The 576,716-nt window shown below is 39.8% G+C and overlaps 5 protein-coding genes and 2 long non-coding RNA genes across 16 annotated transcripts; 4 read left to right on the top strand and 3 right to left on the bottom strand.

The window, feature by feature from the left end:
• The first annotated feature begins 85,879 nt into the window (after positions 1–85,879).
• Positions 85,880–120,299, top strand: EDNRA (endothelin receptor type A). Its single transcript, XM_076337102.1, has 8 exons — positions 85,880–85,931; positions 88,908–89,387; positions 101,614–101,741; positions 109,608–109,806; positions 113,685–113,837; positions 115,986–116,119; positions 116,527–116,635; positions 118,576–120,299. The coding sequence occupies exons 2-8, from the start codon at positions 88,986–88,988 to the stop codon at positions 118,714–118,716; spliced, it is 1,266 nt and encodes a 421-aa protein (XP_076193217.1). The 5' UTR covers positions 85,880–85,931; positions 88,908–88,985; the 3' UTR covers positions 118,717–120,299.
• Positions 120,300–141,986: 21,687 nt separating this feature from the next.
• LOC143159767 (uncharacterized) lies at positions 141,987–150,810 on the bottom strand. Its single transcript, XR_012995220.1, has 2 exons — positions 149,401–150,810; positions 141,987–145,867 (listed from the first exon to the last, which is right to left on the bottom strand). It is a non-coding gene; the product is annotated as an uncharacterized LOC143159767 (long non-coding RNA).
• Positions 150,811–151,395: 585 nt separating this feature from the next.
• Positions 151,396–162,559, top strand: TMEM184C (transmembrane protein 184C). Of its 2 annotated transcripts, XM_076337099.1 has the most exons (10): positions 151,396–151,631; positions 153,140–153,270; positions 153,368–153,404; positions 155,377–155,582; positions 156,153–156,227; positions 157,108–157,201; positions 158,653–158,765; positions 159,482–159,581; positions 160,097–160,268; positions 160,728–162,559. In XM_076337099.1, exons 1-10 carry the CDS (start codon positions 151,515–151,517, stop codon positions 161,018–161,020), a joined length of 1,338 nt encoding a protein of 445 aa, XP_076193214.1. In that variant the 5' UTR covers positions 151,396–151,514; the 3' UTR covers positions 161,021–162,559. The 2 variants fall into 2 exon arrangements, with proteins under 2 accessions (XP_076193214.1, XP_076193216.1); XM_076337101.1 differs by lacking the exon at positions 151,396–151,631 and having other exon boundaries at positions 153,208–153,270; positions 153,336–153,404.
• A 2,420-nt stretch (positions 162,560–164,979) lies between these two features.
• On the bottom strand, positions 164,980–192,517 carry PRMT9 (protein arginine methyltransferase 9). 5 transcript variants are annotated; one of them, XM_076337095.1, is made up of 17 exons: positions 191,177–191,462; positions 190,723–190,745; positions 189,473–189,556; positions 187,823–187,900; positions 186,095–186,167; positions 185,299–185,511; positions 184,659–184,807; positions 183,105–183,341; positions 182,346–182,513; positions 180,318–180,420; positions 179,047–179,153; positions 174,337–174,529; positions 170,393–170,576; positions 167,635–168,346; positions 166,075–166,228; positions 165,500–165,622; positions 164,980–165,294 (listed from the first exon to the last, which is right to left on the bottom strand). In XM_076337095.1, the coding sequence occupies exons 6-17, from the start codon at positions 185,482–185,484 to the stop codon at positions 165,079–165,081; spliced, it is 2,532 nt and encodes an 843-aa protein (XP_076193210.1). In that variant the 5' UTR covers positions 185,485–185,511; positions 186,095–186,167; positions 187,823–187,900; positions 189,473–189,556; positions 190,723–190,745; positions 191,177–191,462; the 3' UTR covers positions 164,980–165,078. The 5 variants fall into 5 exon arrangements, with proteins under 5 accessions (XP_076193210.1, XP_076193209.1, XP_076193213.1 ...); XM_076337094.1 differs by lacking the exons at positions 190,723–190,745; positions 191,177–191,462 and adding an exon at positions 192,430–192,517; XM_076337098.1 differs by lacking the exons at positions 190,723–190,745; positions 191,177–191,462 and adding an exon at positions 192,430–192,517 and having other exon boundaries at positions 185,299–185,507.
• A 229-nt stretch (positions 192,518–192,746) lies between these two features.
• Positions 192,747–346,659, top strand: ARHGAP10 (Rho GTPase activating protein 10). Of its 2 annotated transcripts, XM_076337092.1 has the most exons (23): positions 192,747–193,063; positions 235,406–235,501; positions 235,588–235,649; positions 249,529–249,600; positions 252,921–253,022; positions 256,212–256,322; positions 258,416–258,520; positions 262,461–262,590; positions 265,508–265,614; positions 267,286–267,380; positions 271,271–271,352; positions 272,466–272,508; positions 273,805–273,870; positions 280,473–280,547; positions 285,677–285,764; positions 287,133–287,191; positions 289,826–289,931; positions 290,554–290,713; positions 305,940–306,090; positions 321,490–321,652; positions 334,794–334,925; positions 336,382–336,473; positions 345,861–346,659. In XM_076337092.1, exons 1-23 carry the CDS (start codon positions 192,910–192,912, stop codon positions 345,947–345,949), a joined length of 2,340 nt encoding a protein of 779 aa, XP_076193207.1. In that variant the 5' UTR covers positions 192,747–192,909; the 3' UTR covers positions 345,950–346,659. The 2 variants fall into 2 exon arrangements, with proteins under 2 accessions (XP_076193207.1, XP_076193208.1); XM_076337093.1 differs by lacking the exon at positions 280,473–280,547.
• Positions 346,660–350,882: 4,223 nt separating this feature from the next.
• NR3C2 (nuclear receptor subfamily 3 group C member 2) lies at positions 350,883–565,440 on the bottom strand. Of its 4 annotated transcripts, none has more exons than XM_076337088.1 (9): positions 565,279–565,440; positions 558,480–560,241; positions 446,474–446,613; positions 410,509–410,625; positions 389,428–389,766; positions 388,865–389,009; positions 369,810–369,940; positions 365,025–365,182; positions 350,883–354,558 (listed from the first exon to the last, which is right to left on the bottom strand). In XM_076337088.1, exons 2-9 carry the CDS (start codon positions 560,237–560,239, stop codon positions 354,403–354,405), a joined length of 2,946 nt encoding a protein of 981 aa, XP_076193203.1. In that variant the 5' UTR covers positions 560,240–560,241; positions 565,279–565,440; the 3' UTR covers positions 350,883–354,402. The 4 variants fall into 4 exon arrangements, with proteins under 4 accessions (XP_076193203.1, XP_076193204.1, XP_076193202.1 ...); XM_076337089.1 differs by lacking the exon at positions 565,279–565,440 and adding an exon at positions 563,567–563,621; XM_076337087.1 differs by lacking the exon at positions 565,279–565,440 and adding an exon at positions 562,617–562,697.
• Positions 565,441–568,504: 3,064 nt separating this feature from the next.
• Positions 568,505–572,556, top strand: LOC143159762 (uncharacterized). Its single transcript, XR_012995219.1, has 2 exons — positions 568,505–568,734; positions 572,262–572,556. It is a non-coding gene; the product is annotated as an uncharacterized LOC143159762 (long non-coding RNA).
• The last annotated feature ends 4,160 nt before the right edge of the window (positions 572,557–576,716 follow it).

Here is a 576,716-nt window from a genome sequence, read left to right as displayed (position 1 = left end):
ATACATGAAAACTAGCACTGTAGTGGCTAATTGATATTTTGTCCTCAATGCACCTGTACTATCAATTAATACAACACACCTGCATGCTTCTGATAGAAAATCAGATACAGAAGCACTACTTGTATAAACCCCTCCATCATCATCCAACAAAAATATCTTCCTCTACTTGCAACATACAAGAAAGTTAGCTTTATTTTGCAAGACTTTAAAGAAAACTCACTCTAAATTTAGCATTCTAATACTACTTCCTTTCTCTCTTAGGCCACATAGCCTCTTCTCTCTCCTTTTCAATTGAAAACTGGGAGTCTGAAAGGATGTCATACCCCAACAGGCAACACCACTGAAAATGAGATCCATTCTAATCCTGTATTCTTCTAAACTCTCAGGTTCAAGCAGAAGATTGCCATTGTTTAGAGCATAGAACATTATCCCTTTACTTTCTGCCAACCAGAAAGCTTCCCTGTGTCTAATTTCAAGGGCACTTTTAAACAAGTCAGCAGTAAAATCATCCAAAACGCTTAAGTTGCAAAGAGATATTATTTGTTTTCCTGGAAGGCAACAAGATGGTGAGACTTGAACAAACCATTTTATACTCAGTACAACTTGTATGCTTTCCCTTTTAATACATTGCCCACCAAAAGTAACGCGGGCTGAAAAGACCAAGCGACTGAGGAATTAAACCTAAATTTCCAGGAATATCACAAAAACAAAAAAATAACAAAACTGAAAAATATTTGAGGAGGAAGGAATATGCTCTTGCACAATCTTACTAGATTTAGTAGATTATCAAAGATATTTCTAAACGTAAATTACATACCACAGAGAAAAATCAGGTGGCTGAAGAAAGAGCGTGCACCTTGCCTCTCCTGTCCCTCCAGGAGGAAAAAAAAGTGCTTCTCCCAGGATGCGTCCTGAGCCCAGGTGGCAGCAATCACCTCCCGGGCAGTGCCTTCAGCTGAGGCAGGGGGAATGCCGTAGCTTCAATAACAATCTGGGGGTCAATGAAACGTTTCTCTGTGGAGGAAAAAAGGGGGCTGGGGGAAGATCAAGGAATTACCATCTGGGAAAAGCTTTGCTTGGAGAGTTTAGAGTTGGCTAATGGATTATCTTTAAAATACTTTTATATACTTAAATAGCTTTTTCATAAATGAAAGCTGTAAAACACTTATTGTGCTTACGCTGCTTGGCTGGAAATTGCACTAGTCTGCATATTTTGAATAAAAATTACGTGAATGGTTACCTCTGAGGAATTAATTTCTCAGGCTTAATCTAAATTAGTTAAAGTAGAGAAAATAGCTAAACTACTTGTGAATGTTTTGTCACACCATTCACTGTGAATTCTGGTTCATCTGTAGTTTACAGCCATGATATAATAAAGAGAATTCAGAGTAAAATGTTTTCTCGGGCTATCTCCTGTTTTAAATTTTGGCTCAGAAAAATTAATAGAAGTTTAATTGTACATGTCCCTTATAATTTCTCCCTTCGTAACAATTCCAAAATCAATCATCACAATTCCAAATCAAATAGGATTCTAAAGTGCAGATATGTAATCAAATAGTTGAGATGTAAGTTAAGACTGGAAACAACCTTAATTTTACAAATCACATAAGGGAATTAATAATTAAGAGAGAGACATGGAAATCTGTAATTTTTTTTTCTCTTCAGACTGAATAATTTCCAAGACCTAAATAGAATTTCTTACCATGTTTACTTTCAGGTGTTCCTTTCTTAAGGCTCCTACATACATCTTAATTAAGAATTACTATTAGTCTGGCTAAATTATGCTTTATCCTTAGGCAAAATTTTTGGAGGCCTAATTTTTGGAGATAACTAATATACAGAACACCTGTTGTAGTCATGAGAGAAAAGTTTCACCAGAATCTCTGATAACTCAATTTGATTTTTGGCCAGAGTGATGGTAGCAATTAGGAAAGCATTTTTTATGTCAGTGATTTTACTCACGGTGACCAAAAATACTCAGATTCTGTGCTCAGGATATCTTCTGTCCTTCTTTTACATCCTTGAAAGCAAAAGCCTTACTGAAAATGGGACCATTAGCAATCTGCTTGCGGCTGAACTTCATCTGTGTTTTGCTGGGTTAACTGTTACAACAGCTTCTTCCCTGTACCATCATTCACAATACGTAGCACCAGGTCAGTTCTTTGCCTGCCTGCCTTTTTCTTTACAAGGAAAGGGGGAGCTGGAGGGACAATCTTCTATTGTTGTCCTGCAGTCGATCTCTTTCTCCCTCATTCCACAACTCCAAAAGTGAAACATAATTAGAAAGTATAAAGATAAAAATTATTTAGAAGTGAGATACTATTACAAAAAATATGGAGTAAATACAAATTATTTCCTAAACTATTAGCATTCCCATCTAAGATCAAATTACGACAGTCTTTTTACAAAACAAATCTGCAAATTGTGCCATTTTTCCATAATTTATTTGCAACTAATCATTTCTAAGCAACACACAGATTTTCTGTTCTGAGCCTGTGAAATGGCTGGAAAAACACTAGTTTTCAGAAAGGAAACTCACTTTATAAAATTAAGAAGTTAATATACCTTTTTGGAGGCATGAATAGAGACAACACGACATAGGGCAATTTATATGCTTTATGGAAGTTTATCTAGTGGAATAAACAAGTAATCCAACCAGTACGCTCAGCAAATGTAAGTGTGCAACAGAGAGATGCCAGACTGTACAGGAAGGTAACCCAAGAGTCAGCAGACAGCTCCCCAGAAGACCTTTAAATCTCTGTTAAATATCTCAGCGGAGCTCTATCTGCAGCTTGGGAAACTTTAAAATGGTCTTCTCTCCTCCTGCTAAAGCCCCTGAACCTTAATGCTGTGCAAGATAAAAAGGATCCTGGGCTCCAAAAAATGCCATCTGTGGCATCTTAGAATATATGAATGGCCACACTACTTCAGATCAAGAGTCCTCACCCAATATAATTTCTCAGCCTCCAAGCAGAAGCAGTTTAGGGCATTTTCTGAGCTTCCTGTGGTTTGCCTTTTCAGTTACCCCAATAGGTACCTTTTCCAAGCACCTGTTCAGTCTCCCTTAAAATCCGTGTTGTGGAAGTAAAAGGTACACATCTTTTGACAGGGAGTCCCACAGGTCTACTAGCTGCTTGTTTTATCTAGTCAAGCATTTGTATAAAGTACAGCAATCTCTTTAATGTGGGGCTCAATATAGTACCTTGTCTGTAGGGCTAAAAGGCCAACAGACTGACAAGAGTGCCTTTACCTTCATCAGTGACTTAAAAATCTCTTCCTTCTTTCATGCTCTAATCGTCCCCTTCCAGTTGTGCTCTTCCATCCATTTGCTCTGTTGTGACACCATACCTTCAAACTCAACAAAACATTAATCCAGCCCATCCTCTTCACTCTTGTCACAAAGTCACTTAAAAATTCACTTTGGTCTTTAATCTTTGAGGCTGCTTTTTTTCTTTTCCATTCTTCTTTCCTCCAAGTCCCATATTTGGACCATTTCCAAATCCTGATGTTTTTCCCTCCAAAAAGCTCCAGACCTCTACCTTGTATCACTGTAAGTAAACCTTGATATCCAAAGTGCCATGATTATACAGCTTCATTGATGCCAATTCCTCTTGTCTGGCTTGCTTAACATCAGTGTTGCTTGGTCCAGTACAAATAAAATAGAGCCATAAAGATGCTAGGAAGGGAGAACAGATAAACCACAGGAGCCACAGGTAGATTTGGAGGTCAAACATAAGGAAAACTCCTGTTCAGCCCAGACACCCTGGGCTCTAGCGTATGGCCAGCACAGATGGAGTCTTCAGGGACTGTTGCTGCCAAACTCCCATAGAGACTGTATAATAGGAAATTTTCAGAGGCTTGTGATACAGCCAAATTTAAGTAGATTCCTGACCTCAGGCTCTCCAGCTTCTCAAAAGGATGGTTATAAGATCTTTTTTTAACCACTGGTTAAACAATATGTTTTGCCTTAAATTTGTTCTTTGCCTACTGAAACTTTCCCCAAAAACATCAGCCTAAGGCTGATGCTAGCCATGGAGAATTCAGGTCCAATTTTTTCAAGTTATACACTATGATAAAAAAGGTCTCATAAAGGAATGTGTTAGGTAACGTTAATGACAGCCACCTCTGCCAGCCTCCCCTATAACAACTTTTAACAATAACAAGAATCTTATCTTTTATTCTCTCAGCAAAGGACCACCTTTGTTTGTGTTGTGTGACATTCTACACATGGCTCATGCAGGCACTTCCAGATTAACTGCAAGCCAAGGTTTCAATGCAAATCTTTTCGGATCTCCTATTGCTAAACAGTTTCTAAATGAAAATAAAATCAGCAAGTTTGTGTGAGTGTATTTTTAACTGAGCCTCATTAGTTGCACTCAGTTACTGAGGGCCCTTCGAATCATAAAATAGTTTGGGTTGGAAGGGACCTCTAAAGGTCATCTAGTCCAACCCCCCTGCCATGGGCAGGGACATCTTCAACTAGATCAGGTTGCTCAGAGCCCCGTCCAGCCTGACCTTGAATGTTTCCAGGGATGGGGCATCCACCACCTCTCTGGGCAACCTGTGCCAGTGCTTCACCACCCTCAGTGTCAAAAATTTCTTCCTTATATCTAGTCTGAATCTACCCTCCTTTAGCTTAAAGCCATTCCCCCTTGTCCTGTCGCAACAGGCCCTGCTAAAAAGTTTGCCGCCATCTTTTTTATAAGCCCCTTTAAGTACTGATCGGCTGCAATAAGGTCTCCCCGAAGCCTTCTCTTCTCTAGGCTGAACAACCCCAACTCTCTCAGCCTTTCTTCATAGGAGAGGTGTTCCATCCCCCCGATCATTTTCGTGGCCCTCTTCTGGACCTGCTCCAACAGGTCCATGTCTTATGCTGAGGGCTCCAGAGCTGGACACAGTACTCCAGGTGGGGTCTCACCAGAGCAGAGTAGAGGGGCAGAATCACCTCCCTTGACCTGATGGCCACACTTCTTTTGATGCAGCGCAGGACACGATTGGCTTTCTGGGCTGCGAGTGCACATTGCTGGCTCATGTCCAGCTTTTCATCCACCAGCACCCGCAAGTCCTTCCCGGCAGGGCTGCTCTCAATCCCTTCATCCCCCAGCCTGTATTGATACTGGGGGTTGCCCTGACCCAGGTGCAGGACCTTGCACTTGGCCTTGTTAAACCTCATGAGGTTCTTGAGCTTGTCCAGGTCCCTCTGGATGGCATCCTGTCCCTTAGGCATGTCGACTGCACCACTCAGCTTGGTGTCATCTGCAAACTTGCTAAGGGTGCACTCAATCCCACTATGTCATTGATGAAGATATTAAACAGTACCGGTCCCAATACGGACCCCTGCGGGACACCACTCGTCACTGATCTCCATCTGGACATTGAGCTGTTGACCACTACCCTCTGGATGCGACCATCCAACCAATTCCTCATCCACTGAACAGTCCATCCATCAATCCTTGGAATAGTACAGTACAGTAGTATTTGTTTTCCTCTAATTTCCATAGGGAATAATGAACTCAAGAAATTTGAAACATTAAGAAAAGTATTGAAGGTACTTTGTTTAGGTTTTTTTCCTCCCTTTGCAACAGATTCGAGGGGGGTGAAGCATTTCTCTTGGACACTGAGTATAATTATAACTAATCAGTTCCTTCTTTCTCCTCGGAGCAACATTCATTGACTTCTCTTCATTTTAAGGTAGTTGGCTGACACAATTCAAATTTAATTATTCTTTCTGCATGATAAACTCCAGTCCTATGAGCAAATATGTCTCGTTTTCAAGTTTGGCTAGACAGCAGCAGTGTAATAAAGACCTTTCCACCCCTGGTGCAGCCTGTAGCTTTTGAAATCTTTCTTAGATGACAAAACAGCCTCCCCTACCACAGAACTTTCTCATAACATCCTTATTAAATAAACAGCTAATCCTTAAAAGCCTGTAAACTAATAAACTGGCTGCCAATTATAATGACTTCTCCTGTCGAAATTGCTTGACGTGCAACCACAGCAGGTAAATGGCAATGTTGATGGTGACTTTCAAATTAAGGTTTAGTAGGCAAGGATGAGAATTGTCAGTCATTCTATATGCATTGTAGTTTTTCTCCTACCAAGTAAAAATTTCCAGTCTCTGAATGGTTGTAGTAATCTAATTTGTATAATCACTGGATACAAATATCCAGACAGCAAATTCTGTCAGGATTGCTTGTGCTGTATAAATTCACACCTTGGCTTACTATGCACTACTTCCCTGCCCAGATTCAAATTAAAACAGCGGTATTAAAGAAGAGCAGAATTCTTTTTTAAATTTTTACTTCTCAATAGCATCTCCAAATGGGAATTTCTATACTCTAATTCATCTTTGGATAGCCCTTAGCAACTGAGCAAAATATAGAGCTTTGCAGTATCGGGGGAGTCACTTTCAGTACACCTCAAAAATACTCAGACAGTCTTCCAGAAGAAGGAGGCCAAGCAAAGACAAGGGGCATCTCTAGTCAGTCACATTTTCAAGCTGTTAGGAGGCAATTAAAATATTCTGATCATAGGCTGCCAAAGCACAAGCACTAACAGTTGCAACTCCCTTAGGAAAATACGTCAGAAGCAGAAGATTTCTCAGACACGAGGCCAAGAGCAGCATTTGACAGATACAGTCAGTCTGGAAGAGTCAGATGAAGGGAAGTATGAGAAACAGTTTATGCCCTGTAAAACTGGCAACTTAGCCATGCTTTTCTTTCCAAGAGTTTTAACCCATGAACCCCAGTAGCTGTCCACCTCTTTCTTGCTCAAACTGAGATAGGTATCAGGCAGGTATCAAGCACATGCCAACTGCAGTTTCTTTCAATGAGGGCTACAAATGATCAGCGTATCTTTATTAACATAGATTTTGAGTTAAAACCCCAAAGTAAAGAAACAAGCAATGGTAACATAAAAAATAAACAGACAATTTTAATGACAAATAAATTACCCCCTCAATACATTAAAAAGAATAAATTTGGCAAAAATATTTCAAATAAATTTAGCACTGTAAAATGAAGCAAACACTGCATTTTAACTTCACTGCTCAGGAAGGGCCCGGTTTTGAGCTGGTCCTATTTTATACATCCCATTTATTTCTTAGGCGAGTGAATTTTGCATCCACTTTTTCTAGGAAATTCTAAGCAGGAGTGCAATAGGGTTGGATAAGGGATCAATCTTGGTTGAAGTTCTGTTGCACCAGTGAAGGGCGTGGCTATTAACACTGCTTCGTTCAGCTTTCGTGTACCATGAACCTTTTAACAGAATCATATTTAACATAAAAGCACCATGATCCTAACTGGGATACTACCAAAGAAGTAGTAGACACCAGCGGTGCAGTTGTTAACGATGTGCATACAAGGACAGATAATCCGTTGATATTTAATTATAATGCTTTGAATCAAGGCTGGCTGGCTGACTGTGCGAATATAAACCGAATCCTAAAACATAAAAAAAACTATTGGCTGACAGCATTCAGGGTTCTTATTTTGCTGGGTTTTTTTTAACTAACCTGAACAACATGTCAGAGAATTCTCCAGTTACCTACTTAAACAGGCAACATTCAGAAGCAGTTGTACAACACCACACACAGAATTCGCCTTCATTGCTTATTTAAGCCAGGAACTCAGAAGAAACTGCACATTGCTTTTAATCAGTCAAGATACAGCTCTGAGAGCGCACCGTGGAAATAGAAAAAGGCAAAATAGAGTGTATTTGCATATATCACATGAAATTAGGCTGTGTTGCAGCATGTAGTGTACGCATACTCATTGAATGTCAGCTGAGTTACATTTTTCTCAAGGTGACATTGGTGCTTGTCTTGCCAAATTTGATAAAACTGACAAGTGTTTTCATGTAAGGGGGATCTATCCCTCCCATCACACCTTGTCAAGCTGAGTGAAGGCAAACTCCAGCATATTTCTTCCTCAAGTGATGAGGTGGTTTCGGAGTCATTAAAAGTCACAAAGTTATACCGTAGCAATGTGCCATGCATGCTCGCTGAACTCAGTCAAGGCTGTCTTCCGCCGGCCTGGTGAAGGCTCCAGCTCCCAGCCCTCTCAGCTCCCGTGCAGACCCAGCCCTGGACCCTGGGTAAACTCTGGACTTGGTTTTTTTTAATGTACCTCTCAAATTTTCTTGAGAACTGTAAACATCACTTTGGCCAGTCTCACTGCTGCTTGCTTTCTCATTAGACAAGTATCTAACCTCTTTTTTACCCAGAGTATTCCCAAACGTAAGAGAGTGATCAATGCTATCCTGGTGTCAGCTTTCCCTGCGGCTGTCTCCATAATGATGTTGTCTTTCCTAGCGATGGCGGTAAACAACTTAAAAGGAAAAACAAGCTTCTTATACAACACCTTATCTATCTTAGATTTGAATTTTTCACAGCAGAAGACTGACGTGTATCATGGGCGTGCTTACAGAGTGCCGCAGAAGATATGAAAGCAAAATTATTGTAAAACATTTTTATGACAGCAAAATAGTCCAAAATACAATCCATTTTAAAAAGGGGTCTGGAGAGGTGCTATTACTGCTCTTTGCTTCAGTTATATAATCTTACTGGGCTGAAACTTTTGGCTTGAAGCTAAGTTCCTTAGTGGTGTTATGTGATGATGGTAGGTATGATTGGGCTAGATAGCTAGATATCCAGCTAGATAGCATCATGCCGTTTTCTGTGCCCAGTGAGGTGTTCCTTAATTGGATTACGTCGTAAAGCGCAGGTTCTAAACTAATGGAGCAAATTTATTTCCCTTTAAATAGCTATTGGATTAACAACTTCACTTGTTTTTAGGTTTAAGGCAGCATAGGTCTACACAGTAATAGTAATATTAAATAAGGTACCCTTAGCAAAACATTAAAGCCAAGCAAAGTGTCAAACCATGGACTCAAGGGGGATTCCAAATATGATAGCGCCTCCATTCTACATGGAAAAGAGGAAAATTAATATTGTGAAATTTCATGTTATTTTTATTATTATCTAAAAGCAGCTAAGGCTCAGATTTTTTAGTGAAAGCGGATATATAAAATATTTATATATCCATATAGCGGTGGATGACAGAAACCTTTACTGCTAGACTATCCTGATTTCAGGGTTTTCATCTGTTGGCTCTATCTTGTAAAAACAGTAGTTTTAAAAACTATGTTCTCTAGCTTTTAAGAAAAATAGAAGAAACACACAAAATATCTTAGTGCTCCTAAACTATTTGAGCAATAAAACCTAAGGACACATAGGCAATGTAAATTCTACCTATAATGAAATATAGGACACTTTTTTTGGTAAAGTATGTACTTGGGTTCTTTTCTGATTTTTGTAGTTTTAGAAACATTTTCCTCTGCTGATACTGGTAAGATTCACACTACCAAGAAAAACTATAGGGCTATACTCAGAAGTAGAGATACCAATGAAACTTCATGTTACCACATAGACAAAACAATGAAAGTGCAAAAAAGGTTAATTGCTCCATATAGTTATCTAATTTATTTCAAATGAACATATTTTTGTGTATATATATACACACACTCTGGAAAATAATCTCAATAAACTTCTAAAATGGATTAGTAGAATCACATTATACTGCCCTGCACATATGTGTTTATCCTAATTAATTGTGGAAGTTAATTATGATAAACTGAATAAAAATATTTTATTTCTGAATAAGAATATGTACACTGTACTTGAATGTCACCAAGTTAATCCCCTTTATCGCATCTTGTTTTCTTGAGTTCTCACATTTAGGAAAGATATTTGGTTTTAAAAAAAAAAAAATATAAGATGAAGCATGTGATTTTTAAAATAAACTGTCCTTTGAATAACACATTTTCAATTAACATACTCTAAGCTAAAGCACACAGTTTAAGAATGTTGAATTAAAGTCTTGATAAATCTCTACTTGAATTCGTCTGTATACCTCAGATGGTCTTAATTAATATGCTATTTGTTGATGTGTAAGATGTTAAATTATGCTGTTAACCAGAAAAAAAAGGACATTCTATTGTGCATTTGCAAATGTCAACTTTTAAAATAATGAACCCATATTTCTGAATTTCAGCTTGGTTTTCACTCCAGTTTGAGAACGATGAAACAATCCTACTTCAAGATTTATAACAACAGCTGTGTGAGTTACGAAAGCACAGAAGTGTCATTTGGAGTACATGAAGACTCTAACTTTGCCTCACTCTAACTTCAAAACAGCTGAGCATAATTTGCTTAATTTTTTCTGAAGACTGGACTTTGTAGCTGAGGCCAGGCACAGAAAGTGTCAGGCAAAAATCTATCTCAGAAACTTATGAGCAGATATATCACTCAGTTAGAATGAATAAGTTAGAAAGACTTCAATGTTCATGATAAAGTGATAATGCAGCTGGATTTTAATGGAAATTTCAAAGGTAAAAATCACATAATATTATACAGAAATACAATTTGCTACACCATGACTCCACCATCTGGAAGCAGTCATGTTACACCAGCTTCTCCTGTTTCTTTTCTTTTTTTCATCACAGCAATATCAAATCATTTTGACATCATTCTTACATCAGGACAAACAAAAAAAGCATTTATTGCGTTCTCCCATTTGGCAATGTTTGGTGTGATTTAATGTGCTTCATGAGATTGCATATTCATGAAGACTCACAACCTTCAGCAATTGTACCCCAGCCTAGAAATACCTTCTGATTTATTCTACCGAACACCTTTGTTCCTGCACTGAATTCTACTTTCTCCTGTGCCAAGGTGCACATCGTACTGTAAGAGCAAGGTCATTTGACATCAATAATGAATCAATCTCTAGTCAATATCTAAAAGCATAAAACCAAAGAAAGAACCACTACAGTAAAAGAACAATGTGAGTGGGTGGTAGAAAGCAGCCAAACAGTTTAGTTCTGGGGTCTGGACCAGCAGGTAGGATGCAAGTAAGAGAAGGGGATAAAAGGTGCAGAGCGTCCATGTTCATGGCTGATGTGAAAGGAAACAGGCCTAAAATGAAACGAAGATAAAACCCGGTCATCCCTTACGGTAGCAGGGAGAATTCTGCTTTCTCTTATCCCATTGATATTGGGAATCAATGCAAAATACCCCCATGAATATACAAATCAGCTCTAGCTTATGCATCTTTCCAGCTTTGTTAATGTTAATGAAGCAAACATGGCAACTGGACATAGAGGTTTTTGTTGTATTAAGCATTTGTTTTTTAAAATACTTTCATACTAGAGAATAGCAAATGTCATACAGTAATTGATCCAGCAAATGCAGCTTTTTGTCCTTTGAGTAGCATAAACCATTATTGATTTTCTTAACTCTATAACAATTACTTTCACAATGATGTCTACCGACTCTTGATTTATAATTCACCAACAACTAAATAAGAGGCTTTCAAATTTGTGCTACGTTGGTTAGATGGGATGCAAACCACATGGTAGTGTTATGATTTACTTATTAAGTGACTAACTCTTACAGTCGGGTTCCTCATAGAAATACTAGTTTCTGATGAATTCCAAATTCATTTTCCACAATAATTCACTGAACTTACAGTTTATTTGTCCCATGAATGTTCCTGCCAGTAACTGTCTAGACAATTTCAGAAAAGCAAGAGAAAAGTAGAGGGAGTGGAGACACAGCAAACCAGCATTTGGTTCTTTACTTCAGAGAGTCTTTCAGAAATACTTTTTGCCTGTAATCAGAGCTGCCAACTCTCATGTTTCCATCAAGATTTATAAAATTCCTCCCACAAACGCCACAACTCTTCAAATCAAATGCATACCCAGGAACATCCTCTTTCATTTAAAAGGCAAGTCCTCCTCAGCAAACTGAAGTTCCAAACCAGGAAACAAACAAAAGTAAAAGATGTCTTATCTTTAAACATCTTATGAAGTTAAGCCAAACTGAAGATTTTAATGAGGAGGGGTAAAGGTGTTACTCTTCTGCAAGATCACGGTTGCCACAGCTGTGATTGGGAGAGCCATACGTTAATACTCAGGTAAACCGAAAGTATGTAAGCACAGCTTAAAACCAGCTGCAGCTGCAGTAGAAGCAGGAATCAATTAAAAACTCTACAAATGATTTATATTAACCTGACATGCTAAAAATTGTTGAATTGCAAAAGTCATGGGTGGTAAAGGGGAAAACCACAAGATAATTAAAAATAAGGGAGTAAAATGTACAAAATGAACAAACTGCATGGATTTATGACAAACTGCATGGATTTATGAGAACAAAGAGACCATTTACCAAAAGTTAGATGTGCAAATTAAAGCAGATTACAGTCATCCTCAGAAATTGCCACTTAAATTACAAAAACTTCCAGGTCTTCTATATCTTGGCCATAAGAAAGACACTCTTTACCTAAGAAATAATTAATTTAATATAAGAAACACAAACGTGTTTGTCCTCTGTATAAGCCATGCCTGCTGTTGTTTATAACTATTTTCTGAACAATGCCTTCCCCGTTCCATTTTCTGGGTTCTGAAATAAAGTCCATACTTGTGTCTGACTTGTCCCAGTTCTACTTTTATTTAATGAAGTATGAACCAACAGCAGGATCAGAGTTTGATATGCTATTTGGATTGGGTTCCTATCTTAGACTGCAAACCCAGAATCATTGATATTGTGTAAAGATCTCGCACAACATTTGCTTTTTCTTTTGGAGTTAAAATACTTCTGCTCTTGCCAAGTAAGACTCCAGATCGCAATATGCCTGATCTCCTATGAGTCCACATCAGTGTGCTAGCTTGTAGGACATAAATGAACATTACCTATTGACACATACAAATTTAGAGACCTTCACAGTATGAAAAATCTTTCTGCACACTTTGGCCCAGATTCCAGCTCTCAGTTAGAAAGGTGCAGCTTGCCTCATGTGTTTTAAATACTTCAGTGGGGCGAAGTTACCATTCTAAGCTGAACTAGCGCCTGCCAATTTCAGTTCAGCTGCAGCCCGTAGGGAGAAGGCTATTCTAGGATGAAGTATTCCTAAGTGCTATGAATCCACTAGCTAAGAAAAATAGGGCTATGGTGTTTTCTTTGCATTGTATACAAGTACTACCTGTGTAACCAAATTTAAATTTCTTGAAGGCCCCTCAAAGTAGCAAAGATATAATCCAATCTATGTGGGGATTACTCCTTACTTTTTCCACAAATAAATGGTGTCAGCCAAGTGTTTTTAACAGACACCAAAAGATTAAAAGACTAGGAGAATAATTCTAGGATAGAAAAACATACTGTGACTTCAGGCTTTGAGAAAGTATTAACCTCCACCAACTAAACTTTTTGCCTCTCAAAATCAGGAAAAACATCACATCATGTATTTAAATATGACACATTTAAGAAATAAAAAAGAGATAAATACTTAAGATTGTTATCTGAGTCTTATGTGAAGTTCAAAAATACTAATTGATGAATGGTTTTCAAATTAAGATCAAGACTTGGGTTAGGTACAAATTAATCTACCACTTGCTAAGCTAAATATAAAGCTAAGTACTTAAACAAACACTAAAGGAAGAAAAGAACTGCTTTGCACATGATGTTATGCCATTGTACTGTTGCAAAAAAATGGCCTGATGTAATACTACAAAGTCTTTAAATAAGGAGGAATAGCCTGAATGTAAGTAGCCATATACCTCCTCTTGAACTAATAGACTAATTCAAGACTTGTCTCACAGAACTGTGTTTTTCTTTCTTAATTTCAGATTCTTATTATTCAGAAACACAGGGCTTATATCAGAGCATGTCCTGGCCTGAGTTATATTCCCAGCTGTGTCTTCTGGAGATTGACCAAATTACTGTCCCCATGTAGCCACTTTTTTTTTCTTCTTATCTTATTCTACCTTACCTATTTAAACTGTGAGCTCTTCTTTGCAATGACTCTCACTCCTCCAATGGGTTTGTAGAGCAGCAGCACAACAGGGTCTGAACCTAATTTGAGTATCCTATATTAGCATAGAAAACATGCTTTAAAAGCACTTCAAACAATGCATCTTAGAAAAAAATCCAAAAGGCAGAAGAGATAGACATGAGTATTTATGATAAACACAGAAAACTCCTTAGGAGACCTGGTGAAACACTGTGCCTGTTCATTTCAAAGGGCCCAGAGCAAGCTGATTTGATTCACGATTTCAAATTGTTCAGCACTCGCAGTGGTACTGCTTTGTCTAATAATTCCAAAGGCTGCTTATTAGTCCAGCTTTGTACTGAAATGTCCATTTTAGGAAGTTGGATGACAATTACTGCAGTATAGAAAGCCTTCTAAAAACAAAAAAAGAAAGCTTAGAATTTAGCCACAACGAAGAGATCACAGCAGATTTGTAAACAATACTTCAAAACATGATGAAAATTTGTTTCTTTTTTTAAACTTTTCAGGCACTATAAAAATGCGTATCCAATATTTTGCTGCTATGACCTTCTCAGCCATCTATCAACACACATACCCTCACAAAGACAGAAAATGGCACATTGAAGAGATCAGTTATAATTTCAAGCTTTCAGCCAAGGGTGAAACTCCTCATGGCTCCATTGTTTCCATGGACATAAATAACATAAAATCACATCATAAGAAAAGTTACTGCAAGTGCATGTTACTCAACAAATGCTAACATGACTATATTGGGTACTAGACTACATGGCAGTACTTGGCGACACTGTTTATAGGTGGTGTTTAATAGAGTAAACAATTGAGATGTGATTTTATGGTTTTTTTGGTTAGTCTGTGAAATGGAAAAGGTATAAATTGGTTAAATCTGTAGTGAAAAAGTGAGACATGAGAAAACTTACAAAAGCCTTAAATACCTTTAAAACAACTTTTTAACCTCTAAGTATATCTTTAACCACAATAACTATTTTATTTTCCATTTGTAGGGATTATTGAAAATGAGCTTTACAAGAAATCCTAAATTAAGTGAAAAGTAAAATTACCACTGGGTTGTGTCTTCTGCAGTATCACCAGTAAGAATATGCAACAAGAACTTATTAGTTCATTTTTATTACACTGTGGATTTTTCACCAGAGATTTGTAAAGTCACTTTTTCTCTTCTATTGCTATGCTATGACCCAAAAAACGTTCAAAGATTCAGACATCATGGATAAAATTTTTGGTTTTTAATCTCAATTTTAAAAATTAACTCAGCCCACATTCTTAGAAAAATTAATGGAAAGTACCAAATATTTTTAAAGATCCAGCCTTTATTTTCTTCAGAATCTCAGTCTCATTAACAGTCTTAGGTACTTCTGATATTTTCCCCAGAAAAACCTCAGTATGTTTGGCTGAGATACTCAGTGTTACGCTAGTAAAGAAATAATAGGTTTTTAAGAATTATACCTAAACTACTTTGGTCTTCAAAGCTGTTCTGTGTATATTAGCAGTCTTTTTATATTCATTTTAGCTGAAGCTACCATCATCAGTTAATAGTTAAAATAGAATTAGCAAAGACAGAGATGAATGCATACAGGTATAAAGACATAACTTGGGAGAAGCTTATACTTACTAGCAATCAGTAATAAAACATGAGAGAATAAAGTCTTTCCTCATTCTTTCTCTCAGTAAATCCTTATACGCAAAATGCCTCAATATTTCAGATACAACTTCTTCACCCTAACCTTCTTTTTGACAAAGATTATTTGAACTAGGATATGGGCTTTTACAAGCTATGACCAAATACTCTTTTTTATTTTTAATATACAGAGTTATAACAAACCTCGCTTAATTTGCATAATTCTAAACTTTTTTCCCCAAATTCTTGCTTTCAGAGGAGGAGCTAAAAAGTAGGAAAATAAATAGCTGCATACAAGGGTATCAGAAATAAGAACAAAATTCAGTTTTGTCAACAGTATATTAATCATTTCAAAGGAGTAATAAAGAGCTTGAAAAGAGTATGAAAGTGACCTTCTGACATGATAAAAAGGTAGCCAGGTTCTGGGAGAAGGGCGCGCTGCTCTGTGCAGCAAGACGGTGCTTTTTCTTTTCCCATCACAGCTCTCCAATCACAAGCCTCCTTAGGCCTGCAGCAAAATGCTTCTTGGAACTTGTTTCTCACTGAATTGGATACAAGTGTTTTCATAAGCTAAATTTGCTTTGTTCTCTGTGCAGTTCTAAAGTTGCTGGTCCTGCTGCCAATAAAACAAAATATAATGAAAGCTCTCTAGAGACTTTAGAGAGCTGGAGGGTCCAAAGAGAAAGAAGGAAGCACTGTTGCTGTTTTACAGAAAGAAAAACAGCATTATGGAGAATGAAGTGACTTCTCAAAAAGCACTTAGCTAGTGGTAAAACTAGAAATACAACGAAGTAAATACTGGTTGTGGTTTAATGCATGCAGAACAAATGTAGGGAAAAAAAGAGTAAAATAGAGACAAGGATAATCTCTTCCCCCCTCACCCCCCTTTATAAAATAACATTCACTTCTAAAATCTTTAAATACTATATGGATATTTGGGGAAATCTGAAGCATAAATTCAATCCCTTCAGTCACTTCAGTAACTCATCACTCTTATGGTAGCTCTGCCAGTTCAGCTTGCTCCTAACCTACTGCATTCCTACAATGATGTTGAATTGGCTATTGTAGTAGTCTAAACAAAACATTCTTCCAGTCGCCTTCCTTGGCTTACGGCCCCATCATTTATTATGCTATAGCAAGCAGCGTTAGGAAGGTAAACAGCTCAGCTTAATTCTGTCTTGTTTAAATTGGCCCTTGAAATGGGCAACACTTAAAAATTCAGCACTTAGTACTTAATGAAATATTTTATTCTATGGTTTGACCCTTATCTCTACAAACTTCTTGATTTATACAGAGCGCTGCAAAATATGTTTTCTAAGGGCTAACATAGGATTCTTGCAGAAAGATAGCGATAAGTTTGGCTGACAAATCGATGTCTAGTAGGCTGTCATGCCAGAGTGACTACCTGAACAGGCCCACAAAATTACCTGTCAACTGACTCCCAAAGGGCCTTCCCAAGAAAGGGCGGCTCAGCCATTCAAAACGCGGCATTCCCAGTTCCCAGGCACTTTCTCCCGTATGTGCTGGAAGTGTCACACGTTTAGAATCAACAGCTGAATTTTTGGTACGATGAAGACTCATCTGTTTGCAAGCTGGAGCCAAGAAATACATTTTGTCTTCTCCATGCTCAAAGGGGTTAGATGATTTGCCACAGCAAAGACTTGTCTAGCCTGGAGTTGTCTGGGCCAAGAAGGAAATTCAGCAAACAAGGGAAATGTTGAGGTAGAAGAGTGGGAGGACTGGTTTGTGAATGTCAGTGTCTCGCAGGGCTTGTGGTTCCACTTGACTGACTTCAGGTCTCAGGAGAAGAGTGGTCTGGGGCATTAGCGGTGAAGGCTGGATTCCAGGAGGAGGATTAAAATTTACCTCCCAACTAGACTGGGTAGTAGCCAATACAGTGCTGCATCAGACTCTTTCATGTTGAGACCACGGGAGAATAATCCTGAATTTTCTGGTTTTTAAACTTGAACTGCAGCCACAGAGATTTTTGTGTTTCATTTCACATTGTTTCCCAGAGTCAATACATAATCATAGAATAATATAGGTTGGAATGGAACTCTAGATGTTAACTGGTAAAACCCACATGAAGTCCCATATGAAGTTCTTGCAAGAGAAATCCTTCTCCAGCTTGGTCCTTCCTTTGACAGCCCTTTTGCAGCCCCAATCCAACTGCAAGTCTAGGCTCTGTCTCTCTACCAACCCCAAACCTAACCCTAGGCAATGACTGACCCATACAGGAAACCCCCATAGCCCTCCCCCACATGAAGAATTTCTGAAGGGAGAAGTCTACTTGCAGACTGCCAATTTCTTTAGCAGCACCTTCACATCCCCGCTTCACCTACAGCTCTACACTTGGTCTCTCGCCCGACGCCAACCCTAGGCCCATACATGTGCTGAGCCTTAGCTCAAGTTCTACAACCTAGTCCTGCATGAAGAAGTTCTCAGGAGACAACTTTTTTGGCAGCCTCCCCCCTCCTTTGGCAGCCCATTTACAGCCTTAGTCTACCTGCAGCCCTAAGCTTTGTCTCTCCTCAGTTCACCACCCTAATCCTAGGCACTGGCATGGACTAAACCTTAGCTCAAGCCACAGCCTAGTCCCACATGAAGAAGTCCTCAGTGGACAAGGTTTTTGGCATCCCGACTCCAAATGATGCCTTAAGCTTAGTCTCTCTGCCATCCCCCAGTCCTAAGCATAATCCTTGACCTTACATCAAGGTATGGGCTGAGCCTGCCGCACATGAAGAATTTCTGCAGGGAGAAGTCTTTCTGCAGCCTGTCCTTTCCTTTGGCAGCTTTATTGCAGTCCCACTCGAACTGGAATGCTAGGCTTTGTTCCTCTCCCATCCTTAATCCTAACCCTAGCCTTTTGCATCGGTTTAGTTTTAGCCTAAGACGCCCACCTCCAGCCTAGTCCCACATGAAGAAGTTTTCAGGGGATGACTCTTTGACAGCATCACCCTTCCTTTGGTAGTCCTTTACTACTTGAAGCAGGACCATATATACACTCCTCAAATTTACTTCAACCACTGTTTGAAATGAACTTGATGTGATATCTTAAGAAAGTGTAACCAATCCTTTATTGTCATTCATAATATATCAGGATATTAATCCCACATTGGCTTAGTGGATTTGCAGAGTTCCAGGGAGGTTACTATATCATTATTAGTCCCTTAAATACCAGCTTTTGCTTAAATAGTGTCTACACAGTCTAGGAGAATGCTGTTAGTCATTATCTTTTCAATAAATGGTGCTTTTGTCAGAGATAAGTTTTTTTCCTGAACAAGGACCTTCAAGATATTCAAGGTCACTGGTTATATTTTTTTCACCCGTCCTTATTCTTTCTAACTTTTAGGAGAAATGGATCTCTAGACAATAATGTGTGATAATCACCATAATAATAAAAGCTTTTACTCTTTAAATAGTTGTGAAATATAATAGATGCTCTTTTGGTATAAAATCAGCTCAGCTCAAGTGAAGCCAATGAAGTTCTAAACCTATGCCAGCTGAAGAACTGACATATTGTTAAAATGTTATGCAGCATTTCACAAAATACAGGTAATAATCTGTTACAAAGGCACTCTGAAATTCATTTATCAGGGGGTTGCAGAGCCCTTTTGCATCTATGGGTAAAAGAGGTTATACAGTAAGGGTAACTAAATTTCATTCTGTATTTTGACTCAGTTTTGTTAAACATTACCATTTTTTACAGTTTGAATTAATTGCTCTATACCAAAGTCTATGTTTGATAGTAATCAGCCAAGACTGTCAAATCTAGTTTAATTTCCAAGAAGGCTGGGCTGTCCGGAATCACTGTTGGCTAGGTCCCATCTGAATTCTTAGGATGCAATTCCACAGACACTTAATTTAATTCCAGGCTTCTAGCTCCCAATCTTCCCTGACGCCCAGCCACAGGTTCCCCACTCCCACCCATGCACTAGCATTGACATTCAGTCAATGGCAGGGAGAACCGATTCAGATTGACCAGTGAGGAAAACCTCGTTCATCTTGGTGAAGAATTGTACTGAAAAAAAGAAAATTTAAAATATTCAGTGGTCTGAAGAGCACTGCATACTTTTAAAGGAAAACTTAGCAGGTGTTTTTTCATTTAACAAGAATAAAGTATTTTCCCCTTCAAGATGAAAACAGTCTCTGAAAACATCCTAGCCCATTCTAGTTGAAATGAAAAAGTAAAACAAATCAAACAAAATAGCCTCAGGTAGTTATTCAACATGTAAAATTTTAGCCCAAAGAATTTTCAAGTTCAGCAAATTTATAAACAATCTGAAACAGTTTAATTTAACAAGAAACATCAGGCCACCTGGACAGTCAGCTGTACAGGCAGTAGTACCAGCACTGTCCTTCAGGTTTTCATTTTTGCACTGAACATGAATGTAATTTGTGAGAATCATCATTTGAATTTCTTGATTTTTGTATATAGACCCTATTACAACCACATCTGAACTGAATTATTTTTATCTTATTTACAGTTGTGCAAAGACAACAATATCAAACCCATTTCACTACTGCCAATACTTTGTAAAATCAATAATTAAAGGGAAGAGGCATCATTATCTCATCTAGTGAAAAACCGTTTCTTAGTGGAAATTGTTTTGACCTTTCTCCAGTATACTGCAGTATGTCATATTTATGTTCAGTAATGTTGAGATCAGGACAATAAGCCATCCGCAAGGAAGAGAGTAAAGATTACTGTATGCTGAAGGAGTTTAAGAAGCCACACAATCCGTTCTTCCAAATTTCTCTGAAATTCTCCTTGACAGGTGTGGGAGATAGTTGTTTATCACTTTCAAAGGGAGAAAAAAACGTGCTTATTTTCTGTAATGATATTAATCTAAAAATGTCAAAGACATCTGCGTGCATTATAATGGGCATATTTCCACTTAGCTCAGTGGACCCATGATTCAGAAAGTTAACCTTAATAGGCTGAAGGCAGACTTTGTGGATGGTTTGGAGATCACACTTGAGCAGGTGCCCGAACTGGACACAGCCCCAGCATGAATCCGTAGGCTGTGCAGCCGGGACTGTGTCACACCACCTGACCTCACATCCTTCCCCAGAGCAGGTTACAGCACCAGCCCTCCGTCAGCTCCCTACCTGGTGATCCATGGTGCTCCTTCTCTCCAAGCCTGCTAGCATGTGCCTCATACAATCAGGCCTGATATGTTGAGTCTGGCACATGGGCTCCCATGGAAGCAAAAAGGCATAACCTCATGACAGAAATGGGGGATTTATTTATTTTTGTTGCCAGTAGGATGGGGAGCTATAATAAAGAGTCTTACTCTTGCCTGGATTTGAAGTTTTTTTTCTCTTTTCCTTCAAATTTCATGTTTTCTCTCAAAGGTTGCTCTCATGGTGCTCCGATTCTTACATAGTTTCAGGACCACAGGTTTCAGGATCACAGGTTGCATTTTTGACACTTAAGGTGTCTAGAGTGAGCAGAAAGAGCCTTATTCCAAAAATAGAAAGACAGTTATATGGAAGGAGCAGAATCATCAACCCCTCTCTTCATCTCAGGTCTTTAAGAGACAGATATTTTTGGTCTTGAACAGCACTGGGATCAGATTGCTAAATGCCTTGAAAAGGGAGACTGAAACTTCGAACTTTGTTCACCAAGACCATATGTGAAGCCAGAGGAGAGAACAAGGAAGAGGTACGTGTGTCTGATGCAGCGTCAGTAACCTATGCTGATGGGCTACAGGACTCTGTATTACTCAGTTTATTATCAGTTTATTATCACACATTAAGGATGCCATACCCAGGCACATCTCATCGTTGTATTCTACTAAAATGGTAATGAATACACATAAAGTTGATTCTAGGCCAAGACCAGCTACAGTGGGGTGCAATGCTCAAAGCAGCTGGAGGGATTAGAAACTGTTAGTCACAGGCACTGCTCTGTGAGAGTTCAAACTGAAGTCTTAATCAGTCTTAATCTACTACATTCTGTATAAACCAGCTGCAAAAGACAGACAACACTAAGTGAAAGAGACATGGAGAGAAACTTTAGTCCAGGAAGAAGCCAGTGACAGATTTTGGAGCGGAAGCAAGCTCTCCTCACTCCCACCTTTAAGCCTTATTCACTGGACCACCCTGGTTGTGAACACAGCTGCCGTCAATGTATTTAGGACATAAACAGCACTTAGGGGACAATGTCATGCCATGGAGTATGATATCTCTAACCTCTTCATAAGGATGAAGAGATGCTTTGAGGTCTAGCTTTTTCAGCATTTTTTTGTAAACAGCTTTACAGTCTTTGGATAAAAAAACCCCAACCCACTACCTTTGTAAATGCCAAGTATTTTGTTTATTTTTGCATTTCTTCACTGTATCTTTTTGAGCAAATGTTTTTAGGTCACAGGTGACAGGCAGTGGTAGAATTAAGTAGATGCCTTACGTGTTTGCATGAACAACATATTGTAGGCTTTTATTCATCCAGGCAATAAGGAATCATTTAATTATCATAGATATATGACTATTGCTGTTTAGTCTGATAACTCTCAAAGGAAAACATTCACAGGAGAAACAGAAAATGGTACAGATCTTCCTCTTTTTTTTTTTAATGGTTTATTTTATGATGCGCTATTTCCTGGCCCTTATCTAACCATTAACTACTTGCCTCCCTCTTTATTCTCCTGTGTTGCAAATCTAATGATCACGTCACATTTGATTAAGTCCAGAAATGTATTTTTTTTCTCCTCATTCTTGTAATCTCTGAGAACGCATAAAGCATATCAGGTATAATCTGTTTATCTGAGCTTGAGCTTGTTTTGTATCTTACCATTTTATAGCAACTTGCTCCCTAAGAATATTCAGAATCTGATTTTCAATTAATTTAATGCTCAGCTGTTTACAGATCCCCATATGCCTTTTCCTCAAAAACAGAAGCAACAAACCTCATTCATATGCCTGCTAGTACACATTGCCATAATGTGCTATCAAAAATGATAGATTTAGTATGTGGTATACAAATACAAGATTAGTCATGGAAAAAAGAAATGAGTAACTCAAGCAATAATGAACTTCGTTGCTTGTGAAAAGAAAAACAGATTTTACATTTTCTGACCAACAATAATATGTGGTTTCTACAAAACCAAAATCCCCTCCAACAGCAAGAATCTCTCATCCTCTAACTGTAAATGGAAGAGCAAAAGGGAGCAGGTATTTTGGTTTATCCATAGATACCTTTGACTCCTTGGTCATGTGACAACCGGTTGTCTTTCAGGAACAGTATGTTAAGAACTCGAAGGATGACAGCAACAACCTAGCTGTTGAAACTGCAACAAAGATGTGCCCTTCAGACACATTGCAGGTGTCCTTTTGAACAGCAGCAGAAAGAGAAGAAGGCGTCAGCCTTTTTTCTGACTAAAGTTATGTCGTGACTGTATGCATACACCCATCTCTCCACTCCTGAATTTTTCAATAATACAGCCTTTGGCATTTGGCTTCACAACAACATATACTACCATTTCACTGAATAAAGTGTTTCTTTGCATGAAGATTTTTTTTTGGGGGGGACCCTTATCTCTTGATCCAATCTGGTTTATACAAAATAATTGGGCACTACATTTGCTCTTTTCGTATTAGTCAGTGACATTTTCCATAACTTTACTTACTTAAGCAAATGTGAGTTGGGTACAAATATGTGCAGGTCAGCAGAAGTACCTGCATTTTTCTTCTTGAAGGTGAATTTCTAAAATGCAGAGTTTGGAATCTGGAAAATGTTTTAGCAAGAAAAAAAATGACGCAAATTTTGGAGTTATAGAGAAGTTTTTGAGAAGTTATTTGAAATGTGGAAGGGTGGTTAACAAGAAGAGCAAGGGTCAGATGAAGAATCAGCTGGGTCAGTTCTAATCAAGATTTAAGCACAGGGAATTTCCTGTTTAGCACAAGCAGTGCTGTGCACCTGCATCATACCATTTGATATGTGAAAAGCTTTGCCAGCACTAAATTATGTCACAGGTAGAGCTGTGTGACTAGCTCATGAAGGAGTGACGTATTGAGTTACACTGGCTTTCCAGCTCAAAGAATACCTAGCAGCAGAGCGTGATCTCTTACCATGTCTCTGTTCAGACTAATTTTTCCTTTGAGTCAGTTAAAAATGTGATTATTTCAAAATTCAACTGCATGCTGATGTTCAACTGCTTTATTTGCCCCTGGCTGGATGAGCACCCAAGAACAGTTTGGATAGACACCTTGCACTTTCCATTTACATTAACACATTTATTGAGAAGCTAAGCTGTTCCCAGCCTTACACAAAGTCTATGTCTGATCAGAGTCTGACCCGGATGTCACCTAGGTAGGGCCGGTGATACATGCTACAACAATAAAGATTTTAAAGTCAAGTCAATATTTCCAGGAAATTACCTGCTGCAGAAACTCAAGTATCTACTCTTTAAGCAACCTCAGAAAAGCAATGGAGAAGAAGCTGATCAGGAAAAAAAGGACACACAATGCTAATATAACTAGTCTTGCAGAGGGAAAACTGATTGAACTAGAAATTTAAACCAGATCTTCATTCCAAGCAGTTATATTGGGGAAGAAAATAGTCACAAACCCAGAACTACATAGGAGCAACGTGCCAGATAATATAACCATACACTGGAAGGCAAAATCCAATATTGTTGAAGGATATTGCTGAAAGCGTCAGACGAGAATGTCATCAGTACAGAAAGGGAGAACTCTCATCACTGCTGGAGAATACTGCATACTATAGCTTTCTAGCTTGACTTGTGGCGACAGCATACACCAAACAGTAGCTTTTTAGAGATAATATATTTCTCATGAGTCTGAAGTGATTTAGGAGCCTAAGGCCCCATAGGCAGTCCTAATCACCTTAACACTTCACAAATTCTATGAAACAAAAAAAGAATGTCAATAATGCCTTGGCTGTCCAATCATGTTAGACTCCTGCATTTAGCAAAGTATGATAAACATATTCTTCATTTCCTATTGGTCAAGAGCAGAAGTATAGTGAAAAATGGAAAAATATTTTAAAACTTAAGACTTATATGATGGATCACATAGCTCAAGGATGTCATACTAAATATTGAATGTGGGAAGTAAAACTAAGAATAGGCTATTAATGCAAGATCCATATACTGAAATCTAGTCACATAAATATTTGTCCAAAAATTTTGAATAATGAACACATTTGAAAAATGAATGATTCACTTCAAGACAGTTTCCACCTAGAAAAAACACAGCTAAATTCAAGAAAACGTTCACTGCAATTAATGTGACTAATTCTAGTAGAGTAATGTCTTTCTTCTCTGTGTTGCATAGGTCAGAATTTGCTGGGAAAATTTACATTTCATTCAGAGCCTTTAATTTCTACAGCAAATTATATTTTATACTATGTTTCTCTTTTCCAGTCAAAACTGGTTTGCTTGTCACTGAAACCTCCCCGTGTGCATCAAATTCACAGTTACTACACACGGGTTTTCATATTGCTGAGTTCAAAAACTCATCCAGCTCCCAATTGTGCCACTTGTGATTTTTTAGCAATACTTCGCTAATTACATTTAGGCTAATTAATGCTGTGTATTGGCCTCTCTCTGTGTGCCCTGAAGCCATTTGTTATGCTATTTGAGTACAAAGTGTTTTGCTACTCATTTGGTTCCCTACCTGGCACCATGATGGATGCTGGGAGAAAGGCTTGAGCCTCTGGTGTTTCCCTGCAGGGTTTGAATCCCTACTGCAAACTTTAGGCTGCAGCCCAGTTTGAATTTAGAAAAACATGCTGAATCATCGGCAGGTTTGGTGCAACTTGTTTCTGTCACACAGTAAGGGACTGTTTTTGTTGAATCTTGAAAGAAAAACTTTCCTGTTCCCAGTGGCTTGCTACAGCATACTGAGCGATCATGTCAGGACACTCATTTTTCAACACTTTAAAACTGTAAATTATATCTGAAAATATAGAATGCAATTAAAGTGAATATTGCAGAGTCTCTTGCTGCTGCTAGTCACTGTTTCTGGCAATTGTCATCATTTGTGACATAAGAAACATCATGGGAGCCCAAAGTCAGAGGTTGCATATCAGCTTCCATCCTGTCAGAAGAAATTTAATATTTAAAGATACAGTCAGAATACTGATCCTGGAATAACACCAGTGCAATGCAATGAAGAATCAGGACCTTAATATTTAATCTAACATTCAACATTTAAATACAGAGTCTCTTCTTCTCACAGGATCATAACAGATAGTCTCTAGCTCTGGAATCTTACATAGAATTTCAGATGTCACTCAGATATCACTTTTTTGTTTTTCGCTAATCTGAGTATCAGACTCAGCAGACATCAGTAATCACCTCAAACTAGGTTCCTGGGCTAGACACCAGACATGACAGAGTAAGTAATGCAATCCTTCTGCCACCCTCATAAAAGCAGGGACACAGCTGTCCCGCATAGTGTGCCACACTTGCCAGAATGGTCTTGGCTAAGGAAGGAACAAGACCAGCAGGAGATGGACAACAGTTCATGGACACGCCGGGAGCCACTCATGGGCTGCCCATACGGGATCCTTTGGGTCAGCCTGGTACTGACAGTACTGTCTTTCCCCCCAGGTGTTACACTCACTTCTGCACATGCTTACTTATACTGTTCCTCCACACATCAGTTGTACTTAAAAAGGCCTTTTACTTTGAAATACAATTGATAAGTGGTGAAAGTGACTCCCAGTGTACACTGGTGTCAAGAAGGATCATGCGAACCCACCGACACAACCTCAGATCCTAGGCATAGACTTCCATTTAACAGTTCCAGGAGCAAACATCAAATGGAGACTGTACAGGCTCCCTGTCTCTTCTCTTGTCGTAACTTTCCAAGCATCATGGAGGAGCTATCTCATTAAGTATGCCCTCACCTCTGGAGCACATTCCTTTCATCAGTCCACAAGAGCTTGGGTTTGGCAGCCAACAGAGCAAAGGCCACTCCTCTGCTTTCACTCTAGTCTAATATTTTGTGTGCTCTTTGTTGCTACGTATCTGGGCACAGCAATGCAACCCTGCTCCCACTCATTGATAATAGCTTCTGTAACTCCCAGTCTCTGCACATTTAACCTTAGTCACTAGTTACAGACACAAACCCAAGACCCTAGAATAGTAAATAATACACTGAATGTTTGTTATTGCATCTCTCTGCTGAATTTCAGCTGACTTTATTCTGTAATGTGAGAAACATACAGTAAAAGACAACACAACAGCTTCAAATTGCAATCTACATACATCTGAAATGATGACATACCACAGCATTAAGTTCTGCAGAGTCTGTTACTGATTTAAATAGTACACATCAATAGATGTAGGTCTCACTGCCAGTGGACAGTTAAGACTGGTTTAAAGCCAACACATAGCATTAATTTTACTGGAATCCAGTGATGATAACATGACTGTGTTATCTTCCATAATTAAAAAAAAATAAAATCGTATGAGATTAGGAATAGGGGAATGGTAAATGACCAAGTTAACTTTTAAAGCATTGTTATCTCTGACATTCAGGGATCCATCTTTGAATACTATTTTCCATCCTATGATCTGAGGCTAGCAAAGTAATGGCAAGCACGCTATGCTTCCTTGCACAGCACTGCAGCTACAAATTGAAGCACTAAAAGAGTGACCCACAACCAGCCTTAATCCCATGGAAAATGGCATGGTCTGAATAGGGAGGAAAAAAAAGAAAATACACTGTGGCACTGAAGAAGGGGTGGCTCAATGAATGGATATGTAGAAATTGATGGGTGATTTAAGATCTGTACTTGATGACAGGAATTTTAAGTTTCATGTCGTAGACACGGGGTCTCTCCTACAGCAGAAATAAGACAATGAAGAGAATACTAGCGACCATTTCACATGGACTTAAAGGGTAAGAAATATCTTGTAAGAAGGAAAACAAGAAGAGGCGTTACATTATAAAAGTAGAGGAAGATGAAAGAGCCGACAAGGCACAGGGAAAGGCAGAAGGGTATGCAAATCACCCTGAGCTTGGGCCCAGAAGAACAAATGAATGGCTCTCAAACTGAAGATATTCTTCAAGCATGGGAAAGGAGAAATCTGTTTAGCATCTTCTGTAGGCAAGAACATTACTGTAACAGTGAAGTGACTGTCTTATTGTTAAGGCTGCTGTTAGCACTTTTCTGTATGTGAAATCAAATACTTTTTCTGAATTTTCTCTGGAAAAGCATTTAGAATTATAGAAATTGTCCTTTATTGGAGACCCTCACCTTTTGCAAGACTTGCTGCATCATTCCTGTATGCATTTCTAGCTTGTTTTTGAACAATTGCAGATTTGGTGCCTCATTTCTTACATTTGGGAGTTTCCTGCTCAGCCCATAGTTCATAATACTAATGGGATTTTTTCCCCCCCTAATTACATTGCCTAAAGTTTTCTTTTCCTTTAGGTCATATATTTATCGTTTCCTGTTGAAAATGAGTTATAATTCATCACAGCTACTGGCATTTTTGTTCAGCAGTTGGCTTGGGCTTACTTCTTTTTTTCTGTTGGACAAGCTGCAGAAACAGTTGTCTTTGAATCATATTTATTAAAATTGTATAATGGAAGTAATCTGCATTCCTGTTGTGTCTACCAATGGCCTGATCTAGCAATGGACTGTCTAGGAACTGGTGAATTCTTTAAAGTTAGAACCTCTCCCTGAGGTTATGTGGATTTGCAGAGACGCTGTGCCTCATGCAAAAGAGGTCAAGGATCTGGCAAAACCAATAATTTTCTGTCAACCAAAAAGCCATAAGAAAACATAGTTCTATAACCTGCTTAATTCATTCAAACTAATGCAAAGGGGAATGCTGTAGGCTGTCATTTATAATTTCGTTTCTGTTCCAGAATACACAAAAATGTCAACCGAACAGAAGCAGATGTGCCATAGAGATGCTGACAGTATTCGCTGTTTATCATGGTATAAGTTAACAGAGCTAAAATGCCTAACAATAAAAAAAATCTCCAATGCCACATTTCTAGCACAATAATCCAATTAGATTGCTTAGACCTAATCAGGATATGTTCCAAACATTGCAAATAGAGGACAAGGTTCAGAATATACTTGCACTCAGTTTAGGACAATGTACCCTGTTTAAGACATAATATACCTTCACTGCTCCCTTACCACCTATACTGGCAAATTTCTTGCAGTACCTGAAGCACAGTGTTGGCCCGAAGCAGTTGCTCTCCTCACAGCTCTATTATGTTTAGAGGGGAGGGTGCTAGTTTAAGTTTAAATACTTGGCTCAAGTGTTCATGCTAATTGAGTTTTAAATTGCCAGAATAGGCATGCTAAGATGGTTGAGAGTTTTCAGAAGTGCTGTACCTGCCACCTGAGCCATTCCAGCGGAGGCACTCTGCATAAGTCCACATGAGAAGAGAATCTGGCCAGCAGAGTCTCCCCTTGAAGAGCTGGGGTTCAGCAGCACCGTGTACAAAATGTACACTGCTGGTGCCCCATTTCTGCCCAACAGTCTCTGACTGCAGTCTCAGTGCCTGCAACATCAGCAGATAGTCTGTATGGCTTAGAAGAGCCATGTGCTAAACCTTCTACTTCCTCTTTCTTTCCTGTTTATATCATCCACTTATTTCTTTCCTTTCGTAAATCCATGATTTTTCCCTCTGATCTTCAAACGCTATGCATTCAAATGTGTTCTAGCCATTTACTGGTTATTCTGGACAACAAGGAAAAAATGAACTGGAATCTATTGACCTGGCCAAGGTGCAAGAGAATTAAAGACCTAGAAAACAGACGATACAATCAATCGTTCTGTCCTTCTTTCAAACCTTAAAATGGAATTCTGTCATCCATAGCGTAAAACCAGAAAGGTGGCATTTTCCATAAAAATGTCTTTGTAAAGGACAATTTAATTAAATCTCCGAATCTTCTTTCAATGATCTGCCTTTGGAACAAACTTTGCTCCTTAATAAAACTGGAAAAGCAAAAGGTTTGTATGTATACAAACACATTTTTCGTTTCATATTGTCCTTTCCCAAGACATATTTATTCTGAGCAAGCTGTTACAGGGGTAAAACTTTCCTACAATTATTCATTGGACCATCACATGAGTTTCAGAGGAAAGGTAATATGGCAGCAAGAGCTAAAGTGTTGAAACTGTAGCAGAGAAAAAGTTTAAAATTTGTACAGTAGGAAAACTTTGTTATGAGTAAACAAAAATCCCTGAGTGGGATAAAATAGTATTATTGAAGGAAATACCAGATCTGTTACCAATAAAGTATAGTATATTGAAAATGCACAGCTGTTGTTGGAAATTCATAGTATGTTGAAAGTTAATGATCGAAAGCTGAATAATTTATATATTAATAAGGAATAATTAATATTAATTGGCAATTGACATATATAAAATAAATTATAAATAGACGATAAATTAAATCAAATAATTACACAATTAAATAATAGATGAGGAATTAGATAATTATAAATTAATCAATTCATTAATAAGTGCTGTAAAACAAGGACCTAAGTAATGAAACAGTAAGTTTTGACTTTAATAAGCATTAAAAACTGCATTTGACTTTCATTCCCATTTCTTTAGAGATACAGTGAAATTCTAGGTGCAACTGATGGATTCTTTAAACTTCTTTGTGTTAGGAGTGGCCTCTAAAGCAAGCTGCAGTGTGGTGTTAAGACTAATTTTGTGGACACACACAACAGTATAACTTTTTGTGGTTTACAGTAAGCCAACAATACCAAAGCTATCAAGATTAATGCAGGGACCTAACAGCTATTTTTCCAAGCCCCTTTGTGACATCTAAAACAGCTTAATAAGCTGGATTTTTAAGAAGGAAATGACAGTTGTTGCAACAGAGAAAAATAATTTATTAGCATCTTGGTTCAATTTCTGCCTCAAATTTAACATTTAATTGCCTGCTAACTCCAAAGGGAAATCTTAATTCTAAAGAATAATGTGCATTACATCATTCATACTTACACATATGTTTATTCTAAGAATACTCATTCAAGATGAGCTATTTATTTCTTCCTTCTGTTCTTCAGGGACAAGCATTCCCCAAATAATGCTGAATTTACCTATTGATTGAAAAGTGGCAGAAGCCACTTACGTTGCTGCTATGAATGTCCTTTTATCCTCAGAGTGAAGACAAAAAGGGAGGCAAGTTGCATCACATTTGCCACAGAGTGAGTAAGAACAGGGCAGAAAATTTGACAAGTTACCTCAGTTTATCAGCTCTATGATAACTACCTGTATATGAGCTTTCCCTGTTGCAAATCTGAGGTGATTTGAGGTTGCTTACCTGGAACTGATTAAATATCTTATTACTATTTTAAATAATCTCTCATCCTTCACACTAATGCTTCTGCTCCTCTCAAAAAAGGATAAAATGTCATTAAAATAAGTCATCTGCTGTGGTTATCAAAACAGTTCCTTGTAGGCACTGTATTATTTATTTTAGTGAGGTGGCTGGGGACAAAACTCTTTGGCAATTATAAAAAACAAAACAGAACATGCTTGTGTTATTTAAAGAGCAAAATGTTGAAGTACCAGTCTCAGATAAAATCAGTATGTCATAAGCTTCCATCCTGTCATTTGTCTGGTTGGTGTTTTAAAATATCCACTTTAAGTTCAGAGAGGTCATCTGAAGAACTAGAGGATATGCTGTCCTTGCATCAGACTAAAAGGACTTGAGAAAAAAAAGAAACCACCAAACAACCAACCGACCATTCCTGCACTCTAAAACCCTGATCTAATGCAACACAGCATTGTATTAGATGCAGAATCCTCTTGGTTTGAGGTAAATACCATACATTTACGTTCATATTATTAAATCAATTAGGTCCTTCAGAACCAAAAGTTACTTGCTGTGTCGTGCAGTTGGTTTTTTTCTCTATTGTTGCTACAGTATTGAATTACTTCACTAAGACAAATCAGCACGTTTTAGCACTGAAAGGATCACTGGACAAATGAATGGTCTCCAATAAGCAGGTTTTGCTAAAAAAAAAAAAAGAAAAAAGGAAACGTTCACGTTTAGACTGCTAACTGCTGAAAAGAAACCTGCCTACTTCAGCAAGTGTAGTGACTCAAAAAAAAAAAAAAGACACTGAACTGGAACAGAGTACAATTATATTACAGCAATTTTCTCAAATCCTAGTGGCAAAGATAAAAAAGTTCTATGAGAAACACCAAGAACTAGAAGAAAATAGTCTTGGGCCACAAGATAGAAGAGATGGCAGAAGACACTTTCTCTGTTAGTTTGTGTATGAAAACATCAGTTTGAGATTTAAGCCACATTTTAGAAGCTTCACTTTTCTCCCTTTCCAGCACAGAAAAGGTAAGTATGACCATCAGATAAGATATACCATATCCTGGAAAACAACCAGAAATATAAGGGGGTGTTTGGTGAAAACATAATTTTGCATAAATAACTAATTTTTACTTGCTAAAATCATAATTTTAAACTTTCATAAAATAAACCATAAGGTAGGGCTTTTTTTTTTTTTTAGAAAAGAATCAAAAGGATACTATGAAAGGACGTTCTTTAGTTTCAGTACACATATTTTCAATTATTGCTAACAGTTTGGAAAATAAATCCTTTATAATTAAACTATAGCTACTAAAGAAATGGGATGTCTTCATCATAACAAACTTTTTGATTGTCTTGTAACATTCATAACCAGCTCTTTCATTTTAAGCCTGCTGTTCATCATTACTCATTTGCAGAAAATAGTCACAGCCTGCTTAATTCACAGGATATTGACTAATCATTAATATCTCCACATTCTTTTCACATCTAATCTCAAGATGTCAATAAGATGTTTAAATCAAAGCAGCAAGTATGTCCAGTCAATCCTAGCCAAGAGGAAAGTTATTTTAAAATATGTGGTGATCTGAAAAGCAAGCTTCATGTTTTTGTAATTTTCTAGAGGTTTGAGGCAATTTGTTCTCCTCAAAGTTACCAGAAAAATATTTTCATGCTGATAGCCAAAATTACCAACTATTTTATAATGAACATACAGAAGACAGAGGGGTCTAACAGAGGTTGTAGAGGTGAGCCTAATTCTAATATTTCATAATATGAGTGGTTTGAAAGCACAAGATTTAAAATTTGTTTTTTACTGTAATGCTTGTATGTTTAAATTTTGTATGTATATACAAAGTTGCTAAAGCTTTCTGCATCACCAAAAGCTAGTTTCTCCTTAGTAACAACGTCAATATCGTCTAAGCTTGTAAACACAGCAAATAAACTCTGAAGGGAACACAGACATATTTCCCATTACACATCACAAGAGTCCCAAAGTATTTCAAAAAGCCAAAGTAAACAAATGAACACAATGAAAAAACTAGATTAATTCTAACCACTTACTTCCAGATCTTAGCTTAGTAAGTGTATTTGGTGATGGATACAGAAAGGTAGCATTGTCATACTATCATATGCAACAGAACAAAAAACGGTATTCAAGACAGTCCATATGTATTTCCTGCCTCACACTAATTTGCGTTTTGCACTGCTAAGTGCAGGATTCCATTTAGCAGTACAAGGAAAATACTCTCATGTCCTACAATGTTTCATCAAAATCTCATTTTCTTCCCCTTACTCCCCCCCGCCCCATTTCTATCCAGCCATCTCACTCCACATAGCAACTGATTTCAAATTGTCTACAGAAGAAAGTAATCTAGTTCCGTACTAAATTATGGTGCTTAGTTGTTTTCTGTCTTGACTAAATTAGGGAGTGCATGTTATTAGTGCTCAGAAAAGCCCTCTGTTATCCCTCCTTGAACTCCTATTCTCTTACGCTATATCCATGGTTGTACTACTTTGTCCACCTCCAGGGTAAACGGTACTGTGATAAAACCAATCTCATCTTCTTCCTCTGATGAAGAAAAATCATGACATGTATCATTCATGGATGAGAAACTCTCTCAGTGGACTGACCTGCCTCCATCTGCTTGAAATCAGAGAGCAATCTATGTCATATCCTATGTGTCCAAAATGATCCCACTTCCACCTCAGTGTCCGAGATGTCAAAATGAGTAGTCTGAATATTTGGCCTTCAGCTACCTTCAGAGACATTTCCCCCATTTGACAGACAGGATACGTGCAAATATGTGCTTGTGTACACACATATGCACACACATGGACAAGAACAAGCACTCATGCACACACACCTACTATAGTATATACACACACCTACACAGTCCTATGACTGTGCTGTTCCACAGCCAAACGCTGTCCTGTATTTTCCAGTCAATGGCTATTCCCAGGAATTCTTTAAAAAAGGTTGCCATACAGAAGTCCTATAAAAATGTATTTAGCCTCTGAATGGAGGTAGGATTTCCAGTGAGTCCGGAAGACGGGAGAACTATTACATACAGGTGAAACTGCTCTACACAAAGAGCCAGGTATGTACAGTTTCACTGCTAAATATTCTCCTATAAATACTACTTTCTAAACAAAAATTCATACAGTTTTAAACTATGCCATTGTAGACAAAAGTCATATTGTCCTTAAAAAGAGCTAGTAAGTAATCTTTTTCACGGCACTTTTTTTCTGCAGCAGTTTGTGAAAATAAAATATGAGTGATTCAAGCCCTAACACTTATAGGCACTGATGGCTTAATTATTTAACAGTTCCTGGACTGCTGATATTTCCAGCCTGTGGACGTAGTTACAAGCTCAGACCTAGGGAATTGTGTTACTGAAAACAGATTATTAAATAATGAAATACTGGCTTTGAAAAGCCTCTGAGATGTTTACCTTTAGGAATAAGACCAGCATTAAGAGATTTCTAATAAAATATTGAATGAATTAAGGGACTTCCTTTTTCTGTATGCAGAGGTTACATTTAAATCCCCTCACTGCATAGCAGCCTTAGGCAACACAACCTGACTTGACATTCTGTTGCCTTGAAAAGGATGAAGAAGTCAGGTTTTTCTACATGAAAGGCAGGCAGGACTCTTCCTTCTACTCTTTACTTGTTCTCTAGGCTCCCTAGTTGAGTAGGGCTGTAGTGATTGAACTAAAAACCCTAGAAAGACTTTGCCTGACTTTCATTGGATTCTACATGCACGTGTGTTTATTTTCTGGCATTGAAGCTATAGCAAAGCTAACTTTTATTCATGAAGCTCCTAACTGAAGCAGCCTTAAGCCATGTCAAGCCACACAAGCCTTTGTAAGAGCAACAGGTCCTGGCCATCAGTGAGCACAAAAAGAGACTAAAGGCCTGCAGGGTCATTTGTTAAGTCAGACAACGTTGGTGAAAGTCAAGAAAAACAGGTTGCTACTCTGAGTCTCTAAAAGCTCTCTCTGAGAACTAAAGGGAAAAAAAACCCAACAGGAATTTTGCAAATATGTTCCTATAATTTTCTCCCTTCCATTAATCTTCAAAAATCTTTTCAATGGTAAGAAACACTACAACCTAGGCTTTGTAAAACTTTGCCTGAGAACTGACTCTGTGATCCATTAACAGCACTGCAAAGGTCGCTGATTCTTTCACCATAGCCACATCAAATATCAGAGTCTAAGGTATACAACTTTTAGCACCTCAGCTTCAACTAACCATCCGATTCTCTCCCTGATCCACTCTTGTCAAATACTGGCAGCCAGCTCCTGTCACTGCACCTTTTCCTGACACACAAAGAAAGTATTTGGCTGGTATAGCTGTGTGATAAGGCATAAAAGGGTGCATGTACACTCCCAGGTGCAGGCTGTCAAACACCAACTCTGCTTTCCCCGCCTCCCCCCAAACTCCCAAAGAGTGAGCTAAGTTTGGCTGGGAAGCTGGGTAACTGCCTTAGTGATAATGACTGTGACAGCAATAGGTGACGCCACTGGAATCTTCTGTGTTACTGACACAAAATACGACTTTGTCTCATGATAATGCCAACTATTGTGGTATCTGCAAAAACAAAAGTGCAAAAGGATTTAGGTATCTGCAGATAGGTATGGGGCTTTTCCTTCTCTTCATGAGTCTCCTGCTTGAGAGAATTTGATCTTGCTGGTAAGGGCTGTGAAGGGGTCTGTGACCTCCCCAGAAGGACTTGACTGTGGAGGTTATGTGAAGCGTCACTGGGACGCAGAGACCCACTCCTTTTCATCTTCTCCTATACTGTCAGATCCTACACCTCAGCACAGGCTCATCGCTCACTCCTTGCTTGGGACCTGCTTACCTCAGACAAAATATTCTGGCATTTTACTGGGCAAATGGTGGAGAGCTGATGTTTGAGTCTGAAGGAAGGAGGGGTACAGCCTTCCTCCTGCCTATTCCTCTCCCAGGCTGGTGTGGAAAGGCCTGTCCTGCTTCCAGGGGAGGATAAGAGAGACAGAGAAGCAGGAAACAGCAGAATGAAACTGGCCACCCCAGGGTATGTCATTTAGACTCTGCTTAGTCTTGTAATTTGTGCTGAAAGAAATAATACAAAAATACAATCATAGACATTCTGGTGCAGAAATATTCCCAAGTTCTTTGTGCTATTATTTGTTTGCCATATTGGTTTTAAGCTATTATTCAGAGAGCCAAGAAAGTGTTTATTGACCCCCAAAACTCACAAATTTTAGCAGACTATTTTCCTGAAAACTCTTGGTGGAGAGTATAAATTGCTCACGACAATTTATCTTTCTCTTAAGTCATCTCACAGAGAGCAGAAAGCATAGTAAAGGCATGACTGCCTATCGAAGTCAAAAGATGGATCCAAAAGGCTGCTTAACATAATTGCATTGACAGTCTCATTGACAGTTGGCTTGCAAAGAAATAAACTCCATGCTCTCAAGCTTGACAGTAACATACTACTCAAATGAAGGACAAAGAGGAAGAGGGAGAAGTAATCATCTCTTTCACCAAAAATGAAATAATTACAACCTTCCTCAAAACAGAGTATAAAGGACTCAAATCTAGAATGAAGTTACTTAAATTGATCCCAGAAAGGGATCAACTCTGCCAGTTTTAGTCAGACCTAGCTCATCCCATCAAGATGTCAACAAATAAAGTGTACTAGTTGAGAACAGCAAAGTTAACAAAAAACTAATCCATTACTGAATACCTCACAATTATATTAAGTTGTGAAAATACATTTTCCCAGAATTCTTTTATAGATTATTTTCAATATTATGTATAATCACAAGTAGTTGCAAACTACTTTCCAAAAATAGAATAATTGCACAATATAATTCTACCACCTCTTCCTACTCTATGTGTAACTGTACTTAACTCCAAGCATTGGTTGAAGTCTTTTTTTAAAAAAAAAGCCACCACCACAACAAACTATAATTTTCTGTTCCATGAGGCTGAAATGGCTGATTTACAGACAAGAGAACAAAGAAAATGCTCTCCTACAGACCGATGTATTACAGTGTGTAAACTGGAATAGCCAACCCAAAAGATAAGAAAAAAATCTTTTAATTCTGCTGGAAAAAGAATTCACCTAAATCTTTAGCCTTTGGTTTCACCAGACACCATATGTGACAGCCTTAAAAACACAAAAACATAAGAAACACCCTACTGGGGTTCATCTAGCCAAGTATTCTGTCTCCTCTTCAAGAGTTATACTGGGGTTGTTACAGAATCCTCTTGCCTAATCCCTTCAGTACCTATTTATGGACCTCCAATCCATGGTTTTGTCTTCCACTGTCTCCTGTGTTAGCACATACCCAAAGTTAACTACACAGTGTGCAAAGTAATGAAACTAGTAGAGGATTGATTTAAAACCAAAGAAATTATGTAGTCCCTAGTTCTATTAATACAGTTTGGTGAATAACAGACTGCATTTAATCTATCTTCTTCATAGCTTTGTAAAAAGCAGTTCCATCTCTCCCAGCCTTCTCTTCCCCGTACTTGAGAGTCCCAGACATTTCAGTCTCTCCTTGTTACGCTGCAGCCCCATCCTCTTAACCATTTCAGTTTCCTTTCTCTGTACCTCCTTTAACTCCAGTCTGTCCTTTTAGAGACAGGGAGACAATTATCACACACAGTGTTTAAGATGTAGGCAAAGCCAAATTTTTATACAGCATAAAAGCTATGTCCTCTGTCTTTTTCTTGGTACTATTCCTGATGATGCCCAACATTTTGTTATTTGGAGGGGCTGCCTTATAACTATATAACTCACATCTTGTCTTTTATTTCCTAGATAATTTAATTGCATTAGCAAAGACCCTATTATACTGCAGTGCTGGTTGTTCTTATTCAAGGGCATAGACAGGTGTGACCCACGCAGTTTTGATTTAAGGCCTCATGCAGAAGTTTCCATAGTAAGGATCCACGCGCAGGATTTTGACCTGGCCTGACTCTTCTACACAGACAAAAATATAAGACTTCTGAATCATTTCTGGCATGGACCATGAAGAGTTTAAACACAGCTTAAGACCATTTTACACACTAAAATCAGGGCTTAATACCTCTCTCCCTTGTGATGACTCCATCTGTCATGGCCCAGACATTCTTTGAGTCTGTCTACAGGCTGCAACTCCCCTTGTTCCTAATGAGGCCAAACTGAATTTGACACTGACTGAATAGTAACTCAAAATGGCTACCCCAGAAGAAAACATTTTTTGTTCTTTCCTTGAAAGGTCCATAGCACATAGAGAAAAAGCTAAAACAAAGAGCTCCATGCATATGTTTTCCCTTAACTATACCTCAGCCTTGCCTAGCATGGAGTGGGTAATTCCCCTCATCCTAGCTAATCCTTGTCTGTGATAGGGGATCGTATCAAAAGCCATGGATTCTTCACTATGATTAAAAGAGATAAGTAGGAAAAGATCAAGGGAATCACTGCGTAAGAGGATACCTCTGTCTCATACTAACATAAAGGGAAGCCAAAAAGACAGTAAGAAGAAAAAACAAAAAAATCAGACCCATTAGGGTCTAGATGTACATCCAACAAAACTTTGAAATCCCAAGACTTATCAGACTAGTCAACTTTCATTTTTATGGACATCTTGGTCACATCTTTTTCTGAATCCCTAATCTTCTTTTGTTTTCCCTGTAAGAAGTCATTCCCAATACTTGTTCCTGTACATTTTCTACTCCCATGACATACTCCCTGCCAGAGTTTGTCTCTGTACTCATCACTTCAGCTGGGATGTAGATTGTTTGGCATGGGATGTGCGACTTACACAAGGGTCATTAATTCTTGATACATCTGCAAAGCTCTTGATCTTAGTCTTTTAAGCAAACTTTCAAAAAAGGAAAGGGAAAGGCAGGTTGCAACACTAATTTATCTTTTTGTCTGCCACAAAGGAACTAATTGGCAAAACTGTCCCACCTCTGCATGCCTGTGCAAGTGAGGGAGAGTAGAGAAACTCTCCCTAATTCTATTTCCAAGAGCTACAAAAGTTGCAATTACTATGGCTGGAGAATGTCAAGGCTATTTAGGGTCCAGTGCAATTTCTTATTCAACAGTTCCCAAAAAAGACATTGTCCTTTCTTAATCTTAGACAACACTAAGACACCTACATACTATTTCTCTGGAAAAGCAGTGACACGTCATGGGTATCTCTTTCAGATTAATTGTGCAATTACTTTTTTTACAGATACATTCTTTGCTGCACTGTAAGGAAGTAAGCCAGTGTCCAAAGAAGAGTAGACTGACAAATGTTGATTTCCCTTGCAGCTTATACAGACAGTCCTTGAAGTAAAGATTTTGCTGAAGCTCCGTTTAAATCAAACTAAAATGCAACTGTGAACCCTTCAAAGCTGTAAATGCAGGTAAAAAAGTCTTCTCATAGCCCAAATCCAATATAACTGTAATTGTTCATGTTTTCTGAGGATCTAGTCCAATAGCTTCCAGAAGCTCACAGGAAACATCTCAAGTATAAACAGACAGCATTTGCTGTCACCATGGCAGCATACTTTCAACTAACACAGATAGATGCAGAACATAATGTGCCACCAAAGAGCAATTAAAAATTACTTTCACTTTCCCAGTACATCAGATCACCAGTGATGGGGGGGAATCCATGATGCATCAGAGAAATCCACACAGTCGAAGCGTAACAGAAACCTTACCAAACAGATATACAGAAAAGGCTCAGGATCTTTGCATTCATATGCTGTACCTGGGAAAAAAGCTTTGATTTAGAAAATAATACATGTTTTTCTGAAGCCCTAGTTTGTTGTTAATAAAATATTTTTTTATTTATAAGGCCATTTCAATTGCACACACACAATTTTTTTTCTTGGTCAGCTTTTTTCACCTAAAGGCGTAATTTCCCTCTTCTCTTTTGTATGTAATTATGATGTCATAAATAACAGCATGCCTTCTTGAATTAATTTAAAATACAAGAGGCACCGTTCCATACTTCACAGCATTTATCTCCAAGAACTGCAGAAGCAGGAAGTGACCTGCAAGTATAATAGACAGATGGCTTTATTTTTATTTTCTTTAATAATCTGGGCAGACAGCCTTCATATGTCAGAATCACAGTTATGCACAATGAACCTTTGAACAATGGTCCAGTGCATTCAGATATGTCTGATAGTCGGGCCAAGACATTCTAGTGCTCTTCAATATTTATTTCAGGCTATGATTGACTGGTTGGTGGAGATTTTTATCAAATATTTTGAGAGCTGAGTCTTTATTAATATGGATTGTCTAGTGCAAACAGATGGTAACGGGAAAGATGAGAAAAACAGCTCTTATGATTTGCAGGGGAGACTCTCTTTCCTATTCTAGGGACTGTGGAGTGTGGCTCCATCTAGATTTCTAAGCAGCACTGACCTCCAAGGAGCTTGGAAACATGCTATTTAATATATGTGGCTTAAAAACTCACCCTTTGTGGAATCACAGAATGGCTGAGGTTGGAAGGGACCTCTGGAGGTCATCTGCTCCAACCCCCCTGCTCAAGCAGGGCCACCTAGAGCCAGTTGCCCAGGACCATGTCCAGATGGCTTTTGAGTATCTCCAAGGTGGGAGACTCCACAACCTTGCTGGGCAATAAGCACCAGCGCTCAGTCGCCCTCACAGTAAAAAACAAGTGTTTTCTGCTGTTCAGACAGCATCTCCTGCATTTCAGTTTGCGCCCACTGCCTCTTGTCCTGGCACTGAGCACCAAATATATCATTATGAAGAAATATAGGACACCATTTTAACAACAAAATCAGCAGTGTTTTGCTCTTTGTCGTAAAAGTCTGAGCTTCAGTTTTGCTGACAACCTAAGTAGCCTACATTTGATTACAGCTGATGCCAGATGCAGAGCCAGAGTGTGACAGGGGTAATGGACAGGTGGATACCAAGAACAATCCACACAAAGTCTACCCAGGGACCAAGCAGTTACACAAATGGATGGGACACTTTTTCTACCGCAACATCAGGGAGGAATTGTCCCCTCCAGCATCCCCAAAAAGAAAAAGATGGTAGCACGGTGGGAAAGGATAAGAGTATCAAGGAAGTTAATACTCTATATTCCCTGAAGTGGGGTAGCTTTGGGCAGCTTTCTACTATGCAGAGAAATGAAGTTCTTTCCTGCTTAAGGTGAAATTTCCCCCTAAGCTACCCAGGGGCTGATAGAGCACTGCACTGGCCTGAATCCAGACTATAAATAATTTGCCTTAGTCTACACCTTAAAACTTCATTAACTATGACCTTTCAAAATAAATTACGCTTGACTCACCTTGAAACATCCACTTTCTGTTGTCCTAACCATTTTCATAACATTTTCACCTTAAAAAACATGAAAAGATCTCATGTTATTTAGAAAGCAGATATGAAACTTGCATCTTTTAAATACATGAGAGATTATTCTCCCTTCTGACTAGTTTTTAAACTGTCCTTATTTTCAAATATTACAGGGCTTTTATTTCATTCATTTTCTAGTAATCTTCTTTGGAAGTAGTAAATAAAAACTGTAGGTTTCTTAGTAGAGTTCTCTTCCATAAATAAACCTTGCTTCCTGCTATTTCTCGTGTTTGATTAGCTAGAAATAATTGGTCTCAGACTTTCATGGTCCATTACGGCGCTTTGCTCCCAAGATCTCCCCTTGGCCTGACTTAAAAAGGGCAAGAAATTGGCTCTTACACTTGCTGACATGTGGCTGGTGAAATCTGCAGGGAAGTCATGTAGTGGTGAAGAGCACATTAATCAAAGATAATAGCAAAATACAACTGTCCCTCATTACAAGGACAACTGAACAATTCACCCTGATTTTCAAGCAGAACGGGTTCTCCTTCTTTTATCAAAGACAATAAACAGACTTCATTATAAATATAAATGCAGAGGGCCAGGGTCAACAACACAAGTTTAAATCAGGAAAGATTGCATTCAAGTCAATGCAGCCAAGCTGGTGTGCTGGCATGAAAACTAACTAACTAGCAAATAATCTGTAGGCAATGAACAAGAATTTTGACAACACAGCCACATTTTTTTCTGTAGAAACTGGCCTGATTTTTCAAGTAAGGTAAGCAGGATTTGATACCAGATACACATATGTTGCTAAATTACAATCATGGTTTTTGGAACTGTTTTAGAAATGTATCTATACAGAATTCTACAGAAAGAGCTTTACATGAACACCTCTCTTTTCTCTTACAACCCTCTTTTCTGTTTCCTGCAAGCATGAAGAAATCTCCATTTGCCTAGCCTCAGAGACTTCAGTTAATATCACAGCTACAACTTTTAAAAGTTACAAAGAAGTTTCCACAATGCATTTGAGACTAAACTACAACACTGATTTTAGTCTATGAATCAGTTAGTCCCATGGACTTTTTTCAGTTTCCATTTGATTCAAGCGTCCTGATCGCAGAGGGGATCACTTCTGCTGTTCCAGTTAAACTATTTAGCATTGAACAAAATCCAAGCAACACAAAATACCACAGGAACATTAATTACCAGAGAGTAAAACTTTAAATGATTACATGAACTCACTGAAGTACTCCTACAACTGAATAAACCTTTGCAGCTTCTGTTTGAGGAGCCCAGCTGTCCCTGATTTTTTTTTAACCTCTGCAGAATTTGAGTCCTAGAAGGAAAGAAAATGGGGAGAGGGAGAAGGGGCAAGTTGTTTGTTTGCTATAGCCATACTACAAAAATTATACAATCTGTACTTTTTTTTTTTTTTAAATAAAAGAAAAACATTCATCTGGGAAGACAGTTCCCTAGAAATCAAGCTGTTTGCATGACCATTTCTCCCTGAATATTCTGTCAGGAGGGATGGCAGTGTGGGATCAGCTGGAAGCTATCACAGAAATTCACCAAACCAGATCAGCTCTGCCTCTTTTACTTACCTTTCTTTAGCAGATTTTTTTCCCCCTTTTGGTGGTCCCATGACATAAGGGATACACTAATGAAGTTTTGTGTAATGTCCTCAGCCTCGATCACTAGCAGCGTTTAGCTAACTTGCTCCCTTGTTTCTCTGATTGAAAACATGGGCCTTTAACTAGACGGATTTACACGATTGTCCATTGACAGAGGGCACAATCACAGCACTTTGTATTCTAGTATAAACAACCAGTAGAAATACTCAAAATGCCTCAAAAACTACAAAAGAGAATAAAACCTACTTATTTTCTAACCATTTAGCATCACCATTTGATGATTTTTTTTTTATTACATACAGGTTTTAAATGCAACATTTTGCAATTTGTTACTGTGTATTAGCAATATTATAAACCTGTATGAACTTTATTCCCAGACCGATGGACTATAATCCTATAATCCTGCCAAGAAAAACATTTCACATTCACTGCAGTAAACAAGAGCTCTACAAATGTAGAAGGAAGTAATTTACCAGATGTTACTATTTGTCTTACAAGTCTCTCTTTGACTTTTGCTTATTTTCTCTTGACCTTGTAGGCTTCTCCCATACAGACTTGGCACAGAAAAACAAACGTGAAACCTTTGAAAGCCAGTTGTTATCCAGCTAAAAAGTTCCTTGAGACCTAACACATATACCTTTTTGGTGTGTCAAAAGAACTACTCATATCATTTGACCACCACAAAAGGATCACTATATCACGTTCCTGACTTTTCTGAAATTACGCCATATACCTTCACGCTTAACTTGTGGCTTTTACAAGGTTCTTCAAGGTACCGAACAAATAAACCAACTAAAATCCCAGCTGAGAAATGCAGTTAAATTACCTCATTCAAAAAATCACAGAAAAGGAAGATTAGATGGTCTGTGTTTACTTATGACAATACATCCTTGCTATTATTAACGAGTCTTGAACAACATCATCAGTAATGCAACAACTGAAATGAATGTAGGTATTTCCATTTCAGACTTTTAAAACAACATTCTCCCTTTCCCTCCTAAATAAACAGGAGACTGCTGGTGGCCATAAAGCTACACAGCATTTGAAATGCACATGGGCACTTACCAATACATTAGTTCACATACATACAAGCATTCAGCACAAATTCCTGCTGCGTTAGCTAAACCTGAGGGTCATGTGGGGATCCCTGTTGCTAGCTGTGTTTCACTGAATTAGGAACCTTCCTCTCACTCATCACAGGTGGAACTAGCATGTACCGCCACTGAAGCTATTGAGCTTCCAGAACCACTGAGAAGTTTCCAAAAAAAAAAAAAAAAAAACCACTAGTGTCCAGAGTAATAGTCTGAAAGCAGCTGTCGTAAATAGAGGAAGAAAATCAGAACAAGCAAGTTGCGAAAAGCACTTTCTGCTACACAATCGTTTCAGATTTGCCTGCGCTCTGCTTTCGCCAGCTGCGTTTTAGCAGCTCCAGAAGAACATGGGGGACATGCTGCTGTTTAAGCTGCGTGTGCAGAAGATGGGATTTAGCCATGTACTTTTAGCACTTTTTCTTCTGTTATCACACCACTTTCTTTTCTCCCAAATGCCTACTAAAAATGTTTAATAGCATGGGAAAAAAGCTGAAACAGAAAGCAGGAAACATCTGGAGCCCCAGCTCTCTACATGCAACAGTATTAAAAGGACAACATTTCTCTCCATGATTGCTTTGAACACTGGGCAACTGGTCCACAGTTGTGCTTGTGAGATGGATGGGAGAAAAAACTTACACCAGATTTCTTGTTGGTAGTTGACAGTAGAGGAATGGCCCTCAGGAGAAGCGTTGCCACACTCAAATTAAGTTGAGGCATAGTCCCAGCCCTTTGGTTTTGGCCAATCCTAGCAAAAAGGTGGAACTGAAAAGAAAGCAAAAAACAGAGCCCGAGACTGAAATCAGCCCAGGCAACAAACAGGACGCAGCTGTACTAAAGGAATAGCCTAATTCAGCAAAAATGCTCTGACCAGGACTGTGACCATGGGGCTAGTCACTGAACAAAGAGCATGAGCAGAGACTGAGATTCACGTGTATTGCATCCAAGAAGAACAGACCACCACCAGAAGCAAAAACATCCTGGTTGGGACTAATACAGTGAGTCAGCCAGGGCTGCAAATCATACCAGAGGAAATCTAAGTCAGTAGGTATTTGAGGCTGTGTATAACCACAATACACATGATGTGTTTGATTCATAGTTGAGAATCCAGAATGCTCCTTCACTCTGGTTGAGGTTTTGTTTCTGCTCAGACAATTGTGTACATTTTTATCTCAATGCAGTATGTATGTCTATGATGACTACTTCTCCTCAGAAGTTATGGAGAAGTTCCAAGGTGTTTGAACCTAGAATGGCCTGGCATGAAGAATTAAATGTCACATTCCCTAGGAAGATATTTGAAAGGAGATTAATATTACTAATTCAGGTAAGATGAAGAACAGATGTGGCCATAGTTAAGGCAAATAGTTTAGCTTCAATTCAACTCAATACACGAATCAACATTAAGTCCTTGGATTTGAGTTTGTCTTTCACTGAAGCTCTTACACTGCTGTTAGTTCACTCCAGAAATATTCTGTTAGGGCAAAAAAGTATTTTGAAATACTGCAACATTTTAATCACATCAGTCCAGTTCAGTCTGCCTGAATAGTCATTTTATCTTAAATACAAATACTTAAAAAACTGGAAGGGAAGAATTTAAAATATACCACAGAACCAAACAACAGCTAGAGTTTGTATTTAAAATATCTTTGAAATAAACGCACTCTTTTCCTTAATTATTAATAACTTTATTTAGGTTACACCTGTTTTCACATAAATATATTGCTAATCAAAGAAAAATAACCAGAAAACCACATGGAAATTACCAAGATAATTGCAGTTACTTGAGATATGGCTAACAAAATCAGCAGCCATTTTACAGATGCACACACATACTTTTGTCCCCTTTAGGTCTTTAAAATTCTGTTTTCTGTGATGCGTATCTTACTATTCAAGAACAAGTAATACATGTACATTTTGCAAGAGTACAGAGTTGTAAGTAGATCAGAGACAAACACTAATAAGGGGGGGGGGGGGGGGGAAGAATAGTTATCATATGACTCCCAGAAACTACAAACAAACAAAAGCAAAACAAACACTGATAAAACAAAAGTGAAGTCAGAGAATTTGTATTTTTTTCCCCGCAGTATCCTGGGAACAGATTTTGGAAATGTGCATATGAGTAACTTGAATGTATATGTCACATGGATAGAAGCGTTAGCAAAATAATCCTTGGTTACTTTTCCTGTTGAACTGTCTCTTTGTGCTTGCACAGCATCTGTACAATAAGCTTGCAAATAATAAGCCGCCTGTTGGGGAAAAAGTGGCAAGAGGCACTTACATCAGAAATAGAAGAAAGTCATGTGTAGAGTGAGTGACAAATAAAGGTTTTAATCAACATCTTGGAAAATCAATTTAGAAAACTCAATGTTGAAGAATTGTTTTATACAAAGTCTTGAGTTGTTTTAAAAATATTTTTATGGACGTAGATTCAGAAAAGAGCACAGCTAGGGAGGGAAGAAAAAGGCAATTGAAAGCAAAACTTCTGGGAGGGAGAATGTATTTTGGGGTAAGGTTTTGCTCCCTTTGTTCTCTTTCCAAAGCCATCAGAAACACAAAGCCTACTTTTCCACTCATGTCTTTCTAAAGAGTAGATGAGTTAAGCATCAAGTTAAGAGAGAAATTAACATTAAACGTATGTAAAAATCAAAAGGGGAATATAATGATAGTAAAAATAAAAGGCCTTTTCACTTCAGTTTCACATCAGCTATTACTTGTCAATACGTTGGTTTTGACTGTAAATTCTCCAAGAATATTGCCCCAGTATTTCAGTCTTGTATAACCAACAACAACAATAATAATAATCTGTTAAAATACAATATCAGGAATACCTAATTGGTATTATACAACAGCCATAGTTATCAGTAGCTCCTTTTCACTAAGCTTTTGTAAATATTTGGTATGTATGGAAATAATCTATGACAGATAAATCCTGAAAATGTAGTTGCTTAATTTACTCTAAGTTTGGATGCTTATCAGAACATTTTCAAACTACTTGAAGAGGAAACCCCAGCTGTCTTCATATGAGGCAGCTAAAACCTACATGACACACAGTTACACTTGTATAATATGTTCTTGTATTGATTCAGTAGTTGGAGTAGCTGCTACTATCCTTTCTGCATTGCATTTTCCTTATAATATATTTAAGCTCCAAAAGCATACATTTTGCAACACCTGAGCTTTGCTTAATCAAGGTTGTCCTATCTCACCATTAGTCTGGTTAACAGAAAGTCAATTTTAGGGACCCTGTTCTTGCTCCCATTGAAAAGCTCCATAACTGCAATGGAAGATTGAGTTCTTCTCATATAATATTTTGCATAATTATTTTTTTTTTTTTTTTTAAAAAGCAAGCAAACAAAAATACCCCAGTGGCTTGTAACCAAAACCAAATTAATTTGCACAGCAAATAAAGAACAAACAAGCAAACATCAGAAACAAAGTATGAAGTCCTTGTTGTTTCTGCCTTACAAATAGGCTCATGTTTTTCTCTGTCACTGCTGTTTTTGTGGAGCGTAGTTCAGGGAATTTCAGTCATATAGTGGCAAGTATCACAATTCACACATCGAGTTGTGCTGGATGACAGGAAGGAGGAGGGGAAGATAGGGAGAAGTCGTCTGCTTATTTAAAAAAAAAATAGCAAGGGATAATTTTGCTTTGAAACAGTCATGGAAAAACACTGACATCCTCAGCAGTTCAGTTAACTCATTTGTTTTAAAGGCAGCGATTTTTTTTTTAAAAGAGACTACAAGAAACAAGTGAAAACAGTAAGAATGATGCTGTGGCCTGGGGTAAGTGGTAGCACATAGAGCAAAAGTTCTGCAGACCACTCTGAAACAGACATCTTCTGCAGGTGAATATGGGAGACTGTTTCTTAATGTTCCAACTTTCCAGTTCTTTGTTCTGACAAAATCATGGACAAAAAGCATGGTTGTGATCTTCAAAAGTGGTTAGGAAGATAGCTGTAGTGTCATCTGCCTAATTTTTTTTTTAATGCAATTACATGTGAGCAGGAGATGCTCCTGCTTGAACTCCAAGTCCTACTCATTCTTTTATCTACAAAGGCTTTGCTATTGAGTGCTGCCTAATAATCAGAGTGAATCAGAGACTGAATACAGACCCAGGAGAGTTGGATAATTGTGTATTTGGAGAGAAAACAGCTTCAGGCCCTTTGGGGAGTAACAAAGCAAGCTCAGCTTGGTGTGAATGTAGCCATTTTTATTTAGAAAACAGAACAACATAGAAACAATATGGCACACATTTAAATGACTCAAAATGACTAGAGGTTGCTGTCAAAATAGAACTGTAAACAGAAATCCTAACTGAACAGACACTTTTCCAGGGAATCAACTAGGCTGTACACAACCATGTCACCAGCGTGCTTCAAAATTCAGTGTGCAGTCCTATTCTTTCACCACATTTGGAATTAACCCTGAGTGTAACAGAGCCCCCAGCCTCCACACCAGCTTTGTATAAACTAGTGTGCAGAAAGAAATGGTGCATGCACTGGGGTAAGGATGTGGCCACAACTTGCATAGGTACCCATCTTTTCTGTGTTCCACAGCATACACAAAATCATAAAGCCATTTCTTGATGCTATACTATTAATCTATCAATCCTTTTGCTGATCAGGGATACATAAAATGATTATTTAGTTTGCAAGAAGCCGAAAAATCTCTTCCCTTTCCCCATTGACTTCAGAAGTACGTCAAGTAGTGTCTTCACTGAATATTTTCATAAGGTATAGCTATGTGAATCATAACGTAGTTGCAATGGCCAGCATTTGACTGTGCTTAAGCAAAGTTTGAAAACAATGTTTTAAAGGATGCATCTGAAAAATCTCACAGCGGGTCTGACTGTGCCCTTCTGCATAGCCCAGTAAATACAAAACTGACTGTATGCTACTGCTGTGCTGTTGTTAAATTGCCAAGAGTTGTTCTTGCCAAAATTCCCCCTTATTTCAAAACTTAGGGGAATTTAAAGGATGGGATTAGGTTTAGATCCCGATGACAGCCCAAACTGAGTTGGGAACAATGTGGAACCAAAAAGGCTGACTGGTACTTGGAGAACTGTGTTACAGGACAGTTTGTTCCACTCTGAAGGGCATCTCTGGCCAACACAAAATGCTTCTGCCATTTCTTCCCTCTTTTCCTCTGTACTTACAGAAGTCCAAAGATAAACTGGCTATTGTTTTAAAACAAATTATTTCAGTGGAATGTTTCAAAGTTTTATGTCCATAAATTCATTCTTCATGTAGTTTAAGAGGGGTAGGTATTCAAACTGAATGATGACATCACATAGATACAAGTACACTAATGCTCAAGTCAAGGTTTTTATCCACCTTGCCTTGCATTGTACTGTAGGAGGAAGTGGATTCTGGAGTTGGGGGGGGAATCTTACTTGTATCAAGACATGCTCATAGATGAGAGGCACAGATGGCTTTGTTATTTAAAAAACAATCAAAGATTAAACAAGTGATAATAGTCTACTGAGCACAACAGTTTTGTATTTGCTGCAGTGCCACTTTAGAAAATTATCTTCTCCAGGCTTAACTACAAACATGCACAGTAAAGGACAACAAGACTGATCTTAATTGTTCTTTTGCAGTTGTAAAACTAGGTTTAGTTAAATGAAGGTTAAGGAAAGGGTTCAAAGAAAAACTGAAGAAAGAGAACACAGGCAGAAAGAGAACCTAGGAGAACAGCTGGCAGGTACGCAGCGTGGTCTAAGCAGCTGCTGTTGTGAAAGCCAGCCAAGAAGGGAGCTGGAGTTTGGCCAGAGCAACATGCCGCCAGGATATCAGGAATGGGGACTCTGAAGTGGCAAACCTGAGGCTACAGGCAAATGAGCTTGCTGAAAGTTGCATGGAGGACTGCCTCTGTATGAGCAAAGTGTTTTCAGTCTTCTGGAAGCAATGGAACTTTTTGATCTTTGAGATCAAATCAGACCACATTACTGAAGGGTCACTGAAGCAACTCATTAGAGCCATTGGCTGCACTTTTCTTGAGCAACAATTAAAACTCATGTTTTGCAAGCTGGTGCTGACCATTTAGAAGGAACAAAGTGACAAAGTAGACTTTAGAAAGATGGACAATATCTTTTTAAAATTTTTGAAATCCAACTGTGTTATAGAAAGATTGTTTTGTTTAGTTGGCTAATTTTCAGTAGGAACTTCCAGGGTTTCTCTGGATTTTCTGACAATTGTATTTTCTCACAAAACATTCTTCCCCTTTTTCTTTTCCAAGAAGTTTTAATTACAATGATGGTGTTGAAAAATAATAGTTGAACATGATTTGTCTTAGAGATGTGTAAGGTAATGAAGAACTATGAAGTCTCCATCTGTAGGACTATTTGCAGCAGATAGTCCCTAAATTTATATACCTAATACCCTAAATTTAAAGTTAAATATTTTGATGGCTTGCAAATGAATACAGGATGTAATAGTTAAAGTTGGTTTTCCTACTGGGCACTTGGCCAACCCTTAGGAAAGCAGTCATGGGTTCCCATTAAAGCACAGAGCATCTCCTGAGAATAGAGGTCTATCCATCATGAGCTCATATGCATTTTATGTTCCAGTTCTCAGAAAAGCATTTTGCTTTCCTTGCTCATTGTCTACCCATTTACTACATCAGAACAAAACCTCATTGTTTTATTTGCTAACAATTACAATCTTGGATTTAAAAGAAACATTGTGTGTCAACTAAAATTTGTAATAAAACTCCTTTCTGAAGTAGAGGAAGAAAGAAAAAGACAACAGAACAAAGAACTAAAGAAAAGTATCATGTACTGATGTTCATATAGAAAATAAAAGCCATCACTTGCTTAACATTAGCATCTGCTTTTCCAAGTCAACAACCTCACTACAGTTGCTATCTGCCCTTTCCTTTCTTCTAAAATTGATTCTGAATGATTGACTGCAAATACATAAGACTGATCAGGTTTGCTTTGAATCATTTACTTTTTCCTTCAAGTGAAACACAAATTCATTTGAGCTACCTGGTATTGCTTCCTGAGTAGGATATACTTGGGAAGTGACTCTGTTCTGCAAGTCAGCGAGGCAAATGTTCCCTAAGTGATAATTGTTTCCTGGAATGTTTGGGCTGATAAACAACTTTAACATATTTGAACCAATTTCCTATGCTAAATGATGTATTAGTCTCCAGAAAAAAAAAAAAAGGAAAAAAGAAAAAAGTTTTCTGATAAGGCTTCCACTAGCCATGGTAAAAAAACCAAGATCTTTCTTGTTACAGTTTGGAAATAATAAAGAGGTGTGCAAGAACTATTTTCAGTATCACACAAATACCGTGTACAATTTTTGGCCAGACTCTTCACCTCTCCAGTCTTGTCTGTTCTTGCATAAAGTGACATTACCGTCCTTATCATTAGCTGTCAAAGTATTCATATGACCTGTCTTACCAGACTATCTGCATATTAGACAAACATTGATTATCCTGTAAAAAGAAAAATATTACTACTTTCATTGACCAGATGAGGTAAAAATTGGTTAAAGGACAGATTCAAAGAGAAGGTGCAGGTATCTGAAGGGCAGTTTAAGCAGAGTTTAGACAGCTAAATTGAGGTCAATCTACAGAAAGCTCTGTCAGACAAGAGATCTAAGAATTAGTAAGCATGTATGTTTTGCTAGTAATATTACTTAGGTACATATCCAGAGGCACCAATATCTTGAACAGCTTCCATGTTTGAGTAGCACTCTCAGGCCTCAAGAAGTTTAAAACTCACAATCTCTAACCCCATCTCAGAAACCATAGTATAGCAGATGTGTTCAGAGTTCAGCAGTCAACAATGAAAAGAGAAGTAGCCTGGGGACACTTGCATGAAAACTGTATTCCTGAATGATGATTAGAAGTAGAGATCAACAGGTACAAAAAAAAAAATTTATCACTGTGAAAGCTCCCTTGTTGAATCAAAAAGTAAACTTGTACAGTAGTTAGACTGTTGAATTCAACCTTTATGAGCTCTATTATCATTCTGCTTAAACTAGCATAAATCAAGAGTAAAACTATGATAATGGACACATACAAGTGTAAAAGTGACAAAAATGTAAGAACTATAGCAATAATGATGAATCAAACAAGGATCCAAACTGGTCTTTTGAATTGCTGTTCTCTGCGTGTCATTCATTATGCCTCAATGCAATCAGTAAAGTGGAAGTAAATCAGAACCAAATCCTGGGCGATATGCAGACAAATTAGAAAAGAATTAGGCCATAAAAGTGTATTTGCTTTGTCCACAAACTCCAGAATAGCAGTCATTTAACATTCAATATTTACCCAAAATTACCAGATAATACAGTGATATGCTACTCCAAATGCAGGAGTGTCATATTGCAGCTCTAATTAGTCTTTTAAAAAATCAGATATCATTATTTGTACATCACTAATGAATATAATCTCTCTGAGAGAAATTCCTCTCCTCTAAGAATAGGTAGGAATAAGTGGGAAGGGATCTGTGAGATACACTTCTAGGTACTTGGTCACATACCCATAACAGAGCTGAAGCATGTTCTGGGCTTACATGATAAGTAACAGCTCCTCTTCTAGCACTTGCCACATTGCATCTGCTAAATATAGAGTGGGACAAAAGGATGGTTCAAAGAAAAGATAAGAGGGTAAAACTGTAACTGCTCTGTCTCAAAACACACGTTGATATATGTATTTTCCATATCTAACTGGGCACAATTCCTTCCATTCGCCTTCAGAAAATTAACTACTGTTGGAAATTATTTTGTGTTCACTTTCTTCCTCATCCTTTCCTCCATCCGTTTTTCTGTTCTTGATACCCCTCTCCCTCCAAGGCTGCTCCTATTTCTTCCTCTACTACAAAAGAGGTAAATTTCAGCTTGTTGCTGGGGCACACAGAGGGGAAAGGGGCCAGGGAGTGAAGATGGTATAAGGAAAATCTCACATTGCAAGGTTTTCTGTTCCTCAGAAAGCCATGGATAGGAGAGAATACAGGAGCTGTGATTATTTCTTCTAAGAAAGGCTATCTGCACAGCCATAACCTATACATTCAACCTTTTTGTCAGCAGCAATGGCAAAGGGCAAGAGGTAAAGATTAGGTTTTCAGTCTGAAAATCTTGTTTACTTACACGTAAGTAAGCTAGATTGTTTGCTAGTCCCTATAAACTGCTGCCTTAGGTAGCCAGTTACTATGTCTATTCTTTGGGATAGTCTACGACTTACTGAACCTAGTACACATCCCTTCCTTTCTTCTACTCTCTATCAAGGTGTCAACTGTTAAACTACCCTAACAGCATCTGCAGTGAAGACAAACTGCTTTTAAGCCCTCTGATTTTATTGACACCCTTATTCACAGCCAACCAGCATAGAGGGTAACCTGTTTAGCAACTCTCTACCACATACTACTACTCTTAAGACATTAAGAAGGGATAATTGTGGATACTTACACAGGAGGCACCAGTGAAGTGAACCCACTCCTCAGTTCTTCAGTTCTTGTGGATCACAGTTCACAACCAGGCAGAACTTCTAATTCTTGTACCTTACATATACCTCTTTTCTAACTAGCCATAAATCAAGCTTCTCCTTTCAGGTCATACCTGAAGGTCTTAGCCAAAAGCTTTCTCAGCTGACCCATCCTGGCACCAGCCATTGACTTGGTCTGCCACCCATTTTGAAAATCCAAATACCTCCCTACTCCTTCCAGTCCATGCACCAAAAACCCCAGCCAAGTTCCCCAAGCAGTCTGGAGAACCTCCCAGAACTGGTCAACAAAACAGTCAGAAACTACTTAATTCCTTCAAGTGCACTTCCTGACTGGCAGCCCTATCCAGACACAGATGCATCAAAGATCTCTCCAAAGATGCATCTTCAAAAAGAGAGGCTAAATTCCATATTTAGCCCTACTTTCTCTTACTTCTTACATGAAATGTAGCATCCTCCCCTTCACGCAGTCAAGAAGTCATAAAAACCTGTTTACAACCCCTCACATACTTTGTACACAAGCCTGCATACAACCGGCCTGCATACCAGACTTTACAATCTACTTATGCCATGCTCTTTCCCTCCACAAGCTGTGACTGTATCACCCTCTCATGACCTGGAACTAAAAAAAGTTCCATCCAGCCTACACAGACACCTAGCAGATTGTACTGTTAAGGGAAAGAAGGTTGAAACAATCCTCAATCATTTTTAGGCAAAACCCAACCCACAATCCCCGGTTTTCAGCTAGACTTTAGATTCTCATCCAGATTTGAAAAAAAACCAGGAAGCATCCATTCACCCTCGACTTTCCTGCCACTCTTCTGGTAAACAGGGCTTCCTGGGAGCTGCTAAGCTATATTTAAGAGAGTTAGCAACAGCCCCTCTGACTATTTCTTGCTTTTAGAGTTAAGGGGTTTTAAGTATTAGGCCTAGGGTTCAGGCTAGTATGGGCTGCAAGGATTGATTTGATTTTGGCGGAGGAAGGAATGGGGGAGTAGTGGAATAAGAGCAAGCATTCTTAGTATTTCCTAGTCAGTAGCAGTTGTTGACTGCATGTCTGAAATATAGGGCTGCACATTGATTTGGGCTTAGGCTGAGTATTGATGTCAAATCATTAGGGAATGGGTAAGATCAAAAAGATCTGTCAGGGTAGGTGTAGTCAGCACCTCCACAGGTTTCACAGCCATTTCCCTGCTATTTCCCCACAAGGGGCTGGAAGGAGCCCCGGTTTACAATTAAGGTTGTGTCAAATTGTCAGGGACCTAATCTCTGGCATTGGGACCAATCCCAGCAAACAGTGCCTTGTCTCCCATCCCGGCAGATCCACATTTCCACACAGCCAGGCATGTCCTGCCTGTGCCAAGCTACATCCAAATTCAGAAGTCGGAATACATTATCAGCCACTAGGTATCTGAACACAAACTTGAAAGACAATTCTTATCTCACCCCTAACCCTGGCCTCATGGCTCTTGCTGTCTCCAAAACTAACGTTTGCAAGATCAAGACCCCAGCGTACTAGCTGTTCTACAGAGCAAAAAAGCTGCTCCTGACCTGAAAAGCTAACAGAAAGTACATACCAAAAATGCCAGAGGGCACATCATAATTCTATGCTTTTATTCCTAACGCCTATGAAGAAGTCCACAAAAATGTTTTTGTCATTAGGTCAAAAGAGAGATGTGAAGGGAAGACTAATAATCAAAAGGAATGGTCACAAGCAAGAAGCTATTGAAAACAAAGAACATTTTCACCTCTGTAGCTAGACCTGATTGAAGGATAAGATCAGACTCGTTCAGTCAATCACATGGTATCACTACACTAAAGCTTAGATCTAGTATGCCAAGAAAAATGACAAATTGGGCGTACTTGCTTGCAGTATATGTAATCATGCAACATCAATAATCAGTTTACAAAAAGAAGTGCTCTGCTGTTAGGAGCTGTTCCTTTATCTCATGTTTGTTCTGAGGTTTCCCGGCTGTGGGTGCAAAGTATTCTTGCAACTTAACAAATGAAGTCAGAGCAAAATTTATCCTTAAAACACTGGGCACCAGTCACTATTTCTTAACTTTATCTAATTTCATGAAAATTTCAGTGTTAAGAATTTTTTCTTTCGAGTTTTTGAAAGTTATCCTGCCAACATTGCATGAAAGCAAAACATACTTATATGCTGCTTTCCCTAAACAGTGTTTTCAGCAAACTATTAGAAATCAGGTATTCTTATTACTTTGTTTACCTGGAGATGGTTCTTAGAACTTTTTTGCTTCTTAGCTTATGTCTGGCAGTCAACAGAAAAAGCGTCCTGTGCCAAAAGCAGACCTATGATTAGCCTCGTGCCCTGCAAATCTTCAATTTGAGAACATAGTCCTTAGATAATTCAGTTTAGAAACAAATTGGGAAGTGAGGAACTAGATTTTTAGAAGTTTGTATCTACACTTTTAATCCTGCTCCTCACACAATTAAATCTCATAATACCCAAAAGAAAGAACAAATCTGAGAAAAAAATTTGAAATTAGCTACTGATTTTGGACTCACCAGAAACCATATTTATCTGATTTTTCATATGAGATACATGTATGCTGCAGCAGAAGCCCTTTCAGCAAGACAAAACATCCTCAGGATTCATCCCTCAGGAAATAACATTTGCATTTGAGAATGCTTATTTAATGTCTTCTCCTTAGTCACACATCAGGTTGCAATAAAAACTGTTCCTGCAATGGTGTTAACTAGTAGACACTGCTTTCTTCCTGCAATTTTATTTTATGTTATCTAGATGTAAGATTCATAAAGTTGAGATCATAATAAATATGAAGAGTAATTTACAAGAGTCCAGGAGAGGCTGGGGGCAGAAGATTCCTTCACACAAACACATGACTATCGGAAACCCCTGCTTAAAATTCTCACATGAGAGTTAACCTGAATTATCTCTGCAGATCCATTTCTGAGAGTTAGTACTTAAAAATTAAAATAAATCTCATTAGTATTTACTCCTATAAAAGCAGGCTTGGTGAAAATGTTCCAGCTAGTTAGGCAGCCAAAATTTCATTGCAGTGAGAAGGGATGATCACACACACATTCAAGGACAAATCTCATGAAACTCATGTTTGACAGGAAATTGTACAGGAAGCTAATTTAGAGAGATCAAAATGAGGGTGGTATGTTCCCAGGACCCAGGGCAAGTCAGAAATCTTGCAGCTGAATTTTGTACATATGGTAATTTGATCAGAGTGGATATAGCAGAGAAGGGAAAGAAATAGTCGATTGAAAATGTAGAAAAAAAGAAAAATCAGCATGGGAACAAGAATTCAGTATCTCTGTAAATAAGCCAGACCACAAAGCCCCCAAATCAAAACAAAAGCTACTTTATTGTAGTAGGGTCAGAAATACCATAATTTGGGATACATGCATCAGACACTGGTCACTTAAATTGTAGGATTTGAAGTTGCTATGCATGTGTTTTCATTTACCTTCTAGATGTAGGTATACTAAATGCACTCCTGCCTTAACACCGCAAACAAAAAAAAATCCGAGCATGAGAGCAAAACACAGGGAGAAACAAGCAGATTTGAAGGTAACTATGCACTTTGAAGCTTGCTTCATTTTTATGTGTCCAGCATCAGATTATTATAAAATCTTGTGTCTTTTATATGTGTATTAGAAACGGGGAACGTGACTCTCTTCGCTACGTCCTCTGTATTTCCAGAACATTGATAGAGAGGAATTTCAAAAGTCTGTAGGAAATGTATGTGGGCTGCAGCCTGCAGATCCCACAACCACTGTACATATCCTTTCAGCCAGCCATCTGGTGATTTGTGGTAGCATGAACTTTGATCATAAGTCGAAACAGTTTAATAACTTGAAGTACAGCAGTGTCCAAGTAATCCAAGTAAGAGCAGAGAGCAAAGCATTAATTTGAGCTATAACACTGACTTTCTCTGGGAAAATTCACAACTTAATGTCCTTTTTGATGACTAAGAGAATAAAATCTGGTATTTAATTTTCTGGTTTATATCAAAATCCGCATCATCTTATTTTTCATCTTTTAACCAGCTGAAAGTTATAGTGGCTAAATCATAATCTGTTTGAATGATTTTTCCTTTATTGTTCATAAACAGAGGCCACTCAGCTAATACCAGTACATGAACTGGAAGTAGTGTGAACTTACACCCATTTGTTCTTTCAAGAGGCACAAAATCCAGCATTGCATCTATGCTTCTGCATACCTGCATTAAGAGACATGTCTTGGATTTCTTTGAGGAGAATCCCAGAAACCAAACAGGAAAGAGGAGGAGCAATGAATGGGAAAACACAGGAAAAGTTAGATGTTTCCCACAAAGCTATAGGGTTTCCCTGGGGCTTTACACAACCTAGGCCAAATTCTGCACTCAGTTACATTTGTAATACCTGACTGATTTCTGGAGAGTTGTGGATGCAAGGGAGCAAAATTTGGCACCCTGTTTTTATCACAGGAAAAGTAAGAGAAAGGTAATTCTAAAAACCAACTTAAAAGCCATATTCTTCTAAAATAAAACAATCACAAGAGGCAATGTACAAAGAATGAACTGTAGCTTATGTAATTCTTCAAAGACATTTTTAAAGCTTTCTGACACAAAACCATGAGGAATCTATAAAAAACCCAAACTATTGGAATCTGAATTTAAAGCAAAGCAAGTCAGAAATATGAAGGACAAAACAGAAGTGGACAGTACAGCTTAAAAATCCACGCGGTCATGGATCTATAATGAATAGAGTCCAGTGTGCACTTCTAGGCTCACACACAGAGCATGAAACTACCCAGCACTGACCACGCAAGACAGTCCCATCATCGAGGCTGAAGGGCGTTGCGGATTTCAGCAGGATGTACAAATGGGAAGACCCAGATAACAAGGCAAAAATGTGCAAAGAGGCAGGCTGAAGTCACTTTCTTCCACTCTGCTGGATGATTCCCCCATTTCTGCATTGCTGTAAAATACATGATACTTCTCATTCTTGATGATGGGACTGTAATATGTGGTCAGACACTTCATCCACTTTGTCCTACATTTTCTAATGTTATTGAAGTGATTTGGCTGAAAACATGAGAAAGTCAGTTCCGTGCATATTTTGTTTTTCATTTTCTTGGGCTTCTACTCTAAGTAAAATAAGAAAAACTCCTTCAGTTTGCCTGATCTAGAAGTGAACAACCACCCTTCTCTACATTGTGAGCAGCAGCACACAGTTCTCCCAGGACCTGCCAGGATCACAAGATGAACTGTAGATGACTACTCATTAAAGTGCTCCTTAATTTAGACTCTTTGGAAAGGCTTAAGTGGTGTGCACCCATAATGACCAGCTTCTAGGAAATTAGAGAAGGCTGAAGGAAGGGAGAAAGAAAGTGTCTAAGATAGGGGATTTCAATGTATTTAAGGTGCATCTGCATTTGCTTTGTTCTCCGTTTCATTCTGGGGCCCTATTTCCCAGTCATTAATACTAATACCGTTTCATAATCACATTCACTCTGAATTGAACTGAACAGGCATGGACCAGAAGCTAAACTGGACAAGACTCTACATAGCGCATACAACAGGGGCATGAGATATACCAAATGTGTCTCCCCCCCTCGCAGTCCTTCCAAGGTAACCCATCAGGCTTCTCATGCCTTACAGCTCCCATACCACTAATTTGATGTAACAAAGCAAAAGCACAAATCTGACAGACTAAAAGCAGTCCTCCCGCTTTGGTTACTGCTTCGCTTCCTTCCCTGATATGGGAAATTTGGGGGTTTCTCCTAGTGATAGCCTGCACATGTGGTTTTGCTGCCGGAAGAGTGCCATGGCAACAGCGTGAGGAAGCGATCTGACAGCAAGCCATAGCAGCAGGCACCGCTCTTATGAGTTTATAAAACTGAAAGCAGCGTACTTAAAAGCCCATATCCTGGATCACTGCCGTGGTTCAGTTCCACACACGCTCAGATTATGCACTGGGTTTTTGACTGAGAAACCACAGTACAGCCTCATCCTACCCTTTTATTGGAAACTCCCAATGTGTCTACAGAAACTGAGGCCTGGGTTCTTTTTCAGTGTCTTTGGTTATAAAGACAGCAAAGAATCAACAGAAAAGGCCTTCCTACCAGCCCAGAACACCACCAATCTTTACCCTTTTTCCCTACGGGATCAAAAGTACCCTCTTTCTCAAGCATAGTCAGGAACCTTGATATTTGTCTTCATTTGTTCAAATACGTTTGTGGAGAATGAAGGGAGAACATGGGTTCTCCTCTTCCCTGTGCTTTTCTCCATGTCCTGTACCACCTACACACAAGGGCAGGAATACGCTAGTCAAATGACTCCTATGACCTACATGTTTGCAAACCAGCCAAATAACTTTTCTACATGAGGAGCAATTGCAGTATGACTCACTGATGGCTAATCACAACACACTACTGCAGCAATAACTACTACGTGAGCATCTCCAAAGGAAAATTGACCCTTCCAGTACCCGGCCTTCTGTGTAACCACACACACTTATCGCCCTGCCCACATTGCACCTCTTTCAAAATGGCGTTGCACTTGGAATACAATCACATCCTACATTCTTGTAACGAGCAATTGCAGGCACAGTGTCCCTGCTTGCTTTTTCATCCAGAGTTGCTAAGGACTTATCAGTGTTCTTATTTCAAGGAAGGTTTGAAACCAACTCTTAAGAGAACATTGTGGGTATTGTAACACAGTATGAGAACGAATGACAGTTGGGAAATGCTGCTAAAAACTGATTTAATTTTCACTGGTGTTATTTTTCTTCATTAAATTCACAAGCAGTTGTATGGAAGAGGAAAATGCATCTGAATCTAGTTATTTAGTAAGAAAAGAAGCAAAAAGTCTTTTCACTCTAATGCCTTGTTTACAATATAAGAGCTTCCTGAATTGCAAAAACTGGGCCTGATTCTGGACACTACTCTCCATGAGAACATCAAGAATAAATCAGCTAAGTCTCATTATTCACTGATTCTCAGAAGCCTTTGCCAGGTATCCATCAGAAAAGGAGATGACAGAATTCTATACTTAGGAATATCCCAGTAGGTATGGAGATGTTTATGCTGGCAAAGTAATAATAATAAAAAAAAGCAATAATGTTTGGAAACTGGCAGTGGTCACTCCAGTAAAGTGTAGTTAATTTTTTCTTGATCACGAATACAGATGTCTTAAAAACATCTCTGAAACTGTTATTTTAAGACTCACATATACTTACACAGAGCTAATTACTCATTCACCCTGTTCTACTTTTCCCAAAAGATAAATTAGTTACTGTTTCTAAATGGATACCCAATATGAATTTACTTTTAAAGTATAAGGAGAAGGAGAGAGAAAAAGACGTAGGACTGGAGAACCAGAACTTCAGTTAATGACAGAATTTTTGGTTTATAGATCAGATCATTCTCAATAATTCCTTTATATTATTGCCTAACAGTAGACTTTATATAACATCAGTTCAAAACTATTGCAATACAAGATTCCCAATCTGAAAGTTGGGAAACATAATTTGTGTTTCTTCATCAAAAGTGCAGAGCTAAAGTTACCATGAGTAACAGGAAGTTTGAAACAGCTTCGACTGGGCACTTAAATAAATTTTTAACCAACAGGATGAGCTGAGACTAGTAGTTAACAAGAAGTCTGGCATCACTCGAGTTGATAAATCAGTGAACACTTCCTGAACTGAAAGCAGTTATCATGAATGATATTATCCTTCATCCAGATGGCATAAATATAAAGAGGCTGAAGAAGTAGCAACTTAGCTATCAGTGTAGTAAGGGAAAATTCTTCTGTGTTCAAAAATTATGCTTGAGCTAGACCTGGTCAGAAAATTTTGATAAAATTTTTATTCACTGGAAAAATACAAATTAAAAAAACCCAAACATTTCAAAGAGGTGTGCTGGATTTCAGGAAGAACTTACTTTTACACGAACATTTTAAAAAGTTGTTTCAGCCTCTGCAGAACAATTAATTTTCTAGTTTGAAGTTTTATAAAAGTTATTCCTCTTTTCTTTAATTTCCCTAGTGTTCTCCAGCTCTATCCTTCACAATACAAACGTTCCTTAGTATCTAACTTCTTTAAAAGTGCACACAAAAGACCTCATCTTTACTCGCCTTTCAACAGTGTCTATATATGCCTTCTGTTTTATCACTAGTCTCGCTACCTAAAGCTGCTGTTTCGAGCTGTCCTTCAGTATGTCCCATATCTTGCTCCTGCCTCTGGATCACCACTGAATCTGCAGTCATTAAAACCTCTAGTGACTCTTGGTGCAAATCTCAAAAATCTTAGAACCAGTACTGTCCTTATTCTTCACCAACAATCAGATCCTTTGCTTTTTATGACTTTGCTACCTGTGACCTATTCCATACTGATTATCCCTTGTTCATTATCCAAATGTCAGCTTCCGCTTCTGATCAGCTATGGATATCTTCTGATGTCTCTTACATTTTAAAAAAATCATCACTGGGCTTTTTCTTATGCTGCCCTTCACACTTGGGTAGAGCTCCCCATAAACATCCACAAAGTTATTTCACAAACATCTCCAAGGCTCTCTTTCACTATGCTGCCCATAAAGTTATTAGTGCAGCTAACTATTAAGCTTTCATGCCTTGCTACCAAGTAGCATGTTAGCCAATACTGGTTTACTGTTCTTTTAGGCTCCTTATCTCTTATTACCTACTTTGCCTCTTCTATGTACTGACATTAGAAACTTTAAATTAGCTTTCCACTCTTTGTAATTTGTATACTGCACAGCACAAGCTGACACTAGTTTCTTACTACAGTTCATAGCAATATAGTATTGCACAATAAGACCAATTAAAAAAAGGAGCTGCAGCAGAGAAACATTGAGTTCAGTTTTCAGAAAGACAAGCAGGCAAGATGCCTACATCCCATTGGAATTCAGACACCTACATGCTTCCACAGAGGTCATTAGGAACCCATTGTCATCTTTAAGGGTCCACAGAACCTTCTACAAATTTCCTCAAGATACGGTTTCTGAAGGATGTCTCAAAAGTTCAGTTACATAGTTTTGACTCAAGTCCATGTTGTGACAGCAGAAAAGAATTTCATAAACAGGAAAATTACTTTGTACAAGCTCTCCTTGAGAATGAAAGCCAAAAGCATACATTATGCACATTTCAAAATAATATATTGTTCTCTCTGAACCTTCCCCTTTAAGGAATATGCAAAAGATGAAGTGAAAGAAACATGAGAAAAAAAGAATGTGAGACAGAAAGATCGTGAGAGAGGTTACTCTCATAGCACTTTTGATCTGGCTGACACAGAGAGGTAATAAAAATTCATCAGAAGCTTGTTCTTGCTCAATTTCCAGGACAAAAACGTCTGGATATGTATCCAAAGCTGACTCAACCTTGACATCTTTTGATCCCAAATGCCCTATTTCTTTGTAACCAAAGGTATTGTGAAATATTCACAGAAATGCACACATTTCCCAGTGGGTTTTGGTGTAGCCTGATCAGAGCGGAATGGGATGAAAACACAAAAGCTAGGACAATCCTGGTTACAAAAAACAAACAAAAAACCCACCAAACCCACTACAGGAAGAGTTAAAACTTTACCATTTGTAATAAACACGTAGTGTATTATTTATATAGCTCTGCATGCATGCTGTACACTGTTTGCCTTGCAGTCTCAGTATTAGAACTGTCAGATAATGTTATCAATACACACAGGCAATTTTTAAAAGTGGGTTTTTTGCTATACAAATGAAAGTGAGGAACGTGATATGTCTCAAACCAAGGAAAGCTACAAAGCTAAATCAACATTGTCTGGAGAAGAGGATGTAGGAGGTGGGAATTTCAGAAGTGCACACATGGAGTGTTTGTAACATTAATTGTACTTTTGTACAATTGTACAATGTTACAATTGTAACACTAATTATACTTTACACATGCCAAGCCTCCTTTAATTTTATAAAAAAAAATCAAGAAGATAAATATATGTTTCACATATACCTGTGTTTACGACTTAGAGGACATGGAGCTAAACAATGTCTTAACAGCACCTGATGTGTGCAGTTGTATTACTGTAATACCTTTGAGCTTTTATTATAGAAAAAGCCCCATTCTACTACCTGCTGTACTAACACAGAATAAAAGAAGTTAACTAAAAAAACATTGCTTTGGTAGAACTATTATACAAACCCTGGTGTATTTTAAGTTAGTAAATCAAATGTACTCACAGTTCTTGATTTCATGCTATCGGTCAGCATAGTCATATTTTGCTCTGACCTTTAAGGCACTGAGCTGAAGTTTTCATAGTTATTTTTCCTCATCTTATGTTCTCCAAGCCAGTCTAAGAATCATGATAGTATGGCCTAAGTTTTAGAGATGCTGAGCATGGATAATTTTCACCTCCAGTGTAACTCTGAAAGGTTCGTCCCATCTGATATTAGGTCATTTAATCAAGATACCTAATATTAACTTTCAAGTTCAATTTTAATTGACCATCTCTGAAGTGTTGACCTAATTCATTTCAGCTTCAATTAAAATCTATTTGATATCACTGTAAATCCAGAAATAGTGCTACTTCACACAATCTGCGCCAATGAGATTGCAACCAGAATCTAACATATGGATTGCATTTAGAGATGTACTGTTCTGTTTCAAATATTACTTCAGTTTCCATTCTTTAGCCAAAGACACACTACTATTATTATTTACACATTTGTATTTTCTGTGTCTCATACAGCTATGAACTTCCTAACGTTGGATTTGTTCAATAAGGAAGGAAACTGAGAAAGCAATGAATTATAGCAACATTTTCACATAGCACGTAAGTCACCTTATAAATACAATGGAAGGCCAAAGACTACTGAAGGTAGAAAGTGATACAGCATCATCCAAAGTTTATGTCGGTGACTAGAATCCATTTAATTTCAGAAGGATTTGGATTAGGCTGTCTGGCTAGCTTCCAACTAACTTTTTATATACGGGGAAAGCAACAATTATATAGTCAGCAAGTGTGGAGTTTGCAGACATATTTACTTTGGTATGCTTATATTGAAGACTCCAACAGAGTTTTTACTGCTTAAAGCTACTGTGGGTGAACTGGAATAACTGAGACTATCTTGGAGAGATACACCTAAAGTGCAACCCTCTTCCAAGCACACTTAACTCTACATAAACTGTGAACGAAGCATGGAGCACAGAGAAAGCCAATTCTTTTTACTGGTAAGCTTTGTTTATGTTACCATGAAACTTTTAGGATGAGCATACCCTGGGTTTCCCTCTGGCTTACACACAACATCAGTTAAGTACATTTTGGTTGCCAGATTTAAAACTGCCAAATTGAGAAAGAACGCAACCTTGGGGACATATGCCAATTTGAGTTCAAAGTTTTTGTTTTCTGTTTGCAACTTTTACTCATATTTCTCTGGAAAAAGAAGCCACAGAGGGAATCAATACAAAAGTTCACAATATCCCTTTTAACCTTATTATTACTGCTATGCACAGCATACCTACACTTTGATTTCTTTGGCGTGCCCCCTTTTCAGAGAATACCTGAAGCATTTGTTAACAGTGCTGTGAGGACAAAAGGATGTCCTGCAACTGGAATGTTTCCATGGGACAGCCAGCCGTGGGCTGATTCCTGAAGAAAGTGACAGGATCTAAGTTACTGCAGTTGTTTAAACTTGAGCGGGGGGCGTCTTACAGAAACTATTACTAATGCCAGTAGAGAGATGGAACTGATTATTTTATAAGTATTTCCAGCTGTTTTTTCTAGTTCTTTCAGCTTGTGTTTGAGAGTTGAATACTTCAAACACATTTATTCTAGATCCAGTAAATTAAAGTCTAGTAAGTAAGTGAGAATGAGATATTGTTAATATGCCCAAGTGTGGTTAGGTGGTTCTTTCACAGACACTTACAGATTCAAAATACAAAGATTATGCAAAAATAAGCTGCTGTTTGAAGTGCCAAGCACTATTTACAACAAATATAGTTTGAAATATAAATGCTATTAATTGTCAGGAAATACACCGATAGACAACCTATGACTGTCTGGACATGGTCCTGAGCAACCAGCTCCAGGTGGCCCTGCTTGAGCAGAGGGTTGGACCAGATGACCTCCGGAGTTGCCTTCCAACCTCAACCATTCTGTGATTCTGTAATTCTGTGAATCTATGTGCACGGAAGTGGATATACAAGTACCTATTTTGTTTGGGAATTTAACATTTTGAAGTACCACCTCTTTGAGGGTCCAAATATTAAAGACAAAGGGACTTCTCAATAAATCAAGAACATTAAGATGACAGGCAGAATGTGAAAATCATACATTATTAAAATACTGCATGAGGAGCAGCAAAGTGAAAATTACAGGTTTTGTGCAGAGAGATGCAAATTATTGCTTATAAAACCTCTAATGTATATATATCAAAGTTTGTTTCTCAAAAAAAAAAGATGACAAAAAAGAGAGTACTATCAATTGGATCAGTTATTGTTTCCAACCTCTCTATGCTCAGACTTCTCTCTCTAGAACTCTCTCAGTCTCTGATCAGGATGCAGTCCTACCATGGTACCTTTACAAACAATATTCTCATAAGCTAAGACCTGGCAAACAGTCATCTATGCACATAATTTTATTAATAGCCACACATGCCTAATTCCAGCTACACAATCACAAAGACTTTAAAGGTCAGCTCCCTAACCATAGCAAGACTGAGGCACTTTTAAAACTGACAGTACCTATAAGTAGAAAACATCATGCATGTATCATTTTGTACCCCTCTTCCCCACTCCTTAAAGGCTCTAAGTCTTTTGGAGCTAGCATCAGGACTTTTTATGAGTTAGTAGACACGCCTAGCAAAATGCCTGTTCACACCAAGTTGGACACTGAACAAATAAATTCTTATACAAAGTAGGAACATGTTAATAAAGATGGCTGAAGGCAGAAAGGAGGGTATTCAAATCATCACATTTAGGTGCCTATGTTAGGAGGATGATTTGCCTTTACAGTTGTTGTGGTTTAACCCGGCAGGCAGCTAAACACCACTCAGCCATTCGCTCGCACATGAAAAGAGATCTCTCTCCCCAGTGACTAGGAAAACATAAGAGATTCTAGACAGATGACCCTTCTAGACAGATGACCCTTCTAGCTTAGGTGCATCAATTAGGTGGGATGAATACTGACACCTCTGTTTATTGCTTACATGTAAGTGTTGTGAAAACACTTTCCCTGATCACACAAATCAGGACATTAGCTATGTCACCACAGAGATCATCTCAGAAGGAGAACAGATAACCTTTAAATACAGAGACAAACAAGATTTAAATTTAATATGGACAGCAAACACACACATTCTGAAATAGAACACAGGATTTCACTAGTGCTTTGTGCAACGGCATTAGACCTTCCCTGTATCCTTGGGATACACTGCCGCTGCATCTTAACACTGCATTTTCTGCACTGATCTTTAAAGGTCCCTTCCAACCCAAACTATTCTATGAGTATATGATTTGTTTCAAGTTGATGGTTTGTAGTCAAATGTTGACTAAATACTGCTAGCCTTTTTTTTGTCATTTCTGGCTGTCCTGGTTTACAACAGAAACTTCTGTCCACAGTTTCTATTACTCATAGTCAGGAAAGAATCAATCAGGCAGAAACAGGTAAAGAAGAATGATAGGTTCCCATTTAACCTATTGTAAGAAAGATATATAAGGCAACCTAGTTTGCTAGCCAAGCAAAATAAAGTCTGCAGGAGAAATTATTTCTCTCTTTCTAAACCACACTGAGGAAGAAAAATGACCTAGGTTAAATAAAATGTTAGCATAAGAGAAATTTTCTTCAATGAAACCCTAAATGAAACTAGGCCAAAAATTGGAAGAGTATATTTTGGAACACCCTTTAATTAGGAACTAGGAGGGGCAAGAAACCTAACTGGTTTCAAGGAGGACCCAATGATAAATTCTTGTAATGCACTAAATGATATGGTTGCCTGTGACAACAGAGCCTGATCCCAGTCATCTGGAGATTCTGGATCCTAGATTTCCAATTGATTTGTCTGCCTCCTAAGATCAGTGAAAGATACTTCTTTTTTTAGTTCTCTTTCGGCAATGAATATACAAGCAAAGATCACAGCAAACCACTGTTTTAAGCAAAAGAAAACCTAAAGGACAGGAAGGGGAAAAGATGTGTTCAGCTGCACACATCCAAGAAGCAGCAGCATTTCTTCAGAGGAAGGCAAGATTAGCGAGTTTTATGTGGAGAATCTGGCACCTGCTAAGAAAACCAAAAATTGTGGAAATGCAATAACACAAGTTACACACACTAGATAAACCAGGGAACTACTAAAACCCATTAATTTACAGGTCAAACAGGGTCTATGCTTTGGATTCATGAGTGTTCTCCTCAAAAAAAAAAATTTAAAAGCATTACTATGAATGAAAAAGCTCCATATAAATTAAGCCAATTTCACAACATCAGCTCATGTCTGAGATTTGGTAATTCAATTCTTGTATGTTCAAGAAGCTTCTTTAGACAAAGCCACGTCTGGTAGCACCAAAATGCTGTGGGAAAGACTGTCTGAATGGCACTTCCATCAAAGACAGATCATGGAAGTACCAGAAAACTTTCAAGAAAGCCTGGTTTCCTGAGGCTTCCAGACCAGTTTTGTTCACCTCAGAAGTAGGCATACATTATGGAGAAGCATCAAACTTCCACCCACTACCCAACAAAATCTTAAAGTTTGACATGTAACAATTAAAGTAAAACCTGAGCACACAATCCTTTTGTGTTCTCTGTAGACATAATTTTCACTTCGATCACCTTTATAATTTCAAAGCAGAGAAGCATTAAGAAGCTTTTCAGTCAACATCAGTTCTGGTAAAGGTTTCCTTTTTACTGTTTTCTTTGTAGATTTTCAGTAAGATCACCTTTGTTTAGTTTCAAGTCTAAAACTTAAATAAAAGCAAAGATCAGTCTAAAATGGCTTGCCATGTTTTCAGACTACAAATGCTACATTTCAACTTGATCCACTCAGTATATTTCAGTGTTGACATACCCAAAATGTGCACAACTGCCACTAAACCTTTTGTTGAACTGGAATCTGGCTGGTAACAGTAAGTTATGCAGAACAGGGTTTTCAAAGGCAAACTCAAACCATTTTTGTAAGAAAGGGACCAAAACAAAATCTTCCCTCTGCTATCCCTGTGAAAATCTACAGTAAGTCTATTAATGTCAATGTTGAGAGAACTGTGAACATATCTGCAAAATCAATCAATTTAATTGAAATCAATGGAATTCACCAGGGTACAAAAAGGGTGTATCCTGGTATGAATGTGATCTGCAAGGCAGAGTTTTGTGACCTGAGGTCATCACTACCAATTTTTCTTCCAAGTCACACAGTACCATCTTATCTCTGCATCTAGGGCAATGCCACTACACACCAGACTAACCTGAGATATGAATCTAGACCATTGAAAACTTTCTAGTCATGGGTTCAAGCTGGCTTTACATGATACTCTTTTTATGGTATACAGGAAAAATCCTTTTTTTCTTTTTTTTTTTAATCCAGTAGGGCAACTTTGCACGCATGGGGTATGTGCAGTGATATAATCATTATACATATTATCACTAATATAATAAAGTAATATTTCAAAACACTGTAGAGAAAGCAATCCTCTTCTTAGATGCAATATAGTATCGGCTATGAGGGCATGGAGCAGTTAGACCAAGTAGTTTGGGTTGGTCTCATCAATATCAACAATAATAGAGGAAATATTTGCCCAAAATATACAGTGCATTTTTTTCAATGTTACATATAACATACTTCCCCAAACCAAATGCAATAAAACTCAAGTGGGATGAAAACATCCTACAGGTCAAACTCAACTCTAAGCACACTGAGCAGAACAGTTCATTATGTTTAGTACAAAGTGGAGGCTTTGCTGACAGCACACATTGCCCGTTGTCAATAATGTTACTAAGATGTAAATAACATTAGGTAAACTCCACTCTTCCCAGGAGAGAAAGAAAAGCTTTGCTATCCATGAGCTATGGAGCTGCTTTACTCAGAATTTGCGTGATAGCTTCCCCATTACATTCCATCTAACTATTTATTTACACGAAGCAATTCTAATGCAGCTCATTGAGTTTCACAATAGCAGCATGAGCCAATGTAGAAGCACATCAGGTGGGAATGGGAATATATATTGCTGCCTATGGGCTTCTTCATGTCCCTTTGCTTTAATTTGTTGCATTTCCAAGCCTAACATCACAATCCAGAACAGATCAATTCACCTTACGCTTTAACTCATTGCTACAAAGGCAGGTGGCAGCTGGTTCACTTCAAATTAGTTTGAGGATCACCAGTTGTATACTTACCACAGTTTAGGCAAACTCTGAACTAACAGACCAAAGATTTCTGCTATAGTCTGAAATAATTCTAAATCAGAATCACCTATTCAGAAAAGTTAAAGCAGCAAGGTTCAGGTATAGTCTGTGCACTTTGATTGCAGATAGGAGGCACATAACAGCTGCCACCTCATTAAGACTTTTGTTTGAGATGGAAGAGGAATGTGAAAGAGTAAGAAGCAGCAAGAAAGAGGCAGATACATGGTTCAATTCCCTACTGTAGGTTAGCCAGAAAAGCCATAGGATATCACAGGACCTAAGGAAGAGGTGGAGCAACAAAAGAATTATGACAAAATTCTGGACAACAGTTTCTTTCTAAGGCTACTTCCAAGATGCTGGACTTATATGCTACTTTTAACAAAGGTCTGAACATAATCTCTCGATGACAATGCTAACACATGTGATGCTACTCACATGCAAGCACTCCTACAGATTTTTTCCATTCTCCTGTCATCCCTCCGTAGACATTCAGCTACCTTTGCATACTTGTTTATAAGTCAGAGACTGGCTGATCTTAGTAAAAGAAAGTGACATTATAACTCCTGCCAGCAATGGCAGAACTAGCATACAAAACAGCACTACCTAAGACAGAATAGCTTTAGAACTGCCAGAAGTCTAGCTTTTATATTTGTAGGCCAAATTTAATCATTCCATGGTTACATTTCTGGCTCCAAGAAATGTTAGTACCAATATAGCAACACACCATTTTTGCTTCTTTGCATTAGGAAAGTTATTTCTTATAGGTTGCATGCTGTACTAGTTATTTTTCTGTGACAGTAAAGAACAAAAATATAAAATTTACAAGAGGCAAGCTGCTAATGTAAGGCCATATATATAAACCAGAAGTACTTTACTGGAGCAGTTTGAACATCCATTGTATGATGGCACAGCAATTTGCTCAGTGATGATGCAGGTTTTTAATAGTAGACTATGGAGAATTTCAGACTACTTAGCTTAAGTTACAGCCCAGTACTGATACACATCCATAATGGTAGACACAAAGATTCAGTCTTCATGTTGAGACAAAATGTGAAATCATCAACCAGGAAAAGGTCAATTGCCTCCTATGATGTACGCATGTCTTTCTCAACTCACCTTTTGGAGTGTTTTAATGTATATTGTAAAATATACATTTGCAATTTAATTACATCACCTGCTTCCTTCCTATAAACAAAGTGACAGGAAGCAAAGGAAAACATATATTGGCTGTGAGTCTGGCATCTTCTACTGAAGAAGCAAGCCTTGTACAATAACCCAGGTACAGGGATAAAAAAATGTGTTCACCCCCACAGGGATTACATATTTCCCATGCCATATAAACATTCCAACATAAACTTGTTCTATAGATTGCAAGCTATCAGTTATTATCTACCAGTTTTACTTACTCTAGTCATACTTATTTGTGGACTGTATTATTGGATACACTCTACAGTATGTCTCTGTTGAAAGGAATTTGGACTGGATTTATAATAAAGAACATATTACCCTTCTTGTAGTTCTGGAAATACAAATAATTTTTCTTGGCAAGATACATCCTGTGTTTTTCACCCTCTTTCTGGGGTCTCTGTCTTTTGTTTTAACATCTGTATTCAGTTCAATATTTTAACCTGTCCACTTTCAAAAGTGCTACAATTTACTTCCACGGTAAGAAAAAGAAATCTTGTTTGTAATGTTAACATAGCTGGATGCCCTTACATCTGTCCAAGACAAGCTACCAGTTCTGTATCCACAGTATATTCTGTCAGACACAGGAAGGGGAAAGAGGTTTAGAACCAAGTAATCTAAAACACACAAAAAGCTCCATGAGAATTGCTGAGATTTAAGTCCTACTGACAGCAGGTCTCTAAAGTCATCACTTTGATGGCTGTGACTTCACTAAGCACCCCTTCCAACATGGAGCTCATTATGTCTGTAGAGTTAGTGTCAACCCCCGCAAATCTTGAATGCTGTGGGTGATTACCATCAGAAAGCAAGCACAGGTATTTCCTTGATTGAAAATGAATTAGTAGCAAATAAATGGAGGGAAAGTAATCAGCATGGGAAATGCACAAAGAAATACTCTTAGTGTGCCCCATCCCTATTCTGCAACAGGGTTGTAATCAGCAGTGAGAAACCCTAATGCTTCCAATATAAAGTCAGTGAAATAGCCACTATGACTCTCTAGAAATCACAGCTGTTGGACTTGCTGTTTTTCTGTTGATGCAGCCAACATTCTTAATTCTTCACAGGAAAAGTCTTCCTGTATATAGTCTTTACTGTACAGCACAGACCCTTCTGCGGTCTTCTGTTTTTCACTGTGAAAATTTTGAAACTCCATATTGGCTCTCAGGCCTCTGTGACTAGGTAGAGAAGCTGAAGAGAATAATCTGTTCTTTAATGAGTTTGAGCAAGATGCCAGTTGGAATTTATTTTAAAGTTTAAAACAGCATAATGATGTAAAATGGCAATCTGACTTCCTCCACAAAAAGATTGGTCTCTAAAATGCAATTTTGCGTATTTGAGTCACTTGGGGTAAAATTCTAGCTTCACTGAGAGACAGAAAGAATTTTTCAAGTGACTTCAAAGTGGTCAGAATTTCATTCCTTATATACTTCAGATATTTTATTCAGAGAAGGAATAAGCTGTTGAAGTTTAAAAAATATGCTTCATTTAGTTAATTTTCAAATGCACCAAGATGCTGGAAGTACACCAATTCTTAAGTTGTAAATGAGGAAGAAAACCTTTGAAAAGTCACTTTAAAGAGAATAAGCAGGCTTCTTATTAAAGGGTCTTATTTGGGAACAACAAATTGTAGCATGCCTTCCCGTTCCTCATTCTTCTCTTATAACTGTTATTTATTGCCATTACTGGGTTGTGTTCTATAATTGGACCCTGGCACAGATCAGTGGAAAGAGAAAAATCTTTCCAATCTGATTCAAAATAAGTTTTACTTTGTAAAACACACATGCAAAGAGTGAAAGATTATCTCTTTGCTCCCCAGTAGTTATTCAAACGATGTAGACATTTTAGTCTAGGCAGACTTTAAACCTGCAATTTCTGAAGTTGTTTTTATAAGCTATCTGTGTGATTTAAGGGTGGGGTAATTTTTTTCATATTTGTTGGATAGCTTTCTACTAATGGGTTTTGGCTGAGCAAGTAACATGTTCCTTTCAAGAAATACACTTTGAACAAAACTTGCCTCTCAAAGAGTCGCATACTCTGCAGTCATAAATAACATAAGTGTGGTACTTTACAGTCAGAGTTAACAGCTGAAAATCAGGCATGTTGATTAGGCATGAATCAGTGATTCTACTTCAGCATCTATTCAGAAAGCATATTGAAGGCATTAAGAAAAAAGGAGACAAGCATAAAAAAGCATAATAGTGGAACATAATAACAAATATAAATAAACAAAAAATAGCACAAGGAAAAGCTAAACCTTCTCCCTCTGTTTAGAAGATGGTCTTCTACAGTTGAAGAACTTTTTCAGTCAATTGATTACAATATAAATGGCCAAGCTGAGAACTGTCAGCACACTCACATACTCTTCAGCAAAGCACACACTGGACTTTGGGCTAACCAGAACAATACTCAGACAAGAGAATAAGAAAGAAAAATATAAGGAAAAGTCAAACTGTGCAAAACAGGAAGCTAGAAACATTTAACTAAAACATCAGTTTGCTTCAGTTTTTTTTGTTTCTATAAAGCTTAAGCTATAGCAACTGCCAGCACACACTAGTTAATAGCATCAGCCACTTAACAAGTCAGAAGTACTCTGTAGCTTTGACATAAAAATAATTGAAAACTTTTCTGAGCTTTAAAGCACTCTTAGAGTCATAGCCACCAACCAATGTCCATTTTGCAAGAGATTGCATCTCTAAGGACTACTTTACCCTTACCCGCTTGTCACCACTAACATTTTCCTGCAAAGGAGGCCTGCCCAAGGATCCCTTTATTTGTTTCAGACCAACTCAGCTGCCCTAGTTTAATGCATAAGTGCAGGTTGGTATTATTATCAGGTGGACTTGGCATGAGGTGAATTAGAAATACGTACAATATTTCTTCTCCTAACAGAGCTTTACGGGAGGGATATGTTCAGCTTCTGATTGGTGACAAGCAATGGATGGGTAGCACCATCTTAAATTTGGGCAGCTAAATTCAGAAGATGCCCGTTTGTGGCCTACTTTGAGCTAGGAGAGAAGAGTTATTTTACTTCAAAGCGATCAGAGAGCAGATTCTGTATACCAGTTCCTCCTACCCAAAAGAATACCACAAACTTGCAGAAATGTTCCAGTTTCTGTGCAAAGATATTTTTTCTAGTGCCAGCCATTTTGAGTCTTATTTTAAAAGCTTAGTACCAGCTTGTTTTTATTAAGTGGTTGAAAACATTTGACTCAACCATTTTAAAAGCAAAAAACCCTAAAATCTTTTCTTTCTTTAAAAAAGCCACGGCGCTGCCACTGAGAATTTCATATGCATCTGCAGTGATGTTACATACAAAGAGTGCATTTTTTTAAAATATTGATAGTTTTAATTCCTCTGGATGTTTGTGAGTATACAGAGTAGAGAAATAGATATCAGATATATCTGAAAATGTATATATTTAATGAAAGATCTGGCTAAACTGACAATTCAGTCTTTTGAATTCTTTCCAAGATAAACACAGCCCATGAGTATTTCTCTGAGTATGGCTTATCATGTATGCATAAACAAAGAAAATGTCAAAGGACCCCCAACCCTTCAGATAAATGCATGCATATCATGATATGTGTTGTCTTCCAAACAGAACAGTGGCTTTCATTAGAATTTTGGATCTATCTCAGCTCTTCATTATTCAAAGTTAATCTTAAGGATTTAGTTTTCTGAAACTCTAGCAGGAACAACAAAGCCTAAAACCTTAGCAATAAGTATAGTGCTCTAGAAATAGGTGACCTAAACAAGACACTGTAAATAAGTCACAAGGACTGTCTGTAATGAATACAGTAACATAACATTTTTTTCAGAAGTGCATGACCTCTAACCATAGACTTAATCAAAGCAAACAATAATACACTACAACGGTACCTTCTGCAGCAATACCTCAGCAGACAGGGTAAAGTGATACGTGTCTAGCCTATAGAATACTGTAGGTCATGATAGGGTATATAACCAAGTGAAGTAAGGAAAATATTATAAACATAAAATATGCACAAGCAAATTAGAGAATGAGGAAGCACAAGAGGGAGTTGCTTGCTTTGAAGAAGGTACTTCCTAAGATGGTGACTGACTGATGTGATGACTTGTTTAGCGAGCCAAATGGTGTTAACCTCAGCTAGGGTAAATATTAGAACAGAGTAATGCTCTATGTCACTCCCTCTATTTACCTGTGTTTACAACGGTTCCAAGCATGCTTTCCATAAAGGAGTGTTGTGATTTCTATAAGAAACTTAAGTCCCCCACTAGGCCTATGGGTTTTCACATAAATGGTTTGACGGTGGTTAAATAAGAGACCAAAAATTGCTGTGCTCTACCAGAAGAAATAAAAAACGGATTAGGTAATATCATTTCACATCCAAAGTCCTAAGTGAAAAGGAGCCTGTCTCTGAAAGTATTATTCATCCACCTTCCTGAGCACTTGAGATGCTCAGTCAAGTATAGTGTTAGTTGACAGAACCACCAGGTGACAATGGAGGGCAAGGTGTACTATAATAGAACAACCTTATGCAAGGAAATAGCCTGAATCTGAGTCTCATCATTTTGATATAAGTTGCCAAACATATCTGTTCAAACCAGCATTTCTTAATATGTCAAGTCATACCAGCCCTCCAGGGCAGAAGGAATTAAACTATCAGTTCCTATTCACCACTGAAAACCCCCTTAAACTTTGTTTCATGTTGAGACACCTCATTAGGGGTGGGTACTTAAATCTACAGACAGCATTATAATAAGTAATGATTAATTAAAAACTTTTAAAAACACAACAATTGAGAATTTGAACCCTTTAGAAAATTGCAGAGACTAGGCATGTGACTATCTGGAGGCAACAATTATTGTTACTATCTCTAGAGAGTATTTGGCCCAGACATGTCTATTAATACCAGACTTATTAGGTCTTGACAGCTCATAGGACATCTGTTTGTTTCATTGCCCTTTAGTCTCGCCAAATGCTAGCAGCGAAAATCATACAGACTTTTTTCCTACTTCTGCATAACTTGAAAGACTTTTTTGCATATATGAATTTTGACAATAAACAAGATCTAGTGTTCTGTATCTGATATATATGTACAGGCATGTGTATTCAAAGAACTGCAAAGGTGGGTAGATTTCTTTAATCTGAGGACATTTATCTAGGAATAAAGGTACAGTTAGTGGAGCTAACAAACATTCCTCAGAGGTAGGACAGTTTTAATAGATTTGGTTTTTAACTTGAACTAAAAAGGTTGCAGATACCAAAATATCTCAGCAGAAGTTTTTCACAAGCAACTCCCTTGAGTATTTCAGTATATTGCAAAATTCCAAGAAGGCATTACAAAATTTCAGAAAATAATATTGAGGCTTTTGGAATGGCTTTCCCCATCTTTCCACTTTTCAACATAAATTGAAGAGAAAAAGTCAGCACGCAGATCCTGACCTGAATAAAGTTCAGTCTAAGGTAGAAAGTACAGGTTCTAAGCTAAGCTGGAAGCAGTTTTTCAGTCCATCCTGCATTTTGCTAGACTGTTACAGTATTCTAAATCTAAAGCTGAAAGGCATTTCTTTCCCGTATTGTTCACAATTCTTGTAAAGCTTCTATTGTTCTTGGCCATTATTTCAAAAGTTATAGTACAGATGAGATTTAAATAGCACCAGCTGGAAAAAAAAAGGAGATAGCTACTTGTATATTATAAATCAAGCAGTTGCTGATGCTTTGATCCAGATATTTTGCTATGAGTGTATGCCAAACAGCTAAACTGAACAGCTAAATTAAATAATTTACAAGAATCCAGCTTTGCCCGCTCATTTGGTATGGCTGTATAAATAATTTCTTTACATTTTTAAAATAACTTTATCTTTGATTATAAACTTCATGTGAACAATATAATTTCATACATATACATTATTTGTAATTATTAAAAAAAATTTAGCCTCACTCAAGCTTTGAGTAAGGCCCATTCACAGAGTCAATACATAGGGTTTTTATTTTAGTTTAAAGCTTGTTTGGATGCAGATTTCTTTAAATATTTTCACTCCCGGGAACCTCATTTTCAGTAAGAATGTTTCAGATTACAGATTATTTCAGAATAAAAATTTAATTTTCAACTATTTTTCATTTATTGAAAATTTACTGATCTAGATTATTATAGCCACTAGTGAATTAATAATCATATAAAAGTCAGGAAGTACTAAAAAAAATTGTGAAAATGAATCAAAATTCTTAACAAGCAGAAATAGCTTTTGCAGAAAATTGCAGCAACTGTCCAGTTTCAGATATATTTTGAGACACATGTACATGATGGCACGATTCCCTACGAAGTATATTAATATGAGTCAGAAAGAATCACATTATTTACGATCACTCCCTGACAATACAAATAAATGTATTTCCATTTCCATCAAGAGATTTACACTCACTTATGCCAGCTGAGAATCTGATCCAACAGTGTTGTAAGAGTCCCACAACATATCTTTGATTTCAGTGGGTCTGAAGTAAATAACATTTGATCACAATATTGATATGTATGTTTTCAGCATCTGTTTCACAACAATATGCATGTTTTTTAGTATATTCATAATACACTTTTCTACCCACCATCTTAAAACTGACCTAGTTAAGATTTAGCATTGTACCATTTACTTATGGATTAGAAAATACGAGTTTTAGATCCATTAGGAAGAGGAAAGTGTTTTTCCACGTGTTCTTCCCTAGGAAAGTATGATGCAAATTATAAACTCACGAGTTCAAAGAGTACATAAACTTATATTTGCATGCATTTATTGGTTGTAATTTTTAACCTACTTCCTGAATAGTTAAATTGAATAGCACATTAAATCAATTAAGAGTTGATGAAAGTTTGTGACTAGGATAAGTAGTAGTTAAAAATTTAAAAACTGAGCTATACTTGTTCTTGTTACCAAAAATACATGGTTTTATTTAATTACTAATGATAGTTTGCTTTTGGCTATATTCATAAGAATTGTCACAGAAAGCTAATATCATTATTTACCCTACTGTGCCCAGGAATTGCATAGGTCTCAAATTTTAATTTTTTTATCTATACAAACAGAATAGTCTTGCGTTGCAGCTTGATACAAAAGACTTGTTGTAGGACTTTCTTCTGTATGTTATTTATGTTCTTATTACACTGGACTTTAACATGACAGAAATCCAATATTATAAAATGAAAGTCCTTATAACTGTAGTGGAATTCAGACAGGAAAGGGAGACTGGCAAAAATGTCTCTGGTTCATTTTCATTTCACATTCTAAAAAATCTGAAAGTACTGACTGTGACAAGAATAAAAATAAAATTAAATAATACACATATAGTATTATTATGCCTGTATATTTTAACAGCATTATTAATTATCTTTCCGTAATTTCCCTTTATTTGAGAGGACATAGGTTAATTCACAGTGGCTTGACACATAGAAATCAGCTCAGTTTCAAGTTTTTTTCTAAGTCAAAGTAAGACTGCTGTCACCAGAGAAAGAAATATTTCTGTCCAAAGATAGCAGAACTGAGTTGGATCTTTTGTCTGGGATACTTGGACTAAGACACATAAAAGCACTCGCTGTTTTCTTTCCAGCATGGCCTCCCTCTGTCAGGGAGCAGCAAGGGCTGGCTGCTCGCTCAGGGCTGGGGAGCCAGCAGCCAAGGGGGTACCGCAGACAGCAAGGCAGGGGCCTTGCCAGCCAGAGGCTTGACATTCTCCCGGCTTGCTTGTCTGTCTTTCCTCACCACACCAAACCCCAGCACTGTGACTGGGATTAAGGGTAAACTAGCAAAACTCATCCATTTAGTGTTTAGTGTACGAAGAAATGGGCACACTACCAACTGTGTGAGAAACTATGGAAGATCATCAACAAGGATCAGTAGAAGGAAGATGGTGGATGAACACTGTTGCCAGCGTTCGATGCCTACCAGGCACATGCGGAAGATGTGAGTAATTCTCATTAGAAAGAATACAGCAAAAGAGATAAGGCTCTCTATGAACAAGCTGGGATGGAAGAGGAATGAAAGGAGCCAAGGTTAGTTGGCTCCCAACCCTCTGAATCCTCAAGACAAGTTCAGATTTCTTGACAATCCTGAAACTTAGCATCACTGAATTGTGTTAACACAGCCAAGTACCAGTAAAAGCACTTCTTCCACATGGTGTCAAGAAACACAGAACAATTCCCAATGATAAAATGGGTTCCATGGCACTTCCATTGTAAGAGAGATTTTTGCGAGATTGGATTCTGTTGAATCAATCTATGGTATTTTTATGGAAAACACCCAAAATATAATTCTGAATTATGTCTCTGAACAAAACACAGGATTTAATTCCTGGATTATGGTAGTTTTCTATCAGTCATGCAGAAAATGCTGGATTTGATCTAATGAAAAGGTTTAGTATGACATTATCCTGGATCTTTTTCATGAGATTACTGAGATTTCTTTACTGAATGAAGTAACAAAAACCCCACAAAACATGTATTTAGGTACCGACTGCAAGGAGCTAACTTGAGGCCTTAGTGTAAGGACTTTCATTTGTCTCTTGACATAATAATATTCATGCTTGGTTTTTCTCATCTACGTAAAAATGGCTCATACAAAGGCCATGACAACACATGACTACATCATACCAATCCTATACCCAAGAATGCAATCATATCTTAACCCAGCCCCTCTAAACATGGGATAGAGCCAGCTGTACTGTTAAAACAAAGAAACAGAATACTCCACATGCATAAACATAAAAATAGAAGGATCATTCTTGGATGCTTGGAGGAGTTTTATCACGAAAATCTAAAGAGCTGTCTGCTCCTTCTTTCTCAAGTATTACAAACCTAGATTTTTCTATTCACACTGTCTTAATGCTGCCCTAGCTACCTAAATGTGTGCTTTGGTTTCCAATAAAGAATGTTTCTCTAGATAGCAAAAAGGAATGGTGCAACCTTTTCCAGAAACCTTGATAGTTTGAAAAGTCTTTATCCTAACATTGAGTTGCAGAGCATTCCTTACATCTATAAAAACATGCAGAAGTTTGTAGATCTATCACTTATTGATAAGTCTGTGAATAGGCCTACATGTATCACTTACAGAAAGATAATATGTGGAATAGTATATGCTAAATATTAGACATTGAATAATATAAGAACGGGAGTTTACTCTATCAAAGTAAATGTACAAGCAGCTTATTTCAACTTAGCTTTAGTTAGGCTAACAAAAAATTAGATAACTTAGAAACATTAGAAATAAGTGAGATGAGTCAGGGTTTTCCATGAAAAACAGCTTCACTGCAGAGTAGCCAATAGAAATAATTTTAGCCTTATTTAGATTAAGATAAAATGGTATTCTAATATCTCACTATCTTATCTAGATAATTTTATTAGTGCTTAAGATAATAAAAGAAGCATCTGGCTGCAGAACAGCATTCCTCTATCACAGAACGTGTGTTCTGCACAGGCTCCCATCTGCAAATGCAGATTGAAACTTACTTTTGTGATCTAATGTAAGTTATGAAAGATTTTCTAATCTAATATATTCGCTTCCTCTTAGTGTTCTTTAAGTCAAATTTTAATTTGTCCTTATATCTGTTCTTCCTTCTTCCATTTTTTCTTTCGTATGCATATAACCACTCATTGCATAATTTCACTCATTGCACGATTATGTAACAGGCATCTTCTGTGACATATTTCTATTTCATTGTTCTTTATGTATACATTTTTACTGCATATTTAGGGGTTTATGTAAAAATCTTTTTGTCTATTCCCATTAAAGACTGGTCTTTTTGGAGTAGTGCCTTGAACTCCCTAAGCTCACAGGTAGTTTCAGTGTTGCCTGAAACATTGGGGACGAAGGATGAGAACAGCTGAAGATCCCCAAATGCTCTCTACAGTCAATTGCTTTGCTGTCTTGGCCTCAGAAGAGAAGAAGAAGAAAAAAATTTCTTTATAGAGCTAATGTTTAAAAAATACACTCTTTGCTAAATATTTCAATAAACATCACACATCATTCTTTTGGACAATATCCAATTTGCCACAGAATATTAATTTACAACTACTCTTTTTAGTGTAGTTTGTGCTCAATTCAATACCGTATCATTTTCCACTAGAAACAGCATAACTCAAAGTATTTTGAACACTATAATTCTAAAGCTCAAGTCAAAATACTCTTGACATAATGGAATTTTCATCTGAATCACAGAATCCCAGAATCGCAGGGCCGCTGAGATTGGAAAGGACCTTTGGAAATCATCTAGTCCACCCCCCTGCTCAGAGCAGGGTCACCTAGAGCAGGTTGCTCAGGACTGTGTCCAGCTGGGTTTTGAATATCTCCAAGGATGGACACTCTCCAACCTCTCTGGGCAACCTGTTACACTGCTTGATCATCCTTATAGTGAAAAATGGTTTTTCCTATGTTTGAATTGATTTTCTTGTGTTTCAGCTTGTGCCCACTGCCTCCTGTTCTGTCACTGAGCACCACCGAGAAGAGTCTGGTTCTGTCTTCTTTACTGCCTTCCACCAGGTATTTATACATATTGATAAGATCTTGCCTGCCCCTTCTCTTCTCATGGCTGAACAGTCCCAGCTCTCTCAGCCTTTCCTTGTATGACAGATGCTCCACTCCCTTAATCACCTTTGTAGCCCCTTGCTCGACTCGCTCCAGTAGGTCCATGTCTGTCTTGACACAGCACTCCAGATGTGTCTCATCAGTGCTGAGCAGAGCTGTAACTTCTCCTCCCTCGACCTGCTGGCAATACTCTGCTTAATGCAGCTGCAGATCCCATTGGCCTCCTGTGCTGTGAGGGCACATTGCTGGCTCATGGGGAACCTGTTGTCCACCAGGAAACCCAGGTCCTTCTCTGCCAACTCCTTTCCATGAGCAGCCTTTTCGTGAGTAGCCTTGCAATGACATTGGCCAACTCCCTCAGCACTCATGGGTGCATTCCCATCAGGTTCTATGGAAGAAGAGCTTGAAAATTAGGGTTTCCATCTATGGAAATGGAGACCAACAACACTACCTGTCCCAGTGAATCTTTCCTGAAATGTTCTTAGTCTATTGCATTTAACACAGTAGAAAAATGCTCCCCAGAAGAAGCTAAAATGCTCAGTAATTGAAGGGAATTAACGATACATGTTACTACGTCTCCAATCTGCACACTAAAGGTCCAGCAACCTCACTTCTTACTAAAACTTTTCTATCATGATTCTGAAAAATTTATATACACCCAATCCACAACTCCTGACTCATATTCCCATCTGGGGTGCAACAGCTCATGCAGTTGTTCCTATATTAATTATTTGGCACTGTGGTCTATTTTGTCCTTTAAACTTCAATCCTTTTTTCCTTTTGACTCCATCACAGCTTCAGGTTCCAATTTCCCATAGTCCAAGGGCAGGAATATTTCATTGGTTCTAATATAAATACCTTTCCAATTATGAGAATAAACTAATATAAAAGTATTCTCCCTATAATTCTCTTTGAATTACAAATTGATATTGTAAATTGGCAAAAATTTCTAGCAACGTGAAGGAAACAAAAGGAAGAGACAGAGAAAGGAGAAAAGAGAGATGGAGGGAGGAAAGGAGAGAGGAAGGAGGGAGAGAGGAGCAAGATACTCCTGCCAGAAAGAGGATTTATTTGTGCTAAGCACATAAAGAGAGTTATAGATGCAATTTAAATAAAGCAGCTACTGGGAAACAGAAATGTTATGTAATAGAAGCAAATAAATAGTTCAATGATGACTGGCCCTGAGTTTCAATGAATTTACATTTTCTGGTAGGTACTCTTTTTAACTGAATTATTCTAAAGCCGCTGCATAGGTGCATCTCTTGTCGAAGAACAGAAAACCTACGCAAGATAGAAACACTGCCTATGGTTCGGATTTTTCTTTTTTTTTCTTCAGTGAGGTGGAACTTCTGACTGAACCAGGGTTAGTAAATGTTGAGAAACCTGACCACCAAATATTTTTCAAATGAGCATGTTTCTATGAGAAGTTTTGGATTTGCTGAGTTCCTTTTCATTTCAAAAATATGAAGCAAAATTATTTACTAAATCTCCATATTGAATTCAAAGTTATCCAGTATTTTAACCAAGTATCTAGCTTCATTTTTCCCAATTATCCAAGTGGATAATCCTGACATAATATTTTGTATTGTTTCTGAGGGAACAAAAATTATATCAGAAATCAAGTGGAAGAAAGCAAAATAGTTAGATATTTACATACCTTGCCATGAATAACTGTTTGGATTTTCGAAAATGCTACCGATTATAAACACATCAACTGACTGCTTATGAAAATGCCAATTATAGACAATATCTGGTTTTGGTTTTGGTCTTCTGAATCTCAGGAATGCAATTTAGGACTCCATGAGCTGGTGAACATACGTTCCTATTTCATACCAAATCTGAGGAGGTAAGTGGCTTAACAGGTAATACATTCACTAAACTTTCACTTCAATCAAATAAAATTAACTCCTCCAAACAAAACTAAAGATCCTCTTTTATTGCCTCTGAGGTAGCTGTATAAAAGGCACTGCAGCTTTAGTTTCATGAGGCTAGTAACACTTGCAATAAAATATTCCTTTCTAATACCTGAAGGCTTCAGGGAAATTAATAGCTTTACAAGATACTGAGAGTCTTCTTGAAGCATGACTCCAGCTGCAAAACCCAGGTATCCTTAAAACTGAAGTATAATGGGTTATTTTGTAACGAGACTAATACGTTACCCTTCCTCTGAACCTCTGAAGTTGTGCAGGACAAGCTAAGCAGTTTGTTGAAGACACAAAACAGAAGAGGTCAGAGGAAACACTTTCACTGCGCTGAATCTGGAAGAGAGTCCTCAGTCAAGAACCCTTCCATAAAAGAGTGGACGCACAGGATAGCAGTCCTACGGTGATGGGAGGACTGGTGTATTTTATCACTTTTCTTACCAGCTGAGGTCAACTGGATTTGCAACTGCAGGTTTTGGATAATTCATATATATGATAACTTCCTTTTCCATGTTACTTTCCTGAACACAGAAAAAAAAAAAACTAGCAGGAAGAATTAAATGTAACTTTTGAATTTAACTTAGTTTAAGACAAGAATTCAACTCAGTTTTAGACACCTAAAAGATTGAGACAGAACAAAGGTCCAATTAAATAAGCAACAATAATAATAACAAAGAGCACAGAACTGAGCAATTCAGTAATTTCTAATACTTAGTACTACTTATGTGGGTTGGCAATAATAGAAGCATTCACAATGGTAATAAAGAGCTCTTTTCATACTTTGAAATAGATCTTTAACAGCATTAGTAAATTTGATTATTTCATTTAATAGTAAATATGGTTATGCATGGCAGTGTCCAAATATATGATGTAAACCTTCCAAATTAATGGAATTAGGAATTGGAAGGACAAATGTGTGTTTGAGTGAGATCAGAAATATAAATTTCATTTTTTTAACAACTCTAGTTGTTTAGACATAAAGGTCAAATGATCCTAGGAAAGGAATAGGGTGTTAAGAATGTTTAGAGAACATAAGAGAGATTTAAGAATTGCATTTGATAAAACACTCCATAAAGCGCACATGATCTTTAAGTACACCCTTTCTAGCTCTTCAATAGTTTTTCCAACAAGTTATCATACAGATGATCGTTGGCAAAGCAAATCATTAATACTATGCATCTATGACCAAACTGTAAAGAATTTAAAATAACTTTTACTAATATATGGACAATTTAGTGGCTTATCAGCATTTATTCAATTTCAGGGCAACTTGAGATTTTGAATCAAACTTTTCTACCTGATTTGCAAGCAGTAGGCTTCTTGTGATTCTCAGCCTGAACACTTACGTTCCTTCAAAGATCTTGTGTTTTGACACGTCATTTAATTGAGATGACTTTCTAGAAGAAATAAAGTATTGCTATTCCAGTCGATCCGGATGCTGGTTTTTACTGTTCGAGATGCACCAGATGATTTAAAATAATGTCTACAGAAACATTCTTTTAACTATGCAAAACTCATGAAGTTCAAAACAATTTCTTACATGATTTAGTGCCAGATATTTCAATTCTGCAGGCCACTAGCATCACGTTTTCTGTTGTTCTTTTCAGTCCATCTTTATTCTTTTAGGACCATGTATTTTTATATCATACTTAGGAAGACTGCCTTTCTGTATTCAAAAGAAGCCAATATGTTTAGAAAATAATTTCTGTGGCACGGCCAGACGGAAACTTGCCATGAAATGGGGATCCTGAAATCATTCAACAAGGGACTCAATATTTCTTGAGCTTGCTAGCATGAAGGGATTGTGAAACTGTTTCCACTACAGGCTGTTCCCTCTGATACACTGGTGTTTTTTCATCATGAGAAAAGATTATTAGCTATAAGAGAATTTCCCACTTTTTCTGCGCAACTTTTTTCATAGCACTACCTTGAGAGAAGAACAGTATTAGGAAACATAGGAATGCCAGAAAATGCTACACTTTTATTATCTTTGTAAATGCACTTTTGGTCTTGAAAACTAAGAGGTATTAGCAAGGTGTGTCCTGGATGGACCACAGAAACTTTCACCCAGGAGCAGTCAGTTTACGGATCCCGCATTTTTGAAACTCTTACACATCGAGTTTTACCGACTGTCTTGGAAACATATTACGCGGGGGAAATGCCAAGCAAAAGCCGTGTATTTCATCACGAGGTCTTTTTCCCCGCTCTGCTCATGGCGCCTGCGTCGTGCGGTTCGATCCGGTAGCCAACCTTTCTGAGAACGCTGCCTGCTGTTAGCGGGCAGCTGCAGCAGCGGGTGCCCCAGGCCGTTGCTTAGATGAGTCCAGCGAAGTAGCTCAGCTCAATTTCGGCGAGGAAACAGTTAAAGAGCTCGGTGTTCCCCTGTGCCCGGGAGGCAGCCTTTGTGTTTAACATTGGCAGGGGCTCAGTTTGGGCCGGAGGTTTGTTTTAATTGGGGGAGGGGGCAGAAAAGAGGGGACGCGCTGACTTCTTCAGTCTCTTTCTTTCACTGATGTAGCGGAGGTGGAGATTTTCAATCCCACCCAGTCAGAGGCAGGCAGGAGGATCTGGCAAGACTACCCCAGGAAAAGCCGCTCAGAGGAAATTCTCGGCAGCAGCGGCAGCAGCCGCAGCATGAGCGTGAGCGCGGGCCCGGCGGGGGACGCACGCCGGGGGTGAGTGCGCCGTCTCTGCCGGCGGAGCCGGGCGGGAGCCGCTGCCCGTTCCCGGGGGGACCCCGGCCCGGAGCCGCGGGACGCTTTCAGCACTTCTCGATAACGCTCCAGATAACGATTAGGTGACGATGGTGCACCTCCGTGTGCGGGGGGCGGGGGGGGGGGGGGGGGGGAGAGAGAAGAGAACAAGAGACAGGCACAAGGCAGCTTGGGATAACTGTTATTAAATAAAGTTTTAACACCGTAGAGATCTTCCCAGGTGCTCTATACAGGCCGCAGGGGAGGCAGCACTGATTTGCCAAGTGGATGCTGGAATGGATCTTTCGGTAGCGTTACACGCGGAGAGCGTTTTCTTTCGCGTTAGCGGAAGAAATAGGCGGCGGCGGCCACCCCGCGGCACGCAGCGCTCGCCGTCCGCGCTGGAGCGGGGGGCGGCCGGCAGAAGCGCCTCTCGCCGGCAGTCTGTCTTTCAGCGCTTTAGGTGCCCCGGTTAAGTTTATTTGCTCCTGTTTACATCTCAGCTGCCTTTTGGGCAGATTAATCGCTGTTACGGTTTTAGCTCGCCTTTAGTAGTTCGGGCAATTTCCTTTCCAATAGTAGGGTCTCTTCTTGCGGATCTCGGCTTGGGAGTTTTTCTGGCTTGATACCCCGGGCAAGTCCGGAGTTCCGTTCTCTGCGTCCGCGGCTGCTTCTGCGGTGCTGTAGGAGCACAGGCACAGCACATCCGTGTGGCCTCCAGATTAACACACCAACCGCACACGCTCCAGGTGTTCAGATTACATGTGAAGGACACCACCAGATTACGTTACTACAAAAACTTGCTACGGGTGCTAGTATGTTACTTATATGAGGCAGTTTGCATGTTGCATTCTGTAACAATATAAATACTTTGAAAATATGAGCAGAGGGATGAAGGACTGTCAGGAATCCGTAAGAAAACACCCTTAGAAATTATTATATTAGTATTAACGTATATTAAGTATTCGATTAAGAATTTTCTGGTTTTGCTTCTCATGGCAGAGTTTCTTCCGGGAGAGGGAAGAGATGGTAACTGGCAATTTTGTTCCTAGCTTTGCATGCTGACCGCATGATTGCCATGCTACCACCATGTTCATATGATATATATATATATATATATATATATCTCAAATTTTCACCAGGAAACATCATTAAATAAGGAGGATGCTAATATAACCACTAAAGCATAGGGCTGTGGGTTCTGTTCATAGCTGTATCACGTTTACTTGGGCAAGCATGAATTTGGGAAAGTCATTTAAATCATTAGTGATTCAGTTTTTCCATTTGCAAATTGGGGAACCATAGTCATAGTAAATAACAGAAGTATTAATACTTGCCTGAAAAGAGTTACAGTCAAAAATGTCTGTTGTTTCTGATATGATTTAGAAACCTAAAGTGAAAGCACTCTTCACCGTGCAAACTGTTGCTAACTGCCCTGAGATACCATACCGGCATTTAATAAAGAAGGATTTACTATTTAGTATATTAAACTTTAAAATCGAGCGTATAGGAACTCACAGTTGGTCAGATCCTCATCTCAAACACACCCACATAAAAGACTGTAAACGTGGATCCCTGGCCTGTGAGGGATAGCACTCTACATGCCAGACAGGGATACTCAGGTTAACATTGCATTTGCTGCTGTATATAGGTACACTCACACTTCTACAGACCACACACAACAGAAGAGGGTAATAGTGGTAAATATTTGTACTGTGGCTGCGTCCAGAAGTCCTATCAGTAACTTGTCTCCCACTTTCATTCTCTGGTAAATTTCTTGCTATAAACTCTGACTTAATAGCCCCATAGGGAATGAAATTAGGAGTCGTTTATTTAAAAGGATCCTCCCAAATCCTTCATGTGAGTCCCTAGAAATCAGAAAGTTATAAATACTTTACTTTCTACTCTTCTTTTGGCAACATTGCAGCGCTTTGTCTTGTTTTGCAGATATGAGCCATGTAAAAAAATCTTCATCTTAAATTAAACTGAGGCTTCAAGGAAATGGACTTGAGTGGCCTCCTTGGTTTCGCTGGAGGTGTAGTGTCTCTACCCCCTGTGGCAGGGAGCCAGCTCTGGTGGTTACGCATAGGCAGTCGTACTTACTGGGGCAGAATGCTACGATGCTTCCTTTCCTATCTGGAAATGCCATGAGTTGTTGCTTAGAATACTAAACCAAGTATTTCTGGTCTTTAAAAGAGCTTAAATTTTTATAATTAGCTTCGCCGTGGCTAAGTACTGAACGAACATAAGTTGCAATGACATTCAGGAACCAAATGACACATGAAGTCTGAAGGGCTTTTCCTGGCCAGAGGTCTACCCTGAGACTATAAAAGTCTTCCTCCTAATATTAGGGACTTTGGATCTGGTCCAAAATTTGATTTGAAATACGTGTATTTTCAGTCTTCATTTGAAATCCAGATAACTATATATAAAGTCAGAGAAAAATAATACAAAGCCTCATTGTTACAATATATCAAAAATACTCAGAAAATTAACAAATTTACTACCTTTAATTATTAATGCAGTGCTGTTACCTTACTTTTTCAAAGAAAAAATAACAACTTTTTATTTTAGCTAAAATATCCTTCAGCAGTCTCCAAGGCCTCTCTTTGCTTGTACACTTTTCTTGCAAGACTGTATTTTAAAACAGAACTTCATCCACCGTATTTTTTCCATTCATATACAAATTCAGTCTCAAACTAAAAGAATTTTGCGGGATCTCATTTATATAAGCTATCAATTACTTATGGAATTTTTTGAGTTTGCCGTTTGTCAGACAGTTAATGTGGGTAATCTAGATTTCAGAGTAGCACAGTGATTATAAAGAGGTGTTTATACATATGTGCTGTAGAGACTGCACCCTTCCTAAGTGAGAAACAGGGTGTGTTAGTCTACCTGTTGTATTGATTCTGTGTTTCTTTCTTCTTTTTTGTTTTTGCTTATTGTTTCTCTCTGCAGGTGAAGAAGTGAGAAGCATCTCACTGAAATACTGAAAAAAAACCCGTCTCACTGACTTTGCTCTTTTGGGACTTCAGGATGGAAGTCTTGTGTTTAAGAGTTTCCTTGCTGCTGCTGGTTCCAGGATTTGTCCTCAGTGACAGCTCTGACAGATATGCTGCCAATCAGAGTGACTTGGGAAACTACCTTTCCACTTTCTCAGGGATCGAATCCAGCATACTCCTCACCACCAGACAGCCCCTGGTGTCCAACAAAACTGTCAAATGCTCCCAGCAGACTAAGATTGCCGAAACGTTTAAATACATTAACACGGTGGTATCTTGTGCTATTTTCATCGTTGGAATGGTTGGGAATGCAACTCTGCTGAGGATCATTTACCAGAACAAGTGTATGAGGAATGGCCCGAATGCACTGATCGCCAGTCTGGCGCTGGGAGACCTTATCTATATTGTCATTGATATTCCTATCATTGTGTACAAGGTAGGATGCAACAACAGTACATTCTAATTGCAGTTTCCTTACAAGTACACTGTCTGTTCTCTATGGTTACTTCTTTGTCTAAGTAGTGCTCTTTTGTCAATGGATAGTCCACTTAAGAAAAAATACAACTCCTTTTTGTTCTACAACAAAAACCTTGCTCTGGGGTCTCACCTCCACAAAGAAAAAGAGTACCTCCTTTTAAAGATGATGTAGCTCTTAGCTCTTAACCAAAGCATGGCCTTGGGCATTTCACAGGAACTCTTCCTTTATTATAGCTGCTAGCAAAAGGATTTACGAGGGAAGACTTTTTATAAACTGTTCTCCTCCTTGATGGACATACAGCATTGGACTAGTTGGTACTTTTGGAATATCCTATCCTTACTTTATGTTTTTACAGAAAATGATCTCTGTGATCTGCTGGCTTCATGTTATGACCTTGCAGAGAGAGATTATGTCGGTTGAGTGTTAAGGTTTTAATTTAATATCCATTAATAGCAGATTCTCAAAATTATTCCAGAGTTAGTAAAGACAATTATATCCCAGAACATTTTTGCGATACTAAATTTCATCTGGATTTGTCAAAGTATAAAAAGGATCCTCAGCAATTCTTTAATCTGGTATAAAGTTATCCCATCCCAATTTCTTATTTTCCATTTTAATTAAACAAAGCCATAAAGCAGTGCTTTTTCTGATGCAATGTATGTTTACTAATGTAACTTGAATGAACAGGACTGAGTCCTTTTTTAATATATCTCGCTGATATGAACTTATCTTAGAAAATTGTCAAAGAATTTTGTAAGCTTCTATCTGTATCTTTGTGGATTGTATACAGGTGCATAGCTGATAGCATATTATAATTTTTCTTTCTTTTCTCAGTAAAAACTTAAGGTGTTTCTGTCAGTAAATAAAACACTAAATAATGTAATGAAGAAAACCCATTCCTCACAATTTTGGCCCTTAAAGATTCTAGAGACTTTATTTACATGTGTTTTAAACAAAACTTTTTAATGCATAACTTTATAATAACCAGTGTCCTGTGGTTTCAAATTGGATTTTAAAATTAAAGAAATGGTGAATTGAAAAGACGTATTTTGTAACTATATAACTGTTGACATCATAACTATTGACCTGCATTATAACACAGATATAGATAGGACAAGATCATAAAAATTTGAATTCATTAATGGATTAAAAATACATATATGTGCATATATTACATTTGTACAGAGGCATATTGTCTACGGTAAAATGCAGTACCTGATTCTGATCTTCCAGTAGTATAAATTACAGATAAGTCTTTTAACTTTATCTGGTTTTAATATAATATGAATTTGAAACTAGGATAAAGACTGTTAATAATAATGCACGTGATTTAATGGAAATTCTAGTTTCCACTTTTCAATATTCCACCTGGAAAATCAAGTAATCAATTTGTTGATAAGATAGCAGATATCTGTAGAGTATTTTGGATCAACAGGTTGATGAGAAAGATTAGCCTCTGCCTGATATTGGGGTTCTGCATATTTTCATTATTCTTAGCGAACTGGACTCATAGCCTGGACTGCATCTCCCATGATGCATTACAGTTTCTTCCTTGGTAAATGATCCTGATGTCTTTATGGATAATTGCTACGGCAGTGTTCTTACTTCTTGTGGTATTTCTGATAAGAAATTTTAAGGAAAAACGGCATGTGTTTTTTTCAGAGCTGGGTTTGGGAAAGAACAGGTATTTTTATTACACATTTTTTCTAACCTTTCAAGAGCTCTGCTGCTCCTTCACAAAAAGGAATGGAAATATGGAATTAATTTTGCCTTTCAGAATTGCCTTTTGATGATCTTCTGAAAATTCTTTAGAAGTTTAGCTAAAAGTAACAAACAATATTTTTTACATTCCCTTTATTAGTTTGCAATACATTTTTTCTACTAATTTTCTGACAATCCTTTGGCATTCTATAGGTTCATTTGCCTTGCTATATCTTATATGATGAGCTGAACTGTGGTCCTGAATGTCTCTGTACAAATGAAATTACCTTAGCCTATCTGAAAATTTGTTTCTGTACTGCAGAGAAGTATTTGATAAATAAAGGCTGTGAATGAAACTGCAGCCCCTTGACATCAATGTATGTCAATTCCCACATGTAAGAAAGCAGAATTAAAATTGCATTTACAAGCATAATTCTAGCTTTCAGTAATTTTTTGAGTGCTTGAACCTTCAAAATAAATTACTTAAAAATTACCATATACAACCATCTTGTTGTATAAGGTTAGCTGCATGTATTCTGATACAGGGAAGAACTTATACCATTTATAAGGGAGCTCTAGTACTTCTGATAAGAAATTCTATTATTATTTATAGGTCATTTTTCTTATAAACCATCCAGTAATACGTCTGCTTACGTTAGGAGTTGATCTTAAAGTTTCCTGATTGTATCACTAGGGATCCTAAAATCTGTGGCACCATTTAGCTCCTCTTGTTGAGTGACAGTATGAAGGATGGCCACTGGAAATATCACAATTTGAAAGTGGAAGTGGTAGTCTTTTAAGGAAAAAAATTAAAGTGGTTTTAGTTTTGTTTTAAAGTTTAAATTTTAAAGTATTTTATACAATTAGTTCTGAACTTTATTTTAAAGATTCTTTTAGCTTTAGAGTCAGCCTCATGTCAAACCATGTATTAGTATCCTATATAAACAAATGGTGTCAAACACTTAATACCTTATAGGTCAGATCTTCATTTTTATGAGGACAAAACAGCTCTGAAATCAGAATTAGAGTAAACAAGCATTCATCTGCATATTAAAATAACCAATAGTACAGTATTAAGATGGCCACATCGTATAGAACAAAATGTGTAATACTATGTCATTATAATGTAATATCAGAAATAGGTATAATCACTTTCCTGAAACATAAGGTAGCCTTAACTAACTACTTTCAAAAGAGAAGTAGGTAATATTACTGATATTCAGATCCACTTTACAAATCCTTAGAAAGAAGCAGCTCTAAGATTGAAAATGTAAGGTCCCAGGAGAATTGAGTCCATCATTCTGTTACGTATTTACACAATTAACAAAGATGCGATGCTGGGGAAAAAAAAAAGAAATTATGTAATTTATGTCAGCTAAAGATATGGTCACAGGCGTTTGACATGTTTATCCTTTCTTCATGGTACAGTAGGCTCAAAATTTCCCCTTACTTTCTCCAATTACTGTAATTATCTAGTGGATTCCCCTTAGCAATTTGTTAAATGGATTGAGATGTAAGTACTATTCACTAGCCTCCTTTGAAGATATTCTGGATGTATTAAAGCCCCATTACACTTAATTACCACTAGTATATCCACTTGTACTATCAAATCAATATTAAAAATTGTAACAAATTGAGTTTTACAGGAAGGGTGCCAGTTATAAATCCAGCCTTAATAGACTGAACTAAGACAATTTCATTTTCAATCACATGTTTATAGCACCTGGACCCAAATAGTTTCCTCTTCACCCAAAACATACCCATCTCAGACATCCAAGATGTCAAAGTCTAAAGCCTCCAAAGCAGTAAGAATGACTTCTTTGCAGTGAAAAGAGGATTGGGAAATACAACTTTTATGTTTTATGCTGCTGTAGAGGTAGGGTTAAGGCAATGAAGAAGAGACAGGTTTCATACTTCCTTTTCTAGTCTCAGGTGGCGTAGCACATAGCTGAAAGCTGCTGCATCACCTGCATTACCCATCACTGCCATGTGTATTTGTAGCAAATAAGCTAAGTTTGGACGCAATGCACAAAAACTTCTTTAGAGGACTGCTTTCCATAAAGAAACTAGACAGTTTTCTAAGGCTGTACATAGGCAGCAGCAGAATATCCATAGCACCACTATTGCCTTGGCTGCGCTAAAGCTCTGGAAAGCCCTTATGGCTGCTGCTGCTGTCAGTGACTAAAGTTTAGCAGATCAACAGCAAGAAAAACAGGTGCTCTCCACAGAAAAAGCTGTCCATAGCTCTTTCCTGAGCTCATGGAGCTAGAAACACTCTAGGCCAAGGCTCTCACCTTTGGAATGGCAAAGTTCAGTTTTAACTATGTTATTGGGAAGTCCTGAGCTGTCTCTGCTTCCATTTTTATGCAATTTAGAGAAAAATGTTTAAACAAGTTCTATTTATTGGAAACTGACCTACATAGGATTGACATAAATCATATTGCCTTACATCTAAATATGCTTAACTCCTTAAACCATTAGTTTATAAAGAAGTAGATGAAGTAAATTAGCCAGCTTTTAACCTGTTTCTTTAAATGTGAATAACAAATATTTTCCTAATCATTTTACTGGTATAAAGTGAAAGACATCTACTCAGAAAACAAGCAAGAGTGTCCACTGCTCAAACAGCTCAAGATTATGATGTTTTCTTTAATAAACTAAGCTTTTTTGTTAGTAAATTGGTATTCATGCTTACCTTAGTTGCAACAGCAATCTGAGTAGTCCACCTAGAACATTATGAGTCTAAATATAAAAGGTAGCTGGCAGTAAGCAAACATCACCCATTTTGTCTTCAGTAAAGGAAGACTTAACTGACGCATTTCTAGTCATGGACGTTTTTCAACATCAGCGCAAATGCATAAGTGTTAGACCAATCCCTTCTTAATCACAAATTATTTGGCATATCTGATTACCTTTATTGACAGAATTAATATTATACATAAGCAGGGATGATAATTAAACACACTGGGACTGATCCTGTAGGCTAATAGAGCAAGTGACATCCCCAGTAGTTATAGTTTTGTGCCAAAGGAGTATAAGGCCAAGCCCACAGCACACATAAATTTAAATGTACTTAGAAAAGAAACCCCCCTTTAAAAGCAAAATTTGTCATATGTGCAGCGTATACTTCTCAATGAAGTACCAACACCAGTAGGAAATTCTGAGGCCACCAGCTTAACAACGGCATTCTGTCTTTCACTGAATTCTTATCAGTGATTCCAAGAAGTGATGTGTTGATAGCCCAGTGTGATGCAGAAATCCATATAACTTGCCCAGAACAAGACCTATTATTTGGTTGTATGTCTCCATGTAGTGATCACGCATAAAAGAAATCTAGAGGTAGCACAGGAATTGATCACTGAGTCCTGAAGGCAGAAGTTACCCAAAATGGAACAGGGAAGGGAAGTCCGTCAGGAATCTGTTCTCTCCATTTACAGGCTACAGCTTCCCAGCAGAGTGTTTAATGTGCATACCAAGGCAGGAGCTAAGGAAGAGATTTTATATTCTAGGTCTTTGTTCAAGATTCGCTCTGCCTTTAACTAATGGCTGTACTTTGGGGGGGTGGGGTATATGTTCCCTTCAATGCACAGGCAGCTCCTCCCTCATCTTCAATTTCACATCTTATGCCTGCCTTGCTGTTCTGTGGATTTGCAATACTGTACGGTACCTAGAGACTCTAGGTTTAACAGGATATTTTAGTATGTTTGCTCTCTTCATTTTTCAATCAGCTGAACTCTACAGATAACAAGGAATTGTTTTGATTGTGCATATCCAGGGTTTACCAGTTCTGCAGTAATTTCTTAGCAATCCTGTCACTCTCTTTAGCAACACACAAAAGACAAGACAGCTGGAAGAATAACAAAAGCAATATTTTGCCCAGGGATTGAAAAAATTCTTTTCAACAAATCACCACGCACGTAAGCACACCTTGCAGCTCATTTCCCTGAAGAAGAGCAGCACAGCTTGAGAAACAGTCTACCTAAAAGAATGGGAAGTTAGCCAACACCACAGAACAACAAAAAAGAAACTAATCCTACTTTGTAAACAGCAAAAATACCGCAGGGGAGATGTCTAGAGTTGTTAGGAATGCTTTACCACTAAGTAGATTTTTTTAATAAATATAAACATTTTAACAAAAACGTAAAACTTAGGATTTATTTTTTTACCAGTTAGTTGAGACAGAATGTTCTGCTTCAAAAACAGGGCACTTGTTTTCTTACCTTTCAGGATCTCTTGAAGTATAATCTATTTTCTCTTGTATAAGAACTATACATTCCCTTCCATAGCTGCCTAAGCAGGAGAAAAAGACTGTAGGCATTCATGACATGGCATGAGACCCTCTGCTACCTTCACCTTCACTCAGCTGGGTAAAGATGAGCAAAATAGCAGAAAAAGCTGTGGTAGGGCAATTCAGAGGGAAAAATGTCTTTGATGGTTCTCATGCATCCCCACATAACCTTTCTTCCTTCCAGAAAAAAAGTCAGTCTTTTATCCACCCAAAGTGGAAAAAAGACGGTTCTTGGTGGTAGCAAAATTAGGAATGTATTTCCTGCAAAGAACAGTTGAAGAGATACAGTGTGCCTTCTCTACCATGGCAGTATCGTCAATCTAAGTATAAGGAAAAAACCAAGTAATACCAAAGTTAGCAGAAGCCTGAACTATCATGTCACCGTGATATACTCAATATTGGTCTTGTTCCCTGCATTATAAAGGTTAGCCTTGTTCTTTGTCTTGTTCCCTGCATTATAAAGGTTAGCCTTGTTCTTTGTCTTCCTCTACTTTTTTTCTACTCACTGTCCTTCCCAAAGTTGAGGCTTTTCACTCCAACAGTGGGAAGGGAAGGAGTACCTAGAGACAGGCTGTGTTCTCTCTCCCTCACCCTTACAGCTCTCCCTCTTTCCAGCAAAGTGGTGGAGCACAGCTGAGTTACATATGTGGGATGAGCAACAGTCTGTGGGTCCCAAGCAAGAAATGGATGAGGATTGTCCTGCAATGCAATTCTCTCTTGGATATATGGGTTGTAGGAAGAAGAGAAAGGCTTGAGAACATGCAGTGAATTCTCGTCCTATGAAGTTTCATGGGGACAGAAGGGTCCCGGTTGAGTCACTGAATCAAAATATCACAAGCAGGAGACTCAATCCACCCTTCTTCCTAACTAACCAGTCTTACAGATCAGAGACAGGAGGAACACTTCAGTCAGAATCATCATCTTTTGCCACTTAATGCAGTCAGCTCAGTGGTATAGACCTTGGACACTCTTGTGTTCAGCCAGATTTTACCTGGATTCCAACCAAAACACCAGGTACCATATTTGGCCCATGCCTTGAAGCAGACAACGGCACACATAATCGTAGAACACAGTTTAAGACAGAGCTTTACCAAGATAGCTCAATGTCTCCTAGAGGAAACTAAGCTTAAAAAACAAAGAAAAAAAACCCCAAATGTGCTGATCTGACAAAAACAGAGGAATTTCTCTTGTCTTTCATTCTGGGCTATGTTGCAAAGAAAGAAAATCTCCCCGGAATACGCTGGTTTTGTAACTCCTACTCCACAGTTAGGAGGTGCTGGTCACTTATACAACTAGACATTATCTATACAAACAGAAATCTGCTGGTTTGGTCCCTTTCTCCATTACTGCACAAGTGTAACAGAAGTTATGGAATAAAGAAGGTATTTCTATTTGTCCTGCTGAAGACAGAGCAGAAACTCTGACTGCCAGGATTGTGCCAGAGTTGTTCCATCAGTATCATTGAACACTTAAACACCATGAAACTCCGGAGAGTATCCCGCATGGGGGCAGCATGAGGGGCAAGCACTACCGGTATGAAACACAATTCAGTTTCTGGGAAACAGATCTTGTGTGTCAGCACAACAATGGTCCCAAGTGGATATAGGAAGAGGAAGGCTCTAGAGCACTAGGATGAGATCAGAGCAGGAAAGGGCAGGTATGAAACCTTTGCTTTCACCCTCAATGCCATGTGTCAGAGAGAGAGGACCGCCTGACATGTAGTTGTTGAACCGGGGCAGTGTTTATAGAGCGGCTCAGAGCCGGTTCATATCCAGCACCTAACCCAGTCCATCTATTTTGGGCTGAGCTCCAGGGTCATCGTCTGCCTGTAAACACACAGTATCAGCCTAGTATTAGATAAACACTGTGGATGCACATGAGCATGTACTGGTGAATACTCATGTGGTTGGATTATAACATTCTCTCTTTTAGACTATATATAAATTGCTTGGGATGCACAGTGGGACTTTATCTGTTTTGTACATGAGCTAGCATACTAATGGGGGTTAGAAAATAGCAACAGCAGTAGAATAAAATCAACTGAGTGACATTTAAAAATCATTGCAAAGGAATGTTCTCAGTGCTGCTGTCTTGTTTGTTTCAAGCTGCAACGTCAGGGCAGAGAGGCCATATAAAGCAGCAGAGAAGGGGGGATGCTCAAGGAAGCTGTGGCTGTCTGGATACTTAGCTGAGGTTTTTTAAGACCGACAGTAGAACCTTGAAATCTTGGTTTCTGATTTCAGTGTAAAAATATGCTGTTGACTACGGTCTTTTCTCACTCAGGAATTGCACCACAATTGAACTGTATGAAATACTTCTAAGTTGCAAACTGTACAAGGGGAAAAGTGCATTTCCTTTGCCGCATGTCTTATTTTGAAACCTCAGAGATTTTGTGAGTGGGTTTGCAAAAGCACAATCCATTTGACCAACTCATGGAGAACTTGGATGCAAGTTGGGATAATCAGCCTGATTCCTCCTATCCTTGTGCCTTGAGAGAAAATGTAATCTGCTAAAATTTTATACTAATTTTGTTCGCATATTAAAACATGCAAAAGCACTGGAAGAGCAGAGCCAGTAGTCCCAGTTCTTATATTGTACCTAAGTAAATCAGAACTAATTCAATTAAATTCCTGGACCCATTTTTTTATACAAAATAAATGTGTTATTTCCCTCCGAAGTTTCTGTACCCTGCTAGGGCAGAACAGAGGGCAATGGACTTGTTTTGATGTAAAATTAGTAAAACCAAAGACAGGATCAGATTTGCTGACTAAAAATATCCACAGAAGAAAAAACTGGCACCTGATCCAAGGGGAAGTAATGAATGCATAGCTGATGCGGAATGATAATGGAGTATACCCACAGAAATGATTGCAAAAGTAATCTTAAAAATCAAATAACTTAATTCTGATCCCAGTGATTTTGATCAAAATCAACTTGAAAAGAATGTCTAATGATTTGGTACTGATGTTACTTCAGTTAGTGGAAAAGTGTAAGAAGCAAAAGGAATAAAATACTTTTAATCTTAAAAAAGGAGAGCTTCCTGGGGTGTGGGGAAGATGTGTACATGCTGGAACCATGATAAAGCTTCCCTGTGAAAAGTAATGAGTTAGTGAACCTTTTTCAATTACAACACTTTTCTTTTTGAAGCTAATATTTGCCTTGTAGTAACAGAGTTTCACAGTCACTACAAAGTGCTTGTTCATTTCTGTCGCTGGGTATATGCTACAGCCACAGTCAGTGCACATAAATGAATAGGTGGCTATCTTTCAGTTGCCTTTTAAAGTGTGATCTATAATGATAAATCAGTTCTGGGGCTCTGGTTGGCACAGGGGATTGACAAAAGTCTGCTAGGCCTCTTTTCCCTGGCAGTGCCATTTATAATTTAACCTTCACCCAGTGGTGCCTGAAAACCATTCTGATTTTACCCAAACCCAGACAAGAGTCTCGAGCGGAAATTCCACGTGACTACAACTGGTTGGAGAGAAAAAATAATCTAGTAAAAAATATAATGCCTAACAGATAACACCTTTCCTATTTAACGAGCTGTCATACACGTAAGTTTGCTTCATAGTATTAACATCCGGTTGGCTGAAAGCTATGAATTGCTAAAATCTGTCTTGAAATACAAGTAATCAAATGACAATATGAATATAGTCCTAGAGAGACATAGGCAGCATGTAGTACGTAGCTGCTTCCAGCATTTTTGAGGTATTATTTGGGGAAAAAAAAGCACAAGTAATTCAGCATTGTGATGAATGGCTATAAAAAAGAGGGCATGTGAAAAAGCCAGATCAGGACTGACTATAAAGAGAAAACGAATTCCTACAAATCTGGCATTCAGTGATAAACATCCTGTACTCTACAGCAAAGTGCTCTGAAAAACTCATGCTGTGAAAAAACAGAAAGGTAACTCCTACCTTAACTGAGATAAAGACAGATGTGAATTTTAACTTCCCATAGTTAACATTTAAATTGTTAAAGGTAGTGATTATTAGTAATTTTCAATTTAACAGTAATTTAAATAGAAATAAAATGTTTACTTTGAATACTACAGTCCTGAGCTACAATCAAAATCTGTTTTTCTAATTCTGCAGACAGAATCCACCCACTCTTACTAGACAAGTGTGGTCCAGAGCCTAAGCTTCTAATGAAAAAATTTTCTAGTCCTCATGGTTGCAAAGATAACTCTCAAAACATGAACTGACAGTAAGCAAAGAAGTCTGCCCAAGTATGCAGATGGCCTGGCACAACAGGTCTGCAAGAAAGTAAACTCTGAAAACAACAATTCAGATTTCTATTGATTTAATCATATTCCAAACAGTATAATCTTTGTTCAGTTTTAACTGTAAAAATGTTAAACATATATGATTCAGAGGTTGTGTTTATCATTGAAAGAAGAAAACTAATTTTTGCATGTAGAATGCAATGGCGTCAGTCCTTGCACATTTGTGCAGATGGAAGTATGGTTCCTTGTTCTCTCTTTTCCATTTGGCGCCCTTGCCCAGGGACAGCTAGACTGTGGCACATCACACATACTGTATTTACTGGAAATGCTTGTCGTGCCACCAGTTTATCTCCATCTCATGCACTTGAAAATAAAACTGTTGTGAAGTTTAAATCTATTTTAGTTCCATAAAACAGTCCTAGGTCTGGATCTGACTATCTTCAAAAATTCAGCAAAATTAGGTTTTAGAAGCTTTCAGAAGCTTGGGTTTAGCTTATAATTGTTATTCCATAGTGTATCATTTGCTGTGTTCCTCTGAAGCAAATAAAAACATCTCCAAATTTAGACGGTGCCATCAAAATATTCTGTGTTCTAGCCTTTGTTCAGTAAGGCCTAATATAAATCCAATGACTGCACAGTAGTAATAATTATTTAATTATCCAGTAAGACAATTACTACTACTGCCTTTAAAAATGTGCCCCCTGTTTACATGGGGGATAGAACATCCACTAGGATGTTGACAAAGTTACATATCTGGCTCAAGCACTTGATATTTTCATTTCAAATCTAATGCTTTCTATTACACAACCTCTTTAACACAAGTTGATAAGAGCATAAGAACTGCTGGGCTATATCACACAAAGAACTCGTCTTACCTCTTATTCAATATCCTGCCCCTGAAAAAAGCTCACTAGCAGAGGCTTAGGGAAGCAGAGTAAAAAACCGGTAGTGCAAGAGTGTCTTCCCTTCTGGTGAGAAGGTTTAGTGACTTCATTTTTCAAAAGAACTATTCGTGGTGACTGTAAGATCCCTTTCTTGAGGGGAATCAGCTAAGTTAGAGCTTGGTACTTTGTATAGACTTAATAATTTTTCACTTATTACATTTATTTACATTGAATGTAATCTGCCATTTTACTGCCAGGCACCCAGTAAAGGGAGATCTGCTGTGCCTCTGAAGTCAGTTGTAGATTTGACTATCCTGAATACTTTTGTGTCCTGCATTTTGTATGTATGCTTGTTCAAAGCTTTAACAGTTACAGCTAGAAAGATTACTGTTTACATGCTAATTATTCACAACTATTCACATGAATCAATGTATTCATATTTGTTATGTAAATGCCTCCTTGGAAATACTAATCTAAACCCCAGCCATTCGTTCACGTCTTTCCAAATGAATGCTTTTCTGTTGCCTTGTAGTACAGCCCCCATGTATGTGTGATGGTAGTCCTTTAAAACATAATATGGAACAAATTATGTATGTACAATATTTTCTCCACACACTTAAGAATCTGGCAGTGAATACTGTCATGAGTTACATAGTGGTACATTTACAATGACAAGAATCTACTTGCGTGCAGCATGAGAATTTGGCTCTGAGGTATTTCATTATGAACTGTGAGTTATGCTTTGACTGCTTGGTTCTGGGAGACGGTAATTGCAACCATTTACGAGAGGGTTGAGTTACGATTTTCATTATTCAATACTGGTGGCTGAAGCACAATAATAAAAAATCTTTTAACAATGCAAGTTATTATTACAACAGTACAAGGTCAACACCTAAGTTTAAACTTTCACCCTCTGTGCTTCTATAGTAGCAGTTACTTCCCAGATTCACCCAGTACTAAGGATACGCTTGAGGCATGGAGAATTCACGGTTACAATGGCTGTGTAAGACAAGAAATAATTACAATTGTTACATACTTGCTAAGTTACTGTTTAAATATTCTGATTATTTTATATCTTCTCTTTAGCTCCTTGCTCAGAAGTGGCCTTTTGGAGATTCTGAATTTGGACAGTTTCTTTGCAAATTCCTTCCCTTTATACAGAAGGCGTCGGTGGGAATCACAGTCCTTAATCTCTGTGCCCTTAGTGTGGACAGGTACAGTATGTTTTCCTCTTTTGACAGACACTGTTCTTGCCCTTGCAGTTTTCCTAAAACTGAGAGCACTCAGTATGGTCTTCTTAGCAGGCAGACTACAGTATGGATGTAACTTACATTCTGGTTTTTTATATCCTGGCTATAACAAAGCACTGCATCTGTGCCTTAAAGTATAATATGAAGGCATTGGACTAATTAACTTCACAGTTTTTTTAAAGGTATTTAAAAGCTCTAGTAAAGCATTATTTCAATTTCCTTTACCAGACAAAAATTTATTGGGATTGGACTCAGTATTTAGACTTCTTTCTTTCATATGACCTCATGTTTGTTTTGTATTTGAACAGGATCATAATCTTTAGTCTTAAAAAGAATTTTTTCAACCCACTGCCTATGGACCATAATTACAGTGTTTATTTTGATAACTTTTATAGCTAATTGAGTTTTATTGAAAAACACGTTGCAAACTTGTTTTGATAGTTTGACGTGGATAGTTTGAAAATTAATGCCTCTGCTAAAAGTGCTCAGGAAGATACATAAGCTTTTTGATAGAACAACAGCTAAGATGCTTTTGAACATTATTCTTTTATGCTTTTTTCTTCATACATATAAGGCAATAGCAGATGAAGACTTCACTTATGTAAAAGCTATTTTTATTGGTCTTGAGTTTACTTGATCATGTTCTAGTCCAAAATATCAGTAATTCTGATACAGAAAATATTGATAAATAAAATACATTATGTGTATTATTAGTACAGTGATGCAAAGGTAAAAGAAACTTGAAAATTAATCTTGGTTTGGTTTTACATAAAAAGTTGATGTACAAGGTTTGCAATGGATGAGTAACTTAGTAGTATCCATACCTGAAATACAGTTCCTTATTGCATTAGTAACTCATTAGCTGAAGCCAGCAACAAAAAAATGTAACACAGGCCAAGTGTTCTATTTCCATTTTTGAGTCTGAGAACTATAAAAAGAATTCTATTTCTCAAACAATATCTACCCAGCATAAAATACAATCCCATGGACTACTCTAGGGAATAAATCATAGATCAAGCACATATGAAACAGAGAGTTTGTTAGGTAAGTTCTGACCAATGCAGTTTCACTAGATTTAGTCCTACTGTTACATACATTTTCATAAATCGGAAGTAACTCAGCTGAAGCTACCTCTTTATACATGCATATATATATTTTTACAAGCACTGATTTGCTAATCCTCACAACAACCAAATGCTGTTTCCATCTGAGTATAAAGTCTTGTATGGGATCAGACTTAGACTATTTAATTTCCTCCCCCAGTTTACACACTTTGCCAAGGACATATTCTTTATCATCTGGTGCTACTCTAGTAAATGGATGCAGAGAATGTGCATTAGAAAACAGATGTATACAGCCAGATTCTGATATTGGCTAACATGAAGTGAATCTAGGTTAAATCACCACGAAATCAGGATCTGAGAGCACCTTCAACAAGTTAGGTCGGGCACTGGAAGTGGCATAGTCACATTAATATAAAATTCCACATCAGCTAATGTTTGCTTTTTAGTATGGAAAATGAGTAAATATGGAATTGTGTGCTGTCACAGCTGGACTGTTTCTGGTCTACAGGCGAGTTATTTTTTTCTTAAAAAAAGCTCCTGAAAACTATCTCACTTACAGTTATTTTGGGAGTCTATACATGGAATTGCATTCCACGAGGCGGAAAAAGATAGAGTCAATTGGTATAATGAATTCAGAGCTCCATAGCTTTGATAATTGTTGACTCTCTTGCAGACTACAGCCTTAATGCAGAACAAGATTTATTTTTTCTCCCTACTAGGACTGTTCTCTGTGCTAACTATATCCTATTGTGAAACCCCACTCATTACTACTGCCCCTCGCACAAAGTGACTTGCACTGACAGCATATTAAGGTTTAACTGTGCATGCCCAAGGGGAACAATGTCCACGCACACATGGAGAGGGTTTTAAGAGGCTGACAGAAAACACCAAACCAGGAAGCTCACATTTGTTTCAGATGCCTCTCAGGCATTTTTAAACTCTAGGTCATGATGGTGACGACAGTCTGACTCTTTTTCTAGACAGTGCCTGACTGTGACTAAGAGGAAGGATATTTCCCTTCCTGAGCTTTTACTCTTGCTTATGTCTCGGGCATAATGATTTTGATGAAGAAATGGTTTTAAGAAGAAGAGTGAAGATATGGATCTCATTTAATATCTGTACACCCTCTTCTTGCTTCCTCTGCATACCATATTGCATAGAACGGTAATCTCAGGGTAGGTACTTTCATCTGGCCCAACTTCCAGTAAGTGTATTAGGTAAGTAAGTCAAGATTTTACCACTAAAACAAAGCTCTAAGAGCTTTATTGTATTAAGAGCTTTGCAATCAACACACTGCTGACTATCTTTAAAATGATGAACAGCTGTGATCTCTCACAACGAAGAGGAATAGATCGATATCAGCAACAGTAGTGTCATTTAGGAACTGTTCTGACACTAATCTTGACAGTGACTGCTTCTTACGTCCTTGATCAAGTCTCTTATCTTTTCTGTATTGCTTTCTCTTATCTTTTCTGTATTGCTTTTCCCTCTTATAAAGGACTGATGATACTTGCAGAACAGAAATGTTACACTAGTGGGCCATTTGAACAATTACTTTTCTAATGCAGTCAAAAGGAATAGGGAAACAAAAGCACCTACTCTGAAAGACAGCAGGCATAGGGGACTGATAGTCCACAGACAAGCTATAGCCCATGATTTAATTTTCATATACTCCTTATTTAATTTCATAAGGCCCACAATACATTTTCTTTTTTAATTCTGATTAGATACTACTATGGTAAAATTCATCCAAATTGTTCCAAAAACTAATCTGGGCCACAGCAAAAACCACAATCATGCTGCATTAATGAGACCAATACTGGAAGGCTAACTAGAGTTCTAGAATTATTCTTCACCAAAGAATGATGACATCACAGAGAGGGTGTAGAAAAGCATCAGAAATGATTCAATGGCCTTACAGATCTCAATTTGTTGCTTATCAAAAACGATACTTAAGAAGCCACTTAAATATAATATCCAAGTACTGAAATACAGGTGATGTATGAGATACCCATGGGGTCTCTAGCTTAGCAAAGAAAGATATAATAAGAACCTATAGAACAAAGTTTCAGCCAGACAAATTCCAAATGAAAATGAGGTACACGTTTTTAACGAGGGTGATTAACTACAAGAAGAAACCACCAGGGAAAGGTGAAGGTGTCCTGCTCTTAATGTCCTCAAATCAAGACAGGATGTCCTTCTGAAAGAAATGCTTCAAGCAAGTTATAACTAGATAGAAGTGCAAAATATTTAATTGTATGTATCTATACTTCATGATGTAATGATCCCTTGTCCTTAAATACTGTGCATCTCTAAATAGAAGTAGCAGGAGGGACTGCAGAGTCCATGAAAAGCAAGTTGGAATAAATAGCTAAGAATGGGAGAAGAGGGAGGAGAAGAAAACAGAGGAGAGAGATTAACTGAATGGCACAATATACTAAAGTTGACAGCACATGCATGAAGAGTAGAAAATGAAAAGGGGAGAGAGAAGAGGAGCCACAACATTAAACAGAGAAAAGGAAATTATGTGGAAAAGAATTGAATATTTTAGACAAGGTTGGAGACAAAAGGGAAACAAACAGATAAAAGAAAAGTAAGACAAAACACGTACACACAGATTTTAGACTGGGGAATTAAATGTAATGCATGATGCATGTATTTTATGTCAGCTCCCTGGCAGACATCCTATATTTTCTAAGTATGAGGGAAATAAACCCTGCAGTATTTTCCCACTCCTAATTATGGGAGGTTTGTGGCTAGACAAAGATCCTATATATTACATAACTCACAGAACACCCACTTGAAAAATTATACTACCGCTATTTTTCAAATCACTCTTACAGCAGTGAGTAAAGAGACCAAGTAATTGCAGGTTAATATGCACTCAGCAAATGCTGATCTAATTACTGAGCTTCTTATGCTTTAGCTGAAATCATTCAAAAAATTCTTCAGCCAATAATTCCTTATCTGATAGTTATTTGAATTGTGAACTGAAAAAGAAATTGCTAATAAAATACATACAGGACCCAAATCCTTACTGCTGTGCATACTGATCTTCTCATGTGCAAAACAGATGTAACTCAAACAGAACAGGTACAAAAATGCAAGAAAGGAAAGAACTGGATTCACAATTTACAACCCATTTGCTGTCACTTACATAGTTACACAGGTGACACAACACAAACTTTGCATTTCTTACTTGAAAAATACGTACAGTCTACAGGCCCCTGTTTGCTAAGAACATCATTCAGTCAAGGATGAGATAGTATTGAGTACCTTGTGCAGCTGATGGGACCGATTGTAAAGTTGCCAGTCAGTAGAAAGTAAACTTCAAATTGATTGTTACATTTCCAAAGTTCACAAATTTGAGCATTTGTGTGAAAGGTTGTTTCTATGAATATTCCATTTATTCATTAAAGCCAAAATTTTATATTTGGTAAAATGAAATATGAGAGGATCACATTATTTAAAAATAAATTTGAATATTAATATGAATAAATATGTGTGAAAAGATATGATGCTGAATGTTACTTTCTCAATTATCTCAGTACAGTTTATTTGTTTCGATGCTGTCAGAATTCCAATCTCATAGACCTCCTCCCCATGAGGGAACCATTGCCTCCCTCCTGTCTGATATTCTTTGAAGATAAGGATGCTTAGAAGATGTTTTTATTTTTAATCTGCAAGTCCAAAATGTAGTTTGCTTTAGTATGTTCAAAATCTTTATACATACATTTCTGTTAAAATGATGTACTGAGAACTTGTCCATAGTACGGCTGTGACTATGCTGTGTATAATATTGCTATAGATATCAAAGCAAATTTTCTAGTCTGTTTACTGCAAGAATGATGACATACAAGGCTCTGACACATTCCAGTGATGTTCTGCAATAATGCTTTCTGAAGTCTTTGTGAGGGGCTTACGGACTAATCTTGCATTCATGCATCTTCCTTCCTCTATGTGCTGGTTTTGGCTGGGATAGAGTTAATTTTCTTCGCAGTAGCTAGTATGGGGCTATGGTTTGGGTTTGTGCTGAAAACAGCGTTGGTAACACAGGGGTGTTTTCGTTACTGCTGAGCAGTGCTGACACAGGGTCAAGGCCTTTTCTGCCTCTCACACCACCCCACCAGCGAGCAGGCTGGGGGTGCACAAGAAGTTGGGAGGGAGCACAGCCGGGACAGCTGACCCCAACTGACCAAAGGGATATTCCACACCATATGACGTCATGCTCAGCATATAAAGCTGGGGGAAGAGGAAGGAAGGGGGGGGACGTTCAGAGTGATGGCGTTTGTCTTCCCAAGTAACCGTTACGCGTGATGGAGCGCTGCTTTCCTGGGGATGGCTGAACACCTGCCTGCCGATGGGAAGTAGTGAATGAATTCCTTGTTTTGCTTTGCTTGTGTGTGCGGCTTTTGTTTTACCTATTAAACTGTCTTCATCTCAGCCCACAAGTTTTCTCACTTTTACCCTTCCGATTCTCTCCCCCATCCCACTGGGGGGGAGTGAGCGAGCAGCCGTGTGGTGCTTAGTTGCCGGCTGGGGTTAAACCACAACACTAACATCGAGGCTACAGGGGATTTAATTCACAAGTCTTCCATCCTGTCAATAAGCACACTTCCAAACAAAAAAGGGGGTGTGATACAGGAATCAGAAAAATGCTGTGTGTGTGAATCCCAAATTAGTTCCTTGGTTAGAGGAGCGTTGAGGATGCCTATTAATAACTCTAAATTTTACTGACCTCTGTAGCCTAGGTCCTATATCCCTTAACTAATGTTTTTTCCCATCAGAAGCTCTTCATTCCTTCCGTCTCAGAAATTCAAAATCCAGTACTTGCCAGTACACTCAAAGCATCCTAACCCAGAGTTCTCAACTACTCTTTTCCTTCAACCCTTGTTATCCCTGAGCCTTCAAGCCCGTGCCAAAATTCTGTATTCCTTCCAATAACCTCTCTACCATTCCACCCTAATCCTTCCACAAACTAATCCTCCAGCTTAAAGCTTTCTGATCTAAATTCCCCTGTTCTTTCCTTCCCCTTGCAAAGCTCACCCATCCCTGCAACTCAGAGCCTACATACCTAAAAATTGTATCCTCCTGGTCTGTTGAGGGCATCTTCTTTCCCCATACCTTTCACCCTCCTTGTGTCTGCTGGTATGCCCTTTTGTACTCCAGTTAGCTGCTGTCATCAGCTAAAATCACCACCCCATTTGCTCTTCTCTGAAAAGCTTAACCTTGGCTTGTGCCTTGGAAGGCTGAATAGAGGTGGCAGCTGCACATATCCAAATGTCTCTCCACTGGGGGCAGAAAATGAGGGCATGTCTGAGGAAGAAAAGAATACTTGCCATAGTCAGGACAGGAAAATGACACAGCTCCTGACAATTTATAATCTGCTTCAGTGACTTCTTACTCTGACATTTTTTAAAGCAGATGAACAACTTTTCTTGACTTTTTTCCTCCTCAACTAAAGAAGACTATTTCATCAGTGGATGCCATGAAATATCCATGTAGCACTGAAATTCCAAATGGGAAGGTGCCATTATTTTGGGGAAGTAAAATAAGCAGTTTAGAAACTGTTACATCACCAATGGCAGAAAGCTCTCCAGCATGCATTTCAGATTATTACAAGATCAAAAATAATATAACTCATTTACTGCTGTTATCACTAGACAACAGTTAAGTCTGCTACTGAAAATTTTATTTATGGACTGGTTTACACTCTGCATTGTATGCCTATCGGTCTTCTCCAAATAATTTTCGAACCTTTTGACCAGAGTTGACAGAGAGGTTGAAGTCTCAAAGCTAATAAATTTCTACAAGTTCCTTGAAAACTGGCAGACAAGTAGAGGAGAAAGACCCTCTCAGTTCCCCAGCTGGGGGAAAGGCTGCAGCCTGGTAACTAGAATTCTCCAGCACTGGGGGGACAGAGAAGGTAAAGAGAGGAAGAGGAAAAGGGAGAAATGCATGGGCTGTATTTGAAACTTCTTTGAGAGTTCTCACCTTTTACCAAGATTACAGTTATGAAATGCATACACATCGGAAAGCAGGTTTCGGTAATTCCACTTTTTACAGAAAAACTTGCTATCTAAGGGATAAAGTAGTTGGAAAATATGTTGGTTGGGGCATGTACAGACTTCTTAGCCATGCACTTCAGTTTTTCATCAGAAAGGTGATGCAGACAGTCCTAACTAGCACTCAGTTGTAGTAAGGCAAATACAGAATATGCCGCATAAACCCAGTATTTTTAACATTGAATAGTGTAAATAGAACAAATGCATTTTCATTTCATCAAGAGTATTTTCACAGTATTTCATTGCATGGATGCTGACAACTTCACTTCGGATAGCACTGCTGTTACAGCTGAGGTAGCTGAAGGAGATAGCTGTTTTGTATCTATTAGAATGGCTTGTGTGCCTGGAAGCTTTTTTTCTTCTGTTATGTCAGTTGACCTAGTGAGAGATGTAGTCTGTCCTCACAAACCTTGCCCACTTTAATTAGAAATCATTAGTATAGTCCACATAGCAGAATTCCATGCAACCCTGTGCCTAAGCAGAACAGCTGCAGCCAGCTCTCTGCTATCCACCCCTTGATGTGCTCTGCTGTGTCCTAGGTGGCTTGATAGCTGGCAGAGCCCCTGGAACAGGCAGGAAAAACAAACAACACAAGTCTAAGAGGTCAGCTTTAGGATTTTACTTAATATATAAAATTGAACCAAGATCTTTGAATTTAAGGAAGAAACTGAAGGTTGGAAGCTAACGCCTGTCTCTTTCAGGTATAGAGCAGTTGCCTCCTGGAGCCGCGTTCAGGGAATTGGAATCCCTATGATCACTGCTATTGAAATTTTCTCCATTTGGCTTCTGTCCTTCATACTGGCTATTCCAGAAGCAATTGGTTTTGCTGTGGTACCTTTCAGATACAAGGATGAAGGTTATGTTACCTGCATGCTCAATCCTACAAACAATTTTATGTTGGTAAGTAACATCCTTTCTTCTCTTTTTGGAATCCACAGTATATAGGTTAGACAATTAAGATACTGGATTATAATACGCTTTAATCATCCATTAAAGTGCAAAATGTATTCTAATCTATATTGGTGCAAACAGGATCCTTCATTTACAGTGACCTGTCTCTACTTTCAGCCAGAGATACTAAATGGGACTTTACAACATTTTCATTTCTTCACTACTGAGGATTCTTAATACAGAAATTTGCAATTCGGGCCTGCTTAAAGTACAATCAAGAGATGTATCAGGGTAGCCAGAGCCTTGCAAGGTATTGTGTTTCTAGGTATAACACCTTGGAGCTTGTAACTGTCAAAAACCGTGTTTCACCATGATTAGTCATCATTTTGCATGCAGTAGCCAGCTCTTTTGGCAGATAAAGAAAAGGGTGGGGCCATGCTCTAACATAACTTTTCCTACTCTATATGCACTTACAAAGTCAAACAGAGAATAATCCCTTCATTTACAAGAAATCATGACTATAAATCTGACAGACTCACATCTCCAACCTAGGTAGCTTGGGCACTGTTAGCTGTCGTCTAGATACAGCAACTCAAGAGCAAGAGAAGTGCCTGAGACACACCAGGCTTCTTTGGCACGTTTCATAGCCCTCATCCTCTGTGCTACTGCAACTTAACAGTTGCCAATACCCACATTAGCTTGTTCAAAGCAAGTCAGGTGAGTAGTCACTACAGAATTAATAGGTCTTTACTGCATAGGGGGATAGTGATTTTCCGCCTGGCCTTACACTGAGAAAATGGGAAAGTGGTATCTTACATTTTTTCCTTTGTGAACCCAAAGAAGGGCCAGCCACCGTTCACCCAGTAATAAAAAAAGAGTAATATTCTGTTTTGTCTCAGAGAAGGCAGATAGTGCAAGTCTTAAGTCTTGAGGGAAACTCAATTTTTTTCCGGACTAGAATTTTTCATGATAGAGTGCAAGTTTCTCTTTTTTGAACGTCTGGCACTTCTCCTTTTAATGGATCAGAACATGGCTTGGGCTAGAATTGGGAAGGATAGGGCAAACTGGAGCTAGGAAATCTAGAAAATAAAAAGTGTGGATGATTAGTGTTTTTCAGTGGAACATCCCCAACTTTGGTAGGGTTACACAGACTGCAGGGATGGGAGAAAGAGCAAGAAACAATTGCAAGAGAAGACAAAAGGAATTCCCTAATGAAAATAATTAACGCGGGTGAAGATGGAGTGGAATTGCCCGGGAATTACTATATCTTTGTTTCTAAACTACAGACTACATGACTGTAGGTGCTGTAGTTATAAGAATATGATTTATGAAATGTACACTGCAGCAAATTTCCCTTTTGTAATGGCTGTTTTTCTCCACAAATGTGCCTGGACAATCTTCACTTCCTCTCTCCCTAAGAAAAAGAATAGCTTTCTCTTCCGTCTTCTCAAAAACACTACAGTTCAGGTCTTCCATAGGCATGCTAACTTTAATGATGATTTTTCTATTCTTAATGTGGTAAGTAGAATAGCTTGTTTTCTTTTATTAGCAGGAATTAGTATCTTTTACTTGCTCAGCATAATTCAAAAGCTTCAAATCTCCCCACGCCAGTTTGATTTTCAAGGAAAAAAACCAGCATTTATGTCCAAGCTGAGAGTAAATGTTGGACGTGTCAGTCAAAATGGAGTGTGTTGTGTTTCAATGCGTTGCAAGCAAGTACAAACATGAGATTAAAATGGAAATACCATTTTAACCTTAACGGTAGTATTTACTACCACAAACACCACAATAAACAATTACAAAACTTCGGGAAGGATTTATGATTAACTTCTGTTTTTAATAGGAGCTTTATTCATGTTTAAAGCTATCCTTGAAAGACTTAAAAGATTCATGTTAGACCATGATTCCCAAGAGGCTGAGTGCACTAGGAAGCTTGTTTAAAATGCACATTTCCTGTAGAAAAGCAGTTCCATGTGGGCTTTCAAGACAAACAAAAGAATGTCTACTTCTCTTAAATCAACCCAATTTTGTGCTTTGATGTAAGCTTTGTGAAACTCAGATTCCACAATTAATCATTTACAGACATTTTCATGTAGGTTTTATAACTTCACAAAGCCAGGTCCTCATACAGAATTGACGCGTTAGTCAGGGTCGTGACACAGAACTCTATATTTCTTGATGGACAGGCAACGTTCACGAAAGCTGGTAGACTGATACGACAGAAAGTTTTCCTTGTAAACATAGCATGGTTTTACACAGTACACATTTTGTTGTGCTGCCCAATAGATTCTAGTCTGACTTGGAGGAATTTGCCACGGAAAAGATAATTGTCTCCATGTATTTGTAATCCTTTTCTCTGCAGAAGGAGTGGTAATTAGATTTCCCCTCAGTACAAACTCTTCAAATATGAGGCATATTTTTTTCTGGTTTTCTGCTGGCAGCAGCTCTGCTCCCAGTGGGGGAAATTCTGCCCCCAAGGACACTGCAACTATGCAGCAGACTGTAGCTCCTCCTCACGAAGGGATGAGGCTAACGGGGAAACAAGCTAATCAACACAATTAAAAATGTCATGTGAGGTGGGGTTGTGGCCTAGATACCAGCAGCATACTCTAAATTAGCGAGCGCTGTGAGCAGCTAACTGTTGGGGCAGAGGGAGAAAAATTAAAAGCATTCCCTTTTTCTTAGTAAATCAACTTTCTAGTGTCACTAAAGCAGATTTAAAAATGAACATTATTAATAACTAGTCTATTAATTGCATCCATTTTTTTCATCGTTCAAAGTTTTGTACCGTTCAGTTTTAAATGTAAACAAGATGTCAAAAGTTTGACTTTTTCAAACAGGATTCATATAATCCTCAGTTATTAGCATTTTGACATTTGGTGTGGGAACTGTGATGTTACAAGAGCACATCCGCTAGGAATAAACAAGCTAGAGGAAAGATTATGAGAAAGAAGGTTCCCTTTTACACACATCCATCTCAGTGACTAATAACATAGAGACAGGAAGTATTTAAAATGTCATATTTCAGTGCACACTTTTGGCTGAGCACAAAAGTTAAAAACCACAATACAGTATTTTCTCAAGTCTGAAAATATAATAATCTACAGAAAAGAGTAATTTTAAGTGTTTTGTCAAATGTAGTATTTCCCATAATACATAAATGTATTAACTTAAGCCACAGCTTAAATCACAGCTAACACTTAAAATTACATAGCAAAGCACTGCTACTCTATCAAGTCCCTCGGTGTCCCGTCACAAAAGGCAAATTGTATGAATGGCAGGCAAGGGGTTAAAAGTAACTGTTCCACAAGAAGCCACCCGTCCTAAGCTTTGCATACATCAGACAAACACTTATGAAGTGGCTCCTATCTGCCCAGTACATAAGCAAACCAACTACCAATCTTTTCACTGATAACAAAAGGTGATTAAACTTACAAGACATTTTGAATTTTCCTTTTTTGGAATAAGGACAGAAGCCGTAGAGGTAAATGGCATTTCCTGAGACAGGCTTTTAGTAAGATTTGTTATCTCAAACTGACACAGTCTACATTTTGGCATGTCTGTTTCATGAAACTGGATTCCAGTTTTCATGGATGAGTGTAAATGTTCAGAAAACACAATGGAAAAAAATTAATTCCAACCCAAGACAGATTGCAACAAAGGTACAGGCAGGCTATCCGTAAGGTAAAATAAATGTTTACACTGCCACAATTCCCACTTTGATGTTGGTCCAAAACAGATCAACAATAAGAAAGTTTACATAACTTGTGCTGTTTACCAATAGACAGATACCAGCGTACCAACTGTCACGCTTTCCAAGACCTTTCTGTGGTACTTTCCATCGAATCATAAGAAAATATCTTCTCTTTTCTTTACCTTATCTACAGTTTTACAAAGATGCAAAGGATTGGTGGCTGTTTGGTTTCTATTTCTGCATGCCACTGGCGTGTACTGCCATCTTTTATACGCTAATGACTTGTGAAATGTTAAACAGAAGAAACAGCAACTTGAGAATCGCTCTCAGTGAACACCTTAAGCAGGTAAATATTAGGAACACCAATGTTTGAAAATACTGTTGTTCTCTCTTTGGGTTAACTTAGAAATGTTTCAAAGTGTACTTGAATACAGTACATTACAGAAATAGAAAGTGAGGATGTAGGTTATTTATGACGTTAAGGTATTCATTTAAACCCGGAACACAAGACTAAATCATAGTATAAGGAGGTGTTGAAGACAGCACGCTCAGGAAACTAGCCAGTTTCTTTCTTTTCTTAAGTATGTATGACAGTTGTGCTCTCCTGCTCTTTAACCTCAAATCGCTACTGGCTAAATGCTTTGAAATTTAACTACAAGGATTTGCCAAAAAAATGTTTCTTTTTATTCATAAAGATATGACTCCATGGGTCCTCCCCACTTTTGGCACACTTTGATATGAAACTTTAGTTTCATATAAAAAGCAATTGTAGAATAACCTGGTTTAGAACAGAATGGATTTTTTTTTTCAGGGTTATTGCAGTACCACTACTGTAGCTGCTTTGAAAAGAGCAACAGGAGAATGGTACAAACAATTGATCATAGAGCAAAGTCACTCACAGAACTGTCAGATCTCGCTTTGCTGTTTTTGCAGCACTGTCTGATGTTTAATTGCTAACTGAAATTTTAAAAACAATCTGTAGTTTTTCCCCTGCGTTAACATCAGCCCCTCAAATTCCACTCTTCCTTTCAAATTCCACATTCACAGATGTGAATCCCTAAAGCAGTCCTCTCTGCATCGGAGTGCGTTCTCTCAGAGGTTCCTCCTCTGCTGGTTCATTCCAGATCAGGGCAGACCAGAAAATCCTCCCCTTGTGCAGATGGTCCACTTTTTCCCCTCATCCAGCCCAGGGCCTGCAACACAGTCTGTCCTAGGGCCACGCACAAGCTACTCCACCCATTAGAACTAGAATGGTATGTACGGGGTGGGGGAATCCACCCTCCAGCTTTCCCATCCTGACGTGCAGTGCCCAGCAAGCTACTCAGACTGTTTGCTGGACGATGACTTTATGCCACAACTTACGAATGCTTGTCTATTTAACTATCACCCTTTGCCCTTCTTTCTTCCTTCCTTCCTTCCCTACAGCCTTGTCCACATTAATGTCTAGTCATGATCCTTTTCGTATTTTGATAAAAACTGCTATTGTAAGAAAGAAGAAACAATAATAGTCATATTCAAATCTAACATGACTTACTGTAATCACACATTTGACTTTAAGTGTTACGATGACAGAGCCTTGCAATGCTTGTTATTGTTACATTACAGTGGCAGTTTCAGAAGTGGTGTTCTTATCCCTTCATATGCTTCTCTATCAAATCCATGCCTACCAAGCACCACTGTTATGCATTGTCAAAAATCCACTAAAACCTCCGTAAATCTCTAGACCCATATAAAATATCCATTAAATTGAAATTATTTCCTAAGCATTATGAGATTAAGCTGTAATACAGACATTTCTAAAGTTTTGTTTGTAGAGGAACTATTTACTTAAGAACATCAAGATCACATAACAAGGATCACATAGCAAAATCAATATACTGTGCAGTATCCCTTTATGTAACATGATGCATACTAAATATAAAATAATACATCAGAGACAATTTGACATCCTGACTAGGTACATGCTTGAATGAAACTTTTATTGCCAATTGATTTAGGTGTCTTGGGTTTACAGATTGCCCCACATCAAGGATTAGGTACAAGTGGTTTATCAAGCAGGTGTGATCCCAGTTTCCCTCATGAAAACGTTTTCTTGCAGATTATGCATGTTTCTGAAGAAAGAGGTTTATCTGAGGGATTGCCAGAAAACTTAATCCAGTGTAGAGGAATAAGAACAGCTGGGAAAGTAATAAGGTTCAGGAAAGCCCAGCAGTGGATTTTCCTTGGCTAACATCTACAGTGTCCTGGCAATGACCTGTGTGCTCCAGCTGCTCCAGTCTCAGTGATGAGCAGGTTCTGTTGAGGATGGCCAGAATCAAGAACATGACAAGCCCCATAAAAACCAGTTCAGGGACATCAGGTAGTCTGGAAGCTGTGCTTTGGGAATCCTTGCATGCTCTATCCAGATTACTTTGCCGCCAACATCATTACACTAAAATCACCTACCAATATGAATTAGGCACTCAGTCATAGTTATCTTTACTTCTTTTTCTAGCGTCGAGAAGTTGCAAAGACAGTTTTCTGTTTAGTAGTGATTTTTGCTCTTTGCTGGTTCCCTCTCCATTTGAGCCGAATTTTGAAGAAAATGGTATACAATGAAAGAGACCCCGGCAGATGTGAACTGCTCAGGTACTTCATTTTCTATGTCAATCAATTGTTTATACTGAAAAAATATAATGCCGCACACTTGGAGTTTATGTGAGAAATGTCATTGTGCATGCAACTGTGGTGTTAGAAGAGCAAACACTTTATTTTATGACTTTTCAGCTGCATCCATTTTCAGGGGTTTCAGTTTTAATGGGGTAGCGTAATTTCAATAAATGTTGTCTGTCAGCATTGCAGTCACTTTCCTCTGGCTTTTGTGAACTTCTGTGAGAGAGGTTATTACAGACCTGGCATGGTACAAGATTAGATTGAGGGAGTTAGGTAAGAGAGAATTAGTTTCTGTGACAGAAGAGGTTGTAACCACAAAAAGCACAGATGCTTCTACAGTGTATGAACAGATGTAATGTTTTGCTTTCTCTTTTGTTGCTTAGTTTCTTGCTGCCATTGGATTACATCAGCATCAACCTGGCAACCATGAACTCTTGTATAAACCCAATAGCTTTGTATTTTGTGAGCAAGAAGTTTAAAAACTGTTTCCAGGTAAGATCTTCTTGGTAAGATTTTATGTCCAGTTAATGAACTGTATTAAACCACTTAGTTATTATCTATTTTTAGCAGCTGGGAGAAGAGGCATGCAAAGGAATGAAAGAATATAAATTGTCTAGTTTACCAGCTAGCAGCTCACATAGCACACATACCAAACTGAAAGTGGAACTATCCACTTTATCGGAAATGCTAAGCCAGTAAATAAGTTTGACGTAGTCCTCATACGTAAACATGTAAACCGAGATAGACACGCTCTTGTAAGTACTATTTATCTGCATGTGACACGTACATGCAATAGAATTTGGTTGATAACATATTTCCCACTCTAGATGAAGACAAAGAACACATACATAGGACACCAAGCTGCCTGCAGTTAAACAATCCCATTAACGACTAAAATTTTCAGGCTTGAATACCAGTGCAGGCACCTGAGTTGACTTTGGCAATTAAATACGCGTTATGGCTTTTACCTGTATTTTTCCAGTTCCTACACATGAAAACTTATTTTAAGGCTAAAATAATTTCCTTGTGACACTGTGCCTCTGCAAGTCTGCGTTCACCTAATAAAGGCAATACAGGAAGAAAGAAAATGAAAGCATATAGTGGTAAAGTAAGTAATGAAATGGAAAAGGAAGACTGAAATAGCTTTATCTGCAAAGAAAAACAAAAGGCGACAGGACTGTACCACTAAACTTTAAGTCTGCGAATAGGCAACTCAAGCTACTGAAAAAATGTAATAAATTATTAGAATAGGGAATACCTGTTTGTCTGTAGCCTGCTCAGACTTACAAACTATTTTAAGGGAGTATTTTCACATGATAAATAAGAAGTCAGCTTTGCTTTTTATGGTCCCCTACTTCATTTGGGAACTGTGGAGAGGATAATATGCCTGAACTTGTCCTCAGGTGAAAGGGAGAAGTAACAGTGAGTACTACCAGGCTGCTCCTCGTATCATTAGTTCATCCTTCCCATTTGTCCTTCCAAATAAAATTACCATCCAACAACTCTAATTAAAGAATTTTCAGCTATAATTTAATCCTTCCCCTTTCCCTTCTAGTAGCAAGGTCATTAATTCAGGCAATCTTTCGATTTTGTATTTGAGTTTCTCACCCTACCTCTGTTGTTATTTTACATACCCACCCATAGATAGATAGTACATATATCTTAAGTCTGGCTTTACCTCTCTGCAACACTCCCTTCTCATTGAGTTTACAGAAGTCATGGATCTACTGCTGTTATTGCCATTGCTCCTCTGAGGCCCTAACTCTTTCCTCTAAAGTAGAGATTCCATCTACATAGAATTAGGCACTAGTGTTTGTGAAGGGAGGGGACGATAGCTGAAGAATCCTTTCTGCTCCTTTCAGAAGAGACAACTGAACATACCAGCCTGTGAAGAACCTGGGAGTATGATCCTGAATGACCTTCTGTTCTTAACTGTGAAAAATTATACGCCTCAATGTATTCACTGTCCCTTTTCCTGAACAGTTTTGTCTTCTTCTAAGATGTGAGAAGAGACCTAAGTCACAGACTGGGCAATTTTCTTCTTTTCTCTTACATGCTAAGCAGCACGCTGCTACTTAAATTTGAAGTGCAGTGATAAAGAGGGAAAAAAAAAACCCAACTCGGCTCTTACAATATGTATTGAGTTCTGTCAGTTCTCAATCTATTTACCTTAGTCAAACAAATTTCCCTTGTGATACCGTGGAAGTTTTTCTTGAATAAGAGGCATAGGCTGGGCCTAATTTGCTGCATTTGTGATGTTTAATGACAAGAATTGTTTGCATCCTAGGATAAAAAATTTGCCTGAGTGCAACTATCACTCCCTTCAGCTAGAATCGTCTGTTCATTTCTGAATGAAAAATATGGCTGGCAATCTGCATAGAGTTGATAGATTTGTGTTAAGCTTTTTTTTTTTCTTTTTCTTTTATTTCCAGTCATGTCTTTGCTGTTGCTGCTCCCAATCTAAGAGTCTAGTGACTTCAGTGCCCATGAATGGAACAAGCATTCAGTGGAAAAATCAAGAACTAAACAATCACAATACAGATCGAAGCAGCCATAAAGACAGCATAAACTGAAAATTAAGGACTTTGATACCACTTCAGAATCAAACAGGAAAAAAAAAGTCACGACAAAGCTATTTTAACAGGAAGCCCAGTGACTGTTCCATAATCAATTCAGACATGCGCACCCTTGTACCTAATTCTAGAGGTGGCTGAGTAGATTGACTGACTATAACTGTGATGTTCTGTGAACTGAAATCCACTGGATGGTAATTCTGTCTCTGAAAATGATATCGATGTGATTATGACACCAAAAAACTGACTTGAAGTACACAGGTGGTTTGCTCTTCTGAACCAAGCAGGAAGTGTCCAGTGTCTGTGACTGGTACAATACAATCTTTTTACCTGATTGTCACCTAGAATTAACCACTCTGGAATTTTTCAGAAGATATCAAAATGGACTCAGTCTGTGACTATATTTTCTCTCTGCCCATTTGTCTTTTAGCTTTTATTTGTGTGGTGGATATATTCCATGCACCAGTATGTTTTGCATGTTGTTGTTGTTGTTTTTCAGGTTTATGTTGGAAAATGTTTTGGTCCACACCAGTATTTTATTTACTTATGTTACAATGGGTCAGGACACTAGCTGGGCAGTTCACATTTGTAGCACTTCAGTACTCAAAAATAGGAAGAGACCATTTAAAGTAGCATCAACATTTGGCACTTAAGCACAAATTAATACCCAAAAAAAGAGGTATTAATAATACAGTACTATACTGTGTTATTTATTCTAATGCTCTGAACAAAATAAACATAATAAACATAATCTATATCAGCAAAAAGAATGAAAGATGCCCACAGAGGGGCACCTTACAATGTGTTTTTAATTAACCTGCCATGTTAATTCTTAAACTATATGAACCTAGTAATCTATTTAGACTATAGCTGCGTTAAATCTAAGTTGAAATGAGGGTCAGTGGAACACAGTGAAACATCATTACAGCTGTCCAAAGAGTTCTGAGAATATGGTTATTATCATAGCAACTGTGCACAACACTACTTACACATTGTGAACATGAAGTTATAGTCATAGTGAATGCAGAACTGTGGAAGTCCATAACAGTTGGATGTGCACAAGGATATTTTGTGCCTTATGCTTACAGAGTTCTTTGTCTTACCCTCACAACGTTCAAAGATTTTAATGGGGTTTGATAGTTTATTAGAATTGTTAACCATACAAATGCTATGAATAATATATAGAAAATATTGCTTGCATACATGTAAACTGGTGATTTACTTATTATTTCCATCCATTATGGTTACATGGCAAGAGATTCCTCGTTTGGCTATAAAAATTTTTAATAGGTAGCCTTTCATTAAATAGTGGAATTAAATAATGTGGTGTCATATATAATATGCCTCATGCACAAATCTGCTAGGAAATGTATAGCATCTGTTGTGCAGGGCTAAGAAGCAGTAATTAAAATTCCACAAATTTTTAAACATCCGTTACTTTTCAAGTGAAAGATATAATCCTGCATATTTTTATTTACGAGGTCAAAATGCTAGTGCCTACAGTGATTTCTGCTGCACAAGTTTCCCAAATGTTTACATTCACACAAATCTTCTAAAGTATATTAAAAAAAAAGTTCTTTAAATTGGTTTATGTATTTTGTGTGCTTTTGTCTCTGTGACATATATGCGTGTATAAATACATACAAATTTATGTTCATATGTTATAAACCTAAATACAGTCTTCTGACAGTGCTCTGTAGTAGTGCCTAAGAGCATGGTATTGAATGAGACTTGGCTGAATTTTATTCAAAACATTTCATCCTCAAAATGTATCAAAAATCATAGTAAATGAGTAACAATGCTTTCCTTTAAGAAGGTTGAATTACTGAGTCTCTTTACATCCTGACACCTTCACTGCTCCTTTGACAGAATGTATTAAGCAGATGATAAAGGCAAACAGAAAACAGACATGAGGAATGGATTGAAGTTGTAAATTGCCCCTTCTTTATTTCAAGGCAGGAAAAAGCTTTGTGTGCATTCCCCTCTTCTGTTATTTATCAGATTGTTAGATGAACCAAAAAAATCATACTATACCAGCAAATCAATAATCTGGTTGTTCAGAGACAATCTTTTCTACCTGTCTACATAAGACAGTGAGCAGTAGAGACAATCCAGGACAGAAACTTTCGGACTCTTAACTTCTACAAAAAAAAAAAAAAGCATCTACCTGCAAAAGTTTCAGACCCTGAAATGGACCATTTTTAGGCTTTACCAGCACTGATACCAACCACAAGTCATGAAAAGCTAACAGTTTTCCTTCCAGTGTTAACACTTCAAACATCTATTGCTTTCAAACCAATAGTGGCTCTATTATGTGGCAAAGATATATGCATGTGCACACACAAAGCATACTTGAAGCTAGTTCAGCCTAGATGGAAAAAACATCTTCCAACTGCCCAAAGAGCTGACTGACCTTAGTGGCAGCATTATAAAATACAAATCTTTTTAACTAAGGAAAAAAAGAAGGTAAAGTATCTAACACATGTGAGAGGTGTTTTTTAGAATGCTTTAGAATGTTTTTTGGAAGCTTACTTGGGGATCAAAGCCTGCAAAAACTAATTGGTGATCCTCGTTCCATCTCCTCCAGCCAGTGGAAGGACAGATAGAGCCTAAATAACAGTGACAAGTGAGGTCTCAGAGGGGTCTCAGACTCTTTTTTGCCGTGCATGCTCTTTTGTATTTGCACTGGCGGCTGCTGCTCCCACTCACAAACCAATCATACAGACAAAGGGTGTTACAATGGGGCAATTATGGTGAGGGGGGAACTGTTTCTGTAAAACTTACTAAGGTACTTACTTTCTAAATTCTCTCCTATTCTTCCCACTGGTAATGGTAAATATTTCTCCTAGTATTGTATCTACCCTCAATTCTGAAAAAGCTACCTTTCCAAAAGAACCAACAAAAGTCTTCCACAATTCTGAATTTCAACCATATTTAATTTTAACCTTTCCTTTTCCTGCCAAGTTCTGCAAAAAGGTGCTCTGGCATTTCTCTTTGTGCATCAAAAACAGTGTAGGTTCAGTTGGGATTTTCCTCTGCTGTTGCACAGAAGCTGCTTTCTCTTCTACATCAGAACAACTTTCCACAAGAAGTATCCTTCCATCCTCCTCTTATTTTATAGATGTTTTCATGTCTGCTGTTTGCATTCCTCTCAGCTGAACCAAGCCTGGCTTTTCTCTACAGCTGACAGGATCTCTATTCCACAAGTTTCAGATTAATTTCTTACACTTTTTGTAACATCTGTTCATCATAATCAAAATCCATTTAACTATCACAATCATCTTTTTTGTGGACTTCACAATTCCCAACTCTTTTCAGTCCAGTCAGTGTAAAATTTCATTGACTGTTTCCTCTTGTAGACAGTCTCACATCTCAACTTCAAACACTTTGCAGAGTTTTCTTTAATTTTAGAATCCAGTTATTCACCTTGTTTTCAAGTTGCATTTTTTCCAAACTACCTCACTAAACATTTCCTCTTTGGTGTATTTTATACTTATTTGCTTCAAAGATACAGCATACACAGGTTTTCACTTATATTTATGTTTGTATCTATTTATTTACATATGAAACTCTGCACTTCAGACCTGACCTAGCCAGCTCCTGTGCTTTGGAAAAAAGTGCCTGTGTAGTAGTTCATCATAAATCTCACCTGACAGAACTATTAGCTTGGTTCTGTGAAAGGAGGCGTATGCAATTCTCATGTCTGAATATGTTTATTTTTGCTTTTAATATAGTCAGTTTCAGGTGTTTACCTGTCTATCCCTCCATCTTTCAAAAACAACTATGAACTCCCTACCCACTTTCAATAAATTTTACAGAACAGAGTTATATCATTATGAAGTTACAGATAATTTCACAAAAACTGCAGGATGGGTAGAAGAGCAAGATCCTACTTGTGCTCTATGCAGAAAATTGCTGAAATGGAGTTTATATGTACTTAACAAATTCACATGATAGAGAGATGTTATGAGCATTACAGATGCAGAAAAAGCTTTGATCAGAGCTTGCAACTTGTAAGACATCTGAGAATCCAACCACAACACACAAATTCTTGGAAGCCAGTATTTGTAAGTTCCATTGCTTGTGGAATTACTTGCTTTTTTACTGTTTCTCTCTCATCATTTACATATTTACCACAATCTTGTTACTATATAATTTGATTCTGTGAAGCCTTATGGGTTTCAGTTTGTGAGAAGACATGGTACAAATTCAAATTCTGCTGCATTTGTATGAATAGATTTCTGCTCAAATGTCCCTGAGGCAAAGCATGCATTTTCATTAGAAGAAACACACTTGGACTGCATGCTAACATTGCCTTGCAAAATTTCTTCCAGACAATCAGTTGTGCAAAGCCTGGCTCAGTGAAATATTCCTAATTTACACTCCTTGCCCTTTCAAAGACTAAATAAAGGAATTATCTCCAAAATCAGAGTAAGAGAAGACACATGAAAACCTTACAGAACTGAAACAATTCCCAAGTTGCCTAGGAAAAAAAACCCAACTAAAACCAGGCATGTTTAAAATGTGGCTCTAAAAGAAACACAGCTTATCATTGGTCCAAGTGTGGGAAAGGAAGATAAGAACTAAATAAAAAAATGTAGGTCATCTCCAGTTTCTCTAAAGGAAGATGAAATTAATTGACCTCTAGTATCTCATCTAGAATCAGCTTCTTCCCTGTACAGATACCACTGCTTCTGAAATAAACTGTTGCTTGAGTCACAGTTTTGCAGTCTCATTAGTTACAGTAGCTTATTATTACAATAAAGCTCAACATAATAAGTGTTACAACTGATAAGAAAAAAGAATTTATTCCATTCTTCAGCAGCACTCTCCCACATTTCTCAGAGTAACTGAGTATCTGCAAACTGCTGTGAAATCAATGATTTGGAAATACTTGGTGCATCTCAGAATAAGGCCTTTACTTTAATCCCATGCTGCTTTAGTCCTTGGGAGTAAAAAGACTGAGTCTACAAGTTACTGAATCAAGCATCCAAAATGATTAATGAGAAGCATTTCTAAGCCATCCAAGAGAACATGCATTCTGCTATATATTTTAAACATAGGGGAAGATTAGAAATCATAGAATCATAGAATCATAGAATGGTTTGGGTTGGAAGGGACCTTAAAGACCATCTAGTTGCAACCCCCCTGCCATGGGCAGGGACACCTTCCACTAGACCAGGTTGCTCAAAGCCCCATCCAACCTGGCCTTGAATGCTTCCAGGCATGGGGCATCCACAGCTTCTCTGGGCAACCTGTTCCAGTGCCTCACCACCCTCACAGTAAAGAATTTCTTCCTAATATCTTACCTAAATCTACCCTCTTTCAGTTTAAAACCGTTACCCCTCGTCCCATCACTACACTCCCTGATAAAGAGTCCCTCCCCATCTTTCCTGTAGGCCCCCTTCAGGTACTGGAAGGCTGCTGTAAGGTCTCCCCGGAGCCTTCCCTTCTCCAGGCTGAACAATCCCAACTCTCTCAGCCTGTCTTCATAGGAGAGGTGCTCCAGCCCCCTGATCATCTTTGTGGCCCTCCTCTGGACTCACTCCAACAGGTCCATGTCCTTCTTATGTTGGGGGCCCCAGACCTGAATGCAGTACTCCAGGTGGGGTCTCACGAGAGCAGAGTAGAGGGGGAGAATCACCTCCCTTGACCTGCTGGCCACGCTTCTTTTGATGCAGCCCAGGATACGGTTGGCTTTCTGGGCTGCGAGCGCACATTGCTGGGTCATGTTGAGCCTCTCATCAACCAACACCCCCAAGTCCTTCTCCTCAGGGCTGCTCTCAATCCATTCTCCGCCCAGCCTGTGTTTGTGCTTGGGATTGCCCCAATCCATGTGCAGGACCTTGCACTTGGCCTTGTTGAACTTCATGAGGTTCACATGGGCCCAATTCTCAAGCCTGTCAAGGTCATAGAATCATAGAATCATAGAATCATTAAGGTTGGAAAAGACCTCTAAGATCATTGGGTCCAACCGTCAACCCAACACCACCATGCCCACTAAACCATGTCCCTAAGCGCCACATCTACACGTCTTTTAAATACCTCCAGGGATGGGGACTCCACCACTTCCCTGGGCAGCCTGTTCCAATGTTTAACCACTCTTTCAGTAAAGAAATTTTTCCTCACATCCAATCTAAACCTCCCCTGTCGCAACTTGAGGCCATTTCCTCTTGTCCTATCACTTGTTGCTTGGGAGAAGAGACCGACACCCACCTCGCTACAACCTCCTTTCAGGTAGTTGTAGAGAGGGATGAGGTCTCCCCTCAGCCTCCTTTTCTCCAGGCTAAACAACCCCAGTTCCCTCAGCCGCTCCTCGTAAGACTTGTTCTCCAGACCCTTCACCAGCTTTGTTGCCCTTCTCTGGACACGCTCCAGCACCTCAATGTCCTTCTTGTAGTAAGGGGCCCAAAACTGAACACAGTATTCAAGGTGCGGCCTCACCAGTGCCGAGTACAGGGGCACGATCACTTCCCTACTCCTGCTGGCCACACTATTTCTGATACAGGCCAGGATGCCATTGGCCTTCTTGGCCACCTGGGCACACTGCCGGCTCATGTTCAGCCGGCTGTCAACCAGCACCCCCAGGTCCTTTTCTGCCAGGCAGCTTTCCAGCCACTCTTCCCCAAGCCTGTAGCGCTGCATGGGGTTGTTGTGGCCCAAGTGCAGGACCTGGCACTTGGCCTTGTTGAATCTCATACAGTTGGCCTCGGCCCATCGATCCAGCCTGTCCAGGTCCCTCTGCAGAGCCTTCCTACCCTCAAGTAGATCAACGCTCCTGCCCAGCTTCGTGTCATCTGCAAACTTACTGAGGGAGCACTCGATCCCCTCGTCCAGATCATTGATAAAGATATTGAACAAGACCGGCCCCAGAACTGAGCCCTGGGGAACACCACTCGTGACCGGCCGCCAACTGGATGTAACTCCATTCACCACAACTCTCTGGGCCCGGCTGTCCAGCCAGTTTTTGACCCAGCGCAGAGTACACCTGTCTAAGCCGTGAGCCGCCAGCTTCTCGAGGAGAATGCTGTGGGAGACGGTGTCAAAGGCCTTACTGAAGTCCAGGTAGACCACATCCACAGCCTTTCCCTCATCCACTGGGCAGGTCACCTGGTCATAGAAGGAGATCAGGTTGGTCAAGCAGGACCTGCCTCTCATGAACCCGTGCTGGCTGGGCCTGATCCCCTGGTTGTCCCGCACATGCCTTGTGAGCGCCCTCAAGATGAACCGCTCCATAATCTTCCCCAGCACCGAGGTCAGGCTGACAGGTCTGTAGTTCCCCGGATCCTCCTTCCGGCCCTTCTTGTAGATGGGCGTCACATTGGCAAGTCTCCAGTCGTCCGGAACCTCCCCTGTTAACCAGGACTGCTGATAAATGATGGAGAATGGCTTGGCAAGCTCCTCCACCAGCTCCCTCAGCACTCTTGGGTGGATCCCATCCGGCCCCATAGACTTGTGAGGATCCAGGCGGCATAGCAGGTCATTGACTGCTTCCTCTTGGATTATGGGGGGTTCATCCTGCTCGCCGTCCCTGTCTTCCAGCTCGGGGGGCCGAGTACCCTGAGGATAACTGGTCTGCCTGTTAAAGACTGAGGCAAAGAAGGCATTGAGTACCTCAGCCTTTTCCTCATCCTTGGTGACAATGTTCCCCCCCGCATCCAATAAAGGATGGAGATTCTCCTTGGCTCTCTTCTTGTCATTAATATATTTGTAAAAACATTTTTTGTTGTCTCTAATGACAGCGGCCAGATTGCGTTCTAGCTGGGCTTTTGCCTTTCTCATTTCCTCTCTGCACGACCTAACGAGATCCCTGTACTCTTCCTGAGTTGCCTGCCCCTTCTTCCACAAGCAGTAAACTCTCCTTTTTTTCCTGAGTCCCAGCAAGAGCTCCCCATTCAGCCAGGCCGGTCATCTTCCCCGCCCGTTCTTCTTATGGCGTATGGGGACAGCCTGCTCCCGCGCGTTTAAGACCTCCTTCTTGAAGAACGTCCAGCCTTCCTGGACCACTTTGTCCTTCAGGGCTGTCTCCCAAGGGACTCTCTCAACCAGCCTCCTGAACAGGCCAAAGTCTGCCCTCCGGAAGTCCATGGCTGTGGTTTTGCTGGCCCCCCTCCTTACTTCACCGAGAATGGAGAATTCTATCATTTCATGGTCGCTAAGCCCAAGACGGCCTCCGACCACCACATCTCCCACCAGTCCTTCTCTGTTTGTAAACAGCAGGTCGAGCAAGGCACCTCCCCTGGTAGGCTCACTTACCAGCTGTGTCAGGAAGCTGTCTTCCACACACTCCAGGAACCTCCTAGACTGTTTCCTCTCTGCCATGTTGTATTTCCAGCAGACGTCCAGGAAGTTGAAGTCCCCCACGAGAACAAGGGCTAGCGATTGTGAGACTTCTGCCAGCTGCTTGTAGAATGCTTCATCCACCTCTTCATCCTGGTTGGGTGGTCTATAACAGAATCCCAGCAGGATATCTGCCTTGTTGGCCTTTCCCCTCATCTTTACCCATAAACACTCAACCGTATCATCATCACAATCATTGAGCTCTAGACAATCGAAACACTCCCTAACATACAGAGCCACCCCACCACCTCTCCTTCCTCACCTGTCCCTTCTGAAGAGTCTATAGCCATCCATTGCAGCACTCCAATCATGAGAGTCACCCCACCATGTTTCTGTGATGGCGACTAGGTCATATCTATCCCACTGCACAATGGCTTCCAGCTCCTCCTGTTTGCTGCCCATGCTGTGTGCGTTGGTGTAGATACACTTGAGCTGGGCTATCGATTTCGCCCCCAGCATTGGCATGCTACCCCTAGGTTCATCTCTAGTGAGCCTGGTTTTATCCCCTTCCCCCATCGAACCTAGTTTAAAGCCCTCTCAGTGACCCCCGCCAATTCATGAGCAATGATCCTTTTCCCCCTGTGAGACAGCTGAACTCCATCTGTTGCCAGCAGGCCCAGTGCGGTGTAAACCTCCCCATGATCAAAAAAGCCAAAATTCCGCCGATGGCACCAGCCCCTGAGCCACGTGTTGATCAGGTGTGTTTTTCTGTTCCTTTCAGTATTCTTCCCTACCACAGTGGGGATTGAGGAAAACACTACCTGTGCTCCTGATCCTTCAACCAGTCGCCCCAGTGCCTGGGGCCTGTAGTTCCCCAGGTCTTCCTTTTTCCCCTTTTTAATAATGGGGGCTATGTTTCCCCTTTTCCAGTCAGTGGAAACTTCACCGGACTACCACGACTTCTCAAATATGATGGATAGTCGCTTAGCAGCTTCATCCGCCAGTTCCCTCAGGACCCACGCATGCATCTCATCAGGTCCCATGGACTTGTTCACTTTCAGGTTCCTCAGATGGTCTCGAACCTGATCTTCTCCTACAGTGGGCGGTTCTTCATTCTCCCAGTCCCTGCTTTTGCCTTCTGCGACTTGGGTTTGAGCACTTGCCGGTAAAGACTGAGGCAAAAAAATCATTGAGTACCTCAGCCTTCTCCATATCCTGGGTAACCAGGTCTACTGTTTCCTTCTGGAGAGGGCCCACATTTTCCCTAGTCTTCCTTTTATCACCGATGTACATCCATCATTACTAGACACCACTGCGCTATCCTGTAGCCACACTTCATATTTATTAAAATCTTTGTGTCTAAAGTTTTTGTCTTTTCCCCTCCAAAATTGTTGTACAGTGGCCTCCTTGGTATTGCCTCTGAATAAAGTATACATTTGGATTAGCTTTCTTTCAAATATCCACAGAGTATTAATAAAGCATCCATCTCCAGATACACGGTGTATTCCAATACAGACGCACAATTAAACCACACTACCAGAAAAGTCACAAATTTTTAGGGTCAAGTTTTAAACAGAAAATTAACATAGTACTCTTGGGACAAATGAATACTACAGTTCAGTACTACTAGTGGAAAATACATTGATTTTTTAACAGAAAAAAAAGAAACTATATCACTTTTGCTAATTCAACCAGAACTAAAATAATAATTAAAAGAGAAGATGTTTACATGAATAATGAGAATGTTCACAGTTACATGAGCTGGAATAAAATACTGTAAGGGCTATAAATCTTTATGTTCCAGTATATAAAATAGGTCTAAATTCTGGGGATTAGGAAGACGTAACTATCCAATGCAAAATTCTTTGATTTCCCTGCAATGTTTCTCTAAAGTATTAGGTCCAAGAGACATCTCAACCTCAGAGATAATTGTGAAGAAAGGGAGATGCCTTACTGAGCGTTAACTAACATTGCCTTCTTGCACTGCAAAAACGTCTTTGGCTAATATTTTTTGTAATATCCAGCATCTTCTGGGTTTCCTGTATCACAAATGAACTGCAACAACTCCAATGCCAAGGACTTCTCCAAAATCAAGGAATAATGTTGAATGATTTCCTTTTTATGATCATTTGTATATATGAGAATTTGCTTGCACAGAACTTTAACCAGTGGTTGTTCTTCCATTTAAAGTGCATGTATATATATAAAAAAAACCCCTGATCTTCTCTTCCATTTACTTAAAAAGTATGAGCCATTTAGAGAGAAAGCAGAAAAAAACCCCTGCATAATTTAACTATGCGCACTTCCATACCACATATGACTGTACACTGTGATAACCAAAGATGTGAATAGCCCATTGAGCAATCAAATTCTGAAACGTTTTAACATAAAAGTGTTTGCTGAGAAACAGAAAAGAATGAATAGATTCATAACAATCAAAGTTTCTTTCAATATTCAATATTCTAGAAAAGAGACTAGCACAGTAGTAAATTTGAAAATTGGGTAAATTAACTTGATGACAAATACAAGAATTTGGCCTGGACACCCAAATTTGTTTAAGCTTATGTTTGAAATACCACTGGGATAAAGGCATGAGGTTAATTTACAAACAAAATTATTGGCTACAACTTCCGTATAAAAAAGCAGCTAAAGAAAGATCAAATTCACTTCTAAGATTTCCAGATTTTTCAGACTAGAAGTGGTCTTACATATGAACTGTATCCCAGTTCCGTGTTTCATAATTAATTATGTTTCCAGTTAAGGACTTTTATACATTTTACCAATTTTGTTTTATTTTATTTTTTATAATCTGCTCGGAAGGTATGAAAATCGCATCAAGATTAGCCAGTCTATCTTTACTTACCTGAGATTATAATTTGCTCACACAAGAATTGAATGCATCTACACTGATTGAAATAATAAGAAAATAAAGAAGGATGTTATTTTATTTGCCAGCTGAAGGTATCACCTCAATCAAAGTTAAAACCAGACATTTAAAGTAATTTCAAGTTTCAAGTAGTAACTTGGGATAAAATGCTGAACCTACAGAAGTAAATGCAAAAGTTGCCGCTGACTGCAGTAGGATTGGGGTTTCAGTTAGAATGTATGATGGAGCCCCATCAGCATGGTAACTATGGCAATGCGACTAAGCCCCTTACAGCTAAGCAGGACAGAAGAAGTACAAGATTCTATGGGGCTTGCATGAATCATTGCAAAATTATCATCTCATACGCTCAGGTGGGAAAAGAAGCTTTGGCACACTTTTCCTCCCATAAAATCAGCTTAATAAAAGAAGTCAGAGGTAACAGGGTTCTCCTCTCACACCACTCCACCAACAGAGGCAGGTGGCCAGAATAGGAGAACAGGAAGATTGTCTACTTGCAGGGAACAATCCTCACTATAGAATACTGATATTCTGAAAATCCAGAATATTGTCCTGATCCTGTCCTTACTCCAAGATGTAACTCTTACTTATGCAAGTTATCGCACAGATACCAATAGAATGATCTATGTCAATGCACTTACTGCATGTGTCCTTTTCACTGTTCAGGCATATAATGGAAATGTACAGTTGGCTGGAATATCCAGTATCCCTGACATGCCTACTGCAGTTATGCAGATCAGTTTTACTGAAACAATTCTGGTCTACACTGAAATCAATACCTCTCAGAAATATAGCAATCCTGTATCAGAGGAATCACAGGACCAATATTTATTACTGCAGGGGATGTAGCATGCTGTATTCCTGAAGAAGCTGATACATACAAGAGAAAAGCATCTCTGTGGGGGTTTACTCTGCTGAGTCAAATGGAAAACCTTAAAATTCTCCTGATATATAGACCTCTGGGATCTGCCTCCTTTCAGAAAATGCCATCTTCTGTAGCTGATTACATATTTAGCTGTTCTAAGGATGTATTTTCTAGGCCTTGGGAAAACACAGTTTGCACTAACTAAACACTGCATGAGAACTGTCATGTAAAGTCATTCCCACTTTGCTGTTTTTGCCACGGGTATGTGATTTCATAAGTGTTGTTCTGTATGCAAATAAAATAATCAAGTAAAATAATATGGAAAATGTATTACATGAAAAAGAATTAGATGTCACAAGAAAAGGAGCTCTCTACAACTAAGCCAACCTGACATGCTTCTTATCAAGCTCCACTTGGTAATAGTAGATTACTTTTTAGTTAATCTGCTAGTAAATTTCAATAATCCTTCCCTTGAATTGAAAATAAGAATGCCACACAATGCTTAATTTATTGGATAATTGGTTAACTTCTTCCCTGTTGAGTGTCAAAATTGAATACAGATAATTAATTTAATATACTGTTTATGTCTTAGTTCAAGTAAGATTACTTCACCACTACTTTGTAACGCAAATTGCCATGCTATGCCTAGAACTGGTTAACAATTCCAGACGTGTTAGCAACAATTTGTTACAGTGGGTGCCAAGATGGAAAATGGAAAGGATTGACCAACCCAAATAAACAAACAATGCAATTCAAGAACAATTTTGAGCTCACCAGGGAGCTGAAAATCTATTCCAAATGCTGCTTCAACTACGTGTTGTATAAATACTCTAATACTTTTTCCAAAACTATGCTCTGCAAGCGCATGGCAACATAGGCTGCATAACAATTTTATAAAACATTAATAATGAAGCTTTATAATGTTTAATACTAAAAGTTTGATGATGAGTAGTGATCTTCAAGAAATCTTGAATGTTAACTATTTTTCATTATCCAAACTCCGTAGAACCCTTTGAGAACTCTGCAAATTCAAAAGACAACAGAAACCTTCTCTAAATAGTCTAATAGACAAGTTAGAGAAATTGGAAGTTGTGTGTTGAATTTCAATTTCTCTGACTCTGTGCTTACAGTTTGTCCTTGACACCTCTCATTATCTTGTCCTTCTCTCTGAGATCCTTTCTTTATCCTCGACTTATCACTGTCAATAAGCAGGATGAATTAACTTATGTTGAACTCTTGACTGCTTCCACTACTTCAAACGTTAACGTTATCCAGGCCTAAAGCTGGCCTTAGGTATTACTGCGCTATACCAAAAGTTCCAACGTGAGCATACCTTGAATTGTTAGGGTAGTTCCTGAAAACAAAATAATTAAAATGTAACAGTTGTAGGGCAGGTGATTATAGGGAAATAATAAAATGAATGGGGAAAAAAGCAATTAAATACTGGTATTGAAATGAGTTTTCCATCTTTAGGAAAGGCTTTCTATCAATTTTCCACAACTTTTCTCTTAAAGCCTCTTCAGAATCACAATCAATAAAAAGATGAATCCTTCTGTCTCACATCAAGGAAGCAAAAGGTTTTATGCAATCCTTATACTAAGCTAAGAGTACTAAGTAAAATTTTTAACTTTTAGATATACATAGTACAGAAGATTCTGAAGTCTAATTTGCAATAGATTAATATTTTTATTACAAACAGTTCCAGAGCTGTCAAACTACAGATATAAACAGATACAGACAAATTAACTTTAGTCTAGATTTGGTATTTGTAATCTCACTACACAGACAAAAAGCTCAGCCTAGACAGCCTAAACTTAACGCAGCAGCACAGCAAATGATATAACGTGCTACTGCAATTAATGGTTACAGGTACCCAAATGAGTTAATTTAGAACTAGATCAAGCATAGCTTTGGCAGTCATGATTTTTGTTACGAATTTTAGGAAAGAAACAAAGGTCCAGAAGCCAAAATCTCTTCAGGACTCTAATTACAGAATTTATCCTTAAAGAGGAATCTAACATAAACCAGCTTCTTGTCCCAAAATTGCATGTATACAAGAAAAAGAAAAAAAAAACCCAAATACATAACATTTGTTCCTATCTGTGGAGTTGCAGGAGTGCTGCATTAGAAATTTCACCCATATAAACACTGCCTAGAAAACGCCCTTTCAGTTCAAACTTGAAGTGTATTAACACGGTAATGTGTGGAATTTAACAGCGTGGGAGTTTACAGCTCTTGCTGTATTGTTCATGATCCCAGCATAGTAAGAGAATTTACGTTTTAAGACAATCAGCTCAACACCTTTCACAAGTATTACTTTAAAAAGAAAAAGGATTTAGAAGATGAAGGATTTACTATAAACAAGGAAGTAAATCAATGTAATTTTATAATCACATCATAGAATGGATTAAACCCTAGAAGGAGATAAACATAGACAGAAGATAAATGGTATCAATTTGTGGAAAAGGAAAGGAATACATCTAAAGAAGATAATCAGAAGCTGCTCTCTAATGGGAAGATGGAATCATGGAAACAGACCTCCAGGTGACTGTGATTACCAAGTAAGCGATGTGTTTGCAATTGAAATATGGCAGCAAAAAAGAGAAATGAAGTTTGGGATGAATACATAGAGACATTAAGTGTCACAAAGTAAGGATTTAATATGTGACTGCAGTGTGATTATATATGGAATAATTGCATTCAGAATATACAATCGTGATTTAAAACATTCAGTTTTGGTAGCATATAGTTTAGGGAATGGGCAAGCCAATTTCCTGAGAGGTCCTTCAAAAGTAAAAGTAATTTTTAAAAAAATGGTACAAGAAAAAATTAGTGCTATAGAAGTAGATTAGTTTAGAACTCTCTGTAAAATTAACACATTCCGGTCCAGCACAAGAGTCAGCTCTATTTTGTATATGTATGAGCAGTCTCTCTTTGTATTAATGATCATAAGAATCTAAAAACCTAAAGCAGTTATACTGAGTCAGACCTTCCTGTCACCCATGATGATCAATAGCAGACACCTAGGGAAGGGTATAAGGACAGTATAAGCATACAGTAACACTTCACTGGTAGGCTGTCCAAGCCTTCACCAAACTGAGGTGAGAATTGGTACACTTGGGGTAAACGATAGTTATTTCTCCGTGAATTTATCTTTTTGACCCTATGTAATCCTTTGGTATTCATAGCATCTTGAGGCAATGAATCCAGTGATTTAACTTACATTGTGGAGGCTATGCTATGAACTTGCCATTTGATAATTTCCTTCAATATCCCCTAGTTCTTGTATTAAGAGACAGTAAACAATTGCTCTTTGTTTACCTTGCTACTCATGAGTTTAGAGACTCAGATGTCTTTTCCAGGCTGACTAGTCTGTTTACTCATATGCTGTATGAAAGCTGTTCTCTACCACTGATCATCTTTTGCCCTTTTCTGTATTTTCCTGAGTTCTGCTATGCTATTTTCAAGATGGAAGGGATGAGAGAGAGACCAACGTGACCTAGATGCAGCAGCATAATCATGATCTATTTTGTTGTTTGTGCCTCTGTAATAATTCCCAACACTGTATTTGTACCATCAAAACTTAGTTGATTAAAGTCTTTGAAGATGGATCTTGTAAAAAGTCTTCTGGAAATCCAAACAGATTATATCAACGTGACAACCATTGTGAACACGTTCAATGACACTCTCAGAGAACATAATTTTGTGAGCTATAAGTTCCCTTTACAAAAGTCATGTTGATTCTTCTAAATATGTCATGTTTAGTAATGCAGCCATCAATTCTATTCTTCGTTATAGGTTCTACTGGTTTCCTGAATACAGGCTTTAGCTTACTGACCTGCAGTTTCATGCAGAAATCTCCCTCTCTCTTCTCCCCTTCTCCTTGCCCCCCGCCCCTCCTGGAGCATATGTTTGCTATGCATTGTTTCACCTACAGGTAAAAGCTCATATGAGTTTCTTCAGAATACTTAGGTAGATACCATTTTGACCAATGATTTGTTACGGTTTTGTTGGTTTGACCTATAAGCTCTTCCTTGGTTTAAATCAGATCTTTAGAACCACTATCAAGACAGTTTCGTTATGGGAAGCTACTTATGCTCCAATACAGCGGCGTGGATGCAATGGATTTAGCTGATCTGTCTTGATGTGCTTGAAAAAGTATTTATTATTCTTAATCAGGTTGTTCCTCAAATTTTTTTTTTAATAGCAGTATTTTACCCGAATCCTGTGAACTGCCACAATCAAGTTCAGACTTCTTCTCTTGTGGGTTCCCTGATTTCTATTCCAGAGCAGCCATGTACAATACCATAGGAAGTTTGAGCACTGTGTCCCAGCATTACATTTACGCACTCTACCTCGTGTAATTGAAGTGCTCCATTATTAGTGTGTCCGTACCCTCACAACATTCCCAGCTCCCACAATATGTCAGTCATTGTGGCCATACTGTTCAGCCAGTAAGAAAATGACCTTTTTATTATCTTTATGCTATTTATGCACTATTTGTACATTAGATTTGCAGGTTTAGTACAGAGGGACTGTTACTTGGTTAATACAGGTTACCTTTGATTTCACATATGACATCAATTCTCCCTTGACATAACCCATTATATTTTTCTTACGTAGACATCCCACTGTTTCCATTGATTATCTTCCTTCCACCAAATTCTGAATATATCTGTTACGGCAATATCATTGCAGAAAACCAGGTTTTCCAGTTCCCCAACCTCACTGTCTTCTAGCATTCCTGGATAAGCAGTATATTGGTTTGATTTCCTGCTTTTCCATGCTTTGGTACTCTGTTTAGATTATTTGTGTTAAATTTGTGCATTGCCTATCTGGTGATATTATTATATAGTAGCTGTCACCTAAAGACATACATTACTCCTTTTCTTTTAAACTGTTGGTATTAGACATTGTGGTATTTTTATTCAGTGTTCTTAGCGAGAAGTCTATGAAAGTTCATTATTAAGATGGAACTTCACATTACAGCACGTATACTAACAAACTTTATGGGAAATTAAGAAGGAGAAAATAAAGAGTAAGATCTGCACTTTGAATGCCGGTCCATTTCTGCAGCTAGCTCTACTGGAAATGCTTCAGGGTCATCATATGTAATCATGAAATATATAGGCTAGCTTTCCTTCCATATCAAGGCTCCTTCCACCGTAATAGTGTTGCCCTTGCCTAGTTTTCTACTCAGGCCAGCCAAGACCACGTGTAGAAGGAAATTACAAAACTATTCAAATTCTGCCTGCAATCTCCAAATAGAGAGGCTCATCTCTTAAAACAATCAGCTCAGAAATTGTTAACAGTGTCATAGATGGGGCTGTTCTTCCTGCTTGTTACTTATGCTGTCCACCTCATTACAGATTCACAGGCTCACAGAATGGTTGAGGTTGGAAGGGACCTCTGGAGGTCATCTTGTCCAATCCCCCTGCTCAAGCAGGGCTACCTAGAGCCAGTTGCCCAGGACCAGGTCCAGTTAGGTCTTGAATATCTCCAAGGACGGAGACTCCACAACCTCTCTGGACAATCTGCTGCAATACTGTCACCCTCACAGTAAAAAAAATTTTCCTTAGGTTCAGATGTTTTCTTATGTTTCCTTACATGTAGATGTGGCACTTAGGGACACAGTTTAGTGGTGGACTTGGCAGTGTTAGGTTTACAATTGGACTCGATGATCTTAAAGGTCTTTTCCAACCTAAATGATACTATGATTCTATGATTCTATGATTCTTATGTTCAGTTCTTACAAGACTTAGTTTTTCATTGCTTGAAACTTGCATACTAATTGTTTGGGTCAAAATTTTTCATGCTGGTCATCTTCCTTATGCCAAAGATGTGTTTTCTTACAAGAAAATATCAACAATCACTCATTCCCTTCTAAAAACAAGTCTGCAAGTCCTATAGGGCTTTCACCTGAAATGTTCTTGCTCAGATAGTTAGAAGCAGGTACTTAAAAGTAGCATGGTGCGTCTGGGATGCAACTTTTATTGCCTTGTGGAACTCCAAAGCAGGTCAAAGTACAATTACCTGGAAAATCATCAATATAAGTCATTAGTAATGTCTTTGGTTTTAGGGGCCAGAACCCCCAAGACACCATTTCCACTGAATCTCTCACAGATTTCTTTTTTAAATTTTCTTTAAAAATTAAACTTTGCTGCTTTAATTTTTCACTGTTTATTCTTGGGGGGGGTTTCACTGTAACTGCTTTTTAAATTGTTGTATTTGGGGTTCTTAATCACAGATGACACTCAGAGTAATAGGCATCTCACCATGTAAAGGTTTGTTCTTTTATGTTTTCTGTGGACAGTTATATTTGGGAGGATTTGTTCACAACCAGCGAGGTTAAAATCTGTCTGCTTCGTATTTTGCTAAGCGAACGACTGCATTCTTCAAAAAGTAGTATCAATGGTCCAGTCCTATTTGTCATGCCATCCTGTTTCAAGTATATTACAGTATGCACTTGAACATATATATACAATGTTCTCAGCTGCCTCTATACGCTCCACAATTGCTAATGGATTCACATAAACTGTACTTACTTGGGACTTTGCATCTTTGTCCCAAATAACAAAGATATTTCTCCTTGCTTAATTCAATTTATGAAGTGTACTTAGGTGTGTTAAGGGTGTCTGGTTTCTGAATACTGCAAAACCATAAAAGTGTACATTTTTGAAGCTGATTATATATTTTTTCTTTAACTACATCTGTAACTGTAGATGAATAAATTTTCCTTTAAGCTTTCCAAAAGGAATCAGCTTGGGGATGACAAAGCATGGAAAGTTTTGTCTACAAAATGTATTATTGCAGAATCATAGAAGTAAATAAAAATAGGGTTTTGCAAGGGAAGTATGTAATTTTGAAGGTAATTATGTACTCTTTACTCTAGCAAAACTCACACTGAAATGGACTTAACTGCTGTTTTACATGTTAAACTGGATTCTTGGAAGTCAGTGGAAGCTTTGCCTGAGTAAACAGGGTAAGGCTTAAGAGGTGAGGCGATTTCTTCTTTCAGATACTGTCTGAGTGTCTCTCAGAACTGAATTAACCATTTGACCCAAAATTCTGTTCTGAATTATGTGAAAGCAACTCCCAGCCAAATCCACGGGAGTGGTCACATGCACCTGGGAGTGCTGGCTCAGAAAATAGGACCAAGCCTGTTGTGATAATGATCCCCTGATGTATACATTCTCTATGTTTACTGATGTATAAACACTCTACAAATTAACTGAAACAATCAAGTTCAGTATTCCTGCCCCACGACTGAAATACCAGCTGTAGCACAATGACTAGGAGTCTGAGATGACTAATGTGAACCTTTTTGCTGTAGTTCTCTCTTTGCCATCTCCTATGGACTTCCTTCAAAATACATCAGAAGAAATTTCCTGTTACTTTAGCTTTGAACTACTTCAAGCACACACAGAACAAACAATATTCCTACCTGGAACATGACATCAACTTACGCCAAACTCCAAGTAGCACAGGTGTTAGAGGCAAGTGTAGGAGAAAAACAGCAATTATATAGAAAAGCTCCATTTTCAATGGCAGCTGATATTCTTGTTTGTAATGGAAGTTAGAGAATGCTAAAGTTTGTCGAGGTCTAGCAGTGAAATGCTATAGACTCACTTGGATTCACTTCCTCCAGCCATGGTAACCAAGAGCTGAATTTGGCCCATGACTCCTCCAGTACGTTTCTTCTTCTGGGCAATGTGTGTCTAAATACTTTGTAGTTACAAAATATTTTGGTGTGGTTGTAAGTAAATGTAAGTATGGTTTAATGTCTAGCAAAATCAAAGTATACTTGCATTAGAATAAGCAGATCTAATTTATAAAACAATAATTTATAAAACAATATTAGGAATCATATTGCTGGTAAAAGAAAACAATTTCTTAACCAGTGTAAGACACAGAACTGAATTTCTTGTATTTGTAAGAAAACCAAGGAAAAATATTGCTGGGTTCATTCAGAGGCTAGTTTCTATATTGTAGGTATTTTGGAATCCTGTAGTGAAATCTCTTTTTGGGAATTGCACTACTCTTCTGTCCAGCACTCAAAGTTTATTAAAGTTTTGTGGGAAAAAAGCTGTTTGGCAGCATCCCAGTCCATAAGGGTCTGAGAATGATGTGCCAGAAAGACTCAGGAGGCCTAAAAAGCCACTTTAAAATATGGAAAAGCTTTTTTTTTTTTCTTCCAGAGGCCCAGTTCAGGGGGTTTCATGGATTTTTCTAAGCTGCAGCACAAAAGCAAACAATTTGTTACAGGCACCCAAAAAGCCTCTAATATTATCATGTTTAAACTACAGTGCTGCTTTAGAAGGAAAGGTTTTGGTTTTAGGGTTTTTCACGGTTATTGAAAAACTCTTTTTTTTCCCATTAATAGCTGTCTATTTGTAGATATGTAGAAATGTATTTAGTGTGAAGATTATCTTCCAGTCACATTACTGTTTACATGTTGGCAGGGATCAAAGTCTATTTTCATCTTCACAACTCTTCATGTTTCTTTATACCAACATTCCTCAAAAAGTGAAAACTTTGTCATTACGATTTTGTTCATGACGACTGCCTAGTCATATGCATAAGCTGTTACAAATATTTTAGCTGAACATACCCATGCAAGGATAAAAGCAAAATCATGTATATTTTCTGGAAAGAAAAGCCTATTGACTTTTCTTTTTCTCCTTTTTAGCAGTCTTTTCAGCCACTTAACAGACCACATCTCAGAGCACTTGAATTTAAATCACTGTAAAATTCCTTTTAATTAATTTGATTTAAAGTATTAAGACAGGTACTGACTTGGCAGAGATAGCAGTTTTGACAAATCACAGCAGAAATGCATGAGTTTTAGGTATAATAGGTAATATACAGGAAAATTCTCAAAAAATTTCCTCTTCCATTAATACTTGGAGCCCAATTCTGATTTCATGAACATCACAAGGATTTTCTCCCTTTGACTTCTGAAGAAAAAGATCAGGCTCAGCCTATGTTTCTTACCTGGTCATTTTAAGAACTGCCCACAAGCATGGAGAGAAATAGAGAAAGCAAGCAAGGGAGAAGGGGAGGGAGATTCTGTTCATTCTATCGTATCTGACAGATCCCTATTGCTGAACCTAGGACAGATCTAGAAAAAGACAAAGCACTGCACTCCTAAGTATCACACCATCTGATTTTCATCTTCCTGGCCTGCATAATTGAATCCAGAGTTTAGAGTCTTTATACAGTGCATGAAGGAAAGTTTTTGCATTTGGTACACCCACAAAAGTCATCATGTTGGATAGGGAGCAGACTAACATAAGGAGGCACTGACTGAAGAGCGCTCTATCCTAGGTTATAGCCCCAACTCCTACAACTGTTTTTGTACTTATCCAGGACTGAATATTTCTCTATTTTCTGTAAAATTTGACAACAGTTCCCCTTTCTCACCAATGTGCCCTAACTGCAAGACTTAAATGCTGATGGTGAATAGTGAGTATCTTCTTCAGAAAGTGAAATTGAAGATGGGAGAATCCTTCCTATGTTCTGAAAAGTCTGCTGCCTGCTGACTAAAGCACGGTCCAAAGGAGGGGTTGAGTCCTTTCAGACAGACAAGGGAATTGAACCTGGATCTCATCCACATTTCTGTCTGTTCTAAGCACTGAGCTACAGTCTGAAGGGAACCAGATTTTTCCACTGTGGGGCCAGCTGTTGCTGCAGGGTTCTGGCCTACTACGCATTTTCAGAGCTCACCTACTGGATTGAACTCTCCAGGGAGACATGCAGAGGAATGCTTCATTTCTGGACACCTACTGGGCATTAGCCTGAGTTAATTACTAGGCTGCTCAGTCCTATTAAGGCTTAAGTACCTTTGAGAGCATGAATGAGCACTGCTGGAGTACTTTATGCACCTCATAATAAAAAATGCCCTAGCTTCCAATCAAACTTACGTACCTCCAGGGTTACGTGGCAGGTGTGTAAACATTTTTAGGACTGCATTTTTGACCCAGGGCATCTAAATTCCACCTGACTTGAGCATCAGGTGTTTATGTCCTTTTCTGGGCCTCATCCCAGATTAGAATCAACTGCTCAGAAATAATCATAATATCTGCATAATGCTGATTTTCAGAACGATTTATAAATATTAAGTAATTAATCTTCATATTGCCCCTGGACAAATATTTCCATTTTACATATATAAAAAATTGTGATAAATTGCCATAGGCTACAACTGAGTCAGTATCACAATTAGAATGGAGGAATTCCTGGCTCTCAGACTAGAACTCAGTTCATGCCTCTCAGAAGAAAGAAAAGAGAGAAAATCTTACTCTTCAGAAGCCAGAGTTGTTATGCTGACATGTTTTAATTGACCAAGGACTTTTTATTTTAAAGTGGTTTATGTTGCGGGTTTTTTTCCAAAGAATACACAAAACTTTGCAGCGCTACCTTTCAATTCTGGTAGACTATTAGTAACACTGGTAGGTAAATAACTGAGAAAGCATGATCAAAACTTATCTGTAGTAAACCTCAGTTTTTGAGTGGTGTTAGAAGGAATGATTGGAAATACTATATTTAATATTACGCAAGCTTGATGCATGAGTTAGACAAACACTCAAATTAAAGAAAAGGCTTATTAGATCACTTAATCACTACCAGTAACAGCATTGTCTATACCACATAAACATTGAAGTATTTTCGGAATCTTTAACATTTTATGCCGCTGCTATGTTTTTTAAGATGGGAAATCCAGAAGACAAAAAAAAAAAAAAAAGTAGGATGCTTTCTCCCTTCCTTGGTGAAGGAATTCTGTAATTCTGGATGCCTGCAAGAATTGTTGCTGGCTTGAAAGGATTGCCAGCTACCAACCCCTTCGCATCATATTCTTGGCTTGAACAGTTAAAACAGATCCTTCCGTTAAGTTCTCTTGCATGGCTTATCAATCTACGTTTTACATACACAACTTAAGAGTATGTTAGCCACTATAAAGTGGCAAGTGCTGGAAAATCCTAACATATGAAACAATTTCTAGGCTAAAGTATCAAAATTGACAAAAACTTGTATTACTGAAATGACAAATTGCAAACTTTAACAGCCATGCTTCAAATGTTTCCATCGTAACAATTTTCAGAACTCTGCATCTTGATAAACGTACATTGTTTTACAACCAGTAATTCAGTATATCAGTTTAAATCCACAAATCTTAGTTGAGCACTGTTTGATACATGTTTACATTTACAACAAGCAACAGAAGACCAAGAGCACAAGTACTTTGTTATAGAACACATTTAATTTTTTTTGTGTAAAGATGCTGCATGTATTGCACATACGATATGCACATAAGGTCTTACCACAGAGACCACACCTTGCAACAATACACATAATTTCCAGCAATAGAAGTTCTAATGTTAGATATTCAATAAATTGAATATGGTCATGGCTGTGACACTCCTTTAGTAAACTCTCACTTCCAGTATGCCTGCTAAGGATATTTGCATGATAGGAAAATTTTCCTATCATTCAAATACCCATTCCTTTCCTTACAAAAACCTATATTTTGTACTTCTTTTCTGAAATCTCCAAATGAGAATACTAGGGTTTTATGTTTACATCACACTTGAGAACTTTGAAACTTCAGTCTCTTCAATACCAGGGCTTCAATTTTAGGCCGACAGCACATCCTAGTGGTTACTCACACTAGTCTATGGTACTTGGTTTACACAATACCTCAGTCATAGCTGCATAAATACTCCTCCGGTATCCTTCAGTGCATGCACTTTTCTTTTTTCCCTTTATGGAACAACTAAGAATGAAGTTGGGATTTTGGAAGGAAGTGTCAATTAATAAAACTGAGATAATTCAGGGACATGGGAGATTTTAAAATTGGTTCCATACATCTTTTAAGCAAAAACATGCTTCTGAATATGTATCATTTCAGCTTTTTTTAGGTAGAACATACAATGAACAGTAGTGCAGTTTGTCCTTTTGTTTTCATTTTCCAATAGGAAAAAACATCTCTGTTTTTACTTCAGTTTCATCTGGGCAGCTTTACCTGGGAAATATGAGTAAAGGGCTATACACGTTACTAAGTACTTAGCTAGTCAATAAAACTATAAATTCAGTCATCAAAAATGCATCTATTACAGCATTTTAATGCGTTTTTTTGCCAGTCAAGTATGCAGCAAAACCAGATAGCTGTCTGTTGAAGCAGGCAGCGATCAAGAGAAAATGGAAATAAAATGCTGCTTAATTATGTTAAAACAACATTTTGTAACAGCCCCATTTAGAGATTTTTAAATGACTTCTTATGTGGAGGGCTGTGAAATATGGGATGCCTATACGGAAAATCTTGAAGATATTTTTCCCCAGGTAAGTTCACAATTTTGCATAGCTGCAAAACCTTTCAGCATATTTCTCACTCTCTGATATTATCATATTTATAATGTATATCTTCTCAGTAGGAAATATCAGGTAACATGTTTGTCTCTTAAAGGAACAGACCTGTAAATGGAGTACTGTAATCCTGACAGGCTGTATAGGCTGAATTGCTGGTGAAAGGGCTGGAAGGAACGTCCTATGAGGAGCAGTTAAGGACTTCGGGTTTGTCTAGTTTGGAGAAAAGGAGGCTGAGGGGCGACGTCATCACTCTCTACAGCTTCCTGAGGAGGGGAAGTGGAGAGGGAGGTGCTGATCTCTTCTCCCTGGTATCCAGTGATAGGACGTGTGGGAATGCTTCAAAGCTGCACCAGGGTAGGTTTAGACTGGACATTGGGAAGCATTTCTCTACCGAGAGGGTGGTCAAACACTGCAACAGGCTTCCTAGAGAGGTGGTTGACACCCCAAGCCTGTCAGCATTTAACAGGCATTTGGACAATGCCCTTAATAACATGCTTTAACTTTTGGTCAGCCCTGAATTGGTCAGGCAGTTGGACTAGATGATCGTTGTAGGTCCCTTCCAACTGAAATAGTCTAGTCTAGTCTAGTCTATATTACCATTTGCCTGCTAAACACCTGCTTCTTGCTGTGGCAGTATTAATCAGAAGGAAGCACACTTTCGCAGCAGAAGCTGATACCATGAAGGAGGGAAGGTGGTGATCATGGAGTGGACCCTTCCGTCTTGTTCTTCCGTCATATTTGGGTTCACATATTTCTTTCCCCTTCTTGAATCAGTTTCAGTTATTCTAGGGTAATTTTAGTGCCTGATATATTTTTGGTATTTTGTTCATGGTTAAAATGTTTAAAATCATATTATATGGGAGAAACATTTTCTGCTACTAATATATGGGTTTTCCAAAGGCTCAAAAATCAGAACTCAGTTAAAAAGATCCCCGGTTTTTAGTTTAGCTTCATGGTCTTCTGCTGCCTGACTCACGTTCAATATGTTACTGGCAATGCTATGTCTCAATTTGGCTGAGATGAAAACTTGCCCAGAAATAGTCCCTGTGCCCCACCTACGGGCGAGTCCATTCTTCCCTATAATGCTCCCTATTAGGGACCTGAGGAACATATGCAGGTCCCACATATTCTCTCCTAAGAAGGGGAGTGAAAGAAGAGAGAGGTTCCAGCAGCCGAAACTCTGTTAGCAATCCCAGATGGGTAAGTATACCGGGTTTTAAAGCTGTAGCTGCAAGGTAAGAGATGACAGAGCGTTTTTTTGATCACAGTTCACAAACATTTTCTGAATGAGCACTGACAGTGGCTGTAACAGCAGGTACAACCTAAGCAACAGTACTGCCTGCTTCTCTACCAGGCCAGATCATTTCCTGGAATAACTAACATACCAGAGTTCGGGAATCCTTGTTGTAACCAAAACCTCAACAGTAACAAAGGGAGGTCTCAGTAAAAATCTGCTAACTTCTCAATAGAAAGGCATATAACAGGTAAAGGAGAAAAGATGATTTGCAGGGAATGCTATTTACTATAAATTAATACATTTTTATGCTTAATGAAAAAAGTTGTGGTTGGAAGGGACCTCTGGTCATGGTCCACATGACAGTTTTCTTTCTTCACAGGTGATGAGGTACTGGAGTGATTTGTTCATATGATCTTTGTCAGAGTTGAAAAATTTTGTCGTGCAGAAGGTGTTGAGCAGCACCTTTGCCACCATATTATGCCACCATATTATTCTGGCATATATTTTATTCCTATGAATGCCATGATCAGAATGGTTGAGGTTGGAAGGGACCTCTGGAGGTCATCTTGTCCAACCCCCCTGCTCAAGCAGGGCTACCTAGAGCCGGCTGCCCGGGACCATGTCCAGTTAGGTCTTGAGTATCTCCAAGGATGGAGACTCCACAATCTCTCTGGGCAACCTGTTCCAGTGCTCGGTCACTCTCACATTAAGTAAGTGCTTCCTTAACAAATCATACCAAATAGTCCTCTTTGTTACAGAAAACACCCCAAAAGTTTGTGAATCTTAATTTGTCCTTCATCTGGAGCATGGACTTTTAGCAAAGAGGTATACTGGCTCAGTTAAAACTGAATCTAAATGCTGTTTGTTCTTTACTGCAAGTCATATCTGATAAAATTTTGGAAAGGTTTTTGTATTACAGAATTCTACAGGGAGATCCTTCCTTTGAGAACCAAGTGGCAAGAAGACTTTGTAATAATCTTGCTGAACTTCCAAACATTTGGCATGCATTCCTTCCATTCTTTCACAGAAATGACAGATGTGCCCTTCTGAGGAGTTGTGTATGAGGGTTATTTACACTTGATTATTTCATGTTCACTAGTTCCTTTTACACAGCACCTATCGTTACATTGCTTAATATATTTTGAGGCATCATACATAAAATAAATCAGTAAAACTCTATCAGTGCTTTGCCAAGCGAAGACAGATGTCCATTAACTCCATTCACTGCAACAGGAGCTCCTCTTTTAAAATGCCGAACAGCCTAGTGATAGTAGGTAGCTAACAAGTCCCCCGCCAGCTAACATGCAAAAATCTGAGTGACCATGAAAACAAAGAAGCCGCATCTTAAGTTACCACCCAAACTGCTGGTTACAGATGCTTCTGGATCCAAACAACAGCCACTCCCTTCAATGATCATCCACAAAAGAAACAAGGAAGTAATCAGAATGTGATGGCAGCATTTCCATAACAAAGATCAATTTCTCAGAACTGATGACAGCCCTGTGACAGAAAATTGATGCTGGAAAGAAAAAAAGAAATTAAATTGAGTTTTTAACTCTCATTAAGTTTTAATAAAATGAAATAAAAACGCACTAGAAAGGTTGCCAGTGTGAGTAAGCACCAGAGTGGAGTGTGAACTAATCAGCTGTATGCTATTGGATGCGCACCTCAAAGAGCTGACAGTAATACCACCATAATACGAGAGGGGAAATCTGTGATTTTCACTGTATGAGAATTTGAGTTTAATCCTTACTTGTCCACCCCTCAGTGAAATTCTGATCAGGCAAGATGGACAGCCTAGTTATCACTAAGGGTCTGCACTTGCATAATACAAAGAAGGAAAAATGAGGAAACCTATGAAACTAATGGCATATAAATAAAAATATAATTCATGAATAATACATACCACATAGTTTTCCAACTGCAATTATAAAATAGTCTATTTTCTTTGCCATTTTAATTTAGTAAATTATTTATAGGGTTCCATATACTAAGGAATAATCCCAGTTTATTATGTTTTGACATAACTCTCTTTTAAATAAATTTGAAATTCATGAGAGCAGAATGTACATAATGATTGACATCAACAATAATTCACATCAGTCTTTCCAGTAGTGGAGAATGATGCTAGTACAGCTGTTATCTCCAAGTTCTGGGGAGTAGCTTTGTTACTCTTTTCTCTAATATTAGAAGCCTTAATAGTTAGTGAAGATGACCTCTGTCGGTTTGGTTTTTAGCAGTATTTTACATGTAGCCTCTTGCTGAAGACAAGGAAGCTTGTGTGTGTTCTGGAGATAGAATTAGTCCTGCACAGTGGTGCTAGTTCACTGACAACCCATACAACACTTGGGAAAGCGATCCCTTCTCTTATGTGTCAATTATGACTTTTTCACTGCACAATACTTTGAAAAGTTATAAATTCATGAACATGAATCTATGTGTGAGGATGAGATTTCATACAGTTGTTTCCTGTGTTACTGAAACATGACTAAGGAACAAGAATATTTATAACTATCAGTTCACAAGAATGCTACACTTTGAGGGCCATATTCTTATTACTTCATATTCATTTCTGTTATAAAATCATTTTGGTCTATGAAGTTATTTTAGAAGAATTGGTTCTTGACAATGGAAGCTTGGCACAACAAAGACAGAACATGCCCTCAGTTCTCTTAAAAGACGAGTAGTGAAAAAGGGCATTTCCTAACAAAAGATTTCCTAACAAAATACTAGAACCTCACAGATCAGAACAGTTCCTCTTCTGATCAAAACCCAGAATCATTACTGGGACATGAAGTGGAAGATTTCCAATAAGAACCTTAAATGGTGGAGATCACTGAAACTAATCTATTTCAGTGCTTAAGTATACACAATTCCTCTTGCCACAGTTTCAGCACACTTGTGCTATCTACATCAAAAATAACAGAACATAATTCTTATCTTCTTAAGAATATTATTAAAGATAAATACTTACACATTTATCATGTGTCCTTTGAGTCTTCTTTAAACACAATTATTTCAGTCTTTCCTGAAAGTGTCTGCATTTTTAACCTCTGATCATGCTGGTTGCTTCTCAGCAGACACTTTTTTTTTTTTTTTTTTTTTTTTTACACATCATGCACAATTTTCCAGTTAAGCCCATACCAATGCTAAGTAGAACAGAATGATTGTTTCACCTCTGCTATGAAAGATATTTTTATTTACATATTCTAGTATAGTGCTGGCATTTTCCAAAGTTGTTTGAGCATTACTTGCCCACGTATTTTGACTTGAATTTGTGGAAAACCTGCTTTCCCTCTGGACTGTTAAAATACCCTAAAGCCTCGGATTTGTGGTAAAAAAGCAATCTACTTTTAATTTGTTTTGTAGAAAAACTTTCTGAAAGTATTCAAAACAACCTACTTGCAGAAATGCATTTCTTTGACCTTTTTTCGGGTTTTACTTACATATTTACAATATGGTTTTCCATAACAACTGCCACTGGAAAAGGGTATCCAATTTAATAACTTCATTACCTTTCTTGCATAGATTCAGACTAGTATATCAATCCCCTAGGGCATCACAGGAAATCAAAGACAGAAAGGTTGAAAAAATTTATTAGGGTTTCTAGTCCAACGTTATTCTAATGAAATATTAATTAAAACCAACCTACAGCAACTGGCCAGTGCGTATACTTGTGATAAGCAGTATGAGTAAAGTGAGGTTCCTTTCCTTCAGGAGGGTAGAGATAAGCATTAGTTTGGCTGTTTCCCCTTTAGCAGCCTTCACAAAACTTAAAGGAATGTATTTTGGAGTTTGGGACTTTGACCCTTGACTCAGATTTGGCTGAAACTTGCCAAAAGATTCAAGTTCACTAGAGGGGGAGGTCAGGCCAGCAACCATATGACACAACTGTGTTAAGCTTTGCTTTCTAAGAAATCTAACTACAAAGAGACCAGACTTGTTCTGGCAAAGATGCCTACTTTAGAACCTGAGGCATGCACACAAAACACCAGTAGACAGAAAAAGACCGGATAAGCTTAAAAGAATGATTTTAAGTCTGTGAAGTGTTTAAGTTCTCCCCAAGGATTTTTTTAGGCCAGTAAGTGCTGAAGAAACCCTAAGTCTTACAAATTATGCAAGAACTTGTATCAAAAACATCACTAAGAAGCCAGCTCTCAGCTTGATATTCTCAGGGAAGTAAAAAAAAAAAAAACCAAACCAAAAAACCAAACCAGTGCTTGGCCTTCAAGAACTAAAGTACAGGGGGAATTAAAAAAATTCCTGAACTTTAAAAAAATATTGTGTTTATTCATTAATGATGTAAAATGTTTTCTATTATTTTGGATATGTTAATTACGCATAAGTTACCATCATAGTTATTTCTAGTACTTATGCATTTGTGTTGTCTGCTTTTCTGGAAATGTTGGAAGCATTTGGGTTTGTGTCTGTTACATGTTTGAGAAAAGTATTTATATTTACATACTTCTTTTTATTATTGACTGAGCTTGGTAGCTTCTAATTGACCTACTTCTTGTACCATCTTGCCAAGAATGGGTTATGTACAAAGAACAAAGGTGAACAGGAACGGCACCTTCATACTGATTTGGTAATACAATACAGGAATGTAGTATTCCAGCTCAAAACAGTATAGGAAGAACCGTTCTTTAGTGCCAGTATCAGCGAATGAGATTCTGTTCACAAGTCTGCCATAACCTTGAGCAAATCACTTACCTCTGCTGAATTTTTATTATATCTGTAACACAGGGATGATCTTTCAGATCCCTTAAAATGTTTCTTATCCTTAAACTTTAAAATGAAATTTATAGTTAATTCACTGACTGGTAGAAAATGGTAGAAATGGCAATTGGGGTATCAGACTTTTTACTTCAGGTGGTCAGGGCTGTTGCTGAGATGAGTGATTCAGACCACTCTTCTAAGCTCTAGATAATGGTGGGAAAGGGAAATACTAGACTAAATAAAATAGATGATATCCAGGTGGAAAAGGACAGACCTCATAACTCGCCCTCACTTGTAGAGGAACCAACCAGTTACTGAGGATATCAATAATACCTTAGGTTGCTTTGCCTCCTAAGACATTGGATGGAGAGGAAAATTTAACAGCCCATTATCACAATCTCAATTTCTGGCTAAGCCAGCATAGTTCAACTGTTGACTTGCGGGCTGAGTTCAGCCTCATTGACGTTTCCTTGGAGGAGACAGGGAAGAGTTGCTTCGGCAGTTCATAGTAGCCAAACAACTGAACACTTCCTTCCGAGATGAGCTGCTGCCTCATCCACGCATGTAGCTCTGTGAACTATTAGATGCCACGCTGATGCAGCACGTGAAGGGCAAAAGAGATCTCACAAACAGGAATCTGGCCTCACACTGCTGATTATGTCAACTCTGGGATAAGCAGTCTGACAAGTTTTGGGGTTTTGCAATTTACTGAGTAGGAAATTTCCTTTCACCATGCATACATCCAGTGAAAATGTTTTCAGTCATTTCCACAATGCAGAGACAGCAACTATTAAAAAACCACACGTAGCTTCATTATTTGATTAAAGGTCTGCACCACTGATAACTTAATAGTGGAAAACCTGGACAAACAATTGCAATGCAGAAAAAAAAAAGAAAAAAAAAGTCAGGAATTTAGCTAGAGACAGAAAAAAGAGAGAGACCCCAGTCACTGTTCCTTAGTACCTCTTACTCCATGTGGTTTCTTCCAGCATACGCTTCTCAGTCTCGCCTCAAACAAAAACCTGCATCTGCCTCCTTCCAAGAATTTACAGGTGCAGTTCCTTGGATATTTGGCAGAGTATCACCAGTGGTCCTAATTTAGTTCAGCACCTGAGGTCTTGTGTTTTGTCAGTGACTGCTACGGAGTTAACTGGCATTTTAGCACTTTTTACAAGGCACTTCTAAAGCAAAAAAATAAGCGTCCAATGAATACTTGAAATTTAACACAAATTTTGCATTATTCATATGTCCACTGGAGTCTTCACGTCACAACCTGTCATCCATTCTTGGAATCGTTAAGTACCTCTCACACCAGATTGCTCGCTCTGTCCCGCTCTCAGGTGAGTGTCCATAGAGGCGTTTTAGACAGGACTCTGTTTACAGAGGCTTTGTCCAGCTGTGAAGTTATAGTAGTTGTCTCCGTCAGCTTCAATTCCTGCAATTGCTGCCTGTCCGCACGCTTCCTAACATACATGTCGTTAGCTCCAGCTCTCCCTAGCGTCCATAGGGTCGGCGTGAGCCCGTGCTTCCGCGCTCCTCTGCTGCCACACGCATCCGCTACCCGCGCAGGCGGCAAGCACGCTACGGTACCTCAGGAAAGGCCACCTGCTTCTTCCCTCAACGGCTCGTTACTTAATTACTTTTGCCGGGAAAGAGGGGGGCGTGGGGGAGGCTCTCCTCCCTCCGCCGTCAGCAAGGCACGGCGCGGGAAGCGCCACCTAGCTGAAGGGCACCGGCCGCGCGACTAACGGCGGGGCGCGCGCGGAGCCGTCACCGCAGCCGAAATAACGGTCCCCCCCGCCGCCAGGCAGGCAGGCCGGCAGGCCGGCCGGCGCACGCTGCGCGAGCCCGAGCCCGAGCCCGAGCCCGAGCCCGAGCCCACGTGCCCTCCCGCCCCGCGGCAACCGCCAACCCCTCCTCCGCGCGGGAGAGACCGTTGCGGGGGGGGGGGGGGGGGGGGGGGGGGGGGGGGGGCGGCGTAAGGGTGGGGCAGGCGGAAGAGACCACCCTTCCGGGGAGGGCAGGGCCACTCCGTTACCGGCCATTGTCGCAGGCGCTAGTCGCGCTCTCAGCGGCCCGCGGTGGGCGGGGCAGCCGCGATAGGCAGTGCGAGAAGCCAATCGGCGCGGTAGCTGAGGTTGGGGCGGGGCAGCCGGAAGGGCGGCCGGGCGGAAGTGCCGCGGGGGCGTGCGCGCGGGGCGGTGCCGCGCCGAGCCGGGCCAGGGCAGCGCCGGGCGCCCCGCGGCGCGTAGGGGCGGGCCGGGACCAGCCGGGCTGAGGAGGGCGGTGGGGCGCCGAGCCGAGCCGGCGGCTGATGTGAGCCGGCGGGGTGTGCGGGCGGCCCTGCCGGTGATGCGCGCCCCGGGGGAGCTGCCGGGCCCGGCGCCGGCCCGCTGAGGCGCCGCGGGCCCCGGGTCGGTGTGAGGAGCGTCGGCGCCGCCGCGGCCATGCCGTGCACCTGCGGGAACTGGCGGCGGTGGATCCGGCCGCTGGTGGTGCTGCTGTACATCGTGGGGCTGCTGGTGGTGGTGCCGCTCTGCGTCTGGGAGCTGCAGAAGCTGGAGGTGAGGGACGGGGCGCGGCGGGGACCCCCGCGGCTGGGCCTGGGGGGGGGCTGTCAGCCCGGGCCCATCCGCGCGGCCGCTGCGGGGCGGCTTCGCGCCGCTGAGGTCCTCGGCAGCGCGCTTCAGCCGCGGGCGGAGACCCGACGGGGAAAAGAGGAGCTGGAGAAGTTCCGCGGTGCTGCTGTGTGCGTTTATCGTGCCGTTAAAGCACAAACGAAGCAAGATGGAACGGGACAGGCTTGCTTTCCCCTTCCGGTTCAGTAGTAGTTGGTGTTCAAACAGTTGATACGATGCTGAAGAGATTGGGGTCAGGCCCTATAGGAGAAGCGCGGCTGGAGCTCTGCCGCTGCCCTGCCCTGCCCAGAACTTGTGTTCTGACACTTCGTAGTAACGCTGGCACTCGTAACCTGGTATTTCAGGTAGTTCTGTCTGATCAGGGAGAACTGGGATGGTAGATAGAGAAGGCTCTCTTTAATGCTAGTGGTACCGTAGTATCTCATAACTGTAGCGTATCAATTACACGCACATGTGATAGCATTACTTTTCTAACAAAAAGTAAAATTTTAACCTTAAAATGTATGTCCTCCAATTTAATACAGGCTTGTTCCACTGGATGTAAGCTTTTTTGTGGTATAATTTTAAGCACTCGGTGGCAGTAAAATCTGTCTGGAGTGTATTTTAAATTCCCGATTTTGAAACCCTGTTCTGATGCCTTCGTATGTTCAACATAATGGATGTTTTTATCAAAGTGGTATCTGAAATGTCAAAATCATTAAATCTGATACCGGTAGAGAAACTACTCGGAAGTGATCTTTGAACTGGAAAGCAACAGAAGATGTGGGATATTGAGGTACAGTAGGGGATCAGAGAAGAAATTCCCAACAAAAAAACTGTTTGAGAAGAGTCTACTATGTTTATCAGTTTTTGGTACTTAGGATTATTAAGATAGTTATTTTTCGGAGAGCTTTAGTTTAAAATCGTAGCCCTGTGTTTTAGCAGACATATTTTTATATATACATGCATACCTATCTCAGATTGTAAAATGAAACTAGTTGAAATTGATTACTAGTTGGAACTTGATTAAATCTACAAGCTTTCAGAAACTTTATAATGAAGCACTGAACTGAGACAAGTTGCAGACCTAAAGCAAGGAATCTGTTGTGGCTTTCAGTAAATTAAATAGTGAGCATTACTACATTTTTGTAGAACGTTTTGTGTTTATTGGTGATGTTTTTGTTTGGTTCTGCAAGAGTTCTCATCTTTTTCTTTAGAGTTTTTACGTTTTGCTCTAAGCCACATCAACAGATTGCAAGGGAGACTTTGGGATTTTGTGTATTTGAAAAGGAGAGTTAGAAAAACTAAATATTGGGATATGTACTTAATGTCCATCTTAAAACTTTATTCACAGTAAAAAAAAGAAAGATAAATTATTTTTCTTGCTCCGCTAGTAAAACTTTAAAGTATTAATACTGAAACTTTGGTCTTGCATTCTTCTTTTTCTTTGCAAGGTTGGAATTCATACCAAGGCATGGTTTATCGCTGGGATATTTCTACTAATGACTATACCAATATCTCTCTGGGGAATACTGCAACACTTAGTCCATTATACTCAACCTGAGTTACAGAAACCGATAATAAGGTAACATTTGACATTTTACCTGTGCTACAGATGTTGAATTTAATTCAGACTAAAAATACTTCTAGTAATATTAAATGTTCTTTTGTTATTGTAACAGGATTCTATGGATGGTGCCGATTTACAGTTTAGACAGTGTAAGTGTTCTCTTACTGTTAACAGCTCAATAAAATTCTGTTTGCTGTGGGAGTGAGGGAAAACAGTGTCACAGCGGAAACTATGCTGCATGGAGAGTCGTAGTCCTAGAAACTTCTGGGCATTCCTATTTATGGAGTACGTCAGAAGCATAGTTCTAGCGATATTGCGTTCTTCTTGTGGAGCTTGTGGGATCGCTTTTGCTAACCCTTCTTAACCCTGTCCTCGAGTATCCTTTATGACAGATGTGGAAAGGGGTACGACAAGAGCCTGCTTTTGGTCCTTCCATCTTCAGTAACAGCTGAACTGGAAACCAGACTGATCCAAGTACTGTCTCAAAATTCAGTGCCTTACCTTTCTTTCCCGAGTTAGGCTTAGTACTAAAATTCTTTCCCGAGTTAGGCTTAGTGCTAAAATTCTTTTTGCTTCAGGGGGCAAAGGGTAAGATCCCACAAAAAATCCACTTCTGAATACTTTTATGTGACAGATTCTATTGGCCATACCAGATATGGTTCATGTAAATATGTCACCTGTGGAGATGATTTCAGCCAGAGCTAAGCAACATACTAAATCTGTGGACTGTACAAGATGTGTGTTTATATGTTGTCATCACCTCTTGACATTGCAAATACTTCTGTTTCCCCCATAAAAGACAGCTTTCCAGGAATTTTTCCTTTGATTTTTCTCCCATCCCTTGAGTGTTTATGAAGTGTCACCCTTATGTACATTCTCTTTTTTTTTTTTTTTTTTTTTTTTTTTTTTAAAGAGTGGGATTTAGAGTATCTGAGAGTGAAGGAGAGTGGGGAAGAAAACAACATTTTCTGTTTCCTATGGGGAATATCAACTACCTCAGGTTGATATTTCAATTTCAAGTACAGAATTTTCCTTTGGAAGAAAATTACCTGCTAATTAAATGAGCTCTAGCCGGGCATTCAGGGACATTTCTGACATACTGAAATCTTTCCCCAGACTCCTGGATCTTATGGCCTTTGCTGCATGTATGTTATCCTCCCAGAGTGCTTAATCTGAGCTGAACATAAAGTTCTCTTCTCAGACTCAAGTACTGCATTCTCAGTTTACTAGATGCAGTATTACATCTTCCACAAAGGTGTTGCAGCATCTGTCATCTCTAGTATTTCCTAACTGTGATGAGGATGTGAAGCATCTTCCTGTAGTTCTAATAAGAAGGTCAGAGAAGGCACAACATTAGCTCTACTACAACCTAGGGAAGCAAACTCAAAAGACCTGCCTCTGTTTAACTCCCCACCCCGCAAAAAAAAAAACAACAAAAAACCAAAAAAAACCCCCAAAAAACCCAGTAGAACAGGTTGCACTGAACAGTGCAACAACAGTGTGATACTCAAAAATTGAAAGCTCTGACAGCTGATCCATGATCACAGTTTTGCAAAAAAATAACTTTTCTGTCTGAAATTCTGGTTTAGAGGGATGACTACCACTTGGAGGCTAATCTGTTGCTTTCTTCTATATTTTGCAAACATGCCAGAACAAACATTTACATGTTAGATACCAAAAGAAATCAAGTTTATACTGACAGACTAAAAACTTAGTTCTCAAACCCATATTGACAATGAATATGTGAATTTCAGGAAACAGTTCTATCTTGTCTCCTCCTAACAGGAGCAGGTTATGTTGTACAGAACCATCTCCGTAGTTACTTTTAAATGAAAGACTGAATTCTGTGGTCAAAGATACAGAGCATCTCTTGCACAGTGCTTTAAGCATGCTTCCATTTGAAGCAGCAGAGATGCAATCTCAAGTTCTACTTGTATTTTTACAGAATGTTATTTTCTAGCTGTAGCATCACACTCTTATTAGCCAAATGCTTCAAGCCCTGTTTAATTAGTGCCTGCTGTCTAATGAAGTATTGCTTGCTGAACTAGCCAGCCAGTGTTGTCATTGGAATCGCTTTTGTCTTTCTTGCATGTAACCTTTTGTGTACCTCTCTTCTTACAGTGGATAGCTTTGAAATACCCCAACATTGCAATATATGTGGATACATGTCGAGAATGCTATGAAGCTTATGTCATCTATAATTTTATGGTTTTTCTTTCAAATTATCTAACCAACCGGTATCCAAACCTCGTATTAATAATAGAAGCGAAAGATCAGCAGAGACATCTGCCGCCTCTATGTTGTTGTCCGTCGTGGGCTATGGGAGAGTGAGTATATGATGACTTCTTAAAACTTCAAGCTATGTAATTAGATACAAACATATTGGAAAAAGGTCTCCTTGAATTTGCTTCCTTTACTATCATATAATATTTGCCAAAAACTCATGTAGAATCACTGGTAGATCAGATAGCCCATTGCTTTTACTTCCACAGGTGAAGGACCAAAGGCCATGCATGCTTAATCTGATAAGCATCTCTCTTAAGAGATTTTGATAAAGCTGTTAAAAATGTTAAAGACACACTATGAATGTAAGTCATTCTTAAACATCTTCAAACACAGTGAAAATTGCATTCTCTTTGTTTAGCCCAGCCGGAAGCTTTCCATGGCTAAAGAAGCGAATCATTGAGTATTTCCTGTTACGTATCCTATAAAAGTCTAGGTCTTTTGTGTATTGCGTATATACACGCTATATACTGTACCATCTGAAGTCCTGGAAGCAGAAGCTGAAATTACCATGAAATAAAAATTTAGTTTAGTGAAACTACTGAGAACAGGAAACTTCCATAAGTGAATTCTCTTTAAATTCTTGCACAATGAATTTTGTGTTTCTCTTGCAGAGTTTTATTATTTAGATGTAAACTGGGTGTTTTGCAGTACACTGTTGTCAGACCATTTACTACCATTATTGCTTTGTAAGTACGCTTATAAATAATTAATACTGATCTTCAGGATGTAATTTTGAGTTACACTGGAAAGAGTTTTCATGCCCTTTGTATTGAATCAAGGCAGTTTGAAAGCAGACTCGTGTTACATGCTAAATGGGTCTGGCAATTTGAATCAATCCATGATTTCTTTATGACTTCTCTATAGCAAATGACTATTTGCAGAATTGAAATAATAAATACTTAATGCCTGCTGCTGAAAGCAGTGTGAGAGAAGGTGAAGTACTGTTTATGTGGGAAAGACATTTTTATGAACTCTTAATTTTTAGAGGCTTTTTTTCCTCCTTCTCCCTTTTCTCATTGGCTACAACAATTGGGTATTTTTAAAGTCAGGTTTCATGTAACTTTTTAAATTTTCTTAAACTTTGCATATGATAAGCCTGACTGTGTGCCTTCATACATATCATATAACCTGTTGTTGTAAAGGAATAGCAGGCAGTTATGCATGTTGATGCTGAAAGCTTTAATTTCATGAACTTTGTATTGATGGTCCTTACTGTTAATTCTGTGGGACTGTGGAAAAAGTTGCTACTCGCAAAGAAAATCCATTAGCTGTATGTGTTCTAAGAGTTAAAAGCAAAACAGCTAAAAAACCCTGATGTTTAATTGTTGAATTCATTCAACAATGGGATATGTTAACCCTGCATTCAAACACTATTTCTTCTATGGAAAATACAATACGAACTTCATATGCTGTTGGAAACCGATTCTTGTGCAGACCCCCCCAGTGCCCATATTTGAGTACCAAAAGAGATTTTGGATTCTAACAGTTGATCAATGTAATGAAGATACAGCGCTTCAAGAAAGCGATCTTTTACTACGTAGTGATTAACTCTAAAAATTCTTTCAGAATTTGTGAACTAGTGGGAGTGTACGATGAAGGAAACTTCAGCTTCAACAATGCTTGGACTTACTTGGTTATACTTAACAACATGTCACAGCTAGTGAGTATCAAGAGTACATCTTTCTGCTCTTTTAAGTCATCGTATTAGTACTATGTGAATCTTCTATGTGAATTATTGACAGTAATTGTGTTAATGTCTGGCAATTCTTATGGGTACAGTATTTCCCACTGTAAGTCAAAGTTACTATCTATCTGTTAAATACTATAGATGCAAAAAACTAGGAAAATAGATAATCTAAAACTTTTATTATTTTTACTACGAAGCTCCATAAGGCAATAAAGTGTCCCACCTCTCTACCCCAAACTGTTTGATGGGTGAAGCGGTATGGCCCAGGCATGTTAGAGCTGCAGACTTGCCCCTCTGCAGAAGAGATGACTTCACTCACCCCTGTAGCTTCCTCCCAGCACACATAAAGAATCAGCATTGGCTATGTTAAAAATACTGTGTTACAAAGCTAGCGGTAACAAGATCGACAGGAAAAAATGGAAACGGTGCATGCAGTGCTGAGATTCTGGCCTGCCTCACACCTTCTCTTGTTGGTTCAGCTGCCAGATGATGTCAGGGTAAGGGTAAGATGTCAGCCCCTAGGCTTGAAAGTTTCATTTTGGAGGTCAGGGATTGCATTTAGTGGCTTGCTGGGAATGCAGAGGAATCATTTTCTGCGTCACCCAGGGCACATTACAGATGAGCTATTGCAAGAGGAGAGAGCAGCAGCTCTGGTTCCTTACTGCTTAGCCTTCTAGCCTCCAAGCTTCTTATTTCTCTTGGCAACAGCAGCAGGAGTCAGAACAGCATGACATCCCATCCAGAAAGGGCATCCTCCTCCTGCTGCCACCCCTGTGTTTGATGGGTGACTGTTACGGAAGGAGCTGTAACTGCTTTCTGCTGTGACAACAGTCCCAGCAGCAGCGCGTACTTCTGCATGTCCTGGTTGACGTGATTGCTTAATGAAACTTAGTAGTAAGAGGCTAGGAGAACGTGTGTGAAAAGGGAGGATCAGTTCCTTAGGTTTGGCTATACATTAGTTCGGTTGTTTGCAGTTGTCGTCAATAGGAAACTTGTTCCGATTTGCAGTGAAGATTGCATTCATTGCCTCATCTCTCATAAAGAGGCAACATTTGAGGTGCTCTTAACAGAAGCCTGAAAGAACACGTGCTTTTTATGCCATTTTCCCTGGAGATGTGCTTGGCATTGAAAAGATTTTATGGGACCTTCCTATGCTTTGCTTTAGTGTGTAGATAGGTGACTTCAGTTTCTGTCTGCCAATATCATACATTTCAGAAATACAATTTCAGGTGAAAAAAAAAGTCTGCTTTAAAACAGTCAGGCAAAGATTCCATAAATCCAGAGCCTCTTTTCTAAAATAGATAGCTTTTTAAGTTTGTATCGTACCGTGATATATTTTTTAACTGAAGAGATGCTGTAAAACAACTCCCTCACAAAATAAACAAGGATTTGAAATCTTCTCTTCGTTTTCTTTTCCTTGTTAGTTTGCTATGTATTGTCTGGTGCTGTTTTATAAAGTACTACGTGAAGAACTGAACCCTATCCAACCTGTTGGGAAGTTCTTTTGTGTGAAGATGGTAGTTTTTGTTTCTTTCTGGTAAGTGAATTAATTACTCATTACTTCTTGCTCTCAGGGTGGATCATAAAAGACCTAAAAAGGATGGATTTGTTACTGAGGTTAGAGGCCTCAGAAAATCTACCCATAATCTAAAGTGAAGTGCTATGTGGGGAAAAGGGTACTAGTACGTTGGACAGAGCAGTCTTGTTCACTTGAGATTATTTTTTAGACTTGCTATTTTGTAAGGTGATACTCAAGAACATAATTTATTTTAGAAGCTTCACTTGCAATTATTTCAAAACAAAAAATGGTTTGGGGTTTTTTTTTTACTTTTTAAAGTAAAAAAAATTAACTTTTTGAAAATAAGTTACTATAAGTTAACTATAGATTACTATTTAAGCATTGCTCACATTTAGCTGCTGCTGAGTGAGTGCATTTGACTATCTGAACATTACTCTGGGCTGCAGTAATACCCTGAAAGAGAAGCAACTTGTTCTGATAACTAACTGGAACAACAAACTCTTCTTTGGTTGTGTTCTCTTTTGGTCTTTAGGACCGTGGATGAATGACATCTCTTTTTAAGTCTGTTTTCCTCCTCTTAAAATCTAAATATATAAACAGTAAGTTTTTTGTAAGATTCTTCCTATGTACATACATCTGTACACATACGAACAGGCCTTGTTTACCAGATTTGCTTGCAGGTTTTTTGGCGCTACTGTTACAATAATAATAATAATAATAAATAATCTTTATAGGCAAGCTGTGCTTATTGCATTGTTGGTGAAAGTTGGTGTTATTTCTGAGAAACACACCTGGGAATGGCAAAGTGTGGAAGCTGTGGCTACAGGCCTACAGGTAGGAGCAGACAATTACTTCTTAGGAGGAACGGCTATGTGTAAGATGACATAGCTGATCTCGAGCAAATATTGTCATACTCACTTTAATTAACACAGACTAGATTAGTACTGAATTTATTGTAAGTTGGGCTAAGTTTCAGCCAGTCACCCCAAGTGAGTTTTATGTGCAACAATTCTATATCCATGTCTTGGGCAGAAGGAACGTGCCCCAGTTAAATACTTCTGTTGGACATCCTTGCATTTCTTCTTGCAAGAATTCATTGTAAAGCTGCTGCTTGTTGAGTATCTGGTTCCAGCAAGTCAGTCTATCAGGCAAGGACTGATTCCAGTATGTATGTAGTACACATGGCTCTCCGAAACCTGCCGAGAATATCCTACCTGTGGTGGAAAAGTAGCTGATGCCAGTATCCCAAGGCAATTGCAGTCTATCAATCAATTGTAGAAGAAACCCAGAAACTATTTTTCTCCAGTTATCAATGATTAAGTATTAAGTCAGTATCTCTCTCATTGCAGGATTTTATCATTTGTGTTGAGATGTTCCTGGCTGCTATTGCACATCACTACAGTTTTTCCTATAAACCTTATGTTCAAGAAGCGGAAGAAGGGTCATGCTTCGACTCTTTTCTTGCGATGTGGGATATTTCTGATATAAGAGCAGATATATCAGAACAGGTTCGAAATGTTGGTAAGTAACAGACAGATTTGTATGATCTGTTAACAGCATATGTGTTTCTAGCTTCATTTTACACTATTACCCATCTCCATAGTACCTTGAGAACATTCCATACCAAATTAGTGGCAGCTGCATCCCTAGAGGATTTCAGGGTTTATCTGGCACTTTGCTCTTTCCAGTACTCCTGACTCATTTAGAGTCTAGTTTTTATTTTTTCTTTTAAATAGATGGATCTTGGGGTAAGTTTCAGGTATGTTAGGTAGAAGGGAGGGATGTCCTTTTTGTTTTTTGTTTTTAAATGGAAAGACATCCTTTTATTTATTAAAGCTAACAATGCCCATGTAAAACTGTTATAAACCAAAGACTCATCATCTAATTTAACATGCCTATTTTAGAGTTATGTCTTCAAAGACCTTGGTATAGTGCTGTATTAAAAGTATTAAAAAGTATTTTCATTTGGCATAATTCTAGGAAGGACAGTTTTGGGCCAGCCAAGGAAAATGTTTTTTGCTGAGGATCATGAACAAAACGAGCATACAAGTTTACTGTCTTCATCTACTCAAGACCCAATTTCTGATGCTTCTTCAATGCCATCTTCACCCATGGGTCATTATCAGGGGTTTGGACACACTGTGACACCTCTCACAACACCAACGACAGCCCCTGCAGTCGATGGTATTTATAACACTTCGGCTATTCAAGACGCTGAGGAGTCACCCGAACTAGAGCACAATTTATCAGAGAAAGCTTTGGATAAAAGTTAGACTCACTTGTTTGAATGTGTCAAGGAGTCTGTTACGTACTTGCCACACACATTCTGTTAATATGTACTATTGGTGATGAAAGTTGAAAAGCCTGGAAAAGCTACTGCACAGGCAGGAAGAGGATACGGCTGTAACCGACATCTGAATTATGAATCTATAATGGATGTGAGTATCTGTGAGTACCCCATGAATATAAAACACGCACACTAAAGGTTGCTGCAAAAATTTAAGAATCAACTCCTTAAACTGCTGAACACTTACACATCATGTCAGAATTACACTGACTTTTATTAATACAAAAGAAACATTTGAAAAAAATGCTCTTCTAAAGATGAAGTGTAAGTACTACTAGCAATGGGAAAACTTAATTTCAAGAGTGTAATTTAAGGAGGGCAGTAGCAAAACGTGTTTGTATTAGCTTTGGTTGTCCTCTTAATGATGGTAACTTCCACACCCCAATGCTGAATGGAGTGTGGACGAAATGTAACTTCTGTACAGATGCCATCTTCTTTCCTTTCCTGCATCGCTAAATAAAACCCCTTCATGAAGATAATTATTACAGAGCATCAGTAAAGAATCTATACAAAGAAAGCATTCCCTACAGGCTTCACTGTAAAATTCCATGCCCAGAACATATGGTTGGTGTATCTGTTGTCCTTGTAGCTCATAATTTATAAGTGGTTTACATTCAGAAGAGACAGCCAGGATGATAGGTTTTTGGATTAATACCTTACACTTGACTACTTTTTTTCCATCCTTCTAAAATAAGAATAACGGTTACTATCTTAAAATACATGGGAGGGCGGAGTAAAGGATGTCAAAAAGGAAGTAGAAAACAAAACTGATTTCTTTATTTTGGGCTGCAATGAATTCTTTAACACTTAAGGTTTTTTTTAAGCTGTTAAAGCAGGATATCTTGGCAATGTGTCTGTAGTAATTTGTATTCATAAATTTTTGTGTTTGTGATTATTGTATTATGCTTCTAGTATAGCCTAGATTCCAATGTAATAGTTGATATTTTTTTTTTTCCCCCCACCACCCCAGAAAAGACCTTTGCTAAGGTAAAACTAAGTAGCTAGTCTAATACTGGAGTTGCTAGCATTAGATTTCAGACCAAGAAGAAGTACACTTGGATCAAAATGTTATTTTGCAAAAACCTGACAAAATCAGAGGGGTATTGTTTTTATCCCATTACCAGATTTTTACTACTATTGCATGTTTGCAATCTGACAAAAACAAAAACAACCTAGAGCACTGACCTTTTCAGTGATATCTGAAGTTTCTTTTTCAGCATTGTTAGCATTTACAGAATAAATGTTTAACTTCTGGCTGTCACAGTAAATTCAGCTGAAGTGCTTTTTTTGCAGTACTAGTGTGATGTAAATATTGCGCCTTACTCACTAGGCTGCATATTTTATAGCTGACTATGTACTTGCTGTATCTGAAGTTAGTAGTGGGAAAGTGCAAATCATAATTTTCAATTTGCCAAGTCATTGCCTTTGTTGTAAATAAGCAATTAAAGATTTTATTTAAACTGTTCACCTTCTTTCAATTTGATTTACTGCTACAGTAATTTAGAGTGTGAATGACACGTGAATACAACTGTCCTCTTCATGGAAGAAGGGGATCGTAAGCGTAACTAGAACAAGAGTTTGTGCTTTCAGTATTTTAAGGCTTGTACTGAAAAGGGAATTCTTGTTTGAGCTTATGAAGATTCAGAATCTACTTATTTCTGCTTGATTCCAGGTATCATTAGCCACATAATAGCCATGTTCTAAAAGGAAACAACTTGTAAAAGCTCATAACACCTGAGGACTTCAGTGCCCCCTGTAGCCACTATTAGAATAATCTGATTTCCTGCATGTATACAGGTAAAAAGGGGCAGTGGTAGAAGTAATATCTGAAGGATCAGAGCTGATGGAAGCTAAGTAGCTACTATGCTCTAGCTTTTCAAAAACCTCACGCTGAAGAATTTTATTTTTTTTTTTTAATACTTGAAGTTATGTCTGTTTGGTGTAAAACTTCAGTAAGGTACAGAGAGGGGACTTTGACAGGAAAACAGCTAGTCAGGTGTCTTGGTTGCTTCTTTCACAGCATTTCTAGAAAGCTACTACATTATTCTATTACTACTCAGTTATTCCATGTGCATAGTATTCCTGCATTTTTTTTTTCTGGGAGAAAAGTTATTTTTTCATTGCAGTAGCTTATAGGATCATACCTTTCCATTAAAGATTGCTACTGAATTTCCAAAATAAATAGTCTTTCCATGACACCTACCCTGTCTTTTGAAAACTACTACAACAGTATTCCTCAGCATGAGCTATCAAGTTTATATTAAAAGCTCATTTGCAAGTAGCCCTTCATCGTTATGTTAGCTGTATTTGTTCCTCCATTGTTTTATGCCTAATCTCCCAGCTTTTAATCGGAAGTCTTAAAGATTACTCTTGCCTTACTTAACACACTGAAAACTCAGTAAAGGTCATTTTCAGCCCTTTACTTCGTCTCATTGAGTTAGTGTAGAATATGTCCCTAATTTTTCTTTAACTCATTTTGCTGTCTTATTAATTGCTAAAAAGCGTAATAAATATGCCTAACCACTATTACTTAATGTTTTTGCTTTTATCAGAGGTCTTCCAGCATGAGAAGCCTAAACACTCCTCTATAAAACTGCACTTTGGTGAAAATATCCTGCACCTACTAGGTTTAGTTGTGTCAGACAGTAACTTCGATTTTACGGTTTTGTTTGGGTTTGGGGGGGGGGTGTTTTTTTTTTTTTTTTTTTTTTTAAGAAAAGCTGTTTTCTATGTAGTATGAAAAGCCTCTGTCCTACTCTAATTCACTTTATGCATTGTACCCCTTGGATAAAGGATGGTAGCCAGTTACTTTATCTTCAGAAAACTTGACTTAGTTGACTGTTACCTCTGTTTTGAGGAAAAAAAAAAAAAAAAAAAAAATTGGAGACCTTTCCTCCACCCTTCCAGAAGGAGCTTTATTACAGCAGTCGATCAGGCGCAGGTTCAGCTGCAGGCTGGGACAACCACAGAGCTCCAGCAGTCCCTGAAGTTAAACTGAGAGAGCCTGTCTGAAACATTTGACCTAACGAAGAGTACATATGGATCTTGCATGCAGTGAGATTCTAGAAGAATTATTTGTGGGTGGCTCTTCATACAGGCTGCTGTTAAGGAAAGATCACGGAAATGCCTCGTCTACATTGAATAGACAGCACAGTGTAAAGAAACTTAGCTACAGAAACATCTTGTAACAGTCTTCCTCGTATCTCTACAGAGGTAGAGTCAATGTCAGTTAGAAGCCTTTGTTAGTCTTCCATTTGGATATAAATTTAATAGAAGGAACTTGTTACCTGCATTATACCAAAATATAACGCTGTAGAAGAGATGCAGGAGTACTGTGGTGACTGATGTAATATTTTATACAACTCTCACATAGACAAGAGTTCAGGCCCATTATATTACCAGAAATGATTCTAAGAAGTTTACTAGCTTTACCTTCCACCTGCAACTTGAGGTACTCAACAGCACTCCGTTTCAACTTTTTATAATTGTCTATGTGCAACGCTAACTTGTGATACTGCAACTGGAATGGCGTTACAGTCCCTACTACAAGGCTAACATCTCAATGCACTTAAGTAGGATGCTTTGGCAACTGAGAAGTGGAACTACAGTTTGAGAAACAAGGACTCTATCCTGAACAGCCACAGCTGTTATTTCTGGTACAAGCATCTGGATGCTTTTTGTCTTACTACAGATGATACGGTAGCAAGAGCAGTCTGCCCCACTGTTGTAGTCACTGCAATAGCTAGCACTCAGGTTTTTGCTGCAGTGGAGACAATACCTCCCCTAACTGCTTGGTAAGATACCCGTACAGTGCAAGTTTTAGTCCATCAGTGGAACCTAAGTATCTACTATTAAAGTAACAAAATAGCCTTTTTGATCAGTAGATAAAATTTAGACTTTAATATATATTAACATCAGTGATGTTATGAACAGTCAATTTATGCATAGGTAATGAACCACAAATCAGTTTACACGTGACATTCTTCACCGTTTAACTGTAATGCTAATATTGCTTTTATGGTGTTGAACATCAAGCACCAGTTCATTTCCAACCTGAACTTGGATGGGCTCATCGAGAACAACTGCAGCTTGTTTCCAGTGCGAGGACTCATCCGATGTATTCAAGCTATGGTCTTCATCTAGATGGATGTGATACCAGAAGGGAATTGCAGTGACTTGGCCAGACTTACAAATTTGTACCTAAAAATATTTAAAATATTAATCAGTTACACCCTTTTCAAAGGAGTAAGAAAATAAAGTAGTTCAAACCATTTCAATCCATTGCAGAGATACCTGTAGACGAGTAAATTCTGTACTGAAATTTTCAGCCACAGTGAGCAATTAATGTGCAGCTCTGCAGAACAGCAGTTAAGTGCACTTCTAACTTCATGTATACACAACTCACCTTCACTTCTCTGCTGGAGCTGTTCAACAGAGGGTTCATGAGATCTAACCTTAAAAGCTCTGCTGGCTTGCTCAAGGGTAGGCACGGTAAAGTGGAGAGATCCAAACACACACGAACAGGTACCTAGGAGTATATACTATAACTTCAGGCATCAACAGCCATTAAAAAGTGGAAAGTTAAAAGACTTAATCACAATGCAAAAGTTTCTAGGAATTGCCGTAATGCCTGTAAGAGACAGCCAAAATGCAAAATACACCCTTCTAATCCCTTTGAAATGTGACTGTTGGGATACAAGGCAATGAAGGAGATAGTAACAGCACAGTCACTCTTCTGTACAGTAACACTGCATCTTTCATTACTCAGACAAAACTTCTCCCACACCAGTTCCAAAGCAAATGTTACCCATTTTAGTTTATCTCAAGGTCCCTGTCTGGTCACATAAACCTCTCTTGATAACTTCGACAATATGAAAAAGTTTCAGCTCTTCAGTTTTCTTGCAGTTTACACCAAAACTAAACAGCTAGACAGCTGCAGGCTTTGGAACTGTGCCTGGAAGACACCCACCAACTTCATACCTTGAACTGGTTGATAAAAGGGGCTATATTAAACCCAAGAGTTGGTTCTATTCCTTGAACAGCACTCTCCAGTAACAGAGACTCTGATTCTACAAGCATCCCATATACCAGCACGTACTGTGGGAAAATCTTCCCTCCACTGTGAAGTAAACATCTGTAAAATGAGAGAGATTTCACCTCTAAAGCATATCATTCAACAGGAATGAAAGAACATTTAACTACATTTACGAAAGGCACACTAGTTCTTCCTCTGAAGTCAAGTGCTCATAAGCATTTGAGTTTGATCCCATTTGACCAGACAGCTGTATCATCCAAAAAAGGAAAGCTTGTCACGTAATACTAAAACTATGGAACTAAGTAATCTTTTCTCAGCGTCAGTATTGGAAATGGTGGTATTTCAAGGTGCAGATAGTGGGATTTATTCATAGCACCAGCATCTAATACTGAAGGACTGGCAGAAATGCTTAACAAAACTGGAAGTTGGGAAGTACATACTGTTGGGGGGCACTGGTTAAGGAGGCAGCATACCCACAGGGAAACAAAACCTGGTGGGAATTTAAGTCACCTTTCTTTAAGTGTTTAACTAAAGTTGACAGCAATACAGGAGACAGCATTTTTTCCTGAAAAAACACCTGAGCCTTGCTTGGTCTCTTGATACAGAATATCACGCTGCTGAGAGCAGCAACACCATAGAAGCTTTCATTCAGTGTAATATCAAACACCTCCAATTCAATACAGATTGTTTTAGGTTTCCTTTTCCTATAGCAGGCCTCTTTTCATAGGAATTGGGTAGCTAAGTAGTGCGCTGTTGGATATATTTTCATGCCAACAGATTTGAGTCTGCATATGACAAAAGTCAAGAGTAATTTCCCATTTGTTCTAAGAGAAAAAAATAAATCTTTCAAGTCATCCAAAAATTTATTCAAAACTTCGGAAAGGTAATGAACATAAATTTTCTGGAATATTCTGCCATCACTAAGCATGAAGATGAACAGAGAGGATTCCCTAGCACCACAAAAGGGGATAAACCCATTTCACATTGACTTTTTTTGCTACCCATTTCCATTATTTTATTTCTCTCGCTCTGCATTCCTTCCCACCCCTCCTGCCGTGGGTAACAGCTAGCTTTGTTGCTGCCTCCCTGGCTGTTCTAACACCACGTGTTTGTCTTTCAGCAGTCCGTTTGTTCCAACAACAGCTGGACATGTAAATGAATCTGGGTTTTTCTAACCTTGCACTAAAAGCTACCTCAGCTATTACTAAGATGCCGGCTATCCTGGGAACTTCTGACAGAGCAAGCAGTAAGATCTTCCATTCCTATTCTTGCATACAAATTATAAAGAAGTCTATGAAAGTGAAATCTTGACGCTTTTTTTAAAAGATACATGTATACAATGGTCACACCAGAAACACTCTGGGAGGTTCAACCGTTCAGAAAACAAGCTTTTCCTGCTCTGCAGAACCAACATGACAGTAATTTTGTAGGTAGAAATAATATTTTTCAAAACTTTTCAGATAATTACGGATTCCTAGGAATACTTTTGTCCCTTTATACTGTACCTGGATATTGCAGCCTTTTCCATCACCTCCTGCTGGATTAAACCTGATGTCTCTATAACATCCAAGATAATAAAACTCCACAATTTGTCTGATTTGGGTCTCTGTAGCACCACACTTTCATCTTCTAAGTGGCTGAGCCAAAACTCTAACGTTTCCTTAGGTAAATGGTTAGCTTCTGAAATTACATTAAGTGCTGCCTGATGCTGTTCTTTCTCAATAGAACTGTAGGCTCTAACTGGTCCAAGTTTGCCAGCTATAATTGGCAGGATGGAGAAGCCTTCAGATACATCTAAAATGTACAAAGGATCAGGAGCCACATCTAGAGAGCTCTTGTTTTGACTCTCTTGGAGGTTCATCCCACTGCCATGTCCATCAACCTCCATGGACTGCAAGTCTTTACTTGGATTTAATGACAACAGCACTTTGCCCATGGCAGCTTTAAAGCATTCGTGGTACGGTACATTGTTCAGCAGGGCTATTTCTGTGGATTCCAACACACATACTTGACCGTTGCCATCCTTTTCGCTAGTCGTCTGAAGACCAGCCAGAGCATTACATAATTCAGCCTCATTGCCCAAACTCAGTGTGTCGTCTCTGTCACTGAAGTCCATCCCACACTCTGAAGCCAAAGTAGAAATCTTCTGGATCTTCAAGTAGCAGTCTTGGCAGCAAACTTCCATCATCACAGTATCTCCAGTCTTCACAGAATAATCTTGGCAAAACAGCACCAAAAAAAAAGTCATGTCAGTTACTTCACAGCAAACATTAGTGAAGCAGCCATACAGTGCTTAAAAAAAAAAAAAGCGCATTATCTTCATTAGTTGTTACTAGTGTGTATGAAAGAATTGTTCTAGTCTGTAGCCCACAAGCTGAAATCTGCGACTGTGCGTTAACATTTGCCTTAAACTGTCCCACACTTGAGAATAAGTGGATTAAGCCTAAATAAGCCTTTCTATGATAAACAGATATTACTTTAAGTGTTCTGTCAACAGCAGAGCAGAACAAAAACATACTGCTGAAGAAATTGCTTTTGCTTTAAAATGCTAAATATTAAATATTTATATTTTAATACCTCCTGTTGACAAAGGTAAATTTGTAGTTACACAGAAAACAATAGCTACAGTTTAGAAAGGGTAATTTATTAAAAATAAGTTTTACTGGAACATTTACGGTGTACAGCCCAAGATGGTCTTTGGATACTCTCTGTGTATGTTCTAAGAAAGTAAATCCACTGATACAGACCAGAATTTCAAAACAAGAATGCTATAGTTTGACAAACATTTCTTTCAATGGCAACGTAGGCTAAGAGTCTCTTCCCTCCCCGACACTTTGAGTTGAACCAGCCCATGGCACTGCTGCCCCTACTGTATATCGATACTAAATTCGGAGGAACTGTGGACTACCCTGAGGGTAGAGAGGCCTTACAGAGAGATCTGGATAGACTAGAGAGCAAGTGCCTGATTCTCCACCTGGGACGGGGTAATCCTGGTTATACATACAATTTGGGGGACGAGAGGCTGGAGAGCAGCCCCGTGGAAAGAGATCTGGGGGTTTGGGTGGATGGCAAATTGAGTATGAGTCAACAGCGTGCCTTGACAGCAAAAAGGGCCAACTGTGTCCTGGGGTGCATCAAGCAGAGCATAACTAGCCGGTCGAGGGAGGTGATTGTCCCACTCTACACTGCACGGGTGCGACCCCACCTTGAGCACTGTGCGCAGTTTTGGGTACCTCAATATAAGAAGGACATCAAACTATTAAAGTGTGTTCAGAGGAGGGCGACCAAGATGGTGAAAGGCTTTGAGAGCAAGACTTCGGAGGAGCAGCTGAGGTCATTTGGTTTATTCAGCTTGGAGAAGAGGCTGAGGGGTGACCTCATCGCAGTCTACAACTTCCTCAATGAGGGCAGCGGAGGGGGAGATGCTGATCTCTTGTCTCTCTGGTGACCAGCAATAGGACACAAGGAAACAGTATGAAACTGCTTCAGGGGAAGTTCCGATTGGACATTAGGAAAAGGTTCTTCACTGAGAGGGTGGTCAGTCACTGGACCAGGCTCCCCAGGGAAGCAGTCACAGCACCAAGCCTTTCAGAGTTCAAGGAGCATCTAGACAATGCTCTTAGTCATGTGATTCAGTTTTAGGTAGTCCTGCAAGAAGCAGGGAGTTGGACTCGATGATCCTTATGGGTCCCTTCCTACTCAAAATATTCTAAGATTCTATGAAACAGGAGAATGGAAAATGGGTGAATGGAGAGTAGAGGCTGCTGGAAATGACACTGCCACTGTGTGTGTGTGGGGAACAGTATTCAAACTGAGTCCCAAATGGGGGTGAGGGGTAGGCAGGAATGTTTAGTTTTGTTTTTGTGGCAGTAGCAGGTAACAATTCCTACCTCACCTCCCCTACCTCCCTTTCACAAGTCACATCTTGACTAAGTAGAGCCAGTCAGTAGCCCCACTTTTTGGAGTTGCTCCACAATGCATTTAATTCAGTATAGGAATAAACAACTTAATGAAAAGCGTTCTCCCAGATCTTAAGCAGGTCCCTTATCTGCTTCATAGCAGAGTCCCACAAACAAGCTCTGATGCAAGGACTGTGCACTACAGTCCAGAAACATCATCAGGAACCACCTCACAGCTACTTGCTGTTGAACTTCTCCTAAACCTATTTGCTGCCACTTCCTAGTCTCTGAGATAACCTAACTAGCTCAAAACCAACACGAAACCAAGTTAACGTACTGCAACAAGAAAATCCACAGGACGTACCAAGGAGGCCCTGCACAGGATAGACTGCCTGTTCCCAGCAAGTTTCCTCACTGGGACTTGTAGATAGAGCGTTCTCATCATCAAGATGTAGTACAAACCACACCACAATAGCATCTAGTATTCCTCCTTCAGTGACTGGCAGGCTGAGCTTCCAGGGCTTTCTAGCTGCAAGGCTTTTCAGCTCCTGACCAAAGTGGAAAGAGAAAAAAAAGCGTGAGAGTTTCTTTCCATAAATAAAATGTGTTTTTTATTACACTAAGTCACCCAAATTTCTGTACCAGTCCATGAGGTACCCAACAGAAACCTGAAGTTAACAAGCTGCTACAATACCAATTATCATCATTAGTACTCACTAGCATAGGAACCGTCTTCCCACATGCAAGTGCAATTATCCACATGACCAACCTGTATCCATCAGCCATTAGAGCAAACATGCCTACATCTAAGAACATACATATTTAAAAACACTGAAAACTGCAAGAAAGGCTTTAGGCTGGCAAGGCTTGCCTTATGAGAAGTAATAAAAACAGAGCCAGTCTTTGGGCTGGATTCAAGCCAATGCTTAGGCACATGCTTCACTTAAAACCTGTGTTCAATCAGTTCTAGAAATACTGTATGTAAGCACTGAATTTGCTCGAACAGAGGTTCAGCAAAATCATTACAAAAACACTAAGTCAAAGATCTTTGAGGATATTTTCTGTGGTACCTGGGCTATAGGCTTTGTGTAAAAGCTCAGGCATGTACAATTTCACTACCGGGAAGAACTAAGATCTCCCCTAAAGGGATCAGATTATAAATTCTCCAATACTCCTAAAAGGTTTTGAATATGTAACAGGAATTAAGCCTTCTTCCATGTACAATTTTTCTTCAGTAATTACCTTCTGCTACCAACATTCACAAACATAAAAGGCCCAGCTTTAATGTCTTAGACAGTTCTGGCATAAACCAATTAACAGGAGGTCAAGCACAAGGGACCAAAGATTCTTTTAGTCACAACCACACTGCTTAGTAACAGCCTTTCCTAAACATTTATCAGCTTCCTGATCTGCTTATGTCAATATTTGTCCTCTCTAAGTTTCAATCTTAAAAACCACAGTGCAAACAAGAAGTTCCACTCTAAGAACATGAGTAACTCTCACATGCTGCATTTTTTATTTTTCCCTCTTTATTCTCATTCTGTGTTCTCCAAGAGTTGGTCTACCTCTCTTCTCACAACTGAGAGATGGCTGAACAATGCCTGTGTTAAAATTACTGGATGCTAATAAAGTTCATAATAAGATCTCACTGCTCTTCAATAAAAGTGCTTTGCTGCTAGTCATTTTTTCTGTACATCCTCAACTGGAGAGGAAAAGAGTAAGTTGAAGCTTTGCTGGCAGTAAGCCCCCTGAAGCAAGACAGCAAGAGCACAAGCATGCATCTGTTTCTCTGTATTAAAATATTAATAATATTTATTATATAATATATAATTGTAAATATAATTATATATTAAAATATTAATACTGAGAAAAATTAATATTAAAAATATTATTCCTGATTATTCCTCAAAATCAGCAGGCCCAAGGTTCTCATCCACTGGTTCTAGTAACTGTAGTGTAACATCCCTATCTTGTGGCACACAACACTTAAAAACCCACTTGAAGGCAGTTATTTCAGCTTTCCCTGCTCTCTACCATGCTGCTTATCCCATATTTATTCCTCACATTTGTCCACTGCATAAGCCTTTTTCTATTATTTATGACAATTACAGACTCGAACAGCTCTAGCACATCAGGATGGCAATTTATCAACTAGTGTAGTTAAAGAGACAGCAATGAAAATAAAGCAATGATGCAGGAATAGGCAGTAAAAACCAAAATAATGCTATGACACTTATATAGTCTGAATGAGAAAAAGGTAACTTACATTAAAAAAAGTAAATGGGACTACAAATAGAAGGAAAAACTACAGAAAGAATGCAGTTCTCAAGTTTCCTATGTCTTGATCCAGAATTTCTCAAATATTCCACACAGTAACTTCTCATGAAGATTAGAAAGAGCTAGTATCTGTAACTGTTGGCAAGAGCACAGTTCCTTTAGGGCCTGAAAGTGAGACTGAGCTTTAATTACTGGCTGCTAAGGTAAACACTCACTTCCACTCCCAGTGGCACTGATCTGCTGCCAGCAAACATGCACACAGGTAGTACCTGGCTAGGTACAAGTGTCTGCAGCCTGTAATTATAGCCACATCTCGTTCCCCCGCCTGGGAGGAACTGAGCTGCTGCTGCTAATAACAGCAGTAATAAAGTAATCAGGTAACTCAGCTGCCTTTTTTCTTTTTTTTTTTTTTTTAAATTTTGACTTATTATTTCTCTGATCTGTACTGATGTCTTTAAAGCCTCCTACAACTCATTTTGAGAAACACTGTTGTACTGTATTTTAAGTCTTTTTCTCAGTTCTGTCAATTTAGGTCTGGATAGTTAGTACAAGCAGAATAAATATAACATCCCTCTCATTCTTTGAAATACAAGTTTAGAAAATGGGTCTTTGAAATTATCTTACTAGTGCTAAGTGATTTCTTATCTGAATTTCAACCTTTAATAGGTAATTCTGCTACTGTTTGTAAGTATAGCAGGGTTTTTTTATTCCAATAGAAGCACAGACAATTTTTCTTTTTTATTTTTTAGCTGCACTGATTGAACATCCAGATGTGGCCGTGACAAAACCAAAAAGACACCAAACAAAAAAAACCCCAGGTTGAAAGTAACCTACCAGTGTTTGGAACTGCCATATTTGCCCAGTGACAAAGTAACAACAAACAGTAACCAATGATTCTGAATACATTAATTGCATTTCTTCCCTTTACCTTTGCTTATGATATCTGACCATTTCATGACAGAACACTCCATTAGTCTAACTGAAACTTCAAAGGAGCAGTTCTGAAACATGGCTTAAAGAGTAACACTGTTCTTTACTCTTTCAAATTATCTTTACATGTCTGCCAGCAGGCAGATGCTTAAGAGCAGACATCTCTCAGATGAGAGTAATAGTTTCTTATTGATGCTAGATGCAGAAGCAACATTAGGTCACAGAGAGATTGCTCCCAGTAGTATACTGAAGAGCCTTGTCTTATTTCATTTTTAATCTCAGGATGTCAGACAAGCCAACTAGGAAAAGCTATTGATTCAGAAACACTGCAATTCCTGGCCAAGCAGTAGCCAAGAATAATTTCATTTATATAACAGAATCTATTTTAAGCTCTGACTCAATGCTAACTCCTCACCACAGGTCAATAAGCAGGAAACGCGCCAGAGATCAGCTACAAGTGGCTGAGGTCCTTGCCTTACAGTTCAGGCCTATTTAGTATACGCATACAAACGTATTTTGTGAAAAATACATAAAATAATGCTACCATATTTTAGAATGCCATATTACAGAAATACCATAAGATACCAAAGGAGCTGAAGGGTGGAATCAAACTGGTTGAATAGGATAAGATAATTTCTTCATCTCCCCTCTCTTTTATGCTTACCCATCAAGACTTACAGACATTTTTATGCCAGATGTAAAATAAATCCTCTCTCTTTTGTCTTTGAAGACTAACTTTAGAGGAACAAACTAAGTCAGCTCCACAACTGCATAAATCATTTAAGATGGGTCTATTGCATTCTTCCTCCCCCTCCCTGTACGGAGGCTGGTAGTTGTTTGATCCTGTGGTGAGCTAGTTTAGTCGCCTAAACTATGCCAAACAAAGAACTCCACCTTCAAAAACTCAGACTGTCATCTGATGAATCACATCACCACACAACCAGACAAGTATCGAAACCAGCAGAGGATTTCAGTGCAGCCCCGCCAACTTTGCACTTGTGAACTGTTCTGAAGTTGAACCCAGAAAGCAAATCAGATATGGGTCTCTCATTATTCATACATAGATTACTTATAAAAGACATTAAAAAAAAAAACCATTACCTGCAGATTGTTGAAATCTACCGTCATTACTTGACAGGGTTCTGTCAGAGGTACGTAACCTCCAGGAATACGACTGAGCTTCTCGGTGGTGTAAGGTTCAACAGTTTCCTCTGAACCAGCAGAAGCGTATGTTGGGCTAAAGAACTGCACTGAATTTGACAAGCGCACACCAGCAACTTCTTGCATTCCCACTCTGGGAGTAAAGGAAAAAAGGGAAGAAATGAAACTTCAAATAATTTGACCAAAAAACCCACAGGAAATTCTTCCCAGCCTGGCTAAGTATTTTTAAATGCACAGAGTGTAAGAATAGAAAAACTAATAAAACAATTCCGTGGGGTTTTTGTTATGTTCAGAGCAGCTCTGAAGCACAGAAGTGCACATCACTTTCAAGGATCAGAACTGAACGCTGTCACTAGAAACCGAGAAAAAGCCCAATATGTCCTTTGTCAAAGGCCACAGACTTTTGCCCCCCGAAGTACAACTCATTGAGTCTTGACAGAGAATTAAAAAGAATATACCCTGTGATAGCAAGACAAATAAAGCTTTTCTTCTGCTGCATTAGACAGATAATGAAGGTGTTTCTTTCAGGTGAACAGAACAGTCAGAACAAAGACAGAGAGATATGCAATAGGAAAATGCATTTTTGGAGTCTTTCTGACATAAACATTTCATTTTGCAGTACCTTTATGTATTTATCAAGCACAATCTATGCAGAATAAGGCATTTTTCATAGTTAGATAGCTGCAAAGAAAGTCTCAGCATTGATTTCTTGGTGGAAAAGGCTTTGACAACTCAGAATATACATATCCTCTCTTGTAAGACAGAAGATCAACTAGGTTTCTAGAAACAACCTTATACGGAAAGCTTCAAAGAAGAAAGAATGCTATAACTGCTTTAAAACAATTACTTACATACACTGTCCATCTCTTAGGTTTGAGTATTTAAGATATATTCTCATTTTCAAAGTACGACTCAGGAAGTTACATGAGATGAGTCTTGCACAAGCTACACTTTAGATCATTCTGAAAAAGTACATTTGTCTGTGAAGGACCTAGTGCTTCCCATTTAAATGACAGCTATCAAGCAAATCTACATTCTTATAGTGAGATCTAGCACTCAACTAGTTGTCATTTGAACTTCTAAGTTTCTACTTCTAGAAATATTTTTAATTCTGAATCACTTTCTCAGGAACCTCCCCTCCCTGCGAAAGATCTCCCTACAACAAGTATGACTAGACAGGCTGTCTGATAATATTCTCATCAGATACCGTCATCTCCTTGAAGCTCCCGATCGCAGAATTGAGTAAGTTGCCTTTTGTCATAACCTGGATTCTTCGGCAAATATATTTTGACCATTACGCATAGCTAAAATACAAAAACGAATCAGACGCCATCTTTGGAGCAGATTCCCTAGCACTAAAAGTATATGTGACATATAGAAAGCACAAAGTAGTAAGTACTTCACAATAAATACTAAAAAAAATACAGCAACACTATCAACAATTACAATCTTCTCACCTGTTCAGTGAAGTTAAAATATCTAAGTTACAACAAGGATAAGAATGTATTCTCCTTCATTTGAAACTGAATCCATGTATTATTTTAAAAGAAATACTACAACTAAACGAGAACAGCTGCTGTACGAGGCCTATATTGTGGAAGAGGTCAGCAGATTATTACATTATCATGAACCCTTCTGGCTTCAATACCTAAGCACAGAAGTAGAGCCACTTTATTGCCTCTCTTTCTGGGGCCTAATTGACTAAAAATGAAACACTAAAAAAAACCTGAAACCTGTAATTCTTACAGTGATTTAAATTAAATTAACCCATATTCTGGCATATTTTATTCAAAATTACTAAATACAGATGCACTAATGTAGCAGACACGTTCTAGAATATTGTTTTACTGTTACATATGACTCTTGAAAGGTATCTAGTTCAAACTTGAAAAACAATATGTAGTATACTCTGGTATCTTAAAAGTTTTGTGGAAGTCTATATTTATCCTTAGTAGAACTCAAATCTTCTCACAAGTTCGTTGGTTCATTTGTTCTTCTGGAAGTAAACACATTTCACATGGATGTGAAACAACCACTTCAAAGAGAAAGCAATGACTTCAGGAGAAAGTTAAAGCTAACCATAAACCCCCCCCCCCCCAACAAAATTACATAACACCACCACAGAGTTAGGCCCTACAGTCATTCTAGGGAACACAAGCAATGGCTACAAGCAGCACCAGCTATAGTAAAGAAACATTACAATTATCACCAAAACATCAAGTAATAAAGCTACAATAGGGGGTAAACCAGCACAAAACTTTTTGTAAAGCTGGCTTAAGCACACCAAAAATAGAATTACAAGAAAACCAATATGATTTATCTAGAATTTCACTATATCCTAGGAAAAAAACCCTAAAAACAATCAGAGCACAAGAAATGCAGCATAACTTAAAATTGCTAAAACAAAGGGACAGAATACAAAGCAGAAGATCAGATCAGACACAGATAGATGACTGTGATATACAAGATTATCAACAATTGGAGTGAAAGGGGATTCCCTCCCTCAGCAAGATGAATCAGTGTTTGATGATAGATTAAACACACTTTTAAATGTACCTCAGAAACAAACCCTCAAGTATTCATAGATTTCTGGGCTCTGCATCTACTTATAACCACTCAAAAAACCCCATTAAATCATGGGGAAAAGCTCAAAGAAAAGTTGTATTAATTGCGTAAGACAGAAACTGTGCTAGATGATATAAAAAGCATGAGAAAAGAGATACTTTCACACTGCTATTTCATGAGGCATCCTGCTCAGAAAAAAACATCCAAAACACAAAGTTTTGCTGTAGATCATGAAAACACTTAAGGAAACGTGGAGACATGCACATCAGAATAATTCAAAGAGATCTGGATAGTTTAAATATGAGAATAGGCAAGTGTTTTACATAAAGCTTAATAGGACTTGTTAAAATAGACTTAAGACAGGTATTCTTACTGGAGCAAAAAGGAATCTCAAACTACAAAGGCAGGAAATTTGAAGTGAAGTTATTCTTCTTCCTACAGCATATAATTAATTTGTGGCAAACATTTTAGTGCTAGCCACCCGACCTTAAGTTATACTATTATTAGTATTAATAATAATGTTAATATATTATTAATAATGGATTGTTAACTCAGCAATCCAAAGTTACAGTACATTAACTTTCATCCTGTTTAAATTTTGTAAGGAACAGTCAATGCCATGTTTCAAGGCAAAAACCTATCTTCTAATTGATGAATAATTAACTTCTCCTAAAAGAAACTTCTTCTATGACCATCTACTATGGGAACTTCTGTCTCTTTCTGGCCACTGTCCAGGTCTACTGCATTAGAAAAATCACTGATGCAGCTTCAGTACACTGAAGCTCCTGTAAAAGTTAAGTGTTTTCTTTAATCTGCAACAAGATTAATCCTAAACAAAATACATCAAGTCCAAACCTCCCAGACAGAGACTGTCTCCATACAGTGACACTGTTCTAGAAGATGAGAATAAAAATGAATATGAAAGTAGTTGATACACAGTCAGAACTGGTCTCAGCAAAGAAACCCTACTGTATGCTAGTTCAGAATTAGGCAAGGCACATACTCAGAAAGATAATGCTAGGTGGGGTTATTAACACTTAGGCTTTACAAAATCCTGTCCTCATTTTCTGAAAGGGTTAGATCCAGCAGCGAGGTATGGAGCAGATTATAAAGAGTGTAAAATGAGGATAAAAGCCAAGTGTTAATCCAAGAATGTCCAATACAGAAATTGAGAAGTAATTTTACTATGTCACGGTTTAACCCCAGTCAGCCACACAGATTAAGCACACAGCTGCCTGCTCACCCCCCACCCCCACCCTGGTGGGATGGGGGAGAGAATCAGAAGAGCAAAAGTAAGAAAACTTGCGGGTTGAGATAAGAACAGTTTAATACTTGAAATAAAAAATAAATAATAATAATAAATAATAAGTTGTAATGGAAAGTAAAACAATGAGAGAGACAAAAAACCCAAAAACCCAGGGAAAGAAAAAAAAAAAAAAAAAGATGCAACTGCTCACCACCTGCCGACTGACACCCAGTCAGTCCCTGAGCAGCGACCACCACCCCCCAGCCAACTCCCCCCAGCTTATATACTGAGCATGACGTCACATGGTATGGAATATCCCTTTGGCCAATTTGGGTCAGCTGTCCTGGCCGTGCCCCCTCCCAGCTTCTCGTGCACCTCCTCGCTGGCAGAGTATGGGAAGCTGAAAAGTCCTTGACTTAGTGTAAGCACTGCTTAGCAACAACTAAAACATCAGTGTGTTATCACATTATTCTCATGCTAAATCCAAAACACAGCACTATACCAGCTACTAGGAAGAAAATTAACTCTATCCCAGCTGAAACCAGGACAACTATTAAGGAATTAAATTTCTTTAGTATGTGTTAAAGGCATGTATTTCAGCATAACTGAAAATCAAGAGTTTCTGATTAAGTGATCCAGAAAGTCTGAACAACAAAGCGGGGGGAGGGGGGAAGGGGGGCAGAGCCTGGAAAAGGGGTGGGGAGGATGACAGCATAAATATGTTTAGTGAAACAGACAATCAGCCATTCAAAAACTAAAGAGAACAGTAAATGAAAAATCCTCAATGAAAACCACCAAATAACAAATATGGTTCAAACTGTGCTAGAGTTTAAACATACCTGTGATGTCTACGTATCTCTTTGCATTCCACTGCCATCCCAAATATTGTAGCACTTGCAGGAATAACTCTGCCATAGTCTCCAGTACTGACATCTTGATTTTTAGGCTGTGAAAACATGAATAACAACACACAATGAGACAGTGACCTATTTCTACCATTACTGCAAAGCCTAGGTTACATATTAATAAACCATTCAAGATTACAGTCAAAACATCAGTAAGTTCTTACTGACTAGTAAAGTTTCTGGTTTTTGTCATTACAGTTGACCATTAAAGGAATTTCTTAAATACTGTTTCAATATATCCACGCATCAGCTTTACTTTTCAGTCTATTATGTCCTCTGTGTAATTCTAAAAGTGTTTTTTTAATTTGTATCCTGTTAGAATACATTGAAACATTTGGGGACCTTTCCTTTATGCATCATTCCTATACTTAACACTAGAGGTCATAAGTTTCAGTTCAGTACAATACAAAAGCTTTTAGCCCGATAAGACTTTTTTTTTTTTAAATTAGTTGGAATCAAGGCAACATCAGAATAAAAGAGAAGTCCTTCTATTTCATAAGACCTAACAGAGGTTAACCCACATAAGACTCGTCATATTACTTTGCTTAATGTATGCTAGCTAAAATGCAAAATACATAAAGTAAAATCCGAGACCAAGTGGAATTGTTCAGTCTTCCAAAAAAGTTCAAAGTTAGCAAAAATAAATTAAGAGCATAAGCATATGACATATTTACCAAATTATAATTGATTGTTCCCTAGTGTTATGATGACAAATAATTCTACCATAATTCAGCATTTTCTGCTTAGACTGACGTGACTTTCTGCTGCTAGTTGTATCTCAAAATGACTGGGTTATAATCAAACTTGCAGGAAAATAGTGCCTTTAAAACACACACAACCACCTTTGGTGTTACTTACAAAGAGGGGGGAGGGGAAGGAATGAACAGTGATCAAGAGCGAACCATCTCTGTATGATGGAAGGTTACATCAGGGAAACATGCATTGCAAGTACCTGTCTAAGAACACGAGTTCACAGAAGTACAACATATGCAGCTGACTCATTGCCTTTCACCAAAATCAAATTCATAGAACAAACCCAGATCACTCATTTTTAAAATACCAATAGGTATGAAATATTTACAAGACAGTTGTTCCTCATTCACCTGTCTGTGAATGTGTGCATATGTGCACACACACGTATATGCATGAATATATATCAAACAAAACCAGAATCCCATTTATACATATGTACCCACATCACCTACCATCGGTTGTAAAAGTAGATGTTCCCAAGCATGTATCAAGCTCTCCACAATTCCTTCTCCAAATAAACCAGCATCAACTGTTTCTGTGACAACCAAGGAAACTCTAGGTAAGAAAAAGAACACCATGAAATATAATGTATAACACACATTCCTGTTAACAATCATCCTTTTAAAGAAAAAAAAAACAAAACACCATACTGAGCTCAGAGCAAAACTTTTACCAGTGTTCTGAAGTTTCAATACAGATGAGCAATTTAATTCTTCCAACAAAATGACGTGTTTTGAATTGTTGTTAGAAGTTATTCAAGATGCAGGTAAAAGAGAATAAATATTGAGCAAGAGTTTACCATAAAACTTCTTGTTCAGCATTTATAAATAAATTGTGTGGGAAGAATCTAGTCAAAACAGGAAGATGTTTCAGCCTGGACACACAGCCAATGACACTGCAGAATATGTATTTTATCTGAATCTTGTGCAGAAGTATGCATCCATGCATGTGTGTTAAAAAGGAATTAAAAACCAACCAAACAAACTATAATCAAAGTACAATAAAATTACTATGCAGACTAATGGACCCTAAAATCCTAAATCCTTTGGATTTAAACCAAAAAACATACAGCATGATAAGACAAGACATTTCCAGAACAGTAACAATTTATTCCTGACAGGTGACACCCAGAAACTCACCATATACACTAAGAAGATACATATGATCAGTTACTGTAGCTCAGCTGACACAATTAGACAAGGCTTGACTGGCCTGCTAAACCATGGGAGCTTCATCATTTCAGATTATGAGCCTGTACCATCACCAAACACTTTATTAAATGTTAGTAATTAGAAGTAAAATGGATTATTTCCTTCCCATGTTTAATCCGCATCCCTAGTAGCAGTGAGCTGAAGTGATAAACCAGTCCTTCGCATATACCAAAACAAAAAAAAAACCCCCTCACATTTCCACCTGCTAAGAATTTACAGACCCTCCTGAAGAACCCCTGCTGAATGGGATAGCGAGCAAGGAGGAGCAGGGTAGCGTAAAAAGCCTAGATCACATATACTGAAAGCTGTAGTGCTGATTAAATTCTAACTTGCCAAGAGCAATTCCAAGCTGCTGGTTTGTCCCAGTAGTTCTTACCATGCTTTAGAAGACATTACTTAACATTGGAAAAATAAGCTACTTAATTTTCCAAAGCACATGGATCTCTGCTATACAGACAGGTGGGCAGATGTGTATAGACACACAAAAAGCTCAATACAAACACAAAAACCTGTTCTCACAGGACAAATTGCAACACCCTTCCACTGAATTTTACTCCAATATCTAAAGCCACACTCAAAGCCCTATGGATCCCTCCCATGGCAGGGTGCTCACATTCACAGCTAGAGTCAGCCCAGCCACCACCAGCCTTCCAGATGCAAACAACCAGGAGCCCATGCACATGACATGGCACCTTCTTGCCTCCAAACACAGTAGCACTCTCCTTAGGGGACAGAGGGGAGGGGAGGTTTTCCCTCACTCCCTGATCAGAAGAGGCAGACAATCTGCAATTTCTGATCTCTCTGACAAATACAAAAGTTGACGTGGAGTTGCAGGGGTGTGGTATGTCCCAGAAACAGCTTTCCTTTGCAGGCCGTATTACATACCTCCATCCTATTCATGGGCTGCAGAAGTGAGCCACAAGTTGTTAAGTATAAAAGTGTGTTAAAATGACTTTTATGATGTAGTAATCTAATTTCTCTTTTCCTATTGCTGCAATATAATTGCATATGCCCCAAAGCTCCCACCATCATAAAATTAAACTCCTTAACGTATGACATTGTTGATCTACCATAAATATTAGTACAATTTAAAGAACACGTTATCATTTCTGCACTGCTCTATAAAAACATAAAACATACAGAGAACCTTCTCACATTATGGGTAATATCATAGGCAAAGTTATTTCCTGTTTAGGTCACAGGGTACTTTGTTTTCTTGAAATTAAGAGCATATTAAAAATACTATCACCACAGAGCACAACAACGTACCTTTCAGGTATGTGCTTTGGAATTTCTATATCAAGTGACTTCAAATGCAGAAGTTTGATCTCTCTTTCCATATTATTTGCTGCGACCACATCACGGGCAAGTTCATACATGGTTTTTGATAATTCACAGGCATAGACAGAAGATGCTCCTGCCTTTTTTGCAAACATACTGAAAAACAAGAATCAGGGCTTTTCCCCTCCAGTTTAAATCATTTTAGGTAAAGCATGACAAGATACTGAGTTTTCTTAAGTTCTATTTCCGCATATGCTTCATATTTCTAAGAAAACAGTTCAAGTCTAAAAATCATCATTAAGTGAACTAGTATCTATTGTGTGAACACTGATATCCTCTTGATATGCTATCACCAAAAAAAAAAAAAAAAAAATTTACAGGTAGCATAAGGATATTCCCCCAGCTATGCTAAATCCACTCTTTATACTAGACTCAACACTTAAAGAGTGTTTAAGTGTCATGTGTCATGACACATGACATTACAACTCCAAAACCAACATGAGTAATTCAATTTATATAGCAGTTATTGGCACAAAAAGCATCTGCAACAAATAATTAAAAAAGGGTTGAAAAAATACTACTAGACACTAACCTTCAGACTCACTGACTTCGGAAAGCTTTGTTTCCTTTCTTAAGTTTTGTCTCAATAAAGGCATGAAAGTCAATTTTTTTTTTCACTAGGAACTAAATTTTGTTAAACAAGTATGTTTCTATTAAGTTCATGTTAAATATGCACTTATGACACACCTCAAAATTCCTGTTCCTGTTCCAATATCAAGGACAGATTTGCACCCTGAGCGGACAGCATTCTCAATTGCGTTTAGGTAAGTAAGGTTCCTCTTGGTATCGTTGAGCATGATGAAGTGCCAGCGCTCCACAAGCCAGTTTGCAACACGGTAAAAATTCTCCTTTGCATCAGCAAAGTCTGGGTTAAGCTTCACTGCTTTATGAAAATACCCAGCTGCTTCATCTCTAAAGCCCATTCTAGTAGTAAAAATGACAAATAAATAGAAAGCATGCATTCAACTGCCAAGTATCTGTATAAATCTGTGGGTCTGTAAAGAGGTCTTACATCAATTAAAACACGAAAATATTTCTAAAGATAATCTTTCTAAATACTGATATTACTTTATGAAAAAGAATGACTTACAGCTCTACATCAAATGACTTTAAAATGCAAAGGTAGTCCAAAAATATCATTGCGTGCACCAGTCTTCATCCACTACTACATCCTTTGACAAACTAGAACACATTTTACAAGAACTTGCTGCAACAATGTGACAGCAGTAACTCTGCAATCCAATCTCACAGATTTTCAAGTCAAGAGAACGCTACAAACCTCAAAACCGTTTTACCATATTTAACTGGAACATATTGGAAAACAAATAAATTTTGAGTTGCCAGCACTTGCACTAAGTGGCAATTTTGAAATTAAGTTGTGAACTTGAAGCAAGTTTTTATGATCCCTATAGCATATTCTCAAATCAGACAGCACTTAAAAACCCCAAAAATCTATGAAATGCAAGAAACGTACATTTTAATACAATGCTGGGAGAGTTGTTCCTTAAAACAAACAAAGTAATCACAAAAAGCAAACCTAATTAAAACTATCTGGATCCACGACCTATGATTTCACTCTTAAAATTCCAGTCTCAAAAGACCTTAGAACCCTGAGCAACAGCAAAGCACCGTTTTTTCCACTGTTTGGAGAAAGCAGGAAAAGAATGCTTTACACTAATAAATAAAAGCATAAGCTCAAACCATTTAAGAACAGCCCTACACAGTACAGTATACACAACCAGCTTCTTCACTTCAAAGGTCTGTAACGTGACCTCAAGAAGGACCAGAATTAAAAGACAGTATTCAAAGGCAGTAGTTCTCAGGGATCTAACAGGAAAGAAAGGAAGAACTTAAAAAATTGTAGGTTAACCACAACAATAGTTAACAGAGTGGCTCTGAACAATTTTGGTCTCTTTTTTGTTTAGTAATTCCTTAATAAATGGTTAGAAAATATTTGAAGGCAGTGCTTTTACTTTTAAGTTTTTACTTCAGTAAAAGTGCTTTTACCTTTTTTCTTTTACTTTTGCTGTGACTATCAACATTTATTTTAGCATTGGCTGCCCTATTTTAAGCTGACAAACAGATTTGAAGTTCAACAGTACACACTATACAGCATTAAGCATATGCTTGCATTTACTTCTTTTATGCACATTTTACGTTCTCTGCTGAATTGGGCCTTGTTTATTAACATACAATACTAAATGTGAACCTTACAAAAACCAAATATACATTACTACAAACCTGAAAAGATGTTCTCCCATACTATTACATATCACTTCATCATTCGGATACAGTTCAAGTGCTTGTTCATAACAGTTAAACAGATCTTGAATCCGTGCCAGAGAATCTAGCTCTTCTGCCCATTTGAACAGAGTAAACTGAAATGTTTCCTAGAAAATAAAACATACACCACTGAGTTGCCGGTAGTTACCTGAAGTAGGGAACTGAGCCCTGAAAACATGCAGAGGTATCCTGACATGCACCTGAACACCCTCATTTCCCTAAGCAGCAGCATACAATTGTTTGCTATCATCCCAAGTTAGTTGGCTCACTTGAAGAAGCAGAGTATCATCACCCAGCAGTGTATACTAAGAGCCTGAGTGTATATTAATGCATGCTATACTACAAGCCAATACTAACAAGTCCCTATTTTTATCAGTTAGTTACAGTCTAAAAGTGTATCAATCCCCTTTCCATAGGCATACAGAGCTTATTAAACAAGTTACTGTCTGTCTCCATTATTACTGTTTTCTGCTTTTATTTTGAAGACTGAATAGGAAAATCAGTTACATACAACAAATCACAAGCACAAAACATGTCACAAAGCCTCAAGAGAAATATGGTAAATAAAATTGTTTCAAGCAATTCAAAGAGCACTTACTTTGACACTAGCTTTTAACTCAGGAGCTAGATTTAGTACCAGGAGATAATGAGCATATGCAGTTCCAAAATCCTGGTCCTCCAGGCAATGCTGAGCACTCTGCAAAGACCTGGAAACCAACTCCCGCCTGCCGGCTTCCTGACCACCTCTATGGTTACAATGAAATTTAGCGTTTGAGTTGGGCATTCTGAAGGATGTAAATACTCGCTCTTCCTTAAAAAAAAAAAAAAAAAAAAAAAAAGTTGTGTATACTGTAGGCCAAAACAGTTGCACAGAAAGCTGACAGATCAAACAACATTTTAATTTTCACTGGCATTAGTAAAAACATCCTCCCTCCCCACAAATCCTAAGCATTCAAAAACATGCTCATCTTTATGCCATGGATAATTCCATCAACTTTTGAACAGTGAACACTCATTTTAAAGTCAAGTGCACATCATGTTTATGTTAGACCAGGTCCTGGAAACAGGTTACATTTCTTTGCTTTATAAAATTAGGTTTTGTAATACATATTTTAGCATGTCTCTGAGCAAACAGTTTTGCACACTGTAAGCTCATGCACTCATAAGTTTCATAATCAACCACAAAATCGGCTGGTTAAAACTTCTCAACTTCAACAACAATGTCTTCATAAAGCAAAGACTCCCAGAAAAAGAGCTAACGAGCTCACAGCTTATATTACACAAGGCAACATGACTATTTTTCCCCTTAAGAAAACGTTAAAGAGTTATCAGAATCAATATGCACATTTTTATAACTGCCTTGGTTACCACTTTAACTTTTAATGCTTACTTACGTAAGAGGGCCTAATACCGCCTTCAGGATTTTCAGACGTATCCTAAAGCTGAAGAAAGTGACGTTACATGGGGCTGCAAGAAACACAGCACCATCACAACTAAGCCTTTTTTTGTTTGTTTTCTTCTTAAAAAAACCCCACCAAACATCGGCCACCTCTCAAGCGAGCACCAGTAATTTACACAGGGTCACGCAAAACCAGGGAGGGCCGTGCAAACTCGCCTGCCGTACAGATTTGGGGGCCCGGGGGCAGAGAGGACGAGGGGGCCGGCTCCGACCGGCGGTGAGCGGAGCGCAGCGCTGCCGGAAAGCCTCGCAGGCCGCACTGCCTCCGGCCGCTGCCCCACCCGCGGGGCGCCCCAGGGCCGCTGCCCCGGCGCAGGGAAAGCAGCGCGGCAGGATGAGGGTCTTCCCCTGCGGCCGGGCCAGGGCGCCGGGCGCTCCCGGGACCATCACCTGCTCGACACGGAACGGGGCTCCCAGGAAGCCGACGAGCACGCTGCAGGCCGCCGCCATCTCAGTGCCGGGCAGAAGTCATCACGCATGCGCAGGCCGGCAGGCGCGGAGCCGGGCGTGAGCGAGCTGTTGGCGGTCGGTCCCCGAGGGGGCGGCCCGCAGGCCGGCCGCCTCCCCTCCGGCCTCGGGGCTGCCCCGAGGCGGGGGCGGCGAGAGCCGACCGCAGGCAGGGAGGCACGGACCCCTCTGCCCTCGCCGAGTGAATCGCTCCCTCAAGCTGCTCCCGGCGAGTCCGGGCCCCGCTCGCCTCCGCCCCGGGGGCGGGAGGTGCGCGTCTCCTTCGCGGACGCGTTCAAGGACCGTAAGGCCTAACGCGGGATTGTGCACAGCAAGATTAAAAAATAATTTTGCTTAATCTTTATTTCTGTTCAATTTGTGACAAAAGCCCCCCCCCAAGATTTTTTCTACAATTTTTAGGCGTAGACATTCACTTATTTTACCTTTTATTTGCTTAAGGGAACAGCTAAGATTTACATGTTTAAGAACCAAGAAAAAAATAGAATGCCAGAAACCAGTATTACAGAAAAGCTAATGCTTTGAAAGGTGTCAAGGAGGTGGCACTATGCGACTAAAATAACATTCATAACTGTATTGGTAAGTAAAAGGTTTGAGAAAAGTACAAACAAAACTCTGTAAACAATTTATATTTTTAATACTAGTTTAGCTTGTTACTTTTCAGGTGAAACATGGCGAATTGACTAGAAACTGTCTTAACATTTCTTCGTATCAATATACATGTGGAATAAAAGTATTTTCATTGTCCATGTTCTTTATCCACATCCAATCTTTTAAAGCTGGTAATTCAGCTCGTATGAACACAGGACTAGAAGTGACCCACAGCAATGCTAAATCCAGTCCCTTGCCGTTCAATGCTGTTCAGACCTGCTCTACAGATCAGAACTACCACCTTAAATGTTTACCAGATGTAGTGTAAGAACTGCATGCTGTGCAGGCACTGCCTATGTCTGCCCTGCAGTTATGGTGTTCCTAAAATTTAGTTTTAATTCCACTGTTGGTAAGTCCCAGGAATTACAGTTGAGGACAACATTCACACCACCTAGTTTTAAGTCTTAAACAAGTCCTAGTTATCTTGGGCCTTTGACTAACAACTCCGCTCTGCAGCAACAGAGATTGCAAGGAGCAAAATTCAGAGCTTTGCTCCGCATCTCCAGCCCCTTATCTTGCTCCCTCCCATGCCTACACCACCACTTACCTTCTTTCTCTGTGGAGCCTGGCAGGCCGCCTGCTCCGGGGAACAACCACATGCAGGGCTGTGGAGCGCAGATCTTTCCTAAAAAAGGCAGAGTTCATTTGGTCTTGTCCTACTTCTGGGACAAGAACAGGGCATGGCATTGTTTCCTAATTGTGAAATGTTTGGAAGCTGTTCATCTTTACTTTCCTTCTCTAAAGCGTGAATGCAGCTCTTCCAGGCTTTTACAGCTGCGGATGTTCTATATGCCTTCACTTTTGAGAAACAAATGAATACCACTTAAAAATGTCAGGCCAACATTTTGAACAAGATGAAAATAGCACATATGGAGGGGGAACATAAGACTAAACGAAACACAGTGGCAGTTAAACTGTAATCCACGGCAAACTTAATTACTACTCTATAATATTATAAGAGAGGGGAAGTCTACAAACATTTTGAGAGAAGTGACCCAAAGGAAAAAACTGAGAATAGGCAACCCGAATGACACTAGAATCAACTTCTGAAAGAGGAAAGACATGCTAGAAAAACATAAAATAAGAACTGGTAAAGCCCTTGGGCTGGATGAAGTCCATGAGGATGTGCAAATATTAGTATCAGAAAGTATTGAATATTTTATATGTGAACTGAGCTCTAAAGGAAGATATAATATCTTATTAAATCAACTAGTATCAACAAGCACTCAAGCCTTCCTTCAGTTTTGAAAGAAAAGCTATGAACTTTAAATTAGTTACAGATGGGGAACAAGCTTCTCTGAATTTAGCTTAATTATGCTTCCCAGCTAGAGGATGATAGTATGGGCAAAAAGAAAGTATTAGCACCTGTGGGATATAGGGGGGGAGAGAGAGACAGACAGAAAAAAAGAGTACAGGCAATTATCACCTGTGGACAGTGAGGTGAAACAGGAGCTGGACTGTACCAAATACAGTAATGAGCCCGTATCTCTGTAGCTCCATGATTCTCCAAACTTGTTCAGCTGTATTTTTTTTTTTGTCAGAGCACATGCCAGATGGATAGCATAAATGCTTTACAGTGCCTATTTTTAAGCATAAATTAAGTAGTACTGTGTGCTAATTTGACCCATTTGTGGGAGAAGATTATTAAAAAGCGTCAGTGTAAAATCCTTGCAATTTGCAAGAGTCAGTTCAGTTCAAAGGCTGGGGAGGCTAGCTGTTAATCTCATACTCACAAATTTTTAATGGAACACTTCAGAAAAAAAAAAAGGCCACAGAATATAATGTTTGCAACACTGAAAAAGCATACAGCTGCATACTAAAATAATTCGTTGGGTAAAGCCTGTGCTGTAAAGGAGTGCCAGAAAGGAATGCCCATCTTATCAGATATATACATGATTGCCATAATAATCATCACATTGGTTGACAGTAGAATAAATAACGTTGGTCTGCATCATGGGTGGTCAGAGATTAGCCTGTTTCTATCTGCACTCTTGATGGATGAGAGGAGAGAGAACATGCAGCCTAGCGGTACCTCACATGTGCATAAGGCCCCTAACATCTTGCAAACCAACAGTGATGAGAGTCGTGAGCAAGATGGGAGTTAAAAGGAAACTCTATAAACCTTCTATAAACCCATGACAGGACTTTTTTCCTAACGGAGGTAGAATTGCTTAGACAAGAGAAGAAACTACAGTACCTTGGAAGGATGCTATTGCTAATGATGTTTTCAACAACTCAACACAGCTGTGTGCTGCAAATGGTGGGAGTTGATATCGGTGCTCTGTAATGTCAATAAAACGGAAAGTTAAATTCACTAATTTCTAACCCATCTCTCTGTAACATACAGACTGGAGACACAATCAGCCACAGATCAAAACATTCTCCTTCATGAAAATCAGGATGTTGAAGTGGCCAGACAAGAACATAAGGAAGGTAAGATGGAACAAAACATACGCTATGCTGGTGTATGCCTATTGTACAAAATGACTTGAAGAGGGTATTTCCTGAAACCACGCTTGCAATGAATGTCGAGGGAAAATAACCAAAGCTAAGATAAATACATGATATATGGACAGGATGTTGCCAGAGCTTCATATAGTCAATCTATGTCATAGCCTCTTAAAAGAGGCTACAAGGCGGCTGTAAAATTTGATGACCTTGAGTAGGGAATGGCAGAAAAGAGGAGAATTTTCTAAACTGCTGATATAAAAACACTTCTAGCCTTAATTAGTGAAGAAAGTGCAACTCTTGCTCATTAGATAGTAATTTTTGTCCATTTAAATTAATGGGTTATTATTTCTCTTCAGTCTTCCATCTCAGGTTTTTTTTTTTTTTTTAAATCACAGTTCTGCCATTTCAGGGTCCGACAATGTTTTGAACTGGTGGGTCAGGTTTAGGAAAAGATGTATTTAATAACTTTGGTGGTAGCTGGTATGTTGTCTGGATACCAATACTGGATAAACAGTGTAGAATATCAACATAATAGTGAATTTGCTTCCATGCTTTATTATGTAAATACAAGTTAACTCTTTTTATTCTGGGAAAAATGTGTTACATGTATGTATTTCTGTTGGACTACTGCTGCTTCTATTATCTGCAACTAGAATGGAATACATTTTTACTTCTCATGATTAAGGTAGATGGACCAATTTCCCCTAATGGACCTGTCATGGTAGGACAAATCTAAATTTTAGACCTGGTGGTTTTTTTGCCAGCTAAAACACCTCAGGGCTAAGCTAAACATTCATATTTTTTCTTCTTTTTTTAAAATTTTAATGCAAGCAACTCCACACAATGCATGCAACCCAATTACTTTACAACACTTCAGTGGAATTATAATAGGGAAATTACAGTAACTATAAACAAGCATGAAAAAATATTATTCTAATTTTAATCCTGAAGACAACTACAGGACAAAGTAAAACTATTCATGGAAGGCCTACTTACTCTTGAAATGCTGCTCCAGTAATCTAAACAAAGATAAGGATTGTTTGTTATTTCTTTAAGGTGTTTTTTTAAAATTCTTTTTAAATGGAGTTTTGAGTAGCATAGTAACTTCTCAGTTAAATAATACTAGAAAATAAATATCACAGCAGATAGTGTGATCTAGCAGGTGGGACACTTGGCTGAAAGGCTGAATGTTCAGGGTCTGCTTTCAGTAACACCTCCTGGCCTGCTGTGATTTCAGACACATGATCTGCACTTTTAAGTAGCAGCTGATTCGGAGAGGCCACACTCATATTTAAGACTACTTTCAGGAACTATGATTACTCATGAGCCTCCGTGTCAAGCCCCCCCTCCCCACCCCTTTTACACAATTGAGTTTTCTTATTTTCCTCACCCACATGAACAATAAGGACATTATCTTTGCCTTTGATCACGAAATTCTGTGCTTACTCACTTGAGCTCAGTGACCGCTGTCAGGTGGGTAACACACCCCCTCAGTCTGGTTTCTGAAGCAGACTCTCAAGTAGATAGTTATTAAAAAACCTAAATATTTGCAAAATTGAATCCTACCTGATACACTGATTCTACAAACAGGAGTAATTTTAAATGAGAGTCCTGAAGTGCCCACCTATTTACACACATAACTTCTGCAGGTCAGTGCCTGGGGTCATACAGAGGAAGGTTGACAGTAACGTGGCTGGCTATCTTCACCTCAGTCATTTCCAGAAATCTTAGGTGCTACTTTTTAAACGAAAGACAAAAGTAGCTTTTTTTTAGCGTGAGCCTTCAAAATGTAAGTTATAGCCAAAAAAGGCAGCTCTATTTTGTTTCTCTGGCCAATGCAGACTAGGCTTAACTGTGGGCCCAACAATAATACATTTAAATTAATAACAAAGCTCATTGCTTCAAAAGGAGCATGAACTAACACTAAATTTGCCAAAATACAGAAAGTGAAATAGATTATAGTTACTCCCAAGACATCTAGACATATATTAATGACTAAAACATATACCCCAATCATCTAAAAAAGTCCCGCCAAATCACTACTTTAAACCATTAAAACAATGAAATTATAGCTAAATTATGAATACAAGTATAATTATAAGCCTTTTCTGTTTTCTTCACGAGCTTCCTAACATTCTTAACCAAAACAATTCAGCATCGAGTGGTCTTCTCAAGGTCTTGCTCTTGCTGCAGTACTTGTTCATGGCAACTGTTTGTATTAGTTTATGAAATGAAGACATAAAGGTGAGGCTGCATCTACTTTACTCAGTATTTCACGGCCAGGCATACGAACAGGACAGGGGCAGGTGACCACCACCAGCCTTCTCTGCCGGCAGACCGCCACCACAAAGCGGACACCGACACCGCGACTGGTTTTGGACCAAGCGGCCCGTGTGCTGCTCTGTGCTTCCTTCCACCGAGAGCCTGCTCTGCCCCTTCCTAAAGCCCACGGACGTTTCCGCGAGGTGAATCACCCACCCGCGGCAGCTCAAACCCGGCGGCCTCCCCGCCCTGCCAGATGGGGACAGGCAACCCGCGGCCTGCCGCAACAAGCCGTTGCGTTTGCGGTACGGACTCTCCCGCCCAGCCATGGCACCGCGCCCGCCCAGGCCCTGCCGGGTCTCTGCTCTGCCGGGCCCCCTTGCAGCTCCCCCGAACGAGGGGATCTTCGCCTGGGGGACCCGGCGGCTGGTAGGGGAGTACCTGCCCGCGTCCCCCGCACGGGGACGCCTACAACGGCCGAGCGAGCTGTTCTCCCAAGAACTGCGCGCCCACGGCGCTCGGCCTTGTGTAACCGCCGCCGCGGGGCGGGAAGGAAGGGGCGGGCGGGAGGCGGGCCCCGGCGCGGCAGGCCGCCCCGCTCGGCAGGGCGTGGTCCGGCGGCGGCGGTGGCGGCGGGCTGCCGGGAGCGGGGCGCTCCTCTGCCGCGCCGAGCTGTGCTGCGCCGCCCCTCGCAGCGGGGAGGGCGGCTCCGCTCGTCTCGCCTTCGCCTTCGCCCGCGCCCAGCCCTGCGCGGGGGGAGCCGCCGCCGCCGCTGCTGCTGCTCCTCTCTCTTTGTGGCCGCGGCTCCTGCCTCACCGCGGCGGGGACGTCCGCTACGCCTCGACTGCCGAGGAGGTCGCTGCTGCTGTGGCGTAGCCGGGAGAGGTTCGCGGGGAGGCGAGCACCGGCGCAGAGGCAGCCATGGGGCTGCAGCCCCTGGAGTTCAGTGACTGCTACCTGGACAGCCCCTGGTTCAGGGAGCGGGTGAGAGCCCACGAGGCCGAGCTGGAGAAGACCAATAAGTTCATCAAGGAGTTGCTCAAGGATGGGAAAAACCTGATCGCCGCGACCAAAAGTGAGTGGAGGGGTGCGGGAGGAGACGCCGGGTCGCTGCGGGGGCGGCTCCCGGCGGCTCGGGGCTCGGCCCTTGCAGCCGCTCGCTCGGCGCCGAGAGGTTTCGACTTTGAGCCGGCGGCGCTTGCTTTTGTTGCAGTGAGTTTTGCACTGGCTTTCTCCAGCCTCTCACCAGCCGCTTTGGGGACATAGGTCCCCTCCACCCCTTCGCCGTGGAGAGGGCATAAGGGATAGCGGCGGTAGCGCCGGCAGCAGCGCCGGGTAACTCCACTTGTGTAACGCCCGTTGTATCTGCCCAGTCTCTTGGCCGGGCCTGGCTTATGTGTTTGGCGGTGCCGAGTCCGAAGTGAGCTACGATGTTAAATCCGCTGAGAACTCGGTTTCAAGTTTTACCGGTGCGTTGCAAGCTGAGCGTCTGCGAATCGCGTTATCTCAACATAACGATGTACATGTATGTGCATTTGTAGTCTGTGAAGAGGCTGCTGAAGATACCCCTTTGTCAAAATTTTAAGTAAGTTCAGGAATTACCGGACTTACAGTTCTGTGGTGACAGCACTAGTTACCAGTTCTATGTTTTTGGCCTCTTAAAATGTGATGGTGTTTTCTAATTTTGCATTTTACTCGTTGAATATATATATTTCTATATTTATGGTTACCTATGCTGTGGTTTTTGTGGGGATCATGTTATTTTCCTTGAATGACCATGTTAATGCATGTTCTTAATGTAGTATTGTGGTAATATAATTTCTTCCATTTAACTTAAGATCTAGTAGTGTAGTCTCCTAAATATCTAGTAGGATGATTTACTATACCAATTATTCAAATAAAACACTAATGCAGTGCTGTGGCACTGTGTTCTCAAAATTGTACTGCATCTTTGGTATCATGGAAAACTTCTCAAGGAAGGGAACCAGGCTTTCAAGATATTTTCCTTAAAGTAAACTGAGAAGGATTTGGCCAATGGTTTGAGCAGTGTAGCTGCCTGGATATGGTGAGGGTTTTAAAAACTGAGATAACTCATTTTGTGCAAATAAAGAAACATTCTTTCCTGTTTTTGTCTCTGTTTGATGTGCCTGGGTAAAAAAAGGTAGAAAATGCCATATCAAATTTCACTTGTTTGTAACTCTTATTCTTTGAGCAGTTAATATTCAGTTATTGCAAATCGTGTTCCTTGAGGATTATTTGAAATCTGTGACTTGAAGTGTAGGTATAAATCATCCTAACTTGGAGTGCAAAGTAAAAAAGTGTTGCTAAACTTGGATAAGAATGGTAGAGGGAAATCATTCCACTTTGCTTCTATTCCTCAAGCATCTAGACAGTATTTTGGCAACTGCCCCAAACCCTCGGTTTCTCATGTACAGTTACATATACAGAACTTAATTTGAAAGTGTGGAGCTGGTGGTGGTGAGGAAAGGCCTAACTTACGTGAGCCTCCTATCCACAGCAGAATCCTGTGCTGGTAACTGGCTTGGTGTGCAGTGCTCGGCGCGCTTAGCTGTGTGTGGTGAGAGCCAAGGGAGTCAGCGTGCCAAGCAGAGCCACCTGGCCTGAGAGAGCTTGATGAAATACTTAGGGCTAGCCCATGAGAAATATTTAGAGAAGCTCTCTGAGATCCTGCCTGGTGTTCAGGTCTAAGCAATTCCTTCCTTTCTGAGATGACAGTCAGAAATTTTCTTCTTGACTTTAGGTGCTGTACCTCATTCTAACAAACACCTGTGCTTCAGCATACTTGCTTGAGAAGTGGAAACAGAGGTTAGATCTTTCCTTACACATTTCAGGTTCCTGCAGTTGTCTCTCCCCTTCAGAGTGCCCTGCGTGACAGGTTTGAAGCTGAGTCGTCTTCCTCTGCCGCTGGTGAAGCAGTGCCACTGTTCAATAGACATTAAAAGACAAGTTGAACCAGAGGAAACATAAGGAGGAGTTAAAAGCCATTAAACCCCTAGTGGTTAGGGTACTGGTCCTCCTTATGCTTTCAGAAGAAAACATTGGCATCTAAATTCTTTGAGGAACCTGATTCATTTGCTGTCAGGAAACCAAATGGGATTAATATTTGTTCCAAAAAGCAAGCTCGAGAAGCGGTCTAGACACAGAGCTAGCTATTCACCTCTGTCAAAACTGCATTTTCTGCACAAAGACTGGCTTGCCGCAATCTAGAGAATGTGATAATAAAGCAGGGCATTTCGAGAGCTTAGGTGACTACCTCTTAGACAACAGTTGATTACAATTTTTGGAAAATTGTTTTAGAGTTTTGAACAAAAAATGTCATCTTAATAATAGTTAAAGTATTTCTCTGTTTCTAGAACCAGGTAAATTACAAAATTTACATCTGTTTTAATTGATACGTGAGCATAATAAGCTTTTCTGAATGGGCTACAAAATTTAAAATGTAGTAGGCGCACTATGGTTCTTAAATTTGTGGGAAATGAAGTGACTGCAATAGAGACTGCCTGCGTTTCTCTCCCTTAGCGCTTTCCTTATTTCACTTGTAAAGCAGCGGCTTACAAGAAATGTCGTGAGGATTCTTTAGGTGTGAATTACTGATGTGATTGAATAGATCCCACTTCCTGCTTGACAGACAGCCTTTTAAATGACTTTGATGCTGCCTGCACTGGGTTACATTTTGAGAGGTGGTAAGCAGATAACTGCTACCACTCCCTCTAATCACAGGAGTCATCAGTGTCTCGCAGGACAAACCAGTAACATGATGTGGATCCTCTCTTTGGCTCCTTTCCATTTGTCTCCTCAGTTGTATGGGAGTGTATTTTCCACCTAAAACTCAGAAGAATTGATTTTTGTTAGTACGGGACTATACTGCTTAAGAAAAAAAAAAAAGGGAAAAAAGAAGGATCTTTTGCATTCTTAAATTGTTGAGTTTCCAGTATGAAGCATACTTCAAGTGTATCTTTACACTTTTAAGTTTCAGTTGTTTCAAGAATCTGATAGAAAGATAAACAAGACTGACTCAAAGCTGTCTCGTTTCCTGTGTAACGGTTTGAATCACTGAGTTGTCTAGTTCAAGCTAAATATTGGAAGAATGAATAAACAATAGGTGGCTCTTTCTTTTCTTATGATGGTTAAATATGTTTAAAAGGAGTACAGAAAGACAATTTTTTTCCACTGTTAGTGATCAGTAAATACAAGCAGCGTACACATATGCCTTTTAAAATAGAAATGCAATATTTCTCAGGGGATTCCAGTTCAGTTAAACAAGTGAGGATCAAAATAGTTTATAAATAACTTCTGGATGGAGTTAGTTGTTCTTCTGTTGAGAGAAACTGAATTTAAAGGTGCCTGATTGGAGAACCCTTATTCTGAAACGTGAAAGGAACTTGAGAGGTTTAGTTCTGAGCTCTTAAAATATCTGAGATGAAAATTGTTGGAAGCTAAAACGTATTTGCTTCTAAATTCTTCTCCCTACGTTGGTCCAACTCTTGGTCTCTTGACATTAGTGTGAGATTTCTTTGGGGTTTTTGAAGATATTTTTTTGGAGGCAAGACTTTTCTGTAAACGTACAGCAGGAGCTGCCACTTCTTATGAGACCTCAGGGTGGAGTAGGAAGAGTTAGCATGAGCATAGGTTTTGGTCCTGGGCATCTCATGGGAGGTTTGCAAAGGTTACTTGTGAGTGCGTGCTCACAGCTATTCCACGTGCCTGAAAGCGGAGCCTCCCCATTCTTGGATTTAGGCTCAGATCAGAGCAGAATTCCGTTTGGGTCAACTGCGGTGACTTTGTAACGGGCTGATGAAGACAGAAGATGGAGAAGCCGGGAAAACAGAAAAGTTGAGTTCCCTAGGAGGCTTTCAAGGGGTGGTCTGTATGCAGTGCCCATCTAAGGGGAGCCTAGACAAAGTTTGAGATGGAAGGGTGCCCCACATGGGCCTCTCAGCTAAAATGCATCATAAAGCCTTTCATCGAGTCAGAGTCATCTACTGCCATGTGGGCACAACAGTATTCAAATGCTCTTATCATTTGTGCTAGAATGCAGAGCAGCTACCTTCCTCCACTTGCACCCTGAGCAACTTGCTACCCAGCAGCCCCTTTGTGCGTTTTTCAGGGGGGTAGACCTGTCCCTCATTATGTTGCTCTCTCTGTTTCAGCTGAGACACATTTCATTCCTCCTGTACCCTGAGGTTTTGTGTTGTGAGCTCAGTTCTGTGAGGTCTTGGCCGTTGCATTTGGTGCAGCAGAGGAGGAAACCAGACACCTTCACTACCCAGTGCTGGTCTCTGTAGGCAGCTCAGTGTGCTCAGGCTTCTGGTGACTATTTTTTATTGCTATTTTTGTTTCATGTTTTTCACAGAGGAGTTATTCCTTGCACTCTACGAGACAGAATACAAAATAAGAACCAAATTTATTTTATCTGTAGAAAGTGTTTATTGGAATATAAAGAGTTACTGATAATTGTTACTGAAGAATGCTGGTTTACTCCAGGGAGTATTTCTGCATTCATGAGAAAAAAGATAGTGAATTCTCTTTCCTTTCCTCTGAGGTGTTATTAGTCACTGGTCATTTACAAGTTTGCCATCAAGAAGTTAAGCAGACTGGAAATCTTGTTGGCAATAGGAATAAAGCCATTCCCAATCCCATCTCTGACCTAGTAGAATAGGCTGAGTCTTTATCAAAGTCAACTGAAGAACCTAAGCCAAACCCAAGATCCAATGTGATGTCTAGTTGGCCAAACCCATATTCTTTTTCTTGGCCAGTTTTCATAGTGTGTGGTGGTGGTTGACCTCTCAGATACTGGCCTAGGTGGGCTTTTGGTCTGACCCGGTATGGATATTCTATAACTGTAAAGGCTGTTGTAATCCACATAATAACACAGCATAAAAGCCACTCCGATCACTTGAGCCACAGTGTTTTTTTCTTAAGCACTAATTGTCAATTTTTTTAAAGCTTTCCTTAGTATAATCTGCACTTACAAAACCACTTAGCTGAATGCGTAATGTGTGCCAGCTCTCAAACTCTTAGGCATTTTCTGCAACAGAAATGTTGTTCTACTGGCACTCCAGTATATGTCAAAGAAGTAAGGTAAAACACTTAATATAGGACTCATTAATAACTTCTAGAAAAGAAATGGACATTCAGTAATGATTTAGAAAGAATCCAAAGACCGAGTCAAAGCTAATGTCATTCTTACTTAACAAGGGGGGGGGGGGGGGAAGCAGGGGATGCTGCAAGAGGGCCTTAGTTGAACTCGTGTGCAAAGTTTCCTAAATCAGCAGTGATTAGTTAGGACTCTATCTTTGATTAATTCACCTTGAATTCAGTGAGAGCTGTGAATTAATAAATCTTCATATTTAGCTTTTTAGAAAGCCATTTTAGTTTTCAATTAGTACCTCAAAAATGAGCTTTATTTCTGTTATAAGGCATGCTTTAGGTGTGATAACAGCAAATAAATGCTCTAAGTGAACACTCTGAGGTTTAAATTTGAAATAAACTCTGCTAGGGCACAGTTAGATAAAAATTACTGCTAGGGCAGCACTAGATCCTGTATCACAAAGGCTACTGAGCAGTATATATCTTTTAAAAAAAACCTTTCTATTGGAATTCAGCTCAATAATGGAAACATTAGAAAACTAAGGCAAACAGGTACTTTGGGGGCCATCTGATACAGCTTTCCCTTAAGAAAGAACTGCTTATAATAACATAATAGAATGTTGCTTTTCCCTTCCCTTCAAGATAATTGCCACAGCTAGGGCCTAATTAACTAAGACAATACCTTTTTTTCTGCTTGTAGATAAAGTTGCTTCTGTATAAGGATCAGGAAGTGCTTTCTTTTAAGAAAATACTCTGCAGAACATTGCATTTAGCTCCACCCAAAGTAAAGCATTCATTATTGTGTCAGTAGCTATAAAAAGTGTCAAGCTCATTCTGTGGAGGATGCCAGTTTGTCATCTTCAATCATGTCTTTTCAGCTTGGATTACTAACTAACTCCATTACCTTCTTTGTCCTGTAGATGTGCCACTTCATTTTTTTTTTTTCTGTATTAAAAGTAGAGCATTGTGGTAGTGAACTAGAAGATGTGATTTCAGAAAATATCAATTTTCATGAATTTACATGGATTATCTCAGTGATAAGAGATGTGACAGGCTGTTGTTGAATGAAGTGAAATGTCTTTTAATTGTTTGGGGGAAATATGTAATTTTTCAGCTTTAGATAAACTGTTTAAGCGGTCGTTAAAGAGGGCATCAGTGATTAGTGTCATTGTCAGTCTTCAGGACAAAAACAATAGAAATGAGTGGTTTGTAGTTTTTAGAGAAGTTGTCCAGTAGATCATGTTGGAAGTTTTTTCCTGATATTTTTCTTTTTTAATGACAAGCCTTTTAGAAACATAATATTGAATTTTATGGAACCTGAATCCATCTTCAGGAGTTGGAAAAATGGATGGATTTGCCCAATGGTCTGTAAAGTGCAAATACCTGCTTGCAATTAAATAAAGAAAAATAGACCCACTGCTATGGCTGCAGGTGTGTGCTGATCCTAAAATTATCCTATGCTTGTCAGCTCTGTATTGCAAAAATGCTGCAAATTTTAACAAGCAGAGCTTATGACACCGATGCCAGTTCTCAAGCCAGTCTAAAATCAGCTTTACAGTCTTCAGTGAGACAGAACTTCTCTTTCTGATCGGTGCAGATTTTTTTATAAGGGGGCAGGGAGGGGAGATGAGCTGCTCTGGAATGCTATGTTTTTTCTTTCCTGATGTACAGCAAGGGGAGTTAGCATGCAGACCAGGTGCTCTGCCCTCACTTTGGACAGCGAGCGCTTGGAAACATGTTTTGGAATGGCACAGAAGAGCTGCATCTCCGTACTTCTCTCCTCCTCCTCGGCTGTTTTTTAACTTTACATAATTAATGTATATAGTTTACATTGACTTTAGTGCTCTTGCTTTACAATACCAACTTCAGTCACTACTATAGCACCTAGTATGTTAACTTAAATAACAGAAGCTTGGCTGTTTGAGGGAGATAGTCCACAGTGTGTGAATCTTGGCAATATGCTTAATGTTTTGATAGGGTGGGTTGTGGCTTTTTGAGATAATTTTTATGACTCGCATATGTTTGATGGGGTTTCCTTTTGGGTCTAATGCCACTTTTCTGAGTTTCCAGACCAGATTTGCTGTTGTTCTGTGACAGTTGTTCTTGAGATGTTACGACATGCTCAGTGTTTCGATCATCTTTTAAAAGCCTTCATGTTTTTAAGTTGACAAATTAAGACACTTTAAGCAGTTGAATGCTTTCCTGGAATATCTAGTGAGTGTAAAATATATGATCAGATGAGCTTGGGCACATATTGGCAGAATAGTTTAAGAAACTACTGTTCAACATCTCTCTCTGCTGGTGGTTGCTGCCACCCACTGTAGTTGTCAGTTTTAATCAGCACCCAAAATCTGTCTTGTTGCTAAGTCAAACCCATCTTTTTTGCCAAGTTTAAACTAAGCCATCACATTTTGCAATGAGTTGAGGTAGGCACATGTGCTCCATCCCAGCAGCTCATGTGGAGGTTGTGCCCCCTGGGTGTAACTTTGATAGAAGAGAGGGCAGCTACAGTGGCTGCAATTTAAAATGCCGCATGTTGTATGTCTGTGGCAGATGTATGCCTGCTAGCCAAAATGCATGTTTAGGTATCTCACTGGGAAAGAAGATATGGAACGGGAAGTCTGTGGCTGTGTTTATGCTATCCTCAAATTCTTTTTCTGAACAGACATTTCTGGCAATTTTCGGCAGACAACCTCAATGTCATATTGTTGTTTTTCCATACCTACTTGCACCTATGGATGGAGCTTCTTGCAGCTACCCTGTTCTTTGTGAATGCCTTTTACTCCTTCTGCTCTGTTTTTGTTTCCTCCCCTTGTTGTTCTTTTCCCTCCTGTGTGTTTGCTCATCTTTCAGGATAAAAATAGAGAGAAAACATCCAGGCCCTCAGAAGCAATGTGGCCATTGCAGGCCAAGGCCAAACCAGAAGTTCCTGTAAATCATTCATGCTGGGGTTATCCTCTGTGGGAAAGGAGCAGTGGGAGGGAAAAATAATCTACAGAGATGGAAAGTCACAGTCGTGTTATTATGAAACAGATTGTGGTTTTACTACTGCCCACACCTTTGAATAAATGTCCCATTGTTGTCTTTTTAGTTGAGAGGACTGGGCAGGTGGGGGTTATCAGCTCATTAGGTAGGTCAGAGAGAAGGCTTTGCCTCTCAATAGATCTGGTTGTTACAGCTTCCCTTAGTTCTCTCCAGCTTTTGTATATACACCTGGCTGGTTGGGACTGCATGTCCTTGAAGAGGAAAAAAAAATGCTTTGTTTAATTTGGCAAAGAAGATTGAGTATCCAGGATAAAACTGAGCAGGACTGTGTATCAGACCTGGGCCTCGGAGGACATTCTATTGTGTGTGGTGTCTAGGAGTAGGTTCTCAACCACTTTGTTGCTGGTGAGTGTTTTTTAGCTTTGAAATTTGTCTGTTTCCTCCATTAGGCTGATACATGTGGGCTTAGAAGTGATGAATTAATTCATGGTGAAGAGTCTGAAGCTTGTGTTGCACTTGCAGCATTTCAGCCTTAAGAAAAATTAGACTGTAATGTATCAAATCTCAAAAGTTGGGCTCTCTTTCCAAGCAGAGGGAGAGCACCTTATTTTTGCTCGTTTGTCTTAATCTGTGATTTTGTCAGTCATTACAAAGAGTTGCATGCTTTGAAAAATATTAATAATATTTGAACGTAGGTATGATGGAACAAAAAAAAAATTGATAAGGAAATTTGTAGAAGATTTAAATGAAAATATGATTGCTTAGAAAATGCTTCTTTAAAAAAAAAAAAATCCCACCGTCTTGCAAACAGGTGGAGGGAGTGTGCTGCCAGGTCACTGAGGACTTGAGAAAAACTTTTCGAAATACCATTTTGGCAGTGGGTCACTGTTCTTAGAAATCTGTCCTCGGGCTGAATTTGTAGATTATGTGGATTAACAGATTGTGAATGCTGTGTAGTTTCAGCCTTTGAAACACATCAGTGCTCTGAGAACAAAACAGTATAATTTACACTGTCAATGCTTTTTTCCTGTTAAAGTATCAGATTGGATGCTCTCTCTGTCGAAAAGGCCTCGTCCGATTGACAAGCTCAGTTACAAGCCGAATGACTGTTTCTCCAAAGCTTTTGTCTGTTCAACTCTTCAGCCTGCAAGCTTTTCTGAAGAAAGTGGACTTTCTGCCAGTCTGCTCTTAAACACTCTTGCTCTATGGTAATGTTACTGTACTTTTATTGTGCCTCACTTTCCTTTATGCTTTCAGTCATTTCAAAATGCGCAGTTTCAAATTTCTGTTGTGCCTCTTGCCTAGCTCTTCCACTGTTCCAGCAGATTCGGCACCTTTGCTGAAAGAAATAAAACCACCTGGATGTATTGTATCCTTTGTAATTTCTTTTACTTATAGCAGTAAAAGAATCTAATGCTAAAAGGAATCTGCAAACACTCCTCTGTTCCATGGCCAATTTTTTTTTACAAAACACATCTGTGTGTCTACCAACACTATTACTGCTCTTCCCATGGGGTTTTGTAGGGTTGCACCTGAGGGGGAAGGCTGCCCTCCTTGAGGGGCAGGGATCTAGCTAGTCAAGCATGAAAATGTATTGTTGGCACCTGTTTCTCTCCTCTTAATGCAGTCTTTTGCTATGTTTTATGGAGGAATGGGGCTAAGCTCCAGACATTCAGCTCAAGTTTTTGTGTAGTTAATATAATGAACTAAGGAGATGTCTATGTTACACCCTTGAATCTCATGTGTAGGAGCTTGGTCCTCCGTTCAGATGAACTTTGCTGAGGGCATAGAGCAAAACCGAAGGAGATCTGAACCTAGATAAGCCAGGATACTATGGTTTAAGAAGAGCTGAAATGTGTTCTCTGTCTTGGAAAGATTCATCCATCTGTCGCAGAGCCCAAGCACCTGAGGACTGGTGGCCATTATCTCTAGGTAGTGCTCAAGTAGTGTAACCTGCTCTGAGGGAATTGATGATGGGAAATGCCCTTCTGGAGGGTTGAGATCTAATGACTAGCAGCTTGGAAGACCCATGAGAAGCGTTGTGTCTATATCTGGCCTAGTAATCCATGATGATTGACCTAGCAGAAAATGGGTTTTAATGTGTGTATTTAAGAAGTAGAAGTCCTTCAAGCTACTGTCCTAGATGCAAATATTATTTTGAAAACGTAGCTTTGAGACTCAACAGAAATGATTCTTTGTGTTCACTTATCTGGAAATTTTATTTCCCTTCCTGCCTCCATTAACTGCTTTCATATGTCTGTAACTGGAATGTGTCTTAGGTATGAATTCCTCTTTTTTAGTTACAAAAATACCTTATATTTTGGTGCACCATAATTTGTATTGTATATAGGGCTCTTTTTTAATCGCTGCTATAGGTTGCTGTCAGTCCTGAGGATCTTTCTATAGTGGACATGGTTCATGTCTGCACGGTTAGTAAAATTAGAGGGGTGAAATTTTCATCTTTATACAACTAGATTTTTATCTGGAGGCAAGCACAATACAGTTTACATTTCCCCTCCACATCTTGCCTGTATAGATCACTACTTACTCCTCTTGTAACTGATTTGAGTCTTTCATAAAATAACATGAAAAAAAAGAACATGTAGCAATAGAGATTTTTATTTGCACAGTTCTGACCTGACACTAAGCAGCAAACAAGTGAATTAAATTAATGGAATGATGACGTCTTCATCCCAAGCTTCTTTCCTTTAAGCCAAAAATGTTTTGTCTTTTCATATACATGGATAATTTTATGGTATGAACAAAAGAGCTGTGTCTATAGAAGTGACTTTGGGAGCAACTTTCGGCAAGCCCTTCATCTTTTTATCTCTTTCTTTCCGTCACTATTTAAGCTATTGCCTCAGACTTGGGGACATTTATCTATAAAGTATTTCACAGATGTTGAAACATCATAGAGAAGTGTTGTGTATCAGTCCCTTCTGCATTATGTGAGACTCCACCCACTGCTCTTTTTCTGTAGTCAGTATTTGAATTGAGCGGTTGTTATAAACATTCTATTTTATCCTCTTCAAGAAAATTAGCTTAATATAGAATCTGAGAGGAGAATGTGCCATATTCTCCTACAGTCATGTTTTAGACTTCTCAGTATGGAGGGCATGGCAGTATGAACTCAGAAAGCAGCTGTTCTGCCCTTGCCATGCGGATTATTCAAGTGGAAGTTTAAGTCAGTGGTTTGGCTTTTCTAAGGTTTATAGCACAGTCATTCACATTTTTATAGGAAGTATCCATATGTGAAGAAAAACTTAGGTATGCCAACCTTGTTATAATGCTCCATGGACATACTGAAATCCACTTCAGATTTGTAAAGTTACTGCAAAGCTTGCTTCATTGAGAAGTTTTTTTCCTCATTGTATCTTTTGTTTGTAGTTCCTTAAATTGAAGTGTTTACAAGGAAGATGGCTTTGATACCTTCTTGAAAATTATTTTGGCATTATTACTATTGATGCATTTTAAAATGAAATTAGGAATTAAGATGTCAGTCAAGAAAAGTAGCAGTCTTGTTTTGGATGGAGCAAGGAACTGGACCACATTAGCAATTAATCTGATAACTTCTTCCTCCCCCAACTTCTCTCTGGTACAGAGAAAAATTTCTCTGAATGGAACTTGACAGTGTTTGTAGGCAAAATGTAACAGAAACAAACAAGCAAAGCCCCTCCTGAAACAAAAATGTCTGATGCCCCAAAAGCATCAAACAAACCCCAAACAATTCTATCAAATTTGTTTCAATTTTAGTCCTTTTATAAATAAAGCTTTCTGTATATGCTTTCTGTTCCTGTTTATAATAGCTATGATTTGCTTGCGTTGAGGATCTTCAAGGCTTGTGAGTGGACAAAAGGGATCGTATGCTTTTGATGTCTCAGATTGGAAAGTAAATCCTTGTGAAGAGAATTTGTGTCTTTAAGCGTAGAGAGAGTTATCTTTTGAGAAAGGATGCTGCTGTTCATCATGGAAATTTTTTTTCCTGAAGCCCTCTCCTTCAGTTTCTCTTTTAAATATGGAAAATTCCTATGTTTTAATAGTGGCCTATAGAGAGCTGATCTCACATTTCACAAGGACATTATTGAATGGCCTTATTGGAACATTGCTTCCTGGACACTATTATTAGTGTAGTAGCTGAGAGAGATATGAGCAGCTGCCGAGTTTCGTTCCGAGTGCCTGGATGGGTGGGTTGGGGTGGCATTCCCAGAGTGACAAGCAGAGGCTCTGGGGGATGCCAGGAAGGAATTTTGCTTGGAAAATAGTTGACGTTAGCTCAGTGGTTTGTGCTTCTGTCTCTTCTCTCTCCGTCTCCCTTCTGAGAGGTCTTAGTAGCATGACTTTTTAAATGATCCTTGCTATAGCCTGCCAGAGATTGCTGCCTCCCTCACCTCATTTGATGTCTTTAGCTGCCTGTTCTGGTGAAAATTTATGGAGCAAACTTATGTGAATGTTCTAGTTCGAATATTAAGGAAGAGCAGGAAAGGTCCAATAGCATGGGATTTAGCACATGCTAGCATGGAGACATGCTCAGGGTTTCTAAGAGAGTTTGGGACAGAGCTACTTGGACAGAATAAAGGCTGAATCAAGTCCTCTCTGAAGTATGTACCTCTAATCCCTTGATAGGTTTTGGAAGAGGTATGGTTTAGATTTTTTAAGTAATTTTTCCTTTGCTTCCATGCATCTGCCATTGCTCTTTCCTACTCGGTAGTAATTTATTGAGCAGGAGTAATTTACTCAAAGAGCAAGAACAGAACAAATGCTGTTTGGTGGTGGCATTGCCAGAGGCCACTGATGTTACAGAGGAGGGAGTTCTCTGCTGGCAAGTTGATGACAAAACCAATAGGAAGGCTTTTTTTCTTTTTTCTTCACTCAGAGTAAACTGCCGTCTCTCCTAGTTGGCATCCCTCCCTTACAATACCTCCACTGTTGCCAATGTCACTTGAATTTTTACTCACAGGAGAGCAATGAGGGGGGGGAAAAACAGGGCTTTTGTAGCCCTAAAAAATAGTGGATGGAATACTTTTATGTCAATAATTAGTAATGTCAGAGAAAGACAGCACGTCAGCTCTCTTCTTAGGAGGAGTGTGGTGGGGTTTCTTGTTTGCTTGTTTTTTGAAGTTACTTGTTTATTCTCAGTTGCTTTGCTTCCAGAGAGGGACCCATTATAGTGCTCTCTAGCGCAGTTTTCTTCAGCCTTTTCAGTTGAAGGATTCTGCATTTGTCTTCCTTTTCCCCCATGTTTTTTGTTTGCTTAAACCTGTTGGGTTTTTAGGAACATTTTAGTGGTACGTGTAGTATAGGGAGCTGAGAATTCCTTGGTGTCAGTAAACAGTTTAATTAATTTTTGTTTGTTTTGTTAAGTTACGATGTTTGTCTGTGAGGTGGTTTAATGTTTTTGGAATGGTTTAGATTCCAGTAAGATACATAGTTACCATTGTAAATGAGTAATGAATGTGATGAGGAGAATCGAGGGTTGTTGCATTCATATGTGCACCCTCTGTTGTGTCTAAGTAAAATGAAGCGTGTCTATCTGGCAATGACTAGTTCTTCTGCATACTGTTAGTGATACTAAATAATTAAGGAATTTCCCTTCTATGTGAATTCCTGATTTACCCTATAATCATGCAGTGAACAGCTTGGTGTGGTGGGGATTCTTGATAGCAAGAAGTTCCTTATTTAGAGTTGCCACTAGAAAAACCCAGTAGAAGGAGCTATGTGCAGGAAATGTCATCAGGAAAATTAAAGGTGAGTTCACTTACTTCTGATCAGCCCAGTCACAACCCATTTTAAATTCTTTGTAATGGTTTCCAGTGTTCTATTTGCAGCATTGTTTTTTCTGTCATGTAAAGTATGTACAATTTAAAATGCATAAATATGAGACTAGTCTTAAAAATAAACAAACCTCTTAACCTACATAGCACTTAAAAAAAAAAATCCAAAGTGTGTAAGGCATTTTAGATGCTAGCCTTTCAACATCCTGCGAAGTAGGTTGGGCTGCTAGTTCTGTTTACAGATGGGTGAAGTGAGAGACCGCGTGATTAGATAAGATTGCACATCAAGTCTTTATTGGAGATGGAGTTAGTAATTAGGAGGCCCTGACATTTAACCTTATTACCCGTGCATTAGAATATTCTGTTTTGTAAGACAGCTTGCAGACATTGGGATTGTATTGTGAATTGTATGACAGTCTCAGACTACCCGTTCAGTTTCCTAAGCAGCAATCAGAACTGTTTTGGTGTAGGTGCTTGCAGATTTGAAGACAACATGTTGGGTTTTAAATGCTCGGTTTTAGCATGCAGTCGTGTTAAATGTTCCAGCGAGGCAGCGACTGCATCTGTTTGATTCTTTGTACTTTCTGGAATATGAAGGACCTGGGACTGTGCTTACCTTGGTGCCCTGTTAGAATCGGGAACATGTGGGCTTCTGCTGGCTGGAAATGTATCCCAAATCCAGCAGTTAATTCCAGAACTACATCTAGTCAGGCAGTAACCTACAGATGCTGTACTAGTTGTAGTATAGTGGCTTTGACTTATCCAAACCTTGTGTGCTGGTTTTGGCTGGGGTAGAGTTAATTTTCTTCGCAGTAGCTAGTATGGGGCTGTGTTTTGGATTTGTGCCGAAACCAGTGTCGATAATACAGGGATGTTTTTGTTACTGCTGAGCAGTGCTGACACAGAGTCAAGGCCTTTTCTGCCTCTCACCCCACCCCACCAGCGAGCAGGCTGGGGGTGCACAAGAAGTTGGGAGGGAGCACAGCCGGGACAGCTGACCCCAACTGACCAAAGGGATATTCCACACCATATGACGTCATGCTCAGCATATAAAGCTGGGGGAAGAGGAAGGAAGGGGGGGACGTTCGGAGTGATGGCATTTTGTCTTCCCAAGTAACCGTTACGCGTGATGGAGCCCTGCTTTCCTGGGGATGGCTGAACACCTGCCTGCTGATGGGAAGTAGTGAATGAATTCCTTGCTTTGCTTTGCTTGCGTGCGCAGCTTTTGTTTTACCTATTAAACTGTCTTTATCTCAACCCACGAGTTTTCTCACTTTTACTCTTCCGATTCTCTCCCCCATCCCATTGTGGGGGGAGTGAGCGAGCAGCTGTGTGGTGCTTAGTTGCTGGCTGGGGTTAAATCATGACACCTCGACTTGTGCCTAGCAGTCCTTTGTGGCCAAAGGTGCAGGTTGCTGTCCCACCCTGTGCACATGCTAACCCTGCTGCTGGTGCTGATGGTGGTCCCCTGACTTAGTCCTGCCTCCCTGCTCCTACTTGCTTCAGTCTGCCTCAGACACAGGCATTGCCAGCTGCACCCTTCCAAGCTCACTGCCAGTTTTGGCTCACTTTTCTCCTTTTCTTATCTCAGTGGCCCTACCAACTTAGTCTCTGTCCTGACAGATGGTTACTACTGAGACCAGTCCTAAATTTAGCCCCAAATTCTTCCTTCTGGACCCATCCTTAGTCCTAATTTGGTGACTGCAGCCTTTAGCAGATACAAGCCAAGAAAGGAAATTTTCCCTGCCGATGCTAATATCTTTCATTGTTTGGCAAACCCTTGCTGAACCCAGCAATGAGTGTTCCTGCTGGCTGCTACCCAGCCCTAAAAGTAATTGACTGAATTTTTGGATCCTTCTCTTTCTGTGTCTTGACAGTGGTAACTAATAACAAATAAAAATTATCTGAAAACCCTGCAAGTGAATCCTAACTCAAGTCTTGCCCTAATGCAAAATAGGTGGCTCCCACTGAACTGAAATCTAAATCTTACTTGCTTAGTTCCAGCATTTTACGTTGATTAATTATGGACAAATGTCTTAAATTAGAGTAGTGTGAATCTTTGGAAACCAGGAGTGAAGATTATAAATTGTATGTAAAACCAATGTGGCTTTTGTTTACGCCAATGGGAAAGATGATAAAATGAGAATTGGAAGCGAGTTGGGGTTTTTCATGGGCAACAGTCAGCAAGCCAGCTTAATTGTAAGTTGCCAATAGTCACAAAGTTTTCAATTTTTAAGGTAATTTGGTATTAGTAATACCACTTGCCTTATAAAGCACTTTCTTAATCTCTGTTACTAATAAGGAGAAGAGAATGGTTGTGCTCTGAGTTGACCTCAGACCAAGAACTCAAGAGGACTGTTTATGCAGAGGTTCCCATTTGCAGATGCCTGCTTTGGGATTTGGTCTCTGAACTGAGACAGATAGCTGTGGAAGATTTCCCCCTCTCCCTTGCTAACCTTATATGAGAAATAAAACATCTGAGTACTTTTCCTTTCCTTTTGTATCCATATAGTCAATTGTATGTGAACGATTTGTCTCATCTGTCTTGATTGCACTTTGTTTGAAGTTTTAAATACAGAAGGAGTAGATGATTAGTTTCTCTCAGTAACGGATACATAAAATTATTTCTGTGGGGAAAACTCTGTTCAGTTACCGATTGTAATTAGGAAATCACCATCTATTTTCTGCCTTCAGTTCTATATAATCTATGCAACTGTGAACATTGTTGAAAACTTACTACTTCTGTCCAAATTTCCGGGGCTGGTCTTTGGTATGTTTTACCGGGTTTTGGTATAGGTTGCTGTGATGTAGAAATAGGAGGGATCAGCTTGTGATACTCAGGTTTGTTTTTAATTTGCTTCTCTTATTGCTAACTCTCTACTCTAAATAAATATGAGATCAAATAACTTGTTTTGAAAGTGGGCTATGCTGGGGAAAAGCCGTAATGTTATGCTGTGGGGTTTGGCCATTATCTGAAAACCCTGCAAGTGAATCTTAACTCAGGTCTTGCCCTAACGCAAAATAGGTGGCTCCCACTGAACTGAAATCTAAATCTTACTTGTTTAGTTCCAGCATTTTACATTGATTAATTATGGACAAATGTCTTAAATTAGAGTAGTGTGAATCTTTGGAAACCAGGAGTGAAGGTTATAAATTGTATGTAAAACCAATGTGGCTTTTGTTTACGCCAATGGGAAAGATGATAAAATAGAGAGGTCTTCACAAGGGACTGAATCTAACCTTCTTCCTATTTTTCTTTACAGGTTTCTTTCCCTTTAAACTTCTGTCTCTCTTTAACATCCTAGTGCATCTCTTCTTTCTCTTGCATCACCCCAGAGTTATACGGTACTTTTGTGAGCATTCTTGTGGTCAGTTAACATGTATTAGTACAAGTTGCACTTCTAGCTTTAAATGTGCCTCTAAAGAAGTAAAGATGAAGAAAGAAACAAATGTTTGAGATGTACTGAAGGCCTACGTTTACCTAGACGCACATTTGTATTCTGAGCCTTGCACAAGCTAGGTGATGGTAGAAGGTAGAAAAACCCTGCTGGAGCTTCCAGAGGAAAAGCTAATGATGCTTTGCAGCACTGTGCCTGAGGTTAGATGTAATCTCTTGCTGTCAATGCAAACTCCCAAGTCCCCAGTTGATACAACTTCTATAGGGGCCAGAGCCTGTCTGTGAGAGACTTTGTCCTGTGCTGAAGGTTTTGGTGCAAGGTGGGCAGGCTCTGGAACTCCCTCTTCCTTCTCGATCTCTTTTCCATCCCCATCCCTGCCTTGGCTTTCAGGACTCCTGTCTGTGGTTTAGTGACATAGTATCTTGGGTGTGATGATAGTTTGTATGCTTAAATGGCTTTCATGCTGTACACATTTGAATTTTAGTATTACCATGCTATTGGTATGTCACCTGTCATTAGCACAAATTGGTTTGCTATTAGACCCTGGATGTAGGGGTGTCTCCCGCGACCTGTATGTGACTAACGATTGCAGAGCTGTGCTTCCCAGTGTCTGCTCTCGCGTGTCCTCGCGGAACGTTTGCTTTTCCTGCCTGCTCTGCCTCTTCTCCTGGAAGATGTAGCTGTCACTTCTATTTAAACAATTATTTGTATAATCTCCCCTTTCTGTGCACTGAAGCAAAGGAGTTGAAGTATAAATTATAGCAGAACTTTTATTGTAAGGTCTCTGGGGAAAGTGGATGTTGTGCTTTCCTGTCTTGCATGTATGAGGCTGCGGCATGTATCCGCTATACTGGACGCTTGCTTAATCAGATGTGCCAGTATGCTTCCCCTTGAATAATTTTCCTTGTACTCTTAAGTTAGACACTTATGCTTGAAACATTGCCTGAACATTTAATCACTTTGGATGGGTATTTCTGCCTGAAAACTGTGGTAATGTAAGTAATGTTCATATTGTGATCCTATGAGCTCCTGCTGGTATTTGTATATGTGCTTATGTGTTGTATCCTGATACCTGTGTAGCCCTCATCCATGACAGGAAACCAAGGGAAGAAAAATTTACTAACCAGAAGAACTTGTACTTCAGTCCATATACCTTCTTTGATATGCTGTCCTTCCCTCGACAGGGTTATTATTTGAATTGCAGAATTTAAAGTTGAGAGCAGAATAGCCTGAAGCACTCTTTGTCAAACTAACTGAGAAACCTTCACAATTCGTACAATTAAAACCAGTATCATTTCTGTAGCGGTCATCATGTAGAAAGAGAACCTCATACATTTTATTGTAAACATGACAGGCAGTATTTCTTACACATCATGGGTCGCTGAATTCCTGATAGTACTCTTAGAGGCTTGCTAGCCAGTGATTACTTACGTAGAGTAATTTATGAGAAAAACTGTCAGCAAAACTACAAGCCTTAGCTGAGCTGGGTGAGATTTGTTATACACTGTGGCCTCCACTAGGGCTTTGGCAAGTGCACCTTTTCTGAATAAAGACAGACCTTGTCAAGCTGTCTCTGGTAATTACGTCTGACATAGCTAATACCTGAAATACAGGCAGAACAGTCATGTGGCCAAATCGTGACTTGTCAGCAGTGAATGTGTTTATATTGAGTTGCCTGTGTTGTTTTTGGGAACGGAGCATTGCATAAAGAACATCTAGAAAAGTTTTGTAGATATTTGTCCATTCTGTGCTGAAACAAAAGTTTATAGTTCTTCAATGCCAAATGGTTATTTATATATTTAATTAGAGTATAAGAGTGTTCTTTGATAAGAAGAGATTGGTAGATGTGTAGACATTTTCAAATACTGCAAACAGGTTGATTTTGAGTATCTGATAGTCACAGGAAGTGTCTATATCGTCAATCCTTCCTAGTGCTGAGGGAATTCGGGCACAGCAACATTTAACCATGTATCTTTTTTATTTGCCATTGACCTCCAGTGTTTCACCTCTTTTTTTTTTTTTTAATGGATTATGATGTTAGATTAAGTAACACTGTCATGCAGGGTATTAGGTGCTGCTGTTGCTTTCTTTGATGGCAAGGGGAGCAATTTAGAAAAAGAAAGCAACTAAAGCATAAGCGTGTAGAAATGGCCCCGTGCTTGATAGCTGAAACTGCAGATAACACAACCAAGATCATTTAACTGTCCCGTTAGATAAAAAGATCCTCTAGCAACCTGAGATTTCTACTGGCATTGTTTCTGCGGAAGAAATATATGATGTGCAAATGCTGGCTTTTAAGTTTAAGAAAAAGCACAAAGAATTATTTTCTGTTCCCTTATTGCCTTTGTGTGTTCTGTGCATCAAAATTTTCTCATAGTAAGAAATGAAAATATATTTAGCTTGCTAATAAATGAGAGAGAGCTGCTTTAAAGTGATTCAGATGGAAATTATTCATATTGTAAGCAAATTCCTAAGAGAGGCACCGGGAAGATAAGTACATGATGCAATCTGGAGTGGAGTCTTTTCTCCTTTCCTTTAAAAGAGCTTTGCATGGGTGTGTTTTGTTGCTTTCTAGCTTTAAGACTTTCTTAATTTTAATTTTCTACTATCAGAGGAAAAGTCTTTGTGCATTACTGTGGCAAAAAGGCTAAATGGATATAGCCAGAAACAGCTGTGGTTGCTTTCAACCAAACGTGGCCATTTGCTCAGTTGTCTTCATGATTCTTTCCTCCACTTTTTAATTTGGTTGGCCATGGCTTCTTTTCTTTTCTAGCTCAAAAACAAGTTTACAATTCAAGGAAAGAAAGGATTGGAACAGTCTTTGGCATTTTTCTGAATTACACATTCCTGCAGGTAGCAGGAGTCACACAAGTTGAGCAAAACAACTTTGCCTATTAATGTTTTGCTTGGAGCCACGGAATGAAACTTCAAATACAGAAAACACAAATGATAAAAAAATGTGGTAAGCTTGTGACTTGCGTAATATGTAGTTTCCTTTTTTCTTTGGTATTTCCAGTTTTCTCAAACTCTTTCAAGCCTTGGACACAAAGTGAACTTGAATGTCTGTGACTGAAACCCCTCTGAAAGCACAAAAAATGCCAAAGAAAAGCTAGGTTTGCAGCTGTCTAAAGCAACTTCCAGCTGATAACCTGGCTCTCTCACATCCTATTCTTTATTATACAAATCTGGCTGCTAGATCGCTTTGGTGCAGTGCTGCTCTATGAGCAGCCAGAGGTTCCTTTGGTCCAGCTGATAGGAGGTTAGTTGAGCTTCACTGAAGAAGTGTTAATTCTGGTTTATTGAGTCATCTGCCCCGTTGCTGTTTCAAATAAATAGAGAAGATAAATTGGAACAAATGTTTGCATCTTATTCTATTTGGTCTGTTTGGCTGTATCACAGCATATTATTTAAGTTGCATCACAGGAATTGGTACTGTGTTGTTTGTTTGGTTTTTTTTTTCCCCCCTAGTGTATTGGTAGCTCTTTTGGTTTTTCCTTTTGTCATCTTTTTGTTTCCCTCTGATTTCTGTGATGTTGACTGTTTTTTTTTTTTCTTTTTAAACCAAATATAAAACATATTTCTCAGGGAAAGGCAGTTTCTTACTAATATGTAAATACTAGGTACAGAAATGAAGAAATGATCCATGAGAGAATTAGTGCTATAAAAATGTTAGAATATTATTTATATGAGCATCAACACTTTTTTTCCTGAAGATGGCTGGATATCATGGAAAGTGCTATAATGCCTTCTGGTCTTGCCGGTTCATATCTAGCTAATCTGTGTGCTATGAAGAGGGTGAGAATGGATAGGGAAGCACGTTGCCTGATGCCTAGTGAAATTTTCCTCCCCTCAATTAGTTGAATCGTATCAGTACTGCAGAAGAGAATACCAACATTTGTAGAAGTTCCATATGTAGTTTAACTGTCAAAGAGGGTATAGTGAACCGGTGACACAGCATGGTGTGCAAGAGTGGAAACTGACAACTTCTTTGTCTAGTTGAAAGCTAATACTTTGAAAATGCTGGAGGAACTTCAGGTGCAGCTATGAGCAAATTAAACTGTTTCCAGCTTTCATGAGTCCTAAGTTACTAAAATAGGCCCCTTAATTGCTAACTTTTAAAAGTTTTTAATAAATATTGACTTACTAATCTCACGTATTTGCACAATATCAATGTGACTTGATGGGCATGCCTTCGTAGCATGATGAAGAATTTGGCAGCTGGAGGACTGAACATTTGCTTAGCTGCTTGTGATCTTGGTCAGATATGAATCTGGTGATCTGGATAATAAACCCCAAAATTGTTGGCAGTTACCACGCAGTAGACCTTCACTGTGAATTACAGTTTAGTGCATTTGCCTAACATTATGTAGAAGTGAGTGTAGCATTGCAGCATCATCTGTTTTTGTTCTGTTGTAGTATTAAAAAGAACTTTTTAACAAAATTCTTGAAAAATGTTATTGTGAAATACAGCCAGGAAATTAAACAAAATTATAGATGAAGACACTTGCCTTAATATGAGGTTATGTTATAAGTTTGGTTTGTTCGACATTTAAAATTAATGAAGAGTAGTGATGAGGATACTAATTTTTTTAGATGTAGTTGAAGCTACTGCTTCTTTAACCTTCCTATATTGAGTCATCAAGGTTAAGATTCATAGTGGCTATCTATTTCTTATAATGGAAGATCTGATTAAAATTTTGTTACAGTTCTGGCTCCAGGTCGCATTGGGATTATGCCAGTGCCTGTAGACTGATTTTCCTGAAAAGATAGATCCCTCAATCCTGAAAGTGCTATTTTTTATAATGTAGATGTCTTTTTCAAAGGTTTTAGTTGTGGTTTTGTGTATCTTTTTTCCTGAAGAACAACTAATGCTCTGCTTGACATATAAACAGCGTAAGTTCTACCTACTGTTTTAAAATCCAAGTATTTAAGATTCATAGGTATGCTCCAGTGAAACAGCTGTACACTATTTCATTATCAATGTACCTGTAGCAGAAGTGATGGGAGTGAGACTTAGCAAACTGAATAGCTGAGTATGTTGTTCAGTAATAGATTTTAGCCTGCTGATACCCTAGAGGCTGCGGTACCTTCCGGTATAATAGCTGGGGCACAGTGTGAGTCAGTGACTTCGTCAAAGTCTATACATGGGCTGGAATGTAAAACAAAGTCTCTTGAGCCCTGCTCTTTTGCTTTGTGCGCAAAGCCAGCTTTCCTAATTAAATATATTTATTTCTACTTTTAAACAGATATCTTTTTGATTTGGGAAGAAGGTATGGCCCAGAGCCGTGGCAGGGCTGCAGCCAGCCAAGGGACTCTCAGCTATGTGGTGCATGCACAGGACACCTGTGTGCGCGGCATTTGTCAGCTGCTGAGCCGCTATAAATTATGTCATCAGAGTTTTTATATCTTGCTGTGGGTTCATCACTTATCTTTAACCAACAGCAGGTTAGACTTGCTTCGTGTTTAAATCCAGTTTTCCTTGCAATACTGCCGCATCAGTTTGGTCTTGTGGCTTTTAAAAGAATGCGCGCAATGGGTCGCTTCCTGTATGTGCGCTGCGTGTCCTCGGTGGTTCTTTTCCCATGGATACAGGATCTGTGCAAGCCCAGGGATGGCCGTTTGCATCTTGGTCCCATGTTTAGTTGTGGAGTTACATTTGCACATTGGGGAAGTAGCAGAAACAAAGGTAGTGCTGCACACTGATCAGGGATTTCAGGTATGTCTGTTGAACGTGCTATTTTGTTTAAATTACCAACTCACTGTTTCTAATACACAGTCTTTTCTTGGAAAATAAATCCTCTTGGTGTTCTGTGTATATGCTTTATGTCACAAAAGAGTGTCTCAGTTCTGTTGGTGTTAAAAAAAAAAAGAAAAATTAGTTCTTTTTTTTTTTTTAAATCTATTTGCACACATCATCTCCTAATGTTATTAGCGGGGATGGGAGTAATGGATACAAAGACTTTTAGAGACGCCTTATGAAATATTGGTTTGGGGTGCTAACTGAATAACAGCTTTTCTGCATGTATTTCTGCCAGTTATACCCTTTGAGAAGTGAATTCTGGGTTTCAAACTGCTTTTTTGTTTGCACTAAATGCGCTGTCATGTTTTCCCTGATCTACTTTTGGACATACTTGGTGAACCAGGGCAGAGAGGTTTTCTTTCTGTGTGTAGTAGGCCTTTCCCCAGCTCAAATACTCAGCAGTCACATGTGCGGGGGTTATCATCCTGGTTTGAACTTTGTTCTGGCTTTTGAATGTGTTAATGTTCCAGGATCAACAAGACAGCAGTTAATGAAAGTACAGGTCATCAGTGTTTAGTTTTGAAGTGGAGACTGGCTGTGCGAGGGGAGATGTATTTCATGTTACTTCATAACGTGGAAGCAAGGGAGCTGGCTGGACTTTTGTGTGCTGCTCTTCAGAGCTGCTAGCCTGCTCTTCTGGAGAGCTGGAGTCATAATTCTGGTACAGAGAGTTTTATTACTGACCAGCAAAAATCCTTGATACCTGTTCTCCAGCAGTCATGTATTTTCTCACCTTGCTCTCAGTCAACACAAATAAGAACAAAGGTAAATAGGAGTCAGCGGGTCTGTGTAGAACCAGGGTTGTTGCATTTCTCTTAGTTGGACACTCCTGCTCTTGAAATAGCATTGCAAAACGCCTCTGTCAAAAGGTGAAGTGGCAGTTACAGGTCTGTGCATACTATTCCCCCCCTCATGGAGTTTGTACCATATGCAACTACTCAAACACCCCCCCCATTTGTTTTGGCTGGTGTCAACCCTCAAAATTTCTCACGGACCTTGGTCTTTTGGATAGAAAGGTATGGGAGCTTATAATTTTATGGAGTTGCAGTGAACCACATCTAACATGTTTTGCAGGTTACTAGAGGTCCAGTGGACTGAAGTTGGAGAATCACAGGCATAGGGTAGGCATACAGCTCTAAAGCTTTATCAGCAGGGTGAATCCTGACCGAAAGCACCAATTCAAAAGTAAAGCAGCCTTAGTTGCTGAAGGTAATCATCATTAAAGGCTTAATGTTCTTTGTTAGGTAGCTTCTGACTGACCCTGCCCGAGATTTTCATGCCAGCATGGCCTTCATCTGTGCAGGACAGTGAGAAAAAATACTGCCATGATACTGTAATTTTTTTAAAAATGCAGGTAACACTAAATCATCGTGATACTAGTAAGAGCAAGTACAAACCTACTGGGCTATATATCCCACCTAATGTGGGATATATTACCGCTAATATATCAGCGGCCTGTGCTGCTGATCCCCACTGAGCTGCTTCATCTGGCTCTCGTCTCCCTCCCCAGAGTCTGGAAGGTGCTACTTGTGTGACTGCTCTCCCGTACAGCTATAAGAGGTTCTCTTTTGCCTACCTGCAGACTTTCCTCAGCAAAGTGTCTGAGAAAAGCAGAGGTGTCGTACGTAGACAATCTGTGAAGCACGCAAGGTGCCATGGTCTGTGACTCTTAATGCTGTTTTGTGCTGGACATGCTCAGAACAGCAATGGAACAGGTTGGAACAGCCTAGACCTTGAACGAGTGCTTTTCGTTGTGTTTGTAGATTGTGTACGTGTATTGCATCTTGTTCTTGTAAGTCATAGAAAAGTGCCAGTTTAAATGGGCAGAGTAGAAAATGGTAGTCTGAATTTGACGAACGTAGAGCCTCATGCTGCTTAAGAATCCAATTTATTTTGGAATATCACAGCTGATGTGTTAAAATGGGGGGTTCTTTTCCCCTGCTTCAGCAATAATTTTAGTATAAAACCTGGACATGAGAAGAAACATTAGTAAATGAAGGAAGAAATGCACTGAGGAACTTTTAGTGTAGGAATTATTTTTGGTGCTAACTGGGACTAGAAAATGAGATTCACAAGGAATTTAAAGCAAATGTGTTAGCTGGCCATGGGATCTTTCACATATGTTGCAGCTTTCTGCAACATTCATAAAGAGCTTTTGTTTGTGAGGAGCAGAAGAAAAAGCAAGAAGCTATGAACTGCCACCTTGTCTTCAATTTTTATTTCAAATTTTATTTCTTCAGAGGAGCTAAGCATGCTTGACTTTTGAATGCATCTCTCATTCATTCATCCTAACATAAAAACGTTGCCTTAGGTGATGTGACCTAGTAGGATAGTTGCTAGTACCAGTACAGTGCATTAGGTTTGTTCACTGTGGTTCTGAGGACCAGCTGCCAACCACTTCTGTCTTTGTGATCTGCCAGAAGTTCATGGACCCCAATTTGCTAGAAACTGTTCTGATTCACATCATTAGGACTAGGTTGGAAGCTCCTGCTTTCTACAGAAATAAACAAATATCTTTTCCAGCTGTCATTGGCAAATGCATTCACTGAACACTTTAGGGTTTCCAGTATTTTGCTGCCTTCTTTCCGTATGTGGTAGATCGAATGAGGCTAGCTCCTTTGTTGTACAGACTTCTATGTTTTTTCTATGGACGTTTATTGATAGCATAGTCCCACAGCTACAAAGCAGCAGTGCAGCACAAATGAGATACAAAACTGGGATTCCTGACTCCTTTCTTTTGGGCTGTGTTGCCTTTAGTGGTAAACAAACTGAATTATCCGAAATAGGGTTTGAGCAAATGGAAGTGTAGTTGATTTGTCTTGTGATAGACTCTTCTCTTTCAGCAGAAAACTACAGCCAGCTTTTTAAAAGCTTGCCATGGGATACCTGCTTCACAATATTCTACTAATTATGTTTGGTTTTTAAGTACATGTGTGTTGAGTAGCTCTTGGGCATGCTGTTGTTGCAGGACTGAACTTGACGTGGCAGAGCATCTGTGTTACTGCTCTGTAACAACAATGTATAGTTGTTGCTCCAAGTGCGTGGAAGTTTTATCGTAAAGGTGGTGCTCCAGACACACAAAGTAAACTGTTCCCAAAGCTAAAAAATGTTCTTCATAGATCCTTCTAGTCAGCTGTCTGAAACTGCCTGTGAGAAATACTAGCAGCATTTTGGGAACAGGCTTTGTCAGTTGAAGAGCGGAGGCTGCCCTGAGTTGTGGCTGGATCAGGGATACTGCATTCGTTCACAGTGATTCTTCAGGGGAAAGAACAGACTTTTCAAGTATGCTAATAGATGGTTATCTTGCATTAAGGAGACCAGCTGTGAAGTGTTTGCAGAGTCTCCCGATGGATTTTTCTTTTTTTGTTGTTTCATTTTGGTTTTGTGTTTTAATGTAGAAAGCATAGCAGGATGTCCAGCCAGAATAATCATCTATGTAGCTGTACGTACAACGCATGCCTCTCGTGTGTTTGTATTTAAAATGAAGGTGTTGAGATTACAGTGACACTTGGAAAGGTGGGGTGGGATTAAATCCCTAGTTTGTACTCTGCATCCCAGATGGCCACCTTGATAGCTGTTGTTTGCTGAGCAAGATTGGGCATGGTTGTGGTGAGACAGGAGACCAAAACCTGAGGGAATGCTTTTATGCCTGCTGTTATGATTGCTGTTTCTCTAGCTACAGAGTTTGTTCAAGTAGTTCTAGTAATGCTTTCTTTTGGGTTTTATCTTTCTGAGGGAGGAGAGGAGGAGAATACCATTATTTCAATTCTCTAGGAAAAGAAATGTGTTTTCCATTGGAAAAGTAACTTTTGATATTGCATCTTTTTTAATATTATGTTAGGTACTTAAAGAAGGGTGAAGTCCAGTGCTGTCCTGTGACTTGACTTAGCTGAGTAATCACTACGCGGGCAGCCAGTCTGTCTTTCGCTCTCTTGCTTTCAGCTTATGACTTTGAATATATGGAAAGTCTGTGCCTTTCGTGTTAGCCTGAGTTGTAGGTTTTCTTTTTCCCTTGAGTGTGGGAAGGAACAGGCTACTGAAGGATCCAGATTGAAAGGTCTAATTTAGGGAAATATGTATCTTACATTGTCCAGTAACTCTGCCACTCCCATATCTGTTGAAATGTGGGGTTAATTTTAGGGTGTTCTTCACTGCTCAAATGACTCTTATCTCATAGTTAATTTGTGTGTTTTGATAAGGCACTTTGATAAGTGTTTGTTAAAGGTTTTGGTTTTGCAGCTGGAATCAATGTAATATAAAACTTAGGAGAAATCAAGGGATGTTGCATTAGGAAAGACAGATTCCCCCCCCCTGCCCACACACACACTTAGAAGAAGCAGCCAAAGAGAAGGGACAGGACTAAAAAACCAAATACCCCCTATCACCACAATCAGGTTCTTTTTAGTGTTTGTAAGTAACCCTGTAGCAACATTAATCAGTCTTCCTTATGTGCTTCTACATGCTTTAAGGAATATATATCCTGCTCTGCCTCTATGACCATTCTTGTCACTTGTGCTAATTAGAAAGCTTTAAAAAAGGAGAAAGGCGTTTCTTCTACCATCCAGGTTAATTCCTAGTTTATTTTAAATTATGTTCTCCCATCTAATTTTTTTCTCCTTGAAAGAAAGTACTGAAAATAGAGAGGCTACAAATTGTTACAGAAGCATGCAGTAACCAGAGTGTCCCAGCATGGGTATTGTGATTCAAGTCCCTGAAGTTTGTCTTAAATGTGGCTTTGCTAGGTTAAGGTTTTCTGCTGTGCCTGTCTTTTGCACAGAGAGCCTCATGATCCTACTGCTGTTACACCGAGATTTCTGGATTGTAGGTTCCTGGTATGTCGTCAGTTTACCCCGCTAATCCTTTTTCCTCTAATCCTTTTTCCTCTAGAGACTTGAGAATCTGTGACTCAAAGTGACTTTGCTTTCAAAAACAAAGTGTTTATTTTTTTTAAAGGCCTGTGATATACTGAAAAAAGGTTTAAAAAAAAAAAAACTTAAGTGCATATTTTTCCTTAATAGCCTATGATTTTTTCCTTTGCAGAGATCAGTAGTTTCCCTGTAGCAGTCTTGTCACCTACACTTCCGTTTCAAAAGACAAAGGCTGGTCATTTGAGACTGAAAGTCTGTTGATTTGCCTCAAACCAGAGATTGGAGAGTATTTAAGCACCATCTCTTCAGAGGGATCCACAGAAAACCGATTGTTTAAATTTGGTTATTATTTTTAAGACAGTTTACAAAAGAGCCCCTTTCACTGAAATCTCTGCCAAACAAATTGCTTTTTTGTTGATTTTGTACTCTAAATGCAGAAACTGAGGTGAACCACGTGGCAGTTGGGTAAGTTGAATGATGATTTTAACTGGTAACATTTTCTATTTTTTTGGTAATTTTTGGGGGGGGCAGAGGGTGGGACAAACAGAGGACAACTACTTAGTCTTCCCTATCAGCCTGGCAAAACTTAGACCTGGTCAGGCAATTAGATCTCACAGTTGTCCTAATATTTCACATTTGGTGCCTTTTTTTCAAATTTTTGTTTTGTTCGGTGTCAGGGATTGTTAGGTAATTACTTTCCTTTTTTCCATCATCTTGGCTGTTTTCTGCTTGCTTCCAAGCTTGATGGATGAATAAATAATCTGATTTAAAAGGCATGCACATTTAAAGTTTTGTGAGCAGCCAGGACAGTTTGTACCAGTGAGTGCTAAAGCTTGAGCTATAAAGCCAGTACAGCTGGAGTGCAGAAGGATAGACATGCAGTGTTTATCCTACAATCTCAAGTTGAATAATTAACATATGCTGCTGATGAATATTCAGCGGTCAGCCTGCAGTCAGACCTACCACCCTTTTATCCCCGGTGCTGTCTGAGCCCAGTTGGATAATAGATTTTGTGAATTTTCCTAAGATGTCAGAGAGAAGGAATTGTAAATTCTCCTGGTTTCATCCCCAAACCTCACAAAGTGCTGCTGCACTAAATGCTTTAGTAGTATAATGCTGCAAAGTATTTTATTGTTTCCTTGATAACCAAAATAAATGTTGCATTTGAAGTACTAAAGAATATACTGCTAGCTGTGTGGCATAGAGTAGCAATAATCTCTTCATATATAACTTCAGCATAAGGTTTCAAGTGATGAGTTTTGGTAAATAGAGTATAATTTCTTACTTCATACCTCTCCAGAACAAATCCAGTCTCCGTGGGACTGGGAATTTGAAGAAAAGGAGTAGGTAATTTTAGGCCATAAATTCTTCAGTGTGATAGGGCCTGGCAGTAGCTGCTTGTACAGACAGACCCTGTAGACACAATGCTGCAGACTGGCTTAGCAATGGTGCAGTTATGCTCCCTCTAATAAATGGCAGCAGCTGTTTTCCTGCTGCTCTTTACTGGCCCAGCAGCTGTGGCATCAGTTCGGTCACTGCTCTGAGTGGCACAGCAGCACAGGAACTGGGTATCTGGGCGGGTGACATGCCGTGGTGGTTCTCTCCCTATGCTGGTTTAAAGAAACTGTTACAGTACAACATACATGTGGTAAGGTCTCATGGGAGGGTGGCGAGTGCCCTTTCCCTTCAGCGGGGGTTAAGACGCTAGGCTTTATGCTGGGTACCAAGTGGAGCTGGAGGTGATGTTTCTTCTCGGAGCCCACCTCCCCAGCAAGCTGCAGCTATCCTGTAAAGGGGCTTGTTCTGCACTGCTGAGGTTGCGATGTTAGGAAGTGTTGATGACTAGTGTTGAATTCTGCTTATTCTCAGCGTGGTTTTGGGTTTAAGAGTTTTTCACAGTTGTCAGACCTGAGGTCTGTCTTCTGGCTATTGAGAATAACCCTTAAGTGTCTTGTCGTTTTGATTTGCTTTCTAACTAGTATTTCTCCCGGTAGATTTGTTGGTAGTGCTCTTGCATGATTCTATTGCAAGATAACTTTCATAGAAGGCGTGGCATACTTTCTTTTTTCTTTTAAGCTGATTTTCAGTGATTTGGTTTTTTTCTCCGTAGAACAATTCTGTGTATGTAGGTGTACGTGCTGTGCCTAACTCCCTTCCTGTGTTGTACAGATACAGTCTGTTCACTGGTGAAAGCGGAAGCGTTTCCTTCAGATTGTTGCTTAATTTATCCCTTATTTGTATTGTAGTAATTTCAGGCAACATTCTTGAAATTTGGGGTTCTTCTGTGAGTATTGTACATAGAACATAGATTGTCACTGTCCAAACGGCTCCTCATTTGAGCTATTAGGCTGGTAGAATGGATTTTTTCGTTTTGTTTTAGAGAAGGGGACCCATGCTTAGGTTTTTAATTTGACAACATTTGTGATCATTTGTGGGTCACCTTTAGTCTTCTGCTCCCCTTTTGTCCACTTCTCACTCTCTGACACATGCAGTTAAAGCTCTGAGTACGCTGAATATGTCTGGGCTAGCAAGGCAGAGTTGTGGATCCTTTGGCTGATGATAAGCAGGGACAGTACTTCAATATGAACTGTTGTTGGTGGGTCCAGGGAAGAGAGGCAAAGCAAAAATCAATACTTCTCTTTTATAAACAAATTCTCTGAAGCTTAGTAATGCCTCAACCCCAGAAATGGTAATAGAAACTTCATAAATCCAAACATTTTATAAAACAACTTTCTCTTTGGAAATGCTGGCTCACTCTTTTTTCCTCAGCTTCCATCAGTGAAGCTCAAACACTACTGAACCAAGACTGAACTTCTGTACTCCTACTCTATTATACAAAGTGTTCCTCGTATCATCGAAGTGGTGAGAGCAGTCACCTCCAGTGCAGAAAATACATAGTAGTTTCTAAGGGAGGTTGTGAATACTTTTATGGTATTGCTCGACTTATGCAAGAAACTGCATTATCTTCTCTCTCGTGAGAACACCTCATGTCAGAAATGCAGAGTGCAGAGTAATGCAGTTGAAACAGTTAAGTTACGGAAAAATCAAAAAAAGCTACGTAGCCTAGTACTTTCACTCTATATGTTATGCTCATTTAGAAACAAAACCAGCTTGACTTTTCTCTAAAACCGAGATAGTAAATTTAAGCTAAATCTTGTGACAAAACATAAAGGACGTAAGTAATCTAAAAAAGATTCTTACTGTGTGATATACTGTAAGTCTTCCTTTTGTTTCAAAACAGAATAAAATATGAAAGTTGCATTAGAAGACTAAACAAATGCCTTTGTTTCCTGCTTATAAGTTATGTTGGTATAGCTGTGTAGGATTGCAAGATGTTTCCTTCATGCCTTGTGCTTCTCATGAGGATATGGTGGTTGCTCTTGCTCAATTGTTTTGTTTTTTTTTATCCTTTAGTGATCTTTGATTTGGGAACCAGTTGCCACTGATATCCAGATTGGAAACTCATCTTGGAGAAATGTAGTGAAATCCCAGAGCAGTGAGGCTTTCACATGCTTGTGTGCCAGGAACTTTAAGGTCAAAGGTTTTTTCCTAATCAGAGTTAGTAAGTTTGACTGTGTGTCTCTTTTACGTACGTAGTAATATCCTATAATTGATTCATTGGCCTCTTGTAAAATTTCTAATCTGAAACTGATGGAAGGATTACAGGATTTCTTTGCACATAGAGTTAAAATATTGCACAACTATCCAGACCAGAGACGAGTAAAGTTTCTCTTTTGGCATATACCACACTACATAGTTGAATATTTAGATAAATATTTCCTGGCAAGTTCTGTTTGTTGTTATTGATGGCAGGAGCAATAACTGTATTCTTCTGCCCAGGCAAATAAACTGCAATAATCAGAGAAGCTGGCAGGTGAAATGATGCTGGAGCACCAGGGCTTCCTTGAGCAACAACTTTAAAAGAGCAACAGTGAGAGCAGTGAAAGGGGAGTGGGAGGCTCATCCTTTACTTTCATGTTTCATGTATTTCAGTGCTTTCTGCTGTTTTTATTTATTTAAAGGAATCCTGTATTCAGTATACGGATGTTGGAATATTCTGTGGTGTATGTATATGGTTTTGGTCTGACCTAATTAGAAGCTTCAGTTTTAATATGGTTTAGTCAGATACAGCTCATGTGAGAGCTATCAGAAAAATTTCCTTTTGACACACAACTGTTGTGTTGCTTTACATGCAAAATCCCCATTTGACAGTTTTGGAAAAATGTAGTAAAACCTTTTTTTTTTTTTTTTTTTTAATTTGGGCATCTAGTTTAGCTACCTACTACTATGCTGTCTGGTGCTTTTTCTGGAAACTATATATGATGTAAGTACAGGCTGTCCTCTGCACCACACAGTTGCTGCCAGCTGTTTTCTCTGTCAAAACTTGGATTCATTTCACTTCTGTGTCTAGCTACAGCAAAGTTATTCTTGAACTCTTCCCTTTTCAGGGGCCTGTTGTGGTTATCCCATCCTCCTTGATGCTGAAGATTCAGCCTGGCTTGCCTACAGCGGACAAAAAAGTCTATACCTCAATAAAGGGAGTTTAATGCAAATCTTGCCAGAACTACTACCCTCTGCATTTTGAATTTGGATTTTGAGTTGGTTGGTTTTTTGTGTAGAAATGCACTAAATTGTCAAATATTTTCCAAAATGCACTCATACTCTCACCTTTTAATAAATAAATAAATAGCCGAAAGGTTGGGCACTTGGCCATTACTTGTTGAATTATAGATCTCGGCTGCTTATTTGTCTGATTCCTCGCTGTGTTTTCCTTTGTCTTCTCCCACTTGAATCCTGTTGCACTTGGGAAAATAAAGCTGTACTATCTAAGGTCTTTCTCAGCCAACTGGAAAAATTTTGCTTAATTTTCATGACTTATGAGCAGAGGAACTGGTGAAAATGTAACTTTATTTTCTGAACCTTTTATGGCCTTACTGATGACAAAGTATTTGGTAGCCATTTCATGTAACACTCTAATTATACGTGTGCAGGTGTGCTGAGTGCGTGTTTGGACATGTTTCGTTGTGGAGAAATCGCAGTATCTTGCAAGTCTGATCTCCTTGTGGTTTTTTGTCTATATATGCAAATGTTCAGACAGGCAGTAATTTCATACAAGTGACAATGTTTTGAGAGATCTGCCATTTTGAAGAGAGAAAACATTGTGAATGGTGCTGGGGTTTTTTGCAAAGGTTTTCATGTTTAACGTTGATATTTCTGCAGACTTGATATACAGCTTCATAAAATATTTCAAACCGTCAGTTTAACAACATGTGCTTTTAAAGATGATAAAAATACTTGCTCTATTCATTAGGGAGGTGGCTACCAGCTCTCCTTGTGTTTTGGCTGCCCACTTCCCATTATGGAGTTGTCTTCTGACTTCTTGTGAAAAGCACTAACACTTGCGTCGTTTGCAGGTGGCTGGAACTAAGCAGGCAGAGAGCTCTGTCTGGAAAAAGGCCTTTATTGTGTGAAATCCTGTTCAGGATTCTTTTGGCTACAAACTGTGGGGAATGGTTGGTTTGGTTGTTTTCCTCCCTTGCTTGCTACTGTGGAGGAAAAAAAGATCTTGCTGAAACTATTTATTGGATGTGAACTCACCGAGATGATATTCATGCTCAATGGCAGCAGATGCGGCATGTGAAAAACCTGCAAGTTGGCATGTTTGCTGTGGCTTTCCCATCCCAGGCTGAGCTGCGCTCCCCCTCCGACTTTCTGAGCCACATCAAGTTTCACTCGCATGTGTGCCTTCTAAGACAACAGACTTCAAATAATGAAGTCAGTCCTGTTTCTTGGAAGGGGGAAATGTCTGTGCCCTGGTCAGGTGGCCCTGCTGTGTTGATGTAACAACTTTACCCGACTGCCATGGGTGAATTTTGATGACTGAAGAAATTAGGTAGACATGTCCTGTTAGTTATTTGGATTTTGAAAAGTAAAGTGCTCTGAATTCAGAGAATATATAATTTAAGGTGAGCTGTGAGGGGCTAATGCTTCATTGTCCATATTCAGAGTATAGATTTGATTATGTGGGGTTGGCCCCCAACCACGAAACTCTCTTATAAGTTGAAGAATGTAATGGCAAAATTGAGCTTCTACCCAACAGTGAATTGGTCTTTTCTTTTGCAATCAGAATAGTATTTCAACACAATATATTCTGTTTTATGTAAACATTATAGTTACTGTGTGGGAAATAAGTCTGGGAAAGAAAGCAGTACTCCAGAATTAAAACATTCAGAATGCTGATGTTGGATAAGTGTCTGTACAATAAACACATTTTTTCCTGTAACTACTTATTTCTTTTACAGAGTTTCCCAGTTGTGGAGAATTTTTCAGTTATCTAGCAAAATTTTTCATCCTTAAGCAGTATGGTCTTCTGATTTACTTGCTACTGAACACCCTTGCTTGTTGGCAAATTGTCCTTGAGACATCAATAGCTTCATTTAGGATATAAATGTTTTGTGAAACAGGAACATAGTCATCCTACAGAATAAATGAGTAAAGAAACCATGAATAAATGCAGGAGGGCCTTCAAATCTGTGGTGTTTGACAAGAATTCGGAGAATACAACATCTGGAAATTTGTTCCATTTAGTGATCAGAGTTGTCTTGTAGAAGACCTAAGTCAGTTTTAAATTTCTGCTAGAAAATTAATTATGAAGTGTAATCTCACCTTCTGAATTCATACATCTTTACATTAATAATAGTAAAATTCTACTCTCTGAAAAGGAATGTTTTCATCTCACGCTTTCGAATTCAGTCATTTTTGGAAGACAGTCCCTAGGTCTGTGCTACTTACAGAGCTGAAGGTGTTCTAGAAAGTTTTACCTGTGAAAGCTTGATGGTACAACCATTTTGGTATTGTGTATTCAAACTGTTGCTTCTGGATTGATGCAGAGTTTTCTTTTGGGAGCAGATGATGTACATAACATTGGTGTCCATCTTGCTACCATTTGGTGCAGTATGATATAAGGAAACCTTTGCAGCAAATCCTGAACTGCTAGTTTTTATCTTTGGGAACCGTGTGAGTTTGGTGGAATGCTCTCACAGTTTTCTGCATCGCAAATTTGTTTTTCTTAGTTCTTGCTTTCTAATTTACTACTTTTTTTGGTCTGTCTTGTTGTCAGAGACAGGGAGGTTATAAGGATCAAGAAGATGGTTATGATTCCTTTGAAGGCAAATTATCTTTGTGGTACTCCACAGTAACTTCCATCACAGTTACCTGACCCTTCAGCAGAGTCTTTAGGATACAGGTCTTATGTCAGGGTGGTTGCAGGAATGTTTCTCCACCCCTGAAGGAGTGAATTCATTGGCAGGGTTGTAGCTTGTCTTTTTCTTTCATGAACTGTAACTTATGCTGTGTTCCTGAAGAGCAGAACTGAAAAATTTAGTCACCGTCTGAGCTGGCAGAGGGGTGCACTTTTTTGTAAGAGCTGTTGGAGATGCTCTAGGAGAGCCTTAATCTCCGCTGAGATACTAAGTGTGCTGTTTTGCCTAACACCTGTGACGCAAGGAAGAAAATGCCCTTGGTGGGGTGGAGTAGGGCTGGCTTGCTGATTTCAAAGATCCAGCTAAAAAGGCAAATAACCGAACCCAAGAAGGTGTGGTGCAGCCAAGGGACGATACCAGCGTGATTTGGCAGTTTGCCCATACCCATGTGAGATGCTACTTTGTGTTATTTCATATATGGTAATTAACATGTTAATTGGTTGTTTCTTGATGTGGGGGAATGTGCAGTTTGTACCCTTGTACTTGCAAGGGTAGAAAGAGGAGAAAAGAGTTAAGTCTGTTTTCACTGGTAAAAGTTGGAGAACAAGGGAAGGTAGGTAAGATGATATGTGTTTTATATTATTATGCTGCATACTTTCTATAGGAGAAAACAATGGTTGGAGGTTATGGCATCTAAAACAATTGGCATATCTATGAAAATAAGTCTACTCTGCTAAAATCTGAAAGCTTTCTTAACTTGCCTGTTTTGATATATGTGGAGAATAGTGGCACTTAGACTATGGGATTATGCGTTTGAAAGAAGGAAAATCATAAAATATGATGGAATTAACCTATGAAATAGAAATCTTGCAAAAAATTGTGTGGTTCTATCTCTTAAGAAGTGGGGAGAAGGTTAGTATATCTCTGTCATGCCATTTACATGTGTCTTGTTCAGGCTAAATAGTCTGGTTTTACTTGTCCCATAATTATGCCACTATTCGTGACCCCAGCATGTGCTAAAACTGGTAATAGAGAATGTCATCCCCGTGGAAGAAACATTTAAGACCAGTCAGTTCCTAACAGAGGCACTGTTCTGAAGAATGATACTCATTTCCCCAATATTCAGTTTTCTCTCTTTCTTAGATTGGACAATAAAAACATGTTTTTCTTTTTTGGCTTCTAGGAGTTCACTTCCTGTTGTCATTAGTTGGGAGAGTCGTGAAAAAAATTTGGACTTTTAGTGTAATGGAAGAATGACATCAATTCCTATCTTTGACAAGTTAAAAAGAAAAATTCCATTAGAGATTAAGATTCCTAAAATTGTTATTAATTTCTTGTATTTACATACAAATTACTTTAGGGTGGTTTGTTTTTCATTTTATTCCTGCAATTTACTTTTTTCTGTTTGATGCTGAATTGCAAAGTTTTGTTTTTTTTTTTGTTTGCTAGCTCTTCCTCTTTTTGGTTATATTTGGAAAATTTAAACTCTCATTTGTGTGTGCACCTGTACATGTAAACTTGATCTAGCGTAACTTCATTCTGACACCAAATTTCTGAGGGTTTTTAGTAAATAATAAAACACATCGTAACTTTGATACAACTGATGTAGATTTGTCTCAGACCTGAGCATATGAGTGCAGAGGTTGTGAAGCTGTCAACTGCTGGACGCCTGGGAGCTGCGGCTGGAAAGGTGCCTTTGGGCCAGCAGGAGTAGAATGCTGTGTCGTTAGTTGAATTAAACTGAAACGGAGAGGCGTTGCAGTTTTTCTTATTTGTTTTAAAGGTGTGGGATGGTCCAAATATGCTTACACTGTATTATGCTGGGGGGGAGGGGAGGGAAGTTAAGAGCTACTTGACAAGTTAGTGATGAGTTGATTTTTAATCCTCATACCTGCATTTGCTAAGCTTTCAGAAACTTGTGGGTTGTGTGATGTTGTCAAAACTGGGCTCCAGAAACCTTTTAGTCTTTGAACTTGATTTCCATTCTGGTTTTGGAGGGGAATGCATAACTTTCTATTTTAGCTTTATTGTCATTTTTTTTTCTGTTTTGATGATTCTTTCAATATACTTACTAGATAAAAATGAGTAGTAGAAAGTTTATTTGGTTTTAGGGAGTTGGAACATGTTACTGCTCTTAAGAATCTGCCACATGGCTTGCATCTGCTAAGTTGATAAGTAAATCCTGTTTATCCACCTTACTAAGGTAATAACTAAATCCTGTTCATGTTCTCAGTGTTGTGGATTATATTAGATTCATTGTTCACCTTGCTAAAGGGGACACAGAAGAGAAACGTGGAGTTGCTTTTGTAAGCGTTGAGATAGCACGTTTTGTACAAAATGTCATACAAGTCCATATTGCAGCTCTTGGACAAACTATTTCAAGTACTCTGTTCCTCTGAAGCTACTTCGTTAACTCTTGCAAGTGAGATTGATGCCTGGGAAGAAGAGGGGAGAGGCCGATGCTCACTCAGCTTGTCCTTGCCTGTTTCACGACGATGTGTAGCTTGCCTGATCTTGGCCTACTGCGAGGAAAATAGATCGAGAAGTCTCATTTTAGTCCTTAATGTAGTAACATAGCTTGAAGACGAGCTTGGTAGTTAAATCTAAGTATCTGTTAACCTTTTAGCTTTTTGAGGAGAATGTTGTTGAACAAGACCAGAGCAATTTTAACCCCTGTTAAATAAAGCCTCTAGAAATCTGTCATCCCTGAAGCATATTTGTTAGTGTCAATGAGATTTGCAGTTAGGGATGAGGAATGGCGATGTAATTCCAGTTCTTCTTAAAGAATCATCATGATACAGTAAAAGTGAAGCTTGATGTAGAAATCTGTATTTTGCTGTAGAAAAATGTTAACACTAATACAAAGGGCTGTTGTGAGCAGATAATTCTGCCATGCAAAAGAGATCTAGGATAGCCTTAGGAAGCAATATTGTCTTGCTTCGTGCAAGAGTTTTAGTTTAGGTGGCTAACACTGAAGTTAGCGCTGATCTTGGAGTAAAGGGAACGATTGGAGTCTGGTGCTGTAAGTGAGGGCTGGCCACCGCCTAGCAACTAATGGTGTCGTGTTGGCTCGGCTCGACTCAGATAAGGAACAAAAATATTTTCCTCCAAATCCAAATGGAAAAATATAGAGGTATTTGTGTGGGGCACCGGCAGTGTGTCTGGCACAGGATGAGCTGACGGGGACGCTTGTTACCGAAGCATTTCAGAGCAAAGTGGGGGAGCTGGCAGCTGCTCCCGTTTCTTCTGGTGTGTTTTTAAGTAGTTACATTCAAACATGAAAAAATACATTGGACTGATATGAACATTAACAAAGAGAGAAAATTAAAAGCCCTGGTGTCCTTATGTCCCTCCTTTCTCTCTTTGGAAATGTGTCTGTCTTTCTCTTCAGTCTTTTGGTCAAAACATTTAGCAGATGCTTTGTTTCTTTTAGTGCTTTAAGAAAGTGAGTCTTTGAAATGACTCTGCCTTATGGGTTCACCAGGATTACATTTTATTCAGGAAAGAGTGTTAGTGTTTGGTTGATATTTAAACGCTCTTTGATCTTGAATGCCCTGTTCCTGCCTTTAAAGGATAGCAGCAGCTTTCAACAAGCAACAACCCTATTATTGCTTCCTATGCCTTTCTATTTGGTGTTACTGTGTAGAATGTGGAGATTAAAGGGAATAAAATAATTACTTTCTGGCCCCCTAAATTCTCACTGTGTTTTTTCAGTAGGCTACAGCATTATTTGGATAATCAGCGTAACTGGCTGTGCTGTTTGATACATACCGTACTCATATACTGTCTTATTCTAATGTATGTAGCTGGAATCCATATATGTTTATGGTCTGTTATACAGCTCATACTGGCCTTGGAAGCTCTAATGCTGATGTGGAACAATACTGGGATGTATCTGTCAGTGCCAGCTGAATAATTTTGCAGTAGTAAAGGTGGTCTGACACAGGACAGAAGAGAGCCAAGTTACATTTATGAAATTTCTAACTTAAGCAACAATGCTCAGCATTTAAATCGTAACACAATAGTAAGAGAGTATAGTACGTATGATGATACCAGCATCTAGTTTGTTTTTATAGAGTTTTATAAATGCTTGTAATTATGTGAAGATCTGTGTATGTACTGTAGGATATGCGGAATTTATCAGGGTAAAGGCTGGAGCAGTTTCATGCTGTTTGCCCCACAGGTTTGACTGCAGACGGTCTCAGGTCTCTCCCTCTGGCCATGGTTTGTCAGATAGCAAGAAATCCAACACAGGGCTATGTTATCTTTCTGAGTCTAACCACCATCCTTGTAATTTTTCCTGTGCTGTAGCAGAACAAGTTCAGTATTTTTGCTCTGACCTTTTGAGAAAATTTTCCTCCATCTCTACTTGATACGCAGTTTTGTTTCTTTTAGTTTAGCGAGAGGCAGACCAGAGGCTCTTCCATTCCTGTGAATAGCTGGGCACCAGTGGTTCTGCCCGGCAAGGTGCTAGTTTTATGTTAGACCAGTGCTATTTTGGCATAGGGAATGAAAACAGAATGTGACCTTTAAATGTAAATTTAGCCAAAATAAAACAAGACTGATGGGCGATATATAAACATTGGAGGATGAATTTTGTAGTTAACATCTGCTGACTAAGCAGGATTAGAAATCTCTTTATTTTGGCAACAGTTAGGACTCTGATCATTGCAGCAGTCTGTTGAACCAAATGACTGGAGTGTTCTTCCCCCAGTCAGGAGGTTTGTTTCTTCCCAGTTACATCTTGCACCATGTGATTGGTTTTTATTTCGCTCCAGTGACTTCTCACTTTTGTTGAAAGTGCCAAGTTCTTAAAACCTGTCAGAAAGTCTCTTCCTATTTCATTGTCTTTTCTTCTAGGTGTTGGTTCAATAGCCAGTTATCTGCAGCTTTTCTTGACCCATCAGGTCATTTTTCTGTGTCCCAAATCTCCAACCTCCCCCCACCCCTTGATGCTTTCCAAAATTTTCTGGAACAGTTCTTAAACATTTCAGAGATGATTTGTGGAAAGACATTGCAAAAATTTAATGCGTCTTCATGGCTTTAATACAGGACCTCTGCAAATCTAATTTTGGTATGTTTAAAAGGTTACTGTTTCCAACCACCTACTCAGCCCTTTGGTCAGTAATTTCCAATCCCTTAGCAGATTCAGTAAAGAGGAATGCGTGGATGTGGCTTTCTGATCCTGTGAAAAGCTCAGTGTTTCAATTCAGTCCCTTCTCAACTTGACTGAAGATGTTGGACTTTGCACTGAAAGAGTCAGGGCGTGGGCACAGGTTCTGTCTGCTGTCACTGTCACCAAAGAGGTGGCTTTTGGTGGAGAGGTGGGATTATGCAGCCATACAGGAGGTGGTTTTGCACCGCTCTAGAAAGGCTCATCAAAGCCCATAGCCCACTTCAATATTTTAGTACCCTTTCAGTCTGTGAAGGGGAAAGGGGGGTGATGCGTGCATGTGGTGCTGCGTGCCTTCTCTTAACATGTACGTTGCTCAACATTATTTGAATACTTCACCTCTACAAGCGAGGGAAAAACGTAATAAACAATTCCTTCCTCTAGCATGGGGCTAGCTCTCATATGACAGGGCTTTGGTAGGGGATTATCGGATTCAAGAAAATTAAACTCTTTTCAGCCTTGTGTTGTGATCTTGCTTACAAATAAGCATAACATTAGATGTTTAAGAAACTTGTTATTTGCCACTTTTAAGCCTTTCACAGCCGGCAAAAATTGTTTCTTTTGCTGTCCGCTTTATGAACAGCCTTTCAGCCCACGAGACATTTGAGTTGGAATACTCATGTTTCCTTTCGCATGGGAATTATGTTGCTTTTTCCTTCAACTTTCTTACCCTTCTTCATTTGACCCTGTGCAGCAACCTGCTGCTTCGTATGTTGAAGGGTACACATACAGTCTTTAGAAGCAGCAGCATAGCATCACAGGGAACGTCGCTGTTACACAATAGGTGAGGAAAGGACTAATGAGAAATGGATGAAAAGAAAGGAATGTGGAATGTCAAGGAACAGAAAGCATTTTTTTCATTTTAGGTTGTGTCTTGCTGTTTGTAGAGTATTTGTGACTTATCCTTTTAAGTGGTTGAACTGAACTTTCAGTGCAGCATTGTATGTCGAAGTTGTACTTGACTATGACACAGGATAAAACACATGATGTGTTGGATGCAGGACCTATCATAAAGTTGTTTTAACAAAAAAACCAAACAACCCTAAAACAAGGACAACAAAAAAAGCCCAAGTTTGTACTCTTTTAGCTCCAGTTAATGTTAAAGAACAAAATGCTTAGCTGGTCAGTTAAAAGAGTTGTTCTTAGCCCTTCAGAACTGCATGTGACAAGAAAAAGATTATAGATTAACTAAATATTTCAAATTAACCTTGGCTGACAAGAAAAATGTGAGTAAAAACTTTACTACTGGGTAGGAGTGTGGCAGGACATGCATCCTTTTTTTCCATTGAGCAATTCCATCCTTCCAGAACTCACGACGTTCCCAACCTGCACATGTCACTACAACAGAAAAGTGTGTGTACACTGCTTATTTACAGATTTATAAATCTTAATAAGGGTTTATAATGATGATATTGTAGCTGAATATAGAGTCTGATTACTTCCTGAGGGATGTAAGAGTGCAGCCCTCTGACCCCAAATTGTCAAACACTAATAGGTAAAAATTGGGTTGAAGAAAATGTTTTATACAAAATTAATTAATTATACAAAATTAATTTTAATGCCGCGCATTTAACTTAACTAACTTTTGGTATAGTTTAACTCCATGGAATTTCTAGTTCCAGTGCAACAACTCTTTTAAATTTGGTTTATGTATAAATGATTCACTAGCAGAGCTATCTATGTAAAGTATATAGAAAATCCGAAGATGCATATTTGTGCTGACAAATATACCGGTGAATTTAGGTTAGCAGAGTAAGACAACTGGCACAACTTACTCTGAGTGTTGTGCCTTAAACTTCTGTAGTTACAGATCTGTTTGTATGGCCTGTGCCCTAAACTGTGGTATAGTGAAGCATAAGAATAGGTCTAATACTATACACATGATCACACTTGCTTTCTACCATACAGCCTTGTATAAAGAAATCCATGCGACAAATTCCCAGATGAGATCAGAAGAGGGTTAGACAATATCGGATGTCTTGTAATGTCCTTAGGCACACCTGTGTTAAGAGTTTCTTGTAAAAGTTGATTATTCTAGGGGTAGGAGGATCTTCCAGCCTTCTTAAAATGATTCCCTAACCTTCAATCTATGCTTTTTTTTCCTTGCAGACCTTTCAGCAGCCCAGAGAAAATTTGCCCATTCTCTGAGAGACTTTAAATTTGAATTCATTGGTGATGCAGAGACAGATGATGAAAGATACCTAGGTAGGTAAGAAGTGACTATAAGTGGCTATATTTTGCCATGCCATCCTGCAACATAACTAAACTTTTTTTCTGGTTTTGTATTACAGATGCATCGCTTCATGAGTTTTCAAACTTTTTAAAAAATCTGGAAGAACAAAGAGAAATTTTGGTGAGTTGCAATAAAAATTTTAAAAAGCGGTACATGTAGCAGAGAGTAAGATGAAAGTCAGTTCAAGTTGCTCACTGCTTTGTTAACCACCAAGATGTTCATATCAATAACAACAGTGAAAGCTCTTATTGTGCAGCCTCTGATTCTGTAGTCTAGAGTTACAGACAGCAGCTAGTTCTCATTAAAGAAGGCGGCTGTTACAGTAAGGACAGGTAACTATGAGTTGGTTTAAAATGGTAATGCCCTGATAAATTATGGCTGGGGTGAATGGGAAAAACCATCGTAAGGTTGTTTACCATTTACAGTAAAAAGCAAGATGAAAGACTTAATGCTGCAGCAGGACACCCAAAGTTGGGAAGCTGGCCAGATTTGGATCCAGGATCTCTGGCTCCAGCTTCAACACTTAAGTGGATTTGGGATGCAATCTGTTGGCTGGATGCAGTAGCAGACTTACAAACCTTTTCCTTGTAGGTGAGCTTTCTGGTGGAGGGTTGCATCTGCAAATGTTTAGTTGCTCTGCTGTGTAGAAGGGAGCGTTCTTCATTCACGTGCCTGTGATTGCTTAGGGTTCTAGTGTAATATGGATCAGGTTGGCTGCACATAGACTGTGGGCTGAGAGCTCTGCAATACACCTTGCTATATTGATTTCTTAAGTTGTCCAGAAGATGGGGTGTTTCTTTCTGGATGGTACCATGGTTCTCCTCTGCAGTTGCATGCCCAGCTTTCGTTTCAGAGCAGGGATTCATAGAGCAGATGATGTGTACCCAGTTTTCTTCTGAGTGTGGTCAGACTCCACATCTAGGAAATGCTCTTAGATCTGCCTAGATAGCAATTATGTTCCTCAGTATTTGCCATGTGATTATATCTTCATCTTCCTGGAAATCAGTGGCCACTTGGCATCGCTCAGAGGAAACTGAGACTAATCTGTGTTCTGTGCCAGAAGCGGTGCCTGCAGTGTAGTAGTATGTAGATAAGTGAGAAAAGAACTTGTGAACAATTTAAAAAATAGCAAAAACCAAACAACAAACTCTCTCTGGCAGTCCTGAGTCCAGTAATAGTCATGATTCCTCGAGTGTGCCGTGTTACGTCCTGGTATGTCGTTCTGATCTGGAACCACATTTGGGTCAGAATTAGGGTCTATGTAGTTCCTTGCACATTCTTGAAGAGTGTCCTTTACATGTCCTTTACACAGTAGAGACAATTTTTCAGTATCTTGGGTTGTTTTGCTACGTTGTAGGGATTTGCTCAAGTATGTTTGAATGCTGCTTTTGTTTTTCATAATTCTGAAGTATAGTCTTTACTCTGCCTTTTCTTGTCTGCCATCCATAGCTGTATTTTATTTTAGTGAAGTTGCATACATCTAGTAGTGAAAGTCTTTGGGAAGTTTTACAATGAAAAATACTTTATAGCCTGTCACATTATTTTCCACACTATTTTGATACCAGGTTTTTGAGAGATGTCAGCTTCAGGACTTCAGAATTGTGTGGCACGTTTCAGTGACTGTCTCAATAGATCTTCAGCAGTAATAGATTAACAGCGTAGGCTGTACAGAATCCAGTGCTGGCTGGCTGTATAGTAAAACACTCTGTTTTTCAGACTGAATGCCACAAAACAGTATTAGTTATTTTTTTGATATGCTGCCCATGCTTACACAGAAGGCATTATCACACTAAAAGCTAATTAATGTCAGTTTCTTGATAAGAAAAGTATGAAATTCAGTTTCTGTTAGAACAGTGACAGTTTGATGAAAAACTGGGGAGTATAAAATATTGTGGGGCAAATATTTAATTCCAAACAGAAACAGAACATATTCTCTGAGTTACCAGATGCGTGGCCATTTCATTGCATCTGTAGTCTAGCAGACGTTATGTGTCCTTTCTAGAATGAGTTAATATAACAGTGGCCCTAAGTCTCTGAGCAAATGATTGTGCGGTGACTGGTAAAGATAATTTTCAGCGTCTGCTGCTCTGACTTTTTTTTTTTTTTTTTTTTTTTTTGACTTTGCAATAGATGTTTTAACAATGGCATGAGGTCTAGGGATACTCCCATGGAGAATATTAGGGCATGTTGCACTCACAGATGTTTGGAGTCAGGTCAGGGATCCAAAGACTTTCCATTAAGATGCAAAGTATATAGCAGGATTTTTTTCAACAGTGTTCAGTCTTCTTTGTTAAGAATACTCTTTATTGAGCATTTTCCCCCTTACCATTTTGAAGATGACCAGAAGGTTTCTGATTGCTCACTTCAGTTTCAGTGCAAAATTGCAGATAAATTTGGGTAACATAAAGTGAAATTAAAGAAATCAATGAATAGTTATAGAACTAAAAGCATTTCAGATGTTGCTGTGCATTTTAATTTTTAGATATTTGAGAAAAACGTTATTTTTTTCACAACCATATGGTAAATGAACCAAATGTGCGCTTAAAATACATTCTAAACTGAAATTAAATGCTCATCACCTACACTTTTCATGGTTTTCTGAAAGTATTGTTTGTGGTGTATCCGGAGTCCATAAAACTTTCTATTAGTGTTTACCATAAATTTACTTGTTTGGTTATCATTTGTCTGGTGAATATTTATTTGGTGGATATTTAATAATTTAATTTAGATGTTGGAGTCTTGCACTTCATGTTTTTACCATTTTTCCTATCTCCTTCAAAGGCTGCCGAAATTATATCCCAACTGTCAAAGGATTTAGTTGCTTGTGAAAAGGGAAGTTGGCATTAATCCAAATTATTACGGAGTGGCCAATACAAAAACAAATTACGTTTTTCCATAGCACCGTAGCTTGGTGACATTCTCCAGGGCAGATAGGAAATAGGTCACTTTGTCCCTGAGGATATTCTGAAAATGATTTTTATGTGTTAAGCATGAATGGAGTCATAGGACTTACATTCTGCTCCTTTGACATTACAAAAGTGTCATGGAAGTGCAGGGATGAAAGGGAACTTCACAAGGCTAGTAGGAGAAGGTTGGGGACAAATAAGCATCAACATGGTGATGCTGAGGTGCTCTGTCCCACTACCTAGCCATCCTTCTGCTTGCCAGGGAGAGCACCAGACCTCCCTCCCAGGCCCAGTTCTCCTGACAGCAGAAGCAGGTTTGATTCTTGTGGTGGGCTCAGAACAACAAGCTTCGCTGGCTGCCCTCGTTTAAGCTGTGGTGATGAGCAGTGCAGGGCTACCTGGTAGGTACTGATCGCCTGTGGTTGTTACCCCTTTTCCTCCTTCTTCACCGTCCTTTTTACCACCTTCGTACCTCCCTTCCTCCATCCTAGTCTCCCAAATGAGCAGCCTGCCGTAATTAGTTTTCCCTCTTGATTCCAGTCTTGCTAAATCATAACCAAATTTGATAGCGCTTGTACTGTTCCCTCAGTAATCTCAGCAGTACTTGGCACTACCGGTGCAGTCACCCTGGTATGCTGGCTGCGCATGCTTCCACTCCCTGGAGGTCCTCTGTCCTGCCCTTCAGCTGCTTCTGGAGTTCAGCTGTTTCTCACATAACTCTCCCTTAACCACACTGGAAATCCAGTCACCCCTCACGGCGCTGTCTGTAACTTTTGTCAGCTTCTCTCACAGTTACGGCCCGTGTCTGGCAATCCCTCGGGTCCTGTCTAGTAGTTTCTCATGCCCTATTCAGTTAGTTTACTCCCATCCCAGGGCTGAGGGAGTTGGCTGCACTTGCCTGCAGCCCTGCCAGAGGTGTGACTTGCGGCAGGGTCATGTATACCTAGATGATCCCTGATGAGTGCTGGTCTAACCTATTCTTTAAAAAAGTTCCAGGGACAGGGATTTCTCTAGTTTTATTCCAATGTTTATTCTTCTATTTTTTTCACTTGGTATCCATCCTAAGTCTCCTTTACTGCAAATTAAGCTGGGAACTTTTTGGGAACTTTTCTACAGTAGTCATGGAGTAAAATTGATCACTTTTCCTTCATAGTAGTATTTTCACTGTTACCCTTTCAAAGTGGTGTTTTACATCTGTATTTTTCCTTATTCAATTTACCTACACTGAGTTTAGACCATCTCTGTTTTATGTCAAAATTATTTTTAATCCTGCTTTCTGAAAGCACTGACATTTTCTCTTGGGTTTATGTCACTCCACATGTATGTTAGTCTGGTGGAGTTATTGGTAGGTCACTCCATAAATTGCTACTGAAACTTGGATCATGCAGGAAACTTGGTTGTAGTTTCCTATGTGATGTTTGAAATGTCCTCTTAGCTGAACAGGTATTTTTCAGGGTAGTTTTGCAACCAGGATGTTGTTTTCTAATTCTTCCTGTGGTTTATTTGTTAAGACCAAGTCGCCACCTTTGCTTTTGAGAATGTCGTGTGGGTCAGCATTGAAGACTTCATTGAGGAGATCGGCTACTGTGCTGATGTCAGAAAGGAAACTAGATGTTGTTCTTAACAAATTCAAAGTAGCTTTTAACCTTCTATAGTGTGTTCCAGGACTTTTGAGTATCAGAGTTGCTATGTCTGGTCTGTAACTTTCTCAGTTCCTGCTTTCTCCTCCTCTTCTCACTTTTAAGTTGCTGCTGTGTTTGCTCTTCTACCATCTTCTGGGACCTTGCTGCCTCTCCCTTTAGTCTGCTTTGCTGAGTTCCTCAACCACTCTAAGGCAAAACCCCTTCTGACTTGAATGCAATTAATTCTTCAGTTGCATAATGTAAGAATACATCTAATTGTTCTTAAGAAATTCTTACTCTCCTTAACATCCATTTTTTTCCCCACTTTGTTAGATGGCTTGCTGTAATTAGAGAACTGAGATTTTTCTTTTTTCCTTTGTGAAGGTTATTAAAATCTGCCGTTGTCTTACAGTCAACTGTTGGTTTGTTTTAACTCTTTCCACCTAAATAACATTTTTATAGCTTCCTTTCTCTCTGTTTTCTGAAATACATATTAAGAACCCCTTTTCTTTAGGGTTTTCTTTGCCCCTTGCTAAATAAAACGTGTTTTTGCCTTAGTCTTTCTAACTTTGTCCCTAAGTACCTGTGTATTTCCTTTTTACTCCATCACATTTCTCTTTGTATAGGATTTCTGATCCAATTATATTCACCTTACTATGTTTCCTGTCATTTCGCCAAGGCAATATAAACTCACTGTTTTACTTTGATACAGTCTCTTCTATTTCCTGCTGCAGTTTTGGCACACATCTGTTCCTTCGGATATCTTCAGAGGAAAGATGATACATAGTTATTTTTTGAACTTTTTTTTTCTTTTTTTTTCTTTTTTCAAAAAAGAAAGACTCATTCTTATGCCACAGGTATCTTCACAGTCGTAGCTTCTCAAAAATCCTTTTGCATTCTTTGTCAGTTTTACCAGATTGTCAGAATCAAATTCAAAATAGCATCTCTCCCAATGCATTTTTCTGAAAGTAGAATTATTCCCAGCAAATATCAGGAACATGAGAAACTGTTTCTCTATGGATTTTTAAAGAAATATTTCAGTGAAGTCACTCTTCTATTCTTTCTTCCTCTTCTTCCTCTTTAAAAAAAAAAAACAGAAGAGGGGGAGAGGTTTCCCAGTTGTGGTTTCCCAAGTTAAACGAAGTTGTTAAGGTTCAAAGGCATACACTCAAAAGGTTAAAGGTAGAATTTAAATAATCTGTGCAAATATGTACTTATACTTACCTCTTATAATGAAGTATTTAAATGCGTGAGTATTTATTTCACAGGTTAAGTGCTCACTTAACACATAGTGTTCATGAATAGCTGACTATTACCTTTTGTTCAGTGACTCTTTGCATTTAGCTTACACTGTTCCTAATCTGCTGGAAGATGGTGGTATTAATTTTCCTGAGTTTTTCTTTGGTCCTCTGCACATGAGTGTTTAAGGGTTCAGAAAACTTAATCTATCTTCACAGTAATCTGAAGAAATCTGTGTGAAGGAGCGGTTTACTCACTGATTTAAGGTTAAAAAAAAAATCCAATAATTTTGGATGTAAGATGCATTCAAGATCTGTTCAATAAGAGTTCATGGCATTATATACTACTCCACATATTCAGATCCTGTTAAGTCCACCGACGGCGCAGACTGCTAAATATACCTGCCCAGACAGTGGAAAAGACATAATTGGTGACCGCTTCTGAAAAATTAGGCTGCCGACAGCATATTGAACATCTCAGATGCAGAGATAGAGGCACAGATAAAACGGTGTTTCTCAGGAACAGCATTTGACTACCTTAATCGCAGGACCTAGAACCTTTTTTTCCTTCCTGCAAATTGTCCAATTTAATAAAACATTTTCCAGTTTTAGAAACAAGCAGAACAATTGCTGCCATATCTCATTGCCCAGCCTTCGCTTTTTCTCTGTGGCACGAGGCCAGGTGGCAATCATGTAATTATTGGAATATGGAACATGAATGCGAAATTAAGACTACTTCAGGCACATATCTTACGTTTTGGTGATTCCTGACATTGAATGTTTAATTTATATATTTGTTTATTTTTGAATGTTATATACAGTCTTCTGAAATTGTTTTATGAGTTACATATGAACTTGTGCATGTTAATCTATAAAATAAAGATGACTGTCTATACAATAGAAAAAAAGTACAAAGCCAGTTCTGGGTGCGTTCCTCCCACCTCTGAGTGAGTATGGTTGAAAAGTTCTGTTACCACTAGCTTCCTCTTCCAGATAACTTTGTGGTCTCACATGCATCAACATAACTCACTAGAGAATTTTCATTCTGTTGTTTCATCAATGGGAAATGCTTGGAATTTGCATTGTAAAACTGTCACCAGTTTGGATTTTGCTGGTTGTTAATAACACCACTGTTTCTTGTGGAGGACAGCGCTGACAATAATCGAGCGGTTCATTCTTGACTGAACACTGGAGCTGTTGTTTGCTGTTGGATTCCTTGCCTTTCAGTGGCATCTTTTTTCTCAGTGATGAGCTTTGCCATGAACAAAGAAAATGGGCATTATACTATTTCCTTTCCTGAGCAGCCTTTTCGCTTTGTCAAGATCTTTATACGACCGCTGATTTCAAAGCATGGACTGGAAGTGATTCTCTGCTTGTATGAGAACCAGACCAATGTTCTGGTGCGTTTAGCTCTTGTGTAGCGGGTTTGCTAAGGGAAGCTCTGTCTTTGGAGGAGTTACCCACAGCTTTCCTCCACTTCAGATGGGGAAAAACTGATTTGTTGCTGTTTGTGAAACTCTGTCTCTCTCTATTGCTTTTCCTGTTTGTTTTGTTTATGATTTTGTAGTATTTTTCTGTTTATAGTGGAATGTATTTCATAAGAATGAACTTATTCAAAAGGCAGGACTATTAAATAGTTTTTAGTAAGTAATGTTTACTAAAAACTCCTGTCTTAATTTAATTCTCTTTCTTAAAAAAAATGAAAGAATTTATTGTTTGTATTGTCTGCTTATGATACCAATTAATTTTTGAGGCCAGCAGTTTCATGGCAAGTGAATCAATGCAAACAGTCTTTCGGAGCAGAGCACAGCACAGCATAGCAGATAGGTCATAGGAGGCATTTTTAGCTGTCTGTCATTTAGATCCTTCATAAACTTCCACTGAACAGGAAATAAGCTTTGGCTAGAAGGGGGGGACTCAGGAGTCCTGCTAGTATGTTCTCTGTAAGCCAAGGCTGCTGCTTTTAAAAGAGCTAGAAGGTGCAAAGCACAGGAGTCTGCCTGCATTGCGGCTTGTGGGGCGGTGGACCAGTGGTCTAGGAAATTCCCCCTGGAACAATTTGAGAAAGTTGTTGTCGTCTTACCAAACCCCGGGGGTAGTTTTCTGGGATACCTGAGAGGAAGGTGATTTGTTTTGTTACAGGTGCCTCCTGGCATCTCAGAAATGTACAATGGTATCCAAGACAGATATATCTGTCTGCCTGACTCTTTTCTTACCAGATGGCTTCCTCCACAGCAAATGAACCCAGAGGAACGGACGTCACTTCTTTTTTATAGCTTCTGCACACATGCAAAGACACACAAGCATTATGAGACCCCCTTAAAAATCTGTTAGTCTATAGACTCCAGTCCTTCTAAAAACCAAAAAACTCAAACACCCATGTTTGTAGTCCCAATGTGTGGCTGAGGGTCTTTCATTATTTAAGATTGTAAAGCTACAGGGAAAGCTCTAGAGCAGTGAGAAAATCCAGACACTTTTACAAGAAGAAAACTTGCATTTGAAAACAAACAAACCAGTTTTGGGTGTGGGTTGCACTGGCTGCAATCATCAGTGCTCCAGTTAAACGCAAAACCAGTGCTGAGACGTGGTTAGAGAGATATGCCACTCTATCTGCAGGGCATACTGGCAGGAGAGTTGGCTGTGCAACTAACTGGGAGCACATTCGTGTAACTGGAAGAGTAAACCATGTTCTCATGGGAAAAGAAAGAATAGAGATTAAGGCTGCGCAAGTAACATCTGATGTCCTCAGTAGTGGAACTGTATCTGCAAAGTTACATAATACAGGGTTTCAGGCATAGATCTTAATGCTTTGAGAAATTTCAGTAACAAATCACTATGCGAAGCCGGGAAGCTTTTTGGAGGGGAAAAAAAAAAAATTCCTCTCTCCCCCAACATTGGAGGTATCGGAATCAGCTTTTTTATTAGGCTGAATGTTGCAGTTTCATAGGAAAAACACAGAAGAGCTATATCCTCTGTAAGCAGAAGAGCAGCTGTAGGTAGTAAATTTCTTTATTAGAAAGTAAATTTCTTTATTTAGCAGCAGTGTTAACTACTTTGTTCTTGAATCACTGCTAGGTATGTCTTCCTTTCCGTGTTCTCTGTTGCACTGAGTAGGGCAAAACTTCCTTCCCAGATCTGGTTTCGTTGACACTTGCTCAGTTTCATGAGCTCTGCCCTACTGACTGGCAGCTTCCCTCTTTGCTTTGTTGAGGGGAGAAACAATCCTGTCCCTGTCTACAAATAAATCTTTCCAGTCGGTGCACTGGAAAACTTAAAACCCTCTTTTCTGTTTGGCATCTAATCTGCATTCCAGTTCCTGGGATGACAGTTGGGAACTCGGCACTCCTGTGTTGCTGTGCGGTCTGCAGCAAGGTGTATGTTCATGGCTTTTTTTTTGTTTGTTTCTTGCGTTCTCGGTAAACCCGTCTTGTATGGGAGAATGCTTAGATTCAGAATGGAGCAGAGTCAGTGTACATATTTACCGTGCCACCAGAGTTATTGATGAGCAATGTGTAATTTCCAGTTCTTCCAGTAAAGGCTGAGGTCTAAGGACATTTTTAAGATGAAAACTGGGAGGCCATTGCTGCGTTTGTCTAATAAGCAAAACAAATTTTGATTAACTTAGGTTGGTCTAGCCTTTGTAGCCACAGGGGCTGGACTGAGCTTCTGGGACACCTCTTGTGGGTTGATACTCCTTTACAGCCCACGCAAGCAGCCTTCCTCCTCTGCAAGACAAGCCTGGTTGTGCCCTCAAGGGGAGTGAGAACTTAGACAGACCACTCCTGCCTACTGCAGGAGGGTGAGAAAGCATGAGGAGCATTGAATGCTGGTGGATGGTGCTGTCTGTCAGGTTACAGTGCATAGGAGGAGGTGTTTGGGGAAGCAGTTTCTCCCTAAACAGCTATACTCCCACCTTCTCTGAGAAGGGAAGAAGTGACAGGCTAAATGGGGTCATCTTGTGGACTGGCACTGACTGGTAAGTTACCTGTTGGATCTTGTTGACTTGACTGATGAAGTAGCAAGCAGCTGTAAATGCACTTGCTAATGGATTTAGTTTGTGCCTTTGTGGGCTGCTCTAGGAAATGTTGGTTTGGGCCCCTTAATCTGCAACCTGTTACTTAATTCTTTTGAAAAATGCCAAGCTGGAGAAGTTGGGATTATCATTCTGTACAACTTCTCTGCCTGAGCAGGTGGAGTTTTGTAAAAGCATCTGAAATTAGGAGGTATACACAAAGCTGAAAGCCTGCTTTAAGGTGTTGTTGGAAATGTTGGGTACAGTGATCTTCTGAGATGATGATGGCAATGATGTTTTTTTTTTACTGCTATTGCCAGGTTTATGTTCCAGTTAAGTTAATTCTTTGACCTTTCCACAGGTGCAGCAAACAGAACAGGAGTGGCGTAGGCAGTTTCAGACTGTCTGCCCGAGGCACGTGTGCCCATCGGGTTAAACATTTCTTAAAGCATTCTTGATCCTTTGACATTCATAAAGCTGGTTAAGACACTGTTACCTGAGACATGACCTCTTTATATCGATTAACTTATGACTTACCATAGTTTGCCTGCCAGATTTTAAAATTGTGTATATATTCCTTTCAAGTAGCTTTGGATAGAAGAGAGAGATAAAGAAAAAAAAGGAATTTTTTTGTGCCCTTTAAATAGCACATTCCTATCATCATAATCTGCCAGGATTAGAGGAGTAGAGGGATGAAAATTAATTTAAGAGTCAAGACAGAAGTTGAAAGAGGAAGGAACATGTAACTTCATATTAGTGAATATTTAACTTAAATGCCTAATATAACTTTTCTTGGAAATTTTACATTTTAACTTGGTCCTACTTCTTAAGGAAGGTGCAAGTGATAATGACAAATCTATTCAAGCCATCCTTAGCTTATTTCCTTATACTGGGAGAATTTTACTTTTTTTTTTTCTACTGATCTGTTATCCATGTTAAAAAAAAAAAAAAGAAAAAAAGTGTTTTGAGTTCCCAAGTTATAAATAAACTAAGTTAACAATGAGTAGCAGTAAAAAAGTACACATCTTTTTGTAGCTTTTCATGACAAGCACTGAATTCTAAGTACTGGAAAACGGTGTGAATGCCTCCCTATTTAATCTAGTATTGTGCATATTTTAATTATGAACTTAGTTTTTATTTCTGCCAGTCAGAAGAACAGCTCTGTAATTCACTGTTAAATTTACCAGTCATGTCTTGGTTGACAGTTTCTGTTTATAAACATATAAACTCACATACATGCTTATTTCAGTGAGAAGGAAATATTCTTTTTATATTTTTATGTATGGGCCTGATATGAAGCTCCATGAGAATGACCAAAGACATACAAAGTCCCACTTCACCAAGAGATGCTCAAAAGCCCCGCTGTTTAACCCAGGCACAGAAAGCAAAGGGGGTGACAAATAAATAACACTATCACAGGCAAAATTCTGCTGAAGAGGCATCTGTTAACAAAAGTTTAAGTTTTGCAAAATGAGAAACGACTTTTTTGGAAGGAGGGGAGGCTTGTTTTTCTTTTAATGAAAGCGTTACTGGCATATCATACCGCCGGCGGCAGTGGAATCTCTGTTGGCAGTCGCTGAGGGAACATCCCATTTTGATTTAAAGATTATTTTCTGCTTCAAACAAATTCCTGTAGCGGTTCCCATGGCTAATGCTGCACAGGAGTGTAGCAGACCAAGTGATTTGCAGCCAGCCTTGCTGGTTTATAAACCGCAGCCTTTTCTGCGTGTGGGGTTTTTTTTCTTTTCTTTTTTTTTTTTTCTTTCTGTTACATCAAGGTGCTATGGTTTTCTTTGACTCGGACTCCATGTTCAGCATATTCACTGTCTGTTGATCTTATGTTTCACTTTTTTTGTGTAAAAGTTCAATCAACTAGTAAGTAACTTGTCATTAGATATTTATTTTTAAGCTGACCATTTAACTGCTCAGTTGCTACCTTTAAATGCTTTTAAGTGATTACACTAACCATAGTGCTCTTACATCCTGGCAGCTAGCATCATCCTCTCTGAGTTTTGCTCTGAGGAGGCCTCATAGCTTTCTCCCTCACTTTGTCAGTATAGAGGAAACTGGCAGAAACAATTTAAACTTCTTAAAGTTTTCCAATATAGAAGGACTATTCTGTGATTTCCACGAGCAGTTCTCCACTCTGACTTTTGAGAATGCTTGCGATCAGCAAAGAGAGATCCTTCAGTCCTCAGGCGCTTCTGCTGTGTCCCAGGAAACTGCTTCTAGTGCTTGATCCAATTATAAATCCAAATTGCTGTTTACTTTCAGCCCCTAAGAATTTCCAGCAAAGTTTTGGGAGCCTGACAAAATTTGAAAAATCTGAGTATCCTAAAAACTGCCCTGGAGACTGGGTAACTGGTAACTGCTTGAGTAGTTAGGATGTATGTGCACAGGCTGCCCCGTGGGCTAAATCCTTCCTAGAACCACAGTTCAGCTCCTGTTTGGGGCATTTGACTGCCCTGGCTCTCTTTCAGTGGAAGCGGAAGCAGCTCAGGGAACGAATGGTTCTCCAGCTGCCAAGACCATTCCCAAAGCCTTGGGATGAACTCTTCAGGATCTGTCTTTGCTGGGCTGGAGACGTGGCAGAAGTTGCTCTGTTGTCCTTCCCCCACCCTCCAGCTCGACACAAGGGTCTCCTGTGTTGTGGTTAGCCTGCTGCTGCTATACACTTTTGGAAGACAAAATTGTCAGATTTCCTTTTTCTTTTGCTCCCACCAAGGGTGCACTGAAGGGTGCTTTAAGTGTTTTTGACAAAATCAGGAAATGGATGTAGGAAAAAAAAAATGTTTGGGCCACGAGAACAAGTGCTCTGAAGTTAGGAATTGTCTGTTGTATGGATGACTGTGCAACATGCAGTTTGGCCCAGACTTGCCAGATATTTGGGTTTCCAATTAGCTACATAAGTTAGCATGCTGCCGTGGCTGTTAAAAAATCTGGGTTGCTCTGGTTACAGTGAATTGGCAGGGTGACTCCCACAGTAATCCCTGCGTGGCTCTGGGGGTGGGTGGGAGCAGACAGTGCTATTCAGATTTGTGTTGTGCCAGATCTCTAATACATCCCTCTTGTGGTTTATGATAAGAGCTTTTCAGAAGTTCCAGAAGGCTGGTTTAAGCCTGCAATGTTTTATCTGAAACTTTTCACATTTGAAGCGCGGTCGTGGGGTGTGGTGGGAGGAGGGGAGAGAGGAAGCCTTCTGTTGTATCTACGGTGGGCTTCCAGGGAGCTCTGCCTGGACTTCTGGCAGCTCAGCCCTGAGGCTGTGATAAGCCCAGTGCTGAGCACAATTTACTCTGTGGGTCTGCCTTAGAGCTGAGACTGAAAGAATCCCACCTGCTCCTCCACACCTCCGACGCTCTTGTCATCTTTTCCGTGCTGCTGTTGTGTTCAAGAATTCCAACCTTTGCTGAAATTTCAAATATTTTTAAAATTTTGTCTTGTTTGCACCAAAACCAAACCCAACCTCGCTCCATCTCTGGTGAAATTTCATGTGAACTGGAAACTGTTTGCTGTCCAGATCTAATAAGCTACAGTTTTCTGTCTTAAAACGGCATATTGTGTCCTTTTTGTTTCTCTTTAGTATGGCTATCAGGCTGTTTATCATAAGTGCACTGGTGGCTGCTCACCCAGCCAACTAAACCTCTTGTTTCTTAACTTTACACCTCTTGATTTTACAACTTAGGTTAACTTAAGGTTTTCTTAGTGTAATTAAATGTAAATATTTGGAAATATCTCTCTCTCTCTCTCAATGCCTAATGGCTTTAGCTGTGTGTTAAAAGCTTATTATTTGCTATTCAGTAGTCCATTCTGCAGCTGTTTGTAGTGTTTCTTGTTGCAGAAATTTGTGTGTCCCCAAATGAAAGTCATTTGTCCTGTGTCTCATTCAGGTGTTCAGTCACTGAGTCCGTTAACCTGATCTGCAAGACTGGCACAAGTAAAGCGGTTGCAGTTTGGCTGCAGCCTGTAAATCTCTGCAATTTCTGCATTTGTTTCAGATTTGATATTCCTGACAGTGGATTGAAATAAGGGATAGAAAGTTTGAAAGCTTGAATGAACTCAGAGATGTGATTTTTTTGAGTTAGGACTTAAGACTCGTAACTTGCATGCTTCTCCTTTATTTTACTGCAGAACTTGCTTGCTTTTTTCTTTTTATTGCTGATGCTGAAGTGACTTGTCAGTCCGGCTACAGAAACCTAACCCATGCTTTTTTTTCTTTAGGCACTCAGTGTTACTGAAACTCTGATCAAACCTTTGGAAAGATTTAGAAAAGAGCAGCTAGGAGCTGTAAAGGTTTGTCCCTCATTGCCTTTAATAAAGTTTGTTTAATTTCTCTGCTTGGATTGCATTGCAGTAATGACATGTATTTGGCAGAGAGATACTGTTGTTTATATTTCATGTATTCACACTTTTTTTTCCTCTCCTTTGAAACCTTGCTTCAGAAACAAATGGAAACTATGCTTCAAGAAGAGAAGAATGTGTCTTTTCCCTTCCTTCTCTCCTCCCCCTCCCTTATCTCTGGTGTCTGGAATAGGAGCAGTCCTGCTAACAGCCTGCCCTCCTTCCTAATGGGTAACCCTGTTCTGCTTTGTATTTGCTTCCAGTTGCACAATCAAAGGCTGAAAAATACTAACTACCCAAAGGAGGTCTTCCATATGCTTTCAACCGTATTTTTAGAACCCGCAAAGTGAAAATTGCCTTTGTTTTACTTTTTGTTTCAAATAAGTATCACATTGCCTCTGTATGAGTGGAAGAAAATAGAGATGGAGAGGCTAAAGACAGGATCTCATTTGAAGTATTTTTTTTTGTTTTGGTGAAAGCGTTCAGTAATTTTTTTTAAAGATTGTTACTATGTTGTGTATATTAAAAAAAAAAAAAAGGCAAAGTAAACTTCGTATATTAAATACAGACTAGCTTTGGATAAAAGTAGCAAGGAGAAGTTTTACCTCTTTGTACCTGTCTACCTTCCTTCTTCCAGTGAGAAATTTAAATGCTTATTAAAAAAAAAAAAAAGGAAAGAAAACCAGCTATTTGACAGAGTTTTCTGTTGAAAAACTTAATTCATACATTTTTAAACCACCACTCTGCAGATGTTGTATTTTATAATATCATGACTTCATCAGCAGTAATATTTAATAGCTAAGGTAATGTTTCAATTATGAGTGTTATACATTTTGACTTTATCAAGAATGATTAACGTTCTGAATATGATTTCAGTGTTCGTGAATGGAAAATGCTCTGTTGATCATAAATCATTACAGTTCAATAGTACAATGAGCTTTGTGTAATTTTATGGACTTCTGAGAAGTACATCAGACATCCCAACCAACATACAATAAAAACTTGGTCTCTAATATAGGGAGTCTTCTGAGGAAAAAGAGAATTAATTCTAAATGTAACCTATTGTCATAGAAGCAGCTGTTACAAATGGATTATTTCAACAGTATTTTTGGTGTTAAAGAACATTGCCATTTTTGGGGTGAGAACTCCTAATCCTTTAAATTATCTCATAATCTTCACTCATTTACTAGTCAGAATTCTGTCCCCGATGTTTCTAACATGACAAGTCACATTCACACAGCCTACATCTCGCGTTTTATTTGGATGGATGTTTCTTCCCTCTTGTCTCCCTGCATACTGTTTCTGTGAAGTTGAAGCTCTTACTTGTGATTTAGCCTTTTTTTTTTTTGGACAGAATTCTCAGTGACCTTAAATAGAACAGTCTTGCATAACTGTGTAACACTTAAATAAAAATCCTCTAAAAATATTTAACTCTTTGAATATTCGTAACTCAATATTTATTCAATATAATCAAAAGTACTGACACTGGAAATATAATACCGCTTAGCTCTGAAAACCAAGTTATGGCATCTAGTAGTGAAATATATCTGGAACATTGTGTAGTATTTGCTTTAGGAAAAATTTACTCTCTACCATTACAAAATAAATGTTGAATCTGCTGCCTCAGATTTTCCTGTATCTTACATGCCCTGCTGATGAAATGGTCTGAGTTAGGCTTAAGAAGAAAAAGAAAATAAAAAAAAAGTTTAGCTCCATAGTGCTGGCAGCTGAAACCCTTATTGAATTACCCCTTAGTAAGAGATGTTGCTGCTCTAATCCCAAACTACATGTGTAAAGTTTCTGGCTTTGCCTATTTAGAAGTCAATAGCTCTTTCTTTTTCTGGCAGCCCTCAAGTGTTGACCAGATCCATGGAAATTTTGCTACTATAAACACAAAGATTTCCGCCCCCCCCATTTCCCATACACTAATATGTTACCTCTAATCACACTAATACCATATGCATATCTTAATGTTTCTCAGTTGGTAAGGAATATCGTGGCTGCTTTTTTAAAGGAAGTTTTTAGACTCATAACAAAGAAAAAAACTGGCATTTTTGGTAAAATTCCTGGCTGAGAAGCAATCCTAAACAGCTTAGATCCCCTCTTTAATAGATGCCATCTTCAGAATACAGTCGTTCAGAGAACAAAAACGTGTATAACATATATAGTATTACTTATTAGAAATGAAAGGTTAAGAGAAAAAAATGAGCAAGTATGTCTGTAGAGTCTAACTAGTATGTTGGTTATTATACATTTAAATCAAATTCCAAATTGACAGATGATGGAAAAATATTTTAATTGAACTGTTTTCTTTCTGATGAATAAATCTGCCAGTTCTTGAAGATGTAATTTAATATTTGATTTTACTTATTTTAGGTTATTTTCAACTGCAATTAGTTATACTAAAAATAGCTTCAAGACTGGTTGGTTAATTTAATCAATACTGATTTCTGTCATAACACACAGAGCTAAGAAACTAGAACTGAGGAAATGAAAGGGTTGTTTTACAGTGTCTTCTGCTAAATTAGATCCAAGAACTCAGATTTCCTAGAAACAGTTAATAGCTGTCCCTTTTACAATATATTGCTTTTGATAGTCAGAGAAATGGTTTTGCACATGCAAATCATATTCATGTGTCTGTGAAAGATTCTCTTTTGTTAGCATGATTTTATGTTTTATGGAGATTCTTCTTTACTTTAAAAAGTCCTTTGTTTTTTTCCCCCCCACGGGCACAACAACAGTCTGGTAGAAGCAGGAATTCAGCACAGAGGTCTTTGTATGGCTTTAAAATAAAGAAATCCTAAGGAATATGGAGATGTATTCGCTTTTGGGTTTTGAACTGTGAAACTGTTGGAACTTACTCAAATGATGTTTTTACGCTTTTCCCATGTCAATTATTAAAAAAAGAACTTTCTGTGAAACTGATATTTCCCTTGAAGTCCTCTATTCAAGACCGAGATGATGTGGATGATCCCTGAAAATAATGAAAAATGCAATAAATCAAGAAGAGGTGGTTTTTTTGGCTTTTTTAACTTAGAAGATGTAAGCATTCATGTGATAAACTTCACCATAACGATGCAATGGGATTTCATTTCAAGTTAGCCTTTAAATTAATTTAAAAAATGAGTTGGAAACATACTTTTCCTTAGTTATTAGAGCTATGATAGTTTGTTTCTCTTTGTTTCTGATTAAGTAGGATTTTAAAGAAGAAAGGAGGCGGCTTTTCTTACATTTTTATATAAAAATTAATGTTACTTTGTTTCTGTGTCTAGGAGGAAAAGAAGAAGTTTGATAAAGAGACAGAGAAGAACTACAGTTTGTTAGAAAAGCATTTGAATTTATCAGCTAAGAAGAAAGAGCTACAATTACAAGAGGTATTGTTGCCTCTCTTTTTTTTATGCAAGCTACAGGCTTTTCAATAGGTAAATATATTTTATGCAAATGCAAAACCAGCATTCATAGTGTTAAAAGGAAAATTTCTGTCAACTGGAAAGTTTGGTGAGAAAATCAATATTTGCTGAACTTAGTGATGTACCCCTACCATTTTCTGAATGAGGGCTTTACCTGACGTGTGTGTGAGGTACTGAACATCACACTAAATTTTTATATAGTTAAGGGAATAGAAAAGTGCAAGTATATCGTGAAAAACTCTGCATTTCTTGTGAGACTTTACTATATATGTAATTTGCATTGCATTGTATATATTAACGAAATGTCCTGTGTTAATGCTTAATGCAAAGTACAGCAAGACTTACATTCCTGAAAGAAGTGTTTTTGTGCTTTTTTTTTTTCCTTCTCATGTTTTGAAGATCTATTTTTTTCAAGTAATGCTACAGAAAAGTTTGTTGACAATTTATAACTTAGAAACAGATCTGTTTTGCCTGGCATTCCTTCTGTCCCTGTGGGTTTATTATCATCATCCTTATTTGTAATAGCTTTTATTTCTGGAGCCACAGCAAATAGTACGTGAGAAGATAGCAGAGACATCTTGCAGAGACTTGCTGTAGGCAGAAGAATTTTTTTTTTCAGAGAAATGTAATTGTGTCAGAATTATTAATGCTTAGTCTATGAATGCCTTGTATCATTAAACACTTCATGTTTTCCTCAGAGATAACTCTTCTCCCTGCTCTTTACTCCACCCCAAATAGTCTATGCTGTCTTTCATAAAAAATGGTTAATGTAACTGGCAAGTTAGCTGTGAACTTGAGAACTCGGATTGTTCTCAAATTTCACTAGGATGTTACTTCTCCATACTGTATTTGCAACATAGGCCCTCATATGCATAAACAAGCGTCTTTTGGGGAGTTGAGTTGTCCCAGTGAAGGTAATAGGCATTGCTTGTGTGTCAGGACCTGTACTTCTATCAAATTGATCAGCTGCTGAAGAACTTGATGCAGAAAAAATGAAAAAGTATTAATTATGATCTCTTACTTGATGATACTGAGAACCATATTTCAAAGGCTGAAATGAGACCTAACCTCAATGGAAAAATACAAAATGCCTGCAAGAGGCATTTTGAAGCTGTATCAAATATAGCCTGAAGTTTTAAAGCATGTGTGAAGACTAGAATAAGCAAATAGATTTGCTTTAAATGTCCTTCAAAGTTTCATGAACAAAAATTCTGAAATTCTTCAGTCAAGCTCTTTCATTTGTGCATTTAATTTTGGACTATAAATGATAAGCAATTAAAAAAAACCACAAAAGGACTTGTAGCATGTTGTCAGAGTGCTAAACAGGAAAAACTTTCTTGCACAAGCTTAAAAAATAGATGTATATAATTGCACGGGAGCTTCCTAATTTAGCATTATACATGGCTAGTTGCGTCAGTTCCTGGCTGGAGTAAATAAAGGATGCAGGTATAAATTTGACAAAAATTTGATGAAAGACATGCCATGTTGTAGAGTGTGTCTTACATTAATATAGCCTTTGATTCTCTTAGTGGAGGGATATTCCTGAAATTTCACTGAGGCATGGTGTGTGTCTTATTTCTGTATTTCTTCAGCAGTACACAAAGTACAAAGCAACAGTGAGCAAACTTGCTGGGTACACGGGGAGACTCATGTCTCAAAAAACTGAGGAGAGATGTAATTTATTTACAGGGGAATTGAGAGGAATTAATAAAATGGCTGTGTTGGGTATTGTATTCTTGGGGGAGGGAGCAGGAAACAACCAAAACAATAAACAACTGAAAAACAAAGAAGAGAGAGAGAAACAGGCTTACGTGGGGCTTTGGTGTATATAGGGCAGTCTTACTATCGATTAGCCAGATGTCCTAGTAGACCCACTTCATAGTCTTTTTCTATGGCTACCCTTCAGTACACGTATATATCATTAGAAGCTTTGCTGACAACTCAAACAATTCCTATGTTGCATGGTTTATAGGATGCATTGAAATGGCTTGGCTTTTTGAAACGTGTTTTCTTACTGATGTGCGTATCAGTGCTTTATTTTTTTAATGGCATTTTTTGTTATGCCCCTTTAGCTGCTGACAGATTTCTAGCACAGAGCAGCAAAGCAAAGCACATCTTAAGGCAAAGCTGTCTTAAAGCTAATTTGACTTATCCTCTTAAAGCATAGCAGTTACTGTTCTGCCTGAAGGATATAGTCTCTGTATTTAAGAGGGAGTGTATGATAGTAAGTCTGGTCCTTTCACCTAACCCTTTCTCCATTCCCTTTTGTAATTTAGTGTAGAAGCGTTTGGTATTATCACATGAGCAAAGACTAAGTGTTAATCACTTAGAGTATCCCTTTGTAGCCTTTCTTTAATGTATTTTAATAAAGGTTTCCGTTACCCAGTTCTTGAAGTTTTATAGTTTAATGAGGGCACATGTACCTTAAATAGTAACTTAATGAAATAATACATATATGCTAGAAAGTTGAATATTTATGTACAAATGAATGGCATCTAAAATATAACTGTTCACCATCAATATGGTGTTGGCATTCCAGTAAAGCTAAGCTAAAAATCAGCTGCAGCTAATAAGGCTGCATTTTTAAATATTTGATGGTCTGTGGAAACTTGTGAAGTGTCTTACCAGTAAGTGAACTTTTTAAAATGGCTTTTCTTGCCAGTCAGAGTGGGCACAGGCGTGGGATGGGTACAATAGCATTCTGGCTATTTATATCAGCTATTTGGGTTATAGAGTAAAGCTTGCAATGTGGTTTTCAACAATAGCGGGTTTTTTCCTTAGTTTATCTGGAGAGATGATTTCCCCCTTTTCTAATGGAAGACACTGCTCGCCTCCTCTCTGTGTTTGGGCAGGCACCTTTTCAATGCTATTAAAGCAGTGCACAAGTACTTGCTCTGATGTATTTGGCTTGGATTCCATAGAAAAGAAGCTTGAAGAGGTGTTACTGAAATGTTTCTAAAAATTTAGCCTCATGATTCAAAACAACATACGTTATCTAGTAAAAGGGAATTTCTGCTGCCATTTAAAAGTAAATGAATGAGCTGTGTTGTAAAGGAACAAATCCCAGTCTGGAGAAAATTATCTTATCGCTTGCCACTTGTATGCTATGTTTCAAATGTCTTTGAAACTTCATTAGCTGTATTCTGTGTGCAGGCAGATAACCAGGTGGAGCAGAACAGAAAACACTTCTATGAGCTGTCCCTCGAGTACGTATGCAAGTTGCAAGAGATACAGGAGCGGAAGAAATTTGAGTGTGTGGAGCCTGTAAGTACCAGTGAATTCAGCCTACCCTGTCATTCATAAGGGACACAGAAGGAATGCAATTGGGCAAAAGTCAAGGAGCTCTGTTTTCTCGGAAAATGTATGCAATTGTGTGACTTAACAATTTCAAGCCCTCTTGTTACATCTCTGCAAATTCCTAGTACAGATACACTTAACCAGGCATCTCAAAGCTTACCTTGGTAATTAAGTTGATTTGGATCCATTGATGTTGATTTTCAGAAAATGTGTGAAACCTTGTGCTGTATTGCAAAAGCCTCGATTTGTGGTGTGAGTTAGAATACAGGATTCAGGAAGACGATGTTGGGGTCAGACTTTTTGCATTTGTTTTTTTTAACCACTGAAATGTTATTCCTGACTAATGTAAGGAATTTCATTTTCAATATGAAGGTTGCACTTAGAGGCCTGTTAGTGAAGAAGTGCAGATATAAATTAATTAAGAGGGTGCTGCTGGCTAAAAAGCTCCTTATCAGGTACTCTGATATGTTTGATTTCAATTGCAGTTGAATCTGTGCAGAAATCAAGGGGTTCCACTGAATTTCAGTGAAAATCATACATGTACTGACCAGACTTACTTAAATCTCTGAGAAGAGCTTATTCTAAAATTTTCTCAAATGTGCATTAGCTTCGTAGTATAAATGCAACTTTATGAAACAACAAGAGAACAGTAAGTGTAATACTGAGATAAAGGGAGGATGGATTGTAGAAGTGACTTCCATTCACTCCCGCTCTGAAGTCTGTGTTTTTGGGCCAAGTCTGTCCTTTTATTCTGATACAATTATTTTAATGTAATAATGAAAAAAAGTCCCAAATGACCTTAATCAAAGTAGTTGGTCATTATGGAGTTAATGAGAGCTGTATATTTTAATGTAGCTTATTCCTGTATGAAAAAATTGCTAAAATCCTTATGTGGGAATAAATTGCTTTAAATATATTAGTATTGTTCAAGGAATGGGAAGATGTTGTGAAAAATAGTTTTGTGGGATTTTTTTTGTTGTTGATGTGTTTCATGTTGGGTTTTTTTAAAAAACTTTCTAGTTTTTGATTTTTTTTTTATTAAATCCTAGTTTTGGATTCAGTTCTTGTGTTTCAAACCATTTGAAGTTTCCTCAGAGCCAGACTAGAGTAGTGAATCTTCAAATTATGTTTTTGAAACATGTCCCTTTCTCTGTTCTGAAAGCTCCCTCTGGATGGCGCTGAACTTTATGATGCTCAATTTGTATTTAAAGTTTTCACTAGGGTAGTAAACTGAAATTATTTAGTACCAAATTCTTACCCCCTTTCACCTTCATAATTCTTCAAATTTATGTGGTTTTTGCATTTTTGAAAATGGTTTATTTGCATATGACTTCAGACTTTATTTAGTATGTTCTTTGGTTTGTTCTCTTTAATAAGGAGAGTTGTTCTTTCCTGTGTCACTCACTTCTTTCCAACAACCTGAACCAAGCAGGAGAGGTAGGCAGTGCTGCACCTCACCCTGTTTCCAATATAGTATAACTCGTTCATTCTTTTAAATTGAAATACTGAAGTCAGAAACTGCAATGGATCATTTGCTGGTTCTGATAGGGGATCAGATCTGCATAGAAAAAGCAGTGATGGGTAAAGTTACTGGAGGGAGAGCTTCCTTCTTTGAACAAACCAGTTGACTCTGTTGTGAGTCATCTCAACGTGGTCATTAGCAGGGAGGGGAATGACCAGGGAAATTGTGACTAAAAGACAGAATGATCATTACCTTCTTGTGGGCAGATACTTATTCCAGACATCAGTGGTATCAGAGCAGCTGTAGGAAAACATTACATAGGAAAGTTTGGGAGATAGGCAATATATGTTGCCTATGGTCAAATTTAAAGTAGAGATCAGCTGTGAAATTCCAGAGACAGGGACCACCCAAAAATGTCTATATACATAGCCCATCATTTGGATCTAAACAGTTATTCATAAATTGCAGGCATTAGTGAAAATTTGTTTAAAAATAATGATTTTATCATCTCTGCTGCACGTAGCCTTTTTTGGAAAGATCAATCATATTCTGGTAAATGGAGTTTTTCATTCTAACAAGTCTTTTGTTTGTATTTCAGGTACTATCATTTTTTCAGGGTTTGTTCACTTTCTATCATCAGGGATATGAACTTGCTAAAGACTTCAATCATTACAAAATGGCCCTGCAGATAAATATACAAAATGTAAGTTGAGATTGATATCTATGCCTTTTCTAATTTTTAAAATAAAATGGCACACTTAAGTTACTGTATATACAGTATCTGTATTGCCAATACTTTCCTCGGTGTTAGTGCATTGCCTGTGAACTTTGGGGATATAGTGCCATCTCCTGGCTAACCAACCACATCGCTGAACAAATCATCGCTAATTCCAGTGAGTTCTTATTTCGTCATTTCTAATACTCCTCTAAAAACAAACACCAGGTAAAAGGCCCCCACTCCTTTTTCCAGTTTTTTATAGAGACATAACACAAGGATTATCATGAAAGAGTTTAAAAATGAATGAAGTCTGTTAAAATACATACAACACTGAAGAATTCAGAGGAGGAATAATGAAATGCCAAGGTTCTCAGTGTTTTAGGTGTGTTTGAAATCGAGTATGTGGTGGTCATGTCTGAGGGTCATTGCTTGATGGGACTACATTATCTGTAACTAAGAAAAAGAAAGAAAAACAGCTGGGCTTATCAGCATTGTTTTTGGCATCTCTGCCAGCAGTGTGACTTGAAGTTTCTGTTTGTCTTGAAGCAGCCCTTTCAGGCAAGACCATCCCTGTTGGTTTGGGGTGCAGAACTGTGTAAGGAGACTTGGTGTTAGCACCCATGGCGTATTTGACAAAACAGTGTGTTCCTTCAAGGGCAGGCTAACCGGGGCCCGGCCCACCACTAGTTAGTGTACCCTCACACCAACACCTCACGCTCAGCATGATCTGCTCAGGACTGGGAGAGTAGCAAGCAAGGTGACAGGCTGAAGCAATGGGACTGACCACTCGTCAGATGGTCTGTTTGCTTCCTTGAGATTTGTTGAAGAATAAAACTCGCTCAGAGGAACTTGGATGTGCCAGAGGCTTGTTGGTAGGGAACAAACCAGGTACCTTACTGCAAACAAGCAATTAATGATGGTGCATCTGTTTGTTGACCTCTAAGGGCATCTGGAATTAAGACAGAGAAACTACTTCTTAGAGGTTGCAACCTGTTTTTAGAAATGGCTTAACTAGCAGGCAATAGCAGGGAGACGGAAAGGCGGAAGAGAGGATTACGGTTGCTGTAATACATTGTCACATGATTCATGTGTCATGATACCATTCCTTTAACTTTCTTCCCATACGTTTAAGTCTCAAGTTTCCTTTTGAGCTGTTGCTTGGTTTGGGTAGGGGAACTATGTAGTGGTAACTTCATAAGCAGACTTCCATGGCAGAAATTAGTGCTTCTGGAGCAAATTTCAGGACAGACTTGCTTCTTCTGTGTGCTTAGCTTAACAGAATGAGGAGCAGCACGAGCTGCAGTGGATAGAGCTAATGCAAGACGAGTAAGAAATGAAACGTGAGAGGGAAGCTATGATACAGTTTTGAAGAACTGGATTTCAGATCACAGATGGAAAAGAGCCAGTGAAGTGGTCTGAAGAAGTGATGAGCAATAAGAAAGCAAGCTAATCTCAACAGCTGCATTTTCAATTGACTGAATGGTATTATAGTGTGCCACAGGAAATCCAAAAAAGATTGAGCATTACAGCTCAAGTTTTATGAATAGATAGAAAGAACGATCTGGATTTCAAAAAGCTGTAGAGAGAAAGGAGGCAATGCTTAACAACTGTCTGAGGTAAGAGGAGAATAGAAGGAAGCATCTGAAAAGATCATGAAGAAGACATGACACATTCTCCGCTATATTGAAGATGAATAAAACATCTCAAAGGAAAAATGAACTAGGGCTTGGCTGTGGTACAGCTGAACTGCTGGCAGAACACTGGATTGACATATTAGAAATTGAAGGGTACAAGATTCAGTACAGAGATCCTAGCTGGATATGGATAGTGATTTGAGAGTTGCCAGCATAGCTGCAGTAATTGCCTTCCTTTTCATTCAGGTTGTCTTTACTTTGAGAATTATGCTGTGGATTTCCTCTCCACACCCTGCCCCAGACCCTGCCTTCCCCTCACTCCCCCCAAAATGAAAGAAAGAAAAAAAAATGAAAACCACAAACCCCCAGCCTTGTAGCCCAAGCTCCAGTAAGCTGATTCTTCCAACAGTCTTATTCTCTTGTAAAAATCCTGCGTCTCCAACTAGATTCCCCTGTGCTCCCAGGACTTTTCTCTTGTTATCTCAGTTCTGTGCCCAACCCCATACAAGGATCCTTGCAGCCTTGACCACGCTCTTCTTCCCTGCAAGCAAACCTGGCCTTCCCTGGGAAGAGGAGGCATAGCCACGCTGGTGCAGTGGCTGTGGTCGACCCCTGGTTAAGCTCAGCTTTGTCACAGCACAAAGGGAGATAGAAATTTTCTTGAGGTTTTTGGAGCCCATAGTGCTCCATACCACCGTTCCCAGGGTGCATTTCACACACTCGGATTTGTGATCACTGCACAGCTAAGACAAAGATCCTGGTAGGATCATTTAAAGCATCTAACCTCGGAGTGATCAGTGCTCAGACAGGAAGGTTTAGGTATGAGCAGTCTGTCACTATCAATTTTTTTGCCTTTATCCTGAGTACAGAGTATATTTTTTAATGCAGCTCTTCTAGGAAATTTTGAAAAGGAGCTTAGAAAATTGTTTGGAGCCTTGGGAATGAGTTTATGTGCAGGGTCTAACTCCAAAATTTGCAAGCAGATGTGACCTGAAATTGAGATGATGGATATGGGGAGGGTTCAGAGCAGTTGTTCTTAGTCATCACCTAAAGAATATCTTCAGCTTTCCTCTATAAAACATATGGGTATGGGTGGCTGCTCTGACCAGCTTGCATGGACTGTGTGTGTGCCCATGAATAAACTCCTTCCAAGCATAAAACTGGAATTTGCATGTACAGATGGCCAGTCAGGAGCATAGTGTTAACTGTCTGTCCAAGAATGGATACTTGTGTATATTCGTGATATATTTGTCAGTGTATGCAACTGTATGCTTGTCCTGGGGAAAAAAATAAAATGGGTGAGGCAGCATTTTCAGCAGCTCATCCATTTTCAGAAAAATAAAGGTGCTCTCAAAAAGCAACAAGACACATAAGCATGCATCTGGAAGTATGTGCTCTCCTCAGAACACATGTACCAACTGGGGAAAATACCAGCTTGGAATTTAAATGTATATTTTCAGTTTGTGCAATTTGGGCAAGTGGGTATGTGGAGAAAACTAGGTATTACCATGATTGTTTTGGGTTTTGTTATTTGCTCATCGGCCAATTGTCAGTGTTTTTCAGACCAAACTGAAGAGTTTCTTGTGTCAGGTGTGAGCTGCTCTGTTATTTTGTGTAGTCCTATTGTATAATTTGTGAATGGTGTGGCTACTTCCTGATTGTTTTTACTGATATTCTAATAAATATTTCTCTTGCGGCTGCTTGCAAACTTTGGAATGAGTGACATTCAGGAATAATAATCAACCAGACTTGGTGTTTGGGTTCCCCCCCCCCCCCCCCCCCCCCCCCGGCTTCTGCTTGTGTGTGATCAAAACATTTGGCATGTCTGTAGTCTCAATGTGTATACATTGTTGGTGACCTTCCTGTCACTTTTTTCTCAATAACCACAGAAAATCCTCTCCTTCCTGACAACTAGTAAGAATCTCATGAATTAAGCCAACATCTGTAGTAATATTTTTCTAAGGAAACTTGAATTTTCAAATCCAAAGTAATTTTGCACTCAGTATTTAACTTCTTTCTGAACAGGTCAGCGCATAGTTTTAGAAATCTACTCTGGCAATCTTTGTGTGCTTTCCACAGTTACAACAACTAATATCTAAACCACACTTGAATTTTGAAGAATATCAGAAGACTTGAAGAGTAAACATATATGGAAATTGTGCACTGACCATCCTAAAATGGCCTGAAGCATTCTCTCATTTTATAAGTTATTATTATAACCCCTGTCTGCCAGGAAGAGTAAGTCTTTCTTCCGCTCTCTCTACTAATGGGTTTTTGCTGTCTTGTTTTAGACACGAAATCGTTTTGAAGGAACAAGGTCAGAGGTAGAGGAGCTCATGAACAAGATCAGAAGAAATCCTCAGGAGCATAAAAGAGCAAATCACTTCACGATGGAAGGCTATCTCTATGTACAGGAAAAAAGTAAGGTGTATTTTTGTATTCCTATAGTGCCCATATTGTGCATACAGGCAAGTCTTATTTCTACAGGTAACATGAAGATGTAAAGAATTTACAGTTTATCAAACAGTCATCTGAGTAAATGTTCAGTCTCTAACAGCAGTGTTACCGTGGCTCATAAAAAGAGCATAGTGCTGAAAGTGTGACAGTTCTTAGCAAAGGTGACTGAATTCAGGGAAGTTTTGTTTGACCAAAGGATGTATTTCATGTTATTTTTAACCCCTTACTAATGACCTCCCCTAGAACTGTCAAACATTTGTTGTCAGACAACAAACATGAGTTGTCAAATTAGCCTCTGAAAATTGGGCTAGTTTAGTATGATGGAATTGACTGTCATTTCCTTGGTTCAGTGATACGCTTTCATTACCTAATTGTGATCATAGGGTCAAATAAAGCAGGCTATACGCTGGGTAGCTAGTGTTGAAAATCTTGCTGTGAAGGTGCATGTCGCACAAACTGTATCCTGTCAGTACTTAGAACAATTATAAATCTTTCTCACTCTAGTAAAAAAGCAGAATAAGATGCAGAGCTCTTACTGCTCAAGGAATGACCGCAAAGTAATTTATTTTTGGGGTTTTTTTAAATATTTTGCATAAATCGTATTATTTAGATGTGTGCCCTTATAGAAAGCTTGTTTGCTTATTCTGATGAGAGATTTTACTTTTATGATATTTAATTGATTACTGTTTAAGTAAAGACTTCTGTAAAATGTTTTACAAATTGAAGTCTCTACCACATTCTTGATGGAAACATTGTGTCGTGGTTTAACCTCAGTTGGCAACTGCGCCCCACACAGCTGCTCGCTCACTCCCCACCCTGGTGGGATGGGGCAGAGAATCGGAAGAGTAAAAGTGAGAAACCTTGTGGGTTGCGATAAGAACAGTTTAATAATTGAAATAAAATAAAATACTACTACTACTAGTAATCATAGAATCATAGAATCATTGAGGTTGGAAAAGACCTCTAAGATCATCGAGTCCAACCGTCGAACCAACACCACCATGTCCACTAAACCATGTCCCTAAGTGCCTCATCTACTCGTCTTTTAAATACCTCCAGGGATGGGGACTCCACCACTTCCCTGGGCAGCCTGTTCCAATGTTTCACCACTCTTTCAGTAAAGAAATTTTTCCTTACATCCAATCTAAACTTCCCCTGGCGCAACTCGAGGCCATTTCCTCTCGTCCTATCGCTAGTTACTTGGGAGAAGAGACCGACACCCACCTCGCTACAACCTCCTTTCAGGTAGTTGTAGAGAGCGATGAGGTCTCCCCTCGGCCTCCTTTTCTGCAGGCTAAACAACCCCAGTTCCCTCAGCCGCTCCTCATAAGACTTGTTCTCCAGACCCCTCACCAGCCTCGTTGCCCTTCTCTGGACACGCTCCAGCACCTCAACGTCCTTCTTGTAGTGAGGGGCCCAAAACTGAACGCAGTATTCGAGGTGCGGCCTCACCAGTGCCGAGTACAGGGGCACGATCACTTCCCTACTCCTACTGGCCACACTATTTCTGATACAGGCCAGGATGCCATTGGCCTTCTTGGCCACCTGGGCACACTGCCGGCTCATGTTCATGTATATTAATTATAATAAGAAGAAATATACAAAGCAAGTGATGCACAGTACAATTGCTCACCACCTGCCGACCAATGCCCAGCCAGTCCCTGAGCAGCGGTCCCCCCGGCCAGCTTTCCCCCAGTTTCTATACTGAGCATGATGTCACATGGTATGGAATGTCCCTTTGGCCAGTTGGGGTCAGCTGTCCTGGCAGTGCCCCCTCCCAGCTTCTTGTGCACCCCCAGCCTTCTCAGTCGGTAGAGCATGGGAAGCTGAAGAGTCCTTGACTAGTGTAAGCACTGCTTAGCAACAACTGAAACATCAGTGTGTTATCAACATTGTTCTCATCCTAAATCCAAAACACAGCACTGTACCAGCTACTAGGAAGAAAATTAACTCTATCCCAGCCGAAACCAGGACACATTGGTATTACAGTGTTCAGAAATAAGTTTTAAGAGAACTAGCAGTAAAAAATAAGAAAAATCATTATTCTGTGAGATCCGTTCACTGGTCTTGGTCATCATGAGCTTTATAATCAGCTGAAAGGATTCAGAAGAAGCGGGTATGCCTGAAGCTGAGTTGGGGAGGAGCAGGGCAGTGAGACCTTCCAGGTTAGGAGCAATGAAATCCTCTGTCAGCTTGAGCCACTCGTGAAGGGCTTCCCTGATACTCTGGGGCAGAGTCCTTCAAAAGAGATGATTCCTTTGCAGACCTTTTTTTAAAAAAGTAAATTAATAGAAGTGAGAAGATAGAGAGGGTCAGAATCCAAGTTTTAACAGTTAACGTTATGGTGCAAATCTCAATAATACTGTATGCAGTAGGCTTGGCTCTTAAGTAAATGTATTCTATGTAGGGTGTGCACTGATGAATAGTTAGGAGTGAGTTTTGGTGTCAGAAAATGTGATCAGACCTTAATCAGTAGATAATGTAGAGCTTGCAACACAGGTGCGTTAATCTGCAGTTATTTAGCTTCAAGTTACCAAGTATAAAACTAGGTTTCCATGTTCTGCTTAAGTAAAGTTTCCAAGGGATGTTTATTTTATAGGGAAAAATTATTTTGTCTGTAGTAGTGAGACAAAGATACGTTAAGAATTCTTTCCATTTGTCATTAAGCATAAATGTGAATTACTACATATATCAGTTTTTAGAATAGTAAGCACTGGTTAACATTTGTATTACTTTGTATAATGTTCTTAATTCATACCTTTGTTTTAAATACTGCATTATTAGGAATTAAGTAGGACTCAAGTATCATTTTGGAAGGCAGGAGAAGAAAACACACAAACTGGAAAAAGTACATACTATTTAATGCTTCCATTTTATGTAGGGCCTGCTCCCTTTGGTTCCAGTTGGGTGAAGCACTATTGCATGTATAGGAAAGAGACAAAGAAGTTCACCATGATCCCATTTGAACACAGATCAGGAGGGAAAGTTGTAAGTATATTTTTATATTCTACTCTTATACTTACCCTGTATCAAGATCAGAGGATGCGTCAGATAAGATGTGTCAAGTACTTTTCCTCTTTACCTCCTTGCCCCTTTTTTCTTCTTTCTTCATGCAATTCAGTCTGCCATTTAATGATATTAGCCTAAAGTAACGGGTGGATTAATAGATAAGAATTCTGCAGACTATTCAGTTGCTTCCTTTTAGAAGACCGGAGAACATGGTACAGATAACGTGCAGTGTTTCACCATTTAGAATCTGGTTTATCCATGAGGCATTTAACTTGTTAAAGTATAAATCAGGAAAATACAGTAGACTTAGAAATTTCTTTCTTACATGCTCCAGTCAGATTTTTCTTTCAGAGATGTAAGTACTGGAAGAGGGACTAGAAAAGAGGATTTTAATGGGAATATAATTTGTACTGACAACTGAATGTAATTTCAGATATCTTTGATAGCATCTGAAATATTCAGGACCCAAGACTCTGTTGATCTTTAAATGGCTTTAATTCCTATTGAAATAGTTGGGAATTGAGGGCACTCAGCACCTTCAGAGATGACGCATTAAATGAATGCATTAATATGGATGAAATGCATTTTGTTGCAAGGAAAAAGGATAGCTGAAGCTGGAAAATAATGCTTGAGTCAATATTCCTGTAAATGCAGCACCCTGCTCTATCTTCAAATTTGGTTAGAAAATCACGTTGTTGGAATTCTATCAGGGTATTATATCCTATTAGTTTGAGCAGGGGGGAGATGGCTTTCATCATTTTGAGGGCTGTCTATATTTGCAAATACATTGAATTTGGAAGAATCTTTCAAAAGCTCTGGAAAACCTGCCATACAGAAAATTAGTGGCATTTGGCTTCCTTAATCATTTCAGTACTTCTATGAATTTTTTATCCTGATTTACTCTAATTGTAATAAGCTATTTTAGTTAATATAGTATGTGTGTAAGCATTCGGCATTCTAAAACACTTATGAAGCCATTTTTGCTGTATTAAAAGATCTCCCATTTTGAAACCCACAATGCAGTTACTCCTTCAGTGATAACCTCCTGTGTCTCGAGATGTTGAATGAGACAAGAAATAATTAAAATGTACAGTTAATCCTGACTAAATCCGGTACAACTCACGCAGCATTCACAGATGAGTTTATTTGATTTCTGAATACTTAAGGGTAAAATATGATCCTAGTGTTGGTTGGTCTTGAAGAAAGGACTGGTTCTGTAAGACAGATTACAGATAGTAAAGAACACTTACTTTGTTGTAGTTACTGTAGCAATAGCCTTTACTACAGAAATTGCTGTGTCTGACATAAAATGGGAGAAGTCTCTTAAACTCATTGTGTGCTTGTATTGCAACATGTACAAAATCTTTACAGCAAAATATTTTTGTTAGTTTAAATTACTGTGGTACTGTAAAGTACCAGCTAAAATGGACTCAGTATTTTTGCATTTATGTCCCGTAAATGACCATGGAATTTATGTGCTATTGTGCAGAGGCCTGAATGGCAACCATGAGTGAACTCTTTTGCAAGTGTCTGTTTTCAGTGTAGCTTTTGCCATTATTTTAATGTAAATTTACCTTACTTGGTTTGTATAGCTGGCTTACTGAAGCTTTCAGTTACTGGGTCAAGCACATAAAACCTTTCTTTTCACAGGGTGATGAGGAACTTTTCGTCCTTACGTATTGTACCAAAAGAAATATAGATACTATAGACAGGCGATTCTGTTTTGACTTGGAAGCTTCAGACAGGTAAGCTCGTGAAACACACTAGAAAGGACTCTTTCTAAGTAGTAATTAAGATTACTGTAATATTACTGTTGTGTTGTCTTCTTATTTTTTCAGTTCTCGTTTAGACTGCCAATAGGAAATAGTCACTGGAGGAGCAGGCAAGCACTGCCGTGGCTCACTGGATTTTACCTCAGTTGTGTGTAGCAGAAGCAGGGAGGATCTAAACTGAAATGTAGATGTTGTCTGAGCTCACATAAAAGAAAAGCATAGAAAAAGTTAGAGAAACTGTTATGAATTGTGGTTATCGTAGTGAAGAAACGTGGCTTAAATTGAAGTACATACAGCTATAGTGAAAGACTACGATCACAGTAATAATTCATACAGTTATGATCATATTGTATCACAAGCCTGCTTTCCAAAATGACATGTTGCTGTGGGTTTATGCTGGATTCTCAGATTGAAAATAAGATCATTGGGATTTTGAGGCTTTTTGTGGCTGGTGTAATCATCCAGTGCATCTTGAACATTGTTGCCACCGCCTTTTTGAAACACCACCATTTTGCTGCTTTATTTCAAAGGAGAAGAATTGCTTATTTATTTCACTAAAAGGGTCTTAAAATATCTTAAATATTGCTTTTCGTCAGCATTATAGTCTTCCTTCATTTATGAAGGTGAGAGAATCCAACTTAATAGGGTACTGCAAATAAATACGGCTGTGGTAATGCCATGTTCTTTTGGTGCAGATTGTATCTGTGCAGAACGGGATCGTATCTAGCATTAAATGCTAGATGTAAGTTAGTGGACTGTTGCTGAGTTTTTGCATCCACCCCTTCTGAGCTGTTCTTAACCAATACGTTTGCTCCTTACTTATACCAATTAATTACGTTCTAATTTATCATGTAGTAGGTCTTCAAGTTTTATAGGTTTTTTCGTTTTTTTTCCGATCAAATTCATAGTGCCCTTCACTTTAAATGCAGTGTGGCCAATGCTGTCAGGCCCCTCTGTCCTATGATTACTAGTGGTCTGCAAATATGTCTGTGATAAGGAGCATATGCACGTGCACAGTCGTAGGTCAGAGGCTATGCCTAGCTTGCGTGGCCAGTCAGACTGGCCTGCCTGAGGCATGCCGGTTTCTGTAACAAGCAATGGGTAAAGGAATGCGAAACTACCACTGCACCTGAAAACTTCCAGCTCGCATGCAGATGACAAGATACACATTTACAGCTCAGATGGGATTTGTCACAAGTCTACAGCATGGTTTGAACTTGCATTTTTGATTTGAGGAGGATGTGGCTTAACTATTCTAACGCTGTGTCCCAACAGTAGGAAGGGGTCTAAAGATTTAAACTCTTGACATCAGCTCCTCTTGGGTCAGTGTATTGGTCAGTACGAATAACAGATTTCAAACTGAGTCTGATAAAGTTGGTCAAAAAAGTACAATGAGAAATGTCAGTCTACCCCCCGCTGTGTGACACCTCTGCTCAATAGGGTATCTGGAGTTTGAACAGAGATGGATGGAGAGCAGTGTTTCCTTGATCCTGCAAAACATTTTTTCATTGTCTTCTCTGGTAAAAGTGGGAAAAATGTAATCCATCTTTCTGTCCAGATATAATAGAGACAACTGGTCCACTGTGACCTTGATATCAGACATTTTTCTTTTAATAATATATGTGTGTAGTACTGAGATGTTCCCATGGAGATTAGTTCTGTGCTGCAGGCCATTAGCTTGTTTCCTTGGTTATCAGTTCAGGGCACGCTTATCCCTCAGCTTGTCCAAGTTAAAAAATAACATACAGGTTGATGGCTGGCCGTGGGGTTTTCTTTGTTCCTGTGGTGTGGAAGGAGGCAAGACTGTAAAATTTTAGGAAGGACTTTTCAGCAGCAAACGTTCAGCCTTGTGCGTGACTGGAGCATAGTTTGGAGCTAGCTGAATATTTACAGATTTTTCTTTTAAAAAGAAAGCAGAGATGATTTTTTTTTTCTTTAAATTCTGATACTTATGACTATAAGCTCTGAGGGTGCTAGGATCCTGGCTAAATCTCTGGAAAGTGATGTTTTTCTGTTTCTAGTACTCCATCATGTTTAGTTGGAGGTGACTAGTGGTAAATGTAGAGAAATTTAAATCTTAAGGAGACAGCAGAGGTCTTTCGGGGTAGGAAAAAGACTTTCTATTGATAAAGAGCATTATCCTTCTGAAATACTACTTAGATTTTAATTTTACCAATACAGGACAAGGAGGAGGGAAGGCTTGAGGCTCTTGACTTTAATTTGAAGACAAATAAATAATGTTTCATGCAGCTTATACTAAGTTTGATGTATTGCCTCAAGGTGATACTCTTTGATACCTTGACAGTTATAATTTTAGTGAAAAGAAGGAAAGTTTGCCCTGCATAGAAGTAACTCGTTTAGTTTTAGTTTTCACTAGTAAAAGAAAGTAGACAAGAAAAAAACAAATCAGCATGTGGTTTTTTTAGTTAATTTAGCTAATTACTTAGGATATTTTTTTCTACTGAGTGATTAAGTTTGCATGTTTATGACGGTTACAGCTCTGCGCTACTAGCAGACCAATTTGCACTGAAAAAAGCTGGTATGGCTTGAGAAGCTGCTTTGCTTACAGTTATTACTAATACCAATATCAGCTTGTTTTAATCATAAAGGTTATTAGTTGCAGAAATTAAGGCAAGGCTTCCCTCACCCACTCTTAAGAGCTCAATGTCTATTACTGAGAATAGTAAGAGGTTCCATTTTTATGGCTTAATAGTCTCCTCGCTTTAACTAATCAAAAGAGAATGACTTGCTTGATTTCTGCCGTCTTCCAAAGTTATAGCTGGGTCTCCTGAGTTTAGACTGGTTTGCTAGAGGGCATGTACTTGCCTTGTCCTCACATGTTGTCTGAAAAGAGATTTTGAGCAGGAGGTATTTGTACCTATAGAGTTTTAAGCTGCAATTAAATTGTGTGGTTTGATAAAATTTATGGCTCTAGTTGTAAAAATATGAACATGGTGTGTAGACTGTTACAGTTTTAAGTAAAAGTGGGATTTGTGCTGGTTTTCTCTGCGCTGTTGTTTTTAGATAACATTTTCCCCTACAGCTATTTTGCTACTTGAAGATAGATTTAATACAAAGGAGAGAGAGAGAGAGAATGTTATGAATTAGTTCTCTATTTTTATCCATCTCTGTATAATGAGATTTACAAATTTGCCAAAATTATTGGCAGGCTGAATATAATGATTTTTTTTAATTGGCAGAAAAATAATTACCCAAATAACCTGTTCTGCTTTTAACTCTCCTTGCTTTGTACACTATCCTGAACCACACAATTACTCTTTTTAGTTTCCTATTATATAAACACAAAAGTAGATTTATGTTAATCTCTGTTCGCTAATCCCTACGTCCCACAGTTGTTCATCCTTGCTTTTTAGGAAAGTTATAATAGTGGAGTTTTGTAATGAGATACTGCATTAAGACTTGATTATTTTTTGTGAGATATTTACGGAAAAATAGAATCACTGTCGCTGCTCTAAAGCTGAAGACTACATATCGAATAAGTTGACAAAAGCCATTTTTATGTAACAGCAGAGCAACGCAAGAGCAAGTTTATTTAGAATTCAGAAAACTCAGTAACTCCCAGCAAGTGTTGGAATCAACAAGTTATCAACAATGAGCTATTTCAAATAAATAGTTTGCAGATCACATTCACTTTCCTTTTCTCCCTATCCTCCCTATTTCCCACTGTGTGTATCAGTTCTATACCTTTTATTTTAAAGCTGAGCAGTGGTCAGCAATTAAGCAAAAAACCTAACCCTGACTTCTAGGACAATGGGCTTTTGCTTGTAGTTGGAAGTAGAATTTGGGAAGACATTTTAGTTGCTGGTGAATGCAGTTACTCTGTGTCGTTGGTACATTTGCAGGCCTGGAGTTCCTGTGACCATGCAGGCGTTTTCTGAGGAAGACAGGAAGCTGTGGATGGAAGCCTTGGATGGAAAAGAAGCTGTAAGCGTCAATTTTTCTTATATTCATTTATAGTGTAATGGAGAAATTCTCTCACCTCCTGCTTCCTGATCCCATTTATGCTTTAATAAACTGGGATCATGTAGTTTGCAAAATGATAGTTTCAATGAAGAAAGAATAAAAGTGAAATAAAACTCAGGAGAGATGAGTAACTCGGTAAAGCTCAACATAGATAACTGCTAATGCTGATATGAGATATTTTTCATTGTAATGACAGCATCGATTTTTTAAAAATGGTTTCCCATCACAATGATGATATTGGTATTCTAGAAAATGTCTACTATAAGCATGTCCACTTAGCCTTATGCTGACATACTGCATTCCAATGGAAAGACTTGCGTGAGTTAGTTATAGGATATTATTATTATTATATATTTTTTTTAACACTAGATCAAAAAAATCCTTGTCAATGGGAATGAGGTTGTAGCTGAATTTGCTTAATTTCTGGTTCACATCAGGAAATGGGTCTGAACTGCAAAATTGAAACACAATGCAGATTATTCTTACAATCATAAGTATTATATTGGTCTTGTGGGCCAAAAATAATGGGGTTTCTAGTCAATGACACAATCATGTGTCTGTCCCCAGTAGTTGGCTACTGGGGATTTTAGCAGTAGGTTTTATTGACATCATTGTTGTAAAAACCACGTTGTCTGAGCTGGACTCCCCAGTAAGCTTAGAACTTCTGGGAATGCCAAGCTGGGACGTAACTCCCAGGATTCATCAAAGCAGTTCACAATGATTTGAGTGAACTTGAACTGTGGGAAATTAACCTCCAGAGAAACATAGGAACATGGAGCACGTAAATCACAGTTAATTTCAGTGGCTATAACTAACATTGTTCTGCTCCCCAAGGAACTGTATTTGTTGAGAATTTTTTTTAAAATTTCACTCCTTAAAAAGTGCAAGTATCTACTTTCTGAGGGGGCGCGGACCGCTGGTCCTACTGTTAGAGCTGTTGTAGTTAGAGCTGATATGTTGTAGCTGTAAACAGCTGTGTTTGTGCCTACTGGGCATTAAGATTGGGGGTGTCTTGTTTCTGGTTTCATAAAATTCTTTAAAATAATTTATGTCTTTTTACTCTTTTTGCGTTAGCTGTTCATCAATTTGAATAGAGCAAATGCAAAACGAGAGGGAAGTAAGTATTTGAATTACTATTAAAGCTGATTTTTGTTAACATTTTACAATTGAGAAAGGCAAAGGTAATTTTTTTCTGTGGATCCAGTGTAATTAAATATGTTATTTTTAGTCTGAAGTTCTGAATAAACTTTGTGGATTTTGTAATTAATGGGTTTTCACAGTAACACAGTTTAGTACATACTTAAGAATTGTAGGACTGGACATAAACTAGAGAAACAGTCTGATTGTTTTTGCCAATTTACTTCATGCTTGAAATTGACTCAAAAAAGGGTTAATTTGTATGTGAGATGCATCACAGTTTCTTAATCCAGATTGTGCGTACACGTCTGTTAGAATGCATAAGTATGGTTTTAAAAGTAATCACAGCTGAACATAAAGGTAAGCAAAAACCCTGAATGTATGTATTTAAAATGTATTCCATATTCTACAATATGGAAATAGAAGAGATGGCTTTCTTTAAACGACGTTAGCTTTCTTCTGTTAGCAAAGTATATGAGTGAAAGCAGTTATCCTTCTTGCATTATCAGGCAATTTATGCTTGCTTTTATTTATTTTTTTTTTATTAAATTGTTGGTTAAAGCTGGATCCTGGTGTTATTAATTGAAGTTTTTCCACAGATTTTTATTTTCGTGGTGCAATACCGGGTCCCCAGGAGCAAGAAGGCCAGATGTTTGGGGGAAGGGCAGTTTTGCAATATAAGCTTTTAAATGAAGTTTTGATGTGAAGAAAAAGAATAAGATAGGAACAACAAAGGAATGCTGGATCTCAGCTGTTGTCCTGTTAATGCATCTGCTTTTATGTAGTCAGATCATTAACTGCTGTGAAATGATATACATGTGTCCTGTATCTTTAGTGTGGGAATTTCTTTGGCTTAGGGTAGGACTCAGTAAAGGCCCTGCTGTTGATGATTATGTTCTTTCATCATAAGTACTTCCTTGTCCCATTTGGTTAACTCTCTGATGTTGTCGATGTTGCACTAAGTACTGTTAAATTCCATTTTGCATCTGCCAACATATGTACCTAATCAGAGATACCATTCTTCAAAGGCTGCTGCTGTGAACAGATTCAGTGAAGCCACTACCACCTGACTGAGCCTTTACTTGGGCTAGGCAGGGTTGTGAAGGAGAAAGGGAGAATTTCTCTAGAAAAAGTGATGAAATATTCCTGTTCCAGAATATTTACAGTTTTGCCTGAGAAGTACTAGCTATGTGATTAAGTCCAGCCTTATTTTTCAGTGAAAGACATAATTATAATGGTGCTTTAAAACTTTTCAAACTTTTTTTTCCCCTTGTAGGTGCACAATTGGATAAGATAGGATTTACCGTCATCAAAAAGTGCATCAGTGCTGTTGAAACACGAGGTAATGATCAACCCAACCTGTTTGTGGAGGGGGTGGAGCAGCTGGTCTGCTCTTCAACGAAGGCCTGTGTGATCTAGTCTCCTGTGGATCTCTGGGAAAGACTTAACATGGTAGATATTACTTACGCTGATTACACTGACCAAGGCAGCAGCTTCCTTCTGTCCATCCCAGCCTTTTTATGTATGGCTTTCCCTCAAGAAACATGTTTTCAAGAAGTGCTCAGAAGGGGATAATAGCACCTCTCTTGACAAAGGAAGCCGATGTTTGTGTGCAACAGCTGAGAAAAAAACCTGTGTCTTGTAGGCAATTCCTGTACCTTTGCTTTGCTGTTGGAACAGACTAATTTTAGTATTCCATTTGTGGACTTTGAATGGAGGTTTTCTGTTTAGTCACTTAAGACAGAAGAACAGGAGCTGAGCAGGCAAGTGAATAACAAAAGGTATTGAAGTACTTCCAGTGGAGTTAGCTTTACACCAGAGACAAGGATGCTGTCAGGCTTACTGTTGCATATACTCATTGTTGTACCTCCAAAACTGGAGACAGTAGAGAGAGAGAAAGGTCAGTATGCAGACGGTATTCAAGAGGCAGTTGCGGTTATGATTGTGGAGAGGCTCTGTGTCACAGAGCCTGTGTAACTTGGGCACTGGATACTATCAGCTTTTGATACTGCTGCCATGTGAGGAGACAACAATCCCTGTACGGATATGCTGAAATGTGAGGTGACCAGCCACTCTGAGGCTCACTGCGTTGTATATGGTATTGTGTGAAGAATCTGTTTAGTTGGTTGTGATTGTTAGGTTTGTTTTTTTTTTTTTAAAAGAGGTGAAGAGATGAAAATAGGTAATTGGTTACAGTGTATTTCTTAGTTTGTTAAAAGAGATGTTGAAATTTCTCTGTGTGAATTTTGTTTTTCTCCTAAATTGTTGACCTTTCTTCCTGCTCCCAAAGGGGAGATTTATGATTTTTGAGCAATTGTATCTTTTTTTCTAGAGATTTAGCATTGCACAGGGCAGAACATTTATCTCTTTCCTTGTATCACAGTCCAGCTTAAATAAGATAGCTGAACAGAAGAATGGGTTGGTCAAACTTCCTGTCAATGCAGGGTCTTACTTAAAAGCAGTCTTCCATGTATGCACTTACTATACAATATTATTAGTAAGACCGAGCAGCCTTTGTGTTATTGAGAATTTAGCATTTAAACAGCAAGAAGTATCTGAAATCCTTTTTCTCGTGGACTGTTTTGTATCAGTCCTGTCTGATGCATTAAAGATGTTATTCCAGATTAGACCATATTCTATCTGGTGTTATTTTTGTTCATTCTGTTCTTTTGAATATTTTTTTAAATGAGGTTTGCCTGTCTCATGACTTTAAAAATTTCAGTTACTGGCATTTACAATCTGAATATTTCAGCTGGGAAACACTGCAGATAAAGCTGGCATCCTACAGATAAGTTGCCTTCGCTGCAAAACCCTGCTTTGATATAGCATGGATCTTCTCTTTGCACTGGATGAGGCAGATTTTATGAAAAGGGTAACATGTCATGTAATGAAAGGCTGGTTGTGGTCCACAGCACAGTGACTGGTTACCTTACAATACCTTATGAATCATGCTTACTGTAAGCAGTGTGGAGTACACTATATTCTGGTTTATTATCTATAGGTGCATTCAAATATTTTTCTTCAAGTAGTCTTTTTTTTTTTTTTCTTTCTTTGATACCCTGCAAGGAAAGTGAAACAAGAACATAACTGTGGAAAAAGTGTGAACGCTTTCTTCACGAAGTGGCTGTTTGGAAAAATGGGTTAGATATGGGGTTTCTTCTCATGGCTGTGGGTGGATAGGTTAAACTGAGTGGTGGTTCAAGTCCGCCCTGTTCTTTATGCCTTGATTTAGGGGCATGTAAGAAGGTGCAAAATATATGTGTAACCCCACCTAATATTGTTGTTCAAGACAGATGATAAGCTTGCATAGATTAGAAGCATGTGTCCCTCTAGTGGGATCTGCCCTGAAGCATACTTGGAAGAGAATTAAAGTTACCAAATTTAGCTGCAGTATTTCCTGTCTTCGGAGACCTTGCAGCTTCACTATCCCTTGTACACAGCCTTTGTAAGACCTGCCGTCAACAGAGTGCTTTGTGGTAATTACTACCAATGAAAATGACGTTTATTTATTAATTTTGTTTTTGGGGAGTACTTAAGAAAAAAAAAATCAGTATTCAATAAATATTTCTTTTCCCAGGGTTTTAAGAATGGGTTTAGGTGAGGTACTACCTTCCAGGAACTCAGCAATCCACCTAGCTCTGTTTCAATGAACTTGATTCATCCATTGCATTTCAAGCAGTTGTTGATGATTTTCTGTTTATCAATACTGAACTTAACATCAACTGCATTTAAAAAAAAAAAAAAAAAGCCTAACAAACAAAATCCTGACTTCGTCCATGAGACTAATTGCAGCATTCCTAAAGGATCAGTTTGTTTTCTGCAGAACCTGCAGGACCTTCTGCTAATGTCTGCTGAGCTAAACAAACGGAGGGCCGGGAGAACATTCAGTTGCTTGCCTCAGAAGGGTTTGGCCGAATAGTTGTATGATGAAGAAAATCCATCTTTCAGGCTGCAGATTTTATACCTATACTTGTTCGTAAAACAATTTCTACTTGATTATTTTACTTTAATGATAACACATCAAAGGCAAGTTATGTTCGGCAGAAGAAAACAGGACAGATGCCTCTTCAGAGACTGTGCTTGTGTGCCATGTTTTTATCTCTTTTAATCATAATGGGTGTGAGGTTGGCGTGGGTGGAAAGAGAGGACAGTCTAGTGTGGGTGGAAACTGAGAATAGTCTTGTCATGTCATAGCAGAAAAAGTCTGGTATTGAGAGAGAGAAGAGCGTAAAAGAGATATTGAACATAAACTTGTCAATGGCCGGATAATTTTTTCTCAGTTACGTTCCCTTTTATAAAGCAAAGAAGGTAATTATTTGCTTTGAATGAATAGAAGAATCAAAGGCAGTGTCATGGTTAAAATGCATGTAAGCTTCTGATTCAGCGTTGCCTTATGAGACATTGGCTGTGCTTTATCTGGTAGGAGAGGCTGAGGCACCAAGATATGCAGCCTGTCTCTCACGTACTGAGCATGATGCTGGTTGGATGTGCACCCATGTTTTGTCTCTGAGAGAACATTTTGGGATTCTGTTTGGAGACAGAATTTTTTATTTATCCCAAATAAATGATTCTGTACTAAGAATAATACAGCAGGGTGAAATTTACAGAAACATCAAAGAGCTGTTTGCTCTGGTAGTAAAGACTCTGTGCATGTTTTTGTGTGCAAGTAGTTGGTTGTACCTTCTGTGAGGATGTGGTAGGTAAGTGTTTGCCAGAGCGGTGTTTGTCTTCATTTTAGAACTACTGGAGCTGCTAATCTGAGCTGCAGAGATAGATGGCAGCATTGAGCTGTCTGTCCAGTCTGTCTGCTTACGAGAAAGAAAGAAGATGGTGAGGAGGAAGTAGAAAACCTTTTCACGTAACAAAAAAAATCTGGCATTACCTTGACTTTAGAGTGTCACTTGGATGGCTGTTTCGGTACTGTGGAGTTTGATACAAAAAGTTGTATTTGCAGCTATGTTACTAGTCTGTGTCAGCCACATGTACAATGCCAGCCACAAAGGAAACTTGCCTACATACCTTGCTTACAGTAGTATAAATTACTATTTTACTAGTAATTAGAAAATATACCTTATTTTTCTAAGCATGTTTCACTAATTGTGTACCTGTGCCAAATTCTGGTATCAGACAGCCAAACATCTTGAGATAATGTAAATATGAAGGAAATTATGCTGTGGGGCTTTACCGCTCAAAGTTGCCAATAGTGACTGGTTGAGCCGGCAGACGCAGCATCTGAACCCTTCAACATTTTAGTCAGTGGTAAGCTATTCCTTGCAATGAGTCATCTTGTCAATTGTGTTCTGTAAATGCCAAGCATTATCAGTCTTGGATGTGCTGAAGATCTGAAATGTGCAGATTAAATCAGAAATAGTACTGTTTCAAACCAGGTTTGTATCTTTTAAATAAAACGTCATTTAAAGGTATGTTTAAAGATATCATTTAAAACTATGTTGAAATATTAATTCCTCTTTGTACTTCTTGATGTCTGCTAGCAATTAGCCGTGCTTTTTTCAGGTTGATGAATTAGAAACTGATCAATTATCTGATAATTACTATCACAGACTCATGATTATTGCTGGAGGATTGTCTTAGTCTCAATACTGCCATAATTTCAGACTTTTGCATATCACGTCTGTTTTAATATTGAGCAGTAGTTTCTGTGGTTTGACCTTAATTATTTTTAAGCCCATAAATGTGTGTTTGGGGTCAGCACGGTTTGGTTCCCCCTAGTTTTAATGTCAGAGGCACAGGAGGTCATGAAACAACTTCTGAGATAAGCAAGAGCTGAGCTGTATTTGACTGTGACAGTATTTCTTCAGCTTTTTAGCTTCTTGCATACGATGCAGAAGGCTTGTTCTGTGGTACTGAAAGTAGTGGAGGACATTGTATAAAAAAAGTGTGATGCATTTTGGCAGAGCATTAAAAAGCTTGGTGTTACTTTTGTACCAGAATTTTCCTGGACACCTCTCAGAAATTTGAAGTAAAAAATAACTGCTGCTCTCAGGACAGATTCCTAGTGCATCCATGTTTGGAGTGAATCAAGGACTATGTTTAATTTTGTTTAGTGTTGGCAGTCTTTAAGTGGCATATAGCATGCTATCATGCTGTTGTTCTGGGGATGACTGGAAAACTTGGTTGGGTTGATAACTTCATATTTTGAGAGGAATTTGTGGCCACATAGCTGGTTTTTGCGGTTCTTTCTTTTGCGCGCAGCTGAACTGCGAGCATACTCTACAGTTGTGTTTTTTGATGACCGCAAATGAAATACTGGAGATCTGGCTTATTCTGTCAATTTGAGCCAGCTCTGAACATGACATCTAGCTTAAGAGTCAGCATCATTGCAGTGGTGCCTGCATCCCGGGGAAAGAAAAGGGCCACTTTTGCCCAGGTGGAGCAACTGAGGGAGGTAGCAGCTTTTGCCATAGCCCGTCAGCTCCCCGCTGGGACAGAGGGTGGAGCAGTGCTAACAGGGAGGAGTTCAGCAGGCCTTCAAAGATGTGGGATGGCTGAGGAGGCTGCAGACTGTGTGAGGAAGAGGAGGGGGTGAGAGGAGAAGGAAAAGATGTGGCAAGGCTAGGCAGGAGGAGGAGGTAGAAAATGCAAAGTTCTCGCCACCGTATTGAGAATTATTGCTGTGTGTTATGGTTGTGTCTGACAGTAATTCATTAAAAGGCTAATGATTTTTACATACTTCAGCTAATATTTATTTGGGAAGAAACTTTTTCTCATACGACTGGTTTTAATTTTCCTACTCTGGGTTGGAACGGTTTGATATTGAAACTGGGAATTCTCCACAAGTCTTCCTTTGTTGAAGGATATTTTGAATAAGAATGCCACATAATCTGTTATTTGAAAAGATTTCCTTGGAGTAGAAACACGGGTATTTTGTGGCGTTTCTACTCTTCCAGGCCAGTGTGAATATAGAGGTAGAGTATGGTGGTGTTTGTAGATGGCTGCTTATTATGTGGCCTCTCAAACATCTGTGTCAGCTTCAGGACTGTAATATTTTACCTCCCACTATATGGGCTCTGAAACAATGCAGCAGACAAAGACATACCTTATTTTGCCCTTTTTCTTCCCTGCCCCTTCTCTCCCTCCCGTTTTCCTTCAATCTGTATTCATAGTTTTACTTCCCTGGGGATAAGACTGGGTGTGGTAAAGGAAGACAAACGCAGGGGAAGAAAAGGGGTAGAGAAGTGAATGTGTGTGAGAGGATGGAAGGGCGCAGAGGAATGACGGGAGAGTGGTCCAGTGTCCACATGAAATGAGAGTAGGGGACTGAAAATATTATGCTGGTTATGGCTACTCTATTCATCCCAAGCAAAACCAGAAGTACCGATTTCAGTAACCTGTGGTGCTGCCCCTGGACGTAACTAGTATGTGGACCACAGTGGGTTGGAATGAGGCCTCATATCTTAAATGAAAAGCATTTACAAATGTGAAAAAAGATTGTTTTTTGAGGACTGGGAATAGGCTCAATTTTTTCTTTATTTTATCCAAACTCTTTTTGTCAGCCACATATTTGGGAAAAAAACAAAATTACATTTATTAAAGAAATCTTAATTTAGCATTTGTTGGTTCAGTTCTTGCGTTATTAGAATGTGGATGCTGATGTATCCAAAATGTCATTTAAAAAATCTGAAAACAGGCAGTGATTTTTTTTCAAGCAAAGGTTTGTCCCTGTTTGCTTCTACTCCCAGTTTCTGAAGTGGATTGAGGTACATCAAACCTTTACCAAAACATAACGTGAACTTATCTTAAAAACACAGAAGAACAAAAGGATTCTTGCAATACTTTATTTATAATGTTGTTCTCACCACTGTGTTAATGCTATGTAGTCTGTCTGTCTTTGAGGAGAATTTGTTGCCTGGGGAAAAGTTTTAAGGCTAAATTTGACTGTGGTTGATCTGATGGTTTTTTTTTTTTTCTCCTTTTGCATAATAGGTATAAATGACCAAGGATTGTACAGAGTTGTGGGGGTGAGTTCAAAGGTCCAGAGACTTCTGAGTTTGTTGATGGGTATGCCTCTATTTTACAATCATTTTTTCAATATTTTATCTCATGTTGTTTTACTGTAAATTTTAAAAGCATCTGCCTGTAGTTGTTCTTTATATGGGCCAAATCTAGTTTGCTTTAGTCCATGTAAATAATCCCCGTATCATTGTAAGTTTCCCTGGTTTAGCAAGACCAAGATTAGTTGGTAGGAGTAAACTAAGAAAACTGCTGTGGGACATGTAGGAGCAAATCATGGGCTTTGTGCAAGGTTGATGTAAGTGGGATTAAAGCAGCCTAAGTTGAAGGGTCTGATCAGAAAATTCAAAATACCAAATTCACGAAAGTTTGAAGCTTATTGCTTCATTGTTTGAAGTTTCCACCTTTCTTCTCCCTTATCTAAGATGCACAGGTGTACACGCCCATGTGTGTCTTTAGTTAATCACTGTGCAAATTAAGACATTTAGTTTAAGCCTACTGGCAAAGAGCTCTTTGGTTTAAGAGGAGGAATATGATATATGTATTAATAATAACTATGTGCCAAGGCGGGAGACAGATGGAGAAAGGATTTGTTTTTATAAACTTAGTAGTATAGCTCTTATATGTGGGTAACATCTTTGACTCTCTTATACCTAGTTAGCCATGTGTACTTTTAAGATTTTTTTGATTCATAAAATTATTCTCAGAAACTTTTTTTCTCCTTTTCTTTCTGGAAATTTTGATGCATCTTTAATCCCAGTGTGACTGTAGTTCTCTTGCTACTCTACTGTCCCTGGGGGGGGGGGGGGAAGTAGCATTGGCACCTGGATGAAATCCCTCATCTGCCTGATATCTCTCACCAAAGTAGTAGCCATGACTGCAAGATGTGCCGTGTTTCCCAATTGCTTGTCCTGAGGCACTGACAGTACATGCAGTCAGACAAGACCACTGGGATTAGTTCATTTTTATAGAGCTTCCAAACCTGTCACTTGACAGCAAAGGTCTGATTCTCAGGGATTCATTGGTATGCAAAGAAGCTTGTTTGCAGTTTGCACCAGGCTCTTCTCCAGAACCATGCATGCTCCATCTGTGCTGATAACACAGTGTTCTTTGGCACTGCAAACTGGAGGAAGCCAGAAAGTGAATTCATTTCATTACCCCAGACATTATGTGAATGACAAAGCGCTTTTATATTATATGCTGCTGTCAGTTCAGTGCCACCTGTAAGACTTTCTCTTTTCCTTCCTTTATTTTTTCAAACAGGCTGTCTCTTCAGAAACGATAAGACATCAGGCTTGAGGACCTGCATGTCATATCAATCTGTCATAATGACCTTGCTAAATATTAATTTATGATATCTTACTTTAATCAATATTAACAGCACCCTGAAGTTCTCCATTAGTGCACATAAACCTGCCTGTATCTTTAAAGTATTGTAGCAAAAGACTCTTTCTGGAAATACGAACTGGGATTAATAAAAATGACTGATCTGTAACAGATTCTTATGGTTGTTTATCTGTATTGGAGTTAGCCTCAATAAACAATAACCATCTTTAGCCATTGCCCATAGGAAGAATGACGTGTTATCACTCAGAGAGTCTTGATTAGATGCATTTGATATCGTAAGATGTTTTTCAGTTTTGTACTTACTAGCTTAGCTTGGGCGTGCAGGTCTGGCAGGCAAGTTTTCCTCTTTGCCATTAGTGGTATCCAAATTAAATAGACTCAGGTTGCCAGTGGTTCAGTAGCAGCTGGAAGAGTTTACTGGGGATTCCAGCATCTGCTTTTAGTTATTTTTTAAAATTAGAAACATTTTTTGTCATTCCCAAGATTCATATATTTATTTGAAGTAGGAAGAATACAGTGGTATGAAGATGAGGCAAAATACTGAACAGAAAGAAGTTAGGGTGCGAGCAGGTGCTCTTTTTCTGATGATTTGTTGAAAGCGATCCTATCTGTGCTCTTTATCTGTCTGTCCTCAGAGAAGAATAAAGACGGTTTCTTTTTGATACACAGTGGTATAGAGAATTTAAAATGACTGATTAATCTTTAATCCTTTGTCTCTGGGTATACTCTTAGATACCCTTCTATATGAAAGATCTTTTCAGAATCATAAAAACCTCATATTAACTTTCTGTATTTTAAAATGTTTGATAAGATTTCAAAGTATTTTAAGCTACCTATCATGGACCATGAGGTTCACGGTCTGAAAGGCCCAAAGTGGAAAAAAAAGTCTTCCAAATGGTAACCAGGGACATAATAGCATGTAGTTTTGTCTCTTTTTCAGAATATTTTTTATAAAATTTGGGAAAGTACATTGAGAGTCAAGAGAGTATGAGAAGACCAATATATGCTTTTCTAATACTATGAATGCACAGATTTTCATCTTTAATGTAAAAATCTAGTGAAAGTAAGTCTTCTGTAAAATGAGGCTCAGCAATTAAATATACAATTGTGCATTTAAAAAAAAGTTAATTTTGCAATTAACTGAGTCCTTGAAGTTACTTGTAACTAGTATTGTGCTATGGTGATCTATTTTGCAGCAATAATCTTGTCTAAATTTAAGTGAGGCATTTGGTAAGGAAAACAGTCATTACATTTCAAGGGAAAATGTTAAATTAATCTGCTATCATTGTAAACAGGGATACAGAGTTAGGACTTCCAATGTTACAGGAATCTGTTATAAGCAATTCAGAGTGCATTGTCAACCGTCAGGAGGCTCAGTTCAGGGACCAATTCCTGTTTCATCTATGATTTACGTTATAGATCTGGTGTGGCTCATTTCATACAAGCTGCCTACATAGATTTCATACAAAATACATAGGTCAGCTTTCATACAGACCCTTGCTCGTGGTGAAGTGACTGCTAAGGACTTGGAGTTTCTACTGTAGAGTTCAGTTTTGATTTCTCATACTGCCTGGCGTGAAAAATGCCTGACATTATATGTTGTAGAAGAAAACTTTTAGGTACCTCTGCCTTTTCAAAACCAGCAGCTTTCAAAACAATTACACTGAGTTCCTTATTATTTTATATACAGTAAACGACAGTATGCATACACTCCTTACAGTGGGCATATTGCATATGAAAGCAGAGAGTCTCCTCCTAACCTAGTTTAGTGAACTGGACTGTTTTTGACTTATTGTCAGAAAGATTTGCATAAGATTTAGAGCTGATCTGTCAAAAGCTGTTCCATAAATGTGCGCAATTACTTTTATATGTGTGAAGTTGCCATTCAGTGCCCAGTGGCTGCTATGTGAACAAGTAGCATGAAAACTGGTAGAGTCATTGTTGAAATCCCAGTTGAAGTTCCAGTTCATATAATGGCCTGGGATGTTTGAAGTAGAGGGAAAAATGGAGTGGATACAGTCAAATATACAGGGTGGTGGGGCACAGAGCTATCTAGGGCAAATTCAAACCAAAAGTGAAAAAAAAGTCTTTAAGTCTTGATGGCTTCTACAGTCAAACTAGGGATTGTGTGGGGTTGGTAGCAAGGCCAAATTTTGTTGGGTTTTAATTTTTTTTCCCAAGAGATAATAAAATATTTCAGCAATACCTTCCATTTTTTTATTTTAAGAGGCTTGCCTTGCAATTGAGACACTTGTTATTTTCCTCCCCAAATTCATCAACAAATTTCACATAACTGAGTGCACCCTTTGACTGTAAAGGAGGTTGGTGATTATGAAGCAGTTATTTAAAAACTGGATATTACATAGTGGTTTAGTAACAAAATCCCCATAGATTTCACTAGTTTCTGATGTGATGGCAGTTTTTATTTAATTACATTCAGTAGAAATGTTTTCTTCTCAAAACAGAGAACTTGAACACAGAAACAGCTAGCATGCTAAAAAGAGGAAAAACAAAACTTTTTCCTGAGACAATCTTGAGTATTTTGAGTGGTGGTTGGCTAGTAACAATTTGGTAGAAAATGTTATCTGACTTGTATTTTAAAATGAGATTTAAATAATTGATACAATGAGGGAGAATATTCAGTTACAGAAATAATTGCTTGGCACAGCCTTTAGAACAGAATTATTTAGTCCCAGTAAAAGGACTGCACCTTTAATCAAGGATCCTAATTTGATTTTTTTAATGTGCCTGTCGTTTGTCTGACAAGCAAAGTAACAAATGAATTCTGAATTGTATGAACTGGTCAACACGTAATCTGTGTCAGCTACTGCTGTAGTTTACTATAGTGACTGACGGAAACATGTAGCACTAATAATAATAACAGAAGCTCAAGCGCTTGAAGTTACCAAAAACATTTGGCTATTTTGGCCATATACGTGTGATCTTCCTGTGTCAACTAGCTATTGCTTCCTGTTTTGAGGCCAAAAGGGGTTTTTTTGATTGTAGAACATTCTGGTGTGCTGTGTTGTTTTCTATGTTCTGTCAAAAAGTCTTTCACCTGATGGGTCATTCAAACATACGACCGTTCAGTTTGATCTGTCTTGTTATGAGACTCTACCACCTAACCTGGTAAAAGATGGGAGGAGTTCTGTGAACCTGACAAATGGTCAAGAAAGCAAGAACATACTCATGTTCTCCCTTTGGCTAAAACTGATCAAGTAAGGGAAACATTCAGGCCATCTTCTAGAGGAAACTTACTGCTAGAGAAGAGTCCTTTTTCTACTTTTGAAGCACCTCTTAAAGGTTTTCACACAGTAAGGAGGGTCATACTGCACTTTGGCTATTTTCATCAGCAGTCCAAAATAACAGTTTACAAGCAAAACTATGGGAAGAATTCAAAAAGATTTCTCAGTGTACTTGCATTTTAAATAATGAAAGAAAAGAGGAAAAGGTAAGTTATGCTTAGTGTGTCTTTTTTCTAAATTGTTTTTGTACATCTTTGTGTTTGTGTACATATTTCTGTTTAAAGGTGTGATACAAAATACCAATTGCTTTAGAGATCTCTTTACATGAAAGTGATTTTTAATCCTTCATTAAAGAAAAAGTCAGCAGTAAATACTTTTTAAAACAAAATATGGAAATAGAATTTATAAAGAGGTTTGGATATTAAGTCTTCTTAGTATTAACTAATAGTAAGAAGGACATATTACTTCTATGTTCATGTGGGCAAATACATAATGATCAAATTCAATGTGTTGGTGTTTACGTAGGGCACACTGATTTAAATTCCCTTTTTTCATGTCCCTCTTCTCTTTCTGATTATTTTCTAGATGCAAAAACCTGCAATGAAGTTGACCTGGAAAACTCTGTAGATTGGGAAGTGAAGACAATTACTAGTGCTATGAAGCAATATCTGCGGTAAGCCTGTCTCTCTCTGTCTCATCTATTTTTTTTTTTTTTTTTTTTTTAGACTATGAATTCTGTATTCTAATTCTCCTATGCAGTGTGTTAAGCTACATTACTTACTTTTCCTATATTTTGGAAGAGAGGTTCGTTTTGTGCAAATACCATGTTTGTTACTTGTCTTGGGGGAAGCAAAATAATTTAGCAATGCTAATACTCATGTTCATATAAGACAAACCCCAAAACATTTTTGTGTTAGAAACGTAAGCATTTCACTGACGGTTCAGAAATCTGAATTGTTAGTAAACTTGCTGAGAGTTGTTACTGAAAGTCAGCTAAGATTGTTAAGAGTTTTTTGCCTTTTTGTGTTTTAATGTGGTAGAATGGAAAGGGAAAAGGTTATGAAACTTTTAATATTTTCCTCTTTTCCTTCTGGCCCTTGCTTTGATGTTCTAGGTGCAATAGTAATAATATTTTGAGTGTTAAAAGTAAGAATTTTAGATGTGTTCTCTGTTCAAATGGCTTCACCAATTCCTGATCAAGATATTTTACTAAATTGCGTAAGAACACAGAACTTTTGTGTATCTCCTGTAGCGTAACACAATTACAGTATTTTTAATCTGCTGGTTTTATTAAATAAAGTATTACTGGAACCACTATCAAAGAATGCTGAAAAACTATTATCAAGATAAAAGTCTCTCTTATGGAGTGTAGGAAAGAATTTAAAAAAAAAAAAAAGTAGGAAAGAAAAAAAAAGTGCACATGATGAAGTATTTCCTGCCTACAGTATTTCCCATCTGAGTGTTTACTCTAATATTTCATAAGCATCAGTAAAATCAATTTAATAAATGAAGGTTTTAACTGATGTTTTAACTCTGATTTCCATTATTCAGTACATTTTTCATTGATGACTAAGGTTTTCAATTTCAATTTTTCTATTTGAAATACTTTAGAATTTTGATTTGTGGATGGCTACTTTTCAGCAAACTTAACTGTTTTAGGACCTTTATTTCTTTCCAGTAAGGCACTGACTTGCGATTCTTTGTATTTTAAAAACACTAATGAAGAATTAATTACATAGTGTATGTGTACAGTCTTTATCTGAGAAACAGTCTTGGTGGTGTAATTTGGAAAGGTGCCTTATGATAGACTGGAGACATCACTTCAGCTCATGGAAGGTGAATGGATGTATTTAGTCTTATTTTCCTGATAATACCAAGTTTTCCATTCGCGCTGGAAATCATTGAATTCAAGGGCCACCATAACAATGGTTGCCTCCAGTGCAAAGATTATACTACTGAATGTTAAAAAGGTTTCCTGCTTAGACTAAATACAGATAGGAAAGAATATAGCTAAATTTATTATGTCATCCTTGTTTTGCAGAAGCCTTCCAGAGCCACTGATGACGTACGAGTTGCATGGAGAATTCATCGTTCCTGCCAGTAAATATATGACTGTACTTCAAATAGAAATCTTTTCTTACAGTACTGTTGTGGCCTTAGGAGCGCGCTGCAAGTGCAATTTCAGAAAAATTCTTCAACCCAGTAAAAATATAGGAATAAGAAATAATAAATGTTTTAAAAAAAACGTAGGTTTTAACCAGTGTTCAGTTCTAGTATGTGTCACAATACGACGTTGTCTATTGACAGACAAGCTTGTGGCAGACTTAGCATAGCACAATTTTTACTTTTATGGAAAACCTTTTGGATAGACATTGTAAACATTCATTCTTATTATCTTAATTATATAATGATAAACATCTACTTAGATTGTGATTTTTTTTTTTTTTCCCCCCCTTCCATTTATAAAGTGTATGAAGCTTAGTAAAAGAAAACACACTAATTCGGGCTCATTTGAATCCTTAAAGCACAGCTGCCTGACCCTTGTTTTCAGTGCCTTGTTAGCTCTGTATCCAGGCAGGCTTGAACGTTCCTCGTATATTAGTAGAAGAAAGGAAAGAGCAGGCCAGATTACACTATGGCAGTTCAAATACAGGCTTGGAGAAGACACAACAGCTTTTGTAGTTCAGCTGTATGGTATCTAATGTACATGGAATTTTTTGGAAGAGGATGGAGGGAAACTGTGTAAGAAAATTTTTGGCAAAGTATCAAACAGATATTTAGCTGATTTTCTTTCCAGCCTGTAGCACTTCTGGCAAACTGTGGAAAGCAAAATTAAAATAAACTTTGAGACAATTGCTTTATCTTCTTCGGATTGCTGTAATGACTTTCCAGGACTGCAGAATGTGTTCACTTGTGGTCCTTAATTCAAAATGAGAATTAGCCCATGAAATTCGTTGCCAAAGCACATCTTAGAGGCCAAGTGCTTAAACAAAATTCAACATACTTACCTAGATGGTGAGTCTGCCCGTTTGTATTGGAAAGTGTTAAAATAATTTCTTGACCTATGAAGTTTTGCCAGCAGTTTCTTGCTTTATTTTCCTTTCTCTATTTTATAGTCTCTTTCAATAAAGGCATTCAATTGAAGTTACATGTTTAAAATAGTACAGTGTTCATAAGTAGTAAACAATTTTGTAGAGGGGGGTGATTCTATGTAGTGGGGAGGGAAATTTAATCAACACTGCAGATCTGAGTTACGGTATACTTAAAAATAGATAGTCAGTGTTGTTTCCTATGTTGGCTATAAAAACTCAACAACGCCGGGAATAGTAAGAAATATCCTTTTCTCTGAAACTATTGCGGAGGGGGGGGAAAGGCCAAAATTAAAAGGTTCTCCTTTCAATTTTCTTTTCTCTATACGTATCAGTGTAGATTGAAACTATATAAGCCTTGACTGTATCTTGTGATTAAGTTGCTTAGCCATTCTTTAATTAGAGTTTGTGATTTCACATATATGTAAAATAGTCTTGCTTTAAAGAAGGCTTATGTTTTTCTGGCTGTCTGAATTTTGATTAGCTGACTAGAAGCTAAACGTTTTGCATTTTGGTAGCCTTTTTTCTTGCAATCTGTGCAGCGGTGTTGACTGCAAAAGAATAAAAAAACAACCCTAAAATCTGTAGCAATATGCAAAGAAAAAAATAATCTGTAGCAATAGGCACTGAAGAACTATGGTGGTATTTTATATGAAATACACTTAACAATCAAAGTTGCCTTAGAGTAAAATGGGACCTGATGAGTGGTCCTGGTGTCAAAACTTTGTGCATTCAGAGTAGGTTCTAAATTTTCTCTTTATATATCTTGTACTAAGTATTATTATATACAAGAGAAATACTTCCACTCCTCTCATTGTAACCACTACTGAGATGTAATTTTGTGATTTAATACAACTTTGAGAAATAGGAAGAGAGATTATTTTCATCTTTTACAGATTCTTGTTTTCATCTGTGTACTAGTGAAACCTGTAGAGGCCAAAATTATTCAATTCAACACCCAACACACAAAAATAAAAAGCTCCTTGCTTATTTTTACTATATTTCTGTACTGTACTAGAGAGTGATGCCGTTGTTATTCAGGGCCCTTTATCATAGTAATCTCACTCAGTAGGTTTTTTGCATGATTATTCTTCTGTGTCTTCAGAGGTCATTAGATTTTCTCTTTCTGAGCACATGAATCTTCTGCACGTGTTGTCTTACACAGTTTCCAATGCAAGGTGGCATAAATGCAGTATCATTAGCTGCATAGTACCAGCAAAACTGAATTCTAATGATGAGGACAATCAGTAAATGATGCTGAAATGTCAAGTAGTACAGTTCCACTCTGTGGCACCCAGTAACATTGCTCCTCACCTTGCAGTGTATTCATAAGCAGATGAGTCCAATGCAGCAAAACAATAACTACATCTGTCGGTTTTTAAAAATAGATGAACAGAGGCATCCTTTTGCAGGTGGATTGAAAGATGAGTTCACAAAATAAGCAAATAAGTTGATAATTGTAGAACAAAATTACTTGTGAAAACAAAACGCATATGTTCAATATTGCTATGTTTGGAGGTACATAAGTGGTGAAGCAAAGTGTGTGCAGTATGTTTCCCTGCAGGGGTGGGAGAAGCTTTGTGTTTCTGTGGATTTTATTTTATTTTTATTTTTTGAGATAGTTATTTATTTCTATGTCCCATAGAAAGTGGGAGTCCTGAATCTCGAGTTAATGCTGTGCACTTCTTAGTCCATAAACTCCCAGAAAAGAACAAAGAGATGCTGGAAATTTTGGTGAAACATTTAGTGAAGTAAGTATTATGACCTGCTTTCCTACCTTGTCAGAATTCTTGTCCTTACCTTTGTTTGACTACAAAGGGCCTTAGTTAAGTGTGGCTGGAGCTGAAGCCCATCTCGATGCTGTCATACACAATACCAAGAACCAAACGTGCAAAAGCAGACAAGACGTTTGACTCATGCTGTGTATATTTTGGCGGGAAGGGCAGAAATCTAATCCGTTAATGAAGCCATATAAGTATTTACTTTAGCAGTCCTGCCAGCAGTTGAGGTTTTGATTGAAGTGAGAAAGGGAACATTATACTTTCTTTTCGCAAATTCTGGCAAAGTGAATAGTGGAGATCTGTTAGCAAATTTAAGTTGGTTTCACACTTGCCCTGGTCCAAGGCTAAGTGCATTTTATATATTTAAGTTCAGTAAGAGACTGCTTTTGCTTTTAAATTGCCAGTGGAAGAATGGCTTTTCTGTTTTCCAGAATTCAATAAGACTTTATTTGAAGAAACTTTGCACAAAACAAACTTCTAAAACATAGATTAAGGAAATGTAATGTTTTCATTTGTAGACTGCAGTTTCCAACAGTAATGGAAATTTTTCATAACCTATTTCCTGTTTTTTCCTTCAATTCTTTTCAAAAAGTGTTTCAAAGCATGCCAAGAGGAATCTAATGACTGTGGCAAATCTAGGGGTAGTATTTGGACCAACCTTAATGAGGCCACAGGAAGAAACTGTAGCAGCCATCATGGACCTGAAGTTTCAGAATATCGTCGTTGAAATCCTGATAGAAAATCACGAGAAGGTAAGCTTTGATACATCTCCGCGTTTCTGAGTGTTGTCCAAAACAGTCTGCTAGGCTTAACGGGTAGTGTGGAGTTAAGTATGATGTTACGAACAGCTTAATTCTAAAGAATATCGTGCGATACTGTATGCTTTTGGCTATTTATACTCGATAAGTATTCCTGTTCATAGGTAAACTGACATTTCGGAATGCATATTTCCTGGCAATAGCAGTGCTTCTGTGTGTATAGTACACAAATAGATTTTCATTATGATATTTGCATATGTCTTTTTCTGAGCAAAAGTGATACAAGACTGGAAAAGAGAAAGCCCGGGCTCAGTTTTTAGCTCTTCCATTAAGTACTTTGACCAGGGTCTGAATTAATTGTTCTATGTCTTCATTTTTCTCAGAGTTCACAGAGTAAAAAGAAGACTTTACTATACTCTGAATTTTATGGGTAAAAAGCATTATGGGAGCGCCAGGTATTAACATTTCCTTTGTTTTTAGCTGAATGTGTGTTATTTTAAGCCTTTGCATTTGAGGTAATACTGAAAATAGAAGTTGTTGCTGCTGCTCTGACAGCTGCCAGTTATTAAGGTGCCTTACATGTACAAGGTACTGTCCAGAATATCACTGCATGTAATCTGGGATCTGAAAGTTAAAAAAAAAAAAAAAAAAGAAAAAAAAAGAAAAGGAAAAAAAAAGAAAAGGAAAAAAAAAGTCATTTACTGGTCTCTTTGTTTGGGTACTCCTTTGGGAGTCCCTTGTGTCTAAGGTGACTTCTGGAACTGCTGGATGTTTGAGGTACTTTGCTTGTACTGGGAGGATGGGCAGCATCTCCCTTGCTCTTATTGTCAAAAAAAGTGCTTTGGAAAAATTCCAGGATGTGCTTTTTCCTCTCTTCTTTCTTAAGCATGCCAAGCATTGAAATAGTTATTTCTTTTAAAGGTTAACAGTGTTGAAATTGGCTACCTAAGGCAAGTCTTATCTACTCAAAATAATATGTCTCAAGTTTTTCTGACAATGTAATTATGCTACCTCCCTGAATGATACAGGCTGGGCAAAGCTTCTGTTGGCATAGCTGTATCCACATGGTGGGTTTTGTTGGCTTAGTTGACTTAGGATGTAATGCTGCCCTCACACACGCATTGAGCAGATAGGCTATTGTTCTGTTGGAAAAATACTGTGCTGCAGATGTGGCTCAAGTTCTAAGCGATAAATATTCCAAGAGTTGTAAGCCATGCTATTCATTTCGGACCTTATAAATGAAGGTAAACCTTGCAGTAAGCTCAAGCTATTGCAGTGACAAATTTAAGAAAGTGGAGAGAGTGAGCAGAGCCAGGGTGTTTTAATAACATACGGAGATTGAGGTTGAGTTATGCTTATTCAAATCACTATATCACCACAGATTAGCACCATCTTATTCTTCTGCCAGCTCAGTCGTGTCTTTAAAAACTGGACATCAATTTCATGTTTGAAACATTAGTTGTAGTGGCCTTTCTTGCTCCTCTGAAAATGTAGAGAAGCAGGGAATGGAAAGTACATCAAAATGATACTGCATCATTTTCCATAATTCCTTGTTTTATGCCTACTTTAGAACAAGAAGGCTATAATTTTTTTTTTAAGGGATTTCTGTCATTTCACTGTCATTTCTAACAGTGAACTTGCCATCAGTGGTCTGCCTGCAGCAACCTCTCCCACGCTAGAGCTGCTTCCAAGATGGAAGGAAGCTCCAAGTGTGACCTCTGTGTATTTATAGCAAAGGCAATGGAGAGGTGTGTGCTAAGGCATTACAAAGATTTTATAGTTGAATTGAATATGTTGCTTTTACTAGTGAGCATTCTTCATTTAGGGCAGACCAAGGATCTACTTTTAATGGCAAGCACGCTTATTGTCAGTCTAATGTTCATTTTATACTGTTGTTTTGAATTTCTATGCATTTCAGACTTTCTAAGTGTCTTGTGTTAGGTATTTTTATTTATAGCCCTGGTGAAGTCCTAGGAGAAGTCACCAGCTGTGGGTTAAAATACTTTCAAATATTTCATTCAGCCACTACTCCGCCTCTGCTAATTTTTAGCAGCTTCTGCTAATAGAAGCGAAGTTCGGAATTGTAGAAGAGTGCTGGAGTCAAGATGGAGGTACACTGACACAAATGAACTTGAAGCAACACTTCATGCATATGTAATTTATGGCTCTGGCAGACTGCCAGACAGATTGCCCTGTAGCAAATTAAATGACTAACAAACTTCCAAACTAGAAGCAATAGCCATCAATATTTCCGGTTTAAATGCAGTAACTTGGTAGGCAAAATGGTAAAAAATTGTTATGATTCCTCAAATATTTTTAAATTCCATCAACGTTCATTATGTCTTGCGTGGATAGCTTTATTGAAGGAGATCCACAATTCATTTTTAGGAGGAGACATAATTAATTGGGTTACTAGCTTTTGAAATCCTGGTGCAGTCATTCCATTATCATCACTCTGCTGAGTCCTAATTAGAGAATTTCTATGCAATTTATGTGTGGAAACCTGGATATGGGGACTTGCCCTGAGATAAGAATATCATGCTTAGTGCATAAGCTGGTGGGTTTTTTTTGGTTTGGTTTTTTTTTTAAAGCTTTGTTGATATGTACATTTATTTCCTGCTAGCTAGAAACCAGTCACTTTCACCTTGTTTACCTGCATACATACTTCCAAACTATGGCTGTGAACCAATTATAGTAGGTTAAGGAGGGGATGTTTTGCAAAATCAGACCAATGCTGAGTCTTGAATGCTGGAACTAGACTGTGCAGCCTGATGGGTCACTTAACTGGCATGAGAATTGCATAATGATTAAGACTAGAAGGGGGATAGAAGAGCATTAGGACAATAATTGTCCAGCTTTTGTTCTTGTCAGTTATGGATAAGTCTCTTCCAGGCAGAGTATTTCCCAGTGTCCAGTCAGAAGATGAGCTGTAGAAGCAGATCTCTACTTTGAAAGAAAAAGCAAAAACTAGACCCAAGCTGCGACAATATTTTATCCTGGACTCTCAGAACCACCTACTGTGGAAGGGAGACCAGTCCAGAGAAAAATGAGACCTGTGAATTGTCTTGCTTACTTCTGTCATATGGCTGTAGGGGAAGGCCAGCCAGATAAGCTGGGCAAAGTAGGAGCATGTTCAGGTTTGATATTAAATGACCTCTCTATAGTTTTGCCTGGAATTGCCATGTTTTTTGCTGACTGGGCTGTGTGCACCAGCACTCCTGTTTCCCTTTGCTTTGCAGGACTTTAAGGTCGGTGTCATTTCATACATATTGGGTGTGTTGTCCCCTTCTCCCTTGCCATATCTGTCTGGTCTCCCTTGATTTCCGTGTCCCATATCTTTCCCTTTGCTAAAAAAGCATCAAGAAATTCATGTTTGTGTCTCATCGTGTTCATTTTGCTTTGAAGCTATACCTTTCCTTGGTGTTCCTTTTCTTGAGGTAGCAAACTCAGGGGCTGACTGCAGCTGTGCTTGTACAGTACCTGGAACAATCTTTGCTTGGCATTTAGGTAACCCTCTGATGAAAAGTGGTAGTCAACTTTGACCCAAAAAAAAGGTTTTGATTTCTCTTCTCCTCCTCCCCCAAATGAGTTTCAAGGGTATAAACTAATTTTTCTTCCCAAGGGTTTCACAGACTGGAAATCTTGGACATAAGCTCTTCTGGTCTTTCTTTCTGACTTGCGGTGAGGAAGAAGGGCAGTCTACTCCATGGCAGCATGAAGAGCATGCACGTGTGCATCTTGCTGTTTGTTATAATGTTTTGGCATCTTGTTGGAATGAATGTCACTATTCAAAGGGCTTATTTATTTGCCATTTAGAGATGCCTCAGTGGTAATGTGAGCCATTTTGGTTTCTCAATTCCCTGAACATTATTTTAAGAGGGGGAAAAAAAAACAGGATAAAAAAAGAAATCTAAGAAGTGAAAGAAGATGAGGGAGGAGGTTGGAATAAAAATCTCAGTGGGACGGGAATATCTAAACCAGCATATGGGGGAGGAAAGAATAGTGAGTACAAATAGCAAGATTGCAAAAACAGAAAGATGATGAAAATTACAGTGAAAGAAAATTAGAAGAAAAAAGGAGATGGGCTAGACAGAAGTCCCTTATGGAGACTGGGAAGCCAGAGTCTGCTGAAAGGGAATAGGCATGGTAAAATATGTTTTTCTAGAATTCAGACAACCTATGGGAAAATTATCTCAAAGACATTCATTCTGAAAAACTCGAGTTCATGTGTATAAGGCAGATAGTGTTTTCACTTGTTTTCTGTATTAATCTCTTTGTAAAGGGCACAGATTTTACATACTTTAGACAAAATATGTCTTTGTTTTAGCTTTGTTCGGTTTTATGGAGAAATCTTTTTTTATGAAATAGAAATGTTTGAATTTTTCTTACTTTAGGTACTTTATGATTTTTTTAAACTAAAGGGAAGAGAAGAATTTAATACTACTGAGCTCTTAAGCCAACATCAACTTCATGTAGTAATACTTGGAAAATCTTTAGTCTTAAAACATATTACAGTGCATAATACATGCAATAGTTGTGAGACAGAAGAAATGGAAGCAGGTGAAGTCAGTTGTTGGTTTGAGAGTAGGAAGTGGCACAGTCAGGTGTGGCATGTGTCTCCACTTAGCAATCACTGTATGTTTAAAGCAGTTCTGTTGCAGGTAAATGCTTTAGGGTACAGCGGCACTGCCATCATCTAAACTAAGACTATTTTTTGACAACACAGCAGATCTTTTGAAGTCGTGGTAAAGGGACATATGAGAAATACTAAAGAGGGCTTGTTTCAGCTTTGGTGTTGCTTTGCCTTTGGCTGCAACGGAGGACCAAGAAGCAATGCATTGTAATTGTGGTGGTTTGCTGTGGTGTAGCAATTTGAAACTTCCCCAAGCTGAACGTTTCTCAAGTCAACAAGCGTTTGACTTGGAGGGAGAAAAAATTACAGTTTGCGAAGAAACACATGAGCTTCAGTTCAGGAAGGTATTCAGCATGTGCTTAACTTTAAGCATGTAACTAATCAGAAGTGTCATTGAAACTATTCCTGAACTTAATTCCAATTACATGCCTTAATGATTGGCTGAGTCTAAAGCAAGAAAGGGCAGCAGGCAAAACAAAGAAATTCATCATGGTTTCTGGTAGAAGTCACAGCAGCTCTTTCATTCCACTATAGTATGTGCAAACTCTTTAAACCCTTTCTCTGCCCTGTGGATAGCAGAAAGCCCTTCCATGTGAGACGCACACATGGTGTGGTAAATTGACTGCAAATCTTTTTTTTTGTTTGTTTAAAAGACTACAGTTTTCTAAATCTTAATGTGGTTTATGCATAGTAAGAAGACTGTATATCAAATCTCCACTCACGTTTGTGACTGCAGTTGATGACATTAAAAGGAACTGAGTCTGGATCAATACCTGGATTGGTATGCTGTTAGACTGCTCCAAAAGAAACAAAACATGTACTGTGAGTAACCATATTAGATTACAAAAAAAAAAAAATCAAAACAAAAGTCATGTTCTCAGGGATAGAAGCAGTCTGCTGAGATGCTGCACTACAAATACGTGGCACGTACAAATAATATGGACACAGACTTCTGCCTTCTTGATTTGCCTACGTTATTTCCAGTTAATTTTGGGAAACTTGCCTCAACTTTATATGAAATTTCAAAGTGATACAGATCTCATCTTCCACTGCCCACAGGCAATATTCCTAAGTAAGTAAACCGAAATGATGATAAGGGAGTGGAATTCAGTTGACTAACATTTGCTTCAGTCTTGATGGTCAGGGTGCTGTGCTTGCATGTGTGGAGGAGGAGGCAAGGGAGAAGTCCTTATGGAGAATGCTAAAATGGATGTTCTGAAATAAAATTTTGTTAGTCAAAGAAACTATTCTGTGAAATGCTGCAGGGGGCATGGAGAGGGGAAAAGTTGTTGCACTCCCGAAGAGTTTAAAAAGTAAATTCTTATGCAGAAGCTGTGTGACATAAGAATTATACTATATTGCAGCTTTCAATGGTAAGTGAAGTATTGAATTTACAAACTTTTTTTTTTCTTTATATTGGCTAAACTGACCTGAATGCCATCCTGTCTGGTCATTGCTAATGGATAATAGCACAATATGTGCTTGTGTTTTTGTACGTACTCTTCAGAATTCTAGTAAGTTTTTGCCTTACCAGAGAGGTTAGTGTATTTCAAACCATTTAACAGATTTTTGAATAAACAAGATGTGGCAGTCAGCTGATAATATTTTATTTCCAATATTTTCAATGTTTTTTATTTACACTAATGAAGCATCAGTACTTCATTGCGGAGGGTGCTGGACATACAAATGAAAAATACGTTCTTTGCCTCCAAAGACCCTACAGTCATAATGTAAGATTAAAAAAATGTATTTTAACAAAAACAAAGAGCAGAAAATATTGTACAAAGCAATGATGATATAAATCCTTGTAATGGCAGCAGGGAACTCTGTGGAGAAGAAAGTACTGGTGAGGCTATGTGGTTGGCTACAGTTGGAACAGTGTCATTTGCAAAGATCTTGACATTTCATTCTGATGCTTTGTACAATGGCAATGTGGTAGGGGGTCCAATGTAGGTTTTTATTCTCAATATATAATTATTTATATTTCTGTTCATAAATTTTGTAGAAAACTTGGTGTGACAGATATATATTTATTTGTATTTGTGTGTGTGTGTATAAATGTTTATAAGTGTATATTTGCAAATGAAGGGGAGATCATGTTTACCTGTGGTGTGTTTGGCCACGGTTGTTGCTTTTGCTGGCTCCTGACTTAGGTTTCTAAGTGCTGCCTTTTATCTTCTCAGGACTTCTCACACTCCTTGCAAGAGAAAATACGTGCAAACATTCTCTTTCTGCATTATTTTCCATTTAGTAACTAGGAGTATGTTATGTTTCAGAAAGCTAGGTAATTAGATTGACTATTTAATCTTTTAATTTGAAGGCACTTTTTTTTGGTTATTTTAGGTATTTCCTATAACTAAACAAGATACACAAAGCTATTTTGTGTAGCTGTAATAGGGAAGGACAACCTTTTTAAAATACTCTCCTCCTCGGTGTGAGTTACAGTAGGTGAGCATGAAGAGGAGGTGAATCTGCTGTTTCTGCTGGTACGGTGGAAAAATGTGTAGGTATTTCAAGCCTGGTGTATGGTTAACTCTCTCATTTCCTTCAATGAATAAAATGCATTGGTTGATAGCCATGAATGGGCTGGTATCAGGAACGTTCTTCCCATGAATTGTTAAAAGGTGGAGCGAGATGCGATACAGTGGAAGCTGCAGTCTTTGTATCAGGAGTGCTACTTTTAGAAAGGCTGAGTCAACAAACTCATAATTCGCAAGTGATCAAAGGACACACATTTTTAACCTTGGTATGTGTTGTGGTGGTTTTTTTTTTTTTTTCATCCTTTCACAGCTGTCCTCCAGACTGTAATGTCATGTTTTACAGGCTATGTTTAGTTTCTTCTAAAGATGTGAACTACATGGTTCAAGGTAGTCAGGCCAAATGAGTGGCTATTAGAGTCTACAGATACATCAGGTTTGTTGGAAAATTCCCTCGGTTCTTTTGTCACTCTCATAGTTTGCAGTTTGCCCAGAGCTCTAATTCCTTTTGTATTAAGAGGAGCAGATAGCAGATATTCCAATTTTAGTATGAGATTGAGACTCACAGTGTCCACAAATCCCTAAAAGCAGTGTTTCATTTGGGTATGGGTAGTCAGGCTGCTAGGCAGATAGTCTCAGCAAATGGTATCTTTGCAATGAAGAAAAGGCTGTCTTGGATGGATTTATTTATTTATTTATTTATAGAGCTTTGTGGTTTGGCTCACAGCCAAGGATGTTTCCTGTTTCTAGTTTTGACTTATGCCCAGTTACTTTTCAGTCTGCATCCTCTGTTGCACTGTAACTAGATAGAGTGTACCAGTCAACATCAAGAGCATGCTTTCTGGTTGGTGGCCCTCTAGAGGCTTAGCTTCAGGTATCTTTCGACTCTTGATCTGAATCTTTTTTTTTTTTTTTCCAAATATAATGATTGTGAATATGTATAAAGGTGTTTTGTGGTTTGTAGTGGAATTCAAGCCTCAAAATCCAAAGCCTCAGAAAATCTGCATCCTGTGCAATCTCGTAGAAGCCAGTGCACAGCAAATCATATTTTACAGTGTATAGACGCTGAAGCGCAAAAGTCAGGATAACTACTTCGAGGCAGGCACACCTGTATTGGAGTGGATACAGTGGTAACCTCGGGGAGGTAAGTTACTTGAGGATTCTAATTAAGTTGTTGATAATTTTTATTGAAGATTTTGTAAACCTTTTTCAAAAATATTTAATATGATTTTTAGAAATCAACTTTATCACATTTTGTACACTGAACACAGATTCTGTTTAGATGTCAAGAATTTATAGTGCATGTATTTTATATTTATTGAATCATGTGCTTGAGAACCAGAAGAAATGGATCATGTTGCCTAAAACCAGAAATGAAACAGGTTGATCTAACATTGTCCATAGTAAAGCAAAATGCAAAAAAGTAAGAAACTACAGTAGCAAAGGATCATTTTTTTTTAAAGATTTCAATACACTAGAAATTTTATAAAATTGTTAGAATTGGTGCAGAAATCAGTTTTGAAATAAAACTTTTGTCGTAGCTCTCCAGAAGTTGATCTTTTGTAATTTCTATTATGATTAAACTTTTAATAGCTCCAATTAGCTTCTGCAATCCCTTCAAACAGGGGAAAAAAAATCTAGAACTGTTCATCTTATTGAATGTGTGTTTTACTATTAAAAAATGGATTACAATTAGTAGCTAGTTGTTACAATTAGTGGCTGAGCTACCGCAATGTATTTTAAGTTGCTTATTTTCACCTTGCACTTTCTGAAATGCTTATATCTACAGTAAAATTATAACTTGACATAAAAGACGTTGTTGCTTTATGTTTGCAGAAAATGGCAAAAAGAATGGCACAACCACTATCTTCATTATCTCAAGAGGAAAAAAAGCTTAGAAAGTCTATTGGGGTAAGAGCACACTATGAACCACTAGGGACAGTTGGCCTCTTTTTTTGAGCATTTTTGTCTCTAATATAAATATATCGTTTTTGGTTTTGTACAGGTTGCTGGATCTAACCTGAATTGGGCTTGCATTACACTGAAAAGAAGCTAAGTCAAGAAAAGACCATGGTGATGATCAGTTTCTCTTGCATTATCCCATTAGCTGCTAATTTATAAAATATTATTTGATCAGCATATATTATAGCCAATTGTCATGGAAATGCAAGGAATACCATAGCTGTAAAATGTATAAGGACAGAGCAGATATGTGGCCTAGGTGGATGGCATTTTATATTGTTCAATAAACATTAGTCAAAGTGTCTGTGTGCATTTATTTACCAACTGCAAATCAAGTATGTATTGAAGGGAAATTGCCCAAATAAAAACTTGTACTGATGATGTTCTTGTCTTGAGAAATACTGTCCTCTAAAAAATATGATTGTAGTAGTGAAGGCTATACCACTAGCCGAATTTCAAAGAATTTGGAATGACCTTGCAGGTTCTAGCCTCCTTTGCATTAGGCAGCGACTTCTGGTACTCTGATTCTTGTTCGTGGGTTCAAAGGAAATAGATGCATGTTCTGTGTAGTAGGTGTTATGAGAGTGAATGGGGTTTTGTCTTGCAACAAAATCAAGGCACAGCTTTAAGCTGTTAATGATTTTTTATAAGTTTATCCTCATTAGCTCTATTACTAAGCCTCCAGTTTTTTCTCCCCTCTTTTTCATCCCACTCTGTCCTTGCTGTTTGCCTCCCACTGATTTTTAGAGGAAATTTTAATTACCCCAGTGATACAAAGCAGACAGAGATGACCTGATGTCTGGGTCTTTTCCTAAAGTGATTCCTGGCAAGCATACTGAAATTCATTAATTAGTTCTGCTTGAGACCAGAAAGAACAGATCAGTATTCTCTTGTAGCAGCAGAATCTAATCTACATTTCCATGTACAGCTATACATCTAGTCATAAACTCATGGAATAGGCCAAGTTAAATCCTCCCAGCCATGGGTTTTTTGAATTTCTAAAATCGGCTCTAGTAAGAGCTCAGGATCTAGAGTCCAACGCTGTTGTTGCAGATTAAGGGGAATCTGGCAGCATTCCTTGGGCTGCTGCCATGTGGATCTGCTGGTAGAATACAGTATGATATGTTGAATTTGGCTCATTACTCTCAAGAAATACTTCCATAGACGTTGTGGGACACAGGTTTAGGAATTGGAATGGTTTTATGTAGGGATGGTCTTGGGCTCACTGCTCTAGACAGAGCTGTTATTAGCGGTGTATATCCAAGATGGTTTGTGGTTTGTTTAGCCTTGTAAAGTATCCATTTTGTACTATTGCATAGAGAGAAATAGGTCAAGCATACTAGTGTTTGAAATTGCTCGACAAGAGTCTCATCTTTTTTGTTGTAACTTTTACACTGCAGGTTTGAAGACTGATCCACCACTTAAGTCAGTGTGCACTCTGAAATTCTGCTTTCATGTAAGATCAGAGCCAAACAGCCATTTAAAATACCGGACTAACTGGGATAGGACTGACTAACAGTTGGATTTGTTGCTTGATAAAATTTTGAGTGCTACATGTGTTAGTTTTCTCCCGTATGTAAATTGTTTCACTTAGCTTCTGAGTTTGCCCCCAAGTAGGTCAACAGCAGGATGCCAGTGCTTTTGAGAACTAAATTGTAGAGAACTGATATTCTAGAAATCTAATGCAGTTTGGCCACAGTCTCAAAAACTGTGTAACACTGGATGTGACTGTGAAGTCCTTAAACTTTGAGGTTGGTTTAGTACATTTTTATTGCTTCTTGAATGAGATAATTCAACGAGTAGACTTCATTCTTGTCTTTATACAGGCATTAGTCTAAGCTGTGGTAACTTCTGCAATCCAGATGAGTGATGGTGGTAGATCTGACTTTTACTTGAAGGGAGGCTTTTTTTGGAGTAGCAAAGAGACCTTCTATTAAATAGCATGTTTCAATCCTGTTCTTCCATGGGAGGGTTTCCATCTGATTGGATATGCGTGGTTGCCTCGCCATGCATCTGATAGCAACAGCTTGCAGTGCAAGAAGATATTCTGAAACTTAGTCAGGTGTGGTCCCATGCTTGTTGAGCAAGTCAGTCAAAACACAACAATGTTAGTACCATTTCAGGTGCTCACATTGTGTGTGTATGATTTTGAATTCCGTCTTCTGTGCATACGCAGTGTGCTTCTGACAACAGGTCAACTCACAGCAGGCATCTTTTATTAGCTGTGAAACATTTATACTTCAATGGCATTTAAATAATTAATAAGGCTAGAAGCAAATTTGAATAAAACCAAAACCAAAAAACTTTTCTCCCCACAACTGAAATAAAGCGTGCCTCCATCCCCCCATTCTCAGGCAGACGTTACAATGCTGCTGTCAGTGCAGCAGACAAATATCCATTAAGGCACGATGAAAAGCACTTGTCTATTTAAGTGAAAATAAAGTAAGAAAGAGAAGCTGAATGCTGTATGTGCACACCTTAGGGCAGAGGTTGACCCTCTGCTTGCTTTTCAGATGCTCGCCTTTGCAAAACTGTGGTATGAGCTGTAGCTTTGGCCTCAACAGAAAGAGATTTCTGCTGCTGAAAAAGCAGGTCTAGTTATGGATGAGCTGTACTGGATTTTATTTTCCTACTGAAAAGATAAAAGAAAATACCAAAGTAGGGATGAACACAAATATGAGCTGCTTGAAAGGGCAAAAATGACCCCAGATATACTTTTTCATGCAACACATGAGGGCAGGATGTTTCCTGTTTCTTTTATATAAAAAAACCCCCTAGTGATCTTTCTAGTGGTGGTTGTGTGTGTCATTTTGGGGGGGTGTTTTGTTTGTTTGTTTGTTTTTGTGTGTCTCAGAATCCTCCAGGACAACTCATGATACTTGGTGATTTCATTGCTGAGTTATGACAATTAGTCTCAATTTGCTCTGCATGGGTAAATTTGCTCTGCAGATAGTCAAGAGGTTGCATTCTCTAGTTCATATCTAAATACGTCTTTCAGGAATCCCTTTCTTCTCTGTGGAGACAGATCTTGAATATGAGCACAAGGAAGAAAGCGTTACAGCTTGTGTAACATTGCATCAGAGAAACGTAGGAGTGAGAGGATGGAGTTCGTGTGGACCCTTGCCCTGGTCCCAGGGAGGTGATCTCTGCTCTCTAGAAAGCAATATACTACTTACTGACCTAATCCCAGAAATGAAACTTCCCAACCCCAATCTGTTATAACACGAAGTTGAGAGCAGAGTGAGGTAAAATAGGGGACGGGCCTGATGCCCGCCTGAGTGTCTTGTCTGCAGAAGGGAACTTAGACTGCCTGCCATCAGCCCAGCGCTGTGGCTGGGTAGCACTGGGTTGCACTGAGCAGCGCTGTTGGGAAACATTCGTGCACAGCTCTGCCATTAAAAAAATTAAAAGTAGAGGTGATATGCTTATCCTGACAGTGACAGAGAGGACTCAGTACCCCTAACTTATGTTTTATTAGGGGAGAGAGAACTATTCTGGGCAGCTCATGATTACCTGCCACCGGTATCACTATGAAGTTAACTAGCATGTACTGGACTGCCACTGTTTGAAGTGTGACTTCACTGCTCTCTTGTTATTTCTCCTGTTTATTGTATAGGGGTTTTTCCCCCGTGAAACAGAACAAACCACCAACTGTTTTTTTTCAGATCACATAGCTACTTGCAATTAGAAATCTACTTGGATTCATACCGGTCTCCAATTCATTATCCTGTTGCCTGTCTGGCACTGAGTATCATTGAGTAAGGATTGCCTTTATGGTTTTCTTGATTGTATTTTGCTTTTGTGACTTTTAGTTTCTCATGCTAATGGTTTTGGAAGAGTATATTGAAATATTTGTGAGATGAGGAAAAAACACTTAAGAACTTCACTGCAACCTGTGCAAGTCACCTAAATGCATACAAGAAAACTCATCTCTTATGAAGTACTCCTGGGGAATACTTGTTCTTCTCTTATTAATGATAATTTCAGTGGAGATGCATGGATAAGGCCGTACAAATAAACACAGCTGCGGAATGTGACATAGTAAACAACATGCTGAAACCTCTTGGCAGAGTGTTATTTACCAGAGAGCCCAAATGCAACACTTAGTTCATGGAAAAGATGGCATTTAAAGTTTTGGTACTTTTGAATTTTTCAGAAGCAAATATTTATCTCTAAAACTGCTCAGTCTAGCTTTGTATTTACACATAAGGGGGCAGTGTGGTACTGTTAGCCAAGTGCCATGTAGGTGCATGTTAGATTTCATTTTTATATATTGCATCGTGTTTTAAGAAATGGCTTTAGCACTCTGAGCACAATTAGAGCTTTGTCACTGTCTGAGAGTCCTGCCGTATCTGTACTGTGGAGAACCAGGTTGGACTGTTTCCTTTCTTCTTTATAAACATTTTGTTTTTAGAGAGTTCTTTGCACTACTTTGGCGCTCTCTCGTAATCCCTTGTTCATAGGCATGTGAAGGAGTGGGAGCCGTTTTTCTTAACACTGGTATGGGGAAGTTCAAATTACATCATTTTACCTCCCCCACAGCAACATTCACTTATTGGGAAGGAAGGTAGTATTTCCACTGGAGCTTTCCTTTGCACACCATATATAGGCTTCCGGCCCACTGCTGCTCCGTTTTGGCAATATGATCATTCTTCCACAGTTTTCATGGAAAATGGTGTTTCTGATTATTTTATACCAGCACAGTCTTCTACCTGCCAGTACAAGAGTGATTATTAAGCAGCTATAAGCCTGTGTATACATGGGTTCTTGGGTCATCTTATTCCTACACACGTTAATATTCAGGGTTAACAAGCCAGGATATGATGGCATGTAGAGTTTCTTACATTTTTAACATGATGTCTTGCGTGCCTTACTGCAGGATGCTTAGGGCATTTTTCTCACCTGTAGAGAAGCCTGGCTGGCTTTTAGCTTCATGCTGCACCTGACATACGCTGTAATAATCCAAAAGTGTGTATCTGTGGCGTCTCTTTATACTTTCTGCATGAATTTTTACTGCATAAAAAGCTTCTCCTTCAAAGATTTGTTATGAGTCTCCTCTTTATAGTATTTCCTATACAGATATGTGGCAATGTAAAGTTGCAGAGTAAAAGAACGCCATATACTGTTTCATTATATCTTGTTATATTACCGTGTTGTGTTGCTGTAAGGTGTCGTACAGACACAGGGCTTTTCTTGTACAGCTGCTGTTTGTGTTTTTCTTTATCTGCTGGTTTGTCTTTGATGAAATACATATTAAGCTAATTTGTTCATGTGTGAATCTGCCATGATCAATTGTAAAAGGCTGCTGTTAAATTGTACATCAGCATACTGATAATTTTCTGGAAGTAAATCAGCATCATTAGACTGTATCCTATATGTGACAGTTAAAGTCACATACAGAAATGCTATCAGGTTGAGCAAATCTGCGTTGCTGGTTAATCCAGAGAGAAATGACATGGTATTTTGTATGGAGTGGTGATATGCTAATGGTCATGACTCAAAACATAAAATGATGACAAGAAATGCAGTCCTTTTTATATGCATCTTTGTGAATATCATAATTTAATATAAATGTGACTCAATATGCAATAGTTAACTGAAAAAATTCTCACATGGTATGTTACTATGGTATCCCTCACTAAAAACCCCTTCCCTCAAAATCTTCCCCTTGCTCTCTTCAAGAGCATGTTTGGTTTTTTTAAATTAAAATGGCTGATATTATAATGGTATCACAAGTTTTGAAAATTAAAATGGGTATTCTGGCAAAACTATAGGTCCGAGCTAAAGCTATAAAGCTTTTTGGTTACTGGTTCATAAAGTTAGTATCCCCCTTTTTCCCCTTCCCCTCCATCCTAGCTGGCAAGCATGGCTGCAAATATTTTGTCTTTGGATTAACTGATTTGCAGCTTGGTTAATGTGTAGACAGTGCGCTTGCTTATTTTCATATTATATTATATTTATTTATTTATTTTAAAAGCACTCATTAAAGACCCACGGCATACTCCCAAACTTGAAGGAATGGATTTTTGGCTCCTGCCTGCTTTGAATGAAATCCAAAACAAATGTTGTTTGATAATGGTTTACAGTTGCATTACACAGGTTGCTCTTCGTGATAAATAATTAACACCCTTTGTGTTCTTGATTGCAGATTTTCAAAACCCTGCCTGATGCCACTTTCCCTGAGCCAATCTCTATGTCAGTATCTCCTCCAAATGCCCCACCAAGGCAATCAAGAAGGCAAGGACAGCGTATTAAGAGGCCTCTGGCTGTTTACAATCTCTGTCTTGAGCTGGATGATGGTAAGATGTTAGTAATAATTTCAGTCTTTGCAGCAGATGGGCTGTGTATCCTATCTTCAGTAGGTGCTTTCATTTCATGTTTCATTTGTATATGTGTGTGCATGCACATGCATGCTTGTTTAATTGCTTTGGAACATGTAAAGAAACAAGGAGAGTACAGAGAAAGGAGAGCATAGAGAGTACTGTCCTGTGACATATGTTTAAAAGTAGGATGAACTGTCTTAAATATGCTTTTCCCCTCTAAAAAAGAAGCAGCTCCTGTTTCTTTGGGGAAATCTTTGACCTCTACTGAAGATTACACAGCCATAAGATAAATGGAGAGAGAACTAAAATTAAAGCAAATCTTTTATGAGAAGAGCTAATGCAGTCTACAGTTAAATTCATCTGGATTAAAGGCTCAGGTCACCACTGCACTAGAGAATACTACTACTTCACTTGAATCTTCAATACCTTGATGTAACTAGCAGTAAATACTTGTAAACTTGCCTTACTGTTGCGAAGCAAAGAAAAAAAAAATCTTGCTTTTGCATGGAGTCTGCAGTAGCAACATACAGTGAGGCAAAGGGTGTATAACATCTTATATATTCTGACTGTTGGCCAGAAACATAATCATTTTCTTGAAATTTCATTGCTTGGGGGTACATACAGTACTGAGAAGGCAAGTCAGGGCTCATTTTGTGTTGCACATTTTCTCCACCCTATTCCCTTTTTCCTTCCTAATGTTGTTAGTCAATTGTCTTTTCACATGAAGAATCATGGGATCAGGGCACAAAGTCCAGTTATCAGCAAGTGAAAATAAACAGGAAGATTTTGAACTCATGCAGTAATATGAGATTCACTGATGAACTGTCATTAAATCAGTGGTCAATAGTGGTTGATTTCTTAAGGAACGAGCACAAATACCTGCAACAGCTGTTACGTGCAGGTTTTAGAAATAAACTCAGGACTGTTTATTGTCTCAAAGCCAGTTTTACAATGAGTCTGCAAGAAATTCAACATGCCTACTGTCAGATTAGTTCACCAGAGAAATAAGTAATCTCTGTGCCTTTCTTTTCTTGCATCAAAAATGAAACTAAATGCCTTGACTAGAAGGTGTTTAAGGTGCATCTACTTAAAAAGCTTAAGCTGTGTTAATTTGAATAACATGCTACCAAAAGCTAAGAAAGCTCTCGAGCTATACCTGCAATAATAAATTTATCTTCATTTGAAAAACAAAACAAAATTGAAGCCACTCACAGAATTGTTTACATCTAATTTTGAATGTGAATCCTGGCAGGTCACAAGACGTAGCACAGCTCCAATTCCATGCTGCAAGGTGTGCACTGAGGACTTGACTTTGACCCTAACTCAGTAGACAGAAAGTATTTGATGGATTATTTTTATTGTAAGATCCAAAAATACAGTGTTACTGTTGAAAACTGTTATAAACGTTCAAGTTCTCCTAAATACAGTCCATATTTTTGTCTAATTTGGGCATCTCAACAAAGAGAAGAACTGAGATGGTTAAAGGCTGTAATTGTTATATATCAAAAAGCAATTTGGTATTTGTCTGGGACTTCTAGTGTGGTGAATTGCAGAACAACCTAATGCGTCATTATGCATGGTAGAACTGTGATGAAGGCTGAATTGCTGCAGGTGAAGTCATAGTTCCAGCGTGGATGGCACTGAGTTTCAGTGGGATCTGCAAACAATATTTCCCCTTGTAACTTCTAAAAAATATCCACTGTAGTGTCTTCAGCCACTACTGAAGGTAGTGGTATCCTCAATCTGTTGTTGCTAGAAACTGGCTGTTGGTAGGTCCCAACTACATGTTAATGCTTATTTTATTTGTGTTTAGCCAGACAGTTGTGTCAGTAAGGTAGTCAGTAGTTGGTACAATGGTTGTTTGGCACCTGTGCAAGTATACATGGCAATACAGTACCTTGAGTTCAACTGCATCATTGCATTATCTGAGGAACTACCCCGGTGGATACAGGGTGCATAAATCAGCCAGGCTGATTAATTGTCTAGTCACTGAGTAGAGCTCAGTGCCTCCAAATATGCGCCGTGGCCTTCAGTTACTTTGTTCTTTGGAGGGGGGGGGGAAGGAATAAAAGTGAGCCTGGGCTTCATTCCATATTTACCTAGTTTCTTGGCTAACAAATGCATGTTTTATAACTGCTCTTTGGAAGATTTTATCCTGTGTGTGTTTTTAACAGGAAATTAAACATTAAACCCCTTCCCTCCCCCCTCTTTATTCACAATGGCATGAGTTAAGCACCAGGCATAAGCCAGTGTTTTGTATTTCCTGGATATGGCAAAATTATCGTAATCTTGTTTTAAACCAAGTAGTTGATACATATTTATATGTAAATGTATTTGTAGACAAATATATCTCTAAAGTTATTGTAATTATATATAAATATTTTCTATGCCTTGAAACTAGAAGTATGTTGGAGACAAAATCTCTCTGTGCTGGAAAACTTCTTGAGTGTGTTTCTTTTAGGATTGTTATGCAAACCAGGAAATTGTTAGAAAAGCGGAAACAAGTCTTTTAACTATCAGCTGCTCCAGGGAGTTAACAGGCTTCAGAATCCACTGCTTGAATTGGAAATGCAGGGTTCGGGCTAGCTTTTCTTTTTAAAAGCACGTTTGCAGTCGGGAAGCTTCTTGACTGCACACAAAATGTATGCAGCAACCACCCAGAAAGGGCTGTAAGTGACATAAATATTGATAGATATAATAGCTGAAGAACACACGCTGTGTTTAACAAAAATCTTTATTTTGCCTTCTAGTAATTAGCTGTGCTGAGTTCTGATAGTGCATAGATTTTCCTTGTGCATGGCAATTAGAGGTTTAAACCTATTTGCAAACAATTCAAGTATTATATTTACTACCGTAAGGATCTTCATTTCCTGAAAGACAAACTTAAGTCACAGATGATAACTGTCTGTTTTTCTTTCAACTTCTTTCCTCTGTGGTAAGCCAGTTACTAAATTTTCACTCTGAAGTTTTTTGACATCTCAGTGTCTCAAGTAGAACTAGACTTAATGGGGAACTCTTAGCTACTTTCATACATGGCCTAAACCTGAAGTTCTTGTTTAAGCAAAATGCAGATTTGTCTGAGATTTACATTAGGATCATTTCCAGAGTTTTCTTGCCTTCTAAAATGAAGACATGGGATTTTTTTTTTTCTTTTTCTGGAAAGAGGTTTTTTCTCCCCCTGCCGCGCCCCCCCCCCCAACTATCTGAATGAATTTTAGAGTGAATTAAGTAGCAATGCCGAAACTCCAGTGGCTTACAGTCTCAGCTATGTACAAACGACTTTGCATTCTCTCTCTGTCTCTCTATGCAGAGAGAGACTGACTGTTAGCTAGAACAGGGAGTTGTTTATCCTGTTCTTCTAAAAATGTCATTGGGTCTTTCCCATTTGGACAGTCAGTATATATCAGAAGAGAGCTCTGTTTATATTTCTTCTCAAAGGCAATGCAGAGTTACAGTTTTGTTCCCTCCCAATTTTATTTTAATTTTTATATATTTTTCTTGCCTTGTAGCAAAATAAACATTTGTTTTGTTTTGTTTTGTTTAATCCTTTTCTGTGCCAGAGACTAAGAGATTATTAAACTATTTTGCAGGGCTACTAGAGCAACATGGCAAGAAAAGTCCTGTGTAGGGTAGGCAGTATAATGCAGTCCATCCAAGATGAACAGAGTCAGCATGAGTTGCATAAATCACACCTGGAGTCAAGAAATGGGTCTTGCGTGGCAATTTGTCCAACTACAGAACAACTCATTTTCTAAACAAACCAAAATATACTACTTCAGCCACAGTGCTTGCTGATGCCTTATTCTATTTTAATACCCTCTAGGTGTCAAAATTTCTCATTGGCACATACATGGACATAGCACACTAGTATCATATGGGGGGCTGCTTTGTTTTGTTTTTAAGGCATTTGTCTCCTATCCCCCCACTCTGGAACTCGGGAGGCATATGGGGTGTTTGCGATAGCTTGCTGCTGCTGCTGTAAACTAAATGTTATATTTATAGTGCTTTAGAAAACAGATTCTTGTGTAGAATTCTAAAAGAAATAAAAATTAGAATTGCTACTTAACCCTTTAAAACTTTGTGCTAACTTGTATTACCCTCTGAAGTATTTAGGGAAGCCAAAGTATGAATGGTATGTTAGTGTTGAATAGGAGTAGCTCTCTTTGACTTTTTTTTTTTTTGTGGGAATTGGAGTGAGACAGTGTCTTAAATAGGGTGATAAATTAATTTGCATGAACTACTGTGGCATTCAATTAAATTACTTCGTCAAAGTAAAATGTGATATATGTAATGGTTACATAGCTTCCATGCAGTATTCCCTCTTCCTCCTTCTCCCATCCCTTCCTGCCCCAAACAAATAAGTAAAAAACCATAAACTTAATTTGGAATTACTGAACATAAAACCTGGATGTTAGAGGAAGCCTTGGATTTATAATGAGGAGACTGGTCTTCAGAGCTAGAACTGCCCAGAACTGCAAGGTTGCAGGTGTGAAACCTGGCCTTGAACTCTTTCTATTTCTGAATCTGCTGCTTGGAAGTGTTTCTGTAACCTGGCACATAGTAGGGGAAATGGAAAGAAAAGCAGCAACATAGGCATATCAAAAAGCCATAAGGGCTTGCAACACTTGCTTACAAAGCTATTGTTAACAGCTGAGCAGAACACACAGCTATGCTGTTACAAAATAGGTACACCAATATTAGTTGTTGAGGGTAAGATCAGGATGATTGCTGTTTGCCATGTAGAATTTAAGATAGTTTGTATTTCACCTTGCTGCAAGAATAGTTCCCGCAATTCTACGCGATCTATCACAGCTTTTTCCACTTGATGGCTCTGAGTAGGATGAGTGCTATACAAAGTAAAAGTCTTTTTGAGCTACTGCCAGTAAAGGTGAAGCTTTTTCTTAGGTAATAATGGGTATGCATAGGGTCCCAGTTTCCTATCAGATAATCAACTTCTGCTTGGAAAACTTTGGGTCCGTAGAAGGTACTTATTTTCTTGGAGGTATGGAATAATTTTGGTCCATGCTTTGTATACACAATATACATTGTCTGGCCATTGTTATACCTGTGAGTAATCTACTTGCTACAGCCTACTTGCTGCACAGTTATCTGAAATCGAATTTAACTGTCATAATGTAGTAAACATCTCTTAACTTTTATTTCTTTTCAAATGATGTGTGTCAAATCTTCATGGTTGGTGTGAGAATTGCCTTAGTATCGCTGCCAGTGCTTGTCCACTTTCAGTATATGAAATCCAGAGGCTGTAGAAGTGTTCAAAGTAAACACATCCACATGTGCACACAGACGCACACAACGGGAATCAGAGGTGTAGGGAAAGGGAATTTGAATAGACTTAAAACTCAAATCTGAATTTAAAGAAGGAATGGGGAGTTCAGGAGAAAGGGTCAGTCTTTCCTTGAGGCCAGGCATTATTAAAAATCTCTGATCTCCTGTAATAATTCTTCATCTCTCTAATTCTCTACCTTCTGCACACAGACATGCAAGGGCACATAATACTGTAAGAAGGCCAATTTGGCATGCTAAAAGCCATTAATCCCCAGGCATGGAAGTCACTGACGTATCTTCGCTACATGCCAGCTGTGCCCTGGCCAACCTCTGTTGGTTGAAAGTAAATGCTCTCACCCAGCACACGAGTATAAGTAGAACGAAGACTTGAAGCTGTTCAGCTCTTCAGTCAGTTTCCTATGGATGAGAGTGTGTGTTTCACTGAATAAGGTGTTTCCTCACACAGGGTGCTCTTGCTTCCCTTCACTGGTGACAAGGATAGGAGAGAAGATCTTGGAGGGGGGAGGTGGTGAACTTTCTGAAAGGCTGATACGCAAGTTAGAAAATATGATTCCTCTTCCTGTTTTGCTCCCACTCTGTCAGTGTTTTTCATTTGGTCAGAAAAAAATGTATTCTTGTTCTTCTGTTGGCTTCTGGAATTCTTTGTCCTATTTGGTCGTCTTTTTCCCATTTATTTTCTGTTTTCTTCTTTTGACAGTCGCACTTAGTGCAAGGTGAATTACCTTACTATCACTTCTTTCCTTCCCAACTGTACTTTTGCAACTTGCTGAACCAACAGGGAGATTGAAGGAATACTTAGGGGATATCATGGAGAAGTAATAGTGGTGGGACTAGCTTGGCTAGGATTGCAGTCTCATCTAAGACTACTTGACTGGGGCCAAGTGAATTAGCCTCGGAGACCGTGTTAGTGGGAATCTGCAAGCAAGAAGATGCATGATACCTTGTAAGTTTGGTATCCCACTGAGCAAGTGGGTTTCTGTTGTTCTGTAATGGGGGTGCAAATTCAGTGGTGATGAGTGTGCTCACTTCTTCTGTCTCCCTGGCCGTTAACACTGCTTGGTGCTGCCTGTGTGCTGCCTAGCCTCCTTCATCCATTTCCACAGCCTCCCTTCCACAGTGCAGCTGAGTCCTACCCTGAGCCCTTGCCAGATGTGTAAAACAATGCGCCCCCCCCCCCCCCAAAAAAAAAAAAAAAAAAAAAATTGCTCATGCAGACATCTAACCCCAGAGTGTCAGAAGAATGGATAGTGGTAGAAGAATCCAGGCATGGAAGAAAATGTTGACCTAACTACATTGAGGTAGCAAAATCTGTCTTCCTAATTGCTGCCTTTTAAATCATCAGCTGGGAGATTAGGAGGTTCCTCAACAAATGTGTCACCTGGATGTTCAGTTAAAACAGCTGATAAAACTTCCTTAAGGGCTGCTTAGCTTGTTTTCAGTTGTCTTTTTAATAAGCCATAGGCATGCTGCTTCATCCATCCCTACATTGAAGTCACTGTTATGGCAAAAGGAGAGAGGCGAACAAAATGAGGAAGGAGGCAGAGCCAAGTGTCAGCAGCATACTGAAAATGTTTCAGAGTGGCTTTCTTATGAGAGCCCTGTCACATACACAACGTGAGAGAAGTTAGTCTTTGTCATTATCCAAGTACCACCATGGGTTGTGGAATTATTGGTAAGAAACTTCTCGTTTTAATAAGTCATGGGAAGTTATTGCAAGTGAAGTAAGCTAAATAGCAAGAGAAGAGGAGACAGCAGCATGATATTATCTCTGTTTGACAGCTCGGGAAAAGAATTTTTGAACACCTTACCTTTTGGGGGTGGAAGGACCCTTACAGAGACCTTTTCCAGCTGATCAGTGGCTGAATTGCCAACACAACAGAAAAGAAGAGGAAACACGGAAGAATATTTTTATGGACTTCGGAGTTTTTGATGCCATTTAAGAAGTGCTGCTGAATTAGGGGACTTTTAGCCCTGATTATAGCATTGTACCCCTTTTTTGATCTGCTTTGGTTTTTCACAGTTCTCATTCATTAGACTAGAGCTGTTCTGTTGGTAGGTTTCAATACAGGTCTGGACCATAGGTAACTGTTGCCTGGACTTACGGAAACCCAAACCACTCAGTGCTACCAAAAAAATTATGAAAGCTATGGGGCAATCCATTTATCTTACTATTTGTCAGAGTTTTCAGGAAGTAGCTTCAGTTCATCACTGCATTTTTCAGCCATGAAATTAATGTGTGGCATCTGGCCAGCCTGGTAAGGCTGGAGGTTGTGTGTGGCTTCCTGCCAAGCAAGCTCTGGTAAAACATGAGTAATCTTTGAGTTTAGATACTGCTCTTGTTATCATAGTATACACAAATCAAAAGAGGAACCCCTCTGCATGCTTGTATCTGATTTCTGTTGTGTTTCAAAATTGAATTATGAGATATAAATTAACAAGCCAACCTTGTGTCCATGACTCTGTTTTGAACTGTTTTTCCACAGCTTGAGGAATAAATTGGAATTCTTTACCCATTTTAGTTTTAGCTTGCTCAGCGAAAGGCTTACCTACAATTCTATGTATCTTTGGGATTTTATTGACGTAAAGAAGTAATCCAAGCAATATTTCTCCTGAATTTTGAGAGAGGACCTGCGGTGAAGGAGATACTTATTGAAATAATTGCTTGCTATTACAGGTTAAGTGTATGTCTAGAAAGATGCTTGTTTAAAATTGAACTTTGCATTTTAGAAATAAAAAAGTATCAAAAAGGAGGAGGGCAGGGACATGGTCCCAAAATCCCACTTGCCCCTAAGTAACTTGCAGATGAGCACATTTCTTTCCCTTTCCTAGCCCCAACTCAGACACCCACCTTTCTGGCTACAATTCTTGAGTTGCATCAGCCAGTCTTGAAGCAAATTCTGTGTAGTGCAGCTTCCTCCTTTTTCCGACGTATCTGAATCATTATGGAGTTGGGAAAAACAGTCTTTCTACAGGAAAGCTATTTTGTGCCTAAGATACACACGCTTGTACATGCACGCATTTGAAAAATATATCAAAGTTGGTCTTTATCTAGGAAAAAACTGTAGTTGACTCTAATAGTTGTGTTAATTATTTTGTCTGAGAGAAAAAAATAGCTGGCATAGAGATCTAACTCTTACTGCATGTGTTTTGAAAGATGAAGCTGATGAATATGTGGGCTGTCTGCTGTCCATTTGCTCCATGAAAGCTCTACTGGTTTTAGGGCATACGAGTCTATGATGTCTAAATTTATGTAAGAACTAACTGCATACTAAGGCAGTACTGCGGTGTATAGGATTTGCTACACAATGAGGATAATGGATACTTTTTGATAATGAAATGCGGTAATATAAAGCTATTTTTCTGAGTGTTTACAGGAATCTGACCTCCAAAGTACTCATTATTCGGGAACAGTGAAATAACTCTCTTGTTTAGTTTTAGCATTCTCTATGATTATTTTTAACCAAATAATAGATCGGTTTTAGCTTGCTTTTATGTGCTTTCACCTTAGTTTGGAAACTTACATGTTTAAATAGCACAATTTCTGTAGTCTGGAGGTGAGTAGTAAACAATTCTGTTGACCAGTTTCAGTGGCGTGATAAACAAAAGTACATAGTTTCTTAATTTACTCAGAAACAGATGACTTGACTTCATTAATTCAGAAAACTTTAAAAATTTGAAGAAGTAGAAGAATGTCTGAGTTCACATGGTGCTTGGTATAATTACCACAGGATGATTTGTACTGTAAATAGTGAACAAAGGATGCAGCCCTGCATCTAGAAAAGGGTGTTCTTGATTGCAGAGTCCTCTGATCACTCTGATGTCACATAAAGCTTTCTCCACTAGAGTTACTTCTAGCTTTCCAGGAATGGCTGAATCCTTTCTGGAATGATTGGTACTTCGTATCATGGGATCACTTAAAGTTTTGTTAACTGTGTGAAACAACTTACCTTCAGTTATGTTTTTCATGCCTGTTTTCTGTGGATGCTGAAGCTCTAGCACATGGAACTAAGTTGTCGCTTGGCAGGGGATATTTATCATACTCTTTTCTATCCCTTATCTATGAGATTCCTATTAAAATGAAAACATAGTACATACCTACAAATTAACATAAGAGCAAAGCTACTTTCTACTTGGTTAAACTTCTGTATTATTGTGGGAAGTTAGCTATTTATGGTGAATGAATGTTTGTTATCTCAGAGCTGGATGCAGCTGTGATGCTGATGGGGGGGGGGATGGGTGGCTGCACAGCAGTGCAGCTGCTGCTTCCCCATCTCGTAATGCAGAAAATGTCAGATGAAGGTGGTAATAGGGATTTTTCAGCATCTTTAGTTTACTCTCCTCAGTAATTCTCCCCATCGCCCCTTGTCAATGACTAGACCTGTGTGACTGTGTCAAAGTGGAATAAGACATGTCTTTTATCCTCTTATTTTGCCATGCTTTGTGTATCCGACGAACGCTTAAAACATACATGACAGTTCTGTTCTGCCCATTCTGTGTGTCTCAATAGAAACTGTCATATATTCCTCATTTACTCCAGAAACATTCACTTTCATAAACTGTTTTCATCTTCTGGCTACCCTCAAACTATAGATGGTTGTAATGTTGATGTCGAAGATTAGTCTTTCTTTTAATAGTAAAGTATGTAATTCTTTAGTTTACTTCAGCTTAAGTTGGAAGAAAACTCTGTCACTCAAGCAAGTAACTGATAGTGTTAGCTCTCTGGTTTCCGTAGTTTTTATTACAAATGTTTTTTCTTATTTAGAAACCTTGGAGTAAAGTAAGGATCTGATTATTGACACTGCCAAAGTATTTCAGTTTTTTTCAACTTTGGATGCCAACAAAAAATATTCTTAGACTAGCCAGATGGAAAAAGGAGAAAAAAAGGCAACCGGGAGGCACGTCATGCTCAGTTAGGTAGAAGCTGTGTTCAGATTTCTGGTATGGAGGGTCTGAGAGCCTTTACTATCTGAGGCTCATCCAGACAAAAAGGAAAAGGAATTGAGGGTTACATATTTGCTAGAGAGAAGCTAGATGAGGTAAGTCTTAGTCTATATAGGTACTTTCTTACCTTGTGGGAATTCTTCATTATGAGAAAGGGTGACACGAGGCAGGGAGGGGGGGAAGGAGGAAGGATATTTGCGTTAGAAACCGAATGGTAAGTAGTACCAGCTAGACACAACCAGTAAATGGTTAGGATCAACCTAAGCTATCATTTTCTAGATAGGGCTGGTCTGAACTATGAACAGTCGTAAAGGCAAAGCACGGGTATCTGTTGCAGAGGTGCACTGAAAGCTCTAAGGCTTGGATGAGTGTTGTGATTAGAACAGTGAAACAAGAAGATAATTTAGATGACAGTTTAAAAGGATCTGAGCAGTCAAAAAATATAAATAGTATGCAAAAGGTGGTGAGAATGTGAAACAAGTTTTAACTCTGTTAGAGAGTAAAACTGGTTCTTACACCTATTTGCATAGGATGAGGAGATGAATCATAGAAGCGGCTTGGTGGCAACTCTAGAAAGATGGCCAAGCTGAAGGCCGAAGGCACCCAGAGGCTTCCCACAAGTATAAAGAAAAGTTGATGGCTGAAGTGTTGACAAAAATTTATGAGACATCATACAGACTTACTGCTTTTATACTGAGAACCCTCATGTATTTCATCTGTTCTGGCACTCTTTGGTACCCTAAGATAAGAGTGTAATGGGAGAGAAAAGGGAGGGGGATTGACATTTTTAGGGAGAGAAAATGGAGACACCAAGAACACCAAACTGTATGCTCAAAGAATGATTTAAATGAGCTTTAAAAGAAATCATGTCTTCCCTATTTTGTAGTGTAAGAGCTCATTAGAATTCAAGTGGTAGAAAAGAAGACTAGGAAGTTTCAGGAGCTCCTCTTCAAAAGGACCTGTCAGTCCAATGTGGCAGTCAGCCTTTTCATAGAAGTGGGAAACCTGACAACGCTACTCACTGGAGAACAATGTTGGAGGTAAAGAGGAGTGAGAGGAGAGAAACAGTAAAAATATTAGACTATCAATATTAGGGAGCCCCTGAATTCCAAGGTAAAATGAAAACCACAAAGCTGATTCAATTCCAGCAACGTCCTTAACACACTCTTTAACAAACCAACCATGTCAAAACTTTAAAGACTTTTTAATCTCCAGCAGCTTAGGATCTTTACTTGCTCCACACAGCAAAATACAGGAAAAGGGTAGGGTAGGGGGGGGAAAAGAGAAAATAGCTAGCAGTCAATATATGTTACAAGTTTTGAAGAATTGTTAAAAAGAACTTAGCTATGAAAATCGATGTGGGATTTATAATCAGCAGGATCAAGCAGAAATCTTCACAGGTAGTCCTGTTGCAAGGTGAACATTTTGAATAATGTGAAGCCATCTAACTTGTCCTAAAAAAGTTCTCTGGTTATGGGGTTGTATGGCTTGGCAATGTTAATTCTTAAAACATCTTGTAGCATGCTGAAGAAGTTTGAAGAAACTGGAGGAATGCTAATGTAGTAGCAGTATTTAGAAAGGTAAATACAAATCCTTAATGATATATTTACATATGGGACAAAGTTAGGAGGAATTGCAAATAATGACAATGGCAGTTACGTAGGAGTTGTGGTCATGTGCTAAGCTGTACCCATTCAAACAAAATAAGCTTGGTTGTACTGAGAAATAAATTTACAGATTTTGGAGGAAAAATGTAGCCTGTAGCTACAGAATGGAGGACTACATCCTTGAAAACAGTGACTTAGCAAAGTCTGTTAGTCACAGTGGGCAATCAGCTCATCATAAACTATTAATTTAAAGCCATGGCAAAAAAGTGCCGGCCTTGCATGTACAAACAGGGGATTGATGAGTAGGAGTAAGTGGTGGAATTAACGCTCAACATGGCACTCGTGGGACCACAACAAAAAATCATGAATTCAGATCTGATGTACGCTCTTCAGAAAGAATTCTGGGAAATTGTAACAGGTTTATAAAACAGGTACATGATTCCAAAACTGCAAAATCCCTTACAGTAAGAGATTTAGTGTTAAACTTATAAAGGAGATAGTTTCTATACCTTCACACAGCAGAAAAAACGGATATGAGAGATACTATAATTATTAGCAATGCACATTACATGGGTCATGCCTGAAAATAAAGCCTAACAAAGTGAAGGTACATGCATTCATCAGTGAGTATGATAATTAGCAGCCAATTGATTCTCCATTACCTTTATCATCTGCTGATGTCTTCAGACAAAGACTCTTTGGAAGATACAGTTTGGCACAACATGAGATAGGCGTTAATCAAAAGCAGGTTATTAAGCTTAGAGAGAGAACTAGATAAAATTCTATGGCCTCTGCCATGTACAGGAGTTACTATAATTTCTGAAGTTAGCAGAACTTTTTGTCACCGACATACAGGGTGAAATCTTTGTACTCCTGAAATTTGAGCAATGATGCTATATTTCAAAGACTTAGGTTTTGAGCATATATTGTTTTTAATCATGAAAATGTGCTAGATAATCATTAGTCATCTGTTTTTACAGTTATACAGAATTGCCTTTTCCTGAATAAAGGTATTGTTTTACTTTACAAAAGCAGGTCATTGGAAACATCAGAAATGTAAAGTATCTTTGAACGTGTTTTTAGAGGGTGTTCACTTGATCCAATAGAATTTAGCAGGCGTTTTCCTCTTTAAATACCTGATTTGTTTTTAGTGTTCAAAACCCGATCTTATTCTTGAGACTGCAATACAGTATTGACCGGGAGAAAACACTGCCTCAGGAAGGAAGGGAAGGAAGAAGAAAATTTGAGGAAAGATTTAATACACAGTTTCATTTATGATAATGTCAAAATGCAATTGCTTGTATACTGCAGTCTCCAATGTAGACTCTGCTGTGCACGACTGAAGCGTTAGGTATTTTTTTACTTTTTCTATGTGCTCTGAGAAACGATTCAACAGAAAATCCCCTGCTTTCTGTAGGAAGGTGTGGTGAGTTGGTCATATTTGTAATATTAAAGAACAGATTAATATTCCTTTCTACTGCTGTTCTAGTAATGTTGTAGTTTGATAATCTGGTTAATACTACTACTTTGAAAAGAAATTGTGATGAATTAAAAGGACTTAAGTCTATTTAGTTTTAAGGAATTCAGTTTCTTTACAAAGTAAAATTGCAGTATTACTGTCTAATCTCAGATTTTTATCATTGTGACACATACGTCTGCAAATGAGATGTAATTAATTAGTTTTTACCTGACACTCCTATGGTTTCATGTCATGTCATGTAAACGTGAGCGGCAGCATTCTGGCCTGGGTGCAGCAAGGAGGTGTGAGGTGAGCAGGATTGGGCTGGAGCGCGAGTGACTCACTTTCCCAGGTTAACGTTCTCCTCCTCAGAGCTTATCATACTTTGTTACTACAGGCTAATTTAGATCCTTAAATTAGCAGCTGCTTTAGGGAGAAATTTCCAGATGATCACTTTTATCATTTCGGTGTTTTTAGTTGTGTGTCATTTTACTCTCTAGGGAAGCTGTTCTCTGAGAGTTGCTGGGAGGGGGTGAGGACGAGATGGCTGGGGAAGCGGGCGAGTGCTTTGTTAGCTTTCTGCTTTTGAAGCAGAAGGAATTGAACTGGTTGAGGCAGTAATAAAGTTGTGAGAAGGATTTTATCCAGCGAAGGTGGCTTTTCATTGTCCACGTTTCATTGTTGTTGCATTTTTAATTAAGAAAAAAAAAAAAGAAATCATTGCAACAGTACTGCTTAGCTTGATGGAGTAGAATTAAGCTCAGTTGTTCGCTGTGCAGATCTAATACTTCATCTTGTATAGTACTGTATATAAGAGATACAGCTTGTCAAGCAAGCACAATATTTTAACAGTTTTTCATCACGTTATTGTGATGCTGTGTTAGGACTTGGTTTGTTCATTTTTTTCCCTGCAAAGCTTTTGGTCCTGGAGGAGCAGAACTCTTTTACCAAGACTGTGGTGTCAGCGGTATCTGATCCACTCTAGAGGGACTTTTGTGATGTTATTTAGCAGGGCTGTGGGCCATGTTCGTGGGTGCTAGCGGGAGTAGGATGGACAGAGGAGGAAAGGAAAGGATGTGGAGAGCCTTGTAAAGGGTGGCTGGAAGTGACCCTTGTTACTGTTAAATATTAATATTCTGAAAACAGCCACAGGCCCCATTTGAGACGGTGGGCTTAGCTGTGCTGGACACTTTAATGTTTGCAATTGTCCTCTTTTCATACTCGTCCTTTAGAATTTATAAAATGTACAGCTGATGTTTAAATAAAAAATTAAAAAGGAAAAGCTCTGTAGGTGAAGGTTAGCTTTTCAGGGAAGACCATGCTGTTTGGCTAGATGTGTCAGATGATTTGCAGTGAGTGCTGTGACACTTTGGTAACTTTTTCTTACTGTCCATGGGATATGAATGGTGTTCCTTTAATGTTTTCTTAAGCAATCATTTCTGAATGTGTTGCCTCCCGAGTGATACTCTAAGAGTAGCCTATGAAAACAAATAGTAGACCAGAATACAATGAGTTCTCTTAAAAGTAACACTGTTAAAAAGGGGTAATAAAAGTAACATTCTTGGGTATTGCGTGTTTGTTAGAGATCTCCTGCTTATTTTGACCTTTTTAAATTTCATTGTTTCACGTTTGATAGGATTCTGCTTACGGTACTTGAGAGCAATCATTTCCTCAAATGTGTATTAAATTATTTTTAGAGACTGTGTTCTTAGAGACACACGCAAATGTGTATAGCCTGAAGTATTTTGTTATCTCAGGTGACGCATTTGTCTAAAAACAACCCCCCAAAATTTAGCATTTCATCCACATAAAACACATGTTGAAAAGGGGACCAGGAATATGTTGTGTTGTGAAGGTAGCCTGGTGATAATGATGGCGGAAATTGTGCAATGGTGCCTTTTGGGGAAATGCTGGGGGATTGTTTGTCCTCCAAAATATCCTGTCAAGATGGGACAGTAAGGTTTCTTCTTGTATGTATTTCAGGACATGTTACCGAAGCAGCTTCTTTGGCTCGTGAGAATGTTCTTTTAGTATCCTTCTAACTTGTGCTCTCTTTTCTAGCTGACAGTCACAGCTCTCCCAGAGAAGACACCCCAACTGGGAGCATGGATTCTCTTTCTTCCCAGTCTCCAACACCTGCCTTCTCTAGTAGTCCCTCCGGGCTCCTGGATGGAAATCACCTTATTATGGACAGCGGAGATCTTGCAGGCTGGACAACAAATCTGTAAGTAACCTGAATATTAAGTAACAATTTTTCCACTAGTATGATTGTGCACGTGAAGCACATTTCCCTTTTCAGTTTGGTGGCAAGTGAGTGATTTTTTGAAATTACATATAATTGTGTTTGTTTTCTTCTGCTACAAAAAGGTATGTGTTTATACATTGTGGTGGAGCTTAGAGGCTCCTTGAATATTTGTAGGAAAGAAATGTTCTTTTTCTACAGAAACCTAGTGCATTTTACTGTAACCTGTTATGAAATTTTAAATGTTTTTTTATTTAGGCATTGAATATGTAAGTTATTTTCTGTATGATGTATTACCCTAGTTTTATTTCAAGACAGTGTTAAGCTACACTTAGAGGCAGGGCTATTAGGATTTAGGACCAAAGTTTGGGTTTGGATAAATATGCTGTAATGGGTGTGTGCTCAGATGCTGTTGTCTAAGAACATTATCACTGTTAATCTCTTCTTAACAAATTAAATGCCTGTTTTCCAATGAAAGTGCAGTCTGTCACTTTCAGTAGACTCTGTAGATGTTCAGTTTGTGAGCGTGACTTCAGTTTAGCAAAAATTGACATTACAATGTTAGTCCTATCTCTGTAATACATATTCAGGTTTGATACACAAGAAGCTGAACATAACTTGTTTTTTAAATCAGAAGTTGAACTGGAATTGAATTCTCTGGTTTGCTCTTCATACAAACTTTAACATATCAAGACAAAGTTTTCCAGCCTTCAGTGCCAAGAAGATGGAAGGAGCAGGTCTGGAGAAAAGATTTGATACAAGTATTTTCCATAATGGTATTCTGAGTAGCCTGTTCTGCTGATGAAGCAAGTGTGTAAAATTATACGTGTAGGTGTATGTAACACATGAGAATATATAGATAGCCATATGATGAGTTTATATGCACACACAAATAATTAACTGCTGATTAGAGTACTTATTAGCTAGAACAATATTTTCTCTCATGTATTGAAAGAATTCCAGATTTATAGGTATTTTACATAAATGTCATTTCTTTAGTAGAGGACTGAAGTTACTCTTTCCTTATCCTCTTGTAATATCCACTAGTAGTGGGTAGGATTAACAGTAAGTTGTATTTGATGAAAACAGGTGCATGTGTGGAAAACAGGCTGTATATGATATAAAACTAGAATGTCTATGAAAGCAAGCGTAGCTAATTAAGGAACATAGGGTTAGCGGAACATTGATAATGTCACTTCAGAGAATAAAAGAAGGAAGTGCTGGTTTTATCCAGAGGGTTCAGGAACTTCAGGTGTTTGAAGGAACACTGCATTTTTTGCATTTGTTAATTTTCATAAAAAATTCTACTGTACTGCTGATTTGGAAACTTTGATGGCTTGAGGTTTTGTGCTCGGTTAGAAACAGTACTTAAACAGTTCTGTTTGGAAGGGGAAAAAAAAGTGCATGGTATGTGCATCCAGATTATTTGTCAAAAGCAGTTTTTCTTCCACTCGCCCATCTGTGAAGTTTGCCTAAGAGCTACCTCTGTAACAAGCCTGGACAGTAACAGAGAGTAGTCTGTGAATGGTACATTCTTTTTCCTCTATTTTCTCACCAAATTGGCTTCTCTTCCCTTTCTAGTTCTGGTGACTCAGAGGGCCTTGCCTTAACAAAACCCGTCCCCCCCCCCCCCCCCCCAACAAAACCTGAAACAGCCCCACTGTATTAATGGCCGAGGTAGATGTCAGCAACGGAGAATGTACTTGGACTTCGGCAGTCGCTGTGCATCACGGGGTCCTGTGGGCAGGGGAAGGTGGTGGTTGACTTGCCGTTGTGTAGCTGTGGTAGCTCTCACAGCTCCAGGAAATGTAGCATTGGCTGTTGAACTCTGCTTTGGTCGTAGACTATTCTCATAAATTGGACTATTCCAGAATTAGGTGGAGAACAATCCTTTCTGTTTGTGCAGGATTTCAAAATGTTTTGCATTTTGTGCCAAATTGGAACAAAAACAATTCTTAAAGTCTCAGTATCCTCTCTAAAATGGTATTGCAGGTCTTCACTGAGCTACAGTTAATACCATACTGAGTCTAGGGGAGATGGAAATACAAGAGGATCTGGTTACTCAAGTTTCTGCTGATGTTTATAACACATGGGTGTTACTTGTAAGAGATCGATCTCTTATGGAGATCGATATGGAGTTATGTAGTCAACAAGGTGACGGTGGCTTCTTTGTGGTAGAAGAGTTGGTTGCATTGTTTCCCCAGGGGAGGGATGTTGCATTGCAGGTCAAGATATGTCAGGTATTCCAAGGTTGGTTTATATCAGTAGTTTGCTTTAAGCAAGAACATGTGATGGATAGCAAGAATACTTTTTGTGGTATTTGTTTTCAAGAAAGGAAAAGCTTGTCTTTTCCTGAATGATAGCTGTTGTCACCATAATGTTTCCTGGCAGAGTGTTTTTGTGATGCATGCCCTTTCCTTGTCCCACCTTTAAAAACAAAAGGAGCTACAGCTTCCAGCATGGTGAGAGGAGCACCAAATGAAGGCAAATATACCCTCACCTCCTGGCTGGCACTAGGAGGGGACTGCATGGCCAGAGTGGTGAAAGAAGCTAAGAGAGCAAGGGCTATACCACCGATTTGAAATGTCTCACAGAGCCCTGACTGCTCAATTGTCATGTCAGTATTTAAAGATGTACTATGCATACGGTGTAACTGGAAGGTGATGTTTCACATATGTGCCATTTTGAAGCCCTGCTAAGCTGTTGGTTTTCATGTCTGTAAGTGTGTGTCTGCCTGATGCTAGATTTTCTTTGAAAGCTCTGTGTGGATCAGACATATGCCCTGTGTTGTCATGTACTGCTGTAGGGGTGAGTAGAGAGTTGGGTGATGGTTGGCTGTTACTGCCCACAGCAGGGGTGGTTCTCAGTGGAGACCAAAGTTTGTTGTTCTGAGATTATCTTGCACCCTAAACTTTTTTCAGCCTTTTTCCTGAAGATATTTTTAACTTCACACTTCCATCTAGAGCCAAATACTAAAAATAAATACATTTTATTTTTACATACACTCTATGGTAGAACATAGAGAGCTTTTTTTCCCCTGTCAATCACAAAGTTACAGAATAGTTTATGGAGACACAGGATTCAAACTCCAGATAGCTCAGGATGGACAAATTACCTTTTCTACTTGATGGAGCACCGTGTCATAAACATGTATTGTTTGAAAATCCCTTCTATCCAAGGATGCTTAGCACAAGCTAATTTCAGACATAAACTGGTAATTATGGTAGTGAGCTGCATAGAGTACTCCTCCCTTGTAGTGCTCTTCACTGGTATGGGCATTTTTTTCCCTTTAAGGCAGAGCAGCAATGGCAATCTCAGTTTAATGTTAACCAAAGCATTTGCATTCTTTTTTTCCCCTCTCTGCTTTAAATGTCCGTACGTACTTGCCCTCAAGCTACAGAATTAACATTGTACAGCCATCTATTTTCCTCAGGTTCCACTGGAACCACTGTCAAAGTCCACTTTGCTCTGAGAGCTCCAGGTGGTTACTGTTTCTGTAAGGAGAGCATGTTTCAGACTGTTTTGGGACTGATGTTGGTATAGTTTCACCAGCAGTACGTTCTCAGAATGCTCATTATTTCCCTCAAAGCCACAGTTGGTTCTGGGGGAAAAAAAAGAGGTTCTGTGTTAGACACATCTAGTTCATTGCATGTTCCTTCTAATTCAGATTGCCACCATAGCCGGTGTTCTGAAGGTAAGTAGCATCTTCTAGATGAAATGCAGTTATCCACATAGGCATTCTTTAGCAGCTTTCTTTGATCTGTATCTTCTGCTGTTTGAGATACTGGAAAATAGGCAATATCCCCTGTTTCAGGAATTTGCCAATATAAAATTTTGTAAAGTAGAATGTACAAATACAGTGATATTTGCCATGTTGTGCCTTGGGTTTAACAAGTAGGTCACCTGAAGTTCCAGGTCCTGCCACAGATTTTCTTCAGAGAAAATATTACTTATTCTGTTTTGGTTGTATGGCCTGTGCACACTCAGTTCCCAATGCATTTTGATTCTCTGAATCTGTGTAAGGCTTGGGCATGCCCTACTTCCATCTCCTCCTTCCAATTTCTGCACCTCCTTCTGACTGAGGTGTTACCTTTTTACATGTGGGTTAGGTATTGGACTCTCTTTTTCCCATGTCTGGCCTTGTATGTGTCTGCATGCTCACATCACTAACCGTTCTTTTTTCTGAGGTGCTGCTTTGACGATAGGTCCTTCCCTGCAGCTGTAGAGCCGATTTCCTCTAATGCTAGCAGAAGGGGTCATAAGGCAGCTACGTCCTATTATCTTAGAGGGAAAGGAGATCGTGCCTAATACTGGTCTTGAGAATATTGATTTGTCTTAATTCACAAACTTGGGCTACCTGCAATAATTTCAGAATTTCAGAGTACGGACTAGTTTCCCTCATCTTGACCTTCAGTAATCAGGATGGTGGTGTTCATCAAGCTCTTCACTGACTTCCCAGTGGGCCAAAACCATTTATTGATAAGAGGTCCATCTTATTCAGCCTTCCCGGAGTGCTGGCTATAATGGCAGCTCACCTCTAATGGATTAGTGTAGGTTTCCCTTATCGCGATGACTGATTCGTTGAAAGGTGGATTACAAGTCATGTCCTAAAACACTGTGGACTGCCTTATGTCTGTTTTCACTTGACCTCAGAATGAACCAAAAAAGCTGAACACTTGGTATTCGCTGGACTCGGTATGTGTTGTAATCAATCTTTCTGAGGATCTTTTTCTGATAAGGAAAGCTTTGTTACTGTAACTGGCCCATTGAGATCTATTTGTGCTTACAGTACAGTGCCTTATGCCAGGGCTTATCTACAGAGCTTAGAGATTCACCCCTCACAGTGCTGGGTTTTGAGAATTGGGTCAGAGTCTTTCTTTTTGGTTGGAAGTCCCCTACATTATCTGCATGACCTCTTCTTCATTCATATAATGAAAACTAATGTCTTGTTCCTCAGCTGCAGAGTTCATTTTTGGGATCTGAGACTTACAGGGTCTCTGGGTTTCCTAGGGAGCTGGAACATGGTGACTTCTGATGGTTATTCTGGATGGAGTCATGGTGCAGGATGTGGGGTAGCCTGCCTCAAGATGATGATACTGAGTATCTGTTTACCTTGCCCCCTCCTCTTTCCCTCTCTAAGCCTTTGGGATTTTGCAGCTGGAGGGGATGGAAAGCATCCTGTCCCCAAACCTCTTCGCTGAGTGTGTATATTGAGTGGGGGTTGTTAAAGCAGTTACATTTCTGGGCTCAGAATAGTAAGATTCATAGTTTTCAAACTGAATCCCCCCTTGGATGCTGCTGTAGGAGCATGTAGAGACAGTCCTGACTGTCCAAATACTGAAGGTACTCAAAACCCAGAGGAGAAATAGAAGCACCAATGTAAATGGCTTTTCAGGAATATGCAAGGGACCAGTGGCAGAGGAAATAATCCAGTCTTTCTTTCATGTCTTTTGCAGTTCTTCTTTACTGGTTCTCCTGACACTAAAATACTCTGTTACCCAGCTCAACAGTGTGTATGTGCTACACTATGGGTATCTTTTTGGGTTTTTATTACCCACAGAGGCTTTCAAAATGGTGATGAGAGCCCTGCTGCGTGGCATCCTGAGTGCTTTCAGGGTCTTTGTGACCAGGCTGGGAAGAAGCTAATCATTCTTCATGAAATCTAAGGCTGTTGAAATTCCCGGTGAGCAAACTGATGTTAAAAGAGCCATCAGATGGCAAGGGAGGGCAGAAATAGAATCATAGAATCATAGAATCATTGAGGTTGGAAGAGACCTCTAAGATCATCGAGTCCAACCGTCAACCCAACACCACCAGGCCCACTAAACCATGTCCCTAAGCGCCTCATCTACACGTCTTTTAAATACCTCCAGGGATGGGGACTCCACCACTTCCCTGGGCAGCCTGTTCCAATGTTTCACCACTCTTTCAGTAAAGAAATTTTTCCTTACATCCAATCTAAACCTCCCCTGCCGCAACTTGAGGCCATTTCCTCTCGTCCTATCGCTTGTTACTTCGGAGAAAAGACCAACACCCACCTCGCTACAACTTCCTTTCAGGTAGTTGTAGAGAGCGATGAGGTCTCCCCTCAGCCTCCTTTTCTCCAGGCTGAACAGTCCCAGTTCCCTCAGCCGCTCCTCATAAGACTTGTGCTCCAGACCCCTCACCAGCCTTGTTGCCCTTCTCTGGACACGCTCCAGCACCTCAACGTCCTTCTTGTAGTGAGGGGCCCAAAACTGAACACAGTATTCGAGGTGCGGCCTCACCAGTGCCGAGTACAGGGGCACGATCACTTCCCTACTCCTACTGGCCACACTATTTCTGATACAGGCCAGGATGCCATTGGCCTTCTTGGCCGCCTGGGCACACTGCCGGCTCATGTTCAGCCGGCTGTCGACCAGCACCCCCAGGTCCTTTTCCGCCAGGCAGCTTTCCAGCCACTCTTCCCCAAGCCTGTAGCGCTGCATGGGGTTGTTGTGGCCGAAGTGCAGGACCCGGCACTTGGCCTTGTTGAACCTCATACAGTTGGCCTGGGCCCATCCATCCAGCCTGTCCAGGTCCCTCTGCAGAGCCTTCCTACCCTCGAGCAGATCAACACTCCCACCCAACTTGGTGTCGTCTGCAAACTTACTGAGGGTGCACTCAATCCCCTCATCCAGATCATCAATAAAGATATTAAACAAGACCGGCCCCAGTACTGAGCCCTGGGGAACACCGCTCGTGACCGGCCGCCAACTGGATGTAACTCCATTCACCACAACTCTCTGGGTCCAGGTAGACCACATCCACAGCCTTTCCCTCATCCACTAGGCGGGTCACCTGGTCATAGAAGGAGATCAGGTTGGTCAAGCAGGACCTGCCTTTCATGAACCCGTGCTGGCTAGGCCGGATCCCCTGGTTGTCCCGCTCATGCCTTGTGAGCGCCCTCAAGATGAGCCGCTCCATAATCTTCCCCGGCACCGAGGTCAGGCTGACAGGCCTGTAGTTCCCCGGATCCTCCTTCCGGCCCTTCTTGTGGATGGGCGTCACATTGGCAAGCCTCCAGTCGTCCGGGACCTCCCCCGTTAACCAGGACTGCTGATAAATGATGGAGAGCGGCTTGGCGAGCACCTCCGCCAGCTCCCTCAGCACTCTCGGGTGGATCCCATCCGGCCCCATAGACTTGTGAGTGTCCAGGTGGCATAGCAGGTCATTGACTGCTTCCTCCTGGATTACGGGGGGTTCATCCTGCTCGCCGTCCCCGTCTTCCAGCTCGGGGGGCCGAGTACCCTGAGGATAACTGGTCTGCCTGTTAAAGACTGAGGCAAAGAAGGCATTGAGTACCTCAGCCTTTTCCTCATCCTCAGTGACAATGTTCCCCCTTGCATCCAATAAAGGATGGAGATTCTCCTTGGCTCTCTTCTTGTCATTAATATATCTGTAAAAACTTTTTTTGTTGTCTTTAACGACAGCGGCCAGATTGCGTTCTAGCTGGGCTTTTGCCTTTCTCATTTCCTCTCTGCACGACCTAACGAGATCCCTGTACTCTTCTTGAGTCGCCTGCCCCTTCTTCCACAAGCGGTAAACTCTCCTTTTTTTCCTGAGTCCCAGCAAGAGCTCCCCGTTCAGCCAGGCCGGTCGTCTTCTCCGCCCATTCTTCTTACGGCGTACAGGGACAGCCTGCTCCTGCGCCTTTAAGACTTCCTTCTTGAAGATCGTCCAGCCTTCCTGGACCCCTTTGCCCTTCAGGACCGTCTCCCAGGGGACTCTCTCAACCAGCGTCCTGAACAGGCCAAAGTCCGCCCTCCGGAAGTCCATGGTTGCAGTTTTGCTGCCCCCCCTCCTTACTTCACCAAGAAGCGAGAATTCTATCATTTCATGGTCGCTAAGCCCAAGACGGCCTCCGACCACCACATCTCCCACCAGTCCTTCTCTGTTGGTAAACAGCAGGTCGAGCGAGGCACCTCCCCTGGTAGGCTCACTTACCAGCTGTGTCAGGAAGTTGTCTTCCACACAAATAGTGGTGTTCTACACGTAACAGAAGACTTGGTGATAGTTATTAATTTTGTTTGACTGCTGAATGAATTCCCGTCAGCCTTGTTAGATCTACATCAGTAGACTGCATCTATAGTCTCCTTAAAATTGGAATAGTTTCTTTTTGTACTTTCTGGCAGCGGTGTGAATTTGCAATTTTAGATAAATGATGTGTGACTTAAGTTTCAGTGTCTTGAAAACTTTTTATAGTATATAATGTCATCATCTTATTTTAATAAAAGATGCTTTAACAGCTGCAGAAGGCACAGTCCAGGTATGTAGCAGTGCTCGTTGCTCATTGTGCTTATTTTGCAGTTTGTTTTTTGTTTCAGCTGCCACCTCTTCGGTGACTCAGCAGTTTTGAGAGCCGGGTTTAGTGGAGCAGGCACTTCTTTTCGTACCCTTTTGTTATGCAAGCAGAGCAATAGCCCTCATTTTGCAGCTCCTTTGAAACAGGCATAATATACCTTAGTCATGTGGTTCATACAAAACAGACTTTGCCATCTCCTTGTCTTCCAGTGGGCTAGGCAGCTGGGCTTGACAGCAGCACAGGGTAAGCAGTAGGTGTGCTCAGAGCAGGGAGAGATGTGGATGCAACCACTATGATGAGCTAAAGTTTCTTTTTTTTTCCTTCTTCCCCCCTCTTTCCCCCCTCTCTCTTCTCTCTCCCCCCCCTCTCCTCTCTCTTCTCCCCCCCTTCTTCTCTCCCCCCCCCCCCGCTTCTCGCTCTCCTCTCTCCTCTCCCCCCCCCCTCTCCTCGCTCTCCCCTCTCCTCGCGCTCTCCGCTCTTCTCTCTTCTCTCTCTCCATGATTCCAGGGAACACAGCCCCCTCATTTTTTTTCTAAAAGGAACAGCAGTATGCTATAAGCTTATAGATGTACATACTTCATTTTTGCTTTGTCTGAATCATCATTTAAAAATGCTTTAACTTAGGACAGCTGCTGTAGACGTTAGCTTCAGACTTACCAGACTGGCGTGAAAGATCATTTCACTAATGTGTTAGCTGCTTCACTGAGACTTCACAATCCAAGTTTAACAAATTCAGTGATGTGTTCTGTATAAATGAGGGTTCAGGAATGTTGCATGCATGTTACATACTTTAAATTTTGGGGGTGGAGTTTCTTTTCAGAGGGAACACGGATGAGGAAATTCTGTCCTGTTTTTCTCTCCAGCTTTGCTGCAACTACGACAATTTCTGGAATTTTGTCTGTGTGTTTTTCTACTCCCCAGCCTCACCAAGGCATAGGGGTTTTAACATGCAGGAAGATCGTTGTCTGGTGGTGGAGAGTATTGGATTGCATATCGAATCAGAAATAGCCGACACCTTTTGATATACTGTGTCGTCATATAATGAAACCTTTTAGGAACACTTTCATTGAGTTTATGTCAGTCAGACACTGTGATACGACAGCCAAGGGGCTGCCAAACCCGCCTATGAAACAACCCTTTTTTTCTCAAGAGTTGCAGTGTAGATTCTTTTCACAGAGTCTCTTCCTTGCTCTCAAGATAAGAGGCTGCTCTTTAGCTGTGTTACCTTAGGAACCAGCCAGATAAACATCCAATAAAATCTTGTTTTCAGGAGTTTGTTTCTGAATATCAGTACAAAATCTCTAGCTTATTTTCAGTAAGGCCATTTCCCCCTTCTCCCTTCTCCCAACGTTCACTATGCCAGACAATAGCATTTTTTCTCAGAGAGAGATGATTATGTCAGGCTTCCTCCCCCCCCCCCGGCCCCAAGGAAATGCATGGCCTTCATTTTAGCCCTTAGGAGAAAGGATTTCTTCAACATACCTTCTTAAAGTTGAGATGCTATATGATAAGATACGCAATACTTTCTACTATATCATCATCTTGATAAACAAAGTGTGCAAAGCTTTATAGCAAGGTAACTTTTCTATCACAAGAATCTTTTCAAGAAAGAAAAAAAAATGCAGCAGTTGCTTACACACCACAACATTGGAACTGATTTTTCCTATTGAGTAAAACCGTCTGTTTTAATAATAAAATTAAGTGGTTCCTAGGATAGCCAAGTACAGTAAATAAAAAACCCCTGAAATTCTAGAATGTGCTTAATATTTAAAGCTATTATTTTTTTTTTTTTCTTCTTAACATGGTGAAACTATTGCTATTGAAAAATGTTTTTTTTTCCCCCCTGCTGGATCCTAGAGCATGATCTCTTGCTCGGTAACCAGGAGCTGAAAGTGACAGGCGAATTCAGGAGCTGTGCTGCAGTGCTTTCGCTACAGCTGAAATGTATTAAGGGAATTCATCAAAAAGTGGGGGAGGGAGCAGCCCAGTGCTCCACGTACCTGCACTTCTGGAGCGTTTTTCCAGTAGAACTGTTGGAGTGGCTCAGAGTTTGTAGAAAACCTGCCAGTTTTTACATGCTTTTCATATAATGCTGCCTGGTAAAGGACAGTGTAGTCTTACTAGTTGATAGATTACCCTTGTTGAGTCTCTGTAACTTGAGAAATAAACATGCCATGACATGGATCTGAACATTTTATTTCATCTTCTGTTCCTTTATTTGCACACCTTTCCTCTTTTTTTCTTTTTCTTTCCTCTCCAAGTCTCAGCGAGAAACAGTCTGGTATTTATTCCAAGTATTCTTATGAATGACCATTGCTTTCCTGGGTCGGAGGGTATCTTTTGTGCCTTCTCTGTTCTGAGTATTGTTTTGAAATCATTAATCCCGTGTCTTACACGCAGGCGGTGTGTGTTGTTCTAGAGCTGATCAAGTAAGTTGCATAGATTAATATGATGCATGTTTCAATGAAATATTTAATAAATGCAAGTTTTTATTATTCACTTGTTGAAAATCAAACAACACACATCTGAGGTATGCACTAGAGAAGACCACTTGGTTCAATATTCTTGAATCGTGATTAATTTGCATTAGAGACATTTTAATGCTCTTCTGGCAATATACTTGGAATATTATTTTTCTGTGTTCTGTAGTTTTACAGGTTTCAGGAATGAGCCTGACACCAACCTTAATGTTGGAGTTGATTTGATTTGAATAAATAAGAGCACAAGGAAAATGTTTTTTCTTTAAATATCAGGATTGTTTTAACTATAATAGTTTAGTCTATGCAAGTTAGATACTTTTTTTTAATTCACTTTTGAAAAACTTTTGTCTTAGGTTCACCTTCTGTGTTACTGAGTTAAAATTAATTCTGCATGTATACATTATGTGTAGAATGAGGGAGAAATAATCTATGTTCTAGCAAACTTTATAAACTTTACAGTACCATTGAGAAATTTTTTATCCTCAGTATTTATAGAAAATAATAAAAATGCTGGTGCTCACTTTTTGTTTTTCTTCTCTGAATGAAGTCACTTTTAGCTGAAGGTTTTTGTTTTACCTGAGGAAAACTTTTCAATGATTAGATAAAAATGGGAGAAAGAGGACAAGTTCAAGTAAAAGTAAAACCCAAAATTACGTAGGTGCTGGTCTTCAAAGGTAGTTATTGGAAGATGTAGATAATTGTGTAGTGGAGGATTCAGAAGTGGTGAAGCAGACTAGCTGTCCTCTTCCCAAAGTTAAGCATGAAATATGTTTCTAGTCAGCAGAATCCAGCTTTTCATTCAGTTAACTACATATGATTCCTTCCTTTATTTGGTAAATCTGATAGTTTTAAAAGCAGAGCATGTTTTGATAAATCCTTCTAGTTATGATTCCAGCACATTTAAGTTTCTTTTTTATTAGTGGAATTAACTGTAGAATGCTGTTTTCATACACTGTGAATTCCAGTTTTCATCCAAATGCTGCCTGACACAGATCCAAAGGAAAACTATTGTCTTGTTAAATAAGGAATGTGCCATTCACCATTTTATAATGTACTAAATTTAAAAATTAATAATCAAAATAAATGTCTGCTTAACTATGTAATTGCTAGAATGACTATGAGATATATTGGCTAGGAAAATCAGTTTGTAAAAGTTGAATTTGGTTGTAAACCACGTTATGCAAACCAACAATAGTGATCCTTTCTTTTAGAAATTAAATATCCCAGTGCACAAGAAGATTAAATTCAGCTATATAAGTTAGGTTTCCTGCTTCCTTTTATTCATTTACAATTATAACTGGGGTGATTGTTGATCCCTTTTTTGCTTTTGGTCAATCCATCTTGGTTAGGTGTGCATTTACACCCCCACAAAAACCTTCTTGACTGGATTCCTAGGTTTTGGTGGTACTTTGCAGATTTATGCTATCTAAGAGGTTAATCTTGGAATACGACGAACTGATAAATGCTGTATTGTGAAGTCTGTACTTCTGAGTGATGATTCCTGTGTGAAAGCTGTGTGCGAATTACTTTGTTTCTGCTTAGAAACTGCTTGAAGTCCAGCTCTTTGTTCCAAAGATATGCAGACATTAAATGTTTGGACTATTTGTTGTTTTGTCCATGCAGTGAAAGAAAGCCTTCCAGTGCTGGAACGCTTTAGTTCTTTAAGGTATAAAATTAGGAACATCCTTTATGTTGGGGAGGACTTTGTTTTTCAATTACTAATAAAAGTTTTAACTTTGGCTGCTATTTCTTCTCCTCTTGTGGCAAGTATGTGTTCAGCCATTAATTTAGTACATATTTGAACAGTGTGTTCGTGAGGGCAGCCACTGAGGCGGTATCTACGCAGTTATGCGACTGAGATCTCAATCCAGAGCCAGCATCGTGATCCCATGTTGTAATAGCTGCAGCCGCTTTTGAAATCTTCCCAGTCGTACATACCTTAGTACAGCACTGAGAAGATTTTTAAATAGATTCATCAAAACTTGTAAAGGCAAAGTGGCAGCTCAAATAATAGCCTGCTATGTGCAGTTTCATTGTATCTGTCTTTATTAGATAAGGGATGTGGAATTTTGTCGTCTTATTGGTTATGTCATACATCTCAGGTAATTCAGCTTAGGATGTAGGACATGTAAGAGAAATACTGTCAAGGAGGAAATGCAGAATCATACAATGGCCACGTCTGCAAAATCAGCTCGACGTTATTATTGATTTTGAGTTTGAGGATCTAACTAGTTATGTAGTTATAAAGATTCAAACATTTTGGTATGAAAAGAAATTTTATTCACCTTGTTAATTCTGCCTTGAATATATTTCCTCTCAGTCCTGGTCAAAGCCGCCCATCGATGGTCTCATGGATGAATACTCCGTCTGCTAACCCAGCTGCTACAAACACTGCATCATCCACTTTCTTCTTCCCTAACCCTGCCACTGGGAGTGACAGAACAGTGGAAAGGTATGATGTACATTTCAACTTTTGCTGGTTATTTATTAGCCTCCTTTTTTCTGTATCTTTTTAAAAATAGCTAATTCATGTCTTCTGCAGTATGTGAATGATTATCTCAAATCAAGAAATGCAACCTTAGCAACTTTGGCAGAATAAAATAACTGTCTACTTTGTCTTATTTTTCCTTTGAACACCTTCCTTGTAGAAGGCACCCAGATTGAGCCAGTGGCTTGTTGGTTAATACAAGCAGACTTTGATTTGGGTGGTCAATTCAGTGTATCTCTACTGCAGTGATTCTCTTACAGTGTCTTTTAAAATACAGATTCTTTCTTGTCTGTAGCCACCCATGTCAAATTTAAGTTTCTCAACATAGCCTTCTTGCCTCTGAAAGACTTTCCCATGTCTTTACCTGTCTCTGGTTTCATTCTTTTCTTTCACTCTTTTGGCCTGCTTTCCTTCCATCCTGTTTCTGCTTCCTTCCATGTTGTTGTCCATCTTTTGAAGTATTTTCACTTTTTCCTTTGAAGGTCTTCACCATCTTAGCTTTTTCCTTCCCAAGTTTTATAATATTTGCTTTTCTAATTAAAGTAGTTGGGTATATTTATCAATTCTTTCCAACGCTTGGTAACCAAATTCCATTTCTCACTATTGGTCGCATTTTTGTGACAATTGCATTGTCTGTTCGACTGCAAGTTCCTTGGGGCTGGGAGAATCTTTCCCAATGTTTTATGTGTAGTTGTTGTTGCCTGGGCTCAACAAAAGATGATTTAATGGTGTGGGTGCTGTGTCTAAACAAAGCATCACTGGGCAGCAGCAAACTGTCAGTTTGCAAAGGCGTAACATAATAAGACGTGCCAAAAATACTTATATATTCCAAGATCTCTGCTTATGGTACTTGGAGAAATGAGTACTTTGGACAAATTCATATTGATGGCTTATTACTGCATCCTGAGAACACCTCTAAAAGACTGCCTGAAATGTTAGAAATCTTACTGCGTTTAGGATAAAACAGCATCTTCAGTAGTCTAGTAATGTTGTACTGTAAACACATATAAAAAGTGAATTCTGTACAGTGATAGTAAAAAGCTGAATTGCAAGATTCATGAAGAAACGTTTCAGAAGATATAATGATTAGTCTGTAAACTAAGTATAGTATGCTTTGCCTACTATTGATTTCATTGCTGATTAGCACTTGGCAAAATTTTAACTGTAGTTGAAAGTCGAGTTTATCATAAAAATAAGTGTGCATAAAGTTGGGAGTATGATATTCAGAAATGCCAACAGTAAGCTGTGAAGCTTCAGCTTTGGCATTTGTGTGTGTGAATTATAAGCCTGTAATGATGCATGTGAGATTGTGTTTAAAGTTTTAGTCATCTCCAAGTGAGAATGGAGAGAGAATGGTTGAGAAAGGAGAGTGTCTTCATAATAGTGAAAAATGACTATAATGCATAATTTCATTTTTCAGCATTGCCCACCGAAAAGCAAGAGCAGTTTATCCATGCGAAGCAGAACATAGCTCTGAATTATCATTTCAGATAGGAGCAATTTTTGAAGATGGTAAGTACTGCTTGAGTAAATATAAAGCAATGAAAAACAAATTGACAAAACTGCTAAAATGGCTTTGGATAAAAATACAAGCCTAACTGCTATTCTGCCAACGTTGCTGATGGCACACAGTTGGTGACGTAGAAGATTTCTGGTATGCAGAAGCTACTTAGCATATACTTAGCACTGTGAGGCAATGCCTTTGATTTCTGGTGAGTAGACACTTTCAATTGGTCTACTTTTTCAGCAGCATTTAAATGTCTTGTAGTACCAAAAAAGGTTATTCAGCAATAGAGAAAAACATCTTGGCCTATGAAACTGTGGTTTTTTTAAATGTGAACTATTGTTGTAAAATAACATATGGGCTTTCATTTAAAGAAGAAAAAAAAAAAATCTGTTTAAGGATTTTTAAACAAGCAGAGCTCCGGGTAAATCGGGTAGATCACTGGAGAGAAAATGGAGTGTTTACTTTTTGGATCAAGGGGTGCCTTAGTGTGTGTATGTACTTGTAGAAAAAGGAATATTCACTGAGGTGCAGAATGAAGGCCTGTGTTTGAAGATTTCTGTGGACCCAAATATAGTATTACATATGAACATCCAGAAGGTGATTCCTGTGCTCAAGACTGTGTTGCTCCTCAATGAGCTTCCACGGCTCTATTCTTCAGCAACTGCACAGGGACTTCAAACTGATAGGAACAGGTTTAGTTTTTAAACCTTATGCCAATGACTACTGTAATACAAATTCTGAAGATGCAGAAGATGACATTAGAGCGTAGTTTCTTCCTATCACAAGGAAATTCCTATTGTAAGAAAGAGATGGTATGGAATGGCTCAACAGGGCCTGGACAGATTCAGCAATTCTTGTTACTTGAATGCAATTTAATATTAAGTCTAAGCAGAAATTAATTCATAGCAGCAGCACGGTAAGACCGTTGTTTGTTACAAGGCCTTGATAAAAAATTACATTCATTCTAAAAACCAGAAGACTCTTAAGTTTGGCCAAGTCTTCATCCAAGTTTTGTGCAGACTGGGGGATTCAAAGTGATCTGAGAATTACATCCCTAAGAACCTTGTGAGTACTGAGACCAGTGTTTCAGTCTTTCAGGCTGTCTAGAGGCAGGGGGGTAGTAAGAGGCATACTGGCCTCTAAAGAATCTGGAAATTCTGCAGTGGTGCCCGTTTTCTTCTCATCCATTGTCAGCTTTTAGCTTGCTACCAGGTCAGAAATCTGATACGTGCTTTCCAGAGGGGAAGTGGTGTTTAATTCTGCATGATCAAACGCACTTATGGGATGTACTGCCCCGTCATTCAAATACCACATGTGAGTGTCTTTGGTTGGATGTCCAATAAAGGAGGAGTGTTCCAAATTCCCAGTTTACATCCAGCAGGAAAAAGAGAAAAGTACACAGTCTAAAACAGCTGGAAAACATCAACCTGCAGGCATTAAAAAGCTAACTAAATATGTCTTATATATCCCAAAATGCACCCTGTTAACTCTGTTAGCACTGGATCAAAAGTGTATGTGGGAAAGTTCTTCTCATAAATGAACATCTTTTCGTCCTGTCCTCCCCAACCCCAGTAGAATGTTCCTAATTTGTTTAACGAGCTGAAACAAATGGGCAACTTAGCAGAATCTTTTTTTTTTTTTTTTTTTTTTAGCATGTGTAACAACAACAACAAAATCGCACAGATATAGACATCTTCTTCTTTGTGATGCTTATTTTAAAGCAGACAGAGCATAGGACATTCCTGTCCTCTGCCTCCTCCCAACCAAGTAAATAGTAAGCCTGGTCCAGACTTCAGTTCTGCTTTTTTTGCAGCGTAAGGTGGTCTGGGGTCCCCACTAGGTACTTCCCTACTAGTACCCACTTTACAAAATCATACTTGATGTTCCCTATTAGAGCTGCCTTGCAGGCAAATCATGCCTGAATCAAGTTAGGTGGAAACCTTTTAAAGATGAATTAGCTAAATGATTGCTCTTCTTCTTAAAGTCGCTAACACCACCTATTTTAATTTAAGTTTTTTAAAACATGACTGATAGGGATCTTCAGCAGACATAAAACTGTGTACAGGAAAAAAATCTAGTGCATGGGGGAAAAGATCTGATGCATAGGAGAGAGGCATTTCTAACGCAGAACAGCAAGGGTTGCGCACCTGTTGTGTTGGCATGGGATAAGGAAGTCTTTCAAGAAGCAGTTGCTTTTGTGTCGTGTGTTTGTGTGAGAGCAATGTTAAGATTCTTTTCTTGCGCAAAGAGAGAGCTAGAAGTTATGGCAAAGCTACCGTGGTTTTGGTGCATTACAGCCTCAAGTTGAGTTTTTCAACTAGATTTGGACTGTCCAAGAACAAGTACGGAATTCGACTCTTTGGTAGCTGTGGAGAAATGTTTCAACTGTAAGACTCTTTCCATATCATCGTACAAATAAGGTTGGAAGTTTGGGAAAAGGTTACGTGGATTGCATTTTGAAAACCTAATTGCAGATTTCCAATGGGAAAGATCACATTCCCTTAAATACATTTGTTTTGATTTATTCCACTGTATCCTGGTTATTTTATAGGCATTGTCCTTGCCCTGCAGGGCTTTCAGCCTAAGGTAGGCTGTGGATCGGCAGAAGAAAGGTGGAGAGCATGCAAGTAATAAGGCAGTAACTGGACGTATGTGATAACTTAATGGCCATTCCATAATGGTTCCCCATAGGTTATGTCATGGATGGCTCTGTCAGTATAGAAAGGTATTCTCAGTAAAAGTGCAGACCAGTCTTCATATTTGAAACCTCTGAAATGCCTTCACATAGGCTTTTTCTTTTTGCGCTAGGCACCCTTGTGTCTATGCTGGGATCAGATTCCAGTGAATCAATTCAGGTTCTTTAGTTACTCAATTTAAATTCCCATATGCCCTAATAAAGCCCCCAAATGAAGAATTAAAGTAATAATACATCAATTCTGCAGCTCTACCAATAACCTTAACTATCAAAGTGACAGCGCATCAATCAAGTTGACATACAGCTAGTATCAACCATTAAAGTAACTGTTAAATTAATGTCTACTAAAAAGTGCTGCTTCCATTAGAGGTTTTATCCGTCTCTCCTTTCTCCACCCTGCCTGTCTCACTTTTCTAATCCTGTCTCTTTCACCTCTCACTGTTTGTTGATTTTTTTCTTTTTTCTTCCCTCTCTTTTCTGCTTTGTTTCCTTCTCTTTTTCATTTCCCTTCCCTCTTCTTCTTCTGTTTTGTCTCTCTTGGTTCATAGATGCTGATTGCAGCAGTTCTCTCTTACCTGTTATTATCCTGGATGAATCCTTCTGGCTGCTCTAGCCTGAGACAGGATAATGGCATTTAGTGAAGTACAGTCTTGCACCTGTCATAGGTGCTAAATGTAATATTGGTGCAAGAAGGTAAAAGTTTAACCTTTACTCCTGTCTCCATTTCCTGTTTCTAAATGGGGAAAAAAAAAATCTGTTTGTCTCAGGCTGACGAGGTTAGATTTACTAATATTTTAAATTAAGCTTTCCATCGCCTGATAGGAATCTGTATAGAATCTGAACATTTGCATATTCAGGTATTTTCAATATTGCATGTACATTGTGCTACCCTGAATGCCACAGTCTTTCCATTAAAGTGTCACAGAATATAAATGCTAAGGTGCCATCTGGTAAGTTAAAAAGAAAAGGCAAAGTTTAATTGAATTGTGTAAGAAAATGAATAATGTAATCTGAACAATATCCACTGGATTTTTTTTTAAATCTTCAATTCAATTTACCTTAGGCTGTGCCAATATTTTTATTTCCCAGTTGCTACAGGCTGTATTATTGACAGCACGTAACAATATAATTCAAGTGGTTAGAAGCAAAGCTTGAAGAGTTTGCAGCTGGATAAGGGCACATATGGGAAGAAGCAGAGTATGATCTGAGACTGAGAGAGACATATGCTGGCTGTATATTTTTGTTGTTGTTGAAGCAGATATTCCCAATAACCATGGAAAGAATAATCAGACTGCCTGGCATTGAAACCTTGCCAGCCTGGGAGCCAAGTGTTATTAAATTTCTGGTTCTTGAAAGAGACTGCTTAGAAGTCAGTAAATGGGAATTTCACTAGGGAGAAGTGTTTTAGATAGGGTAAATGGTGTTTACACAACAAAATTCCTTGGCAGTATTGCTAGCAGGAAGGCTTCCTGAAAACTTGTCAAGATAGCTCTCATCAAAGCTTTCTACGATTTTTAAAAACAGGTTTTAGGGGAGAGAAAACATGGGGAAAACTGAGAAAGTATTTTGTTACAGTAATTTTCCTTAGGAAAGATGTGGCACCGATCGTCCCTACTAAGCATAGTAGGAACACAAAAAGCCGTGTTCACACAGCCGTTGTCATCCCTCTCTATCTTTTCTAGTGTAACAAAGTGCCAGCCTTAGTTAATGTCCCGGGTTTTGACTCCAAGGCACTCCCTTCCCTCTTATTCATGCTGTGGCTTCTGGACTGTCTTTCTTTATGGTACTGACAAATGAAGGATTTACATCAAAGAGAAGTAGTACTCCCAAAATACTATATTGTGCTGTATGTGCAAATAAATCTTTTCTTGAGGTAAAAATGAGGATAAAGCTACTTCTTTGTACACCTTTCGTCTGTGGATTTCAAAGCACTGGGAAACATTCATGTGCATTAATTATTTCTATTTTACACCTGGAGAAACTGAGTGTACAGGCTGTGGACAGAGGTCCTCCTTTTCAGATATGTCCATGCCATTTGGAAGTAGTTACCTCAAACTGCTGTGGAAAGTTAAATAGCTTCACCAAGAAAAAGTACCAGATGAGCACTACCAAATTCCTACTGCCTTTGCTAGAAGTTTTAAGAAGTCACTGAAGGTAGTTTGACCTTAACCAGTCTGACTTTGCTCCTGCCAACGGTGTTGTGGAAGCAGTGGTCTCCGGAAGAGAAATGTCAAAATGGAAGATGTTTGAACTGATGCGTTTTAGCTTGTGGTTGGTGTGTGTGCAGGACTGTCAGATATGTTCAGCTGTCAGGTGGGATGGGAATCGACTCAGGAGAAAGACCCCAAGTCTCAGTGTCTACACACAGGTCACCAAGGTATAGCGTAGGGAACTCAGCAGCAACTCAGCTGACCAACCACTTGCCTCTCTTTTAGAGTGAGCCAAATTATTCTTTGGGCGCTCTCTCTAGTCATTGTATTGACTAAATCTCTACCAGCTGTAATAGGAGCTTTGACACTTCTATATAGGGAAGTCTCAGTCTGCAAGCTGAATTCTACCTTCACTAATTTGTCATGGTGTATCAGTGTGTTTGTTTTCGTTCACAAGCCTGAGCCCCCTTATAGGCGGACTGTTTTATTTGTGGTCACACAGTAAATCTTTAGCAAAGTCAGGAAGAAGACCCCTTGACTCCTAGCGCTGTGTCCTGTCCACAAGATAATTCTGCTTCTCACAACATGCTTAAGGGAAACAGCAAGTTTTTAAATTTTGAATTCCATGCTAACCCTAAGCATGCTGAATGTTTGTGTATTTCTGCGGTCAACTTCACTCATAGGGATTGTTACAAAAATCCATAGGGATTTCTAAACACGGAGGGCTTGCAAGCACATTTTGTTGCTTTAATTTAATTTCTTGGTGAAAAATTGCCCAGCGTGATTGAGTTCTCTGGAAATCTATTCTGGTGTTCTAGTGGTTTTAGCAGTGAGATTTCTGTTGCCCACAAAATGCAATCCTCATTTATGTGGCTCGTTGGGCTCGTTACTTTGGTAAATTAGTCCATCAGAAAGGGAGGCCCTCTTGTGCTAGGCACCATGTGTGTTAGATTGCCTCCCCTGTTTCTGTTTCCTCCTGAAACAGCTGGTTTCCACAAAGGTGTGGAAATCAGTGTGAATCAGTGTCTGATTCAGTCCTGCCACAGTTAGTGGCACCTAGGCAATGTACAACTGTGGAAATGAGTCTTGGTCTCATTTGTAGTTGAGACACGTGAAACTTTTGAGCTGCCAAAGCAGAACAAGGTCTGCTTATAGCATTGGGTCTCTGGGAAGAGCTGCTAGCAAATTTTGTGTATTTGCAGTTAGATAATCATAACATTGGCAATATTGAAGCTATTTCCTATGGAGAATACAGAAAAGTAGGAAGAAATACTGCAAATACCAAGTTTACCTTATTGTGTTTCTTGATTAGATGAAATGAGAAAAGCCTTTACTTAGAGGTCTCATTGCAAGTTGAAAGTCTGTTGACTTTGTTTGTCCATTTGAGTTGGCGTGATTGTTTGTAGTGCTTGCCATCGTTACTGATGGTCATTCTCCTTCTCTACACTTTGCCTCCGCTAGAGGAAGACTGCTGAAATGGCCTTGCAGCAGCTACTGAGGAAGCTGCCGTCCCACTCTGGGCTCTCAACTTTGCGGCTATTTCCACTGTCCTAAGAGGTGATGGCTTTTGGTGGTGGTTCTTTGATTGGTCGTCTTGTGGATATACACTTGTTAAACCTTGCTGAAAATACTTAATTTTTAGTTCTCTGCTCCGTATCTTTTACGTACAAGTATTTTCCCCTCCTGTCCCTAGCCAACATAAGACACAGTCTTATGGGATGCTTGGTCCAATAATGAGTTGTAATTTTAAGGCCAAATGTGTGGTATCTGCAGCAAGGTATTTTTAAATGAGGCGGGCCCGAGAAAGTGCTAAGAACTGTAATCGTTGTTGACGGAGAAGAAATGACAGAAAGGGGACACTACGGAACATCTTCTCTTGAGCAGGCTATTTTTTCAGAAATAGCCCGTGTCCTGGGTTTAAGAAGAGCTGTGCATGATAGCGAAATGTCTTTTGTGTGGTAAAGTGTTTCTTATTTTAAATGAATGCTGTTGTACACTAAACTTTGGAAATGGATTAGCAAAGCAAACAGGATCATTGGAGCTTAAAGCAGCTTTACATTTGGACAGCTTCCCCATTAATATCATTTGCCTACAGAAGTCATCAGTGATGTACGTGGGTATCTTAACCCTTCTTGCGTAAGGTGATTTGAATGGAGGCAGAAGTCTTGCCTGACATGACAGTCACCACCGCTGCTGAATATTAAAAATTACTTCTTGGTGCATTTTTTAAAAAAAGACTGATCTCTAGAAATGGTGTTCTTAGGTGTAATCGGAGTGCTAATTCTTTCTTCAGTCTTCACAGAGTCTACAAGAAACTTCTGCTGACAAATAATGAGGCCCTGAGCTGTGTAACGTACATGTACGATATTTAATTTCCCAAGCACAGACCTCACTTGTACCATCCATGTCTAGTCTCTTCTGGGGTGAAAATGATATTTGTCACTCAAGTCCAATTGCTCGGCCGTCGTGCATTATCTCTGAATGTGCTGCAGTGCGCAGAGTTCAGTATTATGTTATCAAACTTGTTTAGAAAATATTTTTTTTGAAATTTGTTGTTGTGTTGAGCCAAGTGATTCAGCATAGTTTGAGCATTTCCTCCCCTGGGTAAATTTTAGGTAAATTTAAATTTCAGTGTGATCCCCTCAGATGAGGGCTACCCTCATTTTGAACAGGCCTTTGATTTATAGACACTCACATGCCAGTAATATCTATCCTGTCTCTAATGTAAATTGAGGTTGAGCTCCAGAGGACAAGTAAAAATTTCCTACTTCCAGGTTTTCTAGTTGGTTTTTCTTCCTAATCTGTCATTTTTAGGAGTTTGTTTCCTGTAATACAGATGTGCTCCGTAGGCATGGGAGACTTCAGGGAGAGGTTTGGCTGCCTGCTAGAGCTACTGGCGTATTTGCTGGAAAGGGTAGAATTACAGCCGCTGCGGTGGAGCTTCTGGAGGGAGGTTTGTGGTGGTGTCAGCAATGCAGTTTCAAATGCATGTGTACTCTGTAATTGTGGAATAAAAATGACAAAGGGAGAGGAGGGCCTGCTAATTACTAATAGTAATGTAAGTTACTGTGTGTGCAGAGATCCTAAAAGGTAATTTTCTATGTATTTTTTCCTTTGGAATCTTTCTGTCAAACATATTCATTATAAATATAAGCCCAGACTTTTGATCTGAATCTAAACTATCAGTATCATTTGAAAGCAGTTTTGTTTTCTGGATTCCTTGGAGGTATAGCTGTTGTTTAAACCGTGGTTTCTGAGCACAGCTTCTAGCTTCATTGTCTGACAATAATAGGACATAAGGAAAAAACTAGGGGAAAGTATGGTAAGTGCTCAAATTTAGAGCCTTACAATGCTTTTGAAAGTGAGACTTAACATGCTGCTCTCTCTTAACTGTTATTTCCCTGATTTGTAGAAGGCTACAAATATCACATTCCCCAATGTGTTAATGTGTTTTAAATAAAGCACTGACATGGCTGGCAGCATGTTTCAGCATTTGTCTGATCTCTTCCCTAAATAATGTCTGTCTCAGAAGCACTGTGAGGATAAATTAATATGGTAGAGAATATTGTAGGTTGCTCAAAGTGTGGGATTTTACGGTTACATAGGTAAGTAGGTACCTGTATTATATTCTTATAAGAAATTTGATAGGGGAATTTGAGGACTTCTTAGTCTGTTTTCCAAAGAAATGAGGCTTATGCTTCTTTTTTAACTTCCTGTCAAATGTGGTCAAGATATATATAGGAAGCCAGGTTTCATTAGTTCTGTTGCTCACAGAATAACTTGTGGGGCATTTAAAATCTGAGCCGAATTTTTTCTTATTTTAGATTTCACGGATACTCTTGCGTGAACTTTGGCATCAGCAGTGGCAAACACTTAGGATGGCAATAAGGAACAAGGCGTGTCGTTCAAACTTTTCCTTTGTGAATAGCACTATGTATCTAAATTTCAGAGGGAGGATTTAACCAGAAGAATGATTCAGTTTGTCCATTGGTCTCTTCCAATAGCAGCTCAACTCTGTGAAGAGATGCTACTTGGAGTGAGATCTGGCTTATTTCTATTTCCCCTATAATCCTTTACATGCTTACTTTTCATGCAGAGTAAGGTCCTATGCCATTTTTCTGTGGCTCTGAGCTTCCAGATTCATCACCTCTGCTCAAGACAGGTTTTTGGTCTTGCTTTGCCCCCACCTACTGAAGTTGTTTTCCACTGTTTGATAGGAATTCTAACTTCTCCCCAAAGGCGTCTAGATTTTCTATTTTATAAACCCGTCCTAAGTTCCATTAACTGTTTCCTTAATGAAGTCTCCTGCACCTAAAAGCTATTTCAACAAGTATACTTCGCAGAAGATAGGTCAAGCACCTATATTATGCAAGTATTTAAGTTAAGTTAATCATCCTCTTCATCATTCCAAGCCAGATTCTTAAGCTGGTCATTGCGGAAGACTGGATGTTTTTATGGATGCTTTGCCTGGTGTCATGGAGCTAAAGCTAGAAGTACTAATTCAAGCATAAAAAAGATGCAGTAATTTTTTTCCTTTTCTTTTGCAGTGCAATTTTCCAGAGAACCAGGATGGCTAGAAGGCACGCTAAATGGAAAGAGAGGACTTATTCCCCAAAATTATGTTCAGTTTTTATAGCTTTGTGCATTGAACGCCAAGAAGGTGTACATGGTATCCATGGATTTTTGTTATAGTCACTTCTCTCTACTTTTGTGACTGCTTTTAATCAACGAAGAGCCTGACTATGGGTTGAAGATCCTAATCTGTATAAAGACATTAAGTGTTGCCAAATACGAATTACAAAAAAAGATTCTTTAAGGGTTGGACTGGGTGGGGGGACAAGAAAGGGGGATGGAGGGATAGGTTAATTTTTTAATAGGGTGCTTTTTTCAATTGTAAAGAGCAGTAGTGGAATGTTTGTTTGCAAAATAACTAGCATTTTAAGTCAAATATTTGGTTGATCTGTGACTCAACTGTCAGCTGGAGAAGATTTTTATAAACTTAGTGTCCTGGAGATTGTGCATCGATAACCAGCATTTTTAACAGAGTATTATTTGGGTTTGGAAAATACTGTTGGATTAAAAAAACTATCATGCTGACAATTAAATTATATTTCAAAGTGGAATAGGCAGTACGGAACAGACACCAGTAAGTAAAATAATAGGTATCAAGACATGACATTTTTCAAATGTCTTCAAAGAACACATTCGTTTATGTTGTGTGTATGATTTCATTTGCTTTATAAAGATAAGACACATGAACTTTTATTACAGGCTTCTATATGTCATGGTTCCTTTGCTACTCAAAAGTATCACTGTAAATGAAATAAAATGTTATTTGCTATTTGACCTGTCATTCCTACATTGGAGAATATTTTGCTCTGGTTCTGTAAGTTACGACATGAAACAACTATTGGCAGCTGTATGCAGTCGGCCTCAAGCAGGCTCCAAAATAGCGAGGAACTTTCCTCACTTAAAACAGGCAACTCGGCAAGCTCAAGCCAAAAGGAAAAGAGAATCTCTGGCTATGAACCTTGTGCATCCTGGAGGAATCTTGCATTTTATCTGTTGTCTGTCTGTCTAGCTCATCCTTGAGCTTCCCTTTCTTCCTCCCCTGTAATTGTCAGTTGTAAGGTCTTGATACTTGGTAGTATCGGAATCCTCAAGTAGCTGCTTCATAATTTGTAGAACTATTTGAGCAGTAAGAGAGTTATCTGTGGTCATAGAAAAAGCTTCCAGAAATCTTGTGGTGTATAAATCTCTGCTTTGTGATTAAAAAAAAAAAAAAGTTACGTGCAGTTTATCATTATCTTTGTATTTTTCTCTCCTTCAAGTAAGACCCTCTGGGAGGCAGTGGAGAGGATGCAGGAAAATGTGATGGGATGACGTGCTAATACAGGCTCACTTATTTTTTAAATTGGACTCCGTGGATTTTGAGTCATTTACTGCAGATATACTTAGCTTGCAAGTTTTTCTAACTAATGTGATTAGTAAACCAGTTAATGGTTAATGCTGCCTTAAGGTTGGGATGGTTTTTTTCCCCCTTAAGATTTAACTCCATACCATTATTTTGTTCCTTTGCCCAGACTGCAGAGACCATTGGACCATGCACAAATCATTTCCAGATGGAGCAATGGTGGGCCAAGTCAGTACAGCTCTCCAGCACTAAACCTCATAGCTTGGAGGAGTTTCATTTGGTGTATTCTCCTGGTATTTGAGCAGTGACTCTCTGCCATACAGCTTTTAGGCAGTTCTTGTCTTGGCATAGTGGCTAAGTGACCCAAGCACTGAAGATGACTTTTGGACTTCTGTGAAGGAGATCAAGTTCTTTAATTTGCTCCTTGACTCAGTATTAAGGAAATAGTTGCACCAGTACATACAGCAACAGATTGCAGGTTTCCTTGTTCAGATGTGTTCACGTGGCAAAGCATCGTGTTGCCTGGGCCCACAGCTTTATCAACTCATTTGTGGCCTTAAAGAGTCATTCTGGAGGCAGGATGGTGTTTGTGTGGCCAGGCTCAGTTTTCATGGCTACCAGTTGGTGGAAGATGTTGAAAGAAGAGGGAGAATGTAAATCTTTGGTATTAGCCTAGTAGGCGTGGCAGCTAGGTATGCTGGCTTGTCAGATAGCAAAGCTGTGACAACTTGAAGCTTACAAGCTTTGTAAGTTGCTTCTGTTTGTGGTGGTGGTGTTGTTTTAAACGTGCAGTGCGTGTTTGATCTTGTTCTGGCTGCTGTCTTCCACAATTCTCAATGTATTTCTCAGCTCTAGCTCTGTGGTTTGGTTTGTTTTTTTTTTTTTTCCTTTTAACTGAGGTGGTTTAAAAAGGCAGATATATAGAGGAGGAATAAAAGACTTACTTAGTGTCTCTTCCATCCAGTCCTGTGACCCTATTTGCCTTTAGGTGAGATGTTTTGAGACTCCTGTTAGTTCTGGGGCTATGCAGCACCCAAACAAGAAGAAAACTTTGCTACTGAGAAACGGTACACTGAGCAGAGGTAATGCTAATCCACACTTTCTCGCGTCCTAGACGTTGTCTAAAGGCAGTGCTGTGAGCTGAGCCAGATCAGATCTGGCTTTCAGGCTAACCACACTGTCTCTTAGGAATTTAGTTATGGTAACTGCTACGCACCATACAGGTTTCCACATCAGCTCGGTCATACTGATGCCGAGTACGGACTTGTACAGCCAGGTAGCCATGGCATATCTCATTCTTCATCCTCACTGCTGAACAGCACTGTAAATGATGCCCTTGTACTGACTGTTTGGAAGTACAGGTTAAAGGATGCCAAAAGTTAAAAATCATATAAAGTCAGGCCCCTTTCCTATCCCTGGAGATTGTTTTCTTTCCTGAAGCTGGGCCTTAGGGCATGCCTCTTGTCTGTCTTTTCCATGGCTTGGTAGATTTGGGAAGAGCAGAGTAATGTACTGTTAACTTGAGGCAGGAAGGAGGGCAGGGAATCAGTTGTGGAGAAAGCCGGTCGAAGGGCTCTTCTCTTTTGGCCTGGCAGCAGGAGCGGTCGTTCTCCATGGGGCTGGCCTGACTCTGTCCCCTCACGGGGAACTGCTCTTGTGTCACAGCTGTGGGTACAGGTTCAGCTTAATGCTCAGGCTGGGCTCCCCCTCCTTTGCTGTGCGCTATGTGCGTAGGGGCATGTACTTGTCAGTTTTCAAAAGCTGAGACTCCTGGTGGTGAATGCATGACACAGGCTGAAAATTAGAGCGGGTAAATTAGGAAAAAACAAAACATTTTGTGCTTTTTTTTGCACAATGACATTTGCCTTGCCATCACTGTGGGGCCAGAGATTGAATCCCTCAGCCTGGGGATTAAGGTCGAATATGTGTTTGCTGAATAATTAATGGAAAAGCTGAGACTCCTGACTAGCTGGGATCAGTAGGAATTTACAGTCTGCGTTAGTCACTGGACAGCGCGCGGCTCTGCACCTTGGCCGGGCAGTGTTTTCACTCTGCTAGGTGAAAAACCCTGGGGTTTTCAGGCTGCTGAATGTTGTTAATCATTGTCCCAGCTGATCTTCATGGCAGGTTTCCTTCTGGTGCCCAGACTTTCATCAGGAGTGAAAGAAAAAGTCTCATTGGCCGATTTATCTGCCCTGTAATGAAAGTAAGTGTTCCTGCTACATTGCTTATAGCTTTTGCTAGCTGAGCCTCTGTAATGGTATTGCAGAAAAGACTCGGGGAGAAACTTGCCTTTCTCAATGCTCTGTTCCTTGTTCTCTTTCTCTTAATCCATTTCACAATTCTTACCTGGTTTGCAATTTAAAGAGAAAAGTTGCTGACAGAGGGCTTACGTAGGATGTAAATGCACCAGTGCTAAACACGGTTTAACTGAAAGCCTTCACTGGAGTTTCACCTCTTAAGCTGAATGTGCCTTGGACATCGTTTTCTACGTTAGAGTTCAACAGTGTGCCCTCATCTGTGCTTGCGGTAACCACAGGTAAGCACCAAATAAACTTCATCCTATCGACATCTACGATTAAAGCGTTCTTTTAAAAACCTTACGGCATGGCAAAATGTCTGAAATGAAAGGGCATTTTTTCACTCCTTTCTATCTTAGAAATATTGTACTCATCACAAACTCCCAGTCTCTGTAGATACCTGAAAGAAAGCAGCGTCCCAGCTTGAAGTCAGATTACAAGTTCCGTTATGTTTTTAAGTAGTGATAGCGTTTTCTTATTTCTAGAACAGCATGAGACAGATACATCTGCTTGTAAACATATGGGAAATTTTTCTTAACACTGCTGATCCTCTACTGTTCGTTCCTTCTGACAATTCAGCGAACAGAAGGCAGGTGCAAGGATTTTTGTCATGAAAAAACCAAAATGCAATTAAATGGTGGTCTTACAGCACAGACCTAGCTTCGTGCAGAACTTAGCGGCGATTTTTTGAGATAGGTAGTGCACAGAACAAACCAGGATAGCGAGAGTTTTATTTCCCCTTCTAACTCTCTTACTATAATTATAAACTGACCCCGAGAAGGCAGTTTGATTTAGTCACTGGGGAAACCTTGTGTTTATAAAATAGCGAACCCCTATTTCCATGAGAGAAATTCTAACTTTGGTCAATGGGTACAGCAGCTGTAGGTTAACTGAAACTGGAAGCCAGACCTGTCTGGCTATTGAAGGTTGCTGGGTTTGTTTCTTTGCGTGGGATGTAGCTTGTGCGTGTAACAGTGTCAGCACGTCATTTGGCAAGCGCAGTTATCCAGGTTAAGTGAACCAAATTCCTCACGGTTGGGCGTTCCTTATTCTACAGTGTGAGTAGCTGCTCTCTGGCTGAAGCCATCGTATGTGCTGCGTCATCCAAATTAATAGGGCTTGATGAAACCAAATTTCTAGATGTATGAAGAAAGATGTTATATTACATCGTTAGTTACTGAATAACGTTTCTAGATGAGCAGAAGCTTGTCCCTAAGGATCTCGCTGCACCAGCACCTATCTGAGATTAAGATGCAAGAAATACTTGCAATCAAACCAGTTTAATTCATGTATATTTGTACAATTTGTATAAAAAAAAAAGAAAAAAGAAAAATAGGTACTTGCAGACATTAACATAAAGACCAAACAATATTTTCTATTTATTTAAAAAGCTTTAAACATACAGAAGCAAACCCCTAATTATAAATGCATCATTATGCATAGATTTTACTGTTTACACCATACTGCTGGCTGCTTTTAATTTTCATCCAGGAATCTATTTAAACTCCAAGAATTCTTAAACATTCCTCTGAGCTTCCTGGCCTCAGAACTGCTGTCTATCTTATCAAGTCATTGACCTCCAGCTGAAAACATTGCTCTAAAAAAAGAAAAAGTCAGATCTTTAATAAACAATTAAAAGTGCATTAACTGTAGAATTGTTTAATTTCATAAATGTTTAAACAAGTCAGTGAAAAACACCACCCTGTGAATTAGCTTTTTGCATTATTGATTGTAAAGTATCTTTTTAATAAGATTTTGATATTGCAAACTTTAGTCTTTTCTATTTTATTTTGCGCAACTGTTCAGTCGCACGATGTGTAGTATTCCTGAAATACCCACTGCAGTACATTAAACACTATTTTACATTTTTTAACTGTGTATACAATGCTCTTGCTGTATATCCCCATTCCTTCTTACAACAAAATAATTTAGCTCAATGAACAGAAGCCCACTTCTAAAAGGTGTTTTAGTTTGTCTTGTATTTTGCAGGAGACAAATGCCTATTTCATTCTAAACAAATTCAAAAGAACGTAACTTCCCGGTAGCTAAAAACTAGGGTTGGTTTGTGGTTTTTTTTTTTTTTTGCTGTACACAGGTTTAGATTAAAAAAGTGATGGCTATTCTGCTTAAGTGTCCTTGATAAGAGAATACTGCCTCTTACAACATCTATATCCAATTGTATCTAGTACTTCAATGATCTCTAGCAAAAAATAATAATCAATGAATGGTTTCATAAACAACAGGTGATTAAAGTAAAGGATTTATTATCATCTGCTTACAGTTGTTTGCAAAGACAGACAGACGTTTTTGCATAAAGATATAAATTGCTTTTTAAAACTAATTTAGTGTGTTTAATTATATGAAGTTTCTGTGAATTATGAATTGTACCAAACCAAGATTAAAAGTAATAAGGTACAAAAATAGGAGCAAACAGACAACAATTTGGACTGGGACAGGCATTTAACAGTGAAGTGTAGAATATGGCTTTGCTGTTTTAATCAAGCAAAGTTACTCTGAGACAGAAAAGGAGGCAGTAACTTTGTTAATATAAAAAGCTGCTGCAGACTGTATTCACCCAGAACCTGGCTTTGAGATTTTCTGTTTTAGACTTAAAAAAAGTGTAAATGAAAAGATGGATGTATGACTGTGTCTTTACTGTAAACAACCAGTCTGCATGCTGTGTGTCTCACGTTGGAAGTTTGGCTTTCATATTGCTGTGCAGGTCAGTATTTAAAGATCTGCCTATGAATTAGACTTCCAAAATGCAAATAATATATGTATGTATATATTTATATATAAAAAAACCTCTCTGAATACAGTCTTTACAGGTTACTCATTGCATAAGGCAGGTGTCATTTAAAAAGACAAGTAGCACTGACTGTCTTCAGTGCACCAAAGCGCACCTCAAAATTTGGACTCAGAAAGGGTGTAGAATTCTTAATTCGACCACCGTTTAAAAGAAATGCTACATTCTGACCGGCCAAGGGACAAACTAGAGCTCAAAAATACCAGTGGCACCCAGAAAGAACACTACAGATTAGGACTCTGAAAAACTGTTCTATTTAAACATGAGCATATGGTAGCAACAGTTGAGCCTCAGAAAAGTTCACCTGTCCTCTATTCTACTCCAAAATTTTGTATTTGCTTATAAATTGTGAAATAGCGAAAATCACCTCAAAAATTTTTTTTCTTGCAGTCTTATTCTAGAGAAAACATTTTTGAGACAAAATCAGACCAACTGAGTTGAACTTGTAGTGTGAACATTTGTCTTCTCAGATGTATTCAGGTTATTACAAAAATGCTTACAAAATTACATACGGCTTTAGTTTATCACTAAAAATTCTACTCAGCTAATCTGCCCTTCTCGGTACCTTACCATCCCTCTCACCAGTACAAAGCTGTTCGATATACTTACTGTAATGATCTGCATGTTCCCGTCATCATAATCAGAAACCGCGCTCCCCCATCTGAAATAATAATCTGACCTTTTAAGATATTTTATGTATCCAGTATTCAAAGGAAAAACAAACAATCTGGGAAACCTTAATAAAAAAAAGAAAACTCACTCAACATCTTATTCGCCCCTGTTCCCCTGAGAGAGAAGGGGAATAGAGGGGAAGAACTCACTAGATCATCAAGCTGGCAAAAGCTTTGGAGAGACCGTAATTTGTCTTGTTAAATGAAACCTTCGTAAAGTGGCAAACGCAACATAGTGTAGTTTCTGACAGAAATATGAAGCGGGATTTCTCAGATGTGCTCAAGTCACATACGCTTGCAAGCGAGACAAAAGGGAGAAAAATATAGAGGAAAATAGAAAGGCTTAAATACAACCGAAAAGGTTAAGTGTGGTTATTTACAACGGATACTGTAGGATGGCAAATTAGATATGATGCTAAAAAAGGCACAGCTTTCCCTTTCTTAAATACACTGTAAACGGTTCATTATGCATGCAGAACATTTCACTTTACAAAAAAATTACCTTGTTTGTTTAGACAAAGATAGTACTTAAATAGTCTCCAGCAAAATAGAGTTCTTTCAAAAATACTTTCCCATTCATCCTATTAACCATTAAAGATTTTTTTTGTCTCATTTACAAAAGTTCCTTACACCTTATTTCAGGTCCTTCACAATTTATACATACAGCAATGTACAGTACAGCAAAAGACTGCAAAAAATTATTTGTAAAGCCAGCACAATAGATACTATAAATTGATACCAGGGCATTTGTTTTCACATCTTATCCTTTTTAATTAAATAGTAAATGGACACTTAACACAGTGTATATCATCTATGATGGGATAACATGGGATAACAAATGCCACAGGTGGGGATAACAGAGTATTCCACACCAAATGTTCTGTTATTACTTTACACGTTAGGGTTTGTGTGTGTATATATGTGTGTATATATATATAGGTTTTGTTGGTTTTTTTTACAAGAAAAGAATATTAATGCCCCATATTGACTTTACGTTTTATGTGCAAACCAAGGGTAAGCTTTAAAAAGTTCTCATTAGTTCTTGAACCCTTTTAAAACAAGCAAACAATACCAGAAACTACATGGCATATTTAAAACTCCATCTGTTAAAATATCAAAATCAAAGAGTTACTGACTAGATATGGCTTTTCATCCAGAGGAACAGGAACATTTTCTAAGTGTTTTAGGATTATGGGGTAATTTCCAAACATCTAGGTCTTGCCAAATCCGAGTCAACTGCTTTCCAGTCCCCAAACCCTTCATATGATTTTAGACTATTCAGAGACTGCTGAACAAGTGTAAATAGCATGTTTAAAATATGGTTTCTTGGGTCCTTCATGGGTGTGGAATAACACAGGGAAACTTAAGGCAAAGTTCTTCCATTTAAGACATTTTCTATCACTTCCTGTGAAAGTACAGGGGCTTGGCATTCCCAGATTCCACCTTTGGTAGCTGGTCACTGATGATTTCCACCAGCATGGCTGGAAATTCTACTTTCAGTGCCTGAGACTCTCGGAAGGTGTAGAAACAGAATTCCAATAAGTCACTAACAAGCTGAAATGCAGAAAGAAACACATTTTAGGAAAAACACAGAGGATTTTGCATGCAAACAGCAGCTTATTGATAATGGATTATTACCAAGAAATGGCATCTTACAGTCCATTTGCAGGGGTTAAAAAGCAAACAAAAGAACTCAAATCTTGTTAAAAATCAGCTAACTAGGAAAAACTAAGATACCAGAGATTTGATTTTTCAGTGTAACTGCACATTTCATTTCACTAACAGGCAACTGGCCACCATGAAAACTATATGTAAGTAATGTACTCAATGTCTGAAAATAAAGCCTTCTGCCCAGAGGGTAAAGATCAGCCATAAACTATTGTATCTCTAAATTTCAGCTGGATACATGTTCATTAAATCGTTAACGTCAGTGCACTCTCCAGGGGCCGCAACCTACAACTGCCAGAGCAGCTGATGTTTTTAGCGCAACAACATGACTGCTGTGTCACACTGTAGCATTTCAGGTTTTATAGCATCACAGTCCATGTGAAATTGTTCATCTGGTAAAGCATTTTATCTATAAATGCATTTTTTAATACACCACCCCAAGCTTTTTTCCTGATATTTAGGGGGAAGTATTTCTTTTTGGAAAAAACCCTGAAGTTCTCTATTTTTGTAGTGGTAGCTAACAGCACACTTTTGCTTTCTCTCAGTAGATTAAGCATAATGCTGAGAATTTTAAAGATAAAAATTTCTAATTAGCTCTTCAATGACAGAGAAGGGAGCTTTGTTCTGTAACACCACAAGTCCCGAGTCATCTGTTAGCGTGGGACCACCTCCACCAGCAGAACAAAACTGCACCTTACGCTGCGCCATGGCACTCCTTTGGCTTCCTCTGGGTGGCAGAGGTTTTCCGAGGTGAAACCGTATCACAGTTCTCCCAAATGGCAACTGACAGCCATTTTGTGATCCTAACAAAGGTGGTCTCCAGCTGTAACAGGAAGGCGAGCTGAAGTGCTAAATGGCATACAGGTACCATGAGCTTTTTGGTGTGCGGAAAAAAAATACCATGCGTCTTCAAAGCACCGATAAATTTAGTCCACCTACTTCCACCTTGTCTCAAGTTGTGGTGTTCTCATTTGTCAGTTACAGAGCTTCGTTTTGGTCTACATGTTATGGGAAGCTTAATCACACTACAAGAATGAACATTAATTTTGGCTTTTGAGCATTTTAGTTTGTTTTGTCTCTTGTTTTGTGCTATTTTCTCCACACAAAATTGCAAACTGCAGGTTATCTTTGCTATAAAACAACACGCCGTTAGAGCGAGAGAACTGTGAAGACAAGACCAGCATCACTGCTCAGGGACTTACTTCTATTTTAATGATAAAAGCATGGCAAAGCAATCTCATGGCTCAACCTACATGCATGCAGGCTTTTGCTGGGTTAGTTTTACATAGTACTTTACTTGTTCATGAACTTCAGTAGCAAGAGAATGTTATTTCAAAACTAGTTTTTTTGGTTGCTGTGGTCTAAATGAATCTCCTAAAGCCTTACAGTATGTTGGACCCTTTGCAATCTTTAAGAAAAACACAACACAAGTCAGTCAAGAGGCAGAGGTAAGTCAGCTTCTGAGGCACCCGTGAATGAAGTGCGTCTAGGTTTCAGTTAGCATATTAATTTCCATCGCAGTTCACCAAATGACTGCGTTGTACAACTGAAGAAAAACTAGAGCCTCTGCTGTTTAAAAATTCAGAAGTTACGCACAGCTTAATTTTGGTGCCTTATGTCCTCGCAAAGGACTTAAACCACTTCTGCTTGTGTAGTTTATCAAACACAAGTTTGTCGTTTCAATTCTTAACTTGTAGAGCTGCACTCCGCAGTAAAGCCCCTGTTAAAGATAGAGTAAATAAAAGTGGACTTCCAAAAAGGAAATTAAAAAAAAAAAAAAAATACAGGCAGCAACGGACTACTGTCCTGTAGCACCATACCTTATTACTTATTTTCAGGGCTTTCACAGCTGTTCTTGCAAACATATAAGCAATTTATGAACAACACAGAGAAGTGCCGAGATCACTCGAACGCATGGCTTTCTGCTATTGAGCACTACACGAGTCTGTCTGCTGTTGCTTAGTTCATTCCCAATGATCTGGCATGTTATGAGGCAATGCTAATTAATTAAACAGATGCATGCTAAATAAGTAGCATAGACATAATTTGGTTTCCAAGGGAAAAAAATGCTGACGTTCAAAGGTTTACTTCACCCATTAGGAGGAGGTTGTTTCAGCATATACTGTGTGCCAAAAATATTCCAAACATAACACAAAACCAAACAAACTGAAGGAAACTGTCTCTTGGTATAATTGCCACTACCTCCTCCCTGCCTGTGTCATCAAATACCAGCACCTAAGCAAACTAAGCCTTGCACCCCAACACAACCTTGCTAATGACCTGATGAATGTACTGCTTTTCCTAAACATGAACACGAGTAGTTTCACATCACTGAACGTTACGTGGAGGGGGCTGGGGTCATCTCTGTCACACTGCCAACCATCCTCGCTGTGCTGATGGCTCACCTTCTGTGCTATTCAAGCCAATTCCTGCCTCATCACGCTCGTGTGAAGCCTCTGAATGCAGTGAGACAGGTGTCACAGAAAAGCCCACATGGAAACTATTAATTCTGCCTTAGCAAGCTTTTAGTAGTATCAAATACATACGTATGTCTGGTGAATACGTGGACAAAAGCAAAAGGGGAAATGAAAAATAATAACGTTCATGAAGAGAGGATAATCTGTTCTATACAACAAATGAGTTAGCAGTCCAGCTGGGGAAAACCAGGATGTGATCGGGGTACTAGCATAACATAGGACATTATGGGTCTCACCACAGAGGAGAAAGATTAAGTTTATACAGCAATTAAAAAGAAAATACCTAGAACCCCCTATCATGTAATACTTGGGTTTGGAGCCTTAAGAATAATACATACTCTATACCTATTTAGTCTGCTAAAACTTTTGTTCCTCTCTTTCTCAAGCAAAGTGATCAACTTTAACATACTTGACAATAATCAACCGCTTTAAGAAAACAGGAGTATTAGGAAGCACACCGCGTCTGTCACAAGGAACACGGGACTGCGGTCAGGATCTTTTTAACTGCAACCTTAAAAGCTGCGTGGCTTTTGGGGCTGGGGAAGTATTTCTAGCACTAATTTAAAACAAAGAGGAATGAACGCGGGAGAATTGAAGGCCAACTCAGAAGTACTAAAATGTAAACAATATGATAAGGTCAGCTAGAGAAGGCTGCAAGACCGAGAACTGAGCCACGAGCAGTGCTCTTTTCTGCAGGCGTGTTCTCATACATTTTCAAAGGTACCATTCCCCCTCCGGCAGCCCAGCAGCCTTGGCATGAAAAAAAATGCACCAAAGGGATGAAAAATTCAGGTTCCACAGGCAATGTTAACTTTGAAATTTGAGTACCTGCCTCTGCATCCCAAGCAACATTCATCAGGTATAGTTTTGATTTATAACAGGTAAATGATTTAGCTAGTCTTTTGCTTTAAAAGAGAAGTTCCCTCTTCAGTAAGGAAATGAAAAAGTTTGCCTTCTTTTGTAACAGACAAGCTCTGTCATTGCAGTGACAGTGACTGATACACCACAGGTTACCAGTGAGGTAACACAAGCTATCCAGCACCTCTGAAGTTGGCTTACGAATTTTCTAGATCAAATATACTTCTGATTGTTCTTCAAAGGCTTGTAAAATCCCTGTGCTCTAAGAACTCCCGACTACGTTTCACCTGACCGCTTTTACCCTCTATTTCTGGTAGTTTATATTGGAAATGCTGACACCTCCAGTACAGCAGCGTGAAAGGCAACTCTAATTAAGCAGTGTGAATGAAAGCACCACTGTTTTCACAAGCAGTGCAACAGTGACTAGAAACGTATTTACTTTTACAATCTCCAGTTATTTCAGCTACTGAAGCACGCTTCTGAAGTTACCGCTTAGCAGAGTGCAGGCAGGGCAGTTAAGGCCACAACTAAAATAATTCCCATTTCCTTGGGATGCAACCAGGACATCGTTCTTACCACTTTAGTAGGTAGTCGTTCAACTCTTTGGAGCTGTCAATAAAACATGGCTCGGTGCCTTTGACGGCACTGCAAGCCTCCCTCTGCAAGTGGGGGAATCGGGCCAGTGCTGGGGGACAGGAGCTCGGGTACCGCCTGCCCCTGGCAGGCAGTGCCAGGCTTTGCCCAGCTGGGTCCTGGGTATCTCCCAGAGCGGAGACTGCAGCCTCCCCGGGCAGGCAAGTACCATTAAATAAATTAATATGAGCTGGGTTGCGGGCATGCAGGCACACAGGTCAGAATTATCACGTCCATGTCACTCAGACTGCTGCAAGACATGACAGCTCTTCTGCCAGCAAGTGGATCAGCTGTTAGCTATAACCCTTCACCACTTCAGTCATTAATTATGAAGCTTTCTCTCATCACTACCCTACAGAGAGTGTGCTGCATTTAAACATTTTCAAGGCTACAGCAGTCTTAGTAATTCTGAGATTTTTACTTAATCAATCTTTGCATTTGTATGCTGTATTAAGCACCTCTAAGAAATAGGAGTATTAATCAAACCATTTTCTGTTATTAGGGTGGGGTTTCCATAAAATGGACTTTTTCACCCATACTGTTCTTCATAATTAAAAAAATGAAGCCTTTAATGAAGTCCCTGAAGTTAATACAGTTACAGTGACCTTTGAGCACTTGCAGAATTTTTACAGCAAAAAAATAATTTATTTCAGTTTGGCAATCTCACCATGCCCTTCTATTTCCAGAAATGGTAAGAACTGTCTGATTTGCAAGGGTGCACATTTCTGTGCTCAGTTAGTTTTCTGACTTCAAAATCTCTCACAATCTCCGAGTGTGGTATGAAAGCCCACAGTCACTTCTCTATCAGGAGCATCTTTGCAATTAAGCCTACCGATACAGCAATTAAGACAGCAGTAGGGTAACAACACAATGCTGAGTAATTTCTTCCTATTATTAGCTACAGCTATTACTGTCAGAAACCTCAGTGTTCTCATATAAAAATGACACTCCAAAAACTTTCTCTGTCCCTTTCAGGAATGGGTCTCTGCCCGTTTCCTACAGAGCACAGAGTGAGTGCGTGTTGGGAGGAGGCAACCTTGCAGCTCTACACGATGCAACTGCGCAGCCTTGGTGACTACCTGCACCGAGCCAGGCTGCCTAAAAGGACAAGCTGCTGCCCATCAGCTGAGCAGTGGTATTTTGTCTCTTGCTTTCAAAACCTGCGTGTTTCAAACTGCACAGAAGCCAGGAGCCTGCTGCCCTGCTAAGGTAAGAAGCAGCAGCCGAGGCCAGCCAGCCTCCTTTCCCCCCCGGCAGCAAAGAGCCCTGGGTGAGTTTGGGACTATTGCAACCTCCCGCTTTTTCCCCTTCACGCAGTGAATACAAAGCTCCTGCTTCACAACCGGTAAGGTTAAGGAAAACCATTGCCAGCCAGGTCTTGATTATTCCATTACCACTATATTCCCTTTTGCTCCCAGTCCTATGAAAATCCCATGACGTAAATTAATTATTACTCTGAGGGCTCAGGAAGTAAATTATTCCCCCCTGGGATGGCTCGCAGGCTGATTCTCAGAGGTACAGATGTCCTTTGGTGCCGCAGTGGCTAATTCCTAGCTGCTTATGAAATCTTGAACTCTAACCCAAAGAGTAAAACCTCCCACAAACATGGGGAAAATGAGGTAAGACCAAGGGATGCAGCCTCTGATTACACCTATGCAATGTATTTACCTCACGCTAGCAAGGAGTAAAAGGTGGATAAAATGCACATGGATTAGCCACTAACAGTATCTGACCAGAGCGAGTGTGGAACCTAGTTCTGCCTGGACAGGTGCATTTAATCTGATTTAGGAACTGCACTCACTTCTTCAGGTTTTCTTCATAAACATGTGCACACCGAAACCACAGCACTTGACACCTGGACATGACATGGAGGAACCTGAGTCGAACTCATTTTGTATGCTTGGAGGATGCATGCAAACCCACAGTATCGCACACCAGTGAAGCATCCTCAGCCCTTGGCCAGGGTAAATTTTGAGCCAAGTCTCCCTTGCTGTTCTGTTGACAGTAGCGGGGTTCTGCCCTCCTCCAACAAACGCCTATTAACGTGAAGGAGAAGAGATCCAACCATCACAAACTGAGCACGATGACCCTCAGAGTAGCCCACATCTACATTAAGGAGCTGGGAATCAATTTCTCACTTGACAGACACGTATTAGCTGCTGCAACACACACCCATGCACGCTCTTACATCGCTGCTGCTTTTGTAGGGGCCACACCAGGAGTAGGGACTGGATCTAGCCTCTGAGTAAACAGAGAAAATGCCTACTCTGAGAATTCAGGCACTGGCACTAAAACAAGGCTCCAAACAGCTCATCAGCAGTGGGACACAACTTTGGCAGATCAGTAGCAGGAGTAAGTGCACCCAAAGGTGTTGGCAACAGCTGAGGGGCTCATCTGCAGCTTTGTATTTGTGGGATTAAGCACCTGCAGAGGCACATTCGCATCCACCACAGCGTGCATTGCAAACCTGCCCCTCGAGGATCTGTGCCCTTCTTCCCACTGTCAGCTTTTTCAGTGAGTGTAATCCTGGCGCTTTCAGCCTATGGAAAGATCCACCTCAGCTATAAAGTATTCCCTTCAGGAACCATAAAAAATTAATTATTCAGCAGCATGAGCCTTAAAGAATTTATTTTTGTTTGGCAGAAAATATCAACAAGCAAATGACAGTGCAGTGCTCTGCCTTGCCAAGACAAGGGGAAGGTTCACATTAGGGTTTAATGTCATGGCATCGAAACAAAAGCCCTCTTAACTCAAAGTCTGTTTAGTATCAGCCAGATTGAAACCAAATTCAGCTTTTGTTCTGCAAACCGCCTAACCATACACTACGCTCTCTATATGAAATGAGGCTTGCCATGCAAGATACAACCGTTCCTGCCAAAGCCAACAGGAGATGTTGAGGAGGATCCAAATGAAGTTTTTGATACCATGTGTAGCACATCTGTTTCTAATGTTCCTGCATGCCGTTTGTCTGATCACATAATGCAGTTCACCTACATCCAAGCGCTGCGTATGCATCTCTCCCTGAAATGCCCATGGCCATTCATGGGCACAAGACCGAAACCTTTATGTGCTGGGTAGAAAGGTCGGTTGTCCTTGCTACGCTATGGTTCTCAACACATAACGCTGCTTCGTGAAAAGATGCACGCAGGCCAGCCACAACAGTAGAAATACAATCGCTACAAGAAGGAAGTATGTTGATTATGTTGCTGCCCTCAATGCTCCCAGAAGATACCCACACTGGGGTCCATCCACACAAGCAAGGCTGAGCCACAGCACAACAGCAAGTAAATGGCAACAACCTATCCTCTCTGCCATCTCGTGCCGTGGGAGAGGAAGGGCGTGCTGTGGAACCAGACTGACGCTGTCGGCCAGCGCCTGCTGTATCAGCAACCACTGCTTCCACACAGCATCATGCAAGTAAAGAGCATTTTGGTGCACGGCAGCAGTGACGCAAACCACACGGCAGCCTGCAGGCATGCTCCTAAGGCCGACTGCAGGTGTGCGCACACACGTGCACCCACGGGATGGGTTTTGACCTCTTATTTTTCAGTTGCGCTTTTGCTGCTTTGAGGCTTTAAGGATCATTAAATAAAGTTGCTGATTTTTTCAAATACTTAAGTGCCTACCTGGCCTTCTTGAAAATTTCTTTTTTCCTCACCTCGGCACTTTTCTACCTGTACATATGTTTGCTGTGTGGATGAATGATTTGGTATACTGAGCAATGTAAAACCATCTTGTTTGGGGTTTTTTTTCTTCCTCATATTATATAAGCCAAGCAGGCTGTAATTTGATATTTCCATGCGCTTTATTTCACGTAATCCTCAGAAAGACTACTTAAAAATGAGGTCGATGAAAGCAAGTGTGAAGGTGCAAAGGAGCGGTATTTTTTTATTGTTTACTGCTACACTCAGGTAACGCGAACTCCACGAATGACGAGATGCTGCTTTGCTCTGATGGAAAAGCTGGAGGCAGCAGGAGGGCTGAATAAGCATGAATTCTGCACCAGTCCCTTCAGGCTTGCGCTGCAAATGCCAATGCTGCGGCTACAGCAGCAATGTAAACATGGGGCCTCAGCTCCAGTTAGACCGCTCAGCACCAAATATATTCTGATCCTCTAAAATTATAATGGAGTAAGTGAAAAATACATAGGTGACAGCTGAAAAAGTGTTCCTCCTATACTAAGGAATCAAGCAGAAAATTTGCATTTACATTGACAGAACGGAGAAATTCTGCACTAACAGGCAGTGGGGGGAGAAAAGTAATTCCCATTTTTCATTATCACCACTCTAAATTTATTCTGATGGATTTCAAAAACCCAAAAGCAAAAAGTCAGTTTTAAAGAGAAAAAACAAACAAGTGCCTTTGTTGAACAAGTCTCCAATATAATCTCTGAAAGGAAGCACTGTTGTGCAGACAACCGGTCTTTTTAACAGAGAATGCTGACAATGGCACTTTCTTTAAAAAGTCCTTTGTAAGAAAGTGCTCTATTAAAACAAAAGTAATGTAAAAATAGCTTAATTAAAAATTAAATAAAATGCAAGAGCAGTCTGCTTCCTCTGGTTAGTTCGGCTCCCAATGGTTAATGCTGTGTTTTGGAAAATGTCTGTAGGACACAGTAGCATTCTCAGTAAGTGCGAGTCTGTCATCCAGTCACCTTAACCACACAAACACAGCCATTTAAATAACAAATCATAGACACTGCCGATTCTGAAGAGGATTAGAAAACTCCATAAATGCAGGGGTTTGTTATGCTGCCCTGAGGTTCAGATGTGAATATCTTGCAAATGATTTTATCACCCATCCCCTTTCTTTCCACTGAAACACTACAACTTCCTTTGCTGGCACGGAGCAAGTGAAACCCGATCTCTGAAGAATGAGCTATTACTGCAGTACTAATAATACTCTCCCTGCCTCCCACTAAGATTTGCAATGTTTTAATGAACAACAGAACAATATTTGAAAAATAACTCCATATGTACATTCTGTAAACAGACCTCAGGCTCTTATACAGATTTGACCTGAAGTGCACTGTACTGTACTGTCTCCACAAAAATGAAATTTAAGTCGAGTACAAAGAAGTACATTTATATGCAGGCTCTGAAAGCAAGTGCTGAGGGTTCGTCATGCAGTAAAATTACTTCTCTGCCCACCCAGGATGGAGTAGGACAGTCTTCTCCTTTGCTGCAGTTTACCGTTTTTTACTGAGAGGTGATCAGCGCGTGCTGCTGGGCTTCAGCCTCTGCTCACGGGACCTGTCCTCTCTCGTACCCAAACACGACTAAAGGTCACTCTCACTGGCCCCACAAGTCTCCTGTCACTTGCTGCACCGCAGCACAGCTTCAGAGAGGACGGGCGCCAGCCCTGCTGGCCCCAGGCAAGGGGCTGGTGCCCAGGGCACTCTTGGGGGGCACTGGGGAAAACCCCTCAGCTTGAGGAGACCATTACAGCTGGGTCACTGGCTTCCTCTGTGGGGACTCCAGACTCTGTTACGGAGAGCACGGAGATAGACCCCAGCTGCTGCTCAAGGTATCTGGAGAGGTAAATCTCTGCACTTACCATTTTACCAGCTAGAACCAGGTTGCTCCCAACTCAACAGCTCAACGTTACAGGTACCCCTTCTGAAATCGCGAGCTGGTCCTGTGCACTAGGCACCTACCACAACCCTTCAGAGTCACTCTGGGCTGAGGCACCAACAGCCTGGGTGTTTTGGGACTAAACTTTTAGTTTCCCATGTCATTCATCACATCTCACACCTGATGCATGTAAAGCAAACACCTCGCACTGGAATGAGACAGGGTGGTAGAAATAACCTAACAATACAGTGAATCTTATACTTGAAAAGCTCAAATAAAGCTTCAAATACCAAAGATGGCTCCAAGGTCTTAATACATCTTTTAAAGTCATCATTACTACAACCCCAGCTGTAAAAGATCACCAAATTAATTCAACATTTATTAGCACATCAGGCATGTTAGATGCACGATACACTAATCCAGCACCTTTCATGGAGAAGCGACTCGCAGGATACTCTGCGTGGCGCACTCGCGCCGTGTCTAACTTAGGGTCACAGCTAACATTACTTCTCCTGCTGAAGAGCCTCTGACCCCACTAATAGCTCTACTGACCTTAAGTGAATCATTGGAGGAACACATTACCATTTAACATAGGACAAGGCAGCAGGACCCAGCCCTTAATGACTTATATTTTCTTATTTTACTTGGCAGTTGTCCTTAAATTCATCTAACAACTTCTCTCAGATGTTCCTTTAAAAAGAATTTCATTTTTTTTTCTCCCTGTTAGTTAGCACAATTAAAGACTACTGGTTTACCTTAATGGAGTGATTTTTGCTTAAGTTGTCTGCACTCCCTGAGGAGTTATACTTACATCATGCATGGAGTCAAGAAGTTTAGTCAGTTGGTAGAATCTCTGCCAGCTTTGCCCAGAGTTACTTGGACATTTAGTTACCATCTTCTTTAGCTCTTTAATGTAATTTGCCCTCATTTCTTCAAAGGCAGCTTGGCTTTTGAGACCATCCTTGGGAACTGTCATTGAAAAGACAGTCTTAGATTAATATTAACTGTATTGCTTATTCTTTTGATGCACATACTTACAAAAAGTTACACTAGTTAATCGATGAAAGAATTACACCTTTAAGCAAAGTCTGTAATTTAACAGACATTGGTAAGGAATCAACAGTATCATACAGATTTTCAAGTGATTCAAGCATCCTCTCCAGATCTGTGATTGTAGAAGCTGTGGCAGAGGACGAGATAACATCTCAGAAATACGACACATGCTAACCTCATGCTGAAACTGTTTTTAATACAACCCAACCACAAAAAAAAAAAAAAAAAAAAAAGCAGCAGATGGATCAAGGATATTTTTTTTAGAAGTTGAAGACGTGATTTATGATGAATGATTCCCCACACTTGGCAGAGGAGGGCAAGGTAAAGAATTACAGCTGTTATGTGCAGAAATGCTAGACCAAGTGACACGTTTTTATGCCATCAAGTAAAAATCTAAAATTTCTTTGAATCTTAGTAAGCATCTGCATAACACCTAGAACAAACAAAGCCATTATTCTGCATGAAACAGAAGACTATTTTCCAAACAGGCATCCTGACCCAGTGTTTGACCACGACATACAGTTGCAAGCATTTCTAGTGTCCTATCAAAGTTCCCATCTGCCAGAGGGATCATTTCACAAATGGGCTAAAAGAGTTTTCTGATACTTTTTACTGTGAGTGATATCAGCAAGGCTAATTACAAAAGCAAATACACAGACCTTATTGCAGCCTATCAGTACTTAAAGGGGGCTTATAAAAAAGATGGCGGCAAATTTTTCAGCAGGGCCTGCTGCGACAGGACAAGGGGGAATGGCTTTAAACTAAAGGGGGGTAGATTTAGGCTAGATATAAGGAAGAAATTTTTTATGCTGAGGGTGGTGAAGCACTGGAACAGGTTGCCCAGAGAGGTGGTGGATGCCCCATCCCTGGAAACATTCAAGGTCAGGTTGGACGGGGCTCTGAGCAACCTGATCTAGTTGAAGATGTCCCTGCCCATGGCAGGGGGGGTTCGACTAGATGAGCTTTAGAGGTCCCTTCCAACCCAAACTATTCTATGTTTCTTTACAGACTGCAAATACCCTTGCACTCCAGCAGGTTCTGCCCCAAACAGGAATGGCTTATAGGATCAGGTCTCTAGGAAAACCCCAAAGAGGTTTTTAAAAACATCACGCAAAATGTTCTGGTGCTTTAATACCTGGATTGGTTGAATACTACTTAACCATCAACCTTATTTTTCTACTCTGCATCTCTTAATGCTAGTCCACAGAATGAAAATAAAATACTACGCTATACAAGAGTGAGTTTATTTTCTAAGCAAACCAGAAAGGTATGTCAGAGTAAGCTAAATGGGAAGTTACTTATTAAAAAAGGAAAGAAAAAAAAAGGTGATCTTCCAATTTAGCTTACCCTGACTTAACATCTCGACAGAAATTGTCTTGTTCATCCGTCCCCTTCTCTTTGAAATCCTGTGAACTACCTTCTATTCCACTGCAATCACATCATAAGCATGTAACAACCGCTCAAATGGCTCCACAATAGAAGCTTTAAGAAAAAGCACCAGTATCTCCTATCACCAGTATCTACCAGAGCAATTTATCAATGGAAAACAAGGAGGAGCTCTACCACCACATGAGCAGCAAGGACTTGCGACCATCAAGTGCTGGAAGGGGGCACAAGGAGGAATCTTTAGAAAAAGCCTAGGAGGAAACGCACCAACCTGCCTACCACTCAGTAAATATTATATATTTATATTATATAAACATAATATTTAATTTTTAAATTCTAGATGCCAAATCTCTCAGTCAGTCAGCTGACAGATAGAAGAAACTGTCTGGAACAGAGGTACAAACTCAGTTCAAGCTGAATGACTACTGAGACACCAGTCAAGATGAGTGAAGCCATCAGAGCATACTGTGGCCCTTACACAAAATGCACGGGCTTTACAGTTCCTTTAGTATTTACAGGCCTGTATTCCTACATGCTGCTTAAAGACTGTTAGAGCCACTCTTTCTTTGTCTACTACTACGTATTTTACTGTTCTGTCTGAAAATTATTATACCATCACCCCAGCCAGATTATTAAGAAAGAAAGAAAGAAAGAAAGAAAGACCACAAATAAAGAGAACTCAAGCAAAACATGAAATTCTGGAGGTTTGCCCAGTGTTTCTGATTTTACTTATTAAATGCAGCAATGCTTTTGGCAAGCTCCCAAAATCTATGGTCTGTGGAAAGCAAGAAAACAATTGAGTTGTAATGTGTGGTTTCTTCCACATGTAAATGGAGTGAAAATTCCTTGATGTGGTTATCATGAAAGTTTCAGAATAACTTGTACTCTGCTCATCACACGATTCAATAAAAAATTTTAAATGAAAACAAACCTGGTGTTTGTTATAAGGTTGTATTCAAGGTGCAATCATTCAAAACCAGGTTTGCTGCCCTTCACATGACACTTTCTGGGTTTTATCACTGTCTTCATTTCCATTTCGCGCTCTCTCTCTCATGTAAATATCCTGATTCTCCCAAAACAAACTATTTTTAGTAGGTTTTCTAGTGACCGTGGTGTGCTTTTCAAAGGGACCCAGCTAGTTGAAGTTAATTGGCCAGGCTGATCTTGCCAAACAGATTAATAATAATAACTCAAGTCATTAGTTAGTCTCAAGAGGGTAGAATAAGAAATACCTAGCTTAAAGAAACTTTGCTATGGTTTTACAACACCTTTAGGCTCTTTTTCTAAAGATTCTCCCCCTTCAGCGCTGATTATGAAGTAGCAGAGCCAGATCTCCAATCCAGACACTCTCTCAAGAACATTTTGGGAGCTAGACTCCCCCGAGCAAATCCACGTTAAGCACTGCTAGTTGATTCTGGAAAGACCGCGAGTGACAACCTTCAAAAAAGCCCATTTACCCCCCAGGGCTACCCTGGAGCATACCAGCTCCCCAGTCCCAGTTTCACCAGCAGACCATCTCCTCGAACCCTCGGTGGAGCGGGACCCAGTGGTCAGACCCTGTGGGCTGGGACACAAAGCGCTCCCCAACCAGTGTCATCTCTCCCCATCCCAGGGAGCTGGAACGGCTTCAATGGGAGGGAGGGAGGGAGACAGCCGAACCCAAAAAACTTAACAGCTCCAGGAGGTTTCTGTTAGCGGATCCAAATCCCCTCCAGCCGGAATGGGAACTGCAGCTTCACGTCCTCCTTCAAAGCCAAGTACTTTAACCACAGAGCTACCAGCTGGGTGGGACAGGCGAGGTCTGAATGAAAGGCACGGTGGACAGGGAGAAAGTGCCCATCCCACCACCTTGCCTGAAAGGGTTGCCACTCAGCTTTGCTGGATGCTGCAAATCCCTTCATAAGCACCTAACTCTACCTGCAGCCAATGTGCCCATGCCATGGCTGGGGACTCGGGAGGCTCCTGGGTGTCTAAATCTGCCGCTGCATCAGCCCGCTCTGGTGTCCTTTAGTGGTTTCAGTGATAAGCGCCTTCCAGTGCTGCACAACTAACGCCTGCTGCTTGCAATTATTTTCTTCTCTCACCTTGCTGGGGCAGAAGATGGGGTGATGGGAGAAGACAGCAAGATCTCAAAGGGTTCGTTGGGCTCTGCTCGCCACTGAATGGGGAGACGCTCTGTGCAGCATGAGCCCGGGCAGCCCCCGGCCCTGCTGCTGACAGCTTGCAAGTGAAAGCCAGAATAAGCACAGCGGTCCCTTTGATCTCCCGCTCCTCCTCTCCCCGTGCAATGCCCCCACATCCAGCCTCCTTCTGCCAGGGGAATTCTTGCCTGGTGAGTTCACTGAAGTGACATCATGAATGCCCACCAATCGAGCTGATGCATTATCTCATCATGATGTCACTGAGTGGATCCCACAAAAAGGAGCATGATTATATGAAGAAAGTTTGTTTACAGGTAATTGGCTTTTTGATCAAGACTGATGAAAAAAGTAATGTACAAACTGCCTGTGTATTTATACAATTGTACTGGGACAGGAGTTTTTCAATATTTTCAGTAAGGTAAGATCAAGAGATCTGCTAATTACTACACAGTGCTGAAACAAACACCAAGATGTAATTTTGTATCATAAGAAAACTCAAAGCATGGCACTCAAGAGAAAAATAAAGCGTGCACTGTCATTTATTAAACTTTCAGAGCCCTGTAAAAGGGCTTACCATTCTCAATTCACTCGGCATTGGAAAATTACCCATTTTGCAGTACAGGCAATGTACATCTTTCAATCTTGAAGGTGACGTTAAGTCACCCAAACTGGTGGCTTTGAGTGTTGAGTGGGGATTTCTCCCCAGTCCCCACAGCTGTTGCACTTTGGCACGCCTGGCCGACTCGAGTGGTTCCCGTACAGAGAGGGGGGCCAAAGCCCCTTGCCCGGCCACTCCTGTCCTTCCAATGCACATGACACATTCAAGCTGCAAAGACACTTCCCATCCTAATGGAGAGTGAGATCTGAAGATAAGCCTGGTTTTGTGTCTTAGGTTTTATTCCTGCAGCCCTGCTGGAAACAGTTTGGCTCTTTTGTCACATTAGTTAAAATCACTGCACCTCTTTGCGAATTGGAATATTTTCAAGTATTCCCATGTAACCACAAACCTAACTTACCTGTGCTTAACAGCAGCAAAACTTTCATTATAGTGTACTCCTCAAAGCTAAGCTGCAAGCGAACAAACTGCAGACTGATCTGGTGCATCCCCTGGCACAGTTCAAACATAGCAGACTGGCGCATCCGTTCCCTGCAAAAAGAAAGAAACAAAATCCAGAGGATAAATACGGGAGCGCGCAACGTGCACGGGGCAGCCCACGCATGAGGAAAGCGAGGTGCGACCTGGAAACCAAGCACTGACTGCGCAGAGGTCAGTAAGACACACCGCAGCTACAAAGTTCAGGTTAGGTAAGGGATCTGGGGACCATGAAGATGAAGCTGGAGCCCTGCCAGCCCCGGAGGGCTGCCTGGTCCCCATGCTCCTGGGCTGGCAGGAAAAACCACTGCCTGTGAGCTTTGGGGGACCCGGGCATCGCCTTGCTCAACTCCTACACCATCCACAATGGATGGCTGAGTTCACTTCGCTACCTGGCAGACCACAGGCAGCATCAACATCCACCCCCCTAAAAGGAACAGAAACAAACGTAATTTGAGTTTTATACACTGACGATGTTAATGAACTGGCAAAAATGTTTTAAAATGTGTCTGAATTGTCAGCGTTTGTTCAGCTCTGCCCTGACTGATGAAAATGAGCTTGCTGAAAGGGTCAGAACAGGGGAACCTACACCCATTGCACGCATGTTTTAAATGATACATCCCCCATCAGCTGACCTACAGGTAGAAACAGGTTTCAGAACTGTTTGGTGCAGAGATGAGCTGGGGGAGAGGATGGCCAAGGAGGACTGACGGCCTCACACCTGCAGCCCACACCACTCAGAACAGTCAGCCCTGGCCCCAGCCCAGCAGCCTCCAAGGCTGCCTGCAGCCACGGACAACAGGAAAACCCATGGCAAAGAGCTCCGCTGCCCACCGTGCACGGTCAGGTCCACAAGCCAGCAGGGCCCTAGGATCAGGGATTTCCACCGTGCCAGCAGACATCTTGACTCTTCTCATCCTGAATAACACAGTCCTGTAAAAATACGGCTGGCAGGTCTGGAAAATGGGAAGTGGTTTAACAAAAATAAAATAAAATGCATGACTTCGTGTTACTGCCTTTATGTCTACTGAGGAGTCTGAAGTTAAGAAACAATTGGGATGACCACTGCCTCAGCCAGCAGCACTTATGCATTCTTCCCAAGTAACCTCCATTTCAAAATCTCCGATTACTGCTTTTCCTGAAAATGCAACAGGTCTAGCTCCAAGGATGAAAGTGTAGGAACAACAAGGAGAAATGATTTCCCAGTCACTAAAGTTCTCGTTAATATACTACACTGGACCTCCTACGGGGAATTCTTAGTCAAATTGTTGCAATGGTCTCTTATTCAAACACTGAAATATTCAAAAAATTGTGTATGTTTTTTCCCAAAATAATAATCTAAGATAGCCTGGAATAAAGAAGTATATAAGACGACAATCTCGTTCATTAATACAGATTTTTGCCTGTTAAATCATAAAATAATAAGGAGGCATAACTTGTATCCAGTTTAGTCTTTTTTTTTTTTTCTTTAAATACACTATGATACACTTATTTTCAGACCTTATCTCTCTTCTCTGAGGCAACCCCAGGCTAACCTATCCTGCACAAGTTTCAGGCAGAATTAGTTAGGATTTTGCTATACTTCTAAAGCCGCTATCCCAAACCACAACAGCTACAGTGAAGAGTCACTGAACTGCTTGTCTCATTTTGAAACTATGATATATATGCGGGTATTTAGACAAGGCACTATAATTGTTCAGTGACCACTACTTTTTTTTTTTTTTAAATTACTGAACAACAATTGTCTATATTTCTTCAAACATTTTTTCACATAATTGGGGAATTGGATGAAGTTCAGCTAATTATTTTAACCAAGCAACTGCCTTTTCAAATATACAAATTGGCTGGTGAAAGAGAAGAATCATACTGTGTGCAAACAAAGACTGACGTAATCTTCCTGGTGTTTTATTTCACTACTGCCAGAGCAGATTTTATTTTCCTCCTTAATACTAATAAAGCGGACTCCCCATTGTTATATGGGCTCTGCACTTTTCCTCCGCTCCACCCTCTTCTTGAGACTAAGAACTTCCAGCTTCTTCTATTTTTTTTTAATTTAATAGTAGTAGTAATGCCATGTTTATTTTTATTATGCATCATGGACTGCAGGGAAGAAAACGAATAGAAGAAAATAGTCTTTGAACACTTTGGACAGTGACTGAAATACCACTTGGCCCTCTGTTTGAGAAGAGCAGCCTCCGCTGCTGGATGCACGCAGGCACAAGCACACAAGCCCGGTCGCGCGCTGCAGAGGACTTACAGATGCCACTTGCACACTCAGTGCCGGTCACATGCTACGAACGCACACAGACCGACCCTGAGTAACTGGGATCGGGTAAAACAGAAAAGGATTTGCAGAATTAAAAGACGCACACGAACGGGCATTTCTGAAGCTGCTGTGTCTGGGGTCCTGCTCCAGCCCCACGTCTGCCCGAGGCTGGTGGCCACCATCCAAGGCTTGCGGCCACCATCCAAGGCTTGCGGCCAACCCAGCACAGCAGCACCTGTATCTCTCCAGTATTTGCCCACACATCCCAAGTGTGCCAGGATGTCCTTCACGTTTGGCCACTGCATGACTCAGCCTACCCCCTGCGGGGACATCACCCTAAACCAGCCCGAGGTCCTCCTGCCTGACAGGTTGTTACTGCCCAGAGACCGAACAGCTGCAGGCACCTCTGAGCTGACCCAGAGACAGCTGGGGAAAAAGACCCCGAAAGACCCCAGAAAGTGATCTCCCTCCCACTGCTCCTGCTCCCCTCCCTCTTCCCAAAATTAGCAAATCCAGGTCTAGGACACAGATAATGGTGGCTTCTAATTGACCCCTGCCAGTAGGCTCAGAGGGATACATACTGAAGTTGAAAGGCAAATGATAAGGGACATTTGTATTTTAAAAAAATGCATTTTAAGGTCTATCTCAGACTGCTAAGGACTAGCAGGACTCAAAAAAAGAACAGTCTATTATATCCATTATTACTTTTGCAGGACACCAAAGTTAGTTTCTCCAGCCTCAGAACATAAAGCAGCTGCCACCACCCCTGCCTGCGTTTGACCTCCACAGACATGAGAAGCGCCAGACCTCTCATCCGATACCACAAGCCACACAGCAAATAAAACAAAACTTTTTGAGGTTTTGTCTCAGGTTTCTTATGCTTTCACTAAATAGCGTGGCAAAACACTCTCTGTGACAGCTAACCTAACAAGTATCCTGACTCAAACCCCCCTTTTTTTTTTTACATTGCATTGCACTTTTTGTGACATTTTACTTGTTCTCTCTTTTTGTTTTTCTTTGTATTTGTTTTGCTTTTATATGATCACCTAAATAGAAGAATTTTAGTAAAAGTCAGGGGGGTTTTGGCTGGTTTTTTTCTTTGTCTGTCTTAAATATTTAGTCTTTTATCTACTTAGAAATATTGATCTCTAGTTTACCCTCAAGGAAAACCTGATGGCATTGCTTGTAGTGAGATAAAATTATACACAGAACTAGTTACTAAGTAGTTTGTTTAACATACAGCAAACCTGTAATTTCAAATCAGTTTCCCTCCTGAAAAATCAATTCAGTTGATTTATTACTTATTTACAAATTATTACTAACTAGTTAATTCATGACTGTTTAATGTAAGATAAGCATTTTGTGGGAGTTTACAGTATTCAACTTTGCATTTGATTTTTAACCCACATAGTGTGAAATAAGAGGGTACACAGCTTTCGGAAAATTCAGATGCTGATATCCAGATATTCCAATACCATGAAAGTAACAACAAAATAAAGCAAAAGAAATGGCTCACGTATTAAAAGAGATGGGGCACACAGAAATTAGGGCATGTCAACATAACATGAACAAAGTTATTTCTTCCTTACCAAATGCCTCATCTAAGAATAAATACCATCAAGTCATCACAAACGCCAGTACCACCATAGGGAAAAATGAAAACAAACCTCTATGTTGCCTTCCCCCCGCCTGTTTTTTTTTTAATTAAAAAAAAAAAAGGGGGGTGTGTGCAAAAACTGACCAACCAAGCCCAGTTCTACCTCTGACACAGCATATAAACTTATTGATGTGGAAAACGGAGAATGTGAAGATCTGGAATATAGGGGCATGTATCTTTATGGGGACATTTAAGAAGGTAAGTATATTTAAGTAATAAAAGGCGTGGAGCCAAAGCTCTGAATCCACTGTGTGGATATGCATTCAAAAGTGGTGTCATTAGCTCAGTTTAGCTTAATCCTCGTTCATAATAATACGCTTTAAACTTTACACCTTAAGTTAATCCATCTTAAGTTCCCCAAGTGTCTCCTTACAGGCTTAATTTAATGCCCGGCTCACATTCTGCCTGACCTTTCCCACAGCCACAGCACTGCGGGCAGGCAGAGCAGCCGCAACCAGCCCATTCTCTCCAGCTACTGCTCTGCCCAATTTCTATCTGCTCCTGCAGAGCCTCTTTGGCCACAGGTACCTTGTGTTAACTGGTCACTGAGTTGCTCACCACATCCCCACTGGAACTGAACTGCCGCTGCTTTTCCCTCCTTTCCCCCGTGAGGAAGACGAGGTGGGTACCTCCACTGGCAAAGCTCTCCAAGGTACATCAACCGCCTTGGTGGGAAGAGGGGTTTTGATCCTGCTGCTGGATTTCTCTCAATGAACTGCAGCAAACGTGTTCTTAGTTGAGAGACTCCCTGGTACTTTCCATGAGTTTGTCATCTTTTTCTCTCTACTTGATCTGGGATCTCCCCCTAACCCCATGCAATCTCTATGTCCTCGCCTCTCTCATCTCTGCCACCCTTATTCCCAAATTGACTCCAGATCTATCTACCTTCCACGGGCAGGCTGCATGGAGACCAGCTCTGTGGTACCAGCCCAACACCTCAGCCTGTTTCATCCGGCCCAACACCTCAGCCTGTTTCATCCTCAACATCTACCCACGGAGAGCTGAATACGCGGATGAGGAAGTGGCAAACGAACACAGCTCCTCCTGTTCCCCTTCTCCGTGTAAGCAGCCGTCCTTTCACACAGGGGCAAGCGACGAGGCAAATGGTTTGAGCACTTGGCCGAAATGGGACTGATGCACCAAATCACCAAGGGATGAGCCACCCAACTACAACAGAGATGTAGGATTTGAGCAGTCACACCGGGAGAGGAGGGATGGTTTAAGGAAACTGTTTAAGACAAGGCATCCTAAATACCAAACCAGTCATATACCTCATTAATACCTGTAGGTGACCTCCACAGAAACCAAACAGCCACATCAAAAATTGTGAAACTACAGGCACGCTGTACAGAAACAACTTGTTATGAATAAGTAACTTACAATTTATGAAGTCATCATAAAGTCTAGTATCGTAAATCTCCTTGTTGAGGATGGAAACTGCAACTCAACCTACCGTAACCAAAAAGAGGAACCCACATATCAAGGAATATTCACTCACAGGCGAAACTCAGCCTAAAACCAAACCTGATACCATGCTTTATTTACTTTCTTATATATACTATTCAAAGCCGCAGCACAAGGCATCTTCCTAAATTAGACAGGGAAGCGAAGAAAGGGAAAGCTGTGGTGGGTGTTTTGAAGTTTCATCAGTACTCGAGTGGCTTGCTGATAATCCCAAGAAAAAACTGAGCAAAGGCATCCCCTTTCACAGCACCTCAGAGGAATAAACGTGCAGCTGACTTAGTCCCTTGGCCTCTGCAGCTTGGAAAAGACCAAGCAACACTTGTAGCAAAAGTCTGATGTCAAGCAGATTCCTTGTGTTTCCTCATTTTAGATTTTTTTTTTGCCCTATAAGAACTGTTTCCAATTTCATAACCAAGAGCCTTGCCTTTGCTAGACTAAAACCTGTATCCATTTGAAGCCTGTCCATCATTTAAAATGATTTCAGGGAAATTCAGAAAGCACATTACACTGTAACAAAAGGAAAACAAATAAACAAACAAACAAATGCAACCCAACAAGAAAACCTGCCAAAGGCCCGAAGGTCAAAACCATTTTGGAAACCTCAGAAAGCAAGGTATGCTTTCCACCATGCCAGAAGGGGTCAGTTTGAACTTGGCAGAGAGAGGAGTGAAACATCACCAGACACCTTTAGGGCAAGGCACGCAAGCTGTGGATAAAGGGGGAAAAAGACCAGGGACACGGGACCACAGAGTCCCTTGTTCAGCTGCTCAAACCATCTAATCAGAAAAGCCCTTGGCCTGAATTATCTTACCTGCCTTAGGAGGGGTTCACTTGTCTGGAAAAAGTTTTGAGGTTCTTGGGGAAAGAAAAAAATGAACATATTATTGTAACAACAATTTACTCTTTCTTGAGGGAGTATTCTACTTCAACAGCTCCATCATGAAGAACAGTGGGAACAGAACGACACTCCCTAGCAGAAAACTGAACCTATTCTTCCGTGTAAAGGGGCAATCACTGCACTGCTTTGTGTGCGGCGGCACTGGGAAACACTGCGCATCATTCTGCTCAATGGACTGTACCCAGACACCTGTTTCCCATCTTGAAGCCATTATAAACGCAACCAAAGTCAGCAGTACTGAGCAGCATCATTAAGTTATTGCACTGATCAAAATCCAAGCCAAAATACATGCAGAATTCAGGCAAAATTCAATTATGACTTTTCATTCAGCACTTATTTCTTATTCAGCACTTTCTAATCTCTGCTCACTCTGCAAGCCACAGCAGAAAGAGACAAAAACATACACCCTTCAACTCTCTGCCTTCAACTCTTAAAGCTTTAGAGCCATCTCCTTCCAGGAAGGCAAAAAATACCTGTTACCTTGCATCAATGGCAAATGTGGGCACTCAATCCTGTTGAAATTAATGGCAGTTTTGTCACCAGTTTCTACTGGAGAGAAATTTGGGTCATGCCCATTTTTCCTTTAACTTGTCAGTAAGCCAGCAGAAATAAATACCCCATCTTCAGCACCACCAGCGACCTCCTCCTCCTACTAGATAAGGCAGCAGATGCTCTCCCTAAGCAGTAAGGGATAGAGAATTCAACTATTATCCTGCAGTTGGTTAAACTGCCATGGATAAACATAGGCTGGGAATTAGGTAGTTTATCTAGGAAAGTGTTAGCCTAGGGGTAGCATAAAGGTGACAGCCTCAGACGACCACCCTGCTGCCTACAGAAGCGATAGCAGATCTCAGCCAGGTTACAACATCACAGCCCCTGGCTGCCTGCTCTATCATGCTGCTGGAAACACTGTCCTTGTACCAGGCCCAGGGAAAAAACCAAACCAAACCAAACACAACACAAAGTGCCACTGCCTCAGCCCCCAGTGACAGTCTGGGTTTTCAGCACACTCCTGCATTCCCAGGCCATTTTGGCTGATACCGCTGAACTGCCTGATGCAGCTATGGCCCATGTACACGCTCCTTCATACAGAGGCAGGCAGGGGCCAGTAGTCATGCCTTAAAGCAAAGCTGCGAGACCTGCCACCAAATGTCACCTCAGCTCCTCCTGCTGCCCCTAAATCCCTCTGCCCTGTCCTACCTGACTTTAGCCACTACTGACAGTCAGCATTTCTTCTCTCTACCTAGAAGGTGGGGAGAAAAAAACCCTGTGCCCTTTTAATCTGACACAGCAGCAAGGCCTTGGCACTACCTTCTACTTTGAAAATAAAGAGGTTTTATGGCGAGATCCTCCTGCAGCAGCAGGGAATTGGCTTGAGGGTCCTGGAGATGCCTCCCACTGCTGTGTTCCTGCAGGAATCTGATATGCAACAGGAGAAAGCTGCTCCCTGCAAGGAAGCACAGTATGCAAAAAGACAGTTTTCCTGCTCTAAAAGTTGCTGAAAGAGAAGTACCTCAGTAATGATCTCCCCCCACCAACCCTGCCACAAGAACGTGTAAACCCACTGTTACCAAAGAAAGACATTTAACCCCACAAGCTTCTCTCCAGGTGACTGGGATGCTGCAGACTGAGGGGTGTGTAGCTGGCAGCACTGGCACTACAGCAACGACCTTGGCAAAAGAAGCTGCCGAACCCAGGACAAAACAGGGATTAGACTGAGGACCACCAATGCTGAACACTGACAATCAGACGAGGAAGGTCATTTCACATTAAAACAGATCTACAGACGTAGCTGGTATTTTGTGGGCTTTAGCCACCCAGGCATACAAACTTGGCAATTTTTACACTGAACTTGAAGGAGTCAATCCTGAAAATTAGTTTTCTCCCAAGAAAGTCCTCCTGGTGATCCTAGAGAATACAATCCCAGGTAACTGATACTAAGAAATTCAGAGCTGCTTTAAAGTTTCAGCTAAATGTCCTCCTGTTATATGCCTATAAACAAAGGAACTGGCAACAGCTCATGGATAATGATTGCCAAAGAAGAGTTTCAGCTCCCAATCAGTAACAGAGAACTTGTGCTAAAATCCAACTTAATAATCACCCAGTTATGTAACCCTAAAATCCCAAGCACATTAATAGCAAAAAACCCCAAGTATCTGCTGGAATTAACAGTTAATTATGCAGTTAGCAGAATGCTGATACCAAATACTCTCTTTTTGGTTTGTATTTGCATTCCAAAAGAGACAAATCACAGTTTAAATGAGAAAATACATAATTATGCCTTTACCAAAATGCTTTTTCAATACCACATTCAATAATAAGTGATGGTAATGTACACATGACAATAAATACTCTTTTTAAGTTCATCAGAGAAAGGTATCACCAGCCAGCAAAGGTGCCCATTAGGTATCATTTTATACATCCATTATGCCAGGGCTCATTGTCACTTGGCAGTGGTTCATCAGCAAAATTACTGCTATATTCCACATGCAGCAGCAATTCTCCTCTTGTGCCAACAATGCCTCAGAAATCAAGACTTTGCTCACGCTGTCATGCAAAGCCTGGCATTTTCTGGAAGTCAACCGAGACATGCCTTCCTCTCATACCAGTTTAGAGAAACTACTTCCTAATTTTTCTTTTAATCTGGAAGATTAATATTTAACTCTATAGGGGAAGTAGCGAAAGGAAGCACTATGCATGTGAAAGGCATTTGGAGATGCCACCAAACAGCTCATTGATGTGCAGAAAGATTAAAGCAGCACCACGTTCAGACAGACACGTGAAAGGAACAAACCTCTTCTCTATCCTAGCCCTTCCTGCCAGGGACCTTGAGAGAAGTGAAAAGACACCCTCCCAAAACGCTTGTGGATGTCCCAAAGTCATGCTGAGTCAAGACTAAGAGAGCATAATTATGCCAAGTTAAATGTAAAATCATCGAGCAAGTCTTCATGCTAAAGTCATAAAAACTAACAGTCAAACCCCTTCAAACACATCACAAGCTGGAAACCTGCCAGAACATCCACTGGGCCAACAGATGATCAAGATGAAAAAGAAGCATTTGAGAAAGATCAGGCCATAGCAGAAAAGTTAAATAAAATCTCTGCATCAGTGCTCTCCGTAAAGGAGTCCAGGAAGGCTCTGCACCAGAGTCTCCCATTTCAGTAAGCAAGTGTGAGAACTAGTTTCAGATTAAAGTGTGACTAGAAGAGGGTTTAGAAAAAAAAAAAATACAGTAAAATGAATAGTAATAAATCACCAAGACCAGATGGCATCCATCCATGAGCTGTAAAGTAACTTAAATATGGAATTGCTGAACTACTAACTGTGCTGTGCAGCTTATTGCTTAAATTGCCCTTATAAAAGGCGTGGAAGGTAACAAACGTGACTGATTTCTTAAAATGGGTCTGGGAGTTGAGAGGGAGCACTCAAGAGACCAGAGGCTACTAAGTCTCATTTCTATATCTAGCAAAATGATTGAAAGAGGAGCATTAATAGATAAATAAGTATGCTATAAGGGAAGAAAGTCAGTGCAGCTTTGGCAAAGAGAGGTCACGTCTCACGAATCTGTAAGAGCGCTCTGACAATAGCACAAGGATGTTCTGGTTGATACAGGCAACGTCTGTACGACAGAAATGCTTTGCACATGCCAGGTCTAGCTGCATCCCACGGCCATATGGGGTGAGACCTAAGCAAACACCAACCCTCTCCTCCTCCTCTCCTCTGCCCTGGTTTCCACACAAAGGAAACTGGGGCGTGCAGCTTGGGTATGGGCTGCAATACCGTCTGTCGGCGTGCCAATATGGGTAATTACTGGTCTAGGACCTCCTGCACACTGCGTTTTCCATCAGGAGGTATGCGAGGATGCAATCACGGCAAAGTTGGACTTTAAAGCTATTAAGATGATCTCCTGAAAGCTCTTAAAGAGAGCTTAGGGATAAGGAGGAGGGCTCTTCATGGATTATTAGTAGCTTAAAAATAGGAGACCAAGGCTAATAATAAATGGACATCTCTCACAAGTAATGGAGGTTACTAGGGAAGTCTCACAGAGCTCTGCACTGGGGCCTGGGCTGAAAACTGTACTCATACATCATCTGAAAAATGTCAGACCTATGGAAGTGACAGAGCTTGCTGATGACTCCAGACAATGAAATCAAGAGCTGCCTGTGTAAAACTGCTGAAAATTCTTGCAAAACTGTGTGGCTGGCTGACAAAATGGAAGGTGAAAATCACTAATTGCAAGACAATGCAGACAGTATAATCATCTTCCACCACACATACAAAATAACTGGCTCTAAATTAACAAACATCACACAATAAAGAGACCTAAGTGTAACTTAGAACAGGTTTTTGGGGCTTCTGTCTTTTGAAAATGCTTGGTGTTTACTAATGGTCAAAAATAAGCAAAGGGTGAGAGAAGAAGAGTCGAGAGCAAGACAGAAATAGTAATTTTGCTACTGCATAAATCCACTGTGGTCTGAACACAGTGTGTCAGTCTGGTCTCTTCCCAAAATTAATACAAAGTGCTAGGAAAAGCACTGAGGGAAGAGATGAGGACAGCCAGGGGTAGCAAACAACTGATATACAAGGGGGGATTAAATTGACTGGCTGATTCTCCAGCTCATAGAAGAAATGATGGGACTTGACGGAGATCTGTAAGTGATAAATGGCATAGACAGGATGAAAAGGAATATATCCACTATTACTACAAACACAAGAATGAAGTGGCACTCCATTAAATTATCAGCTACCTGCTTTAGAAACATCTCCAACAAACAAATATGCATAATTAAATTGCAGAAGCGACTGCCACAGAACATTTTAAATGTCAAGATTATAAATGTATTCAAAAAGGTATTAGGCAAATTCACACAAGAAAGATACAGAAGGGTTATTAAGCACAATTGTCTGAATGCAATCTCCTGTTCAGAAAGTACCTAAATCACTGACTGCTGGAACGGGTGAATGAAGAAGTATCATTTTACCCTTGTCCTGATCTTACGCTTTCTTTACAGCTGTCCAGTTTAAAGGATGAGAAACTGTGCTAGACGGACCTTTCTTCTGACAGTTTTCACATTCTTACAGATCTCCTTAAAACTACTTTACCTCCTGTTTTCCTTTACAGTTTCACAGTTTTAACTAAAACACCCTAGAAATTTAAGAAGTGTTTAGAGATAAAGGCATTAAAAGGCAGAGCCTTTAGAAATTTATGCAAAGAAGTTGAATCTATTGCTTTGCCCAACCATTGACCTGTTTACAAAGAGAAAGCAAAATAAGACTTGGAAGATCTAGCTGAAGCATATTACATCTATTATGTACAGATATGACAGTAGTTCTTCAAAATTTCCTTCTGTGTCTGCACTGTTTTGGGGTGGGTATGTAACAAAATCCTTTCATATACTTCTCTGGATGGGAACTGAGCTGCACTTTATGAAAAAATAATAAAAATGTATATAAAAAATTTACTGACAGAGATATCCATTTCTCACTGCACTGACAGTTTACATTGTATGAATGCAGTACTCCTCCTCAAAATAATATATGCAAGCAAAAATCATGCAGGGAGGAATATCAAGGAGTGCTTGCTGACCTTTTAACAAGATCAGTGATCACACACTCAATTTATTAGCAAAGAATTGACAACTCTTATCAACAATCATTGCAGCAATACTAATTAAAAATGAGGGATTTGGAGACTGCCAGATGAAAGAGATTATAAAACTGTACCTAAATTTAGACACTACAGGATTAACAGATTGCAAAAGAAACCAAAAGGGTTAACAGCCATCATCCTACAATACATAAATGGGGAAAAAGTAATCTTTTAAACAATAAAAGAAGTTACTTGTTGGCTTTATCACCACTCACAGATGATCAAATTAATCATATACCCCTCCCCAAGGTATATAAGGTTAAAAAAAAAAAAAAATCTGCTGTTCTTAAATATTCAGCTTATTTTATTACGTTTATCTTCCTGCTGTTACTGTAGAGATCAGAATACCAGAAAGACTTACAGGCTTCAGCACTGAAAGGGCACAGAGAGGCAGCTGCATCTTTGTGCTGCCTTATGCAACACCAAATCCTAATGGTCCCAGCTTCCACAAGTATATTACGAGAGGATATTAGGAACATAATGAAAAGACAATGAACATTGTCTAATAACATTATTTACTAATAAAATACCCATAATTAATAAATGCAGATTTTAAATAAAATCTTAGCTATTCAGCCAAGCTACATCATAATTCTTAATTTAATTTTACGACTTTCCTCAATGTTACAAAATCCTCTGCCCATTCACATCCCATGACAACATTAGCACAGAAACTTCACAGAAATCCCCATGTACTGAAGCTGTTTTTCTGCCTATCTCATTTGCTCTACATCGACTTTCTCATTTGAAAAATGTAGTCTCTATTTTTCCTCTGTTGCTAATATCAACCTCCGCCTGCTTTTAAATTTTAAAACTTCACACTTGGGGCAATTACCAAAGGCATAGCATGAAAGATCCTTGCAATACTACATTTTTATTTTACTGAAAGTTAAACCTTGCACTTTAAAGGAAGGTTTTATATTAATTTGTAGTAACCTTTGTTAGTTTGTTAAACTACATTACATAGTATTATTGGGTTATTAAAAAATATCTGGAGTAGATGATTGAATTTTATAATGAAAAAGCCATCCGTACTGCACTACAAACTAGAAAAGTGGCCAGTAGTGTCACAATTGCCCGAAATGGCAATAATGAAAGGACAGCCACTTCCTAGTTCAAAATCCATAGCCTGAAGCTTTGCCTTAACAGTCAAAAGCACCAACTAATACATCAATTGGTATATTCTGCTCTTAATGTTTTGTCCGTAATATTCAATAAACTGCAGCCTACTGAAACCTTTTCACTGTAAGGACTGAGCTGTATATGATGCAATACAATAATTTCAGAGATGGAAAAAAGACATCGCTGATCCAAATGCTTGTGAAAACTGGCCCCAGTTTTTAGACTCGGTTTTTCAAGTTCACTTCAATAATTTTGGGTACCTTGTGCAATGGCTAGTGCTGTTTTTATCAGGCAAACTCTCAAGTCCTTGACCTAGGGAAAAATCTGTAAAAATCTGATGACAGTTAGAAGAAAGTACAATGGTCATGAAATTCAGAACCTGCACACTTATGCACCTATGACTTACTCTTTATGTTGCAGATGACAAATGAAGAAAAATCAAAGGAGCAAGAAAACACACAGTACATAGTCATTCGGTATGTTTGCAAAATACTGTTGAAATATTGATGCTGTACTTTAAACGTACTAAAGTGTCTCAACACAGTGTCTCAGCATTACCGAACTCTTTCAGTATCCCACATCATTGCTATTTTACAGCTAGAATAAGGCTGGAATGGTAAATAAGATAATTTGGGTAAATTCCCTAAAAATAGTAAACGATTTTGGAATTTGAGTCTCTTCTTCAAAAGTCCCCAAGGATTTAGAAGTCTACAAAGAGACCGTGTAAAACCTAAAATCAAAAGAAAAATTGAGACCTGTGGGGAAACACCAGTGTCAGGCTGGCCCTCTGGTTTCTTTACGCCAGCAGAAACCAACGCGTGCCAAAGAGGACACACGGCTTGATTTTTAATATTCGTCAGCAATGCCATCAGCTGGGTTTTTGCCCTATGGAGAGATGAAAAGCCACCATCCCTCTTCCTTAGGGGAAGGGATGGATAAGCAGAGCAGCTTGCCATGTGGGATGCAGTTTCTGGCCTCCAGCTGGGAAGGGGATATGTGGCCCTGAACGCAGCCCGTCTCCCACTGCTCCTGCTGGTTTCCCACGTTGGGGGAGCGAGGATCCCCGTCGCGCCACATCTTGGCTCCTGCCGGGTTTCTGTTGGCAGTGCTGCACTCGTAAATGCTTTTTATCCCTTCCTGAGCCTCTGAAAAGTTGCCAGCCAATGCCCTGACTTAATGTATGGGTGGAAGCAGATACCTGGGAAGTTGTCACCACTAGCCGGAGGGACAGCAACTGCCCAAGCCCATCACAGAAACGTGAGCAAGAAGGAGTGTCCCTTGCCTTCCTCTGGGATTTAGGCATCTGACTTCTGCACTGCAAACACATAAACTCCTACTATTGAAAGATTCGGATCATCAGATTTCTTCTAGGACCTAAACTGTCATGCTGCCTCTTTTCAAAAATGTTGGGGACTTTTCCTTCAAAAGGACACAGCCAGAGAAAGAGTTGTTTTAGCTATTAGCTCAATGATTAAATCATTCAGTAAGGGAGAGACCAAGGGAATTTGAAACTAAATTCCTACTTTCCAGGACCACATCTTAAAAATCATGTTTTAGGCTGTCCCCTGTAGCAAACAATTCATTTTGCATAGCTTCAGACAGAATCTCTGAAAATAAGCTAGCGCTAAAAAACATTGTATTTTGCTACATCCCTTGCTTTGTTCTTGCACCCGTTCCAAGCAGCACCACGCAGTTTCCTGCTTTCTGTTGTGTATAATTTTACCAATTTAGTGCTCTGGACTTAAACTGTCCATGCATATGCCTGCCTCAGGTTGAGTTAGATTAGAAAATTTCAGCTAAAGTCTTTGGTTAAGCCGTAAGAGACATTTTCTCCCTCCCTCGAGTTAAATAAACAACAGCCATTTTTTTTCTGTGGGATTTCTGTTACTTTGCAGTAGGAACCTACAACGTCTTAGAGCTTAGGTCTTGAATCAGGGTAGTCTTTTGCCATGTCTTAGGAAAATCTTCCCCATTAATGTATCTCTGTTCTCCCAAATCCCTAGATCCATTCAAGGTAAGGCTTCCTCGCCTGCAACAAATGAAGCAAAGAATCCAACAGTCTCTCACTACATAATCCTGTATCATCCCTACAACTCATCCAACCTGATCAATACAAAAAGGAAGGAGTCACACGGGAAAAGTATTACGGGATAACGTAACTTAAAGGTTTGGTAATGCATACAGTCTTCAAAGCACGTACCCAAAGGGCTCAAACTACGATTTCACAGACCACCTTAATTTTGGAATTTTGCAACTTCTCAGATTTGAGCTTGCAGCCTTAAGAACATTGTTGCAGCATCTTTTGAGTGTTATTACATATGCAAAGTCATCCTTTAAGAGTGTTTACCTGCAATAGGAATTATATGGTGTCACATATATGATGGTCTTTTAAAGATTTACTGTGGATTAAAACTAAAGTGCTATATATATATTAGTTTTGATTACAACTACTATGCTATGAACAAAATGGATTAAGAAAACCACGTACTGTAACTTACACACACGACATCATAAAATACACTGGTCTATTTTATGCCTGTTTTCACACTGTTTTTAGGCATTTCTGTAACAGGTTGAGTGGCCATTTTCTTATCCCTCAGTTCACACCTTCGCGTTTACTTAAGCCCAAATAAAGCAATGGAATATACCCGTGATCCATAAGGACAAACAGTACACTTAAATTAGATATGTAACATGACTAAATGAAGGTGGACAAATATTTCCAGCCTTCCATAAGCCTAACAGGAAATCAAACCACGTATTAGTAGGGAGGCATTTTGCACTGTATTTATACAATCAAAGGTACATTTAACAGCTATTAACAACAGAGATCCTCATTTGTTATTCACCTTGTTTACAGGCCTTCAGAATAAGAAAGAAAACAAGATCATATATCATGGCCTTCCAGAAACATTAAGACTTTCTTTTATTCACAGCAGTTAAGAGTAAACGGAAAATTCATTTAACGTAAAACAAAGCAACATAATTCTGCTAATGCCAACCTCTACTTTCACTTTTTTTTAACTGTTCATTGAAGAAAATGCTGAACCCTCTGTGGCACTGAGTGCATGCTACTGGCCGGGGACCCTCCTAATTACTTCTTGCATAGAGGTGGGAAATGACCTCTCCAGGCACAGTGTGAAGAAATACCAAGAAAATCTTGGCCAGGTGATAACAGGAACATAGCTCTCTCAAGCCAGCAGAAGGAAAAGTCATTTTAAAGGATCACCCTTTCATTCTGCATCAACTAATACATGTCCTAAAATGCCAAGGGCAGTAAAACACTCAAAAAGTTGCACCAACTGAACCTTAGGGAGGTCTGATAAACCTCGTGGCACAGAAATGAAGGCCCATGTTTGTAACTACACACCGCATTTCCAAGTTCATGGTACTCAAAAAGTAAAGGTAAGACCAGCCTTCAGCAAAGCTTCAAAGCAGTGTATTTTCACAAACAGGAATATATATTATGTTTTGTGCTTATCTGAATGCTTTCTACACTGAACTGTATTGGCTGACTTGTACAATTCCAGTAACTCACCTCTGACCTTATGTCAAAATTGGGAAAAGCACTGCATCTCTTGAACTTGGAATCACAAAATAATTTAGCTTGGGAGGGACCTTTGGAGGTCTCAAGTCCAACCCCCTGCTCGCAGCAGGGCTAATGTCAAAGTTGGAGCAGGTTGCTCAGGGCTTTGCCGAGTCAAGGCTTGGACATCTTCAAAGACAGAGACTCCAGGGTCTCTCTGGGCACCTGATCTGCTGTTTCACCATCTCATTATGAACTTTCTTCTCCTGCTGCCCAGGAGGCAGTTTGTTGTCCTAGACTTGCGATCGCAGCCTCTCATCCTTCCACTGGGCACCTCCATGAAGAGTCTGACTCCATCTTTTCTACAACAACTCATGAGGAAGCTGAAGGCTGCAATTAAATCCCCACTGCACCCAGCACAGTCTTCTCCTGGCTGCACAAGCCCACCTCCCTTGCTGTCCCAACCAGCCCCCAACCACCTTGGCCAAACTCCATGGGGCTCTCTGCAGTTTCTCAACAACTTTCCTGTGCCAGGGAGCCCAAAACTCATACTCCAAATGCAGTCTCACAACTACCACCCTCTGAGCTACAGTGTGAGAAACTTGGTGGAACAAATGTCTCCCACGATTCCCACTGAGTATGAAATATGAGTGAAGTGAGAAAAAACCTCTCGTTCCAGAGATGTGTCCATTACCATTCTGGAGTAAGCACTGAACTCCTACCCTTTTACCTCCAAGGAAATTTCTTGCCCTGATTAGCTACTTCAAAAGCCCCTGTCCCACATCTCACAGCTCAACACAGCTCCTGGTAATTTATTTTTCTTCTCTTCAGAAACACCTGCCTTCTGCTACCTTTGGTAGCTCTGCAATGAGTACATTGTTAAATATGTAGAAGACCTGACCACTATCTTACATACATATCTGGTTTGGGGTGTTTTTATTTTGCACTCTATGACATTGCACTCCTTTTCCTGACTGGATCCCAACCTCAACCTCAGTATAATTCTGCAGGCACCTACCTTCAAGGCTTGAAGCATAAAACTCACAATTGATCTCGACTTCTGGAAGCTGCTTCTAGCTGCAGTATCAAGAATGCTAGCAATGCACATACACTTTTATTTGCAAGCGAGATTGATTTCCCTGTCCAATAAATTTTGACCCCCCGACTGACTTTCTTCAGATGAGGGAAAGCTGCTTCTGTGTTTGAACTTTTAGTCTACATTTCCCCAGGAGAACTAAACTCTTCAAAGTTCACATTTTCACTTAGCTTTAGCTAGAGATACTTTTTCCGTGATGATTCGCTAATGTCCAAGTCACAGTGGAGGTGCTTTCAACAAGGAAAATGGCTGACACTACATTTTCAACCACATGCAGTGAATCACCAGTTCCTCCTCTTAAAAGAAAAAAACCCAAACCACACGATCCTCCTTTGATATTGCTCCCTGCTTTGGGACTAATCTCATATGCATTAATTATTTAGGAATACCTAAATCAAAGAAAGACTATTAAGATGGACAGCGACAAAGCATCTTCTTCAAGAAAAACATTTCAGAACGCTTCAGGAGATTGAGCGGTAAGTTATTTTTTGTTCATTCTTTTCCTCTTGTGTTTTTTTTTTTTTTTTTCCTTCAAGAGCACTCATATCCTATTATGTCTCATTTTTACCTCTAGGAAAAAAAAAAACCTTCTGGGATAAGCATATGATGTGATCCCAGTTTGACTGCCTGTGTATTCGCTTAAATTTTGACTTTGCTGTCTTGGAATAAACACTAGGCAAATGGAGCAGAAATTAAATTATACTCATCAAAAGCAAAGCACTAAAACACAAACTTAAAATATGAAGGAACACACATACTCAGAAGGAATGGCTCCTTGGTTGATCCTTCTTTTTGTCTGAATGCATCATAAAAGAAGTTATGTTTCATTACTGAAAAAACATTTTGGCTTCTTTCATGGTTGCAAAGAAGGGTAATTAAGATTGTCAAGAAAACACATTGAACAGCTGTATATTGTTAACAAAAGCACCATTACATGACTGCTCTGAAAAAAACTGGCAATTTAAACATTCACATTTCCTAGAAGTTAGATATTTTTCCAAGCTCCAGTAGATAACAAAAAAATGTTTTATTCTATAAGTCTTGGTCATGAATCAGTCATATTTCAAGCCAGCAGGATGGTCCTAGTTTGAGAACACATCCACATACATAAGGAGAAGCGGATGGCAGTATCAAAGCTTCGCCAATTGAAAACTGAGTCACTAAAGAAAAAAAAGTTAAGCTACTTTTTAAGCCGGAATTAGCTGAAATTTTCTTAGACTGCAGGTATGCCTGAAAACCAAATAAAGACAGAGCAGTCCTTCCAGCCTGCACTGAAAAAGACCATTAAGGAATACTTACTCATCGAAGATCAGGTCTGGAGCGAAATAGAGGAACTGGCTGTTTGTATGTTTGTACGATCTCCAACTCAAGGCAAACGATGACAGACACATCCAAGAATACTGAATTAAAGTAATTTGGTCCTCGAGAGGCAAGTTTCTAAATCCTAGAGATCAAACCAGAAAATACCTATGAACTACATTGCGCTCTACAAGGGTTGGCCAAACCAGCACTGAATACATTGCTCATTATTTTTCTAGCATTAACGAACAAGAGGAACACTCCCACAAAGTATACTTCTGAAAAAACAAAACCGTAATTTTTCATTCCAGTGACAAAACATGTTTTCTTCTTAAGAGGCTATTATTCAAAATGAAAGCTTTTTAAATACCAATCACAGACATATGAAACAAACATTACATAAATAAAAAACCCAACAATCTTCTCTCAGATGTTCATCTCACACCCCCCGTGAGGGTTTTCAACACAGCCCACAGATTAAAGCTGCAATTTGTCAAGCAAATAGTTCATTAAGCTAAAAGAAACAGTGAAGAGAAATTTCACCAAATGCCTGGTGGTCCTACCTGGAAGTATCTTTGCCCACTTCACCACCTGAATCATCTGCTTGCCAGCCAGGCGGTTTAAGGTGGAAAGCAGGTACTCCGCTGTGTCTGGCTTCGAACTGTCGTATCCTGCGTACACGATCTCCGGTTCAATGCTTTCAAGGATCTTAACAGGAGAGGGAGTAAGTGCTGGTGAGATAGCAGACATGTGGGGGACAAGTGCTGTGTTTACAGAGGGCTCAGTCACAGGCGCGATGTACGTCGTCCCTTCCTCGGGGCTCTGGGGTGGTGGCTGCTGCCGCTGCTGTGGCTGCTCCTCGTGCATCCCTTTCAATTTCCCCAACTTTTTGGACTTCCGGGCTGTGAAGATGAGCAGCACAAGAACCAAGTCAGTACAGAAAGCTGGTGTAACCCTGGCTTTATAGAAAATGGAAGCAGAAGTATCATCTCAAAGTTCTCAAGTGAAACAGATGCAGGACCTTAAGAAATACCTCACTGCCTGCAGCATCGTTACACTGGAAAAAGGACCAAAAGATGCACGTAAGCTCATTTTCATTGCTTTACTGGATGTTTTTGTAAGTGACAGAATGTCCAGTATCTGTCTCCATACAGACATGCATAAAACATCCTAGTTACTGTGACCAGTGCCAATTGAACATTTCAGAAGTTTATTTGTTTTGTAGCTTAAATGAATCACTTATCACCCACAAGTTTCTCCATTGCATTTGGTCATCAAAAGAAATCTCCCTGGCAATGCCTAAAATTAGCAAACCCGGAGCCCTCCTAAGCTTTTGAGTCCTAGTGCCCACCCTGGCTGCGCCTCAACTTGAAATGCAGTCAATCCATTTTGAACAGCCTAAGCTAGTCAAATCCCTTTGCTTTTGCCGCTTTGATACTTCCATAAGAGCTTCGTCCCCTTCTCTTGAGTAGTTCTGAAATAACGCTAAAAATATTTACCCAGTTAAAGAAAAAACACTGAGCCTCGTGTAACACTTTTCTCACTGCTATCAACATTTCTCTGATGATTTGCCTTCCCTTTTTTCTTTTTTTTTTTCCTTTAATGCTACCCTCCCTTCTTTTCTTTACTAAGTGTTCTTAGAAGACAGCAACGCTACTGTGCTTCCACTCTTTGCAGAGATGCCAGCCATTCTCTGTGGGTTGCCTTCCCAACTTTGCCATGTGAAGCACAGATACATAAGCAGGCAGAAAGCCCTGCTCCCGCCCCAGCAAAATGATCTTGTAGCGTGAGGAAAGAATGGGAAATAAAAAGCAAGACAATTAAGTTAAAAAAAACACACACAAAAAAACAAACCAAAAGCCCATCACCCCCTTGTTCGTGATAGGAAAATGTAACTAAAATAATCTTTAAAATCAATAAATAATGAACCAAACTTAAATGTTGGCAGTTCTTTCAGAGTAACTTCTCTCAAATATAGTCTTTCTTATCTAGCTGTACACAGCTAAAACCCTTGTCTGGACTTTCATCTTCCTGTATCTTGATTATTGCAACATCCCTTTTACTGGCATCAGTAAATACAAGTCTATCTCACTCCTACTTAGAATACTACTGCAAACACTCTTCTTAGTCGATGCCCTGTCCCAAGTCTGTCTCCTCGAGTTTTTTCCTGTCATCAATTCCCTTCCCTATCTTTCCTTAAATATAGCGCCTTTTCTGCAGTTTCAGGATCCTCTCTGGCCAACCTCCATCTCACCCCTCCTCTCTTCTCCATTATCGAAACATTCACTTCCACTCCAGCTCAGCATGCCATGCCACTGCTTCCTGGGAAGTTTTCAAGGCTTGCTCTGTGTGCTTCTTCCTACTCCTCTTATTACGGTGCAGAAAACTCCCCACAAAGATCCACAGAACTACCTCATTACTCTTCTACGAACTCCTTAAAACCCACGTTTTAAGAAAACCCTCCTCAACAGCGGAGCTGTGTTGCCCTGAGACCATTGCTGGCGACAGCAGCCATTAGTGTTTTACTGTTTCCTTGAAATTGGGGCTGCCTGCCCAGAGCCAGTGGCTGTGACTGAGCTCATAGCGCCTGCGAGGCAGGATACAGACGCCCAGGGTCCAGGACAACGCACGCCCAAGTGCAACAATAGCCTGTTGTTTTCAACACTTCCTTGCTGGGACAGTACCTTGAACTCTGAGGAGCTGGCTCATCCCAAGATCCAAAAGAAAAGCTTATTTCTTAGGGTAAACATGGGACATTGATACAGAAAAGAGTGATGTTACCACTCATACACAAGATCTTGAAGGTGTCCAGTCAAACAGCCACTCCTTGACTATCATCTTCAAAACCTGAATACAATTCATTACTACTGCAGCACGTATTGCACCGCGCAGTAAGTGCAAGATCTGAACATCAGTTTGGTGCTGTTTCCACAACACAATGAAAGAAGGATCTTCCTGGCCGATTTCAGCATCAACATCGCTCAGGAGATCTGCAGAGAACTTCAGAGATCTCTGTGTAATTTTCATCACTATTCCTTCAGAGAGCTGGACACCATTTCATTAATTCACCTACAGAATGTATGTCTGCTTTCAATAATTTCTTAATTTCTCTATGCCTGCAAACATCCAGACCAAGTGAGGTGGGTTGAATTTTTTAATAAAAGGATTAGATATGCAAACAAAAATATGCTGGTACTAATAAAATTTATTTTAAAATTCTGTTGTTCAACTATCCACGTATACTTAACAAAAACTTCCTAATTACCCAAAGCATTAGCACAGATTACATAGGGAAACAAAGGAATCGCTGCCATCTGATGTTATAAGGAAGAGGTGAGACAAGTATCTATCAGGAAAGGTTTCACTGCAGCTGATTCTGTCTCAAGAGACAGGACAGATGAGAAGACTTTTATAAATTCCCTTCCAGTCCTATTTCTTACTTTTCTATTACAAAACTCTTAAAAAAGCTCATTCAAACAATGAAGCACAACTGAAGGATTTTCCATCCTCCGGTGCATCAAGTTACATGGATGCAGACATCCAATCTTCAAGATGCAATTTCCGATCCTAGTACCCAAAAAGCCATTTTACAAAGCAGCAGCTGATCAGACATTTTGTTAAACAAGCTTCTTCCTCACTCTGCAAAATACAACGGAGGGAGTTACAGGCAAAGCAGACAACTCTGATAAATTTAATTCTGAAATGTAAGTGAAAACGCTGTTGTTCCCCGTTTGGTGCAGCCACACCTACATGACGACGTCCTGGTGAAATCACTGTGAGAATTAAATATAGTGTGCATTTATCTTAGAAAGGCAAAGCTGAACTTACACATTTTTCAACAAAATAAATCCCAAAAGCAAAGCAAGGATGGCCAAGTTCAGGAGAATACCTGAAGATGAGTTAACAGAGCTTTTGGCCACTGAAAAGAGAGTTTAAAAATAAGCCTGAAGGAGCGGATAGAGATTAGTGTTTGCTGTTATTATTCATTAAGTTTTATCAGGCACTATTTTTTTTTCTGTTATCAAAACAAGACTAAAAATAAAGAACTTTACATATCTTTCATGTTTGCAGAGGCAAAAAAAAAATTGTATTCTCACCATAACTACACCAGAATAAGAAATGTATTGGTTTACCAACTCCATCAAGTATCTAGCAACACGGACAACTGATTACATATTTATTAAGACATAATTTTGTATGTTCTATTCTTTAAGAGTTTTTCATTAAAAGAAAAAAGTAACATTCTTCCATGTATAATACTGGCATAAAAACGTGTTTTAGTTTCATTTTCTTCCATTAAAATGCCTTTAAAATGAAGCTGAGAAAAACATTACTGCTTGACAGTCATGTTTACAGTGAAGAAAACTGTATTTTTCATTTGGCTTCATGCCAGTGCTGTAGCTCAACTGGTTTGGTAACTCCCACAGAAACCAACAACTAAAGATTAAATACAAACTCTGAGCAGTACGTACTCCAAGTCGGTCTTTTGAAGCTGTTTTTCACATTTGCTCTCTAACTGCAATACCAACTATAAAACTGACAAAGTCACCTCTGAATCGGTGGGTGAAAGCCATGCTCATCAGGGCTGCCGCGTGGAAATGTTCTCCACGCAGACCAGGCGATGGGGCATGCATGGGGCATTTCATGTGGCAAAGCTGAAGTCTGAAGCCTATTTGGGGTTAGGACAAGACTTTCACCCAAATGGCTGCACAGCCAGTGACTGCATATTATCTCTAATTGCAGGACTTCTTGCCCCTCCTGTTCAGCGTTATTGCAGTCAGGATATTGTATTATAATCCCTTGTATTTTTAAATAACCTGAGATAGAGTAATAGTTGAAGAAAAACAAACAATAGTGAAAGACACACTGCAGATATACCTGAGGTTAACACCTCAAATATCTGACACGGCTTTTGTGGAGTAAGTATTTTAGAAAGTCTTGTATGTTGCAGTAACAATAATGAAAAATAAGGTGAAGCATCTGAAAAGTCACATAAAGTTGGACTTTAAAAAGGCATGTCCAACAGACCTCCTCTGTAGCTCTAATAATAAATTACAGTATAACAGAGGAATAAATAAGCTAGAAGTCTGACCACAAATAGCAGTCCCTGTTCCTCTGGAAGCAACAGGCAAAGTTTTACCTGGATTTAATATGAGCAGGCCAACATGTTCAAAGAAAAGCCTGCAAATTCTGCAAAACACGTTGTTCCACGTGCTTGGAAGACCTCAATGAGAGCAGCCCGCAAACACCAGCTTGCTTGTTTATCACCCTCAGTGCCAATCCCACCTGCCTAGAAAGGGACAATGGTATTGCTGCAGCGGCACTGAGGAAGGCCGAGACGCCATATTAAAACCAGTTTAACAGAGTCTTGAGCACTGTTAAGACTGTAAGGCAAATTAATATCTTTCCCCCCTTATTACAGCCTCAGCCTTACGATCTAGCAAAAAGACGGGACTTAATTGGCAGGAGATTGGAGTGAATTCAGATTCGGACAACTGGTTCCTTAGTATTGACCCTTCATCTGTAAGACTCCTGTCACAGAGCCAAAACAGGGAGGCCTGAGATTTCAGGATCGGGAGTTTTCGTGCCATCTTCTGGTCATCTGCAACAGTGAATGCTACTCTGGGTCAAATAACAGGATGTTAACTGGATGTGACCCTATTGTGAACTGTTTTCTGAATACAAATTAATGTGAGCATCAGCTACAAATCTATGGCATTCCCGATTTTTAAAGGTTAAGTTTGAGGTTTTACAGTAGTTATAAGACAGGTAAGCTACTATACGTGCTTTTTAAAAATACCATAGTAAACTTACACATGCTATACAAGTTGGGTCTAGAGGGAGCTAATCTATACTCCCTCTGTCCCCAGGGAATATACACAAATTAATTTATGGACTCCACACAGCCACACATCTGGTAACTATTTTTCACAGGCTCAAAATTAATAATTTTCATCAGCATTGTTAAACAAAAAGGGATCCAAAAATGCTGAAGAACAAAATGCTATCAAGAGTAGATAAAAGAACCCATAAATATTATGATTTAACTCAGCAGTTTTATAACAGAGTAATATCTTGTTTGCAGAATTGTATCAGTGTTCGAATTTAGCAAATGAACAATCTAAAATGCTCTGCAAATTCATGCTGGCATCCAGTGCTCTAAAGTGAAATCTGAAGTTTAGAAAATTATCCGTAGTTCTATGTAGAGTGAATTACAAGACTTGCAGTGATAATCCCCTGGAATCAGATTTTTTTAAAAAAGATTATATTCAGAGCTTGCCTTGCTGCCTAGCAAAAACCAATTATTATTTGCATAGCTAAAGGCATGGTAGAGATGACCAAGAGCTTTATTTATCACGTATGTAAAGCTCTGCCAGAGCCAGGACCAAACTGATCCTGACCCAACAGATCTTTATTCTATCCATGTTGCAGAACATATTTCAATCAGTAAGTGATATCAAAAGCACGTTATAAGAACATATGCTACCTCTAGTGTAAAGCAGAGAACATCAACAGAAGGAAAGGGGAAACCAAAATGGACACAGCACAGAACACAGAAAGCTATGGAGGTTTAAAAAAAGAGGTAAGGAGAAGAGAAAGCGGCAATCTGAGTAAAAGACAAAGGTAAAAGAAATCACAATATGCACTTCAAACAAGGTATAATTTGGGATTTCAAAGTATGTACAGTACTACCAGTGACCTAGGCAGTCTAAGGATAGACAATATGCTGCAAAACAAACACACTCTGACCACCTTTAACTGTGCCAGCTCTGTATGCCACGCCAGTGTACACCCGCATTTCAAATACTTGAGCTCCTCCATCCAGGTCCCAACCTCACTGCTCGAGCTCTGCACCTGAGCTACAACCACCACCTCCTTCCCAACCTCAACAGCTGTCAGCTTTCTCCCTTCCACCCCACGCCAAATGCTTGAGGGCTTTCCCGCACACCCCTCCACTGCCGCCTGCCTCTCCTCTCCAAAAGCAACCTATGGCACCTTGCTGCACCAGTCACCAAAGGATCAAGCTGCCAATTCTCCCCTTGAGGCAGCTGTAACAGCCTTTGGGTAGATTCTCCTCTGAGCCCTCACCAAGCATACACACATTGTCACTCGCTTCCACCTTTGTATAGATAACTGCTCCATCAAAATGCCACTTTTTCCTCCTCTGAGTCTTTTCATCATGTTTGCCTGGTGCCTTTGCCTCACTTACTTCAGTGAGCTGACATCTGTTCTCATTAGCTATTTTACTGCTACCACAAATAGTGTTTCCCTTCCCCCAAATCTGTTGTATCTTGACATATATGAAAATTTTGAGCTATCTTGGTACAGACATTTTTTCACTTAAGTGTCTAGCACAATGGGTATGAGATTTTGCTGAGAAATTTCTAGATAATACAGACATTTTTTATATATATACACACACACACGCGCACGCAAATGCATGGAATAAAGTGAAAAGCAGTAATGCAAGCAAGATCTTAGAGCATCATCCCGTTTGCTCTACAAAGTGCATTCAGGCATGCACCCTTTATTCTTCAGGAAACAAAGAAGAGAACAACCAAGACAGGACCCTAAAGCTTCCATAATTTACCAACTACCCACTTTGGGAAGCAAACCACTGCTTTTCAGGTAGAGCTGTGGTAGATGAAGAACCTCTAAACGTGAACCCGAGCGTTGTCCCATGCATAGGAGGAAGGGCCAGGTACAAATGTGGGAGCGTTGTCCCATGCGTAGGAGGAAGGGCCAGGTACAAATCTGGGAGACACATGGACAAGTGGATGAGTCACTGGTTTGACTGGACAGACCAAGGAGAGGAAGCAAATGAAAAGCAACTACTGAAGCAGGGGACAAAAGAGCAGAAGATTACTTTATCATATAAGACACGCTACCAAAAGGACTTTGCTCTTGCAAAGCAATGGCTTTTCAAGGGTGATTTCTGCAGTGGCATTTGGGATACGCTGAAGAGACCAAGTAGTTTGTCTAAATATCAAAGAAAGGAAGACTGCAGCTGGTGAGGAAGAAAATAAAGGTCCTGCCGTCACATAGCAAAAAAAAAAAAAATTTAAAATCTGTTTGACAGCTGTGACCCAGAGGAGATAGAAAGTGACAGAAAATGGTATCACTTGCTGTGAGCCTGAGGAATCAGTATAGTTTAAATAACAAAGCAATGAAAATTTCCTGATTTCTTATTCTCCACCAGCAGAAGCAAGCTTCTATTGGAGAATAAGCTCAAAGCCAATGATTGAATTCAGTAGAATGAAATGGTAGGCATAACTGAAATAATGACATAGTCTGGCATTGCCAGTATCATTCACAACTGCTTACTAATTAATAAGTAACACTTTAATCTGACAGGATTGGGCAGCTTAAAGACAAGGAATAAACATGCATGAAGTCTGATCTATGGGTATGTCACATTTTATTTGCCTTCGGTCAGACCCTGCAAAGATCCAGGCACTTCCATAAATGTAATTCTTGTTTTTGGTTCACATTCAGTATACCAAAAAGGGAGGTACAGCACCGATGAAAGAAAGAGCTTCTAAAGCACATTTTAATCTACATAATTGTATACTATTTTCATTGTGTTCATTTAAACATATTTTGGTTCTTTATTCTAGCTGGATTTAAACTACTAATAAAACTGACTGTAACTAGGTAAGTATTTCCTGCTCATTAGTTTGCTTACTTATACAACAACTTCAGACATGTTTGCATTTTGTTTTGTTTGGCACAGATTCTAATATACAATGCAGTGCAATGCTGCTCCAGTACAGCATTGTAAAGCACAGAAACAATATACGTGAAGCAGTTTATCCTCTTGCTTTGAGGAGGATCAACTATACTTTGCCCAACCCAGTATGTTACTAATCTCTAATAAAGGGAATTCCGCAATATCCCCCATCTTCCTCCAACACCTAACCACTCAGTTTTCCCCCATCTCCAATGTCGCATCATTTTTGCTGCAGTAAAGTTGATTGCTCTTCATCATTCCCCCAGTGGCCATAAAGAACAACTTATCATTCCTGTCCCCTCTTTTACACCACTTTTTGTATTGAAAGACTGGTATCATGGCTTTCTTAATACGTTTCTCTCTTCTACACTAAAATAAGTTAAGTTTCTTCAACTCTTCCTTACAGATTTATGTTTTTTTCTAAGCTTCTTATTGTCCTTGTTCTTCCTTGGGCGGTCTCTAGTCTGTATACACCTTTCTTCAGGCACACGATATGAAATTTCAGGAAGGAAGATTCAGTTTAGATGCTAAGGAAACCTTTTGAAATGTAAAGGTCTGAAAAATTGGAACAGGTTATCAAGGGACACCACACTGGAGATCTACAAGAAGAGATGAGAGACGTGTCCATCAGGAAGGACACCCGTACTGCTAATCCTACCAACCGGCACAGGAACGTAGGTGACAATTTCAGAAGGTTGCCCCATCTGCACCACCCTGACCAGCAGTGCTGAAAACCAGACACAATCATCAGGCCTACACTTGCCAGCTCTGAAAACAGAGTAATGTCTTAGTATCAAACAAGACTTGCCTATTTTTGCAACAATTTTACATCGCTGACTCTAAATTTAACATACAATCATCACGCAACCGTGCTTCTTACTTCACTGCAGTGTCTAAACAGCTGCTCTCAGGTATTTCATTCTTGCACACGTCAGCTTGTACTTCTCAACATAACCATCTGCACTTTACTGAAAATGCCACCGTGTTGGTTTCAGACACTAGAACTGAAGATGCTTTTGAATTCTGATTCTGGCCACAGAGGAGAACTTCCAAATCTGTAGATTTACATATTTACTCTCTACTTTGTTATGCAAGTAATTAGTAAAATTGTAGACCCAGAACTGACCCTCAACAGGACCCTACTTCAGATGCCCTTCCAGTGTGACAGCAAACTACTGACAGCTACTTTTGGAGAATGCTATTTCAAGTAATTACGTGCCCACTTAATGAGACATCTTATCATATTTTAATGAGAATTCTGCATTTCCTTCTGGTTATACTTATGGTTAGAGAAATTGAGTGGTGAAATACAAACACCTCCAGGGGGGTGGCACCTCACGACAGCGTTCGCACACATCTCACAGAACAGACACGGTTCCTCTACAGTGCACTGGCTTTTGCACGCAGGATTCAGGACTGTGGATCCATAGCCACGGAGATCTGCTTGCAGGGATGGCCTTTGTAGCACGGATAAAAGAAGCAGCCTTGCAGACGGCACAGAAGCCATCACAGTTGTCTCAGAAAAACTAAGGTGAAAGCCCAGATCAAATCTTGCGTTATTTTGAGGTCTGACTCAATGATGAAGCTCAGGTTACCTACTTGTCTGATGAGTGGGACAGTGATGTCCACAGCAATCAAGAAGGGAAGGCACTGGGGAGGGTTTCGGTAAGAGACAGAGGGAATTAATCCCTTTTTTAGCTGTGCCAAGCTTCAGGCTACGCATTTGTGAAGAGATAGCGGACAAAAGTGACAAAAGAAAGCTGAGTTCCAAAGTGCATTTTACAGGAATATTTAGGTTGTCAGGGAAAATGTCTAACACATTTGCTTGTTTCTCAGCAATCCTCAAAGTGATAATTAATTGAAAAATAACAGTTTCATAGGGGTACTCCTCCCCGTGTGGGAACAACTTTTACCAAATGCCAATTAGTGGTTTCCTGTTAAAATCAAATCAAGCTGTTTTTGATAAAGCTTTTTAATGAGAAATGGCTAAAGTATGAACATTTCCTCCACATATATTTCATATAAAATCCCAAACTGACATAATACAGTCTCACAGCTAACATTTTTGGTATATAAAACTCCCTCTTGTACTTCTTCATTAATTTCAAAAGAAATGCATTTTCTAAATATTTAAATCATCCAGAAAACAAAGCCTTAAAAAAAAGCTTACAAAAGAAAATTATAATGTTGATGAAAGCCAAACTTAATCAGTCCTTTTCAGATGCTCCCAAAACTCATATTTTACTGATTATTTATTCATTCTTCAAATGTATGGCAAATTCAATGATTTTTGAGCTAAGCGTTGTCTACCAAATGCATCAGTAGTTTTGACTATTCATCAAATAGATTTAAAGACTAGCAGTAAAATACCAACAACAAACGATGAGTAGGTCACCTACAATTCCAGTATTTGTCGCCTACAACTCTAAGACACTTGTAGCAACGAAACATCAGCAGCTTGAACTGCTAGCACTGGTAATAATTTGGTTAAAAACAAAGTTAGGGAAACTTTGGAGAACAGATTTTGAAATCTTCCACTGTACCAGACTGAGTGCTCTTGGCTATGATCACTGGTTTCTGCCTTGTGCCAAGCGACAACCTTCCTCCCAAGACACCCATTCCTGTCCAACCTTCTGCAGGCGTTGCTCGTCCAAGTCTTCTCTCTTGCTTTTATTTGGGTTGATACCCAATGTTAAGTCTGTTCCATGATTTATGCACCCTTCATCCTGATCATAACATTAAGCCATCTCGATTGCCGCTGATACAGTCCTGTAGTCATTCACTGCATGTGAAATTTCCTCTTCATATTTACATTGGAGACACAGGTACTCAACAAGCTTTTCAGAGTTTTTCAAAAGCATCAATAAGCAAACTCTGCCGCAGCACCTCTCATCCCATATCTTGAGTGCTCACGCTTCCACTCCATGCTAAAGTGTGTGCCATGCTTTAAATGATTCATTTTTGTTCTTGCACTACTATTACTAGAACTCAGCTTGGTAAGTGCTGCACTTCCCTCTGCGGTCTTTCTGGTTACATCGTAATGCACCACATCCCCACTAGTATTTTTCCCAAGTAACAAAAATTTTGAGATACTTTGTCTCCTCACCTGTAGGATTTCCATATCACCAGTTTTTATCAACTCAGATTTCTCTCAAATGACCTTATTTCTAATACATTCAATGCTGCTGGTCTGTCCCTCATCTTCTAGAAATCATCTACCCCGCTTCCCAGAACAGCAACGCTATCTGTGAAATACAAGCTGGCTGTTTATCTTCTGCAGTCGTCTCAGCCATATTTTTCACCATCCAGTTCATGATTAGTCATTAAAAAAACCCAACAAACCAAAAACCATGTTAATCTCCTGCTTTAATAAATCACCCTGAACATTAGTCAAACACCCTGTATGTGATATTAACCACCTTTCCAGGGAAAATGCAACTCTGTAATATTACCCACATGTATGATCTGAATCATGAAACCGAGTATCTCTTTGCGACTGACAGCATGGCACATTTCTAAATTCTCCTGAAGTTGAAGTAGTTGTGTATGAAATGCCAGTAATGACTAAAATTGACACATGCCTCTCATAAGATGTGTAAATGACATGCCTGAATGTGCTTGATCCATGTGCAGACAGACCCAGAAGCCACACACGAGTTTCCTCAGTTCTTTCTTTCCAGTATGACAACTGCATGGTTTTGAGGGCAGGAGAGTTGCCCCACATCAGTATCTTCTCAACTCCCTACTGACAAATCCCCTTACTGTCCATTTAGGGTGGACTAGTTTTGTGAGCTCAGGTTCTACAGTCTTCCTCCTCTCGCACCTTCTGCAGGGATATTATGCAGGGAAGATCATTTCCATTACTAAAACGTTACAGCGTTGGGGGAAATGGGAAAACTGATGGCAGAGAACCACAAAAGCACACAAATCACCAGCACCACTTTGCAGGAAGATGTGTGGTACTGGGTGGCTCAGGAACGCTCCAACCGGTGCCTTCACCTTGCCTTCCTCTTTGTTAAACAGCACCTTCTTGTCTGTTGTGTATTTCTAAGGCTTAAATGTGCTCAACGTTTCCTTCATAGCCTGCTGTGGATTGTTCTTTCTACTAACATCGAACTCCAAAGTCTGCTTTTTGAGCCAGGTAACCTTGCCACTTCTCACACTTATTTTAGCAAAACACAGATACTAAAAATGGAAAGGCATGCACTTTGGAATTGGTGGGGGGAAAAAAGCAGGAAACAAGATTCAAAACAAAATACAAGTTACTAAGGTAATTCTGAACCAAAGTACATATGAGAGGGCAAGGGGAAAGAACAACAGATTCACGTGCTAAGGCACAATCTGTGATTGAATAAATTTTCCTTGTGACATTACTGGAGTAAACCACAGCTCCAGAGTCAATTTAAAACCTGTGAAGTACCAAAGTAGCAGACAATCAAAAAAGCAACACAATGTCAGAAGAAAGAGCACATGACTTGCATAGTCTTAGCATCATTGCTTCTTCAAAACATACTGTCACACAGAGGACAGAGATACAGAATAGCTCATTCAATGAAGATCAGTGGTGTCAAAATTTAAAAAGTCTTTTTGTACATGAAAATAACTTTTTCACATTTTTTTGATTTGCACACAAATTATCTAGCTTAACTCCCCTCACCTGATATTAATCATAGCCTGGAAGAGACCTGGGACAGTAGCACAATCCACCCTCTTGCTCAGACCAGAGGCAACTGTACCCTCATCACTTCTGACAAATGTTTGTCTTATCTGATCTTTAAGATGCCCAATGACAGACTCCACATCTTCCCCAGACCATCTATTTGAGTGCTTCCCTGGCCTTACAGTAACAGATACTTCTCCATTTCCTCACTTGCATCTTCCTTGCTGCTCATTACTTCTTGTCCTGCTTTTCACAGACATGGAAAGCAGATCATCTCCTTTTTCTCTTTACCAACACTTGTTGCTAAAGCAACACTTGTTGCCCCTCTCTTCAACTTTCCCTCCAGCCTTTTTTTGGACCAAACAATACCAAGTAACTCAATTTGTCCCCACCAGTCAAGTTTTAAAGACTGCTGATCATTCTCATTGCTCTACTCCAGGCTCTTCCAAATTGGTCCACAGCACACTTGCAGGCAACTAATGAGGGTTTTAACAAAAACCACTATTCAGCATAGTGCGCCCACCATACTTTGGTCAAGGTTGTGTCAGGCATGACAAGTTAAATTTTCACGCCCTCTTACTCAGGTGGAAACTCTCTGAAGCAATGGCTCGGCAGAAGCTAAAAGGACAAGTTCCTCCTGCTCCTACAGCTTCTCGCAGTGATGGGGAAGTGGGTAATGGAAACGCACCACCACAGACCACAGGGGGAAGTTTCAGAAGGGCTCTGGCGATAAGCAGCAGCTCTGGAAAGCGGAACGTGAGACACGCATGCTTTCATAGCAGGGACTACACTTTTACTGTGAGGAAGAGTAAAAAGGATATGGACTTAAGAGCACTGTGAAGGAAGCATGATAATTTGGTGATTCAGGAAAAAAACAAAACATCACCAAGAGCTGTGGGTAACGAATTTCGGAAATGCTGAAGCACTCTGGTCCGCTCCAGCACAATGAGAGAAAGCAATGAACAGAGGTGTTACGGGCTTGCTTGCTTTTATGCATCTGTATGAGCAACAAAGATAAACAGCAGTTCATTTCCTCATGAAAATAGGTTGTTAAATTTAAATGCCTTACAAGACAGAGAAGTGGTGTACCAGGGCACAGGAGAAAAAGGGGGGTCAGCCTTGGTCCTGGGGAATCAAGAGGCCACAAACGTCATCTACTCTGGGAGCATTCTGGAGGTGAAAGCTGGCGCCCTGACGACAGACAGAAAAGCTTAAAAGCTCACGAGCACTGCACAGGGGATCCACGCAAGCCAGCCAGCGAATGCCTGGCAGAAGGCATCCAAGTAAGAGCCACTGCTGTGCTTCAGTTGTATTGCCTAACAACAGTACAATGGTGGGAGATTTTTTTTGCACCTCTTTTGGGAGGACCTAAACCTTCCTCTCTGAAAGCTGTGATTGCCCCTCTCCATTTTGTGTTTTGAACCAAAGCAAGACACCACGTATAGAATATGAACCACTCAGGAAAGAGCAACCTCTGAGCCTGTACAGCGAGTGCTGTATACTGCTGAAATCAGACAAAACCCCATAGAGCCTGCATGCACAGTGCCGCCACGTGACACGAGGCAGGCTGGGACGCATACTCCCAGCAGGAGCCCAGAAAAGTGGCAGCTCCTTTGCGAGGCTGGCAACCAAGGGTGTTATGCCATGAATGGTACGATGGAGTGTCCAGCAGATAAAACAGGGAAGTCTGGAGTTCAGCAGACCCGTGCCAAAAGCCTGAAAGGCTGTTCCTGGAGGAAAGACAAATGCTGCTGGCAGCTGGGCGCTCGTCAGAAGGTGGAGCTGAAACCAGCAAATCTTGAAAAAAACAAAGGAGGACTGAGAACATGAACCTGATTAGGAGTTCGATCAAGGATTGCTGGATGCAAGCTGTGTGCTTTTGGTCTACTGCAGTGCGTCTTCTTGAGCTGCCTTCACATATGAAATAAAATCATCAGCCAAATGCAAAGTACAAGGACACGCTTTCAACACCATTTTTTAATCGATGCCTGAGAGATTACTCTGACTTTACCAGCCCTGTTCAAAATTCCGCATTTTTAATCATCATTCCCAAATAGTTTCTTAATAGTTGTGGCAAGTGACTGTTCTGATAGTTATCTACAATATTCTTGAGGATGGTTCAAGTTGAAAAGTCAGAGGGTCACATCAAGAGCAGGGCAAGAGCAGTATCTTGTAACAAGGAGGAAGATGGACACAAAAGTAGGAAAAGTTCATTGCTGAATAAATCGATTCCTACAACATCCAAAACAGCAGGACTGACTTTTTTTCTTTTTTTTTTTTTTAAATATATATTCACGAGGTGTGGGGTGGTGGTGCAGCAACAGCAGCGTCTTAAGCGCCGTCTGACCCTTACTCAGGCAGAACGATGTCCTCTTCTGAAGAGTCACCAACACGGTCTCCATGCAGCCACACAAACTTCCCTGCTGATCCCTCTTACAAGTACGCCCACGAGACAACTTGGGAGACCTAACAAAATCACAGCACATGGTAGCATGGTTGCAGGCTACATCTTAAGGTTACATTACTCGCTTGGGCTCAATACACTGTACGTGCAAATAAAAGCAGGTACATCAGTGCTTCACTTCTCTGCTAAGAGAAAGCACAGATTTTAACACAATCTTGTAACTTGATGGATTTGTATCTAACACACATTTTCTGAAATTGTCACACCTAGAAAAATATGAATGTTCTTTAAAACAATACTAATGATAACCTAGATATTGGTAGGTACCATAACTAAGCTGTCCTGCTAAAATGCAAGAAAAATTGACAACATGAGGTTTTGCTTCACAAAACCTACAAATAACTTCAATATACTGCTGTATCTTGGTAAAAGTCTCTTGGAAGAACTGACGCACACCCAGCTGAATGTTCAAGTTAAAAAAAAAAATTTACTAGATTCCCTCAGAAGAAAATGCTATATAATAAATGCAAATAAAAATGCAGTTAAAGTTAATGGGCATTTCAAAATACTTTGCAGTTAAAGTTTAAATGAAAAATAAAAGTTAACCATACATGTACCCGAAATTGCTTTAGTTCCTCACACACAGGGGTTTTTTTCCTTTCAAATTTATGAAACCTTGGTTAGTAGAAAGTTGGTAGAAATTTTTAAAGAAAACCAAGAGGATACATTTTTGCTGTATTTAAGTTTTTCTTTGTTTTCAGTTTTCTAATACTCATGGGTTTTTTCTCTTTCTTTTCTCCCTATTGCTTTCTTTTTCTCAAAAAGATAGGAACAACGATAATATAAACCACGTAAGCTGCAGTAACTGAAAATAATACCGCAGTTTTAAATCCCTACTAGTATGAGTTATTAAACAGAAAATGGAAAGCTGGGCAAAAAGGTGAAGTACTGTATCTTATTACTGATTCTCTCATTTAATCTATTTTTCAGATTATTGAAATATTTTAATGTATAAAAGATTAGGATATCTGCAAGTGAAGACTACAAATCACTCACAACATCTTGTGCATGAAGTGTCTTACATATGTAAATGTATGCAAACCCGAGACTCAAATTTCACAGGCAGTCTCTGCAGACAGAGCGATGAACTATGTAATTTGCAAGGTGAAATCTATTTTATTTCCCTTCGATATCCAAAGGGTACTTCAGCAAGCTGCTTCCCACTGTTATGGGAGACCAGCAGCGGTAAGTCTCAGCAGTGTTCTATATGCGAGCCGAGGCAGGAAAGGATTGCAGTCCTACACGGTACAGACCTCTCAACACTTGTTTGTCCTCTAAGCATGTATGGCGCACCACATGGCAGAAAAGGGATCTTCTCTGATCACACAGCAGAAGAGGGATGCCTGGTCACTAAGTCACATCACTGGGGCAAGGACTAACCAGCCAACGAAAGGGGGAGTGGCGGGTGGGGGTCCCCTCAAGTCTCACCATATAAAACATTTCCCTTCTCCAGGCTTCAGCACAGAGCGTGGCACGCAGCAGGAGTGAAACCAGGAGGCTCTGCGCCACCCCGGTTCCAATGCAGCATCCCGGGCACTGCTGCAAGCCACCAGCTGCCTTGTTGGATGCAGCTGGTGGTAGCATAAGAAACCATGCTGAGTACCAGTGTGCTATTGGGGGGGGGGTCTCACCGTGACGCCCCCCCCCGCCCCGGTGCCGCCGTGGGGACAGACATGACTAAGGAACAGCAGCATGAGGTGGGAGTCAAATGAAAATGTCTCATGCAAAAGTGAGAGACTCAAAAAATCTGATCACAGCGTATGCTGGAAGAAACTTCACAATTCATGAAGTCATTCTGGTCCATAATTAACTGAAAATTAATTACAGAATCTTGAAAAGAGCATAAACCAAAAATGGGCCAGCATACCTTCATAGTGCAGTTGCTCACTCTGAATCTCTTCCAATAATTAAGTCTAGCATATGGCACTGGAGTTAAAAAAACAAAACAAAACAAAACAAACAAACTATGATTCCCAAAAAAGTTTTGGAGTCCTACTTGCTGAAGGGATATCTCTGTCTGCAGCGCACACACATACTTTCTAGAAATGAGAAGGATGAATTAACGTGACATTTGGCAACTTCAGCTTTGCAGAAATTACAGGTTGCAGATGCTTCTAATAAAATCAGAACAAAATTTGAGAAAATAACATAATTAGGTAAATTATTTGCCGACTTGATAAATAATTTTCTAAAGATTATTAGAGGATATAAGAGCTTGGAAAATGCTCAAATTTTTCAACAAACAAAAGGAGGAGGTAAACAATAAAACTGCCAAATTAATTTGGTTGAGCATTCATGAAAAGGTGTGTTTTTGCATTACTGAATTACACATTTTTTAAAAGGTGCTTAAAGCATGGCATGCTGCCACACATCAAAATATTATTTTTTTAGAGAAAAAAATGTTAGCATGGTGGGAAGTAGAAGATATGCCATCAAAACAAACCTGTAACACTTTGACACAGTAAACAAAAGAAAGAACATTTTAAAAATATTGAGAAAGAATATAACCAAAAGAAAAAAAAACCCAAAGACAAAAGATCAGTAAATTAATTGGAGATTGTGCAAATATATGCTGCAGGAAACATGGAAACTTTCTTTCTGATTTCCAGTTTTCCACTACAGAGATTAATATCTTCAGTCTTCAGTAACAGTAGGAAGACAATCAAAACTTTCAAATTACAATATTTGCTTTATAAGCCCCCTGTTGCAGTAACCAGGAGGGGCTGGGTGGCAGCCTGGGGTCTTTCACTCCCACCTGTAGACGGGGAGAGCTGCAAAGGAGAGTCAAGTTCTTTTCCAGCCCATGGGAGACAGGACCTTGTTCCCTAAGGCAACATTTCTTCTAGATCAACTGAAGGTTTGTTTTTTTTTTTTTTAAAATGAAGGAATAAAACATTATAGTTATGTACAAGTGGAAAAGAAACGCCCATGGTTTCAGCAACTTGCACACATTTCAGCCCTGAGCTATGCTTATGACCCTTTTGCATATCATCTTACTCCATTTCGCATGAAACAAACACATAGGCATCACCGATACAGGGGTTTTTTTTGTGTTTACCGTTGCTTCCATTTGGAGAGTGAGAGCTTAAATTAGATCTACTGCACAAAGAGCACAGCACTGTGCAGTGTGATGCAGCTATAGAGTACTATGCTGCAAATAGTAAATGCAATTTATAATTGCATTTATAAATTCATTTTCCTCCAGTTCCTTACTGATCACACTGCCTAACAAAATACTTGCACATTTTACCTGTCAGTCCAAATTAGAAACAGGTAAAAGTCCTTTTTTATTGGAGTAACGTATATTCTTGGCAAAACTAGGCTGACCACATGAAACTATAAGCTACAATGTATCTTCATAATAATATGAACATACTCAGTCTATTCAAGCTAATTATGAAAAAATGTTATTTAATACCAAACCTTGGAAATTTATATGAAGAGAAAATTACTGTTTTCAAATACACATTAATATCTCTTCTTGCCATTTCCACCTCCTTTTTCGTGATGATCTCCACCATATCAGAAACCCCCTGCACACAGAAGTTCCCAAAATTAAGTCTGAGATGCTGTGTTGCTCCTCTGTAGATGCCCAATGCAAAGCTCACCACCGGGGAAGATGGATGGCCTAAGCAGCAAATGGCCTTAAGCTACCAACATTTCCTGCCAGACCTGGGCTGGCTCAGAGGCTGAAAGGGCCATTAGCATAATTTGGCAGCCCTTGGGGCCCTCTAAACAGCAACACTCTCTCTGGGCTGCAGGCACTTTACCCCTCTCCGGCGGTCCTCCCCTCTGCCTCCAGCCTGGCCTTTCCCTCCTGGACCATGCAGAAGGCACCGTATTGCAGTGACATCCAGAGCCGTTCCCCCACTATCTCATTCACGGCAGTGATGGAAGGACCTTTTAATGCCATTTTAGCTCCTTTATGTGGCATAAAGGGATCAAATCAGGAATAAGAATTTCACCTTAGTTTCTCTACGTGAAGAAAATCACCAAAACAGCCAAACCACAAAGCTCAACCGCACACGCTGCAGAGGCAGACTCGGCCTTCTAGGTCATTAAATGCAGATCACTAATTACAATTTCCAGCAGACTACCAAGCTCCAACACAAGGGATGATTTTTCAAGGAATTCCTCATTTACAGCATTCCAGCCGATATTAAAAAAAAAAGCAACCCCCTCAAGTAAAGTTTACCCCCTCCCTTGTTTTTTTGCAGACGCTGCTGTGTGAACGCCTCCTCTGAAACACACCAGGAAACAGCAGTGATGAACTCATGACATTGCAGACAAAGTGTCACATGTTGCTGTTTCAAAAGGTTATCAGGTCAGATGGCAGCCCTGTATTTTGCTAGAGTGCGAAGCACACACGCCTGTTCAGGAAGACAGGATTGCAGGAGCTCTGCTGGCGCTGCGCAGGACGCGGCAACGGAGGATGTCCTGCACCAGCTGCTGGAGGGCTGCAGCAAAATTTCCAGCACTCGAGGGAGCTGGGCTTCCTGCTCCACAAACATTTTCAGCACCTTTTTTTGGGAAGAAGGAGCTACAACCATGGAACTGCCGTTTCATCAAACAAAGGTGCTGTTCTGCGTCCCTTGCTAGATTCAATAGCGCAGATCAAAATCAAGGGAAAGCTGTCAGCCCCCAGCATGCCGCAATCTGGCCCCGTTTTCCTTTGGGAAGCAGAAACAAGGGGCCTAGGGGGCAACGCAGCATCTCAAAATTGGAAAAGGGGTTGAAAGAGGTCTTAACAGGGCTACTCTCCCCAAAAAAGTAAGGAGCGGCTTGCTTGAGTATTTCTGCCAGGAGACAAGACAGAAAAAGAAGTCTGGGAGGTAGAAAAAGGTACCAGGCAGCAGGCAGGAATCAGGATTTTGCATATAACCTATGAAAGACAAGCAGCTAAATCTGTCTGTAGAACTAAACTAAGCTACGAGGAGAACAGGTCCAGGAGGATAAAAAGCAAATTGCAACACAGGAAAAGATTTGGAGGAATTAATGTGACCATGTTATAATTTTCTGGAACAGTGAAATCACTCTAAGGGAAGGGTAACTCTGTGCATCAGGGAAAGGACCTGCAGCAGTATCCAAAGCCCTGTTCACAGACAACATAATAAACCTAAGAGTGGTGGGAAAAAGTGATTTGTAATACAAGCTGCTCAGGTGATGACTTGAAACAAGAAGCCCACTGAAGCACAGCCAGAATTGTGTAGACATTGCAACTGAAGAATTAAAACAATGGAAAAAAACTATTATAAGTTTTGCTATCATGCTGTTTTCAAAATACTTTTGATAATTACTAAGAAAAGGTGTTGCCTTTTTGTTGTTGGTATATGAACAACGGAGTAACATCATCAAAATTATTGCATATCCAGTCACAGAAATAAATCAATCTAAATGTTGAATAAGCAACAAGAAAAGTTGAGAGGTTTCACTATGTGTGAATTTGCCTTCATGATGGTGTAAAATGTTTTTCAGTATTCAAGAGAAGGCTCGTTACCAAAAAAAAGCACGCAATACTTGAAACCTTAACACTTTTAGCTATATGAGATTCCAGTAAAATTACTGTCATCATAAAACACCCACTTTTCTTTTTTCTGAGCCATAAAATACGTATCTCCAAAACCTGATTTAGAATGACAATAGAGTTTATTAGCTATTAAGCACTTCTTCAGGATAATTCCACCTTATACTTTTGAGATTATGCAGCTGCCAGAACTATAAAAAGGCTGCACATTTCCAATGTTTTTGCCTATCAAATTAAGAGACCAAACTACTAATATTCTGCTTACCTCCTAAATTCATTCCAGCTTGCAGACATTTCTGTAATCGACAGGCTGGGCAGTTCTTCCTCCGAATCTTATCAATTATGCAGTCATTCCTTCCCGCACACAGGTAATTGTGCTGTCCTGAACGAACCAAAACCAAAACACATTATTAGAGGATGTATTTACATATTTCCAATTTGTTCTCCTCTGTTGTTTTGCAGTCATTTTGAGCTTCTTATTAACGCAGACATTCCCAATCCCATTCTTTAACCTTCCCAATAATCTTGGTGACTTGTCATGGGCCTCCCTATGAGCATCTCTTCTGTTCGGTTTGGGAAAGAGTTTTGGTGTGTCACTCACAAGAGAGATCTCATTACTTTTTTCTAAGCAGGACTGGAATTTTTCTTTTTGCTAAAACCAGACAATTGGTTTGAGCTTTTTCAAATCTTCTTACATGTGCCGTATCACAGAGCAGCCTGACAACTCTTAGCTTTGGTAAAAAAACGGGGAAAATTCTCATGCTGAAGTAGTTCACAATATAAAGCAGAAATGCAAAGTAGAGGTTAACTTTCCCAATATACTCCACTTTCTTCAACCAGTTCACTTAGTGCTTGATTTCTGATTTTATCAGTTACCTTCTATACAGCAGAAGGTTTCTGAAGGGTTTACCAAGACAGGATTAAATCACAACCGTATTATTTCAGTTCTGTAAAGCCCCACAGAAGCACTCCTGAGGAGACAGCAGGTATTTAACAGACAACATTTAGCAGAAGGGAAATATATGGCAACCAGGGAAATAGGCTGGCATTTAACAACTTGGAGACTCAAAAGGCTTTTTGCTTCATGGGAGGAACACAGGTAGAGCAAACGGATGCAGTATATCAGACGAGGGCACTACCACGTGGACTTTTCAAAGTAAGGTGCTTGAATTTGATGTGGAAGAATAAAGGAAGCCACGAGGGGTTGGTGCAGCATGACAGGAGAAGCGAGAGGAGATGATTATTTTAGCTGCCTCAATCCAGAGGTGGCACACGGGGATCTGGGGCGGCCAGAACAAATGGTTTGCAGCAGATGCGACAAAAAGCAATGCAGAGGGTTTCCAGAGGAAGGATGAAAGGAGAGGACACAGCACACAGAAGTACAACAGACTGTAAAGCAAGCTGCAGGATTTGCCAGCATGCGAAGTTCAAGAAAACAGTCCTGTGTAAAATACAACAGCGTGTTGCAGGCTTACGTAGCGGGCGCTGTAAGAACTACAGAGTGTCAGGGACAAGCATTTTAGGCATAAGGTAAGAAACAGTTTACTCCATAAACTAAACACAAGTTTGTAACAAAGATGTCTGAAATGCAAGGTAGAGGGGAAAAAAAAAAAAAAATTCGGATTGCAAATGCAGTAACACCAACCAGCAACTAAAAAGAGACTCCTAAGCAGGTCATGAATGAAGCAGGCAAGATGTGCAGAAACCCGAGTTGTACAAATAACGTTAAAGTTGACGCCAATGACCAAAGCGAGCACCAGCCGTGGGTGGGGAGGGGAAGCCCGGGCAGGGCTCAGAAGCAGAGCTGCACTGAGACGCGCAGGAGGCCGACGCGTGCGGGGAGCGGGAGCAAAGATGTAGGCTCGATAAGGGGACAGAGCTGCTGTAGGACAAGAGGTATAAAACATGTTTGCCAAGATATTTTCCATAATACACACATGCTTCCTTGGGGAAAGACAAAGAGAATATTCATGGGACACAGGAGACCTGGCTTCTGTTTTGGGCTCTTTCAGGAATTTGCCTTAAAACTTCAGATAAGTCATTTTCTATCTCTGCATCTGACTTCCCTTCACCCTTACCCAATGTTATCTATTTAGACAGTGAACTGAAGTTTGGGCTGTTTCTTGCATCTCTTCACTGAGCATCTCACACAAAGAGAAACCAATCTTATTTGCGTAAGCGAAGTGTTACTGTAATATCACAAAGGTATCACCATTTAGATAATGCTTTAGATGTTTAAACAACAAGCAGATAGGCAAATAAGAGTTTTTATTAAGGTACCTCACCTAGCACTGCGACACAGATGAAAAACAATAAAACTCAGGCAAAATAATTCATTAATATGAGCTCATGAAGTTACGTCAGGCATAAAATCAAGTTGTACAATATAGTGACGGCACCAGTATCTATCAGCTGGTCTTTAAGTAGGCCTGCTAAACAATAAAAAGATAAAATTCTCAGCTAATCACAAAATGAAAACCTGCTTATCACACAATGTTTATTTTATGATGTGATCTATACAAAACCAGATACACAAGAGAAAAGTCAACTTAATCCCTATTTACATTTTTGCTCTGTACTGACTTGAGCACATCTCCTAAAGAAATATCACATAGACAGCATGGAAGTAAAGTAGAAAACAAAGGTATTTAAAGTAACGATATACAGTATAAAGATGGTTTATATGCCCTTACAAATACTGGTATACTATCTTTTGTGGGGAAAAGGGAAAAATGGTTATTTTCTGCTAGGAATGCAAGTACGATTGCTCAGTGCTCATACAATGTCCTTTGTACATCACAGAGCACTGCAATACCATTTTTAGGCTTCCACAGGCAGTGCAGGCTATTAATATGACAAGTCAACTCTAATGCTGCAAAATGAACCCCATTGCAGAATTACCCTGAAGGCAGTTTGCCCTACAAAATGGTACACCTGTTAAATCAACATTTTTCACTACTGCTTTCAAAAGCTAATGGGTTTAATAAAAAGAGGTTAACATTTATGTACTCCAGGATAATTACTTGAGTCACATTCTTAAGTATTGTGGAAATATTTATTTGATTCAATCACTGTCACACTATGACTTCATAAGAAATATTCCCACAATAGCAGAATACTTCTGTAAGTCACCCTTCAAATGGTTTAGGTAGCCTGCAGTTATTACTTTCTGGCCTATCTACTCTAGACCAAATAATTTCAGAAAACATAACTTAGCAAAGGTTCATCAATTTTTGAATCATGCATATCTGAATACTAATGTATGGTACAAAATCTGTAAGTAGTTTTTCTAGTAAGCAAGGCAAAAGTGTTTCCAAAAAGCAAATGTCTTCTAGTCAATTTTTTTAATTTCTAAAAAAAAATAAAATAATTAAATGACCACAATCATCTTAAAGCTTACATTAATGGAAGTAACTTGAAAACCCTTAAAAAACAGAACAGATCAGCATTCAGGCAAACCCTCTATGTAGAGTACAGCTATGAAATAATAATGAACAGTTTTTCAGTTTAAAAGTTTGTCACCTATAATGAAAACAACGGCTGCAGATTTCCATGCAGTCAAATATGGTATGTTTCAAATAAAACCAATTTTGTAAAATAAGTTAGTAAAGCAAAGACACTCATAATGAATCAGTATCTTCCATTTGTGTAGCATGAGCCTCACTCATGCCCCTCAACTGAAACAAAAACCTACACATCTGAAATTGACGCAGCTCTCTGAAGACCTCCAGGGCTCTTCAGGTTCTCAGTGAGGTGATGGAGACCATCCTGCAAAGAGGTTGATGTTTTTGTGGCGCTAGATCTCTAACTCTTTCTAGACATGGATCGATCTGCTTGTATAATTTGTGTTTAGCTTAATCCAGTTGTTGTTTTTATCCAGTTTAATCACCCACAAGCGGGCTGGAAAGTGACAGAGTAGATATCGAATTCTCATCTCCCATGTGCCAAATGCATTAAGATGAAAGTAATTTTTACATATGCCACCATTAAGTGCACTTATACGAGCTAATTCCTGTTCCATCTAAAATACGGACTTACAAAAGATGCCAGGAAAATTTCCTGTTCAAAATAAATAATTAATAGGTACCACACAGTTACACACTAAGAAAAAATAGAGATCTGTCGTATTCACAGTAGAGCTAGAGGCATATTTGAGTTTGCACTCTCCAGGTTATTGTGTCACTACATACCCCAGAATGACACATCGAAATGTACGTTTTGTACAATATTTTAATGTTTCCAACTCTCTCACCTACAAAGATTCTTTAATTCCCTGCTTTGATAAGCTTACAAAAGAAAACAAAAAGGAAGTATTCATGAAATTCAGTTTTCCCCCTTACTACATTTTCTCGGACAAGCAAAATTCAGCAGTAAAGGAGGGGAGGAAAAAAGCTGTTCTTATTTGGCCTATGAATTACTGCCAAAATGAGGCTGCAGCACAAGTTGTGCCTTTCCCCATTTTAAAACTCCAGCACAATGATTGAGCCACTGGTCCCAAAAACTGACTCGCTAAGATGAGCTCATGTACGTGTGCAGAGCGCTGCTGCACTCTTCATGGGGCTGCAATACTTCCAGACATGTAAGGCTGCAATAGGAATGGGGTATAGATATTTCTTGTCAGTAATATTTCTGTTACTGTCTAAGGCAAAATTAGAAAATTACAGAAATTTCTGAAATATTCCACATGTTTTATCTTCCTCCTAAAAATTATTTTTTTCCCCCAGTTTTTTGAAGTCTAAGTCAGGAACTGCAAATCATTAATGAGTCTTCTACATTTCTGCTCTCTTGTTAAAATAGCAACTACTATGATAAAATGTTAAATTTTGTAAGGAAAAAAAAAAAAGGCGTAGTGCTGGAAGAGGATCCAAAGACTGTTTAATTCAAGCCCACTCATGGAAGCATGATAAGACGAGCTTAACAGTTCAGGCAGGGTTTTTTTTTCCTTTCTCTAAATTTGTCTTAAAACCTTCTGAGGAAAGGTATTCTGCAAGTTCCCTACAAGCCACGTGATCAGGCTAGTGATTAGCTAGCCTTGAAGCTGTGTTTTATCCCTTTGCATTTAACCCAAATGGGAATATTTTGCAACTGAAAGAGATATTAGCACTCCCCCTAAGACATACAGAGTAATAGATCGCCACCTTCTTACAACAATCTCATGCCTATCGAAAGATTTATGTTCTCCATCTCTTTGCTAGATTAAACAAATCCAGTTCTCTCAATCTTTCCTCATAGGTCATGTTTCCTAAATCTGCTGTCATTCCTCTTATTCTCCTCCAGCTTCTTTCATAAAACAGTGTGCCCAAAACCGGGTGCGTTTTTCTTGCTGAGTTTCACCATCACTAAGCCCAATAAAATGGTTACTTCCTGCATCTTGCACACAACAGCCCTGCTAATGCAATCCTGGACCAGATTTGGCTTTTGGCAATGGCATTAGGTTGTTGACTCACGCTCACTTATGTGCCACTAATGCCCAGCTCCTCTCCTGCGGCACCGCTGCCTTCCATGCGTTCTTTCCCACTTCTACCTGGGCAGCCAACTCTCTTTTTAACTCTATTAGAGCTGCACGCCCACTGCAACATCCCCTGGGAAAGGTAAGGGAAAAGTACAAAAGCCACTCCGAGTACAACATCTGAAACTGGAGCATGCTTTGGGTCCCAAGACAAAGACGTGATTGAGGAAGCCTTGCAAAAGGACGGGAAAGTGAGAAAACAGGAGTGGCAGCTAAGGACCAAACAAAGCAGAAGTCTGAAAAAACCTCAACTTTTAAAATAGCATCTCACTGAAGCACATCAAAATGCATGTAAAATGCCCAAACTTTCCTTCTTCCTCCACAATGAGAATTAATACTTTGACTCATAAAATTGCAGGCAAAGTTGTCTTCTCCCTGCAGGCTGCCAGAACAGCCAAGCCTTCTTCCAGGGTTTGAGGAGAGGCGAGCTGGAAGCTACCTCCAGCCCTGCCTTGCAGATCTGCACATTGGAGCTAGGATCCCTTTTGCAGCTTCTGGGCTGGAATAAGGGCTTAGACTTCTCCATATTTCTCAAGTGGGAAGATTATCTCCATGATAACAATGGTACGTGTAAAGGCCTTACAGCTTGGAGTACCTACTGGCACCTGCTTGAGCAGGCGTGTATACGTGTTAAACTGGGCATCCCTAGTGCAGTGAACTCCTCTAAAGATCCTCCTGCTGCTCCTGTCAGTATTTACCAGCGTAACTACCCATTTTACTGAAGCTACTCCTGACAACACTAGTGAATGAGGGGGAGAAAATAATCTGGGTTGAATGGCTGTAATTCTACACTGTTTCCCTCAATTCCGTAAGTGTTATTTACCGCTCAACTCTGCCCTTCCTTTTACCCACCAGTCCGTCAGATTGCATGAGCCCAGCCCCTGCAACCCTTCTGACCTAGGCTACAGACCTTCCCTGCTGAAGGAAAGACAAAGAAAAAACGCTGCAGAAAATCATCAGGATTTTCTAAGGGAGGCCTCTCACCTCAAGAATATCTGGTCAGCAAACAGAACTTAACACCAGGTTTTTCTGCTTTCTGGTATAGCCCTAATGAAGGGCTTTGCCTCCTACAGCAAGAAATCACATAATCTGCACATCCTAACCTCTCGTTTGTGCTCACTGAGCTATGTGATATGTTCCTTTCATCCAGCTCTGAAACCTTCACAGATTTTGTGAAACGGATGTTATCTCTGTAATCCATACAAGCTCTTTTAATTAATAAAAATAAACTATTTCCACCTTTTAATGGCCAGTATATAAATAAAATTACTGCGAAGACTTGTCACAATGATTTTCCACATACAGAAAAGGATTTTCTGTTTGACAGTTGTATCACACTATCAAGAAACAAACTGCATATACCTGAGGTTTTTATTTCACCATCTGCAGTAGGTAGGTACTCTCAAATAAATCAGCACAATAAGTACGATGATGAATCTCTTTCCAAATTTCATTTTTCACAGAGCCTCTATTTCTTGCAGTTAAAAAAAAAAAGAGGGAAATGCCTGCTATTCAATGGAAATCAGAACTGCATTTTCATTTAAAAGGTCCATTTGTTACACAGTTGAGGGCTTTTTTTTTTTTTTTTTTTTTTTTTTTTTTAGCAGTTGACAACTGCCCAGCAACAGCAGCCTATGTTTGCAGTCACTATTTTAGGCTACATCACATGTCAATTACATAACCTTGTTTTACTGCTCTTGAACTGGTTTGAACAACCTGGGAAACAGATTAGGGCAGTCCCTCCCAGCCGGCCATCCGCATGCAACGGCAGGACCCGTCCCCCCGCTGCAGCTCCAAAGGCTGCAACCACGGCGAGTCCCTCGAGTCCCTCTGTCCATAACTAGTTACTTATTGCTAGACCCACCTGAGACATGTGATAATTAACTTCCTCAGCTGTGTTTAAACCAGTCCAGTCTGACCACAGTAAACTAATAAACTTGATTCCTCACGCTGAGATTTATGTGTAATGCAGAATAAGCTTATGAATGCCACAAACAAGGTACGGAACTTAGATATGAATATTGCCCCTTCATTTTATATAGCGAATGCTCAGGGTTTGTTTTTTAGGTATCGAATCTCAGGGTTTCCCAAAATTCAGTCTGACTTCAAGGTCTATCTCCCTTATTACTCCACAGCTTTACTCATCTGACCGTATCATCCCCAGACAATATGCTTTTCAGCTGCAGACAAAGGCTGTATCTGCCAGTCGCTCAAGATGACAGTATCAATCTATTGTTATCATTATTACAGAGTGTGCTTACAGCATAGGTATAGTCTAAATCCTTCTCTGAAGCAAGAATTTAGAGCTTTCCCTCCTTTATGATAAATTAGAGACTTAATTAAAATTTGTTTTCATTTTGGCAAAATATTCACCACATCTGGGATATCGCCTGCTTGCTTCTCATTCTCAATTACCTTCTGCTACTTCTAGATCCCAAGACATCTTTCAGTTTCTTTACCCTTTTATATTACTGGATTAATTTATCTACCATTTTTATGATGTTTTTGTAATTCTCCTTACTTTCTACTCCCCCCTCCTTTTTCTTTCCTTCAATAAAATGTATTTTCTAACCTTCCCCTTTACCTACTTTCATCTTCAGTCTTTTACCCCCCTTCTGTTCCACAACTCACTCTTCAGACTTCTCACTTACCTTCTAAATGTGTTATTTCCTCCATTCAGTCAGTAACTGGTGATTTCATAGGGCACATTTACACTGCAGTCAAAGGTATGGCTACAGCTTATTTCATATACCCAAGCAAAGTATATTAAAACTACCTGGGACATGGATAAAAACATAGTCTCAACAGCATCATTTTCTGCAGGGTCTACAAAACCCAGCTAGGGCTTTTTTAAAAGCACAGGCGCATCAGTTGGTGCTTAGATAGCGAGGATAGTCTACGAACTTCTGCAACACAGTATGTTTCTAAATTTTCTATGTTCTTTAAACCTTGTGTTTAACTGCTATTTAATTATAACATGTTATATGTTGACAAAAACATTCTCAAATCCAGCGTGTGGGCCTGTGATCACCCGACCTTCTTTCTCTGCCTAATCTGAACTACGCTACCGAGTCTTACTCAGTATCCCAGAGAGAGAGCTGCAGGTTGTCCTTAGGTGGTGAACAATGACTTAAATGCTCTGCGCATTAACTACTGCACTTGTTTCCTCCAGAAAGCCAAAGATTGAAAGCACAAATGAACTACCAGCGCTTCCTCCAACGATGACAACAGAAAAAAAGCCAGTTCCCCTTTTTTCTGGAAGTGGAGCAGGGAGGGCTGTCCCCCCTGGTGCTTTGTATGTGAAAGTTTTCAAATTGCCATACTGCTATGCACTCCCTATGCACATCTAAGAGCACAGACTCCAATGCTCTGCCAATTTTGACATGGAAACTGTCTCCTGACCCTTCACCTTCCCAGGAAATTTGCTTTCACACTGGGCTGAGACCAGGTTAACAGAAACAATCGGTACGGTCTGGTGATCCTGGCAAAGGAGATGAGATGTTATAAAAATGGTTCTCACTCACTATTTTAAGCAGACTGAAAGGGCACCGATGAGAGGAACCAAGGAGAGAGAGGAAATTTGGCAAGGGAGCACGGGATGTAGCCCAAAAGAGGCTACTTTTTTCTGCAGGAGAAACCATCCAGCAGGGATGAAACCTGTTAACAACAGTGAGACAAGTAAGCAAGAAAATATACAGAACATCTCATATTTGAGGTACATGTGCACATTTTCTTCTGCCATGCATAAAACACGCTGCAGAATTTTGAAAGCCTCTACAAGCCTGTGCCTGGTGCTCCAGCTGTCCCGTTATCCAGAGTGACTGAGCCACCAAGACAAGATATGCCCCAAACCAGTACTGAAACCATCTCCTGGGCTCCCACTGTCATCCCCACAACAGAAGCAGTGCTCATACCAACCAGCCACATCAACAGTCGGTCATGGAGGACAGCTGGGGCTTCCTGAAATCCAGAGGAGCTAAGGAAGCTTTTAGTTCAGCGTGCTGGAAGTCTAAACATGGCCACATGACCGACTATGTGGTAATTCCCTTTTCATGTGGTCAAAGAAATGCTGAATGATACTAGATAGCACAGAAAAGGAATAGGAAAAGTATCTGATCTTTGCAAAGCATTTCCGCTTCAGTGAAATCACACAGCATTGGAAATCTGTTTAGGATAAAAAGCAAGGAAAAATATCTACAAACACCAAAATAATCTGGTAATCAAGCTCAATAATTTTGTTTCTGTTTTGAAATTAGTTTTCAGTTCAATTGCGTTTGATTTTAGATTGTAATAGATACAGTAATACAAAGAGTGAGAATTAGAGCTTTAGATGATGTTGTTTTGACAAAATCACACATCTAATATTTTACAGCATTTTCTTTCACAGCAAGTTTCCAAATTTTCATTTTGGTTTAAATTTTAACTGAAGACTAATTCTGAAGTGTTTAGATGCTGTTATCTGCAGAGTAGTACAAGTACATATGATAGATTTATAAGAGATCATGTTGCATGCATGATGCCTACTTCTCCTTTCCCATGCTAAAAATCTGATAAGGCATTCTTGACATACTACAAATTTCAATCCACTTTAGTGGAAAATTTCACTGTACAAGAAATGGTCTAGAAGGACTGGAAAGACTTTTTAAATAAGCATCATGCAAAAATCTTAAACTGCAACTGAAATACCCTTCCATTTTTGCTGATAAAAGTGGTCAACTGCTCTGCTACATTTACATACGTGATGTACTATCCTGCTGTACAATTAGCTCACTTTAACAACTGGATTTCAGGAAGTACACAGTGTAAAACAAGATTTGTGTGAAATATCAAGTTCATTTAAGGGAATGTTTAAGAGGCTGTGTGGGGGTGTATTCTGGAATATGGAGCACTAATTGGTAACGTAAGGATTTCTAGCTGACTGCATGGCTCCCTAAGCCATGCTCCTTCAGTGAATACTCCACTGAAAATATTCACCTCCATAAAACTATTAATATTTTTAAGTGTATATGGGGCTGAAGCCTGTTACACTCTATTCACTATTTCAAACTGCTTAGTCTGCCCCACTATCCTACTGATACATTCAGGCATGTATCAAACTGTCTTTGTGGTAATCATATGGAACAGGCAAACTAAGAGAGAATTTCTATTCTCATAGGACAGACAGAAAAATCAAGGTATACAGCGTTAATTCTGTGTTTTGCAACTCCATTTTATAATTTGCAATTCCTGGCTGACTCCTTCAATGAGATGCATGCTATTTATATAAGATACTACTAGAAAAATAGGCAGTTTGTTTCACAAAGTAAAATTTTTCCCAACTCTTGATCTCGGTGAAAACGTTAACTTTTTTTTTTTTTAAAAAGTAGCTACCCTTTGGTTTTTGCAAACATTTGGAAGTTCAAGTCTGCTATGTTCTTGCATTTAGCATGCTCAGCAGATCATAAATTTTATTCTGTGTGAATGACACATTATCTTCAAAGCATATTTTTCTCTTGCATTTTTCATGTACAGTTTACTACAACTCAGACTGGAAATATGCTAAATTCATAATAATGAATATTATTATGAATAATAGCGACAATTTAAAATATTGTCAGCACATACGTTGACAAATCTTTTCCTCTGGAACCCTGGTCAGTAATAATTTTCTTTTAAAGACTGCAAGCAATACCATCGCAACAGAGCCTTTTAGCAGAATCTCTTGAGATCCCAAACACAGAAATGTTGACCAAAGTAATATTAGATGCTCACCAAAGTGAACTTGAAAGTTTTCTGCATTTGTTTGCTGGCTTTTTAAAAAGGAGCCTGTTTTACCCTTTGAAATATGTACGTCTGCCTATTTAATTGTCTTCATTTTTCTCTCCATTTATTTATTTTTATCAGGAACCTCAACCTCAGCTCTCTGTTATTCCAGGTAAATCTGAAGAAACAGTCAGAAGAAAGAGGATGAGGCAATAGCAGAAGATTTGACAATTATAATGAAATTTCACAGTACGTTTACTGTTAAAATACTATAACAACCTAAAACAAAAAGTGTAAGTTAAGTAGCAGAAAGGGTATTACACCAATTAGAATCGCTATTTTCATCTCTAAAGGGATGAGCGGGTCCTTCCCAGCACCCCTCTGAAGCGGGTGCAGAATTTCCAGGCTGCAGAGCCACAGGTCCCAGCCCTCTCCACCCCCAAATTCAGGTCAGGCTTGCCAGGTAGCTCTGTCCACAGTTCTTGTTCACAAACCCCTGAATGGGACAGGGCAACCCTCCCGTGCCCCTGAAAACAGCTACTTCACCCTTTCCATACTTGTCCAACCCTCAAGAGGCTGAGCAAAGTATCACATAACAGCAAAAACACTGATGAATTGAAGCTTTGTCTAATTATCCCAAATTTTATTGGAGATCATCTTGCAAGTGACACCCTCGTAGCCCCCTTCAGGCTGGATCCAACGCCTCCAGCCGCGGCACCGGCACTAAGATGACCTCAAAGCGAGAGCAAAGCCCGCCTTTCAGTGACAGCCGTCGCACTGGGCGCCGGACCCACGCCTTCATTAACGCACCTTTTCACTAGGAATTGCAATTTGCTTTGCCAAAGAAATAAATCAAGTGGTGATCTTTCACACTGGAATCATCCTAGGTCTTGAACAACTAAAGCCATAGATGACTCCATCTGCATCTGACATTTTCAACACCTATAAAGTTACCACGGGGAGTTAAAAATAAAAAGTCATCTTTTAAAGCATACTAAATTTTTCAGACACATAATTCATATACCAGAGTGAGATTTTGAAGGGATCAGGCCTTCCCTTCATTATAAGGGAATGGATATTTAGGTAAAAACAAATATGTCAAATTTCAGCCCAAATGATGGTGGCCACTGAAAACAAAACTGAAAAAAAGAGACATAGGACAACAGAAAAAAAGTCATGTCGATTCATAAATACAACATCACCAAGGCATAAATTGAATTATTCCATTCTACTTTCAAAGATCATTCTGCCTAACTGACATAATTGCTATTTCAAAATTTGTTTTGCCCAGTGAAAACTAAAGGCCAATTACTATACAGTTTATATCCAGAATTCACCCCTGGATTAGGGTAGCTGCTCCTTCATGGTATGTATCCTCACCCCTTGCATTCAATACGTTTAAGAAAAACAAAATAAAAAACTCCTCAGTCTATTCACATTTAACTTCACAAGGGGCATGTTTGAACACAGATTTTTTACAGTTCTAATTCAATTTTCATAATTAAAATTCCAGTAGTACTAAGCAGATTGAATTAATTTTAGTTTCCTGCAAGTAGCTATTTAATACAAACTCACGTGAACTGAAATGTCATTGCTTATAAGAAGCGTATGAACGGCACGAAAATCCTTTGGGTTAAACTTCATAAAATACAGCAATTTTCTCGTTAAAGTGAGAGACGTTAGTCATTGCCAAAGCCCAATCTCTTCAGCAACTGCTATCAGATCTAAAGCTTGCAAGAGAGGTCAGTGAAGCAAATGGGTGATTGAGGGTGGTGGTCATTTAGTGTAAAGCCATCGTTATCAGCTTAACCTCAGTTTCGCATCACTGACAATGTATTTTTGTATTCCATAAATGGTGGGTTTCATTACTGGCATCAAAAGCGATTGTTTTATCTTTGAAAAATGATAGTGACTAAAGGCAAAATTCTACTTGTCTGAAACATGTTTTGTAAGTAAAAGTGATAAAATTTGAATTAAGAAAACGGAAATTTTAAAAAGGTGACTAACATTAAAAACCTGATCTGCCTTCTACTTATGCCAGATTTCAGTGTGATGTAGTGCACCCCAATTTATAACTATGAGAGGATAACCCAGTCCTATGCTTTTCCTAATACATCCCAAATTTCCTAGCTCTGTTTTGCCATCTTCAGAAGTAACTTTGAAACTGCCAGACACCAGCATTAAAAGCCTCCCTGAAAAGGTACACTCGTGTCTGAAAACACACAAAGAAAAGATCAAAATGAAAATTAAAAGCAGATGCACTTTATGTACTAAAAGGTTTTTCCACTTTGATAAGTGGATTATAATGAAGTGTGGCACCATGTTTCATACAATTTATTAATCCAGTCCCACTTATTTACACTCTGAAGCAGCATAATGATTTCAACGTTGGAGCACAGCCAAAACTCACATGCAGAAATAATTAAGAAGTTATGTGGAAAGATCGGTCGTTGTTGGGTTTCGGGGTTTTTCCAAAGAGACAGACTGACTTTTAGTTAACCAGAAGACTAAAGTTAAAGTAGTTGTAACACAAGACGAAGTGCGGAAGTGAACTGATTTTTGAAAGGGAATAGATGCTACGACAAGATAACTGGAGCCTGACTTGCCCTGCCATTACAGCCCCTCTAAGCCTGAAGAAGCTGGTACAGAAGACCTCTCCACACTAGTACTGATGCAACCGGGGAAACTCCGTTTTTTCCAGACGGCACCTATGCCCTGCTCTTGAGTTTACCCATCAGCTACATAACTCTGCAAAAAATGGTAAGAGAATAAAACTCAAAATATTGTAGAAGCACAGAAGGCATGAGTTTCAGGAGGACAAAGAAAAGCTGGAAAGCGGAGTGCGTAGGTCACGGTGGGGAGAGCATATGACCAGATGACACCTCCACAAAGCTTCTCCGGCCTCTGAAAGAGGCACACCATCGTCCCCACGGGCTTTCTTGGACTGCTTGAAGGTCCACACTTTCTCCTGCAGTAGTGTTTTTGGCAAGGCAAAGCTGAAACTAGTCCAAGAGTACAAAGCCATTTATACCTGTACAAAGCAAGCAGAAGACTCTGCAGGATAGGAATGACAGTGCTTTACCTCTATTTTACCCAAATTTACATGTCTACACCAAGTAAAAGGGGAAATCGGGCCGTAAGTGTAAAAAATCCACTATTTCTTTGCAGAAAAAAATAGCGCTGGTCGGCAGTTCCCTCCTGGGCACAGCATACTCCTTCTGCCTCTAGGAGCATCCTTACCCCTCGTATTTCCAAGGTAATGGTCCCTGAAGATGTTGAGCCATCCAGCAGATCAGGAATACTTACTTTAAAGGGTGAAGTACACAGATACGGAAATACTGTTGGAGATGCACTCACGCAGGAAATGTGTTTTATTTATTCACTGATGCACAACGCCCAGTTCATTTGATCCACTACATTTCTCATCCACTAACTTCTCTCTCCTGCTATTCCTCACCTGAAAAAACTGTTTATACAGTAAGCAAGAAATCTAGAATCTACTTCATTGTTATTATTTGGCAAGATATACTTGATGAGAAGACCCTGTACCAATTCTGCCATTAAGAATTTCTACAGCAAATTTGTACTGAGGATAAGCCACTGCCAAATGCAGACAGTTTATCACACTGGGAAGATATCCTGTGGAGTATCAGAGGGACTACTGCTTATTTTGATCTTTTCATTGGAAGTAGGAAGAAAGGAGAAGGAATTGTCAGCATAAGTGCGGATAGAAAAATAATACAAAAGGGTGCAGAGAAATTAGAAGCAAAGACAGGAATAAGCAATAAAATTGCAGTTGGAAAAATGCTACTGCATGTACCAAAGGAGTAATCCAAAAATAAAGAGTTAACAACAAAGCAAAATAACAAAGCAAAATTTGGAAAGCATCAACATCGAAAGACACCTAGGAATAAGAGGATAATCTGGATGTAAGAAGCAATGCAGCAGAGGAGAACGAAGCGCCAATAACACCTCTGGCTCTTTCTGTAGGAGCATTACACAGCGGAGCAGGTTGGCATGGCAGTGCTCTCTTTATGCATTTCTTTTGCAGCCACACCTGGAATATTGTATGCAGTTCAGGCACTTCATTACTGGAAGATATAAACAAACTGGAGGAAGTCCAGAGAAGTGGAACGGAAATGATTAGAAGCCGGAGGGAGTGATTTACCAAGAAAATTTAAAGTAGCCCTTTACCCGCCTGTAACTTCTCTGATAATTAGAGACGGGAAATGATAACAGCCTAGTTCAAGTCTCCAGTCACGTGCCTTAAGCCCTTTTGCCTTGGGCACTTAAACATGTGCCTAGTTTTAAGAATAAAGAGTACACAAAGATTTTGACCTGATGAAGAGAATAAGATTAAGTAAGGAAAAAAAAAAATTTAGGCTACATACCAGTGAAATCCTCCCAGGAATGAATTATGACTAACTGAGCTACCATAAAAGATGGAGATTGTATTGCTTGAAATTTCACATTTTATTGCTGATAATGGAAAGAGTTATTCACATCTAAAGTTTATTTTCCATGAGACAACAGGACTACTCAAAATAAACAGTGTTACACACGTACACAAGTCTTTGCAGTCTTTGCCACAAACATATAGCACCAAGTTATCCTGTCCAGGTAAAAAGACCTGACTAAGCAAACATTTTTATCCCAGACTGTGTAAGCCAGGTGGAATGGTTCTGAAAAATGACAAATTATATCCCAGCAGGAAAGTAACTGGATTCTCCTAGTTCCTCACGCACCGACGTTGCTGCGAAGTGATATTTAGGAAGGCAGCATTTTATGTAATTGTTGAGCTGTCAGCAGGGCTCTACTGAAAGACACTTTAAAAGTCACGTAGACACTGCCAGTGTCTGATCTGGGGAACGGATGATTACCATTCACACAGGTTTTGCATGCAATCTGGAAAAAAACCCAAACAAACAAAAAAAAAAAAACAACCAAAAAAAAAGCAAAGCCCAGCTGCAGGCAGCCTGCAAACAAGCCTGCTGGGATGCAGCTTGCTATATAATCCCCAAACAACATTCCAGGCCAATAGCCATGTTTGGGCACGTAGGATTCCCCAGCCCCTCTACCGATAGGCGAGGCCTCCCAGAAATGTTATCTTAAAGGTAACCGTGTGCCCCCAACCCCCTTCACCTAGCTTGTGCTTAAAATGACTTCTTGATGCTCCAAATAAGCAAAGTTCATAGTTCCACTCTGGAGAAATACCCTGGACAGATTTTTAGCTCATAAATGGGGGGGGGGGGGGGAACAACCTACGGGAGGGGGAGACCTGGAACAAGACAGCAGTCTGCAGTGTTTACTGGAAAGTCAGCATTTATGACTAAAATTGTGTTGGATATGCATATCTGAATAGCATGCTAGCCTAGGCTTTTGTTTATGCAAGTAATGCAAGCCTTATGTTACAATTTCTGCAATATTTTTATAATTCAACATTTACCTGCAACCTACATTTAGATTTATGAGAATGAGATAAGAACTGGCACAAAGTCAACAGGTCTCAGTTTCAGTGCATCAGTGCCTTGATTTTATATTATGATTTTTTTATGGACTTTCTGCAGTACAGTTTTAAAGGTTTGGCAGAAGGCAAAAAGACTGCATGGTTGATCATTGCTTTCACTGCTTACAAGGTGGTATCTATAACCCTGAGAGTCCTACTCCAGGGACTTTTTTTCCCCTCTTTGTATAGTATATGTCAAAATGAATCTGCAAGTTGGATGAAACCTGTCAAAAACCAGATTATCGTCTGTTGATCTTGTAGGACTACATATAGTTAAGGTTGCCTGACACTTCTCATTTTAAGACCTCATTTTCTATTGCTTATAACTTTACCACACATTAGCAGCTAGGGCTGAAATTTTCCATGCTGGATGTCTGCCTCAGGCTGCATTTTATTTTGCAAGTGTAAGAATGTATCAGCTAGAAGTACTAAGCTTAGTGCAAAAGTTAGTTTGTGAATAACGGTAGGGAGAAACATGTTGGGTTTTTCCCGTGTTACATTTCTCGCAGACATATTTGAGAAGCTCAAGAGCCTTCACACTTCGAGACAGACCCTTTGAAGCATCACTGCTCTGATACCACAGATGTGCCTTTTGCCATCTCATACATTATCACTTAAAATTATAACGGATCACAGTATAAAACACTGTAAAGTTGCAGTTTGTACGTGATATGATTTGCAAAGGTTTTGGTGGAGGTTGGCTGCCAACCTCCAAAGTTTCCTTCTGTGAAGAGTGTGGACCAGGGCAGAAGGTCTCCGCTGAGCTTGTGCTCCAGCCATCTCTTCTACATGTCAGGCGATGCTTTGGTACGGGGACTCCACACAGAAAATCCCCATCACGCTCTCAGGATGCAGCAAGGGAAGAGCTTGGAGGAAAGGGGAACGAGGCACAGGTTGCGAGAGCAAAGGGAACCGCCAGGAGCTTAATGAGAAGAGAGGACAGGAGTTTGGGGAGGTAGTAGACTTGAAAGGACAAAGGCCCCCCAAAAGTGAAGCCAGTAGTGGGAGGAAGGAGATGTAGGCAGTAGGATATTGGAGAAGCTAGGGAAGAGGGGAAATGGTCAGGAGAGTTGAGAGTGCGGAAGCTGATGACCAAAGGAGAAAAGAAAAGGTCCAGAGGTGGGTGCTGGCCAGAAGCAGAAGGGGCGGAGGATGCAGATGGGTGGTAACTGGATAAACAGAAGCAGCTGAGAAGAAAATTACTCGGGGACAGAAAGTGAAGAGAGTATCTATCTCTACACCGTTAGGGCTGAATGCAGGAAACCTAAGACTCAATTCTCCTAGAAGATGGCGCAACCATCTCTACAGATTGGAAAGTGAAGCCAAAAGAGAGTAAGGCCAAAAATATTAAAACTCTCTACTAATGCGTTGAGCCTGACCTGTCACTCCCACAACTTGATTTTTCTGAGTGTTTAGCATTTTTGAGAGAGACTGCTTTCCAAGGAGGCTGACAACCCCTTGGTTGGGGTACCGGTCTCCATGTGAGGCCGCGGCTGCTGGTAAGGCAGCTGGAGCCAGGTGCCGATATTCCCAGCTCTGCTGCATGCAACTCCAGCTCTGCCCACAAGCTTTCACAGCCCCTGGGACCTCATTTGCCGAGCCTATCTCAGGGGGTGAGCTCAAAACAGGCCTGGTGCCACCTCTGCTGCTCTCTCTAGGCATGGGGAAAACAGCTGGTGGCAGCCATGGAGACTTATGGAAGCAAGAAAGACCCCAATAAACACTGTTTGGCCCCCAGGTTACTTCTACCAGACAGCTACACGGCCTGACAGTGGTCCATCAGGTGCTGCTGTAGCAGATGAGTGCTGCACCAAGGGATGGGTGTCCCACACGCATCCCATTTCACCTCTCCCCCTTTGGCCTGCATGCTCCTGAGAAGAAGAGCAGAAGACATTACAGCAGCTCCACAGCACCTGATATGCCATGCTGTTACAGGAGACTGCAAAATCTCCCTCATAACCTGGAGTTCAGCTTCAGGAGTTCAAATAAATATTTACCTTAGAAAATGTTGACAACATTGGCTTTAAATTTATGTTCTTTGCTTTTCTAAAACTTTGTAGGAAGAGGAAATGGAGCTTTCAGGTCCTAACCACTGAGCAGAGCAGCTCTGGAGGAGCAAGCTCTGTGCTCCCACACCCCCTGTGCAGTCCAGCCTCCCCCCACATCTCTGGCTGGCGGGCAGAGGCAAGCACACCCTATAGCTGACGGGAGGCAGGCAAATGCTGGCTGTCCCCCCCCTCAGTGCACACTGCCCGCCCGGCCCGTTCAGGTAGGGCGGTAACTTCTGCCCACCTCGGCATGGGTGCCCACTGGCCAGCGAGGCCACCCACCATGGCAGCTAGCATGATGTCCCATGTACATGAAGCTTGCACAAACCAAAGGCAGTAGTAAAACTACAAACTTGAGGGGGAAAAAAAAAAAAATTTGAAAGTATCCTTCAACATGAATTTGTGAACCAGTACCATTAAAACCTGCAAGTAATGCGAACTATGGCAATTTTTGTATCCGCACACAGAAATCAAACTACAACGCTTGGAAGGGACATGGATTACTGGACCATCATAAAAATGTTTGGGCTGGGGAACTCTAGTGCCGCATCCACATGCTACATTACGGCTGTAACTACACACTCCTAAAACAGACTTTGCTAAATCGAACAAAGTTTTCCCGCACATACGATTACATCAACTTTAATTAGGTAACTGGCTCAGTGGTTTTGATTGTTTCGATTGGGTAAACACGTGACATGGATTGATCTATAATTAAGATGAACTTTAAAGATAAGTGCTCATGTTTAAGTGGTGGAGCGGACACATTTGTCGCTGCCCAAGGACGAAGGAGTAAAAGAACAAGTCGGAAGAGATCCTCTCTTTGCTCAGGCAGTGATTGCTGACCCCTGTTTTTCATTATGACTAGGAAGCGGTCAGTTAACCCTCATCATTAAGCAATAAAGCGTGACAGAGAGTGCTGATTAATGCGCTGCTCACAAATACAGTCAGGCACGAGAGGAAACCCATGGCGGGCTTCTGGCAGTTTTAAATGGCCATTAGTTATAGTTGTGCAAAATGAAATTAACCTAGCTAATCAAGCACTGAGCAGCCATGGTTCTGCTGAGGGTCAAGGGTTCCCAGGAAACAAAAGGTACAGTATGCTTACATACCATGGGGAAAAAAAAAAAAAAAAAACCAACAAAAAACCCAACGAACCCCTGACAGGCTGATTAATGAAAATGAATACATGCAATAAATTTGACCAAATAAACATAATACCTGCACTGCACATATTAACTGAGAAAGAGTCCACATCTTAAAGAAAGAAAGAAAGAAATGGAAGCAACAGATTGACTTCAGCCATCACTAAGTTCATGATGCACTTATGCATGAGCAGCCTACTAAAATGCACTACAGAATAGCTGTTGCACTGCTGCAGATGACCCTGTTTAGACCCCTGTCCCCAAAATCTTTTCTGACTGCCCTCCTCTGCAGACAGGTTTGCTATTTTACCCCTTTACGGACCCAGCCACATGGCCCCCTATGTCCCTTAGGCTGAATTTTGGCAGTGCCTGGATTACCACATGTATTCCTCACATTCTCAAATGGGTTTGCTGTTTGTAAACCCTTCTCCTATCAGACCCAGAGAGCTGAGGAAGCACGCACAGCAAATGGTAAAAGCACAGGAGAAATACACAAGCTAAACATCCACAGGAGCATGGGCCAGCTCATTCTGTGACAAAGACAGGACGGGCCTGAGCACCAGGAGTTTTTTCTGAACAAATATCCTTCTCTCACTTTAAATTTAATCTTCCTTGATTAGTCTTGGCAAGTCCCACTTTAAGACGTTACCTCCATGTCTGGAATGGGAGAAATGTTTTTACCATGGCCTGCTCTGTGCCCCTTTCTGGATGCCAGAGGCCCTTCTCCCCTCTCTTTCTAAACCTTTGTTTCTGATTGCAGCTGAAATCTTAATTTGTCCCACATCTGGATGGAAATAGTTTAATTGTAAGGATTTCCCTCACTTCTTCAATTGACAATCTTAGTTTTAAGTGAAGCCTCCGAGAAATCCACATGCATACTGATTTTGGATTATGGATTCCATAATCCACATAATGCACATGCATATGGATTTTGGATAACCCCCACCTACACTATATGGCAATACTTTTGATCTGTTTTTGCCTGCTGAATCTAAGCGGGCACCTTTGCTTGTAGAAGCACAAGTAGCATTTCCCCCCCTTTTTTTTTCTTGGTGGCTTATTGTTCTTGCACCATGAGCTTGTTATTGAAAGCTTCAAGGACAGAAAGAATGGTGAAAGTAACAAGGACTTTCTCCCATTTTTAGAGGAACTGTAATAGAAAATAAAGTGTGAGAATTGCAGTAGGAAGGGCTGAAATGAAAGTCAGAAAGATGATACTGTCCTTCAGTTCTCTATTTCAGGAACATTTTCTAACTCTATGGAAAAAGGGATGCTCAAGTAAGCAAATTTACCCAAATACTGTTCAAAAAACCCTCTGCTGTTCAACCCTGTTCTGTATTATCACAGAATGCTTTGAACATGTACTAATTCATATGTTTTGCTTGTCCTTTTATGTCCTTCACTTTTTCATAAGCTTTCCACGAATGATCTTTTATTATTGAACAGTCAGTGAAAGATCTCATCCTTGTCATATTTCCTCTTCCTACTTTTAAATGAATAATTAACATGGAGTAATTGGTAGGTATTCTTTCTAAACTTCTTACATGGAAGTGGATTCCTTCACAAAATAGAAGTGAAACAAGAGAAGATGCAGCTCGGTGTGACCACTGTGTCCAAGCGCTTGTACTATTTTCAAACACCCTAATTTATTTTACAAAGCTGTATGCAATACTGCTGTATTAAAATATACACATATCTACTGTACTTGACAGACTGCCTGCTGCCCTACATTCAGCACAGAGTACCTGCATGATGACACTGCAGAAGTATGAGAATATGAATATCACTTGTTCTCAGGGCTCTATAAAACACTTGACTGTCTAGAATTCCACTGCCTGGCTGTGTGCACCTTGCATATGAAGTCATTAACAACCACCCTCCCCCCAAACAAATGAATGTACAACCTGATAGATAGTTTCATTCACGAATATGGTGCTATCACTGTAGGAATACCGTCTTCCTGTTATTACTAAAAAGACTGCAAGTAAAAGACACCATTTTTAAATAGGTTAGTGTCTTTTCATTCCCTTTTTTTAATTTTATGAATAGTTTAGTATGCCAGTGCACACAACCTAAGAAGTACTTATTATTAGTTTTTCCCAATAGTCCATCATTATCATTCTGTTGTATGAGAGAAAATTAGCACCTATCACTTACATAATTTCAGGCAGTATTGTTAAGAGTGGAATTTGCATGCATGATATGGTGTATAGGCTAACACAAGTCCATTTGCTAAGTCCACGTGGTAAAATGGATGAATAAATAATTGAATGCTTAGCTCCAAATATGTAATTATTCTTAGGAAAAAAATTAGAGCACAAGTCTGTGAAAATACATATAATAATACTCATCTACAGCTAAATACCCTAGACAAAAAATGCCCTTTCAGAAATGGAATAATACAGTTAGATTCCTAAAATGTTTACAGAAAACTTGCATAAATGCCCAAGTTTTGAAACTACAGGACTCTTGCACTTCTTCCCCCCAGGCATTAGCTTTAAATTAAAAAAGTTGCCCCAACCTAATGAAGAAAAGGCTTAGCAGAGTACTTGTGCAGAGCATACAAAAGGTTTGTAAACCTTCAAACTGCAGTTTAAATTGTTCCTGTTAGAAAAAGTTACAGCTCAGTTGTTCTGTTTCCACTCGCAGTATCATACAGTCTCTCCCCAAGAAAGTAACGTTACCTTTTCTCACATCATCCATCACCCTGCTCTGTAATAAGCATCGCTGTTCTGACGCTGCAAGAACTGTTTGCCATATGTCTACTTCCAATACACGAGTCGCATTAGTTATTTGTTACATGTAAAGAAATGAGGGAGTGGGCTTTGCAACAGTAAGTACGGAACATCAAGACCAGTCCTTTTCTGTATTAGAGTGCAACATAAACCCATTTCCAGATGAAGTAAAATAAATAGGCGGGTACAAATGAGAAAACTATGCTCTAGTTCTTATGCCTGGTAGTAGCCCGAATGAATGCAAATATGCCAGGAACAGGGAATGAGTGGAGAAAATTCCACTATTCTGGATACGGTTTACAGCAAGAATCAAGAAGAATTAAAGGCAAATGAGACAAGATGTAGAAATCTGATACAACCACATTAATGCTGATAGCAATGACACCTTTTCTGGAAAAGGTGTTGAAACATTAAATTACCAGAATTCAAAATACTCTGTTTATCGTAATGGTCAGTAACACATAAATGGCAATGCCTTTTGTTGGCATCTTGCAAGAACAGTACCAAAAGTTTCAAAGAAACCCAGTTTTCTTCTAAACCAATGTTATACTGTTTTTCTGGTTTTGTGGACATCACATGGTGTTTTAAATAATGCATCTGACTTTCTATTGCAGAGGCTATTTCCATTTTGGTATTTTTCTCACCGTGTGACTTGAAAGTCAGCCTATGTTCTAAATCTCTAGAATAAATTTCTAAAATATAACCTTTCCACATTTATTTTCTGAGGCATTTATTTAGTCCTTCTGAATTTCTTCAGATATTCTTTTCCAGGCGAGAGTCATTGAGTAGTTTCAATAAACATAAAAACCTACTGCCTAAAACAGTAATTCCATTACAGCTTTTTGCTCTTATTACTGGTCATCTGGTGTACCCCTGAAGAAAATCTGTAGATGGACCCTTCTTTAAATTATTATTTAATAAATCAGAAAAAATAATCTGTTAGGAAGCATGGGAGTCAATCTTGAGAGGCAGAACATCATTCAGACTTGACAGAGCTTTTAAGTCTGTCCTTCCCATTTGCAACCACGTATAACTAGCAGTGCGAGTCAGTGGGAGATCTTCCTTAGGTCCAGGCAGAAACCTGAGCTCCTCTAGCAGTTAACCAGGCTCCGAGAGGGTAACTCTTGGCTGTTTTTCTCCTGCACTCACTTCCTTTAGTCTGAGTTACTTACTTTTCAACTAATAGATTGCAAAGCCCATCAATGTAAAGCAAAGCAATTTGACCAAGCAAAAAGTGTCAGGGACGCTTTCTAGATGAGAATCAACTAAATCCAAAGCAGATCCTTTTGCTTTGAAAAGCAACAGTGGAGGGAAAGTCTGGAGTAAGGCGTACTTACCCTGGGAGAAGGAGGATCAGCCTAGGGAGCATATAACAAATGGGACATCATGGGCTGCACCCACGAGCAATGAGGGAGCTGACTCACGTCACTGAGAGACCACCCTTGATTATCTTTCAAAGGTCACAGCAATCAAGTGAGGCTCCCAAGGACTAGAAGGATGCAGGTGTCACGTTTGTCTTGAAGAAGGGCAAGAATACTTTTTTTTTTTTTTAAATGGTGAAGATGGTCAAACAGGTTGCCCTGAGGGGCTGCGGAGTCTCTACCCACGGAGTAACCCCTCTGAGATACTCAAAACCCACCTGGACACAATGCTGAGCAACCTGCTCTAAGCAGGAAGGTTGGACTAGATAATTCTCCAGAGGTCTCTTCCAACCTCAGCAATTCTGCGGTTATATGATAATGCTCTCTCATCTGGACAAAGTTAATCCACACAAAATGGTGCTCTTTTCATAAACCTATGCACATTAGCACAGTCTTTGATAGTCCTAAAGGCACAAAATTATTAAGGCATATCTTCCACATCAAAGAAATGCTGTACCCAGTATTAGATGAAGTTTTACACAAGGAAGCTTGAAACAAAACAACAGGAAGAAAAGTATAGCTTCTAAAAAGAAAAATTATACTGCGAAACATCTGCAGCATATTCAGAAAAGACAGTAGATTAACCACATCATAATAATGTGTTTCAGTAACCTGTGCAGAAAACTTTTACAGTGTAAAGGTTCAAACTGAAATATTAAACATATTGGGATGTACTATGTGAACAAAGGTAAGGAAGGATGAATTTGAGGAACCATAACATAAACTCCCTCTAATGCAAGTATCAGTATGTACTAGAGAAGGTGGATTACAGTCTTCCCAAATTCACTTCAGACAAATGGTTTAGGCACAGCTCTTAAGACCTTGAGGCATCTTGTCGCTAATTAGCTGGAAGTACCTTTCCTAGGAAGCACCACCATCACCAATGTTTCCTGCACACGACCACCGCCTAGGAACCTTGCTCTGGTTGCTGTTGCTGAACAGGTAGGAAGTCTCAGACTTCCCAACACCTCAAAACCTGAATTCTGATCCTCACAACAGATTAACAGGAAGTCTCTAACTACATTATGTCCTACTTCTACACCCTCGGTCCTGCATTGCCAGACCTCCAGTTTATCCTGGGGACAATGTGGATGGTGATTTAAGATGAATCAGAACCACAAAGTCAAAAGGACTCTTGTCCTTGAGTCCACGTTCACATGCTACCAAAAACAAAGTACATAAAGGATTATAGAGATTTAAAGAAGAAAGAGAGAGAGAAAGAGAGAGAGGAGAGAGAAAGTCAATGCCTGAGGCAGTTGAATAGTGCCCTGGAGAACTGGACTGCATCTCCTTTGCCATGGACTTACTTTATAATTATAATCAAGAGAAGTCACTAATTATCCTCCTTGTTTCCTGAATATCCAACTTGAGATCCAGAGTCTGATTTGCAGTGGTTTAAGCGATCATAGCTGCAAGTAAAATCAGTGGGAATTGCACTTTGGACATATTAAGTGCTATAAAACGCCAAGTACTTCTGCCCCCTGAGGTCCTAAAATATCATAAATCATGAACCCCAAATCAGTGGGTATGTCTGAGCTTAATCTGTGCCTTAACTCCTCGACTGTAAAACAGGGGTAATAACCACTCATCTTATCTTGTATTGCAAGGATAAATTAAACAATGTTTGTGAAGCACTTAGATATTATAGTGATGAGCACCACAGAAAAGCTCTGTAAGAAGTGAGTAATTATGTCTTCTGAGCAAGGGATGAATAGTAATCAGCAGTGAAGGCACAGGACCATACATTGAGCAATGAGAAGAATACAAGATATTGAATAGCTGCTCATTAACTGAACATTATCCAATCTGTTCAATGAACAAGGCAGAGGTCTAATGGAAAAAGTTGTATGTGATTGTGTAATTAAGGCTGAATTAGAAATCATTACATGCGGTGCAGATGAACAAAGACCACACAGGCCACTAGCATTCATTATTTTCATATTTAGTTGCGATTTTGCAAACTTGATTTTTTTCTCCCCAACATATTTTTAAAATAGCAAACTGAAAAAACCCCAAGCAGCTCAAAACCCTTGAAACCCACCATTGCACCTAATATAAGAACCCACACAGAGGAGCAGAAAGGGGTGGGAGAGGACACAACTACTTCAGGCGGCCCTGCCACTCCAGACTCTGAAATGGGAGAAGAAAGGGTCTGCCACGCTGCCCGCGAACAGGACATCAGCAAGTTTTACTGCACAGGAACCACAGCACGCACGAATCCCAAGCACATGCTCTCATCTGCTGTGTGCAGAGCCTAAACACAGACTTCAGGCTTCAGCTACACCTCCATCACACAACCGCAGGTGACATACACACTACAGAGAAAGCTCACGTACTGGCCACTCCAAAAGCTGCCCAAGCTGCTGCATCAGTTCTGCAGCAAGTACAGAGCTCCCCATTAGTGTCAGCAGCTCCTGGCAGCCCTTTACCTGACACCTGAGCAGACTGAACAGAAGCCTGCTTCTTTCTGCTTGCTCTTAGCGTGGACAAGGTGCATACAAAAGCCCCACATCATCATCACTCTTGAAATAGGTGGGAATGGACCGACTGACCCACGTACCCCTTCTTAGGGCCCTGGATTTGGCAACTCAGCCATGAGAGATGGCACCAAACAATTTTATAGGTTAAAACCAGGTAATAATTCTGTCTTACAGAATTTCCTCTCCTTAAACAATAAAGAGCTGTGGGCTTCAAAGTTGACCATGGGCCATTATTGTTTCTAAAAAACCCGACAAAACTGCCTCAGTCTAAGTCTAGACTTCAAACCTAACAGAGGCACTCCCAGTCTTCAACAACCTAAAACTGTGCTGCAAAAAAAGGCTGAAATCCTGGCTTCTTTTAAGGCAATGGGAGATTTGCCATTACCTTTTCCCACTCTATTTATATCTGAGATGCTAGCAGATGCCTTGTTCCCTCTGTCTATAACAGACAGATCTGTATGTACATTTTATCTCTTTTTTTTTTGGTCTGGAGACTGTTTTCCCACCCTCTTATTTAGGAGGTACAAAAAGAGGTTTTGTTTCTGGCTTTATATATTTATATATTTATTTTGAGGTTTTCTCTATTTAGAATTTCTTTCAGCCACGACACTGCAAAATTCCTTATCTCTAACATTGTTTTGCTGAAGGCACCTTCCAGGATTATCCCCTTTTGGCTCTTAACTACTTAACCTGAGACTGGAAGAGCCTTTTCAGGCTCTAAAAGTTTTCTGAACCTTGGGAGTTGTAGAAGAGAAGTGCTATTTGTTACTAAAAGCGAAAATTACAACATTGCTTTGATAGGCTGCCAAGGCAGGTAGAGAACAGCATTTTATAAAGTGGTATCTCTTAAGAATCAGTACCATAACTGTCAGGAGCTAAAGCATCTGACTAAGGATGTTTTGTGATATTTGATATGCTTTATGCTGTTTGATATAGAAGATCTTGTACATATATTTATGTCCAATTGCAATGTCCAATTTGAATGTTCGTTCATGCTTTAGTTATCCACTTACAGTTGTATTGTACTAGGCATTACAAAAAAAAACCCAGCAGCACAGTGTCCAAGAAGCCAGACCAATTATACTTCAATGACAGGATTTCTCAGTAGCCAGGCTCTCACTTGAGGGGATTACCAGCAAACATAACCAAGCATGAGGTCACCTGATGGGGTCTGGGGGTACCTGCAGAGGCTTAGCTGGATAGGATGGAGTTATTTCAAAAGGACTTCACTCTCCTGAGCTTTTTTCTGAACTCAAAATGAGAAAAGTCATCGCAGGAGACAGACATTCATCTGCTAGTACAAATACAAAGCAATTCTGCCTTATGCAAGATCTGAGCACTTTACATAAACTTTTAAATATTGGAGTCCTGTATCCCTGTGAAGATCTGGGCACCCACCATCATTACATCTTAAAAATCTATTAGTTGGTTCATCCTCTCTTTTACTACTCCTACTTCCTTCATTTTTGGAGTCAGATGAACTCTCCAGCCTTACCAGGACCCAGTATGAACCAAAAGAGACCTCTTTGGCTTATCCTTTACTATCACAGATAACCAAATCATATTATACATCAGTTACTTCTCCTACACTCCATTTCAAAGTAGGTACCTAAATCCTTCTGACTCCTTTCAGGAAAGTGCCCCTAAAAGTCCCTCTTTTCGGTGGTTTGCAGCCTTCTCAAAATTATCAAACTAACTAATGTAATTTTTACCCATTTGCTCTTACTTCAGTACAGTTCTTAGTTCAAAATAAATTCTCCTCCCTCTCAGTGATCTATTCCTCGACTGTGAAATATTTATAGACAGCAATCATGTCCCAACTCAGACTCTTTTCGGGTACGCTAAAAAAAGCTAAAAGCATTTAGTCACCTGACATAAGATAAATTTTTATTCCCCAGATCATTTCAGAAGTTCTCCTAATGTGTTTACTTGACTCTGAATCAAACTGTCTACAGTTTCTATATATTGTGTCTATACACAATACTCCACATAAGCATTCCCAGCATCATTTGTACCATGATGGTGTGAATACTTTCCTGCTTGCTTGAAATACTTGGTGCATCTGAACATATGGATTTTGTATAACTACGTTACACAAGTGGCTCAGCCACCTTGGAACTATCACCTAAAAGATGAATTTCCCAGGAAGCACCCTGTCTACCTTCCCTGTGCGGCACATGGAAAAAATCCGTTCCTTTTTAAGGAAAAGGCAGTTGAAGTATTCAAGAACACACTAAACTAATGGCTGTGACATTTGAACTTTTTTTAGCCAAAATATTTGTGGCTACCTTAAATCAGCATGCATTCACAGGGCCATCCCACCTTTATGAAGACTGTGATCTACCAGAATGTTACCCTGTGACGTGTTAAAAAAGAAACCAACTTAAAAAAAAAAAAAAAATTACTGCAACTCAGTTCCCTGTCACATGATAAGAATGCCAAAATTTCCCCTCTCTTGTAAGGATGTAGAAGGTAAGCACGAGAAAGCCTGTGTGATGCCTGAATTTGTGGCAATCGAAGGCTGTTACCTAAGATAAACCAATCTTACCACTGCATATATGTTCTGTTTACTGCACATTGTGCTTGTGCAGGCTGCCTATCACCTACTGAATATATTATTTTATAGATGAAGCAGTCTAGAAATTAGTATTCATAAAACAAAGAACAAAAGACAAACAAAAAAGTACAGGAGGAGAATAGTTGCACGCTGACCTCCTAGCATTGTGCGAGCGTTTTTCAAGGCTAGACAGCAGCCCATATTTAAATTCTCATCCTTGTACTCGTCTCTCCCTCTCTCCAGCAACACCCGCTTAAACGGTAAATAACAGTTACAATCAAAAAAATTGGGAATGTTGGAAAGTCTTGGGAAGAAACTATTAATGCTTTTGGAAAGGAATGAATGTGGATTTTTAGCTTTCTTGATATAAAATATTTTTTCAAATAATTTTGCCAGCCATTAACCAACTTGTGGTTCTTTGTGGCACTGCAGCTGCTAAACTCACCCATTCTTTGCTTGTTTTAAAACCAAGAGACTGTATCACCTAGATGGTTCCCAAACCTACCCCCTCCTTTCTGAAACGCTACCACAATATGCTTGCTCTATTGGCATTGCACTCCACATTTAATATGCAGCCAGCATTTATTCTTGAGCATCAGCTGGAGTTTCTCACGCAGGCCACATATTCCAAGAGCCACAAGGAAAGCTTTTCCTCCCATTCCGCCCCTCCCCAGCTTTAAAATATTCAGTTGTAATACATGCTCCATCCTTTATTAATCTTCCCTTTTTTGTGTCACACTTCTTGCTGCTTGGTTTTTTTCCCCCTTTTGGGGTCCCAGGGCAAACCTTTCTAGCTCCTTCCTCCTACCAGCCTCCTGAACTCCAAGCTCCTAGTAACTAAAGCCAACCAGGAGCAGGAACGAAGACTTCATTTCAGAGCAATACTGCCTGCCAGAGCAAAAAACAGGAAAAGTCCTTTTTATATCTATGAAAGCATGGAAGGCTGGCAGCAGCTTCAAACCTACGATGACTTAATTATTTAAATTTTATTTTACACCTATTAACCATAGCATATCAAGTAAGAGTAGCAGCTGCTACATGAATTTGACCAGCTCACTTGCCCTCAGCAGATCACCCATCTGCTTGCTCTTCACCTAATATTTCTGTTTGATAGGTTGTAAAACAGATTCTTGCAACAGGTCAGGAACAGAGTCAACTTCAAATCCCACATAGAAATTTCTATGAAAACATATGGACATCTATACTGAGTGATGTCGAATTTAGAGAGGCCACTGACCTTATGAAAGTGGATAAAAGGAAAATTGCAGCCTGTGATGGAATAACACTGACTCCATTACAGTGAATGAACAGAAGAGTGGAGAGTGAAGAACTGTATGTATAATTAATTCTAGTAATACAGACCTACAAAATTCATGGGTGCATACACTGCAAAATGGTGTGGAAAATGCCTTTCTATAATGTATCAATTTCAGCTCCTACAGCATAAAAAATACTGTTTCTTTAATTGATCAATAAGGTAAACTTTCCTGTTCACCAGTAGTATTTTATGAAAATTTAAGTTATGATAATTAAGAAAATTATTCAAGAGCTATGTATTCCAGCATTTAAGTTCTCATACCTTGATATTTTTTCCACCTCAATTCAAATGAAAAAGTTTAGGAAGCACACAGAGAGGCTTTAGTTTCTCTTTATTTTCTACTGGGAGGTGTAGAGCCTTGGGAAGTTCTTTCACTTACAGTGCATGGGAAAACCATAGAAGATTACCTGTTTCTGAAAAAACGTTACGCATAACATATCACTTTCCCTCTTGTGTGGCCTTCCAGAAGCAGAGACTACAGAGAACTTCCAAAAAAAAAAAAAAAGAGTATCTCTGGGATATTATGCATCTGGCCCATTGCTAAATGGTTTGCACAATGCCTTTGCTTGCCAAAGAACTTAATTTATCTACCACTGAATTTTCAGGCTGGCAATAGCTTGCAATCCTTCATGTGAAGGTGAGTCTCTAGAAGGTTGTTGGATCCCTTTGGCTATGGCAAAAAGGTCGGCCTCGGTGCCTGGCAAGGCAGACTGGGAGTTACCCCAGGTGACTGGTGGGTTGGATCCTCCATCTTGCAGCCCAGGCTGTTTTGTTTCCGTGTTTTCAGAGCAGCCTGGCACAAAGGGAGATGAAGAATGGCACTTCTTTTCCATAACTCTATCTTTGAGGCAACCTCAGTTCCCACAGCTGTGCCAAGTCCTTGCAGATTGCTACACAAGAAATTCCATCCCTTCCACTATTGTAGCGAAGTCTTGGATAACCTGCGGTTCGAACACGCGGCGAAGGTAGGATTTCTTTGTTACTAGGCTGTTCGCTGAGGTGCACAGCACATTTGCTATATCCAGGAGGCCATTTAAATAAGACGGCATCAGATTAGACTTTGTAAAGTTTCCTTCAGCCAAATTTCCCCCTACTTTAAATAGGCAAATAGCAAATGTTCAGGTGAAAAAAACTTCTGTTGCTGTGACTGAGTTTCTACTTCAGAGGTGAAAGGAGATCTACGCTTCTGACTTAAAATAGCAGAACTAGCTTCAAGGTGAACCTCCTGAAGCAGAAATCAACAGCAAAATCTGAAATTTATTGAACATCACATCTTTGTATTTAAAGAAAGGACAAGCTTCCCTATAACTAATACGATATAATTTGTTAATTCTTCCATTTTAAGTAGCCAAAAATCTCCCAGCAAATATGCAAAATAACTGGAAGATGATGGTCATTTTTGCTGTAGTCTTTAGCACCATTTGGAGATGAAAAAATGCCTTCCTTTTTTCTTACCTTCAAGCCGAAGGAAGAATGAAAGATTAACTTTAGCAACTTAAGCAGCGATATAAATTTTGATTTAGGACAGATTACCTCATACTTGTCTGGAACTTGAACAAATAAAGACTAAAAATGCAAAGCATACGCAAGAACAGCCGTGATTTCTGACTTCAAGCCTGTTACTCTCCTTAGAGAAAGCTGGTTCCGTGAAAAAAGAGAAGACAAGACTGGCCAGGTGCTTTAGGTTCCCTCACAGTATAGTGTATTTTCAGCATATGACTCTATTAATGATCATAAATTAAAGTTTAAATAACTTTATGATTGGCCATATCTGTAATTTAGAAAATCATACAATATAGTTATCCTAGGTAAAAATATATTAGAAATACAAGTGTCTTAACTTTTGCAGTGACACCATTTATCAACACTTTTATGGTTAAAGGATTTTAGTGTTTGCAAGGCAGATCAAATTTATATTGACACAGTCACATTTCTTCATACCAGACTCCTGTTCATTGAGTCAGTCAGCAAAAAGTTCATGCTTACTTGGTATCAAAATTTTGCACTTCAGTAATTTACATCCCTGTAATGAATTCCACCTGAAATTACTTTTGAAATTTCACCAATAAACCCATTTTAATACTTTTTTGGTCTACAGCTCTCCTTCTCATAAATTCCTTAGATATTTCCTGCAAGTCCCCAAAATAAGATTCACTGGGAATACAATTACCAGACTTACAATTGTAAATGCAAGCTTTAGTCTCTTTGTTGTTGTGTACTTTCTTGTTTTTAAATTTCAGTGCAGTTGTTCTTTTCTGTTATAATCCCTGTTTTATGATATTTCAGAGCAGTGCAAAGGAATTTGCACTCAAAAGCTGTTCAAAGTGGGCTGACGTTAGCAATTCTAGCTGAGACCCAAAGAGCTGGGTGGTGTGCAGTGGTCCCTCTCTCCAAATCCCCCTTCTCTCTGTTTCCATGCTTTTTGACACAATTTGTCTCCCCACTTCACAGAATCATAGAATGGTTTGGGTTGGAAGGGACCTTTAAAAGCCATCTAGTCCAACCATCCTGCAATGAGCAGGGACATCTTCAACTAGATCACTTGTCCTTCCACCTGAACACCAGTTGCCCTCTCCCACAATTTCCATCCCACCATATCTTTTGAAGGACCATCAGTATGTAACTTTTTAAATTAAACTAAATAAAACTTTGATTTAATCAACAGAAACTAATGACCCGCCTCTTCCCCTTGAAGGAGAAGGGTTGCTCTGTTCAAAAAGGGCACAAACTGAAACACAGGAGGGTCCATCTGAACACCAGGAAGCACTTTTTTACTTTGAGGATGACCAATCACTGGCAGAGGTTGCCCAGAGAGGTTGCGGAGTCTCCATCCTTTGAGATATTCAAAAGCCATCTGGACATAGTCCTGGGCAACTGGCTCTAAGTGGCCCTGTTTGAGCAGGGGGTTTGGACCAGATGACCTCCAGAAGTTCCTTCCAACCTCAGCCGTTCTGTGGTTCTGTGAAAATGGCACCAGCTGTAGCTACCGTATTTAGTAACAATTGGAAGAGGAGGCCATTTTTGAAACAATATAATTTCTCGTACAACTTTCTACTGAAGAATGTTTTGTGGATCAAGTAAGAAATATGTGTGTGCATGCACGCATATAAAGTGTGTAAAATATAACTGGAAAAATATTCATGAATCTTTAAAAAGCCTATACACATGATTTCAGGGAAACGGTGAATGAAACTTGAGGAGTATCTTCTATTCTTTTACTACAATCTTTTAGAGAGAGAACAATTCATTTTTACTCAAATTAGCCACTGTATTTATAAATTCCCCACAAAGTTGTTTCTGTGTTCACAGAGGGAGTTTTACTGTTTTCTTTGTAATAAAGACAAGAATGCAAGCACTTAAGTAAAGAACACAGCTTTAGCTCAGAGCTGAGACAGGTATGCCCAGCTACATTTAAGGTAGTTCTTCCACTTTGATTTATTTTTTATTTATACCATGCACTGAACTGCCATAGTTTTAAAAACATCCTCATGAACATATGATACAGAGTAATTACTACAAATATTTAATTTAAATTAGGAAACCTCAGGATGAGGTGTTTTATTGGTCATGTACCCGACTGAAAAAATTTATGACGACTCTACAAAAAGTTTTGTTGTTACAGAACTACCTACACAAATTTTTATTCACATTGATAATTTCAGGATGTTTGGAGCCAAAATATATATTATGTTTTTGCTATGTCCTTTTGTGGCTAATACTCTACAATGTACTTTTATGCATATACATATATATGAAAATTGCAAGCCAAACTTTCAGTGTTTGCATAACAACAATCTGGTAGCAGCAAGAGCTCAGTTATGTGCATACCAGGCAGAAGTCTAGACAGTGTTCATGTACTACTGATAGGAACATATATGTTAATATAATAATTCTAAAAAATGTATTTTAAGCTAATTTAAAACTCCTATCTTCAACTTTTAGGGATGACAGGGTTGTTTTGTCTTTCATATTTTGAGGTTTTTTTGCTTAACTCATAAACTTTCAGTAATTACTGGTAACTTCTAACTACATTTTAAAAATGTATTTCTATGCATGATTACAGAGTAATTTTGGCTTCTGAGGCTTGGAAATGTAGTCTTGCTACTTTGTTAACTCCCAAAGGGATTCCTTGGTAATTTTTCATAAATTCCTGTAAAGTTGGATAGGGATATCCATCAGATTATGTCAGAAAGGACATCAAAAGAGAGGGCATGGTAAATGTAGATACACAGTACCTTGAAATTACAGTGATTCAAGACTGGGAAGGAAGCTTTCCTGGAAGACAGGAAAGGAGGAAGGAAGATAACAAAAGGTGCTGTCACTTCACACAGTATGTGCAGGTGTATGCAAAACCTCACTACCACAACAAAAAAAAAATATCCTCATGACTCAGAGGCCAGCTTAGACATGGATGCCTGAAGACCCATCCATGATGTAGCATGGAAGCACATGGAGGAAATCACTCGGTGAAAATAAGTAAGGTTTTCCAGTTTGTGTGCTACATTATGTGACAAAAACTCAAGGAAGAAGTTGGGGAATGACGGCATCAAGGTCAGCTATTGCACAACAGTAAGAGAAAATGCTTTCAGAAGGGGGAAACGTTTTCCATGTCCTTGTAACTTTGGGAAGTTCATTTCAATTACATTGGCACTTTTGATGATAGATAGATAAATACATTGATAGAGAGAGATTACATGAGGTCTTGACTTCAATGACGCACAAGTCCTCTAGGTCTATTTAACAGAGAGCTAAATCCTTATTGCCATCAGCAGCAGATTTAATGATCACAGAAGAAATTAATCACATCACATACTGCCTCACTCTTCTCGGTGCACAAGCTGGACACCATATTAAGAGCCTATTTTCTTCCTTCTAGGTTTTTCTTCGTGAAAATAAATAAGTAGATATCGCCTGCTTCATCAGTGGTCGTAAGAACATCTACTCGTCAGCAAAGACTTTAAAAAAAACTATACAGTATTTATGTCCTTTGCATGCCACGAACTCTTATTCTTTATCAGGTATTAAAAACTTAATTTTTATCACTTGAAGAAGGTGCTTACAAAGTCTGTAAAGGTCAAACATTTTCTTTTACCCTAACAACCCAAGTCATGGAGAAGCAACACCTACCAGAGGTCCTGTAAGGTCACTCGGAGTGATCCTAACTTCTTTCTATTGAGATGCCCAGGAAAGACTAGCTATACCATAATTAATATAAAATAGGGAGATGTCAGCAAAACACTCCTGTGATGATAAAGCTATCAAAATATAGTCCTCATGAAAATCCTAGTCCTTAATGAAGAAAACAATCTCTCAGAAAAGCACCATGATCAATTCCTGCTTCCTCACCAATCTACCACAGTACTGTAAAGCCACTTCTCTTTTGCTGAAAGATGAAGCAGATGCACTACTGAGTTGAAAGCCCTGGATGTACCCACAGGGAGATAACTGACCTGAGTGAACTGTACTGTCATATAAGCCTGCCAAAGCATGATGAGACAACCGCATTCATCCTCCAGTACAGGAGAAGCAGGAGTATGTTTACATCAATTGTATCTGTATCCATTAAAAATTACAAAAATCCACTTGGAGGAGTGGAGAAGAAGCCTGATTCAGCAGTGGCATGAAGTAAAACAACACATGCTTTAGAAGGTGTACATTGTAAAACACCCTGACATATTCTACATCAATTATATCGCACATAATTGGAGTTCATTCAACTTTTTTGGGGTTTTCTTTTTTGTTCATGTTTTTTGTTTTGTGTTTTCTTACCTTCTACTGCTCTCTTGAAGAAAACTTTACAGCTGCCACATGTAACCACCCCATAATGACATCCAGATGCCTCATCTCCGCACACCAAACACACTTTGGAAGGTCTTGAAGATCCAGTTGATACACTTCTCAATGAAGAGCTAGAGTAAAAAAAAAAACAAAACAAAACAGCTATGAATATTTCAAATCACACTCGCCTTAATGCAAAGTTCAATTAAGGATTTATAACAGGTATATTGCTCAAGGCGCCTAACAACTAGGAAACCACAACTCTTTCTGGCAGTGCCTGGTTGAATACATGAATTGCTTTAATTAGTAAGTGCAATATTTCTATTGTCTGTTTTAAAACACCCATAATATATCAATGTTAATGTGAGAAGTTACCACAAGGGCAGTGGAATTTATTGGTAGCAGATGATTAAAACTGAAAATAAAACAACAAACAAACAAACCACTCTGGCAGCGACCTGATAGCTATAAATTTTCTTTCTGTCTGTTTGTTTGTTTCAAGCCTTTACAACTAAGGAATACCTGTACTAAAGCCGCTAAGACCATTTTTATGAAGTAGCGCAGCGAAGTGGTATGCGCTCTCCTGTCCACATTCCTGCTTACCACTACAGTGGTCCTTGAGCTTATATCTAATATTTCTGTAATTTAACAGCTTACTTCCAAAGTAGTTTTGAAGCCTTTTTACATTCTGTGAATGCAGAAGACCCTTCCATATGACTTTAGGTGCCAGAAAAGCAGCACTGGAGGTTCAGAAACCATCCTGAAGTTTTGCAGACTGATGCATCTTGCAAACCATCTACCGCCTTCTTAAAAGACGGGGCATTTCTGTTGATGGCTTTTTTTAAACCATGACCCTCCAAAGGTATCTTTAGGAGGTATTTTCCACTGGCAGCTCTAAAAGACAGCGTTCTTCAAAAACAAGATACATTTCATGATGCAGTGAGTCTCCTCCTTCCCTTCTTCCCCCAGGAACTGGAAATGCCACCCTAATGTAATCGGCACACTTGGAGAAAAGTGCCAGATACTGAAGGAGATGAAAGTTTTGGATCCCTCCCATGCCTCCGGAGGGCTGGGAAAGTTTTTCCTTCCACACAGCCTCTCTTCTCCAGGTAAACGTGACCTCTTGCATTTACTTCACACATTATCTCTCTGAATGCTGCCAAACAACTACAAAGACAACCCTAAAAGAGTTTACACTGGTGGTGAAATAATCTGATAGTTCAAATTGCAGGTCACAGGCTATTTATCGGTCAGTCATTGGGAAACGAAGTTCACGGGTAGTCTTAATTCAAACATAAGATAACCAGCTTGCTTAAGAAATTTCAAGTATGCACCCTTTGCCTTTTTCCAATTTTCTATCTTCCTTTAAAGATGTATACAGAGGCCAAGTGATTTATCCAGGGGCACAGCACGAATGTCACTCCAGATCAAGGACTGCAACTCTCCTGACCTGCAGCTTTACTGTAACATCAAATCTAAACGTCTTTTTAAATGACAGCGTTCAGATGCTAATCAAAATGTTCCAAATAGCATTCCTGCTCTTGTCTGCTCGCTAGTCTGTTAGATTTACTAGTTTTAGTCCTCGTGCTATTTATACTTTCATTACATAACATCACACTACTTGATAATTGCTAGGTGATGGCATTAGCTCATCTGTTAGAGAGACAAAGGAAAGCCTCACCAAATCTATGTTAAATAAGTTCTGTGTGCTCAAGTCACAGTCATACCTATGCACCCTGCATTAACCTATCCCTAAGGAAAGGTACCTTCTTCAGGATTTACCAAGACTGTGGTGGTATTCAGCTCTGCATTTGGTTTTGTTTAGGCAACGAATGGGACTTTCTCCCTCTAGCACGTTTCACACTGCATGAAAAACATGAAGCCTTTCATTAAACAAAATTCTTCAAAAGATGCCTGCTTTCTAGAGAAAATGTCAATAACCTGGAAAACTAACTCCTTGAAAATGCTTTTTTTTTTTTCTTTTTCATTGCAAACGGTGATATTTTGTCTGAGAAGGGAAACATTTCAATTCTGACATACCACCAAAATGTCTTGGGGCATTTGTAATTTTGATGGTGCATGTTCCCATTTCTTCATAAGACTAGCAAAAATTTTCCTAGTCTTTCTATCCTGAAAAAGGTCAGTGTGGTTTGTTTTTTTTTTTTAATATCTAAAAAACGTAATTCTGTTAGAGAGCTCTTCCTGTGGAGAAATGGAGGTTTCCAGGGTGTCACAGCAGTGTGCGTGTTTTTTTAATTTATATAAACACACACACTCTCTCCCTCTATATATACACACTGTATATATATATATATAAAAGTATGTATTTTTTTAGTTGAAAATAAATTGTCACGTAGGATTTGCAGAAGGTGGGAGAGCCTTTTTTTAGATACAAGCTACCCTATTTCACTTTCACTTACACAGAATTATTGGGTGTAAAAAAAGCCAGTAAAGACACATTGAGACACCAGTTGATCCACAACTATTATTAAATGCCTACCTAAGACATAATCTATAGCATATTTTATACAGTGCTTCTCTAAATGAAGGGCTTGAATATAGCTGAAAGGTGAAGGTACAGCTTGAATACAAAGCATGTATTCAACTACTCAGTCACAGCATCACAGGTGGAAACTTAACATTCTGTAATAAAATTCAATTAATTCCCATACATCCTTTTAATCAGGTTAGAAGTGGAATAGGTTAAAACACAAATGAGGTATTTTCATTCTTAATAGGAGTATCCAACATGGAGCAATTCTCAAATACTCTACTGCAAAGAAACACTGATATTAGCGGTTGGTACTTAAATCTCCTCCAACTTGTGCCAGCTCTAGCTATGATTGCCTTCTAATGAACAATGTTTGGTTGTTCTTAAAGTCTCTCATGTTCTCTTTCACCCACGCTACACCAAAGTATTTGCCAATTCAAAATGCTGTTATATTACCTCATACGAACGTAAAGCGGTGTTTATACATACCTGCAAATAATAAAAGGCTGAGTCCAAAAAATATGCTCAAATCATATTGCTAAACCTCAGATTAAGTCATTCTCTCCATGGAAGCTTTTCTTTCTCAACAAGGCATGCACGGATGGTTACACCTTTTCCTCCTGAACCTCTCTTATGTTCAGGTTGTCATTCTTAGGAACTTGACCATGGTGAACAAGATCTGCATCAAGATCTGACTGGTGAGCAAACTACCTCTCCACCCTCATTTCAAGGCCAGATATCCAGTGCTTATGACTCAGAAACACACTTTCTTTATTCATCACTTTTATTAAACCAATTATTTAATTAATCAGTACAGCTCTATATCCTATAATATGTATAGGGAGAAACGCTACACTAAAAAAAAAAACCAAACAAACCACCCACAAACCCACTTTGAAAGTGCTTTTCATGCATGCTCCAAGTTAAGTATTTCCCTTTTCATTAATTTTCCGCAGAAACATCCCATAGATTTCTATCAAGTAATCCTAATGTAAACTGGTATGTGGGAAACGTTACAGGCAGGTAAGACTTAAAAGGTAAAAACTAAGTGTTAAATTCAGTTGATTATAACAGATATATATATTAATTTTAGTTCTTTTTTTGGAGCTCAGTTTGATTTTTTGTTGCAGAGGAGAAGTTTAGTTACAATAATCCAGATTATTTAGGTAATACATCGTTCTCTCTTTTGAAAAATACAAGAGTTGGTCCAAATGAGAACAGATACCATAAAAAAAGATCAGGAACTTTACAACTGACTCCCTGTACAGCAATTAGCCTACTGCCAAATATCTATTTGAATGACATGCTAAGTGTAATGACATCTGTGGGCCACAGCAGGATTGAGTCTTAAACTTTAGACCAAGTGAAAACACTGTGTTTACACATTTGCCCAAATCCAAATTAGAGCCTAACAACTATTGCTCTGATATTCCAACAATGTTTTTAAGCTTTCACACAATGGACTATTGTTGACCCAGAAAATTTCTTGTGGGCAGCAACCTACTCTCAATATAAACTTCTAACTGAAGACACAAGCAATATGAAATAGTACCACAGAGCTGGCTACTCATCACTGCTTTCAGAAGCCAGTGGTTTCCATAGGTTGATTAGGTGTTATTACTCTCACACCTCTCTCATTATTTCCAATACAAAGGGAAAAAAAAAAAAAAACCACCACCCCACCCCCACCCCCCTTTCTGCAGGATTCAAATACAGGAGATCTAACAGAGCATACATATTTTATCACAATGCTTTTACAGCCAAGGGCAGCATGGAGCAGTTTAACAATGCCAAATGTATCTTCCAAATGATTTGTAAAATGGTTGCTTAGATGGCTCCGCTAACATTTGTCACGTTGTAGGGTATGTGATTAGGAATAAGCCTGATTTATTATCCTCAACAGTGCAAATGCTGGCAGTTAAATGCTGACCTTGACTAGCCATTGCTATCAAGCTCATTTGTGTCTCTGCAAGTTGGCTTTAGTAATAGTTATATGGAGAATTAATTAGAAATAACAGATTTTGTAAAGAAGAGTCAATAAACCCACAGATAATCCAGCATTTTAAAAGCTGATTATATAGGTTATTATGCTTTTCAAACCAGATGTCATACAGGAGCACTGTTTAAACAAACGATGCCTCTCTGATGATAAAATGAAGCACTCTAAAGAAGCATAAGCCACAATATGAATCCCAAACTCATTTGTTCCAAGAGCTTTTATGAGATCTAGATGAGTCCTTTTTAATTCCACGTCATTGACTTTTCTTTTTCATACAGAAATCTTCTGGTAGTAAAACAAACAGAAGGAACCTGCGTGCACCTCAATAAATAACGTTATGCAAAAACAAAGGTAAAAAGAAGTTGAGATCAGCATCATATTTTCACGAAAAGAAAAAACAACCTTTAAGAGGAAGAATAGTCAGGAGATTCAAGATGCAGAGACTGCCAGCATCTTCCTTCTACCCTCTCATCTCATTTCTGAAGGGGTATAACCTCCTTCAGAGCGAGAGTCATCTTCTACTGGGGACTGGCACATGAAAACACGATAGTTAACTTTGCACACAGACACTGAAACTAACCTTCCTGTGGCCCAAAACAAGAACTGTGTATTTCAACGGTATTTCACAACCATGATGTGGACAGTCTGGCTGAGCATGGAGACCAGAGCTTGGCCCACCTTTCACACCCAAGGAAGCTCAGACGGTCAGGAGGCAGCCAAGAGTTGACCAAGATCCGCCCAAGAGTCCCTGGCGTTGCCGAGCTGGTTATGCTGCTGCAGCAGCACACCCACACGCTTGGCCCTCACCAACCTCAACGCAGCAGGCCAGCTGATGCCGCCCAAGAGAGACAAGAAACGCCCACACTGAATGACAATACAACTCCTTGCAATCTGGCACTAAAATCAAGAGACCGATTACCAAGTTTATGCTACCCTGGAAATATACACTTTTCCCCCTCCAAATAGTCCCCTGAATTCTTCCTGGTTTCCACAGCTAATCTTACATCCCTAAGTGCTTCCTTTTACCGGTCACTTCTCTAGCAGCTCTCCTAGCATCTTCCTTTCTTTGACTCATCGTTAACTCAGCCATCACAGTAGATAGCATAACCATCTCCTCTTCACATTACCTCCATTATTTTTGTGCATGTTCACATAGAAACAATAATTTCACTGCCCAAGATAACTCTACTAGTTATTTAGAAAACATTATACTGGTCAAAAGTTGTCCAACAGATTATCTGACCACTACACAATGATGTTGGTCATGACCTCCACCAGTGGCATGTATCATCTCCCAGATTTTGCTCCATGCTGCTAGTTTTAATTGTCAATACTAAGGTTTGACCAGTATCAGGTTTTGCCTTGAGAGGCCCAAATTTTTTTGAAAAGTTTCACTGTAGGAAGGCACCCTGGCTCTCTCCTATAACTACCTGCATAAAGCAGATTAGCAGACTGGAAAATGGTATTTCTTAAATGTCAGACTATATAAACCAATCTTCTTGTCAGCAGACCAAGAAAGCATAGAGAAGTGAAAAGGTGCAGAGATGAAACGATCGGATTTTCAGAGAAGGTGGCAGTCACATGGGACCTCATGCACACTGAGCTAAGGAAGGACCGCTGAAACCAAACCACCCCTGAGCCTCAGCAGCAACAATCCTGCATGCAGGCGGAGCAACATTTATCCTCTGATGTTTGGCAGAGTGGCATACAATTTGCTAAATAACCTAGCTGCAAATTCTGCTGGCTGAGTTTCTCAGGGCATTATCCTGTTCCTACAGAGGAGACGACAGACATTACAGAAATGGTTATGTTTCCTTGGATAAAACAATGGGGCTCATATGGCCACTACCAACCCTTACACCTGCAGCCTTAAAAACAAGGCTAAGATTATATTTTTTTAAGACTAAACCTTAAAAAAAAAAAAACAACCCACAATGAACAAAAACTTTAAGACTCAGAAAACTTGAACAAGGTCTAAATATTTTAGGAAAGCTAACTGTGTACTTTAGTGCATATTATGGATGATAGACACCAAGCGTAACATCTGAAGCAGTACACGCTTACTCTGACATCTGGAGTACTGTATCAGTCCATAAGTAATATAAGTGGTTAGGGAAAGAATTAATTTTTTCTTTAATGTCTTCTCTCTATTAGAATAACAAAGATAACAAAAACATCCATTGAAAATACATTTTCAATGTGAAATATTAAGGAAATTCAATTAAGGAAGAAAAACGACCTAGAAAATAGTATCTTCTTGTGCTATAAATCAATTATTTTTGAAACATCCCAAACTTCGGGATCCTGAAGCTCTTACTTGGATTACCATTTATTCACTTTTGTTTGTTTTGTTTCAGCTAATGATGAAGAACTCATGCAATCCACTATTACTCGCTGTAATTTAAAAAAAAAAAATGGACCAGTATCTCACCAAAATAAACTTATTTTGCCACCTACAACTTTGCAGGTATATTTTTAAGAAAATAAAATTTAAAAAAAACACACAGAAAATTCAGTAGCTGTGATACTACATTTAATTTAGTGGTTAGTCTCAATTATTTTCTTTCTTTTTTTTAAGCACAGAGGTATTCTATTCCAAGACAGAAAACTTTCAATTGTTTTTTCAATTGTCAACTTCAAACACTACAACCCTAATACAAATGTATCGATTACAAAATTAATCCAGTATTTATTTTTTTTTCCCCCTCTTAAGAAATGTTTAGTATGATGAAACATGTAGGAATCAGAGGGGAAAGTGCATTTAGTTAAGAGAAAGCAAACTGTGAAATCAGATGGTTTCCTTCCTCAGCAGCTCCAGCTTTCACATTAAGTTACTTTATTTAGCAATACCTAAGGGTCATATATCACACTTTCATACCTGGATCTTACTTATGGTAACAAGCAAACTCTGACATGCGCTGGTAACAGAGAAGGTTCCGCTCTTTCTCCCAAGCCCCCCAAAAATCTAAAAAGATTCACACTAAGAATTCTAAAAAAGCATTTAAATTGCAGTGTTTATTCTGCAAATAGAAGCTGATGGGTTCTCCTGTGCTGTAGTCACCAGTGAACAGGTTCCTGTATTTAGTTTAACCTTAAGGCATATGTTGATTTTACAAAATGAAGCAAGTGTACTAAGCTCCTTCAATTTCCATTTACCTTAGTGGATGCTGACAGGACCCAGCATTTTCCTCAATCCAGCTGTAAGCCTTAACTTTTCCTTGACCTTCTCTACTGAAATCTTTCAGTAGCAATTATAGTTGGCTACCCAAATTTTACCTCAGAATGACCTGTGGACTACAGAAAAATATAAACTTAAGTGTAAACAACTGTGTGTTCTGGTGGACTGAAACTGAGGAGCACTTATCTCCCAGGGAAATAAATCTACTTTTTACCCACTGATTTAGCGATCAGAGAAGTATAACATCCTCCTAATATTCTTCCGCAATGCACTTTTCTCCTCTAACTACTGTCACTATGTACCAAGATCAACTGCCCCAGGGAAATAAGATTTACCTGTTCTGCAGTTTTTTTAGTACATAAATATAGTTATCTGTTGAAATGGAATGGTTAATCTAGACGAGGAGTTTCCTATCAGGAGAAAACCTCCAACTTTGAAGCCAGAGAACAACAGTAAGCCTCACAGCGCATCTGCTCTAACTCTTCATATTTGGTCCACTTATAGAATTAGTGCAGTTTAAATGCATGCAATGTTGGTATTTGTGCTGCTGATTGTAAATTGCTATGTATTGTATAGCAAGATAAGGCAGGAACAGATTATCTGGAAAATGATCTAGTTAATTATTGAAAGTCGGGGGGGGGGGGGGGGGGGGGGGGGGCAGGGATTTTGTTTAACTCTTTCTTTTCCTGCACCTGCTCACCTGCCATGACTAAAAGGAAAGAGACACAGCTTTGAAAATCCAATTTTTCATATCACCATCTCATCTTCCACCACTGAAACATATGTGAACTAATTATGCATCCTGATCACTCTCATATGAGAGCATAGCAGTGTTTACTCAGTGAGGCTCTGCTGCCTTCTTGGTCAGCAGTATTTTAAAACTGCATAAAATGAAGTGATTCAAATGAGGTTCACCTGCTGATGGGGGCACCAGTGGGAAATCATTACCATGAGGAACTGGAGGCAAGACAAGACTGTGTGACTATTTTGCTCTGCTATTGAGGACTTCTAAGACAAAAATTGAACAAGCAAGGAAGAAGAAAAACATACATAGAAGCCAAATGCAGGGAGATGCTACCAGTAATAAGAACATCTCTTTAAAAAGCCTCCTCTTTTCAAAATACAGCTCACTACTTTTTTCAAGTTCTTCCCTCAGAGTCTAAACAAGCAACTCCTAAAAATACCTGCCTTCGCTTGAAAGCTTTATTTTATGAAACCCTTATTACAGCAACCTGAAATGACATTGATGACCAGAGTATTGACCATTTTCAACCTTAAGAAATGTCATTCTGTTGCAGAGACAAAAATCTACCTGGTATGTCTGGCAAGGGCTTGGCCCCGTAAGTCCTAAAAGAATACCTATATCAAAAATATTAGTTTATAACAGAAGCAGCTTGGTCCAGTCATACATACTTTCCTATTACAAACTGTTTGTTTTATCTTCTGAGTGCATTATATGCTTACAGAGAAAGCCACCACACCATTAATGCCCTAACCACACAATATAAAAAGTTTACAAGAGTCCCATAATCATATTAAAAAAAAATTTAAAAGATTTCGTAATAGCAAACAGAACTGCCATCCCCAGTCTACTGGGGATAAAATACCACAATAGAAAAACCTCCAGAGCAACCATGAAACCATAGGGAAAAAATGCACCAAAGCACAAAAAAAAGGTTACCATGGGAACAAAGGCTATTTTCCAACTTGTCAAATAAAAGCCCCAGTATGGCAGACCTTTACTCATAAGAGCAATCCCACGGGCTTCGAAAGGCAACATGTATAATTATTGCTTGAGCTGAAAGAATCTAATGGGGGGATGAAGGGGGGGTTTGCCCTTTCAACTCCCTTGTACCCCCCCCCATCCAACAAGACAAAATTAGTACGGATGTTGAAAGCGTATCAGCATTACGGTACCAGTGTATGCTATATTATAATTCCACATAGGAACAGGAAATAGAAGTAGGAAAGCCTGCACACTAATCTAAACTTCAAAAACAAGGCGCAGGGAAAAATGAAAGGCAACAGACAGCTCACAATATTATTTAGTATGAGTTACCAACGCAGAACTAAGTAGTAAGACTCAAGCCCATAAGCGTATCAGAGAAATTCCTAACATGAACACACTTAAATATCTTGACACGTGCAGCGAGTTCTGCATGCATTTGTAAAAGGAAGGTTGGAAAAAGAAATAATCCGCCGAAGATGATCTTGCTAATCAAAAGGTAATAATCCTTAATAAGGTTAGGCACAGTGCTTTACGTTTTACTGGAAGTTTCCAGCTTGGCACTTGTTTCAGATGATACAGTAAAAGCCGAACTCCAACTTTACCACCATCTCTGATTAACAGGTATTTTAAAAAGCAAATAGTCACATTGTTTTGAAATATCTTCTGTGACTTCTAAAAACATTATTTGAAATAATGAAGGCTTCATTTTAACTAACATTTTTCCATTTTAAGAAATTCAAGCTGTTCATGGTGTTTTAATGCATACAATTATTACTTGATACAAGAAATAAGACGACTCTTGCAGTTCCAGGTTGGGGAACTACACAGACATTGAGGTAGTTTGTAAGTTGGTCTTTTCCACCCTTCTGGTCCCACAGCCCCAATAAAACATCTTCCTAAAACTAGAAGGTGGAAAAGCCAGGGTGATTTCCACTTCTATCTCCTTTACTGTTCCCCTCTTGTCACCTTCATAGGCTTTTGCTACCTTTTGACAGTGTAATAAGAAGACAGTCGTGATGTTTGAGAAACTTGCAAGGGTTATGGCGAGCAGAATATGCCTGCATTGAGTAGGCAATACAGGGCAAATGGATGCAGGATTCACGCGTGTCAGCTTCCAGGAGAAGGAGAAAAAGCAAAGAAGGAAAAACAGGATAGCAACAGGTTTTCAGGCAGATCTTCATGTGGCCTATTTCTCTGAGTGGTGAAGCTGGCCCTCGTGCAACAATCCCTCATTTTTCTGACTGCGGCTTCTTTGCTTGGCCAATTTACATCTCCAGTGGCCTTTGCCTGTGCCTATCCACAAACATATCTAGCCTAGGACTCACTTCCCAGCCTCTCTGACTCTCAGGATGCTTACCAACAGTTTGCAATTGAACTTCCTCCGATACTTTAGCAAGTTCTCCAGCCATCATTTCTTCAAATGATGTATCTAGTATAAAGGTGCCACTCTAAGGCTGGGAATGAAGAGTTGGTGCTTTGGCAACACAAAACGAAACCCAAACCCATCACATACTAGCTTTAAGTTCTAGGTGTGCAATCCCACGTATAACCTGGTTTTCAAATATAACCCATACGTTATGTTTCTTCACCAGCACATTGTGAAGCAACTGTCCCCTATAGGCCAGCTTTCCATAGAGGATTCTCTCATGTTTTCACAGAGTATTCACCAACCGGAGTAAAATAAGAAAAACACTCCCATTTTCTCTTCAGTGCAAACAAGTAGCTATGCAACCCTCCTCCTGCCTTACCTTCAGGAGGCAAACATCTACCCTGCACAGCTCTAGCAAGTATGCGATTAACTCCTTGGTCTAAAATGACTAGCTGCTGGTAAAGGGCTCTGAGGTACCTTCTCAGAAAATACACTGATAGAAAATCAAAATATTCTTATCCCAGTCCAACCTGTGAATTTTGTCACAGGTGAAACAGCCTTTTCAGGCTTCGTAACTGCTTGTAAAAATTGTGCTTAGCAGGGGACATGGCAAGTAGCAACTCCAGTTCAGATAGGGACATAATTTCTCACTTGTCCCACCTCTGCTACACAAAGTGACAATTATTATTTTATATTTACACCAAGGTAAAGTACAGACACTCCTGTTGGTGGTGATATTGTTGATTACCACATTTATTTATACACTTCAAGTCCCTCTGTTTTCCCTTGCCTGTAGTTTATGTGGAGGGTCAGGCAGTATGGGCCAAAAGAGAGATACATTGATGTGAGTATTCAATAGCCCTATTTCTCATCCTACTATTGTAGAAGGAATACAGATATTCTTTCCATCTTTCTTCCTAACTTAGAAAGCCAGGTAAGTTGAATGGCCCGGGGGGGGGGGGGGGGGGGGGGGGGGGGGGGAGGGAGGGGGAGAGAGAGGGGGGGGGAAGAAAGCTGTGAGCAACTCATCTTTGTAGAACCTTCCCCTCTTCATTTTCTCTCTTGCAGAAGAGCTTGTTTTGAAATGGACGCATAGAAAAAGATGTTTTGAACTAATCATCACCATCACCAGTTAGAAAGACACTGCATACTTGCATCCGCAAGAGCAATTGGGATGACAGTATTGATAGAGCATTTGATCTCATACTCCAGCATATACATAACCTGCATGTGTGCAAACACACCAACTGCACTCATGCTGTACAGCCTTAGAGCAATCTGCAATTTTTAATTTTACATACCCCTTGGATTTGGATAGAATTATACCCATTTTAGACACCAGGAGATCATGACAGAGGAACGGTTTAGGTCATAAAACAAAACAGCATCAGAGCAGAAATGCAGTCATTCAGAGCTCGCCACAAGAGTGAAGACTTTCGAGCAGAAGTACTATTGAACACTGGAAGATACAGATTTTAGTAACTAGATGCACAGTTAACATTCAAGAATCCCTTTTAAAATCAACAATAATTACCTAATAGGAAATCTCTGCTCCCATTAACTAAATAAAAATTCTATTGATAGCCTGTAGAAGGTAAAAATCAATTGCATGTGTATTTTTTAAAACATTCCAAACCCCAAGTCCTTTCAACTCCTCTTTCCCTATTTTCACAGCAAGTGTAACCGCTGACGTGTAATACAGTTATACTGTATTAAATAACTATAGATTTTAACTTTTAAATCAATTAAAATACCCCTCCATTATATGTCGGAGTGACAAGTAATAGCCTGCTGAGTGCCACGGAAAATTTTTGTCAAATAGCAGACGAGGGCTGCAATCAGTGACTGAAACCTAGAGCAAAGGCTTTTGGTAATTCTCCCACAAGCAATCACAATTGCTGACAAAGTTCGAATTTGTCTTGACAGGATTGTCAAGGCAAACTAGAAATGTTCACAATTGCAAGTCAAAGAATTCATTTTTATTCAGCTGAAATTCACTCTACTGCTCACATACTAATGATACACAGTACTGTACCTACCACACTCTCTGGCTGAATAGCTGAAACCCATATAGCAAAGACTAAAAGAAAATGGGAGTATTAAGCAAAACACAGACCAAGGAAGTTATGTTATGTTCTACAGCTAACACAGCCCCTGTTCCTCTCCTAAATCCTCTGCTGCATACTGTCAAAACTCTCTTGCAATATATAGCAGGCCTCGATTTTGGAAGGCAGCTTGCATCTAACTTCAGTGGGAATAAGAGCTGGTACAATAATTAAAAATACCATCATCCCCCCCGTTTCAGGAAAAGGATGTTTAACTGTTTACGCACAAAAGCACGTTACTGTAGAGGCAAACTGACAGTTGAGTGTGCATAATTATGCGCTTATGCATAAATTTACACAATTTACATAATAATCAAGGTGTATAGCAGAGTGAGCAAACATTATTACTCGCTAAGCCATCACCCCCCAGATCTCATTTATGCAGCCTGTCTGTGGCACAGATTTTCAATTTTCTATAGCAAGGACCGCGATATTTACATTCATTTTTAAGCCACAGTATCATTCACCGACACAACAGGTCCCACACAGAGTACAATTAAAACCAAACAGAAAGAACCTGACGACACACATTCTTTGCTCCATTAAGCAATTTCTGCCTATTCTAAAGCAATCTGCTTTTTTCCCCCCTGTAGCCACAGAAATTATTTCTGCTATAAACAGGTGTGCAATATGCAGAATAAGCACTTAGGGAAGAAAGACGACGACTCAACAAAGAGTAAGTTTTGAGGACTCACGGTTTCGATCACTGCAGCAATCACAGCGTAACTTAACTTTATTACGTGGCCAGGGGATCCGAGAAGCCCCTGCCATCCCCACTTGCACCCCTTCAGGCTTCGGACCACTCCAGGCAGCTCCTGGCACGGGAGCCCACCGCAGTCACAAAGTGTTAGGAGACCTACAACTTCTTCTTACTTCCACATCTGCTTTCCGTATTCCCAATTAACATATACAAAATAAAGCAAGTGCTGAGCTCCAAAGTACATGAAAATGGTTTTACTTTTTTTTTTTTTTTGAAGTTATTAAGTTGTTATTCAGAAGCAGGAATAATGAAACTTTGTTTCCTAAGGCTTCCTCCTTCCTGCTTGCAACGTTTAGTAGGAGAAAAATGCAAACTATCACCTTTCCTCTAGTGGGGGCACTAATTGGGTGCCTCTCTTCCATCCAGTCACTTATTTTAATGGAACTGGTAAGAAGTAACAGCTAAAATTGAAAGAGGTAATAGCTACCCACTATCAAATTTAGTTGAAGTTGGCTGACATTCAAAACTTACTAGGCGGGAATACATAGACAGCTCAGTTACATAAAACTTAATTTCCTTAGGCTCTGCCTAGGGTTCTGCTGGACTTGCTACCATAACCAATAACTTGATAGGAAAAAGTGCTCAAAAAGCTATCATTGCTTTAAAGCTTTGGACTCTCACACATACTTACATATTTAAAGATTGTCATCTGCTTAATTAAGGCACGCAACCCCCTCAGAAGAGCCTGCCCTCCGTCCCACCAAGTGTGACCAAACACAACCCGTGAGCCGACACAAACCCTTCTGACCCTCCTTCTCATTCCTCCAGGTTGCCACCTCTCTCCCTTTCACAGTCCACAGCCTCCAGCACCCACCTCGCTGGCACGGCAGCACCCAGGGAGTGAGGGGCTGGGCGAGCAGCCTGCTGATGCCGAGGGGAGCCTGCTGCCGCCGGCACAGCATCGCCACCTTCTCTCTCATACCCGCCAGGTCTCTTTAGGGAAAGGGGTGGGGAGTCCCACTTTATGACAGGAGTATTTGATTTAGTTCATTCAAAACTCATTTATCATCACCAGTGAAACCAGCAGTTACAAATCTTAGCAGCCCTCGCCCCAGCTCATCTGAATTAAGCTCACAGGTAGCTGTGCTGCCATACCGCAGCCCACAACTCCTCTCTTCATCCCCACCACGAACACTGCCCACAGGGGAAACCCCGCTCCTCAGTTCAAAGCGAGTAGAAGACTTAGGCCCAAATGAATCAGATACTGCTTTGTTTCATACTTTTTTTTGTAATTCAAAATGACTGAAGCAAAGTATCCACTTCCTCTAAAAATGGCACACACAAGACAGCGTGTCTGTCGTGTTGCACATGAGATGTGGTGCTAACCATTATATCTACGCACCCCTGAAGGTGGTCTGCATGCTTCTGGAAAGAAGAGTTTCCATTACGACGATGAATTAAATCCTACTGTTCTGCGTAGGAAGAGTTTGCTTTTTTTTTTTTACTTAAGCTGGCAAGAAATTAACCCAATTTTTGCAGCACATTAACAGCTACAGATATTCATCTGATTCATGTATTTTTATTTTGCTTGTTTTCCCGAAATAATGTATTCCAGTTTTGCATATACCTATAGAAGTCTAGTTATTGAATCTGCAAAAGCTTGACCACAGTGGATAGGGTCATCATCTTTTGTGTGGTTTTGGACTCCAAATGTTGACTTTCCTTGAACACATCCTTGCAATATTTTCTGGACTTGCCTCAGAACCATTCTGATTTTAATAAGTCCATAGAAAGCAGCTTCAGGCAGCACACCGTCCATCCTTCTTTTTGAAAATCTACATCTGTGCTCCTGTATCTACAAAAAGTGTTTCTAAGCTGAGTATTTGAAAATACTTGTAAGAACTTGACTAAAACCTTTCCCAGGCGTTTTAACACCAGCGAGGACTCAAAGACCATCCAAGAGGAACTGGTTAATGCTTGGAAGAAACAAGGCTGTTGTCCAAATTTCACAGTCATACAGAGGAATGTTAATAAAAGTAAATGCATACCAAGCACTTGTTTGAAGTTCAGCGCTTCTTTCATTCCAGAAACACTGCTTTCATCTCGCAAATGCTGCTCTGCCTTTTGTTATCCTCTTTCGTGACTCTGTTGTCAAGCACAGCGCTCAGACAACTTGCTGCAGAAGTAGCAGAAATTGCCTACAAATGTCAAGCCTGCGCTGCTAAGGTGCACATTTTCTAGCAGAGTGAGGCTGAAGCAGGACCTCAGTTTTCCTCACGAAAGTGCTCAGGCCAAGTTGTTTGGCAGAATAATCTGTACACTCAGACCCTCCTGGCTCTCAAGCATTTGGGAACCAACTGCAGTCGCTGGCAAAGAGCGGGCTGCAGGTTATCAGCTGCACGACCTTGGATTTGACAGGGGGGGGAACCAACCCAAAAATCACAGAGTTGAAAATTCCCCCAATCCTGTAACATGGCATGCAGTTTCTCCTATCGCAGTCTCCAAACATGTCAGGAAGCAGCTCTGCCTACAATATACCAAGGCAGATCAGGGTGGGGACGAAGACTTGCTTCGTGCCCTTCTGACAGTGAAAAGCTGCGATGTTCTGCCGTGATTGAAAACACTCGCCAGAGTTGCCAATTCAAGAGCTTACAACAGCTGAATTTTGCTGAAGCCTCAAGAAACCCTTAAGATTAATGGTATTACAGGCTTTGGTTTACTTGACAAAGATGATACACAGGTCTTTATCCTCAGCTTTTCTGAGATTTCCTTGGCTACAAAATTGCATTAACTGTTCCTCAACCAAACCAAACCTCCAGGTCTGCTGACCATTATTCCAGCAAAGGTAGAACATTCTTTTTCCTGCCAGAAGTGAGCAATTACACCAGTTTCCAAAGCATGAGCTCTATTCTTTTTGTAGAGTTGAATCTCTGCAGCCTTGACCTTCTGAGGAATCATATTCTTGTCCTTGATGGCTGTAAATGGTTGTGCCTTTGTCAGGCAAGGTGGTGCCCTCTGACGAACTACTCCAGCAGAAGTACCACGAGTGCCTGCTGCCCTTCTCTGCAGTATTTACAGGACAGATACAAGAGTTTGTGCTATTTTGCTGCCAGCTGCTCTTGGGTGGGTAGGCTGGAGAACTTCATTTAATGCTTTGTCAGAGATGCCAGATGGACATCTTAATAAACTGGTGAAGTGTTCATGCCACTGATTAGGAATTTCCTTGTATCTGGCTCTCAGTGTTTGACCATCTTGACTATGGACTGATGCAACACCACTGAATTTACAGCCACAGACTAGTTTTAAGCGCCCACAGAAGCTCGCATAAGTTCTCATGCTTTTTCTGCCATTACAGTTACAGTTTAAAGCAATGGCAACCCCCCAGGTTTTTGCAGGAACTGCTTGTGCAGCCACAACAAATTCTTGATGGCCACAGTCAAAGCATAGCTGATAAGCTTTTACCAGGCAGCCACAGACGCAGGCCCTAGGGGCTGCCTGTGGTCACCGTGATAGCTCCTAAAAAACACTGGTCCCAACTGGCAGCAGAAGGTATAACAACTAGATAAAAATACAGGAAAAGAAGAGAATATAAAGGGCTTTCATAAATACTGTAGATACTGGTTAGAGCCCCCCAAAATAAATAATGTAATTGGCTGTGCTTCTTAAGGCATTTACTAGCTATCTTAAAGTCACTATGGTTGCATGAAAAGAAAAAGAAACCCAACCATGACATGAAGAGAGTCTAAGAAGTCTATGAATGAATATTGATAAATTGCTGATCGTGATGTGCCCTAATTATTCCTGGAGCATGAGGTCACAATCCTAAATTATGAAACTGCTGAAATAATATTTTTAAAAAGTTTCATCTTTCCCTTATGCATAAAAATCTCTGCTAAGCCTGCAAAATCTTGACCTCAAATTTAAGGACATTATGCTACTTTAATAAATTATATAGAAGGTTTGACTCGTGATCAAGAAAATATTAAGACTTGGGTTATTATATTTTACATTATTTCTTTACTCATTAAACCTGAGGAGCTTTCATTAAAAATACAGATCATCAATTCGCTGCCATATTATTAACAAAACATGATATACACATTTAAATTCCAATGCTGTGAAAGAGATGACAACGATAAACTATAAACTGAAGAGCTGAAATACAGATGATGTAAGAGAAACACACAATCTTTTATAAAGCAAGGACTTCAACATTTTAACTTAGTCCAAATTTATTTTAACGGGTATCCTGTCCTAAAAAACGTTTACAGAAAAAAATCTGGATTGCTTTGGATACTGTTGTCTTAAGCAAATACACTTCAGCTTTATACTTTATTAGACTTAGATGGGAAAGTTTGTCGGTGACTCCCATTTTTCTTCAAAATTTGACATATTGTTGCTGTTCCTGATAAGGCTGCAGTGTGCCTGTTTGCATGATTGAGAAGTTATCCACCAAGACTGCTACTCAAGTGCACAAGTATGGCTATCGCTCCAATTAACTATTTATGAGCTGTTCCACTGCTCTAGAAAAAGTGCACTGCTATCAGAAAAGAATTGCTCATTAGAAACCAGCCTGTTAAGGTATTTTTAAATGTAACAATGCAATTTCAGTAGACACATGCACATTATTTTTTAAGGAGAAAAGGAACAGAAGCATTTTACTCTGAAGCTGAGTGGTTTAAAATTTTAATGAAGAAAGGATTTAAGACTGTATTATAGGAAACAATGTCTCATTGACAGAAATGCAGTTAAGATAGTCCTGCAGATCTTTTCCATCTCTTATTTCTGTGACCTTTTACCCTAGGCATGCATATGCTTCCACTCTCTCTCTCTCTGCACAGAACCAGGGTGGGTGCAGTCTGAAGACTGGCAGGGAAGCAGGGACCGCCTGCTGCTTCCAGGTGGCTCCTCCTGTAAGGGAGAATCTCTGCCACAGCTTCCCTTTACGTCCAAAATGCTACTGGGAATAACTCTGCACTCTGAATCTGAAATTCCTCCCCTCTCAAATGGAGAAAACATAAAATTAAGTGAAGAAGTGGCAAAAATATTTTCTTCTGATTATGCTAAGCAGATGGGGGGAAAAAAGGGGGGGGTGAGGGGGTGGCAAACCTGTCCTGGCCTAACTATCAACCATTGAGTTGCTAAATTCAAGAGTGCTCTGAGGTGCTCTGGTTATTACTGATAGTACAGAATGATCATATACATCAATTTTGTATTACTGCAATCCTCCGGTGTTTCAAGAAATTCACATATGTAAAACAATCACTACTACTTGAAGCTGTGCCCTTCATTTCCAGTTTTCTGCAATTTCCTTATTAAAATTACCCAAGAAGCCATCTCATCTGATACTCTACCAGGCAGAGATATTTTGGACAAATTGCAAAAATATTTCATAACTAAATTATCAGATTGATGAGTGACACTAAAGCACTAGCTGTCAAATTGTTACTGAACTTCACCTTCTAAATTACTGTCTACCCAGTTGTTTCAAATGCATATAGTTATGTTAGTCCAAATGAGCTTGTTGCTTAAAATACTGCTGCATCCCACACATTTGTTCCTGGAAGATAACATGATGGAGCCCATCTGAAATAATGTCTGGCAACGTTTACCTGTCTCAAGCCCTCACTTTATTTTGCAGCATCCTCCCCTGCTGCGAGTTCATCAGAACAACATTTTCATGCAAAAAGGCATGCGAATAATCATAATCTACATGAGGACACATTACCTGAAAATGTAATAAATGCAAAACCTTGTTATAAATTGCTAATACTCTGATGTTAACTTATTGCTCACACTTGATCTTAACATTTACCCACCCACATGTCCAGATCTCTGAGGATGACTCTAGCGATTCAACTCTTCACCAGCTTACGTCTGTATATTAAGATTGTTAGTTCAACAACCTTTCTTTCCCTCTCTGTCTCCCACCCCTCTCCTCTATGTCCTCATAAACAATGCCACCTAAAAATAAAATTATATGCAAGAATAACAAAGGGCAATATTAAGACTTAGCCCAGCAACAGAGCCAAAGTACAGCATTTTCAGCTGCTGTATGCTGCTAACTCCAATTCTGCTAAGGCCAATGCGTTCCACTTCAAAACCACCTCAGATTAGATACAGAAATGCAATTCTGAGCTACTGCAGAGTTTTGTTATAGTTCGCTGTCAGCCTGCAGAGGAGAGCTAACAGAATAGAGGACAACTGACATGCGTAAAGGAGAATAATCCTCCCCCCCCCCGACCCACCACAAACCTCCTTAATTCACTACAAGGAGTGTATATGAAACACAGAATAGGTCATACAGGTACCCACTAAAAGAAAAATCACGCTCTCCTGTATTTCCCAGTAAGACAAAATTAGTGTTGAGATGTGTGATCAACTCCTTAACATACTACCATATCATTTATTTGTATAGTTATTCTCTCCCTGTATTTTCCAATAACCTTCTAGCTTTTTGCCTTCCTTTCAGCTGAAGGCAATCTCTTCACATTTTATGCAGCATGGAGCCAGAATGAGTATCAATGTTTAACAACGATTCCCTGAAATCTCCTGGGAGAAGGGAGGGAAAAGATAGTCAAGAAAGGAATTAAGGAGTATATTTACTCCTCTCCCTTGTCATTTTACAGTAACATGGAGGGGAGCGGGGAAAAGGAGAAAGGCTAATTTAGTGGTCTGAATGATTGGAATATTGGAAGCTCTACATTCTTCAGAAGTAGCCTTGGAAGCAAGTTTTATGCATATGCAAGTCTGTTCATGAAAAGGTACCATATGCTTATAATTATCCTTTATACAATGCATACTTCATGAAATTTGTATGGTAGTCTTTTTTTTCTCCCCCCCCCCCAACAGTGAGATTCACAGATCTGAAAGGATGTTAAGTACTAAATCTGTAAAAGTTCATGACAGTCTATGGCAAAACTCCCATTCAGTTTGGATTAAATATATTTGGTGAAATTCCAAACAAGCCCGTCAATACGTGCACAAACGGGACTGCTGGTTCCTCAGGAGAGAGAGAGAGAGATCGAGATCACTTGTTTGCTCTGTTTGCTCTATGAAGACCTTTGTGTTAAATCGACAAGGGTGCTATCTCGATACGCAGAATACTTCTGCAAGTGCTAGAAGTTGAATATGTCTGCTCAACTGAGAAAGAGACCGAACGTCCCATGCAAAAGTTACAAGCACCAACTGTAATGCTGTACAACTTTCGCTGTAAATTTATGTATGAATTGAAACATGTAAGAAAGCCAGTCTCTTCACTGGATGTTTACTCCTTTTATAGCTAATTTTCAAATTATTTGAGGAGAGTTCACAGATTGCAAACAATTCTTTGCTCTCTTTCATCTCCCTATTACAGCTAGGGATGAATACACAAAATCTTTTAAACCTTTTCCTTCTCCAGTCTTTGGTCAATATTTGTTAATTACTTCATATTGAACTATTCCTTCTGCAGTGTTATACCATAATTCAAGCATTAAACTTCAGTATGTTAAGGAGACTAGAACAGTTACACACACTTTTCACTTTTAAGCTTTCACTTCAAGAGTTTTTCCCTTGTGACTGCCTTATTTTGTATTCCCTTCCTTATTTCCTCAAGCTTTTCTCTTAAGATTCAGACGTTTTCTTCCACTCTTCTGCATGCTAAACACATCTTTGGGTAGGATTTAAAGGGCTTAGATGTCAGGTATGCAAACTATTTTTCCTTTAAGAGCGGAATTGGCACATTAGGCTATTCCAAAGATAAGCGTATTTGAGGCAGAAACTTGCCTTCGAGTTTTATTCTCTTCTATCAGCAATGCCATCTTGATAATCTTGGCTATGGTGAAATAAGAAATGTTGTATTCATTGGCTAAAAAATTTCTTTTTTGCTTAAGTGTGTCATCATGAAGTTTGAATATACTGCACTGTATGTTCATACATTTTTCTATACGATTCCCCGGGTTTCTTCTAGATCTCTTCATCAAAATACAAAACTTGGAGCTAGTTTTTCCTCTTCCCATCTCAGTCAGAAATTGTATATGCAATGCCTGCACTGAAGTAAAAATACTGTCTTTGGCATTTGTGGTTATCTGCTGAAGCTTACTTCTGTGAATAACCCAAAGCATTTTATCCTAGACCTTTATTCAAACTAAAGTGACTGTCTAATCATCCATAATTCAGAAGCAGCACCTGCTGCGTTTGTATTAACAACTTGATACTTAAGTAAAGAAAACTCTTTGAAGCTGGAGCCAGAAAAATATCCTGTACTAGCAAATCCTATACTGACCAAACTGAGACTGGTTTCAGTAAATTATGCCAATTATTTTCACTTTCAAAAAAAAGGATAACAAATAGGACAATCTCCAGGCAAGATGTTCAAAAGTTGTAAGAAATCAAACACTAAGAGATATGCTTAGAAGAGTTAAGATACCAGTTTTGTGAAAAGAGAAAGACAACTCCCACCCCGCCACCATTTTTTTCTCTTTCTAAACATTTCCTCAATTCCCAATAAAGTACATCTAAAACTAATCTAGTCACTGTGGTGGGCATTGCTTTTCAGGCAGCCACACAGAAAGCAGCTATGTAATATTTCTATCAATATGCAATATTCGACATAGTGTCAGGTCTTCACAACTCACATTTTTAAATGATAAATGCAAATATACTACTTACACCGATGTATGCGTATCTCAAAAATCTAGCTTGGATAGTCAGACAATTTTGTTTGGGAATGAAGACAGGCAGCTCAGTTTTCTGACACAAATGAAGGTCAAAATTCTGCACACCCACTTACTAAAAAGTAGTAACTGAAGACTCAGAAAGCTAGAAAAATCAGTTTTGATGCCATCACAACTTTGTAGTTAGCCATGCTAACATACAGCTTATTACGTACGGTGCTCTTCGATTATTACCCCATAATGCAGTGAAGTCAGGACACATAGAAGAATGGTTAGCCAAATTTTCCAAGTGACTTCCACATACAATGAGGGAGGCAAGGTAATTTTTAACATCATCTCTAACCACAAATTAAGTCATCTCAAGCCTGCTGTAACTTAGCAACTTAAAAGGCTGGTCCAGAAGTTAAGGAGCCTGGGTTGGATGGAGGATCATCAGGATGTCTTGGCGGCAACAGCCATATGGGCTTGTAAAATGGTTCTACGTGACCAAGCTATCGTATGCACACTGAAGGCTGCTTTGCCTTAGTGTCACAGGTTCAATGAACATGCCCAGACTTAATATATACATACTTATATAACTAAAATTATTATTGTAACAACAAATATAATAAATACTTACATATATAAAAGATACAGTATCATACAGTTGGGGGTTTTTTTACTGTACAGTACCATTTTACTTCTAGGTTTCAACAGAGTTAGGAAAACATAATTAAAAAAATTAATTATGGAGACAGGTGGGACACAGCAGTATTTCCTTCTAGTATTGGTTTCCTTGAAGATTAATAGTGGACACAAGCACTTAAATTAAATTGATTCTACACTACTTATAAATTTAATGCTGCCATTTTACTGCATAAATAATCATCGAATTAAGTGACTATGAAATATGGAGCCTGTCGTATTCCCCCCTTTTTTTTAACCTCCATCTTGAGGTAGACCACTAAGACATCAAATACAGAGATAACAATGAAATGTCACAGGGAACTTCTACTGACAGGAAAACAACCATGCCTAGAAGAATCCATCTTCCCAAGGCAGGTGATAGCTACCAGATAACCTGACAGTGAGGTGCTCCCACCTCACCAGATATGAAATAAATAATAAAAAAATCAACTTTTATATATACAGGAAAGGGTCCCATGCTGACCATTTCAAGGAAGATGGCAGAACAAGAAAAATCAACAAGAGAGAATGCTGCAGAGACTTCCTGTTCAGGAGGAGATACTACAGCATCAGTTCTCAACTCTCAGGATTGACCCAAACAAACAAACAAAAAAAATTCTGAAAAGATACACTTACTCTTTCATCACTTCTTATTCTGTCTCCATGTATTTCTTGTATAAAACAAAGATCGCATTCAATGACAAATACAGCCCAGATGCTACAGAAAGTAATTTCATTCGCCACCCCCTACCGACATGTTCCTGGAGAGACAGAAAGTAAGACCAGAAAGCCAAATAAACTGTAGGTCAGGGAACTGTTTTCCCTTGTGAAGCACTTGTGAATTCTAAGGGAACGATATTCCTCTGTGCCAAATGGACATGATTTCTGTTATCGGCCCTTTGAGATGGGATAAGCCATTGGTTTAGTTAAGAATAGAAACAGAATCCCAAGTCATCCATTCTACAACCATATTAGAAATTTTCTGCAAGGATACTTGTTTCTATTCAGCAGCTGAAGAAGCTGACAGATAGGTCTCAAGCTCTTTTTATTAAAATCTCCAGGGATGTTTCCATTTCTGGTTTATGGTGATGTGAATTTGCCCTATCTCTACTTAGGGCACTCACTGGTTTTTGTAACTCACTGGTTCAGTGTAACTCGAAGCTAGGGAATAGTTGAACAGTGATTATAATTTACAGTATGCAGAGAGGAACTGTAATAACTGTACATCTGGGCAGTGGGCTGAAGTGGCAGAGAATAAATAAAGGCCAGGGGATGTTTTATTCCATCTCTTCCACACTCCTCAAGGACATGGCAGCTTGCATTAGAGGACAGCAGCAAGGCAAGCACTCACAGTGTGACAAAGCTTGCACGTGAACTGCATCTAAGCCTTTTTTAAAATGATATGGATGTATGTATGTATATACACCCACGCATATATAGATAAGTCACCAAATAAATTGCAGAGTTTATTCCTCCATCGAAGGCGCAGGCTGTCATTGCTGGGAGCCAGAAGCTAAATGCCATCGGGGCGTAGACTCTGATCACAACTCGCCAAGATGCAGGAGCTGCACGGGGGCCCTGCTGCACCCCAATTGTATAATGCTGGTATGTAACTCTCCATAAGGTTATCACATTACAGAGTTACCCTTACTGAATCAGCAATCCCTGCAGTCACCCCTGTGCAGTTGCCTGCCCTCCTGTGGATAGCATGTGATACACTAGGGTCAGCTGAAAGAATTTGAAAGACAAAAAACCCCAAATTGTCATGAAAACTAACATCTGGTACGTGTGCAGGATGACTATGAGTTCTACAGCTACAACTGCAGAATACCATAAAACGTTAAGGATAATATATTAATTACTCCTGCAACCCATTTTGCATTTTTTAATTTTGTGGCAAAGTTAAGTAACACCAGTGGAACAGCAGCTACAACTAAAACGGCCCAACATTTCTCTTCCTATCGGCAAGTGGAGAGAAGTTTTTGTTTAAAACTAAGCATTAGCATTTTCCAGCATGGGTGTGTTTCAGGCTGAAAGAATTTGTGTTTCAGAAAAAATGCTATAGCTGTTTCTGAAAAAGAAAAGTGAGGGGAAAACACTGTTTTGACAGTTTTCAAATTTCCTACAATCGATCCTTTGAAAACTAGTATTTCCGTGGTCTAGTGTACAGACTTTGAATCGACCTTGGAGTCAGAGGTGGTGGTTTTTCCAGCCTGGGGAAAATCCACTAAAACCCATCCCCTTAAAGCAGTGTTTGCACGCACTCGATAGTGGTTCACAGTATTTGGCAGCAGTATTCCCTCCACATTTTAGCTATACTGAGCAAGCTGCAGATGAGGGATGAACAAAGTTCATTCTTCTCCCTTCCTCCCTCTGTACAGATGTTCATTCTTGCTGTTGTGAACTGTTGCACCTGAACTGAGATGAGGGACACAATCTCACCTCATCTCAGCAAATGCATTGCTGCTACGCAGACTGGAAAGGAAGGGAAGGTCCTAACCTGAACACAAAGGGACCAGGACAGGCAATGATATTTACTCGAGGCTGCTGAGATGCAACGAGTGGATGTAAATGCAGTACTACAAGGAGAAGGTCAAGGTAAGAATGTGCCAGCTGAGACAGAAGACAGCAGCAGAAGAAAGGAAGGGACAGACTATTGGGTAGAGCAGCAAAAAGCTCGGCAGCAATGTGGGTGGAAATACAGGGTTATTTAGACCAAAGTCTGGGATTAGGCAGAGAGCTGAAAACTCCAGGACATCATCAACACGTCCCTGCACCTTACTACTTATGGCCTCTTTCTACAGCGAGTCTGTTAGCAAAAGCAGCAAGGTCCATTTTTAAGGTTCAACGAGCCACATGGATGCCAACACTGTTCCATGAAATAGAATTTATTTCCATCAACTTTCTTAAGAGGTCCCAGAAGTGCTTGTGACTGTATAGCTTTGTGGCTGTATGCAACCTTATCTACTACAACTCTGTTTTGCGCACAGCATGAATGAACCATTATCTGGACAGCAAATTTGGAGGTGCAAATTCAAGTATATTCTATAACTGAAAAATTTATCATTAGGAAGGAGACTGTGCTGCCTTCATTTCAGGAACCTGAACAAGGCTGGAAAGTTTTGACAGAAAAAGACCAATCTGAGTTAAGGAAGTACAGTGTCACCACAAAGAACTGAATTTACCGTAACTTTTCCACATGCTATATAATAGATAGTTTTCATACAAACACATGCTTTTGCCAAAGATTTCTCTCACTTTTATCTTTGAACCGTGAAAAGACTCCAAAAACCTAAGCTAGCCAAGAGCCCACATTTAAGGCACTTTGCAAACTGTGCACCAAATTCATTAATACTGACAATTTAATGAACAGCGTAGCCTTTGAATAGCCACATTGATTACAATTTCCTGCAATTAAACTCCATTTACATACTTTGAAAATGCTTACAGAAAACAGTATTTACACCTTTACGGATGTGGAGTAATTGTAAATACACGGAGTCCAGAAGAATTTATGGCTGGCTTACAGCACCCCAAACTGCTTGAATTATTTTGGACCACATTTTCTCCGGCTCTTACATGTATGTAAAAGGAGAGGCAAGAAGAGGGAAGGCCAGAACAAACACGCCATCTACCACGAAAGCTGCGCTGGGAAAGGGAAGCGCGCAGCTCCTGAACATCAGAGCGCACGAACAGTTCCCGCTGCGCATCCACATGACCCACCGTCAGATGGTAACAATTACGAGGTACTCGCTTCATTTCCACAGATGTGGCAACGCTTGCGAGGAAGAAATGAAGGGGGAGGGCGATGGGAGTTGGAGGAGAAAGACTGCTGCCTCCTTCCAAAGAAAATTCAGCTTGCTCATTTCCCCTCTCCTCTTGAAAGTTTGAAAAGCCTGCCTTGTCCTTACAAGGCACGGTCTGTTAATTCCATCAATAAAGATCTCAGAAAAGAGATTCAAACCTGTTAATGCTCAGATTTCTATGTAGAATTTTAAATATCTTTTAAACATTTAGTAATTTGAGACTCTCCATTGGACCTCTGTGTCTGTACTTTAAGTATTATGAAATACAAAATTAAGTTCACAATCTAGTATTTTTGTCATGGGAATGGTTCTCGAGTTCCTAGGCTTAGCAGATGGTCGATAACAGATTTCACTATTTCCTGTTTTTCCCCCCATTTTCTTGGATTTCAGCAACAGAATAGATCTTTTCCTGAGCAATCTGTTCAGTTTGATTGCGTGTCTTTTCTGAATTATATCCAGTACTTATTTTTCTTTTGTAGTTTCCCCCCCACCCCATGTCCCTTCTCTGAACACCAAGAGTTTCCTCTTTGGTTTGTAGTTGCTGGACAAGAATAAAAGCAAATCTCAGATGAAGCAGACAAAACGCATGTTAACTTCTATACTGCTTTTCTCAAGTTGTTTTTATTATGCAAATTATTCCCAACAAGTCACACACACACTTCCTAACCTGTAATTTTGTTTCTGCAGAATCATAATTCACTTCTCTCCATCTTGGCTCCACCACATTTTCCAACTTTCAGGATTCCTCTGCAGAGTTACTCCTAATTATCTCCATACGTGCATTACAGATAAGTGCCCTGTTCCTATGTAACTAATTTCAAAATTCTCTGATACGGAACAAATCTACCTACTGCCTTGAAACTACCTCCGCCCACAGAGAGAGGACCGAGATGCTTTCCCTGTCTTTCAAGATGCTCCCTCAACATCAAGGTACGTCTCCACTCCAAGGTTCACTTTGATGCAGCGGCTGTTCCCCACTATGCAATCTAGATGTGATGGGGAGGAACATGTTCAGCAGATTTATAAAAAGTTTGAATTGCTCTTGAGAACAGAGTCATACGCTGGCCTCCCTGCTGCCATAAAGGGAAATGCTTACAGCAAAGCGACAAGAGAGGAGAATCCCAGGTTTGCTAGCTCTTTAAGCCAATGCAATAAATCAAGAGTTACATAACTTCTTTTTTTCCCCCTCCTAAAAATACATTCTTAGCTTGAAATATAATTATTAAGACTGAAAAATTAAAATGATGTTTCCATGGTTTTTACTAGCTCTTAGGCTGGAACATGGAGGCCTTCACAAGAAAGCTGCTCTCGGGAAGCGGGAAGGTAACGCAGGCGGCAGCATGCCACCAGGATGGAGGAAGATGCACAGTACCAAGAGCTGACAACCGTGCAAACCAGTGCTCTGGCCTTTACCCAAAACGCTGCGAGAACAGAAGTAAAATTACTGTTCACATACTACCTTGGGGACCTGCCTCCCTCACTGTGATAGTACAGGAAACATGAATAAGGTCTGCTTGATGGCCGTTTGGGTTTCAGAGGAGCAGATCCACTCTGGACCACGTGCTGACCCTGGCCAGGGGCAGGAGCTGCGGCCCAAGGGAGGCGTAGGCTCCCTGGGGTGGGTGCTGCACTCACCCACGGCAGACATGCCCCGCCTGGCCCTGTACACCTCGCACCACCCTGCGAGGGCTTGTGGGTCTCCACAGATACGTGCGAGCAGCACACAAGGTCATCTCCAGAAACTGCCGCTCACCGAGCACAGATGGAGGCACTCCAAGCGCAGCAGGCTATTTCTGGCCAGCCGGTTCGGGCTGCTGTTGCCTGTCCCAGCTGAGACGGGCCGTGGCCCTGCGCTGCCAACCCCAGGAACGGGTGCTGCTCCTAAGGAGAACCAGCAGCAACCCTCACTGCCAGCACCGAGGGGCTTTGTGCCCTGTTACTGGCAAGGACAAACTTCAGCAGTGCAACGCTAGACCTCCTTCATCTAGGGAACATCAGAAACCTTGAGGGTCTGCTTCTTGGATCAGAGGAGCTGTAATCTTTTTATAACTAGTTAAATGATGTCATACGCTCATTAGCTTTCCAGACTCTATTTGGAAGGCAATTTTTTTTTTTATTCTCTTGTTCTCTTTTTTTTTTCTTGACTGCTTAGTTTTTATTCAGCACGAGTGCTCTGCTCTGAAAATACTGCCAAAGGTTTTCCACATTCTCTGCACAGCCCTCTAACTGCATTGCAGAAAAATAAGACTCATATACACATTCAACCTTGCTCCTCAAATGTCTTTAAAAGTTTCCTCTTTATAATTCAAGTTCCTACTGGAAAAAAAATAAGTTGATAATCTACCCAGAAATACAATTCTGCATGTTCCTGCACCGAGCCAAAACCACAGAATTTACTGCCACAGAAAACACAGAACTAAAATGAATGAAAAGAATCTATCATTTTTTTTCTCCAGTCTCTGCTGGGTCATTGCAGTAATCCAGGAAAAGAAATCTTCTGAAATCAAAACTGAAGCACTAGATTCAGCTACAGTGCTTCAATGCATAAGTGGTGCCTACTCACACACAGCCTTTGTAAAATTAAAAGCAATTATGAAATGATACAGAAATTACCTTGTTCAGTTTGGGATTAAAAATATTAATCTTAGGTAGGATGTTAGGAAAAAAATAATAATAGAACAATCACTAACCTATTCTGAAATTCTACTTAAATTCCTTTGAGAGGGCTGTAGGGTTGTCCAGTATGACTGCCTGAACTGTTTCATTACATGGTTTGCAAGTTGTATTTAAACAAATTAGAATACAAACACACCCTAACATTTTTGACCATGACTGAATTCTCCAAACTGTGCTAGAGTAGCTTTTTTCTGAGGCATTTTCTTAATAAGTTTACAGATACTTCTCTCACTGAACGACACGTCTGAACTTCATCTTTTCCCTATTTGTACCACAATGAAAGACACCAGCAGACAGGTTTTCTTTCTTTTATAGCACTGAAGTTCTTCCATGCTCAGCAGAACTGGTTATGAAACTGGATGAGACTGCACGGTTTGTGCAGTCCTCCACCTTACAAGGTAGTCCTTTTTGTAAATTCACAAGCCCTATTTTAAAACTAATCAAATATTTTGATCTTACTACTGTCATTCAAAGAGCTGTTTCTGAACGTTGCCTTTCCAATGACTAGAAGCCTTTTAATCTCCAGGTTAAATTCACACAACCCAAGCTATATGCACTCATCCTTGTCCCAGCATTATTATTCTTCACCTTAAAAAAAAAAAAATATTAAAAAACCCAACATTTTTTAGAACAGTCTGTACTCCCTCTAAAAGCCTTATTTAAAAAAAAAACAACACACACACAAACCCCCAACACACACATTCTCTCAGCCTTCCTTTCCCTCAGATAGATATTACCTGCCTTACTAGTCTCAAGTCATAAGAGGGCTGCTCTTCTCCTGAGCTGGCACGTAGGATGGGCTCTCTGGAGCACTGAACACTGTTACTAAACATCGTACAACCCCTACCGCATGGATCTTCTCATTTATTTTCAGAATGTTACTTGTATGTGGTCTAATGGTGTCCCAAGTACTACTACTTCACATTTTCATAAAAATAGTACTGCTCTAGTAAAACATGCTCCCTTAGCACAATGCTGAGGATTATCATCACCACACAAAAGGATCAGTCGTGTATAGGCACTGAATATCTAATTATAGAAGTGGGACAAGGCTCAAACATAGGAAATGCAAGATCATGCATTTAGTTATTCTCAACTTTCAGTTGTTGCCATAAGCTTGGGCAGAAGAAAATGACAGAAGACAGAGACCAGTTCTTATCTACTAATAAGCATTCTCTGGCACAACCGATTCGTGTCTCCCCATGAGACAGCCTTAATCCAACACAACTCTTTTTTTTAATTCCTCTCTAGTTTGAAGTCATATATTTTCAGTTTGCCACTCTACTAAAGGCTCCACTGAGCCCACAGACTATTTAATCTTAGTCTAGTACGACTACTTTTGGCAAACATTTTATTTCAATTACTTTGCATCTACCTACTTTTCTGATGAATGTTATTCTAGTGCTTTGCATACTACGGATCTCAAGTTTGTAGGCTTGCAGTTACGTGGGTCAACGTATTCTGTTTCTCAAAGTTTAATATTTCATGGTAACTGTTTCCCACATTTGATAATGAAAGAAGCCCCTAGCGGAATTTGAAACCTCTGCCTCCAATCCAAGGCTGAAATCAGTAAAGGAGTGAGTCCACTGATTTTGGTGCAACACAAAGGTGACCGCCAGCAAAGATCCCTAAAACTTTGTCAGGACACAAATGGAAGACTAGTCCTAGGAATTACCACAACTATATTTTATTACTTCTTCAAATATAAATTTCATCCCCTGGAACTGTTGCTTCCAAAGAAATTCAGTAATAAAGACCACCTTTGGAGGTTACCTAAATGCATACACATGCAACAGTTTCACTTGCAACTGCTACTGACCTGAGCAAGAAACACAACTTTTTATTAATTCTGTTCTCTAGTGAAGGAAGATGTGTGAATCACACAGGGATTACTTCCCCAGTTAGACACACCTTTCTTCTCTGTCTCCCCCCCCATAGATACAAATATATAATATACCAGGGTCTGAAATCAGAATGAAAAACCATTGCAGGAAACAAGTTTTCAGACAGTGAATTCTGAACAGATGGTTTTCTAGTTCATACAAATAGCTGTGCTCATATGTCTTTTAAGAGATCTGCAGCAATATACGTTATGCTCAGGAAAAGATGCAGTAAAAGATTCTACCACTTGACTGACTAAATTAACTCATGCCTGAGATTTGTTTACATGCACTCAAACACTATTAACAATTGAAGTTTAACAATGGAAGTACACAAGGTGCAGTATATGAATGGCAAAATGACCATTTTTTAGTTTCCCATGCAGGGTGGAAACCTGATCAGTGGAAACACCTTTTTGCTTCAGACGAAAGTATTCTCACTTCCTCTTTGGCACAGGATTTTCTTCTTCATATGATAAAATGTTTATGTTTAAAATATACTTGAAATTAGATAAACCCATTGCAAAAATGAAACAGGAATATAACATCTGACTAGGAAGACAGATACTGTTGAAGCACTAATATGCTGCAAAACTTCCCCAAAGTCACTAATTTCTCTATCAAGACCAAGAAAACTCGTAGATTCGGTGTGTATAAAAAGCTGCATTACCTCACTCAGAAGCAATGAAAGCAAGAATAAATTTGAGAGAAAGCAACTTTCTCAGCGTAGCAAACTTAGTGAACTTCAGCCTTAGATTTTCCCCATTTGTTGCAAGGACAGAAACCAGCCAGGTCTGGCTGCGCAACACGCAGTCCGAACAGCACAGGATACAGACTGCTTGATCTTTATGGCTGGTTTTAAATAACTGACATTAAGGAAGTTCCTTTCTAAGAAAGGAAAGGACAACGGCTCATGGTAAATTTCAAGGCAAACAAAAAACCTATACAGCAGAGACTGATTTTATATATATGCCCTCTGTACCTTGAAAGTGTTGGGGTTTTTATTACAGTCAGACAAGCAGGAAAATGTTATGCCCTACTTTCTACAAACCAGTAGCTACTTTCTGAACTATTCAAAGCAAATATTTATGTTTCCTTGCGAAAGTTTCTGCAATATTCAGGAAAGAAAAAGGAAGCAAATCAAAACTGAATTCATGAATACAAAACAATTCCTGGAGAGGTGTGTTCCCCCTCCCCCAACTTTTTTTTTTTTTTTTTCTTTTTTTACAACCGGATTTGTAATGGGGCCATTTGGCATTTTTTAGTATGAAATATAATCAGCTTCTTCTCTCTGTCGTACACCACTGTCACCCTGATGTATTTTTCTCACAGAACCATCACTTTTGGGACTACTCTATCATAAGAGCCACCACATTACATTTGACAATCTGTACTAGATAAAATGAAGGGCATCCAAACAGGGACAAGGTCATTTAAACTTCTGAATCTTTATGGAGAGCATATAAATTGTGTGTTAAGTATAAAAAATGTACTGAAAAATCAAGATTGCATGAAAAGTGCTTTAAGTTGGTATGATTTGGGATAAAATTAGCAAGAATAGTAGCTCTGCCAAGTGCTATAAAATGATGATGCAATAATTTTACCCTTTCAAGTTAGCACATGTATGGAAGCGATTAAAACATTTCCTTTTTAAAATTAAAAAAGAAAACTGCAACAGAGAATATTAAGTAACTTCTTGAAGTTTAGGCATGGAAAGGAGCAGTACAAATGCAACCACTCATATTTCACAGACTAAGGGAAGGAGTAAGGTCTGTTGTTTTTTCTTGACTGAAATCCATAGTCAACTGTTTTGCACCGAAGTGAGTATGGCATGCTTTTTCTGACTGCACCTCCAGTATCACTAAATTCTCCAGCTGAGGATTAAGTTGACTAGCCAGGAGGACACCATACTGAAGGTAACAGCTATGGTACAACAAACTACTGTTGTGACAAACAAAGCAATGCTGCCGAAAATATTAACATTCTCCTCACCCCTTCCCCAATTGCTTATACACCAATGCCAGGAGTTTGGCTAAAAGGGAAAACTAAATGAAAATTCTTACTTTAGAGAAGAAGGTTTGATACAAACAGCACTACTGAAAAAGGGTGAGATAATTCACGTCCTCCAAATATTAAAGCTACGGGTTTCTACCCTTCCTAAACAGGTTTTGAGACACATATGACATTTTACATGAAACCTCATTTTCTGTTTTACATATGCGAATGATTCAGTTGCTTACTTGATCTTGCACTTGCGTAGATCTGCAGGCTAGCTCTCTGCAGCACAGGGGGCACCGAGAGGAGTTTATGATCAAACTGTTAGAGAATAGATGTCATCGACTAAGCAGCTATCAAATAAGTGAAAAGAATTATGCTATAGAAACAGAAGTCTTCGGATTTGAAGATACGTGCTCTAGACCTCCCAACAGCCTGTAACAAGTTGTCTGAGTTTCCAGATGCACGGGTTGCTTTCCAATGCAAAAACTAAGCAACTAAGCTACTGCACTAGTAACCAGCAATTGTCTATAGAGAACCACCACCACTGTCTGGTCACACACGCACGAGACAACACTCAGCTCAACTGCCATCTTTGTTGTTGCCTGTCTAAAATAAAATACTAAGTGGACAGTTAACAGGCTTTACAGGTGCCAGAAAGCCCATTGGTGATTATATCCCCCTAGCACTCAAATTTCTGCAGCTATCCCTGCCCAGACAATACCAAGCTGTTCAGTCCTCTCCGTCATCCAAATCCAACTGGAAATTCCAAACACTTAATGCGGGGTCATGCCCAACCTAGTAAGTCTCTTCAGAATTGGCAATACTTGCTCCAGCAAGCATAGTGTCCATATTGCCAATGGTCAAGCCATGAGAGATGGGGAACCGGCTCTGAATTAGCCAGACAGGGACCCCAATCCACAGCTCTACTTTGCAAAATAACACCCCAGACTTTCAGTAAAAGCCCATCCTAGGTTGGTAACAAATGAGAGGCCGCACCAAAAAATAAAGAATACGAAGTGACAAGTGACAGAACAAAAGAAGTGTAGGAAATTGATAGGAAAAATAAAGACATTGGCCAATTTTCCCCAAATGACATGGTTGTTGTCATTTTTGTTCATAAAGAATAGAAAGCCCAGGAAAACCTGAAAAGAACAGACCCATTGCTAAGTAACTTTGTTAACGATTACGCACAGAGGACAGATATGCCAAACAGAAAGCAACAGATTACTTAGATTCAGAATGAGAGGTTTGCATCATGGGAGGGCGATTAATAATTTCCAGCCCATCAGTTGTTTAAGCATCCTCCTAATTTACATCTATTAGGGATATGCATATTTAGATTAGCAAGCCTGAGTAGGCTGTAACAAGCCCGTATTCAGGAGTTTGACTGAATACGAGATCTGCCCCAAAGAACCTAGTTTTTAAAGAAGTTTTGGGAAAAGACAATAAAAAGAAAGAAATGCAATGCAGAGCGTTCAGGCTGTTGGAAGACAAGCCTCAAAACGCATGCACAGAATCCATTACTGATGTAGGATGAGTTTAACTGACAAAAGTTCATGCATAACTATGGACTCAAGATTTCTGCAAAATGTATTCTCTTACTCTTCAAGATTACCAGTGTACAAACCAGAGGAAGTACACATTAGAAAGCAGACTAATAATAGGCTGCCATCTCCACAAGCAGCTGCAGGTGAAGGAGCATCACTGCATGCCGCTGCATCTGGCTCTGCAGGACTCAGGTCTAGGCCTGGCACGGCACTGTACTCTCAAATCACTAATATTTTTCTGGATACTTGATTAGCAATGAATTTAAAGACTGACAGAGGGTACAGCATTAATATGGCAGTGCTCTGGACTGGTAAGCCCATTCAACACACACTTGTAAAATTTTGCCTTTTGATACCCATCCAGAAAGGAGTGCCACCCATGGGACAACCTCTCCCTCTCTCTCTCCCCCCCCTTTTTGCTGCTGCCTTTTTTTAAGGTGGCTAAAATGGGCCAGAGCAACCCAACATGAGCTCACCATGAACTGCTGGAGTAAACCAGACCATGGCAATCTTTAGATGAATTTGTTTGGAGTACTCAATTACAAAATGACTGAAAGCAAACTAACATGCAATACACAACACAAACGTCCACAAGCAAATACATTTGTGGGAGAGGTGCAGAAAAGAACGATTGGAGGACTGAAGATAACAGAAAACTTAAAAATAGGTCACTTCGCTTTTCTTAAGAGAGACTGTGCATACTAAAAGGACTTTTAAAGAGCTTTTAAACAAGTGCCTGTGACTGAATCAGGAGAAAAGCTTTTAACAGGCAGGGTAATAAACCACAGAAACAAGCTGGGAAGGGAAGCTGTAGATCCTCCATTTTTTTATTATACTCTAAAAAAGACGTACGGTCTCATTTGGAAGATAAACACAACTTCTTTAGCTGAGGTTTGTTAAGCACGCGATGTTGAGTTCAGTGCCGCACAGTGGTGGGGTCGGTCGGCTGAAATTCAGCAGCCAGGATGGGAACACCAGCTCCCAAATGCCTTCGGCCAGCAGCTTGGGCTTTGAACTCACCATCCCCCTTCAGAAGGCCGACTTCTCTTGGGCTCATAGCCTTGTTTAAATGTTAGAATACCATCTTATTTATTTCACCTTAATCTGCTAACATCACGGAGGCAACAGCTTTTTCTGGCTTAAGCTGTATGCATCGACTAATTTTCTTTTATTAAAAAACCAAAACGACTCCTAATTTATTATTTGCTTCATTTCTATCCACAAGATGAATAAAGCCAAATTAACACTATTTCCACAGTCCTCATGCTTGAAGAAAGCGTATTACAGGAGCATATTTAATATTCATAAAACTGATCCTATGTAAATTACAGAACATATTTATGCCGAGAAAAATTTTTTTGCTCAACTTTCATTATTACTCAGTTTTTCAAAGACAGCATTAAGAAACTTGCTAGAAATGAACTTATTTCACAATGTTAAAAAGAAATGGAAGGGTATACCAAACACCTTGCTGAGTAAGGTGGAATCCCCATTATTGGCAGTGTTGTGGTGAATCCTCCATTCAAAACAACGTAGTTTTGTATCAGCAGCAGCAGAAATGGCTCTCGTAATCATTCATTTAAATGGACACTATTATTTTTCTACCCAGCTAAGTAGGAAATTATGCCTGGCTATCTCAAGCATAATTTACAACAGAAAGGTCCTATAAAAGCTTCAAGTTAGATTTCCTCAACAAAGGCCTTCTTGTTGGACTTGCAAACAACTTAGCAAAGTCTCACCATGTCTCTCCTAATATCTAAAATATGATCTATACTAAATATCTATATGTAAATATTTAAAAACTTACACTGTACTATCTCCTCCTCATTTTTTCCTGGTTCCCCAAGATGTCACAATGATGTTTCAGAGAAGTAAGGCACTGTCATACAGAGGAAGTTGTTTCAATGAAAAATGCTTCGTGTACACGCTACAGCTCTTGATGCTGAACAACCGACATTTCATACAGCCTTGCTCAAAGCAATCATCAGCTTGCAGTCATGTCTATCGCGTCCATATGCAGATCCTCAGTTTGTAAACATCTTTCCAGTAAAGATGGGATCAATATACAAATATTAACCAACTAGTGACAGATATCTAAGTAAGAGCCCACAAGCTTTTCACAAAAACTGATGTCCCACCAATAACCAGCAACCTTTTCTTCCTTAGTCTGCCAGCAGCTCCTGCAAGCTAGTGGGTTAAAATTCTCCACTGCATGGCTGAGATCGGTTGGTGTTAGAGCATCAGCAAGTAAAACTCGCAGCCAGTGCTTATTTGCTGCTGTAGAAGGAATATTTAACTGCTAATCTTTAATTTAAAACTAACACTTCCTCAAAATAAAGCACATCTATATGCATTAAATAAGCACATATACATCAACTGTAGTACAGTCTCAAAAGTCTCATTTAGGAAAAAAAACACCTTGAACCCAACAACTCAGCTTCCTGTGGGCACCACAAATACCATCACTCACCAGTAGATTAAAAAAAAATTAACCCCAGAAACATCTTATCTTTTATTCTTGCAGGCCAACGCCACTCTGGGACAAATGAAATACTGTTTTTCACATCAAGAAACCTGTTAATCTGGTCCCAGATACCTGCTCAAATGCATCTATATTGAAGTCAACAGGGCTGCACAGTGGGTCTTGGTCAGCGTAATTTGAAGACAAGAGGGCTGCCCAGATGTGAAACCTAACAGCAAAGCATTTTGAGCACACAGAGTGCAATCTACAGCTTGAGCTTGTGTCGTCTCCTTCACCAGAAGCATACCCGCCACAGACTCCTTAGCACTGAAATCTTCCCTTGCCCCTCGGTTTTGCAAAACCTCAATTCCACATGGCAGAGATGGAAATCTGGGAAGTGTTTCGTTAAATTAGGAAAGAAGAGGCACTCGTGCTCACCTGCCTCCTGCAACGTGCTCCTTCCACTCAGCAGAAGAGAGCATGTCCTCTGCCACCAGGGCAGGCGGCCAATGCCACCAAAAAGCACCTCGCCATGGCATCATGGGCTGAGCAGGGAAACAGCCTCACCTTCGGCTCTTTGCAGTGCAGGAAAGAACAGCCCCGTGAATTTAAAATGCAAAAGCTCTGGTTTGAAAGAGCAAGAATCCTTGCTCTTCACATTAAATTACATCTTTCCTCAAAAATTTGCAAGTTGCATCCCTATTGAGCTCCGAGTCACGATGCTGACAGTTCACCTCAGGTGATGGCAGCAACAGAAAAAATAAGTCTGAATGTGTGATTTTGCCTTTTTTTTTTTTTTTTAAATAAAATATATAGGCCTTTGCAAGATGGTTTTAGTTTGGAGAATTCATTTGAAGATGACAGTCCATACAGTAAGCATTCCAGTGTTCAGCTTTTTATTTATTTAAAAAAAAAAAATAAAGAAAGATGACAGATTGCATCTTTTAATTTGCTTTCTTCAGCCATTAAATTTGGGAATGGAGAGAAATATATGTCACTTCCATATACTTCAATGGCTTAAGGAGAACTTACTGTAGAAAAGATCAGAACGATGAGAAAAAGCCTCTCAAAAAATGCAAGAGCATTTAAGGAGATGAACCATTAAATGAGAACTATTATTTTGGAATATACTGTAAGTAAGCCTCCTGTTGTGACCTAGACAAAAATTCCTACTGCCTCAACGTAAACTATTCCCTACTGCACAATATGAGCAGCCTTGAACATTTACTGTGGATATTCATTTACATATTTATGAGAACTACAATTGACAGATATTTTGCCTATTGACTGACATCGGTCAGTCACACACAGAAAAACAAAGTAAGAGGTGAGCAGTGGCCACATGAGATACATTTCTACAAAAGCCTTGGGAAGTTGAGAAGGCACAGGACAGCAGCAATGCTCTATTCAGAGCTATAAAAACCTTTAAGCAGCACGAGTTTAAGTGTCGCTGTGCCAGCAAATATGCTTCAGAGGTGCATGTTTAGCAGATCCAGGCAGATCCCAAAACACTACCCTTAAATTGCAGGGGTAATAGCTGCCCACTATGTATTTTCTGCACACACTCGGGCTTGGCAGGGTGGTTATATAGCTCCAATACCGGTCAGTTACAGGAAACAAGTCCACACTGTCAACAATGTTAATTAATAAATTCTCTACCTCTTTAATATAATATTTAATAACTTAAGATTAGAATAAACTGAAGTTGCAACAGATATTGCCAAGGTCTTACAGCACCATTCACTTAGCTTTCCTCAGTGCTCCAACCCTATCCCCAAAACACCTGGTCCTTGAAAAGCCCCCACCTCCAGTGGTAAAGCACCAACTACTGCCTTTTAAGCCAAGCAGGTATTTTATATGTAAAAACCTGTTTCAGATTTCAGAAGGGAGACCTTGCAAATAATGGATGACGAAGCAGGACGTTGTACAAATGTCAGCTTTTGCTTTGCAGCATCCTCTTAGGTTTCTGTTATAGTTTTAGAGGCAGAATTCCAGCAGCTTGCAAGGGTTTGTCAAAATCTGGACCACGGCCTCACTCTGCTAAGAATCGTACCCAACACATACAGGAAAAACATTTCCATACCTCTGTGGAATTAACCCCTCCATTAGGTAAACCTCAACAAAAAATAAAATTAAAATAAATAAGTCAATACATTTTTGGCCTATTTCCAAAGTTTTGCTTTGCTTGCGGTATAAAACTTTTAACGTGTTCAGTGCTATATGGATTGTTTTAAGTGTCTCTTTCCACACACAAATAAACAATAATTTCTGTAAAAATATTTTCCATGGTTTTAATGCTCATTATAAATAAAACAAACTACCTGTAAGCTCATGAAAAAGACAAAAATGCCAGAAATATTTTTTCATTGAAAATGCATCCAAATACAGCTGGTAGAAAAAAGCAAGACGAAACAACCAAAAGTCCTTCCTGGCCAGGAGATCAAGTCAGCTCCCATCACCCTGCATCTGAATCCCCGTCTTTCCTTCAGCATCGTCTCCTTGCTCTCAACCCGAAGGCCTAATTCTTAACATGGAAAAGGGCACAGGGAAAGCTGCTGGAAAGTCCTTACATATTGTAGAGGACGGCACAACTGGAACGGCAAGGATGAATGGCTGTAGATTGCTTAGCAGATGATGCACAGAAAAGCAGCAGACGGTATGGGGCCTTTATAGGACTTCATTGCTTAGCTCGACCTAAGCAATCGAGACAAACATTAGTTGTATTTGGTAAAGGTCAAACACACCCTCCACCCCCATCCTTCCCAAAATACACAATAACAGTCCAGTATGACCATCTCCTTCAGATCCAAGTTATTGTATGTTACAGAGAAAAGGCCAAGCCGCTGCTTTAACTTTTTACACAGTAACTTGTTAATTGGCACTTAAATACTATGAGCAATAGCACTACTTGACATCCCTCTATACTTGGGCACCCATTTTCTAATTCAATAAATATAACGCTCAATATGCAGAAAATTTATTGCAGGCCCCACCTTGGTTAAGATACTAATTCTCACAGTATAATAATTAGTGGTCATGTATGAGGCAAGGAAAATCAAGTCCAATCCTGTAATCCACACACAGTGCTTTACCAGATGCAGTTCTGTAAAACTCAGAACAGTTCTGAGACAAAACTACTGAAGAAATAATTAGAGATGCAAATGGTAGCTTGGAACTTTTAAGAATACTATACATTGCACTGCAAAATTAGCAAGAAAAACAACTTAGTTAAGTGTAACAGGAAAAGCAGCTCCCGACTACACTTCTCACCCTGGTATATATGTGAAAAAATGGAAGCCAACAGAAAGTTTTATTAATTAGAAGTGTTAAAAGGTAAGAAAGGCAAAGTACAAATCATGATTACCATGAATAAAACAAAAAGGCTCGTTTAACTTTACTGGAACAAGCAAAAAGAGATACCAATAGCCATATTAAAAATGTGGAACTGTTGCTAATAGTGGGGAAAAAAAAAGAGGGCAAAAAAAAAAAGCAGAGACATACAACAGATATTTTTGTTCTGCATCTGAAGAGTTAAACAATGTTAGACAACAGCTATTAACATTTAACTCTCCGAGATCACTAGGTCCAAATAACTTTTATCCAAAGTAACAAAAAACACCCAAGAGGTTTATCTGAGTTGTTAACACACCTTCTCAGAAAGTCCTAGAGCACCAGAAAGTTCCAAAAGCCTGGAAGAAAACTAGGGTTGCTGCAATACTTAAAATGAGTAATTGGGGAGATTAACTTTATGATAGCCTGTCATCTGGATACTGAGCCCATCCAAAATAATGAGAAGTTTGATTTAGGATTTTATTAATAAAGACTTTAATTAATAAGCATCAAGTAATTAAAGCAATTAATATCAAAGAAGCTCATGGAAAGTAAGTCCTGTCAAACTAATTCATTTTTTTTGACAGAACTTTAGGTTTTGACTTGTTTTTAGCTGCAAAGATAAGCATTGATGAGATATGCTACTTCTGCATGGAACTTCACTCAGTTCTGCACAACATCTTGATTAAGAAACTAGGAAGATAAGAAAAGCATTAGCAAACGCTAAAGCAGACTGGGAGGCAGACTGAGAGGTGATGGGCAAGCCTGAAAATGCAGCTGTAATAGAGACCAGCACCGAGGTGGTCTGCTTCAACAGGGTCCCTACAGGGCTGGTTACTGACACCATGGGAGGGGGACTCACGGAGCTCGGTCTGTCTGGCTCAGCCCAGAGCAGCTCCCTTAGCCTCTAAGCACCCATGTGAGGGGCAAAAATTTGAGTACAGAAGCGTCTTCTTTTACAAGCATAGTAAAAATCTGGTGTCTGGAAGGCGGAAAAAATTTCAGAGGAAAATTAAGGCATGTTTTGCTTTCCTTCAACAAACTTACAAGAAGTTGCTTCTCACGCACTGGCATAGATCATAACCCACTGGAGCATGGCTTCAGTAGCCTTCTCTTTGCTTTTGTGGGTTTTCTGTATATAACCCTAGTATTTTGAGGCACTGTGCAGTAGCTAAGCATCTGTCTAGAAAACTCAATTTACAAAAAAAAAAAGCTGAAAATAAAACAAAAGACAAGAACAATTCCCTTTTACTTCTGCAACCGCATTTAATTGCATTCTCATTTTCACAATATCCTCTAAACATACCTCAAGAGAAAATATTAACTGAATTAAATATTAAATACCCAATCAACTCATCAGAATAAAAAAAGACAGCAGCTTCCATCTTTGGGCATCTTGTCTTGTACTGTTTCCACATCTACTTAACTGAGAAACTAAGTAACTTTCCTGAAAGATAAAGGTTGCTTACAGTTTAGCATTCAATACAGTGACAGGCACCATCCCAAAGTCTTGCTCTTGCAACGATCTGCAAGACCTCCCTCCCTTCCTTCCCTACTTTGTTTGGAAGCAGAGACACAATTTCTTCATTTAACTGTAAACCTCTCCTGCTCTCCTCCTCCGTTACAAAAATCCCAAACCTAACACCTTGCAAGAGAGGGTTTGGAGACTAAACAAAGCCCCAAACGGACTTCTGGATTCCAACTAACTTGTGATTTTCAAGTGGCAAAACAGTGACTTTTCAGTAAGAAGATTAAACACTCAAAACCAAAACTGATAGGAGAGAAGCCAAGACAAACTGAAAAAAATGAACAGTCAGAAATAAGGCAGAAATTGCACTGCAAAATTCAAAAGAAGCTTGAGGACTCTGTATACCAAATTACTGCACGGGGGTTAAAACAAAGTAAATGAGACCCTCTGCAACTGCGTGAATATTCTGGTTTTCCAAATCTATGCTTGTTACCTGGTGGATAAGTATATGTCTGTCTTTCTCCCGCATTTTTTGAGTTCCAAAAGTGTGACTAAATACCAACATAAATAGTAGCAAATTATACACTGTCAGAGTGTCTAAGCAGCATAATAGAACCCCTGCTAAAATACAACCTCCTCAGACTTTTATTTTATTATGCTTCCTCATTACGCATATTTTTGAAGTTAAAGATCTCTGGAAATAACAGAATTGTTCTTAATACATATAAAACATGCATTCTACGTATACCAGTATCAGTTAAAGCAATACCGTCTATAACATTTTTCCAACACTAAAAGATATCTTGGGAAAAAAGTTCTAAGTACTCTTAAGTCATCTTGAAAACTACTGCCAGAGGTAAAAGGTATCAGCTTAGTTATTTTTTTCCTACACAGTGAACAGTATACAGTGAAGCCTACTCAACCTTTTCACAGTTTTATTTCAAGGTGGAAGTGAAACTAAATTAGAATGCCAAAAATAATTACAATTTCACAGACTTCGCCAAACACAGGTGCTATAGAAACCTATTGACATTACTATTTCAACAAAACACTTTTCTGATATACTCTCAGAGTATAAACTAAAACACTAAGGATGCGTGTGGGAAATTCCACATACCGGACAAGAAGGGATTTTGGATCTACTCTGATTTCAAATTATATCAGTTGCTCTACCAAATAAGAAATTACCAACTCCTACAGACCTTATATAAAAAAAAAAAAACGTTTCTGTTTCTCAAAGTCTCAAGCAACCAGAGATAGTTCTGCAGTCAGCTTGCTGGATGCCTATAATCTTGATCCAAATTACCGGAGTTGAAAAAAGTTCAAGTAATGTTTAGGCATAGGTTTCAACAACAGCAAAAAAACCCCACCAAACCCACCCCACTTTATTGCAGTTCTGGAAAAGGAAAAAAAAAAACCAAACAAATAATGGGATACTGTTGAACACAGCTACCAAAAAGATGCCATTCTACTTGCAAAGTTAGATGCATAGCAACAGTAGATGGATCTACAAGGACATCCATGCAAGACCATTTCACAAAAACATCATGAAAACAGAATGGATAAGAACAAGATTCTTTAAATATGCAGCTCTAGCTACTCTGGACATACAAATCCTATCAGGAACTGTATCAGTTTAAAAAAAAAAAAAAGAATTACAACCCAAGTATGACCCAAATTCACTGTCTTCACACCTTACAACATCCTCTGTAAACATCCCTTGGCCAGAGGTTGGCTGCAAACTAGCCCCACAAATTAGGACGTAGCCAGAAGGACACGTTCTGCTACCAAAATATTATTTTACTAGCACAAAATGAACAGATGTCTTATTTAGACTGAGAAGGGAGACAAGAAAACACAATTAAATTCAAGCAATTGCAGCAACAGAATCCCTCCTTCTGCCTAGGTAACAGCTTCTAACATGGAATATCATTTAAAAAACAAAAAACCCAACTAGCCAATAGTGTCCAAAGCCAGGTGTCTCCACATCCCTCTTTTTATCACCATAATCCTGCTGGTCACGTTGCCAGATGGCATTTCTTGACTTGGTCCCTTCTGATGAGCTGTTTCTATAATGTAGATGAATATACACAATAAAACATCAATGCTTTAAAGGTATTTTCATAATATTTGTACTGCCTATATCATGTATTGCCCCACAACTTTCCAGATTCACTTGAGTCAGGGATTAGTTCCCAAATGACTGTCATAAAAAAACTGAAAGCGCTGGTTTCTGACCTTTTTTCCTTGCCTCACATTTTGCCTAGGCAATTATTTTTGAAGGAGAATAAGTCAAGAAATTAATGGCGACCTGATGAAGACCACTTCTAACTACCTTTTAAAGGATCTTACAAACTCCGCTCTTCCATGTGCTGCTGGGCCTTTTAAGATCCCTTTAGCTGTGCCTTCCACTAATTTGCAAAGTGAAACTGCCAAATGGACTGGGACATGCAAAGCCAAGACCTCAGAAATAGAATCAAACTAATTTAAATGTGTAACAAGAACATGGGCATCAATAACTGAAAGAGAATAAATACAGGAGTAGCAAGTCCAAAGAGTAAAAATTCTCTAAAGATGCAAAAATGAACAGCAATTAATTAATAAATGACCCAGCACAGATTTGAGATAAGCTGTAGACTAAACAATTGTTTGTAAAGATGACCTTTTCTTCCCCTTTTTAACTTGGGATTAATAAGGACCTCTCCTCTCTCGGACAAAAAAAAAAAACACAACAGCAAAACCACCCAAGAAAAACTGAAAACCAAACCAAAAACCCCCACCTAGCTGCCCCTTCAGGAGCACAAACCTTCCAAGTTTTCCTTCAGTACAAGGAAGGAAAAAGCAAGTTCACAGCCACCCCTCTCCATAACCTTTTGCTGATAGTGCTCACCTCTACAGAAGGCAAACCCTTGAGAAAAGCACTGCCCCAACTACTCGAGCGCACCCAAGCACGCAGAGGGACAGAGGGCTGCTTGCCAGGACTCCTTCCCAGCTGAGAGGCTGCAGAGCGAGTTCACCATTTAGGTGGCGAGTTGTCAGACCAAGTGGTAGCCACATGGATACCGAGTACTTTTATTTATTATTATTTATTGTTACACTTCAAGAACCTCACTTAGATCGCTTATGAAGTTAGTCATGTTCATTATATAGGTAACAAATACTGATCTGAATACAAACTGCTTTTAGTGTGGTATCATTATAGTATTTCTAATAAACCAATCTATTCCTCTAGCAAATCCTATTTCATAGCTTTCTATCCAATCAAACAAAGCTGGTATAAAATACCAATGCTTTCAGAGATGTCACAACAAAACAACTTTCTACAGAGAAAGAAATGCAATTACATAATATTTTCTTTTATTTTTAATCCTCCTCTTTGTTTTGGCTTTGATGAAGACTGCTGATGGCCTGTCAAGTAAAAAAAAAAAAAATTCAATGCTGAATTTTCAACTAAAAATTTCAATTTATGGGTTTTTAACTCCCTTGGTGATACCAAACAAATGCAGAAGTTCTCCAGCTCCAGCTGGCATTGGGTGCTAACCTTTACCAGCCCTTGACTGCCCTTCCAGCTGTGGGGCAGAGCCAAATGCAGCTCGTGCAGTGAGGAAGCCATGCTCAGACTCATTGTCCTTAGTGACATCCCTCCTACGCCGTCATCCCTGACGACCCAAAAGCATAACGCAACACCTGGCTCTCGACCCGAGCTCTATATAAATATCCCTATGCAACATGTTTCTACACCCTGTATGCACAATAATGCATTTTTATTACACAACTGTAGTAACATAGCTTTGTCCCTCGTGCCAGATTTCCTGCCTATACTTCCACTGAAGTCCCTCTAAGGATGGTAGAGAGACTCAGACAAGGACTTTGCATGTTACTCAAGCCTTCACGTAACTTTTTTGAAACTAATGAATCAGGAAGAGAATTAACTACCCTCAGCAGAAAGACAGGGTCTTTCAGAGATTTCAGCCAAGGGGACTGCGGTGCAGGGAAGCTGGAGAAGGAAGCAAAAAGGGTAACACCGTTTGCCTACCACACCTGCAAAAGTCTTCCTCTGGACAGCAAAACAGTGAGGCAGCACAGGGTGGCTGCTCAGGGGACCCCGAGAGCTCTCAGCTACAGGACAGATCTGGCGGGGCAGTTGACAGACACAGAAAACTCTGGGTTCAGCATCTCCAAACTGAGGTGTACCTGCACAGCATTGCACAGGGATAGCCACTGGTATCTACTGACCCTCGTGCCCCAGCCCCTTTGCAGCAGCCCCAAGTCCCTCCACTGAACCAGGTCCAGCGGCAGTCCTGGATCCCCCCGCAGCCCCACACCAGCCCCGCTGAACAACCACCACCACAAAGCCCTCAGGCCTTGTCTTTGGCACTGTAAAATCCACTTAAAGCAATGACCCGAATCCAAATTAAAAAAAAAAAAAAAAAAAAAAAAAGCCTTAGTACTGCAAATAAAGTTTAACTTACTTTCACTGTAGCTGCTTTTCCCACTGAAGTTGTGTTTAAAACACCACATACAAAACAGAAAGCAACCCAGAAGCTCCACATTAGACATCCTGAACCGTTCAGAGATATTTCTTCAGACACGAACATGAAAGGCTCCTCTATTTTCCAAAAGAAAATGATAAAGGAGGCTTTTAATCCAGAAACACACACACACACACACACACGAAAGCTGGCCTTATCCCAGATGGTTTCCCAGTGCAAAGCAGGCCATGTCCTGCTCTCCCACCCCTCCAACAGACACAGACCCCATCCATGGAAACGCAGCAGCTCAACGTCACAAGCGAGCATTTTGATGTCTGAGCGCCATTTCCAAGAGTCCAAAAATAGACGCAGTAATCTAACCCAGTTTAGCCGAAGTTTTCACTTTGTTTGCAGCGTTACGAACTTTTCTGCCAGAAATAATTTTGGTGGGATGGAGGCGGTGCCCGGCATGGCGGACACAGCTGCAGCTCCCGACCCAGGAAGCTGCCCATCCCCGCAGGGGGAAAGCCACCCGCTGTGGCACTCACTTTGGGCCAAGTTTTCAAAGGCTTACCGGTGTCTACAGATGCAGAGCCTATAATTTTAAAATACCACCGCCTCTGCTGAAAGTTGGGGAAGGCAAAAAAAACCCCAGTAAAATAATCTGTGATAACAAGTTACTGTGAATCAACTGACAAACACGCTAATTGCACATGCATGTTCTTTAACTCAAGTGACCCTGCTTTTGCCAGGGGCTAATAATGTACATACAATTACCACAAATAGCTGATGAACTGTAATTTGTTTGTGCATCTGAAACAGTGGGTGTTTCAGGAAATCCTATCATATGCAGCATTACATACTCAGGCACCTCAATTACTTTTTCAACCCTGTCTAGTAATACCTGCTTGTTTTTCCCCCAGTCTTGGGCAGTGGCAGTAAGGTCCCGTGACCTTATTATTTCCACATGCTCCATCACTCAGAGAAAAGCCCAAAAGCACTACCAAGGAGCCACAGCAGGCGTGGCTCACTCTCACCCCACTGCACAAGCCAAGTGGCCCAAAACTACACTCATCCCAGAGAAGCTGCCCGAACAAGGGACGTACTTCTGGAAACAGAGGCTGAAGCAATAAGATACTGCATTATATATGCCAATAGTCCCCAAAGTACTCATGTGCATTTACACATGATTTTTCCACTACCAATTCTAAAAATACTGCAGTGAGAGAAAAAAAAACTTTTGCTGTTTTAAGAACTGACCTCCAGCCAGGAGGACAGGACAAAACACTGACCCAGACACAAGGCACGTCATGTGCAATAACAGCGGCTCTAGCCAACTTGCCTTTAGAAGTATTTGCAGTGATTTTAAACTCCGAATAGGTGTCATGCACATTTAAGCCCATTATAATAAACTGTGTCAAGAGGCAAACGTTACTTCATGATTCCAGCTCAAGACCGTTTACAGCAAGACTCGGCAGTAACCGCACCGGCACGTTAGCCTTCACAAGATGGACTTGCAGAGAGCACTCTGATGGGCTGACTCACCCACTCTGCTGTCTGTTATGAGCCAGCCGCAATTTATTGCATGGATCACAAGTTGTAGGGGAACAAACAGATCATGAATTTACACCCATGAGAAATAGTACCTTTCTTCAGACAATAAAAAAAAGCCCATCAATTAACTTCCCAATGTTGAGGTCTTTTACACTAGCAGTAGATCAAGTTTACTGGCATTTCATACACGTGAAACCATTAACACGTAATATTCCAAACTGTGAGTATTATTAAGTGCAGTGATGAGCCAAAAAACTGCAGATGCCAACAGTTTGTTCATTTTTTACTTAGGGAGGACTTTTCAGATCCTTTGCAACATAATATAAATGATATTTACAAACCAAAAGACATGAGTAGTCTCGTATGTCAAGCCACAGTGATTTACAGACACTTACATATTCTCACTTTTCAAAGTATGTCATCAGGTGCCTCAGCATTGAGTTAGAAATACAGAGGCAGATAACATCCCAAAGAGCTTATTTCTATTTGCTTCCATTTTAAGTGCTGGTCATACAGAGTAGACATCTTCATTCATCTCCACTTTAGCAGCTTTTTCTGGGTTTTCAATCTCCCTTCTTTCAACATGTTAGGGTACAGAAAAATAATTAACAGATATAAGTTACAGCTGCCTCGGTGATAGAAGAAGTGATACTGTGGAAGAGATGCTAAACAGAGATGATGCAAGCAGACTGAGCAATGGGAGCAATGTATTGAGATACATTTCCATGTGTTTTTTGACTCACTTCTTTGCATGAGGATGCGTGCAAAGAGCACACAAATCAAAAAAACAAAAGATGCAATCAAATAGCATCTCCAAACTGGCATCACTGAAAGTGATGCTTCCTGAAAGAAGGAAAGAGAAGTAAAGGCTGTTTTGCAAACCAGCAACACAAAAAAGTGGCTTCAGTAAAAACTGTGACTTGAAAAAGAATTTGCAGTCACTAGAGGTATTGCCCTGAGGCTGCCTGCACTCCCCAGGCAGCTCAGTTTGCAGCGACCTACTCTAAATGAAACCAGGCCCAGACTCTTTTTGCTCTAGCACCAGAGCCCTGCAGTAGATTCAGCCATGGCACAGGCTCTTAGCAGCAAGGCGTGCAAAATAATCGAGCTGAATGCCACGAGCACACAAAGTAGCCTAAGCGAAGAAATTCAGGAAGAAAAAGTGAGGCCCAGTTGATGAGTAGAAATCATTATTTTGACACCAATGAGTGTATTTAATCAAAATCCAAAAGGAGTATCACCACAGGTGTGGGGAAGAAGGGCAGCAGCTTGTTGACGGCTGTACACAGGTGCAAAGGAGTGAAAAGAAAACAGAGGCAGAACCACAGAGATAAGCAAGGACAGTGGTCACATCTACATGAGGAGAAGGAATGGTAGCGGTTTATCCTGCTTTTAAAGGAGTGCCAGACCAACACTTGCAGCATGTCTATACAGCGAAGCGAGAGCTGGAATGACTCTGCAGGACTGCCAGCAGTGGCGAGGATGCAGTGGCCAGGGCCGGCAGCCAGGACACGTACCCCAACATCCTGGGACACTTGCATCCTAGGTGCCAGCCTGATACTCCTGTGTCCCTGCATATTTGCTACTCCTGTTATCCGCAGCAGCTAAACTAAGCTAGCAGAGGGATGCACCCACATGCTATAAACCATACCACCCTTTTGCTGCTTAAATGTTAAGCAGCCTTAAGGCAGCAGAAATAAAATGAGATATCAGACAGCAGCAAGGGCACATCAGCTTACAAAGGCTATAAATAACCTGATATTAACCAAGTCACTCACAGAAAAAAAGGCAACAAAACAGCAACTGGGCGCAGGGCTGCCCAGCACTGCAGAGGCATGGCAGCAGGCGAGGGCACCCCACTACTGGGAAGTAATATGGAGAACTGACCACACTGAGCTGCAGATACCCAGGGGTGGGGGAAAGAGCATTTTCATGGACATCCAGTAGAGACCCCAGTGTAGCAATTAAAGAAAAAAACACCAAAAAACAATCCACTTCTTCTGTAATGTCAGTAACAATGATCTTCCTGTAGTCCACTCACAGGACATGGCCCCTCACCCGATTTCCCTCCATTTTGACTCTCTGCCCTCACGCAGCTGGGAGATGAAGTAGCAGTGGGATTAAAACAGAACAGGATAAATAACAAGGTAAAAAATAGTAACCTCCCCCATCAAAGACAAGATGTAACTTCCACAGTTGTGCTGGTTATTTAATCAGAGTCCAAAAAACCTGAAGTGATTTGGGAAAGTTTTAAATGGACAGATGAAAGTAACTTTGTCACATGAAGAGCAGGCCCGGTGCAAATAATTGAGCGTGCTTATCTCTTATCAGTTCAAGTTTTCAGCAGGTTAACAGAAAACCTCTAAACCAAAACTACAAGTTAAAAATTCTGTCAGTGGAAAGGCTGGTACAGAATAATCAAGTTTTTTGTCAGGCTACCAGAATACACCAACTTTCAAATATTATTTGTAATACAGTAGAGCCTGAGGCCCCCAATGAACCCAGTGCTATATTATGTCACATTTGATTTTGTTTTTCTATCTAGGAGCTTATTAAAAAAAAAACCCAAACCCCACATATTCTTTCTCTTAAGCTTCCAACCAAAATACGATGTTCATATAAGAGAGAGTAGAGGATTACAACGCAGCTCGGCATGGCTGCACAGCAAGACCAAGAGCAATCCTCATACCATGATCCAGTGCTGCAGTCCCAGGTGTAATTTCTTATCACCTTTTGTTTAGCTTCCTGGCAGCATTTGCCGAGTCGATCAATGTATCAATATAGTAATTTTTAATTGCTAAAAAAACCTGACAATACAGAACTGAAGTTTCATTCTGATACTGCCCACACGGGATCTGCTGCCTTAACAGGGAGGGGAACTACTGCGGCAGCCCAGCTGCCTCGGGGAAGGCATCGCTCCCAGGCTGCTCCCCCGGCTCAGGAGCTGCTCTCCCATACAGAGACATGGTACTGCAGTTACCGAATGTGCCGCCAGCTGATGAAAAACCCCACCATCCTCCTGACTTTCTGCATTACTCACCAGACTGAGGGGAGAGGCAGTAGGAACATACCGTCAGAGGTTGGAAGCTCACAGGTAGCACACACTGACCACCCACAAGAGATGCAAGCATGTCTGCAGCCTCAGTTCAAAGAAAAGTGGTAATTCCCAAGCCCCCAAAATCTAGGGCATAGGTTTTAGCAGGTAGTTACCTGAATGAGGCTAGCCCCGCACCATGCTGCATTCACCGCTTCGTCAAATGAGTGCTCTGCGGACACCTGCCGCAGCCCAGAGAGACCCAGTATGCTGCCAAAAAACATTTCCAAGTCTTCCCACAGAGAGCAGAAACCTGACCTCTGCAGCTCAGGAACACCACCAGCACCGCTCCTGCTCCCAGTCCCGATCCCGCAGCCTATGTGGGGAGGAAGCTGCAGGAGATTTCCCTTCTTCCTCAAGGGCAGTCTGCGTCCCACAGCTGCCATAACTGATCTCGCTCACCCCCTTGCAACCTCCTGCCTCCCAACTGGAGCGGGTCATCCAGCAGAGCTACCCCACCCCTCAAGAGGGCACTTCACTCTGGTACAAAGCAGCCTTGCAGCCGCTGAAGATTTAGAAAATTGTCTGCAGTACCACCACTTAAAAGGAAAAGTTTTTAAAAAAAATCATGCCAGCTGCAGAGAGCAAGCAGAGAAGTGTAAGACACCTGTGAATTTGGTCCAGGGAAAAAAAAGTGATTTGAAAGAGAATGCAGGCTGTAATTACAAAATATTAGAGATAAGTGATTTCATTACTCACACAATTTTCTGTGTGGATGAAAAAGTCAGTAACCTGGTAAAAGCCTAAACTAGGTTTAAATTCAATTATGAGTACACTTTTACCACCTGAAAATTAGATTGGTATATTTTTCAACAAGCAGTAATCTGCTATTTCAACACTATTTTTTTTTCTCCAGCCAATAAATACAAGACAATGATTGTCCAAGATTTTTAATGCAATTTGTCCTAATAAACCCATCTAGGGATTTAAAACACATTCACATCACAGAATTTGAATGCCATTTTTTTTAAAATGAATGAATGGACTTTGAGATAGCGCATTTAAGTTAGCAGATATGTTGAAAACACATTAGTGAATATGAAGATCTAAAAAAACACCTACCAACAATAACCAATGTCTTCAGTTTTATCTTTAAAAAAAGCTTGAAAATTTATTTTGGAATTTTTCCAAATTTCTCTAAATTTAAAACTAACTAACTAAATAGAGCTGGATTTATTTACTTAATTCATTAGCAACCTGCTCCACCTACGTTGCCACTCACGGTTTTGTCATTTCCTGCCTCCATTCATACTATTTATTTCTTTTAACTTTGTCCCTCAGTCCCTGTAACCTAAAACCTTAAGGACTGAGGTTGTGTCCTTCCAGACTAAAACAATGTAACGGCTGTAATTATGTCACTGTGACACAGTTAATGTCTGAATCCTATTTATATTTAGCATCCTGTTTTTTTCAAAACCTCTTCTTGGCCCCCCTCCACCCTGCCTCTCCAATCTTGTGTCCATCAACCCATTACTGCCCACTCATGCATTCCTCCCTGTCCCATCCTCATGACCACGCAGCTGGGGTTGCCCTTCAGCGTGTGCTGCCTCATCTGTCTGGAATTCCCTTTCTCCAGCCTGATTCCTCTTCCCGGTTCTCACCTTTATGTGTGTATGTAAGCATTCGTTTACAGTCGCTATTAAATCCCACAGACCTTTTCTATCTCCATGATGGTGGTTTTTATCCTGCCCTCACTGAGATCATCACAGATAACAAAAGTACTTGAGTCTTTTCCACTTTTGCATTTCATTTCTATTTTCTTTTATTCCATTCATAATGTATTTCATTCCCTTTCTGCCTGCAAGGTAGCTGTTGCACACCTCTTTGTAGCTTTACAGTTACATTCTACCTATGTACACATTTTGCCGGTATGCATGAATGTGTACCGACATCTTGCAAGAATGTACACTACACCAAATACAGTAATTTCAACCATATTCCCTTAACACTGAGTCATACACTGACACTGTATCACACTACCAAGATAGAACAATAATATCTTTAATAATGCCACTGTATTGCTCCAGTCTCCCTCTCATTTTTCTGCAGCTGAGCTGAAATCAGGAACGTACTGAACGCTGCCAAGTTTCTCCTAGCTACTTAAACAGCTCTCTGCTTTTACAGAAAATATAAAGGATTTGTAGAAATCACCTTCACGCTTTCTTTTTTCCAAGCAGAATTACTTTCTGTAAAGTACCAAGATGCCATGCTGAGCAGAAGGGGGCAGTTAGACACGAAGCCGAACAAAGAAAAGCTCATAGTCAGTCCCAGTGGTGCAGACAATGAATTTTGAACCAGGGCAGAAAGGAAGAGGTATTTTTGTTAAACCTTTCTTCTTTATGCTAAACTTGCTTAAAATGTAATGTTTACAACCTTTTCCAGAGTGCTCGTGCTAAGAGGTAAACCTACCCTGGCAACTTTTATGCTTATTATGAATTCTTTTCACATAGCTTGTTGGACAGCACATACAAGAGAAGGAACAACTCTGGAAAACTTAGCGTTTTAGCTGTTTTGCCTTCTGTTTCATAAAACCAAGTCTGATGCATGTTGTGTCCTCTCTCTAATATTGGTAGAATATAGCTGGATTTGGTATTTACCTTTTAAAATCAAGCAGCTTTTCATCAGCATATATTTAATTGGCACTTTAGAGTATAAAATTTAAAAATTTGCACTTATTTCTTCTATTCGGACATACCTCCTAAATCTTCGGCACGCAAAGATGGCTATGTGCTTTTTTGGTCACTTTCCTCTCTTTTTATTCTAGGTGACTCATGTAGATGTGAGCTTAACTGGCATCACTTAAAGTAGTCTGGGAAATTTCATACTGCTGAATATGAATGTGTTACTACTGTATCTGACTGAGAGCTAAATAAATTCCACATTTGGCCCAATGAAGTAAGACACACAAGATTTCAACCTGTTCTTGGAGAGTAAGAAAAACAGCATTCTAGATTTTAGTAAAGTAAAAGCAGATTCCCTTCCCTGTGACCCCTCGCTATAGCTCAAATAATACTGACACAACAGTAATTTTTGCCTAATTAGCTACCAGATAACCAAAGCCTGCTTCTCCATGGAATATTCTATTCATTAACAAGGTATATAAGAGAAACAGAATTACGTGGCATGCCAATACTAAAGTAGAAAAGCATGGCTGTGAATTAAAATCAGAAATATGTCTTTATACTTTTTTCATTAGCGTTTTCCATCAGGGCAGCATTTGCCTTTGGCAGGAACTCACAATGTAAAGAAAACAAAAGAAAAACATTCATTAATGGCCTCCCTCAAATGAAAACATTGCTACAGGTATATATGGAAAGTGTCTTCATGATTTCACAGACAACGTTCTTCCAAATACACACTCTTACAATCTGGGACATGGTCCTGGGAGTCTGTTGGGTGCTTCTTCCTGCGTACTGAAATCATGGTAAGAGAAAGCATTCAGATTCTTCAAAAGCCATCTGATACAATTTGGGGCAAATAAACAAAACCATCAGCTTGCAAGACACATGGAGACCATCAGGTACTGATGGCACACTTCACAAGCCAGCATTTCCTCAGCTGGAGGACTATAAACTTGACAAAGCAAGCACAGAAAATAAACGACCAGCATCCATCTCTAAGGTGTAATCGTTGTATTTTAATCAAACTGGTAACATTAACCTTTCAAGCACTGCACGTCATTTTCATTACTGCATTATTACCAATGGCAAGGAAGCCACAAAATTATGGAACGAGTATCATGAATTTGAAACACTAAATAACCACACTGTTAGTTAAGACCTAAAAAGTGTGCTTTACATACAAACATACTGTTTCCAGCAACAGATACATCTTAATACTAAAACCAAAGATGTTTCATCCATCTAGAATGTCCTTAACTTTGTATTTGTTCCTTTTATTACAAGAACATAGAAAACCCAGCACTATTTATCAAAGTTCCCCCAGAGTTCAAGCCAATCTCCATTTGTATTCATGATTTTTAACCTGTAACATGCAAGCAAATTAGAACCCACCTAGGAATAACCTGATCTGCATAATTTGCATGGGCACTCTCTTTTGCCAGTGGAAAATTGTACAAAAGACCTCGATCACTCTCATTTGCATTCAAGTAACTGGCCAAGTTTTGAAAACATGCTTTTATATATTTAAAGTTCTTGAATACACACAGACCTTGTTGCCGGAAGAACATAAATCGTAATGGGCCAGAGGAAAAAAAATATCACTTAACACCATGCAAAACAGTTTACATGGCTTGAATTCCTCTACTGCATAATAGCTAAACAAGTTAGCAGGAATGTTATTTTTCATTATGCTGTACTACTTATTGTGCTCTTTCTCCCTCTCTCAGCCACGCATTCAGAATTACATCTAACACGGTGCCTCCAGGAGTGACTGACTGGTCCAGTGCCAGGGAAGAATGACATGGTCTAGAGGAACAGGCAGGAGCTGGGAACACAAGTCACGCCTCCTCAACTCCAACCCTCCCTGCAACTTTGAGCACATCACTTCTCCCTTCCCACTGCCTCTCTTTCTCCAAGGATAGCATTCCTTTATAATACTTTGTAAAATACTCTCTATTCTGATGCTAATTATTGTATTGCTAGACCACTTAAGTCATCATTACTTTTACTACGTTACTTCCTTTTCAGATGCATTCAAATGGACTGGAGGTATCCACTTTGGTTTTGCATACATGTACTGGCAGCGAGTAACCGGAGTTCACAGGGTCTAGTGAGGCTGCGTGGGTGCGTATAAGGATAGAGCTGGTCCAAAATATTTCAGCTGGCTCCTATTAGGTATTATTAAAATTTGCATTTACTTTTCTCCAGTATGGAGATTAAACTGGGCTGCAACGTTGTGGAAGCATGATTACTCTACTAACCCAGCCAGTCCTCCTTAAATCATTTATTCAATACCCCTGATGTTAGCAATTCTTTACGTGTACTTGATCTCCAACAAGTAGATGAGAAATGTTAGATTAGGGACACTACTAAGGAAAAGCCATTAAACAGGCCTTTGTTTTAAGACAGAGAAGGTAAAAGCATTCCTTGATGCAATAAAAAGTGAGTATTTACATACTATGCCCTAATTAAGATTTTTTTTTCTGTAACCCTACTGGCTGTCCTGGAAGAGCCACAGGCATTTAGTAAAATAATCTCAATTTATACTGCTTTGTTCTATGCCTTCAAGTACCGTACATGGCTGTACTCCAGATCAAGTAGTTGTCCTCAAATGCCTTCCAATGAGCCCTGCCAGATTCTGTGGTTCAGAAGTAATTTAAAGGCAGAAAGCTGTAGCAAATGAGACCTAATGGAAAACAGAGAATACTTTAGTTCATCCTAACTGTTTGCAGAAGAGAAATGGAAAACCACAAAGAAAGAAAGGAAAAAGAAAAGGAAGTGCCAAAATGTTGTATTTCTCTCTGCAGATGAAGCTAATGATTCACCAACATCATGACATAGCATGTGCAAGTGCCTTTTAACGATTTGAGAAATTTATGATAAAAAAATTGAAATAGAAAAATACTGTCCTTGTGGAACCATAACTTTGTTTTTAAACAGCTTTTTTCCACTTTTCTTTTTTCCCTTCCTTAACTCTGGCATGTTATTCTTCACTTTCAATCACCTGCGTTGAATAAACTAATTCCTCCTGGTTAGAGCAGAGACTATCAACCACTGGCTGTTAAATGCAGCCAACTGTTCATAACTCCAGCAGATGGTTCTCTTCTGCTGGCCAACAGAAACTTTATGGTCCTTCTCCTAATTTCTCTCAAGAGATACAGAAATTCTTTATTTAGAAGGCAATCACTCCTGCAATATAGTGTCTTCCCCATGCAGTCTATTTTCAGTTAGCCACACTTCTCCCCCGCCTCCCCCCTTCAAAGTACACTGAAAGCATCAAACAGAAATAGACTGACAGCAGACCTGATCTAAAGCCATCAGGTGTCACAAGAAGTCCTTCCATCCGTGTATTTATCATGGGCTTTTCTGCTTAAGCCTAATTAACACCACGGACAAACCCTGCTGCTTATTCCTACGCTGTCTGGTACTCATGGCACCGGCAGGGTGCAGCGGTGCCCGGGGGTGCCGTGAAGGACGTCAGCTTTCAGAGGAACCTTCAGGGGCGAGGGGCATGAATCCCATGGAAATTAACGCCACTTTTCCTGACTGCAGAGGGTCTTAAAAGAGGGCCCTAAAATATGTGCAAAAAACCCTGAAAACAAGAAAAAAAATTAAGAAACCCAAAGGTGGCTCAGAAAGCTACAGATTTAATTATTCATGACCACTGAACTTCTAGATTTTCCTTTGATTCTTAAAGGGTTTTCCTACATCCTTGTATGGCAGCACACAAAACAAGAAATCCTTGTGGTGAGAGGCTCTCTCCTCACAACTCTCGGCCCAAAAGAAGGTGGAATAAGTTCATTTTAAGTCCATGCTAAGCAAAATGCTATTCCCAATCCTGGCCTGTTCTGAGGACTGGAAATCAAGATTGCCGTGGTGAGGGACTATCCTACAACAGCGTTCAGAGAGCTTCCCTTAGCTGTAACGAAGCTCGCCGCGCACATAGCTGTGCTTCATCCCGTGTCCTCCCATCCCAGAAGGGACAGAGACTTTGTTCTTTTTTTCCTTGAAACTTTCAATTACAACCATTAAGAACTCAAATTGATTATTTTTTTCATGCTCAAAGACATTTTTCTCAACCTTCCCAAAATAATTCCTTTCTTGGGATGAATGCAAGCATCACAGTTTTCAAACTGAAAAGAATTCAACTGGCAAAGTACAGAGAAAAACAGTTACGTGGCTATTAAAAATACAGTTGAACTACAGCATATGCTACAAATACACAGGCACACACATACATTTTAGTAACAACATAGAAACAAATTTTAATGTAGCTGAGCTATTTCTGCTTGCCAAATGAAACTTCTGTAGGATACTTTTTTACGACTTCTTATGACACAGTTTTTGAGGACAGCTGTGAATTACGGCTTAGTCAAAGTTCTCATGTAATGTGCCCAATTTGGGAGAATGTACTGTTTTAAATAGAAAACAGTTTTACATATTGCAATTTAAATTATAGACATAAACTCTTCAAAACAGTAACTTTATGCTCAAATAAAACAGGTGCACCAAAGTGTAATCTTTCCAGTTATTTATTTCGCCATTGAATTTTTGGTAGTTTATTAAACCTTCTGTAAGCTTTTAGGCAACTAAGTATCTGTTACGTTATATGCATCTGCTCAACCATGGAAAAAGCATGCAATCTCTCTGCAGAGAGTAATCAAATGCTTACAGAATAATTTTCTACAGTAGGAAAAGATGTTGGATCTTGGGGCTAATGATTTAAAAGATACTGGTAGGCAAGACCAGTAGGCTGATGAACTCTTACAGCTAAAAATTCTAGGACACAAACTAATTTTCAGAGTTGGTACTGGCTATTCCAGTAATTCTCAATACTGAACTCAGAGCGGGATTTAATTATACTGCTCCTTCACATACACAAAGGGTTCTCCTGTCCAGAAGCAAGGTATGCCCTACTTTCAAGATGCTCAGTCTTCAAGAAGATAACTACCACAGCTATACAGTCGGTTAGCATGGACCTAAGAGAAGTCAAGAGGTAAAAAAAATGTATTTTTAAGAAAGCAAGGAGAGAAAAGTTCAGATTACCGAGCTCCTTCTCAACCTTATTGTGAGCCCAGTTCTCAGATCTGCTAGGGGTAGGGGAGAAAAGGCCAGGCTCCCTGTGTTTCTCTAGAAATTGGAGCTCTTCTGTCCCAGCTTCTGCCTGAAAGACTCTTAAGATTATGGGGAGCAAAAACATTTGCACAACAGTCAATTATTCAGTAGCCTGAATAGGGTGTGGGGAAGGAGGAAGGATCTACAGCTTTATTGGGTTGAAAAGGAGGGTGTGAGAGCAGTAAGTTACTGAGATGTTCAACAGTGCAGAAAAGGAGAAAAACTAAAATACCTAAGAACGCATCTCAAACTTCCCTAGGAATTACACAATCATGTATTTCTAAAAGTAAGTGCCAAAGAGGCATTTTACTTAACTATGATTCTTCTCCGTATTACCATATGAAAGCAATTGGTACTTCTAAACGATGTGACAGAGATCATAATTTAACAACAGAAGACCACAGGAAATACAGTGTAGACAGCAAACACGATTAATCTGCAGATATTCTCACCGAGACCGAACTCCACTGTTAAGACATTTTATTTCTGTAGTCTAATGTGATGCAGACAGCCCTCTCACAATGCCACAATGAAGACTTCTGAGAAAAGGCACACGCGTGTGCTTATCCTTATATAAAAACATGCACAAATACACTCATTTCTCTATTAAAAAAATAAAGTAAAATAAAAGTAAAATGAAATAAACCAGTCCTACTGCAAAATCCACAACATTTCTTGGCTGGATAGCTCTTGTTAGAATACATCTGTCAAAGGGAGGAGGCAGCTGAAATCAGAAGGCTGAGCTTATATCACAGTACAAGTCTTTAATGTTTTAATCTTGCCATGGTCATTTTCTCTTTAAAGAGCTTATTTTGTAAATATGTATAAATTGCTAGACTTTTAGGAATAGAAAAAAAAAAAATGCAGAAACACCGCTGTAACTGTTAGAACTGTTTATGAAATCCATCTAGGTTTTGGATCACTTGCTGTTGTGTTATAGGCAATTATTTCTGGCCAGCCGCAGCTTTACTGGCAGGGAGACTGATGGGGGCTGTGCAGGTCCCCTCGTCTTAGTGCTGCCTGCTGCGGCGCGTTCCCAGACACGCAGCTGGTGGCAGCTGCACAGCACCCTCCTGGGGTCCCCCCCTCCTGGGGTCCCCTCACCCTGGCCAGCAATGCAAACAGATCTTGAGGTCTTAAGGATTTTGGTAAATGTAACCTTTTGAAAGAGATACCCTTTTCTATGTAAAGCTTAAGTAGCATAAATTAGCATTTTCTCCACTAGCTGGATACTTTCGCTTTATTTAAAAATGTCAGTAAGGTAGGTCTTTGAGACAGTCAAAAGTGGTGGAGAAAGACAGGAAAATATTTGGTCTCAGTTGAAAGAACAGTTTTGACAGCTTCTGAAATTAATTTTATTCAGTTAAGAACTTTTTAAAATGCACTGCAAATGTCGTGAACCCACTGCCGTATCTGCAAAACAATAGTGTTGAAATTCTGCGTTCTACCCAGTGCATGTGATTTTCAGTACCGTTTAATTTCTAAAGAGACTGGAGGATTGCATACACTTGTCCTTAAAACACACACATACACTTGAAATGTTTACGAAGTTAATCACTTCAAGCCTAACTTACTTGGTCAGGTAACACTGCTAACAAGAAGCATCAGGACGACATATAAACAACCTCTATTAAGTGTGGCACTAGAGTTAAATTTGCATGCTACAAATACACACAGACAACAGTCACCTTATTCATCAGCTAGCATGAACACAAAAATACCAACCCCAAAACAACAACAACAACAACAACAACAACAAAAAAAGGCCGCTTCTTTATACTGTGGCTTATCAAACAAAAAGCAAATAGAGCAAGTATTGTTTCTGTGTAGTGAGATCTTGCACGCTGCCACCATGTGTAGGGAAATTCCATTAGAAGTTTGCCACAAGCTCCCTGACACACCACAAAAACTGTATCAGCAGCAAAGATACAGCCTTTATAGGTGTCAATAGCAAATTTATGCAGCTGGTTGAAATGGAGGAAGGTCATGATCAGCTAATTAATTTATAATGTACTCTTCCTTGCTCTTTACAAATTTGATTATCATTTAATAAATGCAGAAGCTCTAGCTAAACAACATGGTGGTGTTTATCTGGAATATTTTCTTAATAATAATAATAATTAGCACTAATATAATCTTCTCACATTTAATATTATTTTACTTTTATTAATAGCTTAACTGCCCAATTCCCTACATTCCAAAATGTATTTATCAAATTCATTTACACAAATGTAAATAATACTTGTCTCAAGGGCCCCTAATGTAGTAAGTCTTCCAATCACTCAGTACAGATGTTAACAATAAAATTTGAATGGATTAGCACATCAGTACAAAACTCTACAAGGCTTTTCGCAAACGCTGTTTCTACTTTTATTTTCATTGTGTGATTGATAAAACATTGCTATCTGTACAGCACATCTTCTTTGAAATCCAACAAAAATAACTCTACAGGTTTTTTTAAGCTACTTTTGAAGTTCACTCAGATTAATAATATTAAAAGTTAACACCGCATGTTTGTTTATATTTCTATGCTGCCAGGGAAGTGCATTTAAATATTGCCTCAGAAAAAGTTTACAATATGCAGTATCTACTGCAAACCAAATTCATTTGGAGAACATTGATGTGGCAGACTTGAAACCACAAAAATACATTTGTTATTACTCATCAGTGCTGTTTTCCTAACCCTTTGTACAAATAAACAGGTAAAAGTCTTCAGAAATGCTACAACAAACTGGCATTTATCTTTTTCTATAGCAGGAATATTTATTGATTCTAAGATGTTACCATAGGCTAACATTTCTAATAGGAACAGGGATGAACTCTGGCTTTCTGTGAAGCACAACCTTTAAATTAAGGTCCTAATCCTACAGTCCATTTCAGGCAGGCAAAATCACGCAACTGCACTGCGACCCACTAATTTAATTAGAACTATTCATATGCTTGAAGTTATAAATGTGTTTAATTACATGCTGAATTAAGCCCAGACTGGGGTAAAGTATGCCTCAAATTCAATAGCGACTTGTGCTTTCCCAACTAAATTCATGTTGATATTAAAACATCCATTTCATATGGAGAGAGATTAATCTAGCCCATCCCCCAAAACAAGGCCAAATAGTTTGGGAGGTACAAAGACTGATGCTGCTCCTTATGGAAAGTGAAGTATGTAACAAATACTGGTTAGAAAGTTCAATGTGCTTCCATGGGTCCTCTAGGTCTGGATTTTAAAGTTTTTTCAATACCTCAAAATCCATATATAGGGAATAAAAAAGTCTAAGTGGGCTAAATGCCTAACCACTAATGAGCCCATCTACTCTGCTTATACACTTCAAAAAAAATTGACCAGGAGACTGTTGTCATCTGCAGGTTGTCTGGCTACCTTGAAAATCGAGATCCTACGAATTCATCCTTGGATACAACAGTGATGAAGACTGTCGCTGAATCAACACAAAGAATGAAGAATGAAGACATTCACCTGCCTGAGGTGGGCGAATACAGAACAACATAATCCTAAAAACATTAACCAACTTGGGATAGCGTTAAGTTCCTTCTTCTTTTTATATTAATTCTGATAGACTTATGTGAAGAATGCTTTGTTTAACCATGTTAATAGAAATGTTAGCGCAGGCCCATGAAAATTTATTTTCTAATTGAGACTTAAAAAGTATCTAATCGATACTTTTTAATGCCTGGTACAGAAGAGGGAACTGTTCTACCAGAGATTAACTCATCAGACAGGCCCAGTAAAATAAATCTGTGAACATAACTAGTCTTCTGCTCTTTCCATGAACATTGGGTTCCTGCTGCATCGTGGGCTCTTGGCACAGGAACACGCTGGGACAAAAAGACCCTTCTCATTTGTAGGTAGGGCACCCCTGGGTTTGGTTTGTAGAATTTGGAATGGAGTAGCTACTAATTCCCTCTTCCTGGTGTCGAGGAGCTGCTCCATCCATGACTAGTTGACTTGTGCAACCAATATATAATAGGGGATTATTTAAGTTCTTGCTTTTGTATAGCCTTCTGTATTTTATTATAGAATCATAGAATAGTTTGGGTTGGAAGGGACCTTTAAAGGTCATCTAGTCCAACCCCCCTGCAATGAGCAGGGACATCTTCCAACTAGATCAGGTTGCTCAGAGCCCCATCCAGCCTGACCTTGAAAATTTCCAGGCATGGGGCATCCACCACCTCTCTGGGCAACCTGTGCCAGTGTTTCACCACCCTATGGAAGTATGTGATATTATGTATGTATTATTATGTATGTATGTATTATTATGTATTATTATGTATGTAATATTATGTATGTATTATCTTTGCTGGCCCCAGAAAAAGCCAGGGAAGAATTCTGACTCTCAGGTGAGTCAGCTCACAACATCTTTGGGAGCTCCTCCTCCGGTACAGCACCTTCCCAATGGCTGCTGCCAGACCAAAACTCCAGCCCTTCATTTCAAAGTCAGGGGGCTCCTACTGAATGCAGCATGGCAGCTGCTTACACATTAAATGCAGGAAACCTCCTCCTTTTGGAGGCTTGCCATTTTGTGTTCCCTATGGCTGCTATGCTAGAGATGCAGAATGTAATGGATTACAGTGTCCAGAAATTAAATACAAAGAAATAAAGAAAAAATAATCCTTGTTTCAACATATAGGATTAGTATCAGTGCTTCAAGAGTACTGCTTTGAACACACATATTCCAGTATTTGTAATGATGCTACTTTTTCTGTCTAAATAGAAAAGAACTAATCTGAAAGTCAACAACTTGACCTACTGTAACAAGTCCTCCTTCTCATTATTATTAATCTAATATATTACTTTGTAATTCAGAATTTAAGATATTTCAAACAATCTTTCATAGAATTACTTTATTAATCAACCATTTGTTCTATTATCTCCCTTAAGCACTGAAAATAAATTTAGGAATGTATTTTCATATTCAAACCAGGTCTTTATCCCTGAGGTCTGTGCTTTACAAACAGACTTGTAAATAAATTTTTTGTGTGCGTTCTCCCATATCTGCTATTAAAGGCAGTGGTATTATGTTCTGCCACTAAACCACAAATGTAGTTATGAAGTGGAATTTCTTGGCCCAGTTTCAACATTTAAACACATAGTTAACAATGCCTAAGGAAATGCAACTAACCCCCACCTACCCCCCCCAAGCTTACAAAAACAAACAAACTTTACTAGCGGTTCTACATCATATCCCATGGGATTAGACAGAGGAAACAGCATGAAAAATGAAAATACTCCAGGAGTATTTAAATTACATTTTGAAAAGCAAATTAGAAGTATTAGCCAGAAAAACAGCAGTTATCTGCATGACAAACACACATATGGGGACCGAATGACGTGAAAATGTTACGCTGGTGGTATTTTATGCCCACGATTTTCTTTGCGAGTCAAGTATTTAATACAGCCATAAAACAAAACGTGCTAAGTGTCTTTCTACATCTTACTATCGCAGAATAAGTTTTAAGAGCAGATCTTAAGAAGCCAATCCTTCAAAAAATGTGTGCCTACTTCAAAAGATTAAAAGACGAGTAACTAACAAGCTAACATACGGGTTCTTCATATTTTGATGACTGACCTCCAGTTTTTTCCTCCGACAAGTTTAAATATGACTTAACAGCTGGGACTCAGACTTCGGCCAAAGACTGCTATTATTTTGCCAGCAAGTTCTCATGTGGAAGTATACTGAACTTTTACGGCTTTCATCACAGCTAGAAAGTAAGAGCGAACATGATTTAGAAGAGACAAGACTCAACTACACAACAAAACCTGAACTACAAATAAACCGATGTACCCTGAAATAACTCATACATAACCCAAGAATGGTGGTTAGTCCTTTATTTTTCAAAATATTTATTTCAACTTTAGCTTTTGCCATGAAAAATGAATCAGTCTCCGAGTATATCCTAAGCTCCCTCTGCTATGTGAAGAGAAAAAAAGTTAAGATTCTGCTAAAAAGTGAAGTGATAAGGAGCAAAGCTGTATTTTTATTCAGCTGAAGTTCAAGATTGGCTTTTAGTTATTTTTTTTCCTATATCAAAGGATATCTGAGATCATATTACATAAAGAGCACTATGAACTAACATTTTATCTACAATCTCATTAACCGTTATGTGATGTTCCTTTTCTTGGTAAAAACTTTAGAAGTTCTTACATTCACTGTTATGTGTTTTTATTTTAATGGAAAATGTTAAATTAGCAACTAAAGTACAATGAGTCAGATAACGTGTTTTCATCTTTTTTGGTAAAAGGGTGATGACTGTCAAATGGAGAATGCAAGTATTTTCTTAGTTTACCCAGAATAGCAGTATTTCCTACCATTTTGATTGTGCAGTGTATTTATGCATTTGTATTTTGTACTTTTAAATATATAATATTCAGTGGGCTAAAGAATGGATATTACAAACTACACAAATGCATTTCAATATGAAGATTAACATTTTGGTAAATACTATAGACTTTTTCTTTTAAAACTCATTTTACCTTCCACTGAAATCAAAATAGTGCAAATACCGCTTAAAAGTTTTAAGATCTCTTTTACATACACAGCAGTATCACATCATATATCCCTCCCTTTACTTGATGAATACAGACTGTTTATTCATTACTTTTCAATGCATTACTGGCTATTACCTGGTTCAGATTTCTTTTAGCACTTCAGTGCTCCTTCTCTGCATTGGCAAGTCTTTCTCAACTGGGTATTTACTGTGACTGTGAGTTACAAACTAATATAGGCAGAATATTTGGATAACTGAATGGAAAATGGCCTTTATATATATTTGGAAAAATCATTTTCCTCCATCAAATCATGAAAATTATTTTACTTATATCAAGTGTACATTAATATGGAGCAGATAGGGAATTGTGGAAAAACTTCCGTTTTTCTCCCCAAAGAAAAGCCCTCCTCTCGTGGGCTCTCCCCAGTTATATGAGACTCTGTTGACAATACAAACCTCCTTCACACAGGCAGGTCATCTTTCTCCTCTAGACAGAAACATAAAACATAAGACTGGGTGGGACCTTTCAGGTAATCAAGCCCAGCTCTCTCCTACTCAAGGTAACCCTGTCCTGTCATCCCTTTTATAAAAACTGACAAAACTCCATCTTCAAAATTATAAAGCTTTCTGCCCTTCTGCCTATCAAAGGGCTACATTAAAACCTCATTAGTTACAAGCCAACAGGCACGTTTTTGCACTTCAATTATGCAATAATCATTCCCACCCCTGGCATCAAGATCTAGGAAGTCTTCTGAGAAACCACTGTTCTCCATCCAACAGCTGAATTACTTGCCTTATGATGGCAGGTTCCTTTGTCCAATGGATTGACAATATTACCTGAGACTAGCCCTCTCTTACTGTTTCGTTTTCATAAACTCCTAAACAATTAGAGAAACTTAGTCAGACAGAAACCTGGGTATCGAGGTTGTTTGCTATCATAAATAGCACAGGCAGCATAAGGAGAGCATTACTCTACACTTGCATTTCTCGATTAAGTGAAAGCGTGTCTAGGTGGTGGGTGACCACAAAGGGTAGGCGAAATTCACCTGTTAATTTAGCTAAAACAAACATAAATAGTGTATGCATAAGGAGCAAAAAAGGGGCAATCTGCTATATCCAAAAAGATCAGCACTAGGTTTCCAATGAAGTATTGAAGCAGCATTGATGATGTCGCCCCAGAAATGGATCTTCTAACAACACTGATCCAAAATGCTGACCTTAAACCATGTCATCCCCTCCACAGCTAGTTCTAAAAGCATCATAGACTGCCACTGGACTTATCACTTGATAACAGCAAGGCTATTTGCAGACTCCTTTAATGTGTTTTCAGTGTTCATTTTTAGAAAGAGCAGCAAAATTGCGGAAGTCCAGTCACGTTACAAATGTCATATGGCCAGGTTAGTAAAGCATACTGCAAACAAAGCAATCCGTAACATACAGTTAGCAGAGACATTGCTCCTGAAAATTACTATTTCTGAACTAATGTAAGTGCAAAATTATTTGGAAGTTCACATCCCTCTTTATATTGGCATCTTTCTGAAGTTTGTATTTTATTAGCGTTTAAAGTTTCCAAGTGCCATATGCTACTGAGAATATTTACTGGTGATGAAGAGCCACCCTATTGCTCTTATAAACCTCTGTGCAGAGGAAGATTGCATAGCCAGAAAGTGGCTTGCAATCAAATCTTTCCATCAGTAGCCAGAAAGCAGCGGAAGACAAACTTTACAAAGTGTATATGCTAGCACATCTGAATCTACTTCACATCTTGAGTGAAGGAGCTTTGTGTGGAAACAAATTTGGCACTTAGTTTTCAAGGAGCAACAGCAGAATTCAAGACTCAGTTCATTAGTACATGACAGGGATGCAAAAATGAAGCTCTGCTGGTTGTAGATACAAAACAGAGCGAGATGCCAACCTGACAGTCACACTATCAAAGCTCTAACAAGAAAAAACAACAGTATGAGAACAGCAGCCTACACAGACTAGGCTGTGACTGAGCAAACCTCTCCGGAGGTAGGATGCCAAACCCTACTGCTGAAAAGATGACAGTACTTCAGAATTAAAAAAGAAGGGAAGAGATTTGCTCTCTTCTTCATTATCTATGCACTGAAAACAGAAACAAAGGCACCTGCAAATTACCCTCTGGCAGTACCTCTCTGCTTCTATGGATTACAGATAGAGACTACAGCAGCTGCATTACTAACTTGGACGCCTCAGTTTAGTCCAAAAATCCACCCGTGGGATGAATGCAGACCTTTAATATACCTACCAAAACATCTATATGTTATATGCAGAGTTAAATCAATTCAATTCAGTCAACTCTGGAAAAATAAACAGAACAAAAAACCCCCACAAGTACCTGAAAACTCTGAGTTTATAAACATTCATTCCACAAATCTGTGCGCTGTGGCTCACGCCCAAAGAGAAACATCACTGTTTCTCAACAATGATGAAAAGCAATGTCACACGAGATCCTCCTTTACTAAAATATTACTTTTATGAAACATGCCATGCAACAGTTTTAGTGCACTGAGAGGCTCTGCATAATCAGATGTAAACTCTGCTCATAAACAAACTTCTTTTTTTCATCAAACGCTATGCCTGATCTTTACTGCTCGAAAATTCTCTGAAGTTATGAAGTGAACAAGGGAGGTATCAGTACAGTGAAAATTAGAGAATTCATCTATCTTAAAAAGGTACAAGCAAATTCTTTCAACTAATAGAAAGTCCCATCTGATTCATTATTAAATTCACCCCGTGTTCGATATGAAAGATTTTGAAGTACCAAGAAATACTCTAGGTAAGTGCATATCTGTGTATGAGCAGTAATTAGCTAAAAATTTCAGACAGGCTGGTGGGCTGAAAGATGAGATCACCGACTTCAGTCCTTCAGCTCATTACCTTAGCCACTATCCAAACCATTAAATCACAACTGGAAATATATACCATTCATATTATAAAGGAGTCACACTTGAGATTACTTGAAAATGACAGAAGGCAGAAAAAGAATGGCTCTATAGACCATTTACTCACTGCTGAGTTACGAATATGGGACAACTTAAAAAAAAAATCCCATGGCGATTCAAATATCCAGCCACAATAGAACCACATACAGTATTAACAATATATTAAGACAGAAGATGGCACAGGTAGCATGGAGTTGGTCAGAATCATTCAAAGCCCAGTACTCTCGCGTGCTTTGGCTTCATTTAATGTCTGACTTTTTTTCATGAGCAATATTGACTTCTGCACAGCATGATAGCCAACAGCAACCAGATCACACCAAGGACCTTACAGGCGCAGTCTCATTTTGCTTTGCTAATAAAATGTACAAGTAATTAACCATCAACATTGATACAGTGCAGAAATTACAAGTACCTATTAACTAAACAAAAATTAAAATGTTCAATTAGTCTCTGAGACTTCAAATAGCTGTGCAGATCTGCAAGCATCTCCTGAAGGACCAGCACTTCTCTTGTCAAGGCTGGTGAGTACACTCATGCCCATTGCACAAATACCCGCCTTGCAAGTGTCCGTGAGACCCCTGGTCTGCAACCTGTAACTTCAGTTTCTCAAACTGTTGCCACTTGTGTCCAGTCCTGAGAAATTCTAGAGGTTTTGCTGAAGTTAACCCCATTTCTTGCATAGTCCCTGAACTTCAAGATTTCAGCCTTGAAGCCAGTCTTCAACTGATTCTCTGCCACACTCTTCAGTCCTAGGTTTGTCACAAATCTCCCCATTTTCAGGTTCTTGAGCCCTGTCACCTGTTAGTTGAGAGCAATACGACTCAAATTTCCATCATGCAGATTCCCGATAAGCCTCCTCTACCTGAGCTAACTGAAAACAAAACCAAAAACGTGCTTCAAACCCATTTATTTTCCCTCCCTTTTTGTTCATGCCTATTGTTTTAACATACAGGGCACATTAAAGGGTTTCATATACTGCTTTCCTGTAGTATATGATCTCTAACTTATTAGCATAGTTTGAAATGACCTTGTGCATAACATGGCAACTCATTTTACCTGGTCCCCTTGATAAACAAAGCTCCACATAGGTATCTGTAAGTCACCTGCTGTCTTCCTACAGGTAGCTTCAGCCTCTCTCAGGACATGCCCACACCCTTGTCTGCCAGGGAGTTCACAGTATCCCCCCTTTCTTCAACCTCTAGGTCTCCTCCTTGGAGAGTTGTTCATGATCCAAACACCTTCATTCTCCTCTTCACTCTCCATTGCTTACAGGGAGGTCTCTTACCAAGAATCTCAGCAAAGTTACTAATATTATGGGAAATAAAAACAAGTATGTTAACCTTGCGATAGGACTCAGAAAGCCTGCATTAATTTCCAAGCTCTGTAAGCTTCATACACAAAACAGAGCAAATGCTTAAACTTCTTGCGCCTGAATTCTTTACCTAAAAATTGATTTTCCCCACACACACACTTCCCAGGAACACCATTAGGATAAAAATCATCATGTTTTGCCAGTTGCTCAGCTATTAATGTGGGTCACAAAGTACATAAATAAGAATTGATTATGAAAAGCAGGAAGTGAAAACAGTCCATATGTAGCTAATATTGCTACCGAAACCTAAACTTCTGCATTTCCTGCCATTGTGACTTTAATTATGAAATCCTAATGTTGCACTAAGATAACTGCCATGTTTAGTTTCCTAGCTGTCTTTAAAGGAAATATTAAAGACAATTAAAAACAAAAAAAACCAACAAAACAACCAAAAAAACACACCAAAAACCCAACCAAACACAACTACCCCCAAAAAGCCACTCAAAACAAACAACAGTGAACAACAAAAAAAGCCTACACAACTCAGAAGTTGATTTCAAGTTCCTCCAACTCATCAGTGCATTCTCGACGGAGGTTCACTAGCAGACTTCACTTTGAGCTCTGCTCTGGTCCCTTCTTGCCACCTGGGGTTAAAGGGAACAGAAAGCTGATGGACTGTCCCAAAGGAGCAAAGTCTATCCATTCTGTCTCTAGATAGTCTAATCCATCTCCATCTGAAAAGAAACCCTGGCATGGGTTTCTCATTCTTGCCTATGAATTTGTACACAGCAGAAAAGGCTGAAGCAGAAACAGAACTAAACCAAACCAAAAAACCCCAAAAACAACAAAACTAAATGATTTTTTTTTTTCTTCTGTGCTCACTATGGAAGAGGTTAGGTAGATGATCCCGTGACTGGAATCTTTTTTTATTTTTTTGTGGGTTGAGAATCAGTCTGAAATTTAAGCGTCAGTGATAAAGGTCAGAGGAGAAATATGGGCAAAATGAATAGTAACAGATCACAAGTGTGAGATGGTGTTCCCTTAACTTCTGCAGGAACTCACGTACGCATAGCTGAGCTATTACTGCTCATGTTAATCTTATTTAAACCCATCTCCGTACCAGAAAAATGTGAGATAGCAAACACAGTGCAAATCTCCCAATAGGACTCTCAGGGGGATCTGGAAAACTACAATACAATAAATTAATTAGACGTACACATTGAGTAAAGTGATAGGATCTGTTACAAAGAACGTAAGTCTTTGAACACAGAGCTAGATACAGCATGCTGGGGAAGAGTCAACATGGCATTTGCACAACTGCCTCATAAATTTATTAGCATTGCTAGAGGATCAATGTATGTGAGGACAAACATGATTGGATCAATCAACTAGTTTGATCTCCAAACAAATAAGTAACTTGTTAAAAGATGGGAAATAAAAGATGGTATTAAACATTCAGTTTCTCTATGCAAATAGGTCATTATCAGCATTCCACAGGAGTTTTGTAGGACATAGCTGAATAAATGGGTTGGAAAAGGGGGAAGAACGGTGTGCAGAAAGAGTACCCTACTGACACTAAGTCACTCATAGCAATACAAACGAAAGCTGACTGAGAGAATTGCAAATGATGTCACATAGCAAAGGACTAGATAGTAAAATGGAAGACAAAACTCAGTGTTGACAGGTATAAATTATTGTAGGGAGTGGTGGTGAGGATGGGTGGGGAGGAAAACAACCCCAACCCTGTGTATACAATACGGGCTCTGGGTGAGCTGTCACCACTACAGAGAAAGACCTTGCACTCCTTAGGGACATATTTAAGAAAATGCTGGTTTAGTTTCAGCAGCAGTCAAAAAAATCAAATACTGTTAAAAATTATCAGGAATGTAGACCACCACAGAACACACCATTAAGCCAGCATTTAAACGACAGACACTGCACACTGAGTATGTTATCTAGCTTGCATGCAGTCCTCCAGTCTCAAAAGAGACGTAACAGAACTAGTAAAGGCAGAGAGAAGAACAAGGATGATCAAAGGTACGAAATGGGTTCTGTTCAAGGAACTAAACAGACATGGATTTTCCAGCCTGGAAGACAAACGATCAAGGTGGTATCAAAGAGATCTGTGATAAATGGAGCAGCATAAAGGCAGTGGATAAGGAATCATTTGTCTCTTACAAGATAAGAACAAAGGAGCATCAAATGAAATCATCAGGTAGCAAATTCAAAACAAACAAAAGAAGGTACTTCTTAACACATACATTGTTCTACCATAGAACTCACTGTACAGGATATTGCGGATGATAAAAATGCACATGGTTTTAAAAACAATCAGACAAACTAATGGAAGAAAAATCTATCAAGGGCTATTAAACCCAAGATACCATCTCTGTTTCAGGAAGTTTGTGAGATGCAGATTGCTGAAAGCTGGGAAAATATACTGGGAAAGCACTACTACGTGCTTGCCTTTTACGGTCTTCCCTAGGCATCTGCTATCGGTCATTGGCCGAGACAGGACAGGCTATGACAACAGCCAGTAGCGCAGCTCCCTAGGAGTCGATCTAGAGGGCCAGTCGATGATACCGAGGACCCAGTGTCCACATTTCGTTCGGATGGTTTCATTTTCATCTAGAGGCAATCTGGTCCCGCTGACTGACTGGGTATTACCAAGTTGAAAACATCTTTTGGTTTAGTGGAGCCCGAAAAGAAACCCGTCTGCGCGCTCTGAGCCCATTTGGCAACGTGCGCACGTCTACAGGAAGCAGGGACAATGAGCGGACTTGCTTCAGAAGTGCACTCCTGACCCACACCAAAACATTCATGCAAATACACCTGTGCCCAACGAAACAAATACTTGCCCTGAGAGTTTGACTGCTCTCCTGAATCAGTGACCCGCCTGAATCCAGCAGATGCCCTCCAGAACGTGCCATGCCCCAAAGGGTGACTGAGGCTGAACCAGGTCTTGTTACAGGATCGGTCCTGAAGCATCTTCCCGGTTACATCCCACTCTGCTTAATGCTCTCTGGGTACAACTACAGAATTAAGCCTTTAAGCATAAAGCTATAGACACGAGGAAACTTTCTACTGCACATTTTTTTAAGCAGTTGTTAAACTTTAATATCTTTAATGCAGCAAACAGCTACTTTTCACCTCACAAATATACATATACGCTGATCTGTAATGACTAATATACTGATACCAGGTTTTAACCATCCATACACTGAAAAATACAACTTTCTTATAATGAGATATTTATAATCCTATTCATATTTTGGTAATTATTAGACATCCATGTCTCCTTCCAAGAAGACAACCAGTATATAATTCCAAGTGATAGATGTTGAAGAAGGTTATAGACTTACAAAATATATTTTTATATTAGAAACGTTATTGAAATTTTCTCATCAGAACAGCTTGACTCTTACAAAGTAGTTAAATGTAGCATTACATTGCATTTCTCTTCATGGCAAACACTATTTTAACGGTATTATACTGCCTTTCATATGCAGGCACCTTTTAAGTAAGATAACAAGCCGATTTCGCAGTATACAGCCAGACGTGGTATTTACCCAAAGCATATTCTCCTAGAAAGGACAATACACTTTAAAAACAAACAAAAAGCCCTCAAAATGCATCTGATCCTGACTTCCGTTACTTAATTTTGCATTTGTCTAATCATGCAATGTGGAAAACCTCAGCTGAGTATTAAATGGAACTTCTTCACAGGTATAAAAAGCCTTTTGATTTACCCCGAATTCCTGATTCTACCAATTAAATCTGTTGTATAAGTCTCTTCCAAAGCAGACTACTACTTCCTTAAACAAAAGGTTATGTGTTCTTTTTTGAAGAACAGTGATGCTTTTGACCTTGATAGAGAACATACACTTGATGGGAAAAGTCACTGCAGAAACTTCCAACAGATTAACGTGACAGAGCTGAACCTTTGCTTTATCTGCAACCTAATTAAAAAGAAAGGTTCCCACCCCAAAAAGCCTTGTGCAAGATGCTTGTCATGAAGTATTATGAAGTTCTGCATAAGGGGGCTCCAGGGCATTCAAAATTATTACAAAAAAACCTATTTTCTTCTGCAAAAGTAACTAACAATACAGGACCAGATTCTTCTCTTCAGAAAGCCAAATAAAAACTGCTAAGGTTTTTTAAAGATCTATAAATACATATCAGTCTTGTTTCATTTACATTGCACCTAGGAAAGCAAGAGAGAAAAATACAATTTTTTTTTTCTTATCTTGGTCTGTCTTGTACAGGCTAAAATAAAATCAATTACCCTGTGGAAAAGCCTTGTAAAGAAAACTCATAAATCCTACTTATTTATCTATTTTTTCATCATGCTAGAGCAACACAAGATAGGGTATTTTTGTCACAGTGCCAGATGGTAAAAGAACCGTAACAATCACTGTTTTTCAACCCCAGGGACCATATTCACTGTACTGAAGATGAAATGATACCTAGCAATTCACAAAATTATTTGACCCTTTGATTATTGTAATTAAACAACATTAAATTCCATCAATGATCATCCATAGCCAAAAGTTATGTGCTCATTCTTCCTAAGCAACGTGCAAGGATAATGAAAACTTTAGAATAAGATCCTGCAAAATTATCACGCTAAGTGGAAAGCTTTTCACATTTGCTAGCAGAAAAAAATGCTGGGAACGGGTCTTAAATCCTTCCCGTATCTGGCAATGAAAGTTCATCTTAGCAGTACATCCTTCCACTTAGGGTCCGCATATTATCCAATAGCTAATGCATGTCAAGTCTATGAAAGGTCTTTGGAATAGGAGCTGGAACGCTGGAGTTACCTTCCTCATCGCGTGGCCAGAGCGAGTCTCCGTCTGGGATAAATGAAGATTTACGGGGCCAAAAGAAACTATTTTCAGTCAGGTGGAGTGAGCGTGCACTTGCTCTGGGATTGACTCTAGCCCCTGGACGCTCACCTGTGAAGAAATGTTTCAACACCCTAAAGCAAAAGCAGTAATGGGACCTCAATCCCCAAATGCTGGGCAGCAGGTCTTACCGCAGTGTGTCCATCTAACAGAGACACTGATATCCCTTCTTCTGATGATTTTTCCAAAGAAACTAGAAACCTCTCCTGTACATTTGTGTGGAATTGAATCCCCTGGGCATGATAACTGAACAATTCCCAGAAAAAGACTCTGTAGTCATAGAGGAAACAGGGATTTACACACCAAAAGACCCAGACCAAGTCACTTCTAGTCACTGTGTCATCTGGAATTTGGCAGGAGGCTAACCTGCTGTTTTAGATCTCATTTTTGTACTTGCGCAGTCAAATCCTACCTGCATCCCACCTAAAAATCCTATTTTGTTTACTTTTTTCCCAAGCTAGGCTTGGACTCTTCAATCTTTTCCAATGACATCTCAGCAGAGCTCCGTGTAGGATGTGAAGGATGGTAGAACATTTTCTGTTCTTCATTATGAGCACGGCCAATCTGAAGGCGGCTCATGTACAACAGATACATGTGCTCAAGCAGCATCAGTGTGCCACAGATGAGATATTTGTGCAGATATTTAAACAAGGCCACACCTGTAATAAAGACAATAATTAACTAACATCCCTCTCACCAAGGTGTCGCAAAGTGAACTTCACATCAAAGAAAAGAGCCTTTAAGTTATTTAAAGATTTCACGGTGTTGTAATGAGATGCTGTTTGTTCATGTAGGGAAGGAACTTGTTAACTGGTTTGCACTGTAGACAAACATCAACAAACTTTGATAGATTTTTGTCTACATATCTGGCAACACTGGGTTTTTTTCCTTTTTTTAATAGATGTTGTGGTTGTCCTCCAAAAGTCGAAATATTACTTTGCACTAAGTACACCAAAACACCTTTTATGAACATTATGACCACAAACATAAAATTTCTGTTTCTGTGTAAAAGTTTGTTAGAAAAGATTTCACCACCATATGATTTAAGGAAACTCAATTAATTATATTTTTAAATTTCCCATTGCCAGATGGGATGTTACTCAAGACTGGCGTAATGATTCAAATACCACCAGTTGGTCCAGCCACCCAGAATTAAGATGGCACTGTGGGTAGAGAAAACAGTTTCCCCCAAGATGACTCTAATACTTCAAGACGAATTTGCTCAATCCAAAACAAATTCTTCACAGCCACGAAAGGATTTGCTGAGACACCGGGTCATGGGAGGCTAATGGCACTGCGACACACCTACTAAATCTTCTTTCACAAGCTTAATGCCATAAAGAAAATCCCTTTGTGGCTGATACCGCTGCGGGTGCCGCAGTGGAGAGGAGGAGGCCAGGGAGGCAAGGGAGGTCCCAGGGCCGTGAGCGTCACTCTGCCCCGCAGCCCCTGTCTCTGGAAAGGGAGTAAGGAGCTGGCCAGGACTGTGGTTGGTCTAAGCCCTGTTCAAAAGGAAAAAAATCAGACCTGGCAAAGAAAGGGAAAGAATGAAAGCAGTGAGTGGTATATGGCCTCGCCAGGGGGATAAAACAGAGAGCAGCTTATGCCGTGACCTGCTGAGAGAGATGATCAGTGGGACATCCCTCCTCTGGTTCAAGGAGCTGGGGAACAAAAGTGGAAGAGCTACTGGTGAGGACAAACATGAACTTACTGAAGGGAAGGAAGAAGACACACTTTTTCCTCCTCCTCCAACTTATTTTCTTGCTTTTACTTGGACAAAGCAGAAATGACCCTTGTTAGGATGAGAGAAAGAGTGAGATGCAAGCAGCCCATTTTTGTCCAGGAGGGACAGACATTTAAATTACCAGTCTTGCTACCGATTTTGGACACTAGCCATGGCTGGGGATTTTACCCGTAATTCTCACTGACATTAATTCACAGACTGGCTCCCTGACCAGAAAAGGTCTTGCTCTGGCTTGACCCGTAACAAGGAACCTGGGGTGGAGGGTTCATCTGACTCATGACAATTGTCTTACGGGTGTATCGGATAAAAGACAGTTTCTGAGGTATCAGGTCTATGTACAGACACAGGATCTGCAATCTCCTGGCACACGCTGCAACAGCCAAGGAAAATTGTTACTGTAAGAACTGAGGATGTCAGTAGGAAGCAAGTGATAAAATCATTTTCTGTTTCTTCCAAATATATAGCTAAAGAAGCACAAAACCCTGGCTTTTGAGATCCACAGGAGAACTACCTGAACGTGGTAAGAGTCATTCTGAACTGCAATACACTGTTCTTTGTTAAATAAAGTCACTGTAATATTTATATCAAGCACTTATTCCTGCATTTTAAAAATATATACTGAAATCTGCTAGCTATTCAAGATAATCTGCTCACAGTATCAAAGGAGAAACATATTAGTAGACTTCTCTCAAGTCACACGGCCACATTATAACTCAAACTCTGTGCGGATATTTCTTTATTCTCCCCTAATGTGGGTGATAAAATAGGGATGAAACTAATGTCACTTACACTTAAAATAAAAAAACATGTTTACCAAAAATAAAGACTGTAAAACACCAGCAAAAACAGAGTTGTTACCTAGTTATTTCTCCCTTTAACGTCGGGGATCCTTGAAGAATTAATTTGAGTTTTCCTTGTGGCGTGTTACACTGAGAAGGCAGCAAAACCGAAACTGTATTCAAGATAATTATGCATCTTATCCAACACCCTTAAAACGGTAAAGAGTTCGTGATAGTTCTACCTGTCATTTTTCAAGAAATCTTCCCTACATATCTTGAATGAGCTCGAGATACAGTTTCAAGACAAAAGAAAAGGGAGAACGAGGGGAAGATTTCTGACAGCTATCATTGAGACTGGGGATATTTTCTGATCCATGCTTCTGCAGCAGAGGGTTTTTTTAAATTATTGCTTAGAAAAGTTGCTCTCAACTCTTTGGATCGTCTCTCAAATTTAATTGTCTTGAAATAGTTTATTTACTCCTTAATTTTTGTTCCAAGTCCTACACAAATGTCCACAAAAATGTGCCTATTCCTTTTATATTCGAAAAGAATTTACTTCAGAAACCCAGACTCGTCCAGCAGAGTCTGAAAAAAAAATTTCTTTCTAACTAAAGGAAGGAAGGAACCAAAGGAAGGAAACTTGTAAACTACTAAATTTCCTGCATAAATATTTCTTGTGTCCCTCATTTGGGCATTGCAGATTGGAAACTAAGCTTCAGACATTCTCTGCTTCTGGGAGAACATACTCCCAAGTTTCGAGTTAATGCAGTTTTTCAATCATTCTTTAACATGAATCATTAATGTGAATACTTATGCTGAACCCATTAAGTACTACTGCATTGTCCCACAAACATTCATGAATTTATCTATACCATACTGCCGTCTGGTAAGGGAACAGGATTATCTCCATTTTACAGAAGAAGAACTCGGGGGAAAAAAAAAGCCAACAAAAAACCAAAACCCAAAAAACCCCAACCGATGACTTGACCGAGTTATTTCAAGATATCTGGCAGATCAAGTCCAGATTTCTTCAGTCACAGTCCATTGCTTTAAAAACAAAAATATTCCTTATTATTTCCAGAAACCTTAACTTCCAGTTAGCCAAGAAGTATAAAAGAAACGAAACATGAATCCATGTTTTCTTTCAACAATGCCTTTAATAGAGCTGTACATACATGACCTATATGGTAGGTTCATCAAGTCAGCAATAGATACACATTGATATTACTAAATGTTTAATATGTTTTAAGTAAGATAGACAGACCTCTGAATGAACCACAATACGCTTTGGGATTTAAAACAATCTGCTGTGGGATAATTTTTCACATTAAGTCTGTATTTAACAGCAACAGTAATTTTTAAATTTAATTTGACCTCCTGTATCATTCATGTAGAAATGTATTTCTCTCCATATAAATCATTAAAATGTGCACAGTATCAATATCAACATAATTATTTTCCATGGGGATAATTTTGCCAATAATTTAGCAATAGAACCGTCAGAAAAGTAATAGCGCCGATTCCCTTTCTAGCACGAAAGCAAAGTAGCTTGCAAGGCATGCCTTGGATTTGAGAAGCAGCAGAAGGAACTCCACACCCCTCTACCACTTTTATATATAACAGCAAAACAAAAAACTCAGCAGCTATTTCAGGAAGCTTAGTTGTACAAATAAGAAAATACTTACAAGCAGAGGCTGGGGGTACACTTTACAAAAAAGTCTTTTCTAGAGACAGAGTACTCATTATTAACACAAGTTTGGAAGAAAATCGGGAGGAAGTACATCTAAAGATCAAATCAGAAGCAGTCTTGCAGATTATTTTAAACTATGCATGATGGATGCATTCTGCTCTGTCCTCATTTCAAACTCTGCACAGACTTTTCCCTGCGATAATCTATTCCAGATGAAGCAACTGATATTTCCAGTTTCAACAAAAAGAAATGGAAAAAGGGGGGCAAAAAAACCCCAAACCGATAACTCTTTGCTATTCAATGATTAGTCAGTATGAAACCTTCACTCAACATTTAACTTTCTCTTATTTACCGAGCTCTTTAATACAGAAGGGAAAGTAAATAAAAGGAAGAACGGCAATTCTTGATTTCTTGCCAGTTTACAGTATTAAAAAAAGAATCTGCGCCACGGGTTGGCAGCCAGCCACACTTACAGTAAGCTATCTACTGTTTCACCCCGCAGGAAGGACAAAGGATTCAGTGTAGGGCTGCTGGGTTTCTCTCTGTCAAATGTACCCTTCAAAACAGATCCCAGGAATATTAAAAACTGCATGCAACTAAGAGCGTGTTTTTCGTGATCTTTCCTTCTTTTCGTGGATGCTTTTAAAAACCCTGGAGTACTGTTGTAAAGAAAGCACAGAAAGGAAATGGAAGTGTTAGCGTCACAGCACTGACATTTTAACTTATTAAATCAAGTTACTCCAGCAGAAATATAAGGTGCTGGGTTAAGTAGTTTGGTCCGTATTTCTATTTCCCCATGACATGAATGCACATACTCTACTGCTTCGTGCCCTCTAGAGCTGTAGAGATGCCAGCACCCACTTCTACAGGAGGGCTTCAACGGCACTGTGCCACAGGGAACCCCATCTTCTGAGGGCTTATTCCTAAGGCTTCCTAGTCTATAAAGGTAGCTGTTTGCCAGCAATGAGGAAATCTAAAATTAGTACTGACTTCTGAGGATAAATTTTCAGGGTAAACTGCTCTGTTCCACTATTCCACATGCATCATGCAAAATTCCCACATCTTGGTCGCTCAAAACCATCTGATCCAGTGGTAGGAGGCAGGAAGGAAGGAGAAACAGAAAAATGGGAGGAATTAAGGGCCAGGGAGAAAAGGAAAGACAGGGTAAAAAGCAGCAACAAGAGGGAATTAGAGTAGGCTACAGTTAATAGAAAGAGCCAAAAGGAAGTGAATGAAAGCATGACTGAAGGGGAAACAAGTCGCTAAAGGACAAAGAAAATAGCTATGCTGCATTATGAGAGAGAACGCATATGTAAATACAGAGAATGTGGATGAGAGTTAAGGATCAACAATTATAAGTAAGTACAGCCTGAGTGCTCCTTCCACTATTAAAACAAAAATAAAAGGAACGCTGATCCCACCTACATGAAGTGAACATCCATGTGATGTGCCTTTGTTTACTATGTAGCCTTGAAACTTTCTGTGAATTTCCAACTATTTCAATCCTACCCTGCCCATTTTATGTCTGGAAACATTCCAAATATCCCCAGAAGCATCATGACTTTTTCCCCAAAAATCCTACTTTTAGAAAAGGGTTATTTTCTTTTATCCAAACTGCAGCATCTTTATCTGATTCTTTGACTTCCATGCCCAATTTCCAAAAATTAAATGTTTTTTTAAACTCTGCATTTAATAGTATTCAATCTTTAAGCTTTGATATCTTGCAGTCTCTCTAGTCTAAAAATAAATTTTCAACTTACATAGAAGAGAACTGAGGGTTTCCTAGCTTTCCAGCAAACGACAACTTTTGCTTCCAGTCCTGGAAGGGCTGGAAACACTGATTTTGACAGTCTTCCCCCCGCCCCCCGAAGGAAGTAAAATTGCCCAGAGTAACTACTGCAAGTCAGTAACAGCCTTGTTTAAATGACCTTTGCATCTTACTAAACGTCTTATGTTAGAGCCCAACTTTGAAAGACATCAGTAAAGGTTGCAAAGATAAGAAAATCGCTGTTTGACATGCATCTTGCTTTACCAAGTATTTGATTTTGGTAAGTCTAATGTACAGGACAAGTACACTTTTTTTTTTTTCACACCAAAAATCTAAGATGCTAACAGTAAAACTGCTTTGATACAGAACATAAATTCTGCACGTCATGAGGCCAATTCCCTCCCAGACCGCACAAGTGGACAACAAAAATACAGAAATACTCCAGAACAAACAATCCCTAACAGGGATCAAGAAGTCTGAGCACCACTTTCCCCCAAACAGGATTTCTGAACAGATGACCAAACCTATTTGCTCCCTGGAGGCCTGGCTACTATGCACCCTCCTGGGACGGGCACGGATCAGAACGGGATACAACGGCACCCTTCCCATTGCCGGGGCAGGTGGGAGGCTCGCCTGGCAGGTACCCACCGGTCACGGGAAGCAGCGCTGCCGACGGGTATAGCACGGGGCCAGGCGTTAGCGTACACAGGCTGACAATTTAGTTCCTGCCCCTAACCTGCAGGTCACCCCAGGGTGGTTTTAGGAAAACCACTTCTCCACTCTCCATTTCTGCATTCACAGAACTGGGAAGATTTCCTTTTGTTCAAGAACTCTCATGGACTTTTAAAGCAGACTTTACCGGAGTTAGGCATTACTCTCTTGTTTCTGGGGCTGGTATTGCTTTCCTAGACACAGTATCTACTACAGGTATATTTAACTGGTCCAGCTACTCAGTAGCACCAGATATAGTGTCAAGCAAAGTGCAAATTTGGTTAGCACAAAACCAAAATTAAACCAGCTTCCACAGGAGCAAAAATACTTGCTCTTGTACCAAAGTCAGGGACACAATTTTTGCTGGAAGTAGCATGTAAACAAAATATTTTGGGCATGTTTTTCAGAAGTTCCATAATGGTTGTGAAGCACAACTTCCACAGAAGGTCAGTTTTTACCTTTCTAATCTTCATCTACGCCATAACCTACAGCACAAGTTTTGATGTGTTTACACACTCTTTTTATCTTTGCAAGAGCTTAGGAAAGTTACTGGCATTAAAGAATGATTTATTCTCCCAAATGAAGTTATTGACATCAAAACAGTAACTTTATGTGTACAAAATTTTAGTTTAAAGGTAGTAATTGGCAAAAAAAGCATTTTCATTAAAACTGCTCCTTTCCTAACGTCCCACACAAATATTTTAACTTTAGGTACAAAATGCAGCAAGTCCTGGTAAGTCTCATAACGACACTCGAGTAGAAAAAAAAAATAAATCTGAATTCAATGTGTGCATGAAAAACAGTCACCAATTTTTAAGCTTCATGGAAGTGTTCCTGTATTTTATTTTTAAATGAGATAATGAAGAGTAGGAGAGAAGAAGTAGTCAAGAAAAAAATTATACCTTCAAGATTAACACTTCCTACTTTAAAAAATATTCTGAACATAAATGAAAGCTTTGATTAAAAGTTTTGATTATTCCTTAAAAAAACCCACAAACTTGCTTACATAAAGCTGAGAACTTGCAAATACTAGCTCCAATTCTGCAAAACCCTGAAACTCCCACCAACTTCAAGGAATGCAGACTTTAGTCACTATTTGCAAAAATGTATTAACTTCAGCATTGGAAATATTTATCCTCCCTAATCTGATTCCCCTCCCCAACAATTATAAAGCAATTACATGAGATAAGAACACATTTCTAGGCACCATTTTTACACATTTTGATAACCGTGTCCAATTACAAATTTCCCTCACTGCTTAAATAAAAAATAAAATAAACCTTGTAAAGACTTTTTTTTTTTTAATTATTCTGACACAGTGCTGAAGTGTCTCCTACAAGGAAGAAAGTAATTCACTGGAGTTCTGATCCAAAATGTATTAGAAGTTAACAGCCTACTTCCAGTTAACTTCAGCGCGTCTCCCATCAGGCTGCCAGAGAACTGACCTGGGTAGCTTCGAGAAAGGAACTGTTAATCCAAGGAAATGCAGAAAATCAAGGATTTTTTTACTCTTGTTGGTCTTTTCAAGGTTTAAGGTTCTTTATAATGCTATCAGCTATAACAACACATTCTTGTTTATACAAACAAATGACCTACGAAATACACTTAATCTTGCCAGTGTGCAATTTTCATTATCCTGCACTAGGTTAAGCACCTCTCTTTCACCTGAGCCTTTTGTCAATTAAATAAAAGTGAAACATTATTTTAAACTATGAGTGTCCCCTATGAAAGCAGGCTTTTACTTCTTAAAAACTTTCCATCTATACTGTGTCTGAAACATGAAATATTTTATTTGTACTCATTTGTGTTTGCAAAACTTCACAAAAAAAAAAAAGTTGCTCCAATCTGGTCATCTTTGTTTGAAGAATTCCGTAAAGGTAGAAATGCTAGAGTTAATTTTAAAAGATAGGAGCTGGAAAAACTTAAATAATGATGCATCTTGCACGTTACTATATTAGACAATTATACTATTATACAATACATATTATACAATTATATGTATTTTGCTATTATACAATAGTTGTAGTATTATTCTATATATACCATTACAAAACAATGGGAATAGTTTTTAAAAACATTGAAGCTTCTAACTACACTACTAATTATTTCAGTTCATTAGACAATTTATGAAATGCCATTGATTTCACCCTAGGCAATGAATTGCTATAAGCAAAAACGTCCACATTTTTAGTTCAATATACTCACTAGGTTCTCTACCTAATTTGTTCTATCATGTGCATGACTATGGTGCGCAGTACCTGCAGCAACTATTCTGAAGTATTTAAAAACTCATTTAAAAATCAGTAAGTCATCAACATTTTAATGCAATAGCTGTTTAATACCCTGATTGACCCACATCTTTTTGCCATTAAAACCATAAATTAAATGGTCTGTCCCTTCACAACTGAAAGGTGAAACTCACTTAGTAATTAAGGGCTGGATGATCATGCCCATCAGCAAGCAATGAGTACAGAAGCAGGCAGCTGCAAGAACCTCTGGATTTGCTGCAGACCAGGACCCTACTGTGTTCCCAGGCACCCCAGCCCACCGCAGCCCTTCTCTCTCTAGAAAAGATGGCTCAATGAGTAATCTTTCTGCTACACTTTTCTGCTCTCACCTGAAGCTCACTCCCTGCCAGCATCCATATGCAGAACTAGAAAACAGAAAAAAAAGAAAAAAGGGAAGCAGCAATGGAAGCGTCAACTTCCAGCACGATTTCCACAGCTTGGAGAAGAAGGGTGCCAAGCACACAGGCCAGACACTCAGCTCTACTGCTGGAGAGGGAAAAAAACATCGTAGAAAAATGTTTGCAGCCACTTATTGAAACTAATCCTTGCTTCTCCTTTCTGTCTCATCAAAATTTTCAGGGAAGCATCTTCCTGGGCCTGACACGGCTCCCCGCAGCTGCATGGCTCACACGGGCTGCACAGCTCCCCTGGGCCAGCAGCCATATGTTGCATTTCTCTGGAAAGGCCCCTATGAAAATACTGACCCGAGCCATATTCCTCACTGATTGTCTCTGGCACAGAAAGCAAAACATGTTATAAATGCATTCCTGACCGAGTAGAGTGGACACTCGTCCTAAGGAGGGGTGAGGCACTCCAACAGCTGCTGCCTGTCACCGACACCAAAACACCCGAGCCGGCCGGGCACGGGGCTCGGCGGTGCCCAACAGGGGACGCGGGCGAGAGACAGCATGGTGGCATGGGGGGGCATATCCTCCGGGATGCTGACTGCGTCAGGCACCGCAAATCCAGCAGGCACCATTTCCAGTCGGCAGGCCAACCAAGGTGGGGAGCAACAGCAGGTTTTGCTCTGTTCTTCGCTGGCACGCAGCTTCCCCGGGCCAAGCGTTGGCTGGCTCCTCCTGGGGTACGCGGGCGATCTCCTAACCGAACGATGGACATAACGTCAAACATGCCAAGAGCACTGCTCCTCCACGCACCTCCTCTTCTCCTGCCCTCACACCAGGAGGGACACGCGACGCCCCAGCGGCTTAGCACAGACCTGCCCGCTGCCCAACAAAGGAGGTCAGCCGAGGTAGGGATGAGCCTAACTGATTAAAAAAATAAGTTATCCGGTGTCACAGGGCTGTCTCAAGCACCCCTGCTGCCAAGAGAGATGTATTTCATCTTGGCCTTAAGCCAGCCTTAAGACATCCCGTTTCAGTTCCTGATACTTCAGGCATTTGCTCTCCCTACACCCGCTTTACTGATATAAACACAGGCAGGAAAAAAAAAGCATTCATCTTGTGCAAACACCCAAGGCTCAAAATAAGGGGAATGCAAGAAATCGCTTCAGCTGAGAACCGGGGACATTGTGAAGACTTTGCTGTATGGGCTACTCCGATGCTGAAGGAATTCAAGCACATACACTATGCACTCCAAAGAGGCAGCGGTTCCCTCCCTTGTCATGCAGCATTTTGCCTGTGATTTATTAGAAGAAAGAACTATTGGATTACACAAACAGGGACCAAATACATGTAATTCTAGCTATTGAAAAAAATTCTAAATGCTACAGTACATATATATACACACACACAGAGACACTGGATAGATATGTATAGATACATATGTATGAAAGTAAACACGGGTAGTTAATTTCACTTTATAAGCACAAATAATAAGCTGTTTGCAAAAACTGGTAAAAGGGGATCACTGTTACATCCTCTAACACATTTCTAGTCTCTCGTTAAGATTGCAGCTACAAATTAAGTTGGTCCATCATTAAAAGAATGTGGGGGGACAGGGAGGCACCAAGGTCACAAGACAAATACAAGGGATAAGTCTCCTACAATGCCACAGGCAGAGAAAATTGTATTTAGTAAACCAGATACTGTTTAACAGGCCCAGTAAATACACAATTGGCAAATTTATTCCCTTTATATGAATATCATAATGCAAATTAATTGTAGTGTGCTAAATCACAGTTCTGATTTAGCAACATTCTTTGCAGTGTTTGAGAAATAAATGTGAAAAGAGTAGGGAACGTCAATGGGATAACTGAACAACTTCGCAAGTAAAGGGGATATTTTACATGTCAGTGGGACACTTTTACAACTGCTGACTATTTTCTGAAAGTGTCTCAGATCTCATGTGTCATTCATGGTATTCTGGGTTTGATTTTTTAAAGTGCTTTTTAGTTTCACCTCTGAATAAATTCAGCAACAACATGGAATTTCATTGCTATGAAGCATGCTTCAAGTTAAGCAACAAATAGAGGCATCCAAATTCTCTACCACATAAGAATCTGTAACAAACCATTGTCTTTATGCTTCTGGATTTTTGCAGTGGTTTATTTCCTGCAAGTAGTAAAATAAAATATCTACCAGTGTTTTTGAATTCCCTGTTCTAGTACAAGTTGATTAACAGTGCTTCCTCTGAAGGAGTTACTACTATTTTTAATCCAATGATAGCTTTGAAAATAATTATCATTACTTCTAATCTACTGTTTTGCAGGGTGTATAACATGGTTAGACGATGCTCAATTTTGCCCATGCTCTGAGACTGCCTTCCTGATAGCTCCTTTGGCTCATTGCCATTATGCATGCTGCACCATGCAGTACCTTTCCTAGTTGACTTGAGAAAGTATGTTTCCAGAATATGTTATTCAAATACTTGATTAATTTGGGTTCAAAATCACAAGTTTCTTTAAAGTCAGCATTTGGCTTCTTTTGAGGTGAATGTTCCAAAAAGAACATTTTCTGATGGACTCAGACATCCTTGTTTGAATTTAACAATACACATCACATTTAGATCATGCATGCAAACCTGCTGAAGACAAACAACAACAACAACAACCCCTTTGGATGGTATGACAAGTAATGTACACAGACGAACAGCAATGTAAGTCTTCTGAGGGAGCTTGTTACTTCCCAGTTCTTACTCTCGTCCTCTGCTGTAGCCACTTGCTAAGCCAAAAATGCACAAGGGCAGATGGATGGTCTGCTAAATGCTCCAAAGCCCCAAGCCAAAGCCAGCTATTAATGCTATTTCATCACCACTTTGCATCTCTGCTTTTTCACTAATTCTATGGTGCTGATGACACTAGAAAAGGTCCAGTAGGACCAGCCAGTAAACTCCAACACAACCCTTTGGGTTGGTTTCCTCTCCAATCAACCTAGAGGGAGAGGGTCTGGACTCCAGAGGCAGCTCCCTCACCCAGCTTGTCCCACCTCCAGCCCCTGGGGAGATGGGACATCTTTAGAGGAACAGGGAGACTGTATGGCCTCCGCTATACACAATGTATTTCCACGACTAAACTGCCTTCCTTTCTCATCAGATACAACATACTGATATTGTTGCAAGTGTTAATCCCTCCTTCGCCAAAGAGCTCTGTAATTAACCAGGCTCATTTTGATCAGCACTACCTCCTCTTCTAATGCTGTCAGTAACTTTGACAATCCTACGGATTCTAGTCTTCCTTCTGATCATAAAAGAGTTAGATAAATATCTATTTAACCTTTCTGAGATACAAGTAAGTGGGAAATCACTGAAAGTTAGCTGAAAGTAACTAACCAACACAATTTACATGTTCAAATCAACCTATTTCACCTCTGTACTCCTCTGAGCACTGGAAAACTCCACCTTCATTTCATGTGCTTCATACCCTCTACGTCCACCAACACACCCCTCCCTCTGAGGATATGAAAAATAGGGCAGGACCAGGAGTTGCTACTTCAAACCTCAGATGAGCGAAGAGGTCCCCCGCTGCCAGGGAAATCACCGGCCAGTTTGGGTGCTTCACTTCTCCATGTTCACAGCGCTCAATGCAAGTTATATGTATTTGTGCATGTCACAGCTACACCGATGACTGCCCCAGGTCGCCCCAGAGACCACCACACCACCACAGCTCCATCACTCCCTTAGCCACCTCAGACACTTTAGTTAGCTCGTTATCTTTGGAATAATAATGCTACAACATATTTGATGGTTACCATCAAAAGGCTTCCATTTCCACCTACGTTAATTGGAATATTCTCCTGAATTAGTATTTGGGGAAAAACATTCCAACCTTATTGATTTGGGAACAGGGAGCTCCCCACAGAGCATGGGGCTTACTCACAAGCATGAGTGACAGATCTGATTCTGGTATCTCTTCGCAAGAAGACAGAAAATGACATGCTGGATTTTCAATCATAAAAGAGTAGAGGAAAAATATTTTTATGTGAAAATTATTGGGTCTGCAGATTAGCAAAGGACAAATGAATATAATTCACCGCAATGACTTTTTTTTTTTTAATCTACAGGATGCGGCAGATTTAAAAAGCCCAAATCATTTCCACAAAACAGCTATTCATGCGGCTCAGTAAGGGGGGGCACCAGAAAAAACAGAAATTCGGATGAGCTGGGCCAGTCCACTGTGCTCCCTGCTGGGGCTCCTCCTTGATTTACAACAGCTCAAACCCTAACGCAGGCTCAAGAGAAGGCCCACCAAGACTAAACACCTCAAAACGCGGCAGTGCATTTTCTGCAGCAAAACTCGAGGACATTATGCCCGAGGTTGGAATAATGTGGGGCTACAACTGCAAGATGCTCAGCTTCCACCTGAGCACACACCTGGTACCCCTCTTCCCCCCCATTTCTGGTGGAGAAGAAAGCCAAGCCAGCTGCACCGAGCCCCTGGCACAGGGAGGGTGCTGGGACGGGGCTGAGGGGGAGCGGGCTCCACTTCTGCGATTTGCCCCTCTTTCTGCCCCGGCGGCTGAGGCCAACCCTGCTCCCCTTGATGGGGACCTCTCTGCTCAGCCAGGCTGGGACCAGCGGCAGCTCAGACCCTGCCCCGCCGCTCCCGGCCATCGCCTCCCAGGCCTGCAGCCTGCTCCCGCTCTCTCTCCACGGTAGTGGCTGCCGGCACTGGTCACCCTTATCTATCCACCAAAGTACATGCTCTGCTGGCGGCCCTTCCTCCCCTCCTTCCACCCCTTCCTTCGGAACAGGCCGGCCAGAGCGGAGCGTTGTTTCTGCAGGCTGCCGGCAGATGGGCGAGCTGCAAGCTGAAGCTCTCTGCCCCAACCCCATGCATCGGCAGGCTTTTCTCTTTAGATTATAAGCTGTAGCAAGGTAAATTTTACCCTAGGAATTATTTATAGACTTCCTGCAAGTGACTGCCCATAGCATAGATGAACACAAGACAATAGCTCTGTTCATCTTCCGTCAGCAACCATGCGAGCAATAAACATTTTTATCAACAAACATTTGAGCAAAGAACTGATTCAGTTTGTTCCAAACATCTTAGGCTAGAAATATAACAATGGCAAGTAAACTTAAAGAAAAGCGATTATACGCTGGCTTGCTCCTCCCCACCGCCATTTCTCTCTGAGCACGCATCTCTACTCTCTGACAAAAAGAAGTTGAATACTAAAACGTCTACTTGTAGAGAATTTAAAGTAAGATGTGTAAACATAAATCCTGATAGCATTTGGTGTTTACCCAATGCGCAGTTTTAGTGCCTACCTATGCAAACACTAAAATAGTAAAAGCAGAGTTACAGTATAAAACTAGCAAAATTTAGTAACACTTAATGCCTTGCATACAGGCCCTGGAGCCTCAGACGCCACAGAGGTTCGCTTCAGCATGGGGAAAACCTGCAGGCTCCTATGCAGATGCTTTCATGAACCGAGCAAAGGAGAAAAGTCGTTATTTGTTCTTGGTATATACAAATACTATTAGGAGCCAAAAAATCATGCTGAGACTTTACAGTAATACCTTTTTATTACAATTCAAAACCTGTCATAAAAATCTCACAGCAGAAACCGCTGCTGTTCGCTACGGTACTACCTACAACCACTGTCCTGCAGGATTACAGTAGAATTGCTCTTTTAAGATATGATCTGAAAAATCACTAAATATGGAGAGCAAATTCCAAAGAAACAAACCCTTACCACATCAGCATTCTATAATATTAGGAAACTATTTGCATCATGCGGCTTGTGCTAAAATACTTAATGATCTCATCCTTACCATAACAAATTATCTGCCAGAAAAAGACCTTGAAGGTCAACACTGGCAACAATTAAAAAGTAATGAAAAACATTCATCCCTTAGGCAGACTTACAATTTCTAAGTTTGAAGCAATGTGCTGTATATTTTATTAGCTATCACTTGTTTAATTATTCATTGGAGCTCCTCTTATGCTCCATAGAGCAACCTCACATTGCTAAGATTTCCATTTGAATGCTATTACCAATTCAAGGACAAATCTCGTTTAAACTTTAGCTTTTGTTTTTATTTTCCAAAACATAAATTATGTTCACAAACTAATGGGTCTGTCGTACTTGCTATTTTTAATTCTGTTCACACTAGCTTCAACCTGGGACCCTAAACACCATCTCTCCAACGACGGTATTTTGAGTGTCCGCATTCATCTGCTCCAGTATTCCTACAAAACCACACAAGTTTTCAACCAACTGCATCCCTTCCTTGGCCAGCTGGAGTAATTTTTATTCCTGTCTCATTTGCAGTAGCAGCTCACTCGAGCACAGTATTTTCTTAAAGAAACTCACTGAGTTCAAACAAGGCGATAGCGCCGTGAAGTAACTTCTATGTTTTAATTGCCATTTAATTACACTTCCTGAATTTCCTAGCAAGTAAATAAAATCTTTCTCAAGGTTTACTGAAGAAATAAGGAGCTGTAATAACAGGGCAGGCTTAGATTGGTATTATCTACACTTCTTAATTTATCCTTCAGTGTGGTCATACGCGTTTATGCCTTGCTGGGGATTCACAACAAACACAAGGGAAATTAGCTAGAATAGTTTTTTGAGGTAAGAGAGGAAAAGCCCGTTTACTGTTTTGTGGTCAACAACTTGAGATAGGTTCCACATTTAAAATTTCATCAGTGAAAATTGTACTGAAATGGTGGAAGAGGAAAGAAATGGAATAAAATAGAACAGAACAACAGATCTGAAATGGTTTAATATGTGCTTTATATAAAATCATTTTGGTGGAATAAAAAATGGAAAACATCATGAAAATTGATTTTAACCCTTTTTTCGCCTTTCTCCTCCTCCTTGCAAAAATATACCCACTTCCTGAACTTCACTTGCAAATGAAAACGTCATCTATGATGCCAAGGTTTATAAAAATTGAAAAAGGGCTGCCTTTATAGGGGAGAAAGAGCAGTAAGACAATAAAGAAAAGGCCATGTATTAAAAATATATATTAATTTTAAGGTACTTTGAATTACATGACATATACGGTAACCTGAAGAAAAATCAAAATGAGCATGTATTTCCACATAATGAATACTCAAACTCTATTTAATGCTCTCAAGAAGTACTGATTTGGTCTAATTAAACCCAGCAGCTCCTAAAAGAAGAAGACAACACTGCTCTCTAATACTCCTTGGTAAGAGTGAAAATATACTTTGAGCAGCAAGAAGAATTGAAATTGATTGTGCCAGACAAACCTTCTTCTGCCACTCAGGCTTGGTTTCGTGACACTGTCAGTATCACCAGTAAAGTGAATTGTTTACATAATGGGGAAAATTATTTACAAGCATTACTACTAGTTTTATATAAATAAAGGTGGCAGCAAAACCAGCCTTAACCCATTCTAAATTAAAACTAATTCCCAAGATCAGACAAATTTTGATTTTATGATATCACAAAATTTATTTTAGGTGGAAAACAGAAATTGTACAGTAGCTGCCTTAAAACTTCATTTGCCGAGCTTGGGAAAGCGAAGTGGCAGAAAGGGGGTGCGCTGCCCGGGAGCTCTTGTGCAGAACGGGGCACAGAGGGGCTGCACCCCCATCGCACCCCTGCCAGGAAGACAGATGGGAATCTCTCTTAAATATATATACAAACACCTCAACGTAGAACCTCTCTGTAAATAATCACATTTTTGTATCCAAAATTTCTTGTTGACTACAAAGACAGAGAAACTTCAGACCTAAGACTAGCGGGAGACTTCTGTGCACGTATTTTGCTTTACCAGTGGAGAACACGCTTCTGTAGTGTATTTCAGACCCAGCACACACAGAAATTACTGATAGCTAGATCACACCAAAACTACTTCATCGCTTCTCACCCTCCTTTCTGAAGGTTGACAGTAGATAGGACACCTTGAAAATGCAGAGGAAACTGAAAATCCAGCAAATGACCAGAGGAGACTGTACAGATGGATCAGCGTGCTCTACCCTTGCTGCTGCTACGGCAAGTAAGCGCACATACACTTGCTTTTGCTGCAGAGAAAGTCTTTTAAAGCCTTCCTGATGAGACCAGAAAATCTGGACAGACCTGTTCCTTGTTGGTCTAATTAGACGGCCATCAGGACATTGATCCAGTAGTGAAACCTGAAGGAACACGTGGGAACACAGACAGTCTTAACTGAAGATTACGAGACACCATTCATAAAGGTCGCATTTGGCCAAGAGTCCCATTATCTTCCTCCTTCACGTGGTGGAGGGTATGGGCTCCTCCTGAGGGCAACTCTCAGCCACCGGTGAATGGGGAGAGGCAGAAAGAGTGAAATCCATACACAGAGACAGAAACGAAAGGTAAATTTCTGGGATACAGATCACAGAATAAATACGGACTCCATTTTGGCACCCTTTATCCTGAGTTACCTGCAGCCATTAGCAATCTCCTATATCTGGTTTGCCCACTTCAGTCAAAACATGCTCGAGTCCATCATCGAAAAGAAACATGGGGCTTTTGCCCAGATGTAAATGACATCTTGCATGCCAAAACTGTGTCCCAGCTCCCAGACACGCTCTTTGTCTCCAAAACTTCTGCCTCCCCTGGAAGGGAGCACCGAGAACACCTCCAGCCTTTCTAGAAGTTTCTAAGTGACTCCAAAGGATGGAGCGGACCCCTTTTCACATGTTTCCAGAAGTCAGTAGTGTCCAACGGCAAAATCTGCTCCACTAACCCAAGCCCGTCAGCAGGGCTCATGTCCTCATGGACGCCGAGGATGAGGAGGGCTGGTTGTGATTGCTGCACAAATACTTTCAGCACATCACTGGGAATGCCTGGCATGGATTTTCTGGTAAGGAAAAACAATTTACTTCTAGATTTTCCTGCAACAGTGTTAAGCAGTAGCCAGATGAAAATGGAGGCAGAAAACTGCCATCCATTACGACACATCTCTATGATGTCTGCCTACTTTCTCCAAACGGACCCATTTGAGTTCTTTGTTTGAAGTAAACCTTAATCCTTTCTACCAATAGTCAGTCTTAACACCATCTCTTAGCCCCCCTTCTGCAATCCGTTTTGTCCCAAGCCATGTGTAAGCAGTACTTTAGCTCTTTGGGACACGTGCTAAGGACGCTATCCCAAGCTCCTGGGATAAACCACCACCTGACAGCAACACAAACTTCCTTTTTTAACCCAATCTGCCAAACTTTTCTAACATGTCGGTGTGAGCCATTTAGCACTCCAAGGTTGGTCATCAAAACCAGGAAAATACTTACCAACTTAGGTACACAGGAACACTAATGCCAAGAAGGCTACTGACAGTAAACATGTATCTGTTGTTAAACACTTACAGTCAATACACTTTTAATTTCTTGTCAGGCTTAGCTGCTGAAGACTTAGATACATGAGACCAGTTCCTTCAATATTTGCATCCCGGGCGACAGGATTTCGTGAGAAACAGACATGTTCTGTGTATCTGTACATTAATTAAATTAGACTGTTTTAAATGAATAAACTCTGAAAAATGAAAGACAAGATATATAAAATACGTTCATCTTAAAACTGCTTTAAAACTTATGGGGATTTCACAAAACTGTGTAAATATGGACAAAAGCCACTGTTACCTACATAAGCCAGTAGTAAGAGTTTTTCGTAACTGTGCAGATTTTGGCTGGGGTAGAGTTAATTTTTTCCATAGTAGCTAGTATGGGGCTGTGTTTTGGATTTGTGCTGGAAACAGTGTTGGTAACACAGGGATGTTTTCGTTACTGCTGAGCAGTGCTGACACAGGGTCAAGGCCTTTTCTGCCTCTCACCCCACCCCACCAGCGAGCAGGCTGGGGGTGCACAAGAAGTTGGGAGGGGACACAGCCGGGACAGCTGACCCCAACTGACCAAAGGGATATTCCACACCATATGGCGTCATGCTCAGCATATAAAGCTGGGGGAAGAGGAAGGAAGGGGGGGACGTTCGGAGTGATGGTGCTTGTCTTCCCAAATAACCGTTAGCGTGATGGATCCCTGCTTTCCTGGGGATGGCTGAACACCTGTCTGCCGATGGGAAGTAGTGAACGAATTCCTTGTTTTGCTTTGCTTGTGTGTGCGGCTTTTGTTTTACCTATTAAACTGTCTTTATCTCAGCCCACGAGTTTTCTCACTTTTACTCTTCTGATTCTTTCCCCCATCCCACCAGGGGGGGAGCGAGTGAGCAGCCGTGTGGTGCTTAGTTGCCGGCTGGGGTTAAACCACGACAGTAGTATGACTTTCACAAATGAAGTGAAAGGAGGAGCTGATTTTATCTGGTACACCACAGTAATTTGCTGTGTTGCTTCATGAAACTGCTACAAATAGCATTACAGACAAAACCCAATTGTTGCTGAAATGCATTCAGTAAAATGGAAAATACAGAGAAATAAAACACAGTAATTGTCTCTCAACCCACATTACATATTGTGTTTCTAAATTATATAGTATTATATTTTCTAATTTTTAATATAGTTTCCCATTGAGAAATTGATAACACAGGAGCCATTCTTTGACCTTTCCCCTCTGAATATCTGAATAATATACCACACAGGTTTATAAACCAAATAACTCTTTAGCCTTTTATTAGATCCCAAGGGATAAAATCTGTTTTAAAAAACCACCACATGTAGCAACACATGAAACAGCTAATGCAAAGCACTTTCCTTGCCATACTATTTCTCACCTGCATCACAACTTTCTCCTATACAGCTACAATTTTAGTTTATTAGTTTACACATATCTGAAAGACAAAAATTGGACTTCTAACACTTGAAAATCTGCACTGAACACCCAAATACAGTAACTGACAATACAAACCATGATCCTGCACACCCAACGATTTGTACTTAATGGATTCAACACTCAGCGCTGCTGTCTCTTGAAAGGCTTGACCTAAGCAATGGACGAAATAACTTATCAAGCTTTTCTATTCCCTAGATACTGCAGAAAGTATTTCATGGACTTGTTCCAAATTTAGCAGGATGTTAAAAACCACACAGCCACCAGATAAGTAATTTGTGGGGCAGCTAAATCAAAAAGCTAGGCAGATCCTTTAAAAGAGGCCTTTCAGGGATTTTGATTTGATAATGTTTGCATCTCTACAATTAATCACAAAATAATGACGGATTCAAGCCATCACAGTCAGGGATTGGGAGTGTGAAAAGATGCATGCTGTGCATGACAAGAATCAAAGTGCCAGAACAACTCGGGAAAAAAGCATAATATAAAACAGTCGATGTAAGTTAGAAACATTGGAAACTTTCAACCTGCAGCAGCTTAAGCAAAGCCTTTGTATATGGCCAGTCCCACTGATTTTAATGGGGCCACTAGTGCAAATAAAAAGCTCCATGCAGGAGCCTTGCTGCCAGACCATGTGTCAAGCAACGTGTTAGGGGAAGCCGTCAGGACTATAACTGATGTGAGATCAAATCCTCCTTCTAAAGACACAATTCCGTCTGATTCTAAAACTTGGAGCAGATGCTATTTCAGAAAATGGGGACTATAAACCACTGTGAAATCAAGAGCTGATTTGAGTTTTTTGGGGTGTTTGGGGTTTTTTTGGGTATGTGACATACATCTTAAACGTACTGCTCTGGAAAGAAGTAAAACATCCGCTGCCATCAGACCTATTTACAAGCATCATTGTAGAACTTTATTCCGATCTCATTCAAGATCAGTTTATCACATTTGTTTGCATAATCCAAATTAACAAGTGGCACAATGAATAGTTAACGTGAATTTTGAGCTGCTTCCTCAAACAAGACCAGTATTTCAGTAAAGTTTCCAAATACACGACAGAAAATTATCTGAAAAAGAAATAAAATATTAAGAAGTTGTTTATCTTCTGTTTCCAATTTCTCAGTTTTTGACAAATGGAATTGTAAGCTGAAATATTCCTGGAGCCTTTCCAACAGAGATAGCTGATATTGGTAAGTTTTTTCAAACTTAGTGCATTATTCCAAGTTAAATCTACCTTGGCCATACATAGGTTGATTTTCCCCTCCTCCCTCCACCAATGAGCTGATCCTCAGCATTTCTTCAAGGCAATACACACGGTCACAATGAATTAAAGTTTTAATTCCCACAGCCATCCTCTGTGAAATGCCAAGTGAAACACTAGCCCTATGGAAAGCGAGTGGGAACGGTCATCAGTTCTCATAAGGGCAGATTTCAAGCGCCTGACATATCTTCCTCCTTGTCAATTGAAATGGTAACAAGTAGTTGTGGTTTTTTTTTTAAGGAGCTCTTAACGAGATAAAATACTAGTTACCATTTTACCCCATTTTCTTCAAGAACTGTCAACAACAAAGTATTTACTGACATAATTTCCTCAAAAACAAAATGCTTGCCTTCTGCTGAGTGTCTGAAGAAAATTTTACCTACACTTGCCCATTTAAAATCACTCAAGAATGTCTAAAATGGTTCTGTTATTAATATTTAAATAATAAAAAAAGCTTAATAAAACAGCCAAGAAAATCAATTAGTGCAAGATTTTATTCCAACTAATACAGAGAAACTGAAGTACCTACTGATGCAATAGAGTTAAAAATGCCTTATAAGTTTCATAGTTTATTACAAATACAAAGATGAACGAAAGTTATTAAATTTATAATAAAAAGGCGAGGAAAAAAGAAGAAACAAAGTTAAACACTGGTGTGACCTTTTTATCTAACGTTGATGGAAATCTAGAAGCAGCAAGTAAGCATCTTGCTGGTACATGACACCGATGGACATCAAAAGGCAGCATGCACCTCTGAGAAGCACTGACACTGCTCTATCCCTTTTCCTTCTGCCATAAACTTTCAATATAACCACTTTTCCCAATATCTGAAAAATGACAAATGAAAAAATGAGTTGCCAGCAAAGCCTGAGCAGCAAAACAGTTGTCATGAACACTTTTATTTTCAACGTGAGCACAGATTTTTCTGGGATTAGTTAAGCGCTGAAAAAGCCCATTTACTGTTCAGATAATTTCAGCTCCTATGAACTCTGACATGTGAATAAATGCTCATCTGAGTAGTCTGGTTCAGCCTACATGCATACTGCTATTCATTAGACCAAAGCTACTTTTTCCACTTAAGAGTATGAAGGATCAGCCTTCTGTGGTTACGTGGGGGGGAGGGAGTTTTGCTGAAAGGTTATCTTTTACCGTTACTATAAGAACCTTCTAAAAATAGTATAATTTTTAAACATACTAGCTATTCATATTGTAGTTGCACATTGTGTTTAAATCTCAGTTCAGAATATTTTTCAAGTAGATAGTTCATATTTCCTAGAAAGCATCTTAACTGTTTGCAAAGCTCATCATGACACCCTTAAATGTCTATTTCTGGTATCGTAATATACTTCAACTAGTTTGCACATTAAATTATCAGCAAGACCTTTCTCTTTTTATTTAAAAAAGTCACAGCTTACACGATAACGTAATTTTATTAGCTCAAAATTCAGCTTTCGTTTTCATTTCTCTGTTTCCCTTTACATAATGCATCTAACCCAGAGAGAGGGCAGGCTGTCCAAGCTACCCACTGCAGCATGAAATGAGGACAATACGCCGCTTCCTTCTACTTCCATACTCATTCTTGATATCAGGCTTCATTCCTGGCTTCTGAACTATGAACCCTGTCGGGTGCTGCGTGTGGACCTACCTCCTACGCCCGGTTAACTTGGAAGCTCGTACTAGGCTACAGAGAGAGTCGCTCTGCAGAATATCCAGCACTGACACAGGCTGCAGAAAAATAAACTGGAGCCCAAATCCAGGATCTTCCAATTTCTTGATTTCACTGGTGTCAGTTGGTAGATTTTCAATAGGCCTCCTATCGTACTTTTTTTTTTCCTTCCCCTCCTCATTCTGGGAGCACAGCCAATCCCCAGCACAGCAGCTGACTTTCCCCAGAACTAACTAGAAATATTCTGATAGACTCTATTTATAGACTCAAAAACTTAGGACTGGAAGCAGCCAACCGAATTTTTCCATTCCTTGCTCCCCTCCGCTATCTATCTATCTGTCCTGGGCTAACCTAAATTCCAGCCTTCTATGTTTCTCAGGGGGGAACTATCCTACCCAGAATAGGTATACCATAGGCACACACACCTCTTACACATCCAAAGCACCTGCAGAGACCCTTGCATGCAATTTACTGAACAGGCTAAAAGAACATGAATCCTCTACTTTCATGTCACTGCAGAAATTATTCACGCTGATCTTCTCTCCTGTCACTACAAATCAAAGTTGAAGAAAAATCAAGATTTCTGTAAGAGATTCTACCACCTGTAGACCTCTGCTAACTCAAGAGACCAGTTTGGACATGCATGTCATTTCTTTGTTTACTTTGACAAAACCAACAGCAAATAAGAACTTTTTTTAGCAGGCTTAAACAGTGGAAGATACCTACTGGCTTTATTTTTGTTGTATTTTTTGTATATACATATACACACACGCATATATATAGCTAATACTTGCAGAAGTCAAGTAAGGCTAGTCCCCATTAGTTTAGGCACAGTACAAATACAAAGCAGAAGAAAAACTGTGTCCCAAAGTAAGAATAATGTTTCAGCTGACTTGTCCTTGGACATATGACTCTCTAAAATTATTTATTTACAATACTATCAGATTCTGTTGAGCATTTCATAACTGCAGATAATGTATCAAAAGTATAAATTTTGAAATAGAAAGACTAGTGTGCTCTGGAAGCAATACCTGGCAAATCTGATTTTTACTTAACCTTACAAATGTTGCTAGGAAACCCTACTCAATATTTACTTCAAGCCTTTAAAGAAACAGACTAATTCATACTAAGCTACTGGTGGGAGCATTGAGGACTTGGCGGAGAAGCCCCAACCTAAATTTACTCTTGACATCTCACTTTCCTAATCCACAGACCTGACGTAATATAGAAATATAATTAAGAGTTGGATATGTAGTTACCTTACATTGGCGGGACCTGTAACAGCACGGGTATTTTGGACATTGCCAGCAGCACAGACAAAGTAACAGAGACGAACAGAAAGTTCTGCTCTTTTGCTTGGGTTTGTGTATACTTAATTAAAAAAAAAAAAAAGCCACAACATTAATGCAGACTTCTACAAAAGGCAGATGATTTTTACATGTCTGTCCTCTGAACAGGGGATAATTTAACATATTCCATCACCGACTCTCATGCCTAGTACAGAGGTACCTTAATCTTCCCATGTGAAATGTCAGACAAAGACTAGACTGTCCCAAAAACAGTAAATGGGGAAACATTTGTGTATTTACTATTGTCTTTCAAACTGATTACATGAAACACATCTATAAAAATCAGTCAAAGCTATTTCTTGTAAACCTAACTGATGAGATGTTGAATATTCTCAATTTTAAGTCATGTCAGACAAAACCACAAGTTTTCCTAGGATCTGGTGCACTATATTAAGCTTACATCCTCTTGTGCCAATACCTGCTATTTTCCTTGCTCCTATAATCCTTCTCTTCTTTTTCATTAAATCATATTTCTCATTCTTCTGCATTCCTGATCTTAAGCTCATTCCTATTTGGTCCTGAATATTTTTTCCGCTCAGCATGCAAATTGCATTCATTTCTATTGACTTACTGATTTAAGTCATGCCAACAACAATATCACCTCTGAGTTTGGGGTATGCCGCATGATGGAAAAAAGCCAATACATATGCCAATCAGCAGTAACTCTTCCTATGGAGTTAGACCCAGTGCAAGCTCAAAGCCTCAGGTACTTTGAGCAGAATTTGGAAAGAACTATAAATGTCCATGTTGCCAGCACTGGTGGAGAGAAGTCCCCAGGAACACCTACTGAGCCCCACCACTGCTACTGCCCGAAAGCACGGCTAGGGGTGTCATCTCCTCCCCCCTTGAAGCATGCCAGCTTTGAACATGAGCTTGGCAGATGGAGGACCCAGCTTCTGTGCTGCACCAGAGTCGGCTTCGTGGACCTTGCTATAACCTTAGTAAGACCTTCTTTTAAAAAGCACAGTATCAGGTGTTTGTGCTGAAGCAAGCAGAACCTAAAGAATCTTGAGATCATGGAAAGGGCTAATACAGGTGGAAGGACGTGGAACAATGGTGGAGGACATGGAGTATCTTCTTCATCACAGTATAGAGGGTATGAAAATAAGAAAAACATGAAGCTCCTCTGAAGAAGTTAGTGAATGAACTCAAAACTCATCTGGATCCTGGTATTACAGTGCTGATTCATTAGAAATTAAGATAGGTTTATAACTCTTTTTTTCCTGTATCTATCTTACAGATAGACTTAATGGCTGTAAGTCATTTACAAGCCACTAATACATCACCTATTCAACTCAGTTAGCCTCATATTAATTTATCAGACATCCGCAATATATAATTAGCTGCAAATCAATAGGTTTACTTTACAAAAATTTATTGATCCACAAAGTAGGTTTTTTCCTGAAATGACAATTCTAAGTTGTTAAATTAGTTTGCCTAAGTTACAGCTGCTTGTAAATACTTAATGCAGCTGCCTATAATCAAAACAATTGTTTTCCTTTACAGATTAGTATTATAATAAGTAAGAGAATATCTGCAAACCGTATCTAGATTTTTCAACTAGTTGAAAAGAAGTGAAATTCACTAATGACAAAACAGGATACAGCCTATTTGTCACTTCTGTTTCATTTCCTACTTCCAGGATTTAATTCAGTTGTTTTTAAGATTTCTAGAGTGCTGTGAAGGAAGACTAAGTAGGTACTCTGCTGATTCTGGACACAACTTACAAACACACACATGTGCTGAAAACAGTGCCTTCAGTTTTTCTGTGGAATAATTTCCTCTGCCTGTAACCCTGAATCTTTTTTCAATTACAGATGCTTGAGTTGACAGGTGAAAATGCAATTAGCACACAGGCAGTATCTACATTACAGGCAGTGTGGTGCAATAGAAGATCTATCAAGAGGAGCGGTTAGTCCTGAGGATCCACTATCCACTTTTATAGGTGTCGCAAGGGTTATGCTTCAGGCCAGCTCCAGCGGGGTCCCATGGACAGAAGCCACTAGGGGCTGGAGTGCCTTAGGCGGTTCCCGGAGCGCTTTTTTCATTCACTGCTGGCTAAGAAATATCTGTTTTTTCACTCCGCAGCTGCCCCATGATGTGAACTGCAGCACAGAAGATGGGGGCAACTGGATGATTCACTTCAAGAGCACATTTCTGATCCAAATAAAAATGCTAACAAAACCTTACCAAGTTTGTTAGTAGCCTTCTGCACACAGTTAACTCTTGTTTATGTTAGGAAAGAAATGCAAGAAAATTTGCAGACCCACAATGGCTGCAGTTTTGGTCCCGGGGGGGTGGGGGGGGGGGAAGTAAAGCAGCAACTCACTCTTTTCACTTGTATTTCTATATAAATTAGCTCCTCTGATTTTTTTTTCCTTTTTAAAATAACACGTCCATCCAAAACACTCGTCCTCCTTGCTTCTTCCACCAAATGGGTTTAATATGAAATGAGTAACAGTCCTTTATCTCATTATCTGCATGTGCAGTTTGAAGTTGTCATTACCGCATATTTAATCAGTCAAATTTTTCAATGCCTAATCTCCTTTTTACTGTGGAATCTTCAAAAACATAAATTCCAAGCAGTCTCAAGAATCAGAAAGGTTAGTTGGGAAACAAGCGCAAATCAAGTCCATTGTTTCATTGCAACATTATCTTATGTCATTAGTTGGCAGCAGCCATAAAGCTCTGGACCACTTCCAATATTTACTTCCATACACTGAGTAGAAGCTGACACGTCTAACCCCCCCCCCCCCCCCCCGCTTTGTGCATCTTCCAGCTAGTTTACACGGATTCAGATTAAAATAAGGATTTAAAAATCCTAATCGAATCAATTGCAATTATTCTGTTTTGCCACCATGTATCTGAAGGAAGAGTATGGTAAAGCCGTACAGGGTTTATAGAGCTAATCCTGCAGCAATGTGGTTTTACTTGATGCATTTTACAGCAGGGCGGTCTGTGACAAAGGTTCAATGCAGAATTTTGACAAGCCAGTCATGTTCAGTAACTTTTTGTAATCCTTAAGGAATGTTTATTGGCCAATATTTGTTTTTAATTGTTAACTTAGAAAGCCTTAGTGCTGAAAAAGAAACAAACAAACAAATTTAAAACAAAAACAACAAAAACAAAACATGGTGCACCCTAAACCCAAGTGAACAGGCTACCAGCTGGGGGGCAATCCCCAAGAAATGGAGAAAGAGGACCTCCACCACAGCATCCCACCAGGGCATCCCGTTCTCCCCTGTTGGGCTCGGGGTGCCTGGAGAGCTGCAGGAGCCCCCTGCCACACACAGCTTCAGAGAGCAGGTTTACTGCCCAAATGTGTGGACACGGACAGGCACGTAACAAAGGACTGTGCCCAACTCTGGGACAAGACCTTTTACCAGTTATGGAAAGTGACACCTGCAATGGTCCAGAAGCATGCATCCCTTGACCGATGGGCCAGAACTGATGACGTGTGTTTATTTTCTGCTAAACAATAAAAAAAAAAAAGAATGAACCTTGATCCTTAGACACGGCAAACATAATACTATACTGTCTTCTAATGAGACTCTCTGATTTTTCCAGAAAATTTTCACGTATCCCAGGATCAACACCTGTGCAAGGTTTTTGTTGTTTTGGTTTTTTTTTTTTTTAAATTTATCCAAACAAGTTTGGAAGTTAATGAAGTTAGATCTAGCAAAGTAGATCTGAAGCTACCATTAGAGGAAGAGCTCTCTAACTGCTCTAACATACTGCACTCTCTAGCACAAATTTAATTTAGTTTAAAATAATGAAGCTGACAGCTCAGATAGTCTGCCTGGAAACAGTGCAAATTTCCCACCCACCTTCATTTACAAGGTCCCTGGCACTCCAGTCTTCAAAAACGCTGAAGTACATGACAGGTTTCTAGAGACAAGCCTTCAGCAATGCTAAAAGTGAGATCTCCGACCTTTTGGAGCAGCTCATATTTGAACTCAAGCCTCCTGAGGGAAAATAAAGGTTGCTGTCTTGACGCTCCGACCTTAAGGCACACTTCCAGAAGCAATCCCTTTCCTGCTCCTAGTCTGAGGGCAGTGACATGAAACTTGGATAGGAGACCAGGTCCCACCTCCAGCCTTGCTTCAGTCAGACAAGAGGCCATATTCGAATGGGGAATACAGCAAACCACCTACAAAAGAGCCCCCTCCCCACTCTCTTCCCTGCGGCAGTAGTAACGAAGAGCTAAAGATACAAGCACAATTGATTTTTCAAGGTAAGATGTTGCCAGAGTAAACCGGGGCTCACCGGTTGTGAAACCAGGTTTCCAAAGGGCACGGAGAGCACAGGTCTCAGTAAGGACACGCCGGGTGACGCATTCACACGGGTACACGGACGTGGCCGCCTTGCGCAAGCTCGCGGGGATGCACAGGCGCAGGCAGCTGCCTGCCACAGCAGGGCAACGCGCCTCTGACGGTGCAGGCGCTTCAGTCCGTTCTCAATACCAGCAAAACTCAGCAGCTGCCCCTTTTCCTATAGGGCCTGAATCTGCCATCAAGAAGCAAAGCACAACTTAAAAATTAATCGAGCAGAAGACTGCTTTGCCTAGAGAGTGGCTCCAATCTCCTCGGGGGACTCCCAAGCCAAGACCAGGACAGTTTCCATGCACCCTCCATCCCGATCCTTCGAGGCAGATACAGAAGAAGAGCTGGCGAACAAGAGAAATGAAGCACTGTAGCAACGGGTTTCGCAGGACTGCGCTATCATGTTAGCACAACACGGTATTCAGAAAACCATTGCCAAAAATGCTAGCAAGACCCTATAGTTCAGCAGCTGGGACAGCCAAAATCCCAGTCAGGACAAACGTAGCTACTTACTTCCCAATTCTGACCTGTGATTAAAAACTCTCAGACCACTGATAGATTACACTGCCCAAAATAAACCTCTAAAATACATGCTTATTTTGTAGACTTAAGGCTGAATATGAACCTGAAATGGTCATACGCACACACACATAAATGGAAGTAAGATATTCTCCCAAATCCAAAAGAATCAGAAAACATTATTAAAGATGGCAGATTTTTTAATCTCTTTTTCAGAAACCTAATTGCTAGGGAATTGGTTTATAAAGCCACCACTTTTAGAAACTTGGGATAGCACCTCTGGAAAGCAGACAAGGAAAGAAAAGCAAAATAGAAGAGATTCATGTGTCCAGTCCAAATTTTAGCCTGAAAGCCCATTCAAAAAGTTATTTCACCTCCAGACGCAAGTAGAAAGTATTGTTTAGAAGAGAGAATGGAAACGAGTAAGTGATATAAAAATTGTCAGAAACATTCAGCAATTAGTCTGAAATTTGCTTTTTAACCTCAGGGGTGTAACTCTTTGATCTATTATTAATTATCACTAACCACAATCAGCAGCATATGCCTGCATCTTAGGAGAGCATACAAATTCCTATAAGCCATATTATTCAGAAATACTGGATTCTGTTTCTGCTCAATGTTCCAACCAAAGTTTACTTTTTACTTTTTAAAGAAATACCTTAATATATATTAACCTTAAGTTACCCCACCTCCAAATATGAAATTTAAGCTATCAATTTTTTCATGAAGCAAATACGCAGCTTACAGATTGCAGATTTATAGAAATTTAATTTAGCAACCAGCTAACAACACATTCTAATGTAATTGCAGGAGCTTAATTCACAGTTTAAGATAAAGAAATAAAATTCACCTTCAAGTTATTCTCTTGTGACCTACCAGCAATCTGGGAGCTTCTGCTATAACAGAATTCAGTAAAGAAACAGTGTCTTGCAAAATCCTTGTTCACCTACTGAATAGATACAACCAATGTTACTGATCCTTTTAAGAATCCAGAATCATCAACAGCATGGTTTCGGTTTTTGGGGGCTGGGGTGGGGGGGTTGGGGTTTTTTTGTTTTAAATCCTTCAGCATTGATTTCAGTAAAGCAGAGAAAGACAACGACCCAGATCACATCCTTTCAGAAAACACACTGTTAAGCTCTGGTAAACCACGTTAATAAACCTCAGTTGCAAAAAAAAAAAAAAACACCAACCAAAAAAACCCAAGGGCAAAGCTTCCCATTTAAAGAGACAGCTTATTTGAAAACTTTGTCCTGAAAGTAAATCAACTCTGAAGGTTTTGTAAAACTCCGGGGCTCCCGAACAGAAGGATGTGTATTACTAAGGATGCGCACGCACCCTGCTTCCAAGTGTGAGAAGGGAGTGCCTCCTCCCAAGCACGTGCACAGCCCGGCACAGAGCCAAGAGCTGCTGCCGCTGCTCTTGCCAGTAGTGGTACCGGAGCAGGCTACGCTGGGAGCTGTTGGCATGGATAAACAGGGCCCTCCTGACCTACGATCCCTTCCCCTGCAGCCTAAATCAAAAATGTATGCCTTCCTCCAAGGTCAGCCTGTCTCCTCCAGCAGCAAAACCAACGTGGCTCCAGCAGGAGAGGGCTTTCGTGAGGACCCAACAGACGGTGACCTTCCACTGCAGTTTGCACGAGCAGGGCAGCAAGCAGTCAAATCATGCCATGGTCTATTTAGGGCGCATTCAAACGTGCCCAATAATGCTGCAAGGACTTGGACAATTGCACACAAAAAATACTCCTCATTTTTTCTCCACAGATCTCTGTCACTCAGAGGAGACTGCAGCTGAAGTAAAATAATTCATATGCTGAGCACCAAGCACTGTGTAGCAACCAGCTGCATGTGAAAACTTAGTTTCTAAGTACTAAACTTAGACATATTTAATACCTGTTTTTCACATATTCTTTTTATTTTCCTCGTCTGACCATTTTTATCACTCTTATACAGCCATATTTTAAGACACATTTGCTAGAAAACAAGTTATGGTACTATACTCATCGTAAACTGTGGTATTTTCTGACCTCTGAGAGCTTAAATCTGAAATCACAGCACTTCGCTGTTCTCCAAGAAGTTTTGATTGAAATCAGTCCATTATTAATTCCAGCTCCTACAACTCTGTTTGAAGACGCAATACATACAGTTAAAAAACAGAAACTGCCTTTTAAAAACACACCCTGAAAATACAAATGCCAAGATTATGGCTCGACAGCGCATTATCTTTTAGCAGAAACATGCACTTAGGATAGTTCATAGGCTCCTTTCCCTTTCCATCCCTTCAGTTTGTTCTCGCGCCAATGTTGCGCCACGCTGCTCACCAAGTTGCACCGACCTGTTGGTTTTTTGAGCTTCAGAGTGAACTGGATCAGGAACCCCACCTAGCTTTCACATACAACACGCCCAAACAAAAGGCAAAACCAGAGTCAGGCCAGACAAGCCATGGCTCAACAGTATATTTCGCCACTGCAAACAACATACCGTTCAGCTACAAATGACACCCAACAGCAACCGCTACTCAAGCCTGGGTTCAGCAAAGCACCAATACATATCTAGAAATCTGATTCAGCTGGGCAGAGAGCTTCACAGCAGGTTTAAGCTCCATTAATGCTAAGTGTTGGTTGAATAAGGACAGGTTATTGAATCACAGCTTAACAATTTACTCCCTCTGCAGACAATACGAGTACTGCACGAGTACTGATACCACTGCAGCAATCCCTATGCATGCTTACCTGCATAACTGCAACACATATCCCATAAAATACGATGGGAACATTTTTATACAGTACATATTTCAGACATCAGTGTTTTCCAGTCCTCATTAAAATGGACTGATCCATACTATTGGAATATGGATAATGAAAATTTCCTTCTGCTTGCTAAAATCTGTGCACAAAGGTGATCCCACCTCCCCCTTTTTCAGAAAACAGACAAAAGAAGATATCATAGTGAGATTCTGTATCACCAAAAGTGATACAAAAGCTAGGAAACAATTATTAATTATTATCAGAATAAACTATGGCAAACTGATTGCCAACAGCCAAGTATTGCGAAGTTCAGTGGTATCGACTGGCAATAGAAATGTTTTAGTAATACACAATGTTACTTATCCCCACACACAAAGAAACAAACAACCCCTAGATATTGGCATATGGATTGACAACGGAGCTCTTCTTATTTCCTCAGATTTGGAAGATCCACCCATTTATGGGGCACAATTTTCCAGCAATGTCGACTTCTCCTTGCCACAGCACAGGAGTCAATTGATGGGGGAAAATAAGGCATCATTAGCAGTCACATTTTCAAAAGATACTTTATACAGATTTTGAACTCCTCAATAAAGAGAGCAAAACAAAAAAAAAAGCACCCTCAACAAAATAACAACAAAGCAAGCTGTAGAAAGTATGAGGCTGTTAAATGCATGCTGGTATGCTAAGAAGAACCTTTAGACCTCCTGGCCTGAAATATTAATACAGACTCCTAACTTCTTTAGTGAGAAATAAAGACATACATATGAAGAGGTCCCTGTTGTATCAAGATTATACCCAGAGCTGTTAAAAATTACACAAAATTATACAAGAACCTACAAAAACAAGTATAACTTTTCAAGCTGGGGGGAAAAAAAAGAAAGAGTACAGATTTAAGGCTACACTCTACAACATGAAAGAATCATTGGTGAAAAAAGTTTGCACAGTAAATTTGTGCGAAGCTAAAGGGGAAAATAGTCCTGCCAAGCATGGAGAATATTTTAACAGCTTGGTCTTTTTCCCATAAAGTCCGTCAGCAAACAGAGGTCAAGGCCATTCATAAATTCTAAAAATAATATTTACCAGACCTTTATCTCTTTGGCAGGTATAATTCTGATAAGTGACTATTCTAGATAATATTTAACATAAAAGTTTATTTACAAAAATACTTGCAATAGCCTGAAATCAGATTTTAACCAGAATCACCCATTCAAGTCAGTGAAGGTTACACGTAAATGAAGATCGTATTGTTGGGTTGTTTTTTTGTGTTGGGTTGGGTGGGGTTTTTCAGGGCTGCTACAAGTAGGGTCTATGAAAAAAATGCTGATCCATCCATGTGAATGGCTCAGGAACAGATAGGTATAAGAATTCCCTAAAATATTGTCAATGTTTGATCAAAGATTTGACCATAAGCCCTAAGAAGTCAATGACAGTCTTTCAGCACCTTTTAATAGACATAAATTAGACTCTAAAATATCACAAAACAGTTTTGAAGAGAAATCTCCTTGTCCGAATGACAACAATTGAAACTTAATTATTGATAAACGTATGCAATTTATGTTAAAATAGTAAACTTTTTAAATAATAACACGTCAAGCTTTGTGAATTCGTCCCACACTGGATTACACCAGTGGAACTGCCATAAAGAAACTACAGTAAGAGTATTAGCCCTTTGTTTCCACTACAACTGCGGAGAAAAGCGAGTATGTATGTGTACATACATGAGTTAACATGGAAATTAGAGAGAAAAGGCACATTTGCAGAAGAAGCTTTAGGTAAGAGCTAATGCAGCAGAAAGGTCGTCCTCCTCAATTTTTACTGTTGTTTCAAGCAACCATGACATTTTCCTAGGCCATTTTGAAAATTGCATAACTGGCATGATCATGAGACTTAGGCTGGTACCCTGATTCAGATGAGCAATCACCTTAAATTGAAATCTTATCTGGATTCTTAGTGTAGGTTTTTATCAATGACATCACACAATCACGTATACCTTCTTTTTCAAGCCCACTTTGCTATTATTTAGTTTAGAAACCATTATTTCTTAGAAATGTCAGTCATGGGGGGGGGGATCTATACACACAGACAGGTATGATTCACTCTCTATTAAAAATTAAACATGTAAAAATCTTTCAAAGACAAAGACATGTTCTGCATGCATATTAGCAGAAGCAGAACATTTAAAAGGGAATAAGGGAACTTGGTTTTGCTTAAGAGGCTCTCGCTCCCCAAACACCACAAGTTGCAATGTTATAAAGAAAGTTACCACCAACTAACTTAAAAAGAACCATAACCGTGGACGTCTAATAAAAGTAACTGAAGGAGAAAAAGAGAAATGTTCTAGTTGACAGTGGGTACTTGGCACAGTCAATAAGATAGTAAGGCATTTTAAATGCCTAAGCTATGTTTATTAGACATTATCAGCAGGTATAACTGACTCAGGAAAGTTGATATTCTAATGGGGGGGGGAAATTAATTTTTACAGCAATATTCTAAAGATTCATTCTCAATATGAAAAGTCATCTTCATTCACGGTCACCGACTCCTTTTCACCATGTAAGCTACAAGTCAGAAGCAGTCTAAAAAGGGTACGATATCGAGGTTGAGAAAATAAGGCTGCCAAAACAAGATGTATTCAATGCTGGTCATCTATTGGCTTTAGAGAACCATGTAGCCTATTTTTTCCCTTCACCTTAGTCTTTGCTTATGGCAAATTATATTGCAGGATAAGTATACCTGAAAAAAGATGAAGACTTAGAATACCAGAGACTTTGTATTGTAGACTTTGAAGGGTTAATCACATGCTGTAGAAGTTTGCAAAATGTATTATGCCTGATATGGTTGACACATCAGGGAAAAAAACCTGGAAGTAACAAGGATCTGGTTTGGATGCAGAGTCCAGAGGTATGATGCTGCTGTTCTGATGACATGAAGGAAGGGAGACTTCGCAATCCCTATACCATGCTGACATGGGACAGCTGAAACCCAGCTTGGGATCTTGGGTCTGACACTGTTTTAAACTATGCATGTTTTATTACAACACTTTGGAGCACGAACAAGCTTGCGCGTGATTTCCTCTGTTTTAGTTGGAATGTGGCACAGAAATGAAGGGAAAGGTAAAGATCAATTCAAGGTTCATTAGCAAGAGTGAGCTTTTACATGTGTGACATGCTACGTTGAGTCTTTATGACTTGTCTCGTCAGCAGACAAATATCTGAGGAGGCACCTACACATTCAAATCTGTACTGCTAAAATGACCTCTACAGGAAACTTGTAAGGGCTTTGCACAGGTCCCCAGCTGCACCTGTTAGCATAAAGCCATTGCCGAGCAGATTAAGAGCAACTTTTAGTTAAATAATGGGGCAGAGTTAAGAGATTTGAAATGATGACACATGTCCTAATCTGAACTACAGATCAGGATGCCTGAAGTGTCACAACCCTGCAGATCTCCGTCACCTGAAGAGAATTCCACATGTGCAGTAATAGTTCTGAGCACTAAAAATTTAAGGATTTCAATCCTGCAAAGTAACAGCCACGCTCACCTGCACATCTTGCTGAGATAGCAGCTTAGAGAACAAAGACAGAAAAGTGTATCAAAGCCTGTGTCATCATCAAGCCTGAAGACACAGATTATCCATTTACCGGTCTAGAGGTAAATAGATGAGAAGACCTGCCATGGACTAATGTCTGATCAGAAGACTCCTTCAAAAGCCTTATGAGAAACTGTCATTTAAAACGCAACTATTGATGATAACCATGCTCCTACCAGCACTTCCCTGTTAATTGTGCCTGTCCCTGCAACGGATGACAACCTTGACTCAGCACAAGCAGCACTTACTCACACAAGAGCTCTCACGGCTGGCAGAAGCTACTTGCCCAAGTAACAGTGCTCAACCACAAAGGCAGTAAAATATTGGGTCTTTATTTCCAGGCAGTCCATCAGTCTTCTGGTGAACTTTTCTCACTATACAAATAACGCAATTTATGAAAATTTCATCAGGTAAAATAACTAGTAAACAGTAACTTCATCTTCCTTGATCCAAGAAAGCAATTTAAGCCAAGCCTGGATGATAACAAATATCCAGCCACGTGCAAAGTTCAGCATGAAGGTGGGATACAGCCCTTTCCAGCTGAGAAAGATATATTAAAAAGTGCATTCTTTAGAGACCATATTTGAAATGACAAAAAAACCCTGAAGTATGGCTTGCAAAATGATAAGGAGATTGTAAAGGTATTGGACAGATCTGAGAATAAAATGGAAATTTTTGAAGTCTTTTTTTCCCCTCCCCAAAAGCACCATTATTTTAGGTATTATGTTTTTCACTGCAACACTATTTTTTCAGAAATATTTAGCATCATACAAATACGGGCAACGCTACGCATCCTCTTCACCCCACTCCAAGAATAAGGCAGATGCTTCATTCACTGAGGGCAGTTGCATATCTCATGATGAAAAAAAAAGACTTGAGAAAGGTAAATGCAAATTCTGTTACCGGCTATTTCGCTGAGCTTTAGCACAAAAGCTAAAGCTTGGTGAGCCTGTCTGACACACAAAGAGGCTATGTAACTATTCTAACTCAGTCATGCTGTCAGATGTGCTTAATAACTTGTAATATTGACTATGAAACTAGATAGTTTATGAAAGTAAGTGTCCCTTATGAGACACATGAACACCTGTTCACTGAAGAAGTACATGCTTCCACGAATCAGCCAAAAAACACAAATTCAAATGACACTTGCATATTTCTCTTCCACCAAAAGTGAGGGGATCAGTTTATCCATTTATCCCTTTCAAATGCGTCAAGTTTTAACAGCCCTCCTCCTTCTGGAGGCATTTTTCTATATATACAAACCAAATGTTCCTACAGTTAAAATACAGAAATAATATGTTGCCACAGGCTTGTAAGGTTCAGTTTTTAAACTTAACCAGTTAAAGTCCGGTGCAAACTTATAACCATGCATCTTTACAAAAACGGATTCCCAACACTATCGTTTTCTTATCCTCATCTCAACATTTCATCTGAGGTACAACATATTCAAGCACCAGCTAAGAAAGAATAACCATTATAGGACACATGAGAGCAATTTTACTAAGCTCTCATTATGGGAAAAACAACATTTATAGTAGTAAGAGCTCATAAACATATTAAAGCTACACTTTCAAATCTAATAACAATGGAATATAAGATGTTCTTTTTAAATATTTAAGCCACAACTTCATTTTTATTAAAGGCAGAGTAAAATACAGCAAGAAACCAGCTAATCTAATGATAAGAATTGAAATGCGAACAAGGAATTATGCATCAGCTTGAGAAATACCACCCCAGTCCCCATTTTAATTCACACCTTGTTTGTTTAATGCAGGGGAAGAAGAAAAAAAAGAAAGGGGGGGAAAGAAAAAAAAAAAAAAAAAGAAGAAGTAATTTGCCTGCTCACCTCGACACGTTTTCTGGAATGTACTCTAGAACTGGATACCCATCACTTCTTCTGGATGCCAACTCCGAATGCGACTTCCAGGTCTCCACTAGCGTGCTGACGGGAGGGAACGAGCTCAAGTGCTGAAACGCCTGCTCTCGAGCAACCGGCCGCGACAAAGATATCGTGCCTTGGGCACCGATCCTGTAGTGAAACGACTGTCCACCTGAATTTACACCCACAATGGCAGAGGATGGTATACTGTTTTCTTGGTAATAGCTGCCATCGTCAGGCTCCTGCTTAATTCCCACAGGTAGGCCTGGATTTGGAAAACCGCTACCTTCACAACTTCCATCAAATGAAGAAACAGGTGGTCCTAAAATCCCAGAAAGAGAGTAATAGTCTTTGTCATCCATAAAAGAAAAATACGAGCCATCTGTAAATGGGAAAGGATTTACTGTTTGATTCCCTTTAAAAGAGGCACCAGAACAAGGATGCTTGGCTGACTCTTGCTTCACTGGTACTGAAAAGGGGGAATCGGAGTTTATTTTGCTGCTGTCACCAATGCACGCACTGCCGAACGAACCGTCTGGCTCGGGTTTTATGAATTGAACAAGGTTCATCTGACTGTTGTTGGAGATGGCATTCTCCATTTCCTCCACCTTAGGAAACGTGAGTTCTTGAGCACCCTTGTCTTTTGTTTCTGGACTGGGAACGGTATCTTGGCTTCTGCTAGGTCCTGCTGGCGTGCCGGAAGCCGGGAATCCTAGGGAGTTGTTTACGGGGCTACAGATGGACGATCCCACAGTGCTAACCGCTGGACTAGAACGAGTGGACCTATTGTTGGCATTGGAAGGGCTGGCAATGGAGCTCCTCGAGTTCAGGTTCGCGGGACTGGACACAGAAGATCGCATAGTGATATTATTGGGACTCGAGACGGGAGATTTCACGCTGCAATGACTGGGAGGACTAGAAATCGGTGATTTCATGCTACTTATAGGGCTAGAAAGCGGAGACCCGACGTTGCTAACGTGTGCGGGACTGTGCAACATAGACCCCCGGTTTTCAACGTTCGGCGAGCGTGACAAAGGGGTTCCCTGGCCGATGGGGCTGTGCACAGCAAAGTTCCCAAAGTTAGCAGTAGTTGAGGACACAGAGTTAACTCCAGCAGGACTACACACCGAGGAAGCCATGTTCTGAGGGCTGCAGCCCGAAGGGCTTTTCTCTTGACACACGATAGGGCTTTTGACAATAGCATGCATGGCACCACCGTTCACAGTGCTCCCAGAGTCCGACATCAAAGACCTCAAGGGCCTGCTGGCGCTGTGGAGGGGAGAAGCGCAATGGCCATTCTCCTTGTAGAGCTTCACCAGCTGCTCCACGTTCGGGTAGATCTTCCCCGGGCTCCCCTGGTTCTGCTGATCGTAGGGATAATCGGCGTCTCGTATCGAATCCATATATAAACCCATGGATTCGGCCACCGTTGCCGACAGCTCCTTTGACTCCGTTTCGGTTTTGATGTCAGAGGGCAAAAGACCAGGCTGACTGCTGTCTTGTGGCAGGCAGGGGAGTAGCTCAGGTTTTTCTTTGTTGTTTCCTTGAGCACTGCTGTTGGCAAAAGCGCCGGCAGCACAGCTTACGTTTACAATCTCCATATAGTTACTGTCATCAGTCTGCTCTCCAGCACCTATAGAAGAATACTCCACAGACTGAGAAACTTGACCCCACCGTCTCTCCATATCTAAGCCTTCTGGGTAGCTGTGGTATCCTTTTGTCTCCATAACTAGCAAAGACATATACAAAAAAGTAAAATTAATAAATGACAGGACAGTGTGACTTCCTAAGGAAATTTCCTAATTTCCTAAGGAAACAAGGGTATCTGCTCACTCTGTCTATCCTCCTCTCTGTCTGTCTGCCAGTCCTGTTTCCCTGCCCCATCCATCATCTCTCAACCATTCGCCCAATTTCAATCAAACCGAGGAAAAAGGTCTCACGGATATGGCAGCCCTATGGGTTCTGAGAGAAAACCAGTCGGCAGTTAGAAAAGACCCAAACTATTGCTCCCTGCCCTGCCCCAAAAGGAACGGCTCAGCAACGTCAGCACAACAAAAGCCCACCCTCACTGGCTGCAGCCCCGTGGCCGGTGCCAGCAGCACCGTGGGCTGCCCCTCACCCCGGGGCCTGTGAGGAAAAAAGGGAAGGGGGCAGCAAGGAAGGAGGGGAACCGGATAGGTCCTGAAAGGGGGACATGTTGGTGGGAGGCAGGACATAAACCCTATGGAAACTGCTCATCACAGCTCTGCTCCTCCAAGGATGGCTCTGCTCCTCCAAAGACCTTCCGCTGCCATGCTACAGGGACAGCAAAGCAAGGGAGGCTGGTGTCCTAAGAGGGTTTCTCTTCCTCATCCAGTGTAACACAGGATGCTTTAGAAGGAAGCAGCAGTTCTGAGGGGCTGGGCGCTGACTTGCCCCTTCACAGCTATACAAACTGCTTGTACAGGCACCTGAGGAGACACGAAGGATGGGCTGAACGGGGAGAGAAGTAGTGCAAAAGTTGAATGGGAAACGTTTCTGCCACAGAGGAAGGGGATCAGATGAGGCGGGGATGCGTGGCTATTAAATGGATCCGTAATTCTGCAAACCTCCATGGCAGCCAGCAAGAGGAATATATAAAGAAAAGTAAACCTTGCTCTAAAATAGACCCTAAAAAACCCCTCCCATCCTGCATGCCACTCTCTCGAGGCAGAGAGTAAAATGCACGGCCTAGCCTCCGTTACTCTGAAAATCACGTATAAGTAACAACAATTTTGATTTTTTTTTTTTTTTTTAAGGAATTGGCTCATAGTATCATTAGAACTGTAGAAACTCAAGTGCCAATAGTTACAATATCAATATTATGCAAATATTTTTTCCTTTAAGAATGTATTAATTTCCAATATTCACTTTTGTGTTTAATCCCTTTACTTAACACTACTTAAAAATGCTATTTTAAGCAAAACTATAAAAACAAAACAAAACAAAAAAACTTAAAATGAATGACTCAAATACTTCTTTGCCCTTACTTAGAACTATGGCCCTATGCCTACATTCCCCTCAAGCACAAATTTTATTAGAACATCATCATGTGTATGAAATCACATTCCTATAGTCTAAAATTTTCAGACAGAAGTGCCTACTTCCACATAAAGTCACTCCCAGATAATCACCTACCCCGATTTAAGTGCTGAGCAAGCCTAATTCCTAGAGAAATCAATTGCAGCTGTGAGTGACCAGCATTTCTGAAAACCAGGAAACTTAGTTAAGCCTTAAAATTAGGATGTAAGTGAATTTTAACCCTCAGAACCACTGTGTACCAGGAAATCTCAGTTACAGGCCTAACATTACACTGGTGCACGAGCTTTGTAGCGACCTCTCCCACAGCAGTAAATTTCAAACCTCATACATAATCAATAGGCGAGCATACTGCAAAACTTCAGCAAATAAAAATCTGGGTCACACAAAGGAAAAAAAAAGATAAATGAAAATGCCCTGGTCCTGCACTTCCAGAGAGAGAGGCACTGTCTGGTAAATATATCCCAGAGGATCAAAAAACAGCAGAGAGATTATTTGTGGCCTGATACAAGTTCAGTTCAAAATGACAGATATAGATTAGTAAGAATGCAGCAGCAAAGAGATTTTTTGGGAGTGCTGGATTCTATCATCTCTGAGCGCCTCGGTGGATACTAGAACCGAATAATCATCTCATGGGTTCCTGATAGCAGAAGGGTTTGGTTTTGTTCTTCTAAAAAGAACTTATTACAACTTGACTAGCATGTTTATCCATGGCGTCCACGTTTCACCTACTGCACAGACATGCCTTTTTACTAACTTTCACTAAGTGAATTTGACTGTGGACCGGATCCGCGGACCACAACAGAAGCTATGTCGTGTTACATATCGGAACTGAGACCAGCTACATCTGATATTTTGCAGAAAGCAGCTTATATTATGAGCGCAGCAGTTTCTCCAGACTCCCCCAAGAAGTACTTGGACACTGCGAGTTACGTATTTCACCCCCAAACATATCAACAAACACAGCCTTCTGCAGTACGAGTCTCTGATCAATCAGGCATGAAACCAGTTTCACAGCAACAGTCAAATAAAAAAATCAAATGGTACCTGGTATCCCTGCAACCAAAAGGTCACCTAGATACGGGAAAATCTGAAGTAAATCCAGTTTCATAAAAACTAAACCGATGGCTCAAGCGACCACCCACTTCTTACTTCTCGGTATTTGTAAACGAAATTTTCTTTAAGTTTCACTGCCTGCGAGCCGCTTCGCTGACGTAAAACTGCCCAGGGCAGTTTCACCGTCAGAGACAGGCTGGGGTTTCCCCCCCTTTCTCCAGGGCAGCGGAGCGCAGCTGGCAGCACCGGCAGGTCGCCTGGCCGCACGGGCAGGTCGGCTGCCGGCGCTGCCCCCGGCACCGCTGCCCCCGGCACCGCCGCCCGCGGATCCCTGAGCGGAGCCGGACGCGGGGCTGGTCCCCCCGTCCTCGCACACACACGCGTGTTAACAACCACGCAGGCAGCGCGCACGCTTATCTCCCCATCTGCCCTACGCTATGCGGAGCATCACCGCAGCTCCCGGGCAGAAGGCACGGCTTTGCACCCCGAACTGCCCCCCACCCCCGGCAGCTTTCCCGCAGGTACAATCCGGATTGTCACGCGTGGAGGAAGCCAGCAGTGCCCGGGAGCGAGCGAGCGAGCTCTCTCTCTCGCAGGCGTCCGCCGGGGCTCGGCCCGGAGGGGGGGGGGTATCCTGAAAGCCCAAACCCGCTTTCGGCCGAGCCCGCCTCGCCTGCTCCCCCCCGCCGCCCGGACCCCCAAGCGATGCAGAAAAGCGCTTTTTTCCGCGCAAACGCCGCTCCCCACCCCCCACGGCGGAGAGGGTCTGGGTTATCACCGTGACCCCCCCCTCCTCCGGAGGGCACGGGGGGGGGGGGGGGGGAGGGCCGGTGCCGAGCCCCGAAGTGCCCCCCCCGCCCCGACACACCCCGCCAGCCCCACCTCCCGGTGCGGGCCGGGGAGAGGAGCGGCGCCCCCCGCCCCGCCGCCCCCCGCGTCACCTGTTGCGGCGGGGCGCGTCCCCGAGCCCCCGCCGGCACGGAGGGCGGCACAGAGGGCGGCGCGGAGCAGGGTGGCGCGGAGCGGCGGGGCGGGCGGCGCTCACCCCCCTCCCCCGCCTGCCTGCCTGCCTGCTCGCCCGCCCGAGGCGCGCTGCGCCGCGCCGCCCGGTGACACGGAGCGGCACCCGGGAGGGGACGGGAAAAGGTGCCAAGTCCTTTAAAAACATGTCACATGCCCAGATAAAGTTCAAGTTTACGTCCCGCCCGCCGCCCGCCCTCATTGGCGGGCGGGACGCGGAGCGCCGCGCGGCTGGGGCCAGGCGGCCGCCCCATTGGCTGGGGAGCGCCGTCAGTCACCCGCCGGGCGACATGACTGATACAAAGTTGCTGCGACACAGGCTGGAAAACGCATCTCCTTAAAGCCGCAGGGGCCGCCGCGGCCGCGGAGCCCCGCGCAGCCCCCGGGCGCAAGCCCCGCCGGGGAGGCGGGGGCCCCCACCTGCCGCTCCGCCCGGAGGCGCCCGCGGGGAAGGGTCGCGGGGCATCAGGCCGGGGCCCTCCGCGGGCAGGTGAGGTGCGCGGGGCGCGGCCGCCCCCGCCCGGTGCCCGCGCCGCGCCGGCGGCAGGGCCGCGCATCGCCTCTCCGCCGGCCCGGGATTTCCGCCTTTCAGCGGCGCATGAATATGCACGGTACCGATGCAGCGGTGATTTAACCGAAAAATTAAAAAAAAGGGGGGGAAAAAAAAAACCCCAGAGCGGAGCGGCGGCGGCGGAGCGCGGGAGGTTTCAAGGACTCGTCCTCCGCTCTCCGCCGGGCTGGCTCCGCTCCGCGGCCGCCGCGCATCCCGCCGGGCGCCCCCGCCCGCTGCCTCCCCCCACCCAGGGGCAGCGAGAGGGGCCGCCGGGACGGTCACCGGCTCCGGGGCGCTACCGCCCCCACCCCCCGGTGGCCCCCCGCTGCCCGCGTCCCGGCTGCAGGAATACCCTTTTCCCAGGGAAGCAAAAAAAAAAAGACGCCGACCAAACTTTCAGGCGATGCGCTCCCAACTCGCTCCGTAAATAACGCCCCCAGCCCCCGGCGAGCGGCCGGCAGCCGCTGACGCACGCTCCCAAACGGCCCCGGCCCCCGCCGAGCCCCGCTCCCGGCCCCGACCCGACCCCCAGGTGCGCCCCCGGCCCGGCGGGGACAGCTCCGCGGCCCCGCAGGGTGCCCTGGGAGCGGGGCGGGGGACTGAGCCCGTCGAGGAGCGGCAGCGCCGTGCACCGCGCTGGGGCACCGCGCACCTTCCCCCAAAATCGCCCCCTCCGCGCACGCACGCACGCACACAAACGCACAGATCCGCGTATGCTCCGGGGAGCGGGGTTTGTATTCAATAGTCACAGCGAAAGCGCAAACATCCCCAGGATTTTGGGTGTCACGTGCCCCTCTCATTTTCATATTGTGCCAAATATCGACCCGCACCCGCCCGGCCCCGCCGGGCACGGGCCGAGGCGGCGGCGCGACCCGCGGAGCGGCCGCCGCGCTTCCCCGCGGCGCGGGCGCGGGCGCTGCCGAGCAATGGACGCGTCCTTCCCGCGAAGTTTTCACTGATGGGGACGGGACCGGCCGTGACCTGGATACGCCGGCTGGTGCGACGGACACCCGCCCGGCCCCCGCCGCCCGCCCCTCGGCCCCCCGCTGCCCCCCGCGCAAGAGTCCGCGCTGCACTCACCTCCCCTACGACATGGTGGCGCGGCGGGAGGAGGCACGGCCCCCGGCTACTGCCAGCAAACCATCCGAGAGCCCGCACCGCCACCAAAAAAAAAAAAGAAAAAGAATGAAAAAGTACGCGGAGGAAACGCCGGGAGCGGGGCCGGGCAGCGGGCAGGGCGCTGCTGGCGGCGGCGGCGGGAGGGGGCTGCGGCGGCGGCGGCGGCAGGCGGCGGCGGGGTGCCCGGGGCTCGGCTCGGCTCGGCGCGGCGCGGCGCGGCGCGGCTCGGCGCGGCTGGGCGGACAGCTCCCACCATGGACGCCTAGGTGGGTGGGTGTTCCCGCGGGTCACACCCTCGCCCGCCGGCGGAGGGGAGCGGGGGGTGGATCCAGCACCGGCGGGGGGGGGGGGGCGGTTAGGATTGGGGAGGGGGGGAGAGAAGGGGGGGCGGGGGAGGGAGGGAGAAAGAGAGACACCCTCCAAAAAAAAAAAAAACCCAAACCCGAAAAAAAAAACTTATGTCATTCCAGGTAAAACTCCCATCTGCGCCACCAAGGAAGAGGAGGGAGGAGAGTGGCGAGGGTGTAAACTTTTTCCTCCCCCCCCGCCCCCCCTGGTGCCGCCCGGCCCCTCGCAGCGCCCGGCGGCCGAGCCGCCCCCGCCGCCCCCTCCCGCGCCGCCCGCCCCGGCGGCTCCCGGCGGCTCCCGGCGGCGCGGCGCCGCGGGGTTTCTCACGCACGGAACCCGCCGCCGCCGCCGCGGCGGTTCCTGGTTCGCGGAGCCGCCGGAGGAAGGGAAGGAGGGCGGGCGGCAGGGAGGCAGGGCGGGCGGCGGGGGAGGAGTGTCTCCCCGCGCCCTTCCCCAGGCGGAGCGTCTCTCCCGGCCCTGGCGGCGGCGGCGGAGCGCCCCTCCCGCCCCCGAGCACCCCGCTCGGCCCCCCGGGCGGGCTGCGGGGATCGTGGCGCCCCTGGACGGGATTTCGGGAGGAGGCTGCGCCCCCCGCGCTGAGCCTGCGCCTTCCTTCGCCCCTTCCCCGCTCCTGCCAGAGGCGGGGAGCCGGGCCCCTCTCTGCCCCCCGGCCTGCCCTCGCCGTCCCGGGGTAACGCCGGGGAGGGGGCGCGTCCCCGCGGCACTCGGGCGGCTGCGGTGGAGCAAACCCATCCCGATGTCAGACATTAGGGGGAAAAAAAAAATCGGCGCTCACATCGATACTGGTTTTAAATTAATGTTTCACTTGTGGCTAAGATCTTTTAAAACTGATTATTTTTAAGTTCGGGGCATTAAATGTCTCTTCATTTAAACATCTTAAGGAAAAAAATTAGGCATTGGAGGAAGGAAAAAGCTGGCCCTATTTTAATACCCTCAATGAAGTCTTTAAACATGTGAAAGGGCGGCTCACAGGGAATATTACCTGTGCCGAAGCCTCTGTAGGATCGGGGCCTTGCGAAAGGCGAATATTGTATCAGCTGTTGTTTGCATCCGTCAAAGTTTGCGGGTAACTTGATAAATGTTAAACAGGGAAGCATAAAGTGCTGGTAAGGACAGACTTGGAGATAACGGCGCATTCAATAGCTTAATTTCACAATTAGTTTGCTATATTATTGGAAGCAAATCATATTTCACTGTGCCTACACTAGTGCTCTATTTTTAGCCATAATGTAGCTAAAAAGGAGGAACCCACTGAGATGTATTATAACATCAAATGTGAACAATTCTGTTACCTCTCTTTTTACTCATTTCATGTCATACATCTGGCTTGGAATACAGCTAATTTATTAATTGAGCAGAGCTACCGCGGGTGGGTTGGAGGCTATAATTCCAAGGCGGAGGAAAGTTCCACGCAACTCTGCGAGTAACCTCGCAAATCACAGTCATGCAAAAAGCTCCCAAGCACGTTGGCTGCTGGTCTATCAATAACTGCCGTACTGAGCACAACTATTTTATGTTAATTTATAGTAACGGTGTATTTGGCTGATTGGTTGCACTTCTTTTGTCTTACTCTTCCTGCTATTCTTTTTTTTGCAGGGCAAAGGTGTAAGTGAAAAAGGCATCTGAAATGCTTGGAGGTAGCCTCAGTCTTTGTGTTGCATCATCTTTTTTTTTCTAAGAACAAAAAGGAGAGAGAAAATAAAATTGAGGGAATATATCTATCTTCTGTCTTAATACCAAATGTTTGATTCCCCCCCCCCATTGTGTTACATACAGAGATGGCTGCTGGAAGAATAAAGCACCTTTCCCAGTACATGCAAGATGCTCACAGATTTTCCAGAAATTCAGTAGAAACCTCATTTGTTTTCTGCTTGTGGCTCACAGGAGCACTTAGCTTTTTAGTGGTTGACACTATATCTATTTTTAGCAGCATTTTAACAGCTGTCACTAACAACTAAGATCTCATCTTGAACGGGGAAGGGAAATTATCTATTTTATTTAAAAAATCAAGCTACATAATCGTCAGATTATAGAACGCAATTTGGATCTTTATCTGCGAAGAGAAAAGGCTATCTTTTCTCATTATGCCAATTCCGTGGAAAAAAAGGACCTATAGTGGGCTTGATAAAATAACGAATGGGCTTTGCAAGGTTTGGAAATAAGGCCATTCAAAGGCATACAAGTATATATATAGCACATTTCAAATTCCGTTAAAAGTGGTCCTGTTACTGTCTTCTGCAGCTGTGTCGCGATGGGGGAAACCGCAAAGAGTCGAGTCGTAGTTTTCCAAGTAGGTCAAGAGGAGCAGCGCGGACACCTCCGATGAGCAATTCTCTTCCCTCACATTAGATTTTATAAGAGGTTAACTCATGTCAGACACATGACACTGAAAGCAGCAGACAGACAAGTGTAAGCCACTCTGTAGCAGATGTCATCTCTGTTCCTAAAGATAGCGGTAAATTTGCTATGGATAATGCATTACAAAACAAGCTAATGCTGAAACTCGGCAAGTGTCAAATTTTACCTCCTCCCATGCTTGGTAAAGCGAGCGCATTGGTATTAGGGGCTGCAGCAGCAGCGATGTAGTGTAAAAGCAGCCTACTGTACTGTCTTACTTAGAGGTCATGTGCCCTATTTTGAGAACTGAACCAAAGCGGATGAAGTTTTGAGTTGGTTCCAACTAAGGCAGCTGGGCATTTCCCACTTCTCTCCAGCTCCAGCCCAGGAAAACAGGCGATCACATGGTCACATATATTATTCCTTTACCTGATATTATTCACCATAGATTTAATTTTTATGCCGTTTGGCTCATTTGCTGTTTGATTATTTGAGATTTATAGCTGATCGGGAGGAGCTGCATTTCGGGAAGACACTGGAAAACCATTGGTGATGACAGATGAGAGTTTACTTTCCTTGTCCAACAGGTGTGAGTCTTCCAAGAGAGGAGTCCAGAGTCTCCTCCGACTCACCAGTTAATTGTGTTAAAGCTAATTTCCTGAGCCATGCCGAAAGTCTTCAGAATTCTTTACAAGCCCTGGGAAAATATAAGTAAGCATGTTTTCTATATGGTATGCTTATGTTCTCTGAGATATCAATATTTTGTCTATTTAGTCTAATTTTGAACAATTTTGTTTTCTAATTATAGATAAATCTTTTAGCTGAGCCACAGAACATGTTCCCTTTTAACCTGGATTCTTTCTTGTCTGTCTTTTTTCTTCTTCTTTTTTTAATGCTCCTTAATGGCCCATGTTATAACTGTGGTTGAACCACATCTAAGTATAGTACAATTGCATTTCTAATGCACATTGGCATTAGCAACCACTTGCTTGTGTAAAAGGCCAAGACATGCATTTGAAAACACAGATTTCCAATATGTTTAAGATCACAGTTTTTATTGACGATTAGCACCGATAGTTTCATCCAGTTCAAAATGAAAACGTCTCACAAAGAATTACTTGTTGTGAGTAATAGGTCTCATTGACAATGGTAGGGCAAACGAAGCACAAGGAATAACACATAGGCAGTACTTTGTGTTTTTTGTAGCTTTAATATTGCCGTATCTATTTACGTTGTTTATAGTCAACTTCTCTCTTGTTTACTACTTGCACTATTACTTGTAAGAAAATGTAATTTGTAAAAAACCGGAACATTAAAAACATTGTCATCGCCACAGAATGCAGACTGATCTCAATATTAATGAATTCCAAACAATAAAAGGTAGTGGCAGCTAATTGTATCTTAATATTTATCGACTACCTACTGGCATTTTTACAGTATCAAATGGTAACTCATACTGTAATCTGATTAAAATTTTGTAGTAGCCGTAATAGCACTGCACCTATGCCAAAAATCCAGACATAGTGTTTAACAGCAGTAAAAATAAGAGAGCAAAGAACACCCTCCAGCACTGAATAAACATAGCAAATGCAAATTGGAGGAAATTATTTAATCACTCTATAGGCTAGTTAATTTTGATGATTATTCACAGTTCTAGCAGCAATACTTAGTGTGGAACAAGTTAGTACCAAAATTGTTATGACACCAAGGTCATAAGTAGAATTTGAAACTTGCTGTATAGAGGAAATTACCTTCCTGATTGAATGAAGGCACAGCTTTAAAGCTCCTACAGCAAAAGGAGAATTCTTATGTAATTTTCCAGATTCTTCTGTAATCCTGAAATTACCTGCTCTCAGATATTATGCAACGAGAGACGGTTTGGTATTAACCTGCATGATCATGTTCATTTTGAGACTTGAAAGACCTTTGTTTTCTAAATTTTTAAAAATCTATTTCCTGGAAAAGAGAGATTTCTGATGGGCTCTCCCCGAAGCGTACAGTGAAGAAGAGACTGAATAGAGCGATGCTATGAAGCCGAGTTAAGAGACTGCTCAAGAAAAGTGTTAATTTAACATGTACCAAGACAGAAAAGGAAAAAAATCTATTGATTTTGGTGGAAGTTGCACTGCTTTCCTAAATAGGTGTAGCCTGTTGATTTTTTTCATATATTAAATACCGCTTCCTAGGTAGGCTATGGTCCAGCTCGAGGAGCTCATTCAATGTGCCACCTTGGCCCAAGCTGGGCAGTTGATCTTGCACGACACGGAGAGTTGGTCCTTGTTGGATGCGTGTTGATTTACAAAGATTTGGTTAAGAAAGGAATATATTTGCCACAAGGAACCATAAGCGGGTGTTCTGAGAAAGTGTCCTGACTTTGAAGATGAAGGTCACACCAGAATTTGTCTGGCCTAGACTAAATATCTGGTAACCAAAGGTCATGCATTCCAAAATTTTCCCACTGTGCTCACTGATGCTTGCCCCACAAGCCAGGAGCGACAGAAATTTTGACACATTGGATGGGTTTGTCCCTAATGGCCCCAAACATATGCAAATAAACAGAGTGATTCACAGGTGAGAGTAGATAACCTTACCAACCCGGTTGCCTGGCTATGGTTTGTTCTCTTTTGGTGTGAGCGTAAGTGACAGTCGCTCAGCTTGGTTTCCAAAAACGATGCTGTCAGTGTATCAGTGCTTGTACAATCCTGGCGCCTGCAGCATCCAAGTACCACGCTGACATATTTCTTCCGAGCTCTGGAAAGAAGAGAAGCATTATTGCCATTTTATAGGCAGGGAGTGGAGGAACAAAGAGATTGCAGGATTTATCTCAGGTCCCCTAAGAAGGCTATGACAAAGCTCGGTACTTCCCAAATCCCAGCTCGCTGCCTTTCATCACAGGACCAGATTTCCTTTCCAGCCGTTGCTTTCCCAAGATTGCTGCGTGAGCATGAATGACGTATAGTTAAAACACATTCGGTTGTTGTCTGGGGAAGGAAAATGCGCCGTGGTCTGTTTGAGTGTATTCATTATTGACATGAATTTAGAAAACCCATATTGTCGGGGCTTTTTACCGTATGGATTAGCAGCAGCTGCTAAAGATTGACGTTACCTTGCCTGCTCGAGCCTGGTCAGGAGAGTCACATTCCATGAACGTGCAAGAATTTCTGGCATGAATTCTTGTACATGCACATTTACATTTTGGCTTCTGTGCATGCTGTTCATGCGCTCACCACTTTGAACTCTGCTTTTCATGAGTGTTGTGGTTTAACCCGGCAGGCAGCTAAGCACCACACAGCCGTTCGCTCACTCCCCCCCAGTGGGATGGGGGAGAGAATAAAAAAAAAAAGGTAAAACTCATGGGTTGAGATAAAGACAATTTAATAGGACAGAAAAGAAAGGGAAAATAATGATAAAAGAATACACAAAACAAGTGATGCACAATGCAATTGCTCACCACCCGCTGACCGATGCCCAGCCAGTTCCCGAGCAGCGGACCCCCGGCCAGCTTTTCCCCAGTTTATATACTGGGCATGACGTCATATGGTGTGGAATATCCCTTTGGTCAGTTGGGGTCAGCTGTCCTGGCTGTGCCCCCTCCCAGCTTCTTGTGCACCCCCAGCCTGCTCGCTGGTGGGGTGGGGTGAGAAGCAGGAAAAGGCTTTTACCCTATGTAAGCACTGCTCAGCAGTAACTAAAACGTGTACTATCGACATTATTCTCATAGTAAACCCAAAACACAGCACTGTACCAGCTACTAGAAAGAAAATTAACTCTATCCCAGCCAAAACCAGGACAATGAGTAATTCCAACAACAAAATCCATTCCTTCATATATACGTGGAAAGCAAACAGAAAAGAGGCAGGAACATGTCCAAATGAAAGTAATTTCAAATGTCTTGTCTTTATTTATTTACATTGCATTCCATTCTCAGCTCTGGCTAGTCAGTCACAGAGTAGAAATTATGTACCCCTCTCAAGATTTCTAAAGGAAGATCAGCCAGAACTCAAAGGAAATCTTGTTTAAGAGGCAAAGTTTGTCCAGGGCAGGAATGATAGAGGGTTTAGCAAACAAGACTTTCTCCCAACATGGTTCAGTTATGTCCGCTATGCGTGACTTAAAATTGAAAGACTAGGCCTATCAGCAGTCTTTTTTGTTCAACAGCTGCAGAGAAGACATGACTACTCCTAAATGTAAGATGAGGTACTGATCTTTTTAATCTGGTTCCTTTGGTTCTGTTCTAGGGAAAAGACACCTGTCGCCACGATGCTGGTCCTGCAGATGAGCTTCACTTTTCAAGTCCTGAGCATTACTCTTTTCCGTAAGAGGAATGCATAAGAATAGTGAAAGGAAGCACAGGATTGTTTAAAGAACTAGAGATGCTGGGCTGGATTTGCAGTATTTATACTACTTTTATATTAATTGTAACAATAGTGATTGTAACATGTAACATGATTTACACTGTCCGAAGAGAAAGAATTAGACCTTCTTTTACTGGGAATCATAAACAAATGAATAAATAAACGAGGCAGTACACTCCGTGTGTGCATTTTTATTTCCGAGCTTATACTGAAGGGTGCTAGTCCTAAGCAGGTGCTTCCTTGTAAACCCATTGTGGAGAGCTAATGAGTCCTGGGGACTGTCGCTCCTTGTTGATCGTCAGTGGGCGTAGATGCAGTATATGTAAAGGTCTATGACTCACTGAGCTTGCTAAGGTGAAACCAGAAGAGAGTAGATAATTGCACCATTATAAAAAGAATTATCACGGTTTGATTACAGAAAGAGAATCTGGTGCTGTGACTCTTGGGAACTAAAATAGGGGATGGGACCAAAAGTGAGGAGTTTATGTCAAGGAATGGCAAAGTGTCCCCTTTAATTGATCCATTTTAATCAAACGTGCCAAAAGGATGATTTCTAGGACTGAAGGCATAATGGGTCAAAACAGCCTAAGGTACTTCCCCGTGCCAGTTCTGATTAAAATAAAAAAGAAGACTAATCAAAAAGACAAATTGATATGGGCAAGAAATTTCTGAATCCAGAGATTAGTGGAATACTTCATAAAACAGATGACGCAACCTCCTGCCTTATGTACGAAAAAGATACCTAGTTCAAAATTGCCCCATCTAGTTTGATAATCTGTAAACTGAAGATTGAGAGGGAGGGATTGCAGGTAATCCAGATTGATATGAGAATGTCAGATACTCAGGGCAGTATGAAGAAGGCATTTCCTTTTGACGGACAGTGAAGAATAATTTGGTGTCACATAACCCAGAAAACATGTATATAAAATGCAGGAAGTATTTGGGTGCTTAATTTGGGTGCTTAAGTATTTGGGTGCTTAATACAAAGTATTCTTTGTATTAAGAACAAAAAGCAAATGTATAAATTAATGGGTATCTATGACCTTTATAGAGTACATGAAACTTGGCAGGATGGTTTTCATACCAGTAATGACATTATGAGATGACTACAATTTAGGCTGCAAAGGCAAAATGAAGACAACAATGAATATGGGCACAGAGGGCAGTGGTATCTCCTCATTAATGGTGGTGCGGCACAGAGGGAGACACATCCATCCATCCATCCATCCATCCATCCATCCATCCATCCATCCCAGCCATATCGAAGACGTGAAGCACACCAACGAAAGCCTGTCATTTTCTCTTTCCGTTTGGGTCTTTGTGGAGGTTTTAGTAGTGGTATCTACTAAGGTGGGTAGCGATACTTGGGGAGGTACCACAAGTCTTTGGGAAATCTGACCAACAAAATGGGGGGCTTGGAGCACTCCTTCAGGAGCAGAGAGACTCCATTTTTACAGGGCACTGAACTAAAAGAGGGCCAGTGTCAGCTTTGATATGGGGGACCCAGTATCCTGGCTGGGAGAGCAGGAGGATTTCCGCAGTCTTGAGCTGGTCCCTCTCCCTATGAGACCCCTTCACCTGCAGCATGTAGAGAGTCAATGGTGAGATAGAGCTCTAAGTACAGGGTGGGAGAGATTTCTGTAGCATGTGACCCAGGACCACTGCCCTAGGGAGATGGAGAGTTGAGAACAGTAGTGGTCAAAATAGGATAGAAGCGGAACTGGAGAAAGGAGGCAGCAGAAATGTCCTTCATTTGAAGCATCCCTTTGATAATTTCCTGTTAGCTCAGTCTGGGTCCAGGGCTTCAGGGGTATGGTTTGGTGGGAAGAGACTGGCATGAGTTTTTGAATATCACCTTAGGGATTGTAACAGAGGGGCAATCGTTCACAACTCTCATACTGAAAGTTTGTTTCCATGAAGGTGGGAAAGGATTGGCAAAGATATATCGATCCTCAGGTGGAACGGTAATGTTATATGGTTCATGTGAAGTGAGAAAGGTGTTTCTTATAAGGTGCCTTCACAGCCAACATTTGAGGGTCTCCAACACTATCTCCCAGTGACCTTGGTAAGGAATAAGACATGACATGCCACTCTTGTTATGGACCAGTAAGGAGAGCAGTTCAAAGAAACCTTAGCTGGAGGTGACAGAGAAGAGAGTCTGTTAAAACCAGGGAAATGGCTCTCCCTCATCCTTCTTTGCCCCTGCTTCCCCAGCTCCCTGCACCTCTGTAATAGCTGAAAGGAAGAGGGAGGCTGCAGACTTACATGTTACAAATCTTATCCAAAGAGCATTTGTAAATGACAGCATATGCCTTCAAGCGTGTTCAGTGGTTATTCCTTGTTTGATGCAGCAGTGGCCACATAATTATGTCGCTTCGGGGCTTGCTAGAATGTAATATTAAATATGATTCCAGTTATTGCTGTGCATCCCTGCTATTTTTACTTGTTGGATTTAAAGTTAATAATATTCTGACATAGCCCTGGTTCAGGTGAATGTATATCTTCTTTTCAAGGACAATGGGTTTTCCATAAGAAGAAACAGGAGATTTGTCCCACAGCTAACACTTACAGATTGAAATGAGCACTGTTCAAAATGTTGCTCATCACAGGAAAAGCTTGCTATGACAAAGGCATTGATAAAGGCAATCGAAGGCACAGCAGAAGTTACTGTAATGCATGCTCACAGAGCAACAAAGTTTGTGCATTGATCCAAGTAGGGTGCCTTCTGCTTTCAGGGCAGTGGACACATCTGGAAACAAGAAACTTCACTTTATTAGCATGATGAAAAAACAAAGGAACATTTTGGGAGTGTGATACTGAGCAGACTGATAGGGTTTCAGTTAGACTGGAAGTTTTAAGGTAAATCCCACCACTCTGGTGGAATAGGTTTTGGGGTGCATTATAAGGACAGGCAGTGACCACACAAATGGGTGGCCCAGAGAATTAGGAGACACCACTTCTCTGGATTTCCCCCTCAATATCAGTGTAAGTAAGTCAGTTGGCACCGTCTCCTGTGAGCGTTCTTTTCTGAGTGGCATATGGGTAGTGGTATTGTTGATACTCAGCTTTGATTTGGGGATGATGTATTTCAGGGTCTCTCACTCTACCTGCAGAGACCAACAAGTGGTTTACTGATCAGTAGTGTGACTGATAAGTCCTGTCAGCTAGAGCGGTCCACCAAAAGCTGTAGCCCCAGGAAGGGGGCTACAGCGGTTTTAGCCTTTCCCCAAGTACCATGGGGTAAGATAGCGTCTCTGGCACAGCATGCAGTGGTTTCGCTCACCCCTTCAGGTTGCCAGTGGCTCTGGGCGTTTTGTTGCAGGCTGGCAGGATTTCCTGAGCAGTGCAGGGGATTTCTGGTTAGGAAAATCTTTGACTGATGACGTGTTTGCACCTTCTTTGGGAATGTCCCCTCATGTGAGCTTCTCAAGCCCGAGAGGCCGCAACTCTTACCCTGTCTCAGTGCTTGGCAGGCTTTCTCTGTGGTTTTCTGCCTTATCTTTAACAATACAGTCAACTGAAATGGTGTGGCCCTTGGAAGCTGTGTGCAAATACATATATTCTTTGCGCAGCTGGACTATAGCCACTATAAAAGCAAGTAAAACAAGTTAGAGTACGTACATTACAGAAATGCATATCAATTTATTTTACAGGGTACGTTAACTCAGGAGGTACCATACTTTTGGTCCCTCACCTGGTTTCTGGAGACAGGTTAGCTGTGTCTGCACTGCTCTTTATCATGCAATGCGCACATGCAAAGTTTGTTATCTTTCTTGTAAAGATATTCTGTTAACAGCAAAAAGAGAAAAAAAAAATTTGGGAAGATGGCTGTCATTTGCACTGTAGGGAAGGGAATGTTTTTAAGCCAACCGGTAACACAGATGGAATAGCTGACCTGAAGCTGGGTAATGCACACTATTTCTAAAATAAAGCCCGAAGTTCCCCAAAAGAAGCCAAAGAACTATGCAGAAATTACCTGGGTTTTCCCACAGCTGTAAGTCTTGAAGCTGAGATAGGCGAATAGGGGAAATCAGTTGGTTTAGGAGATAAATAATGACTTGTTAAGAGCTTCAGATTGCAAGAAAGAAGAATCTCACAAAATTCAAACCCCAAGATCCTGCAGATATATATTGACTGAAAGATATGGACCCTAATTTTTCTATCAGTTATATGTCTGATCAGTAAGCACACAACCATGCATATATAGCTAAGCAGAAGATACACATGCAGACGTGGCTAGATGCTTACTTTACTGTATATATGTATGAATTCATGATATGTTTATGTAATACCATTCAGACATGCAACAAAACGCGTGGAGATAAATGTGGGGACAGA

Source organism: Aptenodytes patagonicus, chromosome 4, assembly GCF_965638725.1.
Source record: "Aptenodytes patagonicus chromosome 4, bAptPat1.pri.cur, whole genome shotgun sequence".
NCBI classification, from domain to species: domain Eukaryota; kingdom Metazoa; phylum Chordata; class Aves; order Sphenisciformes; family Spheniscidae; genus Aptenodytes; species Aptenodytes patagonicus.
This window is presented reverse-complemented; position numbering and strand designations above follow the sequence as displayed.

Bases quoted from the DNA above. Each gene is read 5' to 3' on its own strand.
- NR3C2 (XM_076337087.1), bottom strand. From the start codon at position 562,680: ATGAAACTGGATTTACTTCAGATTTTCCCGTATCTAGGTGACCTTTTG. The intron at 369,941-388,864 runs GTAAGTATTCCT...TTCTTTTTGCAG, and splicing joins CCAGACCTGATCTTCGATGA to GGAACGGATGCGCCAGTCTG. The intron at 354,559-365,024 runs GTAAGTATAACT...TCTGCATTTCAG, and splicing joins TTCTTGACTCCATGCATGAT to CTTGTTAGTGACTTATTGGA.
- TMEM184C (XM_076337099.1), top strand. From the start codon at position 151,515: ATGCCGTGCACCTGCGGGAACTGGCGGCGGTGGATCCGGCCGCTGGTG. The intron at 159,582-160,096 runs GTAGGAGCAGAC...CTCTCATTGCAG, and splicing joins CTGTGGCTACAGGCCTACAG to GATTTTATCATTTGTGTTGA. The intron at 160,269-160,727 runs GTAAGTAACAGA...GCATAATTCTAG, and splicing joins AGAACAGGTTCGAAATGTTG to GAAGGACAGTTTTGGGCCAG.
- ARHGAP10 (XM_076337092.1), top strand. From the start codon at position 192,910: ATGGGGCTGCAGCCCCTGGAGTTCAGTGACTGCTACCTGGACAGCCCC. The intron at 256,323-258,415 runs GTAAGTACCAGT...TTTGTATTTCAG, and splicing joins AATTTGAGTGTGTGGAGCCT to GTACTATCATTTTTTCAGGG. The intron at 321,653-334,793 runs GTAAGTAACCTG...ATTTCCTCTCAG, and splicing joins GCAGGCTGGACAACAAATCT to TCCTGGTCAAAGCCGCCCAT.
- PRMT9 (XM_076337094.1), bottom strand. From the start codon at position 185,484: ATGCCCAACTCAAACGCTAAATTTCATTGTAACCATAGAGGTGGTCAG. The intron at 179,154-180,317 runs GTAGGTGATGTG...ATGTTTTCACAG, and splicing joins ATCTACTTTTACAACCGATG to CCTAAAAATCAAGATGTCAG. The intron at 170,577-174,336 runs GTAATGGTTTTT...CACTTTGGTCAG, and splicing joins TAGATTTCAACAATCTGCAG to GAGCTGAAAAGCCTTGCAGC.
- EDNRA (XM_076337102.1), top strand. From the start codon at position 88,986: ATGGAAGTCTTGTGTTTAAGAGTTTCCTTGCTGCTGCTGGTTCCAGGA. The intron at 89,388-101,613 runs GTAGGATGCAAC...TCTTCTCTTTAG, and splicing joins TTCCTATCATTGTGTACAAG to CTCCTTGCTCAGAAGTGGCC. The intron at 116,636-118,575 runs GTAAGATCTTCT...TTTTATTTCCAG, and splicing joins AGTTTAAAAACTGTTTCCAG to TCATGTCTTTGCTGTTGCTG.